Here is a 504,623-nt window from a genome sequence, read left to right as displayed (position 1 = left end):
GTTTTAACACTACAGGTAGAGGAGTAAGTCAACAAGGAGCTGTGGAAACAAGGTCCTCCTGTATAACACAGGGAACTATATTCAATGTCCCATGATAAACCATAATGGAAAAGAATATGAAAAAAAGAATGTACACATGTATAACTGAATCACTTTGCTGTATAGCAGAAATATAACATCGTCAATCAACTATAGTTCAATTTTTTTAAATATTAAAACTGAAAACAACAACGACCAAACAAAGAAAAAACCCAAGGAGCTGTGGGGTGGGAAGTATGAAGAAGAGGACTCTCCAGACTGTAGAGACCTGGGAGTGTAAATTGGTACCTTCTCTCTACCAATTTGGTACAGAGAGCAATTTGGCGGCAACCATCAAGTTACAGTGCAGCCCCTCTTCCCTTCTCTTCTGAACAATTCTAATGCCATTAAGTAGGGGCAGAGTTACATATATCAGAATGGGAAACAGAACAAACACAATGAACCCTGCAGTGTCAGATTGGAATGGTAGGTTTTCATGGTTTCAATCTACATAAATAGATATAGAAATATAGATGTAATGCACCTATGCATGTACACACACACACACACACGCACACACACACACACACCCCGATATTCCCTAGCTCTTTCCAGAGGGTTTGGGAGCAGTGACACTTCAATAGCAGCGAGCACATCTAGAGTTCAGATCTTGGCATTTAAATACTGTTTTCCACTAAAAGGAACCAGGGCTTCTTGGAGAAATGGCTGTTTCCAGAGCCCAGGCAGGAAGACTACTAGATGAGCCTGCAATATTTTGTTGTGTTGAGCAAAAAAAGTGCTCAAGAAATGATGGGTACATGTCCAAAGGACTCCCACTGGAAGGGGCTTCTACTGACCAAATCAGGAGCAATATGAGCATCAAAGTAAAGTGATGATAATATAATAGATTATAATCCATTGAATAAGATAGGAGACCAGGAGTCCATACAGATAAACAGAAGCCTGGTAGACATTACTTCATCTAGGGGGACAAGTCAAAATCATGCACTGCCTGATAGAATGCAGTGAGAGAACCCAGCATCCCTTCCATAACATGCCCTGAAATGCAACCTAAATCTAATCATGAAAATTGAGACAAAGCCAAACTGAGTGATATTTTACAAAATCACTGGCCTGTAGTCCTCAAAATGCCAAGGTCGTACAAGTCAAGGAAACACTGAGGAATTGTTCCAGAGAAATGTAAGGCATGATTCTAAATTAGATGCTTTTGCCATAAAAGATGTTACTGGGACAACAGGCAAAACCTGAATGGAGTGTGAGGATTAGATGGTAGTAATGTATCCGTGTTCATTTCTTGTTCTGTTGGTTATATTGAGGTTATGCAGGGGCATGTCCTTGTTCATAGCAAATACATGTTAAAGGGGATCTGACAACATACTCCCCACATGGTTCAGGAAACTTTCTGTAAATTTGTTTCTAAATAAAATTATTTACTTAAAGAATATTACAATACACTCTTTGACCTAGAAATTCTACTTGCAGGAATTTTTCTGAAAAATATCCTCGCATAATACATGGAAAATCAAAAGTATACAAGGTATTCATTGCAGTTGTCTAATAAAGCCAAAATTTGAAAATAACAAATAATCATCAACATAGGTTGGTTAAATACACATGATACATCTGAACATAAAATGAATACAGGAAAAAAAAAGAGAGAATAAAATAGCTCTGGACTAATCTACAGGATACACTGTTGTAAAAAAAAAAAAAAACCAAAAAAAGCCAGGTGCAGAAGAGGGTGCTGGAACGCTATCATTTGTGTACAAAAAAGGATTTTTAAAATGTGTCAATGTACATCCTTTTCTGTGCACAGAGGATCATTCCAGATATGGTCAGCATTGGGTGCCTCTGGGGATGGAGCATGACTTGGGAGGAAGGGTCATTTTCTACACCTTTTGTACTTTTGAATTTTGCAGCAAGTGAATATATTACCTGCTCAAAATTAAATTATTTCTTAAAAAAACAAAATGCATGATACCTAGGTACAGAGAAAATATTCACAAAGAACTTTTGCAAATGTATCTGATCTTTTGTTACAAATTAGTAATTTACCGTCTGGGAAGGGACACACAGCTCCCCAAAGAGCTTTGCTTAAGAACAATAAACAGTATTCATTGCCTGTTATTTCCACCTGCCTTCCTGGAGAAAATAAAAATTATGGCTTGGAATCTTTCATGTTATGAACCGAATTGTGTCCACCCCCATGAATGCATATGTTGAAGTCCTAACTCCCCAGTACCTTGGAATGTGACTGAAATTGGAGATAGCATCTTTAAAGTGGTAATTAAGTTAAAATGAGGTCATCAGGGTGGGTCCTAATCCAATATGACTGATGTCCTCATAAGAAGAGGGAATTTGGACACACAGATACAGAAGGAAGACGATGTGGAGACACAGGGATAGCCACCCATAAGCCAAGGAGAGCCTCCTGGGACGGGTCCTTCCCTCACGGCCCTTGGAAGGAACCAACCCTGCCGACACCTTGATCTCGGACTTCCAGCCTCCAGAACTGAGACAATGAATTTCTGTTGTTTAAGCCACCTGGTCTGTGGTACTTTGTTACAGCAACCCCAGCAAATTAATATAACATTCAATTTCCAAAGGGGGCTCTGACCAAAGCTCTCTCCCACAGTGACGTATCCAGGTGGCAGACAGCGTGGAGGAAGCTAGTGAGGGAAATAGCTAGAAAGATATGACAGCACCAGCTGGAGCAGGACTTTGACTGCTGTCTTAAGGATTTGGATGTGATTCCCTAGGCAAGTGGGAGCCAAAGAAGGATTTTGAAGAGCAGAAGGACAGGCTCTGAGTATATTAGAAAAGAACTTGGTGGACAATAAATTAGAGTGGAAACCTAACCAGGAGGCCACTGCAGGCATCCTGGTGAGAGAAGGAAGAGCAGCCCTCAGGTGATTAGACCAGAAGGTGGGCTTGAGTTAGTGTGGAAGAAATGAGACCGTTGCTCACATATTTGGGAAGATCGTTCAGGTTAAGAGGTCTGAGGTCTCTGTGGTTGACTCTACTGTATGGAAAGGAATAAAAAAACAGGTCAAAAAGACTGTACTGGTCTTTTGAACAACATGGGTCTGAACTGTGCTGGTCCATTTATACATGGATTTCTTTCAATAGTAAATACCACGGTACTACGTGAGTTGAATCCACAGATGCAGAACCTTGGATATGGACATTGGACTGTAAAGTCATACTCAGATTTTCCACTACTGTGTGTGGGTACTCCTAACCCCTATGTTGTTCAAGGGTCAACCGTACATCTCTATGGTGGAGGAGAAAAAGAGGAAGAACAGAGAAATGCACAAGGGCTTTGATTGGAAAGAGGGAATGTAGGGAGCTGTGCAAAGGGTCCCGGAGTATATGGGGCTGAGGGACCAGGACCCAGGGAAGGGTCCATCAGACTTGTCCAGGGGGAGAATCAAAGCCTGTTCTAGGGAATTGCTTCTGGGGTGAAAAAAAAAGTGGTTGGCCTCCCATAGGAACATGTAGGGGAACTCGAAGGACCAGAACACAGCCCACCTGGGAGGGCAAAACCCAGGGAAGGGTCTTCCCTGGTGGCGCAGTGGTTGAGAGTCCGCCTGCCGATGCAGGGGACACGGGTTCGTGCCCCGGTCGGGGAAGATCCCACATGCCGTGGAGCGGCTGGGCCCGTGAGCCATGGCCGCTGAGCCTGCGTGTCCAGAGCCTGTGCTCTGCAACGGAGAGGCCACAACTGTGAGAGGCCAGTGTACCGCAAACAAACAAAAAAACAAAACAAAACAAAAAAACCCCCAGGGAGGTGGGGAGGTGAGGGCAATAATTCGGCTCCTCTGATTTCTCCCCACAGCAGCTCGAACTCGGAGGCTGGGAAGGACAGTTTGCAGGTGAAAGCATCTGACTTCCTCCTTCTGATAGAACAAAAGCCAGCTCTTTGGGAAGAACTTAAAAAGTTGATGTCTGTTCCTTGTCTTGGCCTTGGGAGCTCAGCCCACAGTGAGGGAGCCGGGATGGCTCAGCCTGCTGGCGCCATCTAATGTCAGACTAGACACTAGTCCTCTGCCGGTCAGAGAAGGGAGGCTTAGGCCAGGCGGGTGGGATAAACTGGAAAGCTGAGATGCAGCCTGCAGCAGAGTTTTGGGCACCTGTGGCCTCCTGGGGCGGTAGAGAGGGAATGTGACCAGGAGTTCATGGGCAATGACCCTGGGACTCTGCATTAATTTACTAGGGCTGCAGGAACAAATCACCACGAACCAGATGGCTCAAAGCAACAGAAATTTATTCTCTCACAGCTCTGGGGGCTAGCAGTCCAAAATCAAGGAGTCAGCAGGGCCTGTCTCCCTCTGAGAGCTCTAGGGGGAGAATCTTTCCTTGCCTCTCCCTAGCTTCTAGTGGCTGCCAGCAATCTTTGTCGCTTGTTGTTTTACAGATGCATCCCTCCTATCTCTGCCTCCATCTTCCCTGTGTCTGTGTCCAAATTTCCCTCTATTTCCGCCAGTCATCAGATTAGGATCTACCTGATCCAATACGACCTCATCTTAACCTGATGATATCTGCAGAGACCCTATTTCCAAGTGAAGTCACATTCACAGGTATTGGGGGTTAGGACTTGAACGTATCATTCTGGGAAATGCAGTTCAACCTACAACAGACTCCTTTCACCCAGCAGATTTTCCCTGAGCGTCTGCAAAGTGCCACGCCTGTGCTGGGGGCTGGGCTTGTGGAGCTGAACCTGTGGACACTGCTGGGTCCTGGAGGTTTCGTGTGTGGCTCTTCAATAGTCTTGTCACTGATCTGTGGCCTCCTGGTTCACCCTTGACTCCTCAGCGCCCAGCAGGGCAGGTCCAGAGACTCATTATTTCACTGAAGAAGGAAAGGAAGATGGAGGAAGGGCAGGAGACAGGAAAGAAGGGCTGCAGGAAGGATGAGGAGGGAGACAGCACCGGGGAAAATAGCAGGGAGTAGTGCAGGACCACCGGCTAGAGCTTTGCAGAGCAGCTGACATTTAATCTGGGACTTGAGTTTGCTCAGCAGAAAGAAGGTGAGCAGGGGAGGGTCCTTCTGGACTGAGCTAAAATTGTGAGCCATGGCCTAGAAGCCTGAAAGAAGCTGTGATGTTGGGGAGCAGGGGGGCGTTTGGTGTGGCTGGAAGGGAGGATGTGTGTGTGGGGATGTGCTGCCCAGTGGCATGGACCTGGAGACTGCTCTATGGTAAAGGGCTGGGAGGGACATTCTCATGACTTTAAATGCTACCCTGTAGGTGGAGGGGCACCCTAGGAGATTTTAAAGCATGCTCTAGGTGTCATCATTATCAGGGGTAGAGACTGAAGCAGGGAGAGACTCGTGAAAAAGGGGGAGGTCCAGAGGGCCTCCTAGATAAAAAGGGAAATTTCCAATCACAGAACTGCCTCCACTTTCTGACAGCCCCCAGGCCAGAATAAAACCATGTTGCCTTGAAACTTACCTCAAATACTTAACACAAGCTTCCAAAACAAGCCCCTGGTAGCATCTTCTTCCTGAGGTGTGCACGGCAGCAAATACCAAGAAACCCCTTCTGTGTGACTTTAGGGACATTCGCTCACAGGCTGGCTCTCATAGGCTAGCATAGCTAAGTGTCTTTTAATTCCTAGTTTGCTGTGAATAATGAACGAGTGTTTAATTTTATCAAATGCTTTTACTGATAGAAAAGATAAGATGTAACGTGTTTTTCTTTAATCTGTTAATGTAATGCATTATATTGAATAGTGATAGAATTGATTGCTATTAAACCATCCTCCTATCCTTGCTAAACCCAACTTGATTATGATAAGAGCATGTAGCCGTGTGTGCCTGTTTTAAAATACACTGCCGTTTTTGTTTAATTGGCATCTACTGCCAATTAAAAATTGTCACTCGTGTGCCTGTGTGTCTTAAAATACACCGCAGTTTTTGTTTAATTGGCATCTACTGCCGGTTAAAAATTGTCGCTCGCCATCTGTTTCTGCAAGACTGAACTCGCTAGCCCCTGCCGTCACTGACCCTCAACACACCCTGAAAGGGGTTCGGGGTGGAGATCAGGAAGGAGGGCCTCTGTGCTCTGAGAAAAGCTGGCGGAACAGGCCTTCAGATACTTAGATATTTTCAGGAGATTTTATGAGCTCAATTTCTTGCATCTTCTCATATCTAGAAAAGGACTAAAATTGTCTACAGAGGCATCTGCTCCTCGTGACTAGCAGCGACCTTCGGCCGAAATGTGTGCTTGGCTGCACACACCCCCTTCACTAAAATCGTATATATACTGACGCTCTCCCCCTCCTCTTCAGAGCAGCTCCTCAGGGCTATCTGAGAGGCTGTCTCCCGGGCTGTAGTCCTTATCTGGCACCAAATAAAACTCACAACTCTCATGTGTTGTGCTTTTTTTTGTTTTTTTTTCAGTTGACATATATTCGTAAGTGAAAACGGTCTGAAAATTTCTTTTCTTGTCCCTGTTTGCTACCAGAGCTGTACTAACCCCATGGAACAATATTTTCTTGACTTCCCTCTTTTGAATTTTCTGAAACTGTAGACTACAGAGTTTATTGGCTCTTAACGGTTGGATAAAACTGACCTATAAAACCCTATGTGCAATTTCCTGAATGATTATCGATTTAATTTGATTTTCCATTTCATTGAGATAATTTTGGTGGTTTTTTTCTATAAAGTTATCTATTTAAATATATGTTTTCCAAATTTGTTCGCATTTAGTGTCTTAATTTTTTAAAATTTTACTATCTGTCATCATGTACCCTTTATTTTTTTTTCTGTTTATTAAATTACTACAAGCATATTGTTTAAAACACAAAGAAGGCAAGTAATAATGGATAAAGCCATCTGCCTTGCCTCCCCCTCCCCACACCCACTTCTGCTCCCCAGAGGCTCAGTATATAACCATTCCTGCTTTTGTACTCCCGGTGTTTACACCTCTCCCTCTCTCCCACCCCTCTAAATAGATCACTCATACTGACATTTTTTACTTACCTACTTTATTTTTATTTTTTTTGAAATTTATTTATTTTTTTATACAGCAGGTTCTTATTACTTATCCATTTTATACATGTTAGTGTATACATGTCAATCCCAATCTCCCAGTTCATCACACCATCACCGCCCCCCCCTACCCCGCCACTTCCCCCACTTGGTGTCCATACGTTTGTTCTCTACATCTGTGTCTCTATTTCTGCCCTGCAAACCGATTCATCTGTACCATTTTTCTAGGTTCCACATATATGCGTTAATATACGATATTTGTTTTTCTCTTTCTGACTTACTTCACTCTGTATGACAGTCTCTAGATCCATCCACGTCTCTACAAATGACTCAATTTCGTTCCTTTTCATGGCTGAGTAATATTCCATTCTATATATGTACCACATCTTCTTTATCCATTCGTCTGTCGATGGGCATTTAGGTTGCTTCCATGACCTGGCTATTGTAAATAGTGCTGCAATGAACATTGGGGTGAATGTGTCTTTCTGAATTATGGTTTTCTCAGGGTATATGCCCACTAATGAGATTGCTGGGTCATATGGTAATTCTATTTTTAGTTTTTTAAGGAATCTCCATACTGTTCCCCATAGTGATTGTATCAATTTACACTCCCACCAACAGTGCAAGAGGGTTCCCTTTTCTCCACACCCTCGTCAGCATTTGTTGTTTGTAGATTTTCTGATGATGCCCATTCTAACTGGTGTGAGGTGATACCTCATTGAGGTTTTGATTTGCATTTCTCTAATAATTAGTGATGTTGAGCAGCTTTTCGTGTGCTTCTTAGCCATCTGTATGTCTTCTTTGGAGAAATGTCTGTTTAGGTCTTCTATCCATTTTTGGATTGGGTTGTTTGTTTTTTTAATATTGAGCTGCATGAGCTGTTTATATATTTTGGAGATTAATCCTTTGTCCATTGATTCATTTGCAAATATTTTCTCCCATTCTGAGGGTTGTCTTTTCGTCTTGTTTGTAGTTTCCTTTGCTGTGCAAAAACTTTTAAGTTTCTTTAGGCCCCATTTGTTTATTTTTGGTTTTATTACCATTACTCTAGGAGCTGGGTCAAAAAAGATCTTGCTGTGATTTATGTCAAAGAGTGTTCTTCCTATGTTTTCCTCTAAAAGTTTTATAGTGTCTGATCTTACATTTAGGTTTCTAATCCATTTTGAGTTTATTTTTGTGTTTGGTGTTAGGGAGTGTTCTAATTTCATTCTTTTACATGTAGCTGTCCAGTTTTCCCAGCACCACTTATTGAAGAGAGTGTCTTTTCTCCATTGTATATCCTTGCCTCCTTTGTCATAGATTAGTTGACCATAGGTGTGTGGGTTTATCTCTGGGCTTTCTATCCTGTTCCATTGATCTATATTTCTGTTTTTGTGCCAGTACCATATTGTCTTGATTACTGTAGCTTTGTAGTGTAGTCTGAAGTCAGGGAGTCTGATTCCTCCAGCTCCAGTTGTTTCCCTCAAGACCACTTTTGCTATCCGGGGTCTTTTGTGTCTCCATGCAAATTTTATGATTTTTTGTTCTAGTTCCGTAAAAAATGCCATTGGTAATTTGATAGGGATTGCATTGAATCTGTAGATTGCTTTGGGTAATATAGTCATTTTCACAATATTGATTCTTCCAATCCAGGAACATTGTATATCTCTCCATCTGTTGATATCGTCTTTAATTTCTTTCATCAGTGTCTTATAGTTTTCTGCATACAGGTCTTTTGTCTCCCTAGGTAGGTTTATTCCTAGGTATTTTATTCTTTTTGTTGCAATGGTAAATGGGAGTGTTTCCTTAATTTCTCTTTCAGGTTTTTCTTCATTAGTGTATAGGAATGCAAGAGATTTCTGTGCATTAATTTTGTATCCTGCAACTCTACCAAATTCATTGATTAGCTATAGTAGTTTTCTGGTGGCATCTTTAAGATTCTCTATATATAGTATGTCATCTGCAAACAGTGACAGCTTTACTTTTTCTTTTCCTGTTTGGATTCCTTTTATTTCTTTTTCTTCTCTGATTGCCATGGCTAGGACTTCCAAAACCATGTTGAATAATAGTGGTGAGGGGGGACATCCTTGTCTTGTTCCTAATCTTAGAGGAAATGCTTTCAGTTTTTCACCATTGAGAATGATGTTTGCTGTGGGTTTGTTGTATATGGCCTTTATTATGTTGAGGTAGGTTCCCTCTATGCCCACTTTCTGGAGAGTTTTTATCATAAATGGGTGTTGAAATTTGTCAAAAGCTTTTTCTGCATCTATTGAAATGATCATATGGTTTTTCTTCTTCAATTTGTTAATATGGTGTATCACATTGATTGATTAGCATATATTGAAGAATCCTTGCATCCCTGGGATAAATCCCACTTGATCATGGTGCATGATCCTTTTAATGTGTTGTTGCATTCTGTTTGCTAGTATTTTGTTGAGGATTTTTTGCATTTATATTCATGAGTGATACTGGTCTGTAATTTTCATTTTTTGTAGTATCTTTGTCTGGTTTTGGTATCAGGGTGATGGTGGCCTCTGAGAATGAGTTTGGGAGTGTTCCTTCCCCTGCAGTGTTTGGAACAGTTTGAGAAGGATGGGTGTTAGCTCTTCTCTAAATGTTTGATAGAATTCACCTGTGAAGCCATCGGATCCTGGGCTTTTGTTTGCTGGAAGATTTTTAATCACAGTTTCAATTTCATTACTTGTGATTGGTCTGTTAATATTTTCTATTTCTTCCTGGTTCAGTCTTGGAAGTTTATACCTTTCTAAGAATTTGTCCATTTCTTCCAGGTTGTCCATTTTATTGGCATAGAGTTGCTTGTAGTAGTCTCTTAGGATGCTTTGTATTTCTGCGGAGTCTGTTGTAACTTCTCCTTTTTCATTTCTAATTTTGATTTGAGTCCTCTCCCTCTTTTTCTTGATGAGTCTGGTTAAAGTTTTGTTAATTTTGTTTATCTTCTCAAAGAACCAGCTTTTAGTTTTATTGATCTTTGCTATTGTTTTCTTTGTTTCTATTTCATTTATTTGTGCTCTGATATTTATGATTTCTTTCCTTCTGTTAACTTTGTGTTTTGTTTGTTCTTCTCTCTCTAGTTCCTCTAGGTGTAAGGTTAGATTGTTTATTTGAGATGTTTGTTGTTTCTTGAGGTAGGATTGTATTGCTATAAACTTCCCTCTTAGAACTGCTTTTGTTGCATCCCATAGGTTTTGGATCATTGTGTTTTCATTGTCATTTGTCTTTAAGTATTTTTTGATTTCCTCTTTGATTTCTTCAGTGATCTCTTGGTTATTTAGTAACGTATTGTTTAGCCTGTATGTGTTTGTGTTTTTTATGTTTTTTTCTCTGTAATTGATTTCTAATCTCATAGCATTGTGGTCAGAAAAGATGTTTGATATGATTTCAGTTTTCTTAAATTTACTGAGGCTTCATTTGTGACCCAAGATGTGATCTATCCTGGAGAGTGTTCCATGAGCACTTGAGGAGAAATTGTAATCTGCTGTTTTTGGATGGACTGTCCTATAAATATCAATTAAATCTATCTGTTCTATTGTGTCATTTAAAGCTTGTGTTTCCTTATTAATTTTCTGTTTGGATGATCTGTCCATTGCTGTAAGTGAGATGTTAAAATCCCCCACTATTATTATGTTACTGTCGATTTCCTCTTTTATAGCTGTTAGCAGTTGCCTTATGTATTGAGGTGCTCCTATGTTGGGTACATATATATTTATAATTGTTATATCTTTTTCTTGGATTGATCCCTTGATCATTATGTAGTGTCCTTCCTTGTCTCTTGTAACATTCTTTATTTTAAAGTCTATTTTATTTGATATGAGTATGGCTACTCCAGCTTTCTTTGGATTTCCATTTAGCATGGAATATCTTTTCCCATCCCCCCACTTTCAGTCTGTATGTGTCCCTAGGTCTGAAGTGGGTCTCTTGTAGACAGCATATATATGGGTCTTGGTTGTGTATCCATTCAGTGAGCCTGAGTCTTTTGCTTGGAGCATTTAATCCATTCACGTTTAAGGTAACTATCGATATGTATGTTCCTATTACCATTTTCTTAATTGTTTTGGGTTTGTTTTTGTAGGTCCTTTTCTTGTCTTGTGTTTCCCACTTAGAGAAGTTCCTTTAACATTTGTTGTAGAGCTGCTTTGGTGGTGCTGAATTCTTTTAGCTTTTGCTTGTCTGTATAGCTTTTGATTTCTCCATCGAATCTAAATGAGATCCTTGCCAGGTAGAGTAATCTTGGTTGTAGGTTCTTCCCTTTCATCACTTTAAATATGTCATGCCACTCCCTTCTGGCTTGTGGAGTTTCTGCTGAGAAATCAACTGTTAACCTTATGGGAGTTCCCTTGTATGTTATTTGTCGTTTTTCCCTTGCTCCTTTCAATAATTTTTCTTTTCCTTTAATTTTTGCCAATTTGATTACTGTGTGTCTCGGCATGTTTCTCCTTGGGTTTATCCTGTATGGGACTCTCTGTGCTTCCTGGACTTGGGTGGCTATTTCCTTTCCCATGTAAGGGAAGTTTTCGACTATAATCTCTTCAAATATTTTCTTGGGTCCTTTCTCTCTCTCTTCTCCTTCTGGGACTCCTATAATGCAAACGTTGTTGCGTTTAACGTTGTCCCAGAGGTCTCTTAAGCTGTCTTCATTTCTTTTCATTCTTTTTTCTTTATCCTATTCCACGGCAGTGCATTCCACCATTCTGTGCTCCAGGTCACTTATCCGTTCTTCTGCCTCAGTTATTCTGCTATTGATTCCTTCTAGTGTGTTTTTCATTTCAGTTATTGTATTGTTCATCTCTGTTTGTTTGTTCTTTAATTCTTCTAGGTCTTTGTTAAACATTTCTTGCATCTTCTCGATCTTTGCCTCCATTCTTTTTCTGAGGTCCTGGATCACCTTCACTGTCATTATTCTGAATTCTTTTTCTGGAAGGTTGCCTATCTCCATTTCATTTAGTTATTTTTCTGGGGTTTTATCTTGTTCCTTCATCTGGTACATAGCCCTCTGCCTTTTCCTCTTGTCTATCTTTCTGTGAATGTGTTTTTGTTCCACAGGCTGCAGGATTGTCCATCATGTACCCTTTAATATTTCTCAATTCCTAGAATTGTTTACTTGTGTGACTTTCACTTTTTTCTTGAGGAATCTCCACAGAGGCTTGTTATTAGTGTTATTTGTCTTAGGTTTATTAACATCTACTGTCTTTACAGTAAAATTCACCCTTTTTTCATTTTTAGTTTTGACACTCATACAATCATGTAATCACCGTCAAAATCAGGACTGTTTCATCACCCCCTAAGGTTCCTTTGTAAGCACCCCTCTCCCACCCTAGCCCTCGCAACCACTGATCTGTTTTCTGTCTTTATTAAAATTTTGATTTTACAGAATGTCATATAAATAGAACCATGCATTATGTAGCCTTTTGAGTCTCACTTTTTACTTAGCATAATGCATTTGATTTTTGTCCATATTGTTATTGGTATCAGTAAATCCTTCCTTTTTATTGTCAAATAGCATCCCATCATATGGACATACCAGATCTTAATTCATTCACCCGTCAAAGGACATTTGAGTTGTTTGCATTTTTTACTAATGATGTTGAGCATCTTTTCATGTGCTTATTTGCTATTTGTCTTTTCTGGTAAAGTGTCCGTTCAAATATTTTGCCCATTTAAAAAACTGGGTTGTTTTCTTATTAAGTTTTGAGACTTATTTTCTATTCTGGATACAAGTCCTTCGTCAGATATGTATTTTGCAAATATTTGCTTCTTGGTTTTTTATTGTTGTTTTGTTGTTTTCTTTCTTAACAATATTTTTCAAAGAGCAGAAGTTTCCAATTTAAATGAAGTTCATAAGTTAAAAAAAAATAAATTAATAACCAGCTTGGAGGTTTGTCAATCCCTCTCTCTTGTTTTTTTTGTTGTTGTTTTTGTTGCTGTTGTTGCTTTCTATTTCATTAATTTATTGTTATTGTCTCATTTAAAAATTTCCTTCTTTGGTCTTAATTTAGGTTTATTCTGTATTTCTGTTTGGCTTCATGTATTGAGCACAACTTACTTATTTTAATTCGTTTTTCAGTAAATGCATTTAAGCCTACACATTTCCCTCTATTTACCACTTTAGCTACATTTCAAAAGATTTGATTAGTAGTATTTCCATTGTTCAGTTCTTACTAAGTGTCACTTCCCCTTTAACCATGAGTTATTTGAGAGTAAATTTTTAAGTTTTCAAATATGGATTAAAAACACTTTGTTTTAATTATTGGTTTTAAATTTAATTGCATTGTGTTTAGTAGAAACAGTGATTAGTATAACAGATTACTTGAACTATCTTGAGATTTTCTTTGTGACCTTATAACTGGTTTTTTATGATGCTTTTTTCACCCTTGAAATAATGTATGCCTCTATTTTCTGGTGCAAGGTTCTGTATTCAAGCAAAACACTTTGAATAATACCGTAAGTTCTTAACTATTAGCTAATAGTAGTATTATTTTCTATTTTATAATTTTTTTTTCTGCTTGATCTACCCATTTCTGAGAAAGGCTGTTAGGATCTCCCACTAGGCCTTGTGATTTGTCAATTTCTTTTTATAATTATGTCAGTTTTTGCTTTCTAAAACTTAAGGCCATCTTATTAATTTTCTGTTACTGTGTAGTAAATTACCCCCCAAACTTAATGGCTTAAAACAACAATACATATTTACAGTCTCTCAGTTTTTGAGTCTGGGATTCAGAAATGGCTTAGCTTGGTGATCCTGGTTTGGGGTCTCTCATGAGTTTGCCGATCTCAGCTGGGACAACTGTCTTCCAAAGGTGAGCCCAGGTCTTGGGGACCTACTTCCAAGCTCATGCACGTGATTGGCAGGTTGGTGCATCAGTCTCCCCCCTTGTGGACGTCTTTCGGGCTGCTGGAGTGTCCACGTGACATGGCAAGTGGCCTTCCCCAGAGCAAGAGTGTGCAACACAGAAGCTATGATGTCTTTTATGATGTGGCTTTCGGAACCACATACCCCACCATATTCTACTCATCAGAAGTGAGCTGCTAAATTCAGCCCATATTCAAGGCAGGGGAGTTAGGCTCCACCTTTTGAAGGGAAGAGTGTTAAAGAATTTGCGTGCATATTTAACAATGGTTCAGCTGTTATTCAGTCTACCCAGGCTTACGATGTCTTCTTCTTCTTTTTTTTTGCCTGCACCACGCGGCATGCAGGGATCTTACCCCGACCACGGATCAAACCCGCGCCTTCTGCAGTGGAAGTGTGGAGTCTTAACCGCTGGACTGCCAGGGAGGTCCCGATGTCCTCTTTTCTTAATGGATTATTGCTTTATTATGTACTTTTCCTCTCATCCCTTATTAATCTTTTTTAACACCATATAGTTTATTTGTTTATGTTAGGTTGCTAAGCCAGCTTTTCATCCCTTTGTTTTCAAATTTTCTTTCCGGTTTTGTTGTAGGTCTCTCTCATGAGTAGCATGTTATTGGATTTGTAGGACTATGATCTGATAAGTTCTTTTAATATTTGAATTTATTATGTTTATCTTCCTTAAAATTATTAATGCATTTGGACTTATGTCTAATATCTTATTTTGTATTACCCTTTTATCGTTCTTCACTTTTACTTTTTCGACTTTCTTTTGGATTGAAAATGTTATCAGTTTTCTATAACCTCTATTTCCCCTTGTCTAGTTGGGAAGCCATAAAATAGTATTTCCCTTCTTTAGAGGTCACCAAACTTTTTCAAAAAAAAAAGGAAATTATTATATCCATCCACCAAATATTTCACAGACCATTGCCTGTCTTGAGATTTTAAAAACCTCTACTTTCGTTATACATTTCTAATTTTATTGCTTTGTCATCAAAGTACAGTCTGAACGGTAAAGATCCTTTGGAATTTGTAGAGGCTTCCTTTATGGCTTACGATGTTGTTCTAAAGGTTGCATATCTCAAAAAGTACATGTATTCCTTTTTTTCCAGGTTCAGAGTGCTATATATAGCTAATAGCTCAGTCTATTAATTGTATTGCTTGGGCATAGAGGAGTGTGGTAATATTTCAAAGTACAATTGTTGACTTACCTATTTCTCCCTGAAGCTTTGTCAGTTGTTGCTTGTCCTGTGCCAAGAGGCTCTCCTGCACTATCACAGACACAAGCCACATTGGTTTTTCAGTGTGTTTATTTAACTTTAATGCCAAGCTCTATTCTTTTTTTTTTTTTTTTTTTTGCGGTACGCGGGCCTCTCACTGTTGTGACCTCTCCCGTGCCGGAGTACAGGCTCCAGACGCGCAGGCTCCGGACGCGCAGGCTCAGTGGCCATGGCTCACGGGCCCAGCCGCTCCGCGGCATGTGGGATCTTCCCGGACCGGGGCACGAACCCGTGTCCCCTGCATAGGCAGGCAGACTCTCAACCACTGCGCCACCAGGGAAGCCCAAGCTCTATTCTTATTTGCTCCATTTGGATAGCTTATTGCTCAGGCACATGGTCCTCCTTCAATTTAAAGTTAAAATCCTGGTGAAGGTGAGAAATGGTTCAAGTTAATAAAGTGGCGGTCAAACACTGAAAATGGATTAGGTAATGAGGGATAAACCTGTTTTCGAACCTTTATAGAGCTTTCTGGCACCTGTGACTTCATGTCAGCTCCAGTGAGAGAGACAGAGTGCAGTGCAATTTGTCCACCAGGTGGCGTGCACTAAGCACATAATTAGGAATGGGAGATTTTTCGAGTGTGTGTGTGTGTGTGTGTGTGTGTGTGTGTGTGTGCGCGCGCGCTTACCAGATCAGGAACTTATAATAACAGAATGTATAATAAGACCTGGATTGAATCATTTGCATCGTCTTTTTTTTTTTTTCTGGAGAAAATCAGATAATCAATTCCAAGGATGAAACAAATGGTTTGGTTCATTTATTCATTCAGAAACATTTCTTCATGTGTTCTTTCCCCTTTTGTTAAAAAAAAAACCCACCACCCAAACATAAATGTAGTTAAGGTATTTAATCCATTGCTTTTTTCTGTAATGTAATATTCATGTTTTATTTTAAATTTAACAAGGATGATTTTATATTCCCACTGCTGAGAAATATGATACATTCGTTGCTTTTGTTGTTCAAACAAAAAACACTGAGTTGTTGCATATACGTTATCATCCCCCATTGTTGTTCACTTAGGATCCTTTGAGCCATAATTATAAAGGTTCTGTTGCTATGTTGAAAATGCTTATAATATGGCAGGCAACAAAAAGAAGGCATAAAATAGATTTGCTTTCATTATAGCCATGTAAAGACATGCGCTCACATGGATGAAGGTTGGAAGGGGACCACGGAGAAATAAACATGTGGCTTTCTTAGGGGACAGGAGTTTTGTGTGGTTTTTTTCTCTCTTACAAATCATACACTGTTGCTATAATAGTTTGATAAGGAATAAAAAATGATGCCAAAAATATATATGCTTTCATATACAAAGTTAAATATGAGACAAACTTCACTGTGTTTCTTTTCTGGCCATTACTATTTGTTTTATTCCATGATTTTTTTTTTTTATTCCATGATTCTTGATGAAAATAATTTTGTTGTATAGAAAATGCTGGTCTTCAGAAATGATCTGCTTTAGTGGTCCAATGTACTGGGTCTGCCGCTATTGGCAGCCTGGGTCTCCTCTGCTGCCTCGGAATAAGAACAGGAGGACTGTGCGAGGGTTAAGTGATCTGTATCAATTAGGTGAAATAATCACTTTACGTTTATTCAAACTTAATTGCAAGAAGTTAAAGCCTTGCCAAAGGAGAGAGGCGTGTCTCCCCAGACTTTTCTCTGGACGGCACCCCATAGTTGAAGCCACCTGCAGGAGTGGGAACAGGGCAGCTTTGTTGCTGGTGCCAGGCTGGTGGGTGCGGAGGGAGGCACCTCCTGGCCTCCCTCTGTGGCCCTCCCTGCAGCCGTCACAACAGGAAAACCACACAGTGCTGGTGGGCTGGAATCAACAGGAGAACCGTGTCCATTCAGCTTGGGAGTCAAGGTTGGAAAGAAGGAGAAAGGTGAAGGCTTCAGAGGAGGGACGTCTCTGATTAGCCTCTCCCTTCTGGGCAGGCAGGTCTGGCGGCCAGGTGGGCGGGGCAGGGCCTCGGGGGTTTCCCACCTTTTTGGCGTCATTGCCCATGGTGCCCTTCCCATAGGTCCAGGGCTTTTCCCGAGGGGCCAGCACGGGGTCCTGCTCCCAGAACGTCTTGTCCCTGCCAGTCTCACCTTCTTGGCTTGCTCTCCAGGCCTCTGCACTCAGCCCAAATATCTGCACGCTGTCCTCCCCACCCCGAGGATGGAGAAAGACCATTTTACAGATAAGGAAACTGAGAGGGGCTTTATCATCTTCAGGATAGGAGAATCCCCTCAACCAGCCAGAGGCTCCTTTCTTTGGTGCAAATACCTACTTGTTCTGGGGAAAATACAAACATCACAGGCCTCGTTGAATCATTAGGAGCTGGAGTCTTGCTCTGAAGAGGGAGGACCCGGTGTGATCAGTGGTTAGACTGTGAGCTCCCTAAAGAGGGGGACTGGCTGGGTCATCTCTGTCCCCCAGGGTCCAGTGCAATGGCTGGCTCCTAGCTGAGAATTAATAGGTGATAGTAACCACCGTTATGTCAGAAATCATATGGGAGCACTTCCAGGCAATGCCGTGAGGCTGGCGCTCTCACGAGCCCCACCTCACAGCTGGGAAATGGTTCAGAGAAGTTAGGTTACTTGTCTAAGGTGAGCAGGTGGCTGAGGCTGGGATCTGCATCTGTCAAAAGCATCTGGGGTGATCCTGGTACAGGTGGTCCCTTACCTTGAGGAAACATTGTCCTAAGGACCTGGGCATTTCCTTTCTAATAAGTGAAGAGTATTGGCTTGAGCCTGATTTGACCACATTGAGTTCAGTGTTCCCAACCCCCAGCAAGGTGGGTAGCCTGGGCTCAGGGGCCGTACATCCTCCTCCAGCACTCACCCTAGCTAGCTGTGTGACTTTGGGTCAGTTATTCTCCTTCTCTGGTCCTTAATTTCTTTATCTGTAAAATGAGAGGCTTAGCCTAGTCCAGTAATTCTCAAACCTTTGGGGGTTTTTGGATTTCACTTCCCTGCAGCACACACATCTCACCAGCACTTTCGCTGCCTCTGTCAGCCTGCATTCTCCTCTCCTCTCTTCTCCTCTCAAAATAAAGTGACTTCAAGAGCCACTAATGAAGGGAGACCCACAGTTTGGAAAACTCTGGACTAAGTGACCTCCTGACATTCTGTGAGTCTATAACCAAGGGCCCTGTGCTCAAATCCCCCGGGGCCAGGCTGCTGGGGTCGGGGGAGGGGGAGGGGGTGACCCAGCCGCTGGCACCCACAGCCAAAGGGTCTGCAATCTTCAGATGCTCTTAAACAAGTCCCAAAACACAATGTTTTAAGTGAAATCCCCTAATTTTTCATTGTTAGCAGTAATAACTTTGGTTTTAGACCAAATGTTAGAAGTTTATTATTTTGGTTTGTAAACACTGTGCAAGCAAAAAAGAAAGGAGGAAAAGAAAACAAAAAGCCTGAAGGGCCGGAAGTTTTAGTTCTCTGTGTAAGAGATCAATCCTTTTTTTTTGGTTTTGTCCCCCCTCATTTGCTGGCCTGTCCTGAGTCAAATCGATTCAGTGGAATCACACAGAAAGGCCTGGGTGCTAGAACAAGTTGCATGTTTGCTTAATTCACTGCCAGCCCTCCCTCAGCCCCCAGTCTCCTCTGCGACCACCTCTCCCCCGCATCCTTGACTTACTCTGCAACCGTGTACTCACGGGGGGAGTATGTGTGGGAGGGGAGAAGCGTGCCTTAGGCGGGAGCAAGTGGAAAATGCTCCCTGGGGAGACCTCTCCACCCTATCCGTCCCCATACCTATCCTGAGCATCTGTGGGTACCCAAGGTCTGCCTCCAACGGGTACAGAGGGAACTCCTCCCACACAGCCCAGGTGCTAAAGACAGGCTGGGGCACCCAAAGTCTAAGCAAGAGGCAGGAAGAAGCCAGCAACCGTGGCTTCCCTGGAAGGGGCCCTGCATCTGCGCACAGCAACGGCTCCCCTTCCGCCTCCACCCCACCTGCCCCCCGGACCCTCACATTCCCCTCTGCTTCCTCCTCCACCTCCGGTCCTGCCCACCTTACAGCGGCTTTTCTAGAGTGAGGCCCACCCACGCTAAATCTCCCAATTGGTCTTCTGCTCCAAGCTGGCCACTCACCTCCATCTCCCTAACCCTAGGGTTTGGTCTCAGAAAACTAAAGATGGACTGTAAGAGCACACTATAACCTATTTTTTTAATTATTATGGAAAATTTCAACAGGCACACAATCAGAGAATAGTTCAACAGAGCTCCGTGTGCCTATTCCTGTGCTTCAACAGTTGCCAATAGTCTATCAATTTTGTACAATTTTTTAAAATGAGGGGTTCAAATTATACTTATTGACGGGAAAAGATGTTCCTGATTTATGGAAAAAGGCAGTTTAAAAAGAATTAATAGTCAAGTATAGCATGATCCCAAACGTGTTAAAATGCATTTTTTTTTTTGACGTTTGGAACTACAGATTAGCCACAAGATAAGTTTGTCCAACTGACCGCTGTTGAACCCTTAGTATCTGTGGCCTGTTCTGGTGGCTTCTTTCAGGAAAGCTTGTCCTGCTTAGAGGGACAGGGTGAAGCAACCTCCTGTCCTGGCCAGAGAGAGATGCACAGCTGTATGTCACACTTTTGCAACCCGCTAGTCACCCTCTCAGTGTTGCGTTGCCGGTGCTGAAAAAACATCGCGAAGAGAAAAAGCCATGAGGCCTTCAGTAACACTGCCAATGAAATTCATAAATGACAAGCAGTTACTTAAAGTCGTGATGTCAAAATCTGAGTAAGATGTTTGTGGTATATTCTTGCTAAGTGAAAAAGAAAAAAAAGGTATAATACTGCCAATGGGGTGATCCTCATTTTGATTTGACAAAAGAACAAATGCCTTAAAAAAAAAAATGCCTGGGGGACTTCCCTGGTGGTGCAGCAGTTAAGAATCTGCCTGCCAACACAGGGGACACAGATTCGAGCCCTGGTCCGGGAAGATCCCACATGCCGTGGAGCAACTAAGCCCATGCGCCACAACTACTGAGCCTGTGCTCTAGAGCCTTCAAGCCACAACTACTGAGCCCGCATGCCACAAGTAGAGAAAGCCTGCACGCCTAGAGACCGTGCTCTGCAACAAGAGAAGCCACTGCAATGAGAAGCCCTCGCACCACAACGAAGAGCAGCGCCCGCTCGCCACAACCAGAGAAAGCCCACGCGCAGCAACGAAGACGCAATGCAGCCAAAAATAAATAAATAAACAAACAAACAAATAAAAATGCCTGGGAAGGTGGCCTGGAAGGCTGCCTACACATCAGTGATGTGTGAAGGATGCTTATGGGGGTGTTTTGGATTCTTCTTGCTTATCTGAGGAGTCCACTTTTTTCCCTGTGAGATGCATATAGAAAAATAAGCAATTTATTTACAAGCAATTAAGCCACTCAAAATAAATACATTTTTACTTTAGTAATCCCAGTATCATTGCATTTGAAAACAAGAAGGTACCACCAAACAAAACCAAAAATTGGACTTCCCTGGTGGTCCAGTGGTTAAGACTCCGTGCTTCCACTGCAGGGGGCATGGGTTCGATCCCTCGTTAAAAAAAAAAAAAAAAAGTACCACCACCAACTGGGTTCTACACTCAAAGAAAGTTCCGGAGCTGGGAGAACCTGTCTGACAAAGACAGGTTGAGGGAGGGCACTGAAAACTACCTGGTCTCCTCAGGTGTGAATGAGAGTGGCGGTGGGAGATCCAGGTGTGGGCGTTGTATAGAAAAAACAAACAGGACCTGGGGAGACTTTGGACATCCTGTGTGTGTCAGGGTGGGGGCACTTTGGACAAGTAGCCCTGACCCAGTGCAGCAGGGTTGAAATGAGGGCTTGGCTCCTGATAAAATAAGGTTCTCTTCTTCAAGGAGCCTTTAGAGTATTTGTGCGTGAAAAATAAAACGAAGTCCAGAAGTAAAGCCCCGACAGAGCAAAGACAAACGTCTTAGGTAAGGCAAGCAGTGGTCACTGGTAAAAAGAGAACTCGTGGCTCTGGGAAGTGTTAGACACTCCTAGACCAGGAGCCTCTGTGGTGCTTCTATACGGAGCAATCCTGTGTGGGCTAAGATTTAAAGAAAAAGTGTCCAACTTTAACTGGCTGCAGCCCATGCAGCAGAAGGAAAGGATGATTTTACAGGAAACCTAGATGAATAACACTAATGCTAACAATGTTCCTACCAACAGTAAGAGCACCTGCCATTTATTTATTGAGCTGTTACTATGCACCAGGCACTTTGCATATATTATCTCACTTAACTCTTGTCACCACTAGGAACCATAAAACCGATTGTGTTATTTAACATCAACAACATAGGGCTGAGGAACACTGTTCTCTAAAAATCCATGTACCATGAGAAATTTTACTATGTGAAATCTTTTCCAGGAGCATGGAATGTCCCATTCTTGCCTGAAGGTTCTGAGCTATGCAGGTCACTATAACACATAGTAACTGTGATTTCCAACCTAGGTACAGAGCTTGGGATAAAGGGTTTGGGGATGCAACATTCCACATGTAGCTTCATTTTGTAGTAAGGAAACCAGGTCCTGTGTTCACTTCCTAGCCCTGGTGGTAGTCAAAGTTTCTAATATGACCTAAAACAATGTTGCTAAGGGGTGGTGGCCAAGGCCACACAACCCCTGTTCCTTTTGAATCATTATTACTTTCTTACCAATGACACCCTTGTTCCTCCACTGAAGGAAGCTTTCTAAAAAAATAGAAAAAAAAAAAAAAAGCTAATTCAAAGACTCCTTTCTTGGCAGAGACATTTTAAAAGGCAATAATAAAAATGTTTAAATCTCTGCTGTCCAGTATGGTAGCCTCAAGCTCCATGCAGCTGTTGAACAACACAACACTGTACATCAACTATACTCCAATAAAAATTAATTAAGAAAAGATGTGCTGAAGTGTGGACTACACACCAGATTGCCAAGACTTAATATGGCAAAAATTTTAAATATCACATTAATAATTTTTATATTAATTGCATATTGAAATGATAATATTTTGAAGATATTGAGTTAAATGAAATATATTTTTAAAATTAATTTCACCTGTTTCATTTTACCTTTTAAAAAATGTGGCCACTGGAAAATTTAAAATAATATGTGTGGTTTTCTTTTGTGGCTTTCACTATATTTCTATTGAACAGTGTTGGTTTAGATAATCATTGTCATACTGGAGGCAAAAAAGAAGAGAAAAGAAGAGAGGAAGGGAAGGGGAAAGGGAGGAGGGGGTGGGGGAGAGGGAGAGGGAGAAAGGTAGGGAGAAGGAGGGGGAGGGGAGAAGGATTATCAGAAACCTCCTAGGACTGTAAAAGTCTGTAGGCTCCTCCCAAGACCATGGTAGGGTGGTGAGGTTCCAGAAAATGTACTACAGCCTGTTAATGTCTATCAGAAAATTGCTCAAGTGTTTTATCAAGAATGCAAAATTCTTCTGAGAAAGAATAGCTATTTATACCAGACCAGAGAGTTCCATTCCTGCTTAGATTTGGGACAGTTTCTTCCTCAACCCCCAGAGAATATGATTCCATGGGTCTAAGGAGGGCCCAGAAATTGCATCGTTAAGCAGACCCACCAATGGGGTGACTGGTGTTTCTCTGAGTTTGAGAGCTGTTGACTTAGAAGGTGGTTGTATAGACTTGGTGACCCCACTGGAAGGGCTAAAGGTGCCACGAGAGGGCCCTGAAATGGGCCTTTGAGAAAAGCCCTGTGCTTCGTAGAGTGTCACCTGAAGGGAAATGGGAGAGAGGCTTCAGGGTGAGGCCAGGTCTCAGTCTCTCTGGGGGTGGGGTAAGTCCCAACACTCACCCTTTTAAATCTAGCCCCCTGTGCTCATGGGTTGAGTTCGGTGGCGCAGGCCCGTGCTCTTCCGATCTTACTGTTCATCTAGCCTTTAAACAAACTTTGCAAAGCTATGTACTTTTCCCCACATTTTTTTTTTTTCTTTTTTTGCGGTATGCGGGACTCTCACTGCTGTGGCCTCTCCGGTTGCAGAGCACAGGCTCCGGACGCCGCAGGCTCAGCGGCCATGGCTCACGGGCCCAGCCGCTCCGCGGCATGTGGGATCTTCCCGGACCGGGCACAAACCCGTGTCCCCTGCATCGGCAGGCGGACTCTCAACCACTGCGCCACCAGGGAAGCCCTTCCCCACATTTTTAAGTAGACATCTAAAATCTTTCATCATCTAGTTAAATAGTTGCAAAGGATGTAATTTCAGGTGTAATTTCAGTATTGACATTTCACAAAGAAACCATTAGATCACTTTTTAATAAATCCATTGGGAGCTGCATATCATTGCAATTTGATACCCATCATGGTCCATTTTAATACACAGGAACCAGCTCTTCTAATGAGACAAAAATTTATATCATTCCTTCTCTTCTTGAGCTCACTCCCATTCCACTGCCCCCATAGAATTTTACCCCAATGTAATGTGTTTTTATATCTGAAAGTATTTTTAAGCACCGCTTCATATTTCTATGCATCAAAATTAAGTGTATAAATAGAAATTTTTAAAAATTTAATTACCTGTGATCAAAACAACATAAAATATTACAAACATATTACAAGTTTTGATAGTTATTCCATTTCAAAAGTAATTTTACTGGAAATACATCTCTTAATGGGGTGGGTAGGGCAATTTTTTCCATATAACCTTGGATGAATAATATTAATTGCAAGAAAGAGACATCTATACATTTAAGTGCTGAAGAACATTCTCTATACAGACAAGTCGATGGGAATGGGTGTTTTGTTGCCGTAATCCCACTCAGTTTGTGAAATTCCTTCTAAGTCATACATAAAAAACCTTTTTGTGAATGATCAAAAATGATGCTTAATGAGGTGTTAGCTGGCAACCTGGTTATGTCCCCCTCCAATTATTCTGAAAGCAAAGGATTGGAAACCATTTGACTCACGAGGGATTTGTAATCCTGTTATTAGACACATCGTTTTTTCGATACCTACCCAATAGTATTTCTAATGATCCCTTCGTTTGATGCCTCGGAGGTGCTCCTCTCTCACTGGACAAAAGAAAGTTAACCTCCCACTCATCCGGAATCTTTGTCTAGTGGGAAAGGGGCTGGTGGAAAGGAGATGCCTGAAACAACGGGAAAGTTCACAGTCAGATCAACCTGGGAAAGAGTTCACATCAAATTGGAGGATTGTCACAGACTTTATGTTTGTGTCCCCCAAAATTCATATGTTGCGATCCTAACCCTCAAAGAGGTGGTATTTGGAGGTGGGGCTTTGGGGAGATAATTAGGTAACGGGATCAGTGACATTGTAAAGGAGACCCCAGTGAGCTTCCTCATGCCTTCATCCACGTGAAGACACAGTGGGAAGACGGCCGTCTACGAACCAGGATGTGGGCCCCCATCAGACACCTAATCTGCTGGCACCTTGATCTTGGACTTCCCAGCCTCCAGAACTGTGAAAAATAAATATTTGTTGGTTACAAGCCACTCAGACTAGAGTACTCTGTTATAGCAGCCCACACTGACTATGACAAGGATCTTGAATGGCAGGTGGACCTCTTAAAATGGAATTTAGTGCCCAGATATCCCTTGGGAAGTCTCAGTGTGTCCCCCAGGGGTTCACATAGCCCAGGCATTCACACACAGCCAAGTTAGGTGCAATAGCTGCTGCAGCTGAGAACTCAACCTAAACATAACCTCGACTCACCGGCAAGGAGGGGGCAGCTGCTCCCTGGTATGTTTTGTGGCCCATCACACCCAGAGCTGCCCTTCAGTTCAGCTGGTTTCCCCTCCATGGGAAAATGGCTTCTTAGCCTCATCCTCTCTTTTATGTGTCATATTCCTTCCTTAAACTTCTCTGGGTAAGTCCTTAAATTTTTCTTCAGCACATATCCAATATTTATTGCTTTGTCATGGTAGTAAAAGTTTGAGACCTCTGAGATAAACAGCTTGAGTTAAAATATTTACGTGTTGGGCTTCCCTGGTGGCGCAGTGGTTGAGAATCCGCCTGCCGATGCAGGGGACACGGGTTTGTGCCCCGGTCCGGGAAGATCCCACATGCCGGGGAGCGGCTGGGCCCGTGAGCCATGGCCGCTGAGCCTGCGCGTCCGGAGCCTGTGCTCCGCAACCGGAGAGGCCACAACAGCGAGAGGCCCGCGTACCACACACACACAAAAAATTTACTTGTTGTGCAACCTTTGGGAGTTACTTTCAATAAGCCTCATTCTTCTCTTACGAAAACTTGTTTTGTTTTGAGGTTTAAGTGATTCAACGTACACGAGGTTCTGAGCACAAAATGCTTTGAGACTCAGAAGAGAAACCACTGAGCAGGTCTCAGGCTCTGTTGTTCCACCACGTTAACTCTGCTCCTCCCTGGCCCCGTTTTCCTGGGGAAGGTTGGGTCAGAGAGGCAGAGAGGCAGTGTGTTGAGTTAGGGCTCTGGGAAGTCAGTGTCAGAGCCTCAGAAAGGAAGGGGGCATCCACAGTGTCTGAGACCCTCAGCCTGAACTCAGTTTCACCTTCATCCTCTGCTTGCAGAGGCACATCGCTGCACTCTATCCACCCCTCTAATCCATAATGAAGGTGACCTTGGCCGTAGAAAGAGTTTAGACCGACTTGGGTTTGAATCTCCGGCCGTGACTAATAGTTATTGAACTTGGGAAATAGACCTCTTGGGACATAGCTCCTCTCCCATAAAACAGGCTCAGCAATACGCATCTCAGGGTTAACGTGAAGGTCAAAGGAGATAAGTCAATGAAAACCCTGGCACAGTGCTGGGCACATAGTAGGCCCCCAATTATTCCTGAATGCTACCAGGTACAGTAGGTAATTATTACGGTATCTTCCTAGTTAGACATAGTGAGGAAAACAGGCATGACTCAGGCAGACAAGGTGGTTTCACACACCCTCACCCGAGCAGAGCCTGGTGTAGGAAGACAGATAAGCCACTTTGGCTTGCTCTGGTGGAAGGGTGGTGGGTGGTTGTGAGTTAGATCCAGGGCACACTGGGCCATTTTGAAGTTGAGCTGCTTGTTTGTTCAGCATCGGAGGTGACCCCTCTTAAACTTCATCCTCATCTATGATGTGGGCTCTCTGATGGCCATGCTTGTGCCATGGGACATCATTTCCTCTGATTGGACCGGGATACACATCTCGCCCAGACTGGGCTAATCAGATTTTCCTCTCCAGGGAACTTGGAATTGGGACAAAGAGCTTCCACTCTCATGCTGGGATCTGCTTGTGGATGGAGGAGATGTAAAACCTGGGTGATATGATGTGGCCATCTTCTGCCATGTGCATTGAGAGACAGGGAAAGCCAGGCTGCAGGGAGAGAGGAACTGAAGTAAAAACAAAAACAGAAAACAGACGGGAGAAAAGACACTATATTCCTGAGTTCTTGACAGTTCCCACTTCCTGTTTCCAGACTCCTTCTCTGAGCTGGGCACATTCTTGCCCTCGGATTTCATGAGACGTTTTCTGAGTCCTCAGTGATGAACCTATCTTTTGCTGCTTGCACTGGATAATGTTGCATGTTAAGCTATTTCATGCTCAAGTTACAGAAGTCAACTTGAGCTAGCTGAAACAAAAAGAGGAAATTAGTGCAAGGTGCTGGGATATCTCATGAAATTCAGGAGGTTTCAATCAGGTTCAGAAGGTACCAGCATCAGGGCAGCCCTGGGCATGTCAGCCACAGACTGGGAAGCCGACTTCTTTCCGGCACGCTGCCATTAAGATGCCTCAGTGTGGGCTGTTTCAGCTCAAAACTCCAAATTCCAGGGGTGGAGAGAACCTCATTGATCTGTGATGTGCATGTTAGGGATGCCTGTGGAGTAGCTCCAGGCAGCAGCAATATAACTGCTGAGAGAATTTACTATGAGGACAGGACGTGCTGCTCCCCAAGAACAAGGAGTGGGCACTGACCAGCCAGTGCAAGTGACATCCTGTGAAAGCTGGGTCCTACAATTTACGGCTCATGGGGAATCGTTCTTCTCACTGAGTGGGCTGCGAAGGTTTATAAAACAGTGTCTCTGACATCAAAGAATTTATAAGCTGCCCACAAATAATAATACTCCAAGGCAGCCTGTGATAGCTGCTAGAGATGTACAAAGATGAAGTGCTACAGGAGTTTCGAGACAGGTGAGATGCCTTTGAGCTGTGGGGACTACAGCCCAGACTCCAGGCCATGTCAAGGTTGGCAAATGACTTACTGAATGAAACACTAAAAATACACTTGACGTGCCTTATGGTAACAGCCAGGAACATGTATTTACAAATAAATGTTAAGTGCAATAAAACAAGAATGTGTTTTTGATGGACTAATCCAGAGTATGTGAGCCAGGTTGACATATGCAAATGTATAAGGTGAAAAGTAGACACACAACCAGCTGGGCCAGGGTCTTGTCTGAATTTGAAGGCAAATTAGTCCTATCCCTATACTTTTGGCCCCAGCCCAGATTGTAAGTTTCTAGTCCGCTCGTCTCCCCAAACCCTCGTCCCCATAGTGTTCATGCTTGGGATCTTATAGGCTGATGGCCTTTTCTCCACTGGCCACTGGAAAGCTCCTTCCAAGACAAACACATTCTTGATCTGCTCACGAAATACTCCCTCCATGTCTTTGCCTCAACAAAAACCTGAGTGTTTTTTTAAATTTTCCTAGTCATATATATGGGGATTCCTTTCAACTTGATCTTAGAAACTGCTCTGATCCATATCTGTCTCCCATGCTTCAGACCTCTGGGTCCTGCTGCCTGATGGAATCTCCTCCCTGGACATTGCAACTCAACTAACGTGAGTGCGCGCGCGGGCATTACCCCTTCTTCCTGTATCTTCTACAGCACCCACTCTACAGCCTGGAAGTGAAATTTGATTCTTATCGCCCTTACTCTCCATGCAAATCAATCACCAAGTTGTTATAATTTGCCTCCTCAATATCACTCCCATTTGTCCCCTTCCTTTACCAGTGCCCCATCAATCCCGTGATTGACTGAATGCACAGCTCTTGGTTTTTTTTTTTTTTTTTTTTTTTTTTTTTTTTAAACAGCTCTTGGTTTTGCCTCACCATCTGTGTTATCTGCTGCTATGTGACCAGCTACCCCCAAACTTAATAGTTGGAAACCACAAATATATATTATCTCCCATAGTTTCTGAGGATTAGGAATCTGGGAGAGGCTTAGCTGAGTGGTTCTGAGGGTCATTTCTGAGGCTGCAGTCAAGCTGTCAGCTAGGGCTGCAGTCATCTCAAGGCTGTCGGGCTGGAGGAGCTGCTTCCAGGCTCACTTACGTGGCTATTGGCTGGGGGCTTCAGTCAGACTCTCCATAGGTTGCCTGAGGGTCACAATGTGGCAGCTGCCTTCCCCACAAGGGTGTGTGTATGTGTGAGAGAGAGAGAGAGAGAGAGAGAGAGAGAGAGAAGGAGGGAGGGAGGAGTTCTAGATGGAAGCCATAGTCTTTTTAAAAACATAATTAAGTTTTTATTTCCTTTTTTTTAATTGAAGTATAGTTGATTTACAATATTGTATTAGTTTCAGGTATACAGCAAAGTGATTCAGTAATGTATATTTTTTTTCAGATTATTTTCTGTTACGTATAGTTTATTACAAGATATTGAATATTGTTCCCTGTGTTATACAGTAAATCCTTGGGGTGTTTTTAATTTCTAATTAATGATTTTTTTCTTTTTTTTTCCAGCTTTTTGAGGTATAGTTGACATATAGCACCGAATAAGTTTAAGGTGTGCAGCATAATGATTTGACTTACATACATCATGAAATGATTATCATAGTAAGTTTAGTGAATATCCACCATCTCATATAGATACAAAATTAAAGAAATCTATAAAAAGCCATAGTCTTTATTTATTTTAAAGCCATCGTCTTTTAAAACTGAATTTCCAACATTTTCACTTCTGCTATATTCTATTGGTCACATACACCAAACCTGATACATGTGGGAGGCTATGTGTGGATACCAAGATGTGAGGATCCTTGGGGGTTATCTTGGGAGTTGGCTACCACGACATCCTTTTACCCCTTTTGTTGGGTAAAACAATCTCTTGCTTTTCCTTTGGGGAACCACCCCTCCCCCACTGGTAAGCTATAGTTTGAGTGGAGCTGCCCCACCACCCTTTCTGGTGAGGGTCCCCATTTGCAGTATGGATCCTGCTTAGCTAAAGTCCATATCAGCATATTTTGCTATGGATTGAATGTTTGTATCCCTCTAAGATTCATATGTTGAAACCCTATCCTCCAACGTGATGGTATTTGGAGGTGAAGACTGTAATTAGGGTTAGATTAGGTCATGAGGGTGGGGCCCTCATGATGGGATTAGTGTCCTAATAAAAACAAGAGGAGACACAGGGTCTCTCTTTCTCTGTGCTCACACCAAGGAAGGCCCTATGAGGACATAGCAGGAAGAGGGCTCTCACTGAGAACCTGACCATGCTGGCACCCTGTTCTTTGACTTCCAGCCTCCAGAACTGTGAGAAATGAATATTTGTTGTTTAAGCCACCCAATCTGTGGTCTTCTCTTATAGCAGCCCGAACAGACTAAGACCCAGTCACTCTGGCCTTAGTGATAGGGTCAGGGATGAGCAGATGACCCAACTGAAAGGCAGTGAGACATTAGGAAATGTTTGCCAGAGCTTCTGGGAGGATCTGAGTTGCTTCACTGGGAGATCCTGGAAGAGATGCTCTCTCTTCCTCTGACTTTGGAGGTGTGAGGTTGTGAGGCTAAGGCTGCTGGCATCTTGCTAACACAAAACAAACCTGCCTGGGAATGAAATTCATATTCAGAGGAAGTCGAGCAAAGAGATGGATGCCAGAGCTCTGCTTGAGCTCTGGATAAAACCAAGCCTACAGCTGGGCCTATCTGTAAATTGCTCCGTTATACTCGCCAATAAATAAACTCATTTTTTTAGGTGGTTGTACCAGGGATTCCGTTCCTTGTCATATAAAAAGTCTTGATTTTGGCAACTGTCCCCCTTCCAGCCCTCCCCCTCTAAAACATAAATCTAATCATATTTTCTTCTTGCATAAAATCTTGCAACACCTACTCAGTGTCCTCTGGATAAAGTCCCAGCTCATTAACATGGTAGATGAGATCCACCACTATCCTCTCTGTCTCCACCTCCAGCCCCTTTCCTTGCTTCCATTTTATACAATACTCAACTATTTATACCATGTGCCCTGCTGTTCTGAACAGGGTCTGGGAGCACATGAGCCTTAATCAGGATTTAGGGTGGTGGAAACCAACAGAGAAGATTAGAGTCAGCCTCATCAAGATCACCTGGAAGCCCCAAACCTCAACCCAGAAGCTGCACTAGTTCGTATGTGCTAATGCTGGAGGTGCTGGGCCTTTCCTGGTCACTGGCTTTCCACCAGGATCCAAGTTTCTGCTGCTCTGGTTCCTAATAATATCTCACTGTGGATGCAACAAGATCTCCACAGAGATCAACAGGATGGACTAATTGCTTCACCAGCAGGATATCTGACCCCAATTCTCCTTAGGCCAAGGCCATTTGAATTAATACTCAATATCCAAGCTGTTAAATCAGAAGACTGCTTATTTGAGATACAGTGATCAGGAAGAAGCTTCCCATTCCCTTCCACAACCCTTTATCTGAGAGTAAGCCATTTCTTCTGGACTAAACTTGGCCCACTTCTGGGTACTCTGATTTATCAAACAGATAAATGTCAGGTATTCTTCACCAGATTGGTCCTGTGTGCCTTGACTCTAATTATTGTACTAGGGAAGGAATCATTGCCAGGACTGGGGCTGATCAGGGGGAGGGGGTCTCTTTCTGGACGTATGTGTGAGACAGGCTGGGCCCTGGGACCTGGGACCTGCGACACTTGGCTGCAGTCCTTGCACCTGGACAGACGTCTCCTCAAGCAACAAAATACAGAGAAACTATAAGGGACTAAAAAGAACTGTATGCATGGGCAGCTGGGGCAAATTACGGACAACAAGATACAAAAAGACCAAAAACCCAACTGCCACTTCTGAAGAGCTGGGAGCAAAAGCAGGGTACTGCGCATGCCCCCTGCACACACCACCACCAGAGGGAGGGGCAGACCACCTAGGCCACGCCTCCGGCCCAACCCCTGGACCCGCCCCTACCCTCACCCCGTATAAGGAACCAGCTCGCCCCCCATCAGGGAACGAGTGAGCAAGGGAACCTTTTACTTGTTCTCACTCCCTCCTGCTGCAGCTGGGGCCCCAATAAAGTCTTGCCTGAATTGCTTATCTGGCCTCATATCAATTTCTATTGATTAAGGAGACCAAGAACCTTGGTTGGTAACATGTGTACACCACAGTGGCTCTGTTAGGAATCGGTATATGGAGAATTGGTATTCTGAGGCTTCCTTTCTCTTCTTCTTCTACTTCTTTTCTTTTTCTGAGGGATTAAACAACAAATATTTATTTTTTTCACAGGTCTAGAGGCTGGTGCCAGCGTGGTCAGGTTCTGGTGAGAGCACTCCTCCTGGCTTGCTAATGGGGATTTCTTGCTGTGTCCTCACGTGGTGGAGAGAGAGCTCTGGTGTCCATTCCTCTCTTATAAATGTACCAGGCCTATTGGATCACAGCTCTGCCCTTACGATGAGGCTTCCCTCTGGATATCAGAGATGGAAAGAGCCTGGTAGTTGGTCAGTCCCCAGTTGCTGACAGCTTGTGGGGTGGAGTAGATGTACAGGACAACCAGCACTGAGGGGTACCTCTGAATGGCTTCACTTTGGAATGTTTGTCTTTTATATTTACCTGCAAAGGATTTGAGGTCATGAAAAAGAAACTTCCGTGTACTTTAAGTCCCAGTCTTGTTGGTTCCCTTTGTTATAGCAGTTTAACCTCCCCTGTGATTTTTGTCCCTTCTGACTCGAGAGATAGGGCTGCCTGGATCACTCATTAGAGTGGAAATGTGTGGAGTGTGCCAGGCACGGGATCAAATACTTTACATGCATTATCTCACCTAATTCTCATGATAACCCTATGAATTAACTATGATTATTGACCTATTTCTCACATGCGGAAACTGAGGATGAGAAAGGTCCAGCACCATACTGAAAGTCATGGATTCTCTCCTTCACAAATATGATTGGAGTGCCTGTGATATGCCAGGCCCTATTTTAGTCTCTGGAGCTTCCCATACTAAGTGTTGAGCCTGAAATTCCAACACACGTCTTATTCCAGCTCTGCACGTTTAGCTGATGGGCTCAGCTACTTCCCCTGTGGATGTCACCTGCAACGCAGCCTAGATGCTTCGGTCCTTGCTAGTAAGGGTTGATGCTGAATCCTTTTACACCTTCTAGCCCTCATCTTTGTAACACAGAGACAAAAACATAGCTAAAGTTACTTGCCCATGATGCAAAATTTGCTCTCCTGACTTAAAAAATGCTATAAGGTTTTGACTTCCCCTTTGAGTAAGTCATTTAACTTTGGAAAGAAAATCCTTTAGATCCACAGAGTTAGAAAAGGCACACGGGGTTGAATCAAGGTCCCACCATTTCCAGCTGTGTGACTTTGTGCTTTGGTTTTAACATATTAAAAAAAGAAAAGAGGATATGAACTGACATTGGAGAGTTGTATAAAGGTTGGATTGGCTAATAACTCCAAAGCCCCAAGCACTATGCCTGGCATACAGTAAGGGAAAGATGGGTGGCAGCTTTCATTAAGGAGGATGAAGATTGTAAAGAGGCCACTGGATTCTGCAATTAGGTCAAGGTGAACGTTGAGGGCAGTTCAGTGGAGAGGCAGGGTGGAGGTCCAGCTGTAGGTAAATGAGAGCTCGAGAGAGTGGCACCTCGAGGTGTAAAAACTACCTGCTCTGTAGCTAAATGTGTTGGCTTAGGAAAGGTGAGATGGGGCAGCTTTGACAAGTGACATAGGTGGGTTTTTTTTTTTTTTAAGTTTTAAAGAGGGAAACTAAGAAGGTTTGACAATTAAAGATTAAAGAGATAGTGGAGAGGTCGGGACTTAAGATTGAAAAACAATAATTGATAGAGCAAGGTCTGGAATCTGGTGCATAAAGGACCAAAGTTTGAAATTTAGCTCCTTCTTTCTTTGAGACAGAGAAGGGGAAGATGGGTGAAGATATATGTAATTTGAAGATAGAGGGGAGAGAGAGGCTGTCTCTACTTTCCAGGTGAAGCAGGAAGTATTGTGGTAGTTAGCCTCTGAGATGACCCCCAACCATCCCCCGTCCTGGTCCTCACAGCCTGTGTACTTCTCTTCCACATTGTACCAAGTTTGGCTGTGTGACCAATAGCATATGGCAGAAGCTATGTGTTATAGGTTGAATTGTGTGCCCCCCCCCCAAAAGGTATGTTAAAGTTCTAACCCCCAGTACCTCAGATGTGACTTTATCAGGAAGTAGGTCTTTACAAAGGTCATTAAGTTAAAATGAAGACATTAGGGTGGGCCCTAATCCAATGTGATCGGTGTCCTTATAAAAAGGGGAAATTTGGGGAATTCCCTGGCAGTCCAGTGATTAGAACTCCGAGTTTCCTGCAGGGGACAGGGGTTCGATCCCTGGTAGGGGGAAACTAAGATCCCACATGCTGTACGGCACGGCCAAAACAAACAAACATACAAAAAACAATAAGAACAAAAAAAGGCAGAAATTTGGACACAAATTCAAAGAAAGACAGACAGGTCCAGAAGGTAGATGGTGTGAAGACACACAGGAAAAGATGGCCATGTGGCTGAAGTGATGCATCTCCAATCCAGGAACACCAAGAATTGCTGGTAAACACCAGAAACTGGGAAGTAGCAAGGAAGGATCCTCCTCTAGAGCCGTCAGAGGGAGCATGGCCTTGCCGACGCCTTGATGTAGGACTTCCAGCCTCCAGAACAGTGACACAATACGTTTCTATTGTTTTAACCCACCCAGGTTTTGGTACGTTGTTATGGCACCTAGCAAACTAAAACACTATGGTATATCATTTCTAAGATCAGGTTATGAAAAGATTGTCGTTTCCATCTTGGATGTACTCTCTCTTTCTCAGGTCATTCCTTCTGAAGATAGCTAGCTGCAGGTTGTGAGGACATTCAGGCAGCTTATGGACAGGCCCACATGGAGAAGAACTGAGGTTTCCAGCCAACAGCCAGCAAGGAACTGAGGTCCATCCATAGTCAGGCAAGTGAGCTTGGAAGGAGATCCCTCTAGTTCAGGTAAGACTGCAGCCCCAATCAACATCAACAGCTTACTGTGGGTTCATTTGAGACTCTAAGCCAGAGCCACACAGTCAAACCAGCCCTGAATTCCTGACTCACAATGACTGTGAGATAGTAAATATTCGCTGTCTTAAGCTGCTAAATTTGGGGTAGTTTGCTACACAATAGTAGATACCCCTGCTAACAACGAAGGAAAAATGGTCACTTGAGAAAAGGAGAGAAAACATGGGATGGCTGCTGAGATAACAGGAAAGGCAGGAGTAAACCAGAAAATGTGGGTCTGGTTAGTGGTTGCAGCTATAGTTGGAAACCACCCGATTAAGGTGCCAGTTAAATACTCAGATTCCTAAGCCTCCGATTCCTGAATCAGGCTCTCTGGGAAAATGGCACGGGGAATCTGCATTTGAAATACAGCAGTGCCTAAATGATTCTTTTCAAGAACCACTGAGTTAGAGGATAATTGATAGTAGAGGTAAAAGTGGGACAGAAACAGCAACTAAAGCTAGAATTTAAATTGGGTGTTAATTCATAGCACACACCGATATCGAATAACCACACTGCTATGGACCTATAAAGAATTTCTAATTTTTGTCAATAAATTCTGAATTAGTGGGAATTACTATCTCTGCCTTAAAAAATATTCTCAGGAGGTTTTCAAAAATTCTTTTTTAATTTTTATTTTTTTGGCTGTGCTGGGTCTTCGTTGCTGTGCGTGGGCTTTCTCTAGTTGCAGTGAGCAGGGGCTACTCTTCGTTGCGGTGCACGGGCTTCTCATTGCGGTGGCTTCTCTTGTTGTGGAGCACGGGCTCTAGGCGCGAGGGCTTCAGCAGTTGCAGCACCCGGGCTCAGTAGTTGCAGCACGCAGGCCCTAGAGTGCGTGGGCTTCAGTAGTTGTGGCGTGTGGGCTTAGTTCCTCAGCAGCATGTGGGATCTTCCCGGACCAGGGATCGAACCCATGTCCCCTGGATTGGCAGTCGGATTCTTAACCACCGCGCCACCAGAGAAGTCCTTCTCAGGAGCTCTTATGCTAACCTTTGCTCTCTAAAGATACTGCCCTATTTCTCCTTCAGTTCAATCCCTATGCAGAGATGCTCTGTCTATTCTAATTTCTACCTCACTCTAAACTTCTCTGGCCTTGGTGGTGAGAACTCTGCAAATTCAGAAGTGTTTCCTGTTTCTGGGATTTCTGGGGCCACCCTACTGCACAGAAAGGTATCCCATGAGGGTCATGCTGCAGCTTTTGTGATCAGGGCTGTGGCAGGAAAATCTGTAAGTGAGATGTTCTGGGCAGAACAGAGCATTAGATTCTCTAAGCCCCAGTTTCCTCATTTAAACAATGTTATAACACCTACATGGAAGGGCTGGCCTGAGGATTGACTGAGATAATGGGAGTAATGTCCTTATCACCATGCCTGGAACATAATAGTAGCTCAGGAAATGGCAGCTGTCAATATTAAAAGGGATGGTAAGGAGAATACGCTTAGGTGCCCTGAATTTAATCTTGATGTTAAAATGGTTTGTGTCTCAGTCAGGGCTCCAGCCACAACCTGAGTGACATACGAGTATTTGGAGCAGGGAAGATGGTTTTTATAGAGAACAAAAAAGTGAGTTCCTGAACCTAGGTCAGTATTAGAGAATACTCCTGGCTATTAGAATCACCTGCAGTCCTTACTAACAAACTGGGACTCCTCCTCAGGCCAATTAAAGCAGAATTTTCTGCCAGGGGGACTCAGGCAGCAGAAAGCTTCAAACACGTCCCAGGTGATTTTAATATACAGCTGGTGCTAAGAAAGACTCATCTAGGGACTCAAATTAAAGTAATGGGTTCACAGGTATTTTAATTACTGTGCACTATATTAAACAACAACCACCAAAGCAGGATGTAGCAATAGAAAGAAGTCAGATGAGTATGTAGGGGTGAATCTGAGTCAAAAATCGAACATTTGAAAAAACCGTACATTTCCAAGAGAAATTATTTAAGGATACTTATTCTTTAAAAAAAATTGTTAGTATTATTATCTAGAAGCAAGGAAGTCAACACTTTTAGTGTTGGGAGTTTTGGATAGGAATTTTTAAGCCTCTGGTGATATTTAGGACATTTTCGGAAAAACAGAATTGTTGGTCAGAATGAATATTTTTCCTTAGGCATATAGTTGTGTCATATTAAGTGGAAAACAGATAAAATTTTGAATATACACTTTTGATCATAAATATATTAAAGAAACATGGGAAAATGCCCATGATTAAGTTTTATGAATAAAACCTCTCATGATACCATTTCTATATATGAGGATGCTTCATATTTTGAAAATACAGTTGTGCTTATAGAAAAACACTAAAGGGAAATTATAAAAAAACCTAAATAGTTATCCCTTAGGGTTGGAAATAAGAATGACCTTTTAAATTCTCATATCTATATTTTAAAAAATGATGAGGTATTACTTTTGAATTGGAAAAAAAATTAAACAGTCAGAAAAAAAATCACACACACACGAAAGAAATACAGCAAAATATAAGCAGAGGTTGATTTGATGAGATGAGATTGTGAGCATTTCCTTCTTTCGATTATTCTTCCTGTTGAACATTTTTGTGACAATGCGTATCTATTTTTTTTATAATTGGAACAAAAGAAACTCTATTGAAAAATAAAGATCAAATCCTGTCTCCTTGTTTATGAGTTTACTTTCTGACAAAGGGAGCTGGTGGAAGCATTTACAGAGCTGTTTGAAGTTTAGGAATCACTTAGCTCAGGGGTATGCAAACGTTTTCCGAAAAGGGCCAGGTAGTAATTATTCTAGGTTTTTTGGTCTATACGGTCTCTGTCGAAAGTATTCAGCCCTGCTTTTGTGGCAGGACAACAGATATAGACACTAAGCAAATGAACAGGAGTGGCTGTGTTCCAAAAACACTTTATTGATGGATACTGACCTTTGAATTTTATATAATTTTCATGTGTCATGAAATATTCTTCTTCTTTGGATTCCCCGCCCCCCATTATTAAAAATGTAAAATCATCCTCAGGCCATACAAAAACAGTTGAGAGGTTGGATTAGGCCCAAAGGCCATACTTTGCTGACTCCTGAGTTAGATAAAAATCAGGGATGTGATGAAGGAAACTTCCCACAGTTACGCTGAAAGTCTCCCAAAGAGATGGCTTTGATAAACTCTGTTTATTTTAATCTGTAAGTTCTTTGCATCTTTTTTCCTTTACTAAAGATTTGCTACTCACTTGGATGTCTTAGGAAAAAGATGCCAAGTCATTTTGTTGAAACATTAATATAGGAACAGGAACACTTGAAAGAAATGCTAATGCAAACCCAGGTCTACAAATACTGTCTTTTCTGTGCTAGGCATTCCTGGAGACAAAAACATGAATAACACATATCTTTATTATAAGTCAGTGATGAAGGAATTATAGGAGTGTACACAGAATATCGTAGGATCACATAGAAGGGAGAGTAATTCTGCTCATGGAAGATGACCTTGTGTTTATTGGAGAAGTTGGTAAGAAAATCTGGTAGGGAGACAGGCAGTTTTCACTGAAAAAACGAACACTGCAGAAGACAAGTTGTTTAAAATACAGTAGATTAAGTCACTAGGAACTACTAATGAACAATTTGTGGAAGTCACAAACTTTTTAACAGTAAATAAATCAAGAGACTTTATTAAAAAATTAATCCTGAAGAAAATCAGAACACCTCGGGCTGAAAGCAGCTACTTTTTTTTTAGTGTACAGCACCATCATTCTTCTTTTTCACCGCAGAAAATATTTTCCAGATTACTTTCTCTTATTGCAGCGAAACTAATGTTTAGTGAGTGAAATCACAAGATGTTGCTTCCATATTCAACACAGAATGTAGAAAATAATTGGGAGGCTGATTTTCTTTTAATTATGCAGAAAGCAAACAAATGCAATTAAATAAGTACAGGTTTGGAACAATTTGTGCATGATAAAATGCCTATGTTTATCAGGCTAACAGCTAAAATTAAGTGTTTTAATTTAACAAATACATATTTTCTTTTAAATCCATCCTTAATTGGCCACACCATAACTAACTTCATAATTTTGCTCTGTACTCGCAGAGGCGCTTTTTAAAAATAAACATACAGGGCTTCCCTGGTGGCGCAGTGGTTGAAAGTCCACCTGCCGATGCAGGGGACACGGGTTCGTGCCCCGGTCTGGGAAGATCCCACATGCCGCGGAGAGCTAGGCCCGTGAGCCATGGCCGCTGAGCCTGTGCGTCCGGAGCCTGTGCTCTGCAACAGGAGAGCCCACAACAGTGAGAGGCCCGCATACCGCAAAAAAAAAAAAAAATAAATAAATAAAATAAAATAAACATACAAACGTATGAATGGATGAGTTCATGCCATACAAACTATCCAAGTTCTAATCCAGAGTTCCCAAGGGCCCTGGAGGTCAGAGTAAGGGCTGGTAGCTCTGCTCTTTCTTGAACTACTTTATTTCTGTGTAACTCTAGTTGCAAGCAGCAACCCTAGATTCTGGGCATCTCTCAAAAATGGGGTTAAATTAAAGAAAAGTAACTTTTTCACCATCATTCTCTTTATTGCCTAAGTTTCTAAGCCTGCCAATCTTACTGGGAAAATGCAAAGTTAAGAATGTGAAGGGCTACCGTTTCACACTTACTCTGAAAACACACTTTCTGTTTCTGAAGAATGGTAGGTAGACTTTTATGTGTTACATTACAGAAACCGGAACAGGAGTTAACCAAATACCGTTTGGATTTAAAAGTAGCTTGAAACACCTTCTTAGCCAGCACAGTCCTAGAGTGTGGAAAAGCAGAGGTCTGCATTCTGGCCTCAATTTCAGATGGCCTTCTAGCCACAGTCCCAATTTCAGTATTTCATGACCCCCAAACCTTCCATTTAAACAATACTGCAGCTCCTTAGACTTCTTACTATAACTAACCCGTAAGTCCGTGATATGGTTAAAATATTCACTTGAGCATCAGGGAGCGCCCTCCAAAGTGCAACCGTAAATTGCAAGCAGCAAGGGGTCAGAGATGGCCAGATATTTTTGCAAAGCCTGAGTTTCTTTCACCCAGTATGCTTCAGGGTATTAAAAAAAACCTTAAGATAAAGAAGAGGTGTGGGGACTTCCCCGGTGGTCCGTCCAGTGGTTAAGAATCAGGGTTTCCACTGCAGGGGGCACAGGTATGATCCCTGGTCGGGGAACTAAGATCCTGCATGCCGCAGCACGGCGAAAACAAACAAACAAACAAAAGGTGTCATTTGCCTTAGGGTATTTTTATGGGGGAGATAATTATGAACTGAACTTCACGGCCTAATGGGAACCAGCCAGTTTTCCAGCGGAGCCCCTCCGGCGCCGAGAACCTGACGGCCACGCCCATGCCAGGTCCCTCCCCCTCGGCCCCGCCCACTCCGAGGGCGGGTTACTTAGGCCGTCACCATAACGAGGTCCGGCCCCCCGACACCTCTGTCCCCGACCAATGGGGCGGTGCCAGGGGCGGTCCCGGAAGTGACGCAAGGACGCGCCCTCCATTTTGTAGGACGCCAGAACAGCTAAGTGCGTCAGTTGTGGAGAGACGTAGACGAGTTGAGTCCTGGTCTGCGGGGAGGCTGCCGGCTCCGTTGCAGACTACGGACCTCTCTGGGTCTCAGCTGCCAAAGATCCTGTCCGGTAGGTGAGTGGCTCACTTTGAGGGAAAGGCTTCTCGGATCGAGGCTTCTTCATGGCCGCTCAGATCGCGAGTGGTCAGGGCTGCTCTCTGTGCGGAGGACGGCGTCCAATGAGCGCAGTTTATTCGAGGTGGGCGCTGGGGCACGTCTCCCTTTGGGTATTGTTTGAGGGGACCTGACGGGGGAAGGGCGGTCCTGGTCACGGTCGTTTTTACATTGGGGTCGTGTGCCCCTCCCTGCCTCCTTACTTCACTCTCCGAACCCGGAGAGTAGTGGGCCGAGACCTTTGCTCGGGGTGTGGTCGGGGCTGTCCCAGGGCGGGTACAGTGACCCGGAGCGGTGGGGTCGGGCGGGGGGGAGGGGACAGGGAGTTTGGCACAGGCGGCTGTCCCCACCGCCGGCTCCGAGGCCGCCATTTTGTGACTGCTCCGCGGCCGCCCGCCGCCGTCTGCGCAGGCGAGGCGGTGGCGTCGCGAGATTCCGGCTTCCACCCGCTGTGACTCTCCTGGGAGGCGGCGACGCGCGCGCAGCCCGTCGCCATTGGGCTGGCCTTGCGGAGGGGGGGTCGGCTCCGCCCGCACTTCTCGGCCTTTCCTGACTGCGGCAGACGGGAGGGGGCCAGAAGAGCCGGGGAGAGAGTGCGGCTGCGCAGTTCCAGAGGCGGCAGTGGGCGTTGCGGTTGCTGCGGTCTGGGCCCAGGGAAGGATCGTGTTGGGAGCCGAGTTTTAATTTTGTCTGCAAGGGACCTGGCCTAGTTAAGAGGCACTCTTGGCAGTCTTGTTTATAACATCACCGGGTAAACATTTTATTTTATGCCGTTTATGTTTTTGATCCCTTGACCAGACATTCTTCTGACATTTCACCGGTGTTATCTCAATTGAATTATTTCCTGACAGGAAGTACTAGCGGGACATGAGTGGCTGTCGCGTATTCATCGGGAGGCTAAATCCAGCGGCCCGGGAGAAAGACGTGGAAAGATTCTTCAAGGGGTATGGACGAATACGAGATATTGATTTGAAAAGAGGCTTTGGTTTTGTGGTGAGTATTTAGAACTGGTTGATTATCTGTTGTTAAGTGCGTAAAGATTGTGGTAAGCAGTGCCTTTGATTTTATTGAGTCCAGGTAGAGTATCTTTAGGAAATGCTTTGCATCATTGAGGCAGTGAATTTTCGTAAGGGATAAAAGAGCCTCACTACTGGCTGAGAGAAATCACTGCTGGTCGCTTTCTGATGTGGCTGAGCTATATGCTGTTGTCATTAAGATACTCTTCCTAGGCTTTCACAGGTATTTACTGGTTTCAGTGGGTTGTAGAATACACTTTTAAAGGTGTATGAAGCATTCGGGTTTTTTCATGTTTGTATTTTAGGAATTTGAGGATCCCAGGGATGCAGATGATGCCGTATATGAACTTGATGGAAAAGAACTCTGCAGTGAAAGGTGAGGATCTTGTTTTTAGTTTTATCACTAGTTAGTGCTGCAGAAATAGGGCAGACTAGGTCAGCTGGGTGTTTATTTCTAAATAGTTTCTGACATAGCTTAAGTGGATAATGAAGATGTTTCCTCCCTTTCTGTAGGGTTACAATTGAACATGCTAGGGCTCGATCTCGAGGCGGAAGAGGTAGAGGACGCTACTCAGACCGTTTTAGTAGTCGCAGACCTCGAAATGATAGACGGTATGTGATGGATGGTGGATGGCTGCTTTGAACAAGCGTTACTGCAGGAGGAGTCTTTAATGTTTAAAAAACATTAGCAATAAGCGATTTTGCTGTTTATGTATAATCAGTTCTGTTACATCCACTGATCCTGTGTGTGTCATAAAATAATGCAGAAACTGTTGGCGGAAGTCATTTGAATGACTTGTCATATCTGATTGCTTGAACTTGCCCACAACTGAACACAATAAGTGCACGTTGCTTCATTTCTTCCATTGTGAGCGCTCATTTTCTTCCTCAGAAATGCTCCACCTGTAAGAACAGAAAATCGGCTTATAGTTGAGAATTTATCTTCAAGAGTCAGCTGGCAGGTTTGTTGAAATACAGTTTTGAGATATTGTAATGTGGCTTTTTAAATATTAGTGGGTAGCTAATGTTTTTATTAATGTTTTATTAAAAGTAATTTTAATTTTAAATTAATGGACTTAATCGTAATTTTAAAATTTTAATTAAATGTAATTGGGGGATATTTCAAATTTTAATATTAGTGATCAAATGTAAATGTTTTGAGGATATATTTTCTTGTTTTTTAAAATCAATTTTAACCAAATATTAAACCCTTTATTTGCCAGCCTATCTGTGTCGTTGGCCTTATGACGAGGAGTGCCTGTGGGTTATCCTAATCGTTGTCTTGGTCACTCTTGGTTGGGCCTGGTTGACTTTGCCAGTCAGCTCCTACAGTGATCAATTGGCCACCTCTAGATCTGTGTTTGCCGGTCTAGACGTAATCGGTGCACTTCCTTGAAGTGCCAGGTTGCAGCGATCCCAGAGCGTTGATAACGTGATCTGATCCCTAAGTTGAGAGCTGTCTTCCTGTAACGCTTCCGAATAAGAGGTCCTGGTCGAAAAGAGTTGAAAGATACGAAATTAGGTGGTCGTTGGAATCCTGATCGCAGTAAAGTGGTCCTTGGTAACTACACAAGAGTAGAACATGTCTGCATCCGCCAGTAGTCTGCTAATAGGGAGGGCTGTGCGATTAAAGGCTTCCATCGATTGGGTAGTATCCTTCAAGTGGGTGGCGAAGAGCCAGTCGGGCATATGTCATGAAGGTTTCTCCGACCGATTAATGGTTTGCTGCTTGACTAGCCTAGGGAAATAATAATAAAGGTAAAGTAAACTTTTTTAATGACATATGGGGCACAAGATAACTGGTGTCTTGTAAATGTTTTGTTTTTAAATATAAAATTTCTACTTTAGTCTTTACTTTAAAAATATGTATTGTTTCTTTTTGTTTTGTTTTTGTTTGTTTTGTTTTTTTCCTTTTGTATTGAGCTCAGTATAGACTAATACTACTTTAATGTTAAAATCTGAATTTCCTGGCATTTTGCTTAAAAGCAATATGCTATTTGCTTATTTCGTGCCCTGACATATATTATTTTTAAATTCTGATAGAATACAAGTGTGGTAAATACCATGTTTGTACTTTATCTAACATCTTCTCTTTCAGTAGTCTTGTTTTTATACAATGTGGTTGTTTGTGTGTCATGTTTCCTTTTCTCTGCTTAACACAATTGTCTTGTGTTAAGGATCTCAAAGATTTCATGAGACAAGCTGGGGAAGTAACCTTTGCGGATGCACATCGACCTAAATTAAATGAAGGGTGAGTATGTACTGGAGTATGAGCCTTTTAAAATATTCTGAAAGTTTTACTCTGAATGTTTGAGCTCTTAAAATTTGGGCATGCTGGAATGTAGCAGTTCTCAGTCAGGGTTGAGTTTGCTCCTCAGGGTGCATGTGGCAGTTCTGGAGACCTTCTGGTTGTCATGATTGAGGGTGCTGCTGGCATCTTGTGAGAAGAGGTCTGGGATGTTAGTAATCATCCTGTAATGCACAGGAAAGCTGCTCACCCCCAAAGAATCATCTAGCTTAAAATGTCAACTTTTTGGAGGTTGCAAAGTCTTGCTCTCATGCTGTTTTATCCCTAAAGAGATGACTCAATATAGCAATAGCAAAATGAACATTAAAAAGGTACTTAAACTAGACTGATAACATAGTTTGTGAGACTACAAGAAGTATATAACTTTACAAATGGCATTTTTTTCTTTGTAGGGTAGTTGAGTTTGCCTCTTATGGTGACTTAAAGAATGCTATTGAAAAACTTTCTGGAAAAGAAATAAATGGGAGAAAAATCAAATTAATCGAAGGCAGCAAAAGGCACAGGTATCTCTTTAAATTGTTTTTTAATATAAATTTATTTTATTTTGGCTGTGTTGGGTCTTCGTTGCAGCGCTTGGGCTTTCATAGTTGGCAGCGAGCAGGGGCTACTTTTCATTGCGGTGCGCGGGCCTCGCATTGCGGTGGCTTCTCTTATTGCAGTGCATGGGCTCTAGGTGCTTGGGCGTCAGTAGTTGCAGCACCTGGGCTCACTAGTTGTGGCTTTTGGGCTCTGGAGCGCAGGCTCAGTAGTTGTGGCACACGGGCTTAGTTGCTCCGCGGGGTGTGGGTTCTTCCTGGACCAGGGATCAAACCCGTTGCCCCTGCATTGACAGGAGGATTCTTAATCACTGCGCCACCAGGGGCGTCCTGTTTAAATTTTTAGGTCAGAGTTTCATTTAATGGATTGTAGGGCCTGCTACTTAGTGTTTTTTGTTTTCTGTTTTCTTTCTTTCCTAGTAGGTCGCGAAGCAGGTCTCGTTCCCGGACCAGGAGTTCCTCTAGGTCTCGTAGCCGATCTCGTTCCCGGAGTCGCAAGTCTTACAGCCGGTCCAGGAGCCGGAGCCGGAGCCGGAGCAAGTCCCGTTCTGTTAGTAGGTCTCCTGTGCCTGAGAAGAGCCAGAAACGTGGTTCTTCAAGTAGATCTAAGTCTCCAGCATCTGTGGATCGCCAGAGGTCCAGGTCCAGGTCCAGGTCCCGGTCAAGGTCCAGATCAGTTGACAGTGGCAATTAAACTGTAAATAACTTGCCCTGGGGGCCTTTTTTAAAAAAAAAAAAAATTCCCAAACCATACTTGCTAAAAATTCTGGTAAGTATGTGCTTTTCTGTGGGGGTGGGATTTGGAGGGGGGTTGGGTTGGGTTGGGTTGGGCTGGGTATCTTTGTAGATGTGGACCACCAGGGGTTGTTGAAAACTAATTGTATTAAATGTTTTTGATAAGCCTTCTGCTCACATTTTTGTGAATGTCTGAAGTATATAGTTTGTGTATATTGACAGAGCTCTTTTATAACTAAAGCAAATTAATTTTTTTGTACTAGAAAAAATTTGAACGTTTTAGTTCCTGGTTATTCAAATATGTTAATACAGAATTAGTTTAATGCCTCACTTAAACTAATTAATAGCTTTGGACACTTAAAAGAGCTCTAAATTTGCTTGTACGTAAAGGCTTAATTTGAGTTTTCCTTGTTAGGGTCAAGGGTGTCCGTCCCCCCACCCTTTAACAGCTGCCTGGCAAAGACGTTAAAGCAGCTGTTTGTTATTGATAATAAAAGATTATAAAACTGCTTTTGTCTGTTTGTTTGAAGGAAGTATGGCTACATCCTCCTCCTTCCCCATGCACATTTGACACATTTAAAATCCCTGGTAGAGAAGGCTGTAGTAGTGAGGTATGGTGAGCCTTTTTTTGTTTTTTTTTTTAAATTAGTACTGTTGACATTTCTTCGCTAGTCAGAAGATGGGCAAAGAAGTGTGAACTGTTCAAAACAGTGATAACCAACAGTTGTTACGACGGTTTCCCTTGTGCGTGATCCCCCTGTTCTTTAACCACCCAATTTTATTTGGTGTCACGTTATTTAGGCCTTCCATAGCCAAGAGAAGGACAATTTGGGAAGGAAGATCGTAAAATTTAATGTTTCATGCCTAACTTAAAGGTTGTAATATAATTTTGATGGTCGGAGATCATCACATAAAACTTTTAAAATCATTGCACATGAATGCTTTAAGGGGCTTTCACATGATTTTTCTTGTCCTGAGACATGGATGTAACAGTCTGTAGGGAAAACAGTTGGGTAGTGAAAACTGCCTAAGGTTCTACATCCATCTCTGTTAAGTGTTAGAGCTCTATACCTATAGGAAATTAGTTTTATTGTTTCTTCTAGGAATTTCATAGGCTCATTTGAGTGCTAGTCTAGATAAATACTTGTAAGCATAACAGTGAATAGCAAATAGTAGCCACTATTAAGTCCCTTGTCTGTATAGTCACTGAATCCTTAACTATTATATGTAGGATATATATAATTCCTGGTATTAGAACCCAGGAAGTCTAGTTCCAGAACCCCCAAACCACTCCACACTCATCTGACCTAACCTTTCAGGGGTTTTGAGGAATGCAGAATTAGAAACCCTGGGAAGGTTGGGCTTCCCCAAAGGTGGGGATTGGGTGGTGGGAATCTCCATATGTGGAGGCTAGGGTTAAAAGTTCTTGGCATGAAAGCTGCCCCGTGTTCAAGACTGCAGGACTCAGGCCATACAATTGTGAAGCCGATGTTTTTAACGCAAACTCTTCTGGGGAGAGTTTGTGTGGTATACTTGTTTATTCACTTAGATGTGGGGTACTCTGCTTACTAAATGGGAACCTAGGTTTTTTTTCTTTACAGTGTATCTGAAATGGAAAGGCACAATTATTTTACCCCTTGGGCTTTTTAGATGTGGTAACTTAGGGTGACGTGGTGTAGTTCGATGTTTTACCAGTGACTTTTCACCTCTCTGTCATTAAATAGGTAACATCAGTGGCTTACCACTTTAATAAACAAGATAAAGCCCTTTCTTTGAACAAATGGCAGAGATGACTAAGTTATTTTGAACTGATAAGTTGGCCTGAATTCCCAGATACAAGACATGAGAAGTAATGAGTGTGGGTATATAATCCTAAGCAAAGTTTTAGGACCAGGTTTTGCAGGGCGTAATGTAACTCGTTTTGTGTTGGGCTGTGCTGCGTGGAGTGTGGGATCTTAGTTCCTGGACCAGGGATCGAACCCGTGCCCCCTGCAGTGGAAGCACGGAGTCTTGAGCACTGGACTGCCAGGGAAGTCCTTGTAGCTCGTTTTTTATATACAGTTGGCCCTTGAACAGCACAGGTTTGATCTTCATGGGTCCACTTATATATAGACTTTTTTCAACAAATATGCGTTGCTGTGTTACATGATCCATGTTTGGTTGAATCAGTTGACGTGGAATCTTAGATACAGAGGGCTGACTAAAGTATGCTCGAATTTTCAGCAACATGGAGGTTGGCTGTTCAGGGGTCAACTTAGTCCTCTAAGGAAGTTTGAGTGTAATATATCTCAAGTTCAGCCATTCCTTCCTCAAAAAGCTGAACTTAACATTTGTTTTGCCTCACCCAGTCTACTAGATATGAGAGAAAACAGTTTGAACAGATATGTAAATGTGGGTAAAATATGTAAGGCTGATAAGTGGTAGATCTTCTCTCAGTTTTTTTTTTTAAAACAAATTTGCATTTTTAAGATGTTGTTAGTGACCCAAATTATTGGTGTTCTGGTGCTGGGAGTACTGGTAGTTCTGCACATTTGCCAGACCTAAAATTTACTTGTCTTGGTTTCAGTCGAACCTAATCACATTAAGTGGTATGAAAATTACAAGAAACTCTATGCATGGTCAGCTGTTTGCAAGTGTTCTTATTAGTTTGTTAATCTTTCACTTTTTTTTTCCTAGATTTATTTTATTTATTTATTTATGGCTGTGTTGGGTCTTCGTTGCTGTGTGCAGGCTTTCTTTAGTTGCGGCGAGCAGGGGCTACTCTTCATTGCGGTGCACAGGCTTCTCATTGCGGTGGCTTCTCTTGTTGCAGAGCATGGGCTCTAGGCACACGGGCTTCGGCAGTTGGGGCTTGCGGGCTGTAGAGCGCAGGCTCAGTAGTTGTGGCACACGGGTTTAGTTGCTCCACGGCTTGTCGGTCTTCCTGGACCAGGGCTTGAACCCGTGTACCCTGCATTGGCAGGTGGATTCTTAACCACTGCGCCACCAGGGAAGCCCTTTCGCCTGTTTTTTTATGCCTATGAGCCAGATGGAAAATGTCTGAATTTCATTGGGGAAAATTTGAAACTTAAGGATTTTAGTTACTTTACTTTGACTTAGCAACCACTAATTTCGGCAATAGCCTACAGTACTCTGAATTTGGAGGGAGCATAATGTGAAAACTACTGATACCTAATGAAGGGATGGGACAGATGATTAGTGAAACTACTCTGTTGGTATTTGTACTTTTTTGGCTTTTCTTTTTTAAAGTTTTCCTTCTCTTCTGGAATTGTGTTCTTCAAAATGTTCTTTCATTTGATTATAGCTGAGGTTTGGAGTTTGTCTTATCCAAGTGTTCTTGCATTTTATTATGTCTGCTTTTGCGTACTTGGTGTCATGTTCGCAGGAGCTTTAATTCCAGTGACGTCAAAAGGGAAGGAATGGGATCTGAATATTTAAGGTTAGAAAGGACTTCTGAAGTCTGTTAATCCTACAGTACTCTGAGCTTGTATTTCCCTTTTGGGTCACAAAACTTGGAACAGAATTTGGGTATTTGATTTTAGGGTAAGAACCCATTTATTGACTAGTTCAGAAATTGCTTTTTTATGCCTATCAGGCACTGTTCTAGAGATGCAAGGGCAAAAGGCAGTTTTGGTTCCTGCCTTTGTAGGGCTGTCATTGAATAAGTCTTTTATTTTTTAAACAAGTATCAAGTTGTAAGCTGGGAATAGGTGAGGCTTTTTGGGGTAGACCCCCACTTTGTCCTCCACGCAAGGCTTGATGATTCTGATAGTTTATGGTGGAAATGCTAGAGAAAGAGACCCCACTGGTGGTGGTTCATCTTTCTGCTCTCTGTATAGTTTGCCACGTTGGCTTTCTGAATTGCCTTCTGACCAGAATCCAGGTCACTGGGGAAGGCTAGGCTGTGCAAGGGGGGCACGCCTCCCCTCTGTGGGTGCCATTTCCCAGAGCTGTTGGAATGGTTTCTTCAGTTGTGTCAGCTTTGTAGATCATTTTTGTTTTATCTGTAAAGTTGAAGAGGGTCATAGGTTAGGAAGAACAAAAGAATAGTTAAAAAACTTGTTCTATCTGGGAGATAAAAGAATACCAACTTACTCCTAGGGTGTCCTGTGTTTTTATTTTTCCCCCATCTCTTTACCACCTCTTCTCCCATGACAAACTGAGGAAAGATTTGCTTTCCCCTCAACATCCCTGATGGTAATACTAGTAACAAAAGGTTTAATAAAGAGCACTGACTCTTCATCACTCCATCTCTGACTTCTTAGTACACACAGTACAGATGGGGAGTTGAGTTTATGTATGCAAAGGTTGACTATTGCCTTCTGGGAGCCAGTGGGGGCAGGGAGGAAAATGCATTAAGTGGGAAGTCTTCCAAGGGGTGTTTCCATACCCCTATCATTGTGGTGTCGGGTCTACCCCTTTTTCTGCCTGCATGGCGGTGGCGAGGAGCTATGATTATGGTCCCCCTTTCCTGTTCTCCCATCTCTCTAGAAGGGTACAAGGGTCAAAAGCACAGAAACTTGTGACAGATTCTTTAACTTGAGCATTGCTGCTTGGGCCCAGACAGTACAAGAGCTCCAAAGAGGTGAGTTATTTGCACTTAGTTTTGCCACAGGGGTCTTGCTAGGTGCATTGGTTTTGAGAGCCATAGACTCAGAATATGGCCTCTTGAGCACATTTCAGGCCTTTCTGGGACTAAAACTGCAAATCTGGGAATCTGCTTCTTTTGTTAAAGAAGGTGGAGTGTTCAATGGGTAACAAATATCTTGAGTTGCTCTCAAGAGAAGTATCAGATTAGATTCTTTTCCATAACTCCACTGTAGTATTGAACCAAAGCTTAGTAAAAATGGTTCTGAAGTATGGTTACTTATTTATTGGTTTCTTTTTGGCTACTTGATAACCAATACTACATCTTTTAAGTTAATTGTAAGTCTTCATTTGCTACTATAAGATGATAAATTCTACCAGGGTAAGTTGTATCTTTCTCATAAGGTGTAAATCAGTCTCCAGGGTCTAGACGTCTCGAAGGCATCCTCAGGTTTGTGGGAAATGAGTCAGTTGAAGGATTTGAGTGGTTGAGATGAATATACTAATGTTTAGAGTTATAAAATACTGAAATATGTTACCGACTGAGATTTGAGTTTTCTGATTTGAAAAAAAAACGGGGGGGTTTAAAGCCCACTAAGGGACTCGGTGGGCTTTCTTGAGGTTTCATTATATCTTGAAGAGAATGAAATACTCTAAGCATCTTAGGAGGTGCTGTTGGCTAGGAAGTTATTTAATCCTAGTGGTAATTACATTAAATTATATTAAATCTAGACTTTTGATAGTTGTTATTAATTTAATAAGCTTATATGTAAGTTTTGTTTACTGTGTAGCCAGAGTTGGAATCCTCACTTTTCGATTCTGGATTATTGGGCTGCATTGCTTTCATGTTTTCTCATATAGGAGTGCCAGTGGTGCTGGGGCTCTGACCTGGCTCCATGGCTTGAGAACCTACTCTTAACATGGAAACTTAGTGACTTCTTGTGAATAGGACTTTTCACGCAACATCTCACAACTATGTAATGTCCAAGACAGTTCTGTCCTATTTCTATACCCTGAGTCCTACATGGTCTCCTGAGTCCTGCATGGTCTCCCCAGTTAAAGTAGCCAAAATCGCCTCTGTTCTATGAGGCAAACTCCACAGCTGATTCTCCCAGCAAAAATGAAGTGCCATTATTATAGTTAGTCATGGCTCTTTGAAATCCCTTCCTGCTTATTGGTGCTGCCTGGTTCCTAATGACTTTATGGGTTACAGCCCTATCCAAAAGGTCCTTGCTAGAGATGGTTGCTGGCAGAATCATGTCCAAAATGGGAGCAGAGCTCAAAGGGGAACAATTCAGTACTTACGCTTGGAAGGCTTGATTTTCTCATGGCACCGAAAGATGGCAATGAGGAGAAGCCCTTCTCCAAGCTGGAAAATCATATAGAGGAGAGGAAAGAAGAAAAGTGGTCCAATGACTTCAGGGGGGAAGGTCACGTTGAGGATGGTGGAGCAGAGTTGAATATTTTGGCATCCAGTCTCCATGCTGACAGTGCGTCTGCACCTGTGTAGGTTAAAAAAACAACCCCATATGTCCTCAGAGAAGGCATATGAGGGTGCAACTTCACTTGCTCATCTCCCTTCTCCCAAATACTCTTAAGAGAAACTGACAGTCCAACACAGATAAAAATGAGCCACGTGTGGAGTGCACGGTTTTGAGAAAAGTCAAGTTGGCCCACCTCTTAAATCACCAATCCAGCCTTGTGGGAGATGGTGACTGTTAGGTTCCTGTTGGGGAGTTTTTATGAGGGAATTTTTGAGTAGCTTGGAAATCTACAATTTGTCACTTGCGGGATTATCAAAGTGAATTTTGGAGAAATGTCTGGCTGGAGGGATAAAAGGAAGATGGGAGCCAGAATCATTCATTGGCATATGTTGGGCTTACATATAGGACAGTTAGAATTTAAATGTAAAGTAGAAGATTGTCTAAATGGGAACCTTGCCCTGTGGTCCAGTTTCTGTCTTGGACATCTTTTAACTCCAAAACACAATGATTAAATAAAAGCTTGGTTCCATTATCTGTCTTTGGAACACATCCTCGGTTTTGCTTTCCATTTTATGGATTAAAGAATGGAATGTTTGTTAACATTTAATACATTTTATTCACTGAAGTGCAATTAGTATATTAAAATAGTTCTTTGCTAAAAAAAATCGCCAGCGCTGTCTCAGCACATTTACTATGAAGGAGACTACTGTGGGCACTTGATGCTGTGGCCATTTATCACGACCTGTATCATTCTGTCTTCGTGAAAATTCATGAGTGGTCATTGGCAGCCTTTTGACTGCTATATCACCATGTGTTGCATCCTACAGTAATTTGTTCTTTATTAAATTAGACTGGTTTTTGAAATGGATAATTATTTTAAAATTGTATTTTAAAAACAGCTCTTCGGGGCGTTGTGGTACGAGGCTGGAGTGCAACTGTTTAGACCCCTGCGTAAACATCTGTCTGCCATGTGGCTGAAAATAGGGAATCTTGAGATGGGGTACCACTCTGTATAGACAGGGTGCCTAGGGTGCCTGATGTGTCCACACCCGGCGCTCAAGCTGACTGTTCCCCTAAAGTAGCAGGTGTGTTTGTGAATTGGATTAGGCTCTAGCAGAGGTCCGCAACTACTTCAGCTCTGAGTGGCACTTAGCAGAGTTGCCACCCAAGGTGTTGTGTCAAGACTAAAACCTAGACAGAAAGGGAGGAGAAGTGGGAAAGGGATTGTCAGCGCTTGTCATGACATGGAGCTACTCCACTGCCATTTGCCACCAGGGAGTTGGGCGGGAGGTGGAATGTAGGCTCTGGAGGGAGCACTTTGCCATGAACTGCTGCCCTTTGGATGATTCGATGCCTTTGGTCTTTGTGTTTTGTTTCTGGATCTGCGTTATTCATTCAGTACCTTCCCTCCCCAGTATTTCTCAGTCCAGAGTTCATTGTTCAGTTGAGACATTTGAATATATTGCTTGAAAAATGCCTTCCCGAGATCATGGATCTTACCTTTTTCTGAGAGACAAGAATGAGCATGAGACCCGTGGGACAGTGGGACCTAAAATAATACCTACCGTCCGTTGAGGCGGAACAGAGCAGAGAGAACGTAGCCTAGCAGGAAGCCGATGAAAGGCATCAGGGAGGAGGTGGCCAGCAAGTGTGGTGTCATGACAAACAAAATGCTCTTGCCCACGTTGAGGACAGAGAGCACTACGACAGCCACACTGCACAAAAGCAGGAGGATCATCCCTCCCTGTGAATAAGGACAAGGAGGAAATGCAATTAGAAGGATACTGGGCATGTGGAAGAGCAGAGAGGGCTGGGGAAACACTGGTGGGTATTGGAGGTGGAAAACACTTTAATCAATGTATTCGAAGTGGGAGGGAATGTGAAAGACCTTTATCTTTCATCTTTTTGGATTTCTCATCCGTAGCTAGGAAGCTTCCTGGAGGTCATAGATCTGATTAACACGTTAGGAAGACTGAGCCAAGCACAGCTTCTGATCGACATCTCTGGATGGCAGGTTTTCAGTGAAGTGCTATGGCTCTGAAGGATGAGACTATTCAGTCCTCTGGCAAAGTGACTATTGTAAATGAAAGTTCTCTTTCAAAGTCTCTGAAGCCCGTCCACATATCCCTACAATACTGCCATTGCTGTGGTCATTTTGGAGCTCAGTAGAAGTTATTCTTAGAACCTGTCATACTTGTCTTGAATACCTCCATTATGGGTAGGGACTTCATCCATCCATTTTACGATGAATTTAACTTCTGGACATTGCCAAAGTCATTTGAACCAAAGCCGGTTAAAGCAGGTAATGAAGTAAGGTAATGTGGTTTTAGATCCTAAATGATGTATAACTGTAAAGGGATGAGCCTACTTTCTTGAGTGACCTGCAGATTGGATGATAAGGAAGTTCCCAAAAGGAGTTTCAAAATGGCTCAGGCAATAATGGCATCATTAGAAGCAGTTCGGGTCCCTGTTGGTGGGAATGTGAATTGATACAGCTGCTGTGGAGAACGGTATGGAGATTCCTTAAAAAACGAAAAATAGAACTACCATACGACCCAGCAATCTCACTACTGGGCATATACCCTGAGAAAACCATAATTCAAAAGGACACATGTACCCCAATGTTCATTGCAGCACTATTTACAATAGCCAGGACATGGAAACAACCTAAATGTCCAACGACAGATGAATGGATAAAGAACATGTGGCACATATATACAATGGAATATTACTCAGCCATAAAAAGGAGCGAAATTGGGTCATCTGTAGCGACGTAGATGGAACTAGAGTCTGTCATACAGAGTAAAGTAAGCCGGAAAGAGGAAAATACCGTATAGTAACGCACATATATGGAATCTAGAAAAATGGTACAGATGAACCTATTTGCAGGGCAGGAATAGAGACGTAGACTAGAGAACGGACATGTGGACTTGGGGGGAAGGGGAGGGTGGGACGAATTGGGAGATTAGGATTGACATATATACACTACCATGCGTAAGATAGCTAGCTAGCAGGAACATGCTATAAAGCACAGGAAGCTCAGCTCGGTGCTCTGTGATGACCTAGATGGGTGGGATGGCGGGGGTGGGAGGGAGGTCCAAGAGGGAGGGGATATAGGTATACATATATAGCTGACTCATTTCATTGTACAGCAGAAACTAACACAACATTGCAAAGCAATTATACTCCAATTAAAAAAAAAAAAGTGCAGGTCCACCCTGCCTCAGGTAAGTGCTGTGAAAGCAACCGTCATCAGGAACAATGGTATGTTTTTATATGTTTTAAAATACATTATTTTATAGTTAACATCTTACCATTTAAAATTTTCAATAGGCAGATTTATGAAATTAGAATGTTAAGATTTTTCAGCATGTAACAAGGATGCAAGCTTTCAAAGTGTGCTTACCTGTCTGTGCATTTTAGAGGATGACACACTAAACTGATGAAATATACACATACACCTAAGCCTCTGTCCCTCTCATCTTCTGAGTAAAAGGATATATAGCAAACTTTTCTTGAACTTACCATGTTGTTTTGTAATGGTTATATGTTTTGGTTCCGTTTCCAGCTCATTCGCACATGTGGGGTTTTATATTTCCTACTACCATTTTTTAAAATTGTGGTAAAATACATATAACACAAAAGTTGCCATTTTAACCATTTTTGAGTGTATAATTCAGTGGCATTAATTACATTATAGTGTTGTCCTAGCGACATTTTAACATTTATTTATATTGCTCTAATTTCAGCTGTACAGTTCTGCATTTCTGTGTTTTTAAGCCATGTTGCAACTGATAATGATCATATGAAACATCACCTGTATTGATGGTGGTCCTGTCCCAGGAAAGGAAGGAATCTCACCAGTAACAACATGCTTCAGGTTTTATTGAAAGACTGATGAACTGCTTGGTTTGCCCTTGTATTTTGAGTTAATTTCTGCCTTTTGGGTTTGTCGTCTACCTAATGTCCAGTTTTTTCCCCTATCAAAAGAGTGTAATGGATAACATAGGGTGTACTGGGCTACAGGGATTGTGAATGAATCCAGAAGCCCTCTTTCTCTGTGTGAGTATCACTCTCATCCCCTCACTTTCGTTCTCCCAGTCTTGGGGCCTTTGGAGTGGTGAGCACAGACAATGGTGTGACCCAGGTGTGAAAGCCATCCTCAAGACGTGTAAACTGGTGAGTCATGCAACCTCTCTTGAGTGAGGTTGACAGCACAGGACCTGGCATATTAGAACCACTGACTAAATTGTAGCTATTACTACTCAGGGAAAAGAGAGGAATTTGACATCCCAAAGTTTTTTGTCACTCTCAGTCCTGCTTTTTGTGGCGATCTCATGTCCATGACCTGTTGAGAAAAGAGGCCATAGGTGGGTGCTTCTTCATAGGTCACCATGTTTTCTACCACCTGCACTGTCCTGTCATCGCTGATTGAAGCTGTGATGAGTGTCCAATCATGGGTAGCCGACTCAGCTTGCCAGTGATCTAGGAGATAACCTGGCCCAACTCTTCTTGCATCGGTGACCTAGGCAGGTTGAAGAATGACCTAACTAGTGAGATCCTTCCTCTTGTTTAGGGAGTTTGAAGAGTTACAGAGAGGGAAGCAAGAGCAGAGGCAAGTGTTAAAATTTTGACACAAAGGCCTGGGAGCAGCAGAAGCCACGAGTTGGCAGAAGCTGTGAGATTTAGGAGAGTCAGGTCAGTTCATCCGTAGCAGCAGGTATGAGAAAAGCATAGGTAGAGTGGTTGAGTCAGTGTCAGGGCGGGATCCTTATTGAAGAGTGATGGTTGGCTTATGGTAAGAGTGGCTCTTAGACCATATGTCATGCTCAGGTTCACCAACTTTCTAACCATGTAGGCTTGAATAAACCCTTGCATGGGTAAGTTAAAGTATTACTTGAATTGCCTTTCCAAATGGGGCATCCCTGAAATTGTATTATTATTGTGTCTAAGTGTTTAAGTGTGACCTCCTTCTAGGGAATGCAACTGGTTGAGCAGAGTTTGAGCAGATAACCCTAACCTTCTGCCAGAGCCAGTTACCAGAAGTTGGATAATTTTGATTTGAAGGTCTCTAGGAGTGTTAGGTGTGCAAAGAGGCCGGGACAATTGTTTGCTCATTTTCCAGCTTGTAACTCACTACATTATGAAACGGGGAGATTAAGGATGAGCACAGTCCTCAAAGAAATGTAACGCGAGGAAACTTCAGCGTTTGCATCTTGACCACTTGTTTTTCTCTGCATCCTCACAGGAGTGATTCCTGTTTGGGAGTAATTGATAAACGGAGCTGTTGCCCTTCTGCTTGTCTAACCTTGGAGGTTTGGCCAGCAGCAAAGTGTCCCAAGATACACCTGCATTTTATGTGATTCTTTGTTACTGGCCTCTGTCTTTCCAGCCCAAGTATATCTCAGCCCTTTGAATGTTCTCCGGGGTCTTTTTTTTTTTTTTTTTTTTTTTTTTTTTTTTTTTTTTGCGGTACGCGGGCCTCTCACCGCTGTGGCCTCTCCTGTTGCGGAGCACAGGCTCCGGACACGCAGGCTCAGCGGCCATGGCTCACGGGCCCAGCCGCTTTGCGGCATGTGGAATCCTCCCGGACCGGGGCACGAACCCGTGTCCCCTGCATCGGCAGGCGGACTCTCAACCACTGCGCCACCAGGGAAGCCCCTCTGGGGTCATTTTGACTCCATTTTTTGCTGTGGAATTGAGGCATGGATGTGTAACACAAGAGGAACAGGAGTAGAATGAGAATAAGGCAGGAGAGTGAACTTCATCTTGAAGGGCTTTCTCACTTTAAGATCTGAGATTCTTTTTGCATCCTCAGAAGAACACTTTTTTTAATTGAAGTGTAGTTGATTTACAATGTTGTGTTAATTTCTGCCATACAGCAAAGTGACTCAGTTATACATGTATATATTTCATATTCTTTTCCATTATGGTTTATCACGGGATATTGAATATAGTTCCCTGTGCTATACAGTAGGACCTTGTTGTCCATCCATTCCATATATAATAGCTTGCATCTGCTAACCCCTAACTTCCACTCCATCCCTTCCCTACCCCCTGCCCCCAGCAACCACAAGTCTTTTCTTTACATCTGTGAGTCTGTTTCATAGATAAGTTCATTTATGTCATATTTTAGATATCACATATAAGTGATATCATATGGTATTTGTCTTTCTCTTTCTGACTTACTTCAGTAGGATAATCTCTAGGTCCATCCATGTTGTGCAGATGTCATTTCATTCTTTTTTATGGCTGAGTAGTATTCCATCGTATATATGTACCACATATTTGTATTTGTCTTTCTCAGAAGAACACTTTATTCTGAGGTAAGGAGACATGTTCTTATATCAGTTGCCCTTGGGGTTCTAGTCTTTGGTTTCACCTATAAAGTGGAGGGGGGCAGAGCTGCTTTAAGTGATATCAGGAGTCACTTCACATTTTTATGTTCTGTGATTTTTTTTTCTTTATTCCTGTATCCCACAAACTATCTTGAGTAAGTGAAATGATAGACACATGTTTCTGGTTTTTTGTTTGTTTTTTTTGGCTAATGTGTGGGAGAGACAGGACTTGCCCTTTATTCCTTTGTTTATTCTCAGGTATTAGCTGTGCGTGTTGAGAATTCAGTGTTGAGGCACAGCCTTAGGATGTTGCTTCTTGCAGGTGGGTGGGGAATAAGAATGGAGTGGGTATTTATAATACAGTATGATACATGTTGTTGCAGTGGTGTTGCGTGATACGGGAGCAAGTAGGACAAGCATCCTGCCCAGGCTTGTGGGTTAAGGAAAACTTCCTAGAGGAGGTGCTAATTGTGTTGAGACTTGAAGGGTGAGTAGGAGTGAGTCCAGTGGGGCATGTGCAGAGAAGAGAGCTGACACTGGAGAGGTTGGCTGAGACCAAATCAAGAAAGGGCTGAGGGGCCACATGACTCCTGGGGGAGTTTAAAGAACCAGTGAAGGCCTTTAAGCAGTGGAGTGACATGATAGTTTCTTTCCAGACTCAGGTTAAAACTGGGTCAGGGAGCCAGGTTAGAAGGCTGAGTTGTCTAGTGAGAGAGGAGAGTGCCTGAATGAAGACAGTAGACACAGGGATGGAGAGACATGGGTTCAAGCAAAAGAAGGCAGAATTGACGATCCCTGATTCGTGTGAGTGGGGAGGGAGAGGATGTGGAGAATGACTGTCTGGTTTCCGGCTCAGGCAGTGGGGCACGTTGAATGCCATTCATTGAGATGATCACACGGTGGGAGGAGGGGAAGAGCAGGCTTAAGGAGGTGGTTTAAATTTAAGACATACTGAATTTTAAATGCTTGAGGCATATTCAGGTAGAAAGATTTGGCAGTTAATAAATGGATTCAGGAGTCAGGAGAGAGCTGAGAGCTGTTCTGACGGTCATCAGCTTGTAGATGGCTGTTGAGATGGACCAGATCTCGTGGTGGGGAGGTCCTGGGCTTAGGGAAGAAAAGCAAGAAAAGCAGAAAGCTTGGGCTGAATGCAGAGAAGTAACTTTTACCAGAGGAACTCACAAGGGAGTCTGAAAAGCAGTGCCAAAGACGTGGTAGGAAAGCAGGTGCCCTGCCACTGAAGCTGAGGAAGATTTTTGAGAAGGAGGCAGTGGTCAGCCATACCAACAGCTGCTAAAAGAAGAGTTGAGACATGTCCATTGGATTTGGTGAAGAAAGTGGAGCAGGCGGTCATCAAGATGCTGAGTGAATCGGAGGCCAAGGAGTAGAGACTGTTGAGGCCTGGCCACTGGAGAACTGTCCTGCGGGCCAGTGTGGTGAGAGTGGAAGGTGGGTGGGGGCAACGGGTGACTCCCAGGAGCACGGCTCGGAAGGGGAGGAAAGAGAGGTGTTGGCTGGAGTGGGAAGTAGAGTCCCGTGACTCTACTTAGTAAAAAAAAAAAAAAAAAAGGAGAGATGTGAACCAGTATCAACGTTGGCTGTGAAGAACTAATATGGAGACGTTCTAGAAATGAGAGCGAGGGGGAGGAGGCTATGGGGGTAGAGGACATGATCAATAAAAGGAGATTTCTGAGAAGTAAGGAGAGAACGGAAGATGCCATCCAGAGCAGAGTGGGGTGATGAGCCATTTGGCAGGAGGAGGAATGACTTCACATCTTCAACAGGTGGGGAGGGGGACTATGGCCATGGTATTAGGACTACACCGGGACAAGGGCAAAAACTACCCTTGACAATGGTAGTGTGAAAATCAAAAGACCCTGGAAACCTGACCAAACCTCTTTGTTCCAGGCCCAAAGCTGCTGGAAGACTTGGGCCTCCAAGTGGTACACCCTGTAGCCCGGCCCAAAGGCATAGATCCAGGGGTGGGGACCACAGCAGGCCTTCAGGAGGTGAGGTTTTCCTGAGGACGGGGATGGAGCCTGGGATCCTGGGCTGAGCAGGGAGCCAGAGGAGAGACTGATGGGAACTGAGCTCCAAGGTCACAAGAGTTGGTAGAGGAACCACTCACTCTACAAGTCTGATTTTTCCAAAGGCAGGGCAGTGGCGTGATGCCCTCATAGCACACTCCTACACCTGCTGGGGCCATCTCACTCCACTTTTCTCCTATCCCACTCCTAAAGTGATACAAGTGTGCCTACCACCTCTCCCCCTGGCCTCCTCCCCTCTGGCTTCTCATCCAGTCAGCCATGTTTGCCCATGGTCTCCCTTGGAACTCCTCTATTCAGGCATCTCCCTAGGCTTACCCAAATCCAACCCTTTCTTCATGGTCTGGCTGAAACCGTGCCCCCTCCTTCCATCCTCTAGGGAAGCCTTTCTTGACCACCTGGCCCTCATTAACCTCACCTCCTTACATTCTGCCAATACCTGATTGTACATTGTGTTGGATCTTGTTTCTCATCTATTATTGACTTTCTGCAAACAAACTTCGAGGACAGTGGCTCCTCAGAGAGTGTAGCATAAAACTTAGCAGCTACTAGGTACATGATAAAAGTTTAATTTTATTATTAAAATAATGATTATACCTTATAGTTGTGTGTGGTGTTTTACTATTTTTCTCCTAACTTCAAAAATATTCTCATGTACATTACAATCCCATGAAGTAGGTTGTACCAATAGCAGCAGACTTCTTTTGTTTTTTTTAAACAAGGAAGGAAACTGACACAGAAAAAGCCCAAATGACTTGCCTCAAGCCATTCACTGCGATGATGGTGGTGTCCTCGCTCCCTGCCCGGGCCCCCAGGTTCTTACCTTGGTGACATAACGTACGTATTGTGGCCGTTTGGATTTGAGGATGATGCCTATGGTGCAAGGAATGAGAATCAGGATCAGTGATATCATGATGTTGCCATAGGGCACCTTGTCCTTCAGGGTCCCATCATAGATGCCCCTGGAGTAAATGTACAGGAGGAGGGGCATCATGCCCAGGGCAAAGAAGGTAGAGCAGGTGGTCATCACGATGCTGGGTGGGAGACATAGGAAGAGTGCAGAGAGAGAGCCCGTTAATACAGGCACAACCTCATTTTAATTGCGTTTTGCAGCTGTGTTTTTTTTTTTTTTTACACCAAGTAAGGGTTTGTGGCAACCCTGCATCAAGCAAGTCTATCGGTGCTATTTTTCCAACAGCATTTGCTCACTTCATGTCTCTGTCACATTTTAGTAAGTCTCGCAATATTTCAAACTTTTTCGTTATATTATGGTGATTTTTGATGTTACTATTGTAATTGTTTTGGGGCACTGCGAATCACGCCCATGTAGGACGGTAAACTTAAAGGATATAAATGTTGTATGTGTTCTGACTGCTCCACCAACTGGCTGTTCCCCCTTCTCTCTCTCTCCTGGGGCCTCCCTATTCCCTGAGACACAACAACATTGAAATTAGACCAGTTACTAACCCTACAATGGTCTCTAAGTGTTCAAGTGAAAGGGAGAGTCACATGTCTCTCATGTTTTTAAATCAAAAGCTAGAAATGATTACACTTGGTGAGGAAGGCCTGTGCAAAGCCCAGATAGACTGAAAGCTAGGCCTCTTTCCCCAAACATTTAGCCAAGTTGTCAATGCACAGGAAAAGTTCTTGAAGGAAATTAAAAGTGCTACCCCAGTGAACACTCGAATGATAAGAAAGCAAAAAAGCCTTAGTGCTGGTATGGAGAAAGTTTGAGTGGTCTGGAGAGAAGATCAAACCAGCCACAACATACACTTAAGCCAAAGACTAATCCAGAGCAAGGCTCGAACTCTCTTCAATTCTAGGAAGGCTGAGAGAGGTGAGGAACCTGCAGAATAAAAGTTTGAAGCTAGCAGAGGTTGGTTCATGAGGTTTAAGGAAAGACATCATCTCCACAACATGAAAGTGCAAGGTGAAGCAGCAAGTGCTGATGTAGAAGCTGCAAGTTATCCAGAAGATCTAGGTAAGATCATCAATGAAGGGGGCTCCACTAAACAACAGATTTTCAGTGTAGATGAGACAGTGTTCTACTGGAAGAAGATGCCATCTAGGACTTTCATAGCAAGAGAGGAGAAGTCAATGCCTGGCTTCAAAGCTTCAAAGGACAGGCTGATTGTCTTGTTAGGGGCTAATGCAACTGGTGACTTTAAGTTGAAGCCAGTGCTTATTCCAAAAATCCTAGAGCCCTTAAGAATTATGCTAAATCTACTCTGTGCTCTATAAATGGAGCAACAAATCCTGGATGACAGCACATCGTTTACAACTTGGTTTACTGAATACTTCAAGTTCACTGTTGAGACCTACCACTCAGAAAAAAGATTCCTTTCAAAATGTTACTGCTTATTGACAATGCACCTGGTCACTCAAGATGTACAAAGAGATTCATGTTGTTTCATGCCTGCTAATACAAAATCCATTCTGCAGCCCATGGATCAAGGAGTAATTTTGGCCTTCAAGTCTTTCCATTTAAGAAATACATTTTGTAAGGCTATAGCTGCCATAGATAGTGATTCCTCTGATGGATCTGTGCAAAGTTTGTTGAAAACCTTCTGGAAAGGATTCACTATTCTAGATGCCATTAAGAACATTTGTGATTCATGGAAAGAGGTCAGAATATCAACATTAACAGGAGTTTAAAAGAAGTTGATTTCAATTCTCAGGGATGACTTTGAGCAGTTCAGTGGAGGAAGTAACTGCAGATGTGGCGAAAATAGCGAGAGAGCTAGAAGTGGCGCTTGAAGATGGGACTGAATTGCTGCCATCTCCTGATAAAACTTGAATGGATGAGGAGTGCTTCTTACGGATGAGCAAAGAAAGTGGTTTCTTGAGAAGGAATCTACTCCTGGTGAAGATGCCGTGAAGATTGTGGAAATGACAAAAAAGCATTTAGAATATTACATAAACTTAGTTGATAAAGTGGTGGCAGGGTTTGAAAGAATTGACTTCAATTTTGAAAGAAGTCCTATTCTGGGTAAAATGCTATCAAATGGCAAAATCATTCATGAAAGGAAGGTTCAGTCTTGTTGTCTTATTTTCAGAAATGGCCACGGCCACCCCAGCCTTCAGCATCCACGACCCTGATCAGTCAGCAGCCATCAGCATGGAGGCAAAACCCTCTACCAGCAAAAACTACAACTTGCTGAAGGCTCAGATGACGGTTAGCATCTTCTAGCGATAAAATATTTTTAAATTAAGGTATGTAAGTTTTTTTAGACACACTGCTATTGCACACTCAGTAGACCACAATATAGTTTAAACATAACTTTTATATGCCCTGGGAAACCAAAAAATCCATGTGACTCACTTTATTGTGATATTCTGCTTTATTGCAGTGGTCTGGAATTGAACCTGCAGTATCTCCAAGGTATGCCTGTACAGACTACTTTGTGGAGTGCCTGCTTTGTGCCAGGCATTGTGCTAAGAACCTTACATACATTGCTTTATTTCCTTTTCCCAGTAGCTTAGGAGGTAAGCATACTATCTCCTTTTTGCTAATGAGGAAGCTGGGGACTTGAAGAGTTGTGGCTTGCCCAGAATCACACAGATAGGCTGGCTGAGGCAGGATTTGAACCCAGGTCTGTCCAACTGCTTCAGTCCCTGTGTGCTTCACTGTGGAAGGAGCCATTCTGATCTCCTCTGTAGTAGAACTCTTTTTGCTCTCTATACTTGACATAGCACAGCCCATTTTGAAGAAAGCTGTGTGAGCCCATCACTCTGGCTATAGCCCATTGGAACGTAGAATAACACCTGACCTACTAAGTTGCTAAGTGCCTGCCTTAGAGCCTAGGGGATGGCTGGACATAGTGATTCTGTCTAACTAAGATAACAAGGATTAAGTACATCAAGAGCACTTTCTCACTTGGGGAGTTTGAATGTGTGCACAGTGATGGAGCACTTGGTTTTGGAGAGGCATGGGAGGCATGTTCAGGCAAAACCCAAAAAACATGCAAAGAAAAAGCAGTAAACAGAGGCCATGATTAGGAGGACTGTAAACAACAGCAGCAAAGCAGTAAAAACAGAATAATGGAAGGACCACAATGGTGGAGCTGTAGAGAAGGCAGCAATAGTTACCCATTGTTGAGTAAGTGACAAGATAATCTGGTCGTCAGACCTGTTTTTTATCTTGAATAATATTCTAGTCTCCAACACCAATATTCTCATGTTCTTTACTTTCTGGTTTATCCTTAACATTATTTAAGAGAAATTGAGTGTGAGTCTCAGATCCTGAAAAATAGTATACCCTCCCAGCTCTAATCTGTATCCTAACTGTCCTAAATGTCCTATTACCATCTCCATTTGGAATCTCATACATGTTAATCCCAGGACCCTGTGTAGGAAGAGGCCCTCCAGAAAGACCAACCGAGAGAAGAAGCTGCTAGGGAACCTTCTTGGGTTTGTAGACATTCACCTTACAATATATGCTCTGGCTTCCATTCTAGTGGGAAGGTTGGGGACGAGGGCTTGACAAGACCGCAGGAAAACCACACTAAGTGTGTGTCCCTCCTCCCTATAGCCCTATTCACTATCTACACCTCTTCATTGTTTCCATAGAGGTCAAATATGGCTTAAATGAATATCAACTACATCCTAGTCCAAAGGGTCCAGAGTATAGCCATCAAGAACACAGAGTTATCATATGTCCCAGTGACTCTACTCCTAGGTATATACCCATGAGAATTGACAGCATATGTTTACACAAATACTTGTATACAAGCCTTCATAGCAGCATTATTTATAATAGCTAAAAAATGGAAAACAAAATATCAACGGATAAGCAAAATATGGTGTATTCATGTAATTCAATATTCTTCAGCCATAAAAAGCAATGAAGTACTGCTATATACTATCACAAAGATGAACCTTGAAAACATTATGGTAAGTGAAAGAATCAGAAACATAAAAGGCTAGATATTATATGATTCCATTTACCTGAAATCTATAGAGACAGAAAGTAGATTAGTGGTTGCCAGGGGCTGGAGTGAGAGAGGAATGGGAGTGACTGACTGCTAATGGGTATAGGGTTTCATTTGGGGATGATTAAAATGTTCTGGAATTAGATACTGGTGGTAATTGTACAACCTTGTGAATATTCTATAAACTACTGACTTATATACTTTAAAAAGGTGAATTTTATGGTATATAAATTATATCTCAAAAAATAATTTTAAAAATCTAGGGAGCAGCTAAATTAATTCTTAGAGGAAAATTTATAGCCTGAAATGTTTATATAGGAAAAGAAAGATTAAAAATTAATGAGCTAAGCATTTCACTCAAGAATTGAAAAGAAAAACAAAGTAAACCTAATGAAAGCAGGACAAAGAAAATATTAAAGACGAGAGAGTAAACTTTAAAAATTATATAAATTAACCGAGAATCAATTAAACCAAGAGCAAATTCTTTGCAAAGTCTAATAAAAATAGACACCGCTGGCGAGACTAACCAAGAAAAAGGAAAGAGGGCACAAATTGATGTTATTATGAATGCAAAAGGAAACATAATTTCAGATACAATAAAGATTTTAGAGAGTCATAGAAGGAATCAAGGACAGTCTTATACTTTCATTTTTCTATTCAGATTGAATGGACAATTTCCTGGGAAATATAATCTGCAAAAACTAACTCAAAATGAAGCTGAAAACCTGAATCAACTTAGAATCACTAAAGACATTTAATCAGTAGTTTGAAACCTGTCATCCAACCCCCACACGATGTACATATGGTTTTACAGTAGAGTTCTACTAAACATTCAAAGTACAGATAGCCTCAGTATTATATAGAGAGCAAAAAAAGTGGAAACATGTCCCAAATTATTATATATGAATAATAAAATTTTACAATCAAAGGTAGAAAATCACATTATGAGAAAGGAAAATTAGGGTCCAGTCTCATTTATGAACACAGAAGCAAAAGTCATAAATAAAATGTTACCAAATGAATCTAGCCATGCCTTTAAAAAATAATGCAATGAACAAAATGGGTTTATCCCAGCAATATAAAAATGGTTTAACATTAGACAATCTACTGATATATATCACTGTATTATCAGATTAAAGAAAAAATGGTATCATAGATGCAGAAAAGTGCCATTCAACAAAATTCAATGTTCATGCATGACAAAAATTAGCACACTAGCAACAGAATGGAAATTCCTTAGCCTGAAAAGGGTTATCTGTCAAAAATCTACAGGAAATAGTAAACCTAATGGTGAAAAATTAGAGGAATAAAGCAAGGATACCTGTTCCCATCACATCACCTATTGTAAATTATACTATATAGGTCTTTGCTAGCACAGCAAAACAAGAAGTAGAAAAAACATATGGATGGGAAAGGAAGAAACTAAACTTGCATTATATGCCAATGATAGGACTGTCCACAGAGGAAATCCAAGTGAATTTCCATTACAACTAGTAAATAAGAGAATCCATGAAATTTTGATTACATTAGCAATAAAAAAATCAAGTTCTGATATACTACAAAAATAATTAGCAAATGAATTTTTTTAAAAGATACCATTTATAATATTCATAAAAATGATAAAATATTTAGAAATAAATCTAAAAGAGATATGCAAGATCTTTATGAAAGAAGTTATAAAACTTCATAGGTATAAAATAATGATTAATAAAAGAAAATCTGTACCATTTTCATTTTCATGGATGGGAAGATTCAGTATTATAAAGATAGCCTCTAAATTTATCCATAAATTTAAAGCAAATTTAACCGAAATTCCAGAAATAGTTTTTGTAGATGTGAGACTTAATCCCAAAATTCGAGTGAAAGAGTAAAGAAAGGGCCAAGAATAGCTAATGTAATTTTCAAGAACAACAAGGTAGGGCAACTTTCAGATATCAAGATTTATTAAAAGGCTGTAATTAAGAAAGTGTGATATTGGCTCAAGGATAGAGACATAGAACAATAGAACAGAAGGGAGATCCCAGACACAAACTTATGCTTATTTGTGAATTTGGTCAACGAGAGAGATGGAATTAAAAGTTGATGGAGAAAAATTCACTCAGTGGTCCTGGGAATTTTCTCTATTCATATGGAAAAGATAAAATTAGATCACAGCATACATAATAATAAATTCTAGGTTGATCAAAGATCTCCATGTGAAAAGCAAAACTGTAAAACTTTTCAAACATCGGTGAATATCTTTATGACCTTCAAGGCAGTAAAGGATTTCTTAAAGAAACCCCCGAAACAAACTGCCAAGGAAAGATATTCGTATAGTTGGTTAAGTTAAAATAAGCATTCCGTTTTATAAGACATCATTATCAAAATGTAAGGATAACCCCAAAACTGTGAGTAGACTGTCGCAACATGTAAAAACAACAAATAACTAAATTAATGAGAAGAAAACACCACAGTCCCATAGAAAAATAGGCAAAAGGCATTATTTTCAGAAGAGGACACCCAAATGGCCAACAGTATTTGAAAAGTTGCTAGACCTCCTGTGAAATTAAATTTAAAACCACCGTGACTCATTTCACTCTCACCAGATGACAAAATTTAGAAGTCTGACAATTCCGAATACAGATGAAGACACGGAACAACAGGGATCTTCATACACTGCCCTGGGAAGTGTGAAGTGGAATAACTACTTTGGAGACTTGTTAGTTGCAGATGTGTGAACCTCAAGACCCAGCACTCCTGCGTTCATTATGTATTCTCTCACATGTGAGCACAGGGGGAGCATGCATAGGACTTGCTCATGCAACAAAACATGAAATCCATGTAAATGTCTGACAACTGGAGAATGGATAAATGCAAGCAAACTATACTGCAGTTCAAATGCATGAAGTATCTCTTTTATTTATATACCTATTATCTCAAAAAAGCAAGCTGTCAAATGATATGGGCAGTATGATACCATTGATATGAAATTTAAAACCATGTAAATGCAACAGTGTATCTTGTTGATGGATATATACCTATGTAGTAATAGTGTAAAAGGGTCTGTGGAAGTGCTGAAAGGCAAATCCTGGGAGGTGCTCCCTTCAGGGTGGGTAGAGGGGAATGAGACTGGGAAGGGCACACAGGGGGCTACAGTGCTAGCTATTGATTTCTTCTTAGGAGAAAAGCCACACAAAACCTGTGTGCTTGTTCTGATGTCCTTGAACAGAGGAGTCATGCTTACTTTGGCTTGGCATGTCGGGAGCTTTGGAATTTGCTCTGAGACTTGGTGAGCCTCGTGCACTGAGGTGTGTGGGAGCCATGCTCCCAGACCCCCGAACCTCCTCCGCATGTGTGAGTGCTGGGCACTGGTCCTAACTTTTTGGTATCTGTGACTGTCATGATCCTGTTACCCTGAAGGATAGGGATGGGAGGCAACTTCCTGACTCTAGCTCTGAGATTGGAATCTGTTCCATAGTAACATTGTGGACCCGGATGCTTCTCGGGGTCCAGGGACCAGGGAGAAAGGAGCACATTTGGTTTTTTCTTTACCCTTCCTGCTTAAGTTCTCAGAGCACTGCATACAGCCTGCTTTGGGGCATCGGTACACCCTGCTTGAGGAACAGTTTTTGAACTCCTGTCAATAGAGGCACTGGAGGCGGAAGCTGAGAGAGTTGTGAGGGGACCCATTAGAGACTCTGTGGTGAAGTGGGAAACTTCTGGGAACCTGGGTAGCTTCTGTCTCTTCCTGCTTAGTCTCCCTCTGTCATGGTGGGGAGAGCTGTGGGAATCCTTGGGTTATCCCCTCAGCCATTGGCTCTTGTCTCAGCTGCGAGCTGGCTGGAGGGGAGAGGGGGAGCAGGTGAGCTGGAGGCAGAGGCGGCCATCAAAGGGGCCCAGTTCCCTCTGGCACTCTCTCCTCTGTCCCCGGTGAGAGCACTTTCTCTTTCTCTTGCGGGTCGCCTGCTTTCTTTGGAGATGTCTAGCAGCATCCTTGAGGAAGGAGCTGCTGGGCCTGGCTGCCTTGAGAGGTCCACCCTGCGGCCCAGCCTCCTTGAATGTGCCCAACGCCCTGGGACGGCCGCTCCCCCAGCCTCACTCCAGCTGTGAGGCAGAATGACTGGGAAGAGAGAGCCCAGGAATGGCTCCAGACACAACTGGCCCACAGATTCTCGGGAAGCCTCTGGAAAGTCTCTGGACTTCCGCTTCCTCACGTGTAAAGTGGAATAGGTGTCCTAACATTCCTTTCTGCTCTAGATGGGAAATCGCGTGGGGTTGTACACAGATCTCAAACCCACAGCTTCTGTGTAACATCTGGGCCTCTGTCATGTCCCGTTTGGCTTGCACAGTGTTTTAAGAACTTGGAGCGAGTTACCAATAATTAAAAATGTGGAGATTTCACATAAAAAGGGGGACTCCATCTTCTCCTGAAAAGCAGGGAGCTGTGCAGGCACTGAGTCCCCGTTCCCACAACACCCATGGCAGAGATGCATGGCATCTGCCCCGTGTAGGGCGGCCCGTGTCTCCGAGGCTGGCGGTCACCCTCCAGCCACTCAGTTCATTTATGTACACACCCGACCCTGAAGATAGCACAGGCTTTGGAGCCTTCAGACCTTGGACAAATGTATTAACCTCTCGAAGTCTCAGTTTCCTCATCTCTAGAATGGGGCTCTTTACAGCACCTCCTCATGGGAAGCTGTAAGAGGATCCCATGTAAAGTGCTTGGCCCAGTGCCTGGCTGTCTTTTATTATCAGCACCATTATCATTATTATAATACACGTAACAAGTTGTCCCAGATGAAGAACTCAATTTGGGATTTGAGGCCTGGCGGCATGTGATGGTGGAGGATGAGATTCACGCTCCTCCAGTGGGGTCAGAAGCCTGGTTTAACATGAGGGGGAGGTTTGTCTGTGGGTAGGGGCGTTATGGTAGAAGGTGGCCGTCCCGGCAGAGCATTGTCTCTTGAGGGTCTAGGTGGAAGTGACAGTTCCCAGGTGCCCAGACCAGGAGGCCTGGCCTAGCAGGAGAGTCACTGGAGGCTCTGCCGGTGGAGGCCTAGAGCCTCAGAAACGCAGGTGTTTCAGAAGAGACCTCGTTGGCACCCACTGGCTCAAAAGGCTGGGACATCTGGTCACTCACACTTAGAGGCTCCCCCATGATATTTTACGCTGTCCTATCCAGCGCTGCCGCTTCTACAGAGCCACGAAGCCCTGAGTACCCCTTTCCTGACCTGCAACCCTTCTACAACAGAATTAAGGTGTAGTCCAGGTTTCTCTGTCCAAGACACAGAGGCTGCAGCCGGCCTTGTCCACAGGCTAAATCAAGACCAGGAGCTTGTTTTGCAGCAGTAAGGACTTGGATTAGATAGAGGGAAGAATTTCCTCACAGTGAGGTGGTCGAACATGGATATGTTCCCATGGGAGACAATACAAGCCAAGCTCTCTCTCCATTGACCACCTCAGTAAGGGTCAAATCATATGGGTAGAGAGTCCAGAGCTTCTCAGATGGCAGGTCCAGGGAACCCCCAATGATCACTATCATTTTTTCATCTAATAATCAACCCCAGCATTGCTTGGCGTCTCCAGGAGGAGGCTTCCGTACCTGGCTAGTTTCCTTAGTAAAGTTCAGCCAGGGACAGGATACTGACAGGCACAAGCAGATGGACTGTCTGAATTTACTGCCTTGCCCGGCATGGAAGAGTGGATCGAACCAGAAGAGACCGGCTTGAGACGGAGGCTTAGATAACAGCAAGAGCTTCTATGCTGGTGAGTTTTCTTTAGCCAGCAGGGGCTGCTGTTGCAGCTGGAACAGGCCTGATGTGGCCTCACCCTGGGAGGCATTCCAGACCAGAGTCCCACCTGTTTGGAAGGACGGGTGTCCAACCAGCCCCTGCAGGAGGGAGCCCTCGCTGATTTCTGCTGTGATGAGCTGGGTGGGGCTGCTGCTGTTTCCCTCCTACCACTTTGGCCGAGGCGAGGCCCATGATGACTTGGGACCCCGACCTGGTCCTGGGAAACTCTAGGATCTACCTGGCTGTGTCTTTGCATCGAAGTGTTCCTGCGTCTCATGGGTGGATGGGGGAAGTTCAGAGAAGACAGCCCAGACAGGTGGGGGGAATCTTTGGAAGTTCCTTCTTGCTCTGCAGGATTTGGAGGTGCTCTTTGGTTCCGAGCCACCTTGATCTCCCTGGAGATCTTTGAAACTAATCTGCACTCCCTTTCATATCTCTGGCCTCAAAGCAGACAACTTGCCCCACCTGGCAGACAGGTAAAAGTTCTCCAGAGGTCCCTTTGCTTTAAGTCAGTACAGTACTCCTGCAAGACAATCCTTGTGCCCCATTCGAGACAACTCTGGGAGTCAGGGGGCTCTCCAGGGTGCCCCTGGACCAGCTGGGCCCCTTTGGCTTGGTGCTTAAACCAAGATGAACCCCAGGTCCTGTCCCCAGCCCAGCATGAGCTCTTGACAATCAATGCCTGCCACCCCCTGCCCTAGCACCCACCCAGCCCCCACTCACTCACGCTTCTGGCTTTAGCCCCCCTCTTCGCCTTGATTGTGATCTCCCATGCAGCTGCTGTCCCCAGATTGCTCCTTCTTCACCCCCCCGTCCTACCTGAGGTTCATGTCCCCTTTCATGGCCAGAGTGAAGACGTTGGAGAGGTTCCCCCCCGGCGAGCAGCCGCAGATCAGGATGGCCAGTGCCTCGACGTTGTTCAGCTGGAAGACCTTGCCCAGTGCAAAGGCAGTGAGGGGCATGATGCCGTACTGCGCCACCAGGGCGATGGCCAGCCCCTTAGGCTTCCAGAAGTGCACCTTGATCTTGCTGAACTCCATGGTGCAGCCCAGCGAGAGCATGATGGTTAACAGTATGATCACCAGGATAACGCTCAGCGCCCAGTCGGTGGGCCGCTTGCCGAAGTTGTGAGGCAGGGAGAAGTTGAACTGGGCAGACTCATTGAGGGCCTCCATCCTCCTGGATGGCAGCGGTGGAAAAAAAGCTGAAGACCCAGCACGCCCCTTGCTCGCCTGCTGACTCCCTGCCCTGCCCAGTCCTTGCTGAGTGCCTTCCTCAATCACCTCCCAGGGCAGGGAGCTTCAGGACAAAACGTAGATCTGAGCAAATAGAAGGATTATGCAACTGGCTGTGCTTTCTCTGGCTTTGGCCCCAAAGGAGAGAAAGCCCAGAGCCTTATCTGCAGGGCTGTTCCGGCCTCTCCTGAGCTCCTCAGCCTCTGCTGTCTTCCTGGGTGTCACTCACACCCCTCCCTCACCTCTTGGCTGCTTCTGGGACAAGAGGGCTTATATCCCCCCCCCCCCCCCAGCACGCCCACAGGCATTCTGTTTCTTGGAACCAATCCAGGTCCAGCCCCTCTCGTTCTCTGCTCAGCCCCTGAGGCCTCAGTTTCTCATTCAGGGGAAGGTGTCTCCCCAGGCCCAGGCGGTCACGCGCATCTTCCCCCAAACCCCAGGGAGTGACAAGAGTTGAGTTTTACCTTTCCTTCCTGGAAAGGGGGGTGTGGGACAGGGTAGGGGCAGGTGAGTTGCTGGCTTCCAGGAGAAGTTGTGTCCATGACCCTTGTCCTGGAAGAGGAGAGGTGCCTGTGTCCTTCTCACTTGTGCTGGGAAAACTTGGTCCTATCCCCAAACCTGACGGCACGGATCCCGGGGGAGGAACATGCTCCCACACACACCTAACTCCAGGGAAGAGCCTGCTGCGCTGGCTGAGGGGCTCTCGGGAAGACTGGGGGCACGTTCCCCAAAGGGCAGCTCTGAAGGAGCCCTGGCTGGGGAGATTGATTTCTGCCCAGGCTCTTTGGCCAGCAGCCCGAGGAGCCCCATTGCTTGGGAAACTTGCCGAGAAGGAAGCAGGAATGCACAGCCTTTTCTTTCCGATGTCCTGACTGCTCTACCTTGGCTCTGCGCCTGTCTGGGAGCCAGGCTCTGGCTGAGCGGGTGACAGTGGACAGAGGCAGGCACGCCTGGTGTGTGTGGCGTCCCGGGCCTCCCTCCTCCCACCCCAGCCTAGGGATAAGCACCTTCAGAGGAAGGACAGGGAACAGCTTTCAGAAGAATTGCATCTAGGCGGGGCTGGAACCCAAGAGGCCTGAGTGGGGTCTCATAGTTTCGTATTTGCTGAAACATGAGATTAGGCTTTTTGTGTGGGACTACAGAGGACAGGATGGGGACCAGGGTGCGAACCACTCTGTGGGGGTGGGGAGTGGCTTGGTATGAGGAAGCACCCAAAAATAAGAGCTCTCCAACAATGGCCCCAGGGCCTTTAGAATCCGCGTTGGGCAGCGTGGCTCAAGAAGGCTGCTCTCTGGGGTCCTGCAGGTCACAGGGCTACATCCTGTGGCCCTCAATGACAAGAACTTGAAGCTCCTTTCCCTCTGAGAGTTCTGATATTAATGATTTCCTGGTGCTTGAATTGATCTGGTCTCAAGGGGAGGGCGGGCCGAGTGGGGTTTACTAGGTGCCGATGGGGGTGTGTGGAGCTTGGACTGAGTATGCCTGGAGGGTCAGGGGCAGGCCCAAAAATGCTGGTCAGATGAGGCCCCCTAACAGAGTTGCTAAGGGAGAATTATTATGTTTTTAAAAATTTATTTATTTATTTTTGGCTGCGTTGGGTCTTCGTTGCTGCGCGCAGGCTTTCTCTAGTTGCAGTGAGAGGGGGCTACTCTTCGTTGCGGTGCGCGGGCTTCTCATTGCAGTGGCTTCTCTTGTTGCGGAGCATGGGCTCTAGGCACACGGGCTTCAGTAGTTGTGGCACACGGGCTCAGTAGTTGTGGCTCTCGGGCTCTAGAGCGCAGACTCAGTAGTTGTGGCGCACGGGCTTAGTGGCTAGGCGGCAGGTGGGATCTTCCTGGACCAGGGATTGAACCCATGTCCCCTGCATTGGCAGGCAGATTCTTAACCACTGTGCCACCAGGGAAGTCCCAGGGAGAGTTACTGATCATCAACTGAGTGCCAAGCACTTGTGGGAGTATAAAAAATTATGTAATCCATGTTCCTGCCCTCGGGAAATTTGTGGTCCTTATGGTGGTTCACAATGCAAAGCAAAAAATATTTGAGGGTGGAGTCCAGGCAGGACTGCCACGTACAGTTGTGCCAGCTGTGCACTGAACAACGCTAGGGACACCACCCATTCAGACATCCTGTGCAACCAGTTTTTATACATCTGTCTTATGCCCAAGGGGGTGAGGAGTAATCAATCAGTATCTGTTAAAAGATCAGGGGTTTGTGACGTGACTATTGATCGTATCATGCCCATAGAAAGAGCAGAGTGCCCATTAACACACCTGTAACATGGATACTAAGCCATTTAATCTCCACCAACTCTCCCCCCTTGCCCCTTCTCAGAAACCCAAAGCTCTACCTCCTACTGTGGATGTTTCCTTCAGGAAATCTTCTTGCCCTGGCCTCGCTTCCCTCCCCTCTCTTCCCTTATCCATTCTGTTTGTTCTCAGCAATATGCTTTTACAGATAATAGGAAAATCTCTTCCTGGAAGCTGCTAAACTTCATCCTTTTCTCCACGTCTCCTCTGCCCCTACTCTAATGCCATAAAATTTGGAAGGCAGGAAGATCTTTTGTGTTATATTAACAATAGCTGACCGTTATCGAGCACATGCTATGTGACAATTACATTTCTTATTTAGTCTTCACAATAGCCTCATGAGATAGGTACTATTGCTATCCTTATTTTACAGATTAGGAAAGTAAGGCTCAGAGAGGTTAAGCGATCTGCCCAATTTGCACAGCTGTTGATTGGTGGAATTGGTATTCATATGCAGGTCTGAGAGTCTGGGTATTGACACCCAGCCTGGTTCTATGCCCCTAACTGTGGTGCTGTGCTGCTTTGTTGTGTTCCTTGTTCTGCCTCATCCTACCTCTCTACTTACCCTGCTTTTTGAGACCAGGAAGCTTCAACTGGAAAAGTCCTGGTAATTACATATTTCTATCCAAATTGGACTGGACTGGTTTTTTTCACAGACTGAATACACCAAGCAACACAACAGCCCAACAATAAGGGCTGAGGGAATTTACTTAAGGGACACCGTAGCTTCAGCTCTAGCAAAATGAGCTGTTTTGCCACATTCTGAAGTGGCATAAAAATCCTTCAATCAGCCATTGCCCTTGACCCCAAAATTCTACTTGTAGAAAATTATCCTACAGAAATATGTGTTTGTGTGTGAGAAGGTTAGATGTAGAAGGATTTTCACTGCAGCACTGCTTGTAGCAGGGAAATGCTGGGAGCAACCTTCATGTCTATTAATAGGTGATTGGTTATGGTGCATTTAAAAGAATGTAGCCATTTTAAAAATATGGTGGTGACATGCTATGGAAGTGGCTGTAGAAATCAGCATTCTCCTCTCTTTTCTTGGAAATCAATCAAAAACAATAAGAAAAGTGGAGGGGAAAACCCACAGACAATATTTTTTGGTGAAACTCAGGGACAAATATAATTTGCAGACTGTAAAATATGTAAAAAGGCCTGCCAAATTGCCTGATATGAGGCAGAAATCCCAAAAAAGGAAGTGAAGGAAGAGGGATGAAATGTGACATGCAGGAGGGCTCAGAGGGCACAGAGGTGAGACAGCTCCAGAAATATCTACACCTCCTAAAGTTGGAGGATGCAGCCTCAAGCAGTTATGGGAACTGGGTGAGCAAAGCTGAAAGCAGAAACCAAATGTCTAGGTTCACACCACCAGTGGAGGTGGGTGTTTCGGTTATCCATTGCTGTGTAATGAACTTAGTGACTTTTTTTTTTTTTAACATCTTTATTGGGGTATAATTGCTTTACAGTGGTGTGTTAGTTTCTGCTTTATAACAAAGTGAATCAGTTATACATATGACTTATTTTTGTTTTTTCTTTTTTTCGGCCTCACGGCATGTGGGATCTTAGTTCCCCAACCAGGGATCGAACCCGTGCCCCCTGCATTGGAAGCACATAGTCTTAACCACTGGACTGCCAGAGAAGCCCCCAGACTTAGTGACTTAGTTAGAACAACAAGTTACTATTATCTTTCGCAGTTGTGGGATGTGACAGGCTCAGCTGGTGGCTTTTGCTGGGGTCTCCTCACACAGTTCCTGTCAGATGGTGCCTAAAGATGAGTCATCTGAAGTCTCCTTCACTCACGTGTCTGGTGCCTCGGTTTGTCAGGCCTCTCCCTCCACGCGGCCTCACTATGCAGCCAGCTTGGGTTTCCTCAGACATAGTGGTCTCAGGATGGTCAGACTTCTTCTGTGGTAGCCGACTTCCCCCAGAGCAATACCTCCGAGTGGCCTGGGCCAAAGCTGAAAGGCATATTATGAGCTAGTTTGGAAGCTACCCAATGTCACTTTCACCACATTCTATTTGTCAAGCAAATTACTAAGACGTCCCAGATTCGAAGGATGGGAGGAATAGATTCCACCCCTGAATGGATCAGCAAAGAATTGTGGCCATCTTTAATCCTACATGTGGGGCTGCACAAAGAATCACATGGATGGGCAGTAGTCATAAAAAGCAGGCCTGTGTCTGTGGCTGATGGAGGTGGGGAAAACCAGCTAGCCTGGAAGGCTACCCTGGCCCCTTCTGCAGGAGCCTCAGGCAAATATCTGGCCCATTCAATGAGTAATATACAGCATCAAACTAAAGTCAAAGAGGAAAAGACTAGCAAGAGTTTCCAACAACTAAAGAATACTCACCAGGAAATGTTGCCACAGAGCAGATGAAAACTGTCCAAACATTATGCCACTGAATTTTTTTTTTATTTATTTTAATTAATTAATTTATTTTGGCTGCACCGGGTCTTAGTTTGGGTACGAGAGATCTTCTTTGCGGCATGCGGAATCTCTTAGCAGCAGCATGCAGACTTCTTAGTTGTGGCATGCAAACTCTTAGTTGTGGCATGCATGCGGGATCTAATTCCCCGACCAGGGATCAAACCCGGGCCCCCTGCATTGGGAGCGCAGAGTCTTACCCACTGGACCACCAGGAAAGTCCCTATGCCATTGAATTTTAAAAAGTGAATGCAGTAATTTCTTCTATGAAGGAGGACTACAAAACAGAAGTACAAGAACACAATTAATTTTTTAAAACTCATCATTTTGGAACCTCTAATGTAATAGTTAATTCAGGTAAGGATCATCAATAGATACTAAAACCTTTAGGTAAAATGTAATTGGGGAACAGAATATTCATGCAGTGATAGAGTATCACCTTATAGTTTAATTAGTAATTATAGAGGGAAGATACCTACTTTACTTTGGTGAAACCTGGCAGCTAGCCACCTTAACCAAGTGATCAAACTTGGAATTACTAATAGTGAGAAACCCAGACATTATGTGCTTCCTGATGGAATGCAATATCAAATGCACAATATAATTACAGCCAAAACTGTTTAATCTGAATCTAATATCTTTAGACCTAGCTAGCAGTTTATTGGAAATCCAAGTGTTAGAAACACAAATGAACTATAAAGAACTAATCAGACAAATCTAGAATGTGGGGCATTTTACAAAATAACTGGCATGTATTCGCTCTCTCTCTCTCTTTTTTTTTTAAAGGATGGAAGAGGTGGCTTCCGTGGTGGCGCAGCGGTTGAGAATATGCCTGCTAATGCAGGGGACACGGGTTCGAGCCCTGGTCTGGGAGGATCCTACATGCCGCGGAGCAACTAGGCCCGTGAGCCACAGCTACTGAGCCTGCACGTCTGGAGCCTGTGCTTCGCAACAAGAGAGGCCGCAATAGCGAGAGGCCCGCGCATCGCGATGAAGAGTGGCCCCGGCTTGCCACAACTAGAGAAAGCCCTCGCACAGAAACGAAGACCCAACACAGCGAAAATAAATAGGCCAAAATAAAAAAGGATGGAAGAGGTGAGCCTGGGGTGGGAAGTAGGCAGTGCTTTTTTTTTTTTTTTTGGCCTTGCTGAGAGGCCTGTGGGACCTTAGTTCCCTGACCAGGGATTGAACCTGTGCCCCCTGCATTGGAAGCATGGAGTCTTTTTTTTTTTTTTTTTTTTTTTTTTTTGTGGTACGTGGGCCTCTCACTGTTGTGGCCTCTCTGGTTGCGGAGCACAGGCTCCGGACGCGCAGGCTCAGAGGCCATGGCTCACGGGCCTAGCCGCTCCGTGGCATGTGGGATCTTCCCGGACCGGGGCACGAACCCATGTCCCCTGCATCGGCAGGCGGACTCTCAACCACTGCGCCACCAGGGAAGCCTGAAGCATGGAGTCTTAACCACTGGACCGTCAGGGAAGTCCAAGGCAGTGCTTCTTATGTGACAGTTCTGCACTGCTTCCACACATAAGTTCAGCTTCCAAACTTCTATTGTTTTTATTGAAAGGCATGTACTCTTTTTTTTTTTTTAGTATTAGTTTTTTTTTTTTTATACTGCAGGTTCTTATTAGTCATCAATTTTATACACATCAGTGTATACATGTCAATCCCAATCGCCCAATTCAGAAAGGCATGTACTCCTAAATGAGTAATTGTTGTAACAGAAGTTGGGGGTCTGTTCTACATTAAAAGAGGCTAAAGAGGCATAGCAACCAATGCAGTATATGACTGAACACTGGATTTAAAGAATATCTAAAAACATTTTGGGGGTAGTAGAGAAATTTGAATATGGACTATATAATAGATTATATTATGGAATAATTATTAAATTAGTATTGTGGTTATATAGGAGAATGTTCTTGTTTTAGGGGATGTAGGATGATGTTTTTATGGATGAAGTGTCATGATGTATGCAATTCATTTTAAAATGGTTTCTAAAAAGTGTTTGTGTATTGTGTGTATGGAGAGAGCAAAAGCAGATATGGCAAAAATGACAACAACTGGTGAGTCTATGTGAAGGACATATGGACGCTTATTGTATTATTCTTCCAATGTGTTTGTCAGCTTGCAATTTTTCAAAATAAAAAGTTGAAGAGAAAAAGAACACAGGAAAAGAGATGGTGAGATAACCGGAGGAGATGAAGCATGGGCTGGCTGGCAGAGCTCAGGAAAAACTAAGTATCAGAGAGATAAAAATGAAATGGAAGAAATACAAATAATAGGCAATTAAGAAAACCATAATAAGGGACACAGAGGAGAGAAATGAGAACGGCACACAAAATAGAATGGAAATGAAGATTTAAAAAAAGAGTATAGAGAAAATGATAGATATAGAACACAGGAAAAGAAGATTTAATATTATTTATATAATTGGAGTTTCTCTAGAAGAAAACCAAAACAATGGAACATATCAAATAGGAACATGATTTTTGAAAATATAGAAGACTTTAATTTATATCCTGTATCAGGACAAATTAACCCAGAAGAGTTAACTTAGAGATAATGTCCTAGTAAAGTTGTTAGACTTCAAAGATGATCAATCAAGCAAAATGATCAAGTCTCTTATAGGGGAGAAAAATCGAGCTTGCCTCAGAGTTCTCTACAGCAACATTCACTGCCAGAAGATGGTGATGCAATACTTAAGAGATCTTCAAGGACAAAGTGTTACCCAAGGACTTCATATCCAGCCAAATTACCCTTCAACTGTAAAGACTACAGATAGTCTTGAACGTGAAAGAATTCAGCGAATATCAATTTTCTGCATGTTTCTTAAGGAAATAACCAGAGGATGAATGTCAGCCAACTAAGAGATAATTGAGGAAATTATGGAAAAAGCAAGTTTTGAATACATTGACTGTGGACTAATGCTAAAATAATTCTACACATTAGGGGGATTGAAAAGGATGTAAAAATGATGTGTCCTGAGAATATATAAACACTGTAATTAGCGAATACTTGCAGAGGAAGTGAGAGAGTAGGTGAAAAGTAGAAAAAGTTTACTGATTGCCACACCTTTAATAACTGGGAGTCAAAAAACATTCCTTAAAGCTGACAAACCAAGTAATAAAATAGCACTTTTAAATACAAAGATAAACTCTGAGAAAGATATTATTGACTAAAACCCACCAGGAGAGGAGAGGAAGGAAAGAAGAGGAAATGTGCTTACTTTGTTTTTAAATTGTTCATAGTAAGGAACTAATAGACATTTGTTAAATAATAGAAAACTAGAGGTATTAAAGTTTTCATTGTAAAAGTAACTTCCGAAAACTTCCAAAATTTGAGAATTGCTCACAGCAACAAGGACAAAGACTACATAGTAAAAGGTTTTTAAAAACTGTCAAAATACAAAGTATAGTATAATATTCACATGATAGAACTAAGGCTAACATATGTGACTTATCAATAAATGTTTAAATAGGCTTAACTCACCTATTGAAAGAAAAAATAATTCAGACTGTATTCCCAGGCAAAACCGACCTTATGCTGTTATCAAGCAAATGACCCATCTAGGACAAAGTGTTTTCCAAAAGCCTGAAAATAAAAGTATGTATAACGCTGCATGAGGCAAATGCAAAGAAAAGAAAACCCAAGTCCTAACCTCAATATCGCATCAGGTGAAGATGAAGAGAGGCACTTTATAACATTCAAAGATGCAATTCACAATGAGGTTATAACAGTTATGAATGCCCGTGTACCAAATAACAAAGCACAATATTCATAAAGCTAAAATTACAGGAGATACGGAAGAAACAGACAAGCAAATCAAGAGTGGGAGACTTTAATTCACCTCTCTCAATCAGTGATCTAGATTACCTAGAAAAAATAAATTGGGATGTAGAAGGCCAAAATACCATATCTGAAGAAACACATACAGGTTCACAATTTCTTATCCAAAGCCCTCTGTAATTTTTCAAAGTTTGGAAAGGTGATATAGTACATATATCATACATTATATAACATCCCAACTGGGGTTTGGAGCAGTACCATAATCAAACGCATTGATATTTCTGTAGTAAATCATATGATGAGTTAAATAAAGACTATAAATCGCCTCATACCAGTTCATTATAGGGTTTGCTGTCAAAAGAATGAGAAAAAAACGTTCAGATTTCAGAGCATTTTGATTTAGGATGTGCAGAGTTGGGAAAGCGAATCTGTATTTGATTCTGTAACCGAGCGAGGGCTTGTGTGCTTGAGGCTCAGAAAGCCAAACCCTGACAGCAGGTGTTTGCAGCAAAGTAAGGAATTTTTTTTTTTTTTTTTTTTTTGCAGGGCACTAAGCAAGGAGTGGGAGACAAGTATCAGACCCGCTCCATCTTGGTCTTTGAGTTAGGGATGTTTTAAAGGGGAAGAACAAAGAAACTGGAACTAATCATCGTCTTGTGACATTTCTGTGATATTTCTTAATCGTGGTTTCGGCAGTCAGGATGTCTTTGGTTTACAATTCTCTGGGCAGCTGGTCCATGGCTTGAGGTGTCTGTGAGCTCATCTTGCCCTGGAGAAACAACCTGAGTTTGTACATTAATGGTGATATCTATAATAGCAATTTTAGTACATTAACGATGTTATCAACCACAGCAATCTCAGTCATCTGACTCTGGTTGATTAGTGTTTAGTTAGCACCGGATTGAGGTCAGAGAGGACAAGAAAGGGATTGAGGCCAGAGGAGACAAGCAAGGAAATAAAGTTTTGGATAGAGAGAGTAATCGTAAACTCAATAAGGTAATCCGGTTCTGCGGGGCTCAGTTTCAATTCCATATAGGGGAAATTTTTAACCTGTAGCTGTCTAAAAAAGGAATGAAGTATCTTGAAGTGCCTGTCACGGGGCTGGGGGCAGGTGGGTAGGTGAGGTTCAGGCAGAGATGACCATTTTTCATGAGACTCAAGTATCAAGTATCAATCCAAACAGAGACTCTAGGGTTAGACTGGTTGGGGGAGGGGAATATGTTAGAGAAGGGGGATGAACAGAAGGGGTTCATACCATTGTAAGTATCGCCTGTTAGTTATAAGTCTGTTGTGGTTAAAGCAAAATGGTACCTGCTCAGTGTTGTAACATGTGGTTGGGAAATGTGTATACACTACGCAAGCACTATCTTTCAAACACTCTCAGAGGACTGATCTCATTACAGAGTAAATATGAAATGTGCTGAAAGGTACATGTGGGGTGCTGAAAGAAACAGCTATCTGGTCCTCGTGTTTCCTGGAGTAGAGATACCACTGGAGAGAGTGATACCACTCCTGGAGTATTTCTGGACACTTTCTAGTCAACAAAACACATCTGTAACTGTCTGAACTGGGGGCTTCATAGCTGGGGCCACAGCAAATTTTCAGGTAGTCAAGTGACACTGATAATCAAGGATGTGGCCCACCTCTGTGAGCTCAGAGGTCACGTGGATGCCCTTGAGAGGAGGCAGTGGTGGGTGGAGGGCATTAGGCCTTTGATGGACCGTGATTGGCTGACTTGATGATTATGAGCTAGAACTGGGGGATGAGGAAGACAGCTCCCAGTGTCTTACAACTTTTACCGAAGAAGTTCTTCCATGATCCTCCCAGAATTGCTCAGGCTGTGATTACCGTCACGCTCCGTATGGATCCTACACCACTCAGCCCGGAAAATGGTGAAGTTGGTTGAGTGGAGTTTAGCTTCACCTCCTGAAGCACTCTTACCTACATGTAAATGTAAGCAAATATTCCGTGGCCGGGAGAGAGCAAAGTGCATGGGAGACTAAAGTTCCCTGGGGGCAGAGAAACATGGACCCAGAGGGTCAGCAGTTCTTTATAACACTGATTTCTGTTCAGCTTACACAAAATTACACAAGGCGCACAGGTGGATTTTAGAGTAGGCAGAAAGTGACGATAAGCACGGACAAGAAAATAAAAATCTCACCACCTGCAACGAGCATGGTTAATATTTCAGTCTGGTGGCTTCCAGCTGGGTTCCTGGAGGACCCAGGATTCTGTGGAGGTGCTTTTAAGACTCCATAAATGCTAGTTAGAATTTAATAAAAGACTGAGAAAAATGACCACATAAAAGTTGCAGTAAGCAAACATACAGCAATAACCTCGTGGGGACCACCAACATAGGGATATGTGCATCTCTCTGCTGGCTCTGGGCATTCACTCACACTTTGTCATAGACGTGCCCCTGTCGGCAGGCTGGAGCCTGGTGGGAAGGTGCACCCATGGGAAGTCCCACAGGAGCACAGGCAGCTCACGGTGCAGGTCCGGATTAAAGGCCTCCAGGCTCAGGCCCTTCCCTTTCGCATGTGGATGTTCATCTTTCAGAGAAGTCACGGCTTTGCAGCAAAAGGTGAATTTGTAACACATCCTGATGCTGTTGCTGTTGTTGTTGTAAAATGATATGATGGATCATTTTAGCATCGGTCTTTTATGTTTATTATTGAGGCATGGTAAATATCTTTGAACAGAAATAACTTTTTATAAGTGGCAGGATGATAGTGCTGAATATTAACCTTCCCCATCCCTAAACCCACACAGTCCTGCATCCTGAGGTACTGCCCCTGCCTGGCCTTTAGAGGAGGATTTCAGAAATGCAGAGAGAAAGAAGCAAGGGAATACTCAGCTTTTTATTTGAAACTGAGAGAGGAGTCTTGATCGCTTTCAAGACCAAGGTCTGAACAACAGTCTCAGAGGATCTGGGAGTGGGAGGAAAGAGAATCAGAGAGGAAGCCAGAGAGAAATGAAGCCCCTTGGAAAGGGGTTGCATCTTGTCCCCCCAACCCACTCAGGGTCACGACCCCAGGTTGGGGATGGTCATCTGAATAAATCTGGGGGCTCTGGGGGCAGAGAGGACCTGTGATCTTTCCTGGGCGGGGCCTGGGGGAATCCACTGTGATCTAGGCAGCACCCTGCCTGCTGTGGGCACAGAACCCAGGTTTAGAAAAGTAATTCTGAATGAAGGCTGCCAAGGGACCCTGTATCCTCATCGGGGTGGCAGGCCAACCCCAAACCCTGCTGGTTCTTGTCTATTTCTAGTGTGATCTGACCCTCCAACCTCCTGTGAAAACCCCTCTTTTCTTCTACCCCGCCCCCATTTTTGTTTAAGACCATCAGAGTTTTTTTTTTTTTTTTTTTTTTTTTTTCTGTGGTTTTCAGTCAGGCACTCTGGACCACACAAGATGCAAAACATTGTTATATTGGATTCCCCTTGTTGGGGGTAGGGGATGGTGGGGGGAGAGATACAGCACACAGGGCCTTAGAGGTTATTGTCAGGGTTCTCTTTCTTGATCTGGGGGATGCATACTGAAGTAGATATTTTACTGTTCATTATATACATGCAGTCTGTTCGGTGCAATGCTAGGTCACACTACCAGCCCTGACAGCCATTTGAAATCAGCTGAAATGCTGAACTCAAACAATCATGGCATAGTATTATCATAGATTTATTATCTACATTTTAAATCCTTCAATTTGCCTCTCAGAAAGTTGCCCAATTAGGAATATTGTAAAAGAAAACAGAAGAGGGAAGACATATAGGAAAGTTGGAAACATTTTGTCTACAAAGTCAGAAAGAAGATGCTTAAGCATTTTTGGACATTGTTTTATATCTGTGTGCTTGTAAATGATCTCTTTCCTTGGTTACGTGTGAATCATTAGAGCTTTACATGAGTACTTGGAGGAGATTTCTCACTTGAGCGTAAGGAATGATACAATTTCTGTTTTTATTAAATAGAGAATCCCTACTCCAACTAAACATATGTTAAAACAGGTTGAGGGGTCGCCAAGTTATCATCAACTGCCAGGAACCCAGATGTCCCCATCTGATTATGGGAAGGAGTGCGGGTGTGTTGGTCACCCTTACATTCCCCGTAACCCCTAGAGCGCTGTTAAATACATGTATGCTGCAACTGCAATCGTATTGCAATGTATAAATGTATCAGCTCAAAATGTTTTACACCTTAAACTTACAGAATGTTCCATGTCAATCATATCTCAATTTTTTAAAAGATGCTTTGTGCGTGCTAGATCTCATTCTGTCATTTTTATCAGAAAAAGCAAACGAAGACAAAATTTTAGCTGCCCTTACCAATGCTGCCACCAGATGGCAGCAAGTCACCTCTGATGGGATTGCCCTACACCTAGGACTGCTGGGGCTTGGGGACCAGGGAGTAAACAGGGGTGTGTGTAGAGGCCATGAAAGGGGTACGGATGGCATTTTGTTTGTTTGTTTGTTTTATTTTGTTTTTGTTTTGGGCCATGCCACGTGGCTTGCGGAATCTTTTTAAAATGTTTTATATTTTTAATTTTGACTTTTTATTGACGTAGAGTTGATTTACAATGTTGTGTCAGTTCCTGCTGTACAGCTAAGTGATTCAGTTATACATATATATATATATATGTGTGTGTATATATATGTTCTTTTTAATATTCTTTTTATTATGGTTTATCACAGGATATTGAATATAGCTCCCTGTGCTATATAGGAGGACTTTGTTGTTTATCCATTCTAGTTTGCATCTGCTAACCAACCCCAAACTTCCAATCTATCCCTCCCCCGCCCCCTCTCCCCCTTGGCAACCACAAATCTGTTCTCTATGTCTGTGAGTCTGTTTCTGTTTTGTAGATATGTTCATTTGTGTCATATTTTAGATTCCACATACAAGTGATATCATATGGTATTTGTCTTTCTCTTTCTGACTTACTTTACTTAGTATGATAATCTCAAAAGGCATTTTTAAATGCATAAGTTTAATCTGTGACATATCTATAGTTATTGGCTACCAGTTTCTTGAGACCCAGTGGAAACTTCCCAAGCCCTGATGGAGATGGCCAGCCAGGTACCACTGGCTCTGAGCCATGTCTCCAGGTGGCCCCTAATTTCTGCCAGGGGAAAGCTGCATTTGAGGAAAGACCTTGATTTCCTTTAGATCAAGAAAATTTCTGGGCTTCCCTGGTGGCGCAGTGGTTGAGAGTCCGCCTGCCGATGCAGGGGACACGGGTTCGTGCCCCGGTCCGCGAAGATCCCACATGCCGCGGAGTGGCTGGGCCCATGAGCCATGGCCGCTGAGCCTGCGCATCCGGAGCCTGTGCTCCGCAGCGGGAGAGGCCACAGCAGTGAGAGGCCCGCGTACCACAAAAAAAAGAAAATTTCTGATTGTACGAGGTTATCTCCTGCTTTATGCTTCTGGGCTTATCGCGTCTTGAGGATCTTAGAAGCAAACAGGTGATGCTTGCGGGATCTTAGTTCCCCGACCAGGGGTCGAACCCGGGCCCCAGGCAGTGAGAGTGCTGAGTCCTAACCACTGGACAGCCAGGGAATTCCCAGGATGGTGTTTTGATATAGGAAATTCTTTGTAGAAAAGGCAAAAACCTGTTAGAAGTATAACTCAGCCTTACACAATTCGCAGCGTCTTACAGCACTATGTATAAACAACTTTTTTGTTGATTAGCCTAATTTAAGACTATTTTTCTACACATCCATATTTCCTCTTCATCTTTTATGCACAGTAGTTCTGAAATATCATAAGCTTCTCTTGCTTTCATGGTTTAAATATTCTCTTCCAAATTCCAACACTTTTAATTGATTTGTAAAAAGACCATGAAGAATTCAAAATTGGCTTCCTTTCCCATTTAAGAAGCACCTATAACCTTTGTGGAAGACCTACTTTGTGTGAGGCATTTTACATATCAAGTTCCTTTTATTTCTCACAACAGCACTGTGAAATATTTACCATTAACCCCATTACACAAATGAGAAAACTGAGGCACAGGGAGATTTAAAGATTGGTCCCATAACCAGTCAGTGGAAGGGCTGGGGGGCTGAACCCCAAACCTGTCGGCCTCCACACTCACGCTTGTCTCATAAGGTTTTTCCACATCAGCACTGCTAACACTTTGGGCTGGATAATTCTTTGTTGGCAGGGCTAGGGGTGGGGGCAGTGTGGTCGTCATCCTGGTTATGGCAGGATGTTTAACAGCACTGCTGGCCTCTACCCACTTGATGCCAGCAACGCCCCTCTCCCGACTTGTGCCAACCAACAATGTCTGCAACATCGTCAAATGGCCTCCGGGAGGCAAAGCTGTCACCAGTTGAGAACCACTGATGAACTGGAGGCTTTGGCTGGGCTTCTGGGTGCTGCCTTAGAGCAGGGAGACAGGGCTCTGCCAGGTGCTGGCTGTTCGAGAGTCCTGCTCTGGCCGCCTTCCAGCTGCTGCCCTCCCCACAGGGTAAGGAGTCCACGGAGCCAAGGAGACATGCCCCCCTGGAGCAACCCCACCCTTCTGGACCATGTTCTATTCTCCAGGGCCCATGAGGACTTACTTCTAGTTCTCCCGGCAGATGGAGTGTGCAAGCCTACCCCCGAGAGGTGGCCCAGCATGTTGGCTGAGTGGGGAGCAAGGCATCCTAGACGTGCCAACTGTGTGTTTTGGACACAAACATGCACACAAGGCTCCTCCGATGAAGGATGGTGGTGAAGGTGGGAGAAGGGTGGTGGGCTATGGGCAGGGGCCTCCCCTGGAATCTTGTGCAATCAGCCTGCAGATGTTCGGGTGGCCTTTCCAGACCCCAGCTGCTGGTGTAGCTGGCGGGCGGTGTGGTCGTAGGTCACACATTTTTGACCCATCAGCTTGAAGACCTCAGAATCACCATATTTGCCAACAGAAAAGGGCTCTTAGGCTCCAGGCTTTCTCCTGAATTACATTTTCTGTAGAGAAATTTTCACTGTATTTCTTCCTCACTTGGTGGTCACTTCTCACCAAGAAACAGCGTTTTTCTCCTGTAAAAGCAGAAAGGAGTCAAACCAACAAAGACACACAGAGAGGTGGGGCTCAGCTGGGCCGTCTCACCCACAGCAGGCTCCTAGCGGGTACAGCCAGCTCTGCAGAGGAGAGATGATGGCTTGGAATGATGGCCCTGCCCCAGTTCCCCCAAAATGGATCTATCTTGAGGAATTCACACTGAGATGACCTCCAGGTATACTTGGTCACAATTAATACAGGGGTGGGAATGTTTTATCTCATTTGGAATTACTTAAAGTACAAAGCCTACCTATAATCCCCATTAATGGATATTTATAATGTTTTCAGTTAAATTTTTTTATTGAGATATAATTGACACGCATTATATTAGTTTTAGGCGTACAACACGATTATTTGTGTATATTGTGAAATGATAAGTCTTGTTAACGTCTGTCACCATACCCAGTTACAGAATTTCTTTTTCTTGTGATGAGAACTTTTAAGATTTATTTTCTTAACAAGTTTCAAATATGCAATACAGTGTTATTAACTATGGTCACCATGCTGTACGTTACATCCCCATGACTTATTTTATAACTAGAAGTTTGTACCTTTTGGCCCCTTTCACCCATTTTTCCCACTTCCCACCCCCCAGCTCTGGCAACCACCAGTCTGCTCTCTGTATCTGTGAGCTGTTTTCAGTGTTTTGAACATTATAAATAATACATGTCTGTCAGTGGAGGACTGGTTATTCATTTATAGTATATCCACAGGCTGGAAACCAAGGCAACCATTACAACCAGTGACAAGGTTTAAAAGACCAGCTGAGATTCATTTCTTCATTTACCCATGTAACAGATATATTCTGAGCACACAGTATGTGCTGGTGCTGGGTTAAGCACTAAATAATAAAGAAATACATGTTTTAACTTGCAAAGATGTCCATAATAGAAGAGTAAATTAAAAAACTCCAGCTCACAGTGTATAATAAAATCACATATATGCTATCATGTATTTGTATAACCATAATAGTAACCATTTACTGAATGCTGAGATCCATTATGCCTGAAATACTAGGCTAAGAACTCAGACATGATAATTACATTTAATCCTCATATGTATGAGGACTGTATTATCCTATCCATTTTACAAAAGAGATAGCTGAGGCTTTAGAAGGTTAAGTAGCAGGGCTAAGGTCCTCCGTACAACCTTAAACTGTAGAGTTGGGATCAGTTCTGACTAAAGAGCCTGAAATCTCTGCCACTGTGCTTTATAGCTTTCTCAGAAATGTACACACACGTAAGATGATCCAGTAAGACCGTCGAAAGAAGTAATCTGTGCTGTTTAGGATCATGGGCAAATTGCAGATTACACTTCCTTTCTATATTTAAATGAATTATATAATAAATTTGTCAAGTTCCAGAAAGAAATTTGGGATTTGGATTAAGATTGCATTTAATTTATAGAATACTGTGGATAGAATTACCATATATAACAGTCAGAATTCCTATCTAGGATTATGGTGAACTTTCCCATATATATTCAAGTTATTTCTGCCCTACACTTAAATTAGGTGTGATAATTTAAAATGCCTGGACCTCACATCTTTCCTGTTAAGTTTAATCCTAGGTAATTCATGGTTTCTGTTGCTGCTTTAAAATGGACTTTCCCTCCAGTTTCCTTTTCTAACTGGGTATTTCTGTTCTATGTCAAGGTAACTGATTCTTAGGTGTTAATTTTCCATTCAGCCACTGTATCGAACCATCTTATTTTTTAAATTGATGTGAAATTCATATAAAATTAACCATTTTAAAGTGAACAATTCAGTGACATTTAGCACATTTACAGTGTTGTGCAACTCCCACTTCTGTCTAGTTCCAAAACATTTAATCACCCTGAAATCAACCCCCATGCCCATTAAGCTATTATTCCCCATGAACCATATTATTTTTTTGAATTGATTTTTAGGAACTGGGCTGTGAAACCCATGGATGTCCTAGGCTACTTGTCATTGCCACCTGGTGGAGGTGGTAGTGATGGTGCTGTGACGAGAGAGGCTGTGGATCTCCTTGTCTCCTAAAGTGTGCAAAACCCCACAGATGTGGAATTTTTTCCATTACAGAATCTCACTCGGATTCCAACCTTCCCTCCTTACAGCTGGCCCTCCCCAGTGCCAAGATAAAGCTGAAGCCCTGCTGACCTGCTTCCTGGGCTCTGCACTGCCTCTCCTGTCAGGACTAACTCCTCAAACTCCATGGAAAGCCCTGGACATGTGGTTTGGGATGCGCCAGGTCAGGAAATGAAACGGACCTAACGTTTCTCCAAGTCTTAGACTCAGCTCTAGGCCCATTCTAAGTCTGCTTGAAAATAAATTGTTCAAGAGAGTCACACTGAAATGACCCTCAGACCTCCTTTGGCCAGTCACAAGCCTGGGTCTTGCTGCCAAGGATAATCAGTGCTTCCGCACGGCTGGAGCCGAGCTACGTGCTGCCAGGCTGGCCAAGAAGCCCTGGGGGCTTGGTGAAGGTGGAGGTTTGGGAGTGAGGGCAAATGCCTGGAAAGCCTGTTCGGTTCGTGATTGTCAACACTCAGGGAATATTTGCATGATGTCTCATTTGTATAAACTGAAATTTATTCTTCGTTAAATCTCCCACATTCTTTAAAAAAATTATGTTTAATGACACAAATAATACATGAAAACCTTCCAATGTTTTTACTGTTATTGTAAGTCTGTTTCCTATTCGACGTTTCATCCATCACTGGGTCCAGGTTGCTGTGTGTGTGTGTGTGTGTGTGTGTGTGTGTATTGATCTGGGTGCCATGCCCGGTGCTAGGCTGAAGATATTAAGACAATGTTTTTAATGAGCTTCTTTTGGGAGGACTAGATTCCCAACTCCCTTGTCTTCCACCTCCGTCCCATGTGACTTCTCTCTCTTTCTTCACATGCAGCCACAGCTGAGGTTGTGGGACTGGATTAATTACATCGAGCAGAGATGAGGTATGAGGTGAAGTAGGCTCACAAATGAAGAATCAGCTCCCAGTGGATCCCAGTAGTGCCGGGAAACTTGTGACTCTTAGCGAGTGTGTGGAGACCCTGCGCTCTCTCAGCCCCTGCCTTGGGGTTTGGTGTCTGTTACAGACTGAATGTCTGTGTCACCCCCAAATTCATATGCTGAAACCCTACCTACCCCCAAAGTGATGATATTAGGAAGAGGGGCCTTTGGGAGGTGATTAGAATTAGATGCGGTCATGAGGATGGAGCCTCATGAATGGGATTAGTGCCCTTTAAGAGTCATTAGAGAGATGGTTTCCTGTCCCTGCTTTCCACCGTGTGAGGATACAAAGAGAAGCTGGCAGTCTGTAAGCCAGGGGAGGACTTTCACCAGAACTCAGCTGTGATCTCAGACTTCCAGCCTCCAGAACTGTGAGAAATACATTTCTGCTGTTTATAAGCCGCCCAGTCTACAGTATTTCTGTGTTCATAGCTCAAATGGACTAGGACGGTATCTAATGCTGGTATTCCAGCAGTACCATGGGTTTGCATCTAGGCAGCAGTGGGTGAAGACCCCTTCTGGGTGGGGCAGGAGACTGATCCTAGAAGACCTTCTAGATTACGCCTGGACTGGCTGGTTCAGTTTTCCTTTCCATCCCCTTCCTGGAGTAACCTCAGAGTCTATGCTGATGGCCCCTCTACCTGCTGGTCTCACAATTCCTACCTAACCTCTCCCATCCCCTCACTTGCTCTCTTTTTCAGTTGTGTATTTTCTTCATGGATAATTTAACTTAAATTTTCTGAGAGGTTTAATGTGTTGAGTAAATTAAGCATTCAATAATTTGCCAATGATCTTACTGTATTGAGGGAATAAATATCAATGGTAAAATTTTCGGTCATAGAAAATACAGTGAAACAAGGTTTAAAGTGGAATCAAGCAACAGAGAGCTGCCACGGAGGCAAAATGATCCACAAAGGTGAGCATTGGAACCCAGGACTCAGGTCATGAGATCTCAGTTACACCTGTTACCTCATATGTTATGTCTAGAGTTCTACCTATATGTAAGTCAACAGAAAAATTTTGTGCCGGCCTTTGTAACTACCATGGCCAGTAGAGTATGGGGGAAAAGATGCTATGTGACATCTGAGGCTGGTTCTTGAAAATGCCATGAACATTTATTGGTATGTTTCTTTATATTTTTCTTGCAAATGTTATAGTTTCTTCCTTATGAATGTGGTTGTTGTATATTAATAACTTTATATCTTCATGGTGAATTATAGGCTTTAGCATCATACAGTGCTCCTCTTTGTCCCTTTTAATGTCACTCCTCTTGTTTTTTACATTTATGTATTCCCTGCATACCTTTGTCCATTTAAAAATTGTTAACCCATCTGAATTTCTTTGTTTTAGGTGTGTCCTTTGCACATAGCGTCCGTAGGTTTTCATTTTGCTTTGTTGGCCAATCTAAAAATCTTTTCCTTTTCACATGTGAGTTAAAAGAAAAATGATATGATCAATATGTTTGGCTCATTTCTGTCATATTATTATGACATATGTCACATATCTCTTTTATCTTTCATATGTTTTGTCATATAACTTTCACTATGCAGACTTTTACATTCTCTCTTTTTTTTTTTTTTTGCAGTACGCGGGCCTCTCACTGCCGTGGCCTCTCCCGCTGCGGAGGACAGGCTCCGGACGCACAGGCTCAGCGGCCATGGCTCACGGGTCTAGCTGCTCTGCGGCATGTGGGATCTTCCCGGACCAGGGCACGAACCCGTGTCCCCTAGCATCTCAACCACTGCGCCACCAGGGAAGCCCCCAAATAGTACTCATAAGGCAATCAGCATGCTTATTCAACTTTTCATACCCACTCTCCATTCTTATCCAGTTTGATAGTTGCATTTTATTTACATTGTCAGAGCATGTAAGCATCACATGCTATCCTGTCTCACTTATAACCATCATTTGGTCTTAATTTTACAGGTAAATATACATTTAGTGCCTACCACCAGTGCTCATGTGGGTATCTTTTCAGTCTTTTTGTTTGTTTGTTTTCTAAAACTAATTTTCTAGTAGATTCCTTAGGAAAGGATCATGGAAAAATATTCCTGAGTTCTTGCATGTTATCAAAAGTTTTACCTGTGGCCTTTATACTTGAAGGTCAGTTTGGCTGGATATAAAATCCACAGCTCACACTTTCTTTTCTTGAGTGTCTTAAATATGTTATTCCGTTGTATTTTGGTAAAAAGCATCACTGTCAGAAGGTCTGATGACAACCTCATTTTCTTTCCCTTGTAAGTGATTTGGTCTTTTTGCCTGGATGTTCAAACAATCCTCTTTTTTTTTTGTGGGGGGCTTGTCATGTGACTTGCAGGATCTTAGTTCCCCAACCAGGGATTGAACTTGTGCCCTTGGCAGTGAAAGCATTGAGTCCTAACCACTGGACCACCAAGGAATTCCCAAACAATCCTTTTCTGTTACTACTATTTTTTTTTTTTTTAAAGCGAGTTGAGCATTTTTGGAGAAAGTGTTGAGTCAAAAGAGTTTTGTAGCTTCTTGGTTCTAGAGCTCCTTCTTCTGTTCTTGCAAAGTGATAAAAAATATGGTCTGGCATTTTCTGACGTTTCCTCTACTTCACTCTCCTACTTTTATCTGACTTTATCCTTTGCTCCTATTGTCCAGTCCTGTTCTCTTTGGATACTATTCCAGCACCTCCTCTTCAGTGTGGGGCTTCCTCTGGAAAGAAGTTTTGGCTTGTTAGTTTTGAGAGTTCACAGGGCCCAGCCTGCTCTAGCACCACCAGCCAACACTGCATTGTGGTGCCCTTGTCCTGACCTGTGAATGGGTCCTGCAGAAGACCCTCTAGGTTTCAGCTACTCATCTAAGATCGACTTGCTTCATTTTCCAGTGAACTTTTAGGATTTGGGGGTACTTAGTGGTTTGGGGGGGTACCTTGTCACTTAATACTGTTGTAGATGTTGTCTGGGGCCTCTGACTTTGCTCTCCTGAAAACTCCATCTGTGTATGGGAGATTAAAAAACTGTGCCCCTGCCACTGTTTTCTCCGAATCCATTCTTACCCCCACTTTTTAATAATAAACTGTATATTTGAAGACAGTTTTAGATTTACAAAAATATTGTAAAGATAGTACAGAGAGTTCCCATATATTCTGCCTCTGGGTTTTTCCTCTTATTAACATCTCACATTAGTACAGTACATTCATTATAATTAATGAACCAATATTGATGCATTATTATTCATTGAAGTCCATATTTTATTCAGATTTCCTCACTTTTTACTAACGTCGTCTCCTGTCCCAGGACCCCATCTAGGACACCACATTACCTTTAGTCGTCACGCCTCTTCACGCTTCCCTTGGCTGTGGTGGTGTCTCAGACTTTCCTTGTTTTCGAGGAGTATCGGTCAGGTATTTTGTAGAATGTCCCTCAAGTGGATTTGTCTGATGTTTTTTCTCATGATTAGACTGAGTTTACGGGTTTGGGGAGGAAGACCCCAGAGGTAACATGCCATTCTCTTCCCATAGTAGCAAGGGTACAGGCTGCCTCAGTTTCCTCGCTCGTTCTGATTCCTCGGCCCAGCTTAGAGAATACAAGATTTATTAAAATTGCATAATATCCCAGAGGTAGAAAGTGGCAGAATCCAGGAATCCAACCCAAACTCAGCCTGCTTTACCTTGGAGCCTGTACCCTTAACCACTCTGCCATGCCGGTTCTAGGAATTAAGTCATTAACTTAGCAAAGGCCTCACACCACCGTCTCCTTTCTAGTTCCTGCACTGTGCCCTCTCCCCAGAGCCCCTCTCATCCAGGGGACATGCCTCCCCTCCTGTCCTTGCTTTATTCCACTCTTCCTCCCTACCCAGGGGCCAGGCCATTTCTCCCTTGCCCACCTCCCCCCATCAAGCTGCCAAGAGGCCCAGTGATGAATGGGAAGGGAAAGCGGAAGGGGAGGGAGGGGGGGAGGAGGAAGAGGGGGAGGAGGGGGTGCGGAGCAGGCAGAGTGGGATGGAGGGGGGGCCAGAGTGGCAGAGCCACAAACTCTAATTTAATCACAGGGCCCATGCTCAATTTAACAGACACAAGGGCTCAGAATGGGGTCCCTGTGTGACGGAGGGGCAATCAGCCCGCTGCGGTTCCTGGGAAAGCATTAATTGCGGATGACAATGTGTAAACAGTGGGGATGAATGGAGCGTGCAGGTGTGAGCGGCTGGGGCCAGCGGGGTTGTTTTCACACGAGCTGCAGCCCCTCCACTGCTGACCTGCTCCCCAGAACAGGATTAGTGGCAGCAGTTGGGGACCGTTGAGAGTGCTGGAGTTTGGCACAGAGCAAGTGGCTGAGAGCAGAGGGGAAGCGGGGGAGGGTCTGGGAGGGCAGAGGCCTGGGACGCGCGCGCGCGCGCGCGCACACACATGCACACACGCCTGACCTACCCCCCAGCCAAGGCACCGGCTCTCTGCAAAGCAAGGCTGACCTTTAAGTAACAGCTGAAGGTGTCAGGGCCCGTCCACCGGGCCTGGGAAGCTGGAGAGAGGCCCCTGAGGTCTTGAGGCCTGAGGGTCTGAGGGCCCGGAGGTGTCTTGGGGAAGACCAGGCAGTGCTGGGGCCCCGGAGCAGCTGGGCCCTCCTGAACCAGCATGAAGACGCCCAGAACATCTGGGTGGGAAAGCAGGGGTGCTGTGTGGAATTGGAGAGTTGCTGAGAAACAAGTCCAGAAAAGCCTTGATATTCAAACATCTTTCATCTCAGGATCCCAGAGCTCCTTTCCAAAGCTGTCTCCACTTGACAAAGGTAAAAAAACGTAAATTCCCAGAGTGTGCAGGATGGGGGTGGGTTCTCTGTCTGGCCACAACTGGCTCCTGGAATCTGCCTGCTCCACGTAGAGCAAGCACCTCAAGATTTTGACTCATAATATCCTATAACAATAATAGCGCTCTTTGTTACTCTAACGGATTCTGCTTAGTGAGCTATGCACCAGGCCTTCTGCTAAACACTACTTCTATAAACCTCTGGGTCTGCTTCATGGACAGCTTCCGATGTGTCTCTGGTCTTCCCAGTTCTGTTGTGACTTTCTGGGGCCAAAAGCAATGCCCCCCATTTCTCTCGTCTCTCCCACAATTTCTAGAACTCAGCTGGGCCCTCAGGAATCCCAGGAGTGCTTCAGCCTTTACCCGGTAGGCACTGGAGGTCCATGGCCTGTTTCGGGTAATTGTCATTGGGTTTCGGATGACCCTGGCCACTGTGATGACTGAGAGGATGGAGGAATGACTTGGAGGAAGACAGGATGCAACAATTATTTTGTGAAGAAACTGTGAGCCCAGTTCCACCAGGAGCTTCTGCAGCCTTCACCAGGGTGTCTATCCAGAGAAAACTATAATTCGAAAAGATACACGCACCCCAATGTTCATCGCAGCACTATTTACAACAGCCAAGACATGGAAGCAACCTAAATGCCCATTGACAGTTGAATGGATAAAGAAGATGTGGTGTATATATACAATGGAATATTACTCAGCCATAAAAAGGAACGAAGTTGAGTTATTTGAATGAGATGGATGGACATAGAGTCTGTTATACAGAGTGAAGTAAGTCAGAAAGAGAAAAACAAATACTGCATGCTAATGCATATACATGGAATCTAAAAAAACAGTACTGATGAACCTAGTGGCAGGGCAGGAATAAAGACACAGACATAGAGAACGGACTTGAGGACACAGGAAGGGAAGTGTAAGCTGGGACGAAGTGAGAGAGTGGCATGGACATATATACACTACCGAATATAAAATAGATAGCTAGTGGGGAGCAGCCACATAGCACAGGGAGATCAGCTCGGTGCTTTGTGACCACCTGGAGGGGTGGGATAGGGAGGGTGGGAGGGAGGGAGACGCAAGAGGGAGGAGATATGGGGATATATGTATACATGTAGCTGGTTCACTTTGTTGTACGGCAGAAACTAACACAACATTGTAAAGCAATTATACTCCAATAAAGATGTGGAAAAAAAAAAAAACCCAACACAGTGAGATACGACTACATACCTACTAGAATGGCCAAATTTTTTTAAAAAAGATGATACAAGTAGTGGTGAGACAGTGGAGTAACAGCAACTCTCATACATTGCTGATGGGATAGCACAAGGGCACAAGTCATCTTGAAAAACACTGCAGCAATTTCTTAAAAAGTTAAAGACACAGTTATCATTCAGCCCAGCAATCCTACTCCCAAGAGAATTTAAAGTATTTACCCAAGGGAATTAAAATATATGTCCAAACAAAAGTCTGTAAGTGAACGTTCAAAGCAGCTTTATTTGTAATAGCCAAAAACTGGACACCCAAATGTCCATCCACCGGTAAATGGATAAACAAATTACAGTACGTCCATCCATACAATGGAATGTTCCTTAGCAATATAAAGGAATGAACTCTTGATACATGCAGCAACATGTATGCGTCTCAAAAGCATGATGCCAAGAGAAACAAGGCCAGCTCAAAAGGCTACATACGGCATAATTACAATACATTATATGACATTCTAGAAAAAAGAAGACTGTAAGGGCCGAAATCAGATCAGTAGCTGTCAAGAGATGGGGGTGGGAGAAGGGGCTTGACTACAGAGCAGCACAAGGGAACTTCTTGGAGTGATTAAAATATTCTATATTTTGATGAGGATGGTGGTTACATGACTGTGCGCATTTGTCAAAATTCATCAAACTGCGTCCCTATAAAGAGCAAATTTTACTGTGAATAAATTATTGTACCTCAATAAATCTGAATTTAAAAGAACAAAAAAAAGATGTGGTACATATATACAACGTATATAAAAAAGAATGAAGTAATGCCGTTTGCAACAACATGGAAGACCCGGAGATTATCGTACTAAGTGACGTGAGCCAGACAGAGACGAATATCATATGACGTCACTTATATGTGGAACACCCTCACTCCACGCATGATGTACGTGAACTTATTTACAAAACAGAACTAGACCCATAGACATAGAAACAAACTTACAGTTATCAAAGGGGAAAGGGGGGTGGATAAATTAGGAGTTTGGGATTAAGATATACACACTACTATATATAAAATAGATAACCAACAAGGACCTACTGTATAGCACAGGAATCTCTACTCAGTATTTTGTAATAACCTATAAGGGGAAAGAATCTGAAAAAGAATATATATATATAGAGATGGGAATCACTGTGCTCTGCACCTGAAGCTAACATTTACATTTACGCGACATTGTAAATCAACTACACTTCAGTAAAAACAAAGGAGTTGCAACAAACCAGATGGGGGTGAGGACAGATGAGGCAGTGGCATTGTGGAGGAGCAGGCAGCATTGACGGACATGGAGGAGATGAATTCCCAGGACTCCAGGGCTGGTTGGCTATGGGGTGTGACAGCCCAGGGCGCTGGTTTGAGTGACTGGCAGGGCATACAGACTGAAGTGTGGGTTCATAGTGCAAGATAATGAGTTGGGTGTAGAATGACTTCCTTTCTGATGATTACTGTGGGCTCAAGGTGGGTGAGCATGAACTGAAAGCCAAAAAAGAGTCCCATGGGCATTTCCTGGAGGACAGTCAGCATGCTGGGTCCCCACATCTCCTTTCAGTCGAGAGCCCTGGACCAGGCTGAGTCCCCAGCAGGAAGGTTTCCTGCCTGGGAATGCCAACCTCATCCTGAACACCTGCTGGGTGGCAGCCAGTAACTGGGGAGCCAGAGCAGGGTGAATTGATTATACAAACTGACGACAGGCCAGAAGAGGAAAAGAAAATCAAGCTGGCTCTAAAATATCTCATGTATAACCGAAGGAATAACACACACAGATGTGAATTGAGTTCAGGACCTTGAACCTGCGCTTTTTTCAGGTAGACTGTGCCCTCCCTCCCCACCTGTTTGTTTTTATTTCCGTTTTTAGAGAAAGAGATGAATTATTTTTTTCCCCTGCAAGGCACCTGAAGTGAAGTGACCTTCCAGCCAAAGGAAGGTCACTGGTAATCCAGGCCTAAAATACTGGGTGTGAGAAGCTGGGTACTGAGCCCTATCTGTATTTTGGGGTCATTTTCCTATTTTAGTTTTTAAATAATGGTTTCTGGTATAGTGGTTCTGGAGTCAGAGCTGGGATCAGATCCCAGCTCTATCACTTGCCAGCTGTGTGATTTTGGGCAAGACTTAAGCACTCTCTGCCTTAGTTTCCCCACCTATAAAATAGGAATAGTAATACCTACTGCATGGCCCTACCGTGAGGACCACGGGAGTTCATGCACATACTTGCTGAGGAGTGTGTCTGGCTCATCCTAAGTATCACTAAATATTATTATGACAACGGGGGGTTTCTCAGCTTTTCCTGCTTCAGCCCAAGAAGGGCTCTTCTCGGGGACCCTTCTGGCTTTTCTGCTCCATCGGTCCCTGTACAGATGGTGCATCAGCTTCTGGGGCCCTCAAGATGAAGTCCTAAAAGGAGGTCAGGGCGGTCTAGTAATTCATCATTCCCACTCTCATGTGAGATGGTTTAGCTCCGTGGGCCAGACTTGAGCAGTGGTTCCTCCATGTTGAGATTTATTAAATCAGATTTAAAAATAAAAACTGATAGATGGATATAGAGTATTTACTATCTGGGGAAGTGGGAATATTAAAGAAAGAATAATCATCATTTCATGCAGGGACATTTTAGCACCGAAAATGTTGAAAGGGAACTTTGGACATTGATGAGTTTTGACCACAAAGCAACCATTTACCTGCTTTAGGTAACAGCCCCTATTTTGGTATGTCCATCTCTCCCCAACAATCAGCCCCTGACTCAGAGCTGAAGCCTGGGACAGGTGTAAGCCCATCAGGGCTTCTCTCACTTCGGGCCCCAGCAATGAGGCTCAACCAGATGCAGTGAGGCACAGAGACTGACCAGGATTCTGGGGAAGAAGCAGCTGCTCCTTTCTGCTGAGCTCTGATCTGAGAGTACCCGGCGTGGAGGTGGTGCCGCCATATTGCTAGCTTGGGAGCCTGAGGCCAACGGGCAGGAAGGCAGAGTCAAAAGGTGGGCATGTTATTGGAGCTCCAAGTCCAGCCACGCCTGAAGCCTCTGGATTTTTGTTTGAATATAACCTTTTTGATTTTAAAATAGTTTTAGATTTACAGAAGCATTGTGAAAACAGTACAGAGAATTCCCATAGATGCCATACCCAGTTTCTCGTATTATTAACATCTTACATTAGTGTGGCACATTTACCTCAATTAATGAACTGATATTGGTACATTATTATTGAATGAAGTCCATATTTTATTCACGTTTTCTTAGTCTTCCCTAATGCCCTTTTCTGTTTCAGGAGTCTTACTTAAGGAATGGTTATATTTATTCTTTAAACACTCTTTCAAAAAATCTTAAGGATGCCTCACTTTACAATGGCTGGACACTGTCAAATTATTCTTTTATCGCCCTTTCCATACTGTTCCTTTTGGAAGGAAGTCAGTATGTGCAGCCCATGCTTAAGGAGTGGGGATTTGTGTTGCTTCTTTTTGAGGATGGAGTATCTACATAAATTATTTGGAATTCTTCTGTATGGGAGATTTCTCTTCTCCCCCATTTATGTATTCATCATTTATTTATATAAGTATGGACTCTTGCATATTCATATTAGACTTTGGGATAGAATCCAGTGCTACTTTATTTGTTTTGTTGCTCAGACTACTCCAGCTTTGAGCACTGGGAGGGTCTCTCAGTTGGCTTCCATCATTGTGGTCACCTGGGCTTTTCAGTGACACGAGCTATCAATTTCTATTTAGTCTAAGTCTTTTTAGTCTTTTTATACTTTTTAAGTCAGTTTAAGAGAAGGTTTCTGTCGCTTATAACCACAAGATTCTTTTTCTTTTCCCCACTCAGAACCTTGATATGTTTATTTAATTAATTTATTTATTTATTGGGGTATAGTTGCTTTACATGCTGTATCAGTTTCTGCTGTACAGCAAAGTGAATCAGCCATACATATACATATATGCCCTCTCTTTTGGATTTCCTTCCTATTTAGGTCACCACAGAGCACCGAGTAGAGTTCCCTGTGCTATACAGTAGGTTCTCATTAGTTATCTATTTTATACACAGTAGTGTGTATATGCCAAGCCCAATCTCAATCTCACAGTTCATCACCCCCCTTCCCCTTGGTATCCATACGTTTGTTCTCTACGTCTAGCGTCTCTATTTCTGCTTTGCAAATAAGATCATCTATAACCACCAGATTCTTCACAAATCTTAAGAGAGAGTGCTTAGATTGTATTACTTGTTGAACATTTCACATGTTGCCAATCTTTCTCTTATGTCAATGCAGCTGAATGACCATTTTACCCTGGAAAGAACCCTTGGGCTGTGGTGACCACTTCGCTGAGCACTGTGATAATAGCAGGAGGCTTGGGAGACCGGGGCCATGTGTGGTTCAAGTTTCAGCCTCGTGCTCATAGACAAGTCACGTAACCTCTGAGTTAGAAGAGGGGCACAGAGATGAGAGGGGATTAAGTGACATCACACCGTTGTGGTGTCATCTGGAGGCCAAGACTGTACCCCTCATCTGCTGAACTGGCTGCTGGGGAGTATGAATGAGGCTCCCCCAAACTAGGCTGCCAGATGAAATACAGGACACTCTGCCAACTGTGAATTTCAGACAAGTAATGAAGAAGTTTTAGTACAAGTATGTCCCCAATATTGCGCAAGTATATTGTGTATAAGCACAATATAGTTATACTAAAAAAAGTATTCACTGTTTATCTGAAATTCAAAGTTAATTGCGTGTCCTGGGCCCCTGCCCCAAATGCCCTCCCATGTTTAGACTCCTCAGGGCGTGTGCTCCAGGAAGGTAACTCTGCAACTTCAACTTGACCACATGGCTCAAGCTATGTGGTGTCCTGGGAAGTGTAAGACTTTTTTTTTTTTTTTTTTTAACATCTTTATTGGAGTATAATTGCTTTACAATGGTATGTTAGTTTGGAAGTGTAAGACTTTGTCAAACTCTTATGAGTTCAAATCTCACTACCCCCTGCGTTGAGCAAGCTGCTTGACAATTCTGAGCTCAGTTTCCGTACTCCATCGTGCAATGGGCTGATACTTCATGGATGCCATTATAACACTTTATAGGGTTTCTTTTTCTCTTTATATATATATATATATATTTAATTAATTAATTAATTTATTTTTGGTGTGTTGGGTCTTCGTTGTTGCACATGGGCTTTCTCTAGTTGCGGCGAGCAGGGGCTACTCTTCGTTGTGGTGTGCGGGCTTCTCATTGCGGTGGCTTCTCTTGTTGTGGAGCACAGGCTGCAGGCGTGCGGGCTTCAGTAATTGTGGCATGCGGGCTCAGTAGTTGTGGCTTGCGGGCTCTAGAGCACAGGCTCAGTAGTTGCGGCGCACGGGCTTAGTGGCTCCATGGCATGTGAGATCTTCCCGGACCAGGGATTGAACCTGTGTCCTCTGCATTGGCAGGTGGATTCTTAACCACTGCACCACCGGGGAAGTCCCTTTATAGGGTTTCTGTGTGGATTAAATGGTCTGACATTTAGTGGGCACTCAGTCAATGGTGGCTGCTATTGATGTTACTCTCATCTGGACAAGCGAACAGAAAGTCCTGAGAAGGCAAGAGAGGAGATTCAAGGTCATGGCAAGTCAGCCTCCTCATTCCTAACCTGTCCCCCTTCTCTGAGCCAGAGGGCATGCCGAATCCCAGAGGCAGAGGCTAGGGGTGCAGATGCGGTGAGGCTGCTCTGTGAGAACTTCTCTGGGGCCTGGGCTCTGTGCTGGAGCTCTGCATTCCATCGGGGTCCAGCTTTCCAAGACATTGGGATCCTCCAGGTGGTGCTGGGCTTGAGGCTGAAGGCAGGAGCCTGTGCTGATAGGGTTTGCAAGGGACTAGTCCTGGGGGACAAAAGAGGAAACTGCTTCCTGGGGAAAGCTGAACTTTCTTTTCATAAGCAGGGCAGGTACACAATAATGAGGATAGCTAAATTTACTGAGCACTTAGTATGTGCCAGGTACTGTTTTAGGCACTTTTATTTCCAGTTCTTTTTTTTTTATCAGCTTTGAAATTTATTTTTAAAGGTGTTTTGCAGTATGCTGTATTATGATTATTTCCAATTTTTTTGAATTTTATTTTATTTTTTTAATATACCAGGTTCTTTATTAGCTATCTTTTTTTTTTTTTTTTTTAAAGAAGATGTTGGGGGTAGGAGTTTATTAGTTTATTTATTTTTGCTGTGTTGGGTCTTCGTTTCTCTGTGAGGGCTTTCTCTAGTTGTGGCAAGTGGGGGCCACTCTTAATCATGGTGCGTGGGCCTCTCACTATCGCGGCCTCTCTTGTTTCGGAGCACAGGCTCCAGACGCGCAGGCTCAGTAGTTGTGGCTCACGGGACTAGTTGCTCCACGGCATGTGGGACCTTCCCAGACCAGGGCTCGAACCCGTGTGCCCTGCATTAGCAGGCAGATTCTCAACCACTGCGCCACCAGGGAAGCCCTTAGCTATCTATTTTATACATATTAGTGTATATATGTCAATCAGAATCTCCCAATTCATACCCTCACCCCACTTGCCCCCTTGGTGTCCATACGATTGTTCTCTACATCTGTGTCTCTATTTCTGCCTTGCAAACTGGTTCATCTGTACCATTTTTCTAGATTCCACATATATGTGTTAATACAGGATATTTGTTCTTCTCTTTCTGACTAACTTCACTCTGTATGACAGTCTCTAGGTCCATCCACATCTCTAAAAATGACCCAGTTTTGTTCCTTTTTATGGCTGAGTAATATTTCATTGTATATATGTACCACATCTTCTTTATCCATTTGTCTGTTGATGGGCATTTAGGTTGCTTCCATGACCTGGCTATTGTAAATAGAGCTGCAGTGAACATTGGGGTGCATGTGTCTGTTTGAATTATGGTTTTCTCAGGGTATATGTTCAGTAGTGGGATTGCTGGGTCATATGGTAATTCTATTTTTAGTTTTTTTAAGGAATCTCCATACGGTTCTCCATAGTGGCTGTATCAATTTACATTCCCACCAACAGTGCAAGAGGGTTCCCTTTTCTCCACACCCTCTCTAGCATTTGTTGTTTGTAGATTTTCTGATGATGGCCATTCTGACCAGTGTGAGATGATACTTCATTGTAGTTTTGATTTGCATTTCTCTAATAATTCATGATGTTGAGCAGCTTTTCATGTGTTTCTTGGCCATCTGTATGTCTTCTTTGGTCTATTTAGATCTTCTGCCCATTTTTCAATTGGGTTTTTTTTTTTTTTAAATATTGAGCTGCACGAGCTGTTTATATATTTTGGAGATTAATCCTTTGTCCATTGATTTGTTTGCAAATATTTTCTCCCATTCTGAGGGTTGTCTTTTTGCTTTGTTTATAGTTTCCCTGGCTGTCAAAAGCTTTGAAGTTTCATTAGGTTCCATTTGTTTATTTTTGTTTTTATTTCCATTACTCTAGGAGCTGGGTCAAAAAAGATCTTGCTGTGATTTATGACAAAGAGTGTTCTTCCTATATTTTTCTCTAAGAGTTTTATAGTGCCCGGTCTTACATTTAGGTCTCTAATCCATTTTGAGTTTATTTTTGTGTGTGGTGTTAAGGAGTGCTCTAATTTCATTCTTTTACATGTAGCTGTCCAGTTTTCCCAGTACCACTTATTGAAGAGACTGTCTTTTCTCTATTGTATATCCTTGCCTCCTTTGTCATAGATTAGTTGACCATAGGTGCATGGGTTTATCTCTGGGCTTTCTATGCTGTTCCATTGATCTATATTTCTGTTTTTGTGCCAGTACCATATTGTCTTGATTACTGTAGCTTTGTAGTGTAGTCTGAAGTCAGGAAATCTGATTCCTCCAGTTCTGTTTATTTCCCTTGGCTATTTGTGGTCTTTTGTGTCTCCATACAAATTTTAAGATTTTTTGTTCTAGTTCTGTAAAAAATGCCATTGGTAATTTGATAAGGATTGCGTTGAATCTGTAGATTGCTTTGGGTAGTAGAGTCATTTTCACAATATTGATTCTTCCAATCCAAGAACATGGTATATCTCTCTATCTGTTTGTGTCATCTTTGATTTCTTTCATCAGTGTCTTATAGTTTTCTGCATACAGGTCTTTTGTCTCCCTAGGTAGGTTTATTCCTAGGTTTTTTATTCTTTTTGTTGCAATGGTGAATGGGATTGTTTCCTTAATTTCTCTTTCTGATCTTTCATTGTTGGTGTATAGGAATGAAAGAGATTTCTGTGCATTAATTTTGTATCCTGCAACTTTACCAAATTCATTGTTTAGCTCTAGTATTTTTCTGGTAGCATCTTTAGGATTCTCTATGTATAGTATCACGTCATCTGCAAACAGTGACAGTTTTACTTCTTCTTTACCAATTTGTATTCCTTTTATTTCTTTTTCTTCTCTGATTGCCATGGCTAAAACTTCCAAAACCATGTTGAATAATAGTGGTGAGAGTGGACATCCTTGTCTTGTTCCTGATCTTAGAGGAAATGCTTTCAGTTTTTCACCATTGAGAATGATGTTGCTGTGGGTTTGTCATATATGACCTTTATTATGTTGAGGTATGTTCCCTCTATGCCCACTTTCTAGAGAGTTTTTATCATAAATGATTGGGTGTTGAATTTTGTCAAAAGCTTTTTCTGCATCTATTGAGATGATCATATGGTTTTTATTCTTCAATTTGTTAATATGGTGAATTCTTCATATACTGAAGAATCCTTGCATCCCTGGGATAAATCCCACTCGATCATGGTGTATGATCCTTTTGATGTGCTGTTGGATTCTTTTTGCTAGTGTTTTGTTGAGGATTTTTGTATCTATATTCATCAGTGATATTGGTCTGTAATTTTCTTTTTTTGCAGTAACTTTATCTGGTTTTGGTGTCAGGGTGATGGTGGCCTCAGAGAATGAGTTTGGGAGTATTCCTTCCTCTGCAATTTTTTGGAAAAGTTTGAGAAGTATGGGTGTTAGCTCTTCTCTAAATGTGTCATAGAATTCACCTGTGAAGCCATCTGGTCCTGGACTTTTGTTTATTGGGAGATTTTTAATCACAGTTTCTATTTCATTACTTGTGATTAGTCTCTGCATATTTTCAATTTCTTCCTGGTTCAGTCTTGGAAGGTTATACCTTTCTAAGAATTTGTCCATTTCTTCCAGGTTATCCATTTTATTGGCATAGAGTTGCTTGTAGTCAACTCTTAGGATGCTTTATACTTCTGTGGTGTCTGCTGTAACTTCTCCTTTTTCATTTCTAATTTTATTGAGTCCTCTCCCTCTTTTTCTTGATGAGTCTGGCTAAAGTTTTATCAATTTTATTTATCTTCTCAAAGAACCAGTTTTTAGTTTTCTTCATCTTTGCTATTGTTTTCTTTGTTTCTATTTCATTTATTTGTGCTCTGATCTTTATGATTTCTTTCCTTCTACTAACTGTGGGTTTTGTTTGTTCTTCTTTCTCTAGTTACTTTAGGTGTAAGGTTAGATTGTTTATTTGAGATTTTTCTTGTTTCTTGAGGTAGGATTGTGTTGCTATAAACTTCCCTCTTAGACCTGCTTTTGCTGCATCCCATAGGTTTTGGATGGTCGTGTTTTCATTGTCATTTGTCTCTAATTAGTTTCTGATTTCCTCTTTGACTTCTTCAGTGATCTCTTGGTTATTTAGTAATGTATTATTTAGCCTCCATGTGTTTGTGTTTTTTACATTTTTTCCCCTGTAATTGACTTCTAATCTCATAGTGTTGTGGTCGGAAAAGATGCTTGATATGATTTCAATTTTCTTAAATTTACCAAGTTTGATTTGTGACTCAAGATGTGATCTATCCTGGAGAATGTTTCATGTGCACTTGAGAAGAAATTGTAATCTGCTGTTTTTGGATGGAATTCCTATAAATATCAATTAAATCTATCTGGTCTATTGTGTCATTTAAAGTTTGTGTTTCCTTATTAATTTTCTGTCTGGATGATCTGTCCATTGGTGTAAGTGAGGAGTTAAAGTCCCCCACTATTACTCTGTTACTGTTGATTTCCCTTTTTATAGCTGTTAGCAGGTGCCTTATGTATTGAGGGGCTCCTATGTTGGGTACATATATATTTATAATTGTTGTATCTTCTTCTTTCATTGATCCCTTGATCATTAAGTAGTGTCCTTCCTTGTCTCTTGTAACAGTCTTTATTTTAAAGTCTATTTTATCTGACATGAGTATTGCTACTCCAGTTTTCCTTTGATTTCCATTTACATGGAAAATCTTTTTCCTTCCCCTCACTTTCAGTCTGTATGTGTCCCTAGGTCTGAAGTGGGTCTCTTGTAGACAGCATATATATGGGTCTTGTTTTTGTATCCATTCAGCAAGCCTGTGTCTTTTGGTTGGAGCATTTAATCCATTCACATTTAAGGTAATTATCGATATGTATGTTTCTATTACCATTTTCTTAGTTTTTATGGGTTTGTTTTTGTAGGTCCTTTTCTTCTCTTGTGTTTCCCACTTAGAGAAGTTCCTTTAGCATTTGTTGTAGAGCTGGTTTGGTGGTGCTGAATTCTCTTAGCTTTTGCTTGTCTGTAAAGCTTTTGATTTCTCCATTGAATCTGAATGAGATCCTTACCGGGTAGAGTAATCTTGGCTGTACGTTCTTCCCTTTCATCCCTTTAATATGTCATGCCACTCCCTTCTGGCTTGTAGAGTTTCTGCTGAGAAATCAGCTGTTAACTTTATGGGAGTTCCCTTTTATGTTGTCGTTTTTCCTTTGTTGCTTTTAATAATTTTTCTTTGTCTTTAATTTTTGTCAGTTTGATTACTATGTGTCTCAGCGTGTTTCTCCTTGGTTTTATCCTGCCTGGGACTTTCTATGCTTCCTGGACTTGGGTGGCTATTTCCTTTCCCATGTTAGGGAAGTTTTTGACTATAACCTCTTCAAATATTTTCTCAGGTCCTTTTTCTCTCTCTTCTCCTTCTGGAACCTCTATAATGTAAACGGTGTTGTGTTTAATGTTGTCCCAGAGGTCTCTTAGGCTGTCTTCATTTCTTTTCATTCTTTTTTCTTTATTCTCTTCAATGGCAGTGAATTCCACCAGTCTGTCTTCCAGGTCACTTATCTGCCTCATTTATTCTGATATTGATTCCTTCTAGTGTATTTTTCATTTCAGTTATTTTATTGTTCATCTCTGTTTGTTTGTTCTTTAATTCTTCTAGGTGTTTGCTCTTCAATTCTTCTAGGTCTTTGTTAAACATTTCTTGCATCTTCTCGATCTTTGCCTCCATTCTTTTTCTGAGGTCCTGGACCATCTTCACTATTATTATTCTGAATTGTTTTTCTGGAAGGTTTCCTATCTTCACTTCATTTAGTTGTTTTTCTGGGGTTTTACCTTGTTCCTTCATCTAGTACATAGTCCTGTGCCTTTTCATTTTGTCTGTCTTTCTGTGAATATGGTTTTTGTTCCACAGACTGCAGGATTGTCGATCTTCTTGCTGTCTGCCCTCTGGCTGATGAGGCTATCTAAGAGGCTTGTTTATCTAAGAGGCAAGCTTCCTGATGGGAGGGACTGGTGGTGGGTAGAGCTAAGTGTTGGTCTGGTGGGTAGTGCTCAGTAAAACTTCAATCTGCTTGTCTACTGTTGGGTGGGGTTGAGTTCCCTCCCTGTTTGTTGTTTGGCCTGAGGTGACCAAGCACTGGAGGCTATAGGCTCTTTGGTGGGGCTAATGGCGTACTCTGGGAGGGCTCATGCTAAGGAGTACTTCCCAGAACTTCTGCTGCCAGTGTCCTTGTACCTGTGGTGAGCCACAGCCATCCCCTGCCTCTGCAGGAGACCCTCCAACACTAGCAGGTAGGTCTGGTTCAGTCTACTATGGGTTGACTGCTCCTTCCCCCTGGGTCCTGATGTGCATACTACTTTGTTTGTGCCCTCCAAGAGTGGAGTCTTTGTTTCCTCCAGTGCTGTCGAAGTCCTGCAATGAAATCCCTCTAGCCTTCAAAGTCTGATTCTCTGGGATTTCCCCCTCCCGTTGCTGGACCCCCAGGTTGGGAAGCCTGACGTGGGGCCCAGAACCTTCACTTCAGTGGGTGGACTTCTGGGGTATAATTATTCTCCAGTTTGTGAGTCACCCATCCAGCAGTTATGGGATTTGATTTTATTGTGATTGCGCCCCTCCTACTGTCTCACTACAGCTTCTCCTTTGTCTTTGGATGTGGGGTATCTTTTTTGGTGAGTTCCAGTGTCTTCCTGTTGATGACTGTTCAGCAGTTAGTTGTGATTTTGCTGTTCTCACAAGAGGGAGTGAGAGCACATCCTTCTACTCTGCCATCTTGAACCAATCCCAATTTCCCTGTTTTACTGAGATATAATTGACATAATATTGTACTCGTCCAAGCTGTACTACATAATGATTTAATAATTGTATCTATTTCAAAATGAGCACCACAGTAAGTTCAGTTAACATCCATCACCTCCCAGTTACTATTTTTTTTCTTGTGATGAGAACTTTTGATATTTATTCTCTTAGCAACTTTCAAATCTACAACACAGTGTTGTTAACTAGAGTCACCATGCTGTCCATTACGTCCCCAGAACTTATTCATCTTATAACTGGAGTTTATACCTTTTGATTTGTTTCACCCATTTTACCCACCCCCTCCCTCTGGTAACCACCGATTTCTCCTCTTATCTATGAGTTTCTTTGTTTGTTTTTAGATTCCACAAATAAGTGAAATCATATTTGTATTTGTCTTTCTCTGTCTGATTTATTTCAGTTAACATAATACCCTCAAGGTCCATCCATGTTGTTGAAAATGACAAGATTTCATTCTTTTTTACGGCTGAATAACATTCCATAGTAAAGGTTGTTTTCATGTCTTGGCTATTGTAAATAATGCTGCAATAAACATCGGAGGGCATATAACATTATCCTGTTCTTATCTTCCTTTGGGTATATACCCAAAAGTGGGATTCTTGGATCACAGGGTAGTTTTAATTTTTTTAAGGAACCGCCATATTGTTTTCCATAGTGGCTGCACCAATTTACATTCCCACAACGGTGTGCAAGGGTTTCCTTTTCTCCACACCCTCACTAGAATGTGTTATCGGTTGTCTTTTTGATAATAGCTATTCTAACAGATGTGAGGTGTTATGTACTTTTTATGTATGACTTCATTTAATCCTCACAACTTCCTATTTTATTGGTGGAGAAACTGAGGCACAAAAGAATTAGGAAACTTGCCCAAGGTTACACACTTAGTAAATGGGACAGCCTGGCAGCTGTGTCCTAGCCACACTCTGTGCCCTGTAAGCCACAGGGTGAAGCTTGCCCTACATTCCCCTGCCAGCCCCACTAGCTTGGTGGGAGCTGGGCCTCAGTTAACAAGGAGGGATGTCTAGGTGCTAGCCATCCGGGAAGCCGGTTGCATATCTTGTTTCATTTAGTTCTCACAACTGCCCTCTGAGGTCAGTAGGATTGTATCTTTATTGTGTAACTGAGGACTCTGTGGTTTATACAACTTTCTTGGGGCCATGACTTCACACGTGAATTTCCAACTTGGAGGTGTCAGGGAGGGGAGGAGGAGGCCAGTGATGACTTTTCCCCTTCGCGCCAGCCCTCAGAAGAGGTGGAAGAACGTTCCTTATGCCTTTGATTTAGAGTGGGGCATGGGGTTTCGTTCCACTGTCAACTTAGGAAGCCACTTGAAGATTCTATTAAAAGAAAATTGCCTTGTAATTTATAATAGTGTGTGTGTGGGGGAAAGAAACCAAAGACAAACCCCAAGCAAAGAGGAAAACAATTTAAATGATCAACAATGGGGGAACCCTTTCACTCAATTATGGTACAAGCCCTTGATGGTGTATTTTGCAGCCATTTAAAAATATTTTCAAAGACTATTAACATAGGAAAATGCTCCAGATAAAGTAAAAGCAGGAGATAAAAACTTTCTACCACATACCTGAGTAAACGATGATAAAGTTATATGTGACTTATTTTTTTTTCTGATACATTTACTTCTAATCTTTTTTTTTACATTTTATTTTTTTAATTTATTTTTTTACATCTTTATTAGACTATAATTGCTTTACAATGGTGTGTTAGTTTCTGCTTTATAACAAAGTGAATCAGTTATACATATACATATGTTCCCATATCTCTTCCCTCTTGCGTCTCCCTCCCACCCTCCCTATCCCACCACTCCAGGCGGTCACAAAGCACCGAGCTGATCTCCCTGTGCTATGCGGCTGCTTCCCACTAGCTATCTATTTTACGTTTGGTAGTGTAAATATGTCCATGCCTCTTATATGTGACTTATTACACACAGAAAAAGGCCAGGAGAAAAGACTCTGTAATATCGATAGTGGTTCTCTCCCCGCTGTGAAATTAGCAGCAATTAAAAATCTTTAAATTATATTCTTATGTACTTGCCACATATTTTACAACACAGAGACCACTGGAGTTGAAAGGCATCCAGGTGGCATCCAACCACGGCATTTTAAAGGTGGGGAAACTGAGGCCCGAGCCTGGGAAGGTGGTTCAGGCTGGCGGGGAAGCCAGGCTCCTTGCCCTGAGGCCCTGCCCGGAGGGGGTCAGCCTGCACCTCCAACTCGCCGGATGGGGGCGACTGCGTGGGGCGCCCCCTCCAAGGGGGAGGGATGGAGCACAGGGGAGGGGAGGAGGGAGGGGAGAAGGTGGGTGGGGGCCCGCTGGAAGCGAAGATGGGGGACCTTTCAAAAAATGGAAACCAGATGAGCCGTTCAAAGGGGAGCACATTCTCCACGGCGCGCTCCTTTGTTGAGAGCGTGTGAGGCGGTGGCAGCTGCGCGCCTCACCCCCGGCCCACGGCCCGATGGGGCGGACACGGATAACTGCATTAGACGCACTCAGCTCTTTTCAATAAAACGCTCTTGTTGGCGGCACAATAGGGGGAACGAGGCAGCAACCCCAGGCCGGGCCCGGGGTGCCCTGCCCTCCCCGCGGAGAGCCCAGAGAGCTCTCATTTTTCAGGGCTCTGCTAATTGACGTTTGGTCGCTGTGGGTTCAAAAGAAAAGGCCGAACTCAAGTCCACTTCCACCGGAAATGAGGCCGCCCTCCCCGCCCCCCCCTTGGGTCAGTCTCTGGGGGCGCAGCTGGGGGCCACAGTGCAGCTGGCCACAGGCGGCGTGGGAGACGCGCACCCTGCAGAATCCTTTCCCCAGTGTTGCTTTGATCGGAAGATCAGGTGTCCAGAAGGTGTCTCCCCAAGGGCTTGGGCGCCCCGCCTTCTAGTTTCTGTGGGAGAAATACATCTGGAGAAGGGGGCTGGTGACAGCTGCGAGTGTAAAAGACAGTTTCGAGGCTGGAAGACTTCATTAGAGTTCACCAAATGCCACATTCTTTTAGTGATTCTAATAAAGATAGCCCAGAACATTCTTTATAAGTTTAAAAAAAAAAAAAAAACGGAAAGAATGAGTACAATGCTTTATCTAGGAGTGAGGTATTTACCATCCCTGTTTTACAGATGTGGAAACCAAGAGGTTGTTGACTTGCTAAAATTGCAATTAGGAAATGGCCGAGCTGGAGTTTGAACCCAGGTCTGTTGACTTTAAGGCAGCGTTTCTCAACCCTGGCACCATTGACATTTGGGCCTTGATAGCTCTTTGTTGGGGGACTGTCCAGTGCACTGCAGCACCCCTGGCCTCCACCTTCTAGATGCCAGTAGCACCCCTTCCTGGTCATGGCAACCAAAATGTCTCCAGACATTGCCAAATACCACCTAGGGGGCAAATTCACCCCCTGTTGAGGGCAATGTCTTAAAGCAACCCCTGCGTGCTGCACATCCTGGTATGCTGGTTTACGTTGGGCTCAGTATTTCGTCTTTTGGGGAAACCGATTGGACCAGCAATGTGGGATTCTCTCCATAAAGATCAGCTGTGTGGTTTGCAGATGGTATGGCAGAAGAAGAGTTGGCTGAATCAGACAAAGGCCAAACTGTCTGGACACCAGAACCCAAAGCTATGTTGAGTGCTGGGGGTATTTTGAATTGGGTGTCTGTCTGTCTGTCTGTCTGTCTGGAGTGGCCCTCAGACCCTTCAACTGTTCTCTCCATTTTTCTCTGCCAAGACAGTTCCACAGAGGGTGAGCCAACCTCCCGCCTCCATTCACTCTGTCAAAGAGCAAACGTAGCCTTGTCCACTAGAAGGGCTAAAATTTTAGGGAATGCAGTCTGTGAAGGCAGCATGGAGGAAGGTGACATTACCCATGCAACACAGAGCCTGAGCTTTACTGTGAAATAAGAGGACCTTGTTGTGGGCAGCCAGCTGCTCTGTTGGCTCACGATGATGGGAAGGGGCTTGAATCTGACTTTTGTAAGTAAGTGCTCACAACATTTCTAGCTGCAACTTACGTGTGACCCTTCCTCCACTTCCTCGTCCTGCTGTGGCCCGCTGCTCCTTTAGCTTACTCAGTGGTTCCACTCCCCAGTCCCCAGAGCTGCTTGGGTCACTCCAAAGCCAACCCCAGGCTCTAGGGCCATACTGAACTGAGGCCTGTTTCAGTCCAACTGCCTCCTTCTCACTTAAAGTTGATTGATAACTGAGCTCCATCATATTTGTTTTTCCAGTTCTGACCTTCCTACCACCCAAATGGCTGTGTTGACTTTTTACTGGAAATGCCATTTACAAAAGACCCTCTGGGAGGAGTGTCAGGTCCACAGGGCAGTCAGAGACATCAGGGCCTACCAGCCTTTACCCTTGTCCCCAGTACCCTCCCGGGCTGCAGTTCATGGGGGGGCGGGGGGCGGGTGGCTCAGAGACTCGGGGATGGGGTCTTATCTTTTTTGATGGAGCCCCGTCAAGAAAGCATAGAGGATAAGGACTCAGAAGAGTTAAAAAAGAACAGACATCTGGATAGAAAGGAAGTGGAAGATTGGGATAGTAACGAGCAATCAACATTTCAGATAATGAAGGGTTAGTACTTTCAATAATTGAAGTTTGTATCTTGCTCTTCCTCTAACATGCCCATATGCCTTTGGGGCAAGCATAAAAACGTGTAAGCTGTCCCTCAGGATTGGTTCCAGGACACCCCCCACCACACCAAAATCCACAGATGCTCCAGTCCCCTATAGAAAGTGGTGTACTATTTGCATGCAAACTATTCACATCTTCCCGTACACTTTATACTTTAAACCATCTCTAGATTACTTATAATACCTAATACAATGTAAATGCTACGTACATAGTTGCCAGTGCAGCAAATTCAAGTTTTGCTTTTTGGACTTTTCTGGAATTAAAAAAATATATATTTTTGATCTGCAGTTGGTGGACTCTGTGGATACAGAGGGGGCAGACTGTGTGTGCATCTCTCACACACACACACACACACACACACACACACACACACACACACACATCCTTAGTTTAGCTTGGCCCAGGACTCACATCTTTTCTGTTTCCCCTCTTAGCCAATAATACAGATTCGGTGGCCACAATTTCCTTCTAAAAGGACCATGTTGAAGAAGGAAGACACGAAAATGAGTGTCTGTGCACCTCCACCATAGGTAACTGCTTTTCTCTGCTCATTCCCCCTCCCCTGGGTGGCTCACACTGGCCGCCCTTTTGCTGAGATAATTTGCACTCTCCACCTTCATTAGTTGCAACCCCATCCTGCCTGGGACAAAAAATAGGGCCAAACTGTTCAAAAGAACACATGGAGACCCCATTAATGCGGGCCCTAATTGTGCCAATTCAACCCCCTCAAGAACTCTAATTAAAACCTGTCTTGTGCGGGGCACTGAATGGCTACACAGCTGTTATTTCAGACAATCCCATGACAGAGCTATGAAAAAAAAAGGGCTGTAGATGCAAATTTTGGGTGGTGGTTGTTATGCAAAGGGTCAGTGGAAGAGGATTAAGACAGGGGTGCAGTGGGTCTGGGGACCTTGAAAAAGTCTTCTCTGTCAGGTCACAGTTTGAAATCCAAAGACCTTTAGCTTTTCCCGCTGGCTTCCCCCTCCTTTTTCTCCCCCCGGGGCAGGAACACCTGCACACTGACTAGAAGGGGCCATGACCACCAGACACATGGATACCACAAGTTGACTGAAACATATGAAAGAAAAGGAAAAAAACAAAAAACCAAAAACCCAGCCAACAAAATCACACACCCAAACCCCAGAAAGAGCTTTTTTCTCTGCTTCCACCCTTGTCTGTTAGGACCCAGCTGCACTTTGCTGGGCACCGTAAATAACTCTGTAATTACATTAATTGGTTGCATATTTGTTGACACTGAAGGAGCAGCCCTTGAGGTTGGGGGAGGCGGGTTCTGACTGCCACTTAACACTCTCCGCCTCTGCCCTCCCTCCAGGTCTGATCTCTAGCCACCCCTGTGGGTTTTTCTGGATGGAGGGAAGCAGTGGCTGCCAGGCCCATTTCTGAACGAGCTTTGACAGCCCCCAGTCACACTTATCTGCTGGCTGTCCCTGGATCTGTTTGTCAATCCACTGGGTTTAGAAGTTACGTCCCACTGTGGGAGAACTGAGAGATGGGTTCCTGGCAACACTCGACAGGGTTTAATTCCCTTTGGGGGCAGGGGGTGTGGTGGGCTTATTGTTTGGATCAAATGAGAACTGGCTAGACCTTTGTCTGAATCCCCAAACCCATCTTGGATGCTTCCAACGGCTTGGCCCACACTATGGAGTCTCTTGAATTCCATTCCTTGGGAAGCAACAGAATCTTAGTTACCTCATTCACTCTACCTCAGTCAGTGCGCAAGAGCAGGAGAGTTTGGTTTTGATTTGAAAACCAGCTCTCTGTTATCAGGGAGGATTTCACAGAGTGCGGAGGAGAGCAAGGTACTGAGCCCCAGCTAGCAGTTGAAAGTTGGCTGCGGACCAGAAACTCGGGACTCATTCTCCTTCTGCCAGAACCAGAATGGGAGGAATTCCTCTGGGGTCCTGGCCTGGGGCTGGAGGGTGAGTGAGAGTACATGTGACACCCTGAGGATGTGTGTCTTGGAAGTGGCCCTGCTGAGTGATTGGAGCCATCCTTGGAAGGAGAGACTGTGTCTGTCTTATTCATCACTGTATCCCTACAGTGGCCAGCATGAGCCCAGCACACAGGAGGCTCTCAGCTAACCCTGGACGGATGGATGAAGATCTGAAGTCTGGTTTCCTGGTGCTCTGTGCTCTTAAGAAGGAGGGAATTACATCAGTCTGAAGTCATATGGTTTACTTTTACATGGCATGATGGAAAGCGCATAGGCTTTCGAGCTAGCAGACCATAACTTTAAAATCCCCACTTTTCAGAGACATTGTAAGGATAAATAAGGTCAGGTAAGTAAACACAACAAAAATTACTTCCTTTTCCTCTCTCTGTGAAACCAGCGAGCAGAAGAACTTTCTGAATCGAGGTCTCTGATTTCCTCACTGTAAAATAAGGATAATGTGGTCCTGAAAATTAACAAAAGGGAAATCAGGCTTGAGAACCTGAAAGGCAGGCCAACCTGGTCTCCAGGCACACTCTCACCATTAGGTCTTTGTATTTGCCGTTTTCTCCCCCCGGAATGCTCTTCCCCCAGATCTCTGCAGGGCTCTGCCCCTCACTCCTTCAGGCCTCTGCTCAAATGTCACCCATTCAGAGTGTTCTCCCTCTAGCACCCTACCCAAAATAGCACCCCTCTTGCCCGTCACTCTCTAGCTCCCTTACTGCTTTATTTTTCCTTGTGGTGCTTATCACCCCTGTCATATTACATATTAGTTGTTTTGTTTGTTTTCAATCTTCTCATTACATTCTTAGTTTTATGAGAATAAGAACTTGTTTTGTTCATTGCTGTATCCATGGTACTTAGAACAGTGCCTGGCACCTAGTAGGTGCTCAGTTAGTCTTTATTGAATGAATGGATGAGGGGATGGTGACAGTCTCTGATCACCTACCAGGAAGAAAATACTTGGCCCTAAATATTTGCTGGGTCAAGTTATTTCATGAGAAATGCATCGTAAGAAGGTGGTGCTTCTCTCCTTGGTTTCCAATCTGGGGTTCCTAGAGCAGGGGTAAGGTCACGGCCTTTGGAGTCAGGTAGCTCTGCATTCAAATCTTGGCTCCAACCCTCAACAGTAATTCGAACCTGGGATATCACCCAGCACCTCTGAGTCTCAGTTTCCTCCTCTGAAGATAGTAAGAATAGTCCCATAGGGCTGTGGGGTGAATTGAGGTAATGTTTGAAAGTGTTTATGACGATTCTTGGCACAAAGTATGTGTACAACATATGGGGTACCATTGTCGTCATGGTCATCTTCATTATCTTGATGCTGAGATGCTTCATAACTGCGAGTGGGGCTGGTCTAAGGCCTGGCAGTACCGTGCGGTACTGCAGTGTAGACTGCTATTTCGAAATCCTCTCCCCCACTAGTCACACTTAGGAGGACGCACCAGGCCGTGTTTTGTTGCCTCTATTCCTCTGTTCTCTTATTTTTAAAACTTGCACTTGGTTGCCAGTCACTCAGTCACGTAGATGCAGAGGGACCATAAATTCCTCCCCGAGTTTGTTCCCTCCAGCTTGGACAGCTGGTGCAGAAGGTCCCAAATGGTATTTGGGCCATTATCACCTTGACAAGAAATTTGATTCCTCTTCAAACAAGAACAGTTTTCTGTCCAAGGCTGGAGTAAATGCCCATCCCTCCAAAGAGGCCAAACAGATGAGTCAGAAGCAGACAAATCTGTTATTTTTCAGTGTCCCTGGGAGGTTATGAGTGGGCATACCCTCATTCCTTACCGGCCACCAAGAGCTGGTCTCAGGTGTGGGCCGAGGAGAGGGTCTGCTCCAGGGGCTGTCAACCTGTCAGTCCGTGTTTGGACCTATGGCTTTTCTGGGACATGTCAGCATTTCCCTACTCAGTTCCTTATGTACCCATTCACTCTGTATTCAACTATACTGCACGAATAGATATGTACGTTTACGTGCACATAAGGAAACACACGTTATACATGCAAACCCTAGTCACTCCCTTCTTTTGGAGAGCTGGAAACAGTGTGGGTTTTGGAATTATCTAGACCTCAACTTCAAATCCTAGCTTTGCCATATAGTAGATTTGTGACCCAGGTCAAGTCACTTACTCTCCCTAGAAGCGGAACTGGTTGAAAGGTCCTAGATGGAAAATCCAATGCAGTTCCACCCGTGTGAACACTTCATACATTAAAAGGAGCTCTCCTTATTTCTCCTGGCAGGAGAGGTGGGGCTGCAAAATCTAAGCAAAAACTGGGTTCCTGGGTAGGGGAAGAGGGGAGGGGAAGGGGACATGTACTGTGGAGAAGGGAGGGACCTACTGGGTGTGGAGAGTGGGGATGAAAGAGCAGTGGAGAATCATTCCCCAGAGCAAGCCTCCGCCCCCACTCCGGCTCACCCTGTGAGGCTGGGGTCAGCAGCCCAGCTGTGCCCAAGGGCACTAAGTGCTGCTCACCCCAGACAGCATGGCCCTTCGGGGTGTGCAGACCCCAGTGCAAGACATGACTTTGGCTCAGCTCTCAAACAGGGCGTGCTGAGCAGCAGCAAGTGGATTGAGGAGCAGAGAAAGATTCCTATTACGGAGACACTGGAGCATCAAAGAACTTTATTGATAAGGAGATTGCAGTTGTTGCTCAAAGGTGGCCCCAAGACAGTCTTCTGGACAGTCGGAAGAGAAGAGTAGAACTTCTGTTTGTAGTCTTCCTAAAGACAAGAAACCCAAGTCCTTATTAATGTTCAATCACAGAGTGGCTCTTATTCCCTCCATCAGTCCATACATCAGATGCTTTGCGCCATGCCGGCTGTGCGAGTGGAAAGCTATGTATCGGGAGGGAGTGCCCTCATCCTTTTCCATGCTTCCAGCATGCTGTGATATATTATAGTATGCTTGAGCCTGTTAATAATCATTTACGAAGTATAATATTTAGCTTGAACTAATAGCTACCCTCACAAAGTAGACAGGCAGCCTTAAAAGATTCCTGCAAAAGAAAACTATTTTAAAGATAATATTAATAATCTAATATGGTTTTGCAAGCAAAAACAAACAGCGACAATGGCTGAGCTGAGACTTCTCTAGCTTTTCTTATAAATTCCTCTTTTCAGCCATATTACGAGGTAAAAACAATGATCTGGCAAGAAATCAGTGACAAAAAACAAATGGAAATTATCTTAAGTCTACTTGAAAAATGGATTTAAGCAACAGTGAAGAGTCTTGTCCTAAGAAAATATTTTGCCTTGAAATATTAGTGAGTGATAAATTGAAGCCATTATGGTTAATAAAACATAAGAATACCATCGATTTCACATTTATTTTATCGTTTAAAATTCTCTGTATGTTGTGTCTGGAATATATCAGTACAAACAGTACAGTACAACTAGAAATACGTATAGTGGGAATGAATGCTCAAAATGTTTTTACTGAGAGAGGCATACAATAAAAAAAGTTTGGAGCCCACCCATCCAGACTGCCCTTCTGGTTGTAGAGATGAAGTAATTGAGGGGAAAGAAATCAAGCCATGTGTTCAGGCTCTCACTGTAAGCTAGTCCTGGGTACCACGTAGGCACTCGGTCTCTGGTGAGTGCCTGTCTAGAGCTTTTTAGTTGTATGGGATTTTGTTGTTCTTAAGGATATAGCACCTCACAGCTACTTACTATGCAATCGGGGAAAGAGTGTAGGGTGTTTTGTTCTCTCTGCAGTTCAGCTACATCTATAAAAAATGAGGTGGTGCCACTGACCGGATTGTGTCCAGAAAATGTCACCTCAAGAATAAGGACCTTTAATGGTAACACATGCACGCTCATAACCAATATACAAGTTATATTTAATTCATATCTATTAAAGACTTTAAATGCTGTTGTCCTGTAACTCTTGGTAGGTAGTGTATATTCTATTTATTTATTTATTTTTGGCTGCGTTGGGTCTTCATTGCTGCGCGCAGGCTTTCTCTAGTTGCGGCAAGCGGGGGCTGCTCTTCGTTGTGGTGCGCGGGCTTCTCATTGTGGTGGCTTCTGCACGGGCTTTAGGCATGCGGGCTTCCATAGTTGTGGTGCACGGGCTTCCATAGTTGTGGCGCACGGGCTTAGTTGCTCCGCGGCATGTGGGATCTTCCCAGACCAGCGTTCGAACCCATGTCCCCTGCACTGGCAGGCGGATTCTTAACCACTGAGCCACCAGGGAAGCCCAGGTAGTGTATATTCTAGAATGCAATAAAATCGAATTTCTTTAGACACTTTCCATTCACCAAGTATTTGGAAATATTCCATTCATCAGGGTTTTGAGTGATGGGACTGCTGTTCCTCCTTTGGGGAAGAAAGAGAAAATTTTACTGGAGCTCAGAAAAGTGCTGGGCACTGAGAGGAAGAGGCTGCTGCGAGTGAGCTGGACAGAAGGTATGGAAGGGAGGTGTGGGTGGCAGCACAGCATGGAGGGAGAGAGAAGAGTGAGTCTAGGAAGAGGCAGCTAAGCATGGTGGAGGAGCAAGGTGGAGAGGGGCCGGGAAAGGGTGGGGAGGGGGACCCTGGGGAGGGAGGGCCACTGTAGTGGGCTCACTACACTCCCGGCTTCTATTAATCCAATTAAAGTGTTGAAAATCAGATCACATGTGAAGCTTTTAACATGTCATTATGTCATGGGAGGGGGTGTGTGGAGGAGGGAAGTAGGAAGCACCAGAAATCGTCACATGGGGATGGGAAGGGCTCCGGTCCTCTCGAGGACACTCAAGCCTGTGTGACGCTGGGCCTCTGGTCTCCTCCCTCAGGTACCTCTGCCCTCTCTTTCTTTCCTTTAACCTCTGACCGCCCCATTCTGTGGGTAGGGCGCTTGGCAGAAAGGGTATTGGTGTTGCTGATGACGACACTGGGTCCCAAAGGCAAAGGAGAAAGGAGTAAGATACCAATGCCTGCTACCATATATTGAACCCCCATCTGCTTCAGGACTTGGTGTGAGAAAAATAGCTCAGGAACCCCAAGCACGCAGAAATGTCCCTTCTGATCCTGGGAAAACATCACAGGAAAGAGAAAAGGTTCACTCAGGTGGGAAGGGCAGCTCTCCTTTCCCTCGGCGGCTCCCCTTCCATACTTTATGCAGGCGACTAAAAAACATGTACAGGCCAGACTTGACGCCTGGCACTGTGCTAGCTGCCGGGGCTCCAGCCCTGTGCTTGCAGCATCCTGTTGGGTGAGACAGACCGTGACCAAGTGAGCAGACACGTTCCTTCAGATTGTCCTGCGTGGGACGAAGGAGATAACCCAACCACACATCTCACTGGTTTCCGGTCTTGCTTCACGGCCTCCCTAGTTGGAGAGCAGACAGAGGGCCAAGCTGGGGCAGTGGTCCCAGGTCACCCAGTGAGCTGGTGGAGCCCGGATGAGAACCCAAACTATGCCTCCTTTAGGTTCCCCCTCGGACCCCGGATTTCCCTCCAAATTAAGTTTGTTGTGTGGTAAATAAATCTGGTAAATTAAAAAAAGTCGAGAGGGAAGTCACATCTGGCCACGTTCAGTGTGGTGCCCTGATCTTTCCAGGGAACTGGCCTCTGCGCCCTCCTGGGTCTGATGGAGGGATGGAGCAGGGCCGTGGTGAGGTGAACGAGACCCTGGTCACCGGGTGGGCTCTTCCCCTTGAACTCCCTGCTCCAGGCTCCCTTCCCCTTCTGCGTGAGGGTGGGGCACCCTCCCTGCCGCATGCATGGGGTTTAATCTCTGCCAGGCCTCCGAACGCTGGGCCTGCTGCTGTGTGGTCTTCCACACTGATGTGCCCCTGCAGCTGGAACTAGTGAGGAGGGAGGGAATTGCGAGCTTAAAACCCTGGCGCTTCTCAAAACAAAATGAATGACTCCAGTTTTTAATCAGTTTAGGGCTGAGGCCGGGGAATTGCATTTGGTTTTACATCGACAAAGCCCTTTTTTAGGTCTCTGCTGAAATTTCAGAGGAACCTTCAACTGCCTTTTCTGCAAGTGGCCACAGCAGCCTGGGCAGGAGATGCTGGGGCTGGTTCAAGCTGGCCCTGTGGGGAGGAGGCCAGACCCTGGGGCCCAGGGTGGTGATTTGGCCTTTATCAATGGGGCCCCTCTGTCTGCAGTGCCCTCTGGTATGCGTGATTGCCCCTCCTGATCTCCGAAGCCAGGAGAAGCACAGGTTTTGGGACCGTGGCTGTCACTTTGACAGGTGGGCGCCTTCAAAAGTGGGGCTGTACATTTAAGTTTTTGTGTGTGTGTGTGGTACGCGGGCCTCCCACTGTTGTGGCCTCTTCCGTTGCGGAGCACAGGCTCCGGACGCGCAGGCTCAGCGGCCATGGCTCACGGGCCCAGCCGCTCCGCGGCATGTGGGATCTTCCCGGACCGGGGCACGAACCTGTGTCCCCTGCATCGGCAGGCGGACTCTCAACCACTGCGCCACCAGGGAAGCCCCTGTACATTTAAGTTTTAAAAACGAATTGCTATGTTAAGACTGTTAGAAGAGCTTGCTATTTATCAGAACTCAGCTCAGTGAAAGAATATATTTGTAAAACAAAGAATCCTGTTCCATTCTCTGTTCTCCCACCCGCGGCCCTGTCCAGATTTTTAGATACCAGGATGTTCTAGGATCTGTAATCGTGGTAAACTGACTTAGTGTAAAGTAGTGAAGGATGAGTGGTACCCCTGGCCTAGGGTTGCTACATTTAGCAAATAAAAATACAGGAAGCTCAGTTGAATTTGAATGTCTGCTAAACAATGAGTAAATGTTTAGTATTAGTATGTCCCTTGCAATAAAACACGGTTATACAGTATTTGGGACATACTTACTGCGTTGTTTATCTGATATTCACGTTTAACAGGGCAGCTTGTATTTTTCTGGCAGCTCTGGTCTGGTCCTCTTTCACATGAAGCCCTGCAGAGCTTTTTCCCTCCTGATCTCTTCTAGGGCCTCTTCTTTATATCCTGTGGTGCTTCTGGGACTTCGGCCTCCCTGGGGCCCTGTTGTCCCTCTACCTTTTGGTGTGGTTGTAATCCCCTCACGTCTTAGTCTGGGGTTTCTCTACTCATCTCCTCCTTGTTCAGTCCTGCTTGTAGGCATTGGGCTGGTCAAGATTCAGTCACTGGTCTTGAGGACTAAAGCCAGTAATGGCAATTTAGTAAGCCCGTACTATGTGCCGGCACTGTCAGCTGTTTTACCAATGTTAATCCCTTTAGCCCTCACAATAAAGCTACAAGGAAGGCATTCGTGTGTGTGTGCATGTGTGTGTGGTAACAAATATATATAACATAAAATTTACCTTTTTAAAGAAATTGAGGTATAATGGGCACACAGCATTGTATTAGTTTCAGGTGTATAACATAATGATTTGATATTTGTGTGTGTTGTGAAATGATCACTACAGCAAGTCTAGTTAACATCTGTCACCATACATAGCTATGGAATATTTTCTTCTTGGGATGAGAACTTTTAAGATCTACTCTCTTAGCAACTTTCAAATATACAGTACGGTATTATTAACTATAGTTGCCTTGCTGTACCTTACATCCTCGTGACTTATTTATTTTATAAATGGAGGTTTTTATCTTTTGACTCCTTTTACCCATTTACCCACGCCCAACCACCCATCCCTGGCAACCACCCATCTGTTCTCTGTATCTATAAGCTTGACTTTGTTCTTGTTGTTGTTTTAGATTCCACATATAAGTGAGATCGTATGGTAAGTCAGTTTTTGCATCTGACTTATTTCACTTAGCATAATGCCCTCAAGGTCCATCCATGTTGTCCCCATATGTCAAGATTTCATTCTTTTTTTATGGCTGCATAGTATTCCACTGTATATAAAATTTACCATTTTGACCATTTTTAGGTATATAGTTCAGTGGCATTAAGTATATTCACCTTGTTGTGTACCCATTACCATCATTTATCTCCCAAACTTTTTCATCTTCTCAAACTGAAACTTTGTACCCACTAAACAGTACTTCCCATTTCCCCTTCCTCCAGCCCCTATTTTCTGTCCATGAATTTGACTATTCTAGATACCTCATATAAGTGGAATCATCCAATATGTGTCCTTTTGTGTCCAACTTATTTCACTTAGCACAATGTCTTTAAGATATACCCATATTGTAGCTTGTGTCAGAATCTCTTACCTTTTTAAAGTAGAATAATCTTCCACTGTATGTACACATACCACACTTTGTTTATCCATTCATTTGTCGATGGACCTTAGGCTATTAAACCTTTTGGCTACTGTAAATCAGGCTTCTCTGAACACGGGTGTACAAATATCTGTTCAAGTCCTTGCTTTTGCTTCTTTGGGGTATATGGCCAGAAGTGGAATTGCTGAGTCATATGGTAATTCTATGTTTAATTTTTTGAGGAACCGCCATACTGTTTCACACAGCAGTTGCATCATTGTACATTCCTAGCAGCAACGCGCAGGGTACCAGTTTCTCCACGTTGTTCCCAATGCTTATTTTCTGTCTTTTTTTAAAAAATAATGGCCATCCTGATGGGTGTCAACAAGGAAGGCGCTTTTAATTACAATATCACAAATGAGGAAACTGAGGCTCAGAGAGGTAGAATGACTTGTTTGTGGTCAACCAGCAAGTCACAGAGATGGAATTTGAACCAAGGTTTGTCTAACTCCCAAATTGGGACTCTTAACTGTTATATTTCCTGCCTCTAATACATGCTTCCAAATGCAAGTTTTTCTGTCTCTGTGCAGATGTCTAATTGTGCAAGACATCTGGTAAAAGCACAGACGTAGGAATGAAATACGTCCAAGAAGTTTTCACATGTTCTTATTGAAAATACACCTCTCACTTGGGAAAACGGTAATAGCAAATAATTTCTCCTTAATCTGCATTTCATCCTAGTTAATTTTCAAATAATTTTTCAATTTGGCCGCCCCATAGCCCTTTACCTCAATGTCATCTGGCCATTTAAATGGCCTAACAGGTGTGATTGAGCATGGATTTTGACTTTGGAGGGGGTAAGGTGGAGAAGCCAGAACATAGAAGATACGGACTCCAACCTCAAGATGTTTGTGATCTAACCGGCCAGAGAGATGCGGCCACCTGAGAGGCATTATCCAGCAGCACAGACACAGGGCCACAGGAAGTGGTGGGCTGCTGGGAGGATGAAATTCGGGAGGGCTGGGGCTGATTGCAGTGACCTTGCGGACAGACAGGGAGTGCTCCTGGCTGAGGGCAGGCTGCCTCCTTGGCTGGGTGCAAAGCCTGGGGTGATTCCAGACAGTTCATACTACAGAAGGTGGCTATGGTTGGTGTTGCCCTACTTTTCTAGACCCTTCCTGAGTGTACAGAGGCCATCACTCCCAGGTTGCACCATTAGCTTTGAACCTAGGTCCCATGGAGACTACATGGCTCCTGTCTCTGGCGCCAGCCGGGCTGTTCGACTGCCTCATAGGAAAAGCTCCATCTGGTTTTCCAGTTCTTCCAACACAGGCTAGTGGTGATGAGCATGGGCTTTGGGGTCAGACATGTTCAGGTTGAAAACAACTCTGCCTCTGTAGCTGTGTAACCACAGGAAAATGTCTCAGCCTCTCTGAGTTTCAGGTCCCTCCTCTGAAACATGGGAATTATATCAGGGATAGTAATGTTGTCATGAAGATGAAATGAGATGTTTGTAAATTGCTTGGTATATCGTAAAAGTCATTAGGATGCATACACATGTAAAGTGGAAAAAACCCACTAGATTTATATTTATTTCTCCCTGTTGTTGGACAGTTTTGTCACTAGCTACATCATCACGGCCAACCTCAGTGGGAGGAAGAGGCCAGCTGACTTGTGGAAGAGGAGAGAAGATGGTCTAGGTGAGGATGGAGGCTGACTTCTCTTCTGATCTTGCTGCTGGTGCAGGTGCTGAGATGGGCTGCTGCCTTCTCCCCGCCCCTAGCCACACACAAGCCACTGGGCCTCCCCTAAGACCTGAGCCCTGGGGCCCAGCTCTCTGCCTGTCCTGGTTCTCTCACACAGCCACCCCAGGGTGGGAACAGCTCCAGGAGATTTGTGAGTCAGAAAGGTCCCAGCCCTGTCACTGCCCAGACACAGAACGAGGGTCCCTCTACCTCTCCAGTGGCCAAATTCCTCTAAAGGAGCAAAGCTGCTTATAGCACGAGAAAGGGCTTGCTATTCTCTTTTTCCCAGGACACGATGCCTACTGACCCTTCATTTACATGACTAAAGGGGACTGGAGTGACTCTTCGGAAACGAGGCTATCTATTTTGAGGTGGGCGCCTGCACCCCAAGCTAGCTGGCAAATTACCTTGCTAGAGAAGATGAAAACCACAGAGCATTCTACCACAGTGCACGATTTTATTCATTACTCCCAGCAGCTCTGTGAAGACTTCACGATCCCTCTTTGGTAGAGAGGGAAATTGAACTCCGAGGGGCCTGGATTGGAATCCAAGTCCTCCGTCTCCACCCTCAGGACTATCCCACTGCCCTAGGCAGTTTCTTAAATGAGATCAGACTGTCCCTCTGCCACCCCGGGAGCCCATTCCAACTTTCTGTTAAACGGAGAAAGCATTTCTGATGGTTTTAGACAGCTCCTTATTCTAAAGACCTCTAAAAGCATTCTTTCTCCTAAACTGCAGTCTACCGTCATTAACTAGTCTCCTCTCTGGCTTGCTGGCATCAGCCCACTCTGCTCTGTTCTGCGCGAGGCCTCCAGGTAGAGCAAGAAGAGCCCTGCGATGGATGTCTGGAGCTGCAGCTACTCTATCGTGATGCGGTTTCAACTTGTGTTTTGGTTTAGATTCTCCAAATGGCATATTCTTTTTTGTTTCCCCCCAATGGCAGGTTCTAAAACAAGGAATTTCAGTGCAAGTAGTTTATGTGGAGGGGATCCAAGGGAGCACAGTAAGGCGGTGGGGAAGTACAACAGGGAAAGGAAAAAGGACAATTAATGGTTCATTAATGAGAGGGCTGCTGCTGTGGGCAACTAGGGCTTAATCCTGTTGGGGGCCCACTGAGAGACTGTGAGACACACCTCAGAAGGACACACCTTGCTGGGGGGTGGTGAGGAAGTTGGGGAATTTACCCACTAATTCTGGTTCCGCATTGGTTGAGGGTTGCACCTGGGGGGTGGGTGGGGGGCTATTATCTTCCAGACACTTCCAGCTGCTCTCTACAAAGGATGAGCTGGTACCTATAGCCAAAGGAAACCCTCAGGCAGAAGTCAAGGGGATGTGGGTCGGACATGAATAGTGTCTGCTTCAGGTCCTGTCACTGGTGCCACTTCTCCCAAATCTACTGGGTTAGTTATATTAATACCATCCAGGTTCCACTGGATCCAATTTTGTTGATTTTCTTAAAGCACTTGTATCTTTTATAAAGCATTGCTTGTAAGTATCTTTTCTTGACTTTTATTCTTTTAAAGATATCTTCCAAAGCACAAAGATAAAATTAACTTATTTTTAAAAGAATAAAACTCATTCTATCTTGCAATTATGATATGGGTACATGGGAACTCTTATAAATGTAAGATACATTATGAGATCTTAGTGATCTTATTTTTTCTTATGTTGTGAAACATTTTATCATCCTAGGACTTATCTTACCATTACTCATCAGTTATTCCCAACTATGCTGAAAAAGACTAAAAATAATACGAAAACTGAAGAATGATGGAATTACCTAGAAGAATTGTGTAATAGTATCATAAATCATCAGCATTTTATCATCCTTCAGGTTTCTTAATTCACTGCCTAAAGTATTACATCATCTTCCAAGAAGATATAAAAGACTGGAGACACCATCTTTGTGGCCTGCACTTACCTTTCATTGGAAACAACTGAAAATTCTAACTTTTCATTTTCTACTTATACAGGCAACAAGAAAAAAATTGATAGAGGAAGAGGCTTCAAAATTATTACATAAATCAAAAGATGAATGCAAAGAGACAGTAGCATTCTAGAATATAAGCAAATGATAGTGAAATTGATTATGTAAGAGAAATCTTAGCCTCTGAATCTTTAGATGATAATATCCTAGATGATTTTTCCCAAACTCAATTATCAGTGAATTAAGAATATATTTTAAGGACAAAAAGGAAATATGGTACTTTCATCCATTTATTCACTCAATAAGATAGACTTAATTACACAATGTTTTATGACAAGAGCCTGAACCTTCCTATTTTGCAAAAAAGACGTATGATGTTATTCATTAATCTTCTAGATTTTTGTACACCAAAATTTACTTGTAGTGTTTTTTTAAATGGACAAATGTTGAAGGCAGGTGTCTATGCAAAGAATAAATAGATGATGTAGGAATGAAAATATTAATTGGATTGAAGATTTTAAATTATGTTTCTGAGCCTGGAAATGAAAATGTTTTGCAATTAGGGAGCAAAGAAGATGGCCATACTCTCTTCAACAAAATTATGAGCCACCAAAACTTTCAAAAGTACTGTTTTGATGATGCAAATGCAGACAGAAGAACCATAAGGAATGATAAGCTAGACCAATTAGAGATACATTTGAAATCTGGAATCAGTATTTACAAGATGAATATGTTCCAGGCTCGTGACATTTGATGGTTTCAGTCAAAATTTGTTGTCTATTTCAGGTATGTTACCTTCAAAACTAGGAATATATGGAATACAATTTTGGGTTTATTATATTTAAATTCTTGTTAACAGTTCTGACAGAGTTGTTTTTCACTATCTGTGGTCATCAGTCTCCAAGACGGCTCCCACTGAGCCCCGCCTCCTGGTATTTACGCCCCTAAAGTCCCTTCCACATTGTACCAGGTTGGCCTGTGTGACCAATAGAATATGTCAGAAGTGATGGTACGGCACTCTGGAGATTAGGTTATCAAAGACTGTGGCTTCCATCTTGGGCTCTTTCTCTTGCTCTGGGGAGAAGCCAGCTACCTTGTGAGGACCCATGTGGAGAAAAATGGAGGTATCATGCCAATAGCCAGTGAGGAACTGAGGCCTGCTAACAACTGTGGGAGTGAACTTGGAGGTGGGTCTTCCAGCCTTAGATGACTGTAACACTGGCTGCTAGGTTAACTGAAACAAGAACCAGCTACATAATTGATGGGGTCCAGTGTAAAATGAAAATGGGAGTTCCTTGTTAAAAACTTATTATAAATTCAGCAACCACAGGATATTAAGCTAAATGTGGAACTTTTTTTTTTTTTTTTTTGGCGGTAGGCGGGCCTCTCACTGCTGTGGCCTCTCCCGCTGCGGAGCACAGGCTCCGGACGCGCAGGCTCAGTGGCCATGGCTCACGGGCCCAGCCGCTCCGCGGCATGTGGGATCCTCCCAGACCGGGGCACGAACCCGTGTCCCCTGCATCGGCAGGCGGACTCTCAACCACTGCGCCACAAGGGAAGCCCTAAATGTGGAACTTTTTATGACTGCACAGCTTGCACGCTTATGACGCTGGCCCTGGCTGTGACCTCAGAGACCCTGAGCCAGAACTACCCAGCTGAGTCCCTCCCAGACTCCTGACCCATAGAAACTATGAGATAATGTTTGTTGTTTTAAACTAAGTTTCGGGGGTAAGTTGTTACATAGCAATAGATAGCTAATACACTATCCCTTTATTCCTACCTCTGTAAATTATTTGTAAAATGACTTAAAAATATAAAACGTAAAATGAGTCCATCAGACTCAGATGGTAAGTGGTGGTAACTATCTTTTCTGGGATACTGAGAGTTAAAGGGATAAGAGTGACCTAGTTGAAAATTTACTGCTATGTTTTCTCTTGCCTCCGTGCCTTTGCTCATGCTGTTTGCTATGCCCAGAATGCTCCCCTCCCCCAATCTTTGTACAGCTTAAACCATACATCTTTTAAATCTAAACTTAAACATCACAACCTCAGGAAAGTTGACTCTCCAGACTGAGTTAGGTGCCTTTTTTTTTTTTTTTTTTTGCGGTACGCGGGCCTCTCACTGTTGTGTCCTTTCCCATTGCGGAGCACAGGCTCCGGATGCGCAGGCTCAGCGGCCATGGCTCACGGGCCCAGCCGCTCCGCGGCATGTGGGATCTTCCCGGACCGGGGCACGAACCCGCGTCCCCTGCATCGGCAGGCGGACTCTCAACCACTGTGCCACCAGGGAAGCCCTAGGATGCCAAAACTTTTGATGTGCAAGCCAAATTTCAAGACTACCCTTGGTAAAGTAATCTACGTGGTTAAGCCTCAGTCCTTCATCTGCACAATGGGACTAATAATACTGACTTCATATGCTGAGCCTGAGGGATGAGATCATGTAGGGAAAGTGCTTCAGCTCTTGATGGAATAAGGTGGATTGGGCTCAAGTTCCGATTCTGCTATTTGTTTCTGGCTGAGTTATGTAACCTCCCCAAGTTTCCGTTTCTTCATTAACAAAATGGGGGAAATGATGGTACCTACCTTGTAGAGTAAATGCAAGAGTGTGTGTTAAAGTCTTTGTGTTACTGCTGTATTAGTAATTTTGAAACCAGGTCACAGAAAAGTAGCCAGGTGAAAAGAGAGATTTCCCTATAGGTGGATGAGGGAGGGAAAGAAACAGAAACAGAAGAATACAGCCAAGAATATTTTCACAAAGATAGCATTATTCCCGATGGTCCTAATTGACTGCTGGTCTCTTCAGGGGGCTTCTTTCTTGCCACCCTGGCACTACGTGGCTTGAGCTTCATCCAAGTATGTTCTCAGATCCTCCCACTTGAAGGTGCCTAAGAGAGGGAAATACCAGAAGTAAATTTTTGTGGCATCAAGAGTCTGCATGTCTGGCCCTAAGGTTATTAATGTTTTGAGCATGAGGGAGCTAGATGTGCAGAGCTAGAGGAAAGCCACAACTAAACACTCTGGACTGCATTGCATTGTCCATGGTTCCTTCGCTTGGCAGCTCAAGATATGTTAATGATGATCATGATGTTGATGATGTTATGTTAACAAGGATGGCCCCTACTGCCAGATGGCCCCAGGATTTTCTCCTTCCTTGGTAACATAAACCCGGATTTTCAGCTGGATACATGTGGCCACCTTGAATTAAGAATACAATTTTTTTTTTTTTTTGGCGGTACGCGGGCCTCTCACTGTTGTGGCCTCTCCCGTTGCGGAGCACAGGCTCCGGACGCACAGGCCCAGTGGCCACGGCTCACGGGCCCAGCCGCTCCGCGCTATGTGGGATCTTCCCGGACCTGGGCACGAACCTGTGTCCCCTGCATTGGCAGGCGGACCCTCAACCACTGCGCCACCAGGGAAGCCCAAGAATACGATTTTTTTAGCCTTATTTGTAGCTAGATGTGGTCATGTCACTAAGTTCTAACCAATGAGATACAGTGAAATGTGACTGCTGGGAGTTATCCTTAAAGAGACGGGCATGCTATTCTTTTCCCCTTTTTCCTCCCTGCGGGCCAGAAAACAGATGTGTTGGATAGAGCTTGAGCAGCCATCTTGGACTATGAGGGAGAAGCTGCTTATTAAGAATGACAGACTGATACTAGAAGGAGCCTAGGTTAGAGAGCGCTATCCTAGACTTTGAAGGGAGTTTGTGTGCAAAAGAGATAAATAATCTTCTAAATTGTTTGTCATTCTAATTATTTTTGTCATGTATATATATATATATATTTTCAGCTTTATTGAGGTATAACTGACAAAATTGTAAGATATTTAAAGTGTACAATATAATATGTATACATTATGAGAGGATTCCCCCCAACGAGTTAATTAACACATCCATCACCTCACATATTTACTTTTGTTTGTGTATCAGTTGTCATGTATATTTAAAGTGTAAGGAATGACCTTGGTAAGATTAACTTCTGTGGGTCAATCTCACCTGCATAATGGCACTAATAATAACTACCTCAGCCCAATGTTGGTGTTACAGCAAGTTGTCCTAAATTCAGAAACAGACCCCAGGATTCTTGATGTCCCAGGCTTCTGAGCTCAGTAGTATACTTGAAAAGAGTCCTGAACTTTAGACATCACTCACCTTTCTCTGTCCGTAGTGGTGTCACAGGTGAAGCAAGTATGAATCAAGGTATGTTTATATTATAGAAGCACTTTTTTCCAAAGCACTATTAAAGACCTACCTTCCTGAAACCTTCCCCGCCCATTAGGTTTATAGTGGGTCCCTGCTCTCTGAGTCCCCAAAACACACTGCAGTCTTTGTTCTTAAATACGGTCTCCAGGTATCTGTTTGCTGTGTCTTAAATTAGATTATAACCTCTCAGAGGGCAGGGTGTACATCCGAAGATCTCATAATAATGAGCATTGTGCTGGGCACAGAAGGAGATTCATCAAAATGCTTGTTAAAATGAATAGAAAGATTCGACTCTGAATATGAGACAAGACTCCTGGAGTGGGGCTTCCCTGGTGGCGCAGTGGCTGAGAGTCCGCCTGCAGATGCAGGGGACGCGGGTTCGTGCCCCGGTCCAGGAAGATCCCACATGCCGCGGAGTGGCTGGGCCCGTGAGCCATGGCCGCTGAGCCTGCGCGTCCGGAGCCTGTGCTCCGCAGCAGAAGAGGCCACAGCAGTGAGAGGCCCGCGTACCGCAAAAAAAAAAAAAAAAAAGACTCCTGGACTATACAAAAACATATATTGAAATGGGCGTTTCTAGCTAGTACTAAATATTTGAGGCCCTCAGACCTCAGTATGGGATATAAAGTATTATTTTTCTTCACTGAAATATCCCCTTGCAAACAGAAGTCCCACAGGACAAGGAGCATGGCTGAAACTGGACAGACCAGATGCCAGGAGAGATAGATTTATTTTTGGACCATAAGCTTGGCCTCCAGGGAAAGAAGGAACTTGTCAATTTCACTTTTTTGCTTGGATCAGACGATTGAGCCTGGCAGAGAGACACTCTTTGGGACTAGTAGTTCTCTGGAATTTCTAACCTTCTCCGGGCTTGGGAGGAGTTGGGAGAAGAAAATGCATCATTTGAATGATGGCCATGGTTACGGCAGGCCTCGCATGCCAACCAGAGGGAAAGAAAATACTTGCTGAGCAAAGTAACTGGAAAGCAGTTACTCATATTTTAAACTAGGCTACATGGTTGAAATCCAGAATAATGTAGACTTTTGGACCAGCGACTACTTGGAAATAAGCTTTCTGGCTGGAGAGCAGCCTCTGGTGTTGTGGATGGAAAGGACTATTGCAGTGTCTTTTCCCTCGGTGCTTTGCGCTGCCAGATGCTGGGGGGGCGGCGTCTCAAGCATTTACTTACTCCAATAGATGTCTCAATAATTCCAGCAACAGAAAGGAGTTGACCACTTTGATGGGGGTGCATGTGGCCACGTGGTAGAATCAGGACAAGCCCGTCAGACTGCTGAGCCTGATAGTGACATTTTCATCCCTCCAAGACCCTGGTGGAGGAGCACTTAGGCGGACACAGGGAAATTGATGTAAGTGCTTCACAAGGCACAGGCGAAATGGACAAGTCCAGCTGGGCAAATTCCCAGGATGCCAGATCATAAGGGCTGTTTCCAGGAAGGGCTGACCCTTGCTGGAAGGGCTGACCCTTGCTTTTCCCTGAAGCTCAGTGACGCTAAGAATCTCAGCTCCCTTGCAGGCCACTGAAAAAATTCCCAGTAAGCACACAGGAACTGTTGAACCCTACAGCATTTGCGATCGCAATTATCAGATGATGGAGGAAGAATTAGACTCTGAAAATCTGGGCTTGAATCTTCCCTGTCATTTACCAGCCAAATGAGGCCAGGCAAGTCCCAATCGCATGGAGTATCCGTTTACTTACCTGTCAAGTTGGATCTCTCTGTCTACTTCACAGGATCGTTCTGAGGATAAAATGAGATGAGGCATTTGTCCTGCCCTCTTCATATGCCAGATGGTGATATTTATAACTTAGTCATTCTAATGGCTTTATATACTCCATCTCCTTCAATCCTGAGAACACCTCATAAGGTGGACACTATTTTTATCCCCATTTTACAGACAGGAAAACTGGACCCCAGATTAAGTAAAGTGACTGATGCAAGGTTACACCACTAGGTGGCAGACCCAGGATTTGAACCCATCCTCACTGGCTCCAGAGAGCATGTCAGACTGTTGCACTATTTCCCAGCAGAGAAAGACAGGCGATTCTCTTAGAGCAGTTCTTCATTTTTGTTTGGAGAACAACCAGTACTTTGTTATTGTTTCAGCATCCAGTCAGGGCTTTCTGATCTGAGGACGCTGGGGAAGGTTGAAGCCTTTGAAGCAGAGTGTGGTGATTCAGGTCTGCTTTTTAGAAGAATGGCTAGCTGCCTGGTAGAGGCTGGATGGCAGACAAGGGGAGTGGGCAAAAGTGAGTGCAGGAGTTGGGGGAGAAGCTTGTTTATACAATCCAGGAGAGCAGCAGTAAGGGAAAGGAGTTAACCTTTGTCTGGACCTCTCAAGCCCACGGGGAGAGGAGTTAAATTCTGCCACTGCTTCCAGGCTGGCTGGAGAAAAGTATCCCTCCCCTTGAAGTGAGTGGTCCATAGCAATGAAAATAAACACTAAGGGCTGTATTCCACATAAGAAGGTAAACCATGGTTCTCTTGGGTTGAATGCAGCGGACCACCTGGTTCCGTTGAGAAGCTGGTGTGATGTGTCTGTGACCATTCCCAAGATGAACCCCTGGGGACTGCCCTGGGCAGAGCCTTTCAACATCCTACGGGCACTCAGGAGAGGTCTCCCTCCCTCCTCTGACCCATCTCTGGGGTCTTTGCACCCACAGACTACCCCTCCTAGCAATGCTTTTTCCTCTCTCTCCCCCCACCAGCAAACCAGCTCCCCTCTAACCTCTCCTCCCAGGGCTCCTAGGCCACAGAGAGGCTGCCTGTTGGCCCTCCGGTTCCAGGCAGGGAGCCAGGACGCTTGGGTTCTAATCCCAGATCCACCACAGGGCCACGGGTCGGCATCATCCCATACCCACAGCGGCCCTCCCCAGCAAGGAGATGCCCAGCACGTGCTTTCTCTCTCTTCTCGACTCTGCTCCCGGGGCAGCCGCTGTAGGACTTAAGTGTGTCACCCGCTGGAATCTTGTTTGCAAGCAGCGAATGCGCCTAATCTCCACGCCCAACCCCGGTCACAGCCAGCGCTCTGTGCAGATGACCTGGCGACTTCCCAGTTGTTCTTGGTGTTGATGCAGCCAGGAGGCAGATTTCTGAACCCCTTTGCGCCCTAGTACCCTCATCTGAAAAAACGAGGCGAGGAGTGTTTTCCCTGCCTATTTCATCCGGCTGACGAGTCACGTACTCGTGCAGAAAACTGTACATGCTTAAGGTGTTATCATTAGCCGGGCGGGCATTCTGGTAGGTTCAGGCTGCTGGAGCTCTCGGAGGCTTCACCAGACCCAAGGGCCAAGAGGAAGTTCCTCTTTATCCCGCTCTCTCCTGGAGCCCACTTCGGCCAAGCCACCGAGAGTCGTTCCTCAGTGGGGACGACCGCGAGCCGCCCCTCTTTCCTCTCTCCCATTGGCTTTCACCTGCCAGAGGGGCGGCTGCCACGGGCCTCTCTGCCCGTCAGTCAGGGCCGTCGGGCTCCGCCCCACCCCTCCCGGGGGTTTATAACGGGAATTCCCATGGCTCAGCTCTGGCGTCCAACCTGCTGCCGCCGCGGCCCGGCCGAGCGGAGAGCACCACACGCAGAGCACACGCTCGCGCTCAGCTCCCCTCCGGGGCGGTTCATGAGCGCGCGCTCCGACCGCAGCCTCCGCGAGCCCGCGCCGCACCGCCGCGGCCCGCCGTCGCCAGGGCCCCCCGGGGGAAGGAAGGCAGGAAGGCCGGCGCGGCCGTGCGCCCCGTGGAGCCCGCCACCCCTGTCCGCAGCCGGCTGCCCGGTCCGTCTGGCACCATGCTGCCCGCGCGCCTGCTCGCGCCCCACTTGCTGCTCGTGCTGGTGCAGCTGTCCCCGGCTCGCGGCCACCGCACCACGGGCCCCAGGGTAAGTGAGCCCCCAGCCGCGCGCCCACCTGCGGAAGGAGACCCAGGTCGCTGACCCTCCTCCTGGTGGTGTGGTGGGGGGAGGTGGCGGAGAGGGGGAAGGGAGGCGTCAGACCTCGTCCCCCTCCTCACCTACTACCCAGTCCCCCGTGGGCTTCTCGGCGAAGTTGCTGAAATAAAAATTTCTCCCATTGTTCCCCCCGCCCCCCACCCACCCATTCTTTCTTGCAGCACCGATTCTGCCCGCTCCCTCCTGCCCTCCTCCCCCGCTGTCACTGGTGCGTTCTCTCTCCCAGTCTCTTCTCCCAGGGCCTTTTGCTCCAAGACCCTTAGAGGTGCCTTCCGCCTCCGAGGTGCCTCATGCTGCTCGCGGTCCCGGAGCGCTGGTGCTCTTGGCAGGCGGCGGTGGGGGGCAGCTCTGCCTCCAGGGTTTTAGGTTACCCGAGAGCCACACAAGGACCTTGTGTTGTTGCTGTTTTAAAAAGCGATCGCTGCTCGTAAAACCCGCAGCAGATAATTTTAATGCTCCCTCCCGCTAGGCACAGCGGCGGAGGAGGGGTAGAGGTGGAGGCTGGGGAGAGCTGGTGGAGAGGAGCTGGCAGTGTTCAAGGGTCTCTTCCCCTGCGTTCGGGCGCGGGAGGTTGAACTACTTGTTGAACCTTGGTCTGATTGGAGTTCCTGAACGATGTGAAACGTGCCAATTCTGTGCACAGGACAGGCTGTTCAAGGCATTCTAAAACCTCCCGGACCCGACAGCATTGTGTGCATTGCTGGGCTAGGTTATTGCTCCCATGCGCCCAATCGGTCTCATGAAGGATTCCACTGGCTTGAAGAGTGTCCTCTTAAACCACTTAGGTGTTCATTTGATCAAATTTATCCAGGCAACCTCTGGCCGCGGAGTAACGTATGTCAGGGCAGTTGTCTCTGGAGATAGCTGCTTGCCTCCGCCAGGCAGTGGCAGAGTCCATGTGGAAGTAGCTGGGATCTTTGTGAACAGGTGGGCTCCTGAACCAACTCACGCTTTCCTGGGTATTGTTCGGCCTAGCCTGTTGCCACCTGTTCTGACCGCAGGTTCTTTATTCATAGCTCTTGCTACCACGAGAGTCATCTTTATAGCTGTCGTGTGTGTGGGAAAAGCCTTGCAAAGCTTGATGAGCCGTAATGACCGCCCAGGTGCTGGCTGATTACATCCGAGCCCGGCTATCACTGTGAGATCAGATTTGCAGCCACTTAGGAAAGAAAAGTGTTTGTCCCCGTGTTGGGCCGGCCCTTGCTTTTATGACCAGATGTGCAACAGCAGCAGTTAAAGTGCGGCCGATTAGATCCAGGGCGTGTCATAAATCCTCGACAGCAGGCGTTCCCGAAGCTGGGGCAAGTCAGGGCTCCAGGAGTGACTTTTATGAATGCAGATGAGCATGCCTTTTAAATGAAGCTGCTTGGTTTGATATTAGGACTCACAGCTCTTAAGCTCTGAGGTCAGGAGAGCCATGGCGTTCCCTTCAATAATTAGGAACAGTCAAGACAAGAGACGCAGACCAGAGCACCCCAACTGAAATCTGGATGCCCGCCCACATGAGAGGCCCGGAGACAAATGGCGGGGGGCTCATTTGCTGCCGGGCGGGTCTAGCGTCTCAAGCCATATGGCTCTCCTTCCTTGCCTCCTGAATCTGGGGGAAGCAGCTCTTAGGGGCAAGCTAGGGACTTCAGGGGAAAATAGAGACATTGGTTCGTTTTCCCTCCAGCTTCTTTAGTTCATTAATTTGACAGAAATGGTGGAACACAAACAGGAACTGTAAATAGGCTTGTGTGTCCCAGCTTGCATTTCCTCTCTCTCTCTCCTTTCCTCTCTCTTTCACACACACACACACACACACACACACACACACACACACACACACACACACTTAGAAAGCACCAAGAGGAAGCTACCGTCTTGAGTGTGTGGTTACCTGGATGCATGTATAGGCCCCATTGAAAGCCACCACTTATGAGTTCTTGAGCCGGGCACTTTCCATGATCACTTATGTTTATAAGAACAAGAAGATGGGTCTTTTTAGTGTCATTTTGCAAGTGAGACTTAGGGAGGCTAAAAGCCTTGCTTGAAACACTCATGGTGCAGCCACAGCAGTGGGAGCCAAATCCCAGTTTATACGGATGTGCAGGTCGTGTGCTTTCCATACCACCCAGAAGCTGCGGGGAGTGTTCATCCGACTAGTCATGCCGTTCCTGTTAAATGGGCATCAGGCGAGTCTGTAAGAAAGCATTACTGATACTTTTGGGTGTCTGCATCACTAAAGGGTGATGTCTTTGAGTTTCAACCTATTCCAGAAGACTGCAGTTCTCTTCTCTGTCTTCTTGGTGGCCTCAGAAATGTGGCCCTGGTTGTGAATGGCAGTGTCATAGGAGGAGCAGAAACATCTGGCTGTTGCAGTATTCCCTTGGGCAGCCCTGGGTCTCTTCTGCTAATCTTTTGAGTGACAGAGGCTTAAGGATTGGCATCTTTTCTAGCTGGCTTTCTAGGAAACCGAGAGCATGCCCTTTCGGTTTAACTTTATCTGGCTCACTAATTGAGCTCCCCCGAGGCCTAGACCCCAATCCTTGCCCCTTTATTTGTTTCCTGCCTTCATAAAATGCCTGACATTTGTTTGACTCTGGAAACCAGCAGCTATCAAGTGTCAGATTGGAGGCTATTATGTAGGAAGCACCTGATTTCTTGGCCTCTCAGCTCCGAGCAGCCGCGTGGCTACCTGGGATGCTGGCCAGGAGCCTTTTAATTACGGAGGAGGCAGCCATTTCTTTAATCCTGCACACTTTACTGAAAATCTTTCTGGGGAGGATTGAATGGGGGAGGGGCTCTGCCAGGCTGATGGAGTCTGACTAATGCCTGTCTTTGTCTAAACCTCTGTCTGCCCGGCAGACTGGGAGCTGGGTGAGGGCAGGAATCGTGCCCGTCTTGTCCATCGGTGTATCCCCAGAGCTCAGCACAGGGCCTGGCACTTGTGAAATGAACAAATAAATGCAGATAATGCATGTTTAACAGTGATTCACAGGTTCCACCTTCCTGGTGCAGGACTGGAGGCAGGAAAGCGCGTCTGGAGCCTGTGCTCCGCAACAGGAGAGGCCACAACAGTGAGAGGCCCGCGTACCATAAAAAAAAAAAAAAAAAAAAAAGTTTGAGAAATAAGAGAAAAGGTCAAGAAGTCTAAGAAATTTTATTTCTTAATTGTTTTAGCTATATTCTTTAACTGTCCTCTCTCCTCTCACATACTTGATTCATCCTTTAAAACCTAGTTCTAGCATCACTCTGTGGGAACTTTCCTGCAAAAAACCATTTTGGTTAGAATCAATCACTCTCACCTTCGTACAACTTCGGTATCTCTTTCACTTGTCTTCCAGCTTTTGCTAAGTCTTCTACAGTGAGCATCTTGAGATCAGACCAGCATCTTCATCTTCTCAGCTCTAACTTGCCCCTTCGGCACTCCATGCATAATTCTGTCTTGTTAAGTGAACAAGCTCACAACCTCTTGAGGGCAGAATAGAGATGTTATTTGTCAGTGTGCTGGTCACACTGCAAAGCGTTCTGTAAATATTTATTGAAATGAATTCGACTGTACTGTGATGTCCATGCTGGACTCCCTGCTCTCATTTAAATGTGAAATTGGTTACTTAACAAACTATTATTTTTTTTCCATTTTAGGCTTTTGTTCCTTGTTTAAAAATAAGCATGTGGAGGGGTGGAGGAGGAGAGACTGAGCAAGCGGACTTGGATGGGGGAACAGGCTTTGACTCCACCTAAACCCTTTTTAAAAAATCTTGCGTTTGCCAACTGTGAAGCAGCTTGTAGACAGTTCCCTCCTATTTGACTAACCTGTCTCAGTGTCTGGACCAGGGTGTGTCCTTGTGTCTGCAGAGATGCCTTTCTTATTGTCTGTGTTCAGGACAGAAAGCTTTTTTTTTCCACATGGGGGTTTTAGCTGAGGGGCTACTCAAGGTGTTAGACCAAGAATTTCATTTAAATATTTTGATAGAGCTGACATGTGAAATTTAAAGAAATAAAACTGAGGAAGACAGGAAGAGGAGACAATCATCTTAGAAACTCTAGGAAATTCAATCAAATGGAAAACACTTTGATATTATCTCATTATCTCCTAAAGTTGAACATTCACTTTTTTTTTTGGCCGCCCCTCTTGGCTTGTGGGATCTTAGTTCCCCGACCAGGGGTCGAACCTGAGCTCTTGGCAGAGAAAGCACGGAGTCTTAACCACTGGACCGTCAGGAATTCTTAACCACTGGACCGTCAGGAAATTCCCGAACATTCACATTTCTTACAGCCCAGGGATTCCACTCCTAGGTGTATATGCCCAAGAGAAACTCATGTCCAGAAGGAGACATATGCAACCGTGTTCACACTATCACAAGCCTGGAAAGAGCTCAAATACCCATCAGTAGGAGGGTAGATAATAAATTGTGATGTATTCACACAATGGAGAATTATAGTCAGTCAAAACAAATGAACATCAGTGACATGCAAAAATATGGACGCATCTGGGTAATATGATATTAAGTAAAAGAAATGCACTGAAAGATGCAGCGTGACATCTTTTATAAATTTATAAATAGCTAAAATTAAATAAAAACACTTTTAGGAATACATATAGCTGCAAGAAAACTATATGAAAAGAAAAACAAGGTACACAGGATCGGGGGAGGTTAGGGTGAAGCAGAGGGTTGGATTGGCCAGGAAAATCATATGGTTAGTGTAAGTTAGTATCAATACTTTATCTTCTTTTTTTGGGGGGGCGTGAGTTTGGAAGTATTTGTCCATTGGTAAAGATCAATAGCTTATTTAATAAAAAATAAGAGTGGCTCCTGCTTAGACCAATGTTGAGTGTGTCACGAGCCAAAGATTATGTTTAATTCCATTCTTTGCACCTGAGGTCAGGCAAACACAAATTCCCTTTGTAGAGACTCCTTTCTTGCCTCCTCTGCTCCCTCCTCCCCCTTTCCAGATGTGCATCTTAGAAAATACCACGTTGGGGAGTGATGATTGGTTTTTCTTTGAATTCTTGGCTGGTTAGACCAGGGGCCCCAACCCCGGGCGGAGGAGGACTGGTAGGGGTCCGTGGCCTGTTAGGAACCTGGCCGCACAGCAGGAGGTGAGCGGCGAGTGAGCGAGTGACGCTTATCTGTCACTCCCCATTGCTCCCCGTCGCTCGCCTGACCCATCCCCGCCCCCCATCCGTCCGTGCAAAAATTGTCTTCCACGAAACCGGTCCCTGGTCCCAAAAAGCTTGGGGACCGCTGGGTTATACCCAGAGCCGGCCCAGGCTCCGGCGTAAATATCTACATCAGCTGGCCAATAAGCTCATTTGTAAAGCTGAGCCCGCGGTAGGCAGTCTTCTCTCTCCCTTGCTCAGGGGGATCAGCCCTGTACATCTGAGTCCCCAGCCCTGCAGAGTAGAAAAGTTCACCAGCTGACGCTTGGGCCAGAAGCCTTATTTGCCAGCGGGGGTGGGGGAGGCGTGTTTCGGACTGATCGCTGCCTTCATTCCAACCTCCTCCCTCGCCTGCCTTGGCAGAGGCTGGGGAGGGGAGCATGGCCCCGCTTAGCAGGTACAGGGCACCCTTTCTCTCCCGACCACATAGAGATCTATTGTTTAAGCAGCCAAGTTCCTGGCATTGCTGGGGGGTGGGTATGTCCATGTGGAGGGCCCCTTCCTCCTGAGCTTGTCACCGCGGAGCAGTTTGGGAGAGGACAAGGGTTAAGCTGCGGATGGGAAATCGATCGGAGCTGCTTGTGAGGCATGCCAAACAGGGTTAGCATTGTACATATGTGCGTGCAGGAACCCTGAGTCACTGAGGGGATAGGAGAACTGGATCTCCACCAACACTCCCAACGGCCTCACAGAGACGCCACAGCGACATAGGTCAGTATAGCAATTAATTGGATTTCCTTCTGCACCTGACGTCATTCTAAACTCAATCGCTAGATCACAAATTAATCTTACCTTTGGCAGACATCTAAGCACGTTAGGTGTGGAGCTCTATGTACTTCCCAGCCGTTGCCTTGGTTGATGTCGGCCTCCTTTTTCTGGAGCCAAAGCAGGGCAGCCTCTACAAAGCAGGAAAGGCCACTCAGAAGAGCTGGAGCCTCAGAAGAGCCCCTGCCACCATCACGGAGGACCGGGATGGAGCCAGGTTCTGGGAGATAATGTGTCAGGTGCTTTGAAACCTGACAAATACTCTGCAAATGTGAGCGACTGTGTCCCTTCCCCTAAAAACCATTTCTCACTGCAGCATTGATCTGATTCCGTTAGATAAGGGCCAAATTTTTGTTTGTTTGTTTGTTTGTTTTCAAGTATTGGCAGTGGAGAAAAACTGGACCCACTTCCCAGAATGGTTCATTTTTAGGACTAGATAACATCTCTAAGACAGCTCTGGGAGTTAAAAATATTTTGGGGGCATGTTTATCATGCATCTCTTCTTGAAAAATTCTGCAAAGGCCCAGGGGAGAGGACACAAAAGCAGTAACAAGTAAGAGGGTGAGGTGGGCAGTGTTATAAAAGGACATTGAGCCTGCTTTCAGGTGCACAGTGCCCCTGACTGGCTCAAAAACAATGACTCCAACGACTCCCCTTCGTCAGTGGTGCTGTCCGATAGACCTTTTGCTAGGATGGAAATGTTCTACATCTGCACTGTCCAATATTAGACACATGTGGCTATTGAAGGGTTTTTTGTGGGTTTGTTTGTTTGTTTTTGTGGGGTTTTTTGCTATTGAATTTTAAATGTGGTAAGTAAAACTGAGGAACTGACTTTTAAACTTAATTTGATTTCAATTAAGGGTAAATGTTAATAGCCACGTGTAGCTAGTGGCTGTCATACTGGACAGTGTCGGTCTCTCACTGAGGTGCCCAGCCTTACCTCTCACTGTATATCCCCATCCTCATGTGCCCCAGACTTTGGTTGCACTGAACTGCATTGCATTTCCTGACCTCTCCTTCCCTCCTCATCTCTGTCTGTCTGAATCCCGCTCATCATTCAAAAGCCTCCACACAGTCCTCCCAGCCTCGCCCCAGGAAGGGTTCTCTCACCCACTGTGCTTTGCTTACCCCTAGGGTAGTGCGTGTCCCCATCTGCCCTGTGTTCTAGCTGACCGTAGAGGGAGGGTAGTGGGGCAGCCTCAGCACAGGCTTTGGAGGTAGACAGATCCAAGTTTGAGTCTGTCTCTGCCACTGTGAGCCTGGGCTAATAACTTAACCTGTTGGGTCCTTGGTTCCCTAGTTTGTCCAATGGAAGGCATAGTGTCTATGTTCCAGGGTGGAGGAGGATGAAGTGGGAAGTCTTAGCTTCCTATTCCTGTTGTAACACGTAGCACAAACCTAGTGGCTTAAGCAACACAAATTTTTGGAGGTTTGAAGTCTAAGACAGATCTCACTGGGTTAAATAATCAGCAGAGCTGAGTTCCCTTCTGGAGGCTTCAGGGGAGAATCCATTTTCATGCCTTTTCCAGCTTCTAGAAACTGCCTGCATGCCTTGGCTTGTAGCCCCTGTTCACCTTCAAAGCCAGCAATAGCTGGTCAAGTCTTTTTCATGCTTCCATCTCTCTGGTTCTGACTCTTCCGCTTCTCTCTTCTCCACTTAAGGACCTTGTGATTTCTGACCCCTGGGCTACCAGGAGAGCCCAGACTGTTCTCCTTATTTTAAGCTCAGCTGATTAGCAACCTTAATTCCTCCTTGCCATATACTGTAGCACTACTAGGATTAGGACATGGGCATCATTCGGGGGGCCATTATTTTGCCTACCACATTCATTAAGGGTCTGATACAGTGCCTGGCTCATAGAGGGTGCTTGATAAGTGGGAGCCATTATTATGACCTTCATCTATGAGTTTCTTTCGTTTTAGCCTGGGAGTCTTGCAATGGTGGTGTTGCTTAATTTTCTTTATAGACTCCATCCTGTTCAAGAACAGGTGCTTAGTAAATATTTATTGAATAACAGAATTTTTGGTAAATGTAGATTATTTCTTTCCTTGTAAAGAAATATTACACAGTAAAAAGAAGTAAAATGCAAACCAAAATACATAATCCCCTTTGTGCAAAAAAAAAAAGTTGGCTTATGATTTTTTACGGAACTAGACCAAAAAAATCTTAAAATTTGTATGAAGACACAAAAGACCCCGAATAGCCAAAGCAGTCTTGAGGGAAAAAAAATGGAGCTGGAGGAATCAGACTCCTTGACTTCAGACTATACTACAAAGCTACAGTAATCAAGACAATATGGTACTGGCACAAAACCAGAAACATAAATCAATGGAACAAGATAGAAAGCCCAGAGATAAACCCATGCACCTATGGTCAACAAATCTATGGCAAAGGCGGCAAGGATATACAATGGAGAAAAGACAGTCTCTTCAATAAGTGGTGCTGGGAAAACTGGACAGCTACATGTAAAAGAATGAAATTAGAACACTCCCTAACGCCATACACAAAAATAAACTCAAAATGGATTAGAGACCTAAATGTAAGACCAGACACTATAAAACTCTAAGAGGAAAACATAGGAAGAACACTCTTTGACATAAATCAAAGCAAGATCTTTTTTGATCCACCTCCTAGAGTAATGGTAATAAACACAAAAATAAACAAATGGGACCTAATGAAACTTAAAAGATTTTGCACAGCAAAGGAAACCATAAACAAGACAAAAAGACAACCCTCAGAATGGGAGAAAATATTTGCAAATGAATCAATGGACAAAGGATTAATCTCCAAAATATATAAACAGCTCATGCAGCTCAATATAAAAAAAAAACCAACCCAATCGAAAACTGGACAGAAGACCTAAATAGACATTTCTCCAAAGAAGACATACAGATGGCCAAGAAACACATGAAAAGCTGCTCAACATCACTAATTATTAGAGAAATGCAAATCAAAACTACAATGAGGTATCACCTCACACCAGTTAGAATGGGCATCATCAGAAAATCTACAAACAACAAATGCTGGAGAGGGTGTGGAGAAAAGGGAACCTGCTTGCACTGTTGGTGGGAATGTAAATTGATACAGCCACTATGGAGAACCGTATGGAGGTTCCTTAAAAAAATAAAAATAGAATTACCATATGATCCAGCAATCCCACTACTGGGCATATACTCAGAGAAAACCATAATTCAAAAAGACACATGCACCCCAATGTTCATTGCAGCACTATTTACAATAGCCAGGTCATGGAAGCAACCTAAATGTCCATCACCAGACGAATGGATAAAGAAGATGTGGTACGTATATACAATGGGATATTAGCCATAAAAAGGAACGAAATTGGGTCATTTGTTGAGACGTGGATGGATCTAGAGACTGTCATACAGAGTGAAGTAAGTCAGAAAGAGGAAAACAAATATTGTATATTAACGCATATATGTGGAACCTAGAAAAATGATACAGATGAACTGGTTTGCAGTGCAGAAATTGAGACACAGATGTAGAGAACAAACGTATGGACACAAAGGCGGGGAAGTGGTGTGGGGTTGAAGGTGGTGGTGTGATGAGTTGGGCGATTGGGATTGACATGTGTACACCGATGTGTATAAAATTGATGACTAATAAGAACCTGCTGTATAAAAAAATAAATAAAATTAAATTAAAAAAAAACTAATACTAAACTTTCTTTGGGTTATTTGTATGGAAATATGTTAATATAAATGTTTCAGACATTACATGAAATTCCTAAAAATCTTATATGTTCTGGTATAATGTTATAAGTCATAATTCTAGTTATTATTTTAAAATGTGTATCTCAGAAATAACTAAATTTCTTGTCAATTGCATTATTATGAACTTTCATCAAATCTTTAACCGTGGTCATTTTTAAGTCTTTTGTCATTTACAGACAGTTCTGGGTGTACTCTGATGCTTTTGCAAAAATGTTCCTATAAAAGGGTTTCATCTTCAAGGAATTCATGGAAAAGACTCTGACAAGTACATGTTTCTGGTAACTGACTATACTGCTGAACTGAATGAATAAGCATTTTCAGAACTCTAATGGAAAACTGATGAATTTATAAAAGTGCTAACAAAAGATCAAGATAAAAAAAATTAATTACATGGGACTGAGTGAACTGATGAGGATGATTATAATTTTTGTGACTTTCTGTTTGAATAAAAAAATTGATGACTAATAAGAACCTGCTGTATAAAAAAATAAATAAAATAAAATTAAAAAAAGTTGGCTTATGTATAGAAAAATTGTGTGGATTATATGTCATGCTGTTAATGGTGTTCATCGGGGGATATTCCATTTCTATAAGATGCGTCTTAGTAATTGAAATAATTTTGTTTACAATGAGCATATTTTAATCTTAGAGGAAAATAATGAAGATTAAAACATGCATGATTTAAAGAAATCCCCAAAGCTGTCTCAATCCAGCCCAATCCCCATCTACATAAGACACAGCCAGCTCGTGTTCGTGTTGGGTTGATTTTTAGGGTTAGTAACTATTAGTACCAGGCCTCCGACTCAATTTCTGCATGCTTTGAACTCAGTCTGCTTTAAAGGAGAGCTTTCAATTAACCTCAGCAGGATGTAACTGTAAAAAATGCATTTATTGATGCTGGTGGGAATATAAATGAGTCCAATCACTTTGTAGAATTACAGTTGAAGTTGCACACACTCTTTGAGCTTGTAATTCCACTCCAGCATATACCCTAGAGTAACGCACTGACATGTATACTAAGAGACATGTTTAAGGATGTTCACAGCAGCAATTTTTGGTAGTAGCAAACATTGTAAACCAGCTAACTGTCCGTCAACAGGAGATGAGAAATAGAAATTTTGGTATATTCAAATAATGGAATATTACACGGTGCTGAAACTGACTAATATAAAGCACCACTGATTATTATGGATCAATTTCATAATCAAAATGCGGGGTGAAAAAAGGCAAATTGTAGAATACATATGTTATGCTGCTATTTATATGAAGGATGAAAGCATGTGACAACTATACGTATTTTATTTAGGGGTGCAAACATATGTAAAAAATGTATGAAGGGGCTTCCCTGGTGGCGCAGTGGTTGAGAGTCCGCCTGCCCATGCAGGGGACACGGGTTCGTGCCCCGGTCCGGGAAGATCCCACATGCCGCGGAGCGGCTGGGCCCGTGAGCCATGGCCGCTGAGCCTGCGCGTCCGGAGCCTGTGCTCCGCAACGGGAGAGGCCACAAGTAGTGAGACGCCCGCGTACCGCAAAAAAAAAAAAAAAAAAATTCTGAAAATTGAGGGCGATGGTAACTCTGAAGTTCAGGTTATAGTGGTTACCTAGGGTGCGAGGGCAGGAGGGAGAGGAACATCGGTTGGAATGTTTTAGGTTTTTAAAATGGAAGGTGAGTGCACAGATATTTAAATTCCTTTTTGTATCTATTACATAATACATCATAACATTTTCCATAAAAGATAAAAATGCATTTGGATAGATCACAGCAAAGTTTTAAGAGCAAATAATAAAAGTGTTGCTTCTGCACGGGGTCGTCTGCTCCAAGCCTCTGATCATATTTTTTCTTTCCCCTGAAGACAATGCTCAGGGCCATTCAACCAAACTTGTGACCCCATTGCCTCAAGTGCTGGCTACCTCCCTCCTGCCCTCGTGAGGCCCTAAGGTCATGCCTCCTCCCCTGAGCTCCAGGTGGGCCAGGTGGGTGCAGGTGCAGTGTCCTTCTTCCACCCCTGCCTGGTGGGACCTCTGCTCTTTTTGCTGTATTTGCTCTCCCTTGATAATTAGAGCTGAGGTTGATCATTTTCTCAAATTTATTGGCCATTAGTTAGGGTTGCCAGAGTTGGCAGATGAAAAGTAGGATTGCCTAAATTGTAAATTGCGTAAATTGGAATTTAGATAAACAACAAGTAGTGTTTTAGAATAAGTATGGCCCAAATTATTTGTTACTTATCAGAAATTCACATTTAACTGGGTATCCTATATTGTATCTGGCAGTCCTACATTAGTTCCTTTTCTTCCGGGAATCATCTGTCCTGAATTTTTGCTGATTTTTCAAACAGGAGTGGTAGTTTTTTTTTTTTTCACCTCACAGACTGACTTGGGAAGAGGTTTTTTGTTTTTTTAAATACTAGATATTAATCTGTTTTGCTGTCATGTCTGGCAAATGCCTTTCATTATGAAAAGACCCTGGTTTCAATCTTCTGAATTTTACATCTTTGCGTAACTAATCTGTCCTTATGGTTTCTGTCTTTGGTGTCAGGATGAGAAAGGTCTCTCCCTGCTAAGGTTATGGAAATTAAGGTGAATAAGTTTATGAAGACTCAGATTGCACAAGCAGCAACAAATACACTACACAGGTCAAACACTGATTTAATGTTTGATATGAATTTATATAGTATTTTCTGTGAATTAAACTTCTTAATGTAACCCTGTGGGAGGAGTGCTTGTCCTGTGTTTCAGAAATTCTCAATAACATTTGGAAAGAAGATGTGTCAACCAGAAGTATTCTGTCAAGGTAATTACTTGGGGAAATTTATATAGAAAGTGTTACTTTGAGTAAACAGGCTTTCTTGGAAATGACACTAGGACTTTGGCAAAGAGCTTAGACTCTCCTTCATCTTTGGGTCCTTTCCCTTCATTAAAAAAAACCTTTCTTTGTTATGAAAACTTCCAAATATATACAAAAAAGCAGAGATTAGCATTAGTGAATTCTTATGGAACCCTCACACAGTTCCAACAACAGCTCGATTCTTCCACCCGTCCTCTAGTCCCCTGATCATATTATTTTGAAGCAAGTTCAGACATTATATCTTATCATCCATAAATATTTTCATATATATCTCTAAAAGAAAAAGACATTAAAAAACACCTAACCACAAAACCACATCACAACCAAAGAATATTAACAACCATCCCTTAATACAGGGATTACAATGTAGAATTCAATCAACAGTCAAATCTCCCTGATTATGTCTCAGATCAAGATCCACTTAAGGTCCACGTATTGGCTTCTCTGTATCTTAATCCTCTTTTAATCCACGAGTTTCCTCTCCACCTCCTTTTAACTTTGTAATTTATTTGTTGAATAAACAGGTGTTCTAGGATTTTCCACACTAACTTTTGCTGATTACATTTCCATAGAGTTGTGTAACATGTTCCTGGAAAATGATAGTGAGATCCGGAGGCTTGATTAGATGTAGGTTTTATATTTTTTCGGGCAAGTATGTTTCATGGCAGTTGGTGTGTACTTCCATCAGGAGGCACATAACATTTGTGATATTAGCACCCAGCGATGGTCATTTTGGGACTCATTAATTTGTTAGCTGTTGTCACTGATTTTTTTTTTTTTTTCCGGTACGCGGGCCTCTCACTGTTGTGGCCTCTCCCGTTGCGGAGCACAGGCTCCGGACGCGCAGGCTCAGCGGCCATGGCTCACGGGCCCAGCCGCTCCGCGGCATGTGGGATCTTCCCGGACCGGGGCACGAACCTGTGTCCCCTGCATCGGCAGGCGGACTCTCAAGTACTGCGCCACCAGGGAAGCCCTGTCACTGATTTTTAAACAAGTAATAGGTGATACTGAAAAGCACTTCTACCTTTTGTGTGGCATTGCCGTCTTTCGGTCTCTGTGTTGGCATGGAGGGGTACAGAGGAAGGGGGCCTGGGGGCCAATGTTCCCTTCTCAGCATTGGCCTCCCAGTGGGGAGGCTGCACGTGACCCCAGCACTGTGAGAGAAACTCTGCCTGAATTCTTGGTTGGTGGCCTAGGAAGGGAGTCTCCTTGGTTTCTGGTGGAAATAGTTAAGAGCATGAGGGAGCTGGTTTTACTCTCTGGTGCTAATCGGGAGGCCTTTGAAGTGTAACTGTAGATCAGCTTTGTGTGTGATCTTTGGTACGTACACATTAGTTGGGAATTTATCTTGTAAGAAACAGATACCATGTTTTGAACTGGCTTATCCAATGAAGGGGATTCATTGGCTCAAGTAATAGAAGGTACAGATACAAAGTAGGTTTCAGGATTGGTTTGATTTGGTGACTTAACGGTGTTATCAAACACTCAGAGCATTTATGTCTCTTCCCTCTGCCTTTTTGTGGTGTCTGTTTAATCTGAAGCCTAGCTTTTCCTGGTGGCAGAATTGCTGCAGTGGTTCCACGCTTCATAGCTAAACATCACACTTTCTAGGGGAGGGAAGAGAGAATTGGCTTCCAGTCACCCTTTCCTAGATACTCTCCGAAAACTTTGGCTCTTAGCTTATTGATCTAAGTTGAATCAAATGCCCATTTTTAACCAACCCCTTTGGCCAGGAGAGTGCCATGCTGTGAGTGACGTAGGCCTAGATTCCTTAGACTGATCTCTGTGCAGGGTAGGAAAGAAGATACCCATTTCTGGAGCTGGCAGTCAGGTTATTTTTCCTACCTCCTCCTGACCACATGGCTGTATAAGGAAGGGTGGAAAGGATGATGGGGCAACAAGCACAGTATCCATCTGGGGATCTGTCACATTCGTAGCCCAGCAGAGTGGTGGGTGGGACGTGTGGTGAGAAGTGTGCAGACATTCATGGTCAGAGCCCAGAGAGGGAGATCTCCTGTTACTGTGTGACCAGTTCCCTCATCATTACAGGAAGGATTACAGGAAGAATTACAGGAAGAATACAGGAAGAATAAGTGACCTCCAAGGGGACCACCAGTGCAGGCATCCCAAGGTTAGGAGCTGATAAGAAAAAGCGAACGTAGGAAAAGTTTGGATACTTTCAGAGTAGAATCGGCCGAATGAAGATGATTCCAGAGGGCCCCCAACATGAAGAGAACATGACCACATAGTCCCATAATTGGAAGGAATCTCAGGGGTCCTTCATTTTACATGAGGTAAGGACTGTCCTGAGTCCACACAGCTAACTGGTGGCAGAGCCGGAGCCAGAACCCAGGTCTCCACTCTCCATTGCTCTGTCCCTGACTTTTCCATTCAAAGATGTCCTGGAGAACTTGGGAAAGTGGCAAAAATCTGGCCAAGGGGAGGAAATAGCCTGAATTTTAGGAGAAGATTATATTTCTGAGTTGCCTTTGGCCAATTCACCAATGTACAGTGGTTGGAACATGTGGCCAAAAAACTCAGGACATGCAGAATCTTCACCATCCATGTTATTATACCTTCCATTTCGTAGGGTTCTGGTTTCTCAGTCCCTAAAAGACATGGATTCCGGTTTCTGCAAATTCTGAAGGTTTCAGTTAAGAAATGTGCAGCTGAGCAAATAGAACAAGTAACCCGCGATAGATACAGTTTGAAGCGAAGGTAGATCTTGGCGTAAGACTCTCCATGCTTGTCAATAGCAATGCAATCAGTGCAGACGTGCCCAAATTAAATGGCAAGCGGTCTGGAGCACAGGGAATGTGTATTTTGGTTGGCACAATATTTTCCTGGGAGACCTTTTCAAATCAATACTCAATTTGAGGGTTGAAGTGGAAACCCTTTATGTTTGTTGAAGAGCGTCTGAAAATGCCCAGGGCTCTCCTTCTGTGGATGGTTTTTCCCTGCCTCTTGGGGCAGATTCACATCTGCACTGGCCCAGGCAGCCTGAAGTCAGGAGCTACACAGAGGACAAGATGCATCATTTCCATCCTTCTCATCTTTTCCTTTGCTTTGAGGATCACGTGCCCTCTCCTAGTGGTGTGTTATTGTACTTTCTTCTGCCGTCAAGAGAGAGGCTTAGAAAAAGACTGGGCCCACATCTGTTGCTGATTCGCAGTTTGTATCTCTTCTTTCATTAAAGCTGCATTTACCTGGAGAATGAAATGCACCTTCCGTCTCACTGTTGGGTGACGGGAGAAGTCTGAGCTGCTACCATTTGAGGCTTTCTTGCCCATCCAGAGTCGGTGCAGAGTAGTGGTTTGGGGGCCAGAGAGACCTAAGATTAAGCTACTTTCTGCTGGCTCTGCTGCTTTCTAGCTGTTGTGTCCTTGGGCAAATTAACTAACCTCTAAGCTTCAGCTTCCTTATCTGTAATTTGAAGATATTATGTACCTCATTGGGTCATTGTGGAGCTTAAATGAAGTAATGGCAGGAGGCTCAGTAAATGTTAACTATTCATAAAAAGAACAGAGGTAACAAGAAAGATGACTCCTATGAGAACCAAACTTTTTTTCCTATAGTTTTCCCCCTTGGAATTAAAGCTCAAAAGCTCATCAATATGTGGAAGATGTCTAATTTGTGGTTCTGTTTCCTTTTGTTTAAAACAAAGCTAGTTTTTTTGTGTGCAATAAATCAAATATCTCCCTCCTCTTATGCCTTTACCATGAGGTCAGGAGGACCCCCTCATGGAAACGTGTGGAGGAAAGATGCTCTTCGGCGAGGTCTTCCTCCATAGGCCATGTGGCCATGTCTTCTCCAGACAACTGTACACTGTCTCCTTCCTGAAGTCTTCTTTCATTTTCTTTCTTTCCTGGCATGGTAGGTTGCTGGTAAGAGGTGACCAGAAGGCCCTCCTCATTATTTCTGAGCTCAGGGTCATAAAGGTCAGGCTGCCCAGTGACTGCCCAGTACGTGCCCAGATCTGGTCCCCAGGCAAATTCCATGGAGCTAGAGGAGCAGCGCCTGGTTTTTCTAGGCCTCCTCCTCCGCTCACTGGATGCCTAGCTTTCCCTTACCTGGGAAAGCCAGTCCCATCAGAGCCTGTGGGTGGGCCTGCATCTGATCTCCAGGCTGCTTTTACAGCATTTCAGAAACTGTTAGCATGTTGCTGTTAGCATGACTTCCTGGAGGGCTCTTTCCAGATAAGGCGGCTTTTGCCAACCACACGCACTTTTTTCCATCTAAATACTTTTAATTGCTGTATTTAGACCATTGACATTTAAAGTGATTATTGATATCTTTGAATTAATATCTCCCATATTTGCTACTGTTTTCTATTTGTTGTTCATGTTCTTTGTTCCTCTTTTTGTCTTCCACTTTTTTTTCTGCTCTTGTGTTTTTAATTGAGCATTTTACATGATTTCATTTTCTCTCCTCTCTTAGAATATCAACTCTCTCTCTCTGTCTGTATATATATATATATATATTTTTTTTTTTTTTTAACTTTTTTTGTAGGTGCACTAGAATTTGCAATATACGTTTACAACTAATTCAAGTCCACTTTCAAATAACACCATACTGCTTCATGGGTGGTGCAAGTACCTTATATAATAACAAAGTATTCCTAATTCCTCCCTCCTGTCCCTTGTATCATTGCTGTCATTCATTTCACTTATACATAAGCTATCATCATTGAATACATTGTTGCTATTATTATTTTGAACAAATTGTTATCTGTTAGATCAAATAAGAATAAGAAAAATAAAAATTTTTATTACTTCTTTAATGCTACTCCTTTCTTCATATAGATCCAAGTTTCTGACTGAAGTAATCTTCTTTCTCTCTGAAGACCTTCTTTTATCATTTCTTATAAGGCAACAAATTCCCTCAGTTTTTGTCTGAGAAAGCCTACTTCTTCTTCATTTTTGAAGGATAATTTTGTAGGATACAGAATTCTAGGTTGATTTATTTTTTTTCCTCTCAACACTTTAAATATTTCATTTCACTGTCTTCTCACTTGGATGGTTTCTGAGGAGAACCCCAATGTAATTGTTATCTTTGCTTTTTTATAGGTGAGGTGTTTATTTCTTCTGGCTTTTTAGAAGATTTTTTTTCTTTATCTTTGATTTTCTGCACTCTGAATATGAAATGCTTAGGTGTAGTTTTTGGAATTTATCTTGCTTGGTGTTCCCTGAGCTTCCTAGACCTGTGGTTTGGTGTCTGATGTTTATTTGGGGAAAATTCTCAATTTTTGTTTCTTCAAATATTTCTTCTGTTCTGTCTTTTTTCTCCTTCTGATATTCCCATTACATGCATGTTATGCCTTTTGTAGTTGTCCAATAATTCTTGGATATTATGTTCTTTTTTTTTTTTTAGTCTTTTTTTTCTTTGCTTTTCAGTTTTCTGTTTGAAGTGTCTATTGCTATATCCTCAAGCTCAGAGATTCTTTCCTCAGTTGTGTCCAGTCCATTAATAATCCCATCAAAGGTGTTCTTAATTTCTGTTACAGTGTTTATCTCTAGCATTTCTTTGGGATTCTTTCTTAAAAGTTCCACTTCTCTCCTTACATTACCCATCTATTCTTGCATATTGTCTGCTTCTTCCATTAGAGCCCTTAGCATACTAATCATAGTTTTTAAAAAGTTCCTGAGCTGATAATTCGAACATCTCTGCCATATCTGCGTCTGGTTCCAGTGGTTGCTCTGTCTCTTCAAATTATGCTTTTTCCGTTTCAGTAAGCCTTGTAATTTTTAATTGAAAGTCAGACCTGATGTACTGGGTAGAAATGATTGTAAATAAATAGACCTTTAGTGGTATGGTGGTGAGGTGCAGGGGCCAGGGAAGTGTTCTACAGTCCTATGATTAGGGCTCAGTCTTTTAGTGAGCCTGGGCCTCTGGACTGTGAACTTCACAAGTGCTTCTCAGTGTGTTCCTCTCCTTAGGTGGGTAGGATGGCTAGAAGGGGCTGGAATTGGGTATTTCTCTTCCCCCAGGTTGGTTAGGCTCTGATAAAACCCCAATGAGTTAGGCCCTGGTGAAACAGTTTCTCTGGAGGGCCGGCCTCGTTCACAGCATGAACAGAATGCTCTGGCTGTTTCAAAAAGGCTGCTTCTCCTCTGCCGGAAGCATGAAGGGATTTTTCTCTGATGTTTGTTGTGAGACCCTGGGACATATTCTTGCCTGTCCCCAACACCCAAAGGCTCTCCCCTTGTATTACGTGTGAAAAACCTGATAACCAGGTATTCCCCAGAGCTAAAGCAAGTCGGTTGTGCATCACAGTGTAGATTGCTTGCCCATACCTGTCCTAACCAAGGCTGGTTGGGCTCATGACCATATAACCCCAATAGCTTGGTCCAACTCATGGAGCGTTGAATTTTGCCAGTTCTGAGGAGCTGAGACCCAGCAGATAAGAATCTTGTTACATCCTGTAGATGTGCAGTTCTTAAAGAGTATATTTCCTAAAGTATAGTCTGTAGCTCACCTGAGATGCTGCAGGGTCCAGGAATCTGCATTTCTAAAAAGTACCACAGGTGATTCTCATGCATACTCTAGTTTGAGGCTTCTTTAGGCTAAAATTTTAGAAAGGAATAAATGGACTGGAATCCATGGCCTAGGCAACCTGTGACTTAAAAGAACATAAACAAATGTAAGTTCCATTTGCTCTTGCCAGGAGTTACTTACATATATCAAGACAAGCTCCCTGGAAGGAAGGGAGCTTCTTGAAGTCTCTGGCCTCTACACTCCCAAGTGTTATGTTCATGTTTGAGGGTAGAGGAGCATCTTGTTTGGGGTTTGGAGACGTTCCTGTACTGGCATGAACTTGAGAATCTTATCTGGGCAGCAGTTCTAAAAGGTTGGTGTCCCATTCCGTGGAAGACAAGTCTTAAGGGCCACATGCACCTGCCTTACCACGTGATAAAATTTAAAACGAAGATTGCTTTTTCCAGTTCCTTGTCCCGTACTCAGGAGAAGTCCATGAAGATGAGAAGCTGAAAGCTCCAGGGTAGATTAGTACAGCAGAGTCCAAGAGCTTCCAAAGAGACAGACTGGTTGGATTTCTCCATGACCGTCTTTGCTCCCTGTACCCGAGGGCTTTGGATCTGAGCACAGCTGTAGTTAGGGAGGGGTATTTTGATTCATTCTCTCATTCATTTATTCATTCATGAGTTGGCCCTTGATGGGACCGTGGGAGGCAAAGGGGAGATCGTGTTTGCATCTGATCCAGAAAAACCACTGAGTTAAAAGACAAAGCATTCTGCTTCCTACTAGGGAGGGGCATCTTTGGGAGCAATGTGACAAATGCCCAAGAAAGGACATCTTTTGCCAGATGGAAGAATTGTGCAAGTGCATGGCGCCAAAGGCTTTGTCTGACGTCTTTGTTTTTCAGATGTGCAACAAGTCATTCAGTGGTTCACATACTACCCCACTGGGAAACGGGCACTTTTCAGCTGGCCTGGTTGCATGATGCATTGGGAGAGAGCCATTCACTGTATTCTGTGGGGAGTCTGCCCTGTGACCTACTGAGAAGCCTATTGTAGTAAACATCTGAGGTTTTGGTCTGCTTAATATCTACTCGCTCTTTCCTGGTAATAGAATCTCTACCTTCTTCTGGGAGAAACCTCTCCCTTACTCCCAGTCCCCATCATCGAAGTGCACTGATCCCCCCTCCCAGTTGCTGGGTGCGGGTGTGACCTGGGCTTGGTCAATGAGTGTGTGCTCTCTCTCGGGTCAGGGATGGTCACGAGACCCAAGCTGGGCCCATGAATTCAATTCTGGGACTTTTCGTTGCAACTGTTGGGGAAGAGAAACTCTTGGTTGGGCTGGGACACTGTGAGGATGTAGGCCTAGAGTGGTTGGTGGTCACTTGGTCCTGACGAATGAACAGCTTGCCGGAGAATAAAGCCAGCACAGAGCAAAACAAACCTGAGAGATGAAAGAGACAGATTTCTGATAATATGTTGTGAGCATCTGGATACAGCTAGGCTTAAAGCTCCCCTGTTTCTCCCATTTATATGTGCCAGTAACTTTCTGTGGTGGCTAAAGCATGGCCACAGTTTTTTTGTGGCTCCTTCCATTAAGAGGTGGATCCTATGACCTCACCTCTTGAATCTGGGCTGGGCTGTGTCTTGCCTTGACTCATAGAATGTGTTGAGAGCAACCCTGTGTGAGCTCTGGAGACTGGGCCTCAAGGGGCCTTGCAGCTTCTGCCTTCACCCTCTTGGACTTTTGCCCTGAGGCCACCATGTAAGAAAGTCAGTCTTTCTTACATGAGCGGCCATGTGCAGGAGAACAGGAGTGCTCCAGCCAACTGCTGGTACCAATTGCCCACCATGTCAGGAAGGCCAGCTTGGACCTTCCAGCCTAATGGGCATGCCAGCTGAATACAACTGCATGAGTGAAGCTAGCAGAGGAAGATCCCAGTCAGCCCACAGAATCATAAATTATTTCAAGCCACTAAATCTTGGAGTGGTTTGTTATACATCAATAAATAGCTCATATACTTTTTTGGCGTAAGTCAGTTTGATGTTAGTTGCTGTCATTTTTAACAGAGACTGATTTGCAACAGTTCTGACTGACGTAGTTATGTCATAAACTAAGCTTTACAAGAAATGAACTTTTGTGGAACTTCTTCCCACCTCTGCCGTCGAGGCAGTGAAATCAGCTGTCTCCGTTTAGATCTTCACTTGTTAGGTGTGTGCGTGAACTCACTTGTTGGTGGAATGCATTTCTTGCTCGTGTTAGGAAACTTATCTGAATGATAAGTGCCACTGTCTCCAAAAGGACAGATTTCTCCAGCACATGCACCTGAGGGGAGACCACTCAACAACTCTTTGAGTCCTTCGTGGAACAGAGAAAAACTATCCCCACTGTGCCGTTTCTGGATTCCTGACCCACAGAATCTGTGAGCATGGCAAAATTGTTGCTTTAAGTTACTGAGTTTTAGAGTGTTATGGATTGAATGTTTGTATCCCCCACCCCACATTCATATGTTGAAATCCTAACCCCTCAATGTGATGGTATTAGGAGGCGGGGTGGCCTTTGGGAAGTGATTAGGTCATGAGGGTGGAGCCCTCATGAATGGGATTAGTGCCCTGATAAAAGAGACCCCAGTGAACTCTCTTGCCCCTTCTGCTATGTGGGAACATAGTGAGAAGATGCCATCTAGGAGGCAGGAGTTGGGTCCTCACCAGACACAGAATCTGCCGGTAAGGACAATGTGCCACTAATTCAGTGACAGTCAGTAAAAATGAGGGTGGATAAGACAGAAACAGAAGAGAAGAGTTAAGAACGAACCTAAATAGAAAGTAGGTAAGTTGTGGCATAGACCTGTGGCACAATCTATAAAAATTGTGCTTCGTTTTTGACATGGATAAGTTCACAATGGATTTAGTGTGGGAAAAAATGGAGGTCCATCCATTGTATATAGTATTGTAGAGTCCCATTTTGTAAATGATAGACATGCACAGAAAAAGAATACACATTAAAATGTTGATAGTTTCCTCTGAGTGGGGGGGTCATGGAGATTTTCGTTTTCCTTGTTTAAAAGGAAGTTGCAGTTCTTGTGTATAAAAACAGTTAATAGAAATGGAGCCGCCACTGAAGCTGCATGTCTGTTCGTTGCCAACGTGAATGTTGACCGATAGGACTGCACAGTTATCTACAGGCAGGAAGGTAAGGGCTGGCTGTCGCCTTTCCTGACGTTTTGTCCCCTCGCATGAAGCCGTGTTACACCTTCTTGCTGGCTGCTGCTCAGAGGATGGTGGGAACCAGGACAGACTGGCCACAGGACAGGCTGTGTTTAAATGCAGAGAAGGAAAGAACACAGCTAGACCCCTGAGAGTTTGCTAGCCAGACTGGGAGGGCCTGGGCCTCAGCATCCTTTCTGCCCTCTGTCTCATCTGGCCTTTCTCCCGGTTCTTTGAAAAATATGTGTATCTTGGCTGCTTCTCTAACTCTGACGGTGCCTTGGGTTCTGCGGGTGGCACGCTGGCCTTCCAGTGCCCTCCGACATTCTTCCTGTTAGAGTTGGGGGCTGGAAGAGGGGACCATTTTGGTCTATTGCAGTAACCTCCTCAGGTACAGTTAGGACTTGGGGCGGGCTGGGCTTGAAACGGTGCAGGGGAGTGGTTTTTTCGGTTTTCTTTCTCTTTCCTTCCCCCTTTTCTCCTGTTCATCTGAGGTATTGGTGTGTGTGTGTGTGTGTGTGTGTGTGTGTGTGTGTGGATTTTGTGGGAGAATTTTATTTGGGAGAATTCAACTCTCCGGACTGTTTCTTTGAAGTGCCCCTCTCTTCTACCTCTCTGTCCCCCAGCACTTTATACACTCACCTCTGCTGAAGCCCTCAATGGTGATGGATTGGTTTGTTTGCTGTAATTTGTCTTTTTGCCTCACCAGACTGTGGGCTCCTTGAGGGCAGGAACCCCATTCCCAACTATGTCAAAAGAACTCAGAAGACAAGAGACCTGTCTTCAGTTTCTATATTTCCAGGCTCAACATTGTATCGGGTGCTGAATAACCACCTATTGGTAATGGTACCAACCAGCATTTCATCCTAAGTGTGTGAGTTTCTTGTAAGTCTGAATCATAGTGCATGTTTACTCTGTATGCTGCGTAATTTAACTAGTGTGTGAAACATTACCTTATGATCTGAACAGGTAATAAACTCCATCTGATAGCAGGGATTGGGTCATGCCCTTCTCTATTTGTTGGAAACTTCTCTAAGCAAATGCATGTCTCTGTTGGACTTCACATTGATTTTATAGACTGATACATTGAATTCCAACTTAGGAAATTCCCCTTGCTGTGTCTAGGTGGTGGAAAGTGTGCCTGGGGAGAAAGACAGCTTTCATTTCAGAGTGTAGCATTGGGGTAACATGATTTCTGGTGAGGGTTTGTGTAAGTTTTTCAAAATTGTGACTGTATCTTTCATGAATGTTCATTCTCTTATTTTTGTGAAGAGCTATTTTCCATTGGAAAACAATTTTGGGTTTTAAGTTATGCTGTGTAAAAGGTTTCCAGAAAATGTCAGGGCGTTTTCCAAGAGTACCCTAGGAGGTAGGAGCAGTTAAAATACATTTAAAAATCTGTGTTCTCATGGACCTTAGCCATTTAATTTGTTTTTCATTGATTCTTGGGCCAAAAGGAATTCTACCTGGGTGTGAATGAGGATGGGGGGATTGAGAGACCAGAGGTTTATTGGTCTAACACTCCCTAGGAAGGGACCCACGTGATTATTAGTCAAGGTGACACATCACTAATTATTAGAGAAATGCAAATCAAAACTACAATGAGGTACCACCTCACGCTGGTAAGGATGGACATCATTAAAAACAAATGCTGGAGAGGGTGTGGAGAAAAGGGGACCCTCCAACACTGTTGGTGGGAATGTAAGTTGGTGCAACCACTGTGGAAAACAGTATGGAGGCGTCTCAGAAAACTAAAAATAGAATTACCATACGATCTAGAAATCCCACTCCTGGGTGTATATCCAGACAAAACTATAACTCAAAGAGATACATGCGCCCCTATGTTCATAGCAGCATGAGTTACAATAGCCAGGACATGGAGACAACCTAAGTGTCCATCGACAGATGAATGGATAAAGAAGATGTGGCACATATGTACAATGGAATACTACTCAACCATAAAAAAGAACGAAATAATGCCATTTGTAGCAACATGGATGCAAATAGAGATTATCATACTAAGTTAAGTAAGTCAGAAAGAGAAAGGCAAATACCATATTATATCACTTATATGTGGAATCTAAAATGAACCTATCTATGAAACAGACACATAATCACGGATGTAGAGAATAGACTTGTGGTTACCAAAGGGGATGGGGGTGGGAGAGGGATGGATTGGGAGTCTGGGCTTAGCAGATGCAAACTGGTATATATAGAATGGATAAACAGCAAGGTCCTACTGTATAGCACAGGAAACTATATTCAATATCCTGTGATAAACCATAATGGAAAAGAATATGGAAAAGAATGTATATATATGTATAACTGAGTCATTTTGCTGTACAGTAGTAATTAACACAACATTGTAAGTCAACTATACTTCAATTTTAAAAAAAAGGGGACACAACTGGAGACCAAGTTTCTTTTTCTTCCCTCACATATCAGTTACCCCTTTGAACTGGGTTCCCTGGCTTGGAGCAGATGGTTTCCTCCTGGCCTCTGATCATTTGCCTCTGCTTTCTGTGTTAGCGATGTTTTCAGGTTGACGTGGGTTAATTCCAGATAGAGGCAATTACCTGCGGGAAAGGATTCTTAAGTGTGATGAGCACGTTTTATGAGTCAAGTCTATGTTAGATGTTTTACATAGACTCTCATTTATTTCTGTCAACAGTCCTGCAGAGGGGACCAGTTATCCCCACTGATAAGTGCACAAGCTAAGGTTTGAGAAAAGTGCTCTGGCCCTAGGAAGAGACTGGACTTGAATCCAAGTCTGTCTATTACCAAGCCCTTGTGTTTTCCAACACACGACTCTGCCTTCATAGCACATCAGAGCGGGCTTCAGGTTACCAAGCATAGGTGGGTGGAAAGAAACAGTTGGGAAGAAATCTTTCTGTGAAGGTTTTGACTGTATTTCAAGCATGTAGGGTGGAGTTTATGATGGCCAGGCAGGAGGCCTGAAGCTGGCGAGCTACTCTGGCACCTTTTGCCCACAAGACAGGCTCTGTTTATTTCATGCCAGCTAATGTGGAGGGCGCCATAAATGATTTATGTTCGAAGGGTTTCTTTTTTTGGTTGACAAAAGTACCCCTATTGCAATAAGTCTCGGATACTCAATTTTTAGTAAACCAGGCTGAGTAGCTGCATAAGGTTAAGAGAGACACACTGTGTTTATACAGAGGAGGTGTCTAGTCAAGTGTGCCCCTGGTCGGAATCCCTCCTTAGCTGATGGATTTTCCATGGCTTGACTCTCACGGCTTAACCCTGGACATTCAAAGTTTTAGGGTACAGTGTCCTCTGGGAGGTCATCAAGGAAAACTGTTAGGAAGCCTGAAGCTGGGGGACTCCAGTGGGAGTGGGTCTGTTGTCTATATTATTACCAGGGGGTTTCCAAGGATTGAGACCGTTATGAGCTATAGATTTAACTGACATATTGAACTGTATCCAGACTCCACGTTACCCTGGGCAGATCCTCAAGTCCTGGCAGTTGGGCAGCTGCAAAGGCCAGTAGCAGGGAGTCACCATGGAACTTGTTGCTAATGTTTATGCAGTGGCTTGTATGGGGCCGCATACAATATGGCTATTGTTCTGAGTTTCAGGGGTGCCAGTTAGTGGCTGGTGTTAAAATGTGTCCAGGATTTGGCAGAGAATCCTCTCTGCCTACCACTGTATTAGATGCGGGAGAGGGGACGTCCAGACGGTGTCTGGGGTGGGGACTGGGGATAGAATAGATTGGGGCGGACGTTGAGGCTGGAGCTAAGGAGAACATCCCAGGAAAGCCATGCCCAGACCTATTTTCCTGAAGGGCATTGATTTAAATTTTTTTAAAATTTATTTTAAAATTTACGTAGAGTAAATGAAACGCTTTTTGGTGTACAGTTCTATGACTTTTTGGCAAATGCACAGGGTTGTGTAACCACCACAATACAGATACAGAGCAGTGCTACCAGCCCCCAGAATTCTCTCATGTTGCTCCTTTTAATCGACCCATCCTCCTTTAACCTTTGACAACTGCTGATCTGTTTTCTGTCCCTGTAGTTTTGCCTTTTCCAGAATATCCTATAAATGGAATGATGTGGTCTTTTGAGCCTGGCTCCTTTCATGTATTATTATAGTGCATTTGAGATTCATCCATGTTATTGCGTGTATCAATAGTTTGTTCCTTTTTATTGCTGAGTATATATCATGGTTTGTTTATCCACTCACTACTTGAAGGACATTTGGGTTGTTTCCAGTTTTGGGCCATTTTGAACAAAGCTGCTAGAAACATCCACGTACAGGTTGTTGTATGCACATGAGTTTTCACTTCTAAGAGTGGGATTGCTGGGTCATAGGGTAAGTGTATATCTTACTTTATGAGAAGCTGTCAAACATTTTTCCAGAGTGGCTGCACCATTTCGTATTCCCATCATCAGTGTATGAGGGTTCTAGTTGCTCTGTGTCCTCGTCAGCACTTGGTATTGTCATGATTTTTTATTTATTTGTATTTGTTTTCAGCATTCTAGTAGGTATGTGGCATCTCATTGTGGTTTTAACTTGCATTTCTATTTAAATGTGTTGGATATTGCTTCCAAATGAGGTTACAGTTTTCAGGATTGAAAGAGGTAAACAGCACAATTATAGTAAATTGCATTTTATGTGTGGAAAAAGCCCATTCATTTGTCAAGTGTATATATTTAAAATGTAATACAATTTTGGTAACCTTGTTTCAGTATATCTTTATATTTTGATATACCCTGAGCCTCTAGTGTTTAGGAGTGGTGTCTGGCTGCAATTAACAGAGACTCAACTATTGTCAAGGCTTCTTTATAGCTGGATTTATTCACTCACATAAAGGAACTCCAGATGTTTGGTGGTTCGACATCATTAGGGACCCAGGTTCTTCTATCTTTCTATACCATCATCCTTACACTGTGGCTTCCTTTCGCAAGGTCACAAGACGGTTTCTAGAGTTCTGGCTATAGCCTTACCTTCTAGGCAGAAGAGTAGGAATGGGAAAAGGCTCTTTCAGCTTTTTCTCCTTGACTTATCCCTTCCCTGTTAAGAGAATTTAAAAAAAAAAGAGTTGTGTGTCTTTTTCTCGAATAACTGTTTTTACATTTGAACCTAAAGTTAGAACAGAAAAGCTCAAGTTTACTACAGAGTCATGAATAAGATCTTCATGAGATGAGCACAGTAGACCAATGTGGACATATTCAGGGTTTTTTCTCAACCAGTGGTTCCCAAAGTGTGGTCCCTGAACCAGCAGCACCAGTATCACCTGGGACCTTGTGAGAAATGTAAACTTGGGCCCCACCCCAGACCTATTGAATCAGATACTCTCAGTGCTGGGCCCAGTAATCTGTTGTTTTTTTTAAAAGATTTAATTATTTATTTATTTTTGGGTGCGTTGGGTCTTCGTTGCTGCACACAGGCTTTCTCTAGTCGTGGCGAGCAGGGGCTACTCTTCATTGCGGTGTGTGGGCTTCTCATTGCAGTGGCTTCTCTTGTTGCGGAGCACGGGCTCTAGGCACACAGCTTCAGTAGTTGTGGCTCACGGGCTTAGTTGCTCTGCGGCACGTGGGATCTTCCGGACCAGGGCTCGAACCTGTGTCCCCTGCCCTGGCAGGTGCATTCTTAACCACTGCGCCACCAGGGAAATCCCCCAGTAATCTGTTTTTAACAAGTCCCAGAAGAGGTTCTGATGCATGGTAAAGTTTGCAAACCATTGCTCTAAATCAGAGGTAGGCAAACTTTTGGGTAAAGGACCAGATAGTAACTATTTTAGGCTTGCGGGCCACAGGGTCTCTGCTACTCAACTCTGCTAATTGTAGTGTGAGAGCAGCTACAGACAATAAGTCAAAGAGTGGGTGTGGCTGTGTTATAAAGTCAATACAGCTTTGCATTCACAAAAACAGGGAGCTGGACCAGATGTGTCCCCCGGAGGAGTTTGCTGACCTCTGCAAAAACTACGACGCCTTCAGGGTAGTCAGCCTTGCTGTTCCTTGCCTCTTCTATGCGTTGACAGATGTGAAATGCTCCTAAACAGCCAGTCAGAAGTGGGAGGCACCAGAAGGAAGAAGGAAGAAAAAACAAAACAGGGCTGCCTGGGTCTGGTGAAGTAGCTGCTGTCATAAGACAAGGCTCCCTCTTGAGGGGCCCAGTGACTAGAATGTCTTGGTCCATCTGTAAGTCTTACCCTGTTTCCAACTGGAATGCTCACTGGACACTGATGCTCACTGATGAGACCCTTCTGTTCTCACTGAAATTTGTTCCCATTTATCCCAAGGGCTACCTGGCAGTCCTGTTCTGTGTCTCTAGCCCATTCAATCTCCCTTTGTTCTAGAAGACTAGTCCACACATTCTCCCCTCAACCTCCAGCACATCCACCTCCCTCCTCATCCTCAGGTCATGGCCTTGCTTCTTCTTTCACTGAGAAAATATAGGCAAGAGAAAAGAACCTCTGCGGTCTGCCATTCCTACATCTCCAGACCTGGAGGCCATGCCCATCCCCAGAGGCTCCATCTGTCCTCCCATCACGGCGGATGAACTGCCCTTGCATCTCTCCCAGGCAGGCCCTCCGCTCTGGCACTAGATCTCATCTCCCTGCACTTATGAGGACATCATTTTAGCGTTTGCCTCCCTGTGTTCTCTATCACTATTTCTCCTCCTCTCTACTGGACCATTTCCTCCATGTCCACCCTGCTATAATTTCTCCCATGTGTCCTTCTTGCTACTACCCTGTTTCTCTGCTGCCCTTGACAGCAAAACTCTCTGGAAGGGTTGTCTATTCACACTTTCCCCAAGTCCTTGCCTCTGTCTTCATTTTGAACTCACACCTATCAAGCTTCCCTCTTCACCTCTTCTTTGAGACTTGTCAATGTCACATTGACCTCCAGGCTGGCTAATTCCACGGTCGGTTCAGTCCCCATCTTACTGGGCTTTCAGCAGCACTTGACACACCTGTTCTCTGCCTCCCTCATGATACACTCAGTTCTCATCTTACCTTCCCGGATGTTCCCCATCCGTCTCATCTCCAGTTCTTCCTCATCCCCTGGTTCCGCCTCTGAGTACTGGAGCTCCTCAGGGCGCGGCCCTTGGAACGCCTCTGTATCTATACTCGTTCCTTTGCCGATCTCATCTAATTGGAGAGTTTAAACAGCATCCGTATGCAGAGCGATCTCAAACCTATGTCTCTAGTCTGGATATAGCCATACACCCACGTCCTACTCAACGAATCTCCACGTGGATGTCTAACAGGTATCTGAAACTAATAGTGACCAAAACCAAATTCCAGATTTTTCCCACCACCCCACCAAACAAACCCATTTACCCTGTCCTCTTCCAAACTCAATCAGTGACAAAGCCATCTTCACACTTGTGACAAAACCATTGGAGTCATCCTTGATCTTTCTCTTTCTCTCACCCCCCAAATAATATCCGTCAGCAGATTTTATTGACTCTAAAGTGTGTCCAGAATCCACCCACTTCTTACCTCCTCTGCCACTTTACCCCGGTGCACGCCTATTACTCTTAACAGGATGACTGCGATAGCTGCCATGTGGTCTCCTTTCTTCAGCCTTTGCCCCTCTTCACTGTCAACACAGCAGCAGAGTGAACCTTCTGTGACCAGAATCGGCTCAGTCACTGCTCTGCTTCCCATCTTCCCATCTTACAGCGGCTTCCAAAGCCCCGTGGGATTTGCTCTCTGCTGCCTCTCTGATCTGACCTCCTGGTGCTGCCCCTTTGCTCCAGCTGCTACGGCCTCCTCGCTGCTCCCTGAATACTCCAGGTACACTCTCTCCTCAGGGCCTTTGCACTTGCCATGCCCTCGGTGTGAAATGGTCTCCTTCCAGAAAACCACAGGGCTCGCTCATTCAGTTTCTTCGGGCCTCTGCTCGTGTGTCACCTTCGCAGAGATTCTTCCCTGACCAACCTGTGGCTAAGAACTGACATCCTGTGTCTGGCTTTGTTTTTCTCCCTAGCAACCTCCATACCTGTTAGATTAGAGATTTACTTGTTTATTAGCTATGTCCTTCCACTAGAATGAAAGCCCAATGAGGGCAGCGACCCAGTGCCTAGAACAGTGCCTGAGATCTAGAACATGCTGGCAGCATGTGGAACGAATGGTTTCACTTCTCAGACTTAAACTACATTATTATAAGGCAGTGACCTTCAAACTTTTAAAAAGCAAGATAATTCTTCTTCCAAAAATTTTGGAAGGAACTTCAATCTGCAGGACAGATATCAGTGATATTTGATTGGTTCGAAGTTATCTGATTTTTATCTTGTTTTTGTTGTCTTTTTGTAAAGTGTTGAGAAAGTCTGGACTTACATTGCAGTAGCAGAATGCTTTTGAGTTAAACTGACCCAGAAGTATGAAGGAAGGATAGTAAGATACTTTTTATTTCAAATTACTAGTAGCATTTAACAGCTGTTCATTCTCCCCGCCTCCCCCCATACGTCAGCCAGGGAAGAAGTATCCAGGTTTATAATAGAGTCTCAAACTGTCAACAGCGGGCTGTTATTATGACGTGTTAAGTTACACATTCGTGGGTTCTCAAGCAATTGACCCAAACGCTTTGAGGAGAATACTTGCTGAGTACATGTGCCTGTGCATTTGACCTAGTGCACATGTGCTGATGGAGTGACCTTTACTTGTTTCTAGAATTTCACGTGAACAGACATGCGCAGCCTGAATGAAAACAAAACACAGACCCATAGTTTCTTAATCAATGAATGACACGTTTAGGAAGCATCTAAATATTGCAGAGCAATAACCTGGGAGAAGTTCTGTGACTGAACGTTGTGCAAAAGCCTCGTGTACAGCGTGGGACAGCACGCTTGCAGTCTTCTGTGTGTTAACATTTGGACTGCAACACATCAGCCCGTTTAAAGAATGCTTAACACAGCTGTACTCTTCTGGCTTACTCTCTTTCTTAACCCTCTTTTTTAAAACGGCAAACACTGTTTTTCTGGTTTCTACATGAACAAAATCCTCTGAGCAAAGTGCAGTAGGCCAGTGAACTTGGATGTCTTTTCCAAAGGGCTTTTAGGGACGATTCCAAAGTCTAAGCACACAGTAGACGCTCAGTTAATGAACGTTAGCTGTTGAATGAACACAACGGAAGTCAGAAGGAGAGACAACATGAAGTGTCCTCTTTAAAGGACAAAACCTTACCTCACCTTCCTTCATGCCTGTAGGATGTGGTTTTGACCATGAACCCTAGCGTCAGACTGGTTGGATTCCATTCCTGGCTCCATCACTTACCAGCTGATGACCTTGGCCAGCGAACAGAACTTCTCTGTGCCTCAGTTTCTTCAACTTTAAGTTCTGTAAAAAAATACGTGTCCCACAGAACTGTTTTGAGAGTTAAATGAATTAACACATTAAATACCTAGAACGATGCCTCGCAATACAAAATGTTTGTTTTTCTTATTATTACTATTATTATTCTGAGAGGTAACACTTTTCATAGCTGCCCAGCTGTCAAAGACCGTGGGATATTGAGAACAAAGTTTCTCTGTCCCTTCCGACATGTAGCATTTTGTGGTGTTTTGCGTAATTCTCAGGGCACCAAACACACCCAGGCAAATGATACAGGGATGAGGACGCGTCCTCTTTCCATTAACGTGGATATCAAGGGGGTGGTGATTGTGGTGCCTTTGATTCCTGCTTCTCTAGGGTTTAAGCTGTATGTTTTCTTTGCTGCTGCCTCTGGGGGCCACACCCTTGGGGTGGAGCAGTGCCGACTTAGGGCTATTTTTATAGAAGGGGGTAGAATCTTTTTTCTCATGGAGCCGGCTTCCCATTGGGAAACCCTGTTGCTGCCTGGTACAGCCAGGTCAGGCCCATGGGAAGAACTGGACTAAGCAACTCTCTCCCATCCTGGGGCAGAGTGGACGCTCAGAAACCCATGTGTTCCTACGGGCTGAAGAGTGACACCCAGCCCCCTGGTGTGGCCCTCCCAGCCCCTTCCTCCCATGTTGGACTCTGCCTCCCAGCATTTCACGTCCCTTGTCCAGCTTGTGTTCCAGCCCACGGGGGGAGTCACTGTTCCCCACACATACCCTGAAAGCTTCGCGTTATGTACTTTCAAAAATGATGATGATTATTATTTCAACCACAGCAGTTATTACTGCTAATACTTACGGAGACCTAGAAGGTGCCGGGCACATGCAGTATCCTCACAGACCTATGATGGACATACAGAGGAAACTGGGCTCTTAAACTTGACCTAAACCCAAGAGCACTTGGCTTGTGAATGTGAAACTGGCCTTCAAGCTCTTATGGCAACTTCAGATTTCATGCTCTTAACCCACCATTGTCAGACTGAAGTTGGGCTCGGATGGACCTAAGACCCACAGGGAGTTCTACGTCATGCCATCTCCTGGCTTTGAGGAAATCAGTGGAAACCTGCCAGAAGTAGATTTGTCAAAAAGTGTGTTTTTATTATATAATTATTCAACATAAATTTGGAGGATTAGCCAATATAGAATTAACACAACCATCTGGACTCAACTGTCCTATTAAGACAACACACAGACACACACACACAGACACACAGACACACACACACACACTCCTGGAGTGGAGGTAAGAAGCAAACATCATACCTTAAGACCAGCATGGGTGCCTGCCGTACCCACCGTCTCCTGGGCGGTGTGGGTGGGCTTCCTCTCTCCGTAGTGGCTGCCGACGCTGTGGCTGTAGAATGGATTCATTCTGAAGGATCGCATCAGAGCGAGGCCCAGAGCCCTGATATTCTGTTGTGGGAAACTCCTTTCATGACTGGTGTCTCCAGGGCTTTGCTGTGATTGACTCTTTGTGAATGAATGAACCCTAATGTGCTGATGAGATTAGTGCCCAGGCCGGCTCTGTCCTTGACACCCACCTGGCTATAGGTTTTACCAATATGCAAATTAGGCAGGTGCCGATGAGAAGGGGGGTCCTTCCCTGGGAGCCTGCGGCCCCCGTGTTAAACATTGGTTCATTGATTGAACCAATGATTGACAGCTGTTGCCACAACTGGGTCTTAGAGTCGTAACTCAGATGCTCATGCATCATGGCCTCTTCCTGCTGTATCAAACTATTTGCTCCACCCCCAAACGCCATTGCTCTGTCCTTCCAACCTTATTCTAACGTTCGTCCAGCACATTCGCTTCTGCTCTGTGCCAGGCTCAGCCCCAGGTGGGGATGCAATGATGATGGCGAAACAGACGTGGCCCTCAGTCGTGGAGTTGCTGTCTAAGTCAGGGATGCAATAGAGTAATCACAGAAACAAAATACAGCTTGCGCGTGGTGAGAGCTACAGAGGAGAGCTGCTTGGCCCCAGAGCTTTGACCCTATCTGGAGCGTCAGAGGGGCAGGAGGGCTTCCCTGAGGATGCGCTGCTCCAGGTGAGGTCTGGAGCGGGGGGTGGACTTGCTCAGTGAGGGGAGGGGAGGGGAGCGCTCTAGGCCAAGGGCAGGCACGGGGAAAGGTTTGGAGGCTGGAGGTGGCCTGTTGCAATTCCACCCACCCTTTAAACCAGTTCACAGTCACCATGCAGATGGGGAGCCCTGCTCTGTGCTTTTTAACACTGGGTTCCTTAGGGTGTTCGACACACCCTAGGTCCTTTGAGACAATTCCTAGGGGCTGAGAGCCCACACTTCGTTGCCGGGAATGGGCCCTGAGCTACCCCTTTCACACCAGCTTCCTGCCGCAGGGCTGGCCAGATGCCTCCTGAGCTCTGCTTCCAGCCTGAGTCACAGCTTGGAGAGGCCAGGGGCAGCGGGGGAAGTGAGCTTAACTCTGCGGCCCGCAGCGCCACAGCCTTCTGCCTTGGTCACTCCATTGTGGGTGAGATCTTGCAGGCTTGGGGGGAGAAGGAGTGGCCTGAACAGCCCCTCGCATCTCACGCAGTGTGCCTGGACTTTCCCAGGTCACGAAGCTCACAGCCTGCCCTGTTTTCCATTTCCACTTACTCACCGCAAAATTTAGAGCGATGCGTTCTTCTCTGTTCTGGGCCAAGTTTCCCAGTAGAGCAGAAGGAGACATCAATTCATTCAACAAACATTTATTGCACACCCCTGATGCGTCATGTTCCGGGTCTCTGGGCTCTGGGTCCCGGGGCCTCAGAGGTGAACACGCTCCACCCGCTGTCCTCTTGGGCTCCCATCCTGGTGACAGTGCCAAAACCCTCCCCCTCTCTGGACTTGTCTGCGAGGTGGGTGAATGAAATCCCATGTCTTTGCAGGGCTTTGTATTCTGGGAAGGGAGACGGCTGACATAAATCCCAGGAGAATCTTATTAGTTTTCTGTTTCCAACGAAAGAGCATTCCCAGGGGCTGGGCTAGGGCCCTAACTTGGGTGGTCTCACTGCGTCGTCTAGCTGGAAAGTGAACCAATGCTTCTCATGTGTTTCTTTCCTTTTATAAAACGCTCCGTCAGTCTTGAAGGCTCCAGTACTTTGTGGTGAAAACCAGAAACATCAGGCTAGGCATCAGAATGGGGAAAAACGGGGGCCGAGGGAAGAAGGCCTCCTCTCTACCCCAGGATCCCTGAAGTGCGCCTGGTGAATTGGGCTGGTCGTGGTCATGGGATGCCCCACCAGGCATACTGCTCCTATCTGCCCGACCCCCTCCCTCCCGGGACCCAGTGCTCTGTTGCAGAATCAGGCAGTGCCCAGTGCAGAGCGACTCCATTAGCTCATCAGATGTCAGGACGCAGAGTGCAGGCTTCCGGGTGGGACTCCCTTTGTACCGGCTGTGCTGTCCTGGATGAGTAATTTAACCTCTGCAGCTTTTTCGTTCGTAAGATATAAGTGCAAATACGACAAGCTGTACAAATAGACTGAAAAAGGCACTTCATGTCCTTCGCACGGGCCTGGCATAAAGTCAGCGAACTCGATAGACAGAGGTGGATGTGGCTACCTGCTTCTTCTACTCTTCTTAACATGCTTCAGGCTGTCAAGGTTCTGCACATCACCATGTGCTCAGGCACTGTACGTGCTGTTGCTGGAAATGCTGGAGTAGGGCCCGGGGTTAGCTGAGCCCTGCCTGCTGCAGGAACAGGCTTTTCTGGGGGAAATCATGGCTCAGGTTGACCTCCTGCTGTTGCCTTGGACCCTTGCTGTTGGGTGGAATGTGTTCTCTGCACCCTTGATGCTCAAAGTGTGGTCCCCAGCCAGCATCACTGTCATCCCCTAGAGGCTTATTAGAAATGCAGCATTCTGGGTCCCCTCCAGACCCACTCAATGAGAATCTGCATGTTTATTAGCTCCCAGGTGATGCATATCCCTTAAAGGTTGAGAAGCACTGCTCGACATTGTTTCAGCTCATGGGCATAGAGGGCTCACTCTGTTTTTGGTGTGTGGAGGAGAGGGTACCTCTGAGAAGAGGAGGGGAGTGGAATGAGCAGATGAGATAACTGAAAGCCAACAGAACTTGACCCATGACTTTCTGCATCCCCTCAGTTGTCACACTGAACCTTGCTTACCTGCTGGCTCTCTCCTCCCCTAGGTGAGCTCCCGGGGCAGGGTCTGTAGTCTTTTGTTTTGTTTTGTTTTTGCGGTATGCAGACCTCTCACTGTTGTGGCCTCTCCCGTTGCGTAGCACAGGCTCTGGACGCGCAGGCTCAGCGGCCATGGCTCACGGGCCCAGCTCGCTCCGCGGCACGTGGGATCCTCGCGGACCGGGGTACGAACCCGCGTCCCATGCATCAGCAGGCAGACTCTCCACCACTGCGCCACCAGGGAAGCCCAGGGTCTGTAGTCTTTACACCCGCCACACTGGCTCACTGCCTGGCTCACTGTGGGATTCAATAAATGTTTGAGTGAACACAGCAATTCTATTTCCACGGAAATGTAGTTTCCTCTCCTTGGTTCTGAAACCTGGGTGCAGATGGTGGGGGTGGTGGAAGCGTATGGGGACTTAGTGTGTACTAGAAGGAGCGAGAGACTTGCTGGCCCTCCTGTGATCTCGCTGGGTTTTCCTTGTCAGTCTCCGTGGCTGCCTCCTCCCACTCTGCCCCTTCTCGGTGTGGGGTTGCCCCAGGCCTTGGTCCTGGACCCTCTGTCTCCAGCTATATTCTTTCCCCCGATGATCTCATCGAAGCCCATGGCTTTACATCTGTGCCCTGATGACTCTCAAGTTTCCATCTCTAGCCCTCACCCCCAGACTCCTATGGGACGTCTTTGTTTAGGCCTTGTCTTAGTTGTGTTCCCTGGTTTCAGACAGAGCCTGAGACAGGGATTCTGGCGCAGGATTTATTGAGAACATGCTCTCTGAGGAAAGGGAGTGAGGGAAGCAGGATAGGGCGGGGAAGAGGCTAAGCAAGGACGTGGTGCCACTCCCTTACACGTGGAATCTGAGAAAGTCAAACTCATAGGAACAGAGAGAAGAGTGGTGGTGGGGTTGGGGGAGGGTGGGGAAGGTGGGGAGATGTTGATCAAAGGGTACAAACTTCCAGTTATAGGAGGAATAAATTCTAGGGATCTACTGTACAGTATGGTGACTATAGTTAATAATAATGTGCTGCATACTTGAAAGCTGTTGGGAGAGTAGATCTTAAGTGTTCTCACCACACAGAAAAGGTAACTACGTGAGGTGATGGATGTGTTAATTACCTTGATTGTAGTAATCATTCCACAATATATATCTTTTCCGAAACATCATGTAGTATACCTTAAATATATACAACTTTTGTCAATAATACTTCAATAATGCAGGGAAAAACTGATATGGTGCCAGGAGATATCTGGCTTTGGCCTGAACTACTGGATGGGTTTTTTCTTAACCACCCACATCTGGTTCATCAGCAAATCCTGTTGCACTGCGTCCCATCTGCAATGACTTCTTGCTCTCTCCACTTACACCATCCTGCTCTGAACTGATATCCCCATCTCTTGGGCCTGGATACCCTCAATAACCTCACTATTTTTTTTTTTTTTTTTGCGGTACGCGGGCCTCTCACTGCTGTGGCCTCTCCCGCTGCGGAGCACAGGCTCCGGACATGCAGGCTCAGCGGCCATGGCTCACGGGCCCAGCCGCTCCGCGGCATGTGGGATCTTCCCGGACCGGGGCACGAACCTGCGTCCCCTGCATCGGCAGGCGGACTCTCAGCCACTGCACCACCAGGGAAGCCCGATAACCTCTCTATTGATCCCCTTGCTTCTTATCCTTCTTCACATAGCAGCTGGGGTGAATCTTTTTAAAATTTTTTTAAAGACTATTTTTTAGAGCAGTTTTAGATTTTGAGCAAAATTAAAAGGAAGATACCGAGATTTCCCATATACTCCCTGCCCTGACGTATGCACAGCCTCCCCTATTATAAGTTTCCCCCACCAGAGTGAGACATTTATTACAATTGATGAGTGGACATTGACGCATCATTACTACCCAAGGTCTGTTGTTTATATCAAGGTTCACTCTTGGTGTTGTACTTTGGGTTTGGACAAATGTTTAATGACATGTGTCCATTATCATATTTTGATACGAAGTATTTTCACTGCCCCAAAAATCCTCTGTCCTCTGCCCATTCATCCCTGTCCTGCAACTCCTGGCAACCACTGATCCTTTTTCTGTCTCCATCGTTTTGCCTTTTCCAGAATGTCCTATAGTTGGAATCATACAGTGTGTGGCCTTTTCAGATCGGCTTCTTTTGCTTAGTAACATGCATTTATGTTTCTTCCATGTCTTTTTATGATACCTCATTTCTCTTTAATGGTGAATAATATTCCATTCTCTGGATGTACCGCAGTTTATTTATCCATTCACCTACTGTTTCCAAGTTTGGGCAATGATGAATACAGCTGCTACAAACATTCATGTGCAGGTTTTTGTGTGGACATAAGTTTTCATCTCCTGTGGGTAAATACCAAGGAGCATGATTGCTGTATTGTATAGTAAGAATATACTTAGTTTTGTTAGAAATCACCAGAGTGTCTCCCAAAGTAACTGTACCATTTTGCATTCTCACCAGCAGCCGGCAAGAGTTCCTGTTGCTCCACATCCTCACCAGCATTTGATGTCAGCGTTCCAAGTTTTGGCCATTCTAATGGCACGTAGTGGTATCTCATTGTCGTTTTAATTTGCATCTTTTCATGTACTTATTTGCCATCTGTATATCTTCTTTGGTGAGATGTCTGTTAAGGTCTTTGGTCTACTTTTTTTTTTTTTGCGGTACGCGGGCCTCTCACTGTTGTGGCCTCTCCCGTTGCGGAGCACAGGCTCCGGACGTGCAGGCTCAGCGGCCATGGCTCACGGGCCCAGCCGCTCCGCGGCATGTGGGATCTTCCCGGACCGGGGCACGAACCCGTGTCCCCTGCATCGGCAGGCGGACTCCCAACCACTGTGCCACCAGGGAAGCCCTGGTCTACTTTTTAATTGGATTGCTTTGTTTTCTTATTAGGGGTGAATCTTTTAAAAAAAAGTTTATCAAATCACATCATCTCCTTGTGTAAAACCTTTCAATGCCTTTCTACGGCACTTGGGATGAAATTCAAACTCCTCAACCTGGGCTGTGTTGAGTCCTACATAATCTGACTGTTGCCCCCCTCTCCCCTCCCCCACCATCTCCCACCTCCTGCATCAGCGAGGATATGGTAAGGTAGGTAAGGTGGGATGTGTCTCTTGTGTTTGTGCATCTTTTCTCCTCTACTAGACTGGGAGGCTCTTGAGGGGAGGAGCCCTGGTCTTCCCCAGATTTTGTGTGGGCAGCACATTCTTGACATGTAAGTCTGTGCTCAAATGTCATCCACCCTCCAGTCTTGCCTTGACCACGTGACCCAGTCACTTGCTGTACCATCAGCTGTTTTATTTTCTGCAGAGAACAAATTCCTGGCTGAAGGAGTATGTCCATTGCTTAGTGTACGTGTCTGTCTGTCTCAGCCCCCTAAGATGTGAAGCCCATGAGAGCAGGGGCCTGCTGTGTATTTTGCCCACCACCGTATCCTCAGCACTAACAACAGTGCCGGGCACACACTAGGTTCAAGTATGTGTTGACGGAATGACTGAACACTGGGAGGAGTGAACCAAGAGACATGAGGGCTGCGAGCTCTCTGGGAATCTATCTCCAGGGGCCCATTTAAGGTCAGGCAGCTCTATCCAGAAAGTTCATTGTAGGTTAGAAGTTGTTCTTTTTCCAGCTTTCTTCTTATCAAAATAAGCAGAGAAGGGAACGCAACCCAGTTTCCTGCTTATACCTCAGACCACCAGGAAAGACAGATGGATCTGGAAAGAATCTGAGCACACACAGAAAGGGTGTCCTGGCTCCTCCCAAGTGAAGACACACCTCCCCAGGGATGGCTCAGAGGGGCTTGTCTCAGGGACCCTCTGGCACTGAGGCCTAGGAGGTGGTTAACATCACAGCCTTTTTGAATTTTTTTCCCATCTCCCGACTTGGTATTACCAAAACCCTGACAACGTCTGGAAGTCGCACGTCCAGAGAACAAACACACATGAACTACGTTCTCCAAATGCCAGCTTTGTTTGAAGAGCAAGAAACAGGACTTTTCTGATGGGAGAGCCTTAGGGTCGTAATGAAGCTAAGCCGGCCAGGCCTCTGAATTGTGTTGAGGAGAAGTTCCAGAAGGAGAGGCCTCGGTCCTAGGACCAGTCAAGCCCCTGAAGACTAGGTTGGATTTCAGTATTGGATTTTGTGCCAGGGGCTCAGGGAGGACTGAGCCAGCCTCCCTGCTTCGAGCTGCGGGTCAGGCCCTGGGGCAGGAAAGGTCCTTTTTCCTCTGAGAGCATGGGGAAGGGGAAGTGGAAAAAATAGGGCTCCAGTGGCCGGGCAGCGGATGCAGGAGAGATTTGGAGTCCTTCTCTTGCTGTATCTCTCTCTCGTGACCTCCAATCCTAGAGGCTCTGCCGAGGACAGATGGCTTTTTCTTTTGAGGCAGCTGAGCCCCGCTCTGTCCCGCAGCCAGCACCTCTGACCAAGCCTGTCCAACTGCCCCCAAACCAGCGTGCTCTCTTCACACGTTCTGCTCCTCCAGGGGGCGTAGTCGGGGACCACGTCTGCCTTGCTAACTATTGTAGCCCCTTGAGCAGAATGACGCATAGGCGTCAAGCATTCCTGGATGTTGAATGGTGGGAAATATGTTGGAGGAAGAAGACCTCACTGAAAGCTCTGTTCTAGCCCTTCTTTCCGTGGTGACCTTGAGGAAGTTGCTTGACCTCTCTGAACCTCCGTTAATCTCTGCCAGGTTGCTGTGAGAGCCTGAAGGTGGTTATGGTGGCGACAAGGACAATGGTGAACATTTACTGAGAGCTGTCTGACGCCAGGCATGATTTTACATGTCTTCACTCGCATTTTATTTTGCTTAAGAAGTATCCTGATGTGGTGGTCCTATTATCACGTGCATTTTACAGATGTGGACTACGGCACAGGTACCTTAAACACCATGTCCAAGGCCACAGACCAGAGCTAGGGATTGAACCCACGCCTGTATTTCACACAGCCAGTTGAGGTAGTACGTGCAGGACGTGCTTTGGCAAGTGCTGGCCAACTTCCGGTTGCTTTGGTATTACATATCCAAGGAGGCCTCGCAGGGTCCAGGCCTTGGGTTTGGTCTTGGAGGTCATTGACAGCTGAGCATGTGCCGTGTGTGTGCTGGGCCTGATAAACGCCAGGCAGGAAGGGCTCTGCAATCACTTGAGAGTGAGAGGGGGCCGGCAGGATAAGGAGCTGGACTCAGTAAGGTGGTAAGCGGAAACCTCTTCCCCGTGCCAGGGAACCTCAGGGGAGGTACAGGATTGCTCGGGGCCAGGCTGCTTCTACAGCCATTGCTCTGGTTTTCTGGACGGAGGCTGGAAGGGCCTGGTCCTTCTTCCCTGCTCGCAGCTGAACCAAGCAGTTGGCAGGACTGCTCAGCCAGCAGGAGCTCCAAGCCACCTCGGCCAGGGGGAGTGGAGCAGAGTTCCTTTCTGTCCTGTAACATGAGGTTAAGAGAGAGCCCTTGATGAAACGAGAAGGGGATTAAACAGAGGCAGGCGTGAGTGTGGGGAAGAGAAGGTGACCGGGAACTGGGCAATGAAGTCAAGGAGGGCTGCCGGGCTTGGTGCAGTGGGATTCCTGCCAAAGAGGAGAGATGCCTTGAGTAAATGCAGGAGGCTTCAGACCCGAGACCCAGATGGGAGAAGAGACTTACCCAGGGCCAGGCCTGGAGGAATGTCTGTGGCTGGCACCCAGGTCGGGAAGCAGGAGGTCAGGTTGACCTCGAATAGGCCTCCTCTCCGGGAAGCAGGCTTTATCGTGCCCGTGTGCAGCACTGATTCTTTTCGAGATGTTCCTCGTCTGTATCAGAGATGATTTTTCTTGGCAAGCTGCAACTTTTTCAGAAAGCAAGACTGCAGTCTCCTCATAGCCTGGGTCAGGGTAATCCCCTGTTTGTTTCTGCAGGCTCAGTGTGTTTGAGGCCAGAGCCAGAGCCAGCCAGGGGTGAGGGTCCAGCCCAGGCCAGACAGCTTTGTAGCTGGATTTACAAACTCCAGGGCGGCTCCAGCTCTGGATCCTTCTGATCTTTGGTGCACGTGGTCTGGCTGGGTCTTGGGTTTTCTATGTGCCCTACTTTGTGGTGCTCCTTGGTGGGCCCTTTTTCTGCTTCCTGGGACCTTTATTTCAGAGTGCAAGTGAAATAAGAACCTGCCTCAGGTAACACCTTGGGAGGAAAATCTAGATTAATTCATTTTGCCCAGTTCATGTGTGCATCTGGGTAGAGTGATTTACATTACATATATTCAGAGCCCAAATAGTTAAACCACGCATATAGATGCATCCTATGCTTGCATTTCTTCTTGTTTTCCACCTTTATCATAAACTCTCCAAGAGCGAGTCAGGAAACATAGCTCTTGAACCAACAAGTGGTAGATGGTGTGAGTGCTGGGATACTTGACGAGGACAGAAGCGTTTCTGGACAGGGAACCATCCTCTGGAAGTCCCTCTACACTGGAGCAACAACTCTCTGGAGGGTCTGGATCTCTCAGAAAGACCTCTTTCAGGGACAGGAGCCTCTTCAGGAGAGACAGGTTCTCAATGATCACAGGAAGAGGCCTTTTTGGGGCCAGCATCCGCCACATCTGAGGTTCCTGGAGGCTCTATGCTGACCCTTAGCAGAGCAAGAGGAAGGAGCCAGCTGGAGCCACCCATGTGCTGAAGTCTTTCTTTTCAATTCCCTACTCCCTATGCCTCCCCGGTCCTGTTTTGGTCTGAGGGCAGTGGGGTGGTCCTAATAGACATAGCTACTGTTTATCAAGCGTCTACAGTGTGCCAGGCATGTGCTGAGTGCTTTATACGCATCATTTCTCAGGTTCTTGTGACAAATCCATGGAAGGGTGTTATTCTTATTTTACAGATGAAGCAGCTGAGGCTCAGAGAGGTTAAGTGACTGTGCCAAGGTCACACAGCAAGTGAGTGGTGGAGCTGGGTTTTGAAATTCTGCTCTGCCTGATTCTAAAGGCCATGCTCTTAAATATTGTGCTGCACTGGCCACAGAAATGCCTGAGAAACAGAGTGCCTTCTGGGATATTGGGGTGAGTGTTTTAGAGAGATGTTCTGGAAGCCATTTGAGAGTTAAGTCTGGGACACAGGGCACTGAATCTTGGAGGCTTTAGGAACCTGAGCTCCCAGAGAGGGAGGGCTGAGAGAAGTGATCTCCAGGGGAAACTACAAGCCAATCAAGAGCTTCTTGGGTCTGGATTAAACACAGGTGGGGCTTCTTAGTAGTGCTAATTGGGAATTTGGCTAGACTCTGTGGGGCTTGTTTCTCAGTGTGGACACGGAAGGTGACAGGCCCAGGGGTGTTGGGCGGGTGAAGGAGGAGAAAAGTCTTTTTACAAGGAAACCTCTTTGAGGTATCTGGACCAAGCTGGACACAGTCTGTCTTTTGGAGGTTCGACCAGGGTCTGGTGCAGAACTTGACAAGGGCCCACTCAGCTCTGCACCCACAGTGATCCTCCTCTAAGGAGGTCGGTGGGCGTGGGGTGGGTGGCCAGGGGATGTCGCAGGCCCTGAGAGAGGAGCCCGACCCCCAAGTCCACCTTAGAGACTGGGCTGCGACATCCACACATGCTTCTGCTGCCCTTGCTTCTGGATCGTTCCTGGCTCTGTTCTATCTTCTCCCTCCCACCTCCCCTTGGCCCCTGGCGACCGACACCCCTGGCAGAAGGCTTCCCACCTCTGCAAGTCTCCAGTGGGTCCCGAGAGGCAGCTGCTGGGCCGCCTCACTCAAGAAGCGCGTGTCGCACTGGCCTTGTACCGAGGACATTTCTGAGAGCAGATGGATGTGTCCTTGGGGCGAGGGTCAGGGGATACCCAGTCGTCTTTTGTGGGACATTAAATTGCCTGAACCAAACTGTGGCTTTGGGGAAGGTGTCTTTTTCCCTTTGGTGGCCGACAGGGTGCAGAGAACACCACCCAGCCACTTCCAAAGACTTCAGGGTGGGAGCCAGCAGCTGGGTCCCCGGGCTAGCGTTTGGAGGGGCTGAGGTCTGACGAGGGTTCCCCAGGACACTAGAGAATGAGTCAAGGGCCGGAGTTGCTGGCCTCCGGGGTTGGGCTTTGGAAAGGTAACTCTGGAGTTACCGTTCTGCGGTTTGGGGGAGGGGGTTAGGGTTTTTTTTTTTTGTTTCTTTTCTTTTTTTTCTTTGCTTTGCGTTAGGATGCTCTGATCTGACTTTTTTTTTGTTTTTGTTTTTTGTTTTTTTTTGCGATATGCGGGCCTCTCACTGTTGTGGCCTCTCCCGTTGCGGAGCACAGGCTCCGGACGCGCAGGCTCAGCGGCCATGGCTGACGGGCCCAGCCGCTCTGCAGCGTGCGGGATCTTCCCGCACCGGGGCATGAACCCGTGTCCCCATCGGCAGGCGGACTCTCAACCACTGCGCCACCAGGGAAGCCCTGCTCTGACTTTTTTGATATGAACACAAAGTGCTAGATGCGCTTGTTGACTTCCAGCAAATGGGATGGGGGAAATATAGCAGTTCTTGGTAAATTCCTTTATAATAATGGTTTGATTTTTTTATTTCGAGAGAATCTTCTTTTCCAATGTATGCTTTTTTCCTTTTTGCCCGGGCGGCCCTGGAGGGACCGTTCCAAGAGGAGCCTGGCTGGAGAGAGGGCACTTGTGAAGCTTGCTCCTGACAAGCTTACACATCCTCCAGCGCCTGAAGCAGCTCTTGGCCTGGAGCGGGGGAGGCAGGAGGTGACCCAGTTGCATCGCATTTACTGAAGTGGGCTGGAAGCAGCAGATGGTGATAGCCATTTCCAGAATCTCGCTCTACACCGTCTCCCGAACTGATTCTTTCTTTCCATCCCCCTTGCCACTGGGTAGCCCAGATCCCTGTCAGCACCTCGGGTCTGGTTTTCTGCCAGTGCCTCTTAACGGTCCATTTTGCATTTATTCTCTTTCCCCTTAAGTCTCTTCTACCCACAGTGGCCAGAATGACTAGCTGAAAATACCATTTTTATGAAATGACTTTCCTGCCCAAGCCTCCCAGGGTTCCTTCCGGCCCGTAGGACCGAGGGAGCCCGCCCCGTCCTCACACAGACATTCTGCTGCAGCCCCTTTGGTGTCTCCTCTGTCCCCTGCACATGCCTGGTCCTTTTGCTCAAGGTGCTCTGCCTTCCTTCTCTCAGCCGTGAGCACAGATCACATCTGCCCTCCAAGGAGGTGCCCACGTCCTCTGCTCTGTGTGCAGTCCCCTCAGCTGCCCCAGCTTGTACCTCTCCTCACCCTGTAGCCCGCTTGCCATCACTGGTCTTGGCAGTTAGGGGATGAGGCAGGCAGGGTCTGGTGCCTTCCTGTTTGTCCATCTTTTCTCCTCAACCAGAGCACTGGCTTCTGGAAGGAAGGAGCCAGATCAGGTTCTCTTGTAGCCTGGGGTGGCCCTGGGTCAGGCCTCTAAGGGCATACTTGAGAAATAATTGTTGGATTAATCAATAAGAAATATTAACCAATAAGAAATATCACAGTTTAAAAAGCTTAAACTGCAGTGTGAGGGATTTATTTATTTATTTTTAATATTTGTTTTTTTAAAATTTATTTATCTATTTGGTCGCGCCAGGTCTTAGGTGCGACCGCGGGCTTCTTAGTTGCAGCATGCATGTGGAATCTACTTCCCTGACTGGGGATCGAACCCAGGCCCCCTGCGTCAGGAGCACAGCGTCTTAACCACTGCGCCACCAGGGAAGTCCTGTGAGGGATTTAGATTAGATTTAAGGAAGGCTTTCTAGACGGCAGTTAGATGTTTCAGATGTTTCGAAACGATGACTGGGGAAGACTGTAGCAGTACTAGGTCTTATAACGTTTACGAAAAATAAGAGAAAATTCTCCTGCGAAATGTCGTCAGGGTATGTGGTGGCAGCAGTGGCAGCAGCAAAAGGGGGTGAAGAAGAAAACGGCCATGTCCGGTCGTAAGCCTCCTGTTTACAGAGGCTCTCTGCCTCTTCACTGCCCGCTTCTTGACATCGGCTCAGGGCTTTCTTGGCTTTTCCCTCTTGTTACCCAGCCTTGGTGTGGCTGTAAGTGAATTGGATTCAAGGGGTGGGGAGAGAAGGGGAGAGGAGGCCGGTGGGGGGCAAAACCTGGCCAGGGCCAAAGCCTCAGAGCCATTTGCATGTTCTGGGCGTCCCCAACCAAACAGTGGCTTTGCCATCCTGTCCCCTGAAACGTGAGCTGTTCATCAGCCAGCAGCCAGGTGTGCAGCCGTTGGAAGGTGCTGGCATGCTCAAAGGAATGGAAACACCACTCTTCACCACTATCCCCGCATTTCCCCAAACTCAAGTTGGCCACCAGGGAAGTGGGAGGGCTTTGGTTTGCCAGAGATGTGTGGAACCACGGGTTTAGCTCCTCAACAGTCAGAGCCTCTCAAAGGGCCTATTTGAGGAGTAGGTGTGACGTATTTTGCAGTAGAATGCATGCCTGCCAAGCTAGAACAGGCTGTGCCCCAGGGGTGACCTTCCTCTGCTGTTCGGGCTGCTTTCGGAGCACACTTTCAGACTACTGCCTGCTCCCCCTGTCCCCAACCCCGTGCTCCCCTGTCTCCCCACGGGTGGGCTGGGGGGCACTGAGGGAAGGGAGTGGGAGACGGCAAAAACAAAGGAGTCAGGAGGAAAGGGGTAGTGGGAGCCAGAGGAGCCTTTTGGTACCCATTTGGGTTATAGACGTAGCATCGTTCACATGGGTGCAGCCCTTTTTCCCTGCTCGCAACGGCCAGATTAGGTGCGTCCAGTGGGCCTCTGCTGCTCTGTTCATTCAAGGGCCGTTCTGTAGGTCTGGGGACTGACCCTTCTGCTTTGGGAACCCCTGGGCCTGAAGATGAGAGATGCTGGCTGGCAGGGCCGTGTCGGTTGTCTCCTGGTGACCGCAGGAGCTGGGATGGGGAGGATGGAGGGAGGGGGCAAAGGTGCTCTGTCAGGCGGGGCTGAAAGATTTGGGGAGACGGGGATATTGGTTCTCCTACTGTCACCTTCTGTTCACCCCACAAGGAGTTCTGAGCGATTGTGAGATGAGCCACATAAGACCAGACCAGCCTAGGGCAGCAGTTCTGAGACTTCTTGGATACATGGCACTCTTACATTAAGTCACACCATATTTTAGTGTGTATAGGGGGACACACATATTACGATGTACAAAGTGAGACTTTAGAAGTGATATGCTTCTCTGACATTCATGTTGCCACAAAGCTGTACCCTCTGCGCAAGCAAAAAACGTACAGTTTTGTTGCAACATGAATGTTTAAGTTTTTATCGTACTCTTCAAGCCAGTGACCCTTACTGGAAAGAATGAGGTCTAACTAGAGTGTTTGGAGGAGTAGTATTTACTTGTTGTGGGAGTCAGATGGCAATTGTGGGTTTGTAGTAATATTATTCTCCCATTGAAAACTATTCATTGTTGCCCTCTCCATAAAGACATTTTGATTATAGTTAGTAATTGTGGCACTGTTCTTTAACTTGAAACTTTTTGGAACTTAAATATTTTCCACTTCTTTTTGCCGTGGTTCTGGATGATACTGCTGTGAGTTGAAAATCACTGTACTATAAAATTAGAAAGAAATGCACTCACACAAATGGAAAATACAAAGAAAATGGGCAATTTCACAAAATATCCAAAGTTTACCTTTGTTTGCCTAACAGTCCCCAAGGGTCTTTAGTGAGAACGTGTGAAACTCAGAATGCAGTTTGAACAACCCTGATTTAGTTGATAATAGAAGTAATAATATAGTAGTAGCTAAGATTTATCAAGAACTTTTAAGATACCAACCTACTTTTTTTTTTTTTGCGGTACACAGGCCTCGCACTGTTGTGGCCTCTCCCATTGCAGAGCACAGGCTCCAGATGCGCAGGCTCAGCGGCCGTGGCTCACGGGCCCAGCCGCTCCGCGGCATGTGGGATCTTCCCGGACCGGGTCACGAACCCGTGTCCCCTGCATCGGCAGGCGGACTCTCAACCACTGCACCACCAGGGAAGCCTACCAACCTACTCTTTTATTCTCAGTTCTACTTTTGATAGAACTGCTACATTTCCAGTCTTAACAGATGAGGAAACTGAGACTCATACAGTATCTTGACCGAAGTCCACAGTCCAGGGACTGGATCCCGGGACTCAAAGTCTCTGCCTTTAACACCTGCATTTTCTGCCGGGTACAGAGCACTTTCCAAATAGAACCTTCTTTGCTGTGTCCTGTGAAAGGCTCAGATCTGGTTGCTATTACAAATGTCACAGCTGCCTGACAGTTGGGGTATTGAGTTAGTTTGTCATCCATCTTCCCCCCGACTCATAAAGAAGGACAACCCCCTTTCCCCACATCAGAAATAGAATGGCATTGACTCTGAACTTTACCCCCGTTATTTTCACCTGACTGTGTCAGAGAGCAGCTCCCCGAGAGAGACAGAGCAGCCCCCAATCCAGCTGGAGGAGCTGGGAAGATGGGACTGAGCTAGACCACAGGGGTGGGAAGTGTGGGGTACTGGGAAAAGTGCCTCTGGGGACCAGCTGTTGCGGCCTGTGAAGGATCCAGAGTCTTTGTTTAGTCCTACTCTTCCTCACTGCCCTCCTGTCCCATCCTTTTATAAGGGGGTGGGTGGGACGCAGTGAGACTGTGGTGACAGGGTATTAGAAGTCTACGTCTTCTTTACTCAGTTATGTGTGAGGACATAGCCACGTCAGATTGCATTTTTCGGACTGCTGAGCATTTATGTAGACCAAGGTTAGATCAGGTAACTCTTGTGGGTCCTCAAACGGTTCTCTGGTCTTTGCTGGCTGTGATATTATGGAGTCATAGCTGTGGGCTTGGATTCTGACTGTGTAACCTTGAGCAGTTGCTTAACTTCTCCGAGCCTCAGTTTCCTCACCTGCCAAGTAGGATGCGAAGTATTATCTCTTGGGTTGTCAGGGTCACTGAAAATAATTTACGCAAGATGCCTTGCACTGTGCCTCGCACACAGAAGTCAATACAACAAATGAGAACCCCCTCTCTCTTTTTCCCTGCAAGTTATTTCTGTTATGGCCCCATCCCCTCCAACTTTCCCTTAGAGTGCTTTGAAATTTTAGCTGTGCAATTAGGTGTTTTATAGCCTAGGTTAGATAAATATAGTCTTCTTTTTTGGAACTTCCACACTAAAATATAGGGTTTTTAGGCAGTTTTCTGGTGGATACTGAGACCCCAACAGATTTACATCTGGCATGGAGAATCTATTTAAAGTAAAGATGCTTCGACTTTAAGCATCTTCTTCAGAAATGTTTTTTAAATGCATTAAGACTTGGGAGGACACACTCTATTCAGGTAAAAAGGGGCAGTTGGGAAATTGTCTTTTTCTGCTTTCCCTACGAAGAACAGTTTCCTCAAGTGCTCCAGCACGTTACCTTAGCCCTGTCTTTTTGGAGGCCAGGCTGGGAGGCAGTCCCCCCTGGATCTTGACACTGTCTGACCCTGAGCAACGTCAGGACTTGGTCTGGGGGCCTCATGAGTCCCTCTAATAGCCAGTTTTCTGGGCTCTCTTTAGGCCCGATCTGTTTCTCTGGATAAGCTCAGGAATGGCACTGTCTTCTGTGTGTGGGATCAGCCGTGTTAGGGTTCAGACCAAGAAGAACCTTTCCCGAGGAGTCTGTTACGTATGGGTGGCATGTCCTACTTTGGCTTATTCCGACTCTGAAACCTGTGCCTGGGTCTCGACTCTGTAGGGCTTGGGGGTACCTAGGATCTAGAAGAACATTATCTGTGTGTGAACTGTGAGCAGGAGGGTTGTAGAGACTCAGCACAGCCCTCGAGGGCAGGGACCATGTCACTGTGGCCCTCACTGCGCCCAGTGCCCAGCACCAAGCCGGGTCCATAGAAAGGTTAGTAAATATTTATCCCATGAATGAATGCGGCAATTTGTGGAGCCAGGATACAGAACTACTTTGCAAGTTTTGATTCATTTTGCAAGGAAGGAAATGCAAGGACATTTTTGTTCTAAAAGGCATCTTGCAGGAATGATGGGAGAGCAGATGGCCCTCTCTTTCCCTCCCATACCTGAAGCCACAGCTGCTTGTCCCCCCAAGGCCTCATTTTTAGCCATGGATTTTCACTCCTCCCCCATCCCCACAGATGACAGCATACTCACCACCCGTCATCACCCTGCAGTGTGATGGTTGATGCCAGCTACATGTGTGCCTTTGGAAGGCTGCTGAAGGCTGCTGGCAAACCCTGTCACTGCATCGCTTTGGACTGGAAGATTAGAGTTCATGCCGATGGGTGAGATTCAGAGTTCCTTCAGTCGGGAAGGCTGGAGACTGGCTGGGCCACCTGAGCTGAAGCAGGAGATGCCGTGGTGACAAGGCTGTTGCCTGGAGGGTTGCTGCTCTGGGATCATCCGGCCCAGCATGACACCCCGTGGCAAGGATGCTGAGTTGTTCTGTGTCTTCTTTACGAGAGCTGTGTGTGTGGCGCAGAGCAGGAAATCTGATCAGACGCCAGGAGATAAAGAAGCCCAGAGGAAGGCACCCTGCCCTCCCACTCCCAGCTAGGGCAAGTTTCTCCCAGTGCCTGGCCTGGGTGGACCTCTGGCTCTCAGGCTTTGATGATCCTGAAGTGACACCAGAGCTTGGGCTAGAGTTTTGAAGGCAACTTTGCTTAAGAGGCAGGCCTGGGTCAGTGGAGTTTTGTGTGTGCTTCCCTTTCAAACTCCCTTGAAGCAAGCATATTGTAGGAACCTTGGAAAATAAAGAAAAGTGAAAAGGAAAATACCAGTCAAACACATCTATATTCCCAGCATTCGGAGATAGCCACTGTTAACATTTTGGTGTATTTCCTTCTATCTTTTGTCCTCTCTCTTTCTCTCTGTCTCTCTGGAGTGGAAGGAAGATATACCTGAGTACACTTGTGTACATGTATGTATTATGTATATGCATGTGTGTGTGTGTGTGTATATACATGCATGTTTATCTATCTCTCTAGTATTATCTATCTGCACACACATATATATGTTTGATATTCGACTTTGGTTTTATTTCACTTTATACTGTGAGCATTTCCTTGGCCTTGAGACGGCCCTTGGGGCCTGGATTAACAGTCTTCATGCGCAGTCTTTGTGGGCACTGTACCTCACAGCACAAAGGAGGAGTCCCATTCCCTGGGAGTGGGCGGGCTTGCTCTGTGGGCCCTGCAGGCTCTGCTGAGTAAATCTAGCCTGCCCCTTGCTGCCTCGTTTCCACAGGATTGCTTACCTGATGGGATCTGCTAAGTGCAAAGGTAGATGTCCTCTCAATCAGGTCACCTCATCCAACATTTGAGGGAGATCTGAACTTAAGGGTTATAAATGTCTGGACTAAAAGAAAAAGGTCCTCACAAGTCAAATACAAGTTTTTATCCTTAAAAGAAAGACTTTCTCTGTGCCCGAGACCTAAAAGGGTTGGAAAACGGAAGAACCATTCTTTCGGTCTCTCTCTCTCAGGAATGGGCTTGTTCTGGGTTTCCACTCAAGACCATCCCTGCCTGTAGAATTTGACATGGTTTTATTGACTTTTCCTTGGCCCAGTTTGGGCAGGATTTCTCTCCTGCCCAGAACAGCCTCAGACTTGTGTGAAGTAAGATGTGAGGCCGGGCTCTGGACAGCAGTAATTAATCCTTGTCTGAGCTACGCAGTGGGGATTTTCAGCCCGAGACAATGTGACAGCATCAGGTTTAACGTGGCACATGGCAGTCTCACATGGGCCCGCCTCTTTCTTCTCTTTTGTCTGTAAGTGACTTTAAAGGCATTGGGTGTGTGTGTCTATGCTTGTGCGTTTGGTGTTTGGTGATCTGGAGGCCAGCATACTGCTGCAGCAGGATCTCAAGATGACAGTGGAAAGAGCAATAAAAGGAAACACACAGTTTAAGCACACACAGCCCCGACATAATTCGATGACATAGCAAGACTGGGATTTCCTCTTCTGTTTGTTTTAGTCTGTACTTGCTCAGCTCTCATCCCCAGGGCTTAGTGCTGTAAGGGAGTGGATTTCCTCAAGTGCTGTGGATAAAACGTTTCTTCCTCTGTTATCTCCCTTGTCAATATAAATTGCTCCACTGTGTAAGTAGAGACGAAGATGCGCCTGTGTGTATATGCCATCGTATCTGGCCCAAGCGAAATGGGCATTAAAATGACATTTTCCTCCGCGATAATCCCGTGACATTGAAAGTATACCAGTTTCTCCATTTAGTTATCGTGGAGCCATGGAATAATTCCCAGGGGCTGGGAGGGTGTAATACTCCTGCCTCTCCTTCCCGTTATGTTTATACTTTGTGTGGAAGCCTTTTATCTTGGGTGGGCTGTGGTGAGGCTCTTTGGGGCCCTTCTGTGGTGATAAGGGGAGCAGTAAGTGGAAAAGGCTGGAGGACTCACTGCAGAATAGGCAAGTGGACAAATATCTTCTAAGGGCAGAAAACTAACAGCAGCAGCATCAAGAATCCCAAGTGGCGGATGGTGAGGGCTAAAGGTGGCCCTCTAGCAAGATGAGGAAGGGAACGCGGCCAAGATGAGGGTCTGTTTTTCAGGTTAAGGGGTTCAGTCCCAAAGGGGGCTTTGGGGCCTCTCCACCACACAGGATGCTGCGGGCTCTCGGTGTGAGGGGTGTGGACAGGAAACATGCTGGTTGGGGATCTCACCTGCACAACTCACCCATTGTCAGGGGGAGGGGACCAGGAGTGTCTGATCGTGACCTCTCTGGGTGCAGGAGTGTCTGATCGTGACCTCTCTGGGTGCTGTGGGGTTCGGTAAACAGTGTCCATTCCCCTCCTATGGGGAACATTTGGTGGTGTTGAAGGACTTACAGCTGACAGCACAGAGCAAATCCACAAGGAGAGGAAAACAAAGACTTCCAGAGTCATTGTTTTTGCACGTAACTTAGCTAGCAGCTTTCTCCCCTAATGTTCTTCACTCTGCACTCTCGAACCAGAGGTGGTAATTGCGCCCTGCAAAAGATTACTTGCTAAGGGGTCTTAGTAAGTGCGAGTGTGTGCACACACATGTGCGTGTGTCCGTACAGTGGACACACTCAGGTCTTAGCTCACGAACAGGTTCAGCTGCCCAGCCCTTTCATTTGGGGGACTACCCGACTCCCACCCCTCTGTTCTGGGCTGTGTGTTAGTCGCTTTATTTTAGCCACATAATGAGGTACTGAGGCATTTTGTTGACCAGCCTGGGAGCCTGACAACCATATCCAGTGTTGCCATTTTGGAAACTGGATTTCTGGATGCTCAGCTGGCCTTTGCAAATTCTCCTTAAGTTCAGGCTGCTTGTTTTGACTTCGGCAGCCTGCTAAGTGGGCCTGCACTCCTTCTAGCGTCTTTCTTAGAACTGGTATTTCCAGGTCTCTTCTGTCTGTTGGGGACAAAATGGTGACACATTGACCTTTCCTCCCAAATTGCAATGACTACAAGACCCTCATCTACTCAAACGGCAATTCCTCTCAGTCCCTTCTTTGGGGTGCTTTACATATTTCCACAAACTAGTCATAATTTTACCCTTTGCCCAGAGGAACCTCATTGCTGGCAGTGCCCATAATGAGAAGGCCCGAGTCTGTGCCAGTGGAACTATCTCCGGCAGCTGCCAGAGCTGTTGGTTCAGTTGCCAGAGCAGGGCTGGGTTTCAGGCAGAGATGGGGAAAGGTCCTGCCTCATTTCCGTGTCTCTTTGTCACCTAGGCCCTGAAATAGCTCTGTGTATGCCTAGAATCTCTCAAAGTGACCTGGAACCTCTTGAACACAGCCTTTTCAGATTCTGCATCTCCTACTTTTCCCAGAATCTCACCAAGCCTCCTGTGAAAACAGTTCTGTTTGTGGACCTTGTCCTTCCAGCCAGAGGGTCTCAGTCACTGCCCAGCACCCAGCTGGGTCAGGACCAAGCCCAGTCATCTCTCACCATAGTCATTACCCCCAATCCTGACCAGTCTCCTTACTCATTCCCGTGGTTATAAACCAAATGTCACACATCACAAGGCATAAAATGCTACTAGTGAGGGTGGGACTGAGGATGGTGGGGCAGGGCCAGGATGTGCAGGAGTCGTGTCTGGGCCCCATCGCCACTAGCCAGGATGCTCAGTGATGTGTGAGATAGTTCCGTTCTTACTAATACCCGCTGGAAACTTGAAGCATGTCCCCGGGCAGAGCCTGTGGGAGTGTCCAAGGATAACCTTGTAAGGAACCACTAGCCTTGGTGGAATAAATTGCTCTTGCCAGGTAGAGAGATAGTGCTAATTTAGCAAACGCTGACTGCCAGACGTGTGTGTCATTGAGATGAATTGGCACTTAGAGCAAAACAGGTACTTAGGAACACCTTCGCTGTCCTCTTTGCTTTGCATCCCAAGTCTGAGTTCTCTTGTAATCCACCATCTCTTGGATGTACCCTGAGTACAAGACCACTTTGTTGTTCCTTGTTAATATCATCAACGTAACCTTTATTTTTTTCTGGGGCTAATGGGCTGAGAGAACTGAAAAAAAAAATCTGGGTCCTGGAGAGCACTCTGTTTATTTGATTTGGAGAGCAAGGTGTTTTTATTTACACTGGTGGCAGAGTTTGAGGGATGCGGGGTGGGGGGATGGGCCAGTGACTTTCTCTATGCCCTCGCTTCCTGAGTTCCATTGGCTAGAATTTAGTGACTGGGGTCTTGCAAGCGGGAAACAAAAATAAATGCTTTGTGCCTCTGATCAGAAGGCTTGTCGCCCTGTCGGTGAGAGGAGGGCTAAAACCTAAACGGTTTTTAAGCCAAGGGATTCCGCTCGTTCAAAGAGATATTTTCATCTCTACCTGTTCTCCGTGTCTCCTTCTTCCTTGCCGACACGTGTGCTTGTGGCGTCCCCCTGCCCCGACCCCCCGGCCTTTCCCTTCCTAGCCTCGTGGAAGTCCCTCCGGGCTGTGATGGAGAGCACAGAGCATCTCCACCGGGCCGCAATCCCACTCCCCACAGACAGCTATTTGGTTCTTGGTGCTTTTATCTCACCCAGTTGTCTCACGCAGCCACTTCCCTGGCTCATGTAGGCCCCCTCTTCTCGAAATTCCTCCTGCCTTTATGTTCAGCTATAGTAACCCCCTAATCAGTCTCTCTGTTGTCTTTCACATCCCTGCCAGAGGTTTCTAAAGCTCACGTCTGATCTTGTCTTTTACTTTTTTCACTGGCTTCCAATTCTTTAAGGAAACAAAAGGCAAATGGGAGTTTTAAGACCCTCCATGATCTCACCCCAAACCTGGCCCTAAAGCCTTATGGCTTCCATAAATGGTCATTTCAAAACTATCTTTCGAATTTGCTTCTTTACTTTTGTGTACCTGTTGCTGTTGCTTAGAATGCCCTTAACAACCCTTCCTGCTTGTCGAAATCCTTTACCACCCAGTCACGGCCCCTTTTCTGAGAAATCCTCCTGCATCCTTGCAGTCTGCATTAACCTCTCGCTCTGACCCCTCAGAACATGGGGCCAGCTGCTCTGTCCCCAACACTCAGCATAGGTGCTCAGTTATTCTTTGCTGAATGGATGCCTCTTTTTCCTTCCTCTCCTCTCTCTCTTAAAGAGTTAGCCATCTTACATCTTGGACTTCCTGGCATCCCATTTTCAAATAGTCTGTTTGTGACTTAGGCTTTGATTCCTGGTTGCTGGTTTTGAAAATGATGTCCTGATGGAGTTAGCTGTACACATGTCCGTCTTGGCAACCGGATCCACTTTTGGGGGCAGGGCCTTTGTTCTTGTTTATTTTCATAACCCCCAATGCACCTAGCCTGATGCCTGGTCATTGAAGGGGGTGGGAGGAGAAATCTCCAGAAACCTCTTTGTGTACCTATGGGAGGTCTGATGTTTTTCTTTAGTTTTGTGCTTTTCTCTTTTTTGTTTATTGAGATAGGATTCATACGTAGTACACTTCACCTTTTTTTTTTTTTTTTTTTTTTTTTTTGCGGTACGCGGGCCTCTCACTGTCGTGGCCTCTCCCGTTGCGGAGCACAGGCTCCGGAGGCGCAGGCTCAGCGGCCATGGCTCACGGGCCCAGCCACTCCGCGGCATGTGGGATCTTCCCGGACCGGGGCACGAACCCATGTCCCCTGCATCGGCAGGCGGACTCTCAACCACTGTGCCACCAGGGAAGCCCCACTTCACCTTTTAAAGGTGTACACTTTGATGGTTTTTAACAAATTTTTGCAGTTCCATCACCACCATCATAATCAAGATAGAGGCTACTTCCACCTCTCCCATTCTCTCATACTTCTCCCCCTACCTCCAGTCCCCGGCAATCACAGACCTGATTTCTATCCGTATAGTTTTGCCTTTTCCAGATTGTCACATAAATGGACCCAGACAGTATGTAGCTTTTTGAGTCTGGCTCCTTTCACTTGGAAGAATGCTTCATATTTTGGAAATCTGATGACCTGGGCCCTAACCCACACTTGATCTGTGCCCGCCTTTCTAATAGGCTGGCATGGGGCATGGTTTGGGGGTGTGGACAGGGTCTGTGTGAGTTAGAAGCTTTACCTTTGCAGCCTTGTTAGTGCCTCTTTCCATCCAGGGTCCCAGCTGCTATGTCAAACCCACTGACCCTCCCCCACCCCTCCCCCACAACGGCACCTGATGTAAGACAGCCTTGTCCCCTGGGTCCTGCTCCATCATTCCTGTACTGTGGGGGGCGCAGTGGAGGAGGGAAACTGGGTGGACAGGCTGGGGTGACCACGAAATTCCTCCCTTGGGGAGGGGGTGGGGCTGGGGTGACAGGGGTCAGGCCTCTCCTGGCTAAAGCAACAGAAGTGGTTCCAGCTGCCAAACAGCTGGAGGGGGACGTCTGCTTTCCCTCAGCAGCGTGAAAAGCCCTTTAATCGGGCGTGCTGTTGTCAGGCCTCGCTCGTGGAGGTGTGGAGAAGAAGAGCAGACGCCGCTGATACTGCAGACCTCCCCTTCCCTTTGACCTCCCTTATCTCCCCTCCTCCATCTCCGGGAGCCCCACTCTGAGGCCGGCCCTGATCGAGGCCCTCCTTTGCACCTGTGTAAATGCCGTGGCTCTGGGGTCAGGGAAGGGTGAGAGCGAGCTGGCAGAAATGGGGATGTGGATTTTCAGGGCAGATGATGGATTAGATAGAGGGTGGGTGAGTGATGTTCTCATGTGAAACGGCTCCTTGTTCCCAAAGACGCGGTCCTTGGAGAAAAAGGCCAAAGTCTGGTTGTGAGGATGGTGAATCCGGTGACGGGAGGCGGACAGTGCCTGATTGGAGAGTGAGCGGCCGAGCTGCATGCAGCTAGACGTCTGGAACGTGGTTCTCGACTTTTTTTTTTTTTTTTTTGCGGTACGCGGGCCTCTCACTGTTGTGGCCTCTCCCGTTGCGGAGCACAGGCTCCGGACGTGCAGGCTCAGTGGCCATGGCTCACGGGCACAGCCGCTCCGCGGCTCGTGGGATCTTCCCGGACCGGGGCACGAACCCGTGTCCCCTGCATCGGCAGGCGGACTCTCAACCACTGCACCACCAGGGAAGCCCCTGGTTCTCGACTTTTTGTTCCAGGCACTGCTATTCCCCCTTTCAAGAGCAGATGTACCTCCCAGAAATGCTATTTAGTGCCTGAGGTCTAAAAACTTGAGCTGGACTTGGACTTACAAACATAACGGGGAAAAAAAAAATCCCTCCTTGTGGAAAGCTCCCTTTGCTTGCCGAGTCCTCCTCCTCTGCTGTCCACCAGAGGGGCCGCCGCCAAGACCCCAGCCACTGATGCCAGAGCTAACAACAGACAGCCCCCAGCTCCACCCTCCGGGGCTCAGCGCTCGCCATCCTGCCTTGAAGGAGGCAGTGAGGTGTAGCAGAAAGAATCTGGGCCACTGAGTCAGACTGAGAGGCGTGGTCTACCACTTACTAGCTCAACCTGGCCAAGCCTCAGTTTACTCTTCATTCATTCACTCAATAGATATTTATTGCATCTATTGGGCGAGGCCCCTGCTGGGCACTGGGGATCCAGCAGGGTAACACCCAGCAGATTGTGGTTCCTGCCTGCAGGGAGCTTTCAGCTTAGTGGGGAGGAGGGGCAAGGAACATATAATTAAATAGTTGGTTATTTAATTACAATCGTGACCCAGGCCACAGTGGAAAGTGCAGGGTGTGTGGAGGCTTATCACAGGGTCCTGACTTAGCAGAGAAGTCAAATGCCCTGAGGAAGCGGCATCTGCACTGAGACTGAAGGATGAATAGGAGTTTATGAGGTGGAAGCACAGTCCAGGGAAAAGGGCCCACACGTGCCAAATCCCGAGGCAGGAAGGAACAGCACGAGGGGGCCAAGGATTTCCACCCAGTTCGGGGGGCTGGCACTGGGGGCCTTGACCGTGCCCGTTACCTACTCAGCAGGCACACGGGGTAGGGCTCCTCCTTCTCTTCCTTCCAAGTAGACATTAGCAGATTGGGTTGGGACACTCACCATTATTTATAACATTGATTCTATGGAAAAAATAAATTCAGGGTGTCAAAAATATGATTAATAAATGAATCAGGCTGTTGTTCTTACTCAAGTACGTGCATATGGTAGCTCAGAAAAACCAGAGTGCTAATCACATTGGCTGTTAAATTGTCAGAGTTTCCTGCCTTAACATAACTCACTTCAGGCTTCGCAACCTTGGGCATCTCAGATGACTGCCAGACTTATGGGTGACATGACTTATCTGCAGGGTGGTGGAAAGCCTTCCAAGGCTTTGTGAGGAAAATTCTCAGGCTAAGGCCAGTTTCACTGGGAATGAATTCTAGGGACAATTACTGATGATATCTTATGATGATACTGTGGGTATATGGTTACTGTCTCAGCCGCTCAGCTACATTCTCTTCAGTGACTCAGGGATGTTTTTTTCCTTTCCTTAAATTCAAGGGGAAAATCCAATGGTTAATGTATGGCTTTCTTTATCTGATAGATTTTTCTTAAAAGAAAAAAAAAAGGGACCCAACAGCTTCCATTATTCTATGCATTTGAGAGTGTTAAGCTTTTGGTGGTGGTTGGACAAAGAATATCTCTTTTTATAGTAAGTGATAGAAAAAGGATATCTTTTAGGTAAGGTTTGATATTCACCCATTCATTCTTCAAACATGTATTGAACAACTGCATTGGATCAGGCACTGGGTTAGGCCCTGTGTATATAAAGAAGAATAAGACACAGTCTTTTCTAGACATGTACCTACATAAATGATAATGAAGTATATCAAGGGTTTTGATAGGCATATGAACACAAGGCAGCAGGAGCTCCAAGGAAGTTAACAGTAGTGTTTAAAACATGAAAGCATTTGCTTCTTAGGATGATGACTTCAGTGGCGGTGTGGAATTGGAACTTGGGAGAAAGTTTGGTGGCAAAAAGTCAAACATCTATACATGAGATTTAGGATTGAAAGAAGTCATCATGGATAAAAGAAGAAAACCTGCTGGAGAGAGAGGCCCAGCCAGGCTCCCTGCCACTTCAGGCACTCCAACTAGGCACCAGTGCCTGAAGTCACAGTGTATGCTCCAGGCCCCAGCCATGCTCCCAGATGAATGCAGCCTGGTTGGTATCTCAGCTGAAACCATGTGGATCAGAAGAACCTCCCAGCTGAGCCCAGCCAACCCATAGAATTGGGAGAAACGATGAATAGTTTGAAGCCACTAAGTATGGGGGTGGTTTGTTTTCCAGCAATTGATGAGTGAAACAAAAAAGTTAAAAGCGAGTAGCCGAAGCTGTGTTACGAATGAATTTATTTTAAAAAAAACCCTCAAATTATTTGAGTTTGGCCTGTGATTTTTAGTCTGATATCATAAAGGGAATGCCACTTGCTCCTCCAACTTGTGGACCTCACACTTCCAAACCATTGCCCTGGTTGTAGAGTACAGTTCCTGCCCCCTCTTCTATACCTGGGAAAAATATAGATATAGGCATGTTTCCAGCAAGATGCCTTTTTAGAATTTTAGATGCTGGTGAAATCAGCATGGTACAGGTGGAAGTTAAGGCTGTGAAACCAACTCCCTATTATAAAGAATTGAACATCTCCTCCCAGATGGAACCTTAGGCTGCCTCTGTTGTTCCCTCTATTGTCATGGAAACTTGGCAGTCTGTCAAACCTAACACAGCTTGTGGTACTGGAGTGGTCTCCCTGAGCAAAAGCTGTGGCAGGGTTTACATTCTACTCTTCTGGAACCTGAGGGCAAGGATCAACGTGTGCGCATTTCAGACAGAAGGGACTGTAGGTCTAACATTGATTTCATTTACCCCCATCTCTTCTCTGGTGAACACAGCCCCCATCGGCAGCTTACTTTTCCGGTAGGAAGGATGGATTGTTTTTATGTATTTCAAGTGCTTGTCCTACTTTACAAATGCGAGCAGAACACAAAATGCTGTGTGTTTGCTTTGGAATCGCTCACTCCCCAAGGAGAGAGGGAGGGAATAGGAACCGTTTGCAAATGCACAATTGTCCCGGCCCCTTTTGTTTGGTTTCTGTATTACACAATCATACTTAACATAATTATTTTGTTTTTGTTGTCTTTTGGTGAGGAAGAAGGAAGGGAATGGATGTGAGGATTTTTATGAAAATACTATTTCCTCCCCAGAGGGAAATGGTTTAGCGTCTGCCTCGTCGGGGAGACAGCTTGCCTCTGCCCAGCACCAAAAATTTCCACCAACTCTGATTGCTCTTGAGCCCACAACAGACTTCTGTGGCCCGGGGGTTCAGTTCCAGCAGGGTGACTCAGACCCTTCAAGCTTTGTCTGTGGGCCGAGAGAAATGACCCAGTCATGGGAGGTCCTGGGTACTTGCAGCCTGTCCCTCTTGTCTCCAGAAGAGAAGAAAAATCTGTCTTTGTGACTGCAGGTGGACTGTGTTGAACTCCTGGGATGTTCTGCTGTTGAAACCCATAATAACGAATTCATGATTTCATGTCCAGTTTCCAAATGCAGATATTATCGCAGGATCTGCTTCTTGGTCCAGTCTGTCGTAGCTTGGCTCAACTAGGAGAAACTCCAGTGAGAGTGAGCCATTCTCTCCCCACCGCCTCCGCCCCTCCCCACAATAGCTGTGCTCTTCAGTCTGGCAGCCACTAGCCACATATGGCTAGGCAAAGTTAAGTTAACTAAATGCAACTAAAGATTTAGTCCTTCAGTTGCATTAGCTACGATTTAGTGCTTCATAGCCACACGTGGCTTGTGGCTTCCACACTGGATGGCACAGATATAGAACATGTCCAGCACTGCAGAAAGTTCTTTTGGACTCTGTGGCTTTGTAGCATTGCTGAGTCCCAAGTATGAAATCTTCTCTTGGTCCTGTGGTATCCTGTTCCCTTGCTGCACGATCGATGTCAGGTTGCTTGTTCTCTCCACCCTAGAGTGCAAGCTCGTTGAGGGCAGGACTATGCTGGCTGTGTTCTGCTTCCCATGCCTTGCATGCAGGGGGCATCGTAGTGCTTGCTTGTTAAGTATAAAAGTGGATCAGTGGATGGCTGAACAAGCAGTGTTTGTGGACCCAAGTAATGCCCTAGGGTCCCTGGAGGTTTGGGTGAACCTATTAGGGCATAGTCATTAATGGACAAAGAAGATGTGGTGTATATATATATATATATATATATATACACATATATATACATATATACATATATATAATGGAATACTACTCAGCCATAAAAAAGAATGAGACGTTGCCACTTGCAACAGCATGGATGGACTTGGAGGGTATTACACTTAGTGAAATAAGTCAGGCAGAGAAAGACAAATACTGTATGACATCACTTACATGTGGAATCTAAAAAATACAACAGACTAGTGAATATAACAGAAAAGAAACAGACTCACAGATATAGAGAACAAACTAGTGGTTACCAGTGGGGAGAGGGAAGGGGAGAGGGGTAAGATAGGGGTAAAGGATTAAGAGGTAAAGACAGCTATGTATAAAATAAATAAGCTGCACAATATAGCCTTATAAATAAGGCTATATTGTACAGCACAGGGAATATAGACAATATTTTGTGATAACTATAAATGGAGTATAATCTTGAAAAATTGTGTATCACTGATTGTACACCAGGAGCTTATTCAAAATGGTAAATCAACTATACCTCAATAAAAAAAAAAAAAACCTCCATTTTATAGAACTCATTGTCTTTTTTGGTTCCTAAAATAGATAAAAATTAGTCACCACAGATGATTGGAGATGGTCTTTAGCAACGGTCCTGGACTGTTTCAGAACTTTTTCCCTTGGCCTTGGGGGCCAGTCATTTCTAGATGGACCCTTTTGGGAGCTCTTCTGAAGCTGGAAGGATCTCCATGTGTGGAGACAGGTGGGGCTTCTTCTGAAGCTGCCTTTAACCTGTCTGTCTCCACGCAGTGTTCCCCTAGTTATGACGCTGGTCTCCGGCAGAGCTGCCATGGCATCTCTGTTGGCCCAGGGCAGACCATTTCCAAACCAAATTTATGGCCTGTTCTTCAACACCACAGGGATGCCTGCAGCTCCCCTCTCCCATGAGCTGTGAAGAGACAACAGGGCAACCTCTTTGAGTTTGAAAAGAAACCGTGTCTTCCACAATTCCTCTTTTTTGAAGGTGAACAAAGCTGTATGAGGAGCTTCTCACAGTAGGTTTAAAGTGCCTGGAGGGCAGGGCTGTCTTATCTGATCTTCAGCAGTTGGTGTCTCACATGGAGTAGGCTCTTGGTAAACAGTTTTTGACTTGGGAATCCAGTTGTTTGTTTGTTTGTTGTTTTTCCATTAGAGTTTATTACAAGATATTGAATATAGTTCCCTGTGCTATACAGTAGGACCTTGTTGTTTTGCTTTTTATATAGTAGTTCGTATCTGCTAATCCCAAACTGAATCCAATTTTGCAATTGGGTCAGAGTTTCTGTTTGCAGTGTTACTCTGTGATAATTCAAGGCAGTTCAGTGTAGTGGTTAGGAGCGTGGCTCTGGAGCCAGGCCCTGGGTGTCAAGTTCAGCACTGACGCACACTTAGCGTACCCTGCCTCCTAGGGCTATTGGGAAGGTTAAATTAGTTAACGTATCGTAAGTGACGTATGATTATCAGCACTTATTATTATCACTCTTCAGACTTAAGGTCTGGCAACCAGATCCCTCTGTGACCAAGGATGAGTTCCTTGATTTTCCCAGGTGTTAGAAGATACGGGTATTTCTCTCCTTGTGTGATCGTGAGAACAAAGGGCATGCTGTTCCCTGGCTCCTGGGGATTGACATGGCAAAATAACTAACAAATAGGTCTTAAAAGCAGGGTCTGACTTCATGTAAGTAGCCCTGACTTCCACGGACCAGGAGAGAGTAGCGTGACAGCAGTGTCTTGATCTGTTCTTGGACAGCTTTGAGGCTACTGGTTGGCCTGCAAGCCAGAGTGTGAGAACACTGATCCCAGCCTCTGGCCGGCGCCTGCTGCTCACCAGGCAGAACTACAGAGCCAGGTCTGGCTGCATTTCTAGGCTGCAGACAGATGAGGAATGAGTCTGAGGGAAGAAGAGAGACTTCTAGTCCAGCTTTGCTGGTTGCAGCCACCTGGGTCCTGTGCGCATCCAGGTGCCCACAGCCAGGGCTTCCAAGCCTGCATCATTCAGCTGGACCTTTGGGTCCCAAGTTTTCCCTGGTGCCCAGTGGGTCGGAGGCTTAGAGGGCTGTAGTGGCAGAGGGGCCTGGGTTGGGGATGGAGAGAGAAGAGACTCACCTCTCAGCCTCAGAGATAACTTACGTTCTGAAGTGGAGCTAGGGCAAGAAGCTGTGGCCCACCTCTGCCCACCATGTAATGTGAGAGGGAGGGGAAAAGCTTAGAAAGGGAGATGGGGGGTGGGGTAGGGGAGTGGCCCAGTGATCCCCGGGGATGGCAGGAGCCTGGGAGACCAGGCCTGTCACGTCACACCAGCTGGTTTGGAGGTAAATGCTGTGTGGGAAAGGCTGCTTCAGGGATGCGTTCATCCCACAAATAATCAAGTACTGCAGCATTGTGCTGGATGCTGGAGATGTATTCACGGACAGAAGAGACAGAATCCTTGTCTTCTTGGAGCTCAGAGTGGGGGATTCCATTGCTAATCAAATCACAAAATCAATTCATCATCAAACTATGTTATGAGCCCTGAAGGAAAAGTGTGGGGTGGGTGAGAGGTTATTAGAGGGGGACCTGTCCTCACCTGTGAGAGTCAGGGAGAACCTCCCAGATGAACCCAAATCTGAGCAGGGGTGGGAGGAAAGGGAGAAGGAACAGTGTGTCTAAAGGCCCAGGGGTAGGAGCAAATGTAGCCCATTTGGGAACTGGAAAGTAGGCCAGTGTGCCCGACCAGCAGGGAGCAAGGTGGGGACAGAACAGGAAGAGCTGAGGCCAGAGAAGGGGCCCCAGTGTCAGATCTGCCAGGCCAGGAGACCATGTGAAGGTCCCCAGGGACAGAGGGGCACCACTCAAGGATTTTAAGCAGGGGCAGCCTGAGGGAAGTTGATCCTGTGCAGGGGTGAGTTGTGGATTGTATTGTCCAGTTATTGTTTTCCAGCTGTATTCTGCAGTTGTTAACAGGGCTTCACTGGGAAAGGGGTTCATGGTCAAATAAGTTTGGGAGATACATAATCACATATGCTCTTGATCTGGTTATCTATTGCTGTGTAACAAACCACTCGAAACTTAATGCCTTGCTGTACGCCTGAAACATTATAAATCAACTGTACTTCAATAGAAAAAAATTTTTTTAACTTAATGGCTTAAAACAACAACTTATTAACTCTCACGGTTCTGGCGAGTTGACTGGGCTCAGCTGGGCGGGTCTTGCTCAGGGTCTCTCAAGCAGTTACTCCTTTTCATCTCTGTTAGTTGCAGTCAGATGATTGCTGAGGTTAGACTCATCTGAAGGCTTCCTCACTCACATGTCTCTGTGCCCGTGTTGGTTGGGCATTTCTCTCTCCACTTGGTTTCGCCTCATGTTAGCTTGGGCTTCCTCCTAGCATGGCAGTCTCAGTGTTGTTGGGCTTCTTACATGGTGGCTGGTTTCCCCCAGAGTGAGTGTTGCAAGAGGCCTGGGAAGAAACTGCAAGGCTTCATGTAACCTTGCTCAAAAGTCCCAGAACATCACTGCCACAGCATTTTATTGGTCAAGCAAGTTACTGAGGCTGGCCCAGATTCAAAGGAGGGAAATTAGACTCCACAGCTCAACAGGAAGAGTAGCAAATACTTTGCAGCTGTGTATCTTTAATCTGCTATACCTCTTGGAGATTCATAATGCGTACGAATGTACCAAAGGTGTCTGGGAAGTCCTGCAGTAAAGAAAACTGTTTAACTCCGCATTTCACAATCTGATGATGATGATATATTAAATCAGGAAATTCCTTTCTCAGAGAAAATTGCTTCACTTGTATTCTGCCAGAGAGCAGTGGGCAGAATGGAAAGGTGATAGATTTGGGGGCTCAGTACTACTTTCTAATCAATAAAACTTTCCAAAGATGGAAAGTAGAGATTGCTAGCGAGTTCCTGGTTTGGGGAGGTACCCAAATAGAGCCAAGTGCAGAGACCGTCAGCATGGACCAGGAGACCAACTGTCCCGATGGTGAAAGCTTGGATTTGACCTCTGACCAATCTAGGTTCAAATTCACCACTTAGAGCTGTGTAAAACCCGGCAAGTTACCTCTCCCTAGCCTTCAGTTTCCTTATCTACAAAGTAGGTAGTTCCTATTCCATAGGGCTGTGAGGATTAATGAGATCCTGTATGTGAATTACTGAGCACAGGATGCCTTCCTTGGTTAGAGTTTGTGGCTTCTTAGTTTCCTACCACTTCTAGGGCTTCATAACTTTCGGTTTATTCTGGACTTGCTTCCCAAGGGCAAACGAGTATTGTAAGTCATGGACTCATCCTTACTTTTCTTGCAAAAGTAACCTCTGTACCCTTTCGCTTTTTTTCCAACCTAGTTTCTCATAAGCGACCGTGACCCTCAGTGCAACCTCCACTGCTCCAGGACTCAACCCAAACCTATCTGTGCCTCTGACGGCAGGTCCTACGAGTCCATGTGTGAGTACCAGCGAGCCAAGTGCCGAGACCCAACCCTGGGTGTGGTACATCGAGGTAGATGCAAAGGTGAGTGTGCACGTCCCCATAGGGAGAGCTCAGAATGAGTCTATATTCATTTCACTTGCCAACGTCTCCCCATGTCCTTTCCACCGGGCAATGTGGGAAGGAGGACTGGCCCAGTGAAAGATGAGTACTTTTCTGGCTTTTAAACACCGCCACCAGGGCTTAGAGAGATGTGCTATTTGGCTAGCGCTTTTATTTTTTATTATTATTATTTTTTTTGTAGAGGTGCTTAAAATGGCAAGACATTGTGGCTGGCTCCTAAATAGGGATTCCACATTGTTGGCCAACAGATGTATTTTGTTTGGTCTGCTCGCATGTTTAAAAATATTTAAAACATTTGAGACAGCATTTAAAAGTTGGGAAATTCAACCTAAAAGTCTGGATATTTGTACTTCCCATAAAAAATTGGAAGCTCTGGTGATGTTACGTCTGAGTTCCCTCCTTCAAGGCAAACATGTGGCTGGAGCTGAGTAGTAGCTACGTCCTCCCGTTTTCCAGTTTGCCACAGTCCTCAGCACTCCCTATGGTGTTGCCAAGCTGAATGCCGTTCTTCACACGCCCAGCCCCTTCTCTAATTTATATCACTTTCCTACGCCCTGTAGGTATTTGAGTTAGTGACCCCTGGACTGATCGGAGCTATTATAGGAATTGTGGGAGGCTAAGCCAGCTGCTCTCGAATTCTGATTTCCCAAAGAAAGTGCTTGCGAACTACAAAACATCTTTGAGACTCCTTGGGCTTGCGTGTTTTTGAATAAACCCAGTGAAAAATAATAGAAGCAGAACATTTTTTTTCCCTAGGAGGGCCTGGGGATACTTGGGAGAAAAAGAATAAACAGACCTTCGTATAAGTATGACCACCCCCCACCCAACTTTTCTGAGTACCACTAAGAGGAAGGTGAGGCCACGTGGCACTCACCAGCCCCTGCCCTTGTGCCCTTGGAACAGCCAGCTGGCTGTGTGTGGGCCCCCTGCACGGCAGAGTGCTTTTCCCCCAGCATTTCTAGAACCAGCAGCTGCTTTGTCCACGGCTCCTGTGTGGGATCCAAGTGAATCTCAAATGCACTCCTCCCTCTTTTAGACGCTGGCCAGAGCAAGTGTCGCCTGGAGCGGGCTCAGGCCCTCGAGCAAGCCAAGAAGCCCCAGGAGGCGGTGTTTGTCCCGGAGTGCAGCGAGGATGGCTCCTTTACCCAGGTAGGCCTTGGCCACGTCTCTCAGGCCTGGGTCCTGGGCTGAGGCTGGGGGGAAGGGCCTGGGAGCAGGAGGGCCCTGAGAGCCTCGCTTTCTGGAAACAGCTGAGGACTCTCTGACACCCTCCATGTTGCTTTCTGGGGCCGGCCTCCCCCTCCTGGGCCCCATGCCACCCCTTGCCAGCTGGCAGTGGGTCCTGAAAGGCTCATGCAGGTACGAGCCAGGAAACTGGCATTGCTTGGTCCCCATCCTCCCTGCTGGCCGTCTTCATTTTTCTCTTCTGTCAAATGTAGGCTGATTATTTTTTCTTATCCTCGCCAGTTTCCATGGGCAACCCCCGTATTCCCTTCACTGTTTATTACGACCCGTTTTATATGCCCCTCCTTCCCGCCCCCAAACCTCTAACAAAGCTCTGCTCCCTTTGAGTGTAAAGTGTCTGGGGGTTGTGGAGTGTGAGTGCATGTGTGGGTGTGTGGTATCTGTGTGTGTGTGTGTGTGTGTGTGTATCTGTGTGTGCGTATGGTGTATGTTGTGTGGTGTGTGATATTGTGTGCATGTGTTGTGTGGTTTCTGTGTGTGTGTGAGGGTTGTCTGTGTGTGTGTGTGCGGTGTATGTGTGTGTTGTGTGGTATCTGTGCATGTGTGTCTGTGTGTGTGTTGTGTGGTTTCCGTGTGTGGGCGGGGTTGTCTGTGTATGTGAGTGCCTGTGTATGTGTGTGTGGTATACGCGTGTGATATGTGGTATCTGTGTGTGTGTGTGGTGTCTGCATGTGAGTGCATGTACACTCGTGTGTGCATACACTCAGATTCTAAAATTTCCTTTCAGGCAGTCCTACCTCTGATCCTGTATGATCTGCTGGCTAGAGCTTGTGTAAAAGTAATGCTGGCTATGTTGAAGTTGGCACAGACTGAAACACGGGCAGCATGGGACAAGGGGTGGTAAAGCTTTCAGGCTGCAGGTGGGGACACAGTCTAGGGGTGGAGGTGGCTCTAAGAAAGTGGGGAGGACCACTGGACAAGGGTGGGTCAGCACTTGCTTGGGACGGGCCTGGTGCCCAGACTCCCTCTGTGGAGTGGAGTAGTGTCCAGGGACTACTACCTGAGGGCTGGAAGCAGAGGCCTCCGGACTTACACAGCTTCCCAGTAATCCTGAGTCTTGGGGCAAAGGCTGTAGGCTGGCCTCTGGTCCACTGGGTTTCAGGTTTCATTTCGGGGCTGGGCCCAGGGGATTGCTGATTTCAGACCGAGGGCAGGTGGAAGTGGAAATGGGAGGGGTGGTGAGGTCGGGACTCCGTATTTTTTAAAGTTTCCCCGCTGATTCAAGTGTTCAGCCAGTTAGCCATAAAAAGAAACGAAACTGAGTTATTTGTAGTGAGGTGGATGGACCTAGAGTCTGTCATACAGAGTGAAGTAAGTCAGAAAGAGAAAAACAAATACCGCATGCTAACACATATATATGGAATCTAAAAAAACAGTCATGAAGAACCTAGGGGCAGGATGGGAATAAAGACACAGACCTACTGGAGAATGGACTTGAGGATATGGGGAGGGGGAAGGTGTAAGCTGGCACAAAGTGAGAGAGTGGCATGGACATATATACACTACCAAACATAAGGTAGATAGCTAGTGGGAAGCAGCCGCATAGCACAGGGAGATCAGCTTGGTGCTTCGTGACCACCTGGAGGGGTGGGATAGGGAGGGTGGGAGGGAGGGAGACGCAAGAGGGAAGAGATATGAAAACGTATGTATATGTATAACTGATTCACTTTGTTATAAAGCAGAAAGTAACACACCATTGTAAAGCAATTATGCTCCAATGAAGATGTTTAAAAATAATAATAATCCATAAATAAAATTAAAAGACAACCAATAAAGTAGAGTTTTAAAAAAGAAAAAAAAAAAAGTGTTCAGCCAGGATCGAGAACCACAGGGTTAAGCTGACCTTGGCTGCCCGCCCTGTGAGAGGTGCTTTTATTCATTTTCTCACTTAAGTCTCACCACAAGCCTGCCAGGTAGGTGTTAGTGTCCTCATTTACAGAAGATGCAATCACAGCGGGTCGCAGAGTGGCCAGGGAGCTGGGAGTCCAACTCAGATCCCTCCAGCTCCAAAGCCCTCAATACTCTTGCTGTTCTCTGAACTGGCAGCTTTAAAGGAGGCTCTGAGTGCTCGCTTCGGCAGCACGTGTACTAAAATCGGAACGATACAGAGAAGACGAGCATGGCCAGGGGTGACACGCAAATTCGTGAAGTGTCCCATGTTTTATCGTGTCTCCACCCCGTCTCAAAATCCTCCCAGAAATGTGACTCTTTAATGTGTAGCTATCATAATAAATAAAATAAACGTATGGTGCAAAATTTTAGATGAAATGTATAAAAATATTAAAATTCATATCTATATAAAAAACAAATATGTACTAAAATTCCATTCTGAGAGGTTTAATCAAGTTCTCTCCTTTAACTTGAATATTATACTGGTTTGTTTCTTTTCTATAGAAATAAAAATGCCTATTAAAAAAAAACAAAGGAGGCTCTGAGGTGGAGACTGGAGGAAGGCAGTCTAGTGCGGTGGTTAGCACACTGCTCCTGGAGCTAGATGGCCTGGGCATGCATGCACGCACCACCTCAGGCGCGTCGCTGAACTTCCCTGGGTCACAGTACCCTTATGTGAAAAATGGAGACTGTGATCTCCATTATCGTCCTATGTGGTAATAATTATTATTATATTATATGTGTTACATGTTACTATTATTATTACTATTATTGAGTATTACTGTAGCTTACCTCATAGGGTTGTGATGAGGATTAAATGAGTTAACACATGTAAAATCTTTGGAACACATAAATGCTATATGGGTATCTGTCATTATCATCATCATTATCCCCATCTCTACTCTGGTTCTACTGCTCAAATCTTCCCAAGATGTTACAGACGATGTCCCCTAAGGAAAAGAAAGTCTTTTGTCGAACCTTCCCCCCCAACAATTCTTTATCATTTTTTCTAGTGAAAAGAGTGCAGGTGATCTTTGTGCTGAGAATTCATGTATGCGGGAGAAAATCAAACCCCTCACAGCTGAGTTTGGGGCTGAGACGGGGGTAATAAGGAGGAGGCGGAATCCTTTTTTTCCCCTTTCTCTAGACCTCTGTAATTCTGAGTGTGTTACTTATGAGAACGGTTGACCCCTGCCCCCTTGGTTCTGAAGCGTTTGCTGCCTCGTGACAGACAGCCGCTGGCCAGCTTTTGTTTCGGTGAGGCCAGTCTGGACCAGGTGGTGTTTGCCGGGGAGGGGAACTTCCAGATTAGTCCAGGCAGAATTGCTAAGTGAGGGGGCCCCTGAAGTGCAGCAAAGGGTGGATAGACAGTCAAGAGCCCCCTCATTTGTTTGACACGCTAAGCACTGCCATGTGTCTGCAGGCTCGAGGCTGGATCACCCCGGTGGGCAGCCAGGAAGCCAGACAGCTGGTCAGTCCCCGTTACAGGGATTGAAATGGATGTGCCTTTCCCCTTGATCAAAGACACTGCAATAACTTCACAAAATGAGTGTGCCTCTTTGAGTGTGCTTCAGTTGTACTGACAGGCTGCCAAAAGGCTAGGAGAAAAAAAATGCTTTTCTCCCTCCTCCAGCCTCCACTGTCTCTTAGCTGGACTTCTTTGTTTTTGTTTCTTTTTTAAGACCAAAACCCAGAGAGCAGATACATTGTTTTAATATTGTTTAGAATATTGACATGCATGCATCCTGGTGTTAATAACATATTTTAGTCCTGTGAATTATTACTCAGTAACATGTTCTTGAAGTTTACGGAGGGAGTGAGAGCACCCTAATGGGACTGGGTTTGTCTGGCATGGGACACAGCTTGGGACCACATGACTGGGTTGCCTTTAATGGGGTTCATGTGGGATGCAATGGTCTCTGTTCTCTAATTTGTTTCCCCTTGACAGCTTCCCTCGATACCCCCCAGCCCAACTCACACAGCAGAGTGGTAAACATTACATTAGGTTTTTAAAAACCTTGATATCTAGTCCACATCTCAGACCATTAAGTCAAATTCTGGGAGAGGCACCCAGACATGGTTATTATTTCAAGCTCCCAGGTGATGCCAGGGTTCGGTCCAAGTTGTGAATGACCTGCTGTTGCAAGGGCTTCATCACTCCTGTTCTTGGTTGTGTCACTGGAATGTGGAGTTAAGGCTTTTTGCTGACCTGTTGAGTAAGGTTGGGAGCTACTGCTTTTGTCCTTTGGTGTGGTCCTATCTGTTTTCCCTTCTGGGTATCAGGAATGTAACTCCTGACATCTGGTCTACCGAGTCCTCTGCCAAGCTGTTTTCTGCTGCCCAATATGCTGAACTGAAGTCAGAGCCGTAGTAGCGATTTCAGCAGTGAAGGGTATGGGATCACCACCACCAGGATGTTGGCTAGAGCTTGTCAAGCTTATGCAGCACTGAATAATAATGATGGCAACTCTTTATCGAGTGCTATTTGGTACCAGGCACTGAGTTTTACACCCATTAATCTTTACTAGGACCTTTTGAGGTAGTTATTAATACCCTTATTTATACTGGAAAACTGAGTTTCAGAGGGGTTGAATAACATGTTCAAGGTCACTAAGGATTTGTGCCTAATTTCAAGGCCTGTGCTCTTGACTTTTTTATGCTACAGAAGTGTCCTTGATGCATATGTAATTCATTTTCATTACCATTGTTATTCCAGAAGTCCCCTCTCTGATGCTGTTGACCAATAAATCAAGCAGACATTAAAAAAAAAACTCCTTTTGCTTATGGAAATTTTCAAACATACAAAAAAGTAGAAATAATAGTATAATGAACTCCATGTACCTACGTGTCACCCAGATTCAACAATGATTAACATGTGGCTGATTCTGTTTCATCTTTACCCTATTTTCATCTCCCACCCCACACTGGATTGCTTCAAAGCAGGTCCCAGACACAATATTTTTTCATCTCAGACATTTTGGAGCTCTGCTACGTTCTGGGTTGTGAGCTAGTTGGCTATGGTGGAGTCAAGAAATGTCACGGTCTGTGCCTTCAAGGAGCTTACATGCAGAAAAGATATGAGAACATGTTGAAGTAGCTAGTTAGTATACAAGACCCTAAATGTACAACGGGGTATATTTCAAATGCCCACTTACAGGTCAGTAATTTGGAATTCTGAGTGATTTTATTGCTGAGAAAATATATACAAATTAAAAATTTCTGAACATAAAAAATGCCTTAAACAAAGCAAAAAGGCAAATGACGTATTTTAGCCTTAATGACAAAAGGCTAATATTAGACAAAAAACTCTTACAAACCAGGAAGAAAAAGATCCTAGTAGAAAATTGGGCAAGAGATATCAATAAGCAGGTCACACAATAATAACAAATAGACAATAAGTGACTATGAATGATATTTTCCTTAGTAATTAAAGAAATACAAATAAAAATAACGATGTGTCATTTTGCTTACCAAATTGTTCACACTTGGAAAAGAGATAGTAATATTCAGGCCTGGGTGAAGGGAAAAGGCTACCTCCACACTGTACTTGAAAAGGTAAATTGGCACTGACATCTTATGAGATAATTTTGCAATATGGGTCAAAAGTCCTTAATTGTGCCCACATCTTGAGCCTGAAATTTCACTTCTAGGAATATATTCTAAAGAAATAATTAAAGATACGTGCAAATATTTAGCCACAAGGATTTCCATCTAAGTTCTGCTTATAGTTGCAAAAATTTGGAAGCAATCTAAGTATCCACAATAGAGAAGCACTTAAACAAGTTACGGCATAGCCATACTTTGCAGCTAGTAGAGTGACGTGTTGTGGATGCTTATTTTACATAGTGTGTGTATATATGTATATTAGAGACTTAATCAAATAATCAAAAGAGAAATATTTTCATTTTTTTCTAAATAGAAAAGCTATATACACTTTGTAAAAAAAATTCCGACAATACAGATGTACGTAGGTAGAAAGGTAAAGTCAGTGATTTCATCTCTTTGAAGTAGTAACAATTAAGTCTATAACCCACTAGTTTTTTTTTTTTCTTTGTGTACTTATCATTATTTAGGACAAAAATGATAAAATGTCATATATCGTTTTCTAATGCTTTCTTATACTAATTATATTGTGGACTTATTTCCAGGTTAATTACACATAACTCGACCTCATTTTTTTTAATGGCTGCATTATATTCCATTGTATGAATGTACCATGAATTCTGGAAATTTGGGGGTTAAATTTATGGAAGTTGAATAGGGGGTCAAAAGGACATGCACTTTTTAAGGCATTTGATACATACTCCCAAATTGCCTTCTAGTGTTGAGCAATAATGTGGTCGATTAGCGGTTGTTACCAAATACATTCCCAGTCCATTTTAATTTTTTTGTGTAGATGGATTGTAGTTCTAATAATACTGTACAATATAAAACACCATTCATAATGTCACTGCTACATGAAAAAATGTACTATGTTTCCCACTTTGAGCCCCATGTTCCAGAAACAGCCTTTCTTGATATAGCTCTGTTTGGCACCCACGCTTTCCCCATTTTTCCTCATTCTTTTTTTTTTTTTTAAAACATCTTTATTGGAGTATAATTGCTTTACAGTGGTATGTTAGTTTCTGCTTTATAACAAAGTGAATCATTTATACATATACATATGTTTCCATATCTCTTCCCTCTTGCGTCTCCCTCCCTCCCACCCTCCCTATCCCACTCCTCCAGGCGGTCACAAAGCACCGAGCTGATTTCCCTGTGCTATGCGGCTGCTTCCCACTAGCTATCTACCTTACGTTTGGTAGTGTATATATGTCCATGCCTCTCTCTTGCTTTGTCACAGCTTACCCTTCCCCCTCCCTGTATCCTCAAGTCCATTCTCTAGTAGGTCTGTGTCTTTATTCCTGTCTTACCCCTAGGTTCTTCATGACATTTATTTTTTTCTTTCCATATATATGTGTTAATATACGGTATTTGTCTTTCTCTTTCTGACTTACTTCACTCTGTATGACAGACTCTAGGTCTATCCACCTCATTACAAATAGCTCAATTTCGTTTCTTTTTATGGCTGAGTAATATTCCATTGTATATATGCGCCACATCTTCTTTATCCATTCATCCGATGATGGACACTTAGGTTGTTTCCATCTCTGGGCTATTGTAAATAGAGCTGCAATGAACATTTTGGTACATGACTCTTTTTGAATTATGGTTTTCTCAGGGTATATGCCCAGTAGTGGAATTGCTGGGTCATATGGTAGTTCTATTTGTAGTATTTTAAGGAAGCTCCATACTGTTCTCCATAGTGGCTGTACCAATTCACATTCCCACCAGCAGTGCAAGAGTGTTCCCTTTTCTCCACACCCTCTCCAGCCTTTATTGTTTCTAGATTTTTTGACGATGGCCATTCTGACTGGTGTGAGATGATGTCTCATTGTAGGTTTGATTTGCATTTCTCTAATGATTAATGATGTTGAGCATTCTTTCATGTGTTTGTTGGCAGTCTGTATATCTTCTTTGGAGAAATGTCTATTTAGGTCTTCTGCCCATTTTTGGGTTGGGTTGTTTTTTTGATATTGAGCTGCATGAGCTGCTTATAAATTTTGGAGATTAATCCTTTGTCAGTTGCTTCATTTGCAAATATTTTCTCCCATTCTGAGGGCTGTCTTTTGGTCTTGTTTATGGTTTCCTTTGCTGTGCAAAAGTTTTGAAGTTTCATTAGGTCCCATTTGTTTATTTTTGTTTTTATTTCCATTTCTGTAGGAGGTGGGTCCAAAAGGATCTTGCTGTGATTTATGTCATAGAGTGTTCTGCCTATGTTTTCCTCTAAGAGTTTGATAGTTTCTGGCCTTACATTTAGGTCATTAATCCATTTTGAGCTTATTTTTGTGTATGGTGTTAGGGAGTGATCTAATCTCATACTTTTACATGTAACTGTCCAGTGTTCCCAGCACCACTTACTGAAGAGGCTGTCCTTTCTCCACTGTACATTCCTGCCTCCTTTATCAAAGATAAGGTGACCATGTGTGCGTGGGTTTATCTCTGGGCTTTCTATCCTGTTCCGTTGATCTATATTTCTGTTTTTGTGCCAGTACCATACTGTCTTGATTACTGTAGCTTTGTAGTATAGTCTAAAGTCAGGGAGCATGATTCCTCCAGCTCCGTTTTTCATTCTCAAGATTGCTTTGGCTATTCGGGGTCTGATCATCTCAATAGATGCAGAGAAAGCTTTCAACAAAATTCAACACCCATTTATGATAAAAACCCTTCAGAAAGTAGGCATAGAGGGAACTTTCCTCAACATAATAAAAGCCATATATGACAGGCCCACAGCCAACATCGTTCTCAATGGTGAAAAACTGAAACCATTTCCACTAAGATCAGGAACAAGACAAGATTGCCCACTCTCACCAATCTTATTAAACATAGTTTTGGAATTTTTAGCCACAGCAATCAGAGAAGAAAAGGAAATAAAAGGAATCCAAATCGGAAATGAAGAAGTAAAGCTGTCACTGTTTGCAGATGACATGATACCATACATAGAGAATCCTAAAGATGCTACTAGAAAACTACTAGAGCTAATCAATGAATTTGGTAAAGTAGCAGGATACAAAATTAATGCACAGAAATCTCTGGCATTTCTATACCCTAATGATGAAAAATCTGAAAGTGAAATCAAGAAAACACTCCCATTTACTATTGCAACAAAAAGAATAAAATATCTAGGAATAAACCTACCTAAGGAGACAAAAGACCTGTATGCAGAAAATTATAAGACACTGATGAAAGAAATTAAAGATAATACAAATAGATGGAGAGATATACCATATTCTTGGATTGGAAGAATCAACGTTGTGAAAATGACTCTACTACCCAAAGCAATCTACAGATTCAATGCAATCCCTATCAAACTACCAATGGCATTTTTCACAGAACTAGAACAAAAAATTTCACAATTTGTATGGAAACACAGTTTTCCTCATTCTAATCACTCTTCCCCACACCAACACACATGTATATATGCTTTTTCATTTCCCGAGGTCTTTTTTTTTTTTTTTTTGCCATAGGGATCTGGGGAGCTGTATTTTCTTCTTGATGATGCTTTGTTCAGAAGTTGGAAGTGCAAAGAGAAAGTTCTGTGGTTTTTTGGCAAAGACAGTGGGTCCCCCTCGTCAGCATTTTTATAGCTCTTACTGTTGCATTTTCTAAAACCTGGGGAACTGCAGCTTGTTTCCTAAGTGCTGGTGCCTGAGCTGTGAAGCAGGTCTTGAGGTTCCTTTTTAGCACCTCCTCTCCCCACCCCCATAGTACAGAATTGCACGTCCTGAAATCACCCCCGCGGGCTGAGTTGTGTGACTAGCTTGCCTTGGAAACACCTGGGTTTACCATCTGGGTCTCCCTCTTCCAGGTTCTCAGCAAGTACTGAAGGTAGGGAAGTTTTTCATCGATAGTGAACCTTTGCTGACCTCAGCTGATGAAACGTTGGTAGGCTGGAGCGCTGAGCATCGTCTTAGGGGAAAGGATTTGTCCCATCTTTGATGAGTCCAAGGGCTACGTCTTTTTGTCATGTGGAACTATCTTACCTAGAGCAGTAGTGTGGATGTCTCTTCAGACAGTGCAGAGGGCTCTCTAGGTAAAGTACTAAGAGCCTGGCTGCATCCGTAGCTGGAATGTTCTGAGCTTCTCCAGCCATAACCAGTTCCTTTGGATGTCTCCAAACACAGCCAGTTCTGTATGTCTTAGTGGACTGTGCCAACTTTTTTTTTTCTTTTTTTCAAAGGAGTCACACTGTTAAATATTTAAGTCCATCCTTTATGTACAGATGGCATAATGGCCAAGAGGCCCACTGTTGGGTCAGCTGTTGCTTTTCTTTGTCCTTTTCTGTTAAAGGACAATTTGAACATCTACTGTGCCCAGGGTATCTTACTACTTGTTTTACATGTGTTTTTCATTGAATTGCTTTTGTTCCAAACAACCAGATGTTGCGTATGATAATTTACATGAAAATGCCCATAACACAGCACATACTTGCTGTTCAGCAAGTGTTAGTTTTCTTCCTCTTTGGTCTCATTTTGCTCAACCGTAAAATGGGAGAGCTAGTTGGACTCTTCCAGAGGTCGGCAAACGGTGGCCTGTGGGCTGGCCACCTGGTTTTGTTATTTAAAATAGCAACTCTATTAAGATAGAATTCACGTGCCATAAAATGTATCCCTTTAAATGTATGATTCAGTGGTTTTTAGTGTATTTACAGAGTTGTGTAACCATCACCACTGTCTAATGACAGAATATTTTCATCACCCAAGAACAAATCCTTGTACCCACTGGGGGTCATATGAAAGTAAATGTTTAATTTTGTAAATGAGGGCAGGGACAGGGCCTGATGCCTCCACGTGCAGGAAGGACTTGTCTCGTAAGTGACTCATCTGATCTCTCACACATGGTGAGAGCCACCACTGTCAACTTTTCAGTGAGAGAACTGGCACCCCCTGGGTCACCCACAGGTGCAGAGGAGGGCAAGATGAGGGTGGATGGAGCTCCAACACTGTATCCATTGTGTTCTGTGGTGACTTGCCTACCCCAACCACTGCTCCAATGGCCTATGGCCACTGAGCATCTTCTCTCAGATTGGCTGGCATCATTTGCTTTGGAGCAAGTTGCAGGGTCTGGGTGCTCCCAGCTGAGCACCGGACCTCTGCATAGCCTCTGGTGAGTCTGTCCCTACAGTCTATTGTGGAAATGAAAGGAGCAAGCTCTGGGTGGTATCTGCAGCTGCTCTTCTGCAGAGGGTTGTACTTGGGAGGGAGGGAGGGAAGGATGGAGGCCTGCTTCTCTGGCCTTCCTGCTGCTTATGGAAAAGGGGAGACTCAGTGAAGGATGTTTCAATCACCCTCTCTGCTGTTCTTTTCTTTTTCAGGTAATAACACCACCACCTGTATAGCACTTACTATGTGCAAAGGTGTTTTATAAGTGGCTGACACACATTAACTTATTCAATCCTCACTATGACCTATGAGTAGACACTATTATATTCTTATTTTATAGCTAAGGGATCTGAGCCACAGAGAAGTTGAGTAGCTTGCCCGGGGTCATGCAGCTTGCAAGTGGCAGAGTCAGGATTCAAACCCAAGCAGCCTGGCACCAGGGTTCTTGGTCCTAACCACTACTCTGTACTGCCTCTTAAAGGAGATTGCCATAAAGGAGATTGCCAACTTTCATAATGATATTGCCAAACTGGAGCATATCCAGGAGGATAACTAAGGTGAGAAGGTTAGGAAATTATGTCACATGAGGAATATTCAAAGGAGACAGAGGTTGGTTTCAAGATAAGAAGAACCAAAGGGTGAATGGGAAAGAGGTGACCACAGGGCTGCATGAGAGTTGTTTCAAACTTTGTCATTGGATGACAATAGCTTTCTCTTGAACAGTCCCACAGAGCCAACCCAGGATCACTGAGTAAAATATTTGATGACTCAGATTCTGACTCAAACTACGAAACTATTTTCAAGAGGAGGAAACCATAGATGGACTATTTTACTCAAACAGAACTTAACTTTCCATCCCAGGAAGAGGACAGGCAGGACTGAATGGGCATCCAGCAGGGCTGCTGTGGGGCAACGGGGTTAAACTGATGACCTCTGGGAACAACCTCCACACTTTTTAGAGTTTATGTTATGAGACTAATGTTCAATCCGGTGGTTAGGCACATAGTAGGCCCACAGCAAACACTTATTCGGGAACCTTTTCAGGCAGAGCCATGAAAACACACACATTCAGGGCTATTGCCACTCCGCTATGGATGCATATGACACGCTAGGAGGTGACCCTGCAGGTCAGTCAACTAAACTCTTCTCAAAAATGAACAGGATCAGAATTTTTTTTTTCCCTGTCAAAGTAGGGAAAAGTAAAAGGAACATGGAAGGGAGGTATGAAGGCAGAAAATTTTAACTAAAAGTGAAGTCAGATATGGGAAACAAGAAAGAGCCCCCACTCCTGTAGGCCACTTTTGTCCCACCACTGGCCAGATTGTCACAGTTCTGATGTGAACAAAGCTCCTACACAAGAGGGACTTTTTAATTGGATATATTTTTAAACATCTTTATTGGAGTATAATTGCTTTACAATGGCGTGTTAGTTTCTGCTGTATAACAAAGTGAATCAGCTATACATATACACGTATCCCCATGTCTCCTCCCTCTTGCGTCTCCCTCCCACCCACCCTATCCCACCCCTCTAGGTGGACACAAAGCACCGAGCTGATCTCCCTGTGCTATGCGGCTGCTTCCCACTAGCTATCTATTTTACGTTTGGTAGTGTATATATGCCACTCTCTCACTTTGTCACAGCTTACCCTTCCCCCACCCTGTATCCTCAAGTCCATTGTCTAGTAGGTCTGTGTCTTTATTCCTGTCTTACCCCTAGGTTCTTCATGACATTTTTTTTCTTAGATTCCATATATATGTATTAGCATATGGTATTTGTTTTTCTCCTTCTGACTTACTTCACGCTGTATGACAGACTCTAGGTCTATCCACCTCACTACAAATAACTCAATTTCATTTCTTTTTATGGCCGAGTAACATTCCATTGTATATATGTGCCACATGTTCTTTATCCATTCATCTGTTGATGGACACTTAGGTTGCTTCCATGTCCTGGCTATTGTAAATAGAGCTGCAATGAACATTTTGGTACATGACTCTTTTTGAATTATGGTTTTCTCAGTGTATATGCCCAGTAGTGGGAATGCTGGGTCGTATGGTATTTCTATTTGTAGTTTTTTAAGGAACCTCCATACTGTTCTCCATAGTGGCTGTATCAATTTACATTCCCACCAGCAGTGCAAGAGTGTTCCGTTTTCTGCACACCCTCTCCAGCATTTATTATTTGTAGATTTTTTTGACGATGGCCATTCTGACTGGTGTGAAATGATATCTCACTGTAGGTTTGTTTGCATTTCTCTAATGATTAATGATGTTGAGCATTCTTTCATGTGTTTGTTGGCAATCTGTATATCTTCTTTGGAGAAATGTCTATGTAGGTCTTCTACCCATTTTTGGATTGGGTTGTTTGTTTTTTTGATATTGAGCTGCCTGAGCTGCTTGTAAATTTTGGAGATTTATCCTTTGTCAGTTGCTTCGTTTGCAAATATTTTCTCCCATTCTGAGGGTTGTCCTTTCGTCTTGTTTATGGTTTCCTTTGCTGTGCAAAAGCTTTTAAGTTTCATTAGGTCCCATTTGTTTATTTTTGTTTCCATTTCTGTAGGAGGTGGGTCAAAAAGGATCTTGCTGTGATTTATGTCATAGAGTGTTCTTCCTATGTTTTCCTCTAAGAGTTTTATGGTGTCTGACCTTACATTTAGGTCTTTAATCCATTTTGAGTTTATTTTTGTGTATGGTGTTAGGGAGTGTTCTAACTTCATTCTTTTACATGTAGTTGTCCAACTTTCCCAGCACCACTTATTGAAGAGGCTGTCTTTTCTCCATTGTATATTCTTGCCCCCTTTATCAAAGGTAAGGTGACCATATGTGCGTGGGTTTATATCTGGGCTTCCTTTCCTCTTCCATTGATATATATTTATGTTTTTGTGCCAGTACCATACTGTCTTGATTACTGTAGCTTTGTAATATAATCTGAAGTCAGGGAGCATGATTCCTCCAGCTCCGTTTTTCTTTCTCAAGATTGCTTTGGCTATTCAGGGTCTTTTGTGTTTCCATACAAATTGTGAAATTTTTTGTTCCAGTTCTGTGAAAAATGCCATTGGTAGTTTGATAGGGATTGCATTGAATCTATAGTTTGCTTTGGGTAGTATAGTCGTTTTCACAATGTTCATTCTTTCAACCCAAGAACATGGTATATCTCTCCATCTGTTTGTATCATCTTTAATTTCTTTCACCAGTGTCTTGTAATTTTCTGCATACAGGTCTTTTGTCTTCTTAGGTAGGGTTATTCCTAGGTATTTTATTCCCTTTGTTGCAGTGGTAAATGGGAGTGTTTCCTTAATTCCACTTTCATATTTTTTATCATTAGTGTATAGGAATGCAAGAGATTTCTGTGCATTAATTTTGTATCCTGCTACTACTTTACCAGATTCATTCATTAGCTCTAGTAGTTTTCTGGTGGCATCTTTAGGATTCTTTATGTATAGTATAATGTCATCTGCAAACAGTGACAGTTTACCTCTTCTGGTTTGGATTCATTTTATTTCTTTTTCATCTGTAATTGCTTTGGCTAAAACTTCCAAAACTGTGTTGAATAATAGTGGTGAGAGTGGGCGACCTTGTCTTGTTCCTGATCTTAGTGGAAATGGTTTCAGTTTTTCACCATTGAGAATGATGTTGGCTGTGGGTTTGTCATATATGGCCTTTATTATGTTGAAGTAAGTTCCCTTTATGCCCACTTCTGGAGGGATTTTATCATAAATCGGTGTTGAATTTTGTCAAAAACATTTTCTGCATCTATTGAGATGATCATATGGTTTTTATCGTTCAATTTGTTAATATGGTGTATCACACTGATTGATTTGCATATATTGCAGAATCCCTGCATTCCTGGGATAGACCCCACTTGATCATGGTGTATGATCCTTTTAATGTGCTGTTGGGTTCTGTTTGCTAGTATTTTCTTGAGGATTTTGCATTGATGTTCATCAGTGATAATGGCCTGTAGTTCTCTTTTTTTCTGACATCTTTGTCTGCTTTTGGTATCAGGGTGATGGTGCCCTCATAGAATGAATTTGGGAGTGTTAACCCCTCTGCTATATTTTGGAAGAGTTTGACAAGGATAGGTGTTAGCTCTTCTCTAAATGTTTGATAGAATTCACCTGTGAAGCCATCTGGTCCTGGGCTTTTGTTTGTTGGAAGATTTTTAATCATAGTTTCAATTTCAGTGCTTGTGATTGGTCTGTTTATATCTTCTATTTCTTCCTGGTTCAGTCTCAGAAGGTTGTGCTTTTTTAAGAATTTGTCCATCTCCTCCAGGTTGTCCATTTTATTGGCATATAGTTGCTTATAGTATAATCTCTTATGATCCTTTGTATTTCTGCAGTGTCAGTTGTTACTTCTCCTTTTTCATTTCTAATTCTATTGATTTGAGTCTTCTCCCTTTTTTTCTTGATGAGTCTGGCTAATGGTCTATCAATTTTCTTTGTCTTCTCAAAGAACCAACTTTTAGTTTTATTGATCTTTGCTATCATTTCCTGCATTTCTTTTCCATTTATTTCTGTTTTTTTTTTTGTGGTACACGGGCCTCTCACTGCCACGGCCCCTCCCATTGTCAAGCACAGGCTCCGGACGCGCAGGCTTAGCAGCCATGGCCCACTGGCCCAGCCGCTCCGCGGCACGTGGAATCCCCCCGGACCGGGGCACGAACCCACTTCCCCCACATCAGCAGGCGGACTCTCAACCACTGCGCCACCAGGGAAGCCCTCCATTTATTTCTGATCTGATCTTTATGGTTTCTTTCCTTCTGCTACCTTTGGGGTTTTTTTGTTCTTCTTTCTCTAATTGCTTTAGGTGTAAGGTTAGGTTGTTTATTTGAGATGTTTCTTGTTTCATAAGGAAGGATTGTATTGCTATAAACTTACCTCATAGACCTACTTGTGTTGCATCCCATAGGTTTTGGGTCATCGTCTTTTCATTGTCATTTGTTTCTAGGTATTTTTTGATTTCCTCTTTGATTTCTTCAGTGATCTCTTGGTTATTTAGTAATGTATTATTTAGCCTCCACGTGTTTGTATTTTTTAAAGTTTTATTCCTGTAATTGATATCTAGTCTCATAGAGTTGTAGTCGGAAAAGATACTTGATACGATTTCAATTTTCTTAAATTTATCAAGGCTTGATTTGTGACCCAGGATATGGTATATCCTGAAGAATGTTCCATGAGCACTTAAAAAGAAAGTGTATCCTGTTGTTTTTGGATGGAATGTCCTATAAATATCAGTTAAGTCCATCTTGTTCAATGTATCACCTAAAGCTTGTGTTTCCTTATTTATTTTCATTTTGGAGGATCTACCCATTGGTGAAAATGGGGTGTTAAAGTCCCCTACTATGATTGTATTACTGTCGATTTCCTCTTTTATGGCTGTTAGCATTTGCCTTATGTATTGCAGTGCTCCTTTGTTGGGGGCATAATTATTTACAATTGTTATATCTTCTTCTTGGATTGATCCCTTGATAATTATGTAGTGTCCTTCTCTGTCTCTTGTAATAGTCTTTGTTTTAAAGTCTATTTTGTCTGATATGAGAATTGCTACACCAGCATTATTTTGATTTCCATTTGCATGGAATATCTTTTTCCATCCCCTCACTTTCAGTCTGTATGTGTCTCTAGCTCTGAAGTGGATCTCTTGTAGAGAGCATACATATGGGCCTTGTTTTTGTATCCCTTCAGCCAGTCTATGTCTTTTGGCTGGAGCATTTAATCCATTTACATTTAAGGTAGTTATTGATATGTATGTTCCCATTAATACTTTCTTTTCTTTTCCTTTTTTTTTTTTTTTTTGCGGTACGCGGGCCTCTCACTGCTGTGGCCTCTCCTGTTGCGGAGCACAGGCTCCGGATGTGCAAGCTCAGCGGCCATGGCTCATGGGCCCAGCCACTCTGCGGCATGTGGGATCTTCCTGGTCTGGGGCACGAACCCGTGTCCCCTGCATCGGTAGGCGGACTCTCAACCACTGCGCCACCAGGGAAGCCCTCTTTTTTTTTTTTTAACATCTTTATTGGAGTATAATTGCTTTATAATGGTGTGTTAGTTTCTGCTTTATAACAAAGTAAATCAGTTTTACATATACATGTATCCCCATATCTCTTCCCTCTTGCATCTCCCTCACTCCAATCCTACCCATCCCACACCTCTAGGTGGTCACAAAGCACAGAGCTGATCTCCCTGTGCTATGCGGTTGCTTCCCTCTAGCTATCTATTTTATATTTGGTAGTGTATATATATCTATGCCACTCTCTGACTTTTTCCCACCTTACTCTTCCCATTCCCCACATCCTCAAGTCCATTCTCTAGTAGCTCTGTGTCATTATTCCCATCTTGCTCCTAGGTTCTTCATGACCTTTTTTTTTTTTTTAAGATTCCATATATACGTGTTAGCATACGGTATTTGTTTTTCTCTTTCTGACTTACTTCACTCTGTATGACAGACTCTAGATCCTTCCACCTCACTACAAATAACTCTATTTTGTTTCTTTTTATGGCTGGGTAATATTCCATTGTATATATGTGCCGCATGTTCTTTATTCATTCATCTGTCGATGGACACTTAGGTTGCTTCCATGTCCTGGCTATTGTAAATAGAGCTGCAATGAGCATTGTGGTACATGACTCTTTTTGAATTATGGTTTTCTCAGGGTGTATGCCCAGTAGTGGGATTCCTGTGTCGTATGGTAGTTCTATTTGTAGTTTTTTAAGGAAGCTCCATACTGTTCTCCATAGTGGCTGTATCAATTTACAATCCCACCAACAGTGGAAGAGGGTTCCCTTTTCTCCACACCCTCTCCAGCATTTATTATTTGTAGATTTTTTGATGTTGACCATTCTGACTTGTGTGAAATGATATCTCACTGTAGGTTTGTTTGCGTTTCTCTAATGATTAATGATGTTGAGTTTTCTTTCATGTGTTTGTTGGCAATCTGTATATCTTCTTTGGAGAAATGTCTATTTAGGTCTTCTGCCCATTTTTGGATTGGGTTGTTTGTTTTTTTGATATTGAGCTGCCTGAGCTGCTTGTAAATTTTGGAGATTTATCCTTTGTCAGTTGCTTCGTTTGCAATATTTTCTCCCATTCCGAAGGCTGTCTTTTCGTCTTGTTTATGGTTTCCTTTGCTGTGCAAAAGCTTTTAAGTTTCATTAGGTCCCATTTGTTTATTTTTGTTTTTATTTCCATTTCTCTACAAGGTTGGTCAAAAAGGATCTTGCTGTGATTTATATCATAGAGTATTCTGCCTATGTTTTCCTCTAAGAGTTTTATGGTGTCTGGCCTTACATTTAGGTCTTTAATCCATTTTGAGCTTATTTTTGTGTATGGTGTTAGGGAGTGTTCTAATTTCATTCTTTTACATGTAGCTGTCCAACTTTCCCAGCACCACTTATTGAAGAGGCTGTCTTTTCTCCATTGTATATTCTTGCCTCCTTTATCAAAGATAAAGTGACTATATGTGTGTGGGTTTATATCTGGGCTTCCTGTCCTCTTCCATTGATATATATTTATGTTTTTGTGCCAAGTACCATACTGTCTTGATTACTTTAGCTTTGTAGTATAATCTGAAGTCAGGGAGCATGAATCCTCTAGCTCCGTTTTTCTTTCTCAGTATTGCTTTGGCTATTTGGGGTCTTTTGTGTTTCCATACAAATTGTGAAATTTTTTATTCTAGTTCTGTGAAATATGCCATTGGTAGTTTGATAGGGATTGCATTGAATCTGTAGATTGCTTTGGGTAGTATAGTCATTTTCACAATGTTCATTCTTTCAGCCCAAGAACATGGTATATCTCTCCATCTATTTTATCATCTTTAATTTCTTTCATCAGTTTCTTATAATTTTCTGCATACAGGTCTTTTGTCTTCTTAGGTAGGTTTATTCCTAGGTATTTTATTCTTTTTGTTGCAGCTGTAAATGGGAGTGTTTCCTTAATTTCACTTTTAGATTTTTCATAATTAGTGTATAGAAATGCAAGAAATTTCTGTGCATTAATTTTGTATCCTGCTACTTTACCAAATTCATTCATTAGCTGTAGTAGTTGTCTGGTAACATCTTTAGGATTCTCTGTGTATAGTATCATGTCATCTGCAAACAGTGACAGCTTTACTTTTTCTTTTCTGATTTGGATTCGTTTTATTTCTTTTTCTTCTCTGATTGCTGTGGCTAAAACCTCCAACACTATGTTGAATAATAGTAGTGAGAGTGGGCAACCTTGTCTTGTTCCTGATCTTAGTGGAAATGGTTTCAGTTTTTCAGCATTGAGTATGATGTTGGCTGTGGGTTTGTCATATATGGCCTTTATTATGTTGAGGTAAGTTCCCTCTATGCCTACTTTCTGGAAGGTTTTTATCATAAATGGGTGTTGAATTTTGTTGAAAGCTTTCTCTGCATCTATTGAGATGATCATATGGTTTTTATCATTCAATTTGTTAATATGGTGTATCACATTGATTGATTTGCATATATTGCAGAATCCCTGCATTCCTGGGATAGACCTTACTTGATCATGGTGTATGATCCTTTTAATGTGCTGTTGGATTCTGTTTGCTAGTGTTTTGTTGAGGATTTTTGCATCATGTTCATCAGTGATATTGGCCTGTAGTTTTCTTTCTTTGTGACATCTTTGTCTGGTTTTGGCATCAGGGTGATGGTGGCCTCATAGAATGAGTTTGGGGGTGTTCCTCCCTCTGCTCTATTTTGGAAGAGTTTGAGAAGGATAGGTGTTAGCTCTTCTCTAGATGTTTGATAGAATTCACATGTGAAGCCATCTGGTCCTGGACTTTTGTTTGTTGGAGGATTTTTAATCACAGTTTCAATTTCAGTGCTTGTGATTGGTGTGTTTATATTTTCTATTTCTTCCTGGTTCAATCTTGGAAGGTTGTGCATTTCTAAGGATTTGTCCATTCCTTCCCGGTTGTCCATTTTATTGGCATATTGTTGCTTGTAGTAATCTCTCATGATCCTTTGTATTTCTGCAGTGTCAGTTGTTACTTCTCCTTTTTCATTTCTAATTCTATTGATTTGAATCTTCTCCCTTTTTCTCTTGATGAGTCTGGCTAATGGTTTATCAATTTTTTTGTATCTTTTCAAAGAATCAGGTTTTAGTTTTAGTGATCTTTGCTATCGTTTCCTTCACTTGTTTTTCATTTATTTCTGATCTGATCTTTATGATTTCTTTCCTTCTGCTAACTTTGGTGTTTCTTTGTTCTTCTTTCTCTAATTGCTTTAGGTGTAAGGGTAGGTTGTTTATTTGAGATGTTTCTTGTTTCTTAACGTATGATTGTATTGCTATAAACTTCCCTCTTAGAACTGCTCTTTTTGCATCCCATAAGTTTTGGATCATTGTGTTTTGATTGTCATTTGTTTCTAGGTATTTTTTGATTTCCTCTTTGATTTCTTCAGTGATCTCTTGGTTATTTAGTAGGGTATTGTTTAGTCTCCATGTGTTTGTATTTTTTTTACAGATTTTTTCCTGTAATTGATATCTAGTCTCATAGCAATATCTAGTCTCATAGCATTGTGGTCAGAAAAGATACTTGATACGATTTCAATTTTCTTAAATTTACCAAGGCTTGATTTGTGACCCAGGATATGATCTATCCTGGAGAATGTTCCATGAATGAGCACTTGAGAATGTTCCTGGAGAACGTTCCAAGAATGAGCACTTGAGAAGAAAGTGTATTCTGTTGTTTTTGGATGGAATGTCCTATAAATATCAATTAAGTCTATCTTGTTTAATGTATCATTTAAAGCTTGTGTTTCCTTATTTATTTTCATTTTGGATGATCTGTCCATTGGTGAAAGTGTGGTGTTAAAGTCCCCTACTATGATTGTGTTACTGTCGATTTCCCCTTTTATGGCTGTTAGTATTTGCCTTATGTATTGAGGTGCTCCTATGTTGGGTGCATTAATATTTACAATTGTTATATCTTCTTCTTGGATTGATCTCTTGATCATTATGTAGTGTTCTTCTTTATCTCTTGTAATAGTCTTTGTTTTAAAATCTATTTTGTCTGATACAAGAATGGCTACTCCAGCATTATTTTGATTTCCATTTGCATGGAATATCTTTTTCCATCCCCTCACTTTCAGTTTGTATGTGTCCTGAGGTGTGAGGTGGGTCTCTTGTAGACAGCATACATACGGGTCTTATTTTTGTATCCATTCAGCCAGTCTATGTCTTTTGATTGGAGCATTTAATCCACTTACATTCAAGGTAGTTATCGATATGTATGTTCCTATTACCATTTTGCTAATTGTTTTGGGATTGTTATTGTAGGTATTTTCCTTCTCTTGTGTTTCCTGCCTAGAGAAGTTCCTTTAGCATTTGTTGTAAAGCTGGTTTGGTGGTGCTGAATTTTCTTAGCTTTTGCTTGTCTGTAAAGGTTTTAATTTCTCTGTCGGATCTGAATGAGGTTCTTACTGGGTAGTGTAATCTTGGTTGTAGGTTTTTCCCTTTCATCACTTTAAATATGTCCTGCCACTGCCTTTTGGCTTGTAGAGTTTCTGCTGAAAGATTAGCTGTTAACCTTATGGGGATTCCCTTGTGTGTTATTTGTTGTTTTTCCCTTGCTGCTTTTAATATGTTTTCTTTGTATTTAATTTTTGATAGTTTGATTAATATGTGTCTTGGTTTGTTTCTCCTTGGATTTATCCTGTATGGGACTCTCTGCGCTTCCTAGACTTGATTGACCATTTCCTTTCCCATATTAGGGAAGTTTTCAACTATAATCTCTTCAAATATTTTCTCAGTCCCTTTCTCTTTCTCTTCTTCTTCTGGTACCCCTATAATTCAAATGTTGGTGTGTTTAATGCTGTCCTAGAGGTCTCTGAGACTGTCTTCAATTCTTTTCATTCTTTTTTGTTGTTGTTTTTTGCCATTTAATATAATGTGTTTTATTTAATATAATGTGTTTTATTTATTTTATTTTATAATAAAAAGTTTGGTTTTTATTTTTAAACCACCATAAGCAAAGTTAAAAGACAAACTGGGAAAAACAATGTACATCTCGTATTATGAACAGAAAACTAACATCCACCAAATGTAACAATTAGCTCCTAGAAACTGCTAAAATTATCAAGAAGCCAGTAGGAAAATGAATTGCCACAGAGTTCTTGGCCCTTCCACAAATTAAAAGACTCACTCTTGGAAAGATAATGGCAGGTTTTATAAACCTGAATGGTCTCTTGAAAGATTTCTCTTGAAAATCTAGGTCCGATCCTTTTTACTTTCTGGCTTAAAACCTGCCAAGTGCTGCCCATCTACTCAGGTGTGTGTGTGTGTGTGTTTTATCGATGAGTTATCATTCTGTCCTGATCTGTTAGCTGTGTATGGTTTTTTCTTCCATCAAAATCACTTGTAAGGATATAGTGAAACTGAAGCACCTACCTCTTGTCCTTCCCTGCCACTAGCTGTGCAATATTTCATCCTTTAATGAAAAACCGCAGCTGATTTATGCATCAGGTTGTTACAGTTGTTCAGTGATATGAACTAACCTAACACGTTTGTGCCTGCCTGACATGAATACGTCCTGAGACAACACAACTCTAGAAGTGGTTTCATAATAGTGAAACCTTTCAACATTACAAACTTTCAACATTACTCACTTTGCCTCTTCAAACTTCCCCACCTAACAAAGTTGGAATCATGCAGACCAGAGAAGTATTAAGGAGGGAGGAACAGCTGGGGTGGGGGGCAATCTGTGAAGGAGGAAGGCCTGAGATAATGCAGCCACATCAAAGAACAGCTGTGCTCATTGCCTTGCTTCTGTGGTGGCAGGTCAGGGAGCCCCGGGCTCCACTGCTTGAGTTTCTCCTGCAGCCCCTGGAGCTGGCTTCGACCCCAGTCGATGCGGATCTGAAGGCTGGCCATGTCTGCAGCCAGCTGCAGACCCTCCCAGAAGCTGGCTTGAGCTTGCTATAGACTGTGAGGAGCCAGGATTCTAAACCAGTTCAGAGGGTCCTGGGGAGCTGGGGAGCGGTCTGGCTCTGGGGTCCTCGTGAGGCCCTTGTGCCTGTGCAGAACTGCCTTGTGGGGTCCCACGTCCTCTGGAGTCTGGGTGCTGGCTCTCACATTCAGAACCTCTGGAGTGCGTCCTGGGCCTCGCTGGTGCAGACATGGACCTGGGGCTCCATGTGGGAGGCATACTGCAGAGGCCCTACCGACTTGGCACCCATGGTGCAGTGAGCTTTGGAGAGTGAGAGCCAGCCCTCCACCCGGGCATTCAGTGCCACCCGCTTTGCCTCCAGTTCCTCCAGGTCCCTGATCAGCTGCAGTAGAAGCGAGTCCAGCTTGGCTCACAGATACCGCGCCACCATGGGCTCTGCACACATTCCTCTTTTCATTCTTTTTTCTTTATTCTGCTCTGTGGTAGTTATTTCCACTATTTTATCTTCCAGGTCACTTATCTGTTCTTCTGCCTCAGTTATTCTTCTATTAATTCCTTCTAGAGAATTTTTAATTTCATTTATTGTGTTGTTCATCATTTTTTGTTTCCTCTTTAGTTCTTCTAGGTCCTTATTAAACGTTTCTTGTTTTTTCTCCATTCTATTTCCAAGATTTTGGATCATCTTGACTATCATTACTCTGAATTCTTTTTCAGGTAGACTGCCTATTTCCCCCTCATTTGTTTGGTCTGATGGGTTTTACCTTGCTCCTTCATCTGCTGTGTGTTTCTGTCTTTGTATTTTGCTTAACTTAATATGTTTGGGGTCTCCTTTTCACAGGCTGCAGGTTCGTAGTTCCCGTTGTTTTTGGTGTCTGCCCCCGGTGGGTAAGGTTGGTTCAGTGGGTTGTGCAGGCTTCCTGATGGAGGGGACTAGTGCCTGTGTTCTGGTGGATGAGGCTGGATTTTGTCTTTCTGGTGGGCAGGACCGAGTCCAGTGGTGTGTTTTGGGGTGTCTGTGAACTTACTATGATTTTAGGCAGCCTCTCTGCTAATGCGTGGGGGTTGTGTTCCTGTCTTGCTAGTTGTTTGGCATAGGGTGTCCAGCACTATAGCCTGCTGGTTGTTGAGTCAAGCTGGGTCTTAGTGTTGAGATGGAGATCTCTGGGAAAGCTTTTGCCATTTGATATTACATGCAGCTGGGAGGTCTCTGGTGGACCAATGTCCTGATCTTGGCTCTCCCACCTCAGAGGCTCAGGCCTGACACCCAGCCGGAGCACCAAGGCTCTGTCAGCCACACGGCTCAGAAGAAAAGGGAGAAAAAGAAAAAATAAATACATAAATAAAATAAAGTTATTAAAATAAAAAAATTATTATTAAAAATTAAAAAGTAATACAAAAAAAAAAGAAAAAAGAAAGAAGAAAACAATTAAACCAAAAAACCAATCCACCAATAATAACAAGCGCTAAAAACTATACTGAAAAAAAAGGAAGCTGCCGTTTCTTGGTGGCTGCAGCAGCAGCCTTAGCATTTCATGCCCGTCTCTGGGGTCTTTGCTGATAGCCACAGCTCGCGCTCGTCTTTGGAGCTTTTTAGGTGGTGCTCTGAATCCCCTCTCCTCGTGAACCACAAAACAAGGGTCTCTTGCCTCTTAGGCAGTTCCAGACTTTTTCCTGGACTCCCTTCCAGCTAGCTGTGGTGCACTAGCCCCCTTCAGGCTGTGTTCACGCAGCCAACCCCAGTCCTCTCCCTGGGATCCGGCCGAAGCCCGAGCCTCAGCTCCCAGCCCCGACCTGTCCCGGCGGGTGAGCAGACAAGCCTCTTGGGCTGGTGAGTGCTGGCCGGCACCGATCCTCTGTGCGGGAATCTCTCCGCTTTGCCCTCCGCACCCCTGTTGCTGTGCTCTCCTCCGCGGCTCCGAGGCTCCCCGCCTCCGCCACCCGCAGTCTCCACCCGCGAAGGAGCTTCCTAGTGTGTGGAAACCTTTCCTCCTTCACAGCTCCCTCCCAGAGGTGCAGGTCCCGTCCCTATTCTTCTGTCTCTGTTTATTCTTTTTTCTTTTGCCCTACCCAGGTACGTGGGGGAGTTTCTTGCCTTTTGGGAAGTCTGAGGTCTTCTGCCAGCATTCAGTAGGTGTTCTGTAGGAGTTGTTCCACGTGTAGATGTATTTCTGATGTATTTGTGAGGAGGAAGGTGATCTTCACATCTTACTCCTCCGCCATCTTGAGGGTACCCCCATTGGATATTTTTAAAAAGTAAAAACGTATTTGATATCTTCCCCCTGAAATGGAAATAGAAGTGAATGAACAAGAGGTGTCATATTTGCTGTTTACAAAACCTGGGGCATTTTAGGCACCAAATCGGAGGGCAGAAGTCAAGAAAGTAAAGTTTTTTGTGTCTCTGAAGCCCTAACACTAAGATTTTAAAAAATACCTTTATGTGTGTGGTGGAGGGGATGGTGTTCGCACTTTTTGGAAAATACAAAAAATGTTTTTCATCATGTATTTGGAAAAATGGTCCTAACACTGACAATTAGGTACCAGTTCATAAATTTCCACCTTACTCTTAACCAGCGAAAGTTCAACTTAGGGCACAGTTGTAAAATCACAGAACTTTTGGGTCACAGGGGACCTCAGATGTATCTGGTTCATCTCCTTCCTCTCCCTGACCCACCACATCCAGGGACAATCTCTCACCAAGCAGTCCTCTATCTTCTGCTTGATTGCCACCAAAGACAGGAAACTTATTACCACCAATGACAACATAATGCATTTTGGGACAATTTAGTTGGAAATTCCTTCCCTACATTGACTTGAAAGTTGTAATTTCCAACAGCTGACCCCCATTCTAGCTAAGGAACTTACAGATTCCATAGAAATCACACTTCCCACAGAAAGATCTGAAGACAGACACCATTATGTCCTTGTGAAATCCTGTCTTATAGCCAACAAATATTTCTTTTCACCCTGGCAAAGATCTTTAGTTCTATAGCTCATTCCCATATCACAGGGTTTTATGTCTCTCTTTCCTCCTGGCCTCTTTCCTCTTAATTCAGTTTGCTAAGGTGCCCCTTATAGAGTGTCCTTCCCCAAACTGGACACAGTATTTCAGACGCGGTCATAAACAGCTTGGGGAAGAATGGGATTATCTCTTGTTCTAAACACACTACTGCTTGACTAATATCACGTTGGCAACCACATTACACCATCGACTCATAAAAACCATAGTCAACAAGGACTCCCACATTTAGGAGGATTTGAAATTGAGGGATTATCTTCCTTCCTTGCATCTTCTCCATTGAAATCTGGAGGACGAGGCAAATACTCTAAAAGGAAAATCCCTCATTCCCCAGCAGACAGTCCTCCCTAGACTTGGCATAGAGCAGGAGACAGTGTCTACAGCCAGCAAGAATAGCAGTGCTTTTAAGTTACAACCTACATCCTCTCTGTAAAACGGAAGGGGAAAGGGATGAAATCTGCTTGTGCTGAGTACATACTCTACACATGACACTATTTTAGATGCTTTATATATCTTGTCTCATTTTGTCTTCTCAGTAACCTTCAAGGTAGACACCATTAGCCTTATTTCATAAATAGGCTCAGAGAGGTTAAGTGACTTTGCCAAAGTTACACAGAGATGGTATTTAAACCCAGCTAATTTTGACTCCAAAGCCATGTTTTTTTCTTCTGCATCCTGTTGCTTCTCAGCCAGACCTGACTAAAGATGAGGGGGAAGTTTGTGGGATAACCTCTTCTAAACAGAGGGAGAAACAGCTCATGCTAGCCAGACCAAAAGGATTACACCATCCCTCCTGTCTCCCCTGCTCGTCTCACTGCAATCAAACTTTCTTCCATGTGTGAAATCACCCAGAAGATTTAATGCCACGAATCACTAGACCCATGAATTAAAAGACCACATGTCATCAGAACAACGGGAACAGAAAAACTTTGGAGAGAAGTATTGTCCCAAGGCCCCTTGCTCCCAAATTCCCACCTAGAAAAGTATTTGTTTCTTGAGTAGTTCATGATAAATGCCAGAAAGGATAGAGTGACGAAGTGTCTTTTAAAACACTGGTTCTTGGAGTGTGGTCCCCGAACCAGCAGCAGCATCCCTTGGGGACTTCTTAGAAATGCATGTCACCCAGATGACCCCAGAACTAATGAATCCAGAAATTCTGTGGGTGGGGCCCAGGAATCTGTTTTCATAAGCCCTCCAGGTAAATCTTACTGTGAATGCAATAAACAATGTTCTCCTGCAGCTTCTGATGGAGAGAGAGGTTCTAGGGGGATGAGTGGCAACCTCAGATGGCCCAGGGACTCAGTCATCCAGCCAGGGTACATGGCACCCATGGAAAAACAATTTCTTAGAGGTCCTATAGAGTATGCAGACAAAAGGAAAATGTGCCTGCTAAAAATACTGCCCTGAAACAAAGTTATTGGGTGGATCTACTGCAAGATGCTTAACTATCACTGTGCATTAGCTTAATCCAAAAAACCTACTAACCGATTTGGAGCAACTGGAAGATTATAAAGAAAAAAAAAAAAAAGGTCTCATACTCCCACTGCCAAGGAGAGTTAGAGAAATAGCCACATGCCTTCTGCTTTTAGTTTAACTTTTTCCCACTAGGAGATGTTCCGGTACATGATAGTAGTCATTTCATTACAAGTTTGGTAGTTGCTAGAAGAATGCTGAATCAAGCCTGTCCCTTTGCATATGGTTCACATTTTTCTATTTTACAAAAGAAGTGCAAAGAAAAGGGGTGGGAATGGGGTGATGTAGCCGCAGGGTAGAGGTGCCTTGGAGGGGATCCCAGTTGTCAATGAAGGTCTAAGGCAATTCAGGATGGATTTCTTAATAGATAGGGCATGAGAAAGCATTACAGAAAAGGAGGTGGGGATTTTCCAGAGGAAAATTGTTTCAAAAAAGAGTAAACTAAATGAAAGCCTGATACCTGGATAGTGAGAAAGTATGACTGGGAAAAGCAGAGAAATATAGCAAGGCCCTGCACTTCATTATACTGCTTTTTGTTTTCTTTTTCTTTCTTTTTTTTTTTGAAAAAAATCATGTTTCAGAAAACACTAGTACTACCACGGAATGCTCCCTGTGTTACCAAACCAAACTTGGGTCCATTTGCCCTCACCCATGTGCAGCAAAGCCAATCCACTGATACCAGGTTATGGTGAAGGAAAGTAGAGCATTTATTGCAGGGTGCCAAGCAAAGAGAATGGGCAGCTCACGCTCAAAAGACCTGAACTCCCTGACAGCTTTCAAGGAAGGGTTTTTAAAGGCAACATTTGGGGTGAGGCTTGCAGCTCATGGACTTTCTTCTCATTGGTTGGTGGTGAGGTAACAGGGTGATGTTTCAGGATCTTAATCAGCAACTTTCTGGTTCCAACCAGTCTGGGGTCCACATGCTTCTATTCAGCTTGTAGTCACCATCCTCTGCAGAACAACTCAAAGACTTGTGTCAGATTGTTATGTATATCCCTTGAGGAGGAACTAGGACTCTGTTTTACTATCACTGAAGTATTGTTTAAGCTATCATTACTTTTCTTGCCTGACTGCTTTTCCCTTATTTCTGTACTCTCTCACTTCCCTAATTAGTAACTGCTTGAGTCTGCTCTTTGGAACTCAGGGAAGGCCTAGGAGACTAAAGCCTTTAGTTTAGTGTAGTTTTCTACAAATAAGAAATGGGGCTTTGGTACCTGGAAGGGCCCCGCAGGGTCCTGCTTGGTTTCCCCCTTTTCTTTGATACTCCTCAATCCTGAGGGGAACAAGGGTGGGACAAGAAAGGGAATAACGCTTTAGATAGAGAGGTTAAAAATAATAAACTCAGTGTTAGGGGGATTCGGTTTCACCCACACAAAGTTAAGGGAGGGTCCCACAGTTAATTGAGTTATGGATTGCTGCAAATGATATCTTCCTCTCAGAGCTGAATCATGAACTGATTTAAGGCTCTGAGAAGTTCTGCAGTCAAGAAATCTTTTAATTTTATTTGACCCAATATTCCAAAGTTATTTCGGTAGAGAACCCTTTCATCTCCAGTAATTCCCAGTCACACCCAATAGGACACCAACTGTATTCATCACTGTATCAAAGTGACAGACATAAAGGTGGAGGAAGAGCAGCTTCACATTCCAGGAGAAGGGAAGGAAGTGGGCACACGCAAGGGAGACCGTTCTCCTAGGGAAGCTGGTAGGAAAACCAGCAAAAGTCCAACAACAAAGAAGCTACTTTATGATGCAAGATCCGACCCCTGTCTGAGAAGCCCCCCCAAGAACAGCCAGAAGAAAGCAGGCTGGCCGGGGGGCACAGCAGAGGCCCGCATGCTATTGTCCGAACTACTCCAGATATGGCCTCTCACTCAAACTGGAGCAAAAGACTCTTGATTTGAATATTTATCTTACCTCCTCTCCCTCTCCCCCAAGAGAGTTCCATCTGCCAGAGAATTACAGGGCACAAAGACAGTTCCCTCAGACACCAGCACTGGGACCCAGGCCTTTCTTCATCTCCCTTCTAGGCCTGGGGGGTACTTCTGTCTGCCAGGACTAGGTTCTGGCCATGATGCTACCTCTCTTGTCTCTGGGTCTCAGTTTCCTCATTTGTAAAGCGTTTGGATGAGACTGGTGATCCCTAAGGCTTTTTCCAGCTCTGTCAATTCTGAAATGTTATGAGAGCTTGGAGATCGGCATCTGAATTCCTGTGCTGTTACGAACTAGCTGTAACATTTGAACAAGTAACCTCTGCTCCCTGTACCTCTCCTAGGAAAGATTTGCACACTGGGTGACCTTGAGACCCAAAAGAGATAATGTGTCTGTCATGGTGGTGATTGGAAAGTCATTGTAAATGTAGAAGGTGTTGTTTTCCATTTGGGGCGTGGCACCTGAGTGATCCTTGTCTCTGTACATGGTCCGTTGTCTCCCTTTTTCCTCCAAAGCCCCATTGGCTTTGCCCTGTGAGCTGGTGTTTGCTCTGTTCTCCTCTGCTCATCAGTCACTCAACTGCACTCACTGGGAGTACTAGCCTCCCGCGTTCTTCCAGGTGTCTACAAGTTGACCTAATGTAACAGGCTTAAAATAATTTCAGATTTGCCTTAATTTGGACAGAAAGGTTGACCTGAAGTACACCGCTGGGCTGTTTTTGCAAAGGGCTTCTTGCCCAAAATATTTAAGTATATGAGTCAGAGATGAAATTTACCTACCTAAGAACACACTGTTTTTAAAGCACCTTTAGGAGTACCAGATATATATGCACAGCGTAGCTACAGTACAACCAGAGAGTAACCTCACTTAGGTTGATGTAAAAACACTTTTTGTCTCTTAAGGAAGACCCATCGATTTACCTTTTAGCCTTCCCAGAATATTCCAGAGTGGGGTAGGCACAAATGCCATGGTTTGTATCTGTACCTTTGTGGCTAGAACACCCTGAGATTTGAACACTGCACTAGATGCTAGACACTAGAAATAGTCAGTTGCCTTGTCAGCTCCTCTTGGCCCATAGATTAAGTCTGAGAGTTGATTAATTTGAGGCTGGTGTGTGGGCTGCAGGACAGAGATAGAGCAAAGGGGATTACTTACTAATTTAAAAGAATAAATACATTTGCAAGGGAGAAGGTGAAACTAGGTAGAATTTACCTCTTGATCACGTATATATAAACCATCGATTCCATAGAATTTACATCCTGATTGCTTTTCTGCAAGAAACCTGACTTCTCTCATCTGACAGTAACAGAACTATTTCTATATGAAAACAAGCTTCCCCTTCCTTTACTCAAACTTGTTCACACTTTTTGCTGATTTCAGATCACCCCTTCCCTTGGGGCTGGTCAGAATAGAATGTTCTTTAGTTTCTACCAGAGAATCTGTGCTTTTTTTGAGTGTACAGAGAGTTGGCTAAAAAATAACATAATTATAATAAAAATAAATAGCTAAGTTTAACTGGGCACTTACCATGTGAACTGAGTGCTTTATTTACATTATGTAGTTTAATCCTCCCAGCAACTGAGTGAGGGAGGTATTATTATCTCCCCCTTTTTAAATAGTCATGGACAGGCTGAAGCTCGGTTTGACTGCGAACCTTTCCAAAGCTGCAGAGGGCTGGAAAGTTCAGTGGTTCTGTTAAAATGAATTGGCAGAGCTGGTCAGTTAAGGAAGGTGGGCTGCAGTCTGACTCCGTGACCATTGCTTTCCGTCTCCTTGTAACTTCCTTTTCTTCAAGAAGACATCTTGGAAACTCCCCAAGACAACTTACAAACAACCTCTCAATTGAGAACCATGGGTCCATTCACTCAGCGCTCCTTCAGCAAAGGGAAGTGACCTTGCTGGGCACTCCCAGCACTTCCTGCAGGCAGAGACCCTGCCTACCTCCTCTGGGTCTTCTTTTGTTCACTGTTGTTCCTTCTCCTGCAGCACACCTGGGGCAGGTGTGCCCATAACGGTGGATTCCAAGCCTCAGAGGAACATGGCAACAATTCCTCATTCAATTCCGGTTATAAAATGCTGAAGGACTTGGAAGCAGCTTTCAGCCTGAGGATTTTGTCATCTGGAGTCTGTTCCTTGCAGCCTGGCCTGAGGAAAATGCCGAGGGCCCTGGGGAGAAAGGGCCCGTGTTTGGGCCTGTGGGCCTGGCTGGGGGCTGGGAGGCAGTGGCCCCGAGCCCATACGGATGCAGTGGGCGCTCTCAGTGAGCATGTGGCCCTTGGGACCTTCTGAGCTGCGAGGTCAGATTAAATCCGCCAAAACAAAGCTTTGGTCTCAGTCTCTTCTGCAGGCATGTGCTTCTGTCCCCAGCAGCCTCGGCTGGGACTCTGCAGGCCCAGGAGGAGGGGCGCTCCGTGCAGCCTCGGAGCTGGACTTGGGTGGGGTACCATCCTCACGGAAAGGGAGGCTGGCCTTGGCCGTGGGAGCCAAGGGGCCCGGGGGTGAGTCGGCGTGGCCACCTGGCCCCAGAGACAGGCTTCCCCAGAGGTGATTATTGGCCAAGGAGGAAGAAGCAGCAAGCCAGGCCCCATTAAAATGCTGCCACTGGCAAGGAGTCCTCCCTCAGAGCCATCCCCTGTGGGCTGGACAGAATCTGAAGGGGCGAACTCCAAGTTTCCAGCAGTACTTCCCACCTGAACCTCTGGGGGTTCCCAGGGGAGCTCTGGCCCGCTAGGAGGCCGGCTTGCCGGGTGTTTCTGACACAGCCGAGAGCAATCATTGCCGCAGCCATCCTGCATCCGGCCACCGGCCCGTGCCAGGCACTGGACTCACACTGTTTTCATTGTCAGAGCCCTTCAGCCTTGGCGCTGTTATCCCCATTTTATAGATGGGGCTCAGAGAGCTAAGTAACATGGCAGCTCGTAACTGGCTGGATCAGGATTCAAACCCAGGTCTGTCTGGGTTTCTTTCCACTCCACCCTTAGGCTTCCTCAGAAGGTAGCACTAACCTGCCTTAGGACATTGACCTTGGGTGAGAATCTGGGGTAGGAACCATGGCCACGGGGTTAGGGATTGTCTCCGCGAGAGGAAGCAGGAGTGAAACATGGTCCTGGGGTAAAGGCATTGACTACAGTTTCCCTGCATGGACAGTAGAGGTAAATAAAAACACTCAGTTTTTACTGGTAGGAACAAGATGCCCTACATCTTGTTCTTATCCTGATTTCTATGGGTAGGTCTCAATGAAGCAACTAGTTTTGGGGGAAGCTGCGATGTTTGGTACCCACACGAGAGCAGAAGCCTTTTCTGTAGCTTTTCTGTCTTGCTGATGACTTCTGGATTTTACCCAGGCTGTCAAATCTCTCCTTTACCCCTGTACCCCTTGTATCCCTCACCACTTGGTTTGTATGCTGTTATTGTCTATCCTCAATTCTAATGTGTCCTTGATCCCAAGAGGCACCTTTTCCGCACAATTTAATGCCTGCACAATTGGCACACATCTCGTAATTGAGGTCTACATTTAATGTGGCAGGGCTGTTTAAATTGTTGTTATATTTTTAGAATGGATGGAGACCAAGAATTTAGGAAATATGGTAATTCATGCATTTATTCAACTCATCAAATGCCTACAATAAACGTCAGGCATTGCGCTAGGTGCTTGGAATATAGAAATAGCCAGTATTCAGTCCCTTGCCTTAGGGAGGTCACAGTCTAATGGGGGAGATAGACTAGACAGATCAGCAGTTAAGCTCATTGTAATAAGGGCTCTGAATTTGGGGAACCAGGGTGTGTGGGGGGTCGGAGGAAGGAGGGAGAGGAGGTGGGGAGGCTGGGGGCACCTTAAGGAGAAGGTGTATCGTGAATGGGGTGGGAAGACAGAGGGTTTGGGAGTGTGCTGGGATGGGTTGGGGAATGGTATTCTGGGCAGATTGACCAGTTGGAGCAAACAAAAGTTCAGAATCATGAGACACTAGGATGTGTTTGTGAGCCTCAGAGGCTCATTCCAGCTTGTGGCTGGAATGGCAGGTGTGGAGACCTGGGAGTAGAATGAGGCTGTGGGGATAGGCAGGGGGCAGATCATGGGGGCCCTCAAGCTCGTGCAAATCGGCATCATCTCCATCCTGAGTACAATGGCCGGTCATCGAGGGGTTTTACGCAGGGGGATGATGCCCTGATTTGTGTAGAAAGTGGGTGGGAAAAGGATGGTGGGGCAGGGTGGAGGACGTGGACAGAACGACAGCTATTGAGAGAGAAAGGAGAGTTACTCCGAATGAAGCCAAAAGCCTCATTCTTATTTACTGTTCCCAGGCAGCGTGGACCTGATCACGGAGACTTGAGGAAGATCACACAGTGGTGCAGCAGGGCATCTAGAACTAGAATCTGCAGGCACAAGTGGCCTTGTTTTTACCTTAACCCCATCACATGTGCCCTTTTCTCAAGAAAGCCATGTGATCAATAGGCAGGCTGACTGTAGGAACGGATGCTGGGAAAAGCTAGAAAAAGAAGAAAAGCTTTTCCCTTGTCTCTGCTTCTTACAGAAGGGTCATATCAACCTACAGTGGTGACATTCCAACTTGTACTTGCCAAATTAGTTCACCAATCAATTTTTTACAAATGGATGGAATACACAGCGGACGTATCCGAGTACGGTATAAGAGATTAAGCATTAAATGTCGTAAGGAAACAGTAAATTGCTATGGTTGCTCCTGGGGGGTCACACAGAAAATGTAATCAACGTTGTCTGGCCAGCCTTCTAGGGACACTCGGGGGAGGGATGCTGGGTGAGAGGTAGAAGGAGTTCTCCGCTATGCTGGGGATGCTTTGAAGGAGGTGGGAGGTGATTGTGGATACTGTGACCCAAGACTTACGGTTCTTTTCCCCTTCCCACTTCCCCGAACAGGTGCAGTGCCACACTTACACGGGGTACTGCTGGTGTGTCACCCCAGATGGGAAGCCCATCAGTGGCTCTTCTGTGCAGAATAAAACTCCTGTATGTTCAGGTACCGTAGGGAAGGGCGGGAAGAAAGAAAAGGGTGGGAGAGGGACCCCTTGGATGGTCTCCTGAATCTTGTGGGTGCACTTTTGAAAGATTGGTGGTGGTTATGAGCCCTCTTCCAGGTCAGGGAGGAGTCTACCCAAACATGCTTGCTCTGTTGTCAGCTGGGTGATAGGGTCAGTGTATGTCTGTGTGTATGTATTTATTTTGAGTTTAAGTTTCTGGTTCAGTGCTCTTTTCTCAAGCATCGGCCATAACCTCTAGAAAGCATGGCATATAAGTTTGTACCTTGTGTGCTCTTGGTTGGTAGTGGCCCTGGGTGCACACTTTATTGAGATAAATTTCAAGACTGTGTTGGAGTTCAACATCAAAGGCTGTGACAACCAATTAGGGATGTCTTTCACGGGTGCAGGAGAGGAGAGTGGTGGTCTACGTTGCCATATGTTTGCAACCCCTGAACAATGTAACGTATGGTGATGGAAAACATTCATAACCGCGGCCCTCAAATCTGGCTGTCATCAGCAGTGCCTAGGGAATTCAAAAAGAACCCAGGTGTGGAGGCTTCTCCTTCCGTGTTCGGATCCAGTGGTCATGGAGACTTGGAGTCCACATGTTTAGGAAGCTTCTCAGGTGGTTCTCATGATGAGACAAGTTAGGGAACCACTGCTTTGTAACAACCCTCTGGGTGAGTCCATAGGAAAAATTAAGTCCTTTTTATTTCCAACTTTATAGGCATAGAGAAATTTTGTTCTTAGTTTTGTGGGATTGTGCATTACGGATTTAGGCAAGCTTCCCACTTCCCACTTCCATTCAGATGGGAAGGGACTTCAAGACACTCCCTTAATTCACTATGCAGCTCAGCCCACGTTAACAAAAAAAAGCCTATCCCATCCACCAGCTGCTTCCTATTTCTCTGTAATCTGTGTATATGAGATTTTATTTATTTACTTATTTTTAATTTTTAAGTGCAAGCAAAGTATAAAACATTATTCTAAAACCTCTGGGAAATTCCAAAGGCAGTCCTGCTGTCCTAACGTTTTCCTTTTTTCCCCAAATTTATTCATTTTTCAACCAGCCCTGCTATATAAGGGGAAAAGTGAGTGGAAAGGGCAGTAAGTATCTCCATTAGGAAACCAAAATGTGCAGGCCAAAAAGGAAAGTTTACTTTATTTGTGGTTTACATGGAAACTGGAAACCTTAATTGAGCTTGGTGTGGGTAGGGGGAGGAACGAGGCCTCCTTGCAAATGACCTGGAAAGTTTCATTTAAAGCAAACAAATGTGCTAGAAACAAGTCATGCAGGGAAATATAATTGAATTCGCACAAAGCTAGTATACGGAGAAGGGGTTGGATACGGACTGCGATGTGTTTCTCCTCTTTTGTCGCGGGGACTTCCACAGATGCCCTGGTGTGCCTCGGCTGGCTGTGCCCTGCATGTGCGGGGTTGGGTGTCACGGGAAAGGCAGGTGCAACAGGGTCAGGACCGTCGGATGGCGGCACAGGGCATCCGAGCACGTGCAGGGCAAAGCGTTTGGCCAACCCCCCAGACTGCCCCCTCCTTGAGGAACACGCTGCATCTAGAAAATTGCTTCCATGCCTCAGACTATTTTGGCCCATTCATTACAATTGGGCCAACAATTTTCTACTTAATGCAGATGGAAAATCGCCGATTTCCTGCCCTAACCAGCAAGGGATGTCAGTCATTGCATTTGCAGCGAGAGGGGTTTTCTTTGCAGTTGGCCCCCCTGGCTGGATAGGGCTCAGAACATGGAGTTGGTGGGAAGTGGAGGTGAGGGGCAGTCTGTGGAATGTTCAACAAAGGAGTTATGTGGTTGTGGAATTTTGTAAAAATCTGGTCAAGACTATTGCCAGGGAGCCTGGAAATCATTGTTCATCTCAACAGTGCTGTGATACCGGTGACATTGATGTTAAACAAACACCAGTCGCATGTGTGTCTGTACTCACTTTGTATATAATGTTCCTAGATGTGTATACAATATATATATACATAACCACATGCTCATAACATCAGGCTTTACCAACTCTTTGAAAGAAACCAATCGCGACGCATTCTGAATGTCTGTGTTTTTGTTTCCCCTCTCACCCAAGGTTCAGTCACCGATAAGCCCGTGAGCCAGGGTAACTCAGGAAGGAAAGGTGAGTGGAGTTTCACGCTTTATCTGAATGTTTGCTTCTAAAGCCAGTCCAAGCAGGCATTCTTAGACAAGATGGAAGGAGCCTGGGGTGAAAGCTAAAAGTGCCCTGCAGAAAATTCCCATTCTTATTCTGTGTTTCCTCCCAGAAGCCCAGAGGTAAGTAAGGCTCGTACGGCGGTGGGGACCAAGCTCCCAGAATTTCTGAGAGAGGTGAGCAAGTGCAGTGCACAGAGCTGGCAGGGACCCTGAGACTCTTGGTTCCTGGGAAGTTCAGTCAATAAGCTACCAGTGTAGCCAGCATTAAACAGAAAAGCACAACGAAGGCAGGGATGCCCAAGTCTGCCCTGACTCTTTTATTTTGGAAACCCATCTGAACATTTTCTCCTCCTTGAGTTTCCTTGATAATTGTCCCAGCACATCCAGATTCTTTGCACTAAGACTAGATGCTTCATGGGCAGGTGACTTATGCAGCTGTTATCTTGAAATTCTTAATTATTTTCCTTTGAACTTGGGTTTTGTAAGTATAGTCCAGTGGGACAAAGAAGTGTGTGTGTGAGCAGAAGAGACACGTGTACTATGCCTACCTGCTGCAGCCTCATTGGCAGAGGGCTCTTGTGATGCAGGCTACAGGGCTTCCATAGTACGCTTAGAATTTTCATTTTTCATTACCTAGAACAACACTAAATAGCAAATTAAGAAACATCGTGACAAGTCAGGAGAGAGACTGTGGAAGAGAGGATAAGGCTTGATATCTTAGTGTCTTTTGTGGCACCTTTTTCCCTGCTTTTTGAACAAAAGGCTTTGCATTTTCACTTGGCACTGGGCCCTGCAAATTGTGCAGCTGGCCCGACTAGGGCATCTGTCTGAGCGCTGTTTAGTGGACCAGCCGACATGAGGAATAGGTCCTTGGGATGGGCTGACCATACTTTCCAGTGTGCTGACACTAGGCTTCACCGCTTCTTACTTCTAGGACAGCATACACACTGGTAGTTGCATGGAAAACAGGTATCAGTTTTAGTGTCCATGCAAGCACTTCAGAAGCCCCATTTTGTGTCCTCGGGTGAAACTCAGACTGGAGGTGTCGACTGAGTTTGAGCCCTCCCACCTGAATCGGGGCCTTGGGCACTTCAGGCTCGTAAGAACCCACGTGGAGAGCTGGGCACGCAAGGATCAGTGTGGGATGTACAGGCTTATCCTCCACCGCGGTCACAGGGAGACCAAGGCCAAGCCTTGGACCTTGCCCCAAGTGCTTATTCCTTGGGGACCAGAACAGGAGGCAGAGTCCCACTGCCTGAACGCAGGAGCCGAGAGTCTGGAGAACATGCTGTCGCTGCATGCTGTCCCTCCAAGAAGACATGGAAGTGGAGCTTGGTGATACCACCACCCACTAGAAACCACGGACCAAGCGACCCTACGGGCTGCTCCCCTTCCAGCGAGCAGGAACGAGTAAGTGGGTGAAAGAAGGGAGCAAGCACCTTTCCAGGTCCTTCCAAGCACAGGGGGAGACAGCCTCAAGTGTTGGTAGTTCCCTCCTAGGAGGGAAAGGAGGAGAGGGGATGAACGTTTCTTTCTGCAAAGATCTGAAATCATCAACACTGTGAGTGGCGGGTCTGCCTGTAGTGTATTGGGGTTGGAAAAGGGAGCTGCCTTCAGTTTTGCTTGTTGCAACTGAAGTCTTCAGGAGCATAGCATTTATTCCTGGGCATGAGGTCCTGGTGGTAGGGAAAAAAAAGAGCAATCAAGACCACCCAGACTTTCCCCACCAAAGGGATGGAGTGCACGATGCTGAATGAGGCACCTGCAGCAAGAAGGGCCAACCAGAGGGTTTTGGTTCTTCAACTGCACAGAGAAGTACTTCCCCGCTTGTCCTTTCCAGTTGGTTGTGGCTTTGTACCCTGTGGATAACAGTAAGAACCAGACCTGTGGTCACGGCGGGCTCTTGCTGATCCAGTTGGAAGAAGGCGGGGGAATCCAATTCCTCCAAGGATGATGCAGGGAACGGGGGGGTAGAGTCTGAAGCCGCGCGTCAGGGGGATAAGTTTCCAGCAGTTTCTAGCTCTTTGCTCCCTTACCCCGGGGGGTTCCTCCTTCCTAGATGGTTGTGTGGAGGCTTCCCTTTTGGTGCAAAGGGCTGGCAGAGGGGTGGGGGAGATGCTAGGGCTGACTCGCCCCTGGACACTTGACTTCCGCCCAGTGGCCTCTCTTTCCTTCTACTTCAGAGGGTCCACAGAGGTGTTGAATCTCTTCTGTTTGTCTGCCATGGGCAGTGCAGTGAAAAGCAGGTTCGGGCCACCTGTAGGAAGGGCCACCTGAAGCCACACCTGTCCAGGAAGCTGGGGTTTGAATGGGACCAGGGTGCGAGAGGGCATTTATAATATCCTGTGTCGGCCCCGCCGAGGTCCCTTTTTCAGCTGCCGCTTAAGAATGGAATGTGCTCCGGAGGGCAGCAGGTGGGAGGACACAAAGGGCCGTTGTCTGAGCTCATGCCCACATGTGGGGTCTCCTAGAAGGCATCTCCCTGGAGCCGGAGCTTGCAGCCCAAGACCTGCCCAGAAGGATGCTAGGCCCGGAGGATGGCCAGAACGGGGGCGAGGCCGGGGGTCTGGGTGTGTGTGTTGGGGGGTTGGTGGGGGGGGGAGGAACGGACCCAGCTCCTTCTTTCCCCACCCTCTTGCCTTTTGAACATGCTCCACGGATGGGGCTTGGAGGGATCAGTTCTCTCCACCGGGTTGGAATGAAAAGGCGTATTGTGCGATGGAGGGTCTGGTTGCCAGCCAGGAATCAGTCCTCCAAAGGAGAGGAGGAGAAAAAGGAGAAAGGCAGAGCGGGAGGAGGCTGGGGGAAGAGGCCCAGGGAGATAGCGGGAGGCAGGGGAGAGGGAGAGAGGCCAGGCGGTAGCAGGTCACAGCCGTCTGGCTCGCAAGGAGGTCTGGGTCGCTCCTGATCCTGGGTCCACAGGTGTGGGCCTGAGGGGAGAAGTGGGGGACGGAGGGAGGGAGGTCCGGTTATCTTACCCAGATGCATGTGCTCCGGGAGGGGAGGAGGGTCAGAACTTCAGACTATTTACTTAATCCCTTGGAATGTCCTTGCCTCGCTCTGTTCTTTGGGCCCCTTGTGTTTCACAGACTCCTTTATGGGCACATGTGTGGTAATTAACACATGCAGGGTAGGTCCCGGGCCATGTGTTTGAGTTTCAAATATCCATTGATCTGGGGCACTCCCATCCTGCTGCCCCTCCCTTCTCCGTCGATCCTCGCCCTTGGAGAGAGATGGAAGGAGTATGTGTGTGTTTTGGGGGGTGGAGGGCACACGTGCATCCACATGTGTTTTATTGATGCTACAGAGGAATATCAGAAGAGAGGAAAGGACCCCCAGCAGCCCCTTGAGCTCTGACGATCTGCTGCTAAAACAGTCGAAAGCTGCAGAAGTTGAGAGACAGAAAGGAATTTTGGGTTTCCATTGAAGCAGGAAAGTGGATGGGAAGCAAAATATGTTTAGAGATGGTGGTTTTACCCTGAGAAGCTTTTCCTGGCGCCCCAAGGCTTGTGGATTTTCCTGAGGTGCCTCTTTTAGGGGTCTTGATGCTAACAAGTGTGGGTGAGTTGGGGGGTTTCCAGGATAACCAAATACAAAGTCAGGGGCTGGTCCTGAGCTTCATTACTTATGAGGTGTGGAAGGGAAGTTCTCAGCCTCCAGTGGGGTGTCGGTGGGGCGGGTGAAGAATGATTAAATGGGAGAATAGCGGGAGAGCGCTTGGGCAATGATTTCTGGCAGCTCTCTGGGAACTTTTTCTCCCGAGCGCCCAGGACCTTATAGATCCCAGGGTGATGCTTTGATAGGTGGCAAATGAAAATTTAGGGTTATTGGGAGTTTTCTGCAATTTTCTCTTTTCCTGCTTCTTAGAGGTCTGGGAGTGAGCAGTGTAAGGAAAATGAGTGAAGAATAAAAACAATAGCAAACTGCTTACACTTTCTGCATGGGCTTCTGTGTTTGTCAAACCAATCTTGGAGAGAAGCGAAACTTCCAAAATCCAGCCTACCTTTAATTTGCTGAAACTTCTTTTAGTCCCCCACTGGCTACTCCGTAGTCTGTGTTCCGAGTCAAGAGTGAGTCACAGTTATTTCTCCAAGGTCCCTCTCTGGGTCTCAGTTTTTAGAATCTCTCCTGACGTCTGGTCTACAGGTTGGTGGCAACTTGGAGACCTTTGTCACTCAAGGGACGGAGCTAGCGGCACTCTCACTCAGGGCTGAGGGAGGTGCTTAGGGCAGGGATGGTGGATGGCGGGTCTCCCAGATGAAGAGGACCAAGCAGCCTCTAGCCTCCACCCTCATGGTGGTTAAGCACACCTGCAGGAGGTTTACTTCATTGCCTCAAGCCTGGCTGAGGTGTGCCAGGCTGGATATCTCAGAGCATTCTACACGTGGAGCGTCACCCCTGTTCACGTGAATGTAACCTCTTCCCAGCTACCTCTTTTTTCTCTTCCCCCAGCACAGGGGGGGAGGCTGGATCCGTAACTGATCTGTCAGCCTTGCCATCAGATAGCTCAAGTCCATTACCTACCAGCCTGGGCTGGATTTATTTTCTTTCTTTTTTTAAATATATATATATATATATATATATATTTGACATCTTTATTGGATATAATTGCTTTACAATGGTGTGTTGGTTTCTGCTGTATAACAAAGTGAATCAGCTATACATATACATAGATCCCCGTATCTCTTCCCTCTTGCGTCTTCCTCCCTCCCACCCTCCCTATCCCACCCCTCTAGGTGGTCACAAAGCACCGAGCTGATCTCCCTGTGCTGTGCGGCTGCTTCTGGGCTGGATTTGAATGGAGCTGGGTCTGTGGGTTGGCCTCGGCTCACACTGGAATTCCCTGTGGAGAAGCATTCATTCTGATACGTGCCTACTACAAACTGTGCCTAAGCAGCTCCAGGCCCACGAGAGGTGGCTCTTTTCCTCTCTGCATGCACGTTACTGCTGCTTTCTGGCGTCTGAGCCACCCTGGACCAAGCCTGGCTTATCACGATATCAGCTTTGAAGAGATGGGTTGTAGAAGGAGTGTGCGCGAGGGTGCTTGAGTGTTCATGCATGTACCACATCTCCCTCTACCCACGCTTAATTACTGCCCCAGCAGGGCTCCGTCTACGCATCCCCCGCCCTCCATCTCAGCCCCTATTCTGTGGTCTCCAAAAGAAAGTTTATGCATGGAGGATGCTAAACGAAGAGTGTGGATCCTTGCCGTATCCTGATTTCCAAGGACTAGAGAGGAGATGGGGTTTAGTGATCTGGAAAAGCCTTCTAGCCATGGATTCTAATGAGTCCCTGGCGTTGTTAGTAACCATTTGTGTTTTCGTACTTGGCTCTTTTATTCTTTCATTCAACACATTTTCACTGAGACCTTACTAAGTGCCAGCTTTGGTCGTTACTGAGGATCCAGTGACAAGTGAAACGATAAGAGCCCTCGCCCCGTGGAGCTCACATTCTAATGGTTCTTAGCCTCTTCTTGTAGAGGGTATCGTCGGGTGGAGGTGAAGCCTCCCAGAGGGCCACAGACCTCTAGATGCTGGGATGCTTGGAAGCAGGGGAGGGAAGGCAGGTGGCGCCTGCAAACGCCCTGGTCGGCAGCTCCCACGGCCAGAGCCTCTAAGGAAAGACCCTTGGAGGAGGTTGCCTGGGATGAGCATGGCCCACCGGCAAGTTCTTGATTCCTATGCCTGGTACCTTTGTGGTGCCCCCAAAGTCCAGGTGAGACAGCCCAGAGCTTGGCAGGCCACTGAGAGTATGTCCATTTGCTCACTGTTCCTTGGATGAATGAGTTCACTTCCAGCTGTGGCCCAGCAAGCTGGAGGGAGCCAGCGATTGCAGCCTGTGGGTGGACAGGCCTCACGGCCACATCCGAACTACTTCTCCAGCTCTAAGCGCCACGTAGCTCCTGTGGTCAAGGCCGAGGAATTGTCACTCTTCGGTCCTGTTGCACCCGTTGAAAGAAAGCCATGAGTTTCAAGGGCTGTTTATTCTAAAATTGATGTGGAAAGGCAATGGAACTAGAGGAGCTAAAACAATTTTCAAAAAGAAAAAGAAAGTGGGAGGAATCACTATATGTGATTTTTTTTAAACCAAGAGATCTTTAGTGTTTTATTCCCTTCATGACCCTTTATGAATTTTCAGTCCATGCTTCCGTTTGATCATCTGAACAGATGTGGTGACTCCACAGCTTTTTCAATGTTTATTTTATTTCTTTTTGTTTTTTAATGACTTAGTTTTAAATTTAAGAAGAAGGTACAGAAATTTTCCATATACCCCCTGCTGCCACACATGTGCAGCCTCCCTCACCATCAATATCCGCCCCCAGAGTGAGTACATTTGTTACAACTGATCAACCTAAATTGACACATCATTATAACCCAAAGTTCACAGTTTATATTAGGATTCACTCTGGGTGTTGTACACTCTGTGGGAACGGACACATATGTAGTGATATCCACCATTATAGTATCATACAGAGTATTTTCACTGTCCTATTGACCTAGAGATCAACGGAACAGAAAAGAGAACCCAGAAGTAGGCCTACACAAGCATGGCAAACAGATTTTTGACAAAGGTGCAAAAGAAATTCAGCGGAGGAAGGATAGTCCTTTCAACAAATGGTGCTGTAGCAATTGGGCTTCCACAGACAAAAACAAAAACAACTCCCCAAGACCTTCCCTAAATCCCACACCTTATACACAAACCAACTCAAAGTGGATCTTGGACTTAAATATAAAATCTAAAGCTATTAAAACTTTTAGAAGAAAACACAGGAGAAAATCTTCAGAACTTACAGCTAGTGAACCTTGAGCTTTGGTGTGAGAACATCAAACACGTGATCCAAAAATTTTAAAAATTGATAAATTGGACTTAATCAAAATTAAAAACTTGCTCTTGAAAAGATCTTGTTAAGAGAATTAAAAAACTACAGACTGGGAGAAAATACTTACAAACCACCTATCTGACATAGGACGTGTGTAGAAGATACAGAGAATGCTAAAAAACTTAACAGTTGAAAAACAATTTAATTTAAACATGGGCAAAATAAATGAATAGGCATCTCACCAAAGCACATATGCAGAGGGCAAATAAATACACAAAAAGGTGTTCAACATCATTAGCTATAAGAAAGTGCAAATTAACCAACAAGGGCCTACTATATAGCACAGGGAACTCTACCCAATATGATGTAATAACCTATAAGGGAAAAGAATCTGAGAAAGAATATATATATATATATATATATATACACACATATATACGTATATAAAAAACTGAATTGTGCTGTACACCTGAAACTTCCATGATATTGTAAATCACTATACTTCAACAAAAAAATTTTTAAGTGCAAATTAAGACCATGATAAGATATCACTACACACCTATTAGAAGAGCTAAAATAAAAATAATGACAATACCAAATGTTAATGAGGCTGCAGACGAACTGGATCTTTCATACATTGTTGGTAAGAATGTAATTTGATACAGCCACTCTGAAAAATACTTTGGAAGTTTCTTAAAAAACGAAGCAACAAAACATATGCTTACCATATACCCTAGCAATTGCACTCCTGAGCATTTATTCCAGAGAAATGAAAACTTATGTCCACACAAAAACCTGTACACAGATAGTCACAGCAGCTTTATCTGTAACGGCCAAGGGTGGAAACAACCCAAATGTCCTTCAATGGGTGAAACAAACTGAGGTGCGTCCATACCATGGAATACTACTCGGTAATGAAAAGGAACACACCATTGACACATGCAGCAACAACTGGGTGGATTTCAAGGGCATTATGCAAAGTGAACAAGTCCGACCTCCAAAGGTTGTATACTGCATGATTCCATTTATATAACATTGCAGAAATGACAAAATTATAGAGATGGAGAAAGGATTAGTGGTTGCCAGGGGTGAAAGACGGGGTGGAGGAGAGGAAGTGTGATTATAAAAGGGTAGCACTTGGGAGATCTTTGTAGTGATGGGCTAGTTCTATATTTTGATGGTGGTGGTGGTTGCATGAATCTGCACATGGATAGAATTGCATAGAACGACACACCACCCACCCACCCACCCACAGACAAATAAGTACATCCAAAAACTGGTGGAACGTGCATAAGGTCCCTGGATTATACCAATATCAATTTCCTGATTCTGATATTATACTATTATGATGTTATCCGTATAATTATGTTAACTGTAAGGATGCTATCACTGGGGGACACTGGGTGAAGGGTACCTGGGGCCTCTTTGTTTGCAACTACCTGTTGCAAAATCATTTGTATAATCATTTCAAAATAAAGAGTTTTTAAAAAATTAGCCCCGTCTCTGGGTGAACCCAGCCCTGAACCAACTGTGCTGCTGGCAGTGCCACCTCTCCCCTACTTCTCCTCCGCTTTGTCACCACGCCCCCTTCTTCCATCTCTGGTCTACCTTTTTCACCAGCCTCTTGTTTCCGTTCTTACACAAGAAAATGTGGAGCTTGACGGTATGGGCAACTGCTTGCAAAAAGACAGCTTTAAGCTTTTTTTGGGAAGGAGTGTGCAAGTGGGTAGATGGCATGTAAAAGATTCATCTCTTGCTCTGGAAAGGACCCGAAGTACCCAGATAACTTGTGTTCTCCAAGGTCAGAATCAAGACACAGCTCACAGTATATTTTTGAGCCTCGCTGGTCATGGGACATACATCTCAGGAAAGGTTGAGGTTAACTAACATTCCATCCTCCTCCTGGTATGATTCAGGCCAGGTTCTTAAGGGACATTTTTGCAAACAGGCACCACTGTCTCCCTGGGAGGCCCAGAATAAGTCATCTTGACTTTCACACTGGGTCCCTGAGTCGCATGCTGAGGGGGATGTGGCTCTGGCATAAATGTGGTCCCTTCAAAAGCAAGAACCTTCCAGCACTTCTATCAGGCTGAAGCGTATCGCCATGTCTTGGTAAAAGACGGCCAATGGCAGCCTAAATGAATGCAAGAGGGAGGGTGGCCGGTGATGGACATGGTTTGGGCAAAGCCCAAGAATTAAAGGGGACTTGGGATCATTGAGAGACCTTCCGAGTCTCAGGACGGGGGTGGTGGTTTCTTTTTCTGTCATTCTCCAATGTTCCTCAGTCTCAGAGACCCCAAGAGATGCCATTAATACAGATTCCTCCTCTGGCCCCTTTGACACATTTGCTTTTGAAGGACCTGGAAGAGAAAGCTCTTTGTATGTGGTCAGAATAAACTCATTGTACACCCAAACAATTAACTCCTCAATGGACTTGCCAGCCCCTTGAAAGGCCCGGCCCTGCTTCCTTGGACCTCTTGGGCTCTATTCAGTCCCATAAGCACACCAATGTTTTGGGGGTTTTGTTTTGTTTTGTTTGTTATTCTGAAAAGTCTTTCCCTGAGAATAGTCAGAGCCGGTCAACATTGTCCTCAGCCCCGCATTTATCTCCACTCGCCAGCGAATGTCAATCAGGAATCAAAAAGCCAAACAGAGGAGGCTTTGAACGGTGTCATCAGGGGTCGAAGTGACTTCCAGCTGTCTGTGCGTGGGCCAGGCCTTCTCGCAGGGCAAAGAATTGTGCTGTCACACAAACCCACTGTCTGGATAGGCTCGAAGAGCCCGTGCGGGGGCTGCGGCTTTCTGGGGCTGCACCTGCAAGGAGAGGCGTGGTTGGGGGCTGGGGGATCTCGTGCGGCCAGACGCCCCGCTCTGGGCCTGGGTGGTTTCCAGCGCCGCTTGCTCACTGCCTCTGGAGCCTTGAGCAAATCACTTTCTTGCGCTGAAACTCAATCTCTTTTTATCTGCCTGGTGACTTCCTCTGCCCTGGCCGGTGGTGAGAATAGATGAAGAAAGCCACCTGCCAGAAACTCTGAGTGTTGCAAAATGTGGTAACACTTATTATTGTTGATCTTGACATCATCCTTGAGAAATTCTCTCAGATTTGCCTTTTTTTTTTTTAATGTTTCCTAATTTACTTTTTTCTCCCTGTAAAAGAAATGGTCATCTTTGAATCGGGTTTTTTCAGTATTCTATGTTCTTCTCGGTCTGAAAGAGTATTATGGTATCAAAGAGAAAGAAAGTCTTACTATTTGAGGTCTAAAAGAATCACCAAGATTAAACATACACACACATGAAATCATCATATGCACTCATGTAAATTGAGATTCAGATATAGTTTTCTTTAAGATATACAGGAGAGTCTCCCCCCAAATTAAGGATTGCTCAGATAATCTAGCTACTGCCACCTGACGATTTACCTGTGATGACTTTGGTACTCCATCCCCGCTTTGTTTTAAAAACTTTATTAAGGTATAATCACATACCATAAAATTTACCCATTGTAAATGTACAAGTTAATGAATTTGGTACCGTTATAGAGACGTGCGGTCATTACCAGAGAACATTTCCATCACCCCCAAAGAAACCTTGTACCCATTTATAGTTATACCCCACTCCCTCCTCCAGGCAACCATGTATCTGCTTTCTGTCTCTATAGATTTATCTTTCCTAGGCATTTCATATGAATGGAATCAAACAATATGTAGAATTTGCACATGGCTTCTTTCATTTAGTTTAATGTTTTTGAAGTTCAGCTATATTCTTACGCATATCAGTAATTCATTCCTTTTACTTGCTAAGTAATATTCCATTGTATGGGTAGATCACAATTTGGTTATCTCTTCACCAGTAGACGAACATTTGGATTGTTTCCAGTTCAAGGGTATTACGAATCATGCTGCTATCAGTGTTTGTATACATGTCTTTGGGTGGATAGGTCTTTATTTTTCTTAGATAGAGTCCCAGGAGTGGAATTTCTGGATTGAATGGTAAGTTTGTGTTTAACTTTTTAAAGAATTTGCCAGACTCTTTTCCATCATGGCTACCAGTTTTACATTCCCATCAGCAAGGAATGAGGGTTTGAGTTTCTCCACATCCTTGTCTCTTGATAGTGTCTATTTAAAAAATTTTAGCCATTCTAGTAGGTATGTGGTGGTATCTCACTGTGGTTTTAATTTGTGGTTTCCTAACAACTAAAGATATTGAGCATCTTTTCATGTATTTATTAGCTGTCCGTGCGTCTTTGAAATGTCTATTAAAATATTTTACCCATTTTAAAATCAGGCTGTTTGTCTTCTTATTGAGCTGTAAGGTTTACTTTACTTTTTATTTTTAAAACTTTATAGAATTTTAATTCTACAAATCCAGTTTTAAAAGCAAGCAGTTGGATAAGATGATTTAACACTCGATGATTTAATACCTTCTTTAAGAGGCCTTTAGAGTCTTTTACAGCTACCCAGTGTCCTGAGGCTAGGAGTGCAGCCATCCTTCACTTTTAGAAGAGGATATCACTGCCCAGAGAAGAAAAGTGAGGGGTTCAGGTTACCCAACTTAGTTGGTTGCAAAGCCGGTATCTGCACTGTGACCCCACTGGAGACCGGGAGGCCAGGGGCACATGCGGAAGCTTTTCTCTCTCCCCCGGGCCCAGTGTAGGTACTGGTGTCGCCCCAGGGCTTGCCAGGAAGCAGGCCTGATGTGGACCTTGGACCCAGGCCTTGGACCTGTGTTTGGTAGAAGGGTGCGCTTGTTTGCTGGGTTGGATGCCAGGTGCCCAGGTGCCCGGAGATGATGGTCAGAGGGTCCTATTGGCTTTGGCTTGGCTGCCCATCCTTGGGGCATGCTGGATTTCACAGGTGGCTCTCCTGGCAGCAGGGCACTTTGTCTCTTCTCACTTCGTAAAGATTTCCAGCTAGGGCCTCCACGGTGGCAGTGCAGCTGTGTGTCTTCACCCTCGGTGACCCTACCCTGCAGGAAGATTCACTCCCTGCACGTGGCTTCATGCTATGTGGGCTTCTGGGCCTGCATCTGGGCAATTGTGGAGGTCCTCGACTTCCCCGGGGAGACTGGAAATCCTCCTTCCTCTCCTTGAGCAGCAGATTTCTTTACTGATTGCTGGACCAGATGGGCAGTCCCAGACTCTCATGTGGACGATGGGAGAAGTAAACAGAGTATTTTCTGTCGTCCTGCTCCAGAGGGAGATACAGCTCTTGGAGTACGGGAGGATCTCAATTGAATATTAAAATATCTCATAAGCCATTTTTCACTTGGCTTGTCATCGCCGTCCCTCTGAGAATGTTTGATTTCTCACTTTCCCTTTGTTCCCTTTAAGACTCCTGACATGAAGCCGCCCTGTGTGGAGGGGCTGAGCACACTGTGCAGGTCTATTTAGACTGTGAACTCTGCATCCGGCAGCAGCAACCAAATGTGCATTGCAGCTGCCAAAAAACTTCATTCAGTGGTTCACTGAATTCAATGGAAAGAGGTGTTAATAGAGTCAGGGAAGTGATGCCATTTTTAAAAATGACACTGTGTGGCTCTGCTCTGTGTTTCTTCTCCCTCAATGACTTCCAGATCAAACGTACACAGTTTGGCATCAAAAGGTGGCTCTTCTGGATCCCAGTTTGAGGCAAATAAGATATTCAGCCTCATTACTCCTCTCCTCCTGCCACGTCTCACGACTGCGGGTGATTGTCGGATAGGTCAGGATCACCCTGGCCGCTGCGGGAGTTGGGTCTTACGTTGGCACATGAGAATTATAGCAGGGTCAGGTGTCACACAACTGCCAAGTTGCTGGCCTCAGCCTCAAGCGAGGGTTAGGGTCTCCATAGCTATTGAATCTTAAGATCCCAGAGGTGGGGTGTTGGCGTAAGAAAGGGATCAGGACTCTGTTCTTTCTCTGTCCCATGATAAGATGCAGGGAACTCTGCCGAGAGTTCTGGGAGCTCCAAATGGTGAAGGCTGTCATTATCGATGATCTGACTGGCGTTGCAGGCTATATGAGAACTTGCATTCTCCATAGTTAATGCTTGGAGAATAGAGCGTTCAGTCCTAAAAGATCTCTGGGGGTCTTGGGAAGAAGGGATTGTGTAACCACGGTGTCCGAGACCACGGTGCTCTTCTTCCCTCCCCCTCCCAAGGGAGAAAACAGAAAAATCTCGGAAGTATGTGTTCTCAACACAGGTAAAGATGCCTGCTCCCAGCTTTCACCAAGGAGGTGGAAATTGGTTCTTAGGGCACAAAAGAGCACTTGCTCTTTTTCCATATAAAGCACAGATATACATACAGTACACAAACAGGTATGCAATGTATCTTTGTTATTAACATTTCACTAGGAAATTAATTAGGAGAAAAAGTCTAAAAATACTCTTTAGATGGGCAATAAAAAAAAAAAGTTGAGAAACACTGTTCAAAATTAAGCTTTTGGAATCTTGATGAACATAATTCAGAGTCCTGAAAGGTAAATAAAGTCTGAACTTACTCTGATCCGTAGAGGTTTTTGGTCTACAGAGAGAGCTGCCAACACTACTAGGACCATAAGTATTAGAACTTTGTTACTGAGAACTCCCTGCTCCTATCATCTGTGTTAGAAATTTCAAAGCAAACCCAGGGTGCAATTACTCATGTTTTCTCCCATTTTGTTTGCCCCCACCTCTCTTTGGGAATTGGGGTGCATGCTGTTTCAAGAGTTCAAAGTGTTCTAAGGATTCCCCATTCTTTGTAGTTCAGCATGCTGGAGAGAGAAATGTCCTTCTTACCTTCACTTTGCTTTTAGCTGAGGATGGAGAAATAGCTGGGACTTCGGGAGGAAATGGCGCCATGTTGTCTTGTTTTCCTTAAGCTCTTCAGTGAAGGCCACTGAAAAGGTACCGGCTAGTACCTTTCGCAAGAGGGCAGGAAGGAGCTGGGGACATCAGAATTTGATGCCACAAGTGTGCCAACCTCTCCTAACACTTCTGGCCAAAACTCAGGGCTGCTGGTGAAGAGAGCGCTCCCAGCTCTCCTGAGGAAAGAGCGAGGGCTGACGGAGTCACGCTGGTACAGAGTTATGAGAAGGGGCCCTCCAGAGCCATGACAACTTGGGTCCCTTCCCTGGAATGGCAAGCACACACCTGGATTGTCTTACTGTTGGTGTCTGTCTGTGATTCTCTTTTCCTTCTTGTTCTTTTCTTCTTTCTTTTCCTTGTCTTTGGTCTGTTCACTGGGACTTGGCCGGGCCATGTGCAAACCCCAACCATTCAATAGTGCTGGAGAGTAGATAGTATTTACCTCAATAATGGTAGTCTCTTTTCGATTCTTTTTAACCCTCAATTCAGATGACGGGTCTAAGCCGACACCCACGATGGAGACCCAGCCGGTGTTCGATGGAGACGGTAAGCTCTTGTATTACTTCAGATTTGAATTCTCCCACCCGTTTTCGGATTTGGGGAGGTCTTTCCTTCGGTTGTGTGTTTAAGCTTTACTATTATTGTTTTTTTTCTTTTTTAATTTGTATTTTTCCCAGTTTAAGCCAGGTTGTTTTAACCTTTAAAAAAATGCAAACCCTCCCAGGAACTAGTACACCCTCCACTTCTGGAAAGGCCCTCTCTTCTCACCAGGCTTCCTGCCTGGCTCTAACGTCCAATAATAACACAGCCTGGATGGACTCCGCGGGCTGCCAAGACCAAGGAGCCGGGGCTGAGAAAGACAGGCCGGCAGCATCCCTTTTCTAAATGAATCAGCACTTAACAAGTTCCTGTAGTGCTCTGTGCCCAGCATTGTGGGAGGCCTCTGGGGGACAAAGGAGAAGTAGACGAGATGGAAGCCCTTGCTCTCAAGAGATCGGCAACTATAGGAGAACTTTCTGTATGGAGCTCTATGGTCTCAGTTGTTTGTTTGTTTTCTGTAATAGACACGTATGGAAGAAAGAGATCACAGTGGTATGGGAAAAGATTCTGTGAAGAGAGGGAACGTGAGCTGGATTTTGAAAATGTGGGAGAGGAATCAGGGTGTTCCAGGCAGGGGCACTGGCGTGGGCAAAGGAGAGAATATGGTGGAGATGGGATATAGTGAGGAAAGTAGCAGGAAAGAGACTGATGTATGGAGCTGGTCTGGCTGAGTCGTAGGGACCTTGAGAGTTGAGTCGAGACATTTGGGAGAGGAGAAATTCTAGGTCAAGAGAAATAGTGGTGGTTGGTGGCAAAATAGAGGTTGGATATCTCTGGAGGTATGAGGAACGGACAGGAGGAGCTTGGGTGCAGAAGACTGGCTTTGATTTGAGTTTGAGCTGCTCAGGGCCTACATTCTTCCGTGTACTTTGCTAAGTACTCCAGGCTCCCATGAGGAGGGGCAGGAAACTCGGCAGAGTGCGGTTTCTAGAAAGTCTGACAATGAGTTGTGGAGCTCAGTGCAATATATGGCAACCTTTCAGCAGCTTTCAGCCGAGTACATCCAGGCTTGGATCCTAAGACTGGACAGTGAGACAGAGGAATAAAAAGAGATGATGCCACTGGTTGGTTCTGTGGCTAAGGATGTCTCTAGCCCAGGCTCAGCTTTAGATAGAAACGTGAAATATCCTTTGCAACTGGTCATGGAGTGGAACATATGTGTGTGTTCATGCCTAGAAGTTAAAATGTTTCTGTGATCCACAAATGTCCTAGATCATTGGTAAGTCTGGGACCCTGGAGGATTGACTGGGGAGGGGGGAGTGGAATGGAGACCATGTCAGCTTGGAAGACCTTCCCAACACACTCATGGAAGATCTTGTCACTCTACAGTGTGTTCAGGGTCATCCTCAGACTTCCATGGCACCTGTCCACTGGGTGACCCCACCCCTGGAGAGCCTGGAGGCACGCTGGAACTCTCTGGATGGAGGAATTCAGCCTCTGTTCGATGAGAAACTATTAGAAAGGGGATTGAAGCACACACTAGACCCATTACTTTCTTCCCCATGTGAAGCAGAATCTCAGCAAGTTAAAACCTGCTGCGGCTCAGCTGTTTCCTCTAAAATGGTCTCTGTGGTTTCTTTGGCATTCGTTTGTTGATTTACCCCCTTTAAATCTTCTTCCAGGGAAGCAGCTGAGAAAGGCTTGGCTTGGCGCGTGTTCCTCACCTCCTGGGATAATATTTTTATTCCTGGATGGAGTGGCTCAGTGCCTCTGGACTCTGACCACTCGGCTTCCCAGCACAGGAGGCCCTGGTTGGCTCCTATGAGCTGATGGGGAGATGATCTTCCATAGAAAGGAAGCAAGAGGGTGTTGGGACAAAGTGGATATGGGATGAGGGAGATGGCTCCAGCCTTGATGCCTCAGGCTTTTAGAAAAGCTGTTAAAAAGTCTGGGGGTTACACTCCAAGTTACGTACTCTCTTTGCCCAGACATTATTTTCTCTCTCCTTCTTTTTTCAGAAATCACAGCTCCCACTCTCTGGATTAAGCACTTGGTAATCAAGGACTCCAAACTGAACAATACCAATGTAAGAAATTCAGGTAAATAATCTGCCTTGGATTATGTATTGATATGTACTTGATCTGTCCACGGGTGCTGTATGGTTGCTTCGTGACTATCACTGTGTGGGCTTGGGCAAGTCATTTAACAAGTTTGGCCTTCAGTTTTTTCCACAGCTGTAAAATGCGGAGATGAGATGGGATTATTCCCTTCCAACTTTGTCTTCAATTAATAGTTTAGGGATCGTCTTTCATGAGTAGCTGATCCTTTTAGCTAAAAAAAAGTTTGATGGTATGTTTTAATATTTTAATTGACTTTCTATATGCCATGCAGAAGAATTTGAAAGAAGAATGGCTGGGCATAGAGAAGTTGGACTTCAAACCTTAAGAGCCTTGGATCTATGTGTTTTTAAGGCTCTAAATAGCTGCCTCCAATCTTACCTTTCCTGGTTTGATCTTTTGAGGGTCTTGTGAGTGTTCAGGTTTTGGTACTGGGTGAACCCTTGTAGAAAGGTGGTAATTTCTGAAGAGTGGTCAGATTAGAGTTCATTTACCATCAATGAAGACCAAAGTTGATAAAGTTCATTTACCATCAAAAAAGACCAGATGTCCATCGACAGGAAAATGTATTAACAGATCCAATCTGTATCTCTGTCCGGGGTGGGGATCATCCTTCTTTCAGCCTCAGACTTCGTTGTGAGAAACGCTACTTGGCATATTTACGCCTGGTTGTTGAATTTAGCCATATCATCGTTTCCTGATAGACAGGACTGTAAACTAAAGATACATCCCTTTCACCTGGCAGGCAGGGTTTTGCATGACCATTAATGAACGAGTGTGCTGTCCTTGCCCCCCTTTTGGTTTATCTATATAGTATGCCAGCCTTGTCCTAAAGGTCATGGGGACTGGAGTGCACGGAATGGTTTAGACCATGAGGTGAAGTCACATAGCCCTGGTTGATTTTTTTCTGCTGAGTACCTCGGCGTGTGTCTGGTTCCCTGTTTGATAGAAGCTGGAGGAGGTGTGGGATGCTGGGGTGGGAAGGAGCCCATGTGACGTCCCGTGGGCCAGAGTCTTTGACAGAACAGTGCCATGGTTAAAACACAGGCTTTGGAATCAGCAAACAGGGGTTCTCGTTCTGGCTCCAACACTTAGTAAGTGACCCAGTCAAGTTACATGCCTGCCCCACCCCTGCCCCGGCCACGCCCACAGAGCCTCAGTTCTCAGCCAGGATCATAATCTCTCCCTTAAAGGACGGTGAGTAAAGATTAACTGAGTTAGTCTGTATGGTACTTAACCAATGTCTGGCTAAGTGATAAATAGTATGTGCATGATAAATTGTAGGTACAATTGTATTTATTATCATCATCATCATTGGTAGGGAAAATGGGACTATTAACGATACTTCTTCTAGTGAGAATTCTTCAATCGAGAAAGCATTTGTGATTGTCACCCTAAGCAAAAACATCTATTAGGAAGCTTCTTAGATCCTTCCTCCACTCTCCCTTCACTGTTAGGCAAATATGATAAGTCAAAGAGAAGTGGTTTTGGTGCCTGTGGTATCTGGAAGTGATATCTGCAAAAGGTCCCCGCATTCCCTGAGCCCCCAGCAGGTCTGCAGAGCCCCAGTAGGAGGCTCAATTCTCATACGGTGACCAAGGGGTAGAGAAGAGGGAGAGCTCTCTCTGAAATTACACAGCACCTTTTGCCTGAAGCATTCGTTTGACATTTAGCAACTGCTTCCATGATCTTTTTCCGCCTACCAGTGGTTAATTTCTCTACCCAAGTTATACTCTGTGAAGGCAAGGGCTTTACTGCCTGTCTGTTATATCTATTAGCGAATCTAGCTCAACGTGTTTGCTTTGGAGAAGGATGAGGAGAAAAGATCATCATCAGTAAAGTCAGAATCATCAGTGTCATCATAGCTAGTCCGTATCAGTTATGTGTTATCTCATTTGAGTGTCACCATAACCCTATAAGTATTGTTATTATCCCCATGTTACAGATGAAGAGTCAAAGGATGAGAGAGAGGAAGTAACTTGTCCTGGGTCACAGCTAGTAAGTGGTGGGGCTGGAGAAAATGATTTATCTTTGGGAATAGAGCGCCTATCTTCTTGGGCTGCATTCTCTGTGTATAGTAAAGAGGCAGTGTCAAGTTTGGTGATGTTTCTTCCGCTCAAGTCCTTCCCCTTCCCACTCATTCTTCCCTTGTGTAGTTTCCAATTGCATGAGTATGGGATCATATTGAAAAATGGTTTCCAGGCAGGTACAATCCCCTTCCTTTTGTGAGAGGCACCCAGCCACCTTTATTTTTTCCTGGTTTGCCCCAGTTATGTCTGTAAGTTTAGCGTATAGGACAGGATAGTTGGAGGAGAGCTAAAGGTTCCCTGGGAGTAACTGAGACCAGCAATCATTATCAGAGGTTGATACCATAGGCATTTTCTAATAAACTAGGGACGTTCTCCATCATGATCAGGTGGTAAAACTGACTGAGTGCCTGTCAACCTTTTTGATGTAATTAGCTGTGAGGGACACTGTGTCACATAGGCATGTAACAGAGGTTGGCAAATGGCCGCTTGCCTGATTTCGCAAACAAAGTTGTCTCGGAACACAGCCATGTCCATTTCTTTACATACTGTCTATGGCTGTTTCCGTGCTGCGACCATCGAGTTGAAGAGTTGTGACAGAGACCGTCTGGCCTGCAAAGCCTAAAATATGATCTGATCCTTTACAGAAAAAAAGTTTGCTGGCCCCGTTATATAAGATTGAAGTAGAAGCATTTGGGTGGGAGCGTGTGTAGGGGTGTGTGTCTTTCTCAGGTTTTGGGGCCCCTTTCCTAGAAGTAGGGACTGTGCCTCCTGAGATGTTTCCTGACATGCCTGGGGAAGCCTGCATCAGCGCAAAACTCTTTAGGCAGCTCACGTTGCACTTTCTGCTCTCACGTGAGCTTTAACATCCTGTCCTGGGTGTGCTCTCACAAGTGGGTTGCCCAGGAAGCATCCTGAGGCTTGGCCTTCATAGGTGGGGGGTAGGGAATCTTTCGTACGTAGATGAGATCAACCACGTAATGGTAGAAGCCTGGGCTTTGGTATCAGGCAAACCTATAGACCTGGCTTCTGATGCTTGCTCCCCACTGAGAGGCTGGGTTACCTTGAGAAAGTTAATTAACTACCCCGAGCTTTGATTTCCTTACTTATTAGTTAAAATCATTAATGCCTTGCAGAATTTTTCTGAGAATTTAATGTATCTAAAATGCCTGGCACATAGTAGGTGTACGTGAATTATTGAAAACAAACTCAATGGAATATCCTGATGTATTGTGCTAGCCACTTTTCACATGATCTCACTTGGTCTGATGAGAAGTCAGTAGACTTGTATGTTAACTTGGGTCCGGGCGGCTGGTTCTGGTATGGACTAGAGCCTCTGAGTCAGGCCCCTGGGACACTTTCCCATTAGAGTTTAATGAAAGATTCTGGGTCCAGGAGAGCTTCTGCCCTTGCCTCTGGGGAGGTTGGAGTGGGGCTCTGAGAGCCAACTGAGTGAGAGCTCTTCTTCTCAGCTTTCTCTCTCTCAGAGGCAAAAAGGCATCCCAGTTTCTTTTACACCCCAAACATCCTTCTTTCACACTCAGACCCTGTGACGCCAGGTTTGTCTTCTGGCCTGGGGACTGTTGATGTTGGAAAGGTTCCACTGGGCAGCTGAAGTGTTGCAATAACATGACACACATGCCTGCAGACTTATCCTGTCTCCTTCCCTCCTCCTGGAGGTTTTGGCCCTCGTTTTTAAGGCTTTGTCATGTGTTCATCATGGTCAGTATCTCCTTCTGAGTATGTGGCAGGGTCAGCGGCAGCAGGTTTGCCTGTTGGACTTCTGTTTGATTCTCGCCTCCATTGTACCAGGACTTCTTCTTGCAACCTGGCAGACAGCACACCTGGCGGCGAACATCCTAGAATTTGAGAGACAGCATCTTCTCCTATGCAAGCTGGCCAGAGACTCTGTTCTGCTTTTATAAGAAAACAGGAACTCTTGCTGAGTTTTTGGTATCAGGGGCTAGTGACAAAGGCATTTCTCAATATAACTAGAATTTCAAAACATTGTAATCATCTATAATACATCTTAGAGAAGAGAGTAAAGAGATTAAGGAAATGACAATAATTAGGCTTCATCTCATCCTTCATCCGTATCTTACTGCTTTGGATTTTACTACATGCCGGCACCTTCCCACAGCTGTGATTGATAGAAGTCTTGTTTTTTCTCTCTTTCTGTATGACAAAACTCTGTGCTTTCTCCTCTGGGAAAAGGCCATCTCCCAGGAAATGTGGTCGCGTGAGCCTTCACTCTTTTCTTATCGCAAACCATGCCCTCAAGGCATGTACGAAGGCCCCTTGCCTCTGTCTCCGCCTGGTTCCCTCCTGTGGCCACCCTGAGGTCACTGGACTTCCCTTCTTCCCTCCCATTTCTTTCTTTCCTTTCTCTCCATCTTTTCTAGTTCACTTCCTTCACGATCTGATCTGGGACTCCAAGAAGCCCTAGAACCTGGCCCTGTGGGTTAAATCCAAAAGGACCACGGCTTTCCTTCCTTACCTCCTTGCCCAGCAGACCCTCCTTCTGTAGATCTGTGAATGCAGCGGCTGGTGGTAACTCTGCTCCCTGCAAACAAGCCATCAGCGGGGACACAAGGTGGAGATGCATTTCTTATAAGTTCTGCCATGACAGTGACCCCTGTCCCCCTGGTAAGTGAGAGTGTTTGCCTCTCTCACCATCTACATCACAAGGAAGCTGTTTACAGGCTCCTGTCCTGACCTGCCAGGCTCGGATCGGCGCTCTTCTAGGCCTGCTTTCTGGGCCCATTGGTCACATTTTGTATGCTCCTCCCTCACCTGGAAGCTCCTGCTGGATTGGCTGCTGCTAGGACTGGGATTTGGGGTCACAGAGGCAACAGCACCTCCTGGCTGGATCCCCCACCCCCCAAACCAGTGCTCTTGGCCTGCCCAGAAACCGCGGGGTGATGTAATAACCTTAGGCCTGGAAAAATAAACAGTTCTCAGGGAAACCAGCGGTAGCTGTTGTAAGCAAATACCTCACAGCCACCTGGAACCTCACACACAACGTGGCTGGAAGGAAGAACGAGTCATCCACGAACGTTAGCCGCCGCGGATGGGGCTGGGCTCGTGTGCATTTAAAATACCTGTATAAAAACAGATCCTTGGTGTTTATGTCTATCACTGGCCTTCTGGACGTCTGCCCATCTATCTTATGCAGGTGTCTTGGTCCACCAGGGCCAGTAGAATAGAGTCGGGGACAGGCATGGGTGGCCATCCCTATGGCTTTCTCCCTGGCAACAAAGGCCTTTCTCAAGTTCTCCCTTTGCCAGGAGGAGCTGAAACACGTCTGGAGGCCTCAGAGAGCCTGGCTCCACAGTCCATCTTAACCTGGTTTTAAAATTAGTTTTCCCTGTGGCCTTGCTCCTGCACCCCATGTTGTCTGCTTGGAACACAGAGGTGCAGTGGTGGCTGGGGGGGTCTGGAACTTGCTCCACCAGCAAAGATTTTATTGAGTATGTATGCTTTGTGGCGTTAAGGGCAAACCCACCACATCCCAATGTTCTCCTTTGGCCTCTGCTGCTAAAAAGACCTAACTGAAGGCCCTGCCGAGGTATTGTAATCGGCTTCTGCCACTTTGCTAGAAGGCAACTACTATCGCTGCTTTGGTCCGAGGGTCCTCATTCTGTGTTTATTTGTAAAATGGCTTTGGAAGTAAACAGGGTATATATCTTACTAACACACTCACATGTGCAACATTATTGTTTGGGGGATGAAGTGTGAAGTTATGATACTTTATTTGACACATTAAAATATATCTCTTCCATCTCCCCGCCTTGGCCCGTGACCCCTCCTTCCTTCTCGCCTGAATTTTTATTTGCTAGCTCTTGTCCTTAAAGGACAGAGCTTATCAGGTCAAGGTCAACAAAGTTACTGAGAAAAACTAGAAAGACGCCAGCTTGCCACTTCTCAGTACTTGTCCCTGCGAAACCACTCTGAAGCGTTTCGTATTCTTTTTGGTGGAAGGGTCATATGAGCTCACTTAATGGCATGAGTCAGTAGAGGTGGAGCCTTTTCTAAAATTTGAGTGGATGTGAGTCAGTGATGCTTTGGGGGAAAAGTTTGAAAAAAAATGCCTATATACTATATTGGGACAATCCATCCTAGAAGAAATATCTTGTTTTCCTCCACTTCTCCGTTTCTGTCTGTGTGGGAAGGACGAGGTCACTGCTTCAGACAACAGTGAACAGTGCATGGCCATTTTAGGTGCCCCAGGGAGAAATTATTTAGACAGGCTGGTTGGTTTGTAATTGTCCCTTACACCCCCTCACCCACTACACTTCATCCCAACACTGTGCCCTATTTACAGAGCCCCCTGCAAACGTTCCTGTGAGTGGGTGCTTCGGGGACGTGGGGCAGGCGTTGTTAGTTTTGTTCTGGGGGGAGCCTCTGAGCCACAGACGGCTGGACACAGTATGACCGTGGAGAGGGGTGCCAGGCATGGGGGCGAATCTGAAGGCCCCCAGCAGCCTTGCACCTCACTCAGCCACTTGCTGGTGCTTGGGCTCCCCTGGGGTGGGGGAGGCTGAGCTGGATCCCCCTCTGAGCCGTGGGGAAGCTCTGGGCTATGGGAACCGTAGCCTCCAGTACCACCGCTTCATTTTATTTTTTATTTTTTACATCTTATTTTTACATTTTATTTTTTACATCTTTATTGGAGTGTAATTGCTTTACAATGGTGTGTTAGTTTCTGCTGCATAACAAAGTGAATCAGCTATACGTATACATATATCCCCATATCCCCTCCCTCTTGCATCTCCCTCCTACCCTCCCTATCCCACCCCTCTAATTGGCCACAAAGCACCGAGCTGATCTCCCTGTGCTATGCGGCTGCTTCCCACTAGCTATCTATTTTATATGTCCACGCCACTCTCTCGCTTCGTCCCAGCTTACCCTTCCCCCTCCCCGTGTCCTCAAGTCCATTCTCTACGTCTGCGTCTTTATTCCTGTCCTGCCCCTAGGTTCGTCAGAACCATTTTTTCTTTTTTTTTAGATTCCATATATATGTGTTAGCATACGGTATTTGTTTTTCTCTTTCTGACTTACTTCACTCTCTATGACTGACTCTAGGTCCATCCGCCTCACTACAAATAACTCAATTTCGTTTCCTTTTATGGCTGAGTAATATTCCATTGTATATATGTGCCCCATCTTCTTTATCCATTCATCTGTCGATGGACACTTAGGTTGCTTCCATGTCCTGGCTATTGTAAATAGTGCTGCAATGAACATTGTGGTACATGACTCTTTTTGAGTTATGGTTTTCTCAGGGTATATGCCCAGTAGTGGGATTGCTGGGTCATATGGTAGTTCTATTTTTAGTTTTTTTAAGGAACCTCCATACTGTTCTCCATAGTGGCTGTATCAATTTACATTGCCACCAACAGTGCAAGAGGGTTCCCTTTTCTCCACACCCTCTCCAGCATTTATTGTTTGTAGATTTTTTGATGCTGGCCATTCTGACCGGTGTGAGGTGATAGCTCATTGTAGTTTTGATTTGCATTTCTCTAATGATTAGTGATGTTGAGCATCCTTTCGTGTGTTTGTTGGCAATCTGTATATCTTCTTTGGAGAAATGTCTATTTAGATCTTCTGCCCATTTTTGGATTGTGTTGTCTGTTTTTTTAATATTGAGCTGCATGAGCTGCTTGTATATTTTGGAGATTAATCCTTTGTCTGTTGATTCATTTGCAAATATTTTCTCCCATTCTGAGGGCTGTCTTTTCGTCTAGTTTATGCTTTCCTTTGCTGTGCAGAAGCTTTGAAGTTTCATTAGGTCCCATTTGTTTATTTTTGTTTTTATTTCCATTTCTCTACAAGGTGGGTCAAAAAGGATCTTGCTGTGATTTATGTCATAGAGTGTTCTTCCTATGTTTTCCTCTAAGAGTTTTATGGTGTCTGACCTTACATTTAGGTCTTTAATCCATTTTGAGTTTATTTTTGTGTATGGTGTTAGGAATTGTTCTAATTTCATTCTTTTACATGTAGCTGTCCAGTTTTCCCAGCACTACTTATTGAAGAGGCTGTCTTTTCTCCATCGTATATTCTTGCGTCCTTTGTCAAAGGTGAGGTGACCATATGTGCCACCACTTCATTTTAATTGAGGAAAAGGAGCCTGGACTAGCAAGGACCTTGCCCAGGGCCACAGGCCCATCAATAGCTCTCGTGTGCCAAGGCCTCTACTTGGTGCTAAGGGGACCAAGGAAAGAAACAGAAGGAGCATCTAAGGAAGGAGCTGACCATCAGGCAGTGGTGTGTCAAAGACAGGGGCGGAGGCGCGGTCCACCCCAGAGGGGAGGGATATTCTCTCACAGACATTGTTTTGAGTTGCTGACATAGTGATCTTTGAAAGTAGACTGGTTCTTAGTTATGTTATTATTTTTTTAGGTAAACTAAAGACAGTGTGCCCCTCATTGCCTGTACCTAGAGCAGGTCATCCCTGCAGTCCACCTGAGAGACTGGTCATTCACGGGGATGGGTCAGGAAGGCCGGGTTTGCTGTACATTGACTGAGGACACTGCTACCCTAGACCAGCTAATAACCTACCACTTATCAACTAACTGTGGCCCTGGGTTCAATGCTTTACATATACTATTGTGTTTCATCCTCACAATGGCCCTGTGAGGCCTGTGCTGTGGTTACCCTACCTTTACAGGGACTTGAGAGCTAAAGTAAACAGAGCTAACAAGCGGTGGAGGCTGATCCATCTGGCCCCAAGCCCGCGCTCTTGATCACCGAGCTCTTCTGCCTCTATTCTGATCGTTGTTGACTTCCGTGAGCAGTGACAGAAACTCCCACGTGCCAGGCCTGGGCTGGAGTGTGCAGGGGCAGGAGTGCTAGGCGCTTACTCTTGTTCTCAGCCTTGGCGAGGAAGCCCAGTTATCCCCATCTCACCCTGACTCCTGTTCCTAGAAGCTCTTCCCTCTGACCGCTGGAGTTCCCCCTGGTGTTTGGGAACAGCCATCGACTGAGCTTTCACACCATCCTCATTTCTCCCATGACCAGAGCTGAACAGCATCTCTTCACTTGGCCAGTGAGCTCATCAGAAGGGGTGCCCTTCTCCAGACACGTGGTCCAAGGTCCCTTTGTAGGTTAAGATTGGGTGATGATGTTATCTTTTTCACATCATTTGCCTGCCTACTCTATGGGGAAAAGGGCCTTCAGATTAAATTAAATGGAGAAACCCATTCCGGTGGAAGAGGTGACATTGTAAATTTGTGCATATTCCGTTTCTGTTCTCACTCCCTCCGCCCCTACTTGATGCACACCTGAGCACAAGTTCAAGGACTGACTTTGTTCTGTTTATCAGGGAGGCTGCCTCTTCCCTGCCCTGACAGGACCTCTGTTTTCTTGACCATTGTCTGTTCCAAAGGGAGCCCTGAGGAATGGTTCTTTGAGGTCCCCTCCTCTTCAGGGTTTTCTCAGAGTCCCTGGAGGACTCTGAGACTTGGGGATTGGTGATGGCCAAGTGGCCGCTTGGTGCCAGACATGACGGGAGGGCAGAAAAGCAGTGTTCCAGGGGATGGGTGCTGAACCCCGTGTGGTCAAATGAACAGAAAGGGCTGTTCAGTGATGTCCTGTGAATCACTCCCCAAGATCATGCACTCTGCAGCATCTCCTCCTTGGAGACCACGTGTCCAGTCCCTGGGCCAAGCCCTCAAAAAGAGGGGAGTCAGTGCCTTCAGGCTGGGTCCCCCTGGTCCCTCCTTTTGCTCCTGCAGTCTCCTCTTCGGCCAGATTCTCTGCAACTGTCCCGACAGCGCACGCCGCTCACGCCGACCCAGAGGCTCCCGAGGCAGGAGCCGTGTGATTTCTTACGCCTCTGGAATTTCATGTTGTGATTCAGGAAAAGTTGTTTTTAACAGAAGCCTTGTTATTTTGGGTTATCCTTCAGCATTTCATTCATTTTTGATAAGAGGCTAAGTGGGTGTGAGGTATTTGAAGGGGCTTCAGGGTAACTGTAGCCGACACAACGCTAGTGTTTCCCTTAATATTCTTGGCCCAGTGGGATGATTCCTTTTGCAACGAAACACAGATAAGCTCCTCTTGTTTTTCAGGCGGGTAACTGTGTATTGATTTTTCCCTTAAGAAAATCTAGTGCCGGATGGTCTGAGGATTGAATGTGGCATTTCCCAGGATGAGTCAAAGGGACACATTTTCTTTTTCTGGCCTCTGTGGTCTCATCCCCCATGACTTGGCCTTGACTCAGAGGTGGGTGGTCCCACCCTGAAGTGTCAGAGGCTAGAACAGAATCCTGTGGCTCGAGATGGAACAGCAGAGATTCAGCAATAGAGGGGTTCTTGGGCTAAATACTCTGTGGATCCTTTATACCCAAGACCCTGTGGTTCTCCTATGAGTGAGGCGCCGCAGGTCAGGGATGGGTGTGGGGAAGGATCAGGAAGTATGCGATAGCTTGCAGTCTTGTTAAGTCCTGGTGCTAAGGGTGAGGGGTCCAGGAGGGGAACAGATACTCAGACTCAGCAGAGAGAGGCTTTGCTCTAGGTGGGACCCCCCAGGGAAAGCTTTGGGGATGGAGGAGGCCCGGAATGAGGGTAAGTTAAGATCTTGTGGTTAGTTCTTTCTTCTTGCTACGTCTGACAAAACTTTTCTGACCTCTCCAGAGCCTGCCATGGTACCAGCGTACACCCAGTACCAGCCTGTGTGAGAGCCTGGGGCCAGGAAGGCCCCTGACCCCCTCTGCATCCTCTCTGTTGGCCTTATCTCCTCTGTTACTCAGGATCCCACGTTAGATCTGAGACTCCAGGAGTACCATCCTCTCTCAGGACATTGCCCTCAGCCCTGTCAGCATCCCACTTCCCTTGTCTGTAGTATAGGCAATGCTTAGTCAGGGCAGCCCAAGAAGCTGCCCTTAATTAGCAACTGAGCCGCCACTCAGAGAAGAGCCTCTGGTTCTTTCTCTGGGAAGATGGCATCATTCATCAAGGCATCTTCCCAATTCATGTCTCTATGACCTATGACTCTTCTCAGCTTCTCTGTGTATGGTTTTCTGTAAGACTGGGCTTTTTTCTTGGTCTCATTTTTCATAGGGACCTAGTGATGGTTAATTTTAGGGGCCAACTTGGCTGGGCCACAGTAGCCAGTTTGGTCAAACACTAGTGTAGACGTTGCTGCAAAGGTATTATTTTAGATGTGATTAACATTTATAATCAATTGACTTGAAGTAAAGCAGATGACCCTCTGTGATGTGGGTGGGCCACATCCAATCAGCTGAAGGCCTTAAGAGCAAAACCTGAGATTTCTTGAAGAAGGAATTCTGCCTCCAGACTGTAACATAGAAATCCTGCCTGAGTTTCTAGCCTGCTGGCTTGACCTGTTGATTTTGGACTTGAGACTGCCCCATCACTCTTACCTGAATTTCCAGCTTGCCAGCCTGGAGCCAATTCCTTAAAATAAATCTCTCGCTCTCTCTCTCTTTTTTTTTTTTTGCTCTACGCGGGCCTCTCACTGTTGTGGCCTCTCCCGTTGCGGAGCACAGGCTCCGGACGCTCAGGCTCAGCAGCCACGGCTCACGGGCCCAGCCACTCCGCGGCTGGATCTTCCCGGACAGGGGCACGAACCCGTGTCCCCTGCATCGGCAGGCGGACTCTCAACCACTGCGCCACCAGGGAAGCCCTCTCTCTCTCTCCATATACATCCATACCCATATATATATTTTTTAAATCTATCTACCATCTATCTATCTATCTATCATCTATCTATTTTTTTCTGTTGGTTCAGTTTCTCTGGAGAACCCTGACTGCTAGTGATCCTCTCTGACTACTGCCTTTTCTCTCCTCCCGTCTTCCCTGGCCTCCATCACCATAAGGTTCCGCTGCTCTTTCTCCCAAGAGTTCAAGATATGACTGGCTCACCAGGACCTGCTCACTCAGGTGTTGGGTTACCCAGCATCCCAGCTTTTTTGTCTGCTCCGTCCTGCAGCAGCTCCTCCTCTGGAAGGCCGCAGCCAGAAAGAAAGACCAGTCCAAGGACCTGAAACTCAAATCTTTTAATGTTTATGTTTGTTGGACATTTTTTTTTCTTAAGTGAAGAAGAAAAAAGAAACAGATGATAAAGTAGAAAAAGTTCCAGAAACAAAGGATAAACTGTGGGCTAAAATCAAAATTGGGGATTAGCTGAGGGTTGAGGTTGTCCACGCTCTCCTTTGCTCCTAATTACCACAGGTCACTGAGGGCACAGAGGCAGGGGCTGGCCGTAGCAGACGGGGCTGTCCTCCACGCTCCTCCTGTCTTGGCTGGACACCTGAGAACCCGGGCCCTGGGCCTGCACACAGGGTTTGTGTTGTCTGGCTCAGCCCGGTCTCCCTCTCCCCGGGCCCCCTCCCTGCCCACTCCCACCCGGACTTAGCCCTGCTTTGCTCGGCTGCCGTGTGATTGTTGGGATAGAGGGCTGTGTGCTTTCCGGTGGCAAGGGCTGGACCACGTTCTTATTCCTTCCACAGGCTACTTTTCTGTTGTGTTTCTTCTCTCGGGCAGTCAGAGATTGGTGAGTGAGATTTAAACCATCCACTGCCAGGTGGGGAGTGAACCGGCTCTCACTGGTTCTGGGAACAGGATTAGAGGGGCTGGGTGTGCATGGGTGTGTAAGAATGTGTGGCTAGGTATTCCCGTGTCGCCCTGGGCAGCCCTGATATTTCCCTGTCCCCCCGCTGTGTATGTCTTCCAAGTATTTACAGATGGTCCCGGGCCATTCTCATAGTTATCAGGCCAGACCTTCTAATCTTGTCATCTTCCCCTGAACTTCCCTGAGCAGAGGCTGAATGTTTTAGAACAGTGAGTATCCACTTCTGAGGAGCTTCCTCTCTGAACCAGTGGTCATGAAGAGGCCCTTGAAATAGATCCCCTGGCTTGCATTCTGGAAGGTGCCTTCTTGGTATCTGGAAAATCTGATAGTTGTGAATTTTAAGATTCATTTGGGAGGTGACTGAGAAGGGCAGAGGGTGACAGTGGCCCTAAGGATGGGGCTGGCTTCTGGGTCCTCAGATACAGAATAAGCTTATGCCCCCTGGTATGTACCGATTAGTATTCGCATGAGGTCTGGAGAAGCACTGAAGGAATAATTGGTCGATTGATTGATTGATTGGCTGAAGGGTCTGAGAGGGCTGCAGAAATACTTACGGGGTAAATTGATAAAGAGTTGAGCAAGTCTAAGTGTCTCGGTTATCTATTGCTGCGTAACAGACCACCCAGAAATATAGTGGCTCACAACAAGAATAATTTATTCTTTCTAATGTGTCTGTGGATTGGCTGGGTGGTTCCTTGACTGATTCTACCTGCACTGACTCCTGGACTTGTCCAGCTGGAGGGTCAGCTGGGCTGGGGTGTCCAAGATGACTTCACGCACACGCCCGGAAGTTGGTGCTGGCAGTGGGCTGAGCCACTCTGGTTTTCTTCCATGTGGCCTTTCATCCTCCTGGAGGCTGGACTGACTTTCTTATGTGGTGATCTAAGGGTGGATTCCAAGAAAGGGAAAGTGGAAGCTATAAGGCCTCTTCAGGCCGAGGTCTGGAAACCACACACTGTCACCCCCGTCCTTTCCATTGGTCAAAGCAAATCAGAGTCAGCAGGGAGGGGTTTACCCTGAATACAGGGAGGTGCAATTCACTGGTACCATTTTGTAACGATCTACCACACCAAGTAAAAGAAAAACATAGGTTAGATTAAAAATCAGGTTAGCACATGGCAGTGAGAGCTGATATTAAAGAGAGGTAAAGACCATGGCCTGGGAGCAGACTGCCTGGGCTGGAATCCAGGCTCTGCCACTTCCTAGTTATTGACCTTGAGGAAATCACACAGCCAGTCTGCTCAGTGAGGATAATAATAACACTTTTCTTAGAGGCCTGTGATGAGTTTGAAGTGAGCTAGTGGAAGTGCCCAGTACAGAGCTGGGCACACCATAAATGCTCAGGTAGCTGTTAGCCATTATTATTCATGTGACTGTCTGTAAATGGTGGGTGAGTTACAAACCTGGCCTTAGGTGTTCCAGTTCCGAGGCAAAGAGGGAAAAATACGAGGGTGCAAGGTTTGGAGTGTGCTTAGGCTGAGAAAGTCGTTGGTTCAGAAGAAGCAGTGCTGTTTCACATGGATAAGTACATGTTTTTACACATCTGCTTTCAAATGCAGCAGATCTGGGGCGTCTACAAAGCGACTGGCCTGGCGGATCTTCACGCCATAAAAATAAATGTATTTTTCCCCGAAAGCAAATAATTAGAGACAGTAACCTCTGTCTAGAGTTCAGCAAGACAGGCTTGACCGTCAGAAGCCCTTGACTGGGGCCCCAGCCCTCCTGTCTCCGGGGTGAGTGAACTTGGGAAAATTCATGAATCCCTCCACGACTCAGCTTCCTTGTCTACAAAATGGGCATAATAACGGTGCCTACTTCACACAGACAAAGAGATTCGGCAAGTAAAGCCCCTAGTCTGTCGCCTGCCTGGCTCCTGCTCCTCCATGAATATTTGCTTTGACTATTAGTAGTATAAAGAGGCTCTTAGGGGAGATTTTTGTCTCTGTCGGAAGACAAACTCTCTGTGTTTTCTTCACAAACAGTTGGTGCTGTGATTATAAACCTTTCCTGTCTCTTTCTTAGAGGAGCACTTGAACTTGCAGGGATCGTCATAAAGTAATAAGCAAGCAGATAAAGACAAGAAACCCTGCATTTCACCTTCTCTCCAATTCCACGCTAACCCCCAGTTTTTCCAAATTATCGAGCGTCACCGTTTGTATGGTTTGTAGTATCCTCCGTGGAACTCCGTGCAACCTCTATGGAAGCGGGCTACAAACCTTTCAGAACAGCCTTCAAGGACTTCCAGAAATCTGTCGACAGTCCCCAAACCACAGGTTCCCACCTCTCCTCGGCTGGCTGGTCTCCACATGCCCGCAGTTTCAGGATCCCCAATGCTGTGAAGTCAGGTCCATCATTTGCTCTGTCCCTGGGGAAGCTTTCTCCACCTCTGTTCGCATCTCGCTTTCTATCTGATTTATGGCTTTAGAATGTTGGCCTGGAAGATCTTAATTTAAAGCCTCTGTCAGACATTGTTACACGAACGCGGTGCCGGTAAAAAGCTGTTTTCCTTTGGTTTTTCTCCTCTGTCACTTTTTCTGTGGCATGAACTATGAGGTAGGAAAAGAAAGTTACCAACTTGGGGTTGGGAGAGCTATTGAAAAACTCTTGCGTAATCCCCTGGAAGGTGCCAGGCTCCATTCCAGCCAGCGGCCGAACTCAAAATTCTGGGTCTTCAGGCCAGGTCTCCCCATGGACCCCCCTCTTCCAATCAGTTTATGTCTCTTTCCTAAGCTGCCTTTTAGGAGCAGTTCTGGTGGTAGTTATAATTGGGCTCAGAATCTCGAGTCTAGTGCCTGTCAACTGTTTTAAACTGCTGTTCCTCTAGCTAAGGAGATTCTGTTTAGTTTCACTGTGTTTGCGTTATGAAAACAATAGTTCTTTTCTTTTTGCATTTTCCAGATCAGTATTATATTTTAATAGCAAATGTACTATTCATACCTGTCCCCTGACTCTCAGATATTTTTATGCGCTTAAGGGAATATTCCCTCACCCTGCAATGAGAATTTTTTCAGCATTTTTCCTCAGAGTGAGACAAAAATCATTTCCCATCATCTGACTTCCCTCTAAGACAGCATGGAGCTGCCATGCGTCTCTGTGTGCACCTACAGTCTGCTTCAACATCTGTCCGGTTCATATGTGTATCATTACCAGAGTCGTTATTTCAAAGGGTTTGGCTCCTTCAGAGCTGAGCTTCTGTATTTTCATCGTTTGTGCTGTTGTTCAGTGAGGAGGATGAATCTCCACATTGCTGATACCAAACTCCTGGCTCTCGGAATGGTATTTTTGTAAAACACTGTGAAAATATCATGGGATACCCAAGACGATTCCTGTCATCTTCTTCAAGGGGAAAGTTGCGGAATAGTGTTCATGAAAGAAATAAAGTGATAATAAAGTAAATAAATAAAGAGATAAATACGTAGATCAAAAAAGTGATAGTACAGGTATATGATGTGGTCCCTTTTATTGTTAAAAAACCCCCAGTGGGCTTCCCTGGTGGCGCAGTGGTTGAGAGTCCGCCTGCTGATGCAGGGGATGTGGGTTCGTGCCCCGGTCTGGGAAGATCCCACATGCCGCGGAGCGGCTGGGCCCGTGAGCCACGGCCGCAGAGCCCGCGCGTCCAGAGCCTGTGCTCCGCAACGGGAGAGGCCGCAACAATGAGAGGCCCGCGTACCGCCAAAAAAAACCCAAAAAAACAAAAAACAGTAGATGTGTGCATATGTATTTATGTATGTGTACATGGAAAAGAAGAGGTCCAGGGCAAGTAGTGTTTAACTTTGGTGGAATTAGGGTTTTTTCAAATTTTTCTTTATAACAAGAAAAGGAACCTAATGCTATTTATTTATTTATTTATTTTAATGCTATTTATTTTTAATAGCTAAAAAGAAAAAAGAAAAAAAAATCCCCACAGAATCAACAAAAAAACAAGAAAGGGAAGTCAGGCAGGTTAACTGGTCAGGGGTCGTGTGGGTCTGAGGCCCCCAGGCCTGGCACAGGACACCGTGCACTGCCTCAGCCTGGGCCTGACTCTGGAGAAACCAGGTTTGGCTGTTCAGAGACGTTGACATAGTTTGTGAGGCCGCTGAGTACAGACACCTTCCCGCGGGCCTGTTTCTCTCTCGCACTGGATGGAAGCAGTGTTGTGTAATCAGCTCAGCTCCGTTCAGCCCTGCTGGAGGCCTGGAAGGGAGTGGGTTTGGGCCTTGTTTCTGCTCCCCTTGGGTGCCGAGCACCAGAGCATCTCCCTGCCCTGAGGACAGTGGCCTGGCCCTGTCCTGCTGCGTCTGGGCTTGGGAGAGTGTCCACACACACGGGCGTTCCTGCATCAGCTGTCAGCTCGCCGGGCAGCCAGGCTCCTGCCCCCGCCTCTAGGGGGCCGCAGGGAGGTTCTGGGCCTCCAGCCCCTCACTAAGGGCTGGTGTGGGAGACACAGCTCCCCTTGGTGATTCACCAGCCAGCCATCAGTTCCCTAGGGCCAGGCCAGGTCCTGGCAGGGAAGGCACAGGAGTGGGAATCACCACAGGCTGTGTCTTCTCTTGCAGAGAAAGTTCACTCTTGTGACCAGGAGAGACAGAGCGCCCTGGAAGAGGCCCGGCAGAATCCCCGCGAGGGCATTGTCATCCCCGAGTGTGCCCCCGGGGGGCTCTATAAGCCAGTGCAGTGCCACCAATCCACTGGCTACTGCTGGTGTGTGCTGGTGGACACGGGGCGTCCGCTGCCTGGGACCTCCACACGGTAAGTCCCCCAGAGCCCGTCCTGCCCCTCACCCCTCAGGTGAAGCCTGGGGTAGGAGAGCCAGCTTCCTGTTACGCTGTCACCTCACATCTCCTGGCTTTATTGTCCTGGCCTGGTGGGCGTCGAGGCACTAGGGGAGCAGCATCTCTGCTTGTGGGCAGATGAGGTCCCAGTATCCTGGATTCTGGTCACAGGTCTGGCCTTTCCTAGCTGGGCAACCTTGGGAAAGTAGGTAACCTCTCTGAACCTCAGTTCACCAGTGAGAAGGTGATTGCCCTGCCTGAGTCACTAGGTTCTATGGATCAAAAAGATCCTGTGTGCAGACATAAGGTAACAGCGCTCTACTAGACTGACTAAGATGAGATGCCTGAACATGTCTCTGTGGGAACACTGACGCTGGGATTGCCTTGTAGCTGCTAGACAGTCCAGGAGATATTCTGCTGCCAGCTCTGGGAGATCTAGGCTTCGAGACCACACAGATCATTGCTGGGAGTAGGAGCTGAAATCAGCTCAGTTTCCAGCCCCTCCTCACCCCCTGCATCTCTCTCTTCTCAGCTACGTGATGCCCAGTTGTGAGAGCGACGCCAGGGCCAAGAGTGCGGAGGTGGACGACCCCTTCAAGGACAGGGAGCTGCCAGGTGGGAGACGACACTACCCCTTGCTGGTGCCTTCACCTCTTCCTGTTCTTCCAGCCCCTCATCATGCAGAAGCAGCGCCCTCCTCTGGGTCTGCTTCCCCATCCGTAAGGTGGAGCGGGGACACTGGGCAGGGGCGTCGCAGGAGCCATGGGATCTGCATCCAGTCTGGGATGTGTTCCTAATTAGTCCTGTGCTCTTGAGCACACTGTTTCTCCTCCTTGCTTTTACCTTTTTATCTTTAAAATGTAGTCACTGGGTTAAAATCGTACCCTTAAAAGCTCTACAGTTCTTTCTCTAAGGGTGACTGGGAAAATGATCTGGGGGCCGTGGACCCTTTTCCCCAGGGCTGCAAAGAGAAGACAGCTCACAGGGAAAGGCTGTCCTGAGGGGCAATGATTCCTGGTGGCCCAGAACTGTCACTGGGGTATGACACAAGGCTCGCAGGCAGGGCTCACCTCTAAATGGCTGCTGGGCTGGGTTTGTCTTATTTATAGTGTTCTCTACCAGTGAGTTACAATAAGAGTACTAAATATTGATGGCCCAGAACACTGTAGTCTTAATCAGCACAGATGCAGGTCAGTGCTGGTGGGAGCTGGGCCTACTATTCCCCATCAGGACTCCGAAGGAGGACTGAAAACAGAGGCTCCTGAAAGTCTAGGGGTTCCCAAGTGAGGTTTGTAGGTCACTCTGTCATGAGAATGGAGTCGTAGAGACCAGGGTCCCTCCTTCTAGCCATCTCTTCAACAAATGTCCCTTGAGATTCCCCTATGTGCCAGGCGCTGGGTTCGTCTAATGATCAAAACCGAAGTGAAGCTTGTCTTGTGGGGGAGACAGTATACAAATAAATGAATCCAAACAGAGATAAAAGGTGGTGACAGGTACTCTGAAGGGAAAGAGTGAGGTGCTGGGAGAAGGACAGGAAGAATCTGTGGTTTCTCTGAGAAGGTAGCATTTAACCGGAGACCTAGGGGATTTGCAGAGAGCAGAGAATGAAATAGTTGCTGCAGAGAGGAGGATCGTACGCAGTGTTGAGGGCCCATTTGGGGCTGGTAGTCATGAATTTGCAGGAAAACCGTCTCTCCAGTTGCGTGGTGGTGTTTACGCTGGCGCTATTCAGCTATGGGGGTGTAGACTTGGAGAAGGCGTATCGGTGAGAAGGTTCATCCACGCCTGGGGTTTTGCTGGAATCACACAGTGCGGAATAGAGAGACAAAGGGTTTGAGAGTACTTATAAGGGAGGGTTGATAATTATAATCTAAGCTGGTTGAGGAGAGATGTGAGAAAAGGAGGAGGTTCTTGGATAGGTAAACAGGTAGATCTACTAGAGGCAACTTTGACCTTGGAGTTCTCTGCATTCCTTGTGCCCCTTCAGCACCTGGTCCTTGCTGCTAGAGTCGCTCCGTCCTCCTGTACCAGAACTAGCTTGAGTTCCCCAGTAGACTGTGAACTTTACGAGGGGAAGAACCGTGTGTATAATATCCCTAACATTTAGCATAGTGCCTGAGTTGATACTCAGCAAAAGCTTTGAGGAATGGAAGAACATGGAGAGCATTATTATCTGTTTGGTCGATTGGTCCCTTGCGGGCTGTGGGTAGAGGAACTATGGAGGTTTACGAGAATCATCTGAGCTGTGGACAATTCCCAAAGTGGATTTAGCTGGACAAGAAGGACTTGGAGAGGTTGAGGAAACAGTGGTAGTTGAGGAGGCTGTTTACTTGATCATTTACCTGGCATCTGCCTTCAAGTCTCACTTTGTCTTTCAGGCTGTCCAGAAGGGAAGAAAATGGAATTTATCACCAGCCTGCTGGATGCTCTCACCACTGATATGGTGCAGGCCATTAACTCAGCAGCGCCCACTGGAGGTGGGAGGTGAGAATGCGAGCGGGACTCAGGCCCAGTGGGACCACGGGGCCCCTGACTTTTCAGATGCTGCGGGTCCCTGGGAGAGTGGGGAGGGGTGGGTAGAACAAGAGCTGGAAGTTGATCCTCTTCCTGAAACCGCGTAGCTGTGACTTTGTCTCACCTTCCACCCCAAATCTCGCCGCCCCTCTCCCCTTTCTAGTCTTTGGGAGTTGCTTTTCTCTAGCTTGTAGTTACCTGATTATAGGCAAGTCCGGGAGTGTCTGGAGACTTCCAGCGCTTCAGTCTCAGAAATGGATGCATTGGAGTGAGTCCAGAATGGCAGGAAGGGGGGTGGGCATACGATGGGAACAGGGATGGCAGGGAGGGAGTCCAGAGCATTTGGTGGTTTTCTTCTTTTCTGAGAAGGCAGGAGCCGCGTGCCAGTTTGGCTTCCTGAGAATCCCAAGGGACTCTGGGCAGTGGGATTGGACACTGCCAGAGCCAAGTCCAGCTTAGTTCAGGAGCTGATGTGCTGACCGAGGCAGTCCTGACCCAAGGCCAAAAGGTACACGCTCCCCAGCGACCAGCATCGCCGGCGCTCACTAATTTGGACCCATTGGGTCAGTTGATCGGAGCACGCATGCATTCATCTGTCCTCTGCTCAGAACTATTGAACGTGCATGGCACGCCAAGCCCTGGGCTAAGGATTGGGAATCCAAGGATGCGAGGCATGTCTCTGCCTTCAAAGAATGCAGCCTAATGGGGATACTAGGCTGTAGAAAGATACAAACTGTGTGGTAAGTGCTAGAACCGAGGTGAAAGAACAGAGAAGCGTTTGCTAATTTAGTCTGGAGGAGTCAGAGAAGGCTTCCCGGAGGAGGTGATACTGAGATTTGAAGGATAGGTAGGACTCAGCTAGTAAAAGAAGGGAAACCATTCCAGGAAAAAGGAAAGAACATTGTGACCCCAGGAAAGTGCACGTCCGAAGTTCAGTATGGCTGAGCTGGGGTGGATGGAGGAGGGGGTGGAGGAGATGACAGTGGTGGTAGATGACACAGAGGATGCAGGTCCCAAAGGGCCTGTGAGACGTGCTTCCCATTATGAAGCCAGAGCGGGAGGCAGGGAGAGTTCTGGCTCCTTAGCAATGGGAAGTACCATGTGCTTGGCAGGGCTGGGCAGCCTGACTCTCAGCTTATGTGGCTCACCAAGGAGGGAGCGCTAGTCCCTCCGCATCTCCCCAGAGGCAGAGCTGTCAGAGGGCAGGCAAGGAGTGCCACCACGAGACAGGCCCAGGCCCCCAGGCTGGTGGAAGGGCCCCAGCGTGACTGCATCAGCACAATAGCAGGGCGTGTATCTGGGGTGGGCACCAGGACTCCCAACACAGCTGTCAGTGGTTCTGTGTCCCAAGGCAGACTAGGACAGCAATCCTGAAAACCCACTTTTATGTCACATCACAGTGAGTGCAGTGGCCGCCTTGTGGGTTGCCACTCTAGGAAACTGCTCGTCCAGGGAGCTTGCTCTCAGCAACCCCCATGGTCCTGTGAGCTCTGAGGCTGGTTTCTGGCCCTGCTCTGTTTTGCTCACCCTGTGGAAGGGTCCAGGCCTCCCCTGGGAGGAGCACAGCAATAAGTCTGAAAAGATGGAGACAGGGTCTGACAGGTCGGCAGATGAGAACTGCCCAGAGGCAGCCCATGGTGCTCAGCAACTGGAAGTCTAAAATCGAGAGGGCTGTGTCCGAACCTCCAGGAAGAGGGAGAGGAAATTATGAAAAGGCATATTCAGTATTATATGCCTTGTTGTGATTTATGCTTGGAATGTGAAAACATACCTGTTGTTTCATGCAGAAATGGGTATGAGCTATTTATGGTTTTTAGAAGAGAGGGAAAAAAGAAACGAGAAAGGGGCATGGCCTTAACAATTCCAGGTCTGGGTGCTTTCCACCCACAAATCCCCAGGGCTGCTGGCTCTGACCCACTGCTCAGGGAGCCTGCCTGGTGCTTCTACTTGGGTTCTAAGGAGACAGGACTTCACCCTCCATCCCATTTGCTTCTGCGGGAGCGCAGCCCTTGAGCCCGGCCTGGCCTCGGATCCAGGCAGCCTTCAGTGCCAGGGAAAGGACCAAACCCAGCTAGGTCCTGGGCCGGGAGGCCAAAATCACAGGTGGGCCCGCTGCCAGGGCAAGTTCGGATGGACACTTGACCCTCAGACAGCAGGCTGAAGACATTTTTACAGAAAATAAAAACTAAGAAGTTCGTAAATGCTTTTAATCCCAGTGTGTCATTAGGGAAGGGAGTTTTTGTTGCTGTGGTTTCCAAAAACCTCTTTTAGGTATAATATAATGTTGGGAGAAATTTTAAAAAAAGTTCTTTCCTAAACATGTTTTTCATTTCAAGCTCTGTGAGCCTGACCATGTTTGGTTTTGATGAGAATGAAAGGTTTGAACTGCATTTGGTAATTGTGTTACCTGGAGGGTAGACTTGTAATCAAAAGACAGACAAGATGTATGAAGAAATAGTTTAGAAATCAAGGGAGTGGGCCTGCAGAGAGAAGGAGAAAGAATCAGTTATGCAGGGAGGTGGCTGGCCAGGGTTACCGGTTTTACTGAGTTTAAATCCCTCTCAGGTCTCCCTAATATATTTTGAAAAAGCAAAAAGCCCGAACTCTGACCACGAACTGGCCGTGCAGGATGGTCTTGCTGGCGCTCATCCTCCTCTCATATGCTGCTCCCTCCTGTCATTATGTCCCAGCCACTGGTCCTTCTCAGGTCCTCAAACAGGCCAAGCTCTTGCCTGCCCCAGGGCCTCCATGCCAGGTGCTCCTTCAGCCTGGAATGTGAGTCTCCCATCCTCCCGTGACTAGCCCCACTGCTCCATTTAAATATCATCTTCTCAATGACCATCCAAACTAAAGGAGCAGCCCTGTCGCCCTCTATCACAACACCACTTTTTTTTTTTTTTTTTTTGCGGTACGCAGGCCTCTCACTGCTGTGGCCTCTCCCATTGCGGAGCACAGGCTCCGGGCGCACAGGCTCAGCGGCCATGGCTCACGGGCCCAGCCACTCCGCGGCATGTGGGATCTTCCCAGACCGGGGCACAAACCCGTGTCCCCTGCATCGGCAGGCGGACTCTCAACCACTGCGCCACCAGGGAAGCCCACAACAGCGCTTTTTAATTCTCAGCCTAGTGCTTATCCCTATCTGATGTTTTGCTGGTTTGTTTATTTGTATCTGTCTCCGCTACCCAATGAAAATTGAACTCAACGAGGGAAGGAGCGTTTTCTGCCTTCTTCCCTGCTGTATTCCTAGAACTCAGGATAGTGCCTGGCACACAGTAGGTGCTCAGTAAATATTTGTTAAATGAATAAATAGCCAGAAGGATGGGTGGATAGATGGATGGATCCCTGTTAGATACAGAGAGGGATGTCTCAATAAGGCCTCTTTTTCTTGGCACACGTCAGAGGCTCCAGCAACGACTTCAAGACTAATTATGAGGCCAGATCTAGCCCTGAAGTTCACTGTAATGCTTCTTTGTCACCAGGGCCTTACGGCGCCCTGGCTGGGACCAAGGGACTTGGGCACCCTGTGGACAGCCCCTGGTCAGGCAGCCTTCTACAGTGGGAGAGCCAAGACACAGGGCAGCACATCTGGAGCAGGGCTGGCGAAGAGAATTATGGAATCCAGGGTCCCTGGGTTTGGGCCTTGGCTGTGAATTCAGGTAGAATTGAGGTTGCAAGCGCAAGGTCAAAGAAGCCACAGCTGATCCCTCCTGCGTCCTCTCAGGGTGTGGCAGTTAAAGCTGGACACCAGCTGGGGCCAGCGGGGAACAGTCCCATTTGGGGACAGTGGGAAGAAGGGACCGGGAGGATGTTTGGGCTGAGCAGAAAAGAGGGTGTCTTCCCCCCAAACCACCACCTGTCAGGCTTGGAGATTTTAGCTTTGCACAAACTCTTACATCTTACCCGTGGCGTAAACTCTGTCCTGGGTTCTGGGGACATACAGGGATGAGGGCATGGTTCCGGGCTGGAGGAGCTCCTGGGAGAAGAGCTATGTAATCACGTGAGTGCGCTGTAAAGCCAATGTGACAACAGAGGCAGATGAAGTCCTGCAGGGACTCAGGGGAGGGAGGGCGTGTGAGAGAAGGCTTTCCACAGGAGGTGACATTTAGGCCACATCTTCACTGACGAGTGAGAAAATGCCACGACCTAGATGGACCAGGAATAAGGGTATCCCAGCAGAGGGACCCTGGAGGTAGCGAGGTAAGAACAAGGTAGGGTCTGTGGAAGGAATTGTGAGGAGTAAGGTTTAAGCTTGGGAGGCAGGCTGTGGACAGGTGGGAGACGAGGCCGTAGAGCTGGGCAGAGCCCAGATCATGCTGGGTCTTGTGATTTGCGCCAGAGAGGGCCACAGGGAGGCGTGTGACTAGATGGGCCTTCCTACGGAAGCCAGACGGGGGGAGGGGAGCTAAATGGGGCAGGAAGGTTACAGCCCACACCAGAGGGAACGGTGGTGAGAATGTGGACTAAAGCTGTGGCATATGGGATGATTTACTGAAGCTTTAGTAATGAAATCAATAGGATTTGAAGACTTGCTGGATGTAGGGAGTGGAAGAGGGAGATATCTACTTCCTTTTCTGGTCTTCTAGCCTGATTTAGGGGGAAAGCAGTGCTGCTCAAATCTAAAAATAGGCAAAGTAGAATGGGGTATCCATGGAAACATCTGTGGCTAGTGCCTGGGAGGGGGTGGCCTGCAGGTATCATTAGATGAGAGCTGTTCTCAGTGAAGGTTGCTAGATCATTGAATTATGCTTTTTTTTTTTTTTTTTTTTTTGCGGTACGTGGGCCTCTCACTGCTTTGGCCTCTCCCGTTGCGGAGCACAGCCTCCGGACGCACAGGCCCAGCGGCCATGGCTCAGGGGCCCAGCCGCTCCGCGGCATGTGGGATCCTCCCGGACCAGGGCACAAACCCGCGTCCCCTGCATCGGCAGGCGGACTCCCAACCACTGCGCCACCAGGGAAGCCCTGAATTATGCTCTTGGTCCTTCCCGCTCCAGAAGGCAGAGTTCCGCCCCCGGCCCCTCACCCCACTGGCTACATCAGCCTCCCCATCAGCATTTATCAGTCCCAAAGGGGGAGTTCTGAGATCCTAGCTGGCAGAGCCTCTAGAGCAGGGGAACCCTCTCCTTTCTCCACTCCACCCTAGAAAAAGTCAACGTTGAGAGGAGCTGGGCTGGGCCGCGCGAGCCTCGCTGCCCCTCCCGTGGTCCTGCAAGAAGAGACCGTGGGTCTGAGGCTTCCTCCTTCCTGCCCAGTGCGGTGACTTGTTGATGTTCTCACAAGGAGGAGGCTGGAATGCGGCTGACTTGGCGTTTCCCAACTCCACCCCCCCCCCCCCCCCCCCCGCACAGCTGGCAGGGCCCGGACCCCGCTCCAGATGGCGCTCAGTTGGCCTGCTTGGCTTGGCCCGTGCCTCCAGGCCAGCCCACCTCACCTTGTTTAAAACTGCTTGGGACAGCGGAATTGGGCCCAAGATCTTGGCCAGCGCCAGTTTCCTTGTGGTAAAAGGGGCTGACTCTCCAGCTGTGCGTTGCGGCCGAGGCCCGGCGGGCTGAGGCTGCAGGAGCGACACCGAGAGGGCTGCAGGGGAAGGGTGGCACCTGCCGCCTCTTAATTTGGGAGGAGACTCGGCGGGGCCCGGCCAGTCCAGGGAGGGACCTGGCTCTAGTGGTTTTCCTCATCCCTGGAGACGGGAGGCAACAGGACGGCCACCAAAACAGCCCAGAGGCGGGGCTGACGCCAGCCTTGCACTGTGTCTCTCCACACCTTATCCGAGGAAACCTGGATCCTCTACACACCCATAAGCCCTTTTAATGCAAGTGGAATTGTGTCTGTAGGCAGGCCCGTAGCAAGGACCTGGGCATCGCCGTTAAGTGATCTTAAAGAACCGTCACACTCTCTAACGTAGGGTCCCCAGCCCTGGCCTGATGAGCAGCTCTGAATTCCAGCGGTTCTGATCCCAATTCTGTGAGCCTATGTGAGAGAGAGGCCGGGAGTCTGATGCCAGTGTAACCCTAGAACTGGGAGTGCCAGTTGCCAGTGTTTTTAAAGGATCCTGCTAGAAAGCTGTCAGAGCTGGAGGGCTCGGTGGGCTGTGGCTTTGAGGTCAGGGGTGAATTGTGAGGAGTCCAGCTGTGATGGAAAGGACTCCAGCACAGACTGCTTGAGAGGTTCCTGGAGACTCAGGGAGGCTCTCTTGCCCCACCCCATCCAGCACTCCCCTGGGAAAACCTTAGCTTCTCCTTGGTTAACAGACTTCTCGTGTCTTCTTTCACACGTGCCCACCACTGGTTTGGCTAAATCAGGACTCCTGATAAATGTCAGGCTTAACTAGTTCTTGCATGAAGCATGGTAGTTTGGGGACTCGAGGCCGCTGTGAAGCCAGAAACCTCATTTTCAGCGTTTTGAGCCAGATGCCTTCAGTAGTTTTCTTTTTTCTCGTATGCTTTGTTGGAAGCATTAAAACTACCCCCAAGCCCCTCCCAGTTACTGTCTTTTGTCTCACCCGATCTTCTTCCAGAAGGTTCAGACTTATTCTTCTGGGGTCATGGCTGGAGTCTCCTTCCCTCTAGATGAGGGTTCTTAACTTGAGTCCGTGACCTTGGATGAGGTTTAGGGAGTCCATTAAGCCCCTAAAATCTGCAGAGTTCTGGGTGCATGTGCATTTTAGAGAGAGGGGCTATGGCTTTGTTTACGTTTGCTGAGGGTCCATGATCCCACCCCACTGCCCCGCACCCTCGCTAAGAAATTCTTGCCTTAAATGTACTTGGCGCTTGGCCTAGACAAAGCCTTGGCTTCCAGAGTAGGACCCTAGCGCTGCCTAGCTACACATGTGGAGCCTGGCTCTGATGTTTGGGGAGGGGGTAGCATGGGATTCTGGAAGTCAAAGGATTTCAGAAGCAGAGTGCCTCACGCCAGCTGGGGACGGGGGCGGGGAGAGGCAGGCCCACAGGGCAGGCTGCCGGTTGGGGAAGTGCTATAGGGAGGCAGAGGCACTGCTTGCAGGGCCCTCGGGGGACGTCTGCTGGGACGTGTCCTCGGCTGCGGGGTATGGGGGACATACGGGGGGGTAGCAGGCAGAAAGCATGGGCGCTCTGGGCTGGGGAGCTCCTGCTGGGAGTGAGGACGGCAGGAACACAGTTCTCCAGACAAGGAGGCGGGGAAGGGAGGAAAAACGGAGCAGCCCCCAAATGACAGTCACTCTCTGGCATAAGAGGAAACACTTAGAGGCTGTAGCGCGGGAGAAGAGCTGCTTCTTGCTGCAGCCTAGCCCAAGGGAAGGTGCGGGGAGCTCCAGCAGCAGAGTCGCTGAGAACTGGGCGGGCAGGCGGGAGCCCAGGAACACGTGTTGGAGGCAGCAGGCCTCTCCTGGCTGGGCGTCTAGGCGGGATGACCTCATCCCTTCCCGTCTCAGCAAGTGAGGTTTTATTATTCCAGCCTCTAGGTAGACATTACGCTATGCTGAGCCTAAAGGTTAAAGGAGGAGCTGCCTTCGCGGGGGCGTTCTCGTGGCCCCCTCACGGGAGGGGCCGAGGGGGAAGGCCCTCCCCTGGCCGCCTTAGAAAGCCTGGGTGGGAATAGCTGGAGTGTCTCCCCTGGGTCCCTCCCGGCTCTCCTCCCGCAGCTGGGTCCTCCCTCGCGTGTAGGAGAAGGCGAGGGCAGGCAGGGTGCCCTGCGAGGGAGCTGGCCACCCTCCCTGCTGCTCCACGAGCATCCTGATAGAGAATTTTCTGGGGCCCGCCTGGTATACCCTGCAGGCTCGAGAGTGAATGTTGCAGTGCAAGTAGAGGAAGCTTAAAACCACCAAAGAACCATGTACTGGCAGAGAAAACAGTCTGAGCCATGCCTGTTTGAAAGCCCTTCCAAGCCTGGTTTCTATGACAGACCTAGCAGATTCCCCAAGGGCCAGAAGCAGACGGTCCCTCACACCTTCCCCAGGTGCTCCCTGCGCCAGACCTGTCAAGATGAGGTCCTGCTGGCAGATCCACTAATTGTGCTCTCTTGGAATTGGTCCAGGGTGCCCAGGGGGACCTGCCCAAGACTGCAATCCACTTAATTAGGAGTGGGCATTCAACAGGGCTGCTTGGCTTTTTTTTGGTAATGAAACATCTTTTTCCCTAAATGGTGAGGCCACTTGGGGGTTGGGGTAGCGGAGGGAGTTTGCTGGCTCATTCACAGCAAAGGTGTCAGGGATGGTCCCCTCCCTCCCGGAAAGCTCGGCAAACCCTAGAGAAGAACCCCAAGGCACTGGGAAGTGCCTTGAATATTTTTCTTGCCAGGTACAGCTTCAGAGTGTGCTGGCAGGCACTGAATCCCTGGTGTAGGACCCCTGTGTGACAGCGAGCCCCTCTGCCCATGCTTCTCACCCATGGTCGTCACGTAGTCTGTCCCAGTGCCCTGCAGACTAAGTATTTGAATGTGTGGACCTCCCAACCTCAGCCTTAGTCCCCCAACCAAGGGAAAGTTACCCAGGGCTTTAAACAAAAGGGCCTTGACCACATCCACTCCGTGCCAAGCCCCGGCAGCAGGAACCATGGGACTCGTGCGACTCTGTTCTCCTGGCCAGAGACCCCAGTCACCCCCTCTAGAAGAGACGCATCACTGGCTTCAAAAGTTTCAGCTAGCACCCTGAATCCTTTTGGGGAAGAGATGAGGCATGAGTAAATGAGATTGATGGGTGGGCCTTGTGTACGTTACACGTGTAGGCATTGCTGCTGTCACGTTACGGTCGCCACGCATGCGTAGGCTGTGCTAGATGCGGTCACCGCTGTGCATCTCGACACCGGGAAGCTTTCTTGGTTACTGTAGCCCAGTGCTTCTTAGCAGAATCCCCTGGGGGTTGTAGTTAACATGTGGCTTCCTGGGTCCACCCTGGGCCTCCTGTCTTAAAACCTCTATGTGGACAGACTCACGCTTAGTAGGTCTGGACTTGCCAGCTGTAGAACCTCTGTTTGCGTCCATCTCAATTGCCTTCTTTCCTCAATCCTTACCGCACTTGATACCTGATAGGGACGGCCCACGGGAACTTCACACTGACCCGTTGCTGCTCGGTTTCACTTTCTTGGCTCTGTTTCGCGAAGACAGCAGTTTGAAGCCAGGGGCTCTGCCTCCTGCTTTGGAAGCCCTCCCAGGACCTGGACTGGCACTGGGTGGGTGGTGCAGGCTCTGAGCACCCTTTCCCATAGTGACGTTCCCTTGGATGCCAAGTTCACGTGTAACGGGCAGCTTGTGTGGCAGCAACACCAGGCTGGGAGAAGGACAGTTTGGATCCCTGTGGTTTCTCAGGTGAATTATATCCAGCCGATATGTCTTGAGCATCCGTCTTGTATGAGAACGTTGCTGGCTGTGGCGGAGGGGGTGGCGGGCTCACCTACCTGGGGACCTCGAAGAACGAAGTGTCCAGTCTTGCGGCTCAAAGTTGGAAAGGATGGCTTGATTCGGCTGCAGGCTCATGGGGGCTGGGAGGGCTTGGGCTCGGATAAGCCGTTTCTGCCCGGCTGCCGGCAGCCCTGGCGTCTGAGCACGTGGGAGGGAACTGAGGCTGGGCTGGTGGCTCCTGCAGGATCCTGAGCGGTGTGCTTGGGGATGGGGGTGTCTGCCCGTGGCCCAGGTTCTCAGAGCCAGACCCCAGCCACACCCTGGAGGAGCGAGTGGTGCACTGGTACTTCAGCCAGCTGGACAGCAACAGCAGCGACGACATTAACAAGAGGGAAATGAAGCCCTTCAAGCGCTACGTGAAGAAGAAAGCCAAGCCCAAGAAATGTGCCCGGCGTTTCACTGACTACTGTGACCTGAACAAGGACAAGGTCATCTCACTTGCCGAGCTGAAGGGCTGCCTGGGTGTCAGCAAAGAAGGTGAGTGCTCGCCTATGCTCCTGGCCCACTAGGACTTGCCCCGCCCGGGCCCGGGGGCCGAGGGCTCCCCCAGTAGATGAGGTCCCAGGTGCATGTTTATTCAGCTACTTACTGGGAGTGTGTTATGCTTCACGCTAGATGCCTGATATAGTGGAGGAATGGATGGATAAGGTCCCTATCCTTCCACAGTCTATGGAGGAGACATACTAAAGTACTTACATACCTTGTGGTAAGTGCTATGAGGGTGTATTAGGATAGGCCAGGCTGCGGTGACAAGTAGAACCACACGTGTAATGGCTCAGCTCAGCACAGTGAGTATTAGTTCATCTTGCCCGTATAGTAGTTCACCACGATTCCAGGTCCTAGGGGTGTGTGTGTGTGTATGGTGTATGCAGGGGAAGGAATAGGAGTGGGGATTGCTTCGTGTGCAGTCACTGAGATTCAGGCTGAGAATGACTCTGCCGTCTTTATTACGTGGCATCCAGGGTCACCCTGGGGCTCTTCTCCCTTCCCAGCCAGCCAGATGGTGTAAAGCCTGGAGCAGTGCCTGTGGTGGGGGGTTGACGGGCCAGTCCTGGAAGTGACACACATCACCTCTCCTATTTCACTGGCTTGAACTCGGTCACTAGACCACACCCCACACTAAGGAAGGCTGGGAACCCAAGAAGAGGAGGAGAGCGTGAATTCTGGTGGACACCTAATGATCTCTGTCACAGTGGAGCAAGTGCAGAGTATTGTAGGAACCTACGTAGGGCACCCCCATCCGCTCAGGGGCAGACGGGCTTGGAAAACTTTGGGAAGGAGGTGATGTCTAGACCAGGGGTCAGCCAACTGTGGCCCATGGGCCCAATCTAGTCCATGGCCTGTTTCTGTACAGCCTGTGAGCTGAGTGGTTTTTCTATTTTTAAAGGGATGTAATTTTCAAAAATGAAGCATATACAACCGAGACTATTGTATATTGTACATGACCACCAAAGCTAAAATACTTACCAGCTTGTCCTTTACGGATAAGTTTTCTGCCCCTGCTCTACAGCAATCCCTGAGCAATGAGTAAGAGGGGGCCAAGCAGAAAGATCAGGGGAGGGAAGGGTGTTCTGAGCTGAGGCAAATGAAGAGTGAAGCTGCAGAGGTGAGGGAGGAGAGCTCTAGAGGAGCTGAAGGAGGTCAGTGTGACTGAGATGCGTGTTTGAAGATGGAAGGGGAGGGGAAGGGGTAGGAGGCAAGGTGAGAGAGTTTCAGCTCTACAAGGGCGGTGGGGAAGCTGTTGAAGGGATTCAGTCAGAGACACAAGAGCGTCAGTTTTGCTTAAAAATTATTCTGGTGCAGTGTGGGAAATGGATTGGGGATAAGCAAGGCAGAGCCCCCGGTAGGAGGCTGTGGCTGTCCAGACAGGAGGTGATGGAGGCCTGAGTTATGAAAAACCCCGTAGGGGATGCAGAGTAGTGGGTAGAGGTGACTAGGTAGACCTGCAGGCCCTGGTGACTGAGTGCATAGAGGGATGAAGGTTGGTTTGGGCAACTGGACAGTGGGTCCATTCACTGAGATGGGCAACGTGGGAGGAAGAGCCGAGCAGGTGCAGGGGGACAGGGAGGGTGACGAGGATGGCTTGGATGTGTCAAGTTGGATGCACCCAAAGAATTAGAGGGTCTGTAGTGCCAGTGAAAGGTCTGGGCTGAAGATACCAATGCGGGTGGTGCTGACTTATTTGAAATGGAAGCTTGGGAAATGCTGAGATTGCCTTGGAGGAAACATGAGGGCTTTTCCTCGTTCTAACCCTTGTTTGACAGTGTAAACCCAAAAGGTAGCTGGGGAAGTGGCTGAGTTACCATGAGGTACCCAGTCTCGGGACCTGCCCGCTCCATCACTGGGTTCTGGCCTTTGTTCTGGGGCGTGTGGCCCTGGGTGAGTGACCCCTGTCTGATGAGGATGCCTCTCTGTGTTCCCACGACTCTGAGTCCCCAGGACCCTGCCTTGGCCACAGACTCGTTCTTTCACCCAAGTACAAACTACTCAGCCATCCCGGGTTTCAGTGTTTTCATCGGGAAGATGGAAATAATCATAATATCCACCTCATAGGGCTGTTGTGCTGATTCACTGGGACAGTGAGTCAAAGCAGTTGTCATAGTGCCTGAGACATTGAAGGAACTCTGTGGAAGTTCAATATTACTATTCTCCTCCGTAAGATTATTGCCGCTGTCAGAAGCCTTATCACACTGCATTTGCAGTTCACGTTCCTGATTCTCCCCTGCAGCTCCCCTGTAGCTGTGGGTGTGCCTTCTCAATTTCTAACCTCAGGCAGAGTACACGGCGCCCAGTAACAGTGCAGTAGATCCTTGTCAAATGATGAAGGGATAGGAGAGGGATTGTCCTGTATGGTGACATTACGCTTTGGCATTTGGAATCTGTGCCCATTTCTCAGAGCACAGCCTGAGGGCCAGTATTGGAAAGAGACTACCCAGTGTTAGTATAGACCCCAGGCCCACCCAGGAGCACTTCTGGGCTCAGTGGGGTTGGAATCACAGAGCTCTGTAGCCCCTCTGCCCTCAGCCCCCTTCCTGTGCTGGTAGTTCAGGTCCGTGCAGCACACAGCGGCCAAGGGGAGGCTGAGTGTGGTGACCTCGGGTCCACCGAGCTCAAGGAGGCCTCCCGGCTGTCCTCTGAAGCTTTGTGGGGCACCAGGTGCACAGAACCCAGAGGAAGCATCCAGGCCTGACACTTACTAGCTCTGTAATCTTTAGCAAGCTACCCAAACTCTCTGAGCCTCAATTTCCTCATCTGCAAAATGGAGATGATAGCATCTGCCTCACAGATTCGGTGTGGTTTAACAAGCTGGTGCCTGTGAAGGACTTAGCTCAGTACGTGGTTAGTGGTGAACGCACAAAAGAAATTAGGAGTAGTAGAGTAACGCACCCCCAGGCTGCCGGCAGCTTCGCAGGGTCCCTCTCCTGTGCGGAGCAGCAGAAAAGCCACTTGGGTAGATGGTATGTAGGGAATGGAGCAGATGTTGGTCATCTGGTGTTGTGCAGCGCCCTCTGGTGGGCTGAAAGGGGCTTGCACACCAAGTTGGGGGCAGAAGTCGGGTGTGGGGAAGACACAGAGTTTGGGGGTGAATGTAGCTTTGGGTGTGAGGGACTGAATTTTCGGGAAATGCCCCATGAACACAGGCATTTTTACCAGCCGGATTGCTCACTGGGGAGCTAAATTCTCTGCACAGTGTTCTCAGGGCTGGTCTTTCTTAACTGGCCCTTCCCAGCATATAAAGCACCATCATCAGGATTACTGTCACCACCCTGTGAAGCAGGCAGGCTGGAGCCGAGTTCTTCCATTGAAAAAAGTTGCCAGCTCTCCCGATGAATTGCCCAAGGATGGAGCTGCTCCGGGCTCGGACCTTTTCTCTCCCCTGCCTTCCTTGGTAGTTAAGAGCATGATTCTGGAAGCAGACAGGTCTGAGTTTGCTTCACCACGTAAAAGCTATGCCATCTCCAAGCCTCAGTTTCATCCTCATAAGATGGGGATAATTTGATTGTTTTATTAGAACCACATACAGTTGCTCTGAGGAGGAAGCGATATTTGGGTGAAGGGATTAGTGCGGTAAGCCTTCAGGGTGAGAGCTGGTTACCGCTGGCTGTATGTTTTCTCTCCTGAGTCTCAGCCTGGTGGGCGGGACTATCTGAGGTCCTCTGTACGTGTAGATCCTGTCACCCCTGAGAGAAGCAGCTGCTGGCTGGAGCAGATGAAAGGTGGGATTCAGGGCCTGGCAACCTGGCTCGCCTCCCACCCGCCTGCCTTCGGCTTGTCCCGCTATCTTTCCAAGTTTGTTTTCTCATCCGTGACATTGGCTATACCAGTATCTACCCCTCACCCCACCCCACCCTGTGTTCTGTCTTTTTTCTCAGGGCTTAAGGAATGTTAGTGTCAGTTGGGGGCGGTTGAGCTGAGGGTGGGCGTGTATCCCCACAGCACGTTACACTCCTCCAAGCGCTGAGGGTGGGCGTGTATCCCCACAGCACGTTACACTCCTCCAAGCGCTGAGGGTGGGCGTGTATCCCCACAGCACGTTACACTCCTCCAAGCCCTTTCTCCGTGGCTTCAGTTGATTCTCCCTGTGAGAGGCACAGCAGAAGCAGCGCAGCTGCGGTCCTAATTCCTGCTCCACAGTCTGCCCCAGAGGGGTTAAGGGCCGTGCACAAAATCACACAGCCTCCAGGGCCCACGTGGAGCTGGCCCAGCTCTTGGTGTGCCTGCCGTGCAGCTCCCCGCTCCTCCCTTAGGAGACCTGGGCCCTGCAGAGCCTCCCAAACCGATCGGCACCCTATGGGGCGGTGGGTGTTCGCAGAACAAGCCTTGGACCTCCGTTAAGCTCCTCAGCTGCTCTGAGCATCAGTTTCTGGATTTGTTAAGTGAAGGGGCTGGACCAGATGATGGCTAAGATTCCTTCCACCTGACCTTCTGCGACTGGGAGAGCCAGGACCCAAGAAGGTTATGCAAATGTCCATCAGCACTAAAGCCCCTCTCAGCTAGTGAGGGGGCCCTGGCCTTAGGGAAGAAGGACTGTGTTTAAAGGTGTTGGCTAACAAGGGGTATACCCGGGTAGAACAGGAAGCCTGGCCACACAATCTCTGGCTCTTCCCCAAGTGCCCTCTTCATTCTGGGCGCTAGAGGGGCCAGGGGCCAGGGGGCCCAGGTATAGAAGAAGCCCTACCAGTTCTCTGGGTCAAGGCCACTCAAGCATCCTAAGTTCCTGTTCTGGCATCTTCCCCCAGGGAAAATGATCAGGCAAAAACCCATTCAGTAAGTTGCCCTCTTTCTGGGGTCCTTTCTATGGGCCCCCTGATGCAGCTTCGGTAGTGCAGCGGAGTGTTGGGATTGGCCAAGTCACTTGGACTCCCATGTTCGATTTGTTTGCTGAGGACACAAGAGAAAGATTAGTTAGTGCTACAAGGATCCTACCATTCCCACCTATAAACGAGCACCTACCACTTCCGCCCCAGCCCCAGGTTGAAAGGCTGGCATCTGGGAGTAGGATGGTTTGTACAGAGTGCACGCCCCCCAACTGTGTTTACTGGGCAAAACCTAGTTCTCTGGAATGGCAGCCTCATTTTGTTGCCACTGTGATGCCTCGTGGTGGCAAAGATGGGCTGGTGAAACATGGGCTTGTCTGCAAGTCCAGGTTCCCTGTGTCCCACGCAGCCCCGTATTTAACAGCAGGTAGAAAAGCCTGCTCCGGTGAGGAAATGGACATGTGTAGCTGGATTGCTCGTAAACCCAACCCTAACGTGTCACTTATACCTCCCTTCTCAGTAGGACGCCTCGTCTAAGGAGCAGAAAACCAAAGGGCAGGTGGAGAGACCAGGGAGGCAGGATGGATCACCAGACACCTGACCTTGGACGCTGCCCACAGCCCAGCCACATCCCATGTAACATGAGTGGTGCCCACCGTGTTTGCACTTTTAATAACTCTTACTTGTGTGTTTTCTTTTTGGTTTCATTTTTAAACACCAATATCTAATACCACGGTGGGAAAAGGAAAGGGAAGAAAGACTGTTCGTTCTCTTCTATTGTTAAGGTTTTGGATCTGCTACTGACAACGTTTAGGGTTCTGAGGGGGTGAGGGTCTTGTTGGGACTGAGAAGAAAGAGATTTATATACTGTATATAAATATATATGTAAATTGTATAGTTCTTTTGTACAGCCATTGGCACTGCTGTCTGTTTATTCCCCTCCCTGTTCCTGCTCTGGGCTGTGAGGGCTCTGGACCCACGGGCCAGCTTTCTGGAACCCAGAACTCCATCCCCAGCCCGCTTGGATTCTGTTTGGAGAACGACCCCTGTGGTTAGAGCGCAGACTCCATTAGTTCTTTCCTAGTGGGAGGAGGGCACCGCCTCCTGCTGTGTCTGTCAGAGCTGGCAAGTCACTTGGCGGTTGACCCTCTCAAGGGAGGCTGGGTGTGGGACAATGTGAGGGGCCCCTGAAGGGAGGGCTCCCGTGCCCATGTGTTCCTGCCATCCGGATCCCCAGGTGGCCCTGACCCCGTGGGTGCACAGTGTCCTGGTGGCCCACTGAGCAAATTGTCCTCCAAGGATTTGCGTGAGGGTCAGTTGAAACACTTCCACCCATGTTTAGCATCTTCTCCACGTAACGCATGAGAAGGGAGCCAAAGAAGGAAAAGACACACAGAGGGGCCTTTTATTTAGTAGCTGTTTAGTATCTGAGCAGCGGAGGGAAGAGGACAGAAGGCCTGCCCTGGTGAGTGCAGCACCCACAGGAGGCTTCTCACCTCCTGCAAACCCACGAATGAGGCTTCCTGAGACAGCTCCCAGGGCCAAGGTCAGACTAGGCCTTTACTTCCACTCTCCTCTATCTCCCCTTGCCATCCTCTGGTCATCATAGGCCTGAGGGAAGAGTTGTGTTGGTCACCTTGTTGGAAACTCAGCCTTTTTTTCCCAAAACTCAGTACTGAGGTTCTTCCTTTTCCCTTAAATGCTCTTAAAGGCTTCCAGGCTTGAGGCCAATTCCAGAGCAGAGCTCATCTCGGGCCTCCCACTTCTGCCCTCGCCTAGAAGTGCAGAGATAATAACCCAGCTATGGGGAAATCCAGGCCTAGCTTTCCACAGACGTTTTACTGTGATTCCAGCGTGGAATCCAATGTGCTGGGCAGCCTTCGGGTCAGATGCCAGCTTCTTCTGCCCGGGTGACCATGCCTATCTGACAGTCATCAAAGAGCAACACGTGGCACTTAGCCCCCCTTCCATGAGCAGGCGTGGCAGCAGTGAGGGAGGCTGGGTAGTAGCCCAGGACTGGCGCCCCTATGGCTTGCTTTTGGAAATCTGGCCACATCTCATGCATCTCGTACCCCATCCCGGTATCCCATCCTCTGACTGGAGAAGGTTCTTGCTGTCTGGGTGAAAGTCCCAGAGGTTGTGTTAGGGTGACTGGAGGCCCCATCCCAGCACGGTAAGGTGGAAGGAGAGCCCTAGCCCATTAGTTTGGACCAGAAAGCTCAGCATGCTGGAACCGGATGGACTTTCCAGGAGACCCCAGTCCCCTACTCTGGCCAGGAGGAAGCACCTCCTTGTAGAAAATCAGACTCTCCCCTGGGCATCTTCTCTCTCACACATATGTGGAGGCTGTGTTCTGTGGTTTTCCTTTGTGAGGAGGGAGGGAGACTATTTGTAGCTTGTTTTATAAAAAATAAAAATGAGTCAATCTTGGTGGCTGTTGCCTCTTTCTTTGGGTGGCTTCCTCTGATGGAAAGGTTTCATTTCCTTAAAAGGCTAGTTGTTTTCTGTGGCCCGGGTGCCCTCCACTCTGACCTTGGGAAGTCTGAGGTGCTAGATGGGAAAGGAACCCCAAAGTGGCCGATAGGTGGCGCCACACTTTGCGGTTAGGACGTCGATGCCCTGGGCCCTCACCTGCAGTGTTGGTGCCCTCTTTGTAATTCTCCCTCTTGCCCTCACAAGGAAGGTAGGGGATGTTGGTGGTGGTGCTTTTGGGGCAGGGCTGGGGGTAGCCCATTCTGTGGCTTCAGGCTGGGGGGAGTGGGCGTTGTGGCCATCATCCTTATCACAAGACCCCAGGCTGGAAAGCAGCCGTAGACAGGGAGCAGGCCCCTATGAGGGTCACACCGTCCGTGCCCCACTTTTGTGGGACACATGTTCAGGTCACATATTCAGGTCGAGGCTGCTGGCCTGCTTGGCATTGCTGGAAGCCTTCAGCGTGGACATCGCAGCAGAGATGAGGCTCTAGATTGTGTCTGGTGTTATGGGGCGTCTTTTCCCTTTGTATCCCACCCCTGCCCACACGCAGCTGTCCCTGGATGTGGCTTCCTCACCAGTCTCTTTTTGTCACCTCTGTTCCCTTGTCCTTTGCAGGTGAACAGATGATAACGCCCCTGAGAAATTCTCCCCTAGCCTCCTTCAGCTTTTTCCCGGGAAAGGATGTCAGCCTTTGAATGGGGTCATATAGGTCCCCCTTCTCTAGTGCTGACACTGAGCTGCTCTGTCCACAGGCCCTGAAATACTTAATACTCACTCCAGCCCAGTGCTACTGGCGTCATCAATCCCATTTCACAGGTGTGGACACAGACTTGGGAGCTCGGTGACTTGCTGGGTTCCACCCAGCTGGGAAAGGCAGAGCTGGGTGTCACCCTAAGATCTTCCTCTCCAGGCCTGGAGCTCTGCCCACTGCCCAGATGCCTTCCTGGAGGGGCTAGAACAACAGCCTTCTCCCTCCTTAACCCCGGGTGGCTGCATTCAGCTGTGAGTACACTTTTTTCTCTGCATAGTTTAGAGTCTTATTAAAAACCACTAATTTGTAGAGGTCTCTCATGGGCTTCAGGGATTTGGGGAAGAGAAATAAGGGAGGTATTTGCCCATGCAGGACCTCATTGGGAGACTTGGGGTTGACCTAGCCTCCAGTAGAGAGATCCAGGCTGATGTGGGAAGGGGGCAGAGCCAGCCTGCAGCCCCACTCAGCCTTCCTCTGCTTTCTCCAGAGACAGGAGGGCCATTCCCAGTAGCGGTCAAGGAGAAGTGAACGGTAGGTCCATCCTGTTTCTTCCTTCACCAAAAGTCTCCTGAGCCATGCTTGGCCTCTGTGGGGAGGGGAAGACTGGGGACGTTGTCAAGAGATGACTTGGGACTTCCCTGGCGGTCCAGTGGTTAAGACTCTGCAGTTCCAATGCAGGAGGCGCAGGTTTGACCCCTGGTCAGGGAACTAAGATCCCAAATGCCGCACAGCACGACCAGAAAGAAAGAAAAAAAAAAAAAAGAGCGAGAGGTGACTGCTGCTGGGGCCAGGCATCTTGCCAGGGCCCCTCAGATGCCATCAGAGGAGGGGCTTCCAGGCTGGTACTCACCCCTGGTTCCCCAGGGGATCTGGGTGGGATGGGAAGCTGGCAGCACCAGAGCCCTTGTAGAAAAAACCCAGAGAGAGAGCCAGCCTGCTCATCCGGCCATTTACTCCCAAGTTCCTGAATGACCCACAGGGCCACAGGTGTGCCCACCAAGGAGGCTGAGGAGCTTCCCGGCAACCTGATCTTCTGGTCTGTGGCATTTGACTTTTTTTTTTTTACTTGTACAAGGGGTGACAGGTGAAACTTGACCTTTTTCATGCAGTACCACCAACTCAAGCCCTCATTCCTATGGCCTGGATCACGACTCTCCTTTCTGTGAGTTTCCTGAATCAATACAGGGAAGCGTCATGACCTTGGTTATATGCCTGCCAATGAATGCCTGTGCTAGGTGTGTGACACAGGTCTGGCTCATCCCTTATACTCTTCTATGTCACCCCAGCCAACACCTCATCGGTGTAGCCTCATCCCTCCCACTGTCTGCATTGCTTCCCTTCTTCCCTCAGCTTTGCTTCCCTTCTTCCCTCAGCTGCTCTGTGAAGGTCCTCTTGCCTGGGGTCTTCGTAGCAAAGCTTTGTACTACAGCTAATGGTGCCCCATCCTGTATGTGACACACCCAACCAGGGCAACCTTGTTCATCCACACGCTTGGTGGTGGAGGGGCGCTGAATACTTGGATGTGGTGTCTTCACTGGTTGATGGGCACATTGGTGAATTACCCATAAGAATCAGGAGAGACCAGGATAAGATGCAGTAACATACATCCCCCGCACCCTTAAATCACAAAGCTATTCTTCTCCCTCCTGGAACATATCCATCATACGTCAGCAGGGGGCGCTGCTCTTCATCAGGGACCCAGGTTGAGGGCGGCTCCATTCTCCAGGCTCTCGGAGGCAAAAAAAAAAAAAGCGGGAGGGGGCAGGGAGAACATGCTAAATTGTACCCTTGTTCTTAAAGTTTCCATCTGGAAGTGACGTCACTTTGTTCACATCTCAATGACTACAGCAAGTCGCATGGTCCCATCTAGCTCAAAGGCAGTTGGTGAGTGGCCAGAAGGAGAATTAGAAATATTTGGTGAACAGCTCTGATGACTATCACAATGTAGATTATCTTTGTGTTTTCCATATTGATGAAAAAAGCTGCAGTTTTTACGTTGTCCAAGAATAAAAAGACTTGCTTTTCACAGTTTGCATGGTGCATTTTACGTCTATTATTTCTGACAGATCTATCCCATTTACGGTAATTACCGTTCTCCCCGTCGTTGGAAAAGCAGAGGGTGAATGCACCTTCCCTCCTGTGAGCTCCCCCCACCCCACCTGGGAGCTAAGTCTCAGGTAACTGAGGCCCTGGAGTAACTAGCCATGCCCCCAGTGCTTGAGAACTTGGTGGGGCGTCAAGTAACGCTGGGTGAAAGCAGTTGGGGAATAGCGGTACCCTGGGGTACAGATGTGAAACTTTCCCTCTGCAGTCATCGCTTTCACTGTGCTCCTCTGCATATCCTCCTTCCTCCGTGTAGGGGATCCCTTAGGACAACTTGGGCAGTTCCCATAACTTCCTGGTTACTTCAGGTATTTACAAGCTCAGTTCCAGCCAATGACAAAGCTTCAGTCTCCAGCTTGATTTAGATACTCCTCCCCTCCTTGCCCTCGCACAGTCGTTAACTGGCTTGGAGGAGAGAGCAGTGGGGCTTCGGTCAGGCTCTGAGACAATGCGTCCTCCACTTTATCCTGATGCAGCTCTCCTGAGATGATGGGGTAGGGAAGAGGGAAAGGAACACCGTGGCGGTCTCCTAACAGACAACAGTTGTGGTCCTCTCCATTCATTGTAGCAGCTTCTCAGGTTAGCGCTACTTGCCCTCTCTGTAGCAGATGCTCAAATACTGGTCCTCGTATGGAGCCCACGCCGGGTGTGGGTAGGGCCCCCCACTGCACAGGGCCTTTATGTGGGAAGTCCAGCTCTGGCTTGACCTTTTCCACACTTCCCTACAGCAATATACCCCGTGTCCACTTTGCTCCGAGGACCCTGCCTTGGGTTTTGTACCTGAATTATGGCTCGCACCTGGCTCCCTGCTGGGGTGTCCATTCACCCGTGGGAGACTTACACATCCTTCCTGTACCAGTTGATGGGGTGCAGGTCGACCCTCAATGGCTCCTCTCGGCTCTGCATCTCTCCCTCTTCTCCCCTCCCTGCTTCACTAGGTAGAGGGCACTGATCAGCAAATCTGCTGCGTCACAGATGCCCAGTTGGGAAAGGAGATGTCAGGCCAGCAGCCAGCTTAAATCCCCACGGACAATTCTCTCAGAGCCTCCCTGATTTTTCAGCTTCAAGGAGGGGAGGAAGCCACCCAGAGTTTCTTGTCTATCTCCTTCCGCTCTCTCCCCCCAACCTTCTTTTATAGAATGGGATGGGGAAGGGTGGTTAGTTACAAAGCTATTTCAAGTATCATGCCCTCTTTGGGGAGGGTATCAGGCCCTAGCTGTTGTTCTTTATGATATAGGATACTTTGCATCTCTTTTTTCTTCATTTTGGGTCCTTATCACCAATTCCGGGAAAGTAGAAAATGTTCTCCCCTCAAAGTCCTATTATGGTGGGTTTAGTGATAGATTCAAGGGAAGATGATCCCAGAGAGAATCTCCCAGTAGCTCCAACTCCAGGCCCAGGGACCTTCCGCTCCCACCATCTCAGAGCCCTAATGGGCCTGCCGTCCTAGACAACTTTGCCCTCGGGGCGTCGACCCCAGGACCAGGTAAGACTCCAGGTGACCCACTCACCTCCACTCCTCCCACAGGCCTCTGTGCTGTATAAATACATCTCCTAAATTCCCATGAGTGGCCCATTTCTGTTATTCTTTAACCCCCTGTGATACTGACCCAGAGGAAGGAGTTGGAGCTTTTTAAGGGGAGTACTTTTAGACATGTGCTATGTAGCTGCAAACAGAAACCCCAGGTTTTTCAGTCCCCCATCCTTTCCACCGCCCAGTGTTTAGCAACTCTCTTCTCTAAGCATCCCTCCTCCCCATTAAAGACACGAACTCTGCTTTCTGAGGGGTCACCCTTGAGACCCAGGTCGAGCCATGCGGGGCAGAGCTGACTCCAGAGTATTTAATTTGACCCCATTGAACCTAGGTCCCTTTAAAATCCTTGGCCGGATGTGGAATGGCCTGGTGGAGACCAGGACCCAGCAGAGCTCAGTGACCAGAGGAGGTCTACTGACTTGAGGCAGGAGGTTTGGGAAAGCTTTGCAGCATTCTCCTTGGGGAGGGTAGTGGGGAGTCAGCGGGAGATGGTGGGGAGGACCCCTGGGAGGCAGCAGGAGCCCAGCTGAGGTGAGATGTCAGGGTCTGTGTAGACCCTAGTGCACCTGGTGTTGTAAATTTCCCAGGGTCCTGGACTTAGAGTCAGAAGGTCAGCTTTTCATCCTGGTTCAGCCACTGGGCTACCTTTGGCTTCAGGTAACTCCCTTCACTTTTCACAGACAGATCCTTTCTGTCTGGGCTCTTTGCTCTTCTGTGCACAGCTAAACAGGTCCTGCACTGCAGGAGGTTTGTGCGTTTCAGGGGATGAGGAAGCACACCAAATGGGAAGACACGCTGAGGGTCCAGAGCGTGAAGCGGGGCCGGTGCAGAATGGGGAGATGAAACAAATGCACCTTTAGGGAGTGGGACAGGAGTTAGAAAGCCTCCTTGGAGGGGATCCACATTACGGGGCTGTGATTGGCAGCAAAGGAAGAAAAAATATGAGAAGATGTGTATGCTTTAGAGAGGAAAGAAAATGCAGACAGACCAAGAGGTAAAGCGATGTGCAGGGGGAGGGGGAAGAGAGACAAGAGGGAGATCAGGAGCAGCTGAGAGAGCCGTGGGGAAGGGTCAAGGCTGATTAAACAGCCAAGATGTGGAGAAAGGACAGCCTCTTCAGTAAGTGGTGCTGGGGACACTGGACAGCTACATGTAAGAGTATGAGATTCGAGCACTCCCTAACACCACACACAAAAATAAGCTCAAAATGGATTAGAGACCTAAATGTAAGGCCAGACACTATCAAACTCTTAGAGGAAAACATAGGCAGGACACTCTATGACATAAATCACAGCAAGATCCTTTTCGGCCCACCTCCTAGAGAAATGGAAATAAAAACAAAAATAAACAAATGGGACCTAATGAAACTTCAAAGCTTCTGCACAGCAAAGGAAACCATAAACAAGACCAAAAGACAGCCCTCAGAATGGGAGAAAATATTTGCAAATGAAGCAACTGACAAAGGATTAATCTCCAAAATTTATAAGCAGCTCATGCAGCTCAATAACAAAAAAACAAACAACCCAATCCAAAAATGGGCAGAAGACCTAAATAGACATTTCTCCAAAGAAGATATACAGATTGCCAACAAACACATGAAAGAATGCTCAACATCATTAATCATTAGAGAAATGCAAATCAAACCTACAATGAGATATCATCTCACACCAGTCAGAATGGCCATCATCAAAAAATCTAGAAACAATAAATGCTGGAGAGGGTGTGGAGAAAAAGGAACACTCTTGCACTGCTGGTGGGAATGTGAATTGGTACAGCCACTATGCAGAACAGTATGGAGGTTCCTTAAAAAACTACAAACAGAACGACCATATGACCCAGCAATCCCACTACTGGGCATATACCCTGAGAAAACCATAATTCAAAAAGAGTCATGTACCAAAATGTTCACTGCAGCTCTATTTACAATAGCCAGGAGATGGAAACAACCTAAGTGTCCATCATCGGATGAATGGATAAAGAAGATGTGGCATATATATACAATGGAATATTACTCAGCCATAAAAAGAAATGAAATTGAGCTATTTGGAATGAGGTGGATAGACCTAGAGTCTGTCATACAGAGTGAAGTAAGTCAGAAAGAGAAAGACAAATACCGTATGCTAACACATATATATGGAATTTAAGAAAAAAAAATGTCATGAAGAACCTAGGGGTAAGACAGGAATAAAGACACAGACCTACTAGAGAATGGACTTGAGGATATGGGGAGGGGGAAGGGTACGCTGTGACAAAGCGAGAGGGAGGCATGGACATATATACACTACCAAACGAAGGTAGATAGCTAGTGGGAAGCAGCCGCATAGCACAGGGAGATCAGCTTGGTGCTTTGTGACCACCTAGAGGGATGGGATAGGGAGGGTGGGAGGGAGGGAGACGCAAGAGGTAAGAGATATGAGAACATATGTATGTGTATAACTGATTCACTTTGTTATAAAGCAGAAACTAACACACCATTGTAAAGCAATTCTACTCCAATAAAGATGTAAAAAAAAAAAAAAAGAGCCAGGATAGGCTGAGTTCGGGGTGGGGGGGGGGAAACTATGGTGGGGAGGGGACGTGTGAGAGGAATGAAAGGCCTGGGGGAGAGGTGGAGGAAGACGGGTTGGGAAGAATGAGACACCTCAAACTGGAAAAACAAACTAGAAGTTGGCTGAGGTGTCTCTGCTGGGTTGCTGGTGTTTGAGGTTTTCACACTGGTGACTAAGGAGGGCTGCAGGGCAGCGTGTGGCTATTTTAAGTAATTTCAGAATAGACTCTCAGGAGAATGGCAACTGCTCTGGAAATCTGCTAGAGAGATCGTTCCAGACTCAGCTCAGGTCTCTGCTGAATCCAGGCTCCTGGACACTTCCACTTGGGTGTCCCACAAGCCCCAAAAACTCAATATAACTAAAACTGGGCACGCCATCTCCACCCACCTCTCCTCAGTGCCAGGCACACTAGCCAGCCACTCCCCCAAGCCTGGGACCCCAGAGCCCTGCTTGCTTCCTCCCTACAATGTCCTCCCTTCCTTGTCCATCCAGTCCGTTGCCGTGTCCTGTGAACTCCCCCTCTTAATTCTCTCTCCCCTGGGACCTCCTCTCCCCGCCCCCCCCCCCCACTGCCACCATTCCATCTGCTTCCTTCAGTGGTCGATAGTTGTAAATGGTCTCTGGTCTCCCCTCCATCCACTCCCCACCTCAACCATCCTCCACGACACAGACAGCTCAGACTGAGCTAATGAAAAGGCAAATCAGATCATGTTACCCTCCTGCTCAAAGTCCCTCAGTGGGGGGATACTGAATTGTGTCTCGTCCACAAATTCATACGTTGAAGCCCTAACTTCCAATGTGACTATATTTGGAGATGGGCCCTTTAAGGAGGTAATCAAGGTTAGAAGAGGTCATAAGGGTGAGGCCCTGATCCAATAGGACTGGTGTCCTCATAAGAAGAGGAAGAGATACCGGAGATCTCTCTCTGTGCCCAGAGAAAAGGTCATTTGAAGACACAGTGAGAAGGTGACCGTCTGTAAGTCAGGAAGAGACACCTCCCCAGAAACCGACCCTGTCAGCACCTTGATCATGGACTTCTAACTTCCAGCACTGTGAGAAAATAAATTTCTGTTGTTTAAGCCACCCAGTCTGTGTTATTTTGTTATGGCAGCCTGAGCAGACTAATACAATAGATTTGGAGATGAATATAGTTGCCTTAGTTTAGCCCACAAAGCTAAATTTCTTGATCTGGTTGTGATCTTCAACCACTCCTCCCATACACACTGTCCTGAAAATTGTGCACATCTCATTGTTGTGATGCTGGCACGACACACTGGTGTACGTCCAGTTAAGCCCTGCTGCTTTCACATTCAGTCCACTCTTCAATCGTGTACATTACACCACTCCGTGCCCCACGCTGTTCAGTGCCTTCACTTCTCATGCCTTCTCCTGGGGCAACGATATCAATACTAACATAAATAATGAGAAATCTACTAGGCAGTGAGATGCATAGATTATATCAGTTATATATTTTAATCCCCCAAACTCTAGAGGAGGTAAAAGTACTTAATTATGTAATGGACTGAAAAACATGAGACTTCAGCACCTTAGATGACATAGCCAGGGTCACTCTGCTGGTGATATGACAGCAGAACTTGAACCCAGGTCTCCACAAATAAGCCGCCGTCTTCTCTCCATCACTTCTCCATACAGCATTGCCAAACTGCCTGGGATGTGTGTCCTCACGTGTCTTCCTTGTATAGCTAATTATGTCTTGTCCTTCTAAACTTGGCTCACCCAGTCTGACTCTTGCTGCTTCCTCCTGAATTCTCCTAAACCACCCTGATCGTACCCTAGCTATGCCCCTGAGCTTTCAGGAGGAATACAATGAAATCTGCAGTCACTATTTTAGCATCTTTTCTTAATTTGTCACTGGGGAGTGGTCAATGAAAATCCTTGAGTTGGTGAAAAGATTTTGCTTGTTTGATATTTTAAAATTACAATGAGGTATTACCTCACATTGATCAGAATGGCCATCATCAAAAAGTCTATGAATAATAAATGCTGGAGAGGGTATGGAGAAAAGGGAACCCTCCTACCCTGTTAGTGGGAATTAAATTGGTGCAGCCACTATGGAGAACAGTATGGCGGTTCCTTAAAAAACTGAAGATAGAGTTATCGTATGATCCAGCGATCCCACTCCTGGGCATATGTCTGGACAAAACTATAATTTGAAAAGACACACGAACCCCTATGTTCATAGCAGCACCATTTACAATAGCCAAGACATGGAAGCAACCTAAATGTCCATCGACAGATGAATGGGTAGAGATGATGCGGTATGTATACACAATGGAATACTACTCAGCCATAAAAAGAATGAAATAATGCCATTTGCAGCAACGTGGATGGACCTAGAGATTATCCTACTAAGTGCAGTAAGTCAGACAAAGACAAATATCATACGCTATCACTTATATGGGGAATCTTAAAAAATGATACAAATGAACTTGCTTACAAAACAGAAATAGACTCACAGACATAGAAAACAAACTTAAGGGATTTGGCCATAGTGTTTCTGCTAACATCTTTCACGATCTCAGAGTGCCTTATCTATTGCCATGATATCTTTTTAACACAGCCTTTCATCAGAGGCACTGGTCTTAGCACATTTCTTATCACTCAAAGGTGGCTGTCTTGACATAATATTGGAATGACCTCTTGCAGGCTCAATTATAGCACCAGTTAGGAGATAATACCTTGTGAGGTTGGGATGCTATCCCACTGAATGCAGTGTATGCTTTAAATTGGGGGCCAGTATACAGTGCTGACTTCTTCTAGACAGGATGCATAGGTCTGAGGATCAAGGAGTAGAGGTGGGGTGACCCCTCTCATCATTATGCCCAATAATCCTCTTGAAGAATTTTACTTTTTGCCCCTACAACCTTGGGCTCAGTAGGTCTGGAGGTCGTAATGCCTCACGGAGAAATGCCTCCACCAGGGAACACAGTTATGGTTCTGATGATTTAGAAGCTGAACATACTCTGTAGCCATTTCGGATTATTTATGCCAAGAAGCTAACAGGCAGAAGAGATCACTGAGCTGGGCAGGGAGATTATCCCAGTTACTTAGGGGGGAACTGGGCTGCTACACAATGAGAGTTAGAAGGACTGTGTTTGGAACCTCGGGATTCATTGGGGCTGCCTTTTCATACTCCATTTCCTGAGGGTGCTGATCAATGAAAACCTGGAGCAATGCACCAAGAATTCAAATTCTGTGGGATGAAGTTTTGAGTATTCACACCAGGTATTCACACCACTTCATCCAGTTGAAGTGCTAGCTGAGAGTAATGGGACATGGAATGTTTGGGGAAAGATGACAGCATGACATAGTAGAAGGTGTGTGTGCAGCGACTACCATTTACTAGTAGTAGCAATTCTGTACTAAGTCTTACTCTGTAAGACAGTTGTAATATTTTTTGGTGACCAACCATCCCTATTTCCCAGGACTGAGGGGTTTCCTAAAATATGTGAATTTCAGTGCTAAACCCAGGAAAGTCCTGGAGAAACCAAGACAAGTCATCCTATTTATGCTCCTAACTTTCTTCTTCAACACTATGAAAGTAAACAATGCTTGTCTTACACACCCAACAGGTGCATATTCAGTTAATAAACAGTGACTTTGAAATCTGGTGGACCTATGTAGTTAAGTCCTGCTCTGCCACTCACTTGCAGGATAACCTTGGCCAGACCACGTGGCTTCTCCCAAGGCTTCACCTCCTTCTGCAAGCCCTCAGGTATTTCTGTCCACCATGACCAACTTTACTATTAGCATGAAAGACTCTATATGGGCTGTTGTCCCTTTCTTTGTCACTCTTTCTTTGATGCCAGACGTATCTGCCCCACTTCTCCAATGTTCCAAGGGGCTTGCTTGACCTGGGGGTCTTGGTGCCCCTTGGCCATCCCTCTAAATCTTAACCTCTGTGCCCCATGCAGTCTGAGGAGCTAGAGACCTGCTCCTGCTACAGAAGCAAGACCATGGAGAGCTTCTCTCCACTTCCGTGGAGCCTGCCTGGACCAACATATAGAGGGACGGTATGTTGGATGAAGTGGCCTGAGGCCGTCCATCACCACCACCCCACCCCGAATACTGACAGTCCCCTGGAACATGTCAGACCCTGATAGCACCAGCTGTAAGGGATTTTACCACAAAACATTAATGTGAGATGAAAGGAATATTTCCAGAGTACATGCTAGGTATAGGGCACTATGGTAACTGCCTTGAAAAATCGTTCATTTAACCTTTGCAACAGCTGTATGTCTGGATTGGAGAAACTGAGGCTAAGGGAGGTTAAAGTACTTGTTTAAAAATCCCACGAAAGGTAAAAGTGGTATAACTGGGATTCAAACCTCACAGAATACTGGAGGTTAGCACCAACACGTGGAAGGCCAAAATGCAAAACCCAGACCTTGACCCCATAGCAGGTGTCACATGCATAAATGGCTCCAGGGACCAGGAGGTCCTGTGAATGAAAGTGGCAGGCTGGGTAGGGACTCTGGTGAATCGAGAACATAAAGCCCGTCTACATGGGGTGACCACTGATCAGCTCCATTGGAGCGTTGCCATGAGGGAAAGCCCACGCAGTATGGCCAGAGAAGCCCAAATCCAGAATTTTACACAAAATGTTTGTTTTAAAACACTGACAAGCCTGCTGCCTCGTGTAGAAGAAAGCCACCTGCTGACTGGGACCATTCTCACTGGATTATTACGTGAGTGAGAAATGCACTTTTCATTTTGCTCAGCCCTGACATACTGGGGTTTCTTTATTATAGCAGCTAACATTGCTCTAAGTAATAACTGAGTCAAGGGGATGGGAACGCTGCAGCTATGCCAGGAAAAAAATGCTGAAAATGACATGTGCACCACGGCTGGCCGTGTCTTTTTCACGCTAATAGGCCGTGGAGCCAATGGATTGCAAATGGACATCTGCTGTGCTCCGTCTAATGAGGTTGACGGGCAGTTTGATTACACACACACGCACACGCACACACACACACTGCTCTTGTATATATATTCTAGCATCTCAGTGTTAAAGGTAGAAGTAATGGGCTTCAGAGGCCATCTATTAAAATCTTATTTGTAGTTCAGGAAGCTGAGAGGAGGTGGCCTGGCTCAAGTCCACAGAACTAGTCAGGGGTGGCATCTCGACTAGTATCAGGTCCTCAGATTCCTCTTCCTCATTCTCTGTGGTTCATCCCAGCTTCTCTCTTGACAAAGCCTAACATCTGGATAACCCAGAAATGACCCACAAAAGGGGGAAGATGGGGAGGAATCGATTTCTTGATTCTGCATCTACCGTTTCATCGGCTGAAGGGCGTTTTTCATGATCAACTTTGTGGCTGGCAAAAAATTGAGTCTTCCAGCCACGTCCTTCTCCCGGACTGCTTTTTTGGTGTTGTTTTGTGTCCTTTGGGACGCTATCCTCTAGCCGTGACAACTCTTGTTAACCCATGACCCCACCAGCCCCTGATTCACCCCTGTGCCTTCGAGCATGCCGTTTCTTCTCGAATGTTCTTCACCACCAAGCCCCCTCAACAAGTTAAATCACTACTTATTCTCCCTTCAAGATCCTACCTAACTGTCCCATTCTCTGTGAAGCCTTCTTCAATTCTTGCAGGCTGAGTCAGTGTTTCTTTCTGTCATGTCCCTGTGATGCCCTGTCTATGCCATTCTTTGACCACTCATGGCACAGAACCGTAATTGTTCTTCACACCTTGATGGCTCATGTGCTTCATAGCCTTCTTCCCGTCACTTAGCTTTCGGAAAGGGTGACAGTACAAACAACGTGGTCGCCACCCTCCTCTCCTTACCTGAGTTGTTCGGACCAGGAGTGGACACAGGACACAAAGTAATCAGGCTGCGGCACCCCAACCCCTTTGACACAGCCTTCTACAAGGGTTCTGCCTTTGGGGACTGGCCCTTTGGGGATGGAAAATTGGCCACATTTTCTCCATTGAACCCGCACTCAGATTTAAAAAGGGACGCTCTAGTTCTTTGTGGGGAACAGAGCTGTGAGGTCATGGCAGAGTGTCAGGGCTGGTGGCAGTGCCGGCCACGTGCAAGACAAACAAAGCAAGAGCACGTTGGGAGGGGGAGGACGTGGACAGGCCTGACAGGCAGAAGGAGGAAAGACGGGGGACACCTTGAGGTTTCAGGGAGGTGGAACGTGGCCTTGCTTCCTGAGGGCTTTCAGGCCCCCGTGGCCTGCCGTGCTCCTGCCTTGGGTTCCGCAGTATCGCCCCCGCCTCCTTCATTTCTTGAACTAGCTTAATGGGTTTCTTCTTCTTGTAACCAAAAGAGCCTTGGTTAAAAGACGTTCTACCGGCCTCTCTGGACTGTGAGTTTCTTGAGGTCAGGAACTCTGTCTTACTCTTCACGGTAGCACCAAAATGTAGCTCAGGGCACACAGGGTGCTCAAAATACATTTGTTGAAAGAGTCATGAATAAATGAATGAATGAATGTGCCTACTGGTAATTAATACAGGGCGCTGTTTGTCCAGCTGGAATCTTGCCCTACCAGGCCTTTCTAATACAAAACGCTCTTTCCCCTTTAATCATCACAGCTCCACCTCTTACGTCCTCCAGCGTCTTAAAGTCCAGACTTTGACAGGTCGCATTGTCCTGAAGCATTTTTTGCTTTAAAAATCCTGGGTCTGGCACATTGGCATCTGAGGACCTGACGGACACAAATAGGAGACACAAACAGGAGAGGACACTTTCACCTCAACCCCTTCAGCTCCAGAAGGAACCCAAGGTGACCCCCTAGACCTTTTCCTGAGGCAACATGGGGAGAAGCAAGCTGTCTTTAGAGAGATATAAGTATAGCTTTTATTTTTTTTTTTAAACCAACCCAACATTTCCACTGGCAACTGTCAACATAGCTTATGACATGAACACTGTTTCTTTTTCAGCTATTTTTTCTTAAAAAATGTGTTTAAAATTAAACAGGTGTTTTTTAATTTCTTCTTTTCCCTTAAAAAATGTATTTATGTCAATGCAGAAAGCCTAAAGGTCTGTGGGCAGTCTTTTGGTGATTTCATATGTGTGGTTATTTGTGTGTGTGTGTGTGCGCGCACGTGTGTAAGTGTGTGCGTGTGTGTTTGTGTTTTAAAGCCAGGTTCTTTCAAAATTTGTTGGGAAAAGGTCTGTAGGGCACGCCAATCTCTCTATAAACCCAGGCTCCGCGGGGTTACGGCAGCTCAGATTCCTCCTACTGGGGCAAGAAATAGCCCACAGCCTGGAAAAAGAGCTTCAAGAGGTTTAAAAACAAGCAGGAATGTGGGAGAGATGAGGAATTCCAGTTCCTGTCTTGTGAAAATACTTTCAAATGTGACCAGAGAGTCCAGGAGAGGTGGAAGGAGGCCCTCATTTTCTTATAAAACTCTAAGTTTTTGCATTAAATCAAGAGACACAGTCAGAGCTCTTAGTCTGGTGCATTAGGAAGTGAGGGTGTGGTAAAGCTGACATTTCTCAGAAGCACTGACATTTTACATATAATCTTTTCCCTTAAAGATCTCACTAGGTGGACATCGCATCTCTCCTGCCTCAGATATGAAGCCAAAGATGTTCTAGAAGGCATACAGCCCTTCTGTTCCCCTAGCTGCCCTATGTCATCATATCCCATTCCTATTTTTGTCCCCTATCTCCCGTTAGGTGGGTCTTCCTGCAGAAGGGTAAACATATAGACATTGACACAACGAGACAGAATTTGAAAGGCTCGGGCAGGGAAGAGAAAAAATGACTTCTTGTTTTAAACTGGATTTCGACAGAAGCTTGATAGAAAGCTGTGCTCCAGCCATAGCCCCAGTTCTTTAGCGCGCTGCCTGGGTGTGCAAACGTACTGCCACCCAAATGCCACCAGTCCATTCAAGAATGAAGAGAATAAAAGGAAAGGGGGAAAAGGACCTCGATGGAGCAAGAGACGGCTGTTACCCAGTGCAAGTGGGAGAGGGTGTGTCTGAAAGTTCACGCTTCTACCCATCGGCTCAGACCCTGAGTTCCTTCACAGCACCGTTGTCACTAACCTCAGAGAGAAAAGACAAGATGAACAAACAAATGATGAGCAAAGCCTGATGGGAAAATGAAAGCCACCACGATAATGATGGCAATGAAAAGAGAACCCAAGCCAGCCACGTGGATAGGACTCACTTTTGAGCCTCGCCAGTGGAGTCAGAGAATGGGGATGTATCACATTGGACAGACAGGAGAAGCCCTGCCCCCGAGGAAAGCAGAAGCAAAGGAATAATCAGAAGAAGGTGGTATGGAAGGTGGTGAAAGGGTCTGACTATGTGATGGGTCAGGGACATCGTGGGAAGATGGGCTGGAGTTGGATTTGTCACCATTGTTGGTTTGTATTGAATTAAATACTTTGTGAAATGGGTATCTCCTCCGTTCTGTTGGATTGCTTAAGACTCTGCCCTTTCAGTTCACTGCCAGGGCCTAGGCGGGGGAAGTTCCTGGGGCTCGGGTCCTGACGCGGCCTCTCCAGGGCTGCTGCGGCTCAGAACCCCTTGATGTAGCAGTAGGCCTCCAGCGTGGCGAAGAGTATGTAGAGAAGCCACAGGCTCACAAACAGCGAAGTCGTGGCCAGCTTGCAGCCACGAGGGCCGCCCAGCTCCCCGCCCAGGTGGGGCCGCCGGCGGTACAGGAGCACGCTGACGCACACAAACGCGAAGATGGTGAAGAGGGTGACAGAGAAGGCCAGCGTGCCCGCGGACACGTGGAACTCCTGTCCCTGCAGGGCCCAGTAGATGGCGGCCACGGACCAGGCCAGGCCGATGCCCAGGAAGACGTTGACGGCGTTGCTGCCCGTGACATTGCCAATGGAGGCATCTGCGTACACGTCCTGGACAGCGGCTGCTTTGCTGGCAAACGTATCTGAAAAGAGGCAGACAGACAAGAGCTGGTGGGAGGCTGGGGCGCGGAGGGCCTACCTTTGAGGGTGTCCAGTAAGGCAGCTGGGGCCATCAGGCTGAGCCTGGGAATGACAGGTGGGGGGTTGGGGGCTACCCCCAGCTCTGCCATTAATAAGCTGTGAGGCCTTGGATGGGTCACCTTACTTCTCTGGGCTACCCGTTCCTCATCTGCCTGCGTTTGAAAGATTCCCAAGGTTTTTTTTTTCTGGTCCTGGTATTTACTGAATGGGTTTATGGTTCTCCTTTGACTACTTTTGCAGTAAGGGGAGTTTGCTTTCCCATAATATCTCCCCAGGGAACCTTGACATCCAGGGAAGCTTCTTACAGTTAAGTGCCTGATTGCACCTGTCACACGGGGCATCTACTTACGTAACAGACTGTGATTGAGCCCATGGGCTTAGCATTGCGTTAGGTGCTGGATTTATGGGGACAGAGGACATGCTGGGGAACCATGATGGGGAGATACAAGGGCAGCTGTGGACTCAAGGAAGACAGGGCTCTGCCTTCGCAGTTAATATACAGAGCACAGGGCCTTGCAGGCTGTTTGACATCCCTTTAGATGTCAGCATGAACTGTAAGCACTGGAAGGACTGCCAGCCACCCTTTTATCTGACAAGTTAGGAAAAATAAGGTTCAAGGAATCTACTCAAGGTAAGTTATCAGGAGATTTGACCTGAAAACCCTCATGTTAAGAGCCCTTTCCATAGCGTCACCCTACATCCAAGGAGCCTCAGCCAAAGCCACACACCAGCTGAGTGGACCACAGGATAACCTTCAAGCCCCTCATGCTGCCAGCTGTTCTCTGGACGCATTGCAAGGACTTGGATGTGCCCCAAACGCTCCCTTGCCCGGCTTCTCCTGGCTTGCCTCCTTGTTGCCAATTTTCTCCCAGAGAAAACCTCTTGCCTTTTCTCGCCTATGACCTTGCTTTAAAAATTTTTTTTAACCTCTGATTCTCTGCAATTTCTTCCCACATCTGTTCCTTTTACCCACATCTGCTCCATCCCCTCTGACAGCTCCAGTCCCCCGAGGCCCTGGAGCACAGAGATAAATCCCATCCCCTCTGATTGACAGCTCCAGTCCCCCGAGGCCCTGGAGCACAGAGATAAATCGCACGTGGAGATTTATAAACTCCACATGGAGAGGGAAGCACGTCTGTCTTGTTTCCCATTGTTGTCCCAGCAACCGGCACAAGACTGTATCAGGCTCAGTAAACATTTGTCTAATGAATAAATAAAGGCATGCTTGTTCCTCTTCATCTTTAGGTGTTTATAAGAAAAAAAAAGAATATGTAATTCATCAGATGAAAGGACAAGAGCTTGCGAAGCTCCTTCACCTGTCCTGCTGGGAGACACTTTGTACTCACAGGCGTCCTAAGCAGAGGAGGCTGCTGGGCATTTCTCCAGCACATCTTCAAGCAGGCTAACCTGCAGCCAGAGGGGAGTGGCCTATTCATCTGACGTGGAGGTTAAGAAACTGGCCACTTAACTTAAGCAGGTAACTTAACCTCTGGGGCCCCACTTGACAGATGAGGATAATAACACTCTTATTGAATAAGGTTTGGGTGAGCATTACAGGGCTAAAACAGGTGAGCTGCTTAGCACACACACTTCCTGGCACATCAAAAGTGCTCAAGAAATGTTAGCTATCATTCTTAATAGTGGCAGTGACCCCTTTGACCGACTTCTGCGCACCTAAGGGGCAGAGGCTCTGTTAAGCTCAGATCTGAGATGGTAAGGAAGATAACGAGGCAAAGTGTGTAGGGGTCACTTGAACCAGGTAATATCCTCTTCGCAAATGCAAGCACCCCTCACTCTCACCTGGCACAGAGGTGCCGAACGCCACAAAGACAACAGCCGTGACCGAGTCCTTGAGGCCAATGGTGCAGCCGAAGTGGGAGGCCAGGTCCCCGATGATGGCTGTGAGCATGCCGATGATGAGAATGGAGACGACAAAGCAGGCCCAGCCGTGGCAGTACTCTGTGGGGGGCACGCAGGCAAAAAGCACCTTCCAGAAGACCGTTAGGAAGTGCATGACGTAGTCAAAGCAGGAGGGCAGCCTCTCCTCACCTGACTCATCCTCGTCTTCGTCCCCTGCTGCAGGCGAGACAAACAGGCCCGGGAAAGGACAGCGGGGTCAGATCCCCATTCATGAGAAAGTCCAGTCCAACCCCCATCGTAAGCATCACTGGCTGCACGGAGACTCCAGCTCTCTCCCGGGCAGCTGGCGCGGGCACCAGAAATCGGGCGGGAAATTGAAAACGAGTTGGGGTGCCCCCCTGGTCAGTTTGAATGCAGGGCACCCAGGGAGAGTGGGTGAGAGAGGACAGGGGAGTAGGAAAGGGAAGAGAAAGAGATGAAGAGAAAGGATGAGAGAACCTGAGAGGGACAGGGCAGTGGGGGAGAGAGGGAGGAGGATGGAGCAGGCATGGGGTTGCCTAGGTGAAGGAGAGTGAAATCAGCTGGGTTTCCACTCTTCACTGGACACCCGTGGGGCTCCTCTAATCTTCCTGACGTGACTGCTGCAATAACCTCGTGGTTCTGGTCATTTTCCATCCCCAGCAGGACAGCTTTCATTCCAGATCATGTGGGCATCCCGGGGAGACAGTGCCATCCTCCAAATATCCCGTGGGATGGAGCAGGGATGGGCCTGGTTTGTCCTTGCCAGGAAATGTGGGCAGAGTTGCCCATTCAGCAGTCCAGGAGGAGAGGACGTGCTGGCGCCCCGTCAAAGGCAACCTCTGTCATGTTTTGACATAACCGGTGGCAGCAGGAGTCAGGACACTTGGGTTCCAACTGCAGCTGCGCTCTGAAGAGAATCTGGAACCTGGGGTCAATCATCTTTGGTTTCTGAATCTCGGCTCCCTCATTTGAAAACGGAGGGCGTTAGATTATGTGCCTGATAGTCCGCTTATTGCCTCTATAGGGGCAAAGAAAGGTCCTCAGAGGTGGGATTGGGAGTATCTGAAGCAGGTGATAGGAAAAGAGGGGCAGCAAACGCAGCAGCAGTGGCCCTCTCTTCCTGGCTGTACTTTGGCTCTGGTGCTGGGACCTCAGGGATGTGACCCCGTGGGTTGCTATGACAACAAAGCTTCATGAAAAGAGACAAGGCCAGGAGTGCGGGGCAGTCCAGGAGGCCTCCGTGGTGCTAAGAGGCAATGCTGTGAGTGCTGGCAAGACCCCTCCCATCCCCATGCCAACCCGCATGCAGGCCTCTGGGATGCTAGCCTGTGCTGTGGGTCCCCACTGAGGAAACCTGTCACTCACTGCCGAGGAGAGGTCTGAAATCATCCAGGGCAGGGGTTTGTCAGTCAATGCAAGGTTTTTACAAACCCCAGACCCCCACATCTCTAAATCAGAAAAGGAAGACCAAATTAATAAGAGGACGGAATGATGAAAAAGAGAATTTCTTAAGTTCCTGTTCAGTACCAGACTGTGCCACTTTCTAGTCTCTTTGCTGAGAAAGGTGGCAATAGTTCCCTTTTTGGTTGAGGAAGTCAAAGTACGGAGAGGATAGCTTGTCCCAGTTCACACAGTAGAACCAGGGTTTGAAACCAGAGATAGCCATGCTCTTCTAGTTACCCCATAGTTCTCTTCCAAAGTGACTCAGTGAAAAGGCAAACATCTAGGGTTAGAGCTGGGAAGACTGGCCACGGGGCCCTCCCAGAGACTGGTGAGTTGTTGACATGGCTGTGTTCTTGCTTTCCTGGAGCTGCCTGTGCCCATCTTGTGACCCTCTTACCTGCACTGACAGTGATGGCCTCCATGAACTGGTCCCTCCAGGAATGGGTCCCCACAACCAAGGCCAGGTTTGTCTTCCTGATCAGCTTGTCCACGGTAGTCTGTCAGGAAGATTAAAACTTGGAACCATGAGGTTAGAATGCTCAGAACCATTGTAGAGTCTGGTACTTCATGGGAATGAAAGCTACCCTGTACTCCAGGGGGCTCCACGTGAGTTCTGAAAGTTATGCATGGAATGGCCTTAGGGGGTATCTTCTGGCATAGTCCTTTTCTTCAGTTGTGACTGCTGACATTGGACATTTAGAGCAATACAACAGAGAATAACACTAATGATGTCGGTAAACCTAGCCTGGAGTAGTGAATTTTAGTATATTTGTTTTAAAAATACAATTAAATAGTGATGATACATTTAGGAGCTTTATAGCTCATTTATTCCATAGGCTATGTTATGTTTCCTCACAATATTCCTAAGATACACATGGCCAGCACTGTTTGCTCCACTTTACAAATGGGAAAACTGAGCCTGGGATAAGTGAGTTGTTCAGTTTCAACTTCACGTATTCAGTGGTGACATTGGAACAAGACTCCAGGTCTTCTACCTCCCACCTCATTACTTTATTATTCAATTACATCTCACGTATGGCCTGACCTTGAATTCATAGGACTCTTCAATGATGACCTCTAGTTTGGGGTGTTCACCCAATATTGGCTTTCCCATTTCTGCTATCCTCTTGGCTTCCTCTTCCTCCACAGTCAGCTTCCTGTCTGTCACCTCTGCAACAAAGCAAAATCAGACTAGCTTTAGCTCATTGGCCATTCCCTGGAAGTCTAAAGCTCAGGGTATTAGGCATGGGCAGTGGGCATACAGCAAATAGCTCTTGAGGATGAGGACTTTGTGTACTTTTTAGTGCCTTTTTCTATAAGGTGCTAAACACTTTATGATCATCAGACCATGAGAGTGTTCCTTGCAGGCCTGGGCTAAACGTTCCTCTTTTGATTTGATACCTGGGTGGGCAATCTGACCCAAGGATCTTCTGAGAAATAACACCAAGTGAAGTCCCAAGGCGTTTGGTGAGATATCGAAGAGCTGGGAACCAAAGCCAAATCTCTTGACCTTTAACAATTTTGAACTGTTGGGCATGACTGGTCAACTACTTCATATAAGAGTTCTTGGGGGTCAGAAGCACATTTTCACCCAAAGGGAATGTCCACTGGTTCCCATTAACATCTGTCTCCAACACTCTTGGGAGTGTTCTCCTCTATAAAGGAGGAAGAAGGGATATTTCCAGGAATATCTACATTTCATACTAGTGACTATTATCCTCACCATGAGAAACTTGGAAGATTTCCCCCCAAACTTCATGATTTCCAAATGAAAGATCCCCAGGATTTCTAAGGAACCAGGCACATTTCTTCTGAAACACAAATACTTGTTCAAAAACAAAACAAAAGGAAGCTCTTCCTCTATTTCCTTTTGAGGCATCCCCTGTCACCCCTCAGCATCTTAACTCAATCACCGGTGGTCCCTTCTCATGCTGAACAGTTAGACATTTTTTGCACTTCAGCTGGTGAGTCCATTTTAAGACCACTTCACCATGAAGACGCGTTTTCTAGATTAAAGTGGAATAGAGATTGTCTTTTTATTCCCCTTTGATTAGAAAATTGCTCTTGGCGTCCTGTTTCTTTCAGAGCTCGTTTAAACATCTTTCCAGCCGAGTCCACATTCTTACATGCAATTAATTCTTTTATTTGGCTCTTTGATTGCTTTCATTCCACACAGTGAATCTCCTGGGGGGAATTCTCTAGTCCTTGAAGAATCTCAAGGACAAAATGGGTCAGAGGCCAAGAAGGTCTTCTCTTCTTTTTATCTTGGGAATTTGTGAAGCTTGGGGAGGGGTGAGACTTGAGCTCTCGAGGTTGCAAGGAAAAGAATTCACTGGAAAGATGATAAGCCAAGCAGAGAGTCTGTTTTCTATATGAATTTCTGAGTTGTCTTGAATGAAACTGGTAAGAGAGTATGCGGAGGATTCCTGAGCTTGCTGTTCTACTCAGCGCTTCTGGCACCGAACACAGAAGGCAATCCCAAAACGCTGGGGAGCTGTCCGTGGTGCTGTCCTCCCTTTCGTGTTGGTGACCACTTTAGGAAACAATTATTTCTCAACGATCAATGTCCTCCTGTACATTTCTATGCAGACACCCCCTAGCAGCCCGACTTCATTTAGTCCATATGAGCCTCTTATTAGTTAATTCTGAATATAAGTCTGGCTATGAAGTCAGTGATCCTAGAAGCCAGACTGCAAGCCACTCTGAATAAAAGTCTTTGGAAAAAGATGTACACGTAGATTCTTTAAAAGCATGGGTACGCTTTTCCTCTACTTGTAGCTTTTGGCACCATATCGCAATGCCTATCCTAGTAGTGACAGTATTATTCCACTCCTCCCTCCCCGACTCTCCCTTGTCATATTTTACATGTGCCACAAGAACTTTATACCGATGTAATGAGCTCTCCAGTGACTTATAAATGTACCTGTCTAACCCCTTGTCTAGCTATCAATCTAGCACTATATCCATCTGGCAGGATATTGATCTAGCCACTGACCTGTCTACCCCTGTGGTGACAGTCAGTTTTTCCTTCTAGCTCTCTGCAGAAATCTCTTTGACAAATAACCAATCCTCTATCTTTTGATCTCCCACAGCCCCACAGTACCCCACAGAGGTACCCTCTCGCTCTCTGTCTATATATATATATATATATATATATATATATATATATATATATCTGTTAATTGATTGATTCACATGCCTTTAAATCAACTCTGATTTAGTATCTGGATTTGGTATCAATTCCTGCCTTTTTCTACTTCTGTAATTATCATTCCTTTACATTCAAATAGTTAATTTCTTGAGAGAGTCATAAGTCTCAAACCTAAAAGACCATAATTATTCTGATCACTTGTTTATGTAACTCCTCTGAATTTCAAGTGTAGAGAATAAATGACAGGTGATATCTTGATATTCAGACTGACTAAACAAACTCTTGGGTCTAGGAGAAGGAGGAGGAAGGGGAAAAAGAGAGAATGAGACTATTAATAGGATGGAAGATTAAACAGATATTGGAAGAGGAAAGAGCTTGCCAGGTAAGACTGGAATAGATTGCCATGAATGTTCTACAGACATCCTCAGAAGGAAATGGGGCGATGCAGCCAGTGCTCTAACTCCCAGGTCCCTGAGCTTGGTGATGTATTTCAGATTGAACATATTTTCTCTCCGTCTTTCATCACCAGGCATTGTGAATCATGTTTGCTTGGCCACCTGGGAAAATCCAAACAAGGAGTTGAGATTTCCAGTGAATGTAAAGTCTAACCAAGGGCTCCTAAACTGCAGGTGTACAGATTGAAAGATCTAGGAAATGACACCTTCTTTTCCTGTTTTAGCTTCTACTGGTATCTGTGCCAATGTGTTAAAAGTATAATGAAGTTTAAATTAAATCACAACCTTTGGTATGTGCATATGTGTGTGGCTGGTGGAGGGGTAGAGGCAAGCATTGGAACAAAAAAGCCCAAATGTCTCCTCAGGCGAGAAGATGAGTGAAGTGGAGAACACCCAATGCTCTGACATTGAAACCCTGGGAGAAGAGTGGAATATATGGGGTTGGAGATAGTCATTATCCTATTGATATAAGAGGAAGCAAGAGGCCAGGTGAGCTGGAGTAATTTTTTCCATAAAGGGAAAATGTAGGGGTTTACCTACATATATCTTTTATTTTGGTTTGAGACTCCAAGGAGGTAAATGTCCTTACTATGTATACTGCCCCTTCCTCAAACTCAGTGTACAGCCAGCCTATGGTGACTGAGTACCAATGAATTCTGTAAGATGGTTTGCCTCTCAAATGACCTTAAAATTTTTATACATTCAAAGAACTAATGAAGTATAAAATGTTATCTTAACATATGTTGAGACATCTTTTATAGCTCACTCTGCCTGCACCAAGAGTTACAGTATTGCCGATATGCTGGAAATGCATTCCTAACTGCTCACAAAGTTGGACATTGTCTATGATTTGATTCCACTGATGCAAGCATACTCTCAAAGTAGATGTGTTTCCTACAACAGGCTCTAGACTCTGCGTGAGAATATCTCCAACATAAATTCCCCTGAATTTCTATACACAATCAGATCATTGCCCACCCCCACTCCGCCATAATATTCTAATTCTTCTTGTTGTTCATGGCACATGTGACTTCAAGGATCAATGACTAATGAACCAAAGTTCTAGAAATTTAGGTCTCTGCTGTGATGAAATGGAAGATCTTCAGGATCAATAAAATACCAGATTCCTTAAAAATTGCTTTTCATGTTCTCACAGCAGCTCCTGATTATTTCTCCCTGGACCCCTTAAGATCAAAGTATTTTCTTTCTCATCCCATCATGATCCTATTAGGAGAGTCAGCTCTGACTCTCATCCTCTCTTGCCCCACAGCATGAGATGACAGAGGAATTAAGGCTCAGGAGAAGTCTATGACCCACCATTTCTTTGGTAAGTTTTAATTCTCTTCCTGGTCTCAGAGAGGACCAGCTATGCCTTTACTCACATCCACTAAAATGGTGCTCAAGGAATGATCTACCTCCTCACAATTACTTCAGGTAGGGAAATATCTCCAAGTCCTTAGGAGAACTTGTTAGGTTAAGTTGGGCCCACAGTTCCTAGTAAATAAATCAAAGGACATTGGTCTTAAACTAAATAATGACACTGGCAAGAAGCAGAAAAAGGGGGGAAGACTCCCCTTACCTGGAGACAACAGGAGCGCTGTTTGCAAATGGGTACCAGACAGGGGAAGAAAGAAAAAGAAAGAGCATTAAGGTCCCATCTTAAAAGTGTCCCCAGGCTTTGTGGTTGCAGTAGCACGAGGAAAGCAGTGAGCTTAGTAGATGAGAACTTTGCAGGCACATGCAAAAGGCAGCAATTGGAGCATGCACAGCAGCAGCAACTGCAGCAAGGGGCGTGAACTACTGGAGAGACTGCTGAGCACCAGGGGCCTGCAGCTGCAAACTTTCCCCACACCTTCCCTGCAGCTCTGAGGGCCAGGGATAGAGGCATGAGGATGGGGGAACCAAGCGGGTGGAGAAGAGACAGAGTTGGTCATTTGTGGTCTTCTATGGGATCAGGTTATCACATCCATTCTGTAAAGGAGTGAGAAGCCAGTTATCTTGAAAACTGTATAGGTTGCAACCTGACCCAGCTCTGAGTACCCCTAAAAGAATGACCTTGTGAAAAGGTAAATCCTGCAAAATGTTTTCCTTGAATAGTGTGTTATTTTAGAGAGATAGCCTGGAGGTTGGAGGCCATGGACTCCTCCCATTCTGTATCACCTGTACCTACAAAGTCACTGCAAAGTCATTGTAATTAGTAGATGCTCATTAGAGATTTACTGTTGGTCACCTATTTTGGCAAATGTATTTTTCATAGATCCTGTGGAGCTGCATCTCTGGATGGTGTTTTGTTTCAGAAAGGACAGGCTAAGTCAGAGTCCAGATATTCTGGACCAGGGAGACTGTCATACTGAAAGCTATTGGTAGATGGAGATGACAAATACAAGGTCCCTGCATGGCCTGGGAACCATGGTTTGGTTAAAGATGTACCCAGCACAGGTCATCCCTAGCCCCTGAGTTTTCACTTATGCTAAACTCTCTTAGATTTCAAGATCCAAAAATTAAAACATTCTTGTAACATACCACATTTTCACCTTGATGGTGTCTTAGTGCGGCACCTCACTCCATGGTTCTTGTCAAATAAAAGCCTGGGAACATCCTGTTACATACTCCTGGTGCAGCTGGCGACTGAGGGAGATTGCTGAGGAAGGAGTGGGGCAGGGGGTGGGGGAAAGTGTCTGTAGATTGTTTTTTCTAAAAATCTCTAAGAATGCCACTCAGGTCTGTAATCCCATATTTACAGCCACTGAAAACACATATGGATCCAGAATCTTTATGGTACATAAGCAGGGAGAACAGCAGTTGACTTTTTCTGGTTTCTCCCATATGGAATTCCAAGGGGTAATGGATCAGTGGATCTCCTTACTACACTGAGATGATAGATAGATAGATAATAGATAGATGATAGATAGATAGATAGATAGATAGCAAGAGAGCTTGTTCATTCTGCTCCTTCTATGAATCTGGACAGAAGAACCCCTCCTGCTCCCCAGGTTCCAGTGGAAACTAGAGATCCAAACACATTAGTGTATCCAGGGAGGCCAAGGGGCAGCTCTTCCAGAAAGATCCCTGCTGCCCTGGTTTTTACTCAGACATCCCTCCCAACACCAGGATCATCTTTAGCACTGTGAGAGGGCTTTAAGTCAGCTGACCTGCACCATTTGCTGGTCATGTCTACACGAATCTGAGACTTTCCACTTAGCAGTTACGGATGGGTCAGTGAGATCCAGGTAGACCAACTCTTAGTGACATGATATCTCCAGGGTGTTTTTCCTACTGTTGCTGATGAGAGAAGCTGGAGCTGAACTTTCCCCTGCATTGATCCCCAGGGTCGGGTGAGAGTCATTTATCCCTGCTCAGACATCCCAGGGACAAGCAGGAAGCAGCATAGCTCTGAGTATTTGGAAGCATTTGGGCAGCTCGTTAGGGTGAGCCCATGGATGTGGTAAGAGGGGGAGCAAACAGGCCTCATTCCTGGCGGAGAGAGCTTTCCTTTCCCACCTGAGGCTTCCAAGGTCCAGACCCAGGCCTCACATCCTTGTCCATGCTGCTCAGAGTTGCTCTCAGCTGTCCACTGCTAGAACCCAGGGCTCCCTCTATTGCAAGGCAACTGTGTTTCCTATTCATCCTCCCTTATTCCCTCCCCCAACTTGTCCAGAGCATTTAATCTCACCTCTGAAGTCTGTTTTGTTTGCCAAGAATAGAATCTCCTATTTCAAATATAGTCCTTTACCTTTTTTTGTAATGCAATTGTCATTTTGACCATGCACACACTATACTATGTTGTACTGAATGCCTAAGACTCTCCCATGTAGCAGTGATAATGAAAAGCAATTTCCGCTGTGTAGTTTCTCACTCTGAGAACAGCAGGACATTCTGGAAATCAGGATGGGGTTTCATTTGACTCTGAATCTAGACAATCAACTTTTATGACCTTTCAACTTGTGCTCTAATGCCAAAATATGAGGAGATCTGAAGAAACTGAAAATGAACCCTATAGACAATAGAAACTGACAGAAGACTGACACCTTTCCTATTGGCACCTTCCATCTTGGCATCTTGGTCACTGGGAAGATCTGGAGTCATAGCACACCAATAGCTCGATAAAATCCTTATTTTCTCACCTACTCCCTTCCCCAGGACTGGGCTCCACCAGGACTCTGCTGGCATCTCCTTGGACAGAAAATCCAATGCAGTAAAATGGGGTCCTCAAATGAGGAGTAGCCACAGGCATTCATGTTTGGCCAAGTCTCTTGAAGACCGCAGGTTTATCTTAGGTCACTCTCTGTCCAGCTGTTGAATGGGGTTTATTGGCGAGGCAGAAAAGAAGAGTCTCTTTACTGATAGAATAAAGTCATGGATGGACTTCCAACCCATTCTTCTTGCCTGGAGAAGACTGCCTTCTTTTTAGCTACCCTGTGCGATCCTTTGTCCTGCTTTCATTTGCACATAAGTAGCTGGGACTGTGGAAATTGACGACACTAGTTTACAATGGCCTTAGGTGTCTGCTACGTCCATCCAATCATGAAGATGTGCATTAAATGCACAAGGGAGATGAGAATGAAGTAGGGCAGGTGTTGAGACAATTTCTGAAAATATTCTGGGTGGCAGGAACACAATCTGGGAAGCAAGGGAACTGGAGATTTTCTCTTTTCTTCCAGCACTCTTTGGCAATCAGACTCATGGCAACATCTTCTTAGGTGGCCAACAAGAGGATGAATAATGGAAGGCAGAGAGGGCTTCTGCCTCTCCAACAGCAGGTGTAAAACCAGTGTGGGCACAGAACTGGTCAGGTCTGGAGAGAGAGTCCCCAGAAGACAAGGGGAACTGAACAATCATTCGTGTCTGAGAAGAAGACCTGGGCATGAGCCTTTGGGAGCATAGTCGCCGAATCTCTTAGATTTGTCCTTGAGTGAGAGGCTTCATCCTGCTCTTTGCCACGTGACTATGAAGTAGCTGCAGAATCATCACCTTTTTTGACAAACAAGTAGGTCTCACCGTTCTATCCTTCATGAGGTTCCAGCAGCACATCTCTCCTGAAGGGGAGTGTGAATAACCTCCTCTTGATATTTCCCAAGAGGACTCTTACCCACATATATTCCTCCAACACTTTCAAAGTCGTAGCTTCTAATCATTTTCTTCAAGGGAAGAAATCTTTCCTTACTACTACCTTGGTTGCAATGTAATCGGTCCCTTAGGCAGGTATCCCAAGATGCAGGGCCTGAGGAAAGGAGGAGAGGAGGCCACGTCTCTGGTGTGGGATGAGGGTTATCTCAAGACCTGGGTGATACGCTCATTTGCAGATGTCAAGCCAAGGCAGACTTCTGTGAACCGTCCAACACCTGTTTCTCAGAGATCAACAACAAGCAAGCCCTTCTACTGGAGTCCCTTCCATTGGAAAACCTGTAAGACCATACTCTGGGCCTGCCCAATGTCAATCCTTTTCCAGGACCCTCCGGCTAAGGAGATTTCCATACCTGGAGTTAACTACTTTCCTTTTGCAGACTCAATTTTCTGCTTTCGGGACTGCATTATCCTAAAGTAGTCTGAATAAAGTACCCTACCTTGGGCTGGAACAGAGGTAGAGTGGGATGGGGTGGGATGTCAAGGGAAGGATGAACAGCTCAGGATTCCAGATTGCACGACTAGCTCAGAAGGCAGCTTTCTCTCAGAGAGCTCTCAGAAGTGTGGCCTCTGACAATTGGTATACCTTTCCATGTTTTGCTCTACCCAACTGTGAAATAGCCAGATAAAACACTTACCTCCATGAAGGACAAAGGGGCCCATGGGCCACTCTGCAAGTGAATAACCTGCCAAGCACTCAACGGAGGTTGGGAGATGCAGCAGAAGACTCAAAGCATCATGGCAAGACGGGCTCCAGCCCCCATCCCAGACCCTCCCCCATTCAATCCAGGCTAGAGAGTGAGGGGTGGAAGGGGAACAAGGCAGGGAAGGGGCAGAGGCATGCATCGCATTACATTCCTTTCTTTATCTTCTCCTCCCCACCCACCAAGGAGTTTGCACATTTACAGGTGACTCTGTGTGTATGGTGGGGGGCTGTGAGGATGGGGAGTGCAGGGGACATTGGTAATCAGGTAATTGGAGCACAAGGCAGAAGTAACTCATTAGGGTCATGAGGGGTTGAGGCTGCAGTGTGTCCAAAAGGTGAAAAAGGAGGACGTGGAAATAAGCTATGGCTAAGAAGGCAGAGATGATACCGAAACAGGGTAAGAGCGAGAATACAGAAGGGAAAAGAATAAAACAAGTCCATTGGTCAAAAGGAGGAAGGAGGAAAAGGAAAGAAAAGGGGGGAGAAAAAAACATAGTTTCTTTTTGTTGTTGTTGCTTTTCAACTTGTTTAAATTTTTTCTTTCTTTTTGTTGTTTTATTTCGTTTTGTTTTGTTTTTAAGAATCTCACACCTGATAGTCCACGTTCCATCCATTTCGGTTCACCAAGGACAATGAAGAAATTCTCTTGCCTTTCGTATTCCTCCTCATCTACTATTTTAACCCTTACGGTTTTCCTGTAGGGACAACAAGAGAGAGAGTGTCGACTGGGTCGGTAGATTGGTTGGTCACCCGGAGCCCAGCCTTTAAAATCATTCCCCATCACTCCTGGCACATGCAGCTCAGTGCTGCCATGGTGGCTTTTGACAGGACTTGGTGGACTGAATTGCTCTTGTGTCAAAAATGGTCTTAGCTTTTCTTATCTCCTTGGTCATAGTTGTCCTTACAGGTGAGAGGGAAAGGGAGCCAGGAGGCAAGGAAAAGTTGGCAAAGGAAGGGATCCAGAAGGACAGGAGGGAAATGGGAAGGAAAAAGGGGGCTGAAGGTGGGGAGGAGTCATTTTCGATCCTGCTGACGGTTAGTAGGAAGTGAGCTGGGCAGCACATTCCACTGGGTGTCACATGGTAATTGGCATTTCTTTGGGCAGTAGGTGAACTGCTGGCCCATCGGGGGTGACCCAGGGCTCTTCTACAACAGGAAATATGTCAACAGTATCTATCTAGGGTTTTTTTTCCCTTCCTTGTGTCTATTCCCACTTGTTATGTGGGCCTCAGAAAGAAAATCTTAAAAGGAAAGTATTTATGAGGTAGGGAAACCAGAGAGAGAGAGAGAGAAGGGAAGGAAAGAAGGCAGAATTCTATTATCTTTCTCATTCTTTATCTCACAGGGCTTTGGTGGTGGGAAGTAAAATAAATATGTATTAACCACGATAGGATGTAGTATTCCTTTAATATTTACAGCTGATGCACTCCTGAAAAATGTGGTAAAAATGATGTAAATCATCAATTCTAAATCATCTTTGGACTTCTATCATATAGCGGTGATGTGTACCAAGGCCGGCTTAAATGCTGACTACCAAGGGTCTGGTGGACATGATAATGGAGGTTTCTGTTCATTTCTGGGTATCTCAACAAAGCACAGTGTCTTTTAATAAAACCAAATCATACGGGGAAGCAAAGTTTTCTTGAAAATCACTTCCTTCCAGAGACTGGCCTGAGGCTGGCTCAGGTCCGTTGTCTTTGGCAAAGTTGCCATGTGGGCCTGGGTCTCCCTGTGTGGCTTCTCCTGTTCCTTCAGGGAACCACAGTGGTGTCAACGGGTCCTAAGAGTGAGCCCTAATTGTTATTTTCTGCTTTTTTTTTTTGGTTTTGTTTGTTTTATTTTTGTGGGGTTTTTTCTTTTCTCTCTCTCTCTCTCTCTCTCTCTCTCTCTTTTTCTTCTTTTTTGGCCTGGGACCTAAATGCTCTCTAAAGGGCAAAAAAGTGCTAACAAACATAGCCTAAAAAGTCTCATCAGAGCCTCTGATGTTCCTGTTCCATTCTGAAGACAGGCTCAGTTTTGTGCATTTGTGGTGTGTATGTGTGTGTGTGTGTGTGTGTGTGTGTGTGTGTGTGTGTGTGTGTGACCTTCTGGGCACTTTTTGGACACCTTTCCACACCTTGCTCATTGGACAAAAGACAAAGCTCACTGATTGTCGAGAAGCATTTTCTGGGACTCTCTCTTGCCCTAGATATGGTACTCTAGGGCTGTCTAAGGGATATGAGCCTGGCCTGTCTTTCCACTGCAGGGACTCTGCTGTGGGATGGGAAGGGGGTGCTTGCTCTGTGACCATGGGCATGGTCTGCAGGAGCACAATCGACAGCTCCCCCTTCCACAGTATGATCCATCCAGAAGAGGATTTTCTGACTGCCTATTGGAGGCTGGGGTGTATGGGGCCATTCAAATCAAAGGCAAAAGCTGCGACTGAGAAGTCCTGTGACTTCTTGGGGAAGCCTCACCTCAGGTTAGAATTCTCTCTCCCACTCTTCTAACTGCCTTCACACCTAGATGCCCTGCAGAGGGAAGACAGAAGACAGCAGGTAGGCCTTTGACCTAGACCTAGAACTCAAACCTGTACTTTCAGCTCAGTCAAGGTCAGGGAGAGAAAAACACACTTGCTAGCAGGGATTCCTAAAGCCTGTCTTGGGGAATGGGATGAACCACAAACAGAACCCCAATACAAATACATTGATTGTCAACATCCAGAGACTATCAGCTTAGCCCTGAGAAGAGCTGTGCCACAGATCTCTGTGCTGAGAGCTGGGCCAGTTTCCCAGGGCTGCCCTTCTGCCTGGGATTGCACTATCTTTTTCTTCCTTGTATCCTAAACCACTCAGGAGGAGCAGAGAGCCTCATATATGATACTCTCAGGGCTGTGGCTGGTGGTTTTTTCTCTCTCGCTTTTGCTCCCTTGCGTTTTTTTCCCCATATCCATCTCCCCATCCTACAAAAAACTGCCATGGGGTCTTGAGCATCCCCCTTCCAATACCATGTGACAGGCTGGCAGGTGCTAGGACAGAGCTGGGTGCAGAGAGGATAGAGGGAGAGGGAGGGGGGAAAGAGAGAAACAGAAAAGAAACAAGGGACAGTGAACCAGAGAGGCAGAAGAAAGGGGAAGAGAAGGAGACAAACGGATTGGAGAAAGGAGGAAACAGAAGAGGAGAGGAGAGTGTTAACGTTAGTGTGCAGGACAGGGTGCTACACCTTTCTGAAAACTCATATCCACCATGGGGGGGCCCATCATCTCAATGAAGTAATTCTTGTTTTTCTCATGCGCCTCATGATCAATTACCTTGATGTGAATTATTTTGCTGTGGATGGAAAAATAAGTATCATAAACAAGGAGCAGAGTGGGAGGCCAGCCAGCCAGGATAAGAAACGGAAAGAGAAAGAAACAGTGAAAAGATCTAGAAAAGTCAAAGTTTGCCCCAACACCGTAGGGACACGGAGGAGAGTGGCCACCCCAGGTCCCCTTCCAGCCCCACTGGGCTCCTCCTGGGCTTCGTGTGGCTTTATGACATGATCAGACTGGAGCTCAGGCTTTGAAGTCAATGGATCTAGGTTCTAATCCTGGATATGCTAGGTGATCTTGGACGAATTATTTCCCTGAGACACAAAGGGGTTGAATAATGTATAAATTACACCATCTCAGGGCAGTCGCGAGAGCTACGAAATAATATACGTAAAAAGGCTCAGGCATTCAGGTTCTCCTAAAGCATTTGCTTCCTTACTCTCTCTTGCTTCTGGGGCAAGGGGGAATTTAAAACATTTTTTTTTTCTTTTGAAATTAGCTGATACCGACTTGAAAGTTGTATTTTATAGAAAGGGCAGCGTGGGGGGGGGGGGGGGGCGCTGCAGTTGGAGCCTGTCCCTTTCTCTGTGGTGGTGGCTATCACAGGGAAGCCAGGAGGGCCATTTGGCTCAAGTCACACCTTCTGGTAATTCACAGCAGGCATCGAACACTACCGACCTGATCTCCAAATGAGCTTCTGCACTCAGAGGAACACACTGGCTGGATCACAGGAACTCTAGGGCTCTCTGAACTATGATTAGTTCATAAATCCTACAATGATCTTGTGACTAGCACAATTATGTTTTTTCTTTGTGTTAAAAGGAGTTGTTCTGTTAATTTAAACATTGAAAATTATAAACCAAGCCAGGAACCCTGTTTTGCATTTCTTTACTTTAGAAAAATGTATTACTAGGAGCTTTAAAAACAGAGGTGGACCTGAGCTTCTCCCAGCCTTTGCTAGATGAGGGGGACATTTCCGGATCAGACCCCGGACAAGATGTTTAAAGGTCTCTCCCAGAGGGTGTGAGACATTGCCGGACGGGGGTGGGCATGGAGCTGAGGCTCCCCTCAGCGGTGGGAAAGAAGGGGCCACGCAGAAGCCCTGCTCAGCTGCCCACGGGCACGCACCCTTTCGCACACGGATGCCCCGAGCGAGGCCTGCCCTTTGTTGAGAAGACCAAGGCCTTCCGCTCCAGCCTTTATTCTTTCGTATAAAGTAGGAATATTGCTACATTCTGACTTGGAACAAACTCTCAGCTCTCCCGTGTTTCCCAAGTCACCGTTAGAGCTTTGCATGTCGACAGAGCTTCTGTCGGCCACACTGTCGATCCTGTAGAACAAGATGTGGGTCCGTCGCTCCTGAAGTGAATGTAAGAGCAGTTACTAACCCACCCAGCTCCCGCCACCCCAGGGCTTCAAAAACAGACTCCAAACCCTCCTCACTTGCTACACCCACCCCCAGTCACAGGAAAACCTGGCTGGTCACCAGAGATCGTGTGAGTGTCCCGCCTCTGAAAGGCCACAATACTTTGGCCTTCCCTCCTCCAGGGCCATGGCATTGGGTTGGGAGACTGCGACCTGGGATCAAACCCAGCCCCCTCCTGGGCCTCAGGCAGCATGCTAAAGCTCGCCAAATCTCATTTGTAAAGTGGAATACTAATACCTCTTCATAGCGTTCTTAATTGAGAAAATGCATGCAAAGCACTTGGCAAGGTGTACGTTTCCTCGTAAATATTTAATAAATAGCAACTATCATTACTAAGGGTAATATGACCCCAGTCTGGTGGTTTGAGAGTAACATGTAAAGAAATCTTTTCATCTCCAGTCACGGAGTCAGAGAATAAAAGGAAATCAAGCAATAGAACTGGTGACCCAAGAGGTGGTACAGGCTGGAAATAGATGTCAGGTCAAGAAAGAATTGGATAAACCAGGATGGGAGATCCCAAATGGGTTCTTAGAGGGGCTTGGCATGTTAAAGGTGGTAGCATGGAGACAGACTCCCCAAATCTGGTTTTGTGCCCCTGTCAGCGACAAGCTCTGGGTTGGACACACCCCACGTCAGACACAGCACGGCTTGTGCTTGTTTGATTTTTAGTGAACAGATAAACAGAAGGAGAGAAGCCACTGACAACTTGGTTGAAGACAGGGAAATGAGGCCAGTCATTAAGCACTGGCAAGAGAAACTTAGGTGAGCTAGGTGGAACCCCCAGCTGGAGGGCACCATGTGTGGGGGAGGCGTGGTGTGAGCCTCCCTCCCTGAGGTGGCTCGTGCGGAAGGCACCACATCTGTTTGGGCTTAGGGTGTTACCTTGCCCGGAGAAACCCGAGAAAGTTTGCAGTTCTGCTCAAGCCACACGTGAGGCCACAAGAACATTTAAATTTATTAAGAGTCACCAGCCAGGTCTCGCGTTCTCTTTCCAAACATGTTCTCCCCCATTTCAGTCGATGATACCATCATCTATCCAAACCCAGAATCACCCAAATCCTTCCTCTCCCTCATCCCTCCCCATCACCAGCCCGACACCCATCTCTGACCCTAAAACATTTAATGCGCCCATTCTGCTATCAAGACCTAGATCAAAGCACTATTACCTCTCCCTTGGACTTCACAACAGCCTCCTAAGAGGTTTTCCTGCTCCTGACTCTGCCCTCTTCCTTAAATCCCTTCCCTAAATGACAACCAGGGTTATCTATTGAAAATAAAATCCAGGTCCTATCACGCCTCATTAATTGGAATAAATACAAAGTCTTTACCACTGCCTATAGGATCTTGTATAACCCAACTTAATTTATCACGTGGTCCATGCTTATCCTCGTCCTTTTGGTTGTCTCATAAACATTCCTTCCTCGGTGTGGCCTTCCATGGCCACGTTATCTCTTTGGGTCTCCCTCCCCACCATGCCCATCTCTCCAACCTGGGTCACCTTCTGTCATGTTCCATCATGTTATTTCCTCAGCTCATTCCCTTCAGTGCACCGATCACAGCCCAAAGTCAGCTGGGTAGGTTATTAACTTACTTGTTTACAGCCTATCTGTCCACATTACAGTGTAAGCTCCCTGAGGACAGGAGCATGTCTTTCTTACTTGCCACTATAGTCCTAGTGCCTGGTGTAGAGGAGGCCCTCAATCATATCTTCCCAAGTGACTTGCTAGTGGCGAATTTCTAACGCATTAGAAATTCACAAAATTTCTAATTTCATGAAATGAATCTGAAATTCATGAAATTAATCATGAAGCTGAAGCTTCATGAAATAACTCTACTCTGCCTTTTCACAGTAAAAATGTAACTTATTAGGAACAAAAAATATACTGAAGGCTACTTTGATGGAATGACTAAGCATTCTCAGTGGCACAAAGAGGCCAGAAGCCCAAATGTCATTGAACTACACCCTCAGCGTACTTAACCTACTCTATTTGTCCAGTCTTCAGGAGCTCTCTCCAACAGCAAGCCGGGATCTAACTCATGGGTTTAGGCTAGGGCTTTTGAGCCCCGTATCTCTCCTATTCCCAATTCCTCCTTCTGCCCAGTGGCAGTTACTAAATGGTCATGGGGTCAGACCATCCCAAGCAGCTGCTCCTAAGAGCCAGTAATGCTTTCAGAGGCTCTAGGCCTGCACCTGCCTCTCCTCTGAGCCTTCTGTGGAAGGAGGTTCCAAAGCATGCCGCGTTCCCAGCTAAGACCTAACTGTGCTGCCTGGAAAAGATGCCCCCAGGAGCTCGCCCACCGGCAACCTGGAAGGGATTAGGAAACACGTTTGTGGGCTTCCTGGCTGGCCTCTCAGAACATTCCTTTCTACGAGGACACCCAATTCCAAATCAGGACTTGTGAATTTCACTTTACACAAGGAAGGAATCTAATGTAATATACGCATTTACGCTGCCTTCAGCACCATGAGAACCTTCTTATTTCATCCTTACTTCAGCCACGTAAACTAGGTATTATTCCTTCCACTTTAAATAGGAGGAAACGGAAACTAACACACCATTGTAAAGCAATTATACTCCAATAAAGATGTTAAAAAAATAAATAAATAAAGATGAGAAAACAGATGCTCAGAGAGGTTAAGTAACTTTCCCAGAGTCACACAGCTAGTAAACAGCAGAGTTGGGATTTTGGCATATGTCCCCTATTATTCCTATAGCTTATTTTGTACAAGCGGGTGGGTAAACTCTGGCTGCCATTCCCAAGCTGTGGCCACAGTAAGAACCCTAGAATTCTCCCATTTAAACTCAGGCAGCATAGGCAGGTAATAAAGGGATCTGCCTCTGCTTTGCGATGTGAGTAGCTGGCTTCTTAACCCTTTGGCCCTTCCTTGCTGGAAATAATCTCTAAAGAATCTCTGACTTGGTGACCTCTTCCCTCCTGATTTCCACTAAATTACTCTTCACTCCATCAACAAAGGTTCCTTTTCATCATTTCTAAATTTATCCCGAGTGTTCCAGGCCACCTAATGCTCACAAAGCTTCCTTGACCTGGGGCTGCAGGACGGAGCTGGCAGCAGAACTGTCAGCCTTTCTGTGGGAGCTTCCAGAAGGCTCACATCCGTGTTGGGTTCTTCTTTTAGTCCTTTTTATCTCCCTAGTTGGTGCCAGCAGCCCCCATCTCTTGCTTTGTCAAGTTTCTGGCTTTGAACCAGGGCTGAAAAAGCCCTCCCACCTCCAATCGCAGCCTGACAACCCAACACTGACCCTCCCCCGACCCCGACCAAGGTCTGGGGAAAAAGCTCCACATCTCACGAGAAGGCTTAGGATGCTTTCACTGATCTTTCTCTTGAACATAGGTGTGGCATAGGGTCCCCGAAAACAGCGCTTCTCAAACATTGGTGTGCATATGTTTTCCCTGGGAATCTTGTTAAAATGTAAATTCTGATTAGGTAGGTCTGGTGTGGGGCCTGAAAGTCTGCATTTCTAACAAGTAACCTGGGTATTCCTATGCTGCTGGTCCAGGGCCCAGCACTTTTGGGGGGATTCTCTCTGACTCTACTAAAAACTTAGGGAAAAGGAGGCAGCTACTCAAAAACGACTGCCAGTCAGGGAGAGGGGGGCTGGAATCAAAGTGCAGCATTTCAGCCAAAGACTGGAGTTAGGTCCATTCTGACACTACATTTTGAGAGGGAAATTGGAGCGCACCCAGAACAGGGAGACTAAGATGATGAAGAGTCTAGAAACCATGTTTCAAATGAATTGACTAATATTTATATCTTTTTTTTTTTTTTTTTTTTTTGTGGTACGCGGGCCTCTCACTGTTGTGGCCTCTCCCGTTGCGGAGCACAGGCTCCGGATGCCCGGGCTCAGCGGCCATGGCTCACGGGCCCAGCCGCTCCGCGGCATGTGGGATCTTCCCGGACCCGGGCACGAACCCGTGTCCCCTGCATCGGCAGGCAGACCCTCAACCACTGCGCCACCAGGGAAGCCCTATCTGACTGCTATTTAATAGTGCTTCCTTTATGCCAGGCACTGTTCTATTCTGGCACTTTAGTTATATTAAATAATTCAATCTTCACAACAAACCCATAAGGTAGGTACATGTCAGGCAAGGTGCATACATCACCTCATTTAGTTAGTCTTCACCATAACCCATGTAGGTAGGTACTGTTTTTATCCCCATTTTATAGATGAGGAACCAGAGGCCCAGAAAAGTTGAGACTAGCCCAAGGTCACAGGTAAATGAGCGGCAGAGCTGGAATTTGAACTCAGACAGTGTGGCTCTAAAGACTGAGCTTCTAACTGGGATGTGATATGTGAATCCGGAGGAGAGATGTCTCCTGAGGGAGATGGCACCCACTCCAAATGGTTCTGGGGCTGTCACAAGTGGTTCGTCCAAAGGACTGAGTCCATTGAAGGGGAGGCAGAATTCAACTCTACCACCTACCATTACATCAAAGAGATGAACTGATTTAAAAGGGAGTTATCTCCCCTTTCCTGGTGGCTAGGGTGATGACCATGCATGAAAGAGGCTGTGGAAAGGATTCTGCGTGCTACAGGAGATCAAGGAGATGACCTGTAAAGAAAGGTCGACACCCAGTGGTATGCTGGTAAACGTACTCATTGGAAAAAAAAAGGAGCCCTGATTTGGGGTGATGCCTTCCATGGTGTAAATACTGCCACTATAGTCAATTTTAAGGTACTAATAGTTTGAACAACCAGCTTGCAAAAATCTTCAACACTTAACAATCAGGTCTCATGAACTGGTAGGAGCCAGTTCCAGCTGACCACTGACAGTGTCAGCTTCTGCCAACACGTTCGAGAGAGGTGTTGAGAAAAGGTAGTTCTGATCGATTTACAAATTATTTTAGCACATGCTAGTGTTTGCTTAAAATGGGTAGCTATCTGAATGAGCTTGTTCAAACAGGCCTTTGGGGGAAAAAAAAAAGGCTCAAAGATTTGGCTTTTAAAAGGAATGTGGGTGGGTGACGAGGCTGTGGTAGATTGAATTTCTAAAATGTCCCCTCTTAGGTGGAGCCACTGCCAGTGGCTGTGGACTGCGCCCTCGGCTCCACTTGCATGATGGTCCTTGTTGTGGTTTGGTTTTATTCTGAGGAAAATATCCTGCGGTAAATTTTAGTCGACTGCAGCTAATTTGTTTTAGAGGAATTTTGTTGAAAAGAAAAGGATCATTCTGAACTTTGCAATGACCCCTTATACATTTTCTGAAAACGAAAATGATCAGCCATGTGAAAAGGTTTTTCAAGGAGGATGTCTGCATTTTATGAAAAGCCAGAAGTTACAGGAAAGCAGTTGCTGAATCTTTCAAAAATACTTGATCATGCACAAACTGTAAGAATTTTTTCTCTTAAACTGGAAATAAATCTATATCTGGGGCTTCCCTGGTGGCGCAGTGGTTGAGAGTCCGCCTGCCGATGCAGGGGACGCGGGTTCGTGCCCCGGTCCGGGAAGATCCCACATGCCGCGGAGCGGCTGGGCCCTTGAGCCATGGCCGCTGAGCCTGCGCGTCCGGAGCCTGTGCTCCTCAACAGGCCACAGCAGTGAGAGGCCCGCGTACCACAAAAAAAAAAAAAAAATCTATATCTGTTAGAAACAATGTAGCCAAAAGATGTGAATCTGAAGAATTTTGTTGCCAATACTTTATAGCAAGTATAGGAACCAAAGTGATTTGAGTTTGTAAAAGTGCAAAATAGTATGAACAAAATTTGCACTCTACCAGATTTGAACATCTAGTGAGATTCACATTCATACTAAGTTTTTAGCATTGTGTTCTTCTGCATTCATTTTTTACTTTTATTATAGGTTCAAAACCAATAAAAAAAAGTCCCATCTTACACAACATTGTAAATCAACTATACTTCAATGAAAAAATAAATAAAATAAAATGTCCCATCAAAGATGTTCTGCCCTAATCCCTGGAGCCTGTGAATATGATACCACCTCCATAATGTTATGTGATATGTTAAGTTATACGATACAGTTGACCTTAAAATAGGGAGATTATCCAGGTGGGCCTGACCTAATCACAGGGGTCCTTAAAAGCAGAGAGCTTTTTTTCTGGCTGAAGAAGAGGAAGCCAGAGGGATTCATGCATGAATCCCTTTGAAGCATGAGAAGGACTCAATGTGCTGTTTCTGGTTTCAAGATGGAGGGCATCACATGAGGAGGAATGCAGGCAGCCTCAAGGAGCAGAGTGGTCCCTGGATGACAGACAGCAAGGATGGGGGCCCTTAGACCCAAAGCCAAAAGAAATTGGATTCTGCCGACACCCTGAATGAGCTTGGAAGCAGACACTTCCCCAGAGTTTCCAGATAAGAGCCCAGCCACCCAAACTTTGATTTCAGCCTCGCGAGACCCTGAGCAGAGAACTCAGCCATGGCCATGCCTGGACTTCTGAGCTATAGAACTGTGAGATAGGTATTGTGTTACAGCTCTAGGTTTATGACACATTGTTTCACAGCAATAGGCAACGAATATGAAAGGCTTTTAAAATTTTATAAAGTCAGGAACTGAGCCAGAGAATCTCTTAGAACTGTCTTGCAGTGTCTATTTTGTAATCAGACTATGTCGTCCTGGTGGCGGGGCCACTGTTAGGCTCTAAGGCGCCTTTGTGAAAAACTGAGAAAAGATACAGCCCTGGAGATACACAGCTTGGTGAGCAGAGAGCGCCTTCCTCCGGCTTGCAGAGCAGCATGTCAGGGCACTGGGCTTGGTGTGGAGAATGCTGGCTAGATTTTCAGCCTCTACTTAAGGGTCTTTATGCAGTGCACAACCTGCACCACTGTACATGGCAGTCCTGCTTGGCAGACTTTTGCCTGATTCATTAAGCCACACACGTGCCTGAACCAACAAGAATATGGGAGGCAGAGACATGGATTTCATTGAAGAACTTTCTGCAACCTGGGGGAGTGGCCAGGGAGGTACAGAGTGGGAGGGAAGGATATCTGGGTCTGTAAGGAGGAGCGTGCACAAATGACTTTGCTGCTTTGGCATCTATTCTGGACCCTTCTGATGAGCCCGCTGCTGCTTGCAACTTCTCCATACCTACGACTAGCTGTGCCGATCGGGGAAAACCCACAAGGATGTGGCTTCCCCTAGGCAAAATGCAGGAACATTCTGTCTCCACTGACAATTAAGACCCGACCGCTGGGCAAGTCGAGGGGTGCGCACCCACATATCTGAGGACTTGACGTGCATTCTGTCCATTTGGGAATGTCTGGGCTCATCTCTGGGCACCGTAACTCATGACCGATTCCTTTGCTCTCCTAATCCCCACTTTTCCCACACCTGAAGAGCGAGCCTCTTACCCGTGGCTAAAGGGAAAAGGACATCTGAAATGACTGTATGATTATGAACCTAAGGCTTCAGGGTATGGTCAGAGGCAAAATGGTGCCAAAAATCCCAAAGGGGCCACTCATTCTGTTTCCCAAAGTTCAGGGCAAAATGAGGAAACATTTTAATTTCTTAGGTCTTCTGAATAGGCAGCCTTTCTTTTGAAGGCTGTCATGCCTCACAGAGCAGCTCTACAGGGTAGAAAAGATTTGAAATCACACATTTTTATCTCTCTACCTTTTCATAGAGGATAAAGACTGGACCCTTCATTCCAGGAATTAGATGCTCTCTGTAACGTCCATCCATACATCCACCCACCCACCCACTCATTATTGATCAAAAGCCTGTTCCCACTCTCATGGAGCTTATAGTCTAGTGGTATGAACATTTCCAGAAAGTACCCTTTTGCCCCTGACCTTTGCTTTTATGGCATTTCCGTGGCATAGGAGGCAATATTAAGAAATGTAGTGCCTCAGTGGAGGGCATCAGCTTACATTCCTCAGGCAGCTCAAGTCCGTCTTGCTTTGAGTATACCGCAAACCTCAAGGAGGCTCCTAAGCTTGACTATTTCTCACGGCCACCACGCAAAGATAAAAGTCTCTTGTGTGCACTTGCTCACACACATGGGAAAGAGTGTGTCCCTCCATCATCTAACTACAATGTCTCTGCTAGGAGAAGAGTGCTCTTCAAATCACAATAAAGATTTCTCCCCCTCTTTGCTGCCCTGTGGTGGGGAGTGCTTCATATTCCTGATTGTGTGTGTGTGCATATGAGTGGGGCTATGACGGGGTGGGGTGAGGGTAAGGAACGTTCCACTGTACACTAGAGGGAGAATCTGGCCTTCTTGAAAGTAATCTCTGTAGGGGCCTTGCTTAGTTATCCTCAAAGGGGAATTAAATTTCCAATCCCCGTGGCAGTGGACATGTGTGGGTCTCAGTTCCATATGTGACTCAGTTACCTACAGGCCTATTTGGGTTCCAAGTGTGCCCTGCCTCACCCCAAGAGAGTGGGGTGGAGAGAGAGGACGATTCACAGCTCCAATCCTCTTCCTCTTCTAAGTCAACAGGGGGAGTAAAAAAAAAAAAAAAAAAAACCCACCGATGATCTGGGAATAAACCACTTCTGCGTCTTGAAATTGATAAATCCCTTTCTTGGAAAGGTAGTGAGAATAATCTAGAAAATCATTTTTTTAACAGTGTGTCTGCTCCAGGTCCGAAGAGAACAAGTGACTGGTTATCCGATTCATGGCTTTGGAGATACTGGGTCTCACTGTCTTGTTTTCTCTCTCTGCTGGGGATCTCATTTTTTCAGAATGATTTTGATCCAAGCAGAAAGGAGAGAAGTTTGTACTGTAAAGATGTGAAAATTCAGGTCCAAGAAAAAGCTTCTAAAAATTAGAAAGAGAGAAGAGCTGGCTCCTCAGGACCTGAGTCAAACCCAGTCAAAGCTCTGCTTTCCACCTCACATCCCTGTGCACTCGAGCGCTTATAAAGTCCATCCTTCTGGTGGATAATTTCTAGAGATCCCAGTGAATAGCAAGTCCAGGAAAGATGACTGTTCCAGGTCTGGGTAGAGAAACTCCTCCAATTAGTGACTTAAGTACATGGAAGATGAGCTGATTCTACAAGCGTTTTGTTGACTGAATCGATCCAGTACTAAGCTAAGGCAGAGCTGCAGCATTCCATCCGTTCACGTAGAGAGCCACAGGAATGCTGGCCCTGGGGCTGTGCGATGCAGTGGCCCTGGATGAGAGGAGAGCATCCAGGTTACCTGTCAACCATTGTCACCATTTTTGGTGCATTGCATTGTGCGTCCCAAAAGGGTTGTCAGAAATTTCTGCCTATAAGACTTTTTTTAAAAAAAGACTAGCTGACTTTTTAATTTTATTTTGGCCGTGCAGCATGCGGGATCTCAGTTCCCCTACCAGGGATCGAACCCGTGCCCCCTGCAGTGGAAGTGCAGAGTCCTAACCACCGGACAACCTGGGAATTCCCTGCCTGTGAGATGTCTAAATGACTTGTTTTCCAGTTCAGGGTTCTTCCCTTCTTCTACCTGCCAAAAAGCAAATTCTTGTTTTGCACCACCTAGAAAGAAGGCGGGGCCCAGGCTCTCAAAGGGTTGGAGTCGGCAGGGCTGAGTCCTGGCCCCAGCTCAGGGCAGCAGTGCTGAGCACTGTACCCTCCACTCCAACGTGAGGACCTAGCCTATTGCTAACTGGTGATCTTGGCAGGAACATAGTAGGCAAACTTCTCGAGGAATAGAGTCTAAAATCTGCAGGTGAGCTTTTCCCAAGGGTGAGGGGAATGGAAATCCTATTTGCTTTGTGTTAAAGGTCTGAAGTGCTGCTAATGGTCAATACAAGAGGCTGATACAGAATCGTGTAACAGATCCAGGGCTAGAACCGGGATGAGGCAAGCAAGGGAGAGGTGCAAAAGTTAAGGGTCCACCAGGCAACTCAGTAATCAAGATAAGTAATATTTTATTGCAACATTTTAAAAAAATAAGAATTAATGTAAAAAATCCATAATGAACAAAATACCAAAATTATAAATAAAGACAGGACCCACCCTGTACTTGCATGACTCACCTCACCCAAATCCTAATTCATTCCAGGGGTCATTTGGTGCCTTGTGGGATAACGGAGAGGGTGTTAGGCTTGGAAGCAAACGACGGGAGTTTGAATTCTGCTGCTGCTTCTTGTTTGCTGTCTTCTCCTAAGGCATTCACCCTCTCTGCGCCTATACAGGAGGCCTTATTTCTCTCTTGGGATTTTTGTGGATAATGACATGAGCAAAAAAGCACAACCCTTGCTTTTGGAAACTACAGGTCTCACTCAAATGTGTGTGCATGTGTGTGCATGTGTGTGTGTGTGTGTGTGTGCGTGTGTGTGTGTGTGTGTGTGTGTGTGTGTGTGTAATGTGTAGGGCTCCTACTTCACCCTCTGGAACTACCCACTTAGGCCTCTCGGGAAGCCACCCAACTTCCTCAGCCTTTCAGAGTCCATCCTTCATCACTGCTCCCCCATCACCTGTGTCTATGCACCAGAGGAAGCCCCTGTCCTCTTGAGACAGGCCTGATCTCTGCTTTGAACTCCCTAATCTTAGGCAAAAGGGAGGAGACTGGGAGGGCAGAATGTCTTCTCTGAAGACACTGCTTTTGAACCGTCCTCTGGACAGTGGCAGCCAGTTCTCTGTGGTCCTAGCTTCTGCCCCCTGCCCTTGTCAGGCATGGTCCAGCTCTCCCTGCTGCCACACACCCCGCTCAAACCACTGTCACCATTGGCCAGGACCCTTGCAATAGCCACCTAACCCAAACTGGCTCCCTGCTTCCATTCCTCTTGCCAAATTAGAGTCCATTCTCTGCTCAACAACCACGGGGCTTTTAAAAAATTTTTAAAGAAAATCATAACATGCCACTCCTCTGTACTTAAACCCTTAGTGGGTTCCCAGTGCACTTAGAATAAAATTAAACCTGCATAATCGAGCCCTGAGTTCTAAAACCTCCGCATACTCAGAATCATCAAGAGGGCTTGATGAAACACAGAATGCTGGGCCCCATCCCCATTGTTTCCGATTCAAGAGGTCTCGCGGTAGTGCCCGAGAATTTGCATTTCGAACAAGTTTCCGGCGACACTGACGCTGCAGGCTCCAGAACCACCCCGAGGACCTTAAGGGGTCTGCAGAGCTCAGCCTGGCTTGCCCCCAGCTTACCTCCTACCACTCTTCATCCACTCTGCCCAAGCTGTGCTCACCTCCTTTTCATTTTCTCAAATGCATCAACCTCATTCCTGCTTCAGTGCCTTTGCACTGTTTCCTCTGGCTGGGACTTTCCTCCTCCTTCACCAGGGCCTTTTTAATATTTTTTATTATGTTTTTAGCTTGAATTTAAAAAAAAGTTTTATTGGAGTCTAGTTGATTTACAATGTTGTGTTAGTTTCTGCTGTACAGCAAAGTGAATCAGTTATACATATATCCACTCTTTATTAGATTCTTTTCCATTTAGGTCATTTCAGAGTATTGAGTAGAGTTCACTGGGCTATACAGTAGGTACTTATTAGTTATCTATTTTATTTTTAACATCTTTATTGGAGTATAATTGCTTTACAATGGTGTGTTAGTTTCTGCTTTATAACAAAGTAAATCATCTATACATATACATATATCCCCAAATCCCCTCCCTCTGGCGTCTCCCTCCCACCCTCCCTGTCTCACCCCTCTAGGTGGACACAAAGCACCGAGCTGATCTCCCTGTGCTACGCGGCTGCTTCCCACTAGCTCTCTATTTTACATTTGGTAGTGTATATATGTCAATGTCCAGGGCCTTTTTAAATGTCTCAGTTTACCTGTTACTTCTTTGTTCACCCAATCCGATTCGCTCTGCAACTACTCTCCATCCAATCACCCTGTTTCGTTTTTATCTTCTTTACATATTTGTTTTATCTGTGTACAGTCCGTTTTCCCCAGCAGAGTATAAGCTCCATGAGAGCAGAAACCATGACTGTCTCATTTACCAGTGCCTGAACAGTCTCTGGCACATAGGAGGTACCTCCCATATATATTTGTTCAAGGAATGAATGAATGATTAATGAAAACTACTGAGTGGCGGAGCGAGGATTTGAGCTGGGGACTGACTGCAGAGCCTGCACTTAACTCTTAACAAGTGATTATACTGGAAGCAGTGCCGGGGCAGACCGGCGCTGGCCTCCCTGACTCCATTCCTGCCCATATTACTCCCTTCAGAGCATTGCTATTGGGCTACACTTATGAAAAGATCACTTTAATCGCTCCCCTTTCCCTTCCCAAACCAATCTAAACTCCTTTGGCCTTCAAAACATGCATGAATGGAGTCCCCTTTGGCTGGAACCTGACTCTGCTGTCACTTCAGTAATTCAGTCATGACTTTAGTGAAGTGTTAATATGCTCCATTGTTCCTTCCTGAGACCCATGCCAGGAAAACAATTTTCTGTTCCATCATTTAGTGGTTAAGAGCATGAGCCCTAGGGTCAGAGATACCTGGACTCAGTCCTTAAGAGTTTTAGGACTTTTCTCCCAAGGCAATAGAAATAAAAGCAAAAATAAACAAATGGGACCTAATCAAATTTATAAGCTTTTGCAAAGCAAAGGAAACTATAAACAAAATGAAAAGATGACCTATGGACTGAGAGAAAATATTTTCAAATGATGGGACCGACAAGGGCTTAATTTCCAAAATATACTAACAGCTCATACAACTCAATAACCAAAAAACAAACAACCCAATCAAAAAATGGACAGAAGACTTAAATAGACATTTCTCCACAGAAGACATACAGATGGCCAATGCGCACATGAAAAGACGCTCAACATCGCTAATTATCAGAGAAATGCAAATCAAAACAACAATGAGGTACCATTTCACACTGGTAAGAATGGCCATCATTAAAAAAGTCTACAAACAATAAATGCCGAAGAGGGTGTGGAGAAAAGGGAACCATCCTACACTGTTGGTGAGAATGTAAATTGGTGCAGCCACTATGGAAAGCAATACAGAGATTTCTCAAAAAACTAAAAATAGAGTTGTCATATGATCCACCCATCCCATCCCTGGGCATATATCCAGACAAAACTATAATTCAAAAAGATACATGCAGGGACTTCCCTGGTGGTCCAGTGGGTAAGACTCCTCGCCCCCAATGCAGGGGGCCGGCGTTTGATCCCTGGTGGAGGGACTAGATCCTGCATGCATGCCGCAACTAAGAAGTCCACATGCGGCAACTAAGACCTGGCACAACCTAAATAAATAAATAAATATTCAAAGATACATGCAGCCGAATGTTTATAGCAGCACTGTTTACAATAGCCAAGACACAGAAGCAATCCAAATGTCCATCGACAGATGAATCGATAAAGAAGATGTGGTGCATATATACAATGGAATATTACTGAGCCATAAAAGGAATGAAATAATGCCATTTGCAGCAACATAGATGGACCTAGAGATTATCATACTAAGTGAAGTCAGTCAGAAAGAGAAAGATATATACCATATGATATCACATATATAGAATCTAAAATATGACACAAATGAACTTATTTATGAAACAGAAACAGACTCATAGACATAGAAAACAAAGGTGGTAAGGGAGGGATAAATTAGGAGTTTGGGATGAGTGGATACAAACTATTATATATAAAATAGATAAACAACAAGGTCCTACTGTATAGCAAAGGCAACTATATTCAATATCCTGTAATAAATCATAATGGAAAAAATATGAAAAAGAACATATATACACATGTATATATGTCTGTACATATGTCTATGTCTCTGTCTCTATAGATTTGAATCACTTTGCTGTACACCAGAAACTAACACAACATTGTAAATAGACTATACTTTAATAAAAATTTTAAAATATATAATTAAAATAAATAAGATAAAGCAAAGTTAACATATGGGAGAAAAAGAGATTTAGGACTTTTGGCAAATGGCTTAATCTCTGTGAGCTTTGGTTTCCTTATCTGAAGACGGGTGCAATAATAAAATCTACCTCATAGGGGTTCTGAGAGGATTAACTGGGGCGATGCAAGTAAAACTCAGAGTATAGTCATTGGCATGTGATAAGCAGCCAGAAATTTCGCTTAATTTGATGATGGTCTATTGTTACGACTCGAGCAACCAGTGAAGGGATTATTCCTTCCCTAGTTTCCAGGATAGGGTCAGAAGAGGGTGAGATGACTGGGAGTTTGACAAGTGTTGGTTTCGCTCCAGGCGGAGCATTTTCTGAACCCCATGGTCTGGCCTGAGGAAGAATTACAAAGGGGTGTGTATGCCTGGAGAGGGCTTGTGTTTCCTCAACATCATTCCTCACTTTCCTATCACCGCATATGGACCTTAGCCTGTCTTAGGAAGTCTGTTTGGAAACGAGGATCATCTTTCCTCTGCACTTGCCGCCCCAATTTTAGCCGCATGCCTGTCAGAATGTAACCTTCCCTATTATCCAACCCTGCTCTTGGTTCTCTCCTGGGACAGGAGTTGGGAGAGTGATTGCAGAGGTGGTTTATTTGCATATTTTAATCCCATTGGTTAGAGAAGGGCCTTGAGGGGTCCTGTTTGATGTCCACGGGGGAATGTTAGGAAGAAGCAATGGTACCAGTTTGTCCTACTGAAGGCTTCTTGACCTTGGAGGAGGAGAAGTTCTCCATGGGAGGTCAAGTAGCTGGAGGCAGCATTTGAATTCACTTCGTTCCAGCCCAATCCTAGCTGCTCCTGTTGACAGATAAGCCCCCCAAGTCTCCACTCATCCACACCTTTTTCTGTTCCCAGAGACGCAAGAAACTGATTTCATGGCTGCAATCAGTGCCAATTCCTCGAGCTCCTTTCCCGGCCTGGCCCCATGTCCGTGACTTCTCCTGAGCTGTGCTCCCTTTCTCTGTTGGCCTAACTGGGTGAGGTGGGGGAAGAGAGTCTGTTTCCCTTTCCTGACACATCTATCTGCCCTTCCTCCAACTGCCACCTCTCCCCCCTGTTCGGAACCAGAAGGTTTGCAGGCAATACTCATTTCCAGCATGACATACGCATCCTCCTGTCCTAGTGGTGGAAATAAAATGAGCTTGGGAGAACCTGGGTTCACAGAGGGAGAGGAGCAGTGGGCAAGAGTCAGCCCTGCACGGCCCTGGAGCCCTCAGTTAAAAGCATGTTTGTTTGGACTTCTCTGGTGGCGCAGTGGTTGAGAGTCCGCCTGCCGATGCAGGGGACGCGGGTTCGTGCCCCGGTCCGGGAAGATCCCACATGCCGCGGAGTGGCTGAGCCCGTGAGCCACGGCCGCTGAGCCTGCGCGTCCGGAGCCTGAGCTCCACAACGGGAGAGGCCACAGCAGTGAGAGGCCCGCGTACCGCAAAAAACAAACAAACAAAAAAACATGTTTGTACTGCACATCTGTGGGCTGCTGACTTTCTGATGACATTCAGGGTGCGCAAGTCAGGCGGAGTCGTTCACCTGAAACGGAAGGCGGTGACACTCCGGGGTGATAGAAGAAAACCTAAGGACAATGACAGTAATGTAATACATTTGAAATTCTACATCTGCCCGGAGGGCCTTTAATCAAGGTTTCAAAGCACATTTCCCAGATCTTGCCCATTCATCTGTACCACATTCCTGGGAAAGAGCTGGCAGGTAGGTAGCAGAGTGCTATAAAAAAAGTACTGTATCATTACCTTTGATGCGAGCCCTACCTATTTAGACAGCATTACTCTGAAGAGCTAAAGGGCTCCGCACACATTATATTATCTAATTCTAACTCATTCATACAGCATCCCCCATATTTGCTGCCTTGCAGGTAGTTTGGAAAAGCTTTGGATCCACAGAAACTTACAACTGTCTAAAGCCTCCTCCCTCCTCTCCCGTTCCTGCTTAATTCAAGGCACTTCCCAATGCTGCCCCTGGCAGCCCTAAGCAGCCAATAGCACAGCCTGACTCACCTTGTTTACAGTAACACACACTTGGTTTCATGTAAGTGATGCCACGGGTTGGAAGAAGAAGAAATAATCCATTGCCTTACTGTCAGATTTCAACCGGGTCTTGGTTGCTGGGTTTTGAAAGCCGCATCTGTCTGGCTGTCAGATGGACCTCATGATCATTATGAAGAGACAGGGCAGGGAATGGGTCTGCAGGGTACACGGGTCACATGGGCTCATGGTTGAAGCTAAGTTATTAGTGCCTCACCTTGAAAACGGACACCCTCTTGAAGACTGATTAAGTGGATTTCTTTCGTTTGTAACAGCATCTGTATTTCCCTTACACTGATACCAGGAGGGGGCCGATGTACTTCTGTTCTGTACTTATACATGTCACAGCTGTAAAGAATCACTCAAGTGTGTAATTATTTCCTGATTTGTCTTTTCCCCTGTCCTAAGCTCTATGAGGGCTGGGGCTGTATTTTTTCTAATCGTCTCCATATCTCCAGAGCTGAGCACATGTCAGATGCTTCATAAAAATATTTCTTGAATGAACAGAGGAGTGATGGCATAAATCACAGTGAGCATTCTTTGGTTTAGGGCTTCTAATCATGCCCTTTTTTACAGGCTTACTTTCCTTTTAGGGCATCAGAACAGCTTCCGCACCCACGCCACATCATCATGCACCCTGGGAAACTCTCACCAACACTCCCCTCTTCATTCTCCCCTGTCTTCAAGGAACACACAGGGACTGCTTAGGTAGAAGGCATATATTTGCTCTCTTCTCCTTATCCCTCACCCTACTAGGCTGAATCTCATCCTTTGACTTAGCTGAACTCTAGCCTCAGCTTATTTATATGATCATCTCAAAAAGCCCGAGTCCCCAGCAAAATCTCTCGCCTGCATCTAATATATGGTATGGTGGGGAAACACATAAACTTTGGGGTCTCAAAGACATGAGTGAAAATCTGAGCTCTAATGCTTACAGCTGTGTGACCTTGGCCAAGTTCCTAACCTCTCTGAGCTTCTGTGTCTTCAGCAGTAACATGGAGGTGATACCGTCCACATCAGGGGGTGTGGGTCAAATGAGAAGACACAGGCAGCAGCCTCAGTGGATGGCTGTTCCCTTTCCTTCCCTTCTATCCTCCCCCTTCCTTGACTTATCCTCCCTCCTGGCTGCCGCTTATCCTTCGGATGCTTCTAGCTGTCACCCCCTACGTTTCAGGCTCCGTGCTAGAGGTGCTGGGACTCCAACTATATTTATATGCCTTAGCTCTTTTATTTTTTACACCACTGTGTTGCTATGGTGATGGTGAGGAAGGAAGTAGGGAGGACAGCCCGAAAGGAAAGATGAAGCTTAGCCATGAAGATCGGTGGCTCTGGTTGGGGATTTCTCCCGGTGAGCTGATGCTCTCCAGGACCCCTACCTGTGCATTCCATCAGGAGGTGCTGCAAGGAGACGAGAGGAGTCTCTGCCTAGGAAAGGTCTTAAGAAAAGAGGAGATAAAGAGGAATAACTGCTGAAAACTGCTCACCCCGCTGGCCCAGCCACAGCCTCAGCTCCTGGAGCCTTCCTCAAATGATTTCTCTATCAATCGAGTCAGGAGGCAGCAGATGGGGTTGGTGGAGGAGTGACATCAGTGATGTTGGAGTTCGGAAGATGTTCAGACCACACTCCTTCCCAAGAAGAAAGTCCCCTCTCTTATTGCTGAACCTGGGGAAACTCTTGTCCTCAGCTCTGAGGGTTTGGAGGAAGAAACAGCAGAATCCAGGGAAGCCACAGCACGGCCCAGGCTCACACACCATGGACGCAGTACAGAAGGAAACCAAAGTCAAACAAGGGCAGAAAGGAAGATAAATTTCTTTTATTCGTGTGAAGAACTCCATATATCTACTGGATTTGAATGTGGGCATGGTAGGCTCCAAGATGATGAAAAAAACCTGCCATGTAGAACAATCCAGTGTTCCTAAAGCTGTTAATCATACGTGATATCACTGGATCCTCAAAATGGCCTGATGAGGTAGGATTATCTTTTTATGAGGAAAGGACACAGAGAGGTTGGCAACTTGCCCAATGTCACACAGCTGGTAAATGGCAGAGCAGGGATTTGAATTGAGGCCACCTGGACTCCAGCCAGTTGGTGAACCCTGGGTTCTAGCCTATGAATTTGTCATCAGGGTCCAGATGAGGCCACAGCCATTGTCTGACCTTGGTGGGGTCACCGTTGTGTTTAACAGAGCGGAAGGCCACCCAAGGAAGTTCTGGGTGGGGCAGAGGAGAAGGGTACCGTACTCAAGAGCACATGAGAGAGGTTGATCTGGGGAAAAATCCTAAAGAAGTATGTAAGAGTTGGCTGAAGATACATTTATTGGCCAAGCACAAAGTCTGGAGAAATATGCAGGGAAATAATGCTCGACTGCTCAGTCATTGAAGCATTGAGAGAATTACATGACAAAGGATGGAGGTTCTGATGATGCTGTTGAGGGGGCAGTCAGTGTTGGATTAAGATTTTTAGCTCTCCTCCATTCTGAAGACCTTATGATGCCCCCTCCCCTATAAGTAACAGCTTCCTCTGGGCCAGACACCGTGCTTTATACAAATAACTCATTAATCCTTCCCAGAGCCCTATGAGGTACACACTATTAGCATTTCTAGTTTACGGGTGAGGAAACTGAAACTGTTAGGAGTTAGGTAATTTTGCACAAGGTTAGCCAGCTAGTAAGTGGTCTGATGCTAGGGTCTATGTGTACTCTAACCCCAAACTAACCCATAAAATAAATATAAGAAGTTCAATTATGTTCCCATAAGATTTTTTCTTTTTTTTTGTATTTTTTTCTTTTCTGTTTTTTTCTTTATTTATTTAGTGTGATAAGATTTTTTTTAAATCTCAAATTGGTTCATTTTTTTCCTAATTTTTTTGGGGATGACTCCACTTAGCTGATGCTTTTGGGTGATCCAGTATTGGGTAAATGAGGGAATATCTCCAAGAGGGTTCTTTTCCCAATTTTCTCCCTTGCTGTTTCCTGCGCTTTCAGCAGATTGCATTGTAAAGTTGTCTCTACAAAAATTTATTTTAAAAAAGCCCAACACCAAAGACTGCACCACATTTATTCTGTAAGTCCTACCTCTAAGTTAGAGCCGAGGTTCCATCTCCTCCAGAAACCTTCCCCAGTGACTCAGCCTGCAGGGCCTCTCCCTCCTCAAATCTGGTCCCATGTCCACTCCGTAGCAACCATTTGGCACCCAGCACCTACACAACCTCTGCCTTCTCACATCCTTACTGTCCTGTGAGCCTCATGGGGGGGCACAGCCATGTTGTATCCCTCTGCTTCTCCAGCATTTGGCGGAGTGAGGCTACCCTGAACCATGGAGCATTCATACAGGAGCAGAAAGTTGAACCAGAGGGAAATCAGAACTGAAGGAGGCCAAGGAATTGTGGGCACAGAGGGAGGTGAGAATGGGCAGCCTGAATTCACTTCCTGTGCAATTACAATATGGGTAGAAACACTCTTGAATACATTCCTCCCTTTTCCCTTTGTATACGTCCATTGGATCATAACCTGCTCTGCTTATCACTTGTCCTGGGGCCATGGAGAATAGGTAGGGAGGGAGAGGGGAACAGGGGCAGGAAGGGGACATGATCTAGCCATAACTCGTGATGCCAGCCCATGGTCCAAAGGAAGTTGGCTGATCTGGTTCTAAAGCTTTCATAAATTCAGATTTGACATGACTAGTTTCCTCTGTTCCATTTTGGAGACTGACCTGGGTCCTCTCCCCAGCATCTCCCTCAGATTCTGGCCACATGTAGAGTAAATGGTTTTCTCCAAGAATCTAGCCATCAAGCATGGGGCCCTCTGATTGAGATTTCTTCTCTCTGGATAGCCCTTTACAGTTTATGAAATGCTCTCCCACACATGACCATTCAAGAGTTTGCCAAACACACTGGGGGTGTGGGCGGGGCAGTTATCAGGGACCCCATTCTGTTTATTGTTGAGAATGGAATTATGGGGTTAGCTATTGGGCATCTTGGTCTATTTCCTCTTTTCCAAAGGAAAAAAAAAATCCTATTGGAAAGGCAGCTGGCAAGCATCTAAAGTTTTTGAGAAGAAAGAGAAAGAGGAACCATAATTAATTATAGCGCCAGTCAGCAGACAACTGACCATGTTCTGTGCTCCTAGTTGCCTAGTACCAACTTCTAATACCTGAAAGTAGGGAAAGCCAATCCCTTTGTATTTGCATTGGGCATTTCGGTTTAGAGAGTTATTTCATTTTAGCCTCACAACAGCCCAGGGAAGTCCATGCAGTTATAATCACACATTTGAGGGGTGTGGCTACTGAGACCTGGGGCAGAGATAGGATCTGCCTGAGGTCACACAGCTGGTAAATGATACTGCCTGGGTTAGGCTCGCATCTTCAGAAACAAGGTCAATCCTCTTTTCAATACTCTATTCTGCCTCCCAGCCTGTGAGTTTACTCAATCCACACTTAGGCATTCTGAAGGTAACGGAAGCAGTGTACGAAGAGGGTCCATTTCCATGGACTGGGCATATCACAATATAGGAAAGAAGAGCAGAGATCTTGCAGTTAGACTGACCTAAGTTTGAATCACACCTCTGCCACTTATAGCCAGATAACAGTGGGGAAATCACCTGTTTAAAGGTGATTTTCTTGTCTGTAAAAGGACAGCATGAGGATTAAGTGATACCTCCTCCTGCAAACTGCTTAGCACAGATTCCTCAATATATACTCACTGCTGCTGTGATCGTTGACGGCAACAGTGACATTAATCACTGGATCTGTTTGAACTAAAGATCCTGAATAAGATCATATCATAGTGGTTATTTTCCAAGATGGAGGTGTGAACCCACCTAAGAAGATGCTTAGGCATCTTCTCTATTTCACAAACTTCCCTATCGTGTTTTGAAAAAGTGGCTGTAAAGTTGCTTTTTTTTTTTTTTTTTTTTTTTTTTTTTACCAAACCCTCCATTAAGAGTAGTTTCAATGCTGTTGTTGTCAACCTTCTGGGTCTTGAGGATAGAAATCCGGTGGGTGGGTGGTTATCTTATCTTTTCACCCTGATGGTCATTATTCAGCCAAGCTTAACACACTTCTGCCTTTTCATTTTTCCCTCACACGCTTATCTAGTCAAGTTTCTGAAGAGGCAAACTTGTCACTGAAGTGATCAGACAGAACACTTAGCATTTTTCTCACACACATGCTTTCAAAGTACTTTTCCATTTCTCTCCAGCATTCAGTGTCTAGAGGGAAAGTGGTGTCCAGGAGCGTGGCATTAAGAGAGGAGAACACGGAATATTTCTGGAATTGCTAATGCCTCACGGGGACTCAGAAAATATTCACTGAGGAAGCGGAGAAATAGAGTTGGGGAGAGAAATTAGGGACCTGCCTCAGGTCACGAAACTGGATTGCAGGACTTCCCTGGTGGAGCAATGGTTACGAATCCACCTGCCAATGCAGGGGACACAGGTTCGAGCCCTGGTCCGGGAAGATCCCACATGTCGCAGAGCAACTAAGCCCGTGTGCCAGAACTACTGAGCCTGTACTCTAGAGCCTGCAAGTCGCAACTACTGAGCCCACGTGTCACAACTACTGAAGCCTGTGCGCCTAGAGCCCATGCTCTGCAACAAGAGAAGCCACCGCAATGAGAAGCCTGTGCACTACAACGAAGAGTAGCCCCCGTTCACCTCAACTAGAGAAAGCCCACGTGCAGCAACGAAGACCCAATGCAGCCAAAAATAAATAAATTTACATAAAAAAACCAAAAACTGGATTTCAGGGTCTGAAGAGCCTTAAGTCTCCTGATTTCTAGAATTCTGTTTCCCAAAGGGCACTTGAAATTCTTGACACGAGAGACACAGGGCAGTGGAGCTGTCAAGTACAATGATGGAGGAAGAAGATGCCAAGGATATCATCACGTGCCGTTTACAAGGTGTGAGGGAAGGGAAGAGAAGGATAGACAAAGTGTATCATACACGAGGGATGGGAAAAATATGAGTGCCTTCCTGGACTTCAGAAATTCAATGCCATTTCTAATAGTTATTGAGTGTCTATGGGCAAAGTACGTGACAGGCATTGGGGGCTGAAGGAGTTACAAACATGAGTAAGATGTTTTTTACTTCAAGGAGCTTGGCATGACACAGATTACAAATGTTGAGAACTAGTGACCTAGAAACTCTCACGGCCAAATTCCCAGCTTACAGATTCATGTCTGTGGCAATGTCTCCTGAGCTGTAGTCTTGGGAAGAGGAGTGGACTGGCATCTCATTTTCCACGCACACCAAAACAAAACACACAGCACATATGTAAAACCATATAGTGATAATAATGATAATATTAAAACATGTACAAGCAAATCATCAGTTTCTCTCCTACGTATTCTCCTCAGGCTCTTTCGGTGTTGACACTGAAGGTGAAATACTGATCTGATTTCTCCTGGATAACAACGTTTGCAGTTTATGTTGATGACTATTTAGTGTGTATGATGCTCCTGAAGCCCTTCTCTCACCTTTAACCTACCCACCGCCCCGGCTGCACCGACCCACATTGACTGAGGCCCTACAACGTTCTCAGTACTATGGTCGACACCTCGAAAACATCAGGCATCTTCGTAAGATGCTATGCTACACGGAGATGAATAAAACTGTTTCTCTGATCTTCAAGAATTCACAGTTCAATGGGGAAGGCAGACACATAAGCAGATATTTACACTTCAAACTCAGTCTGATTTATGAAACTGGGAAACACCTCAAAGACTTTGGAGTTCTTATTTATTATCGCCTTTTAGAGACAATAAAACTCAGGCACAGGGAGGTTAAGTCACTTGCCTAAGGTCACACAGCTTAAACGACAGGTAGAATTTGAACTGAGGTAGTCTAGGTCTACAGTCCTTGCCCTTAACCACCAGGCTATACCGACTGTCAAATGAGATGGTAAAAATTGCTTTTCAGTGAAACAGAAGAGATTATGAGCTCTGTCATCCACGGTCACCTTTGGGTCTCTCTGGTAACTCTCAACCAGCATTTATCAATTTCTTGAGTGCTCCTTATGTGCCAGACACTGTGCTAAGTGCTTTCAACACATCTCATTTAACCCTCATTACAGCCCAATGAGCCAGGCACTAGCGCTATGCCCTGTTATGGACTGAATGTTTGCGTCCCCCTAAAATTCTGGAGTTTCAAGAAAGTAGGATAAGTTTTTCGAGTTCCCTCAGCCTAAGATCAGCCATGCCAAGCCCTTCACTCTGGGAACGTGCGTGTGTCCACCTCTTGCTGAGAGAATCGGATTCCATAAACCAGACCCCCTACTACATAGAGCCAGTGCCAAAGTACGAGTACTGGAGGGAAGAGTCTGGGGGATCAGTAGATGAACCCCTTGCAGTTCCAAAGGTCCTCACTGACTAGAGTCTGGGGGTTACCAATGACATCACCTTCCATAGGGACCATTATCCAAAGCACAGTCCTCACTATCTTTGACAATTATTCAAGAAAACAGAAATCCTCCAAGGATCTCTAGCCATCTAACAAGTTTTTAAAATCATTACCTAAACGGAAGAATAATTCAGGATCATTCCTATCTCCAGATGTCCCGGCTAAAGTCCAGGCTAGAGTATCATTAGGATAACCATCATTAAAATGAGAAAAGGAAGACAGTTTAATGTGAAGAATGAAGAATAGGCAGATGGTGCTCTGAAGGGGCACTGCCATCCTAAGAAAGCGCTTGGGTTGCTGTGCAATTTCCATTCATCTCCTTAAACTTCCTGGAATACTGGTCACTGATGTACATCTATCAATGGCCCAGCAGCCATATTAAACCCTGTCCATTAATGGCCACAGGGGTTTGTGTCCAACAGGTTTAGATACTTGCTACTTGACCTCATTTATTTTCATTTTTTATTGCTCTGCTATAACATTTTTTTTTGAGCACTTACAATCTCCTCTTTTTCCTGTCTTAAGCAGTTACTCTCTGTCAAGTACTCAATTTCATTTTCTGGATGTACAGACAAATCACTTGAACTGCCATTCACAATCCCAGCTCTCAGGCAAATCAAACACATCCAAAACAATTGCTACAAAAGCTAAAAGGAAACAAAGAATTCAGTGCCATCCCTTATAGGCTTTTGCTTCATGGAATTTGAGCTCCATGTACTGTCTGTCATTCTTACTTCATACAAGAAACACAGGGGCCAGAACTTTGCAACGCGTGTAACTTCCAAGTAGGAAGTTAACTAACCAGTCTTCTAAATATTCAGGGTGCATCTAAGCATACAGGCAATTGTGCTAGAAACTGACGAAGTATAAGTTGGATTCTGGTCCACCAAGAGGTTGCAATACATGTGCCTAATATGTAGTATTCTGTGGTATAGTGTGTTACAGAATACTGAGTAGAGTTCCCTGTGCTATACAGTAGGTCCTTGTTGATTATTTATTTTATATATAGTAGTGTGCATATGCTAATCCTAAACTCCTAATTTATCCCTCCTCCCCACGTTTCCCCTTGGGTAACCATAAGTTTGTTTTTGAAGTCTGTGAGTCTCTTTCTGTTTTGGAAATAAGTTCTTTTGTATGATATTTTTAAAATTAATTTATTTATTTTTGGCTGTGTTGGGTCTTCGTTTCTGTGAGAGGGCTTTCTCTAGTTGTGGCGAGCGGGGGCCCCTCTTCATCGCGGTGTGCGGGCCTCTCACTACCGCGGCCTCTCTTGTTGCGGAGCACAGGCTCCAGACGCGCAGTAGTTGTGGCTCATGGGCCCAGTTGCTCTGCGGTATGTGGGATCCTCCCAGACCAGGGCTCGAACCCGTGTCCCTTGCATTAGCAGGCAGATTCTCAACCACTGCGCCACCAGGGAAGGCCCTGTATGATACTTTTTTAGATTCCATATATAAGTGATATCATATGGTTTTTCCCTTTCTCTGACTTACTTCACTTAGTATGATAATCTCTAGGTCCATCTATGGTGCTGCAAATGGCATTATAAAACTCTTATTCATTGGCCTCCATCACCTCTGGCCCAGATTCCAGTAACAGTCTCCTAACTCATCTCCCTGACCCCTCTTCACGCCCACTCAATTTCGTTCTCCCAACACAGCTGGGGCCGTCTGTTCAAGTTGCCAATCTCACTAGGCCCCTCCTTCCCTTTTTTTTTTTTTTTTTTTTGCAGTACGCGGGCCTCTCACTGCTGTGGCCTCTCCCGTTGCGGAGCACAGGCTCCGGACGCGCAGGCTCAGCGGCCATGGCTCACGGGCCCAGCCGCTCCGCGGCATGTGGGATCCTACCGGACCGGGGGCACGAACCCGCGTCCCCTGCACCGGCAGGCGGACTCTCAACCACTGCGCCACCAGGGAAGCCCCCTCCTTCCCTTTTTAATGGTTCTTCACTGTCCTCCAAACTTCTTAGCATGCTGTAAATGGCCCTTCTGGAACGCTGTTGCTTGCCCTCTTTCTTGCTCAGTTCCCACACAGCCTCCAGACCTCAGACATCACCTTCTCCAAGAAGCTTTTCCCAACCTCTCTGAACTGGTTTGGTAAGTCTCTCCTGTCCTGTCCCACAGTACTCTGCTTGCCTGTGTGATGACACTTATCACACTCAACTGAAATCTCTTTTTCACAAGACCGTCTCCAGCAGGAAACACAGTTTCCAGAACATCGCAGGAGCTCAGAAATGCTTGTGAAATGAACAAACGAATGCGTGAGGGAATGAACGAATGAAGGGATGTATGAGGAAAACATTGTGAATGCAGAAATGGGAGGTACGGCAAAGTATTAAAAGATAAACGTAAGGTTTCACACCTGATGAAGGAGGTAGGGATGATGGGGCAATGGACAGAAAGAGGGACTTCCAGAAGGAGTTGTTTTTGGTGAACGTAAATGATGCTTTCAATTCGGGCAGGCTGACTGGGAAATGACGGCTAGACAAAGCCCCGGAGACACAGATTTGCGATTTATACACAAAGAGGACCTCTTTGAAGCCATCTCCATGGAAGATGTCTTCAATACAGAATTTACAGAGAGAAGAGCAGAGGACAGAGGCCGCTTCATGTAAGAAGCTTTACCAATTATCCAGATAATTCAGGTCTAAGTGCGGCTTCTTAATTTTCCGAATAGTTATCTCCATTGTTTCTGACTTGGAAGATCTGCTGTTCTGCTTTTGTTTTCTTTCTTCGTAACTACTCTTACTCTTTTTTTTTTTTTTTTTGAGCATATTTTGCGAACTCCAGCTGTTAATTACCTCATTACACAACCAGGCCATTGTGGTTTATGTTGCCTGTTTTTTGCAGTATGATGCTTAGTTTTCAGTTGTATTCTACTGTTTTCTCCCCAAATATAATTTCTTTGATCAACATATTGGCTGCTATTGATTCATCCGAGTTTTATCAGAAATAGTCTTGCTTACTCTTCCTCTTGCCTCCTCTAAGTTGATTTTCCATAAGAAATTCTGTGTTTTGAATTTTATTCTCCTCAATTTCAAGTGAACATTTGTGAGTCCTTAAACATATCACATAATATGGGCACAGCGTTATGCCTACCTGTCAATTACAAAAGTCCTGTTAGTGAAAGTACAATGCATTGGCACATGATAGGGCTACAGTTTACCCCTAGAAGCCAAAATCAGCCAACATTTTCCTAATTGAAATATAAAGGTTTTATTTAGTGAAACCACAATTATTTTTCAGGGTTGAAATATAAATATAAGAGCATTGCATGAATCTGATATGTTCTTTCCTGCCAAGGGCAGAATCTTTGGTCTTTTGAAAGAATTTGTACATAGTGGTCCTTACTCTAAATATATTCAATACGCTAAATTTCTGATTCTTATAGAATTACTACAACATGTCCTTGACGAATTTCTACAGCTGGAAATAGACCTGCTTTTGAAGTGTGAAACTGCATCCCAGTTGTGTGAGCTGCCCTGGTCAAATCTGGAAGTCTCTAAGTGCAGCAAAAACTCTCTTTATTCTAGGGAATGGTTCTTAATCTTTTGGGTGGTCATGAACTGTTTTGATAATTCAGATGCCTTTTACCAGAAAAATGTACACACTCACACACAACATTTTGTTTGTAATTTCAGAGGGTTCAGAGACCCCATGAAAAACCAGTCACTGATCCCCTAAATGTCCCTGGGCTCCTCCGGGTTAATAACTCCTAGACTAAGGGCTAAAGATCAATTGTTGATGGGTGATGGATTTCAGTAACCTCAGAATGAAGAGAAAACAGCTGCAAAGAAAATGTGAACTGCTGGACAGTAGCTACAACTCCCAGCAGGAGAGGCATGGCTTGTGTACAATCATGCCCAGCCAGCATGGCACTGAGTGGGCTGCCATCTTTCCTTCTGCATGATGTCGAGTTTTCTACTTATCCTATTATGAGATTTTATTTTATGGCAGCAGAGCTCTGATTCTATGATGGAAATCAGCTCCTTTTTTTAAACAAAAATTGGCCCTATAGTCATTTCAGCTAAAACAAACCCACTTTTTAGCAAGAGGGAGGAGACGGGAGGAAGAGGCTTCTGTGTAGAAAGAGCTGCAATTTTTGCCACTCCTCCCTCCCTTCCTACAAAAACCCTAGCTCCTCGCTTTCTCTAATACCTTACACTCCCTTGACTTCTACTTGCCTTTATTAGGTCTCATTTCATTTTCTTGAAGCTGGCGCCTGAAAATCCTACCTCAGTTCCAATCTTTCAAACGTCTGGTGTTTACTTACCTCATTCCATATTGCTTTGCACGTATCTGATTTCTGAGCTGTACACTATTCCCTTGAATCCTAAGGGCAGCTTGGTGCTTTAGATCATTTGTATCACCAACCTCTATGTTCCTTTTTAACTCAAGGCAACCTAACCCCCTCCTTCAAAGTTTTTTTACAAACATAACTGACCTTTAATTTTTGAAAACCATGTTAAAAGCATGACCTGAAGGATAAGCCAACTTAGTAACCGCTAATTACAAACTGCACTGTTTTGCCTGTCTCACCATCATCCCCATAATCATATTTCCTAAGATTTTATGTGTATAGGGAAACATCAATTACTCAGACAATTTGAGATTTTCCCCTCTCTTCCCAAAGGAAAATCCTCTAAAACACCATCACGTTACAGATATGGTTTTCAAGCCAACATTCCTCACCACGTTACTTGCTATCCAATACCTTCCAGCCTATATACTATTTCAGGTTGTTCTTTGATCCTCTTCTAAACAAATCCTTTCAGGGTTCGTAAGAGCCTAACTCTACAAATATGTTCGAAACCTTTATTCTTCTATCCTTGACATCAGGACCTTACCACCCTCCCTTTCGTACCTTGGCCTCCAGCAATGCTGAGTCACTTGCCTTTCCCGAGTGCTCACACCCTTCTGGATTTTTGCTAATGTGGTTGTGTCTGGCTGGAATGCCCTTCCTCTCTTGTACACCTAGATGATTCTAGTCATCACGTGTCCCTCAGCTCCGTGTAATGCTTTCCGGATGACCCTTCTCACCCCAATGCAGACCCACATGGATGCCCGTCCTCTGGCTTTCATGGCTCTTGTGTCGTAGAGCTTACAGGACTGTGTTACAGCTGCTGACGCTCTAGTCTACACCCACAATCCCCACTAGACTGAAAGGCCCTTCAGGTCAGGGCCTGGGTATTGTTTGTCACCTAGAGTGTCCTTCCTCCAAGCCCCTGCTTTGGGGTATGTCTACTCCTCTAATTCTGACCATGTGGTTGAAACGGGAGCTACCATCTTCTTACATATTCTACCCGCCTGGCACAGTGAATGGTGTAAGTGGTGTCTGACACCAGAGGGACAGTCACCGCCAATGTTTAAGCTTAAGCTGTGAGTCTGATGGCTGCTTGCAGCTATGTCTCCAGCCCGGTGAGGGGAGCCATTCCGGGCGAAGAAATCTGGCATGAAAGGAGAAGACAGAAAGCATCCTGAGGCTGTGGTCATCCCTGGGACTGCCCTTCTCATGCTTTGCTTATAAGAGCCAGTGCAGCCTTTCTCCAAAGCAAATGCAACTTGGGTTTCTGCTGTTTGCAACCAAAGAATCCTCTCAAGTGATACTGACCGACTTCTTCATGTTTCTACCCCCAGTCGCTGACTGAGGGCTTGGCACTCACTAGAGGCTCTGTAAACAAAGCCTGAAAGCATGTTTGTTGTAATGTGGAATCAGGGACGAGGTGAGAGCGTGAACACACGTCACACTGTGATAGGTGTATGAGGGCCACACCTCAACGCTGTAGAGTGAAGCAGTGATTCCATGCACATTCCGAGCATCTCTTTGGGTCTGAGTTTGTTCTGTGTATTTGCTCAACCATCCTGCAGAAGTGTTGGCTGATCTGATTATTTCTTGTCTAACCAAGAATAATGAGCTCTTCCTGAAAGACACAGCGAGGGAGAACTGTAACATGCGTACATACTCCATACGGCTTCCTGGTTGACTTTTATTTGCACCGTGCACAGATGTGGGAGAGAAGACAGCTGAGACGGACACTGTTTACCAGCTGTGTGTCTCTGGAAAAGCAACTTAACTTCTCTGGGCCCTGCTTACCTCACAGGACTATTGAGAGGATGAGAAGAGAAAACACACAGGGTGGTACTTTGTTGTTGTTGTCAACTCCTTTCTAGGGCATCATATCGGGCCCTTCTCTAAACACAGAGGCCACTGCAGGGCTGACAGGGCTGCTCTGATAAACACGTGGCCAAAGGCAGGGTCACTGCTTCAAGAGCTGGCCCAACACACACACCTTCGTCAAGGAGCTGAGGTGAGCCCTCCCACGTCCAACACCTGCTTGCTTTCTTTCCTCTCCTCCTGGTTGGATGGTCAAACAAAGCTTCTGGCCACTTCCCACTCTGTCACTACTCAGAAAGCCTCTCAGCTCAGCCTTTGGTCATGAAAACGGATCTTGAATCTCCTGCTTCCCTGTTCCATCCCCTGGAACACGCCCCCAGGTACCTGCCCTAACTAACGAGTTGGGCTGAAGCTTGGTGAAACCTGACAGACTGTTGTGGCTTGCGCAATGTCTGGGATGCCTCTCTAGAACACAGCCAGCCTGGCCGGGCCCGGGTGATAAGGGCTGGCCACACTGTGTGGGCCGGCACGGGCAAGCTGCCTGGGGGCCCAATCCAGCTCTGACTCTGTTTCCTTCCTTGCTGACCTTTGCATAGGTAGCTTCCAGCAGCTTCCCAGTCTACTTGACTGGAAAGGAACATCTCTGACACCTATTCCACTGCCTCCCCTCCAATGGGAGGCAGTGGTAGAAAGACAGAGGCTTTGGAGACCTGGGTTCAAATCCCAGCCCTGCCATCACTGTGGAACTAGCCTGTGCAACACAACCTCGCTGGGTCATAGTCCCATCTGTAAAATGGGGCTGAATGAAGCCCGTATTACATTGCAAAGGTAACCAACAGTCACACAGTTGCCCAGCGTACAGCAGGTGCTCAGTAACCGATGTTTCCTTTCCCATCCCTCAATTATTAAACAATCCCCATTACTGGGATATTCTACATCTCTGGCAGAAACTTGCAAGCGAACGGGAATCTACAAATGAAAATATTTCAAAAATAAATTTGGAGGGGAAAATCTACGTCCTCATCTCTTCAACCTGCTGAGACCCACATTCTGGGTTTTGCGTTCTCCCAGCAACGAGGGAGGACACAGCATGAGCTGCACTCCTTCCAGGCCTGGGGAGGTGGGAGGGGAGTGGGGCTCGCTTTGTTAGCCTCGCTCAGGGTGAAGACAGGCTCTCCCCCGCTGCTGTTGGTGGGGAGGAACCCGGGGCTGGGTAGAGCTCGGCGAAGCCCCGGGGGCTGGCGGTAAGTGACAGCAACAAAAATAATTCCCATCTGCAGGGGCTGCTTGTTTTCAGAGCACTTTCTCTTCTTTTGTCTGTGTTTCCCTCTACAATATCCAAGTGAGATGGGCATTATCGTTCCCATCTGACAGACGAGGAAATGAAGCAGAGAGCGGAGGAGTATGGCAAGTGGCTCTCGGGAAACAGACAGGGCTGTGCTCACATCCCGGCTCAGCTGTGTGACCTTGAACTAGCTGCTTACCATCAGTGCCCCAACTGGCTCTCCTGGGATATGGGTCTGAAAGCACCCGTCCCGTGGGTTGTTGTGAGGTATATGAGGGTTTGTTACGTGGTAGAAGGAACAGAAGCTTTGAAGACCTTTATTTAAATCCAGGAGTTCTAGGGATCAGCTCCATGAGAGCACCACATGACAGATTAGCGAAGAGCTGGTCCCAGGACCCAGGGGTCCTCATTCTGAGACAGGCTGGGACCTGGGACCCGGGTCCCTTTGCTGCAGTGCTTGCGCCTGGACGAATGTCTCCTCAAGCAACAAAATACAAAGAAACTTTAAGAAACTAAAAGTAACTGCATGCATGCCAGTTGGGGAAAATTATGGAAAACAAGATACAAAAAACCAAAAACCCAACTGCCACTTCTGAAGAGCCGGGAGCAAAAGCAGGGTACTGCGCATGCCCCCTGCACATACCACCACCAGAGGGAGGGGCAGACCACCTAGGCCACGCCTCCGGCCCGACCCCTGGACCCGCCCCTACCCTCAGCCCATATAAGGAAACAGCTCTCCCCACCTCAGGGAACGAGTGAGCAAGGGAAATTGTTACTTGTTTTCGCTCCCCACTGCTGCAGCAAGAGCCCCAATAAAGCCTTGCTTGAATTTCTTGTCTGGTCTCTTATCAATTTCTATTGATTAAGGAGGTCAAGAACCCTGGTGAGTAACAATTCCAGAGCCTGAGTTGTTCCAGAACTTCATTTTGCATGCTTTCTTTCCTGGGGGTCCTGAACTGAATTTATCCTAGGAAGGCCCCAGGACCCCCTGGTGGCGGAGAGACAAAGTAGAGAAACCTCACTTCCCCTCAGAATCAGATACCACGTCTGGTAGATCCAGTAGAGACACAAAAGCCAGAGATCTGGATCCCCAGCCAGGCTCGTTCTGTGCCTCAGTTTCTCCATCTGTGAAAAGGATGTGACTTACTTCTGCCTTGACCTTTTAAACTACTCCTTGGACCACGACAACAGCTGCCTGCCCGGCCTCCCTGTTGCCCCTGGGCCTGGCAGCCGTGTCTTTTTCTCCATTTCACTGCCCTTCAGCCAGGCCCTTGACCCAAACTTTCTCCCTGGAATGTGGAGTTTTAAGGATACTACGGCTGCCCTGAATGAGGATCTGTGAACTTGGAAGTGCTGATGCAGGTTTTTCCACATGCATGATGAGGCAATAAAAGACAGTCAGAGGAGATGGAGAGAAATGAGGCAAAGATGTAGAGAGAAGCAGGTAAGAAACCATTGGGTTCCAGAGGAAAAGGCAGGGAGGCACCGGCAACATCCCTGTTCCTGCTTTCAGCACCTCAGAAGGCCTGTTTGCCCTAAACCAAACTCTGTAAGATACCCTTATATCTTATACATTCAACTTTTAAAAAAATATATATAAGCTGGCTTTCGTGGGTTCCTGCTTCTTGTAACCAAAAGAGAGTGACACGGATTGTACATGTGTGCTCTTCCGACCTCGCCTTTAGATGGGCTACATCACTGATGAAATCATAGTCATTGGTTTCTCTTGCTGGTGCGCAGCTGTCACAGCACCCAGGCAAGACCGTGAACTTCAGAGGCTATCGCTGAACACAAGGCCTTGGCAAAGAACAATCAGGCCAGTGTAGCTCCAGACAGCTGGCCTCTGCTTTATTGTGCAAGAAGATGGCCGTCGATCTATCTCCAACTTTGACTTGGCTGTTTTCAAGTAGGAGGCGAGATAGAATGCTGATTAAGGGCCCAGGCTCTGGAGCCAGACTGCCCTGTTTTTGCATCACGGTTCCAACAACTTACTAGCTGTGTGACCTGGAACAAGTTATTCCATCTCTGTGCGCCTCGATTTACTCACCTGTAAAATGGAGAGTATCGTTGGTACTCGCCTCATAGGGATATTGTAAAGATTGAGCTGTGCGGTATAATAAATAAATCCCCAATACGCACGCCCTAGGATTTTCATGTCCTAAACAGAACACAGAAAGCATTTAGAGAGGAGGCTAGCGGAGCTGTGAAAGGATTTTGGTTTCCTCTCCACTTTGGTTTTGAGGAGGGAAGCTGGTAACTTCAGAGAAAACCAAGGCCTTGAAGAGGGGCAGACTGAAAGAGAGGTCATCAGAGAGACTGACGGGCAAAGAAGGGAACGGCTTGCCAGGCTCAAGGAGGGCCTCAGGGCAATCGCTCGGGGACGCCACTGGAGAAATGAAACGCTGTCCCGAGGGAGAAGAAGCCAGACCGCGAGGCTGAACAAGGAGAGAAACTTGCTCTGCCTGAGAATAAGAAGGGGAGCGCACCCCGACACCAACACTGGGGAGCAACGGGGCTCAAGAGAGATGAGGCAACAAAAACCAGTCAGAAATGTGGGAAGAATGGCAATGCAGGAGAGTCAGAATGAAGCTCGCGAAAATCTTTCTTTTTTTTTTTAACATCTTTATTGGAGTATAATTGCTTTACAATGGTGTGTCAGTTTCTGCTGCATAACAAACTGAATCAGCTATATGTATACATAGATATGTAGATCTATGTATGTATCTATGTATACATAGATACATATATCCCCATATCTCCTCCCTCTTGCGTCTCCCTCCCACCCTCCCTATCCCACCCCTCTAGGTGGTCACAAAGCACCGAGCTGATCTCCCTGTGCTATGTGGCCGCTTCCCACTAGCTAGCTATTTTACATTTGGTAGTGTATATATGTCCATGCCACTCTCTCACTTCGTCCCAGCTTACCCTCCCCCCTCCCCGTGTCCTCATGTCCATTCTCTACGTCTGCTCGCGAAAATCTTGATCGTAAAGATTTTTATGAATTTGGATACCACCCTCAGAACACCTTTGGGTAAAAGAACCGCACCACCTCTTTAAGGATGAATGAAATCCCAGCAGCACACATCTGCAGACTCCTTTCAGCTCATCAATCCAAAGTTACTATAAATGGTTCTGTGCAGAAAATCGTTTCAAATGTATGACAGGCCTATGCTAACGTTACTGATTTCAAACTGCAGATTCTCAAGTCAGGCTGCTTGGGTACAAAACCTGGCTCCACTGCTAATCAGCTCAGTGACCTTGAGTATGTTTCTTAACTTCTCTGTGCCTCAGTTTCCCTGTTTGTAGAATGGAGATGGTAAGCATCTAGTCCATAGAATTAGGGAAAGGGAAAATGAGTTACCACGTATACAATGCCTAAAACGCTGTGTGGCCACCGGGAGGGCTCAGTGAACGTTAGCTATTCCCTCTGCCTGTGGTTTTTATATTTTTATGTGGTGTGATACATGGTCCTGCGCATGTATGGTACACACACACGCCAACAATTCCAATGCAAACAACCAACCAGGTTATCCAGAGCTCTCTCACATGCAAGGGCAGAGTGAGCGCACAGTCTGGCTGCAGGGCCAACGTGAAAGTTCCGAGAACCTCAGTAGCCAGGGGATGGCCTTGGTATCAGGTTCTCGCACAATCACACGGCATGCCCTTTCTGACTCCCCAAATCCTGTCTCTGGGTATAAACCTCCGATGTGCTAAGACACCCTCTCGCCCCTGCTATCACCTTGTGGCCGTTACAACCGCAGACCCCGGGAACCCCAGCCCTCAGCTTTGTTACTATTCTTTCCCTGCCCCCTCCCCACCCCGGGAGGGAAACCCACGAGCAGCGGCATCAGTCCACCACATTCCCTGGTTTAAGTGACACCCTGGCTGGGGCCACCTGAGCTCATGGAAAGGGAGATCAGAGGCTCCCCTGACACGTGACCAGGACAGTTGTCATGGCAAATGTCCACAGGCTTCCAGTAGGACGGAGCTAGCCAGGAGCAGCGGTCCTCACCACCCAAAAAGTGCTCCATCCTTCCCTCCTTCGGTGGGACCCTCTTCCTGAGGTTTTCCTTCCCTTCCTTCCTCTTTTTTTTAATCTTCTCTCTGTTCATACTGTCCCCTCTCCCCTCCCCAACTGCCATCTCATTACGCAACTGCATGTGCTAAAAATACTTCTGGCAGCCGTGATCAAACCCAAACTGAGCAAGATGCAGAGTTAATGAGGCTTCCATGGAAACACAGTTCCTTTTCCCAGGCAGAAGAATGTGTCTGCGCCAGGGAAAGGGGGCAGGCAGGGAGGTGTGTGGTGAGGAAACAGAAATGTTGGGTAGATGGGGGCAGTGGGGAGTCACAGGAAGTTTCTTGGCCCTCCAGCCTCTTCTGGAAGGGGACTTTACCTCCTAGAGGTGGTCAGCTGTCCTGGTCAGCAGCAGCCTAAGAACCCCACTGTATGAGCTCAGCAAAGGGAACCTCGCTTCTTCCAGGAGGGAGATAAGTATTCACCACAGGAGTCCCTTAAACAGTCAAATGCTTGGCAACTGAAAAGGGAAATAAAACATAAAAATAAAAAGCCCCTGACCCAAGGGTTCCTCATTGTGCTCTGATTATAACCAAGAGGGTGCAGAGGGGAAAGGTTGAGAAGGGGCAGGCAAATGTGAAGACAATTTCTGCCCTGCAGGTTTCCTGCTCCCACGAGGAGGCCTTTCCCTCCGGCCTTCTGGAGCCATGAGGTTCCTGACAGAACTGCAGAGGGAAAGCTGAACCCTTCCAGGCACAGCGGCCAGTGGTTAAGTGACCCCTGGTTCATCTCACCAGAGCAGGGATAGCACCTACTGTAATCCTGCTACCTCTCCCAGGCACTCACCATTTTTCTCACTGTTTTCCACTGGAAACACAGAGTTTCCACATCCTGAGAAACAGTGTGTGCACCGATTAAAAGCAGAGGTCAGCAAACTACAGCCCACAGGCCAAATCCAGGCCATATCAGGCTCATACTCCGTTTTTGGGTGTGTGTGTGTGTGTGTGTGTGTGTGTGGTGTGTGTGTGTGTGTGTGTGTGTGTGTGTGTGGCTTGTGATTTCAAAATGGCTTTCGCTTTTATAAAGGGTTGTAAAGAAGGAAAGAATATGTGACAGTGACCACATATTCCCTGCAAAGACTGAGATATTTACCATCTGCCCTTTACAGAAATAGTTTGCCAACCCCTAGTTAAGAGCAAAGACTACGGACTCAGACAGACATAACGAGGTTCAAATCCCAGGGCCTCCATGGACTAACTCAATGAATTTATGGAATTTACTTTCTCTCTTTGCATCTCAGTTTTCTCAGTTGTAAAATTAGGCTAGGTATCTATCTCATAGAGAAGGAAGATAGCAGCTTAGCAAGGTGTTCACTGCATAAATGCTCTACAAATGGTAGTTAGCGCTACCACTGGGAAGGATGGAAAAGTACATTTGAAATATGGCAGAATAATGACCTAGATTCTCTTCCAGAATTATGTCAATTGCAAACATTCCGCCCCTCGGTTTGGATAAGCATCAGATACATCACCTCACCATTGGTTCAGGAATTAGAATTCCCAGAATTCAAAGGCATTCCATGGAGACAGGGATTCTGGGCCACAAGGAGTCTGATAAAGGCTCTGATGATGAACACCTAAAGGCAGGATTTGCTGCTCACCCAAATCACAAACATACAAGTCTCGTGCGATCATTAGTCCCGTTACGCACAAGACCTACTAAAACCGACATCATCAGAACTGGAACAGCAGAAAAGTGGCAAAGACCATGTAGTGAGAAATCAGACAGCCCTTAATAGTACAAAACTACTCTGGCCTACCTTTTCTCCTCTTCAGCTTTTATAAAAGATTAAACAGATAAAGGAGACCCTGACACTGCATTTATTTATCCTTTGGAATAAATAACTGAACTGCTGAGCCAAAGTGGTGCTGAGAAGGTCGTGCTGATGAGCTCAAGGTTAAACCTGGGTCAGCCATACGCCTTCGTGTGGTCAAAAATTCAGATGGTGTTCCCAGCCAGTTGTCCCGTGAATCTCCGCAGTGGTTACAGAAGGGAGCTAGAGGGAGGGGATAGAGCTCAGAACATTCACGTCTACTTAGGGACAACAGCACACAGATGACTGCAGCCTTTCTAGACCGATGGCTGATTTTCGGCACAGCGTTTATTAGCTTAAAAAAAACAAAGAGCCATTAGAATGTTTGAGATGTAGTTCTTCAACAAAAAGGCCCAAGCATTTTAAAATTGTAACCAGATGGCAAAGAGCCCCACAGGGCCAAGAATGGAAATGGGGAAACCGCTCAGTGTGGGAACTGACAGGAGCAAAATGAGTGTAAACCCACGTAAAGTCTCCTCTGTGCTCACTGATATTTTTTAAGAGCCTAAAATGTCAACATGATCCCATTCTGAAAAACTAGAAACCTGTTTCAAAAAGAGGATTATACTGTGTACACATGTTTCCTTATAAGGGTAGAAAGAAGCCAAGAGAATGGGAGGCCAGGGGGTCTTAGGAAAGAATTCCTGATTAGATGCCAGGAGACTGTTCTAGCCATGTTTCTACTTCTGGTAGTATGAGCTTTGACACATTATCCAGCTTTTCTGTGTCTGAAAAATCTTTACTTGATAATAGGCCCAAAGCTTCCTTACAGGGTTTTGTGAGGCTCAGAGGAGTTATGCAGGAAATCCCTCTTTGAAAAGTAAAGAAGACTATACAAATGTAAGATATTATATTTATTATCAATGATAAAGTGAGTAGAAGATCTAAAAGACAGAGGTAGATTCATTTAGTCAACAAGTACATATTAACTACCTACTGGATGCCAGGCACTAATAAATACTGGGCATGTGGAATAAATAAAGGGATAGGATCTCTGTGCTGCTGGATTGTGCATTCTAGAGGAGCAGAGGGATATGAAAAAATATAACCACATAATTACAGTTTTAGTAAGTGCTTTGAAGGAAAAAATACAGGGTGAAACGAAAGCATACAACAGGCAATGGAACCTAAGACTGGCTGGGTCAGGAATGGCCATCCTCAAGAAATTACATCTTGGTTGAAACTTGAGGATGAGTAGCAGTGGATGAGGCAAGGAGATAGTGGAGCATTTTTAAGGTGGAAGGAATACCATGTGAGAAGCCCCCAGTGGGAGAAGTTCATGGAAGGTGAGAAGACTAACAAGAGGGTAGTGTATGAGGGGGAAGGTGGCACCATAAGGAACTAGAGAAGCACGCCCGAGTCCATGTCATATAGGGCCTTGAAGGCGATGTTACAGATCACCAACATACCCTAAGAGCAATGGAACGCTACCAAAGGGTTTCAGGAAGGAAGAGATATGACCCAATCTGTATTTTAAAAAAGATACAAGTTGAACTTGAGTCTCTAGTCATGACAGAGTTAACTGGTACTAGACATGACCTCCCATTGAAAACAACCATAAAACTGAAAAAAAAAATATTCGAAGAAACTGTCTTCAGGTATTGTATAACACACAGGACAGAACTGTGATCTTTGAGAGAAAGAAAACACATGAATCAAGAGCCATAATCACTCCACAACTGCCCAGCCTTCCTTCCTGGAGATACTTTCCTTTTTCTTGTTGTGGAGCAGGAAGATGGAGCTGAAAGAGAGTAGTAGTTTGGCAGAGCTGAGAAGGCAGATGTTAGAGCTCTGGATTGCTGGGATGGCTGAAATCTTCATAGTAGAGTCTCTGAGAAGAGGAAGCTATATAGGGGAGGGCCAGAAGTCTGCACAGAGGTTCCCTGCAGGTCTTCGGTGCAGGGTTGGACGGTAGAAGTGCAGAGAAGATTCCACAAGGCCCAGAAGAGATATCCTTCTGCAGGCCTGAGAGCTGAATGATGAAAATAGAGATCAGGCCATGATGGGAAATACTGCAGTTCCAGCCCAATCAGAGTAGTGAGATCTCACTGCGCATCTCAGGCATTAAGGATAAGCCTGGTAGAAGTAAAGACCATACCATAGAGCAAGGGCTATGCTCTAGAACTGGTTAAAACTAAAAATAGGCTTATCCTTACAAAGAATAAGACCAAGCTTGACAGGAAGAAAAGTTACAGCAATGCAATTACTTTCTGAACAAAATTCAATACCCTTTAAAGGAAGATGACATTATTGAGACCTTTTACAATATTTCATCTCAATGTCTAGCAGACAATGAGTTATTACTAGACATATAAAGAAACAGCAAAATGTAGCCAACAGACAAGAGAAAAATCACTCAATAGAAAATAACTTCAAGATAACCCAGATGTTGAAATTAGCTGACAAGAACTTTAAAATAGCTATTACAAATATGTTTAAGAACTTAAAGGAAAATGTACTTAATGAAGAATCTTAGCAGAGAAATGAAAACTATAAAAAAGAACCTAATAGAAATTCTATCAATCGATCTGGATGGCCTTAATATCAGATTGGAAATGGGACAAGAAAAGATAAATTAACTTTAAGATAGATCAAGATAAATTGTCCAATCTGAAGAACAGAGAGGAAAAAATTGAAAAAGAAAGGAAGAAAGAAAGCAGAACCTCAGTGACCTGTGGGATAACATCAAGCAGTATAACCTATGTGTAACTGGAGTGCCAGGAAGAGAGGAGAGAGAATAGGAAAGAAGAAACATAAAATAATGTTTTAAAATTCCCCAAATTTGCTGAAAAACTTAACTTACATAGCCTAGCAGCTCAGTGAACACCAAGTGGGATGAATATAAAAAAACAACACTTAGGCATATCATATTCAAAGTGTTGATAACCATAGATAAAGAGAAAAATCTTAAAAGCAGCCAAAGAAAAAGAACATATTCCATACAGGGAAGCAACAAATAATGGATAACTTCTTTTCATAAACAACAGATGCTAGAAGACAACGGAACCCAAGAGAAAGGGAAAAAGAACCTGACAACCTAGATTTCTATGTCCAATAAAAATATATTTCAAAAATGAAGGCAAAATAAACACCTTTTAAGAGAAATGAAAACAGAGGATATGTTTCCAGCAGTCCTGCACTAGAAATGCCAATGGAAGTTTTCAGACTGAAAGAAATAATACCAATGGAGACAGGTCTACAGATAATAATTAAAAACAGTAGAATTGGTAAATATGTAAGTAAGAACACAATACTATATATATTTTTCTACTCATAAAATTGTTATAACTCACATGAGGGTTTTAAGCAAAAGTTATAACACTGTACTGTGGATATATATATATAACGTATGTAGCTATCATATGTATGGTAACAATAACACAAAGCATGGATGAGTGTAAAGAGGCATAGATTGCTGCAAAGTTCTTTACTTTATGTAAAGTAGTATAATATTAACTCTAAGTTGACTATAAGTCAAAGATGCATATTGTTATCCCTAGAGCAATCAATAAAAAATAATGCAAAGAATTGTAGCTTTAAAACCAATAGAGGAATTAAAATGGAATATTAAGGAACAACAACAAAAGAAGATGGGAGATGCAACAAATAACAAAATGGTAGACTTAAATCCAACTATACTAGTAAACATATTAAATGAAAAGGAAGAAATTGTCAGATAGGAGTAAAAATAATCAAGATACAATAAACTACATACTGTCTATAAGACATGCACTTTAAATATAAAGACAGAGAATGAAAGTAAAATAATAGAAAAAAATATAAATTATGCTTAGTAAGCATAAGAAAGATGAAGCGGCTATATTAATATCAGGAAAAGACAAGGCAAGGGATGTTACCTGAGATAAAGAAAATTTCATAAATGATTTTTTAAAAGTGTCAATTCATTAGAAAGCTACAGCTATTGTAAATATATATGTGTCTAATAAGAGTTTTAAATTACATGAAACAAAACTGACAACACTAAGGAGAGAAACTGTCAAATCCACAATCACAGATACAGATTTTTAACTCCCTTGTCTTAGTTATTCATGAAACAATTAAAATTCAGTGAAGATATAGATGATCTAAACAACATTATCAATCACCCCATTCTACACCCAATAATTACAGAATATATTTTCTTTTCAAGTGCACATAAAATGTTCACCAAGATAAACCATCTGCTAGGTCAAAAACCAATTCTCAATACATTTCAGAAGGCTAAAACCTTATAGAGTATGTACTCTGACCCCACAGAATTAAATTAGAAATCAATAATAATAAGATATATTTGAAAGACCCCAAATAGTTGGAAATTACAGCATATTTCTAAATAGCCCATGGGTCAAACAAGAAATCCTAAGGAAAATTAGAATATTTTGAATTTAATGATTATAAAAACACAATATCAAAATCTGTAAGACATGGCTAAAGCAGTGCTTAAAAGGTAACATAAGTTTAAATGCACATATTAGAAAAGGAGAAAGTTTCAAAATCAATAATGTTAGCTTCCATCTCAAGAAGCCAGAAAAAATTGAACAAATTAAAACCCAAAGTAAGTAGAAGAAAGAAAATAATAAAGAACAGAAATCAGTCTAATGTAAAATAGACAAACAAGAGGGAAAATAAACAAAACCAAAAGGTAGTTCTTTGAAAAGATTCATAAAACTGATAAACCTCTAGCAAGCATTCTTGAAAAAAAATGAAGGGACAACATTACAGATCCTACAGACATTCAAAGACTATTATGGACAATTTTATAGTAATAAATTTACAACATAGATGACATGGAAAAATTCCTTGAAAAACACAGTTCGCCAAAACTGTCACAAGATGATACAGAAAATATAAGTGCTATATTTTAGAGAAATTGCATTCTTCATCAAAAAGTTTCCCACAGGAAACCGTTAAGTCCAAATGGTTTCACTGGTATATTCTACTGACCATCTAAGGAAGAAATAATTCAAATGCCACACAAATTCTTTCAGAAAAATTAAGAAGGAGAGAGTACTTCACAACTCATTTTGTGAGACCTCATAACCTTGATACCCTAAACTCTTGCAAAAACTTTACAAGAAAAAACTGCAGACTAATTTCCATCATGAAAGTAGACACATGCACAAAAATTCTTAACAGAATATTATTAGTTTGAATCCTTCAGTATATAAAAGGGACCTAGTACAATTTATGCCAGTAATATAAGGCTGATTTACATTTGAAAATTGATCAATGTAATTAAACCATATTAACAGCTTTAAAAGTAAAACCATATGATTATCTAAAGAGACACAGGAAAAAAACTGACAAAATTCAAAACCCATTCATGGTAAAAAACAAATAAAAAATTAACAGGGAACAGAAATAGAAGGAAATTCTTCAATTTAATAAATGGCATCAATGAAAAAGTTACAGATATAATATTGAAGAAGACTGGGAACAAAGTAAGAATGCCCATTCTTTCCATTCCTATTCAACATTACACTAACCAGTGCAATAAACAAGAAAAAAGAAATAACAAGCATAGAGAAAGAAGTAAAAACTGTAGATAACAAGATTGTTTTTATTAAAAACCCTAAGAAAAACATAAATCAACGATTAGTTGCTAATAAGTTAATTTAGCAAGGTCATAGGACAGAGGCTAATATACAAAACTCAACTGCATTTCTGTACACTAGCAGCAAACAATTGGAAATGAAATTTTGAAAAATATTTTAAAAATTCACTTAGCATCAAAAACAAAAAGATACTTGGAGATAAATTTAAGGAATTATATGGAAGACATCTACACTGAACACTATAAAACATTCCTGAGAAAAGTTAAAGATTAAACAAATGGAAAGATATATCATGTTCATGGATTGTTCATGGATTGGAAGCCTCAATAGTATATGGATTTCAACTCTCTCCAAATTGACCTATACATTCAACACTACATTTCTAATTATAATCACAACTAGTTTTTTATAATTAATAAGCTGATTCTAACATGTATATGGAGATACAAAGGAACTAGAATAATATTTGAACAAGAAGAACAAGGTTGGGGAACTCACACTACTTACCAAAGTGCCACAATAATTAAGCCAGTATGGCATTGACAATGTAACAGAACAGTGAGTTTCTAATTTCCATGGAAGATAAATTGATAGATAAGAAATTATGCCTACAAATTTTTAAAGAAAATTAGGTTACCTAAGTACAAGAAGAAAACCTCTAATACAGGGTATTTGAGCAACTGGTATTCTGTCCAATAATTGCAACTCTAAGTACTACAAAGAACAGGCACGTTGATTAGAGATATATCAGTTTATGAATATGACAATGATCATCACTGTTCCCATTCTCAAAGCATGTGCGTCTTATTTTATATCTGACTAAAAATTTATTTTGCAACTCCTTTGTGCTAATACTCTCACATGCATTTTTATTTTATTTTATGAAATAAATATTCTTTTAAAAATGGACTATGTTCAATACCTGTAAATTGAATGTAAGTTTTATTGTAGCAGGAATCTTGGTATTTAGAGCTGCCTTCAGAAAATGAAGAGGGACTTCCCTGGTGGCACAGTGGTTGGGAATCCACCTGCCAGTGCAGGGGACACTGGTTCGATCCCTGGCCCGGGAAGATCCCACAGACCACAGAACGAGTAAGCCTGTGTGCCACAACTACTGAGCCCGCATGCCACAACTATTGAGGCTCACGCACCTAGAGCCCATGCTCTGCAACAAGAGAGGCCACCGCAATGAGAATCCCAAGCACCGCAACGAAGAGTAGCCCCCGCTCGCCGCAACTAGAGAAAGCCTGCGCGCAGCAACGAAGACCCAATGCAGCCAAAAATAAATAAATAAAATAAATAAATGTATTTAAAAAAAGAAAATGAAGAATCATCCTTATAATATGAAGAATCATCCCATACATTGTTGATTTGGAAAGTTCACATATTGTTAACTCTGTTTTTATAATTTTATGGTTATCAGGTTGCTGCTGATTGTGATGAGAATGGTGATCACCTCTATAGGAAGGAGGCTAATGTACTCAGAAGAGTGCCAAGATGAGATTGTGACATCGCTAGAGCAAACCGGTAATTTCATGATGACAGAAGAGCTCAGAATTGGGGCCCATGTTCCATCTGATTTGATTTAATTGTGTCTCTTTTTATGTCTTTGTTACAGGAAGTTTACACATGGTGTATTTATTGGTGTTTGCCTCCCCACCAGGTTATGAGGACTTGAGGGCACAGACATACATTACTTGACTTTGTATCTCCCATGCTAAACACAGGACCTGACCTATGGGAACGCAGAGGAAAGGAGCTCTCCAGCAGGGCAGGAAGAATTTTCAGAGACACAGATTTCAGTTGGGTCACGAAGGATGAGAGAAAACTCCCCTGAAGCTTTCCTGGCAAAATGACCAGACTGAATAAAGGTGACAAGTTCAGGATCCCACAAGTAGTTTAGTTTGGAGGAGCAAGAGTAACAAAGAATAGGTAGGAGCTGAGACTGGAAAGGTTGGTTAGGACCGATTGTTCTGACGTCAGTAGAATATGCTTTAATGTGATTGGTTTATGTCTCTTACTACAGAAAACCAAATAACCACACCTTCATAACTAAGAAGGGAGAGCGTTCGGGAGCAACTTTCTGCTCAATTCTCAGACTAAAAGTCGTATGGAAATAGGAAATAAGGTAACTAATCAGCCACAGTGAAGCCAGGTTCCTTATACATCTACCATGACGGATAACTTTTATCAGAATCCACGAATAGGATAGCACATGTCACACCCGAGTTGTAATAAATGTGGCCAGCAGCCACTGGGTGCTTGTAGACACGCGTCTGTACATCAGATCTTATCAGCAAGGGTACCCAAGACATTTTCAGTCTCAGTATGGGGAGACGTTTGGCTTGCCCTGTGCCTTGAAACATTTCCAAAAGTCACAACTTGATTTGTAGAGATATTGCAGTAGATTAATTCATACCAATGCCGTTCAGTGGGGTCCTAACATTATCACAGCAGTCCAAAGGGCCATAGCACATCCTTTTATATAAGCTTCTTTCTACGATAGGGATGAAACATGGGGAAGTCTGCAAAGTCAGTCCAGAAGTCTTCATTTCTGCACATTTACTTAACCAAGAAATGACTCCAGCAGGAGCTCCTGGCCATCTTTTCAAGCTTGGGACTGGGGTAGAAAAGGATTAGAGAGAGGGTGAGGCAGTACAGCAGACAAATTCTGCCACCCGGGGAATTTCCCTTGTCCTTCCTCTCTATTTTCCTTTCCAAAAACCTCCTTTTATCATTCAGGTCAGGTCTTAAAATTCCTTTCTCTCTTGCCTCTGATAGATGTTTGGCATGAATGGATGTGTTTGCCCTTCGCCTTCCTTCTCTTGGATGTGCTTACAATGACTTCCTAAAGGGTTGCTTCCCACCCCATTGTATCCACTGCTGTATAGGCCCTCTGATGGCAAGAGCTTTGCCTGTCCAGTTTATTGTCATATCCACAGTTGCTGGTACAGCTTGGCACATAATAGAGGCTCAAAACAATTCATTGAGCAACTGGATGAGCAACCTGCGTTATTTCTGAGATTCTCTTCCAAGTTCTCTCCAGCTATTGAATGAAAACACTGAAGACAGGCTCCTCTGTGTATCCAACTGAAGACTGTGGATTAGGGAAAAGGGCTCAGGGTCTCCTTTTCTCTTCTCATCCTTACAAATCTCTATCCCAACAGATTGTCTTCCCTTGCTGACTCGTCTTCTCTGAGACTCAGGTACTTCCCTAGGCAGATTGCTAAGTTCCTCCCAGAGAAAAATGTCACCTTTGTGAATCAGAGCCCTGTCCCACACAGTGTTTGGCAGGAGGACCTACCCTGAATTAGAACAGCTGTCACTCCTGGTGGTGTAGTCCAAGTACATGAGAGCTTATTGAAGAAGCGGCCATCCTTAGATAAATTACCTCTTAAACAGCAATCATATTATTTTAGAATGCAAAAGTACCTTCTAACTTCCCACAGTTTCCTAGTGCATTGAGAAGAAAATCGAAACTACTTACTTACTGTGGCCTGTGGGGCCCTGTCTAGCTCTGTACCGTAACTGTGGTCCAGCCATACTGGCCTTCCTTGATTTTCATTTCTTCTCCAGGCTCTTCTCCACCTCAGGGCCTTTGCGGTTGATGCTTCCTCTGCCTGGATTGCTCTTTCCTCAATATCTGCCTGTTTTACTTCTGCACCTTAAATGCTGCTTTCAAGGGGTCTTCTCAATACAAAGTATACACATTATTTTCATCTTAGCTTATTTTCATCTTAGCACCTTTTTATTTTCTTTATAGCACTGTCACAAGTTGTAATTTTTTAAAAATTTATTTATTTTGATTTTTATTTATTTATGGCTGTGTTGGGTCTTCGTTGCTGTGTGCGGACTTTCTCTAGTTGCGGTGAGTGGGAGCTACTCTTCATTGAGGTGCGTGGGCTTCTCATTGCGGTGGCTTCTCTTGTTGCAGAGCACGGGCTCTAGGCACGCGGGCTTTAGTAGCTGTGGCACACGGACTCAGTAGTTGTGGCTCACGGGCTCTAGAGCACAGACTCAGTAGTTGTGGCTCACGGGCTTAGTTGATCTGTGGCATGTGGGATCTTCCTGGACCAGGGATCGAACCGTGTCCTCTGCACTGGCAGGCGGATTCTTAACCACTGTGCCACCAGGGAAGCCCTGTAATTTTTATATTTATTTATTTATTACTTAAACTAATCTTTCCCAGTGGGCTGAAAATTCCTCAAGGGAAAGGATTTTGTTTTGAATTACGACTGCACCCTCATCACCAAGCACAGCTACTGGCACATAGATGATTCTTAATAAATATTTTTTATATAAAGAATCTATCTTATCACTTATATGTGGAATCTAAAAAATGATGCAAATGAACTTATATACAAAACAGAAACAGACTCACAGACATAAAAAGCAAACTTATGATTACCACAGGGGATGGGGCAGGGGAGGGATAAATTAAGAATTTCGGATTAGCAGATACAAAGTACTGTATATAAAATAGATAAACAACAAGGTCCTACTGTATAGCACAGGGAACTATATTCAATATCTTGCAATAAATTCTAATGGAAGAAACTGAAAAAGTATATATATACATATATATATATATAACTGAATCACTTTGCTGTACAGCAGAAACTAAAAAAACATTGTAAATCAATTATTCTTCAATTTTTTAAATAATTTCTTAATAGGGCTTCCCTGGTGGTGCAGTGGTTGAGAGTCCGCCTGCCGATGCAGGGGACACGGGTTCGTCCCCCGGTCCGGGAAGATCCCACATGCCGCGGAGTGGCTAGGCCCGTGAGCCATGGCCGCTGAGCCTGCGTGTCCGGAGCCTGTGCTCCGCAACGGGAAAGGCCACAACAGTGACAGGCCCGCGTACCGAAAAAAAAAAATTCTTAATAAAGAAAGAAAGACTCTATCCTACCTGGCCATCTCCCCTCCTTCTTCTCAATGCAGAAATGACCTCGGTAATATGCCTGACACAGAGATAAAGAGCTCACTGCATCTTGTGACAGTTTCAGTGTTAGGCTGCTCCAAGTGTTATAAAGTTGCTTTTACATCAAGCCCATGATGCCCTGCCTCTAAAGTCTACTGACCAGTTTTAATTTTACAATATGAGGACACATATATTGTCACCTCTTGCTCTTCCATGGTCAGATTTTCGAGTACTAGACTTTCAAGCTGTCATGGCAATCCACAAATATTGCATTCATCCTATGGATGAGGACCTGTACCAACTACTATAAAAAGGAAATCTGGCCCAAGTAACAAACTTCTATGTTAAAATGGGGGTAATCATTCTTAATTGATGAATATTTTGAGGATTAAGGACCATGCTTAATTTGAAAGCAGCATTTTGCAAACCATCAAGTGTAATATAAAAGTAAACCATTCTGGGCTGCCCTGGTGGCGCAGTGGTTGAGAGTCCGCCTCCCGATGCAGGGGACACGGGTTCGTGCCCCGGTCCGGGAGGATCCCACATGCCGTGGAGCGGCTGGGCCCGTGAGCCATGGCCGCTGAGCCTGCACGTCTGGAGCCTGTGCTCCGCAACGGGAGAGGCCACAGCAGTGAGAGGCCCGCGTACCGCAAAAAAAAAAAAAAAAAAGTAAACCATTCTTACTACTGTTTGCTATCATAAATGATTTAAAACATAGAATGAAAGGCATGATTAGAGTAGAAATAATCCTAATAGGAGGAAAAATATGATGGGAGACAAGAGAAGCCTCCAAACAGTGACATATTAGCTAGCAACTTACCTTTTCTGATCTGTTTCCACACTGGTCGAAAGAATAATAAATATTTACCCTCCTGAGCTATAGGGATTTTGTGAGGCTCAACTGAGAAAACGCAGGTGAAGACATTTTGTAAACTGTGAAATCCTATTCAAACATAAGGTGACGGTGATGATGATGGCAATGATGATTTGGGATAGATGTTAAAGTGTGTCCTGGATTTTGATGGGTAGTGCTTGACAGTGCGAGGGTGGGGTGGAACGGAATCATTTCGATGGAGGGTGTGGCACTCAGAGCCAGGACACAGAGGCTTAAAAGCACCAGAGAATCCCAAGCAAGAGAGTAAGTACAGGAAGTGGTGAGAGATATAAACAAAACCACATGGCGCAGGTATCTGGAGGCCAGCTTAAGTCTTCTGCCACGGAAGAATTTTTTGTAGTAGGGTGGAGTCAGGCTCCCTCCAACTCAGACGTCAAACAATACTTTGGGCATTTTTTTTTCTTTCAGTATTTAAGTTGGCGTTGGCTCATGGAGAAAGCTGAGTCATGAGGACTAGTCAGTAATCCACTGCAATGGTCCAGATGAAATGTAATGAAAGCCTCATTGGGGGTATTAGGGATGGAGGGAAAAAAACAAGAAGCAGCAAATTTTGCAGGACAACCCAGAGGATTAGACCACTGATTAGATTTGAGAAGCTACTGGAGATGATAGACTCCGTAATGACTTCAGAGAAAGTAGTGGTACCATGGAGAGAAGCAGGGGGCACAGAAGGAGTAGGGTAGCAGTGGAGATGGAAGAGGGGGAGCCCTAAGGTAGCTCCCAGCTGCTCAGGAGAGTGGCAGCGTGGATGAAGATGCCATGTGCAGAGAGAAAAAGCACAGAAAAACAGCGTTTGGGAAAAGTTAATGAGTTCAGCTTTAGATGTGTTGAAAATGAGGTGTCTGTGAGACATCAAGACAGAGCTGCCTTGCAGGAAGTTGAAGAAAGGTCTGGAGATCAGTGGGAGGTCTGGGCTGAGGATAGGAAATTGTGAACCCTTGGCATGCAGGTGGCCATTGAAATTATAGGAGTAATGAGATTATTCATGGAAAGCTTGTAGACTGAGGAACGAAAGTGGGTAGAGGAAGAGGAGCCAGAAAAAGATACTGAGAAGGAACAGGTGGAGAGGTAGGAAGAAACCAGGGACCAAGTGAGTTGTGAGCTTCAAGAAGAGAGTGGCCACAGTGAGAAATGCTGCAGAGGGCATACGAACCACGTTAACACATAAAAATATATGTGTGTGAAAGGAAAACTGCAAAAACAAAACATTTTGTTTCAGTGTGAGACTATGTGTGATGCTTTAAAAATGAATAGTTGAGATGTCTTTAATGTTAACAGAGAGATGACCATTTGATTTTTTGATTTGGAAAGTCCCTAGTGGCTTCATGTTAGAGGGTGAGGCCAGGAGTCTGTCTACAAGAGTTTGATGAAATGGAAGGGGTGACTATTAATACCGCCATAAAGAAACTTGAAGGAAAAGATCAAGTAGTCGTCTGAGGAATGTATTTGTTTGTTGGTTTGGTTTGGTTTTATTAAGAGAGACCTAGGGCGCTCCCCTGGTGGCGCAGTGGTTGAGAGTCCGCCTGCCGATGCAGGGGACACGGGTTTGTGCCCCGGTCCGGGAGGATCCCACATGCCACGGAGCGGCTGGGCCCGTGAGCCATGGCCGCTGAGCCTGTGCGTCCGGAGCCTGTGCTCCGCAACGGGAGAGGCCACAGCGGTGAGAGGCCCGCGTACTGAAAAAAAAAAAAAAAAAAAAAGAGAGACCTAGGCCTGTTTGCAGAAAAACACTGAGCATGGGGAAGGAGCAGAGCACCAGAGAGGGAGAGATTGAAACCAGCAGCTAGGCTTGGATGCTGGAGTACAGACCCTGAAGTTGCCAGAGAGGGCTGGGGTCAAGAGCACAGGTGACTCACACTGCTACCGTGGTCTTGGCTGCTCTTGAGCCCCAACCTCAGTCCAATAAAACCTGTAAAGATGGAACTGTACAACACTGCTATATTTAAAATAGATAACCAGGGACTTCCCTGGCGGTCCAGTGGTTAAGACTTTGCCTTCCAATGCAGGGGGTGTGGGTTCGATCTCTCGTCAGGGATCTAAGATCCCACGTGCCTTGCAGCCAAAAAACCAAAACATAAAACAGAAGCAATATTGTAACAAATTCAATAAAGATTTTAAAAATGGTCCACATCAAACCCCCCCCCCCAAAAAAAACTAGATAACCAGCAAGGAACTACTGTATAGCTCAGGGAACTCTGCTCAATATTCTGTAATAACCTAAATGGGAAAAGAATTTGAAAAATAATAGATACATGTATATGCATAACTGAATCACTTTGCTGTACACCTGAAACTAACACAACACTGTTAATCAGTGATACTCCAATATAAACTAAAAACTAAAAAAAAATAAAAAAGAATGGAACTGTACAAAGGCATACTGACTGTCTCTGTGGACCCCTGGCTGTCCAATACACTTATGTCTATGTGTACCCTAATTATCCTAACACAGTGATCTCTCCCAACATCCCAGGAGCCCTTTGCCCACCCCAAGAAGGTCATCTATGTTCTATAAAATGCTTAGGCATGCTATTTTTCACAGGTAAGTTGGGTGTGGTTTCCCCAAGATCATTCCACCCTAGGCATATGAAAGCACCACATGAAAACCAAACTGGACTTCCCTGGTGGCACAGTGGTTAAGAATGCGGCCGCCAATGCAGGGGACACAAGTTCGAGCCCTGATCGGGAAAGATCCCACATGCCGCGGAGCAACTAAGCCTGTGTGCCACAACTACTGAGCCTGTGCTCTAGAGCCTGTGAGCCACAACTACTGAAGCCCACATGCCTAGAGCCCATGCTCTGCAACAAGAGAAGCCAACACAATGAGAAGCCCGCACACTGCAATGAAGAGTAACCCCCACTTGCCACAACTAGAGTAAAGCCCGTGCACAGCAAGGAAGACCCAATGCAGCCAAATATAAATAAATTAATTTTTTTAAAAAAAGAAAACCAAACTGGTTAACTTATGATTCTTGACTGTCATATGCATTTGAAGCATTTATTTATATATATATTTTTATATTGAACATAAAATTTCTACATATAATGTTAAATACATATACCCTATTTTGAACTTTACATATTTTATTTGCTTTGAGTCTGTACAGGGGCAGACTTTAAAAGAATCTCTTTCTCAAACCTGCATTTGTCATGAACAGTAAGTTGTCCTTGCAGAAGTTTGATGATTCAACACATTAAGCAACGAATCTGAGAAAAATTAGTGTTCATTGTGTTTACAAATAAAATATATGAATAAATAAAATGCTAATACTTCTAATATCTAAAAAAGAAAAAAGAGAACAGGTGAAGAGAGTCTCCTTAGCAAGCAAGAAGTACACACCTCCCTTCAGACGTAGGACGCAGAGAGGGGTTCTAAGGTGAGGCGTGAAGTGAAGAGTGTTCTCATCACTGTCTCAGGGTCAATCATCCATTGAGTGTGAGGCAGGTGGGGTGGGCTTGGAGACTTGAGAAAGACAAGAAAGGTTTGGACTGGTCACTGAGGGGATGGGACAGGCAGCCGGCAAGAGAGGGAAGAAAGGCTGGCTATGCGGCCATGGTGGTCTGGATGGGACAAGAGAGCAGGACCCACAGGGAGACCATCAGCAAGTCTCACAACTTCCTGCCATCTCGAAGCCTGGAAACGGGAATGAAGGCAACGGGCAGTGGACAAGGCTGGGGGGTTTCTGGCTCTTACAATTTGTTCTCCTGTGGCTCCCAGACGCCCCTCCAGCCTGGTCGCGTTAGTTTCCTAGGGCTGCCGTAATAAAGTACTACACACGGGGTGGATTGAAACAACAGAAATGTATTGCCTGACAGTTCGAGAGGCTACAGGTGTGAAATAAAGGTACCAGCAGGGCCATGCTCCTCTGATGCTCCCTGTCTCTGTTGGCTCTAGGGAAGGACACTTCCTTAGCTCCTCCCAGTTTCTGATGGTTGCCAGCAATCCCTGATTTTCCCTGGCTTGCAGAAGCATCACTCCAATCTCTCCCTCTGTCATCACTTGAGCTTCTCCCCATCTGTCTGCGTATCTGGGTCTGTTCTCTTCTTCTTATAAGGACATAAGTCATATTGGATTAGGAACCACCCCACTCCAGTATGATCTCATCTTATTACATCGGCAAAAACCCTATTTCTAAATAAGGTTACGTTGGGAGGCGGACATGAAATTTTGGGGAACACATGATTCAACTAAGTACACTGGTCTTTGTGCCCAGTGGAGACTCGAGCATGGGGATGGTCTTGAAAGAGAGTGTCTAGAACTGAACTCAATGCCGGGCCTGGCCTGGCTAGTGCACAGAGGAGGAGGCCTACGGCGTTTGCCAACTGCAATAGCACTAAGAACTCTTCCTATGTCTTCCTTTTATATTCCTTTATTTATAAAGTCATTTGTATTCCAGAAAGGGTTATTTAGCCATTCTTACCTCAATGTTAATCCCTTAAGACAGAGAAAATGATCCTGCTAAAGGGAAAGGGAGATTAAAAATGAGGTGAATTACTAAACTTAGGAATACAACCACAGCTAAATCAACAGACACAGATTGAGCCAGGATTGCTTAAAATTGGTTCAGAAATCCACCTCTGTGCTAAAAGAATGCTAAAGCATTCCATTAGGTCACTTGTCTATATTGTTCAGTTAAGTTCAGTTCAAGTTCAAGGTCAAATCAGAATTCAGCAGCCTAACCTGACTGTGGCAGAGGGGACTTTTATGTTTTTACTGACATTGCTAGGTGTTGGTGGAAATTTCTTCTCTGATTTGATACTAAGCCTCATGAACTTCCAGCGCTGGAATAAATAACTCAAATTATGCTCTTCCTAGATGGTGTTCAGAACCCAGAGAAGCCTTTTATCTTCTTCCCCAAGAAAGCTTATAAAATAAAGCCCTGGGTCCTTGGACACTTAGGAGGACAGGCAAGGTTGTATCAATAAAGGTAAGTGAGAAGTCTTGGGTGGAGGAAAGAATTTAAGCAGAAAGAATCTAACCCCTCGTGGATCACATGACATCTCACAGCTCTGGGGCTTTAGCACTGCTGACGTCTGTGGATCATCTAGGATTTTAGAGTTGGAAGGGACATGAGAATCTTTTCAGTTCAGCCTTCTCGTTTTGCAGATGAAGCAACTGATAGGAGAAGTAACCAGCTCAAGGACACATGAAGGGCTTTTAACTCATCTGGGAATGGACTCAGGTCTCTTGACTCTCAGCCCAGTATCTTCCCACTACATGCAACAGCATTCAAAAGAAAAATGTAGGTGCAGGAAAGTGAACCCTGCTCTCACATACATCTGCTATGATCTAATCTACACTCCCCAATCCCTTCCACCCCGAAAATTCAGGTTCAGAAATGCAAAGGCTAAAATCTGGGGAGATGTATTAGCTTTAAAAAGCATTCTGTAGGGCTTCCCTGGTGGCGCAGTTGTTGAGAGTCCGCCTGCCGATGCAGGGGACACGGGTTCGTGCCCCGGTCCGGGAAAATCCCACGTGCCGCGGAGCGGCTGGGCCCTTTGGCAATTCCATTAAAAATAGCTTTGACTTGAAATTGGTCTGGAGATCATCATTGATTCTGCAATTATATAAGCCCGCAACTGAACGCATTATCATACCAAGCAAAACCCAGGTGACTACGGTGGGGCTGTGCTACCTGACAGCTCCAGGCCTTTAAGGTAGACAGGCACAGTACCCACTTCATCCCTGATTCTCAGGTACACTGGTAAGTCTGTGATCTACAGGGACTGGAAGGTAAAAGAAAAAGCCATGGTGTGCCTTCATCTGTGGCTCTCAAAACAATAATTTCCACTAACTCTTCCTCTCCGCAAAGGGCACTCCAGCCATGCTTACTGGCTGGGTTGGTTTTTCCCCACTTCAAAGAGAAAGCTAGCACTTCCATGTAAGACCCAGAGGGGCACCAGGTAAACTTCCATCTTTAAAAACAAATCCATGCACATGGCAGGTGCTCATAAATATTTGGTGAATGAAAAACTGAATAAGTGAATGATATAAACTGATTTTAAGTGATAGCTAACAAAAAATATGCAGTTGAGTTCTGATACACAAATTCTAGAATAGCTGGTTATAGATCTAATTGAAGAAAGAAATTATTGAGTATTCTTTATAGTTTTAAATCTTATGTTTCATAAAGAGAATATCATTTTCTACTCATTATTATTATGATGCCAGTGTTTTACTTTATTTTGTTGTTTTGGCTGTGCTGTGTGGCATGTGGGATCTTAGTTCCCTGACCAGGGTTTGAACCCATGCCCACTGCAGTGGAAGTGCAAAGTCTTAACCACTGGACCGCCGGGGAAGTCCCTATGCCAGTGTTCAGAAACATTCTGATGTCATTTGCTTGTGAGAAGTGAAGGGTTTGAAATACTGAAATATTTCCTATGGGGAAAAGGTCTCTTGGAGAAATAAAATACGAAAGTCTTGGAGAAATAAATTATTATTAACAAGTTTGAAAAAAAAATCCATGAGGAAGAAAATGCCTTGGGTTAGATTCTCCTTATGGGATTTTTAGCAATGGCACCACTATACCACAAGCATACCAATAGATAAGTTTTACCTGAGCGGTATCATCAGCAAAACCTGAGGATTATTCTCAGCTTTTTCAACATGAATAAGCCAGTTTAGTTTGGTGACTTCCCCTCAGCGGCAAATTGAGATGTCTCACCACATAGCTTCAGACACATAGCTTGATTTAAAATAAAATATGACCTCTATCTTCCAGGGGATTCCTGCCCAGAAACCCCTAGCCTATTTTTGAGATGGATTCTCTATCCTAACTCTAATGGATGCCCAGGTGTGCCACCCAGATTCCCCTTCAGTACCAAGGTATTCCCTCCTCTGGCTGCTGGGGTGTTGGTGGCTGAACCCCCACTAGAGTGACCTGTATACAGAAAGCTCACTCATTTAAGACCACACCCCTCTGAGGGCACGATGCGGAGCCTGCACCCAGTGACTGGTCTGACCCCTTGTCCCAATTCAGGACATCTCTGTAGGGCCCTCTGAGCTCCAGAGCTCCCCGTGGACCAGGATCGCCAAGGTCTTTGTGTGACTGGCATCACAGCCCAATTTCTCCTCTGCTCAGTTATGCTCCCTTCACTTCCTCCACAAGTATGGAGCCTTAGAGCTGTCCACATTCAACTTCCTCACATACATCCCCACATAAAAATAGAAATCCTGTTGGGCATCTCTTTGCTCCTTAACAACCTGTCCAACATGTCACCAAAAAAAGCCTTCAAAAGACATTGTAAGAGGCCTTTGGAGCTTCTCCTACCTCCAAGTTTGGGAATCTCCAGAAGCTTAGGATGCTGTGGCTGGGAGCATCAGAGGATGGAGGTAGAAAAGACACATGAAGGTGTACACAAACAGAACCACACACACAAGCATAAAATTGGTCTCCTCCATACACAGTGAAATATAGCTTTGCTGTACACAGCCATTCAAAGATGGTCCTTTCCTTAAATATTTGGACCTGGAATGAGTTTGGAACTCACTCCACGACTATATGAGATCTCTAAGGAGAAGTCATTCTGAATAATTCATCCATCTCGAACCCTTCAAGAGCATGCCAATGCAGGGGTCCTACAGGACCCTGCTCAATAAAGTCCTGCAGCTTCACAATTGCATTTAAATGCAAGTATTTTTTTATTGAGAATGATTTGTGCCCATGTGACAGCTTTTAATTTCAGGAAATCAGCATTTTGGGTGCAGAAGTAGTGTTTTTTCCCTCACTCTAATGACAAGAGCAGTAGATAAAAAGTCCTATTTTCAAGGATACCCCTAAGTCACTCTGAGACCTTGTGGGAAAAAGCACTCCTTTTTCAGTATATTAATTATTTTTACTAGAGAAAGGGGAATAATTTGACCTGTTTTCCCCTATGTGGACACTGTGAGGTTTCATGTTTCTAAAGGGAATTAGGAAACCTTTAGAAGGGCCTTGCTATAGTCAAGCAACCATGGGGATCTTATTGTAATGGAATGAATTATGTCCCCTCTCAAAATTCATATGTTGAAGCCCTAACTCCAAACGTGATGGTATTAGTGAGAGGTTGGTAAACAGGTTTATATGAGGTCATGAGGGTGGAGCCCCCATGATGGGAGCTTTCTTATAAGAAAAGGAGGAAACACCAGAGTTTTCTCTCTCCACCAAGTGAGGGTATAGTGAGAAGATAGCTGTCTGCAACTTGGGAAACAGACCGTCTCCAGATACACATCTGTTAGCACCTTGATCTTGGACTTCCCAGCCTCCAGAAATGTGAAAAATAAATGTCTGTTGTTTAAGCACCGAGCCTATGGTATTTTGTTATATCAGCCCAAGATCACTGAGACACACACATCTGATCTGTTCACCCCAAGAACCATATAATGTCCCAGCTGTCATGCTAGCTCAGATCTCATCCAGCTTAACATTCTCAGTTTACAGAGAATGAACCCAAGGTACAGAGGGGAAAAGTAAACTGCTGAAGCCTACATAGGCTACTTAGTGGCTGATGTAGTTTCTCAGCCCAGAGTCTCGAAAGGATGTAATGGAGCAGTTATGACCCTGGGCTCTGGAGTTAAGGCTTGAATTTTGGATTTGCCACCAACTACTTAACCTTGTATTAGTTATGTTACATCTCTACAAGCAGTTACTTTTTTCTTTAATACCCTTATTGGAGTATAATTGCTTTACATTGGTGTGTTAGTTTCTGCTTTATAACAAAGTGAATCAGCTATACATATACATATATCCCCATATCTCCTCCCTCTTGCGTCTCCCTCCCACCCTCCCTACCCCACCCTCCCTATCCCACCCCTCTAGGTGGTCACAAAGGACCGACCTGATCTCCTTGTGCTATGCAGCTGCTTCCCACTAGCTATCTATTTTACACTTGGTAGTATTTATAAGTCCATGCCACTCTCTCACTTAGTCCCAGTTACCCTTCCCCCTCCCCGTGTCCTCAAGTCTATTCTCTACATCTGCGTCTTTATTCCTGTCCTGCCCCTAGGTTCTTCAGAACCTTTTTTTTTTTTTTTAAGATTTCATATATATGTGTTAGCATATGGTATTTGTTTTTCTCTTTCTGACTTACTTCACTCTGTATGACAGGCTCTAGGTTCATCCACCTCACTACAAATAACTCAGTTTCGTTTCTTGAGTAATATTCCACTGTATATATGTGCCACATCTTCTTTATGAATTCATCTGTCAATGGACACTTAGGTTGCTTCCAAGTCCTGGCTATTGTAAATAGAGCTGCAATGAACATTGTGGTACATGACTCTTTTTGAATTATGGTTTTCTCAGGGTATATGCCCAGTAGTGGGATTGCTGGGTCATATGGTAGTTCTATTTTTAGTTTTCTAAGGAACCTCCATACTGTTCTCTATAGTGGCTGTACCAATTCACATTCCCACCAGCAGTGCAAGAGGGTTCCCTTTTCTCCACACCCACTCCAGCATTTATTATTTGTAGATTTTTTGATGATGGCCATTCTGATCAGTGTGAGGTGATACCTCATTGTACTTTTGATTTGCATTTCTCTAATAATTAGTGATGTTTGGCAGTCTTTCATGTGTTTGTTGGCAATCTGTATATCTTCTTTGGAGAAATGTCTATTTAGGTCTTCTGCCCATTTTTGGATTGGGTTGTTTGTTTTTTTGATATTGAGTTGCATGAACTGCTTGTAAATTTTGGAAGTTAATCCTTTGTCAGTTGCTTCATTTGCAAATATTTTCTCCCATTCTGAGGGTTGTCTTTAGGTCTTGTTTATGGTTTCCTTTGCTGTGCAAAAGCTTTGAGGTTTCATTAGGTCCCATTTGTTTATTTTTGTTTTTATTTCCATTTCTCTAGGAGGTGGGTCAAAAAGGATCTTGCTGTGATTTATGTCATGGAGTGTTCTGCCTATGTTTTCCTCTAAGAGTTTGATAGTTTCTGGTCTTACATTTAGGTCTTTCATTCATTTTGAGTTTATTTTTGTGTGTGGTGTCAGGGAGTGTGCTAATTTCATTCTTTTACATGTAACTGTCCAGTTTTCCCAGCACCACTTATTGAAGAGACTGTCTTTTCCCATTGTATATCCTTGTCTCCTTTGTCATAGATTAGTTGACCATAGGTGTGTGGGTTTATCTCTGGACTTTCTATCCTGTTCCATTGATCTATATTTCTGTTTTTGTGCCAGTACCATACTGTCTTGATTACTGTAGCTTTGTAGTATAGTCTGAAGTCAGGGAGCCTGCTTCCTCCAGCTCCGTTTTTTCCCTCAAGACCACATTGCCTATTCGGGGTCTTTTGTGTTTCCATACAAATTTTAAGATTTTTTGTTCTAGTTCTGTAAAAAAATGCCATTGGTAACTTGATAGGGATTGCATTGGATCTGTAGTTTTCTTTGGGTAGTATAGTCATTTTCACAATATTGATTCTTCCAATCCAAGAACATGGTATATCTCTCCATCTGTTTCTATCATCTTTAATTTCTTTCATCAGTGTCTTATAGTTTTCTGCATACAGGTCTTTTGTCTCCTTAGGTAGGTTTATTCCTAGGTATTTTATTCTTTTTGTTGCAATGGTAAATGGGAGTGTTTCCTTAATTTCTCTTACAGATTTTTGATCATTAGAGTATAGGAATGCAAGAGATTTCTGTGCATTAATTTTGTATCCTGCTACTTTACCAAATTCACTGATTAGCTCTAGTAGTTTTCTAGTACCATCTTTAGAATTCTCTATGTATAGTATGTCATCTGCAAACAGTGAGAGCTTTACTTTTTCTTTTCCTGTTTGGATTCCTTTTATTTCTTTTTCTTCTCTGATTGCTGTGGCTAAATCTTCCGAAACTATGTTGAATAAGAGTGGTGAGAGTGGACAATCTTGTCTTGCTCCTGATCTTAGCTGAAATGGTTTCAGTTTTACACCATTGAGAATGATGTTGGCTGTGGGTTTGTCATATATGGCCATTATTATGTTGAGGTAAATTCTCTCTATGCCTACTTTCTGGAGGGTTTTTATCATAAATCGGTGTTGAATTTTGTCAAAAGTACAAGCAGTTTTTTCATCTGTATACTGAGGGATAATAACCTTGTAGGGGTGTTGTGAAGATTAAATGAAATAATACCTAGCACACTGCCTGACAAATAATTAGTGTTGCTTAAATGCTAGCTCCTTGTGGTGGAGACCAATACAGATCTGGGCTCCTCTTCCACAATGTAGAGTTGAGTTGGCACTGGGACATGGCTGACCAGACTGGGGCTACATTTCTCAGTCCCCCTTGCATCTAGGTAGGGTCACATGACTGAGTGCTCACCAGGGAAGTGCAAGTACAGTGATGTGTGCTGCTGCTGGACCAAGGTGGTTAAGTAACAGGTACAAAATTTGCCCTCTTCTGTTGATCGGATTTTGCCAGAGCAACGCTGCAGCCCCTAACTGGTGGAGCTGCAAGGTGGAATCAGCCTGCATCCTCGAGTAATGGCTTGGAGGAGAACTGCCTGTCCAGGACATTAGACTTTGCAAGAGTAAGAAGTAAACTTTTATCGCAGAACCCAATGACATCTGGGGGTTGTTAGGAGAGCTAGCATGAAGTACCCTAACTAATATGCTATTGCTGTTGTTACTAAAGTAGGATGTATGTTGAGAAAATGAAAGGGAAAATTGGAGTGTTTAGCTGGTATGACCTTTAGCTACAACTTCTGGGTTTGAAGGTAGGAAAGGTATGTATTTGCAGCATCCCTACTTAAACTAATCCTCATGCTCAAAAGCCTACATTGTCCTGCTATTAAAGAGCAGAGGGCAAAGAGGCAGAGCCCGGGCTAGCTCTGTCCTCCCTAGAGGCTGACATAGCTTTCCTGATGAATGGTAAGAGGATTCTAAACGATTTCAGCCCTGGCCCTAAAATCCCTTGCAAGAATGGTAAAAGAATTAGAAACGTTGCAGGAAGGGTGGCAGTGCAGTGTTGAGACAGCCTGGGCCTGGTCTTCCCTCCGCCTTTAGCTTGCTGCATAACCTTGGCCAAGCCAAATAATGTCTTAAACCTTAGTTTCCTCATCTATGAAATGAGGGAATGAAGGAGCTTAAAGGGTCCTTCCAGCTCTAATGATCTGGGCTTTTTACAAGTTCTTCCATTCAACAGGCATTTATTGAGCACTGTGCTGGGTGCTGGAGGGACAAAGATCTTTAAGTTATGGTCTCTCTGGGCTTCCCTGGTGGCACAGTGGTTGAGAGTCCGCCTGCCGATGCAGGGGACACTGCATCCGGGAGGATCCCACATGCCGCGGAGCGGCTGGGCCCGTGAGCCATGGCCGCTGAGCCTGCGCATCCGGAGCCTGTGCTCCGCAACGGGAGAGGCCACAACAGTGAGAGGCCCACGTACCGCAAAAAAAAAAAAAAAGATATGGTCTCTGGCCTTAAGGTGCTCACAGTCTAGAGGGGATTTGTCTGTCCTGGACTCAGGCATGATGGAGGCGGTCTGCACGCAGTGTTCTCTTCCTACATGGCCACTTATTGGCCTCATATACCTTGATGCATAATATAGGACCAAGGAGGTAAGGACTACTTTACAAAGGCAAATACCCTAAGCAAGGTGTTCATTCTGGAACACTTCAGAATACATGGCAGCAATTCAGAAAAGTCTCTTATTTTCCCCCCCAGCAACTCAAATCACTGCATTTTGGACCCAAAAGGAGCCTGTTATCTCATATGCCCTCATTTTACAAGTGAAACTAAGGCCCAGAGAGACTAGATAGCTCATCTGAGGTCACTTACCTGAAGTGACCCAGGTCAGGCCCCAGGTCCTCTATGCCAGTCATCTTGACTCATGGCCTTGGAAAGGAAGGGAAATTTGAAAAATCATCCCATTCTATGCCCCAAAGAGTGGCCAGGTCAGTGTTTCCCACTGCAACGCCACCTAGATTCCTTGCTTTGAAACTTCTAGATTTCTTTAGCAGATGCTTTTGAAGTAACTGAAGTCTCTTTGTGACACGCCTGCAGATTCTGGTGAGTGTTGCTCTAATCAGGTCTAACATCCACAGCTCTAACATTCAGTCGCTGAGAAACTTCTAGACTAGTTGCCTCCTTAAGCCTTTCAGCCTCAGTTTCCACATGTTATACCTGTTTTAATTATGTTTAAAACTCCATAACTGCAAAACTAGTCATGCAGCCAAAAATGGGTAGAGGGTGGAGTGTGGATTGTGGGGAAGAGTCAACAGCCAACCTTCTGTTTGAAAGGATTCAACCTTCTGCAGGAAACAAAAAGCCCCTTCCTCTGTTGCCATGGGAACAGCTCAGCGCTGCTATGGATGCTCTGCAGGAGGCTGCCTTAGAGCAGAACTGGGGAGAGGGCTTTCTTTCCAATAAGGCAGGAAAGCTGTTTGTGGAAAAACAATCCCGTCAGACCTTCTGATTCCTGAGGGGGCTGGGAGTGATTCCCCGGCCTCTAGCCCTAAGGCATCTTTTTTCATAGCACTGCCCAGCTGGCAAGGAAAGAGGCTATGGCCCAAGGCTCACTCCAAATGACGATGGAGTAGGGTTCTCTGTTTAAAGATTCAGACTCACCGAGGAGGAGAGCTTTCCTCATCTCCACTGGTACAGCCACATCCCTGCCCCATGAGGACAGTATGACTGGGCATCCCTTGTCTAAAGAAGCCAGAGAGAGCCAGGAGAGAGCCACAGCAGAGATTTGGCAGGGGGCAGGTGTGTGAATGGAGAGAGTGAGTGGCCACACGTCACCTCTAAGTGACTCTGGAAACCTTTACGGCCCCCACTCCCACACCACATGTTCCCACAAAGACTGACAACGATTACTGTCTCCTGACCTGTTTTGTCTTTTACTCTGTTTCACAGAAGACTCATTTCTCAGCCCACTCCCAGCTGTTTCTGACTCAGACACGCCCCCGGGGGCCATGTCGCTCACTCACCCCTTATGAAGAGCTCCAGCTTTACCAGGCTAAGGACAGTGAGGAGGGCTCTGCTGGCACAGCAGTTAAAAGCATGCCCTCCAACACCAGACAGGTCTGGCTCTGTGACCTCGATCAGGATACTAGGGCTCAGTCTCAGTTTCCTCATCTGTAAAATGGATAGTAATACTATCTGCCTCATAGGATTACTGGGAATATTATGTGATATAGTGAATGAATACCATTTAGCTAAGGACCTGGATCCTAATGTGTATTTAATGGATGAAGACTTAAAAACAACAACAAAAATAATTTAGATTAAATGACTTTTACAGTTTTCCCAATTGTAAGAGTATGTGATTTTTATCCCCACTTCTCAAAAAAAAATTTATTATGACTATTCTCCATGGTTAGAATTATTTCAACCATTTTTAATGTCATATTCACTCTCTCCTTTTCTTATTCTCCTTTATAAATAATTGTTTATGCTAAACACAAAGAACATGGAAGAAAGAAATACAATAAAATGTGAACAATGTGTGTGGTGGCAGGAGACCATGTGGAGTGATTTTTTCTCTCTTACGATAGAAATAAAATAGAATATTTTTAAAAGTGGTATTATCCAACATTCTGTGTGATCTCTATTCCCTTTTTGACATCTATTTAATGGGTCTTAAACATTGCCTAATTTTAATTGTCTTTTCCACAGAGGGTATTTCCAAGTCCCCATCTCTGGGCCTGGCCTCCCTCCCAGACTCTGGTCCCTCTGGGCCACCATACATCCATGTGGATGAGCCAGAAGAATCCATCATTAATCAATTGCTCAGGGTTTATTACTGTTTACACAGCCCTGCCACACTTGTCTTACTTAATCTGCAAAATAACCCTGTGATATGATTATGAATATCATCACCCCCATTTTACAGAAGAAACAACTGAGGCACATTAAAAGGCATTACCTATTCCATGTACACTTCAGTCAGTAGATAAATGGTGGAACTAGGAATCTGAACCCAGTATGCTGATGCCACTTCAGAGCAGGCTTCCCCAAGGGTAAAATGTCTGGACACCCCAGGTTGATTATCCCTCCACTGAATCTAGCGACTCTTCCAGCCTCTCTCTTTTCAGTAATGGCATGATCATCTCCTCCCTCAACCAGTGCCCAGACCTGGCAGGAATCTGACTTCTCTCACTCTCTTCTCCACCACTTTATCAATCATGAAGTCCTGTCAACTCTTCTCTTTCAATGTCTCTTCTATCGCCCCTTTTTCTCAGTTTCCACAATGACCCCTAATGTTCAGGCCCTTGTTGCCTCCTATATATACTGATGACTCAACTATGCAATTGCCTTCCAATTAGACTCACTAACTCCAACCCCTTTGTCCTTCAAGGTAACCAGGTTAATTTCATTTATAGTCTCTTGTGCAATAGCTTTTGATTTCCTACTAATAAAGTTCAAGATCACTGCCTGACAGTCAAAACCCTTCTCTATCTCCTGAACCTTTAATCCTTGTTTTAATCCTTATTACTCCTCTACTTAGTCACTCAGCTCTAGCCATATATGACCTGTCCAAGAAGAGTAAATGAGTCTCTTCCCAGGTGCCGAGAGATCAAAAGGTGATGCCTGCCTAGAGCCCAGGTCTGAAAGGCTGATGAGGCCATATTCGGGTCAGAGATAAAGGGTGCCAAAATCAATTAGCTGCATCTTCCATTGTCAAAAGGATGGGGAGGAGGGGCGGGAGAAGGGGGCACTTCATGATCACTTGTCTTTTCTATTAGTGTAAAGCTCATCTAGGCCATGATCTTGCTTTTCTTCCCCAGGAGAATTTCTCTATAGCCATTTAACACAGTGCCTCGCACGCAGTAGATACTCAGTAAATATTTTTATATTGATCCGTAGCTTTTTTGTTTGTTTGTTTTGTGGTACGCGGGCCTCTCACTATTGTGGCCTCTCCCGTTGCCGAGCACAGGCTCCGGACGCGCAGGCTCAGCGGCCATGGCTCACGGGCCCAGCCGCTCCGTGGCATGTGGGATCCTCCCAGACCGGGGCACGAACCTGTGTCCCCTGCATCGGCAGGCAGACTCTCAACCACTGCGCCACCAGGGAAGCCCAATCCATAACTTTTTCTAAACTCATTTTGAGCTACAATAAAGCAGAAGCCCATAGTATAGAGCACTGGCTCTCAACCCTGGGGAACTTAAAAAAAATGCTGATGTCTGGGCCTCATCCCCATGGGTTCTGATTTAATTAGTCTGGGAAGGATCCAGCACTAGCAGTTTTTTAAAGCACTCTATGGTCAAGAACCGCTGGTTTAAGAGAAGGGCAGTGGATCTCAGAAGTCCTGATTTTACTGAATAGCTGTGTGATCATGAACAAATCACTTTACTTCACTGGGGCTCCATCTTACCTGTTAGAAAATAGTGTTTTGCTGCATTAGATCCAAGGTGCATTAAGTTCTAACAATTTTCTCTTCTATTTCCTAAAGAGTTTCTCTACCAGCAGAGTCTGGCTCTTACATTGAGGGATCTAAAGGCCTTCATCAGATGATCCCAGAATTGGAAGAAATGAAAAGCTTCCAATTTACATTCTTCCAATGTACATTCTTCTTTTGTCTTCTTTTTATTACAGCCTGCTCTAGCCATTGGAAACACTACTCCTTAAATCAGTCAATCAACCAATCAATCGACTGATGATGGTAAGGGTAATTTAGGGGTCATTAAGCCCCACCCATTCTTAGATATGCACAATTGACATTTTCTCACATGCAAAACGCGCTTTAAGAAGAGTTCCTAAACCTCTGTTGCAACCAGGTTGTTACCTCTAAGCCACCTCTTATGTAGAAAATTTGGAGCTGCCTAAAATCAGGACTTGAATGAGTCCTTATTGTTGTTTAGAACGATGCAAGGGACTGTGTGGAGAATACAAAGAAACACAAAATCTTGTTCTGGGAAACTTAGACTATAACTGAGGAAAGAAAATTCACACACACACACACACACACACACACACACACACACACACGCACAATTTAGAACTAAATACAGGACCCTGACAGTAAGTGTTCAGGTAGCACTCAGGGAAGGGAAAGATCCGTATTCTTCCCATCAGTTCCAGCTAGGTCTTTCTAACCTTAAAGTGCTGGTATCATCCTGACCCTACTTTCAGCCTTATTCATGCCATGACCAATTCCTGGCCATGGGGAGGGGCTCCCAGGATGCCATATAATTGCTGAGCATAGCAGGAAGTAGCAAGAAACATCTTCCACATGTCCCATCATCCCTGCCTTCTATTCCCCTAGTAATGGCTCCCAAATTCATACCCAAGTAATTTACAAGCAATTTAGACTAGAAAGAGGCTGAAAGGATGGGGGTGGGGAGAGAAAGTAAAGTGAATCCCAAACACCTACAATTGAGAACCAAATGTTCTGTTCCTTGGAAACAGTCCGGATGGCGCCGAGACCAGGTTCATCCAGAGAAGGTGGTGAATGTGCACTCGGTAAAGGTCAGACACCTGGGCACTGTGTGCTGAGCAAGCAGACTTTCTGAACCTACCCAGGCATCATAGCACTTTATCAACAGGTCTTGCAGACCAGTGTTCTCTGGTCATCTCCCAGGGGTTAACTCTCAATTCTAACAGTTTCTCTCCTTGTGAGTGTGATCAGTGGTAGCTGAAGGCTTCTGACAGTGATGGCAATGGGTTCAACTGAGTCCCGACTTCCTGGGACCAGCACCAGAAACTGTCTTCCCTGTGCTAGACTTCCTTTGCTCAGTTCGGCCTCAGAATGGCCTTCTCTGGTAGCAGCCAGTTTGCTACATTCTCTTTAAATTTGGCTTCACAGAATGTGAATCATCTAATCCAACCCCTGATTTTACAGATGAGGAAATCGATCCCTTCTAGAGAAGGGACTTGCCCATGGTCACCCACGAGGCGGTGTGAGCATCGTGATCCTCTGATGGTCCGAAGGGTACATGAAAAGAAAAGACAGAGTTAGCCTTGGCCTCTTATCATTCTAAATTCTCCCCATTCAGTGATCTCATCTACCCCCATGACTTCAATCTCACCTCCATTCTCATGACCTTCTCTCTGAAACTATCTTGAACGCCAGGTCCATATTTCTACTGGACCAAAAAGTTTTTCCATGGGTGCCCCATTACTGTCTCAAAACCAACATGCCCCAAATAGGACTCATCACTGGCCCCCAAATACCTTACAAACTTGATCCCCACTTTTAGATTCTCCATCTTATTTAAAGGCAATTCTATCCATTCTGCTTTGCTAGATTAAACTAGGTCGTCAGCTTTGACCCTGCCCTCTTATTTCCTTCCACTCAGTGCCACTCAGGCTCCAGGTCTACTGATTCTCATCATAGAGTTTCTTCTTACCCATTTCCTGTCTATTTCAATAGGCATAACCTAGGCCCGCCATCACCCCTCACCTGCATTTCTGTGATATTTCCTTAATCAGTGGCCCTCTTTCTGGATTCTCCCCATCTGCCCCTTATTCATCCTCAATATTGCTGCCAGGTTAGCTTTTCTAAAACAAAGATCTGTTATGTCATTCTCTTACTCAAAATGAGCTCCTGTGGTTGCTTTGCTTTCTATAGAGTATTGTCCAAACTCTCCAGTTGTTGTCAAGACTATCTACAATGCGGTCATGCTCTGAAGTTCTTTCACTCTGCACCTGATCTAGCCACGTTTCACTACTCATTGTTTCTTCAATAGGCCCTGCAATTCCTTCTCTTGACCAGAGATGTCCTTCCTTCCATATTACTTTGACAAAGCCCTATTTCTTCTTCAAGACTCACTTCTTTAATGAAGTCATCTCCCATCCTACACATGGTCCCAGAGTGGTGACTTTTAGCATTTTAAAGTTAATTTGGTGACATGCTGGTTATTGAGACTGTGATAAGAATATGTTAGAAGAAGTAGTACAAAAGCAAAACCATGAGAAACCCAGAGAAGGTGGCCATACTGTGGCCTCTTTTAATGTGTTCTCTTTCTCCCGATTAATGGGTCAGGCCTCAGGCTGTTAAAATTCTCCTACCCTGCCACTGTACTTTGTACCTTTATTTTAGCTCTTACCACCTGCCTTTCATGATAGGTGTACGTATAAAAGTTTTGCTTCCTTACTGGTTTAAAAGCTCATGCAGAACACCAGGGGAGTCTGAAACGATGGTGCCTTGACGTTTGTCAATGTTATCACAAGGTTAATTAGCCTCTGTTGTAGTTATGAGTACAAGTAGGAGGTGATGGTCGTGAGAGTGGGGGGTGGCTGCACGTATGAAGTGGTTCCCATTATTGGCTTGGGCTCTGGGCCAAAATACCTACTTATAACTGCATTAGGCCAGACAAACCTTGGGAAGGCACCTTTTCCTATATAGGGTAGATCTAAATATAAATTCCCTCTACACTCAAGCCCTTCTCAGATCAAGCTTGGAAAGGCCACACTCAGTGCTTGTGAGTGGGGAGAGAGAGTTCAACAGAGCATAGCGTGAACCCATATCACCTTATTTATACTCCTAGGGAAGAACCTACAGAAAACGTGGGGTCCTGGAATTTGGCCACTGTGATCTGGATTTCTGGATGTAAAGGAGCGGTAAGTAATGCTGAGAAGACTTGTCCTAGAAGCAACCATTACATAGTGACTAATATGACCGTGCTAAGAGGCTTATACACATCATCTCACCCTCCTAGCAATTCTGTGTGGGTATTAATATTATTATGCTTATTTTAAAGAGAAGAAAAAGTTTAGAGAGCTTTGGGTTTTGTGACTCATAAAACAGAGAATTTAGTGAGCTTTATTAATGTTTTAATGCATTTATTGAGCATTTTACTCCAACTACTGTGCTTGACATTGTGGGAGATTCAAGGATCAATCAGATATGCTCCCTGACCCAGGATGCCACGGGCCAGTGGAGGAGACAGTTAAGTATTCGAGTAAGCCGAATTCTGTTATAGAAAGAGAGAGGGTGGTATTGACTCAGTGGTCTTACTTAAGGAAAAGGATTTGGGCCAGTGGCACTGCAAGGTAGACCAGACTTCCAAAGGCAGAGTTAGGAAGGCATGTGTTTTTTCTGGGAAACTAAACTGGAAACCCCTTTAGGGCAGAATCAAATCCTTTATGCATAGTTCAATTCAAGAGGTTTTTATCATGGACAGCCTAGAAGAAATGGAAAAATTCTTAGAAAGGTGCAATCTCCCAGAACTGAACCAGGAAGAAATAGAAAATATGAACAGACCAATTACAAGTACTGAAATTGAATCAGACAAACTCCCAACAAACAAAAGTCCAGGACCAGATAGAGGGCTTCACAGGTAAATTCTACCAAACATTTAGAGGAGACTTAACACCTATCATTCTGAAACTATTCCAAATAACTGGAGAGGAGGGAACACTTCCAAACTTATTCTATGAGGCCAGCATCACCCTGATACCAAAACCAAACAAAGATAACACAAAAAATTACAGGCCAATCACTGACAAACATAGATGTAAAAATCCTCAACAAAATACTAGCAAACCAAATCCAACAACACATTAAAAGTATCATACACCGCGATGAAGCGGGATTTATCCCAGGGATGCAAGGATTTTTCAATATCTGCAAATCAATCAGAGTGATACACCACATTAACAAATTGAAGTATAAAAATCATATGATCATCTCAATAGATGCAAGAGGTTTTCATCAAGCATATTCTATGTACCTGCCAGGGTACTGTGCGTTTGAGGAGGGGTGGGGTATAAAGATAAACAAGACAGAGTTGTTGCCCTCAGGCCTCTGGACAAACTCTTTCCTCCGTCACTAGCAGTATATCCTCCTCCAGCCGCCCAAGGAAGCGCCTCACTCTCTCTCCCTCAATGAATACTTGATGGACTCGTTGACTTGACTGCCCCCTGCTTCGTCTAGGTCAGAGTTTGACCTGCTGTCAAGAACAGCAGCTAGGGCTGGGATTCTGGGACTGCAAGACCATGGGAAAGAGTTTCACACCCTAAGACATCTGCAGGTCACTCTCTGAGCCCATCTATGAACATATTTCAGAGGAGGTTTGCTAACCTTCCTTAATAACTCACCTAAAGTTCATCTGCTGATCCACACGTTCTCACCCTTAATGGAGGTACAACAGAGATGCTGGGTTCCCTGTGTTTGCTTGTGTCCTGTGTACACACGTGTGAGAGCTTGTGTGTGTGTGTGTGTGTGTGTGTGTGTGTGTGTTAGCACATGTAAGAACAAGTGATACTTCTCAGGATCACCAACCACATTGGAGGAACCCACATCTGGTTTCCTGCAGTCCTCTGAAAGGATGTTACCTATATCCAGGAAACCACACCAAGCCTGGCTAATTGACCTGAATGTCAAGGCACATCCTCTGGGAATCTCTAAGGGCTTGTCTGAGAAGAGCTGTAAACATTCATAATAACAAAGGGAGAAAAAATAACAACAGTCCATCTTAGCGCCCTGGCTGTAAATGGCTCATTTACTCTGGCAAGACGAATGGAGTTTTAATGACAAATTGTAATGTCACACAGCAGGTTTCGTTGTGTGCTGTAAATTATTTTTTTTTTTAACTAATTTATTTATTTATTTATTTTTGGCTGTGTTGGGTCTTCGTTTCCATGCAAGGGCTTTCTCTAGTTGCGGCAAGCGGGGGCCACTCCTCATGGCGGTGTGCAGGCCTCTCACTGTTGTGGCCTCTCATGTTGCAGAGCACAGGCTCCAGATGCGCAGGCTCAGTAGTTGTGGCTCACGGGCCTAGTTGCTCCACGGCATGGGGGATCTTCCCAGACCAGGGCTCGGACCTGTGTCCCCTGCATTGGCAGGCAGATTCTCAACCACTGCGCCGCCAGGGAAGCCCTGTAAATTAGTTTGAAAGAGGCACTATGCCTTAATAATAAGAGGATCGCTCTCTGCTGCAGAGTCTGGACTCAGCTGTGGAGTGAGGGCAGCTGGAGTCCCCCATCCTCACTTCCACTCCCCTCCCAAAGCTTCCCTGATCCATCTCCAGGTCTACTCTCTCCTGACTCTCGGTCAATGAAGACAAGGCAGTACCTTTCAGAGGTGAGTTTCACAGACTGCATTTTCTCTCCTGGGAGTGAGAAAGATCAAGTTGAATTTCACAAGACCCAGAGCCAGAGGGCACAGGGTTCAAAAGGCATCGGCTAACTTGTCCTGTTGAGAACTTTCTGGTCTCTCTTCTACACAGGAGGAAGGAGCCCTGAGAACTGTGTTGAAAAGATTGAGAGGCATGCCAGGAGACCTCCAAGCTCGTACCTTCCACATCTTTTATCAGCCACTGGGGATGGGAAGTAGATGCCACTGAAGCGCTGTGGCAGAGGTAGCGCTCACTCAATTCCACGCCCTCCACTGAATTTCCCAGCCTCCCTTGCCATTGGATGGGGCCATGTGACCAGTGTGGGCCAAAAGACTATAGTTGAAAGTGAAATGTATCACGTCAAAGTCAAGGCAAGTTAAGAGCCTGTGTGCCTCCCCCCATCTCTTTCCCTCTCTACGCCCCCATGGTGTTCTTGGAGGCCATCCATTCCTGGTGGAGTAGCCATGAGATGAAGGAAGGCAGTGTGTTCTACATTGGGCTCCGTGTTCTAGTGAACAAGAAATAAAACTGTTATATTAAGCTAGAGAGATTTCAGGGTCTCTTTGTTACTGCAGTACACTCAAGCCTATCCTGACCAATGAAACCACTTCCTCGTACTTGTGTTTCCTGGTACTGGGCAGCACGTCGCCATTCTGCTCCCATGCATTGGCCCTGTCTGCCTTGAGGGCTGACTGTGGAGCAAGGTCGATGCAAGGAGACAGGCCTGCGTTCCAGGCCAGCGCTGCCACTCACTAGGCAATTTCACACAGGTTGCTTAGTCTTTCTGAGTCTCATTTTCTCCATCTGTGAAACAGGTGCATCTACTTGTCAGGCTGTTGTGACAAGTCAGGCGATCTTTGCAAAACCCCTGATGCGGTTCTTGACACTTAACAGGTGCTCAAAAATAGCAATTCTTACCCTCTCTTTCCCTTTCTTCCCACTCAAGATACAATGTGGTTCTGAATGAAGTGAGGCTAACTGGCCCATGAGAACGTGGCCTGCAGAATTGGTCTCATCAACACTTAATGCTATTTAAACATTTGAATATCTATGTGTGCCACTTACTGGTTATGTTTCCTTGGGAAAGCTACATAATCTCTCTGTACCTCAGTTTCCTCATCTGCAAAATGGGGGAGTAAAGGGACCTCACTCATCTGGTTGTTGTGGGGATTAAACAAATGATATTAACTATATAACATGCTTGGAACAGTGCCTGGCACACGTAACCACACTAGATATAAAGGTTATCTCCTATTGTTACTATTCTCTGACCCTTGGCTAATCTTACTTTGAAAAGTTGTATCCCGGGGAGTGTCTCATCTGTTTATACATGAATTAGAGAAAACCTAAAATTTGCGTAGTCCAGAAATCAGGTGACATATTTTCCCATGCCCTAATGTGTTTTAAAGCACTCTTCATCTCTAGATTGTATGGTCCAGTCAAGTGTTTTGGTTAATTAGAATGAGAGACTAAATATTTGGAAGAGAGAGGAAAAGGAAACTATGTCCAGATATCTAAGCTTAAGATTTGCTCTGCACTTGATGCACCCACTCATTTATCCTCTAAACATTTACCTGGTGTCTGCTGTGTTCCAGGCATCAGGTCAGCCACTGTAGGTGAATCAGCCATTGTCCTCACACTCTGATGGGGATGACAAACACATGAACAGATAGTTCTGACATAGTATGGGTGAGAGGATGAAGGTCTGTACAAAGTAGTTTAGGGAAAACTAAGAAAGGATACCCAAAGCAGCCTGGGGTATGTGGAGTGTGTGTGTGTGTGTGTGTGTGTGTGTGTGTGTGTGTGTGTGTGTGTGTGTGTGTGTGTGAAGACTTCCCAGAGGAGGTGACGTACATCTGAGTTTTATAGGGTAGGTAGGGGTTTATGGGCAAAAAATGGGATGAGGGTATTTGAAGCAAAAAGACACAGAGACCATTTATACTATTGCACTATAAAAAGATGGAGATGATGAAGGCTTGATAGAGAGGTAGATGGTAGATGGAAAGGAGATGAGTCCATCCTGAGATATGTCTGTGAGAAACAGTTGTTAGGGAGAAGGACGTGGTATTTAATTGGATGCAGAGCAAATCAAGGGTGGCTTGCAAGAATCCCAGGTTGCTCTAGCTCCAGTGACGAGGTGAAGGATGATGCTACCAACTGAGGAAGAGGCAGTCCTGTGGGGATCGTAGCTGTGATGAACGTCTGTGAGACCTTCACAGGGAGAGATGTCCCACAAGCAATGGAATATATGGCTAAAGGTGGAGATTTGGGTCACGTCAGTACAGAAGTTGTGGACAAAACCTGAGTGGATGAATAGATCAAGTAGACTGACAAGCAAAGTGAAACCCTGAGGAACATCAATATTGATGTATGATGGAGAAAAAGCTACCAGTGAAAGAGACAGAGACAGAAAGAGAAGAGCTAGGAGGATGCTCTGTTCTGGAGTACATGGGAGTGAGGAGCTTCCAAAGGCCAGTGATCAGCCTGGCAAACACACCCGAGAAGCCCTGATGACCTCAGAGAAGTCAGATTGCAGGGGGCAGAGCAGTGGCAGGAAGTGGGACACAGAGACAGGGAGATGTTTGAGAAGTCTGGATGGGAAGTGAAGGTGGGAGAGGGAAGGAGTTGAAACGATGTTGGCGGGGGAGCTTCTGCAATGTTTGGGGGTCCACCAGGGCTTAGTGAGACACTCAGCTTCCATACAACTGTGTGGCCTGGAGTGGATATAACAAGCCCGTTTCTTCATCAGTAAGGTGAACATAATAAAAGCTAGACCACAGGGTTCACAGGGGGATAGGGATCCAGGGGGCAATCTAGCTGCAGGGCTACCCTGGGTGGGTCCATCTGCTCCTGGAGACCACCTAACTCAATCGGTGGAGCTGGAGGATGACACAGGGTCATAGGAGAGGTTTTTAAAAGACAGGTAGGGCTTCCCTGGTGGCGCAGTGGGTGAGAGTCTGCCTGCTGATGCAGGGGACACGGGTTCGTGCCCCGGTCCGGGAAGATCCCACATGCCACGGAGCGGCTGGGCCCGTGGGCCATGGCCGCTGAGCCTGCGCGTCCGGAGCCTGTGCTCCGCAATGGGAGAAGCCACAACAGTGAGAGGCCCACGTACCGCAAAAAAAAAAAAGACAGAACAGATGTGATAGGTAAAGACAGGCGCATTCAGACATTGGCCCTCATAATGGCAAATTGTAATTCAAGCGCTGCTGATTTTTCTTGCTGAAACTGGGAGAAATTATGGGTTTCCGAGATCATTGCCCTTGATGCTGGGAAATGTGTCAGTTACCGAATGTGACAAAGCCTGTGATAGTTTAGGAAGGCACTGTGCCTGTGTGAAAATCAGGTTGAAGTTCAGGGACAGTCGAAGGTAAAGATCACAGTGACAGTTCAGAAGTGATAAGTACAGTGAGAGAACAAGCAAAGAAATGGAAATGAGGTTGCAGAGGAAACAAGGTCACAGAGAAGGAAGGAGGGGGGTGTCAAGGGCTGTCTTTTTTAAAAAAATTTTATTTTATATTGGAACACAGTTGATCAACAATGTTGTGCTAGTTTCAGGGACACAGCAAAGTGATTCAGTTATACATATACAAGTATCTATTCTTCTTCAAATTCTTTTCCCAGAATATTGAGCAGCGTTCCCTGTGCTACATAGTAGGTCCTTGTTGGTTATCTAGTTTAAATACAGCAGTGTGTACGTGCCAATCCCAAACTCCCAATCTATCCTTCCCCCGCACACGTCCCCCCTGGCTGTGGTTCCCAATCTATCCTTCCCCCGCACACGTCCCCCCTGGCTGTGGTACATATATACAATGGAATATTTCTCAGCCATTAAAAAGAATGAAATGATGCCATTTGTGGCAACATGGATGGTCCTGGAGATTATCCTACTACGTGAAGTAAGTCAAACAGAGAAAGATAAATATCATATGACATCGCTTATATGCAGAATCTGAAAAAAAAAAAAGATACAAACAAACTTATTTACAAAATAGAAAAAGGGCTGTCTTTAAATAGAAGGAGGGACAGGAGGCCTCAGGGGAAAGTTTCCAAGAGAGCAAATTCTCATCCTGGCGGGGGAAGGAGCAGTTAGCAATCATCCAGATTGCCCGTTCGTCAGGCAACGGCAGAGCTGGAGCCGCACCAGCTGGGTTACAGAAGTTATACACACAGTTAACAGCAGATTCGGGGCTAGAACCTGGATGCCCTGGCTCTTTCAGTGGCGTTTGTTTGCTTGAAAGGAATTAAAATGCAACAGTTAGCTTGTCTTGTTTTGGTGATCACTTCTTGTTGGATTGGGATGGGAAGGAGGAAACTAAGCTAAGAAACTAAGAAAACCCTCCATCCAAGAAAGTAGCAAATTCAGGAAATGTTGCAGGCTTCACTGTAATACGTAGGGGCTCGGCCCCTTGCCTTATATACTATTTGAGTTGATTAGTGAAAATCCTAGTACGGTTGAGCTAAAACAAAACAAAACAAAAAACAGTTATGGAAGAGCCGACTCGTTTTACAGATGAAGGAAAGAGTTTGCCAAGCACACAGGGAACTGAGGCCGAGCTGAGACTGGAACTGAGGTGTTCAGACTTCCAGCCACAGGAACACCCTTGTATGTGTGCAGTGTGGGCAAGCAAGTGGGGCTCTGGTGGCTTTGCCTTGCTGCTATAAGTAGCTCAGGAGGCAAATGTGGAGGAAACAGGAGGCCCTTTGTCCCATCCTCCAGCTGCATCTCAGGGCAGCCTTTGGAAGCAGTGATTCTAGCAATGTGGTATACAGAGAGGGCCATCTAGATGGACCGGATAAATTCAGCTCTCTGCTTTGATGCTGAATACCTGGCTCTGTGAGCAAACGTGTGTTGCTTGTCAGTCCCAGGGGAGGCGGGACGAGACAGTGCAGGCAGGAGCTCAGGTAACCACAGTCCTTCCTCAGGCATCTGGGGATTCACCACACAACAGAATGAGCCCTTCACATCCCTTTCTTGGGGCCAGCCAGCAAGGCACCTCTCTCCGCTGCCTGCCTCTTGTATCACCCTTGGCCCCTCTGCTTATCACTGACTGCTATCTTCTGCTTCTAACTTACTGCCAAGGTTGACACTCAGGAAAAGCCGAGAAAACACGAGGATGAAAATCTTTCCTTCCTCCAGAAGCAGCCCCTCCTCCCATCTCCCAAACCAAACAGATGTCTTCTGAAGTTATACAACATAAAGGGGAGCTTCCTTCCCCACTAGCACGGCAATAAAACCAAGGCAAGGTTCATCTGGTACCTGCAGTGGAATAGCCTTTGCCATTTGTTTAAGCCAAAAAGTGAGGTCTTGAAGGAAGACAAAAGAGACAATAGGATATAAGTGATGATTAAACTCTCTTGTGTTCCCAGCTCGGGCAGAATAACCTCCACTCAACAGGTTGGATGAGTGGTCCTGATGCCAAGCTGGGAGGTGGTCTGTCCAAAGATGGTAGATCTGTGGCCACTCCTTTCTTCACTGTCTCCTAGAAGAAGCTACAAGAGGGCCAGGGACCCCTTCCAGCATAGGCAACTAATACTCTCCTCTTCAGAGCAAGGTGCATTGACGCTGGAGAGGAGCTCACACTGAGCACGTTTTTGGCAAAAGCCATGCACAGTGGGGAGAACTCAGGACAGGGTGACAGTACACAATTGGTGGGGACCAATGAGGTCACACTATGTCAAGTACCAAAGCCAGAATGCCACTCTTGATGGTGATCATTCCAAATGCCCACATTCAACTGATCTGACAGGAATTCAAACAAAAAAGGTAATGGAGATACAAGCTTAAGTGGACGCTGTGATGAAAACCCGGCTCTGGTAGAAGCAAAACTCTGGGGTTTGGACGAGCTATTGCTGGGAATGCAGAAGAAGATGGGGTATCAGAAATGACTGAGTCAAGAGAAAGCCATGGTGATGGTGAGTCAAGCTCAGGGAACAGTTCTCTTTTAAAAGCCTGGATTTTAGCCCACTTTTTACTTCAAGCCCTGTTTCTGTTTTCTGTGCTTCTCTTACTTCATGCCCCAACCTACCCCTAAAATTCCCCTCTATCTTCCTTTCTTCCAGCTGGTCCCTGTGGAGGGAACTTGTTATCCCCCAATCCCATTTTGCTAGCACTTTTGGCTCTTTGCTTTTGGGTCCTGGTCCAGCTTGAGCAGTGCGATAGAAGTAAATTCAGCGCACACACTTACAGCCAGTCTAAGGGAAAACTGTGACACCAGGCACTTTGCCTTGGAGTGTCATGGCTCTTCCTTTCCTGACGCTTTCTTCTGGTGTCTTGTTTGCTGCTTTGTCTGATCTCCCAATCAACAACTGCTTTTGGGAAAAGTCCTCTGATGGATCGTGTTTCCTCTCCAGGGATGTTTCATTTTAGCAGGGGACTGAGTTTTCTGACAATTTTTTTTGTTTATGATATTTCAGACAAAAGCAAGATAGCGGTGATTAGAAAAGAGTGGGCTTTCTAATTTTCATCCCCTGCATTTTTACCATTCCTTGATCCCCACCTAAACCACTTCCAGCCCCAAATCTGGTCTTCTCCAAGTCTGTAAATGGTACCATGGTAAATGGTAAATGGTACCATCATCCCCTCACAATTAAAGTAAAAGACTGGATACCATCCCCAAGTCCTTCCTTTCCCTCATCCCACATCCAGTCCATACACGTTTTGTCATTCGTCCTGTTCTTTGGTATTTAAACTCCACTCAGTTCTCCAACTTCCACAATCATCTTAATCCACGCCACCATCACCTCTCACCTGGACCAGCCCTTTACAAGTGATTTACTAGTCATCTACTTCTATCCTCACCACCCTTCCTCAACCACCACCAGTCCATCCTTATATAGCAGCCTTTAGAACATATATCACATCATGCCATCCACCTGCTTAAGATCTCTCTGGAATTGTATGCAGAATCATGGTAACCTCCTCACCATGGGGTTATGAGTTGAATTGGGTGCCACTAAAATTTACGTGTTGTAGTCCTAACCCCTTAGTACCACTGCATGTGACCTTATTTGGAAGTAGGGTTGCTGCAGATGTAATTAGTTAGGCTAAGATGAGGTCACAGTGGAGTAGGATGGGCCCCGAATCCAATGTGATTGGTGTCCTTAGAAGATGGCCAAGTGAAGACACAGACACACAGGGAGAATGCCATGTGATGATGGAGGGAGGTTGGAGTGACGCAGCTGCAAGTCAGGGGATGCCAAAGACTGCCAGCAACCCACCAGAAGCTAGAAAGGGGCAAAGAAGGATTCCCCTACAGTGGGATCGTGGCTCTGCTGACACCTTCATTTTAGACTGCTAGCCTCTGCCACTGTGAAACAAGAAATTTTGGCCGCTCGAAGGCATCTGGTTAATGGCACTTTGTTACAGCAGTCCCAAGACGCTAATACACATAGCTTCTAAGAACCTGTATGGTGAGGTTTCTGCCTACTTCACTAAACTCCTTTTATGCCATCTCACCCGTACTCCGGTAAGGCATTTTCTTCATGTTCTAGAACACACGTTCTAGAACACAGTCAGCTGTTATTGCCTTTAAGGCCTTTTCCGTTTAACTTTGTTCCTCCAGCTCTTCATGTAATTGGCATCTCCTTAACTTTTTGGTTTCGCTTTAGATGTCATCACTTCAGAGGAACCTTCCCAGACCACCCTATCTACATAGGTGTGAAGCGCCCTGCTTCTTTCCTTCACAGCACCCATCTCAACCTAAGACGGCTTAATTTTTCTAGCCATTTGTTTACTTTATTCTGCCACTGGACTACAAGCCGCGTGAGGGCATGGACCATTAATGGAGCTGCTGTTCTAAGCTGAGTTTCACGGTCAGTGTCTCGAAAGAGTTTGTTCATTAATATAGCCTTGGCATTTTGCACAGGGCTCAGCACACATAAAGCACTCAGTGAATTTTCTGAATGGATAAATGAATACTACATTTAAGGCTCATCCTGCTATGTCTCTCTTTATTGAAGGAAGGAACACCTGCCATGAAGCATGGAAGGGCTGATCAATGGAGGTAATAGCATGCTTTTGTTGGAGTCAGAAATAAAATGGAAACCAGGCCTCCAAGACCTGTAACTCAAGCTTTTTCTACCAGCTCGTGCTGAGAATATCATGAAAATCTGTTTCTATTTCAAATTTTTAGAAATTAAGTCATATTTTAAAGCAGTGAGGGAGCTGGTCACCTAAAAGGAATCCTGAGGTAAACCAATTTGTAAAATGAGTGACAATTTCCTAACTCCTAACTTGTGAAAATTCATCTTTGTGGTTACTGAGGTAGTTGGTATCGAGGCACGACTGCGATTCCTGCCTCTGAAAACACAATGATGCTGATTTGTACCACCTGCTCTGAGGTGTATGACTTTTTTTTTCTTACCTCGTTAATAATTCATTTTTTTCCAGGGGAGAGAGGCCACTAAAAACTTTGCAGGATTTTTTTTTGAATTTTATTTATTTTTTTATACAGCAGGTTCTTATTAGTCATCCATTTTATACACATCAGTGTATACATGTCAATCCCAATCGCCCAATTCATCACACCCCCCCATCCCCCCGCCGCTTTCCCCGCTTGGTGTCCATACGTTTGTTCTCTACATCTGTGTCTCAATTTCTGCAAACTGGTTCATCTGTACCATTTTCCTAGGTTCCACATATATGCGTTAATATGCGATATTTGTTTTTCTCTTTCTGTCTTACTTCACTCTGTGTGACAGTCTCTAGATCTACTGAAGTGGATGACTTTTCACTACAAACTCCTTGCCTTCAGCCCCATTGCAGCGTCGGATGCCAAGTACAACGAGCTAGTCGACGAAACCACCCACCAGTCTATCTGATTTGAGAGCTGGTGGTGACTTTTTTATTTTTTTGCTAATTTGGAAATCTCCCAGAACCTTGTTAATTTGACTCTCTGGGGAAAATGGGATCTTCAGTTCACCTCTGTGGGGGAGAAGGATGGATGACTTGGCATGACCTGTCCTTTAAGCAAGTCTCCTCACCCTCCATGCTGGGCAATGATTCACGTACACCGTGCCTCGGTCCCTCACCCCTCTCAGTTCCTTCATACACCTTTCCTGGCGCTCTTCAGGAAGGAGAAAGGATGGCATGTTCCCCGAGATCTTGCCTTCAGGAGAGGGGAGGCAGCAGGGTAGGGGGTGGCCCTGCTCACACTGCCAGCGGTTGCAGCCCCTGCCCTTGAGGGGGTAAGTGGATGGCAGAACTTCCTGAGGGCCTACGTGACTCTAGGGAGCTATCAGCCTCAGGACTGCAGGAGCCCAGGCTGTGCCTTCTCAAATAAAGAGAGAGGCCACTGAAAAAGAGGCTTTCATCTCTACACTGTGAGTTCCAAGGGGCAGGGATCTTACCTATTTTGTTCGCTGCAGCATCTTCAGTACCTAGACTACTGCCTGGCACATAGTAGGGACTCAGACATCTTTGTCGACTGAAGGAAAGAAAGGATGAATGACCATGTATGCTTCCACCAGCCATATAAAGCAGCTTAGATGTGACAGACCCTTCTTTGAACCAGTGGTGTCCTTCTGCTCTAAGCCCATAGCTCTGCCCACTGTACCACCCATCTAGATCCAGCAGATCGAATTCTGGCTCAAACCTCTCCCATCACTGCACCAGCTGTAAGCTCCTGGAAGGCAGGGGACTTACAATAACCATCTCCTCCCTCGCTCTCCATGCTTGAAGTTATCCAACTTGCCAACTGGCCCCAATGTGGAGCTCAGAAAAGATGGTCTTTCTGGCCCAGTCCAGTGCTTTGCATAGAGCAGTTTCCAATAAACATTTGTGAAATGAGCGTGTTCCAGACTCCCAGGTGGGATGAGGACACACGGCAAAGAGTACCATGGTCTCAGTGCTCTGTGTATCTGGCTACGTGTGGACAAACAAATGGTCTTAGCTACCTCGGAGGTTAAGCAAAGAGGAAAATAATATAGTAGGTCTCCCGCTGGCCCTCACTTAGAAAACACCTGCCCGGTGCCAGGTACTGTGCTAATATGCATTAAATATTTAACAGGATGTCAGACTCACTGTCCCAGTGTTGGCAGCTGGAGTGCAGAGATGAGGCAAAGAGGCCTTAAGTCTCCCCAGTCTTAAAGAGAGCAGCCAACACTTGAGGCCAGACACCTTCCTCAGGACTCTGTAAAAGGCCGCTGAACTGGCTCTGCTCGCCCTGTCCCCCTACTATCACTCTAGCAGCCCTCTTCCCAGCCTATGAAACAGAGAAGGAGAAAAGGAGGGGGTGCCTGAGTTGCTGACTAATGGGGAGATTTTGGGCTCCTTCCTCTCCTTTTGGGAAGGAAAGGAGAGAAGTGCTCTCTCTCACTCCCACCAAGCCAAGTGAAGGCGGCACAAAGAAAAGTGTCCAGAATATTCGAGATGCCTCTGGGAGGTGACACTGCTATTTCACTCCCAGCTGATAATCTATCTGCATGCCCTCTTCGGTGCTGCCATTAAAATGAGCAAAGCAGAGTACTGAGAGTCCTTCAGAGAGCTGGGGTGAGATCCCAAGAGGTTGCAGAGATTCACGCCTGCTGCTTCTTGCCCCGCAGGAGGCCTGCTGGACCCGTGGAGCCACTGTAATGTCCTAATGTCCCTCCTCTTCCTCCAGTTCCCTCTGGTCTCAGAGGGTATGAAAGAGGAGGCTAGAGGTTCCCATGCCTCCACAAAGCAGAGTGTAAAGGCTAGAAGGTCAAGAGGAGCTGTGAGGCTGCCCCGGCAGCTGCCGGATCAAGCCAGGGGGTGCCGCCACACGAGAGGGGTTGGGGGAAGGGCCTGACCTACGGGAAGTATAGTTGTCCCACTCTTAGAGAGTCCACGGTGACTTGGGACTAAGGTGAAGCTGAACTCTGTCCTCAAATAGCCTCTATGTCAATAGGGGGCGGAAGCAAGAGTGAGTGACAACCCCAGATATTTCTCTTACTCCCCGTCCCTGATTCAAAACAAGAGAGGAGCTCGAGCCTAGAAGGGGGCCAGGGTGGAGGCTTCCCAGCGGCACACCACACAGCCCCAGTACCACTCCAAGGACCAGGGGAGAGGGAGGAATCTTGTGGTGGATCACACTTGAAGTCCCCCTCGAGTCACGAACCTGGGGGAGGGAGCTTCACGTTAGATTTGAGATTGCTTTAAACAAGATGGACGGAATAATTTTAACAACAGGAGTTGCCAGGAAATCGTGGATGCTGTCCAAGACATCAGTCAGGTATGAGCTTAAGGTACCTGCCCAGAGACGGAGGGCAATTCAACGTAAGGCTTTTGGAGACCATGACTGGGGGAAAATGAAACTGGCCCATGTTACACGTGCTGAGTTCAGACTGTCTAATAAACTAGTTACACATACATGATACCACTGCATACTTACAGCAGCCATGTAAGGTGTGATCGATCATACAATCCTCATGGAATGGATGAGGAACTGAGGGTTACGGAGGTAAAAAAAAAAAACTTGCCAAAAGTAGGTATCAGTTCTCTGAACTTTCACAGGACATTGCCTCCCTGATTCCTCCCTGTGGACTGAGCTCCAGATCTGTTCACAGGCAGATGCTATGGGGGATCTAGAACATGGATTAGGGGCAAGGTCCCAATGGATTTGTGTCATGGCGCTGCCACCTCACACCTTGGCATTCTGGGGAAATGACTAAAGGAGTCTGAACCTTACCTTCCTCCTCTATAAAATGGGTATAGTACCTACCATCAAGATATTGTGAGGATTTGATCAGGACACGTTTGCATAGGGCCTGGCAGGTAATACAGATGTACATTAACAACTAATTCTTTCAGCCCTTTTCTTCCCCTTTTTTAAAGAATTGAAGTATAGTTGATATACAATGTTATATAAGTTATAGGTGTACAATATAGTGATTCACAATTTTTAAAGGTTATATTCCATTTACAGTTATTATAAAATATTGGCTATATTCCCTGTGTTGTACAATATATCCTTGTAGCTTAATTTGTACCTAATAGTTTGTACCTCTTAACCCCCTACCCTTATGTTTCCCCTCCCCCCTTCCCTCTCCCCACTGGTAACGACTGGTTTGTTCTCTATATCTGAGTCTGCTTCTTTCTTGTTATATTCACTAGTTTGTTACATTTTTTAGATTCCCCTTATAGGTGATATCAATATAGTATTTGTCTTTCTCTGCATGATTTTATTTCACTTAGCATAATGCCCTGCAAGTCCATGCATGTTTCTGCAAATGGCAAAATCTCAGTCTTCTTTATGGCTGAGTAGTATTCCATTTTACATATATATATATATATATATATATATATATAAAATAGATGTAGTATAGATAGACAGATAGATCTTCTTTATCCACTCATCTGCTGATGGACCCTTAGGTTGCTTCCACATCTTGGCAACTGTACATAATGCTGCTATGAACATTGCTTTCAGCCCTTTTCCTGAAAGCCTAGTTTAAGGTGCACCCTTCTCCCTTGATGTCTTATAGCATCAGTTAGATCTTCTCACTGAACCCTTTACCTGCAGCACTCGGCACTTCCTATAAACTCCTTTGCATATAACTTATTTCCTTTCCATCTGATTACATCTCTTCCTAATTACACTATAAGCTACTTAAGGTGGGGGAGGGGACCAAATTCACACTTCTCTGTCCGCACCTCTTTTTTAGGGCATCTAGGCACACACACAGCAGGGGCTCAGCTAAATCCATGCTTCGGCTGAACTATTACTCTGTGAAAAAGCTGGGAAAACCTGAGGCCTATGGAAGAGAAAGAGGATGATGACAATACTGACAATAAGAACAACTAATTTATTGAGCACTGATCCTGTGTCAGGCACGGTACAAGGGTGCTTTGAATGTATTCTCTTATGGACTCCTTCCACCAACCCTGGCTACAAGGTTTTACTTATTGGTAGGTCAGTTGGTTGGCTTTAGCTAACACTTATCAAGAGCTTAACAGTGTCTTATATGCATAGACACTGTTCAAAGTGTATTATCCCACTTAGACCTTACTGAAAAGCTGTATGATAGATACTAGTATGCCCATTTTATAGTTAGAAAAATAGAGGTACAGACAGGTTAAATAGATTGCTCAAAGTCACGTAGCTAGAAAATGAAAGATTTAAGATCCAAGTCCTTGAAACGTGTCTCCAAAGCACAGACTTAACCCCTGTGCTATCGTGCTAATAGGATAGGTGACTTGCCAAAGTATATGCAGGTAATAAATGAGAGTCTGGAGATGTGAACCCCCTGGTTCTAGAACTCAGTGAGTTCAAAGTAAGGTAGCAGAAGCAACACTCCGAAGCAGCAGTTCATAAATGCAGCATTTGTTTGTTTCAATCTGTGGCCCTCCTCCACAGACAAAAGAGTTCATGGGTCCCTCTTCTAACCACTTGTACTTGTCAACAGAACAAGCTCTCCTCAGACTTAAATAATGAGGCTTGGGGTGAGACAAGGAAAAACCCCCTAGTTTCAATGGGTCATAAATAAATTAATATATACCACCAGAAGCTAGATGCTATAATTTTAGAGGTATTACCTTGTAGAGACCCATCCCTGATACCCTCCTCTTATACCCCCAAGGACTTGGTACCTTTCTCAGATCAGCTCTCTTACTCCCTGGCTTACCTCACAGTGTGACTTCTTTCACCTTGTAATCCATTCTTTGCTCTGAAAAGATGCCCACCTAGCTGCTACCCCTGAGGCTTGGAGATCCATCCCAATGGCCCCAATGGCCTCTGTCTCAACAATGACAAGAGTCCTGCCATAGAACCCAGCTCCACAGAGTCCAGCTCAGCACCTAATGGTCGACGCAGCCCCTCATGAGCCAGGAGAGAAAAATCGGAAGCACTAGTCACCAGGGTTGGGCTGACTCAAAGAAGGTCTGATATGTAGGGTGATATTTCAACCGATTCACATTACCATGATCAGATAGGCTTCCAATCTCTCAACCCTGGGCTTGCTATAGGAGATGTTGTACCCTGTTCTTGCAGAGCCCAGAAAAGAAGCTAGTAACCTTCAGAAACTCGGACTGACTGACCATTCAGATTGGCGTAAAAGTAGGATGGGGCAGATGAGGGCAGCGGTGCATCTGATCATTAGTTTATCTGAAAGATTCTTTATTTGACCACAGGGCTCCTCAAAATATGATTGAGCTTCCATACAAATATTCACAGATATGCATAAAATAAGGCGTCGAGTAGTTCTCTGCTAGAATTAGTATAAGGCTGCATTCTTGGACTCAGTCTTGCATAGGGTGGTTGATTTCTCTCAAAGACAAACACAGGAATGACATTAGATATTCCCTTGGGAATCATACTTAAGTCCAGTATTGCCTTCTGATGATTGAACTAGATAGAAATCCATTCTTTTATGAGTGGAAACTTCACTCCAGGAGACCTCACTCAAAAGCAGTTATCTGTTAGCATTTCGGCGGAAGGTCCTTTTGTTTTCTCTCATTTGACTTTTTTCCCATCAAGTCGAGAGGGCAACACTCTGTCCTATGCATTGACTTGGATTAAATATAATCTAGATTCTTCTCCTCCCTTCAAAGAAGTCACAGTTCTAGAATTGTTCCTCAATGGATGCAAAATTAACTCATTGCCTTTGCTTCACCAGCAAAGTTTTAGTCCCGTTTTAGCTGTCCTCGTTTCATTATGTCATCGTTGAGCATCGTTAAGAGTGGCATTCAAGTGCCACTCATTTCCTGAGCTTCATCCTGTTCCCAGCCACTCCCAGGTCACCCCGTGGGGCTCATTCCTCCCTCTACAATCCACACGTCCCCTGAATGCAAGCTGTTGGAGACAGGTTTTTACTTCGGAACAGCGGTCACAGATTTTTGATTTGGTGGCGTAAGTCCCCGTGGTTTGAAACATTAAGTGTTGAGGGTCTAGCCCATGGGACCTCTGTGAGTGCTTATTTATGAGCTGGGAATTATTCCATGTAAATCTCACAATAATCCTAGGAGGAGGTGCTAGCATGGTTCCCATTTTACAAATTAAGAATTTGTGAAGCTTAGGCTGTTGAGTGACTTGCCTAAGGTCACTAAGTGGTGGCGTCAAGCCTTACACCCACGTGCGCTTGGTTCCAGAGCCTTGGCCAGAACTCTCTCCATTTGCTGCGACAAAAAGCCTGTTAACTCACGGAGACATGGGCCTGGGAGCACCTCTGGAGTTCAGATAGCTAATCTAGAGCAGAGGCTCAAACCCTGGCTGTGTATTAGAATCATCTGGGATGCTTTTAAAATATACTGATGCCCAGGCCCCACCCGAGCCCAATGAAATCAGAATCTCTCAAGGTAGGACCCAGGCATCGGTATTTTTTAAGCTCCCTGGGTAACTCTTAACAAGAAGCCAGGCTGAGAACCACTCATCCACAGGAAGGAACTGAGCTCATGCCCAAAAGAGTGCTTGGATTCCAGATCCCAGAGCCGAGCTGAGCTCTAACAGCTTCAATAACAGTTTTGCTACTGCTGTTCTAGAATCTCACGCCCCGTATTCCCACTGTGTGACGCAGCACTTGGCACAGAGGATGGATTCAAACAACACTGGTTGAAAGAATACATTCAGACCCGAAGAGCTAGATCCTGGTATCAGCAAACTCTTTAGAGAAATCTTTTTCCTTCTGTTGTCACAACCTCTCCTTCCATTCACCTCCATTTGACACAAAGACTTTTTTTTATAGGAAGCAAAAAACAAAAGTAATTGACCCTTCAAGATTTGGCTCAAAACTTGCCTCCAAAGGAAGTCTCTTGGATTTTCCCCAGCTCATGATGACCTCTTTCAGTGAATTTCTATAGTCATTACAGTCTGTATAATTCAGTTGTCAATTGCATTCTTCTGTTACTGTCTCCAGTGGTTGTTTTATTTATTTATTTTTTTTGCGGTACGCGGGCCTCTCACTGCTGCGGCCTCTCCTGCCGCGGAGCACAGGCTCCGGACGCGCAGGCCCAGCCGCTCCACGGCACGCGGGATCCTCCCGGACCGGGGCACGAACCCGTGTCCCCTGCATTGGCAGGCGGACCCTCAACCACTGCTCCACCAGGGAAACCCAGTGGTTGTTTTTTGAATGCTCACACGTTTATGTTTTACTTTCCTTGTAAAAGTGTAAACTCTGTGAATTTGGGGACTATCTCTAAGATGGTAGATCATTCTGTTGGCTCCCTTGTTTGATGTCCCCTGACAAACTGTCAGCCCCTTGAGGCCTGACACTCCCTGACATTACTCTTTACATGGCAGCACGAGGCACAGTGCTGGCACAACTTAGGAGCTCAGCAGGACTTTGTTAAGTGAAGACATCTGGTAACCCCTCTTAGCCCAGTGCCCTGAACTCGCTACATACCCACTAATCATATTTGCTGACTGGGCGTGAAATGAAAAACACATAATTCTTATTATATAAGATGTGGTACGTATGAGGCACAGAAATTCCCAGATTCATCCTATTTCAATTTCTCTTTTACTTTTTGTAAATGCCTGGTTGTTTGGCTCCAAAATTGAATGAGAAGTATCAGGAGGAATCCCTCATCCCCTTCCAAACCCCTTACATATCAATTTTATACAAAGCCCCTAAACCTTCAGTTCAAATCACTCTGGATATCGTACATCTCCATTATTAAATTCAACAAGTCACTGCAGAGAAAAGACAGTGGTACCAGCTGTGTCGACTGGTGCCCGTATGCCACATTTGCACCTAAGTGCGACTTCTAAATATGGAATCAGGTCTGCTATTTCATTCTTAATGAAGCAAACAGATGCCCCGGCCCCCTCAGTGGAGAGGTTGCCCTGCTTCACCAGCCACAAAACACAGGGTTCTGCTCTGTTTTGCTGACTGATGATGCAGAAGTGTTCCCCGCAGATGGCAGGCTTGGTATCCATGACAGCCACGTTGCCAGATCATTGCTTTCTGTTTTCTTTTGGTGCAGTAAAAGTGTGTGTTGGGGGAGGTGGGTGGGGAAGGGAGAGAAAGGGGACAAAAGAAACAAATAAGCTCACCTGCCCCAGAAAATCACTGCACCACCCTGTTGCCCAACACCAAATCCCCAGCCCCATTTTTGGCCTCACAGCTGCTGCTGCCCAGCACACACAGCTGTTGCTACTGCGTTCTAATGAGTTGCAGTTAGTAGGGTAGGAAGGGAAGGGTTCTGATGTCACTAATGAGGAGTCACGAAGACAAGAGCTCAGCGAAGCCGGTTTTAAAGCAGATGAGTCTAAGGAAGGAAGGTAGAGCTGGAAGACAGCATGTACGACAGCATCAGAATTAGAGACTCGGTGTTAAGGTGTCTTCTGGAACGTTGAGAGTGTGTCTCAAAGCCACCACCCGCTGGAGTTGGTTGCAATCTGTCACCACAGGCAGAAGAGAGAAAGGAAGAGGCATCTCGTTTGGCCAACTCACACCCAGCTCTAGCCACTGGGGCATCAGCCCTTCAGCGTTCTTTGAAATATAATGCCTGCTGTGCCTGTCTTCCCCACTCTGCGCAGCAGGAGATCTGTCACGTCCACAATGCCACGGCCCGGAAGTTCAAACCAAAGTACCTTTAGCAGGAATCTGGGTCTGCAATGAGGCCATGAGGGCTGAGGCCCTGTCTTCAGAAGGCGCCCCTAGAACATTTCACCTCTTAGTACGGAGTGATGGGCAAATGGGCTTTTTTTTTGGCGGTACACGGGCCTCTCACTGTTGTGGCCTCTCCCGTTGCGGAGCACAGGCTCCGCGGCCATGGCTCACGGGCCTAGCCGCTCCGCGGCATGTGGGATCCTCCCGGACCGGAGCACGAACCCGTGTCCTCTGCATCGGCAGGCGGACTCTCAACCACTGCGCCACCAGGGAAGCCCCTTTTTTTAAATCAGTATTGACTCGGTTTCTCTTTTTTAATGCTGCCTTAGAAGAGTTGTAAAATGTACTGAGGAGATGAATCCTCTCCAAAGAGGCCCAGCAAGGGAAAAGGAAGGAGTGTCCTTGCTTCTGACCCTCACTCCAGCTCCTGCCTCTAGTCATTGAAAAAACACTAAAAAAAGATTTGGGGAAAAAAATAACCTACCTGTGTTAAGTACGGAGGTTCCTCAGAAAACTAAAAATAGGGCTTCCCTGGTGGCGCAGTGGTTGAGAGTCCGCCTGCCGATGCAGGGGACGTGGGTTCGTGCCCCGGTCCGGGAGGATCCCACATGCCACGGAGTGGCTGGGCCCGTGAGCCATGGCCGCTGAGCCTGCGCGTCTGGAACCTGTGCTCCGCAACGGGAGAGGTCACAACAGTGAGAGGCCCGTGTACCGCCAAAAAAAAAAAAAAAAAAAACCCTAAAAATAGAGTTGATATATGATCCAGGAGTCCCACTCCTGAGCATATATCCAGACAAAACTATAATTCGAAAAGATACATGCACCCCTATGTTCATAGCAGCACTATTTACAATAGCCAAGACACGGAAGCAAGCTAAATGTCCATCGACAGATGAATGGATAATGAAGATGTTGTACATATATACAATGGAATATTACTCAGCCATGAAATAATGCCATTTGCAGCAACATGGTTGGACCTAGAGATTGTCATACTGAGAGAATTAAGTCAGAAAGAGAAAGACAAATACCATATGATATTTATATGTGGAATCTAAACTATGACACAAATGAACATATCAATGAAACAGAAACAGACTCACAGACATAGAGAACAGACTTGTGGCTGGCTGCCAAGGGGGAAGAGAGGTGAGGGAGAGAAGGATTGGGAGTTTGGGATTAGCAGGTATAAATTAGTATATATAGATTGGATAAACAACAAGGTCCTACTGTATAGCACAGGGAACTATACTCAATATCCTGTGATAAATCATAATGGAAAAGAATAGGAAAAAGAATGTATATATATGTATAACTGAAACACTTTGCTGTACAGCAGAAATTAACACAACATTGTAAATCAACTAAACTTCAATAAAAGTGAAAAAATAACCTGCCTGTTTTATATGTATATATATATATAATATTTATACAAAATGTTATATAATATTGGGGTCACCTGACTTCATGTTCCCAGGTGAGGTCCAACAAGGTGATGCTCTGCCTCCTTGTTTCATATCATGCCATAAACAAGTGTCCTTTCTGCAGTCTGTTTGGTGCCACTTTTGTTTTACATTTTTGTGGGGTTTTGTTGGTGTTTTCTCTTTTAAATGGCCCCCAGCCTAGTGCTGAAGTGCTGTCCAGTGTTCCTAGGTGCAGGAAGGCTATATACATCTTATGGAGGAAATACCTGTATTGGATAAGCTTCCTTCAGGCACGAGTTAGAGTGCTGTTGCCTTTGAGTTTAATGTTAAGGAAGGAACAGCATACATTAAATAAGCATATATTAAACAGAAACACATGAAACAAGATAACGTATGGGTCAGTTGGTGAAAATGTGATCAGGGGCTCACGGGAACCTAACTCTGCACTACCCCATGAGCAATGCTTCAGCATTCACTAATTCATTGTTTGCAGCAACTTTATGGAACGTTACTACAAATAATGAGAATCAACCATACTTTTGGGTACAATTTTGACTACTTGGAATCGTTTTCCTTGGTATTTCAAATCACAGAGACTGAAGGATAGATGAACAACTAAAGGGAGGGTAAGTAGGAAATTATGTACTTGTGTCTACTGTCTGCCACTCTTTTCTTTTTTCTTAATTTTAGAATTTATTTTTTTATACAGCAGGTTCTTATTAGTCATCCATTTTATACACATCAGTGTATACATGTCAATCCCAATCGCCCAATTCATCACGTGCCCCCCCCACCCCCGCCACTTTCCCCCCTTGGTGTCCATACGCTTGTTCTCTACATGTGTGTCTCTATTTCTGCCCTGCAAACCGGTTCATCTGTACCATTTTTCTAGGTTCCACATATATGCGTTAATATACGATATCTGTTTTTCTCTTTCTGACTTTTCAACATAATATGTCTCTTTAGTCTTTGTAATAACTCTATATGGCTGCTTTTATTGCCCCTTTTTTCCAGGTAAGAAAACTGAATCTTAAAGAGATTAGGCAATTTACCTGAGGTCACGTAGCATGGTAGGCAGAATTCTAATGTGGCCCTAAGATTCTTTCCCCTCCCTACTGTACATGCCCTATATAATGCCATCCCTAAAATGTGATGGGACCCGTGAACATGGCAATGATTAGATGCCATGATTATGTTATAAGGCAGAGGTGAAGGGATTTTGCAGATATAATTAGGGTCCCTGATTAGTTGACTTTTAAGTCATGACCTCAAAGGAAATTATCCTGGTGTGCGCCTCCTAAACAGATGAGTCCTTTAAAGAGTGAATCTCTCTCCTGCCGGCCTTGAAGAAAGAAGCCATGAGTTCTACAGCCGCATGGAAATGAACTCTGCTAACAACCACCTGAACTTGGAAAAGAACCCTGAGCCTCAGATAAGACGGCAGTCCCAGCTGACACCCTGACTGCAGCTAACTTGTGCCCAGACTCTCGATCCACGGAAACTGAGCAATAATAAATCAGTGTTGTTCATGGTAATGAGTTACGCAGCAAAAGAAAACTAACACACACAGCTGAGGAGTGGCGGAGTCAGGGTTGGAACACAGGTCCACCTGCCTCCAAAGCGGATGTTTTTGTCCTTTATACTGTGTAACACCACACTGGGTTTGGATTTTGTTTTCTTGCTTGTTTGGTTGCCATGGGGGGATGACAATGGCAGAAGGAGATATGAAAGACGTTCAGATCCAATGGCTAAGGTCTGAGCCTTAACGCAAAGGGAGTCTCTTCAGCCTCGGGTAGTGGCAGTAACCGTGACCAGTAAAAAAGTGAGGAGCCTCTTAGTGTTGGGAGTGGGCAAGCAGTTTATCTCCTCTTTCTCAGGAAATAGGTAAAGGTAATTGGGGGTAGCAGCGTTCGCATAGGGGCAAGCGAAGAACGCCGGGTCCCTAGTGTTGGATGAACCACATGAAAAGGCCAATGTGATTGCTTTTGATATCCTCAAATGGCGATTACATGTGATTCAGCCAGTAGTTAGGAAATGCCAGGTCAGAGACCGGAAGCAAGAAAGAAGCCAGGAGTTCTGCGGGAAAGGACTTCTTGAGTGGGAAGAGATGTGAATGCGGACACTGTCAAAGCAAGAATCGAACAGCTTGGTTTTCGGAGTCAGGAGGAACGAGGTCAGGGACCACGCTCATGCCTCAACCATGGCGATTTCAGCTAAGGGCGCTGCACAACTGTGGGAAGGGTGAACACCTACGAAACCCAAGCTTAATCTTCAAATCTCTGACTTTGATCTAGTGATATGCTGTGCTAGAAAAGGGGAAGCACAGGGCAGAGTGGCCAGGGCAGGGATGGGGTTATATGCCATTGCAGAATTAGTGTAAGGATCATAAGAACACACGTCACACACCTGACGTAGTACCTGCCACGCGGTAAGTACCAAATAAATGGCAACATCAGTATTTGCCACTTCATTAGATGACAGAAAACTGCCTTGCTTATTATGTAAGCTGAAGGTAAGGGCGAGTTATCTCTAAATACAAGGACAAAAATGAAAGGTAGGAGGCCCTGACTGGGAGCACCGGAATCAGGCTGGAAAATATTTAATTCTTTAGTCACTGAAATTCCTCTTGTGGGGTGGCGTGAGGGAAGGGACAGCACCTGGGCCAGCACTTCGGCAGAACTGCTTTCTTGCTCCAGACACGTGGCCATCAATCGTAGGGCTCTCGGGCTTCCCTGGTGGCGCAGTGGTTGAGAGTCTGCCTGCCGATGCAGGGGACACGGGTTCGTGCCCCGGTCCGGGAGGATCCCACATGCCGTGGAGCGGCTGGGCCCGTGAGCCATGGCCGCTGAGCCTGCGCATCCGGAGCCTGTGCTCCGCAACGGGAGAGGCCACAACAGTGAGAGGCCCGCATACCGCAAAACAAAAACAAAAACAAAACAAACAAACAAAAAATAGTAGCACTCTCCATCTGAAGGCATCCAGGATGGAGAGATTTGTGGTTTTCATCACACGAGCACATAGACGGGACTCCGCTCTGAAACAGTAACTGTTCTGTTTAAGCTTCCTGATCAGAGAAAGGCTCTAAGGGGAACGGTGTACCGTGTGGCCTGGGAAGCAGGTCGAACTAGAGAAATCTCAACACTGCCTACTTGCTGCTCCGAGACGTGCCCAAGAGCCCTCGGGAACCTGTACAATAATTACTAGAGTTGTGCCAGCCCCAGAGCCCCACCAGCAGGTGATTTCCTATGTAATTATCCTCCAGAGAAGAATATGCATCCTCCTCCAAGCCCTTCTTCCTCCCTTCCTCTCTCTCTTTTTATTTTCATTCTCTCTCCATATCCCTTCTTTCTTTCTCTTCATCTCCCAAACAAATTCAATAAAGTCCACATCAGGATGCAGAGGAACCCACCCCAAGGTCACTTTCTACCCCAGCCTGGGGCTGCTCTCTCCCTGGAGAGAACCCTGTCATGTTCCCTGACATCGTCAAAGAAAGCCTTGATAACGAAATTTTCCTCCACCTTCCTCCAGACAAAACTCTTTGACTTTCTATCTTTAGATCAACTGTCTCTTCCCAAAAGCTCACCTTGGGCTCGGGTGGGGAATAGAATTACTGATGGGGGAAGCTGCCTGAGCAAAACGCTGGCCCACGGGTCAGCATGGCTTTGATAACAGCAGAGATTCTTTAACTCCTTAACAAGCAACTGGCACGTAATACATCGGATGAGTAACTGAGACTCGGCACCATGTTAAATGTTTTATAGTCCTATTCAATCCTCACGACAACCCTAGGAGGTAGGTGCCATTGTGATGCACATAATATAGACGAGTAAAGTGACAGGCCAGGTAACCTTCCCTAGATCCCATCGCCACTAAACAGCCGCGCTGGGATTCCAGTTTGGTCCGTGTGACGCCCTGTCCACGCATTTCATCACCCTGCTCTGTCACCCGCCCCCACGTCTCTATGGGCTTCTACCTACATCGCTGCTCTCCCACTTCTGTCACTGGCAATTCATGGTGCAAACAACAAACGAAAATTCTGTCTTCAGCTCCTTGACACTCGTTCAGCGCCCCCTTCTCACCTATCAGGGCTGCCTTCCTTTCATCACAGACAGGCATGGCTCACTCGCTCTTAGGTTGCCCATGGCATTTCCATTTGTTCCCCCCAAGCCAGGCCCCCCTTGCTTTGCAGAGGGAAGCAGGTAACATCTGCATTTCAGGACAAGCAGGTAACACTCCTGGATCTCAGGAGCAGCTGCAAAGCATCAGGGAACACCAGTGGGAAAGAGGGCCTGGGGAATGGGTACTTCTTTTGCCTCCCCAGTCACAAGATGAGTGACTCTTAACGACACGGTGGGGCACTGTTTTCAATGGCCCAGAGGTAAGCCATTGGAAGGGTGGAAAAGGAGAAACGGGCATGCAGTGCATGGAGCACTAGCTGGAACCTCCAGGCTGTTGTTTAAGAACCATCAGTGGAGGTTCATTAGAAAACTAAAAATAGGATTGCCGTAGGATCCAGCAATCCCACTGCTGGGCATATATCCAGAGAAGACTATAATTCAAAAAGATACATGCACCCCATGTTCATAGCAGCACTATTCACAATAGCCAAGACATGGAAACAACCTAAATGTCCATCGACAGATGAATGGATAAAAAAGAGGTGGTACGTATATACAATGGAATACTACTCAGCCATAAAAAAGAATGAAATAATGCCATTTGCAGCAACACAGATGGACCTAGAGATTATCCTACCAAAGTGAAGTAAATCAGACAGAGATAGAAAAATACCATACGATATCACTTACATGTGGAATCTAAAATACACACAAATGAACATATCAATGAAATGGAAACAGACTCACAGTGATAGAGAGCAGACTTGTGGTTGCCAAGAGGGAGGAGGGCTGGGGGAGGGAAGGATTGGGAGTTTGGGATTAGCATATCCAAGCTATTATATATAGAATGGATAAACAACAAGTTTCTACTGTATAGCACAAAGAATTATATTCAATATCCTATGATAAACCATAATGGAAAAGAATATATTAAAAAAGAATGTATATAGATATAACTGAATCACTTTGCTGTACAGCAGAAATTAACACAACTTTTTTTTTTTTTGCAGTACGCGGGCCTCTCACTGTTGTGGCCTCTCCCATTGCGGAGCACAGGCTCCGGACGCGCAGGCCCAGCGGCCATGGCTCACGGGCCTAGCCGCTCTGCGGCATGTGGGATCTTCCCAGACCGGGGCATGAACCCGTGTCCCCTGCATCAGCAGGCAGACTCTCAACCACTGCACCACCAGGGAAGCCCCACAACATTTTTAATCAACTATACTTAAATAAAAAATATTGACAGTGGAAAAAAATATATATTTTTATACATATATAAAAGAACCATCAATGGACCAGGACTAAAGAGATTGGAAGATAAAAGAGGAGGCCATTAAAATAGCTGTCATAAAGTAACTAAACTGATAAGGGAGTGTGGCTTAGAGAAAGTGGCCAGATTATTTTTTTAAAACCTTCATCTAACCTGCAAACAGGAATGGAAAGGCTTACAATTACAGTCCATATATGACAAAGCTGTTACATGAGCTCTGGCCTCCTTCCACCTCAGAAGCTGTGGGTCAGTGCCCTGAGGGCAGTTAACCCCGTGGGCAATGCTCTTCTCACCACCAGTCCTTTGACCATGTTACTGAAATCCAGAGCAGGCATTACGCAAGGCTTGGGTATTAGTGTCCTGCAGCTGCTGTAACAAATTACCACCAACTTGATGGCTTAAAACAACAGAAATTTATTCTTTCACAGGTCTGGAAGCTAGAAGCCTGAAATCAAGGGGTCAGCAGAGTTGATTCCTTCCTCAGAGGTTCTGAGGGGAATCTATTCCATGCTTCTCTCCTAGCTTCTGGCGTTTGCCAGCAATCCTTGGCATCCCCAGGTCTGTAGCTGCATCACTCTGCAACTTCACCTCTGTTGTCACATGGCCTCCTTATGTTGACGCTAGTCATAGGCTCTAAGGCCCACCCTAACTGAGTATAACCTCACTGCAACTCATTAAATCTGCAAAGACCCTGTTTCCAAATAAGGTCATGTTCAGAGGTTGTGGGTGGGCATGGATTTGGGAGTGGGGAGTGGGGGCACTCTATTCAACCCCACACAGCTTGCCAGTGGCATTTTTGGCCGATCTCGCATAAGAGCAAAGAGAGGATTTGGGTTCCTCAAGAGAAAGGCTCAGGTAAACCTCAATGCCGGTGGGGAGGTAGAGGGGAGAAACCACCTTGAGCAGCGTCCATGTCAGACTGAGGCAGCACCCGTGCATCTAAAACATTTCACAGAAATCAAGTCCAATGGAGCAAAGAAAGTCATGCAGAGAACTAAGGTAACTTCCCCCATAGCTCAGAACAGACCAGGCCCCTTCCCCCTCAAAGTGCAACAATAGAATTATCCAGGTAGGATGCCAGGTGACCCCCTCTCCCCAAGCCGACATGGAAAACAGGCAAATTCCTTCAATCTCCTTTCCTCTCCCCTCTAACCCCCAGGGGGGCTGTGGGACACCAGGGGCTCTGGCTGAGAGGGGAATGGAGCTCTCTGACTCCCACTCAGCCGAAAACAATCCCGGGGGTGGGGGGTGGCTCATGGTAACGAGCAGAGCAGAACAGAGCGAACCCTCAGGTTCCCCTAAGGAAGCCCTTTCTGCTAGTGGGGACTCATTTCTAAGGCCTTCAGGGAGGTGCTGTGCAGAACTGCATCCAATCCGGGCTAAGCAGATTAGTTCCCTCCCAGGGAAAGGTTCTGGGCAGCTGAGCAGGGCAGCTCCCTGCGCGGTAGCAAGGGGCTGTCATTACAAGGCCCAGATAGGACATAATGACATGCTCCCCGGAGGGAGCTCCTAATTGAATTACAGGGTGTCTCCTGAGCATCAAAGGCAGCCTGTGCTCAGAGGTAGCCGAGCAGCCCAGGAACAGACCTTCTGCAGAGCTGGTGTAGGGCAGGGGTCAGGCTGGGGAGGCGCTCGGATGCCTGAAGCCAGAGGGCTCTGTGGATGTCGCTGACACTGGGAGAGAAGAGGAGGAAAGCATGGGGAGTGGGGGATGGTGGGCACCCCTGGACCTCATACCTAAGAGATGTGTTCAAATCCCATATCCTCCGAGCTTGCTGCAACCGGGAGGTAGTACAGAGCCGGTGGACAGGCCAAGAATTCACTCTGTTCATTCATTCATTCATTCACTCATTCAACAGGCATCTTTTGTGTCCCTATGATGTGTGATGGAGATGAACCAAGTGCTGCTCTGATCTGAGGATGCACCCTACCTGGGGACCGTTTACTCCTGAGGTCAACTTCTACTTCTATCCGTGCATGTCTCACAAGCTGAAGCCAACGAGCCCTCCTTCTAACAAGTCCTTCTGAGTTGACTGGAGGAGGGGGTGTGCAAGCCCCCTTCAATCACTCCAAACCGAATCCCAGCAAAAGGCAGGAGGGAGTGGCTGAGGCTCGGAGATCCCTCTTTCATAGCAACTCTCACATGCACTCCCTTCCCCGTCAGCCTGGGAACGTCCTGAAGACAGGGACAGTGCCTCTTCTCACTGTGCTCAGCCCACAGAATGAGCTCCATGAATGTCTGCTGACTGTACCCTGAGAGACTGGCCCCTGCTTCCCCACCTCCTCTCTGGATAGAGGGCTCTCATAGGCTCTCTGGGGGTTGCAGGCAGAACCCACCTACACTCTCTTACCACCCTCCTCCTCTAACCCTTGGTCCGGGATGTCCTCAGACACCAGGGTCACAGCCACAAAGGAGGCCCCTGGATCTGAACACATGGTCCTGAGCCAGCCTTGCCCTGTTCCCCAGGCAACAGGCCAAAGCATTATCTGTTGATAGTTCCTGATGGTGAAGTGACACAAACAAGGCCCCTCTGTGTACCGGCCCGGGCAAGGGTGTGTCTGAGCCAGCAGTCAAGAGTGATGAGTCCAGACTTCTGAGCTGGGCATTAAGGAGTCTATTTGGCCCTTGCCAAATTCCTTGGGCCCAGCTGCCCCTGAATTAAAGGACAGCCAACTCTTGCTGTTAAGGAAGAGATGTCCTCTTAACTCCTTCCATATGAGAAGAAAGCCTGCTGCTTTCAGCTTCGTGACCTTATTCTGAGGCTAAAATATGTAACATAGTTGAAAGAATATGTGATTTATAAGCAGAAGATCTAGGTTTGGATACTGACCCTTAAAAGCTCTGTGTTCTAAGGTAAATTAATATTTCTTACTTTCAGTTACCTCATCTGAAGACGGTGATAATATTAACTCTAGAGGTACGACAAATCCTTTACTTTTAAAAGTTGAATTTTATATTTTCATACAAATATTAGAAGTTTTATTATGTAAGAAGAAAAACAACAACAATAGTAATCTTTCTCCAAGGTCTAAACAATGCTGAAGACTCGATAACCAATACTGTGTCCTATATTCTGATATATTCTCCAGAATATCTGGATCTCCCCAGGAGGTCACCCTCTTCAGAACAACTTTAAACAATTAGTGCCTAACATTTTCAAAGCATTTTACATCAGTTTGTTCTTTGAAAGTCAGCCCGTGGCTGTGTTTATTCTACTCTCTCCCCAACCCCCAAAATAGAAAGTATGTATTCTTACAACAGTCCACACAGGTTAATTAAAAGGTCACTTCTGTCTACTTTGGCTAGAACTATATTAACTCATTGTCGTAACACTAGTTATCTTTTGCTATATTTTATGAGAAAAGGGAAATCGAATTAATTTTCAGCTAAGAATCTTCTAGCACCTGGGATCCATGAGAAGGAATAGATAATTAAAATGGCCGTTGATGGGGAGCTGGTTGGGAACCACTGGTCTAGTTTATGAAGCCCGCTAGGTTAGCAAGGTTTCTGGAAGATTCTGGTCTGATAAGAAAGTTATGTGCATCATGCGTCCAATGCGGATTTACGTCCCTGTGGATTCATCCAGGGATTAGAAGAAAGTTCCGAGTTGTGCTGGATGAAGAAGGCAGTGATCCAATGAGGCTTTTCGCATTAGGACCGGCCCGGTATTGGAGAGACAGTGGCAACTTCATGCTAGTGCACCCCAGTGACATGGAGACTCCTACTTTCTCTATCCCATGAAGATATCCCTACTTTATCCCTTCTTTATCCCTTTCTTTCCATCTGTCATCCCAGGACTAGAGTTGACAGATAGTTGGTTTTTCTTCTCACATCCACAGCTGAGTCCAGATACAGCCTCAAAAATCCTTTCCAAGATGGCTGCCTGGACAGCCACGATGGACTGACTGGAACTGACACCAAAAGAGTCCTATTTTACACCCAGCCCTGTGTCCTGGGACGTGGACACTTGACAGAGTCACATACTGTGCCACCTGGAGATGAGAACACTCTGGCTTCCGGGGAGTTCCTGGAAAGGCATCAAATTACAGCTGCGAAGATAAGGGGGGGAGGGTGGCGTGGTGCCTGCTGGCTCCGGTTAAGTCCAGCAGACCAGCTGTCTAGCAGGGGAGGGGTGGGGAGGGAAAGGCTGTCACTCTATCCCCGGCAAGCATGAGTGGCAGGGAAGCTTTCCGTCCTGGTTGGGAACACAGGCTGCTCTGGAAACCCAAATCCACGAAGAGGCTTTGACAGTGACTCAGTACCCAAATAGTGCACCTGAAAATGACGGCAGATTATCTTCTGACGTTAGTCTCCTGGAGAGGACGGACCAGAAGAGGGCAAAGGAGGAGGGATGAACCTAGTAACCTTGAGATTTGTGTCACTGAGCATCACCCGCTGGGAATGTTTTCTGTTGATCTGGGCAGAGGCCATGTGAACCTTGGCTGCTGAGTCTGTGGCCAGCTTGATGAATACGGTAGGGCTGAGGGCTCCAGAGGCGGCAGTGTCTCCCATTCTCTAGCCTACCGCCCCAGCACTGACCACTGTAACATCAGCACTCTCTCAGAGGCACTGCAAACCTTATATACTGTGTCAGTTTGGAGGTGACAGATGACTGTCTCACTTGGGACTTCCTTCTAAGCGACACTGTCCACCACTTAGAGACACAACTGCTTAGGTAGCTTACCATGGGAACCCCTGGGCAACTTGTTTTCCTACCCCACCACCCAATTATGGCAGATTACCTGTCAAGTTGGGGGTGGGTGGAAACCTGGTTTGACACAGGGCAACCAATACGTATTGGGCCAGTGGCCTTTGACAGAGTTAAGGTGGAAAAAAAGGCGGGGTTGGGGGGAGGGGGCAACAGAGTTCCTCCCTTGAGAATCTGAGCTAGAAGAATAGAAAGATCTTTCCAAGTAGGAGATAGGACTGTTGGGCTGTGAGATATCATCAAAGCAATAAGGGAGAAGGCCACAGAGAGAAGCAGAGATGCCAGGAGACAGAGACCCCATGGCCTAGAGAGACAGCGTCAGAAAGAGAAGGTGGTCCCTAGGGCTCCCGCAGCCTCTGATGCCTTTCCAATACCAGTTCCAGTCTATGCTGGATCCTTACAATTCAACCTTCTTGTCTTAACAGTCAAACACTTTGCGGTGAAGGGAAAAAAAAAGCACCAGGGTAAGTGGTTTGTTTCCTGGGAGATATCAGTCTTCCTGGTATTATCGTGAGGCTAGTTCTTTCTGTCCAAATGCCAGGCTGTCTTAAGGGATACCCACAGTGCACTCCTGGTCACCCAAAGAAATCAGATCAGACAGCAGAGAGAAGGCAATCCAAATACAGATGCCAACAGTGTGAAGGAAGGGGACGTAGGGAACAGGATAAGAGTAAGAGAGGACACGGGACTAAAGGACGTGGGAGGAAGGCACTGAGCTCGAGCAGAAGTAGAAACCACGGCGTGAGTGTCAGCAGCGCCTGGAGCACACACGGTAGAGAAAGAAAAGATGCAGCTGAGGACATTTAGAAGAGAGAGCAAGTGTCAGCAAAGGGCATCCACACAGAAAGGAAGGTGCAAGAGGGGAAATAAAGTGAACACATAGAAGACTTGCAGCCAGGGCCAGGGCTTGCTCTAGGGACGGCTGCAGGGTACACTCTCCATCACCACAGCTCAGAAAGAGAGGGTCGGGTGGTAGTGGGGGTCCCGAGGAGAAATCACATGGGATACACGAGGAGGAAACCAAAAGCGAGACAAATCAAGACCAAGAGCTCTGAAAAAAATGGACTACTACGGAGAAATGGCAGAATTACTCCTCTGTAATCCATAACTTGTTCCACAGCCATATTCTAAGTAGGAAGTTACTATCAAGATGTCACTCATTTTGAAAGCACCAACTAAAGAGTCTAGAGTGTTGTCTGTATCCTAACTAACTGGTTCTTCATGAACCCTTGCCACCAAGTGGTAAGTGAACTGGGCTCAGGCAGGGGCAGGTTAACAAGGCTGTGTCCATGCACGCTGGCCCTTCGCTAGAGGGGGTCAGGTTGGTGCCACACTGATAACTAAACTCAAATATATGCACACACCTAGTGATGGCTCAATTTTAGAAAAACAAATTTTTCCATAGTGAATAACTTTTACTTTCAATTTTTTCTTCTTCTGTACTCACCCAGATAACTTCCTACTCGGGTGCGTGGTAGGCGGCAGGGGTGGGAATATAATTCCTATGAACGATCATTATCACTCCACCTGAGAATGTTTACCTAGTGCTTTCCTTCATGGCCTTCTAGCAAAATTCTCAACACATGTGATTCCTGCAAGAGTTTCTGGACGGTGCAGAATTTAAATACGGGGACTTTGCTCTGTTTGCAGGTCAAGGAGTTCTCTCTCTCCAACCATCAGTTACACACTACTGGCTCTATGCCAGGACTTCTGATTGGGTTCTGGAAGCACAGGTTGGTTTTTCTTTTAAAAAGACAGCAAGAGGGGCTTCCCTGGTGGCGCAGTGGTTGAGAGTCCGCCGGCCGATGCAGGGGACACGGGTTCGTGCCCCGGTCTGGGAAGATCCCACATGCCGCAGAGCGGCTGGGCCTGTGAGCCATGGCCACTGAGCCTGTGCGTCTGGAGCCTGTGCTCCGCAACAGGAGAGGTCACAGCAGTGAGAGGCCCGCGTACCGCAAAAAAAAAAAAAAAAAAAAAAAAAAACCAAACAATAAAAAGACAGCAAGAAAACAATGTCTTGAATAAACCGAAGACTGTAGCTCTGAATTCTACTCCATTCCTCGTGGAGTTGACAGGGGCACAGCTAAAGGATGGGGAAGGAATAAGTGCTCATGTATGACCCAAATACACCTGGGAAGTTGATAAAAGTTGGACAAAAAGGAAGAGTCCTCCCCACTCAGCCACCTCACTTTGCCCAAGTATCCCTTTCCATCATGCTTGTGAGTGAATGAGGAAACTTCGAAGAGTCGAGACAAACGAAGCAAGGTCCATAGCAGGATCTCCACTGTCATTCCTTTATTACTGCCTGACGCCCCAACTAGTATCATTCCAAGCAGTGCACAGGAGACCCTGCTTTGAGGTTGAGACTGTTTCACCTTCTGATTGGCTGGTCATGTGATCATCTCCAATGGCAGTGTGTCTCTCTCCTCAAACCCAAACTGACATTCTTCCTGGCAGAATCTCTAACCCTGCACCCTGAACTTTCTCATACCAGACGGCAGACCAAAGCGAGAAGACCCAGGGCAGGCACACTGAACGCTCTGCTGTATATGGTCCCTGACCAGGTCAAGTAGAGTGTTGCCTGATCCAGTATTGCCAGGAATGTTGTACCCTTAGACCCTACAACAAATTAACCAGGAAGGCTCTGGACTTCCTGGAGATCTTTCCAGACATGTACGGTTTAAGTATACTTGGGGTGCTTTATGAATCCTGAAGCTGGAATATGTCACCCTTCGACACATTCTTCGGCAATTTCAGTAATTAAGAAGAAAAGAAAAAAATTAGCAGGACCTGGGGCCTTTCAGGGAACAACATCCAAAGCTTCTGCTAAAGAGTCCACATAGCCTCTCATCACTCCTTTGGGCCCCAGAGAGACAGAATTGTAGTTGAACAACCCTACCTGAAATGTTCCACTGTACTGTTAAGTCCCCCCATTAAACAACTGGCTTAGACACGGATTCCCTTCTTCAGGACAACTCTGAACCAAGCACACAGCTCCACTGTGAGTTCCATGAAGCCGTGGCCCGGGTGACCGACTGTTTTCCTAAAGCCACAAAGACAGCTTGTTACTGGAAATCAGGTACTGCAGGCAGAAGAGAGGAGAAAGGGAGGGATGCCAGCTAAGGGGGAAATACATCTACCTCCACTGCACTCCCACCCTCACTAAGCGTGCAGCTTGTGACTTTTCTCAAGCGCAGAAAGGGCATTCTAGAGGCAAATCATCTTCCTCCGTGGCCAGATAGACTATCCTATCACTCTGCTGAGCCAAAGAAAAAGAGAAAAGTCCACTGTGTTTCAGTCAACTTGGAGAATGTAAAAATTGTGTCCTGGATAACTCCAGATTTGTATAGGTTTTGATGGGAAGATGCCTTGGGCTGAAACTTTATAGAGAAAGCACCCCTGGAAGAGAATGGCCTGCATCATTCTGAAAAAAAAAAAACAAAAAAAAAACCCAAAAAAAAACCGCTGCATTATTTCATGCAACAAGGTCTAGCCTGAAGTTAACCATCACTAAAAGATGTCTCAGCTACACATGTCTCCCTCAGCAAGAGATCACTAAGACAAAGCTTTTTAAAACTTTTCTATGGGCTCACTATTTTCCTTCAACAGTTTCAAGGTGAACCAAGAGATTAAAAATAGTCCATAATATATTATTATTCTTAGTTAAGACATTAGTCACATAACACTCCTGGATGTGCACTTCCAGAGCATCTGTCACCCAAGAATTTCCATATTCTTTCCGAAGCTGAGATTTTGATGGATAAAAATAAAATGGAAAGGTCCAAATCGGGAGGGGGAGACATTAAATCAGTAGCATCTAAAAACTCCTTTCTATCTAAAAGTCTAACTTTCTATCATATCTACCCGTGTGATCCTGGACAAGTCACTTTGCATCTCTGATTCTCAACTTCATGATTTGTAAAATTGGGAGGTCAGATAGCTTCCAGTTTTAACGTCCTGAGTTGCTTGGGAAATGCACGGCACAGCTAATACTCGATTCTTCTTTGAAGGAGGCCTATGTTATTTAATTATAGTAGATCTTGACATCTGTGGCTCTGACTATTCCCAGAGACCCCAAAGGTCAATAAGTCGCAATAATCTTATGTTTGCAGAGGCACACTGTGAGCCTGGGACACAGGAGCCAGCCACACGCTCAGTGAGCGAGATGAACGTGCTGGCAAGCACCCGTGTCTCAGTGAGCCTTTATTATTATCTGCAGGAGGCTCAGAGGCTATTATTCCCAGGATGTGCTGCAGTGGTAGTCACAAAGGTATGGATTCTTCTGGAGCACGAAGATGTCAGTAGTATCCCTCTCAAAGATCACGAGTTTATTGTAACGTGGGTTTAAAGTAATCATGTTTCCACCCACCCCCCGCCCCTCTTCATCTACTTCACTACTACATCCTTAATGAAGGTGACTTTAAAAACTTTAGTCAGACTTCCCTGGTGGCGCAGTGGTTAAGAATCCACCTGCCAAGGCAGGGGACATAGGTTCGAGCCCTGGTCCAGGAAGATCCCACATGCCGTGGAGCAACTAAGCCTGTGCGCCACAACGACTGAGCCTGCGCTCTAGAGCCCATGAGCCACAGCTACTGAAGCCCACGTGCCTAGGGCCCATGCTCTACAACAAGAGAAGCCACCGCAATGAGAAGCACGCGCACCGCAACGAAGAGTAGCCCCCGTTCGCCGCAACTAGAGAAAGCCTGCATGCAGCAACAAAGACCCAATGCAGCCAAAAATAAGTAAATAAATAAATTAAAAAAAAAAACAAAAATCTTCAGTGATGTCACACACAATTAGGAGTTGCATTCCCCTCTTATTGAGCTTATCTCAACCATACTTCTCCCATGTGTTTTGATTTGTGTGTATACCTTGTGTCCACTCCACTGGAGAATAAGATCCTTGGGAGCTGAAATGCCAGCTTATCTTAATCACTTATTTCTCTCCGGTACCTAGTAATGTACCTAGGATGTAGCAGATATTTAATAACTGTCTGCTGAATGAATGAGCACCTTTGATGAGCAGGCACTGTGCTAAAGGTGCATTTTCTTCCTATTTGTATGTAGTACTTATCACAATCCTGAAGAATAGATGTTATTGTTCCTATCATTCCAACAAAATATCTGGGGCTCAGACAGCTGAAGTGACTCATTACAAGTTACACAGCTGGTGAGTGATGGATTCACACCTGTTTGTCAGACGCCAAGGTTCATGTTTTTTCATCCTACCACGGTGCTAAGGACACCTTTGAAGAAGTAAAGCACAAAACCAAATGAGTGAATTCACGGACCTAATATTATTGATAGAGCATAGGCCTGGCTTCATCCTGAATAGATTCAGAGGAGTATGGTGAGGGCAAAAGTGACAGTGCTACCAGGATTGGTGGGCAAAAAAAGCTACACAAAGAGAGAAGGATTAGAAAGTAAAATCGTTCCAGGTGTCACACAGCTTCTGTCTAAGTCCTCCTGAGGGTTTTAATTTCAGTTTCCAAATCGGTATTGCGATTAGCAGGGTCTCAGGGTAAGAGCTAGATTCTAGATGAGATGAAGTTGAACATTGGACCTGGAAAGCAAGCATCCATGATCCAATCATGACAGTCATCTGAAAAGCCACTTTCCTTCCTGGGTTTCATGGTTTCGGCAAGAGCTTTAGAGCTTTTCACCTCTAACTTGGCACCAGGGGCATCAAGAGCTTGTTAGAAATGCAGAATCTCAAGCTCTACCCTAGACCTTTGGAATAATAATCTGCATTTTAGCAAGATCCCTGAGTGGCCCATGAGCACATTAAAATTTGAGAAGCACTACTCTATGATACCTGGAAGATATTCTGAGGTCCCTTCTGGCTCCAGTATTTTATGAGTTTAGATTAGTAATCTTCATGGTAACCAAAAAACTTGCAAGCTTATTAATTAGGGTCACACAGAGATCCAATCAGGTAACCTGATTGGATCAATGGTGTCTTCTGAAGAATATTGTTAATTCATTGATATTACTATTAATGGCCTTGCTTACTGAGCACATACCATGTACAAGGAACACTGCATATAATATCTTGAATCATTATAACAGCCCTGCATGAGAGACATTATTATCCCCATTTTTTCAATGAGGAAATAATCTAAGTTAATAAAATTTCTCCAAACTACATAGTTAAATCAGTAGTAGAGCCAGCATCCTAACCCAGAGTACTATACTTAGAGCCCATGGGTTTTTTTGGCTGTATCATACTGCCTCTAGATGTAAAATTACAATTTAAAGTATCAAAGGTAGGGCTCCTTTTGTGAGAAGAGACTAGTAGGCTTTGGACTCATTCTTCTGCAATGAAGAAGGCCAAGAGGGTAGTCTAAAGTCTACTGAAGTCTAAAAACTAATGCAAAGGAATCGATGGGAAACCCTACAATACCCTGGACCAGCATCTCAAACGTGTGGAACTGCACATACGTTTAGAACAAATATCACCCAGAAGCGATCATTCATGAGGCTCCTTTACACCAAGACAGTAATCTAGCTGAAAATACACACAGGTCTGAGGCAGGTTGAGTCATATTTAGAGATCCTAGGTGCACAATTGATTATTAATGAGGTGAAGAAATTGCGAGCTCAACTTCTGATCTCTCAAAAACTACCCTTCAGTTCCCTCGGTAGACAGGTACTGAATAGGAGGAACCCCAAGTCTGTCCAGTTATGGCCAATGCTGTGGTCTTGATGTCATTTAATGCCTGACAATAACTTCTTATCTACTGACATTGCCATAAATACGTGTGAAATTTCATGGAGTTTTTCCTCCCAGCGAGGGCCTTCATTTGTATGTATATAAATGGATAGTATTCTCTAGAAGGAACAGGTTTTTACTTAGGTTAACGAGTTATTATCCTTCCCAGCAAAATGACTACACAGAGCTCCAATAAATCAATTTGTCAATGGCCATTTCATTTCAGAAGACAGTACCCCCTGTTCCATCTTTGGCTGCTGTGGGTATGAGAGCCTAGGTTTATAGTTCAGAAAATCCTACAGCTGGGAGGAACTGCAAAAAGAGACGAGCCCAGCCTTGAGGCAAGGAAAGTATTGTTATTCCCACTTTACAGATGAGAGTTTTCATTTCCCATTGAAAGTGGTTTTAGCAGGTTCTTGGAGCAGTTTGACATCTCCCACTGTCTATATATGCCCCTTTTGTTCTTCACACCTTCCCCTCTACTGCTTATTGCTCGTGGATGTGAGCAGGAATTCTGAGACCAATGTTCCCCTTTCTCATCCCCTTTCTTCTTGGCCACCTTGGAAAGTCTGCCCTCTCATAAGCTGCAAATCCTGGGGAGATTCAGTCTGCTATCTTCTTTAAAGATATCCATCCGAGAACAGGACTGAATACCCAGTACAGGATGTTTCAATGGGGAGAGGCCTCACAGTGACAAAGGCAATAGAAGTGCAAGACCCAGTGTCTGAAGGACTAAATGGGGCAGTAACCTGAGAAGTATTTTAGGAGAACTCTGGACGATGAAAAGAGATGACCACACAGAAGATGTATTTTCCCCCCACAATTCCTAAGAGGCTTCTCCTCCACTGCTCAGCCAGATTTTGGAGCTTAGACCTGTGACTGAAGACGGGTGGCCGCTGCCCTGGGAGCTCTGCTTCTCCAAGATACCTCCAGGACCCAAGCCATACTGATTCATCTCACCTAAACTGGGCAAGCCTCGCACCATAAAATAGCCTATTGGTGTTTAAAGAGACTGCTAAGTTTCAATCAATTTTGCAATTTCCAAATTGAAGGAGAGGTGCCTGAAATCTGCTTATACAATACAGTTGCAATGTGGTACTGGGAAAAAAAAGCCAATGCCACTCACTTTCTTGAGGATGTCCTGATTGGGCTACCACCGTCTCAGAATGGAAAGGATTGGCTTCAAAGCTCATGTAAGCCCTTGGCCTGAGAAAAGGAGGAAGGAGAGACCCAAGCAGTCTCCTAGCTCTTGCTAGGAGAATTCACAAGAATCCCCCCAAATCTGATATCAGAACTTCTGTCATCCCACACCTCCACCAGCCATCATTTTGAGTTTCAGTGGACAAAATGTTCTACGTCCTTAGATCCTGCCACAGGATTCCTTGCCCGTAAACAATTTAAAGTGAGAAAGCTGAAGGAGATTTTGGAAGCAGAACCTGGCAGGAGGGTCTGCTGATCCTGCATACCTGTGATGGAACCAAAGTTTGACATTAACACAAATACAAGAAAAAGTTTTAAAACATGGTGCAGGAGAGAAGGGGGTGGCAAGGGACGGAGGCAGATGGACTGTGGAAAGGTTACTTACACAGTTTCATCATTCTTGAACTCCATCTCCCCATATGTGTCTTCAAAATCCTCACCACCACCCTTGGCGGCCCCTTCTACTGTCCTAAAGGGTACGATGACTGTGCCCCGGGCACCTGATGTCCGCAGAACCTTGACCTCCATGATACCAATACTTTCACTGACATGAACAGTGTCACATTCAAAAGTGAAGATACCCGCATGATCATCATCCAAGATGGTGACTGTGGCCACACAAGGGGACACCAGGACAGCCCGAGGCAAGGGAAGACTATTGAGTACTCTGGGAGGCATCCCCTCCCCTGGCTGCTCCTCCTCTATGCGAACGTTGCTCAACCTCACAAAGAAGTGTTCATCCTCCTCAAAAATGTCATCATCGATGATGCCCACAGAGAATTCCTTCTGGGTCTCTCCTGGTTTCAGAACCACAGTGCCCTCTGTGAACTCATAGTCAGCCCCTGCATTGGCAGAACCATCCTCTGTTTTGTAGTCCACATACAGGGTCTTGGACATGTCCCCCCCTTTCCTCACCACTGTCAGGAGCACAGCCCCACAGTTCTCCAGGCACTGGTAAGAGCACGGGTCAAAGAAGACCTTGGAGACAAAGTCCTCCGGCTCATCAGTGTGCACCTCGCTCATGCTAGAGGCCTTTTTGGCTTGTTCTGCTGCGTGCTTCTTCAGGATATTGCCTGCGCCAGTCATCATACGGGTGGCCTGGATCCGGTAGAAGGCGCGGCTCTTCTGTTGATGGGAGAGAGCATAGTAATTGGCCATCTCTACTAGCTGATCTAAGTCCTTCTCCGGGTGTTTTTGCTTCAGATCCTTGAGAATCCGGATCATCTCCCTGCGGGACTCATCCACTTCCTTCCCTTCCAGGGGCACCAGATGCCCATCTAGGAAGTGGGAATTCATCATTTTCCCATCCATCTCGATGCCCTTGGGGTGGCCACCCTCTGTCTCTATGATGATTCCTCGGTGTTTATCTGTGCGGTACTTTTTGTGCATGTATTTGTAGAAGAGCAGTCGCCTATCTGCCACCCAGGCCAGAAGGACACACACTGGAAAGAAGAAGAGAGTGAGGAGGCCTTCCCAAACCTGGACCACACCAGGAGAGAAGACGGCCAGGATCATATAGAGCCAGATGTAGGCAAAGATGCTCCAAGCAGCAGTGACAAAAAAGACTCGGAGGTGCTTTATCTTGCGAGTCTCTCCATCGGGGATCACGTAGACGCAGATACCAATGATAATGAACATGTTGAAGGCTGCGCTGCCTACAATGGTAGAAGGTCCCAGATCACCAGCAATGAACCCATGACCACACACCTCAATTAAAGAGAGGAGGATCTCAGGAGCAGAGGAACCCAGGGCCATAAGGGTCAGATTGGAGACAGTTTCGTTCCAGATCCTAATCGTGGTTGTGCTGGTCTCTCCATTGGGCTTTTTGATAGTCACCTCTCTCTCTTGAGAAGTGATGACTTCAATAGATGCCATGAAGCGATCAGCAATGATGGACACCCCGAGAAACATGTATATCAGGGCCACAAAATAGACAATGACCCTGGCAATCTTGTCTCCAAGGGAAGGGTTCTCCGGGTACCAGATTGGCAGGATGACACCCTCCTTGCAGTCCGATGACCCTGTACAGGACTCATTGTTCTGCCCTGTGCTGGGCACATCCCCTGAGCCGCCAGCCTCTGCCCGAAGACCATTCAGGAAGAGCACAAAGGTAATCAGCCCAAAATGGAGGAAGGCAGAGGTAAGAGGCTGCAACCTTAACCACGCCATACACAAGACTTAGCTGCTGGCTTCCACTGCAGCACCAATGGTCCACCTGACAGTCCAGAGACCTAGAAGAGATCAGAGGGGCAGAAAAAGGCATGAAGAAAAGGAGGACAGCAAAGGGCAGGTTCCCGCCAATTCAAACTGACGCTTCACCTTGACTGACGTATTGCACTAACACATTGGGCAGTCTCTCACTTGGAAAAATAGATGTCACTGGGAGGTACAAATAGCTGCTCTGTCCTCAGGACCCTCTGGTAGACTCCGCTGAAATATGGCTTAAAATAGCTGGGAATATTGGTATTGGAAACTTAAGTGGTACCCTTTTAGTCCTGTCTTCCAACCCCTTTGTTATCTGTGAGAGTTCTCAACAATCAACTTAAAATTGACCAAGTATAACATGAATATTCATCCTCACTTCTACTGTTTCTAGAGTTTTCAGCCTTCCTTACCACACTGTCGTCATACTTAAGATACTCAAGAATCTTGCATAACATAGGTTTGCAGGAGTACATATTGAACTTTTTTCCTGGGCTACTCCCCCCAGATAGAACACCTTGCTCTGTGTGCAGTTGAGCCTGGTTGGGAAAAACTCCTTCCCCATATGAAAAATTTAGGGAGGCAAGCTGTAATTCTGAGATCACTTGGGAAATTAAGAGATGTTCTGTAGTGAATATTACCTGCCATATAGCTAAACTGAGGCCCTGTAAGCTGTGCCCAAGACCAGTCCACGGCAGTCCTTAGCCCTCCAGCAAAACATGCTTATGAAAGAGTTTAGGTATCCAGTTACAGGAAGGTGAAGATCAGTCAGCCACTCAAATTCCACACCCAAACACTGAAAGGGCCAGGTGGTAGAAAGCACTATAAATAACATACAAGTGGCTCTCAAATAAGTTTCTTTTCATCTGTAGGCAAGATTTTGGGGGTGAAATGCAGCCTCCTCTGCTGGTCTCAAAGCACTAAAAGCACTAAAAGGTGAGCATGAGTTCAGAAGAATGGAAGAAACTCAGCTGAAACTACAGACTTCTCTTTCTACTCATTGCCTCATTCAGATGGAATGAGGAAGCAAATATTCAATACCTGAAAATAAGCAATTTGCCCATTTTTCCACCTCTGCTATAACCATGTAGGGGTATTGTTAGTAATGGAGGAATGCTGCTATTCCCTACCTGCTCCTCCTTCTTCTCCGCTGTTTCCCATTTCAGAAAATAGCACTTCCATTCACCCGGTTTCTCGTGCTCAAAAATCGCTGCCTGTGTGCCAGCCTTTCTTTCTCCAGTCCAGCACTAAACCCTACCAACTCTCCCCCCAACTCTCTCACCACCATCACAGCCCAAGGCCCCTTACTCCTCACCAGATGAATCTACAGTCACCTCCTTACTGAACTCACTCCAACTCTGACCATTCTCTATTCCATCTTCTCATATAGCCACAGTCATCTTTTTTTTTAAAAAACCCAAACCTATGCTCTCACTCCCCCATTTGAAGTCCTTCAGTATTTTCCCCTCGCTCTTAATATAGAGACCAGGATCCTTACCATGACCCGCCAAGCCTCGCACGAGCTACTTTCTTCCTCCTCTTCCCCCTCAGCTCTTGCCACTGTCCCTCTCACTGAATTTCTGCAGTAACAGCCATATCAGGTCCTAGAGTACATCAACTTATTTTCCACCTCGGGACCTTTGCCCATAACATCAGCCACGACCAAAATGACTGCTCCTTCTTCGTACCCCCACTGTTAACAATGCTTTAGATCTCAGCTTGAGTGTCACTCTCTCAGAAAAACTTATGTTCACCCTAGAAATGGTCAACTCCCTCTTTAATTTTCCTTCGTGGCACTTACAACATTTTGAAATTACATGGGTATTTGTAGGATTATATGATTAATGACTAACTCATCCATTAAACTATGAATGACATAAACGCAAAGATTATGTCTATTCTGTTTATCACAGTATCCTAAGTAGTTAGTTAGATGCTCAGTAAACGTATGTTTGGGAATAAATAAATGTGGCCCTGATGGAAGCTTCCTCAGTGCTATGGACTGAATTGTGCCCCTCCCCAAATTCCTATGTTGAAGCCCTAATCCACACTGTGGCTTTATTTGGAGATAGGACTTCTAGGAGGTAATTTAGGTGAAATGAAGTCATAAGGGTGGGGTTCTAATCCAATAGGATTGGTGGCCTTGTAAGAAGACGAAAGAGAGAGAGAGAGAGAGAGCTGTCCATTTTGTGAGGACATAGGGAGAGAGTGGTCATCTGCAAGCCAGGAAGAGACCTCTATCCAGAAACCAAATTGGCCAGTATCTTGATCTTGGAATCCCAGCCTCCCGATAAATTTCTATTGTTTAACCCACTCAGTCTATGGTATTTTGTTATGGTAGCCTGAGAAGACTAATAAACTCAGAAATCAGCCTTCTTTAAAGTCATTTTACAATCTGAATTACAGTCATTTGTTTTAGGGAAAAAAAAAATCTCATAGACAAATCCGGACTAGATTTTAGAGGCTATGTAGGACCTGTTTAAATTCCCAAGGCTTGTACTCAAAGGGAAATTCCCTTTGGGACACAGTACACCCTGGTGCATACTGTAATCCTGAAGGCCGTCCTCCCAAAGGGCTCTGTGGATTAACTTGGTTTCGTTAATCCACAGAGTCAACTGCTGAGGACCACATTCCCCATTAGTCCAGGTACTGGGGGTCATCCCAGAAGGTGCTTGGAGCTTTGACCTCACTCAGAGGAGAAGAGGCTATGACAATGACCATGGAGGAGTAGAGAGGTTGAAGGTGTTCGGCATCCATATTCAAAGCCCTCATAATCTGTGATGCACACAGTGACCCTGTTCATAGGTTTGGCACTCACCTAGCCAGAGAAATGTGGACAGAGACAGATCTTGGCTCCTTGCCTTGACCTCTGAAAACACAACACTCTGTGAATTCTGATAAGCCCCAGACATGAGGAGACAGAAGGTGGGCACAGCTGGAGCAGCTCTTTGATCAAGAGCCAATATGGTGACAGGCGGTGGCAGCTGCATGGCTGGCCAAGCCCACAGGGGTGGCCTATCCACAGGTTAGGGAAGAGGGCTGGCCTGCTGCAGTCAGGGGACATGTAACATTGAGATAGTAGAGTTATCCTGATCAAAGGGGGACGAGGATTCCTACTGATCTTACCTACCTGGATAATTAAGCAGGATCATGGCCTTTATTTCCCTTGGTCCTACAGACACACGTGGCAATAGGTTTTTATGGGGACTATGCTATCATGTGGTCAGAATCAGGCTGTTCCCTGACCAAAACAAATGAATTGAAGGAAAGGATAAAAGAAAACAAGGCAAGAAGGTGGCTAAGAATTGCCTGCATCAAGTTTTTGGAACTGAAGGTGGAAAACGAGCCGTGGATGCCCAGTTGTTCTTTCCGGCCCTACCAGGAGATGGTTTCTGCCTGAGAAGTTAGAGGGAGAGGGGACGTCTCTGATGAACAAGCGAACAGTCATCTTTTTGTGCCATTGCCCCAGCCCCAGACACCAACTGAGACAGATCCCAACCTCCTGGGGGGTCCACGCAGTCCCTCAGAGACCCAAGTGATATTTGGTGGCTCCAGAAGGCTTTTAATCAGCCCTAAGTCAGGGAGGTGACTCAGCTTGAGACCCCCAAGAACCACCCCAAATAAGGAAGATATTAATGATTGTAACTAACACTTAAAAGTGCTTATTGTGTGCATAAAGTATGATCCCATTTCATCTTCAGAACAACCCTATGAGATTAGTACTATTTTTATCCCTCTTTTACATTTTGGGAAACTGAGTCTTAGTTAAGTCATTTGAGTCATTTACTCAAAGCATAAAGCAAAGAAGTAGCAGAGCCAGAGCCCACACACAGATGACATAAAATTTATGGTCTTAACCACTCCACTTTACTAGGATGTCCCAATTTGTTGCAGAATGTCCACGAGCCCCCATCAGCTTCCAGTCTTCTGTGGACTTAGAAGCAATATGACTGCCTCACGTACCCTCACAGGAGAGACCAACCATTTGGTAGAGTTGCCCGGTCCCCAGGTTTCCTGGGGGTGTCCTGGTTGCCCGAGGCCATCTCCCACCCGAATATTCTCCTTCCCATCAGTTCAGTTTGACAAACATTAACAAACGCCTATGATATGATTCTCCAGGCCTGGTACTAGATGCCAGTGGGCAAAATAAAAAATGATACAGGGTTTGCCCTCGAAGGTACCACCTAGCAGCGGTGGAGAGCTGTACATATAGGCACTTCTACCTTCGTCAGTGAAGGTATACCTGGCGCACGCGAGGAGGGCACTGAGCCAGCTTGGGGACTCAGGAGGCGTTCTGAAGAAAGTGATCCCTGAAATGAGGCTTCGAGCATGAGTGAGCTTTAGTTTAAAAAAAAAAGAAGAAGATGAAGAAAGAAAGAAAGTGGGAAGGGCACTTGAGTCAAAGAGAACAGCCCAAGCAAAGACACGAAGCCATGGAAAAGCCTGCTGTGTGCACGGGATTACAAGGAATTCAGTGCGAGGCAGAAGGGGCAGAAGATGAGGCTGGTCACAGAGGGAGGACCCAATTCATGGCAAGTCTTATATGCCAGGCTGAGAAGATGGGATTTTTTTATCCTAAGGGCAGTGAAAAGCCAATGATAGGATTCTGAACAGGAGAATGACATGGTCTGATCTGTATTTCAGAAAAACCAATTTGGCTAAAGTGTTTAGGATGGCTGTAGGAGGAAGAAAACCAAAGCAGGAAGATCAGTTTGAAATCTATTGGAAACAGAACGGATACAGACAAAGAGGGTGGGCCTAGGGTATATTCTGCCTATGATGACCCTCTGTCCCCTCAGCTCAGCCCACAGGCTCTCATCTTTTTCCTGAATTATTTTCCTAACGCCCCCAGGGGCCGTCTGCAAGGTGTCTGTGTCCTCAGCAGTGGCTCCTGACATCTTTTAATATCACTGGCATATTTAATGAAAATCACTGTTCCTCTGCTCTTCCAGATCATTAATAAAACAGTGCCACCAGGCCAGACTGAGCAAATTCTCCCTCCTGCTACGCCCTCCACTTTCTCCAATGGGGAACACTGCTCCGGGCTTGTCACCAGCCTGGGTAGACTCATCCTGCTCTGCTTCTAAATCTGGGCCCCTGCACAGGCGTCACAGCCAATTTACATAAAGTTTTAGGTGCAGCCAGGCTGCACTGGATCTGAAGTGTCACCCGAGTCCAGGAACACCGCATCGTCTGTACTTCCTCTGCCTACAGGGGATAAGCATCTGCAGAGTCCTCTCTGTGGCAGTGCTCTCCCAGAAACACAGGAACGAAATTCCCGGCGCTCTCAAAAGTAGGAAAGACGTGACCTCTGCTGCTTAGGTAGTTTGTCTGCCACAGTTGGAACTTGGATCCAAGGAGGAAACTACGATGATGCTGCTTTTCGTGCGTTATGATCTCTTTGAATCTTCAGAGTGAAAAAGTTAATATTATCATCACGCCTATTTTACAGATAAGCAAATTGGAGTTCATGAAGGTTAAAGAATTTGCTCAAATCACAGTAAGAAGAAAAATAAGCTCTTGGATTCTGGCAGCCTGACTCCAGAGCACATGGTGTTAACCACGGTGCCGGGTAGATACCCTACGTCTGGGTTCCCCCTTTGAAAAGCAAGGGCCTGGGGAGGGGATGGTGAGTCTTTCTGGATATACAGCCCTTGCTACGAGCTTGGAGGCTCTACATACTCCGAGGCAGCCCGGAGCAGTGGCAGAGCCCCAAATTTGAAAGCAGGAGGCAAGAACTTTCTTCCCAGCTCTGCCTCAACAAGCGATGAGACTTTGAAGAGTCAGTGAACCTCTTACGGCATCAGCTTCCTCATCCAGAAAATCTGTGCTGGGTTGGATAATCTCCATAGTTCCCCGGAGTCAAAAATGCTTTGATGGCAGGCAGCGCCGTCTCTCACGAAACGCAAAGAAGCGAAGGCACACATTTAAGTTAGGTTGTGGCCCAAGCAGACCTCAGAGGATAAGAGATTAAGTTAAGGGAGGGTGGTAGGAAAAGGGGACCCCAAAAAGGCAAGGAGAGCCGACATTCTGGATTTACCAAAAGCACCTTGGATCAAACCCATTTTTTAAACAACTGCTCTTTGAATGCCCATTTTGGACCAAGCACTGTCCTAGGGATTGGGCGTACTGCCATGAACGAGCTACACCACATCCCCAACTTTATAGCGTTTACCTTCTGATGAGGAATAGAGACAAACCAGGAATTATGGGCATAAGTGTCTATGATGATGTCATGGGAAGTACTGTCTTTTTCTTGTTCTGCTCTAAGCTCTCAAGTTGGTCGCTGCAGAGCTGCTTCTAACCTTGCGGACAGTGGGTGCAATGCAGCACGGCTTTATAATACCAAGAACCTTGCAGTAGCACATGGTATGGTTGGTATTTTACTGTTCTTGCTTCTCTGATCTCATGCAATTGTCATATTCCGCCTTCCTTGAAGCCCCCAAACCCTTAATGACATCCAAGCCATATGATAACTTCATAAAACCCTACTGGCTCTCTCCCAGGCACTACCACACAAGAAGAGGAAGCGGGACTTCCCTGGTGGCACAGTGGTTGAGAGTCCGCCTGTCGATGCAGGGGACACGGGTTCGTGCCCCGGTCCGGGAAGATCCCACATGCCGCGGAGCGGCTGGGTCCGTGAGCCATGGCCGCTGAGCCTGCGCATCCGGAGCCTGTGCTCCGCAAGGGGAGAGGTCACAACAGTGAGAAGCCCGCGTACCGCACAAAAAAAAAAAAAAAAAAGAAGAGGAAGCACCAGCAGGCCTCCTTCTCATGCTGTGTATAAACCAAAGACTCTAAAAATGACGACAACAAAAACAATCATCACATCTATTCACTGAGTACTTACTCTATGGCTGGCGCCGCATTAGGTACTTTTACAGCTGCTGCTTAATACCTAAGGATCCCACAATGATTCAGGTAGTATTATCCGTTTTAGCAATGAGGAGACTTGGGCCCGAAGATTAATAATTCACCCAAGGTCCACTAGCTGAGCAAGTGGCACAGCTGAGCTATGAAACTTGGTATGTCAAATGCCAAAATCTAAAAGGGATGGTGGAATAACAGGGTAGGAATCTGGAGCCCTTAGGTCAAGGATCTACAGCCCTAGGAACCTCTACCTCCTCTGGGAAGCCTTCCTTGATAATGCCCTCTTCCTCTACCTTCCAAATGAGTCATTTTCTCCCCCGCCTTCCTCTAGCACTTTGATGACCACTGAAGCACTTGTCACACATTGTCACGTTAATCTGGGCTTATCTGTCTACATGTCCATCTCCTACACTCTTAGAGAAATTCCCTGAGGGATTCTCTAAGGGACTTTATTTTTTTTAGCAAGTGAGCACACTCAGCTGATAGGGCTAAGAGGTTGGACCTGATCTCTAATATCCTCTCTGCCTCTAAAATTCTATGTTTCCAAGGCTTGTTGATTCTATTCGAAGGTTTACCAGACTCTGTGGAAGCCAGAGGACTTTGCCCTCCATAAGTCCTTGACAGACCTGGAGAATCACAAACCATGAGAGGGGGCCAGAGAGAAAGGAAGAGACAGGGCTTTGCCCACCTCATTAAAGCTCTGCTTCTCCTGCTGCTGGATCCACATCTGCATGTAAGTCATTCCCCACGTTGGAGGCAATAATGGAACTAGGATCACGTGCTAGACAGGGCTGTGCTTTAGAATAACTTTGGAGCTCTCAAAAATACAGATATCTGGATCCTACTCCGGACCTAAGTTTTGGACTCTCTGCGAGTGGAGTCTAGATACTTAGCCTTTTTAAAAGTTCCTTAGTTGATTTTGAGGTACAGCCAAGGGAGAGAAGAAAAGGAACATAGCCTGACTGAGACATTTGCATCTCAGGGATTCCAACCATTAGGGACTTTCTTTGGACCAAAAAATAGGGCTCTTAGTGTATCATGAGTTGACTCATAAATGGGTACCACAAAGCCTTTCGATACACTGGACAGACATCCCACCCTCCTGGACTCTCACTTCCTTTCATACTTTGCCAAGGAGAGTCAGCATCAACCCCCTACTCATATAAGTAGATTTTCCCTTTGTCTCCCCCTAAACTTGCTGTCTGATTAATTTACTCTTTTACTAAAGAAATAGAAAAGACCCAGAGTTCCCTTACCTACATAGGAAAATGATGCTGCTCATCCGTTTTCAGCAAACATGTTTCTAAGTATTTTCCCTTTTTCCTCACACTATCTTTGTTTGTTTAGCGATTCGTGTATCCATGTATACATGCACGCACTTGTATGAAATCCAGTCCACATGGCACAGGTCAACGTTCACAGAACTATGATGAGGAGGTTACTCCGCTTCGTATCCAACTCTTTTTTTTTGGCACATTCAAAAAAATTAGAATGAAAGTTCCTAGAGGGTAGACATTTTTATCTCTTTGGTATTTCTGTATCCCCAGTGTCTATATCAGTGCCTGGCATAGAGTGGGTGTTCAGTATATACTTAGTGAATGAATAGCTCCATGAATAAATATGCAAAAATAGAAGGCATAATAGCCAGTGATTTCTCCCACTCTTGGCAGTGCTCACACGGAGCATCCCATCTGTCAGGGATGCTGTGAGCAAGGTTTTTCCAATTTGAGTTATACGAACAAAATGTAATCCCCCCTGAGGAGCACACACTTCACTGGAGAACAGTGACAGAAAACCAAATTACAACAAAATGAGTCCTAGATTTGGAAGCATGTGGAATGTGCCAAGAGAGTACAGAGGAAGGAAGGTCAAGGGCTGCCTGGGATCATCAGGGCCGGCTTCACGGACCAGGCAACTTTAGATCTAGGATGTGAAGAATGAACAGGAGTTAACTGGGTCGAAGCCAGTGCACCTCAAACAAAGGTAAGAGAAAGCCACGCTAAAGAACACGCCAGCCCAAACAAGCAGTGTCTGTTTAAAGAACAGTGAACAGGGTGTCTGAAGGACAGGCCACTTGAGAGAAGCTGCAGAAATAAGTGAGGAATCGTTTGTAAGAGGCCTTGTACGCCCAGCCAAGGTAGTGGGGCATTATCTGGGAGGTAATAAGGAAGCACTGAAAGTTTTTTAATCACAGGAGGGACAAGATCATTGTTTTCCCTTTGTATGGAGCCCTAGACTGACAACAATGCAGAAACTGGATAAGTGAACGAAAGTGGGGCAAGACTCGGGGCAGAAGACCGGTTCAGAGACTCTTGAGGGATGTGAGTGAGACACGATCAGAACCTGAGCACAGGCAATGAGAACAGGCCCACTGAGGAGAGGCAGGGGTTTAGAATTTTTTCAAAAGTAGAATCCATACATGTTGAGGACTCATTGAAAATAGAAGATGATGGCGAAAAAGGGATGAAGAGCCCCAGGCAGGACCAAACCACATCAGGCACCTTTGTCATCCCACTGGTCCCGCAAGGGTTCTCCTGATTCGGGGATATCCAGGCCCAAAGAAATGGGAGCTGAAAAATTCAACACAAATCCGTCGAACTTAGATACCTGTTTAGCTTTAGGGATGTCCTGTGACTGTGAGACAAATGAGGCCAGGAGAGTTCTGGGCTCTCCAAGAAGAAGGCCCCAGAGCTCCACCAAGGCACCAGAATGCTCCCCAGTCTAGTCAAGGTAATAACCATATGTTGGCTCAACAGTCCTGACTGTGATAAGTTCAGGGGACACGGTGATGAGACAGGTCTGGTCCCTGCTGTGGAGAAGTGCACAGAAAGGTACACAAGATCGGTTTCCAAATGTAAACATAGGGTTTTAGGAATTACCAGCACTGACTGAGAATATCCATCCCACCACCCCACACGGCCCTGGAAGTGGTGGAGGCAGACTTCTCACATCTTTTTCAAAGGAGAATGCAGATTTACACAGAAGGAAATGAACTCATAAAATGCACTGCCCCTCCAAAATACTACCAGCTAGAAAACTAAAAAGTATTTTTAAAAGATCCAAAATATCGAGATGAACTCAAATCCTAGCGTGGGTTACAAGAAAACCTGATTCTGCTCATTCATTCACGAAAAAATTTATCAAGCATTTACTATGTGCCCATCACAGCTGTAGGTTCTTGGAAGATCATTTCTGCCTCGACGTGTTCTCAAGTTTTTTGGGTGCCAAGTGCGTGTCACACTCTTTTCTAGCTACTGGAGGTTCGATATTACCTCACCTGGACTACTGCAAAGCTGCCAGTCTTGCCACATCTCTTACAGTCTACGCTCCAGAAAAACAGCCACCGTGTCTTTTTAAAATGTAAATCAGGGCTTTCCTGGTGGCGCAGTGGTTGAGAGTCCGCCTGCCGATGCAGGGGACACGGGTTCGTGCCCTGGTCCAGGAAGATCCCACATGCCGCGGAGTGGCTGGGCCCGTGAGCCATGGCCGCTGAGCCTGCGCATCCGGAGCCTGTGCTCCGCAAGGGGAGAGGCCACAGCAGTGAGAGGCCCGCGTACCACAAAAAAAAAAAAAAAAAAAAATGTAAATCAGATACAGTAAGTCCCCAACATATGAATGAGTTCCGTTCCGAGAGTGCGTTCCTAAGTCCAATTTGTTCGTAAGTCCAACAAAGTTAGCCTAGGTACCTAACTGACCCAGGCAGCTATATAGTACTGTACTGTAAGAAGTTCATAATACTTTCCACACAAATAATGCATAAAAAACAAACAACACAAAAAATAAAGAAAACATTTTTAATCTTACAGTGCAGTACCTTGAAAAGTACAGTAGTACAGCACAACAGTTGGCATACAGGGGCTGCCATCAAGTGAACAGGCTAGAAGAATTACTGACTGGAGGAGGGAGAGGAGGTGGGAGATGGTAGAGCTGAAGGATCGTCAGCAACAGGAGACAAGCTGCAATTTCACTCACGTGTGACACTGATGGAACGCATATTCGAATCTTTGAAAGTTCGCAACTTGAAGGTGCATATGTAGGGGACTTACTGTAGATCATGCCATTCTTTGCAACCTTCTCTTTCTGCAGAACTCCCCACCCCCTACTGACTTCTAACTTCCCACCCTCACCTCCCATCACTTCGTTTTGCTGCCGCTATACTCCACTCCAGCTATGGTGGAGTTCCCTGAAATTTCTAGAACACATCAAGCATGTACCTGCCCTAGGACCTTTGCATTTACTGTTACTTCTGCTGGCAACATCTCTACCCTAAAGATCTCTATAGATCACTTTTTGATCTCATTCAGGTCTCAGGTGCCGCCTTCTCAGAGGCTTCCTGCCCTCATCTTAACTAAATATGATCCTATCCTTCCCTCTCAGCACTCTGTCACACCACTTTTCCTTTCTTTTTTTTCTTTTTGTGGGGGGGCGCACCGAGTGGCATGCAGGATCTTGGCTCCCCAACCAGGATCAAACCCGTGCCCCCTGAAGTGGAAGCGTGGAATCTTAACCACTGGACCGCCAGGGAAGTCCCACTCTTCCTTTTCTTTAGAGCACACACAGTGACTGAAATCATCATTGTTTTTCTGTTTGTTCACTGGTTTATCATAGAACATAAACTCCATGGGAGCAGAAAACTTGGTCCCAGTATCCTCAGGGCCTTGACTAGAGCCTGGCAGAGTGAGTGTCAGTATTTCTTGAGGAGATCAATGCTCACTCTGCAGGAACAAGCGTTTTTGGAAAGATGCACCTGTGAGGGGAGATGTCAAGCTTCCTGGGAAGCCTTGGGGTAGAAAGGTAAATGGTTAAAGCCAATGACCTCAGAGAACAGCCAGTTTTGTTCACGTGAAAGCACCAACAGGACCACAGTAGTATTTGGAGGGTGGTTGTGAGGACGTTCCTAAGCACATTTCATTCTCTCCACCTTAGCCCTCTCACGGGCACCTTACTTTTCCTCCAGAGTGCATGGCCTCATGATAACCAACATTCATAGTACACTATTCACTCAACAAATCTCCAGCGATAGTCTGTACCAACAATTGACAAAGGCCTTCTCACTCACATGATCTCATTTAATCCTCATGAGGTTGTTCATACACATGAAGAAACAGAGGCTCAGTTCACTGCCTAGAGTTTCCAAGCCAAGAAATAATGAAGCCAGAACTAAACCTTGGTCCTCTGGCTGCCAGGGGTCTCCTTCCGCCAAGCCTGAAAAAGTATCATGTCAGGCAAGACCAAGAGACAACATCCCCTGTCATTGAAAGGAAAATCAGGGCTGGGCCAGGGGCCCAGGACAGCCTGAGGGGGCATTGTTTCCGCCCCTCCCTGTTCCCCAGAGAAAACCACTTGGGCTCTATCTTTTGCAATTATCCACAGAGAGAGAGGGCTGACATCCCTCTGCCCTGTTGCCTACCCATCAAGGGGAAGCTGGTGATTAGCTGCTTTTATGTACCTTTTCTTCAGCACATCCTCCAGGAGGCTGATTTATTTTAATGCCATTTAATTTCTCTTAATTTTTAAATGTTAAAATATGGGATTAGGTCATATCGTTGCCCAAATGAAGAGCAAATGGACTCGGGCAAGCACTCAAAGTACTCTCTCTGACACATGGCTGTGGGATTTTCTTGTACACTCAACTCCAGGGGTGTTCTGGGCCTCCTTTCACAAGAGGGTGCTGGGAGCAGACTCCTGGGACTCCCAGCAGATCCAGATGCTGTCTTGACAACTGTGCTCTCTCCCCACCCCTCTAATGATTCTCCTCGAAGTTGACTCCCCCATTAGTTCCTTCTGAGAGGCTGGAAGGCACAGACTCAAGATGATTCTTCCCGAATCCTAGGGGAGAGAGTACAGTGGTATGGTAGGCCCTGAGCAGAGCCTCTGGAAAGCCGCTGCTGGACAAAGTGATTCCACGTAGGCTCTCACCAGAGTCTACACGGATTCAAATACATCCTTCCTGGATGGAAAAGGAAAAGCAGAAGCACAGGAATCGAGACAGAATTGTCTGGAGCATTTGGGGGCCGAGCACTACTAGTCATTCTGAGAATGCCCCAGAGTGTCGCAGTGGGAAGGGACTCCACACAGGAGTGCCAGCCTCGGGCCATCAGGGCCCTTAACCAGCTCAGGATGTCTTGTAGGCCAGACATCCAGAGAGTTGGGTTGGCTGCTCATTTGACCTCTAGAGACCCAATGTGATAACAAATTGGGGGCTTCAGATTGCAGCTGGAAGGTTCTGGAACAAAAGATGCGGTCAGCATGAATAATGTTCTTAGTAGGAGGTGATCTCTAGGCTGTGGAACGAGACCCACAGAACACAGAATTGTCAGGTCAGGGAGGTAGCTTAAAATCAGCACATCTAACATAGCCTTTTTTTTAAGCGTAATGAATGTGAGGCCCAGAGAGCAGAAGTGGGTCTTGCCTGTAGTTGTCAGAAGCGATAATAACTAGAATATAATGTTCTTGCCACCCGTTCAACGCATCTTCTGTGATACCACATTGCCCGGTCCTGGTTTGATTTTTTGACTCCATCACTGGCTCCTTTTATGATAAATAGGACAGATTCCTTTCTTGACCTTGTTTCACATGCCTCAAAAGTGAGGCAGATTATTCATTTCTTCACTTCTTCATTTTTCATTGAACACCCACTGTGTTTCAGGCATCATGCAACAAGGAGTGAGACAGAGAAAAAGGACTTGGTCCCGGAAGGAAAGTAAGTCACAAGACAAAAAAGAAATTTTTTAAAATAATTTTAAAAATCTGCATTTCAATAAATATAAGGGTCTCATGAAAAACAGATGCTGTGTTATATTCAGAATAAGAGACTGCTTCTCCACAAAGCCTTCCCATCAGAAAGAGCTAGTTGAACTGAACACTGAAGAACGGGTAGGATTCTTAGTGAAAGGCAAACCATGAACAAAGGCACAGAAGAAGAAAGGACAAGAGTACTTATGTGCCTACATGGGAACTGTAAAAAGTGAGACTATAAGCGGAGCGCTGAACCAGGCCACGGAGCCCCTTGAATACCAGGAGTTGGACTGCTGCAAAAACTGGGAGGCCCTTCAGGATTTTTTTGTGTGGGAAAGTGACAAGCGTAGAACGGTGTTTTAGGAGGGGAATCTCGTAACGGTCGCTAAAGTGAATTGAAGGACCAGGAGAATGAAGTTGGGAAGATGTTAGAAAGTTATTGTTTAGAGTATCATAGTAATAGTTACTTCATACAGGTATGGTAGGGATTGAATGGGAAAAATCAATGTTAGGCACCTTGCAACAGATTCTGTTGCAAACATACAAATGTTGGCTGCTATCATAATAATTATTATTATCATTATTATTATGTAAGAGGTTATCAACTCTGTACTGAGGTAGTGGTAGTAGGGATGGAGAAGAGAGGAATGGACTCAACAGACATTAGCAATACGATAGTCCCCCTTCATCTCTGTGGGATAAATTCCAAGACCCCCAGTGGATGCCTGAAACTGTAAATAGTACTTAACTCTACATAGAGTACGTTTTTTTCCTGTACATACATGCTTATAGTTGACTTTACAAATTAGGCCCAGTACGAGATTAACAATAACTAATAATAAAATAGAACAATTATAACAATACACTTTAATAAAAGTTATGTGAATGTAGTCTTTTTCTCTCTCACTCAAAATATAGTACAAATTTAATGCTTTTTCCACCTTAATAAAGCACTTTATCACGCATTGTGGCTGTAACTTTTGTAGTGTGGCAGAGGTGCGACAGTGAAACTAGCATGAATTTCTTTTTCCTTCCCAATTTCATGGTTCTTACCGTAGATCTTAGCAACCTCAGCATAGGATTTTTTCTTTCCTTATTAAATGGTGAACTTGCGCTTTTTCACTTAAAGGAAGCACTTTGCGGCTTCTCTTTGGCACATCCGAATTGCCAGCATCACCATTCTTGTGTCTTGGGGCCACGATTAAGTAAAATAAGGGTCTCTTGAACACAAGCACTGCGATTCCGAGACAGTCGATCTGATAACTGAGCCGGCTACAAAGTGACTAATGGGCGGGGATACGCTGGACAAAGTGATGGTTCACATCCGGGGCGGGATGGCCCGCGATGGCACCACATTTCATCTCACAAAACAGTGCACAATTTAAGGCTTATGAATTGTTTATTTCTGGAATTTTCCATTAAATATTTTCGGACCAAAGTTGACCACGGTAACTGAAACCGCAAAGAGTGAAAGTGTGGTTAAGGGAGGGCTACTGTCCTCGGATCACAAGGGGGCAGAGTCATAGGTAAATTTGGGGACTTCCAGCCAGGGTGACGGGAAGTTGTGTGATGCCATCAGTAGAACGCGGGAAGTCAGGAAGAGCAACTCCTCAGGACAAAGATGTCAGTTTAGTAAAGATTCAGTCTGAGGGGCTGACAGGACATCCTGCGGGAGATGTTGTGCAAGTGGCTGGAAACAAGCTGCTGGGCTTGGAGAGCTGGAGTCCTTGACTGAGAACTCTCCACGCAGGAGTGACAGCACAAACCACTAAGGAAGATGCTGAGGGATAAGGTAGAAGGGGAAAACTGGGAGGGAGGAGAGGATCTTGGAGAGGAGGTGGAAGAGGGACCACCTAGAGAGTACGTGGAGAGTTCAGTGTGATAGAAGCCAAGAGGGGGAAGTTTCAAGGAGCTAATGATCATTCTTATCTGACGGGGGCTGGGGGGAATCAGGAATAAGTTATTATATTTGGGAGAATGAGAAGTGCTTGGTGGGTGATAGTTGGGCAGGAGGTAGAAAAAGTGAGAAAGCAAGGGGCTAAGTGAATGAATGAGTGATGGGGAAATAGAGACAGATGTCTGCTCTAAAATTTCAGGGGTCTGTTGAAAGCGAGATGGGAAGAGAAAATGACGGGAGAGGAAGTGAACAAAGTGATATTCTTGTCAGGATGGGGTTTGTTGAGCCTGTTTACAGTTAGAAGGAGGAGATTCGATGCTGAAAAAGAACGAGCTCAGGGCAAGTTTATTAAGGCAGGGCAGGAGGGGCACTGTGCAGGAAGGGGAGGGAGAGCTTTTTTTTACTGTGAGACCAGTGACAAGTAAGGATGAGGGACAAAGTTGGGAGATCAGGGTGCAAAGGGAGAGTGTTGACCGAGCTCACACTACTTGGCTTCATTCTCTAGGATGAACAAAGCAGTGCATGACGGGGAGGTCCTCTCCTCAAGTGACTTGGAAATTGCCACGTGTGAGCCAGGGCAGGAAAACAGTTTCCAGTCCCACTTCTGGATCCAGTATCTACATGACCCAGCGTTCCTGTATACAACCAGGAAAGCACTATTTGTCATTCAGCTATCAAGGCAGTAAATGCTACCTGGCCCATTCCAAGAGCTGTTTTCTTAATAGACACAACTCTGTATGCCACATCTGAATACACGTGATTCGGGAATTAGACTTTATTCCCTCTCCATATTATAAAAAATATACATATGCATACACATGCGATTCTTCCTATCTAGATGTCTTGTTCGATAGTCTCTATGGACTTCGATATGGATCTAAATCAATTACCCTCCTGCTTGAGACCTTCCCCAGCCCCCAGAGACCTCAGATCTTTGGGGGTCTGCCTTGCTGGGCAGCTCAGTTGACCAGGAAGTGTGTCTTACACCTGCTGGAGCCAGTTTTCCTTTCCCCTGAGGCGCCCTGCCCAGTGTTGGGTTTAGAGTGCCATCCAAAACACAAACAGATAACCAAACATAAACCAAACTCATTAAAGAAAACAGGGAAACTTCTTCCTAGAAGGACAGCTCTGGTTTGTATGCTAAAACAGAAAGAGGACCCCCTAACCCTCCCTCACAGGCCACCAGGATGACAATGCACTTGGGTTTCTACAACAGCCCCCTAACTCCCTACCTCCCTCTCTCTACATTCTGGTCTCAACATACTATCTAAAATGCAAATCTGACCACGCACTACAGTACTAAAAACCTTCCTAAACCCCCTGGAAACTCAGTGGAAATCCTTAGCATCGCGTATAAGCCTTTCGAGGTTTGGCCCCTAGAGCTTCTCTAAACTCATCTCCCCGAATTTTACTCTGTCTTCAGTCATTTGGAAGAGCTCTTGTCCACTTGAGGCCTTTGCATACCGATCCCTTCACTCAAAGCGCTTTCTCCACCACGTCCCCCCTCCCTGCTTTCACCAAAGCCAACTCCTCTCTATCCTGTCTTTCTGGAATTAACTGTCCCTAGAAGTTCTCCTAGGGACTGAACCTGGGGTTTAGCCTCCACTGAAAGGAATCACTTTATATGTTAATTATGTGTTCACGACTTGGTTATCCCTGCTGGAATGAATGTGTGTTTACGAGGAAAGGGACCATTCTATTTTATTTGCCTCAGTACCTAGCAAATGCCTGGCAGAGTAGGTTGCTGAATATTTATTGAATAAATAACTGATTGAATGAATAAATGAAGGCTTTCTCTTTTGGATTCTTATGTATTTCTGAACCTCATCAAATGTTTGAACTTCTAAGCAAAGCAGCCAGTCTTGAACGCAAAGGGAGTTATTCTCTCTTCTTATCTGACCTTGGTAGCTTGAAGAGAAGACAAAACGTGTGACACATTCCCCCCAAATCCATACTGTGGGCAGTGACTGGACCATGCAGGCTGAGGAACAATGCCCACAATGACTACCCATGGACAATAGGAGCAACTATGCCAGGGACTGTACAAGGGACCGCCTTGCACAGGGACAGGGCAGGGCTGGGGCAAAAGGACACTCCCTCGGCTTCAGGGTCCCAGCTCAGGGAGAAGCCCAGGGGAAGGGCGTGTTTTCTACAGGGTCAGTTTGCTAACCCTGTTCTTCCTTCTCTGACCAGGAGACTCTGGGGTGCAGTGCAAGAGATGCCCAAGTAGAGGTCAGAGGAACGGGAGCAGAGAGGAGAGGTAAATTATTCCTCCAAGTCCGTTCATTCACCCAACGTTGACTGAGTAGCTCCTCTATGCCAGGCACAGTGCCAGGCCCTGGGGATACAATGTGAATAAACACCAGCTATCTTTCCTCCCTTCATGCAGCTTTCTGTCCAGAGGCGTGGCTGGCATTACTCAATCACATAAATAAATTGAATGTGCATCTTTAAATTACTTCAAAATATTAGGTTCCAGTTTTGAGTGTGTAAAAAAAGGGGACCTGGCCTAGTCAGGGAAGGTATGGAAGGCTTCCTCGAGAAAGTCACCAATGAATTAAGGGCTGAAGGACGGATAGGAGTACATTAGAGAAGGATGGAGGTGGAATTCAGGAGTGCTGGAAGAGCAAAAAAGCATTCCAGGTAGAGGAAAGCGCATGAACAGCCTTCCCATCTTCATTAAGTTCGAGAACCACTTCAACTAAGTTCAGTTCTACAGTTCCCACCTTCTTCTTTTCAACCCCGTATCTATATTTTATTTAAAGGAAAAGGAAGCTGTGGAGTGGCCCTGTACGTGCAGACTGCAGACAGGAATTGCAGATTGCAGGGACGGGTTGGTGGGCCACACCTGGTCACCCCCAGCTCTGACGCTCAACCATCCTCACGTGGAGAGCTGCAAGGCATGAAGGGGCAGGTTCCTCTCAAACTTGGATCCAGTGAGACCGGCAAGAAGGGCTGGCAGGTGCACAGGCGCCCAGACAGAGTGAGCTGATCACCTCTGTCAGGGAGAGCAGGGCGCAGCAGCTATATTTGAAAATCGAGGTAAACAAGAGCTCAGCTCAAGTGGACAGGGCACAACAGCTGCGGAGATTAATCACACACGGCTGCGAGGCACCAGGTCGCCCCAAGGCCCAGAGGCTTCCCCTTCGTGAACCACCAGGAGGCCGGATGTGCTCCTATCACTTACCCACAACTCCCTCCGCTTGGGGTGTTTCTCCACCACCTAAGAGCTTGGAGCCTTGCTCCCAGCTGCGGCCTGCCTTTCTGCTAAACTAGCCCCAGTTTCAGTCTTTCTGCCCAGGGGACCAAACCACCAAACCTTCTGGGTTTGTCTTTTAATCACCAGGAGACAGAGAGCCAGAGGGTGAGAGACAGGCGGCAGGCAGGCGGGTAGGGAGCGGGGAAATTTATGGCACTCCATTAAAGGCGTCTGTTCTATTTAAAGCCCCCACCCCCTCCCTCCACGGTTAAAAATAAAACGCATTGAATAAAGAGGAAAGATAGCTTCCCCCACCCCCGGAACAAATTGCTTTCTTCATCTCCTCCAATGGGTCGGGTCCTCGGGGCAGGTCAGGCACGGTCTGCAGGAGCAGGCTAGCCTCTGAATGAGGGCCTGTGGCTGAGTGCGTGCGTGCGTGCGTGCGTGCGTGTGTGTGTGTGTGTGTGTGTGTGGTGGTGAGGGGTGTGTAGGCGGGGAGACGGGGGTACAGGTTAGCGAGAGGTAGGTACACACTTCACCGCTCTCCACCCGGGCCCGGCCCGCCCAGACCACCGCGTACCAGAGAACAGAGGCCGGGAGAAACCCTCCTTCTCCCCGCCCCCTTGGCCGCCACGGGTGGGTGCGCTGGGGCTGCAGTTCCCGACCCGCGGCGGTGGAGTCCAGAGGTTGGGTGCGCGCGTGCGTTTGCACCCGCGGGCGCGCGCCGAGCGGGTAACGCACTCCCCTCCTGGCCCACAAACCCGGCGGGCGCTCACCACCCCGGGAGCACAGCACGCCCTGGCGCAGCCCGCACACACATGCACACATTCACACATTCATCCAGCATGCAGCACAGCACTCAGCCTCCCTGACGCGCCCCCGCCGGTAACCCCACAAACCCGCGACCCGACTGCACGCACAAGCCCAAGCATCTCTTTCTGCGCTGCCCCCCGCACCCCCCGGTAGACGCTCACTCCGCCAGAACGCCACCCCCCCGCCCCCAGCACCGCAGGCAGCCCAGTGCACTTTCCGGGGCACCCTCCCCCCCACCTCTTCTGACACTCAACCCGCAGGAGGGCAGTTCATAGGAATGATCTTGAGAAAGAACTTAATTAACACCATTATTCACAAGCAGGAACCCTCACGGGGATATCCCCAACCCCCCGACTTCTGCCTCCCCGGCCTCGGCCGCCCGCTGAGGGGGAAGGGCAGGAGGCTCACCCCGTCACTCACCGTTTCCTCTCGATCTCCCGGGCGGGGTGGGCAAGTGAGGGGGTTGAGGAAGGTGCGCGAGGCCCCCGCCGCCGGGCTCCTCACCGGCCGCAGCGGCTCATCGCCCCCGCGGGCTGCCCGCCGGCCGCAGCCGCGTCCGGGGCATGTCAGTCTGCCGCCGCCGCCCACCGGCCGGGCTCGTGGGCTAGCGGCTTTCAGGGAGCTGCGGGGCAGCGTATCCGGAGTGCGAGGGCTGGGGCCAGAGCAGGGGGCCTGGGGAGAGGTCCCTCGGCGCTGTTTTAAGGAGCAGGGAGAACCGCTCCGAAGACCCCCCCGGAAAACCCCGACTCGGGGGCGGACTCGGGACTAAGCCCCGAAGAGGCTCGGAGTCCCGGCCGCAGGCAGCGAGGGGATCCCTGCCGGGAGGGGCAAGAAGGCGAGCGGCCCGGCGCGCCCTGGCGGCTCCGAGGGCCCAGGGCTTGCAGTCGCGTCGCCGGGGCTTTCCCGGGGCTGGGAGCGCGCTGGCTCACCGCCTTGCACGCCGTCACCGCGGGACTCGTCTCGGCCTCGTCGCGCGGAGGGGACGCGCGGAGGGTCTGGTTTCTGGGCGAGCCGAGAGCTTTGCCCATTAAGCTGCGGGAAGAAGCCAAATCAAAAAGCCAATCTCCAAGCCTCCAAACCCAACGTCACCCTATCAGCTGGGAGCGAGAGAGCTGCACGGAATCACAAGCCGCGCATATTTATCCTCGCGCGCCGATGGGGGTAATTTTCAGAGAGCTTCCCGACCAGCAGCGAGGAAGCCGAGTCCGCCTCTCGCGTCCAGAGAGCCCCAAGGACCGAGTGCAGACGGAACCCGTAGGCTGCGGCCACCCACCCAATCTTGGGAGCCTGGCGCCCGGCGCCTACCGGCCAGGGGCAGTTCCAGGACGGCGGCGCGTCCTGACCTGGATTCCGTGGAGTCCAGAGTTCCGGGCAGCGGCGGGGAGGGCGGGCAGGCGGGCGCGCAGCACCGGCTTTCCCCTTGTCCTCAGGAGACGCCGCCTGCAATCCCGAAATTAAGTCTCTACCGAACACATCTGTGGTTTTTAAATATAGCAGGGGACGATTACCCAGGCAGGGTCCACCCAGGCCTAGGGGAGGAGTTGAGGGGGTATGGAGGGTGGCAGTGGAGGGGAAATAGAACTCCCTTTTTCCCCTCTTTTTTTTGTTTTTCATCTGTACTTGGTGCAGAACTCAGTCTGTCATTTTCTCAACCCAAATCAAACAACAGCTGTGACAGACGCTTGGGTGAGCGCTGGTATGTTGGTTTTGGGGTTTTTAAAGCTAAAAATAAGAGGGGGCTGTCTCCCAAATTGCTGATTCCTCTGGGCCTGGAGTCTGGAAGAGAGATGGTCCTTTGATGCAGCGACAGAACTAGGGTTTGGGGCTTGGCCCACGCAAAGTGTACACACGTAGCCTTAAATCAGATGCCTATAATTTCTGCTATATTTGTCAGGCTTGGTCCTGGAGGCACGCGGGGTGGGCAGGCCTCTCCTAAGAATGGGGTTTCACATCCCTAGTGTATGGATGGCATTAGGCAGATCTAAAATAAGCATGGTGGCTGGCCTTTTGTAGAGACACTAGTGCAGATTCTGGGACAGAACATACGGGAGAGAAGTTGTTGCTCTCAGGCCTTTGCTGCCTGAAGCCGAATATGATGGGCCAACAAGTGAGGATAATATACTTAGCAAGCGTCAGCACCTCCTTAGGGCCCGGCGCCCTGCTAATGAATTTGATCGCCGAATTTCATGTCATCCTCACAAAACTCTATGAGATAGGTACAATTACAAACTCCATTTTCTCTTGAGGAAATTGAGCCTTAGAGAGGTTGAATAACCATCCCAAGGCCACAAGCAGCAGAACCAAGGATTGGAATAAGGTGGAATCAACTGGAGTTTCACTGATAACTGCAACAGTATGTGCAAATTCCCAGATCCTTGGCTCTCCTGAGAACTGCTCTGGAACAAGGTTTGGTCCAAAGAGATTAAGTGGGCGTAGGAGTTAGAGAGTGTCTGAGTTTGGAACGGTGTGTGAGTTCTTTCCTGGTCCCCTGAACAATGCTACTTCAGCAAATCACGTGGTGGTTTCAGTCCCGAGTTTGAGTCCTGGATATCCTCAGTCCTAACTGAGCGCTGTGATCTCAGATCCCTGAGCATTTTGGGGCCTTGAATCCAGTTAAGGGCTGAGACACTGACTCTGTAAGACTTCAATAACTCCTAAGATTGTGGGATTTCAGCTTATGTCAATTGGTGGGATTTACCTTGTGTCTGTTTCTGTGGAGACCCATGATGCTGACAGGTCTATAGTCAAGACCAAGAGGTGGCTGGTGGGCCCATAAATTGATATGGCTTTTAGGGAGGGCAGTTTTGAAAGACATATCAAATTCCTAAAAAAATGTGAACCTCTTTTGCCTCAGTAATTTTATGGGTAAAAATTTATGCTGTGGCAATAATTAAGGATGTGCTCAAATATTAGTTACAAGGATATTCATGGTAGTGAAATTTATAAGAGTAAAAAATTGGAAGCATCTTAATTTTCCAACAGGGAGAATTGGTTGAGTAGATCATGTTACACTGTCGTAATGATGTATTCTACCACCATAAAAATGCTGAAGCAGTATTCTGTGCACTGACGTGGAAAGATTTTCATGATATGTTACTGAGAGAGAGAAAATAAAACAGAACATAGAGTGTGATACTGTGTGTGTGTGTGTGTGTGTGTGTGTGTGTGTGTGTGTGTGTGTGCGCACGTGCATATGCATGCCCTGGCAGCAGAAACATACCAAAATGGTAATGATGGTTATCTTTGGATGGTGAGATTACTGGTGATTTCTTTTTCTCTTTAAATCAACTTTACGAGGCATAATTACATAAAATAAAATTCACCTGTTTTAAATATACAGGTTGATGAGTTTTCACAAAAGTATGTACAAATGTAACAACAACCCAAATCAAGGTACAGAACATTTTCATCTCTCCCCAAAGTTCTCGGGCCCCTTGGCAGTTTTCCCCCACCTCCCCTCAAGTAACCATTGATCTGCTTTCCGTCACTATAGATTCGTTTTTGCTTGTTCTAGAATTTTCTTCTTTTTGCCATTTATATCTGTTGACATTTCTTCAGTGAACATCACCCATTCACTAAAACAACATCAGAAACAATAAAAACAGAATTGGTCTTGTCATTTTTTTTAGAACTATCCAAAAACCAACAGGAGCTTCATCACCTTGTCACCTGGAGCAGGGCACTGCTGGGTAGGAAGGGGGGAGGTGAGGGAGGTGCCGAAGCACGTTCAACCATTGCTATAGGCAGAGTGACATGTGCGGGTTCTCTGAGTTCTAGGTAGACTGAAATAACAAAACCCAGATCTGCATTCTGAGCCTCCATGCCCTCACCGGTAAAATGGAATTAACAACAATAATATTCTTCTCATGGGATTGTTGAGGATTCAGTGAGATTACAGTTTCTGGTATAGAGTAAAGCTTAATTCTCTTTCTTTCTCCCTCCAGCCCTGCTTCTCTCCCGCTGTAAGTTCTGCAACCAAATTTCTCCTTTAACACTGGACAGAGTTCCACTTTTTCTCTCTCTCTCTACTACATGCATACTGGGTTGGAAAAGGGTAAATCTGATGACAACCTGCCTTTAATTTCTGCCATTGTTTCTTCCTTTATTTCTGGTTGTGCTAGAACTCAAGGGGCTTTTCACAGGAAGAACAGCAGGTCAGCGATCTCTTGTCAGTATTAGCAGCAAGAGCCACAGATTTTATTTTCAAGTTGGGAGGAAACTGAGGCCCAAAGAAGTGAGGGGATTCGACCCAATCACAGAGCTCAGCAAGGAATAGATAGCATCTGCTCTGGGGGGGATGGTGTTCCCCGCCCCCAAAGGCATATGTTGAGGTGGTGACCTCTAGGACCTCACAATGTGACTGCAAAGAGGTAATTAGGTTAAAATGGGGTCATTAGGGTGGGCCTTAGTGGAATCACTGGTATCCTTATAAGAAGAGGACAAAGACAGACAGAGGGAAGACCCCACGAAGGCACAGCAAGAAGGCTGCCATCTGCAAGCTCAGGAGAGAGGCTTCACAAGAAACCAAACTTGCTGACCAGACTCCAGACTGTAAGAAAATAAATGTCTTTTGTCTAAGCCAGCCAGCCTGTGGTATTTCGTTATGGCAGCCCAAGCAAACTAATACAGAATCCAAGTATTCTGGCTGACTCTATGAGTCCTTGCTATATTCCAACTTCGAGGAGTCACCTGGGGTCATTGGGAACCTTGAAACATCCTGGATTTTACAAGTTAACAAAAAGGAAGTAAGGAAACCAGCTTTTATTTAAATACCTGCTATGACACTGTGCTATGAATTTTTATATGTATTATTTCACTCAGTAAAACTTGTGGAACACCTTCTATGTACCAGATACTCTTCTAAGGGCTGGGCATACAGCTGTGAGCAATGAAGACAAAAGTCCCTGCTCTCATGGAACCTACATTCTAAAGGAAGAGATAGATGATAAAAAAAAAAAAAAGGGAAAAAAGACATAGAGCATGTCAAATGGTAGGTGCTGTGGGAGAAAAATATAGCAAGGGAGGGGGTAAGGGGCATAGGGACTGCTGAGAGAGGGAGGGAAATTGCTAGACTCTTTAACTGAAGAGAGTCCTGGAAGCTTCACTGAGAAAGTGACAGTTGAGCAAGAACCTGAAGGCAGTGGGAGAGGAAGCCATGCTGATGCCTGAGGGAAGAAGGTTCCAGAACGGCAAACGCCAAGGCCGTGAATGAAGTAGGAGTGTATCAGACTTGTTCGGGGAAAGTTACTTTATTTAGACCTCAACTCCACCTTGAGAGATGTATACTGTCCCTTTATCTAGGGAAGAAGAAATCTCAGACAGGTGAACTGACTCCCCTCAAGGTCACATACACAAAGCAAGTACTGCCCTTCTTTCTCCAGAGGCTGGCAACACGATAGGGCAGAAGGGATGAATAGTAAGAAGGGGACATGTGGCTTCTCAGTAATGCCCCATCCTTTACCATTATGCTCCAGGACTCCACAAGTCGGGGCCTCTTGGTGCCTCTCCAAACGTGGGGCCTCAGGCACTTCACAAGGAGCAGCCCTGCCTGCCTTGGCTGCCATTAGCTCTCCATCACACAAGCCATAGCGTTGTTGTCACAGGCCCCGCTGGTACCCAGGTACCAGCATTCCACGGCCCTAGGATTGTACAGTCTAGGAGAGTCAGAAGCAGACAACCAAGTTGAAGTTTCAAATAAGTTCTCGAGCAACCCTGTAGGGGAGATAAAAATTTAATCAGCAATATTTGATAATGGGGTAGTATAGTAATAATAAACTCCTTCTTATAGTCATAATTCTCCCCTATGGGTTATGTAATTTTTAACCTTCTTATAACTTGTATTTCCAAAATTTGTCACAATTTTTTTTCCTTGAATAATTTTTTTTAATTTTATTGAGGTATAGTCGATTTACAATGTGTTAATTCTGCTGTACAGCAAAGCAACTCAGTTATACATATATATTCTTTTTCATATTCTTTTCCATTATGATTTATCACAGGATATTGAGTGTAGATCCCTGTGCTGTACAGTAGGACCTTGTTGTTTATTCATCCTATATATACTAATTTGCATCTGCTAATCCCAAACACCCAATCCTTCCCTTCCCCACTCCCCTTGCCCCTTGGCAACCACAAGGGGGTTGTCTGTGAGTCTGTTTCTGTTTCATCAATATGTTCATTTGTGTTGTATTTTAGATTCCACATGTATGTGCTATCATATGAAATTGTCTTTTTCTTTCTGACTTATTTCGCTTAGTATGATAATCCCTAGGTCCATCCACATTGCTGCAAATGGCATTATTTCATTCTTTTTTATGGCTGAGTAATATTCCATTGTATATATATGCCACATCTTCTTTATCCATTCATCTGTTGATGGACATATAGGTTGCTTCCATGTCTTGGCTATAGTAAATAGTGCTGCTATGAACATAGGGGTGCACATATCTTTTTGAATTATATATGGGTATATGCCCAGGAGTGGGATTGCTGGATCATATGGTAGTTCTATTTTTAGTTTTCTGGGGAGCCTCCATACTGTTTTCCACAGTGGTTGCACCAATTTACATTCCCACCAACAGTGTAAGAGGGTACCCTTTTCTCCACACCCTCTCCAGCATTTATTATTTATAGACTTTTTCATGATGGCCATTCTGACCAGTGTGAAATGGTACCTCATTATAGTTTTGACTTGCATTTCTCTGATAATTAGCAATGTTGAGCATCTTTTCATGTGTCCACTGGCTATCTATCTGTATGTCTTCTTTGGAGAAATGTCTATTCTGCCCATTTTTTGATTGGGTTTTTTTTTTTTTGGTTTTTGAGTTGTATGAGCTGTTTGTATATTTTGGAAATTAAGCCCTTTTGGTCACATCATTTGCAAATATTTTCTCCTAGTAAGTAGGTTGTCTTTTCATTTTGTTTACAGTTCCCTTTGCTGTGCAAAATCATAAGTTTGATTAGGTCCCATTTGTTTATCTTTGCTTTTATTTTTATTGCCTTGGGAGACTGACCTAAAAAATTGGTACAATTTATGTCAGAGAATGTTTTGCCTATGTTCTCTTCTAAGAGTTTTATGGTATCATGTCTTATATTTAAGTCTATAAGCCATTTTGAGTTTATTTTTGTGTATGGTGTGAGGGAGCGTTCTAATTTCATTGATTTACCTGTGGCTGTCCAACTTTCCCAACACCACTTGCTAAAGAGACTGTCTTTTCCCCATTGTATATTCTTGCCTCCTTTGTCGAAGATTAATTGTCAATAGGTATGTGGGTTTACTTCTGGGATCTCTATTCTCTTCCATTGATCCATATATCTGTTTTGGTGCCAATACCACACTGTTTTGATTACTGTATCTTTGTAGTATTGTCTGAAGTCTGGGAGGGTTATGCCTCCTGCTTTGTTCTTTTTCCTAAGGATTGCTTTGGCAATTCTGGGTCTTTTATGGTTCCATATAAATTTTAGGATTATTTGTCCTAGTTCTATGAAAAACATCATGGGTAATTTGTCTTTCCCTAATTTCTTGAGATAGATACGTTACCACTGAATTTCCATCTTTCTTCTTTTTGAGTCCATGCTTGTAGAGCTTTAAATTTCACTCTAAGCAGTTTTAGCTTTATTTCGTAACATTTTATAGTTTGCAATTTTATTTATCATTCAGTTTAAAACATTTTATAATTTCCACCGTGATTTTTTTTTCTTTAACCCATGCGTTATTTTGGAGTGTACCTTTAAATGTCTAATATCTAGTAATTTTATCTTCTTGTTGTTGATATCAAACTTAATTCCACTGTGTTTAAAAAAACATTCTCTGTGTGACTTAAGTCTTTCAAATGTATTGAAACTTGCTTTATAAGCCAGCATATGGTCATATGTTCCATATGCCTTTGGGGAAAAAATACGTATTCTGCAACTACTGGATACAGTGTTCTATGTTTCAATTAGGTCAAGTTTGTTAATTTTCAGATTGTTCAAATCTATTTTTCTATTTACGTTTAATCTGCATGTTCTATTAGCTTCTAAGAGAAATATGTTCAAATCTCTCACTAAGATTGTGGGTGAGGTCTGACAATTTGTGCACTGTATGTTTTTAAGACTATACTATAAAATGTACCCATATTTAGAATTGCTATTATCTTCCCTTTTATTGCTAGTAATGCTCCTTCCTTTTAAAGTGTTTGTCTAATATTACTGTAGCTATATCTTTCATCTGTTGGTTAGTGTTTTTATGGTCTTTTTAATGGGACTACTTTTTTTTTTTGTCAACCAAAAAGAATACCAGAAACCTAATAGCTCCTCTACAGAAAGAAATGTATCATAGAAGAAAGGACCCTGAGCTGAAACTCAGAGGCTGCGGGTTCTGGTCCCAACACTCCTACTATAATATCCCCATAAGTAAATCGCTTAATCATTTATGGGCCTCTGTTTCCTTATCTGTCAAATATTAAGGTGATCATATCTATGGGTATCATTAAAAATCATGAATGCTATATAAATGTCAAATAATTATATATGTTCTAAGGAAAATCACACAAAATCAGAAAGCAGCTTGTCTCCATTTTGGAACAATGAAAAGGTTTGCCTTTTCACAAATTCGTTCACAAAAATTTTTTTTCACAAACTTGTTTTTTCACATACACACAAAATATATAGTATATTCTTGGTCACTAGGTTCCCTATTCATCCAGGTTCCTTTGTCTCAGTTCAGCCCTCACATCCTCTCCCTTCCCTCTCTGTGCACCTTGAGAATACTCAAAGGGATAGAACTTTGTTCATCTGCTATGGAAGCAAACAGGTCTCTTTAAGAGAAGCCCCTGAATTTCATGCCTTTGAAGACTCTCTCCTTGTTGTGTTCTTCCAACCCAAATGGGCCTCCCTACATGTCTATGGGAGACTTCAGCTAGGTGGAAAGGGCTGCTCTTGGAGTCTGTGTTTCTGCCGATGGCAGGTAGATGATGACTGTCATGGAAGAAAAGAATGAATGGCATGTCAGTATTAAAGCATCCTCTTGGCCCTCTCACATACAGTTTCTTTTCTCACCATAAACTGCAATCATTTTCTTGATATTTAGTGATCTTCTTTGAAAGATATAAGCCCCTTCACCTAACATTCAGCACATCCTTTTCCCTCTCACACAATTCCTACATTGGTTTATGAGGATTTTTGTCACTAGACTGTGAGTTCTTTGAGGGAAACTCTTTCCACAGCAGAATAACCCAATCTGTTTGCTGATGGCTGAAGGATGAGGGAGAAGGATCAGTCTGGCATGACTTCCAGGTGTCTGGCTTGAGAAACTCAAGGGATGGCAGCACTGACTTAGGAAACATGGGAGGAAAAACATGTTTGGAGAACAAGGAGGGAAGGGTCATTTTGGACCTGATGAACCTGCGTGATGTTCAAATGGGCAATCTCGGAGGCAGTTGGAGATGGGTGTCTCAAGCTCAGGAGACAGGTTTGGCTGCCGACACAGATTTGGGAACCATCAGCATATAGGTGGTCACTGACGCCATGGGAACAGATGAGACCCCCAGAAAGAGTGTGTAGAGTTAGTTGCACACTCTTTTACTCCATTTTTAGTGCTTATCCCAGAGCAGGGATTAGCAAACTATGGCCTGTGGCTGTTTTTGTAAGTAAAATTTTATTGGCGCACAGCAACACCTGCCTGTTTGTTTGTGTCTTGTCTGTGATTGCTTCACATCACAACAGCAGAGTCTAGTAGCTGCAGCAGAGACCGTATGACCTACAAAGTAGGAAATATTTACTATCTAGCCTCTTACAGAAAAGTTTGCTGACCTAGAGACTACAACATGCACCCTTGCTTTATTATATGTAATACAAATGAGGCCGTTGAGAATCCAGTCGTAAGTTTATTGCTACCCTTTTGCAGTAAATGGATCTCCTTGTTGCTCTTAAGTTTTTCTGTCTTTGGTTCCTAAAAGTTTTACTGTGATGTGCCTTATAGTAAAACTGGGTGTGCCTGGGTGTAGCTTTCACTGAATTTATCTTATTTGGATTTTATAGAACTTCTTGAATTGAATGTCTTTAAATGATCTTGGAGAATGTTTAGTTATTATCCTCTTAATACTTCTGTCCTATTGTCTCTCTTCTCTTCTTTCAGAAGTCCAATTACAGGTGTGTTAAACTTTTTCAGTATGCCCCATATTTCTCCTATACTCTTTTCTGGATTTTCTGTTCTTTTTTATCTCTATGTTTTAGTCTAGATATTTTATACTGATTTATCTTTCAATTAAGTTTCCATTTTTTATAGATTCCATCTTATTATCTATTAATCACAGCTATTTTAAAGTCTTTGTATGATATCTGCAACACCTAGATTTCTTCTAAGTCTATTTCTAGATTTTGCTCCTCTCTGTCTCTCTCTCTGTATATATATAGAGAGAATGAGATATCTATATGTACATGTATATATAGATATACACATAGATATAGATATATAGACATATGTATCAGTTTTTCTTGTCTCCTGGTATGCTTGACTGAATGCTAACATTATGTGTGAAAAATTATAGAGTTAAGGTGAGTCTCTGGATTATGTTAGCTTTTTGAGAGAGGTATCACTTTTTTTGAGGGGGAGGGTGTGGGTAGGCTGTTAGGATCATGATGAATCATCTCAATCCAGTTTGTATTTGAGTTTAGTTGAGACTGAGTTCCATACTGCATAAGGATTCGTCTATTTCTGGTCACTTTTATTGCTCAAGGGTCACTTCCATGGTGAGCCAGGGACTTTGCAGTTTTTGTCTCCACATGGGTTAGACTGCTCAGAATTCTCCTTCATCTCTCAGTCTTGTAGTTGTCACATTCTGTTTAGCTTTTCAGTAGACCACACTTTGTGGTTATGCAGAGCCTCAGGAAGAAAAGCACTATAGAATTTTAGCTCTCTTCTCAGTGTCTCCCTTCCCTCATGTTTTTTTGACTCTTCATGTCCTTAATGCCTTAGTAGCTCTCTATGATCTTCAAATCATAGCTAGAAGTGGAAATCACATTTTTTTTAATACAAAAGAAATGTATGCTGGCTCTATCAAATCAAATAATACAACTATATATAAGGAAGAGTTTAATAATTCCCCTTCCCCAATATGTCTCCTTTATTGAAGTAACTAATGTTAAAGTCTAATAAGTATCCTTCCATTTCTTTATGCTCATATATGTAAATGTAGAGATTACTGAAGACAATTAGTTTGGGTTCGTTTTAAAAAATGGAATCACACATATACGTGATGTTGCAATTTGCAACAATTTTTTACCAATGCATAAAAATGTATTTAAAAATAACTGCCTAATATTCCACATATATGTCATATTTATTAAATCATTCCCCTGTTGATAGACATTCAAACTGTTTCTTTTTCCAGGCACATAAATACTGCAGGTTATTACTACTTTCTCGATTCTTGCCTATCTAATAGGTGGAAAATGGTATTTCAATTTACCGCAAAATATTTAAAGAATTAAAAAATATATGTTTACTGAGTATTTGCATATACTCTTTTGAAAATTCTTGCACATACTCCTTTGAAAATTCTCGTTTATATCCTTTGTCCATTTTCCGTTTCTAATGTTATCGATTTGTAGGAGTTTTCAATATAATTCATGATAGGAACCCTTCATTTGCCTCATGTGTTGTAAATACTTTTCCAAAGTCTATTTGCCTTTTAAGATGTTACTTATGGTATCTTTTCTCATGTAAACATTTTATACGCATAAAATGCCCATTTTTCATGATGACTTCTGGATTCTGTGTTTTGCTTTAAGGTTTTCTCACTTCAAGCTTATAAAAATGTTTTCCTAAAATTGATTTCCTAAAATTTTATATTTTACATTTATATATTTAATTTATCTAGTTTTTTTTTTTTTTTTTGTATGTGGTATGATACATGGGGTCTAACTTGTTTGCCTTCAGATGCTAACTTCATCAACATAATTTACTAAATAAACTACCCTTTCCCACTTGGTCAAAAATTAAGACTCATATTCTACTTGAACCAATTTTGGATTCTGTTTCATTCATCTATTTGTCTATTATTGTGCCAAGCCCATAGCCAAGGCTTTCATCTTTCTGTAAAAATTTACTTGACTATTCTCAGCTCTTCCTCCATTAACCTTTAAAATCATCATATCCAGTGTAAAAAATATCAAACTAGGATTCTGGTTGAAATTTTATATAAATTCCTTTGGGAAGGGTAGATATTGTTATGACATTATCTCATTCTATCTTAGGAAGTTGTCACTCCATTTAGATATCTTTTTTCACATTTTAATAAGATTTTTTTTTTTTTGCCGTACGCGGGCCTCTCACTGTTGTGGCCTCTCCCGTTGTGGAGCACAGGCTCGGGACGCGCAGGCTCAGCGGCCACGGCTCACGGGCCCAGCCGCTCCATGGCATGTGGGATCTTCCCGGACCGGGGCACGAACCCCTGTCCCCTGCATCGGCAGGCGGACTCTCAACCACTGCGCCACCAGGGAAGCCCTTTAATAAGATTTTTATAGTTCTACTTATTTAGGTCTTTTGCCTTTCTTGTGAACTTTATTTCTAGGTATTTTATAGTTTGAGGTTTTATTAAAAATGGGATTTCTTCCCCCAGAAATTTAAATTTCTGTTTATTAAAACTATTAACTTTTGTATTTTAATTTTGTATCCAGTCACTTTATTCAATTATTTTAAAAACAATAACTAACAATTATGGAGAACTAACTATGGGCTACACATTGTTTCAAGCATTTTAGTGCGTTAACTCATTTAATCCCCATAATATCTCTATACGGTAGATACTATTATATCAGTTCTATAGATGAGGAAACTGAGACATAAAGTAGAATTTCTTAGTCTTTCTTGGAAAACAATCTTCTAATCTGAAAATGAAAATTCTACTATTTAGCCATATTTCTGATAATTTTTTGATCTTATTGTATTGGCTAAAACTTGAAAAACAATGTTGAATAACAGGAGAAATAATACACATTTTTGTCTTTTTTCTTATTTTAATAGAACTATTATAAATAGAAATTATAGGTAAACCCAAATGTACCCTGGTAATTTGATAAGGAACTATATGTTTTCAAATAATGATATAATAATAATTATTATTATTAGGGAGCAAAGAAAAAATAAAGGGATTTATATGTGCAAGTATCTTCCATTTGTGAAAGTATCTTCCATCCTTAAAGAAATCCTTGCTCAATCCCACAGCCCTGTTAAGATTTCTTCCCTCTGTAAGTAATAGAGTGCCCAACCAAGAGCGGTTTAAACCATAAGAAGAAGTCAAAAGGAAAGTGATTTCAGGGTAATTCAGCAGCTCAGTAATATCATCAAGGATGCAAGACCTTTCTGTAATTTCCACTTAACTGTGATAGGGAAGAGAAATCTGACTCCATACTGGGTCTGTTTCTTTTACTTTAACCTTTGTATTCTATTGCTTTTGCTACAAGTTAAGAATGTTGCCTAGAGTCTGAAATATACAAGATAGACCATTCTCAAGTCTCTGACCTCTGAGGGTACACCACTTTCCCATTTATATAGAAAGAAAAATTTGCAGAACAGAAAATAACATTTGTCTTGTTGGAGGTTTACGGGAACATTGTGACCCAACCTACCTGGACGGCTGCAAGAACAAAGGATTTGGACACCAAGAAGTTTGCAACAACCAACCACACCCCATCCCTTTTTCATATAAAAAAGTCTGAATTCTAACTTGTGTAAAATGGTTCTTTGGGACACTAGTGCACCATCTTCTTGGTCTGCTGGCTTTCCGAATAAAATTGCTATATTTAGACCCAACACCTCATCTCTCGACTTGTTGGCCTGTCCTGCAGTGAGCAGTACGAGCTTGGTCTTGGTAACAAATTTTGGCAAAGGTAGCCAGCAGCCTTGCTGCTCATGGCCAGCTGGCTGGCCTGGTTGAGGAATTTTCGGGTAAGGCCCTAGCAGCTGCTGGGAGCACTTGTCCTGAAGATCTTCCCTTCAAAATTCCCTGAAGTGACGCCAGCTGCCCCAGCGCTTGGCAGTTGGAGCAAGGAATCGAAATCTGGGAGCCGACTGACTCAATACAGTAGGGCAAGTCGCTTTGGTGTAGAGAGCCAGAAATTTTATTCCTTTCCATTTGGGTTTTTTTCCTCCAGAATAAACCAGTTTATTTTGTGTTTGAGCGGGTACCCTGTTGGAGAGAGGAAATAGTTGCTGAACTTTTACCCGATTTGTGAACTAGTTCGTTTGTTTCTTTGAATGCTAGCATTTGTGTGTGCCATTGTGTTTTGTCTTGTTTTTCTGTCTTTAAAAACTGCAGAATGTTTCAACTATCCCTAAAGAAAGTCCTCTCGGGTGCATTTTGGATAAGTGGTCTGATTATAGCTATGAACCCATGATTAAGAGAAAGATACTATTTTATTGTAACAATGTGGTGGCCACAGTACCTGTTAGGATCTCCACAAAGGGCTTATGCAGGGTTATCTTGGGACCCTGTGTACCATGTACTATCACTCTTGCTTTGTTAATTACATCGTTGTTTGCAGTTTCCTGTGTCATTGGTCTAGCCAGGGAGTCACATTGCGTGGAGGTTGAATTGATGGTTCTTGTGATATGTAAAACCACAAGACCAAACTTGAGGGTTTGTTCTTTGGGTTTTTCACTTCAGTTTGTTTTGGTACCATTTCTCCATTTACCGCCAAATCAGTTTTGTGCTATTTAAAACTTTTACTGATGTCAAATGGAGGAAAGGAACAGAAAAAACAAACACACACACGCACACACACACACACACACACAAAATGCTGTCTGTTCTTGTCTGAGAGTGGGACATTTCCAGGGAGAAGGAAAAGGTTGCACTTGGTTCCTAAAATCACCAAAAGCCCCAGCCCAGAATTCAGCTGGGTTGGTTGATGCCAGGATAAAATGGTTAGAGAGGATCAGTTGCTAGTTACGGTTTTACAATAAAACGCTGAGGAATGGTGGTCTTCAAATGGCTGTATATAATTCTACCATTTCACAGAGCTATTCTGTGAAAAAGTGGGGAAGAATGATGAAATCCCCTTTGTGCAAGCATTTGCACTATAACATCAGGGAAAACAAGAAAAGCAAGGGAACAAGAGTGACGATATATTGCTTCAAACCTTAACTCCTCTGGCTGACAGCCACTCGGCCACTATGCTAATGTATCCACCCCCTCCACCACTTCCTGCTTCTATATAGTCCACCCTACTCCCAATGCTGGGGCTCGGGAAGTGATGGGACTGGCTCCCCTTCCTTATAAGGATCAATTGGAAAATCCTGTGTTAGTTCCTGGGGCACAGGGACCTGGTTTGGTATTGCCATCTAAGACCTGACAGGACACCCAGTTCAGACCAGGAGCCACTCCCTTTGCAGGGCAATTTCCCCTATGCCACTGTTCCATGGGGGCCTAAATGCAAACAGCCAGCAGGCTGGGTTTAACAAAATTCAAGAAATTCAGCAAAAAACAAATGAAGACCCCTCTGAATTTCTGGAAAGGATTTATCAGGTCTACAGCAGATCCCAAGCCCCCTGAAAATACTACAATGGTAAATATGAGGAAATTGCAAAAATTAGATGGTGCATTTGGAACAAACCCTTCTCAATCGGTAGATGTTGCTTTTAAAGTGTTCAACAATGGAGAACAATGACAGAAGATGCAAAATGGAACGCCAATCTTCTGGCATGGCATTGGATGCCCAGAGTAACCCAAAGAGAGGTAAGCCACCATTAAGGGAGGAACAATGAGCTACTGTAAGGAGGAGGGGCATTGGAAATAAGATTGTCCTAGGCTAAAACATAAGAAGGAAAACCATAAAAGAAAGATGGGAGCCTCTCATATGGTAGACAGAGAGCAACATTCTGATGATAAATGAAGAGGCCCAGAGGCTCCCTAGGACTTGAGGCACCCAATTCCAATTTCACCACAGGAGCCCCGTAACGGTGGGGAATGAGCTGATTGACTTTCTGATAGTACGGGTGCAACACACTCTGTGGTAAACACCAAGGTGGCACAGAAACCATCTCAATCCTTCCCAGTCACGGAAGTCTCTGGAGAAGTACAAAATCGTTTGTTCTTGCAACCTCTAAAATGCCAACTAGGGGACCTCACCCTGAAACATAGTTTCTTACATATGCCAGAGTGTCCAATCCCTCTTCTGGGTAGATATCTCCCTTGTAAAGTTAAATGCTCAAGTAACATTTTTTTTTCTGTCAGAACAGCTTAACATCAGAGTCCCACCAGAACACACTTTAAACCTACAGATGACGCTCATAGAAACCGCAGATAAGGAGACAGAGCTCTTTCCCCACCGAGGTCTATGGAAAGGTAAGACCAAAAGGGTGGGCAGACAGCACCCCGGGGAAAGCCAAAAATGCATGGCCAATACAGATCCCATTAAAAAGGGATGATGGGACACCAAATCTAAAACAATATCCTCTGAGGCAAGAGGCCCAAAAGGAAATTCAGCCAATTCTCAAAAAGTTTTTGAAAACAGGACTGATTAAACCCTGCAGGTCCCCATACAAAACCCCTATTCTCCTGGTCAAAAAGTCAAACTCAGCAGAGTATCGCTTTGTCCAAGACTTGGGGGCTATTAATGAAGTAGTCCAAGATTTGCACCCTGTGTATGCTCTGCTCACAACTATTCTGGAAGAATACAGCTGTTTCTCAATTTTCGGACTTAAAAGATACTTTTTTTCTGCATTCCTATTTGTAGAAGAATCACAGCACCTATTTGCTTTTGAATGGCAGGACCCAGACACACAGGTGGTCCAACAGTATTGTTGGACGGTCCTGCCTCGAGGATTTAAAAATTCCCCTACCTTGTTTGGGGAAATGTTGGCTAGGGACCTTAGAAACTTAATATTGGGTGAAGGACTTTTACTCAATTTGTGGACACTTCGTTAGGGCGATTATCAAGCCATGATAGGATTACTTCTCCAACAGATTGACTTGTCAGAATACCAGCCATTGTATTCAGAAAGGGACAGAGAAAGGGCCAAAGAGTAGGGTTTCACTCTTGATCGCCTGGCTGGAAATGTAGTGCACGAGGAATTGTTTTGATCCCTGAGGCACTCCTGGACACTGTGTTGCAGCACATTCATAATAGAAACCATGATGGGAGAGATGCTACCTTAAATGGATTCAGAAGTATATAATGGGGCCTAACCTACAAAAGACCATCCAGCGAGTCACTCAGAACTGCTTAATTTGTGCTAAAAATAACCCAAAGACGCTATTAGACCTCTCCAGATGGGGCCTCAACACAGAGGAACCTGCCCCACCAAGAACTGGCAAATAGACTTCACTCAAATTCCTCGAGCTGCAAGAAATTTCAGATATACCTGGTAGTGCCGGTGGACACTTTTTCAGGATGGGTGGAAGCATATCCCACCCAGGCAGCAAAAAGCCTCTAAAATGATTGAAGCCCTCCTTAAGGAAATTATCCTCCAAGTTGGATGGTCTAGCACCCTTCAAAGTGATAACAGGCCTGCTTTTGTCTCCAGCATAACCCAACAAGTGTCTAAAACACTGCACTTTAATTGGAAACTGTCTTCATCCTGGAGACCACAATCACAGGAAAAACCAAAAAAATGAATCATGCATTAAAAAGGAGCATTGCTAAAATATGTCAAGAGACTAATTTAACTTGAGATAACCTGCTATGGATTCGTGTGGCTCCTAGAAGCAAGCTTAAATTAAACCCTTTTGAAATATTGTATGGTAGGACATTCCAGGTGTCTGTCTGGGCAGGAGAATCTGTAGATGTCTTAAAGGACTTGACAGTCACCAACTATGTTAAGACTTCAGCACTATACTAACTTCCATTCATGAGTTTGCTTCCAATAGGTCTGCCTACCCAAATGAGAAAGTCCTGCACCCCTTCCTGCCTGGGGACTGAGTCTTCCTCAAAACCTGGAGAAAACAAGGACCCGAACATCAATTTGCCACTAAGTGGAGAGGACCATACAAGGTGCTGTTGAACACTGACTCCTCTTTAAATTAGTGGGGATAAGACCATAGATTCACCACACCTGAGTATTACTCACTTTTCCAGAAACTGGATGGAATGAAGAAAAGCAGACTTGGTCTTATGAGCCATTAGAAGGGCTTAAGTTACTATTTTGAGCCAAGCTTCCTATCAGATAAGTAATGATGACTTTTGCTCTGCTCTCTTGTTTCATTACACTGGTAACAGCCTCTTGTTGGAAAGGACCAAAGAGGGGAAATAGCTCTACCCCTTCTATTAAATGTTTGGCAGGATCTAAAGATAACACAGAGCAGAGCATGCTGGATATCCTTATTCCAAGTGCTGGAATGTATGTATATGTTCAAGTGCTTGTCTAAGTATTGTGACAGGGCCATAAAAAGGGGAATCATGTATGCCCAACCAGGGACTCAGGAATACTTCCAGTCCCAAGTTGCTCAATTCCATCCCACGATCACCCCCTCACTGCCCCCATTCAGCAGGAAGTAGCCAGGGCAGTTGTCACCCCTTTTCCCACAAGATTGTCAAATGGACATTTACAGTGGGAAATTGTAATAGGGAAGAACAAACCTGACTCCATACTGGGTCTGTTTCTTTTACTTTTACCTTTGTATTCTCTTGCTTTTGCTACAAGTTAATCACTAAAGGGAAGTTGCCTATAGCTTAAAGTATACATGATGGCCCATCTCCTGGAACCCTGCCTCCCATGCCTACCTGTTAAGCTAAAATACCTTTGTTTAAACTCACAGGAAACATCCTGACCAGGCCTACCCGTAAGTGGCTGCAGGGAAAAAGAAATTAACACATCCCTTCTGAGTCTGGCTGGAACCAGGGAATATTTGCAACCACTTGATCACCTTTTTCACTTTACCTACTCACCTCGCCCTCTCTGTTGTATGAAAGAAACTAGCATCCAAACCAGGGCAAGATGGTTCTTTGGGACAGTAGTCCACCATCTTCTGCTGGCTTTCTGAATAAAGTCACTATTCCTTGTCCCAACACCTCATCTCTTGATTTACTGGTCTATCTTGTGGCGAGTAGTTGAGATCTAAAAAAGTTGAACTCACAGAACCAGAAAGTAGAATGATGGTTGCAGGGGTTGGGGCTGGGGTAAATGGAGAGACATTGGTCAAACAGTACAATGCCTCCTACCTCCTTGTTTGGCTGCCCTGCAATAAAGCCTGTTTCTCTCTGTAAAAGACCATTGCCTCAGTATTTGGTCTTTCCATTGTGGAGCAGGTCACAAGCCCACTTGCTCAGTTTCACTTCTACTTATAAGGTATAAGTTCTGGGAACCTAATGTACAGCACAGTGACCATAGTTACTAATACTGTATTGTACACTTGAAATTTGTTAAAAGGGAAGATCTTACGTGTCCTCACCACACACTCAAAAATGTATATATATTAAATCATCATGTTGTACACCTTAAAAAACATCATGTAAACCTAAATATTTACAATTTTTATTTGTCAGTCAAACCTCAATAAAGCTGGCAAAAAAACCCCAAACAAAACAAGAGCACAAGGAAGATACCCAGAAAAAGGCTGAGGCTCTAGAGGGACTCCCCAGAAGAAAGGTTGAGGGAATGAACTAGACATGAATAAAAGTAAAAGAAAGTGAGGTAAGCAAGAGGGCTGTGTTCTTGGGCAGTGATCATGGTGATGACAGACAGATACAAAAGGGAAATGTATTCCACACTACACTGAGTTATCACCCCTTAGTGAGGGGTAGTAAAACTACCACAAAATCACCTTCAAAAGTGGGGTGAGGGGGATGATTTGTTCATTGGTTCATGGATGACACACTTACTGAAAACTGACTGTCTGTGGGAGAGTTCTGGTATGAAGATGTACCAGTCAACAAGACAAAGTTCCTGCTCTCATGGTGCAGGAGAAGGGGGATAATCAGCAAATAAACTAGAGTGCATTTTTACGAAACTTCAGATGAAAATAAGTGGTCTGAAGAAAACTCAGGCCAGGTGAAAGGTTAGAGAGCGGCTGTGGTGAGGATATTTTGGTGGCAATTTAGACTGAATGCTCAGAGAAGGTCTCTCAGGAAAGGTCACGTTTGAGCAGCAGCTTCAGTGAAGTGAAGGAGCGAGGCATGTGCAGATCTGGGGGCAGATGACCAGTGCTGTGTTTGAGGAGTAGGCGGCATCCACTAGAGCCTAGTGAATGATGGGGGGCGGGGGAGGGAGCAGGAGACAGCGAGAGACTTGCAGCTCTGGCTGCTGCTGAAGTCAGGCAGCCTGAAATCTCTGAGGTTTTTAGCTTGATTTCCTCACCCCTAAATTCTTTCTACATAAGATATCATATCATTCTCCCTCATGGCGTACGTAGTTCTCTTCCTAATGGAGGGCTGTTTCCCATCTGCATGGCTTGGCTGTCCATCTACAAGGTACTTTGTCTATTGTATGTCTATATGCTACAGTTTAGAAGTCAACAGAGCTAAAAATAACAGAGTCTCGCTGGAGCGCAGTGATGAATCTGCTAAATTCTGCAGAGAGCCAGAGGCAACAGGGAACCAGACAGCACAAGCTCCAAGCACCCTGGGCAGTCTCTTCCCTGAGAAATCATCACAAAACTTCTAGTCTTGATCTATTGATGAGTCTCCCTTTCACCAGTGAGAAATGCACTTCTTGATGAAAAGAAAACAGCTCTTGAAAGGTTTGCTTCTTCCCGAGGCGGTGAACAGCACCAGCTGTTGTAACAGTATCTTACTCTGTGATGCTGATTTTAAAGAGAGAAAGAAAGAAAACAATAATATTTACCTAATTATGAAGCAATGCATATTTATTGTTGGGAAATTAGATGTGCAGAGAAGTATAAAGAAAAATCATCCAAATATCACCACCTGATGTAAGTATTATAACATATGTAATTTCATACAATTACACACTTAATATGTATTTGAATATAACTGAGCATTTGGTAGCTACAATTTTGTATCTTAATTTTTTTTTTTTTTTTTTTTTTTCGGTACGTGGGCCTCTCACTGTTGTGGCCTCTCCCGTTGCGGAGCACAGGCTCCGGACGTGCAGGCTCAGCGGCCATGGCTCACGGGCCCAGCCGCTCTGCGGCATGTGGGATCTTCCCGGACCGGGGCACGAACCCGTGTCCCCTGCATCGGCAGGTGGACTCTCAACCACTGCGCCACCAGGGAAGCCCTGTATCTTAATTTTAAATTAGGCATTATTTAGTAATTAGCTTTCCATTGATACTGCCTTTTAATTCCACAAACTGGGCTCTAGGCTCTAGCAATACCAAGGGAACTAGTGCAGGGAGAGGTTGGGGTTGGTGAAAGCCAAGATTACGTCCCATGTGGTTGTTTTCTGAGGTAAACATCATTGTGTTACAACATTGGCAGCTCCTTGACTCTCCTCTCCAATTCATACGTGTGTATTATACAAAGAGGATAGAGGAGACTCAGAGATGTGGGGACTGGTTTTTATTTAGCCAATTATTTTATTTAGTGTGTAGCTGTCAATAAGACTCATTTCAATGCACAGTACACTGCTAAGGAACATACACATACACACCCACACAAATGGCATTATATATTTTTTTGACTGCCCTTACCATGGCACACACATCCTGACCTTTACCCTAAAAAGTGGGTCTTTCTAACCAGGGAAATTGGCTTATTCTTAGTCTTAAGAGATAAGGGGAGCTGTCTTCAGCAGAGCTACTATCAGAGATTAACCGCTCTCTGCCTGACTTGCAAATAACAGTTGCCTCCTTATTTTTGGCCCAGCTGAGCCTCTTAATGGTATGTAGAATGAGTTCAGCCTACGGAAGATTTTTTTAAATTAAAGTATAGTTGATTTACAACATTGTGTTAGTTTCAGGCATATAGCAAAGTGATTCAGTTATACATATATATATTTTTTTCAGATTCTTTTCCATTATAGGTTATTATAAGACATTAAATATAGTTCCCTGTGCTATACAGTAACGCCTTGTTGTTTACCTAGTTTGTATATAGTGTATCTGTTTGTATAGTGTATCTGTGTGTATCTGTTAATCCCATACCCCTAATTCAGCCTCTGGAAGATTTTAGCTGGTTTTTGTATTCCTACAATTTCGGTATCTTTCTTATCTTTTTTATTCTGATTGTGGCCAAGGCTAAAGCAGGAGCCAAACATAAACCAAACCCACTTCTTGACCAGCTCTACTCATAGCATATAGGTAACTTTATTGTCCTTTCTTATCAGAGCACAGAGGATCCCATGACACATTACATCACATGAGCAGCAGCCACGATTAGCTCATGTCCCCTTTCTTCAGCCTTGGCCACAATGAGAGTGAAAGATCAAAAAACACACTGAAGAGGTAGGAATAGAAAGGCTGAATAAGCATGAAATCGTGACTGGTCTAAGCCAATCAGGGGACTCTTAAACCCCTTTGCCAGATACTCACTTTTCAGCCTGTGTTGCAGTCAGAGATGGCTGTGTGATCCAGTTCCCATCATGGGCATAGGAGAAAATCTGGAAAATATTTCCTTCCTGATGAACAGAAAAAGTGTTTTTCCTTTGCCCCCTTTTCTCATCTTTGAATGTCGTGTGAAGACCTAACGCCTGGAGCTTCGGTAGCCACCTTGTGACCGTGAGGTGACAAGCATGAGGCAGCGTGCACAGGATGCTGAAACTCAAGGATGAAAAGTGGCTGGATCCCTGATGACATGTTTGAGTTGCTAGTCAACCCTGGAACTGCCCACTTTGGAAATTTTTCTTAAGAAACAAGAAAATGTCTTATGGTTTAAGACACTCTCCTTGAAAGTGAACCTATCCTAATTGATACAAAGAATGGTCAAAGAGTGAGAGGTTAAGCTTTTCTGAAGGGCACCCTTAATATTGCAGTAACTGCAAACTACAAGCCAACAAATTCAATTTCAGTTTCAGGAGTTGACCAGCTGGGTGAACAGGGTGCATTTGTCTTTTAACTGGTGGAAGCTGATCTTTACAAAAGATGGGCAGATTTAGATCAGCCAGTGGGCAAAAAGGAACCAACCAGAATCTATATCCCACAAAACTCTGAGTACAGGTATGTGGCATATTCTTTAAACATGCTCTCTGTTAAGTCTAAAACATGTTGTCATTAGTACGTATGTTTTTGACAACTCCTAACAGAGAAAAGTTAATCTATATGGTATAAGAAAAGGGAGTTAAGTGTCATGAATAGAGACCTCTCAAAGAGCTCTGTAGGGCACTAAGGAAGAGAGTTTAGCTGGCACGTGCATCCATCTCAGAGCAGATGGTACTAATTATGTGTTTTCAGAGCAAAAGGGAAATTAGAAATACCTCTTGATTTCAGCTACCTTATAACTAAACATTTTAATTTCCATCAATTTTTAGTGAGTGGTTATTTGTTTTGCAAATCATTACTGACAGCTTTAAATGGTCATCTTCCTCACAGTATCTAAAATGTTGTTGGATCTATTTAAAAACTGAATTATGGAATCTCTTCAGGAACATACTATTAAGGAACGTTCCTTAACTTTGAAGTTAGACCAACAAGTATTAAAATTTCCTGCTATTAATTAGCTGTGACCTTGGACATATTACTTTATGTCTTTGAGCCTCATTTCTTAACTGAGGATAATAATGCCCATCACAAAAGACTACTGGGTGGTTTAAGTAAAGAATGTAAAGTATTGGACACATAGTAGATATTGATAAGTAATAGCTTCTGTGTCAATTAAGGTCTAACAGGAAATAGAATATTCAAATTAGGATATTTTAAGGGTTTTTTTTCCTTAAAAATGGATTATTTCCAAAGGTGGGCAGGACTTAGGGGAACCACCTCTAAGGAGAAATCCAAGGGTAAACAAATAAATCTGCTCTCCAAATGTAATTTACAGGAGTGTTTATCACAACATTGTTGTCTTGGGTACCATCAGGAAACAATCCAGATATCCAAGTACAGGAAATTATTACATCCATAGAGCTGAATACCAAAAAGCTACTAAACATAATATTGTAAAAGTAAATGTATTTACATCAAATATTTTAGTAATGTAGTACTAAATGAAAAGAGATTTTAAGATATTATGGAGAGTAGAATCTATTTTGCTAAAATTATGTGTATATTATATGTATAATCTAAATTTATATCTAGATATAATTATTTAAAGCCAGACCCTTAAGATTCTTCTGGGATCTTTTAAAATCGCCAGCTTTTTTCAGTCCTGAAAGAGGTAGAGAGCTGATTTCAGCTTTTGGGGGGCGGGAGTCACCTTTAACCAGATTCAGATGATTTATACTGAGTGGCCAGAATTGTTTGGTAATGAGCTTTCTCAAGTGTGTTTTAATCAGAGCTGTCTCTGAGGCTCTGTAACTTCTTTGGGATAGCGTTCAACGTGAAGGTGGAAAAAATGCTCTTGCTTGCCTGTGAATTTAGAGAGCACTGACTTGCCAAGTGTTGCTTGTTCTTTTTTGGTTAATGATGTGCGGGATATCTGAAGCTGGGAAACTGAAAACTGCATGAAGGATGGGAAGCAGTATATTCCCTTTAGAATAGAGACTATAAAAAGTAATTGGACGGGCCATGGTTTAGCTCAACATGGGCTGGGTGACTGAAGTCCATGTGTGGAATTACTTAGGACAGAATAACCCAGAAAGCACAGCTGCTGGACCGTTGTGGTCTGAGCTCATCGTCTGGCTACAGCCATACCTCTGAGGGTGAAGAGGTGGAGTTTCGTCTACAACAGGGGATGCAAACTGAAGTGCTTACACTGTGACGGGTAGTGATGATACTCATAGGGAACACTTATACACGCTAAAGAATGTTCTAAGGGTTATACTTGAATTATTACCCTAAATCCTCAAAAAGGCCTGTGAAGAAGATACTCTTATTAGTTCAATTTTACAAACTGAAGAAACCTATACACAGAGAGGTTAAGTAACTTGTCCAAAGTTATAGAGCCAGTAAGTATCAGAGATGGGATCTGAACTCCAGTCTGGCAGCAGAGCCTGATTCTTAACATTATGTTCTGCTACCTCTGTGGTAAGCCTAATGTCCTTGAGTGAAGCTGGCGGGATGTAAAGGAAAGGGAGAAGGGGGAGTTGGGCAAACTAGAGATGAATGTCCTGACTAAAGAAACAGCTATTAGCAAGCAACTGCTGTTGTGGAGGAATATAAGCCCAGCGTTTCCAGATCATCTGAGTTTTCAAGAGAAAACAGAAATCTGGATTTTTATGTGAAATTCCTAATTTAAAAATACACTGCTGACCCAAGCACACACATACATGCACACACACACACACAAATACATGCACACACAAACACTACCATGAATGACTAATTTCTGAACCCTATATTAAAAAGAATGGACATTTTGGGACTTCCCTGGCGGTCCAGTGGTTAAGACTCCACGCTTCCACTGCAGTGGGCTCAGGTTCAATCCCTGGTCAGGGAACTAAGATCCTGCATGCCGCCTGATGCAGCCAAAAAAAAGAAGGGGGGGGGCATTTCTATGTTCAATTGTCCTAAAAAGTGGTGATAACCTAGTAGATGAACCTTAGATGGAAGGGAGGAAAAAACTCCATTGCTTTTTTTTTTTTAAATAAATTTATTTATTTATTTAGGCTGTGTTGGGTCTTCATTTCTGTGTGAGGGCTTTCTCTAGTTGCGGCGAGCGGAGGCCACTCTTCATCGCGGTGCGCGGGCCTCTCACTGTCGCGGCCTCTCGTGTTGCGGAGCACAAGCTCCAGACACGCAGGCTCAGTAGCTGTGGCTCATGGGCCCAGTTGCTCCAAGGCATGTGGGATCCTCCCAGGCCAGGGCTCAAACCCGTGTCCCCTGCATTGGCAGGCAGATTCTCAACAACTGCGCCACCAGGGAAGCCCTCCATTGTTTATGTTGTGGTTTAAGCAAGTTAATGTCTCTGAACCTCTTTTTTTCTCACCTATAAATTGGTGGGGATAATAGTATTATCACGTAAGGCTTATGTGGGGTTAACTCAGGCAACCAACTTTTTAAAGTGTCAACTTGGAACACAGCCATACCAGACTAAAACACAAATAATAAATAAATATACAATGTTGTAGGTATGTAATATATTTATTATATACCATTTATAATTATAATTAACGTAATTATGTTTTATTACTTTAAGAAATATATGAAAAATAAGTGTTTATTGGAATTATATATAATTCTGTATTATTATGTTACATAAATGTTATTGTTTAAACACTACAACCATAGGACTAGTTGATAGTGAGAATTTGTAATAATAGTAGAACCAATTAAACCATATGTCTAAGAAAAATACAACAATATTTTATAATTGTTTCTAATTGTTTCTTTCTGCCTTCTGATATAGGCAATTTATTTTAACTCTTTCTAAAACTCTGTATGGCATATTTAAATTTTGTAAGCTATATTCTCGTACATCCTTTGTAAGATACCTTTATTGAGATATAATTCACATACTACACAATTCACCAATTTAAAGTCTATAATTCAATGATTTTTAGTATGTTCACAGATATGTGTAATTATCACCATAGTCAATCTTAAAACATTTTCAACATCTCAGGAAGAAACTCCATATCCTTTAGCTATTACCCCTTAGCTAAAGGGACATGAATGAAAGGGACATGAATGAAAAACTTGAACAACTTGAATTCCTAGAATGTTTCACGTTTTTATGGTTATATGATAAAGTTATTCTGAAAGTCATCTAGAAGGAAAAATAATGGTGAAAACAGTCAAAAATTTCTGCAAAGAAAAATGATAATGATGAATAAGTGCATGGAGGGGGTACTTCCAGTATCATATATGAGAATATATTAAAAGTTTACAATATTGAAATCAGAATGAAACTCGTATCAAAAATACACACACATGTGTGCTCACTCACAGAGTTCAGGTAGTGACATAGGTGTGAATTAGAAGTTGCTCTGAGTAGAATAAACGGGATTTTTTTTTTTTCAGAGCCAATATGTGGCATCCATTCCTTTTATGGCCCTGCCTGGGGGTTGTGCTGACTACTGCCTCAATGAATCTTTCAAGTTTTTCTGTTATTTATTAGCCAACAGCTCCATCCAGCCCCCACTGACTCCATTTTTATTTAACAATAGGGAGAAGCCATATGCTTAAACTTGGGAGAAGCATGTTCAGTGTCCTGATCTGGGTAGTGGTTACATAGGTATTTACCCATGTAAAAATCCATCAGGACATACCTCAAAGAAAGCATTAAAAAAAGAAAAAGAAAAAAATAGAGTTACTTTTGAGTATTTATAACAGGGTAATCTGATTAACCTTGGATAATCAAGGAAGGCTTTTCTGAGGATGTAACATATAATCTGGAATCTGAAGGGTGAGTCACAGTTAAGCAGACCGAGGGCATAGTGGACTATTCTGCACAGAAGGACCAGCCTGTATGAAGACTCAGGAGTGAGAGGAGTGTCTTGTAAAGGCACACACCTATACTGTCTTCTAGAACTTTTATAGAGTTTTCCCTGACATTTATTAGATTCTTAGCCCACCTGATATTAATTCTTATGTATGCTAGGTATGGGTATAATTTCATTTACCCCATATAACCAATTATCCCAGCCCTATATATTGAGAAATGTATCATTTTTCTACTGATCTGCTATGCCAACTCTATTGTATATCAAGTTTCAATATTGGTGTGAGTCTCTTTCCAGGAGAAAAGGGACTTACATTCTATTTTATTAGACTGTTTGTCTACATCTCTACCAACAGCAGCACACCATCCTTAATTATTGGAGCTGTATAAAGACTCTTCATGGACTTTCCTGGTGGCACAGTGGTTAAGAATCTGCCTGCCAATGCAGGGGACACGGGTTCGAATCCTGGTCCGGGAAGATCCCACATGCCATGGAGCAACTAAGCCCGTGTGCCACAACTACTGAGCCTCTGTGCCACAACTACTGAAGCCCACGAGCCAAGAGCCCATGCTTCACAACAAGAGAAGCCACCACAAAGAGAAGCCTGTGCGTCGCAACAAAGAGTAGCCTCCGCTCGCCGCAACTAGAGAAAGCCACAAACAGCAAGGAAGACCCAATGCAGCAAAAAATAAATAAATAAATAAATTTATAAAAAAAGAAAAAGACTCTTCATATCTGGTAGGTATGCCTCCCCATCGTGAAGTTTTTCTTTAAGTGTCCTGGCTATTCTTGGCCCTTTGCTCTTCCATAAACATCTTAGAGTTAGCTTTTGAGATCAGCAAAACATTTATTAGAATTTTGATTGGAATTACATTGAATAAATACATCAATTTGGGAGAGAACTGACATCTATTTTGATATTGTCTTCCAATCCATGAACATGGTGTATCTCTTCTTTTATTTGGGTAACTTTAATTCATTAGAGATTTATAATTTCCTCAGTAAAGGTGTCGTGTGTATTTTGTTAACTTTTCTTAAGTATTTATATTTTTGAAGTTTTTGTAAATATTATTTTTATTTTATAATTTCTACTGTTTCTTCTTAATAAATAAAAATGTAATTATTTTGTGTAATTACATTTTATCTAAGACTTGTTAAGTGCATTTAATCTAGTAATTTATTTTGGATTTTTTACAAAAATTATGTCATTTATGAATTATAACAGTTTTATTTACTTCTTTCCAATACTTACACATTTCTTTCTTTCATTGCCTTACTGTGCTGGCCTGGGACTTGAGAACAACGATCAATGGAAGCAGTCATAGATAACCTGTGACTTGTAATAAAACTTAAGGAGAAGTCTTCCTTGTTTTGGAGGTATGATGTTTGTTGTAAGTTTATTTTTGTTATAAAGGAAATTTCTTTCTATTTTTATTTGCTAACAGTGTTTTTTTTTTAAAGTCATGAATGGGTGTTGAATTTAAACCAAGTAACTATAGAACTTGAACTGGTTACATGGTCTTTCTTCTTTAATCTGTTAATGTAGTGAATTCTATCAATTATTTTCAAATGTTGAACCAATGCTGCTTTACTGGAATAAATTCAACTTGGTCATAATATACTATCTTTTTTATATGTTGCTAAATTTAGTTTGTTAATATTTTGTTTAGGATTTTAAAATCCATGCTCATTATTGAACATTACCTATAATTTTCTTTCCTGTATTCTCCTTTTTAGGTTTAAGTATTATGATTATACCAATCTCTTAAGCTAAATTGGAGAGTGTTCTCTCTTCTGTTAGTTTCTGGAAGAATTCGGTAAAGGTTGGGAGTATTTACTTCTTTTTTTTATTGAAGTAGAGTTGATTTACAATATTGTGTTATTTTCTTATATGTGGACTCTAAAAAATAATACAAATGAATCTATATACAAAACAGAAACATACCCACAAACATAGAAAACAAATTTATGGTTCCCAAAGGGATGAGGGAGAGGGGAGGGACAAATTAGGAGTATAGGATTAACAGATACAAACTACTATACACAAAATAGGTAAGCAACGAGAATTTACTCTACAGCATAGGGAATTCTGCCCAATATCTTATTTATTTCTTGATTGCTTGGTTGAATTCAACACAACCAATCAATAGGGTCTTGTTGATTTTCTGTCTAGTAGTTCTATTAGTTGCCAAGAGGGGGGTGTTGACGTCCGCAACTGTAATCTGGTTTGTTATTTCTCCTTTCAGCTAGATCAGTTTTGCTTCATGTAATTTGAGGCTCTGTTGTTGAGTACATACACATTTAGGATAATTATATCTTCAGCTAAGATTTCTCTAGATTGTGCCCCCGGGGGGGGGGGGGAGGATGTTGAAATTCTAACCCTGGTACCTGTGTATGTGACCTCATTTGGAAATAGATGCAATCGGAAGGTAATGAGGTCATGCTGGATTAGGGTGGGCCTTACAAGAAGAGATAAATTTGGACATAGACAGACACAGGGAAAAGATAGCCATGTGATGACAGAGGTGGAGATTGGAGTGATGCATCTACAGGCCAAGGAACACCAAAGATTGTTGGCAAACACCAGAAGCTAGAAGAAGAAAGCAAGGATTCTCCCCTACAGTTTTCAGAGGGAGCATAGTCCTGATGACACCTTAATTTCAGTCTTCCACCCTCCAGAACTGTGAGATAATTTACATTGTTTTAAGCCACCAGTTTGTGGTACTTTGTTACTGCCATCCCAGGAAACTAATACATCTTACTAGTGAATTGATCCTTTGTTACTCTGTAATGTTCCTCTTTGTCCCTAGTAATGTTCTTTGCTTTGAAATCTACTTTATCAGACATTAATGTAGCACTCCTGGTGTCTGATCAATGTTTGCATGGTTAATCTTTTCCAATCTTTTTATTTTCAAACTATTTCATTGGATTTGAAGTAAGTTTCCTGTACACAGCATATTTTTGAGTCATGTTTATTCACTCTGCTTATCTCTGTCTTTTAATTGGTATATTTAGGTCATTTACTTTTAAGGTGATTATTGTTATTGCTTAAATCTGCCATTTTATTATTTGCTTCTGTTTTTTCTCCTCTAGTTCTCATTCATGTGTTTCCTTTTTTTGCCTTTCTGTGCATTATCTGAACATTTTTAAGGATTCTATCTTACTTATATATAGTGTTTTTGAGTAAATATCTTTGTATAATTTTCATAGTGGTTGCTCTAAGTATTACAAGTATAAATATGTGACATTATATTTTACTGGTATCAACATTTTAGCACTTTTAGTGAAATTTAAAAACCTTACTGCTATTTAGGTCCTTTTGCCTTCCCCACTTTTAAATATCATTTTCTTGAGTATCACATGGTGTTAGTTCTTATTTCAATCATCAAATACTATTTCTAAAACTCATGAAGAGAAGGATAGTCTATTGTATGTATCCATATTTCTGTTCTTTCCATAGTTCTTTCTTCCTTCCTGATGCTCCAAGATTCCTTCTTTTATCATTTCTTTTCTCTTTGAGAATTTCTTTTAGCTAATCTTTAAGGGCAGATCTGCTAGAGACAAATTCTTGGTTTTCCTTCTTTTAGGAATGTCTTTATTTCCTCTTCATTCCTGAAGGATAGTTTCACAGGGCATAGAATTGATGGTTGACAGTTCTTTTCTTCCACCACTTGAAAAATGTGCCACTTCCTTCTGGCTTGTATGTTTTCTATGAAAAATCTGCTGTCATTAGAATTTGTGTCCTTTATAGGTAATACATCATTTCCCTCTGGTTGTTTTCAAGATTTCTTTTCTTTTTATTTAGTTTTCAGAAGTTTAATTATGTTGTGTGTTGGAGTAGACTTCTTTAGGTTTGTCCTGTTTGAGTTTTCTCAGCTTCTTGAGTAAGTAGGTTTGTGTCTTTCACCAAGTTATGGACATTTTCAGCTATTATTTCTTTGAATACTCTGTCAGTTCCACTTTCCCATTCTTCTGAGACTCTGATAATATAAATGTTTGCATTGTCCCACAGGTACGAGTCCCTGAGGCATTTTTTTTTCCTTGTCTATTTCACCTCTGTTGTTTATGCTGGGTAAATACTATTGATTTGTGTTAAAGTTCACTGATTCCAACCTCTGTCATCTCCTTTCTGCTGTTGAATCCATCCAGCAATTTACAAGAATTCTTTTACTGTATTTTTCAGTTCTATAATTTCAATTTGGTTCTTTTTTATAACTTCTATTTCTTTGCTGAGATTTTTTGGGTTTTTTTCTTTTGTTTGAAGAGAATTTGTAATAATTGTTAAAGCATTTTTGATGGCTCCTTTAAAAATCCTTGTCAGATAATTCCAACATCTGATTCATTTCCATGCTGGCATTAGATGATCTACTTTTCTCACTCAAGTTGTGATTTTCTTGGTTCTTGGTATTATGGATGACTTTTTATTATATCTTGGATATTTTGTCTATTATGTTAGGAGACTCTGGGCTCTATTTATTTATCTACTTTATTTTAGCAGGCATTTACCTTGTTTAGGTTTATAAAGCATGCAAGTCCTGGCCAACTTTTGTGGACTGTATTTCCAACAACAGTTTAATTTTCTCTTTCTGGCATTATTTTGGTCTGCTAGATTTATCTGGTGGCACTGAGATTCCCACTTGTTCCTGCTATTGCTGCCTGAGGGACCAGAAGGATTTCTGCAGACTGGCCCATCCAGTGTCCCCCAGTGAAGAGGGGAATCTTAGGTCTGCAAGGACATTGAAACTTCCCTAGCTGGGCAGCTTGTTGTCGTGGGGTCCCTCTTGCTGATCACATCTCTCCCTACCCTCTACCCTGGCCACCCTAGTGTCTCTGGATGGGGAAGGGAAATCTCAGGCCCATGGAGACAAAGTGGCCTGCCATGCCTTGCTGGTGTTGTGGTGGTGTATGGTGTCTTGTTCACATCATGTGATCACCCTATGGTCTCTCAGTAGAAGGGAGTCTCAGGCCCATGAGGACAGAGACTTTCCTGCCTGAGATGCTTATTGTGGTGGGGGCCAGTGGTCCAGTGCTGCCCGGCAGTCTCAGTATCTCTTGGTGGGGGAAGTGGATCTTAGGCCTAGAAAAGTGCTATTCCTACCCACTAATCATTAGCAGTTCTCCTTGCCAGTAGTGCCAGGCTCCTCCGGTGGATTCTTCCTGTTTGATGGGGGGGAGGGGGGAGGGAAGTAAGCCTGACCTTCTGTTGCTAGCTTGGGGGTTAGAAAACACTGGATCTGAGTTGCCTTCTTTTGTTGGGTGAGATGTTACGTAAAGTACCCTGCTGTTGTGTATTGGGATCCCAAACCAGTCTGCCTTCTTTCTACAACCTTTCAGAGTTCTCCTTTCCTTGTCTCTTTTGTTATTTCCAAGGTATATATTTGTATTAGTGTGGAGACACAGGGAGAGACAAGTCTAATCATCTTCTCTGAATTGGAAGTTATTTACTCATTCAGTTTTATTATCATTTGTGGGACTATTCAGGTTTTCTCTTTATTCTTCAGTCAGTTTTGGTAACTTAAATTTTCTAGGAATTTATTAGTTTCATCTATGTTTTCAAATTTGTGGTCAAAAATGTTTCATTTTATTGTCTTTTTCATCCCTGTGGTTATAACTCATACTTCTTAATTTGTTTATTCTCTTTTTCTCTTGGTAATCTTTGCTAGAGTTAACCTATTTTATAAGTCGTTTTGAAAAACTTTCACCTTTGATGAGTCTCAGTTTTATATTCATTTATTAACTTCCTCCATTCTGCCTTTCTTTGGGCTTGTTCTGCAATTTTTTTATAACATCTTAAATTATACTTAGCTTATTAATTTTCAGCCTTTTTTCCAATATATGCATTTATTTAAGACTATAAATATCCCTGTAAGCTAGCAATACTAAAATAGAAAGTTTTGATATGTAACATTGTGGCCCCCACAGAGGAGGGATGCAACCCTCATCCAAATTTTGGTTTGGATATTAAGACATGACATCACATGTGCACCAAGAAAGTATGAAGAGGTTTATTACTCACATAATGAGCCTTTCTGGGGAGTAAGACAAGCTTCAAAGCAACTCCAAAGATGGCTGGAGAGAGTAGAAAGGGGCAACCAGCTTGGGATTTTACAGTGGTTAGGGGGTAGGACTGAGGTTAGGGTTCCCTCTTGTAGGCTGGGGCTTGTATGGTTTGAACTTCTCACCAGCACCAGAGGAGGAAGGGAGCAGCCAAGCTTTCTTATCAGCTTGCCCAGGAGCAGGGAAGAAGGGGGAGAAAGAGTGGTGGGGCCTGAAAGTTGTCAGCAGTCAAATATAAAAAATGGGCTCTTTATTGCACATAATACTATTATTATAGCTTATTTCTAAATACATATATTTTTACCATTATGCCTTCTTCTTTGACTAATGAGTTGTTTAGAAGCATGTGTATATTTTCAAATACCTAAATATATAGGTTTTTTTTTTTTTGCTATGTTTAAAAACTTCTAACTAGGGCTTCCCTGGTGGAGCAGTGGTTGAGAGTCCGCCTGCTGATGCAGGGGACACAGGTTCGTGCCCCGGTCCGGGAAGATCCCACATGCCGCGGAGCGGCTGGGCCTGCGAGCCATGGCCGTTGAGCCTGCGCATCCGGAGCCTGTGCTCCGCAACGGGAGAGGCTACAACAGGGAGAGGTTTTGCGTACCACAAAACAACAACAACAACAACAAAACTTCTAACTAAATTGTATTGTGGTTAGGGAATGTGCAGTATGGCTAATTTTCATCTAAGTTCATGTGAACTTGAAAGGAATTTGAATTCTCCAAATTTGAGTGCAATGGTTGATATATGTCCTTGAGATCAAATATTTGAGTTGCTTCTCTCTGCAACTCAAATATTGTTTGTTTATAACTCTTTATAACTTTATAACTCTTTATAACTCTTGTTATAAAGCTTATCTCTTTGTTGTCTACAATTTCACCATGACTTGTCAAGGTATAAATTTTCTTTTATTTATTCTATTTGTAATGTATTGGGCTTTGTGTTTCTCATAAAATCTGGAAAATTCTCTGCCATTAGCTCTTTGAAGATTGCCTCTTCCCCATTTTCTCTGTTATTTCTGTTTTAGACTGAATAGATGTTTGTTAGGACTTGTCATTCTATCCTCCTTGTCTCTTAATGTTTCTTTCATTTTTCTATTTCCTGGATAATTTGCATTCTGGGTAATTTTTTGGAATGTATTGTTCAATGCACTAATTTTGTCCCAACTGTTCTAACTTGCTCCATTGAGTTTTATCATTTACATTTTTCATTTCTAGACGTTCTAGCTGATTATTTTCTAAATCTTAGAGGTTTCTCTTCAAATTCTTTTATTCTTTGAACATGTTTTAAGCTTCTAAAAATTTATTTAAATATATTAATTATGTTATTTTATAATCTGTGTCTGATAATTTGAATATTTTAAGTCTTTTTGTTCCCGATATTGCTGTGTTTCTTTGGCTCTCACTTATGGTGCCTTATTTCTGCTCTGTAATTTGTTTTCCTGGAGCTGTTTATTTTCTTTGGAACCTTTGGGATTGCTTTGGGATTTGGTTGAATTTGCATTCCTGCAAAGAAGACTTTGCTTTTGCTTCTACTAGTTGCCTAAGGGCACTACCAACCTAGATGACTTTAAATTCTCCATAGAAAGTTTTTGGGTCACATAGATTGTGTGAATTTGATCTCAAACCTGCTGTGGGGATGCCTGTTGTTATAATTTCTCGTGGGAGATTACCCACCTCTCCTTTGTGCCAAGTTTGAGGCAAGTTATAATTTTCCCCACTCTCTTCCTTTTTGTAGCAGGTTTGTTTCTCATTTTCCTTCTGGGGTTCCAGCTCTATAAAGAGGTCTTCTGTCAGACTTCTAAGGTCCAGACTTCTAAGGACTTTACCTCCTGTTCCCCTGCATAATATAGGCAATCAGGTCCCCAAAAATCAGTCTCCAGGGATCAGGAGAAACCATTAGGGAGAAAGCAGACTTGGGTGCTCTCTTACTTCTTGGAGTTTCTCCTATAGTATTGCTTTTGGCCTCTGTGGATCCTATCATTTAACTGTGGATCCTATCAGAAAGACTTTAAACAAAATTGTTTTAATAGACTTTATTTAAAATTTTTATTTTTACTTTTTAGAGCAGTTTTAGATTCATGGTAAAATTCAACATAAAGTACAGAGAGTTCCCATATACCCTCCGCTCCACCCCCACTCCCCACACACACACAGCTTCCCCACTATGGATATCTGGCTCCAGGGTAGTATAATTGTTACATCAATGAACCTATATTGGCACATCATTACTACACAAAACCACAGTTTATATGAAGGTTCACTCTTGGTATTGTACACTCTGTGGGCTTTGACAAATGTGAAATGACATGTTTCCACCTTAGAGTGCCATATAGAATAGTTTCACTACCTAAAAATCCTCTGCCTTCCACCTATTCATCCCTCCCTCTCTCCTAGCCCCCAGCAATCACTAATCATTTTACTGTCTTTACAGATTTGCCCTTTCCAGATGTCATAAAGTTGGATTAATATGATATGTAGCCTTTGTGGATTGGCTTTTTTCACTTAGTAATAGGCATTTAAATTTCCTCCATGTTTTTTCATGGCTTGATAGCTCTGTATGTTCTATACTGAACATAATTCCATTGTCTGGATACACCACAGTTTATTTATCCATTCACCTACTGAAGAACATCTTGTTTGCTTCCATATTTTGGCAATTATGAATAAAGCTGCTATAAACATTCATTGGCAGTTGTTCTAATGAACAGAAGTTTTCAACTCCTTTGGGTAAATACAAGGAGTGTGATTGCTGAGTTGTACAGTAAGACAATGTTTAGTTTCGTAAGAAACTGCCAAACTGTCTTCCACCATGGCTGTACCATCCTGAACTCCCACAGTGAATGAGAGTTCCTATTGCTCCACGTCCTTGCTACCATTTGGTGTTGTCAGTGTTTTGGATTTTGGCCATTCTAGTAGGTGTGTAGTGGTATTTTATTGTTGTTTTAACTTGCAATTCCCTAATGGCCTGTAATGTTGAACATCTTTTCATATGCTTATTTACCATCTGTATATCATCCTTGGTATGGTGTCTGTTCAGGTCTTTTGCCAAATTTTTAATTGGGTTGTTTATTTTCTTATTGTTAAGAGTTCTTGGTATATTTTGGATAATAGTCATTTATCAGAAACGTCCTTTGAAAATATTTTCTCCCTGTCTATGCTTTGTCTCCTCATTATCTTGACAGTGTCTTTCACATAGCAAAGATTTTTAATTTTAAATAAGTCCAGCTTATTATTTTTTTTCATGGATCATACCTTTTCTATTGTATACACAAGGTCATCTAGATTTTCACCTGTTATCTTCTAGAAGATTTATAATTTGGGGTTTTACATTTAGGTCTATGATCTATTTTGAGTTAATTTTTGTGAAGGGTGTAAGGTCTGCATCTAAATTCATTTGTTTTTGTTTTGCATGTGGAGGTTCAGTTGTTCCAACAGCACTGTTAAAAAGATTAGCTTTTATCCTTTGTTAGAGATCAGTTGACTATATTTATATGTTTCTATTTCTGGGTTCTTTGTTCTATTGTATTGATGTATTTGTTTATTCTTTCACAATACCACACTGTTTTGAATAGTGTAGCTTTAGAGTAATTCTTAAAGTTGAGTAGTGTCAGTCCTCTAATTTTGTTCTTCTCCTTCAATTTTGAGTCTTTTGCTTCTCCATATGAACTTTAAAATCAGTTTGTTGATATCCACAAAATAACATGCTAGGATTTTGACTGAGGTTGCACTGAAACTACAGATTGTCAGTTGGGAAGAACTGACATCTTGACAATATTGAGTCTTCCTAACCATGAACATGGAATATATCTTCATTCATTTAGTTCTTGTTTGATTTCTTTCATCAGAGTTTTGTAGTTTTCATATATATCTTGTCCATATTTTTTAGATTTACACCTAAGCATTTCATTGGAGGAGGAGGGGTGCTAATGTAAATGGTATTATTTTAAATTTCAAATTCCATTTGTTCATTCCTGGTATCTAGGATATAGGGTTGACTTTTGTATATTAAAGTATATGCTGTAGCCTTACTATAATCACTTATTAGTTTCAGAGGGTTTTGGGTATTTTTGCCAATTTTTTTTTCAGATTTTCCACACAATCATGTCATCAGAACAAAGACAGTTTTCTTTCTTTCTTCCCAGAGTATCTTTTACTTCCCTTTCTAGGACTTCGAGTATGGTGTTTAGAAGGAGTGATGAGAGGGGATATCCTTTCCTTTTTCTTGATCTTGGTGGGAAAGCTTCTAGTTCCTCATCATTAAACATGATATTAGCTGTAGGTTTTTTGCAGATGTCCTTTATCAGGCTGAGGAAGTGTCCCTCCATTTCTAGTTCATCGAGAGTTTTATTATGAATCGTTGTTAGATTTTGTCAAATGCTTTTTCTGCATCTATTGACATGATCGTGTGATTTTTCTTCTTTAGCCTGTTGATGTGATGGATTACATTAATTATTAATGTATGAATATATGTGTATTCTGCTGTTGTTGGATGAACTTGTCTATAGATATCAATTATATCCAGTTGATTGATGATGCTGTTGGGTTCAACTATGTCCTTACTTATTATCTGACTGCTAGATCTGTCCCTTTCTGATAGAAGGGTGTTGAAGTCTCCAACTGTGAACTGTGATAGTGAATTCATCTATTTCTCCTTGCAGTTTTATCAGTTTTTGTCTCACATGTTTTGACAGTCTTTTGTTAGGGCATACATATTAAGGATTGTTTTGTCTTCTTGGAGAATTGAGCCTTTTATCATTATGCAATTATTCTCTTTATCCCTGATAATTTTCCTTGCTCTGAAGTCTGCTTGGTCTGAAATTAATATAGCTACTCCAGCTTTCTTTTGATAAGTATTAGCATGGATATCTTTTTCCATTTGTTTACTTTTAATTTATATGTGTCTTTATAATTAAAGTTGATTTCTTATAGACAGCATATAATTGGGTCATGTTTGATTGACTGTCATCATAGCCTTTGATTCATCTCTGTCTTTTAATTGGTATGTTTAGAGCACTGACATTTAGTTATTATTGATATAGATGTATTAATAGCTACAATATTTGTTACTGTTTTCTATTCATTGCTCTTATTAATTTTTTTTCTATTTTTGTGTTCACTCTTTTTCTGCCCTTTGCAGTTTTAATTGAGCATTTATGATTCCATTTTCTCTCCTTTTTAAAAATATCAATTATGCTTCTTTGATCTTTAACTTCTTTTAGTGGGTGCCTGAGAGTTTTTAATATACATTTGCAATCAATCCAAGTCCACTTTCAAATAACTCTATACTGCTTCATGGGTTGTGCAAGTACCTTATAATAATAAAGGATTCCTAATTCCTCCCTCCTGTCTATTGTATCATCGCTGTCATCCATTTCACTTATACATAAATTGTAATGATTGAATATATTGTTGCTATTATTTTGAAAAAACTGTTATCTGTTTTTTCAAGAATAGGAAAAATAAAAGTTGTTATTTTACCTTCACTTATTCCTTCTCTAATGCTCTTCCTTTCTTTATGTAGAGCAGAGATTCTGGCCTATATGATTTTCCTTCTCGCTAAAGAACGTTTAACGTTTCTTGCAAGGCAGGCCCACTGGCAACAAATTCTTTCAATTTTTGTTTGTTGGACAAAGTTCTTTTTTTTTTTTTTGCAGTATGCGGGCCTCTCACTGTTGTGGCCTCTCCCGTTGTGGAGCACAGGCTCCAGATGCGCAGTCCCAGCGGCCATGGCCCACAGGCCCAGCCACTCCGCGGCACATGGGACCCTCCCGGACCGGGGCACGAAACTGCGTCCCCCGCATTGGCAGGCGGACTCTCAACCACTGCGCCACCAGGGAAGCCCCAAAGTTCATTTTTAAAGGATAATTTTGGAGGATATAGAGTTTTAGGTGGTGGGGTGTTTTTTCACTTAATACTATTTTTTGTTTAAATATTTATTTTGTTTTTTATATTTGGCTGCATCAGATCTTAGTTGCGGCATGCGGGATCTACGTTGGGATCTTCATTGCAGCATGCAGGATCCTCGGTTATGATGCGTGGGCTCCTCATTGCAGCACGTGGGCTTCTCTCTAGTTGTGGTGCATAGATTCAGTAGTTGTGGTGCACAGGCTCTCTAGTTGTGGCCCATGTGCTCAGTAGTTGCAGCATGTGGGATCTTAGTTCCCTGACCAGGGATTGAACCTGTGTCCCCTGAATTGGAAGGCAGACTCTTAACCAGGGAAGTCCTTCATTCAACACTTTAAATATTTAATTCCACTCTCTTCTTGCTTGCATTGTTCTTGAGAAGTCTGATATAATTCTTTTATCTTTGTTCCTCTATATGTAAGGTGGTTTTTTCCTCTAGCTTTTAAAAATATTTTTAATCTTTTATTTTCTGCAGTTTGCATATGATCTGCCTAACTGTAGTTTTCCACTTCGTGTTCTCAGAGCTTCCTAAATCTTTAGTTTAGTGACTGACATTAATTTGGGGAAATTCTCCGTCATTATTACTTCAAATATTTCTTCTCTCCCTTTCTCTCTTTTCCTTCTGGTACCCCTATTACTTGTATGTGATACCTTTTGTTGTTGTCCCACAGTTCTTGAATATTTTGTTCCATTCTTTTCAGTCTTTATTTCTGTTGATTTTTGGTTTTGGAAGTTTCTATGGACATATCCTCAAGCTCAGAGATTATTTCCTCCACCATATTCAGTTTACTAATGAGCCCATCAAGGCATTCTTCATTTCTGTAACAGTGTTTTTGATCTCTGGCATTTCTTTTTGATTCTTTCTTAAAATTCCTATATCTCTTACTTCATTATTTGTCCGTTCTTGCATGTTGACTACTTTTTTCCATTAGAGCCCTTAGCATATGAATTATAGTTGTTTTAAATTCCTAATCTGATAATTCCAACATCTCTGCCACATCTGAGTCTAGTTCTGATGCTTGCTCTGTCTCTTCAAACTGTGGTTTTTGTTTTGTTTTGTTTTTGCCTTGTAGAATGCCTTGTAGTTTGTTGTTGTTGAAAGCCAGACATGATGCACTGGGTAAAAGGAATTCTGGTAAGTAGGCCTTTAGTAATATGATGGTAAGGTGTGGTGGGAGGGGAAGTGTTCTATAGTTCTATGATTAGTGAGCTGGGGCCCTTGAGGTGTGAGCTTCACGAATACTTCTCAGTTTCCCACCCCGCTTAGGTGGGACCAGATGGCTAGAATGGGCTAGATTTAATCAATCTGATAAAACCCCAATAAGTAAGGCTCTGGTAAACCAACTTCTCTTGAGGGAAGGCTTTGCTAAGAAGAATAGGATATTCTGGTGTATTTCAAAATGTTTTTTTCCCCAGCTCTTGGATGCACTAGGGGATTTTTCTCTGATATTCACCTGGTAGAACTCCTGGAAGTAAACTCAAAAAAAAAGGTGAGGGCTCCCTATCACTTGCAAACCACTTCAGCGCCTGGGAGATTTTAACTATCTGACTGGTCCAAAATGACCTCCAGCAATTGGTCAATTACAGGTCAGGCTTTCCTATCCCAACACCTGTCCCCATGGAGGTTGCCGCTTCAGAGTTTTTACTTCTGCAAGTTTGATTCCCTGTATCTCTTAAATTTGGGGGCAGTAGTTTGTCCGTGATCTCACTTCTCTGATGGATCTAAGAAAAGTTTTTGATTTTTGTGTTTGTTCAGCTTTTTCCTTGTTGTTTGGACAAAGTGATAACTCCCAAGCTCCTTACATGCGGGACCAGAAACCAGAAATTTTTCTTCTCTTTTTATGGCTTCCTAGTGGTCTCCCCACATCTACTGTAACAATTTAATTATATATTATATATATTATTATAAATATATATAAAATAATGTTAATATATCTATTAAATATATATATTTTCAGTGTAAAAGGGTTATTCCAGGTATCTCCTTGGCCAAATTGTCCAAAATGGGAATCTCTCATATTATTTTCTCTTGAGTTTGGAATTTATCAATTTACACTGCAACTACCAGTTTGAGAGTTCCTGTTTCTCTACATGCTGACCAACTTTAGGCATATCTGGGATAATCATAGAGTCTGAGCATTTTTTCATGTATTTCTTGCTTATTTGTATTTCATCTTTATCTAATTGCCTATTTTTATTGGCACATAGTCACTATTTCATTGATTCGTAAGAGTTTATTACGTAAACCTTCTTTGCTACATCTTGTCTGTCACATCTTTTTCCCAGGTACTTGTGGTCTTTTAAACTTAAATGTGGTGTGTTTCATATCCCTAAGCTCTAACCCCAAAGATTCTAATTCACCAGGTCTGGAGTAAGCTCTAGGAATATGTATTTTGAAGAAATACTCAGTTGTTTCTGTGGACCACATCCTACAAAAACATTAACACATACTATTGGTCTCATAGATCATTAGGCAAATCAGATAAAGGTATTGTGACTCCAACTCTGGTATTCTTCAAGGTATGGAGTCATACCTTTCTGACTCCATTTTGGTTCTTGCTTCCTCCTTTCTCCATCCAGTTATCATAAGCACCTACTCATTACTACAAACATGAAATTCCTGTGGCAGATAAGAGAAGTATAGGTTGCTTTTCTTGTAGACATGTAGTCATTAAGATTACATACTTTGGCATTAGACAGATGTGGGTTCAAGTCCTAAATTGCTGGATTATTTTCCAGCTGCTGTGTAATCTTGGCTATGTTATTTAACCTTTTTATGCCTCAGTCACCTCATTAATAAAATGTATATAATCAAGATACTTAACCTTATAGGGTTAGAGTAGGGATTAATGAAGTAATATTAGGAAAGCATAGCCTTTGAAACATAGCAAGTGACCAATCACTAAACTGTAGCTTTTTTGTGTTACTATTTTATGCTGAGCTTATGAGAATGTGCTCTAATTTTTGTACCAAGGTCAGGGCTGCAGGTTTGCCCCAGATGCAGGGAAGTAAAGGGATACATTATCTATAGAGAATTTTTAAAAAACTGAGTGAAAGTCGGCCTGCTTTTTATTATTACTATGAACTGGTAATTCTAAACAAAGTCAGTGATAAATACTCCTCCCCGAATACTTTCTTTGTTGGATTAGGTTCTAAATAATTGCCATGGCTACTGTTGAGTTTTATTATTTATATACGTGACCTTCAAATTAGCATTTTTGTTGCTTTTTATTTAATAAACATTGCATTCTACATGGAGGTTAATAAGGAGAGCTCTGGCCCATGCAGACTTAGCTACATGCATTTGTTTTGAGAGTGAATTTGTAAAGGTCCATAATTATTCAAGCTAACTTTGGATGCAGTTTGAGTCTCCAATTCTTATGATAGCACATATTCCAGTGTTTAAACAAAAGATACAAATAAACAATGATAGCACAGTGGTTATAAAAACAAAGAAACAAAACTTGAGTTCCTTCAATTCTGTCATTATGTGTGATACGATGAAGTTTTTTTATTTGTTCAAAATTTAAGATTGTAGAGATATTTGCAAGTTGCTAGAATGGATCCTGAAGAAATAAAGATGTGCAGTTTTGCAATTTTGGATTTTGTTGTGAAATTGGATTCTTATGGATCTCTGCTTACCTTTTTTCATAAAAACTTTCCTTAACTAGCTTACTACCTTGCTACATGTTAACAAAACTTTTGAAGTTAAAATTAATAAAAAATTAATCTGGCTATACTGTCCATTAAACATGAGTATGTGGAGCTCCGTTTTGACCAAGTCATTGACAAATCTGCATAAGTTAAGGTTCAAACAGAAACTGTAATGTTATTCATTACTATGATAGGCCAATATGAAGGTTTAAGTTTTACTATACTTTTTCAAATACGTATACATATATACACATATTCACAGTAATGTTTTTAAAAAGTGTTAATCTACTACCTTTTCTCTTTTGTACTTCTCTATTTTTGAAACTGTTTTTAAAAACACTTTCTCACTTGTATAATTATATGTGTGTCAACTACAAGTCGGCTCTTGCCATTGGCACTGCCATCTCCCTCTACAAGGATTAAATCATGAGCTGCTGCAGCTACTGACTTTCAACACCCTGAGAGGAGTTTGGGGTGGAGATCAGAAATGAGGCACTCTGTTCTCTGGGAAAAACTGGCAGAAAAGGTCTTGAGATAGTTAGATATTTTCAGGAGATGATTTTATGAGCCCAATTCTTGTATCTCCTCATATCTAAAAAAGCACTGAAATCCTTCATGGTGACATCTGCTCCTCGTGACTAGCAGTAACCTGCACAAGACTAGCAGAAACCTTCTGCAAAAAATATGTGCTTGATTGCATGTACTCCCCCTTCACCAAAATCACATGTATACTAACCTTCCCCCTACCTCTTTGGAGCAGTTTCTCAGAGCTATCTGAAATGCTGTTTCCCAGGCTAGAGTCCTCATTTTGCCCCAAATAAAACTTAACTCACAACTCTCATGTTGTGCTTTTTTTTTTTAAATCAGCATATGGAAAGTTCAATAAAATTAAAATTTCACTCTCTTTTCCTTTTTTGAAATGCAAATTTATTTTCATTTATTTATTTTTACTGACATGATTGTATTATGAGGTTCAATAAAGAAAAATGTTCACTGCCTAAATTTTTTCTGGCCATTATTATTATTTATTTCATTTCTTGATTATTGCTAAAAATAACTTTGTCATATAGAGGAAGAAATGTTAAAAAATAGTCTACTCCAGCAGTCAAATACTGGGTTTGATCCAAAAGTAAGTGGTGTCTACTTCCAGGGTAGGCCAGTTCAATTTTTCCCCTCAAGCATCAGGGTTCCCACCTCACCTTCCTCTCTTTTTCTTCTCACTCTTCTTTCTCTTGTCTTCGTCCTCACTGCCTCACCCAACTTCGAAATGCTATTTTAATATGATAGATCCACTGATAGTGAAAGTGAGTCTGAGCTGAATTCATCAGAATGGGTTGCACAGGAAACTAACTGAATGAAAGGTTGTGCATCACAAACAGGGGACCAGGAAAGGTTAAAAAAAAGGATGCTTTATCAGGTGGTCACCTTTTGGTAGCAGAGTGCTGGGTACAATTTCCTGTTGTGAGGACTCTGAGGACTCTGAATGGGGCTGATCAGGATGTCTACACAAACTCTTTATAGGAGCAGCCATGTAATTTGGAAACTGTTGGAGTGGAGGTGGCTGTATTTAATGAGGTGAAAGAGGAAAAGAGAACTTAAACAAAATGCACCATAATGAAGGGAAGTGCTTTTTCAAAAACACAATGATACAAATTTCTCTTTGCTAATGCTTTCTTGACCTGGGAGTTGGCAAGGGTTATCCAAACAGAACCAAAATTACTCAGAAAAAGTGGTTTTGGATCAAGCATACTCATGGAAAATTCAAGAAAGAAATTTAAAAAGCAACAAATATGTGAATAAAATAATAAATGTTATAATATTATAATAATATGATAATTCTAATAAAATAATATATGCAATATCATTACAGTTTAAGAAATATGAATAAACAGAGAATCAGCTTGGCAAAGATTTAAAAAGTCACCAAGTATTAGCATGGTAAAGACAGAGAAATAAGTAATATGTTGTTTGTGGAGTAAACATTAGTACACACTTCTTGGCAAACTTAGCAATATTTATCCTTAAAAATCTATATTCATTTGAACCCAGCATTTCCATCTATAGTAATTTGGTCAGAGGAAATAACTATGACTTTTGGTAAAGATTTAACCCTATGTAAGTTAATTATAGTTAATTATTTTATAACTTAGAAAGTCTGGAAATACCTCAACTATCCAAAAATAGTGGTCCGATTAGATATATTACAGTAGACTTTGACTGGAAATTTATCCAGTGATTAAAAATTATGTACTATCAAATATTTAAGGACATGGAAATATACCCTTAACTAAAAAACAAATTACTAAACAATATTACATTATCCTTTATGCTTAGAAAAGTAACTGGAAAATGTATATTGAAATAGAAAGAAATGTCTTTTTTTTTTTTTTTTTTTTTTTGCGGTACACGGGCCTCTCACCATTGCGGCCTCTCCCGTTGCGGAGCACAGGCTCGGGACGCGCAGGCTCAGCGGCCATGGCTCATGGGCACAGCCCGCGGCATGTGGGACCCTCCCGGACAGGGACACAAACCCGTGTCCCCTGCATCGGCAGACGGACTCTCAACCACTGCGCCACCAGGGAAGCCCAAGAAAGAAATATCTTCATTCCCTTATTTCATTCTCCCTTTTTGCTCTTCCCTAATCCATCCCAATCCTGAGGAATCGCTAATATTTTGTCAAATTCTGGCATACTGTTTGGGCCACAGTTACAGACTGGCAGCCACTGTTCATTAAAAGGGCAAGTGTGTAGCTCCCTCTCTCTTGTTTCCTACTGCCCCCATGTGGTAGGATTGGTAAACTGAATCAAGGTTTTCTTGGACTAATCAACTTGCTGCTTCACCTGGTCTCTCTTCTGTAGACTCATCATTGCTTAGGCCTCCTGTACCTTATGGTGAGTTAGAGAATAGAATATCCCAAGAAATGTATTTGGGCTTGGGAAGGAGTAGAAACTGTTAAGTTTATAGGGAACTGGTGCCGAAGCTACGCGTCAGGTACTGAAGGTCAAGGTCTAGGCTGGCTGCCTAAACCACAAAGGAGGGGAGGGGATTAATAGAGATGCAATCATTAATTAAATTAATAAATTAATAGAGATGCAACCAAAAATTTTAAAAAAACCTAATATACTGGGAAATATATTGGTTGGGGGAAATTAGATTTAAAGTTTTCTAATGTCTTTATATTATTTTAGAAGAGGCTTAAGGTATAAGCTTTGTATTTTGTTGTAGAAATTAATGCTACTCTTTAGTATTTATCGTTCTACTCTCCTTTGGGGAACTTTTGGGGCCTGGACCTCCTTGCCTATTGGAAGTTAGCCTTGGCCACACAAGTAGCTTTGATCAATGAAATATGAATGAAGGTATCACTTCCAAGAGGAAGTATTTAAGAATTAGTTTGAGTACCCATTCTCTCTTTCCTTTGTCACTGTGACAAGTCACTAGTACTATTCCTGTTGAACCTTCAACAAGCTATAACCCAGAGTGAGGATGAAATCTTGCTTCTTTCTGATGATTTTCTTACACAAGGTTGTCTATATAATAGTATAAATTATTTTATCCCAACAGAAACAAGCACTGGTATTGGAAGCAGTAGGGAAATGCATATGGAAGGTGAGAAAGATGTAACGTCAAAATATTTGGTAAAATGCCATCCTCCATAAGTTGTGAGACATGTCATATAACATAAAGTTAAATGTAGCTCTAGGGGAGGAAGTTGGAAAACAAAACTTTACCAGTGAGTGTTGGTAATAGCTGCATTTGACCATTTCCTGAGTTCAGGAAAGCATTTGTATGTTCCCAAACAGGAATAAAATGTCCATCAGCAAAGCAATGGATAAAGATGTGGTACATATATACAATGGAATATTACTCAGACACAAAGAACAATGGAGAAAAAAAAAAGTCCCTCCACTCTCTCAGGAGTAAATTTAATCAAGGAACATGTCCCACCCCAAAGACAGAGGGCTTTACTAATATTTGCCTACTAGAATTTCAAAATTGCTTCTTTTCCAAGAAGAAGTACTTTTCTGGTTATGCTGTGCCTGTCTCATCATTGTATATTGGGAACAGGTAATTAACACAATTTGTCTTTTTGGCTCGAAGGGCTTATATCAAGAGTAACAACATCAAGATCTGTTTGTAGCAATTGCTGTGCATCCACCCTACCCCATAACATAGAGGAAACCTGACTCTGAGGCAAAGTTTCTAACTCTGAGACAACTTTTTGAGTTGTCTCCTTTCAGGTGGAAGTAAGTATAATCTACATGGAAAAAAGAGTGACCCAAATATTTGGTGAGCAGAGGGCAACCTGTAGTAGACATTATATCTCCTCACCAATATTTCAAATTTTTCTCTCCTTCCCCTCTCACAGGCGGATTGTACTTCCCTGTTCCCACGAATTTGGGTATGGTAATGTGACCGTTGTCCAACGGAATATGAGAAGTGATCCAAGGCAGATGCATTTAAGCACCACTGCAAACTATCCATTTCCTTGCCTTGTTACTACAACTGATGTTCCCAAATGCTGGATTCTCTGTCAGCCTACATTGCTGAGGAAGCATGAAAATATTTATTGTTCTAAGCCACTGAGAATTTGGAATTGTTAATTCCTACTACATAATATAGTCTATCTTAATGGATACTGATGTATAAAATATATACAGACATAATGTAAAAGAATATAATTCCAAGCTGTTAAGGGAGAAAAGGAATGAAAAAATTTTTAAATCAATCAAGAAGAAAGCACAATAGGAAAGAAAAAAGGAATGGAGAGAGAGCAACAGTGGGCAAAAATAATATGATAGAAATAAATTTAAATGTATTAATCAGATCTTGTAAGGTTATCCTGCATTAATAAGTCATCCCCAAATCTCAGTGACTTACAGAATCTAAGGTTTATTTCTCACTCGCATTATATGCCAGTCTTCAGAAGTCTTTAGCTATTCAATCTGGGACCCAGACTGAAGGAAAAGCTTCACTCTGAAACACCGCATGTATTATGGCAGAGAAAAACTCAGAACAACATGGTGGCTCTAAAACCTTCTACTCAGAAGTGGCACATTTACTTCTACTCACTTTTAACTGGTATAAATAAATAAGTAAATAAATAAAATCACACGGAGGAGATTGGTTCAAGATGGCAGAGTAGAAGGACATGTGCTCACTCCCTCATGCGAGAGCACCGGAATCACAACTAATTGCTGAAACATCATGAACAGGAAGATACTGGAACTCACCAAAGAAGATACCCCACATCCAAAGACAAAGGAGAAGCCACAATGAGACAGTAGGAGGGGTGCAATCACAATAAAATCAAATCCCATAACTGCTGGGTGGGTGACTCACAAACTGGAGAACACTTATACCACAGAAGTCCACCCAATGGAGTGAAGGTTCTGAGCCCCACGTCAGGCTTCCAAGCCTGGGGGTCCGGCAACGGGAGGAGGAATTCCCAAAGAATCAGACTTTGAAGGCAAGGGGGATTTGACTACAGGACTTCGAAAGGACTGGGGGAAACAGACACTCCACTCTTGGAGGGCACACAAAAAGTAGTGTGTGTATCAGGACTGAGGAGGAAGGAGCAGTGACCCCACAGGAGGCTGAACCAGACCCACCTCCTGAACCAGACCTACCTCCTAGAGTTGCAGGGTCTCCTGCAGAGGCAGAGGGTGGCTGTGGCTCACTGCATGGACAAGGACACTGGCAGGAGAAGTTCTGGGAAGTACTCCTTGGCATGAGCCCTGCCAGAAGTCCTACATGAGCCCCACCAAAGAGCCTGTAGGCTCCAGTGCTGGATCGCCTCAGGGCAAACAACCAACAGGCCGGGAACTCAGCCCCACCCATCAGCAGACAAGCAGATTAAAGTTTTACTGAGCTCTGCCCACCAGAGCAACACCCAGCTCTACCCACCACCATTCCCTCCCATCAGGAAGCTAGCACAAGCCTCTTAGATAGCCTCATCCACCAGAGGGCAGACAGCAGAAGCAAGAATTACAATCCTGCAGCCTGTGGAGCAAAAAACACATTCAGAAAAAGATAGACAAAATGAAAAGGCAGAGGACTATGTACCAGATGAAGGAACAAGATAATACCCCAGAAGAACAACTAAATGAAGTGGAGATAGGCAATCTCCCTGAAAAAGAATTCAGAATGATAGTGAAGATGATCCAGGACCTTGGGAAAAGAATGGAGGCAAAGATCGAGAAGATGCAAGAAATGTTTAACAAACACCTAGAAGAATTAAAGAACAAATACCTAGAAGAATTAAAGAACAAACAAACAGAGATGAACATACAATAACTGAAATGAAAAATACACTGGAAGGAATCAACAGCAGAGTAACTGAGGCAGAAAGCACGGATAACTGACCTGGAAGACAGAATGGTGAAATTCACAGCCATGGAATAGAATAAAGAAAAAAGAATGAAATGAAATGAAGACAGCCTATGAGACCTCTGGGACAAAAGTAAATGCAACAACATTCGCATTATAGGGGTCCCAGAAGAACAAGAGAGAAAGGAACTGAGAAAATATTTGATGAGATTATAGTTGAAAACTTCCCTAACATGGGAAAGGAAATAGCCACCCAAGTCCAGGAAGTGCAGAGAGTTCCAGGTAGGATAAACCCAAGGAGAAACATGCCGAGACACAGAGTAATCAAATTGATGAAAATTAAAGACAAAGAAAAATTATTAAAAGCAACAAGGGAAAAATGACAACATACAAGGGAACTCCCATAAGGTTAACAGCTGATTTATCAGCAGAAACTCTACAAGCCAGAAGGGAGTGCCATGATATATTTAAAGTGATGAAAGGGAAGAACCTACAAACAAGATTACCCTACCCAGCAAGGATCTCATTCAGATTCTATGGAGAAATCAAAAGCTTTACAGACAATCAAAAGCTAAGAGAATTCAGCACCACCAAACCAGCTCTACAACAAATGCTAAAGGAACTTTTCTATGTGGGAAACACAAGAGAAGAAAAGGACCTACAAAAACAACACAAAACAATTAAGAAAATAGTAACAGGAACATACATATCGATAATTACCTTAAATGTGAATGGATTAAACGCTCCAACCAAAAGACACAGGCTCACTGAATGGATACAAAAACAAGACCCATCTATATGCTGTCGACAAGAGACCCACTTCAGATCTGGGGACACATACAGACTGAAAGTGAGGGGATGGAGAAAGATTTTCCATGCAAATGGAAATCAAAAGAAAGCTGGAGTAGCAATACTCATATCAGATAAAACAGACTTTAAAATAAAGACTGTTACAAGAGACAAGGAAGGACACTACATAATGATCAAGGGATCAATCCAAGAAGAAGATATAACAATTGTAAATATATATGCACCCAACATAGGAGCACATAAGGCAAATGCTAACAGCTATAAAAGAGGAAATTGACAGTAATACAGTAATAGTGGGGGACTTTAACACCTCACTTACACCAATGGACAGATCATCCAGACAGAAAATTAATAAGGAAACACAAACTTTAAATGACACAATAGACCAGAGAGATTTAATTGATATTTATAGGAGATTCCATACAAAAAACAGCAGATTACACTTTTTTCTCAAGTGCACATGGAACATTCTCCAGGATAGATCACATCTTGGGTCACAAATCAACCCTGGGTAAATTTAGGAAAATTGAAATCATATCAAGCATCTTTTTCAACCACAATGCTATGAGATTAGAAATAAATTACATGGGAAAAAAACTGTAAAAAACACAAACACATGGAGGCTGAACAATATGTTACTAAATAACCAAGAGATCAATGAAGTAACCAAAGAGGAAATCAATAACTAGTGGGAAGCAACCGCATAGCACAGGGAGATCAGCTCGGTGCTTTGTGACCACCTGGAGGAGTGGGATAGGGAGGGTGGGAGGGAGGGAGACGCAAGAGGGAAGAGATATGGGAACATATGTATATGTATAACGGATTCACTTTGTTATAAAGCAGAAACTAACACACCATTGTAAAGCAATTATACTCTAATAAAGATGTTAAAAAAAAAAAACTACAATGAGGTATCACCTCACACCAGTTAGAAAGGGCATCATCAGAAAATCTACAAACAACAAATGCTGGAGAGGGTGTGGAGAAAAGGGAACCCTCTTGCACTGTTGGTGGCAATGTAAATTGATACAGCCACTATGCAGAACAGTATGGAGGTTTTGTAAAAAACTAAAAATAGAATTATCATATGACCCAGCAATTCGACTACTGGGCATATACCTAGAGAAAACCATAATTCAGAAAGACACATGCACCCCAATGTTCATTGCAGCACTATTTACCATAGTCAGGTCATGGAAGCAACCTAAATGCCCATCCACAGAAGAAAGGATAAAGAAGATGTGGTACATATATACAATGGAGGGCTTCCCTGGTGGCGCAGTGGTTGAGAGTCCACCTGCTGATGCAGGGGACACGGGTTCGTGTCCCAGTCTGGGAAGATCCCACATGCTGCGGAGTGGTTAGGCCCGTGAGCCATGGCCGCTGACCCTGGGTGTCCGGAGCCTGTGCTCCGCAACAGGAGAGGCCACAACAGTGAGAGGCCCGCGTACAGCAAAAAAATAAAAATAAAAGAAAAAGAAAAAAAAAGTAAAAGGATCATACACCATGATCAAGTGGGATTTATCCCAGGGATGCAAGGATTCTTCAATATATGCAAATCAATCAATGTGATACACCATATTAACAAATTGAAGAATAAAAACCATATAATCATCTCAATAGATGCAGAAAAAGCTTTTGACAAAATTCACCACCCATTTATGATAAAAACTCTCCAGAAAGTAGGCACAGAGGGAACCTACCTCAACATAATAAAGGCCATATATGACAAACCCACAGCAAACATCATTCTCAATGATGAAAAACTGAAAGCATTTCCTCTAAGATCAGGAACAAGACAAGGATGTCCACTCTCGCCACTATTATTCCACATAGTTTTGGAAGTCCTAGCCATGGCAATCAGAGAAGAAAAAGAAATAAAAGGAATACAAATTGGAAAAGAAGAAGTAAAACTGTCACTGTTTGCAGATGACATGATACTATACATAGATAATCCTAAAGATGCCACCAGAAAACTAGTAGAGTTAATGAATGAATGTGGTAAAGT

At 44.9% G+C, this 504,623-nt stretch overlaps 4 protein-coding genes and 1 pseudogene across 11 annotated transcripts; 2 read left to right on the top strand and 3 right to left on the bottom strand.

The window, feature by feature from the left end:
- Positions 1-39,792: 39,792 nt before the first annotated feature.
- On the top strand, positions 39,793-44,632 carry SRSF5 (serine and arginine rich splicing factor 5). Of its 4 annotated transcripts, none has more exons than XM_079913896.1 (8): positions 39,793-39,940; positions 40,836-40,977; positions 41,306-41,376; positions 41,514-41,612; positions 41,893-41,962; positions 43,178-43,251; positions 43,701-43,811; positions 44,265-44,632. In XM_079913896.1, exons 2-8 carry the CDS (start codon positions 40,852-40,854, stop codon positions 44,536-44,538), a joined length of 825 nt encoding a protein of 274 aa, XP_079770022.1. In that variant the 5' UTR covers positions 39,793-39,940; positions 40,836-40,851; the 3' UTR covers positions 44,539-44,632. The 4 variants fall into 4 exon arrangements, with proteins under 4 accessions (XP_079770022.1, XP_079770024.1, XP_079770021.1 ...); XM_079913898.1 differs by having other exon boundaries at positions 39,793-39,944; positions 44,268-44,632; XM_079913895.1 differs by having other exon boundaries at positions 39,793-39,944.
- A 3,844-nt stretch (positions 44,633-48,476) lies between these two features.
- Positions 48,477-70,910, bottom strand: SLC10A1 (solute carrier family 10 member 1; the record flags this gene model as incomplete). The annotated part of the gene is made up of 5 exons (XM_079913482.1): positions 48,477-48,583; positions 50,472-50,668; positions 52,216-52,394; positions 59,857-60,067; positions 70,555-70,910. The coding sequence occupies 5 exons, from the start codon at positions 70,908-70,910 to the stop codon at positions 48,477-48,479; spliced, it is 1,050 nt and encodes a 349-aa protein (XP_079769608.1).
- Positions 70,911-133,949: 63,039 nt separating this feature from the next.
- On the top strand, positions 133,950-290,448 carry SMOC1 (SPARC related modular calcium binding 1). Of its 4 annotated transcripts, none has more exons than XM_079913480.1 (12): positions 133,950-134,283; positions 199,826-199,991; positions 201,067-201,179; positions 235,072-235,171; positions 237,276-237,323; positions 251,492-251,548; positions 253,561-253,641; positions 270,821-271,013; positions 271,569-271,651; positions 273,415-273,520; positions 283,155-283,399; positions 288,704-290,448. In XM_079913480.1, exons 1-12 carry the CDS (start codon positions 134,194-134,196, stop codon positions 288,715-288,717), a joined length of 1,296 nt encoding a protein of 431 aa, XP_079769606.1. In that variant the 5' UTR covers positions 133,950-134,193; the 3' UTR covers positions 288,718-290,448. The 4 variants fall into 4 exon arrangements, with proteins under 4 accessions (XP_079769606.1, XP_079769605.1, XP_079769604.1 ...); XM_079913479.1 differs by having other exon boundaries at positions 288,701-290,448; XM_079913478.1 differs by lacking the exon at positions 288,704-290,448 and having other exon boundaries at positions 283,155-283,607.
- On the bottom strand, positions 223,513-230,663 carry LOC307181839 (coiled-coil domain-containing protein 115-like; annotated as a pseudogene). The gene is made up of 2 exons: positions 230,639-230,663; positions 223,513-224,165 (listed from the first exon to the last, which is right to left on the bottom strand). The product of its transcript is annotated as a coiled-coil domain-containing protein 115-like (transcript).
- Positions 290,449-305,657: 15,209 nt separating the features above from the next.
- On the bottom strand, positions 305,658-453,906 carry SLC8A3 (solute carrier family 8 member A3). The gene is made up of 8 exons (XM_079913968.1): positions 452,927-453,906; positions 431,173-433,018; positions 322,489-322,595; positions 315,037-315,054; positions 310,897-311,021; positions 310,249-310,348; positions 308,328-308,603; positions 305,658-306,469 (listed from the first exon to the last, which is right to left on the bottom strand). Exons 2-8 carry the CDS (start codon positions 432,954-432,956, stop codon positions 306,093-306,095), a joined length of 2,787 nt encoding a protein of 928 aa, XP_079770094.1. The 5' UTR covers positions 432,957-433,018; positions 452,927-453,906; the 3' UTR covers positions 305,658-306,092.
- Positions 453,907-504,623: the final 50,717 nt, after the last annotated feature.

Source organism: Stenella coeruleoalba, assembly GCF_951394435.1.
Source record: "Stenella coeruleoalba genome assembly, chromosome: 2".
NCBI lineage: Eukaryota > Metazoa > Chordata > Mammalia > Artiodactyla > Delphinidae > Stenella > Stenella coeruleoalba.
This window is presented reverse-complemented; position numbering and strand designations above follow the sequence as displayed.

Excerpts from the sequence above, each read along its gene's own strand:
- SRSF5 (XM_079913896.1), top strand. The coding sequence starts at position 40,852 with ATGAGTGGCTGTCGCGTATTCATCGGGAGGCTAAATCCAGCGGCCCGG. Across the intron at positions 43,252-43,700 it reads CGACCTAAATTAAATGAAGG|GGTAGTTGAGTTTGCCTCTT; the intron begins GTGAGTATGTAC and ends TTTTCTTTGTAG. Across the intron at positions 43,812-44,264 it reads GAAGGCAGCAAAAGGCACAG|TAGGTCGCGAAGCAGGTCTC; the intron begins GTATCTCTTTAA and ends TTTCTTTCCTAG.
- SMOC1 (XM_079913481.1), top strand. The coding sequence starts at position 134,194 with ATGCTGCCCGCGCGCCTGCTCGCGCCCCACTTGCTGCTCGTGCTGGTG. Across the intron at positions 199,992-201,066 it reads ACATCGAGGTAGATGCAAAG|ACGCTGGCCAGAGCAAGTGT; the intron begins GTGAGTGTGCAC and ends TCCCTCTTTTAG. Across the intron at positions 271,652-273,414 it reads CAAGGACAGGGAGCTGCCAG|GCTGTCCAGAAGGGAAGAAA; the intron begins GTGGGAGACGAC and ends TTTGTCTTTCAG.
- SLC8A3 (XM_079913968.1), bottom strand. The coding sequence starts at position 432,956 with ATGGCGTGGTTAAGGTTGCAGCCTCTTACCTCTGCCTTCCTCCATTTT. Across the intron at positions 322,596-431,172 it reads TTCAAGAATGATGAAACTGT|CAAAATAATTCACATCAAGG; the intron begins GTAAGTAACCTT and ends TTCCATCCACAG. Across the intron at positions 306,470-308,327 it reads GTTCGGCACCTCTGTGCCAG|ATACGTTTGCCAGCAAAGCA; the intron begins GTGAGAGTGAGG and ends GCCTCTTTTCAG.